The sequence below is a fragment of the Chroicocephalus ridibundus genome, chromosome 3, assembly GCF_963924245.1.
Source record: "Chroicocephalus ridibundus chromosome 3, bChrRid1.1, whole genome shotgun sequence".
Taxonomy (NCBI): Eukaryota; Metazoa; Chordata; class Aves; order Charadriiformes; family Laridae; genus Chroicocephalus; species Chroicocephalus ridibundus.
Genome location: NC_086286.1, coordinates 96,572,265 through 97,113,908, shown reverse-complemented (window position 1 = coordinate 97,113,908; position 541,644 = coordinate 96,572,265). Strand labels below are relative to the sequence as shown.

The following is a 541,644-nucleotide window of genomic DNA, read 5'->3' as shown; positions in this document are numbered from 1 at the left end:
CTCCCATCCCATTAGCATCCTAGCTTGGTTACAGTCCTTCTAACAGGACCAAAACCTACCAGCTCCTGCAGCTGTCACACCTTCAAACCATTTCAGTTCTGCATGGATGAAACTGAGTTAATATTTGGAATTTAACAGGCTGCAGCTCACACACTCAATCTACTTGAAGACCTCTTCCATGGAATAGGCAAAAATATTAAGCAAGTGAGATTACTTAAGGAAACCTGTCTGAATGCATGTATTTCAGATGATTAAGTAGCTGTTGCCTGAGCAGCTGCTGTATCAGGAAATACTTGTCAACTTGTATCCACATTTGACTTTATCACAGAGACCAAAGACAACAGAACATATTTATCTTTCTTTAATGACTGTATTTTGACTACTTGTGACCTATGCTGTGGCTTAGGTATTGATTTTAGTCTCTAATAGGGTAAATATTGATACAGTTACAACTTTTACCAAACTTCCAGTTTGCCTTTCTACACAAGTTTTGTGAGCTGTAGCTAGATGACTGGTTTTAGCATTCATTAAATTGTTGACTAAGAAAAATATCTTTTTTACAATGAAAGTGAATAATTGAAGTATTCTCCATTCTTCTCCATTCTTTAACCCCAGCCAGCAACTAGGATTACACAGCTGCTCACTCACTCCCCCTTTCCCCCCCAAGAAGGGTAGGAAGAAGAGGGAAAAATGAGGGGAAAGGGGAAAAAAACCCTCACAGGTTCAGATAAAGGTAGTTTAACAGAACAATTACAGAAAAGAAAAATAACAACAATAAAAATAATAATAATAATGGTAAAAGAATATACAAGGCACGAATCACTCTCACCACCCAGTAATTGGTTGCCCAGCCTGATCCAAGCAGAGATCACAGGTTCCTGCCCACCAGCCCACCCCTCATTCACATAACGAGCATGATGTCTACGGTACAGAATATTCCTTTGGCCATTCCATTGTTCTGTGTAGGCTCCTTCTCAGTTTCTATGGGAAGCTGAAAAAAGTCCTTGAATGGTATAAACATCGCTTGGCAACAACTAAAACAGTATGCATTATTGACGTTCCTTTCATACCAAATCTGAAAACACAGTAACCACTAGAAAGAAAATTATCTCAGCTGAAACCAGGACAATCTCTTTTAAAAAATGCTAAGCATTTATTAAAAGTTAATGATAAAAACCTGTATGAATTACATTTCAGGATGGTGGGATATTTACTTTCAAATATAGATGATGAACATTTTGGAATATTATTTTGACACAATAACTGTTATATCATATTTTTATTAGCCATAACTGACTATTGGATTACCTAAAATGGAGGTAATGGCACATTAATTCATTTTACTTGTTTTATTGTTTCTGAGGGGGCGGGCGAGCCCATCTCCTACTGTCCCCCAACTTGGGGTGTCAATGGCTTCACAGCAAGACTCCTGCCCTGGCTCCGCTGCATCCTCTCTCTGCCCACTACATGAAGCCGAAGGCGAGCAGTTGGACTGCAGTGGGAAACGCGAAGGCTGGGGGCAGAGAAAGGTTTTTCTTGAGGTCCACAGAGCCTGTTCTGGGACAGAGCAAATGTACATTTCAGGTGGTATTCTACCCACCACTCACATCAAACACGTGCAGGTCCTAGGCATACAAACACGCCAAGTGCTTGGCCTTTCCCTTGCCTGACAGCAGAAGACAGCACCAAGTGTTTTTCTCATTTCTTAGCAGGATGCCAGGCCAGAGCAAGTGAGGGAAAGCCAGGGCAGAAGCAGCATCATACAGAAGATATGTCCCAGCAGCAACATAACTGTCCATTGCTAGAAGGCTGCTTTTTCAGTTTCCTAGAAACCGATTCTCTCTCGCAGCTCCCGAGGAGCTGTACTCTGCTGCCCTCCCATACTCAATCTCCACCAGGCATACAGCCTAAGCCAGAGGTGAGTTCAGGAGGAATCTGTCAACATGTCCTCTCTGCCTGTGCTGAAGTCCTTTCCCCAGCAGCTCTAAATTCCTGTCTTTAGCGTAGGGACAGGCCTAACTCCATCCCCTTGTTCCTCTGCAGGCCCACGTAGAAATGAGGCAATCAGCCGTACTGTAATTCCTTTTGATCAGAGAAGGGAAAAAAATCCCGGCACCAGCATATCCTACTATCGTGCACCCTCATTCTTCTGAGCCTGAAGGAGAGATGACCGGACACCATTGCTGCACTCCAGCACGAAGACCCTGTTCGTGATAGTTGTTATTCTAAAGCATGAGAGAAGTGAAGTCTCTGCTCCTCCATCATTCTCTCACTCCAAGGACTGATGGAGGGCGCATGTTAGCCTTTGCCTGGCACCATTGCTCCTCCGTGATGTGTAGAAGAAAATTGGTGGGTTTACATCTGCCATTGACCTTCCTGCCATGCCTTCTTGACAGTGGTACTGATTGTCTAGATGCAAGAAGGATGAGAAAACAAAGTGAATTGTCTCAGCCACTTAGCAGAAAAAAAGGAGTTAAATATCCCATCTTCCTTTCTGAAGTATTAAGAATGATGAAATCGCTAAGGGCTTTGTTGTAGATTCTTATTTTCTTGCCTGCTGCAAGGTAAGGTACTGAGAAGATTGAGAGGACTGTAAGAGAAAACAGAGTCTAAAATAGATTGGAAAGAGACAGAAGGACTTAAGTAAGACTGCTAAAATTGCCTTTTTGTCTCAAGAGCCTCTCCCAAAAATGTTTAGCCATTCAAGTCATCAGAGGAATTTCACAGTCATCAGAAACCAAATGATTACAATTCATTGATTTCCTAGCTCCAGGAGCAACTATTGTAAAGTTTGCTACCATTTCAAAGGGATGCCTCACCTCAGCAGTTGCTTTTCGTGTCCCAGATGTCTATCTGCCCTCCCTGCGAACTGAGAGACAGTGGTATGCTAGTTAGTCCCACTTCCACATCAAAGCTAGTAAAATCAACCCACAGTTCTCTGCAGGATGTGAATGTTTTATGAAACACCAGTCACCAACCTTGTCTGACAGCTCCTCCTGCAACCTGCAGCATCTCTTTGTGAAGCCGGCGGGCTTTTTACCTTCATGCTACACAACCACAGCGTTACAGTCAAGCGTCATGAAAACTGAACTAACCTGGATGAGAAAAAGACAAGCCAGTGAGTTCTTGCCAGGGAATGCTTCAGCTTTATCACAGCCACGTTGTGATCTGTGTCACCACAGATGGACGTGAACCAGAAAAACGTATCCCCTATCACCTAAGGAATTCTGGACAGGCAGAAAGGCCGGCGGAGATTTTGTTTTGGTGACAGCTGGAGAGGCCTGGAAAGCTGTCAGCTCTAATTTAGTCAGGTTGAGGATTAATTCCCACGTGCAAGATGCAGGTATAGGCATGCAGAATTTGGAACCCACTCAATCAGGGGAGAAGCAGCGTCTGCTCTGGTCAGCAGGGGATGTGACATTTGCTACTGTACTCTCTGAAATACACTGGTTCAGGGACTGCACTTCAGCAGACTATTCTTGGAGACACACATAACCTGACAGTTACAAGTTCCTGGGTACTGGAAAATCCTTCTTTTTCGCATGTGAACAATATAGATTTATTCCCAAATAAAAAAGAAAGATTACAAATGAAATTACTTTAAGTGCAGGTAAATCACCTTACTTGAAGACATAAGCAACTTAGGCCAGGTTTTGTTCTTTGTTATAGCACCATAAATCTGGAATAAATCCATGGATCTCATCAGACCTATCTGTTATTCATACTAGTGTAAGCAAAGCAAAAAATGTCTAGCTAGATTTTTCCACATGCAAGTGTAAATATCGATTTACATATCTGATGTGTATGTAAAGTGATTAAATTTCTTCTATCATTCTATATATGTATATAGTTCTCTCACATAACTCAGGAAAACACATCTATACATTTTCTTTCTTTCCCTCTTTTACAGGAAGACTCCAGTAAGGACAGGTTGTTGGCAAGAGAGAGAAGCTGAACTCTAGCTACCGTTATCAACGTCCCAAATACTTTATTAAACTTTCCAGAAACATTGAGAATTTCAGCCTTGTTTGGAACTTCTCTACAAGCTGCCCTTTCAGGCAACATCAAAAAAAAAGAATTTACGTTACCTGTACTTAGGGCTTTAGCAATTCCTCACACTTATTAAGAATAATATATTGGGTTTTAACAACTAGTCATAAGATTTTCATAGTTGCAGTGTTTCCTAGATACATTTTGTCACAGATGATACACATCTTACCTTTTATTCTATGAATTCAGTCTGCCTTTAAAAGCCAGAAGATGGAAAAATAAAACTTCCCGCACAGCAAAGTTGTTACACTGAGTGTCAAGCATTAGACTTCTCACAACGCGTGAAACTGTAATAGGTATGAGCAAGATTATGTGGAGAGTCTGATACTGAATACAATCACTCAACCCTCAACTGGTTATGTTTTCAGGAGCTTGAGCAAAGACAGACAAAACCAGTTTTTCACCCAAATCTCTGCACATTTGAGACATCTTTAGTTGAATCAAATCTTGCTATATGCCAGGCTGAGATGATTTTAGCTCAATTTGAGGTTCTCCTTGAGAGGCCGGATCAGGGCAGGTATCATCTGAAAAGTCTGAAGGGAATACATAATGAGCTCCTCCAGTTCTGCAGAAGGACCACAGAGCAGAAGTTGACCCAACATTCCTCCAGCACACCGATACTACAGATATGAGATGCTCTGAGGAGGGGAAAGTTTCACAAGTATCCTGTTCTTTGCTTAATGCTAGTCTTGGCAGATTCTTTAATTCCCTAGGGCAAGTCTGACCAACTTGAAACTATGCCATCCTAACAGATTTGTACGAGCATAAGAACACCAGACAATATACAATATGTGTATGAAATGTAGCAATCCCCTGATAAGCTATGAAATGATTCTCTGCCTGCAACTTCCATAACTCTTACAGACAGGATAAGTGCTCAGGAATTGCAGTAAATTAAAAAGAAAAAAAAAAGACAATGAAGCAAAGAAAATTAACTTCCATAGTTGCTGGAGGCTTAACTCTGACCTTTATATGTGTGTCTGTTTGTGAGTGTATGTCTTTGCAGAAAGACATTAGGGAAGAAACTAAAATGTGCTTTCTTAGCCTTTCCATATCTGACAGCAATATCATTATTTTTCTGTGAAAAACTGTTCCATACCCTTTGTAAGCTCGTGAATGAAGTACAGATGCATTTATTATAAGTGGGATTTTCAATGACTAAGAAATAAATCACTTTTCTTCCATAAAATCAAACGTCAAGTGTGTCCATACCAAGTGAGTTAGTCTTTTGAAAGAAATTCATTAGTGCATGATCAATGGAAGAAAAGGAGAAATGCATCTTTTTAAGGGAATAATTTTGATCCACAAGTAGCTGCAGAAAGGCAGATTCTGTTACACTCCCACTGGGGCTCTTTAGCACACTCAAGTTACAAAAAAGAGCACCAGGCGTCCGCAACCACCTACTCCTAGACCACTGCAAGCAAAACTGTGAACACCAGTCTAGACTGCCGCTGTGCAAGACACCACTGCTGAAATTCTCCTGCATTTTTATTTTCCCAAACAGTAAATCAGCAGGATGCCTTCAGCAATAAATACATCTAGACTCAGCCTCTAAAAATCACAGTTTTGCACTCCCGCAGTAAATTGCACTTAAAGATAAGCAAACTAAAATATTTACTTCCAACATCATCCTTTGTTTTGTCTTTATTTGGCTTTGGTCGTCTTTGTGTTTTTTTCAATGGAAGTGGACCTAAGTTAAACTGAAGACTTCAGGAAATCTGAATCATATAATGAAAAGCAATTTACCATTCTGCCTGGAGAGAGAGGTTTTCAATCAGTGAGTCCTTCCTGCAGTGAATACTTACAGATTAAAAACACAGAGGCTCTTAAAAAGAAAAGAAAAAAAAAAAGAAGAAAAGAAAAAAAAAAGGAAGAAAAAAAAATGCAACTAAGTGAAGAGGAATATAATAAGGTGTAGGCTGAGAATAGCACATACGACAAGAATACAAACTCAATGGAAAATAAAAAGAGAATATTCCTGGCCCAGACACCCAGACACTTTGCAAGACAACATGATAAAAGTTATAGTAGAAAAGGTACATGACAGAGCAAGATGTAGATGCAAAAATAATGGAGAGATGAGGTAGGAAAAGCATAAGGGTAGGTCTGCAAAGGACTAGGATATTTCATAACTGACAGTGTATGATAGATTCCACTGGTTGCTGTTCCAACTCATACCTAAAATCATAGAATCATAGAATTGCCTAGGTGGGAAGGACCTTTCAGATCATCGAGTCAAGTATCAACCTAACTCTGACAAAACCATCACTAAACCATATCTCTAAGCACTACGTCTACCCGTCGTTTAAATACCTCCAGGGATGGTGCCTCAGCCACTTCCCTGGGCAGCCTGTTCCAAAACTTAATAACCCTTTCAGTGAAGAAATGTTTCCTAACATCTAATATAAACCTCCTCTGGTGCAACTTGAGGCCATTTCCTCTCATCCTGTCACTTGTTACTTGAGAGAAGAGACCGACCCCCACCTCTCTATGACCTCCTTTCAGGCAGCTGTAGAGAGCGATAAGGTCTCCCCTCAGCCTCCTTTTCTCCAGGCTGAACAACCCCAGCTCCCTCAGCCGCTCCTCATAAGACTTGTTCTCCAGACCCCTCACCAGCTTCACTGCCCTTCTCTGGACCTGCTCCAGCACCTCAATGTCCCTCCTGTAGTGAGGGGCCCAAAACTGGACGCAGTACTTGAGGTGGGGCCTCACCAGTGCTGAGTAGAGGGGGACAATCACCCCCCTAGTCCTGCTCACCACACTGTTGCTGATACAGGCCAGGATGTTGTTGGCCTTCTTGGCCACCCGGGCACACTGCTGGCTCATAATCAGCCGGCAGTTGACCAACACCTAAAATGTCCATGATGTGTATTTCTTGACATCTTAAAATTATTTAAAAAGTGATCCTCCAGGAAAGCCATGAATTTTTATAAAATATTTCATTAAAAATATATAAGTAATACAATTAAAAATATTTCTATTATATTTTTTATTTATGAAATAAATTTATTTATTTATTTATGAAATAAATACAAAATAAATATGAAATAAATCACAAAATTTGCTATAAAAGTACATGATTGCTAATTTGAAAAGAGATGACCTAATGTTTGAGGTACCTTGCACTGAGGGATCCGGAGCCTGTAACCCAAAATCTCAGGGTACAGAGGAACTCTCCGTTAATTTGGCATTCAACTAATATAAATGTATACACTACCCACAGCTTGAGCACATACAGAAATGTCTTCCTACTTTTAATGTTACACTTGAGGCTTACTTAAGTTAACGTAAAAAGGATGCCCACACTGACAGTAAAAACTGCATCCTATGGGCCTGCTGTTATACTGTGAGTTCATACTATGTTCAGTTGTGTTAGGCATAAACTTACGAACATTCAAATGGGCAAGAGAAAACTTTGGCTCATAAAATCCCTGCAGTTTTATCTGCTCACTCCTGGTAACCCTGAGTACGCTCTTTAGAAGCTCAATTAGTGTCAACCAGTCTTCTTCTTTTCAGCATCCAACCTTCATCTCAGGTGATGCTCAGGCACAACTCACCTGCAATAATAGTGACCTGGCCCCACCAGCTGAATAAAGCAGCTCACATTCTGCTGGGGTGTTCCAGAAATTGCTCGCTGCTGGAAGTAAGGCTGCTGGAAGCCAAAGACTAAACAAATTGATCTTAAAGTAAGATCTCGTAAACACATGTGAAGATAGTTTCTGCTGCCTCTCATACCAAAAGCAGTCCTGTTTGCTGATGACTGTTCTTGACCTACCTCCCAAACACACAGCAATAGGAATATATTCTCATGAGGCCATAGGAATACTGGTCCAGCTCAAAACTTTTCAGAGGAAAGTCTGGAGTAGTCACGGGGCAGAAAGAAATTCATAACATGAAGATAAGAAAAATGAATACCAACCTTGAAGAATATTTCTATTGCCCTCTGGACCCCAGACCTGTGAATAATCAGTGTGAAGTGCACACATTAACCATGGGTACAGTGGGAATGACTATTGCCAGACAGTCATTGTTATGCAGCACCCATCTTGAACCAGAGAGGACCAAAACTAGGCACTTGAAACTTAGCACAACACAATACAATACAACACAATACAACACAATCTAATAACTAATATTTTTCCGCAAAACAGCTTCCTGAGCTCCCTTAGAGCTACTCCTCATGACAGATGAATTCTTATTGGATTGAGGTTTTTTGGATGACCCCAACTACCCTTTATTACCAAGAAGTTTAGAAGGCTTAGCATGATGATCACCAATCTGAAAGACATTATTCAGCCCCATTCTCTCCAGGTGCAGGCCTGCAGAAAAAGGCACTTTTAGTGCACTTAAAGCAAGCCAATACTGCTTACCAAAGCTGCTGGGTCTGCTGTGTTTGATGGCTCTCACTTTAGAAGGATATGCTGATCTACAGATGATTTGTGAGGGACATGATTTCTGACAGCTTTGATTATTTGAGTCTCCGAATGCTTCGGGAACACAAGTCAGGGTAACAGCCTGATATTCTTGAATACAGTGTTTTAAAAATGTGACTGCAGTTGCTGCTGAGCTTGCATACGAAGAAAATACTCTACATGAAATTAAGGAAAAGAAACTTCAACATTTGGTGTAGTAGCTCTTTATGTACACACTGCAGAAAAAAAGGCATCACTTCAAATTAACTTTATTTTCAACAATTTTTCCTAGTCCTACCACAGAACATAGGCTAACTGCTTCAGGACAGATCCATCCAGCAATAGTTACCAAATCTATTTCCCATGTGCTTGCATTATTTTTGTTCCTCCCCACCGTTTTCCCCTCCTGTATCAGAAGAGAGTCAGCCTAAATTTGCCTGATATATGAGCAGCGGATATCCACATATTACTCCATGAAGACTTTGGCACCTCTCTCGGAGCTTATACCTTTTCACAGGTACCTTTATTTCCTGTGAGGTATTTCCTGGAAATACCTTTATTTCCATCTGAGAAAGCAACAGACATAAAAAGCAGCAAAAAAGCAGCATATTCTTCCTATTTTCCTGCAAGACTATTCTGTCTTATTTTTCTCCAGCTCCCACAGAGTTAATAAACCACATGTAAACCAAAACATACGTTGGATGATAATCTCTAATGTCAAACTCTTCTACCCAGGTTTTAAAGGCCAGAGGCACTGTTATCAGTTCACCTAACTGCTTTCATAAATTTGGACACAGAACTTCTAGGAGCACTTCCCCTGGGTATCATCCTGCTGGAAAGCTCAGTGGGGCTACTGGGGGCACCAAGGTGAAAAGAATGCTCTCCTTGCAAATAGAAAAATTCATATAGCAGGTTACATTAGGAGGAGCGTGGCTAGCAGACCAAGGGAAACTATAGTCCACCTACTCAGCACTGATGAAATGCATCTGCAAAAGTTTCTAGTGCCTTGCTTTGGTACCCCCAACTCAAGAGGGATGTGGAGAAAGTGAAGATGGTCCAACAGAGGGTCTCCAAGGGCACGTGACCTGTGGGGGAAGGTGCCCTCCAGAGGTCCTTTCCTATCAACCTTCCTGTCAACCTCATGCAAGTATAATCCATGATGCTTCTGAATCATGAGAGGGTGAGAAAATTATGGAGGTGTAGGGCAGAGAGGGTTGTTTCATTGTTTTGACAGATAAATCAGGGTTTATAAGAATGAGAGTGTGATAAATGTTGGACATTTATCTCAAAAGATGTAAACAAAAGATGCTTTGAAAGGCACTTGGGATTAAAGCTTTAACCCGTAGATGTTTCTAAAAAGGGTCAAAATGAATTCCATGAAGTAGAAAGTCAAACATATTCAATGAATAAAAATAACGCAAAAGTGTAGCAAAAAGCTGGAAATGACTCCATGAAGAATCACAGCACGCTCCAAGAAAGCTAGAGTGAGAGAAGTTCATTACAAAGAGGTACAAAAAAATAACTTAGCTCTGTTCTGTAAATATGAAAGTGCATGAAGAATTGGAGTTCGAAATGGAAAGAGGTAATAGTGGAAAGTGATTTCTTCACAATATTTCTCTTGATATTTCTTCATAATGGAACTCTTGACCAGAATTCAAATCAGTAACGAAATTGCTCTCTTTGTTTCACACAGCCTTGAAGCTTCTGCTGCTTTAGCCAAAATATTAAATCAAACCCTTCTGGATGAAAGCAGAAGTGACTCTGTCCATTTATGTTGTTGATAATTTTTCTAAAGACTAGTTTAAAAATTAAGGTTGCCATTATACTATGTTTTTAGGCACCTATCTACCTCCAGTCTAAACAAAGGGACAAAGGATGATGAGACCACCTGAACAAAATGCTATCCTTTCCTCTACGTTCCCCTGAGTTTTCAAATCTTTTTAGGAATTATAGAAGATAACTGTAACTCATAAAGGGAGATAAATCATACTACAGAATGATTTACTGCAGTGAGCATGATAAAAGACTTCTCGGTACATGTATAAAATGCATGATCCCTTGACAAGGCATAGACATCTAATACCTCAACTATTGCGGTCCACAAATATATATAGGAAATACATTTTACAATGATTAAGGAGGTAAGAGAATCCATAGATATGCATTTCCTATTTCTCCCTGAAGTCATTAACATTCAGAAAAAACTTCGCTTTTTCCCAAATCAGAGAATTTTCATAGAATAGAAGACTTGGGTTCTCGATAAGAAAGAACTAACACAATTTGGAAAATATTTTACATTTTTTACTTCCTGCTGAATCCCAGTATAAGGGAATAGCAAGGAACAGAAGTATACCTGTATGAAGAGAAATCAGGACTGTGATTACAAATTTGTAGTAGTACATCTCCAACAGATTATACTAGGACTGTTGCCATTTACTTATGACTTTTGGAAAAATATTCAAAGTCTAGTAAGTTCAATGGACATGAAATAAGATTCACACTAATCCATCTGTCAATACAATGCTGGTCAGTTTTCTTTGGGCAAAAAGGATAACTTCCATTGTCCTGGTTTGAGGTAAAACAGAACCAATTTTCTGATTTGTAATTTTACTTTTTAGCTGGGCCTCTTCTAACTGACTAAAGTCTGAAATTAACAGCATATTTTTCAGACACTGTTCACTCTCAGAGTGATAAGACCTGATTATACCAAGGAATGGTATGCACAAAGGCTCTTGCTTAGACTTACTGCTATAACAACCAAGGTCAGCTAACTTCGCTGTTTGCCCCATTAGAGGATTGGAAGCGGAGAAGCGTAGAGGGGTCCCACCCGTAGGGAGGAGCAGAGGGGACAGGTGACCCAAAACTGACCAACAGGGTATTTCATCCCATATCATCCCAACTCAATATAAAAGCTGAGGGATCAAAGGGGCTAGGGGGCTCTGGCTCGTTTTTTCTTCAATGGCCGACGTCTGAGGAGGACCCTGTCTGTTCGTCTACCTTTGATACCGATCTGAGCACTCCTGACTCTAGTTCCGGAATTCAGCTCCTGTCCGTCGCTGACTCCAGTCTGGGACTTTCCCTGTGTCTGCTGGTGACGCGATCGTCATCCTGGGAGCTGGATACGGTTTTGTATATATTGTATACTTTTTTTTCCTTAATTTTTATTATTCTATTATTATTTACTATTTTCTTATTTATTATTATTTTCATTAAAGTAGTTTAGTTCTTTTTCTAAACTCGTAAATCTCTTCAGCTCTTCCTCTCCTCTCTGAGGAGGCGGGGGGGTGGAAGGGCCATCTGTCGTTCTGCTTGGCCAATCCGGCCAAAACCACGACATCCATATAAACCCTTTACAAGCCATAAATGGTATACAGTTTCACTGTCAGCCTCACCTGTAATACAATCCTCACTACATAAAAGAAATCTACTTTTTTTCTTAATGCAACCACTTGATTTTTCCTCAATACTTTTTGCTCATGTCAGTATCCAAAACCTTCTCAGAAGACCCCCAAAACCTCTACAGTCCATTTCTATTCTTTTTTAATCAAGTCTTACATGTGCTAAGATTGCCAATGAGCAATTCAATGGCATTTTTTTAATTGAAGCAAAATTGTAACTGGTTCTCCTATGTGGAACAGAATTGAAACATCTAGTTAGTGTGACTGGTATTGATTCTTGCTTCCATGCCCCTCCCCCATCAAGGTGTGAAGCCACTAGGTATTGACCTTACCAAAATAAGAAAAAAGATGATCAAATTTGTCTTCTAACTACATTATTCAATTTTATGCTAGCCACATTTCCAGTTGTTTATTGAGTTGTTCTGTCAAAATGAGAAGATTGTCTTGATCTCTTTAAAAAGAGCACTTTGACAGAAGAGATTTATTGTTTACTTTAGCTGGGAACACAGAGGTGCATATCCCAATTAGTAGACCTTGAACTAGCAAAGTAATAAGAGAAATACCACCTTCAGTTGCAAACTATTCCATGTCAGATACTGTGAATGACCTTTGAAAATGTTCTCTTGCCATCCAATCTTGAGTCTATTGAAATAACTTCAATTTGTTTGGTGCAGAATGAGAAAGCAACTCTTTTATGCATCCTAGACTTTTACAGGATTTCTAGAAAGACTTGCAGAGATAATGTAATAGAACGAATACTATGCTAAACTGTTCTTTAAATCCACACAGTAGAAGAGACTGGTACCTGAATCTACTTTTTAAAACAGCAATTAAATGAGCTCAGGCAGTACTGGTGTTCGGACAGTATGACAATAATATCTGTTGCTGTGGACTCAGGAAAATATGAATAGATACATATTTTTATAATGCAGTTTAGTTTGCAGCTATTTTCTCTACTATAGTGTCACAGCAAGCCTATTTAAACACAAAATGGTTTAGTTCCAGCATGTATTTTCTCATCAAATTAAGTACTGGGAAATGGGTGAATATCTCATCCACTTTGCTACAGCCAAAGTTGATTGCAAACTATTGGCCTGATAATCACTTTTTCAGGAAATTTTATGTAAACTAGCATGCTTTTAAACTGTTCCTGGTTGAAGAGGGTGTAGCACTCCCTTCCATTGAATGTTTGGGAAACCAGCTATGAGTACCTGTTAATGTTGAGTAAGAATGACTGGCAGTTAAGTCACACTTAAATGACTGTCTGGAGGAGTTAATGGTCTGAGGCGGTGTTTACTGCTCAGACAGTCATTAAGTATAAGAATCTACCTGACCTGGAGGTCATTACTGCTTACGTTAATTACTGCAATGACGAATACTCCATGCGACACTCTACCACATCTCTCTAAAGACATTTCTCCATCTAAACCTCCCTCAGGTCTCAGATCTATGGTGACACCTGGTAGTCAAGAACAGCACATATAAATGCATTTATTTTATCGAAGATAAAACGCTGAATGTTTGAACTGACCAGAACCACCAACAAGTTGGCAAGCTCAGCCTGTAATTTTGTCATGACCCTAAACATCCTTTCCCACATAGTCACTTATTATTAGCTATAGATCTCCCATACCTACATTGTTCAGGAAGAACTGCATGTGCCTAAGCCTTTGTTCTTGCCCAGCCTAAACAGTTTTTCAACCAGATATGGATCTACTAGGACCTACATTAAGTAGGTTAAGGTGAAATGGCTCAGTGTTTACTTGAAATGAAGTACAACTGGGATGACTTGAGTTACTATTGTTTATCTGCCAGTAGAAGCTGTGAATATTCACTGTGCCTGCAACTCATACATCTGCAATAACTGGACCTCATAAGAGGTCTCTGCTCTGAAAATATTTGACTTCTCATAGGTAATGCAAGCAAAGGATGGCAATAAAACAAGGTCAGCATTTAAATGCCTTTAAAAAATTTGACCTGAAGAGACATGCTTAATATTAAGTCTAAGGTGAGACAGACATGAAACCCATGCAACCTCCAGGGCCTTACTCGATTGCTCACACTGATGTTGCAGTCAGAGTGGAGTTACACCATTCTAAAAACTTTTTATGAAACACCACAGTCATGGTCAGGAGACTTTGTCACAGCTAGAACTCTTTCTAACTGGCCTTTATTTAATAATTTATTTGAATTGTTTACGACATTACTCCTCTGACAAACTGAAAGTTTATGACTCCATGTCCTTAGTCACTCGTGGGGACCAGCTATTTGCTTATTACCACCAGCCGAGCTGCTCCCCAGTATACAGAAGGGTTGAAATCCTGGTAATAGGTAGTAGACGTCTGAGCCCTTTGCAACAACCCACTTCTGTTTTACAATGCAGTGCACCGCAGTACTACTACATAAAACAAAAATAAGGTCTGCTTTCCTTCAGATTAGTTAAAACCATTTGTATCTTTGGATTATGGCACACCAGAACTAAAAGAAGAGTGTAAAGATAACCATTACCGATACATTAATTTTGATAGCTTCCATTTATCTATTTCCAAGACTGTAGAAGTCAATGCAAACAAGGTCTCTTTATTGGATATAATCGATCAAGTGGACAGTTTCTGCAAGAAAATATATGGAAGAATGTAAAAACCTCTCTAAAGGATCTTTAATAAAAGAGTGAATATTCTTTCAATATATCCATGTTTTTATAGTAGCCTTATGCACTGCTTGTTACATATACCCTAATGCAAAATTTGTAGTGCGAGGTCTCTCTATTCTTGATGTGTTGTATTATAAATGATTATACACATCTCCAGGGCTGTTGGTAATAGTGGGAGCTGCTTTCTTGAGGTATTTACATTCAAAAAATGCTACGTGACTTAAGGGCTTGACTTTTTTTATGGCCATAGTGGCTTTTACAGGAGTATGACAAGGTGTTTTATTAGTGTATTTTTGAATGTTTAGTAATTCAACAACAAGGCTTTGCACTGATGGGCTGTACAGCCCCAGCAAATCACTGAGGTTTTAAAAGGCATGAAGGGAAATGGTATTTGAAACAAAATCCCAAAAGGAACTGTCTCTCTGCATTTGTAGTAACAGCATCTAATATTTTTTGCAGGTAAGAGGGCATAACTAGATCATTAATTGTATCTTTTCTCTCAGTTCATGCAAACAAAAGAGCAATGTCTTATAGTCAGTACACTTTTTCATGCTTTGCCCAGAAACAAATAATAGCTTTAATGAGGAGCATCCACCTGTTTGAAAACCTCCAGACCTGTCATTCTTAGACAAGGTAGAAAGAAAAATATAAGCAAGACTTTTATCTTGACCTTTCTGCTTCGAGCTATGACTGTAAATGACAAAGTGCATTTTCCATACACATGGACTTACTTCTAGCAGGTAAGTCCAAGTGTAAAAATAGAGACTTTCAGGCACAGAGAGAAGTAATTAGATAAAGTAAGGTGAAAATGAAATGACAGAGCAAGATATCTAAAACTGCACGTTGGCTTCAGGGACTTGAAAGAATGTCGTGTCTGATAGTATCAGAAGTCATACAAAATGCCTGGAGGATGACAATAGAAGAGTCAGGGTCAGACAAGGAAAGATTATCCCTATCAAATTATGTAGGAGCAGTAGGAGAACCTGAGCCTGGCTAGAAACCAAAGGGTGAGATGGAGCAGGGATTACATGCGTTTACCTTACACTTCCTAAAGCTTTGTGCTAGATGCCGGGGTGAGAGGCATTATATTGAAGGGAAAAACAAAATACTGCCTAGAAATGAATTCCTGAAAGACAGACTGTATCAAAAAATCGTAAGATCTTCTTGGATGAGGCTGAAGAACAAGCAAGAAGTGTGTTTCAGAGCTTTGTTGCACAGCTCTGTCTCAAACTCAGCAACACAATTGAGACAAATCCACAAAGGTATTTGAAATGTCACACACATTGGAGACCTACTTTGCTTGTAATAGGAAAAACTTCATCTGCTATAACCTGTCAGATACTAACATTATTCAACTAGAAAAACACTCCAGGTGAGTTGTCCTCTATATTTATGCTTGTCTTATTTTGGAGTTATACAAGTAGAATGAGACCTGTAAGAATTGCATATTAAGATGTATATTATGTTAAGTTCTTTCGCATCTTCTTCAATTTCAAAGAGCTTTAGACTTTATGACCATAAATATTTCATGTAACTTTTAAATGAAAAATAATTTTAAATAATTTAAGCTAAGTATAGGGGTTTATTCTTTAATTTTGCCATCTGCATTTAATTACAAAATGTAGGGGTCGGGCAAAGAGAATTGTGTTACCTTAGAAGGATTTCACAGACAAATGTTATCTCACAGTTATGGCTAGTAGTATCTTTTTCTTCATTGCTTGTTATATGTTTCCATGTTATGCTTTTATTTAGAAAAGAGTATTATGTACGTCTGGGCAGGATGGTCCTGGCTGCTGGACCATGGGTCAGACAAAATGAGGAGACAGGGGGATTGAGCATTACTTGTAAGCATCTGAAGAACAACAGCATGAACATCTTTGGTAACTCAGGGAAATCATGAAACCTCAGCAGACAAGAGTTTTGCAAAATGAGTCAAAGCCATCAGACTGGTGAGAAAAACAAAGAGCAAACAGAGGGGACTGTCATTCAGGAAGCCATTGAAAGGCTGTTAGCCTCAGAGAATGCTCAAAGAAAAAAGACCTGTCCCTGTCTTCTTATGGGCAGGGGTCTTCCTACTGAACCCCTTTATTTCTGTTCTTTCTCACTCCACATTTTCTCTAGGGCATGCATTCTGATAAAACTTAGTTTCAGGGATTCAAAACCTACTGGTGTTTTCAGAGGAAACACATTAAGAAATAAATCTCCCTCAATACAGTAGCTAGCTCAGGGTCCACACTCACAGGTGTGGCTTAAATCCTTTAGTTAAACTTGAAACTCCACAGGAATTATTTTCAAATATAGGGTACCTGAGTAAGAAAGACATATTCAATTTTCTAGGCACGTTTCACATCCTTTCAGGAGAAAGTTTAGAATTTGAACTAAAACCCTTTTTATCTCATCTATACATTCCTAAATTTATCATGTGAGATGAATACACATGCTTCCAGTGTCTCGCAGTGGTTCAGTCAACAAAGACACTTTATACGAGCAAAACCAGGGCCAACCCCTCACCCCACTCCATGCTATTTAACATTAAAACAAATAACGACTTTTTCATAAGCATGTCTGAGAGAGGAATAAATCATTATGGATAACTCTCATTCTCTCATATAGCCTTCACTCTTCCACCAGACCTTTTTTCTGGTTGCCCACTTCCTTCCCTTTACTAGGATGCTACCTAATTCTTACCATAACTTCCCATGCCATTCATTATATATTAAGTGCCTCCTTGTTTTTCCTACATTTCAAGCCTAACATACCCCATCTCTCAGCTCTTAATAAGGTTCTTGGTAAGGTCAGTGAGAGCAGTGAGAGAAGAGCTCTTCTCTGGTGAGTCAGGAAGGTATGGCAGATGGTGCCTTGATGTGTTAATTAACTCTCTGCTTTGCCTGTGATCTTCCTATTGCTCACCTCCTGCTGTTAAGAGCTGAGAAATAATGCAAGGGGTTAATGAGACAGAAAGTTGCCCAGGTGGTCAAAACTTCTTTGCAGCTCCTGAACACTAAGGGCCATCTCAACAGCCAACAACAAAAGAGATGAAAGTGAACACCATCGTTACCTGTCACCTACACTACAGAACCCTTCAGACTGCTGCAGGACTCAGGTTTCCTTGCAAATTTTATAAATATTTTATATATGTTTTTTTTAATTTACATTTTTATTTTAGAGGTAGAAATATCGTCAAGCTGATATTGACAAAAACTGAAGGGGAGAAATAGTAGTAGTGCAACAGCTGAAAGCAGAGGGGCAAAACCAGAGTCTTCAACCAAGTAGTCAGCCCCACTGCTTCCCATCTTTTCCTGGGGTACAGAAAAGAACTGTCCCAGATTAATCGCTCACACACGTAGCTCTTTCCAATCTATTACAGTCTCAATACATTTACTTTTACAGAGATAGCAGTTATTCACAGGTAGCCTCAGCTTCCTTCCTTCCGAACAAAAGTCCTTTCAACTCCAGTTAGCAGCTCTTTACACCAGCCAACAGGGAAACTTAGAGACAATTTATACCTACTTTACTGTGTCCCCACTAAAACCTTGCACTGTCACATGGGAGTCCAGTAGTGGGTGTCCTGTCATCAGCTTGTGCTCAACATAGGTGATGCAAAGCTGTTATTCTTTCTTCTCAGACCTTACTTCAATCATATTTTTCTACCACAAAAGAGAATCCCATTTCTTTTCTAATACTGTGATATCTACCTCTGGTACCGTGACAGTCCTGCCTATCCTTCTGATCAGTGTTGTAGAATCATAGAATGGTTAGAGTTGGAAGAAACCTTAAAGGTCATCTAGTTCCAACCCCCCTGCCATGGGCAGGGACACCTCCCATTAGACCAGGTTATCCAAAGCCCATTCCAACCTGGTCTTGAACACCTCCGGGGATGGGACATCCTTCTCTGGACAACCTGTTCCAGTGCCTCACCACCCTCACAGTAAACAATTTCTTCCTAATATCTAATCTCAATTTACTCTCTTTCAGCTTAAAACCATTACCTCTCATCCTGTCACCACACTCCCTGATAAAGAGTCCCACCTCTTCTTTCCTGTAGGCCCTCTTTAAGTACTGGAAGGCTATTATAAGGTCTCCCTGGAGCCTTCTCCTCACCAGGCTGAACAGATCCAACTCTCTTAGCCTGTCTTCATAGGAGAGGTGCTCCAGCCCTCTGATCAGCTTTGTGCCCCTCCTCTGGAGTCAGTCCAATAGACCATGTTCTTCTTATCCTGGGGGCTCCAGAGCTGGACACAGCTCTCCAGATGTGGTCTAACTGTAGTGGAGTAGAGGGGCAGAATCACCTCCCTTGACCTACTGGCCACTGGTCGTTTTACTACTTCTTGTATTTCCCCTTGGTTTTATACCCATCTGCTTTTTGTTTCCTTATTCTTATGCTGAATACTGACTGGACCAGAGATTATTGTTTTGTTCTGCATTTGCATGGAGTTGAAGTAGGTTGTCTGGTTAATGATTACGGCTCTCACATGCAAAGGCAATATAAATAAATTAAACAATGTTAATCATAACCTTAATCACTTCATTCTGGAAGTTGAACAATATCCAAAGGCCGTACAACACCTCTGCATTATTTCTGAATTTCTGGGGATATTTATAGGGATAAAGATTTGAAATGTTAACAACCTATGTGCAAACCAACAAATATCCAGGCTGAAATAAGCCTTTCAAGCACAGTAAAGCAAATCTCTGGTGGATTCATTAATGAATTCATTAATACTTGGCAGGACATCAATCATTGTACATCCTTCTAAACAAACCTTTATACGCATCCTTGTTTCACACACAACCCCCTGAGCTTGAATACATTTTAATCCACATCCATCTACTTTTTGTTTCATAAGCAGTTACATTGGAGCTAAAGCTATATGCTTCACTCTATGATCTTGTAAGTGAAAGCCTGCCTGGGAGTCAGTAGGAAGCAGGTCAAGATTATACTAGATAGTTAAAGAAGCTGCCAGGTGCCTGGATAATTTTAAAAATCTCTCTAATCTCCAGTCTCTCTCTTTTGGCTCTTGAATTCCTTGGAAAATATGACTAAGAACTATCTTGGTTGGCTTTGGGCAAATTACTCAGTCTTTGTATTTGGATCAGATTGTTAAAAATACTAAGGTACAGAAGGGCAGCAGATAGTGGATAAATCCAATGTTAAGAAACTGGAGCTACTGCGATAGGGCTACTGAGATAGTCAAAGGCTGAGAGCACATGGCCTACAAGAAGTGGAAGGAGCTGAGCTGGTTTATTTTGACAGAAAAGAGGGTAAAAGAGGTGAGTTAATTACCTGCCTATCACCACTTGAAACAATTACAGAAATTACAGAGCTAAGCCTTAATAGAAAGTGGCAAGTGATATAAAAATTGGAAACCACCACAAGTTGTGGTTTAGGAAGTTCAAATTGAATACTAGAGGGGAAAAATATCACAGGAAGGTCAATGCACTACTGACTCTAGTTGCCTGGAGAGGTTATGGTGTCTCAGTGCTTGCAGGTTTTCAGGGCTTGATTGGACAAAGCCCTGGCTGACCTGTTCTGGTACCAGCAATAGTCCTGCTTCAGGGAGGGGGTTGGACTCAAGACCTTCAGAGGTCTCTTCCAGACAATGTGTCTATGGTTCGGGAATTCTATGATGCAATTTTTTGAAAAAACCAAGACACTGGACATTTTAGAAATGTCAGTGTCTTTAAAAAGCATCCCTTTGTACCTTGGTTGATAATCTGTAAAATGAATACCATACCTCCCTACTTCCCAAGGGGACTATCTGCATGAATCTGTCAATTAATTATGTGAAGCTGCCATCTACTACAGTTACGAATGCCAGAGTGAAAAAAAAACCAAAAACAAAACAAAAAAAACCCCAAAACAAACCAAAGAAAACAACACAAAACCTAAATAAAAATATGTGACAAAACCCTCCACTGGTCTAAACTGCTATAGCTCTAGTGACTGAAACAATATTACTCTAATTTACTCCAGCTGAGCTACCAGCCCATGTTGTTTATTCGTCCAAATGCGCAATTGTTAAGTTGAGTGTTGCTCAGTATGAATTATTAAAGTGAGGAATTTTTGCACTCTAAATATCGGCTCTCCGAAAAGTGATGTTTCCCTCAATTTAGTATCAACATTGGGGAAACTTTAGACAGCTGTGAAGGACTCCAGAAAGAACTATGTTTAAAGGACTATACTTACTGAAGACTAGTTATGGCAATAGACTGCTAACGACTAAATAATTACGCATACTTTTCAGGAAGAGATACTGTTTATCACATTCTGTTAAAAGTGTAGCAAAAATTAATACCTGAAAATTCTGAGCTGTTATATTCCTTCAAAACCATTTCTATTTTGAAAGTGCAATCTCTTATGCAAAACTGAAGGACAAATAGAGGACCCTTACCATACTTAATTGGCCTCTGTGTTTGCCTGAGAAAACATTGCACAGTCAAGCAAAGCACCATAAATTTAAACAGTTTTCAAACACACCTCCCAGGAGACAGAAGAAAAGTTCATGAAAAGGTCAAGACTGCAGTCATCAAAGTAGTGGAACCAGTGCCTGAGGAGAGGACTATCATTCACAGGGAATGGAAAGGTGCCAGATAAAGATGCTTCAGCCTAGATTTCTTCAACCCTTCCTTAAGAAGAGGGCTAATTTCTTAAGGAGCTGTTAGAGAATTATGCTGTCTCCTTGAAAAAGGGGCATCACTCAAGAAATCACTTCCAACAAAAAAGGAAGTCTTTTCTCAGAAGCCAGGTCAACTTCACAGGTAGCCTAGTAGAGAGACTGAATGCGATAAGCATTGTAAAAGGGTTTAGATTAAGTTAAGCAACTCTTTATTGCTATAGAAAGCCAGCTGAGCTTTGAAGAAAGACTAGGTAATTAATTTAATAGGGTAAAAGATACTGCTAGGACTGGTCAGTAATTAATTAAATTGGAGACTGGTGCTCAGGTAAAAGACTGAGCAAAATCCAATAGACTTAAGAGCATGTGCCAGTGAATTAGCCACTGGCAGTTTGAGCAAACTTCCGTACTGTCATGTATAAACCTTATTTGCTAGATGATCTTTGAGTGCTGGTGCAGTTCAAGAAGCAGGAGGTGATAGGGCTGCTATCCATAAGTTCCTGCCATTTGGAACCCCCTGAGGGAAGACAGTATAAATACAGGCTCTTCTTTAGTAGTAATAAACTATATTCATACCATAAGAAATATAGGATAATGTACCATTAATAAAGGGAAAAGAACGTACTAAATACAAACCTCTATGTCAGCTATAACTCTTCTCCATAGGCGGCTATTTAAGGCAAGACAGCCTCACTCTTTGTAGACCACACAACTCTGTTCTCTTTGTACTCCAGCAATAAGAAGGGAAAAGCATAAGGGAGCACTAGCAGAGCACGGTTGCACCGCTGAACTGACAAGCCCACACCGCCAACTTCCTTCAGAGCTGTGGATGTTTCCGCAGGGACAGCTACAGACAGCCTCACGTTCACGTAGCCCTCGTGAGCCAGTGCTAAGTCCAAACCACAGCTGCCCTGAGGCCTTGCTGTCCAGTGACCACTCCTGCATCCAGGTGGGCTTGCAGCTTCAGCCCCTGCATCTAGCCCCGCTGGACATCAGCAAACTGAATACACTGGTGTCTACCACATGGGTATAAATATACTCAGTATAACTCTGATTGTTCTTTGGTTCCCTTAATGTATAACCTCTTCTGCTCTTTGAGTTTTCATAATTTTCCCTACACAAGTCTAACAAAATAACACCTTCAGCTAATTTCCAGTACGGTCAGCAAAAAACACTGATGTGCTTGGACTGTGATAGAAGCTATTTACTAGCAGATACTGTGATGGCTGTCCACATATTGAGACAGCAAGGCTGTCTTCTGTATGCACCAAGTGAGGCAAATATCCTGGGAAAAACAGCATGCAACTATGTGGTTGAAGGCTATCTTAATGTATATGCATCAGAGGTACTCTGGTATTTACAAATTTTTTGAAAGCTTGATTTTGCAGCCTTGGTAATGCTCTTTTAACACAATTTCTTATCTTTCCTCATGAACTCCTTTCTGTGGTATAATTTCAACTATCACACAAGTCAAGAGGAAAACTATTATGAGGTGAAAAAAACCACATGCAGCCTGAACTGGATAAGTGATAGCAGTAGCAAGTTAGCATGATTCAAGATTGCATCCACAGTAGTAAACTGAAGTGTTCCACGACATGGCCACTGACCCTGTACGTCTATACATTATACTTGTAATTGTTAGAATAACCCCCACCATGTTTTGTTCTGTGCCAGCTAGCCTTCTCCCAGATCAGCCACTCAAAAGCTCCATCAGTGGCCAGAGATAGGCAAAAATCAAATTTAGTGCAGTCACTGTATTCTGAAGCATGAATGCATGAAACAGTTTCGATGTGGCCAGATAGTACTAGGTGGCTTCACAGCCAGAGCTTGGGCACTAGCTCTGTCTGGTTCAATAGTATAGGGGTAGCCTATTAGGTCATCCTTCACCAGCTGGTTCCCCTTCAAGTGACATTTTTCCTCCCGTTTCTCCTCTTTACTCCAGTTCTATCAGGTTTCCCAATTCAGTCTCAGCTCATTCCGAATTTCCCTTCTTACCCATTCACCACCAAGCTCACCACCCCATTTTCTCAACCAGTGTCAATGTCCCAGCTGATAACAGCTGGCGTGATGCAAGGCTAAAACGGAGTGCTGAACATGTGAGCCCTTCAAGTGCGGGGTCAAAACTCTTGGAACGCAGTCAGGAGTGCTGCCCATGGTGGATGACTCAGTCTAAATCATACAGCATAGAATTATAGAATCATAGAATAGTTTGGGTTGGAAGGGACCTTAAAGATCATCTAGTTCCAACCCCCCTGCCCTGGGCAGGGACACCTCCCACTAGACCAGGCTGCTCAAAGCCCCATCCAGCCTGGCCTTGAACACTTCCAGGGATGGGGCATCCACAACATCCCTGGGCAACCTGTTCCAGTGTCTCACCACCCTCACAGTAAAGAATTTCTTCCTAATATCTAATCTAAATCTCCCCTCTTTCAGTTTAAAACCATTATCCCTCATCCTATCGATACACTCCCTAATAAAGAGTCCCTTTCCATCTTTCCTGTAGGCCCCCTTCAGGGACTGGAAGGCTGCTGTAAGGTCTCCCTGGAGCCTTCTCGTCTCCAGGCTGAACAACCCCAACTCTCTCAGTGTGTCCTCATAGCATAGGGGCTCTATGATTCTATGATTCTGTGATCCAACCAGTTCCTTATCCACCGAGCAGTCCATCTACCAAATCCGTGTCTCTCCAATCTAGAGACCAGGATGTCATGCAGGACAGTGTCAAACTTCGCATAAGTCCAGTTAAATTGCATCTGGAACACACCACCCACAGTATTTTCACATACCAGTTACCAGCATCGTAAGCACCTCCTTTGGCAACTACAGTAGTTGCTGTAGCTGTGGCAATCTCCTGATCGCAAACCAAAATGAACCTGCTTTCTAACGAACCTGAGAGTTTTAAGGTCTTGTCAGTGCTAGTTTTCAAATCAAAATGGGGAAAAGTGTTTGCTCTGTTATGGAAGGCCAGACCTCAGTTCTCATATGAGACAGTGAGTCCGTGTTCACATGTGCTCCTGTGAATGACAGTTCTGGTACTAGTAAGTATTATGATAGTTGGATGCATTTACACACTAGCTGATGAAAATGTTATGTATTATAATTTTAAAATAATGTAAAAATATAAGATCACTTAATTGCCTCTGTCTACCCTTGTTATTTAATCTAGAGTTGAAAAGAGCGGTGTCCCTATCTCCCTGTTTTATAATGTGTTAAACATTTCTTGCCAGGTTTTTCAATAATTCTCATTTAATTTATGAAAGTTAGGAAAGCTTAGAAAATGGATGAACAGTAAAATAAGTGTTATTTTTCATGGCAAATTCAAAAATATTTCTGTGCAACCATTTCAAGCTGTTGGGATACCACTGCCATTTCTTTGGATGAAAGAATTCCTTTCAGTTCTGTTTTCAGTTATCAGAGACTCTGGTAATAGATATAACATTTCTCTGAGTACTGAAGGCAGCAGAGAAACATCTCTATCTACTCCTAGAGGAGTGTGAGGTGGCAAGGAGTAGTTGATGTGTCACAGCGGGGCCAAGAAGGAATTACTATATAAAACTGTGTATCTATAAATGTAATTTCCAATAAAGCCTAGATGGGTTATGTGGAGTACTGTCCTCATCTCAGAGGGATTCATAGGAATAAGTCTGATACTGGCATTGTAAATGCCTCTTTTGGCAACTGCAGTAGCTACTGTAGCTCTGTCAGTAACTTAGGTGAAGTTTCAGGCTTTAAAGTCACTTTTATTGGCAGATGGAGCACAGACCAGGAAAGCTGTATTTTCCTCTTCTCTCTTCAGAAAGCACTGAGGCTTCTTTTAATTTCCACTTGAATAATCACCAGAAACAGGCACAAGTCTCGTTTTGGCTTTTTTCTCATGCTTTTTTTTAAGTAGGTCATTTTCTCGGATGGCTTTTGAAAACTGTTATCTATTTGAAGCATGTCCTGATAACATAGTTGATGCCAATTATGCACTCTTTGCCCTCTTCTCAGCAATTCTATTCGTTTATTAATTTGTTCTAAAGTGGCTAATACATTGTGCCCTTAATGCCTGAGAGCTGCAGCAGTGGTCTGTAAACTGCCGAGTATTATATTCCACTGTATTCAAGATCCCCTTTTCAGCAAAGGGACCATCTGGGCCACCCACCATATCTGGTTTTGAGAGCTCCCTCAAGACCAAGAACAGAGCATTTCTAACAAGCAGGTGACAGCTGATTTAAAAAAAAAAACAAACAAACAACACAAAACAAAAAAAACCACCACCAAAACCACCTACACAAATCCCTCTATTTATCTTAAAGGCCTGTGAGAAATAAACACCATGTATGCAACCAGCAAAGATGACAGATTTTGGCACTGACACATCCCAAAGAGCTGGGAAGTGTCAGACCAGCTCATACAGCAGCCCTGGGCTGCAGCAGGTTTAGACTGTAGGAATCAAAAAGAAAGGCACTGTGTTTGGCACTTAAATTAGCATTGCAAGGGGGAAAGAAGACAGAGGACCAGGAATGGAAAGATGTTCCATTCCCTCCTCTCTTCAAAACTGACCAGAAATGCAATAAACTCTGAAATCAAACATTTTAGCTAGTGTGATGTGACAGCTGCCACCCTTTAAAAACTAATAACTGCTAGGTAGAATGACCATACACGTTATCTCACACAAGTCATTTTTAAGTTAGAGAACAGAAGTTATCCCATGGTACATCATCAATCTCAATGATGCAAGGAGGGAAACCAGCCCCAGCAGTAGCGTGCGCGTGCTAGCAGGAACCAGCCATGCTTGACCCAGCTGAGCTGCCTGTGAGCAGTGGCAGTCGGTTCCACGAAAGAGCCTGTCCTCTTCATGCCATCCCAGTGCCTAGTACCAGCCACCAGTGCATGAAGTGACACGAGAAACGTTGGTCAAGTTTGAAGGTTTTACTCCCTTGACTTCTCTCAAGAGTGAGAATACAGGCAGAATAAATTTCCGGATTGCCAAATTTTGGAAGTTTATTCTGTTAAGAAATACACATGCCATGTACTTATTCTGGAAAACCGAGGGCAATAAAGCTGCAGCTATAAAGGTGATACCTTGTTTCTAACACATCTCTGAAAGAACCTCTGAGAAACCTTTGTCTACTGAACAGATGGGTTACTGAGTTTTCTTGTACTTGAAGAAGGGTACTAATAAGTTGGTCTTCACAGACTGGCAGGAGACCCTACTTGGAGCAAAGCAGTGAGGTCTCTCTCTGCAGGAGCTGATATGCATCCATGTCAGGGTATGCACCCATGCTGGTGTCCTGAAATCTGTCATCTTGGACATATTGTCATATTAACACATCTATTTTCCACCCCTCTGCTAGCTTCTTTGGTGCAAGCTGTGGAACCACTGCACTGAGATCTGCTATGCAATGCTAACACACCCTTAGATCTTCTGTGTTTAGATCAACAAGGTCTTTGTAGGTAGGGATCAGGATATTGAACTGGTCTTGGCCTGTAGGACCAACACTGATAACACGTGCTGCTAAATACATGCACCACAATGCTCCGTATCAATAAGAATTTCCTAAATGCTGATGGCAAACATATTGTATTACCATAGGTCACATTCAATAAATAACAAAGGATGGTTTTAGAAGGCCTGCTCACCTCCACCCAGATGGGACAGATGGTTTGAGCCACCCAGGCACAGCAGAAAGCATTAATCATGGACAGAAACTTCATGACCAAAGTCTATCAGGAGAGAATAGTCAGAGGAGGAAAAAAATGGGCTGTGGCATTCACATATTATATCCAACATGTGCCAGAAAGGAAAGCAAAATCAGTTGGGTATCCACTGTTTAACAGATTTAAATTTGATTAACCAGCATAGCAATTGATAAGACTATCTTCTCCTCCTGTTTCTCAAGACCGATACTGCATGCATTTTCACTTTGTTCTGTGTGGACTTCTCAGTATTCAATAATATCTGTTCATATTTTAGAAATTTCTTAAGAAAGCACAGCTAAACCCGATGTGCACTAAGATAACTAATGGAACATGGCATTGACCTAGAGGTATTGAGTGCTCCTGAAAGGAAAACACTTGTTTTTTCACTTTTCACATATTTATGCCGTAGCTAATAACACGTGAATGTAAGGGAACTTGGTATTCTCTCTCAAATAGAGAGTAAAGACTAACACCACAGAAACATGTAAATTTATGTCAGTACCTAAATAATGAATCGTGTCAAAATACTAAATCAATTTCAGTTCTTATAAATGATAACAGATGTGATTTAAAATGTCTCTCCCTTGAAGTACTGAAGGGATTGCTATAATTAATCATCCGAAATCAAATACATCATTTGTAAAGTTCTTGAAGTCAGACAACCCAACATGCAGTTTTTCTGATCATTTCCCGAAAGATTATAGCCTATTCTAAACAGCTACATTGTTTTTATTAAAGAGTTGCCACACTTGGCTCCAGAGATGATAATCTTTCAGGGGAGAGGGTGAAGCCATTACTGTATGTGTTGTGTTTGTTGCAGGTACCGTAGTTTACATTCTGCATCCAGATGTAGCGGTGTTTAGTCTGGCACCACCATTAAAATCCATGCAGTCATTATGAATTGACACCAGCGTAAGGAGAATTTAGTCACAGAGCGTATTTCTTTTCATTAAAACTCTAAAGCATTTTGAAAGCCCTCAGGTAAGAAGGACCGAAAGAAATGTAAAGTATATTAACGATTATTGATGTGTACATGTTCATGCATAGCAAGTCTGAGTGTAAACTACAATGGACTATGGAAAGAGAAGCCTAGAGCCTCTGAGTGACATAGCACAGCTTGGTTCAGACGCTGGGGAATGAAAACACGCTCTGTACTCCCACACCTGCTCTAACTTACGTTGTGTGCCTGGCCCCGCTCTGACTCCCTCAGTGGCTGTGTACGTCTAGGCTCAGACTGAAAATCTGGTAGTCCTGTATGAATTTAAAGCATGTGATGGGTGACTTGTGATCTCAAAGGTGTGCACACTGACAGCTACCGATATGGCCTCTGTTTTCATGTTTATTCAAATGGGCATGAATATTCAAAGCATTGAATCTGCAGAGCATAGAGAAACACTCTTTGAATTGCTTTACCCCTTCTATGCTCTTCCCATCCTGGAGCAGCGGAGCTGGGATACAGGTGGCTAAAGCAAGTCCAGCTAACGGCTGGATGTCTGCTCTGCAGAGGCAGCTCCCAGCTCCCTCCCGAGTCCACACAAGTGCGTGAGCGAACAAGCGCAGGGATAACCGCACTTTGGGTTGTGCAAATGCACGTACCCAAATCTTTCCTATTCGTGTCACTTCACATCTAACATGCAAAATTGTTTCCTGTAATTGCTTAGGGATGAACACTAATCATATTTTCTGGCCAGAGTACCTATTTGAATGGAGTCCTAATCTTTTTTTTTTCCTCTATCTTGCTTTTCCCCTCTACTTATGTTTCTTACCTTTTGCTATTTCTTCTCTTTTGTGGGACCCACCATCCCTCTCATCATGAAGGTCATCCCACTCACTCTATCAGTAATTTGGGGGTTTTGTCATCCCTTTTTTCTGGCTGCTTGCCAGAGCTGCCAGCTAGGGTGGTTCCGTCAGTCATCTGCAGATCCCTTGTCAATTCGAATGGTCTCCAGCAGTCGCTCCCGCTCTCTGTATCACGTTGCTAAGCAACATGCTTATTGGAAGGGCTTTTTCTTCATATTATTATTATTATTTGGAGAGGTAAACTTTTTGTTACTTTGCAACCATTTCAAGCATACTTTCATGACATAATTCCCTTCGGTTTAAAATACAGGAAAACATTGCTCAGGGGAGTGAAGGAGCAAAGCAAATGCATCCTGCTGTGGTGTGGAGATAATGTGACATTTGTCTGCATGGGTACTGCTACACACAAAAAAAATTGACAGATATAACAACACAGCCTCATGTTTTGTGACTCAGAAAGCTTTGCATACAGAACCTCATCCTGATACTGTCTTCACATTCTTTGCCAAGTGACTGGAGGGGGAAGAATTAAAATTAGTCTTAGTTAGAAGCTAAGGAAACACTGGGAATATTAATGTTCTAATTAAAAGAGAGGAATCTTGTATGCCCAACGAAGCCTCTCTGTAGACCAAGTCCTTGAAAGGAGAATAAAAGGAAGTTACAATAGATGGGTACTAAAGAGATCTTTTTTTTAATGTTTTTTTTCCTAATGTTATTAGATCAAAGCAGTAACTCTATTTTGGTATGTTGGGGAAGGCTAGCAAGAAAAAGGGGTGTGAGTTAGGAGCCTGGGTTTTAATCCTGGTCCTCCAGAGACTTTCTGTGCAACCTTAGATAAGTCATTTATCCTCTGTTCTTGATTCTCCTGATATAAATTTTAGGTGTTTCCTTCCTACCTCATCGGGTTCACGCAGCAGAGTCCATTAGCGTTTCTACAAAACCTGGAGATCTTTTGGTGGAAGGTGCTACATAAGTATAAAGCAACATTTTAAAGGGATTAGAACTTCCCACAGAAATATTCTCTGGCTCGTACAAGGCGCTTTTGCTCTCCACTTGAGAGATTATTTTTGTAACCTTTTCTGCCCTCCCCCGCCTCCCCCCCAGTGTATGGCTGAAATATTCAAAGTGCATACAGAAACGTTGCATTTATGAGAGATGCCAGTTTGAAAGGTACAAAGATGGAAGCAATCTAACCACAAGAGAGGTCCAAAGCTAGTGTTAAAAAGGCACAAAGTCAGTTATTATGCCTAGCAGACAATGCTGCCCCTAATCTCGACACAGTAGTTTTTCTCCCAATGCTTGTGTACTTATCTCTATTAATCCAGACATTTAGACACTTGCCTCATTTGAAGGTAAATAGTCTTATGCATCTCCAAGGGACTGTTTCTCTGCCTAGGTTTAGGCATGTAAGGAGGAGGAAGGATGAAGAAGATTACAGTCTGTCAAATAGGATTTATTCCATCTGTGAATAAAAATATATTTCTACAAATACTAGAGGAAGTCCCTTGCCCTAAAAAGTTAGAGGACCAGGAAAAAAGAGCAATAACAAGTGATGCAGAAAATTTGTTTATATTCTGGGCTTCACTCCTCCCAAAATTAGTTTGCTGAGGCTTAACAAAATTAAATTTAACAATCAGCAGGAAAGTAAGCCAAAAAAAAGAGGTTCAATATTTAGTAAATTAATGTATTCAATTCAGCAGGGTCTTATGACTTTCACCAAATGCACTAGGGAAAAGGAATTAGGACAAACCATTTTTATCCCTTTGGGCTCAAGAACATTCTCAGAAATCTACCGAGTTTCAACCAGAGAAATCCCAAAGGACCGGAAAAGGGAACCTTTAAAAAGGAGGTGGGGGGCGGGGAGGGATCCAGAGAATTACAGAGCAGTTGACTTCAATTCCCAGAAAGATTCTGGAACAAACTCTTAAACAATCAATTCAAAAGCAGCAGAAGACAGTAAGATAAAAGACAGCCCACTTGAGTGTGTTAAGAACTGATGATGTCAAACTATCTAATGTCCTTGTCTGCCAATATAATTGGCATAATGGATTAAAGGGAAGCAGTAGATATAATGTATCTTGCCTTTGCAAGGACTCAGAAACTGTCTTGAGACACATTCTTCTAAAAAGGCTGAAGAAATATTACCTAGATCAATTGTTCTTACACCGTAAATACAAATACCAGCAGTGCCACATGAACCACTTCAAAGTGATGTGCAGCAGCAGCTGCTTCTTCTGTGCCAAAAGCTGTAGGCGCGGGACCGTAGGCTTAGCTGCAAGAGCAGGGTGAGACAGAAGATGTGGCTGCAGAGGTCAGACGGGTTAAAGTGAGTGAAAGAAAGGGAAATTGGAAGTGAAGTGTGATAAAAGGAAACAGGGGAAGTGAAAATTACGGGTAGGATCCTGATTCAAGTACTTAAAGCACGCCTAGAGGAGTAGGGCAGGTGGGGAGCGGCAGGTTGAAGAGGCCTGAAGGTGGTCAGTGGATTATAGGTTAGAAATCTGGACTGGTAAATCAGAGTGCTCATGAACATATTTTTGTTTGGGCAGTAAACTTACCGTAGTGGGCTGTGCATCCATTGTAACGTTGACCTGTGCCTTCATTTTCAAGAGGTTTAGAATTTGGCAACTGACCTGTGTTGGAGCTAATGCACTATTTCTCTGTCGGAGCTGCCCACAGTCCAGAAAACCTGGGCAAGTGTATAAAAATCCTAAACTTCAAAGGCGAAAAATAGCCTGACTATTATGACGAACTCTTTAATCGACACAGAAAGTGAAATTCCACCTAGGAAAGCTGTAGAAATGCTTTCTTTCTGATGACTCTGATACTCATCTGTGAATGAATTTTTATGCTGCTTCAGAAGAGAGGATTCAGTATAATCCTCTGAGGTCCTCTTCATTTCCACGGGGACGTTCTTTTCTTGGCAGTTTAAAGTCTGAAGTGGCACTACACTCTCTGGACAAGGTCCAGTGAAACAAAGGACAATCCTGCCACCAAAGGCCAGACTTGCAGGAGACAGGCAAGCTGAAAAACCTGACCTCTGTCCCTCAGAGCCTCACCTCACCAGTGCGATAGCGGGAAGTCTGCCTATTCTATGCCCTCCGTCATTATTAGCAAAAAATTTGTCAAGAGAAAAAGGAAACACCCTATATATGAGGAGCTAAAAATTCACTGCCAAGCCAGTAAGTGCTTTAACAGTCAAATAAAAATATAAGAGTTACTGTTAGTCTGGTTGCAGGAATAGCGACACTCCTCGTCCAAATTGATTTTAAGAAAAGCCTGCTTCATACCCCTAGAATTATTATACAGGAAAGCCTGCAAATATGGGTAACCCTTTTCTTGGGTGTCATTCTTGTCCTTCCAACGCAGCTTGGACAACGCAGGCTGACAGCTCCCTGCTCCTCCAGCAGCAGAGGCAGGAGGCGTTATGACAAACCGTCAGCATCCTGCTCTCCCCAGCGGGAGAGGTGTGATGCTCATGGTGGGACTTTGTACTCCTCAGGCCTGGGACTGCTTGTTTGCCTTCTCCTGGGCTGCCAGCTGCAGCCTGGCAGTGGCCCAGAGCCCCAGGCACACAAAAGGCGATGGTTTGTCAGGTGGCGACTGGGGGAGTGAGGAGGGAAGGGTGTCACCCTCCCCAGCGGGGCCACCCCAGAGCTGAAGCTGGAGCAGGGGTTAAACCGGTGACACCCAGCTCAGGCCATGGAGAGCCCGAGCCCCGCCAGCACACAGCTGGGGGCATTCTGCAAGCAGGCAAAACAGTCTAAATTTGTGGAGTTTAACTTAATTTAATGCCAATTTATATAAACTTTTAACTAGTGAGTCAGGCATTTAGGAATAAAGAAAAGAAGACAATATAACAGGGTAAACAATTTTCTTCTTTTCCCAGGCTCAGCTTTGGACCAACACCTCTCCTCCTTCCAGCACCTCTCCTCCACCCTTCCTCGTCCCAGCTCCCTTGTTTTCAGCCTGCATCACGCTCAGGCCCTCCTAATCCCTTGGGTGAGGTGACGGGTGGCGCGGGAGGTTGGAGTCTGGCTGTAATGGTTTCTTTCTGCTTCTCCTTGCTTCTTACTCATTTTCCTCCATGGCTCCTTGCTTCTTACTGCCCCTCTGCTCACCCAGAGGCCTCAGTCCCTTTGGGGATGGCCCTGTCATACTGTGGATTACCCATAGCTGGAGTCCCTCAGGGGTGTCCCTGTTCTGGCGTTGGTCACCCAGGGACCAGAGTCCCCTCAGAGGTGTTCTGTGACAGAACACCTCTGAGTGGTTTTTTTTTTCCAAAAAGAGCACTTTTTCCAAGAGTGTGTCTCCAGCTGTGACCCCAGCAAGTGTCCCCTTCCACACTTTCCTCCTGTGTCTCCTCAGGTGTGTACTCACATAACTGCTCAGGTGAGTCCACACATATCTCTTGCCTCTGGCAGCTTCCATCCTTTCTTAAACACGTCTGAGGACCATGCGCTCCTCTGACTGGCTGCAGTTTTGGGGCACAGTGTGATGCTCCCAGCTGCTGCCGAGCCATCTGGAACTGGCCATGACCTCCCCAGGCAGTTCCCGCCTCCTTCTACACAGGTCACCCTGCAGCCCCGGCTGCACACACCCCACCAGGTGTGCCCAGTGCAACCTTTAATAGGAAAATTAATATTCAAGGCAAGCCTACATGTCCTAAGAAGAAGAAATGGGCTTCAGGAAACATCGTGGGCTAGGAATTGTCTTTGAGATAGGGAAAGGCTCCTCAGTGTGGGTCCCCTGAGCCTGCTGTGAACATAGAAATCAAACGGTTCCCAGAAAAAATTGCACAGGATTTCAGCTCTGAAGATGAAGGATTGAGGGCTGAAAGTGAGGTTAAGGCTGGTTAAGAGTGACAGAGCAAAGTTCCTTTAGCAACATGGGATTTACATTTTTTACTGTACTTTAAAGCTTTGGGAGACATCCTGTGGTTAGAGTGAATGCTCTGTGAATTCCTTCTTCAAATATCACAAATATTTGGCATGACATCTTTAATTAGTCAGTCTTTATAGACTGAGCAGTACATCCATTTGAAACTGGCAACAGCATAGCTTATTACTGAAAAAAATACATCTGCTACTAATGCCCATGTACATTCTTTAAAAGAAAATTAATCCTTTAGAATAGTAAGAGTCTATATAATTAGGAGTAATGGAATCCAATTAGGAGGAAAAAATCAAGGAATCAGCAAATATCCCTGACACTGACATCTATTTGGCTGGGGAATGGCGTCTCAAGGAAAACGGTGTGCACTCCATCTTTTGTTCAGTTCTCATTTAAATGCACAGAACTTCAATAAATGTTCGATATAAAGTAACCCTGCACTGACAGAGTGTGAGTTAGAGCCTTGCTTCATCTACCTTCTGTTTTTATATCATATTTCTTGAATTCAAAAAAGAGAGGTTTTCACATAAACCATACAAGCCATTATTTATAGTCTCAATACGGATTAGACTACAGTCAGAAAGAAATAGTTATAGATATCTACAGCAATTTAGGGCCTTTTTGCATTGATTTATTGATGGCTAATCCAGAATTCAGCTTCACTAAAAGATGCAAATTTCCACCTAAGGTTGCAATCATTGCTTTCAAATCACCAGCTATGGTCCATCAATATTTACCGATATTGCCTCCAGAAGAATAAAAAAGTACACTGTAAGCATCGAATAGTCCAAATCCAAAGCTGCACTAGAAAGTACCTTCCTTTTGGCATTCACTGAAATAATAATTTGTTCTCGCTATAAATTAAAGCTGTGTCAGTCAGTCAGTTTCGTCAATCACTGCCTCCGACCTGCTGGCGCTTTTGAAGAAATGGGGCAATCTGTGCTCAGTATCTGACCAGTTTCTTCTCACCCATAGCCAATGAGGCAAGTGATTTTCCTGCTGGGTTAATGACCTCAGATAGTGCTGTTCTTTCAGTTACACTAGTCTGGCCTCACACCGTACATCGGGACGATGCAGATGCTGTCAAGATAAGGAATCCAGGTTATAGTCAGCATTTGTTTTGGTGAAAACAACCTAGGATATTTTAAAGGCGAATAATAGGAAGAAACACACCACTTATAAAGTGCTGTTGAAGAAGAGAGAGTAATTTTTAAATTATTTTAATAGAAACGATGGTCTTCAAGGGTGAAGTCCTCCCATGCTAACATAAGTAGGTTGCAGTGCAACAGCACAGAATACTGCCTACTGTCTCTGCACGTTGGCAGCGGGTTCCTTCTCCTTGATCCTGCTTTGCTTCTGTGCAGACCTATAGTTTTGCAGGGACAAGTATTTCACCGTAAAGAGAAGAAATGAAAAAAAAAGAAAAAAAAGAAGAAGAAAAAGAATCTGTACTATGAATCAATTAGTCTGGTAAAATTAAATACTGAACTTCAGATTTTATAGCCATTTTAAATTTCCCATAGCCTCATTTGAGCAGAGGAAAGCCATTTTTGTTGAAAGCTCATGGAGAAGAACAAAGTTATTTGAAAGTCATCGATCAGCAGTAAAATCCTTTCTAAGTCTGAAAATGAGGATTTATTTCCAATAAGAATACCCTTAATTTTATCAGAGATCGTTGTGCAGAATCTGTGGCAAACGCAACATAATTGTGTAAGAAAGACCTTGAAACCTAAAGGCACAAATATAAGTCAAAAGGCTTCAGTTAGAAATCTGTTATAATTGGAGCTGATTGAGGGACACAATTCCTATTTATAGGCTAAGACTTATTAAGCTTAGTATTTTTTCACCTTGGTTCAATAACCAGTTCCATGAGCCAACTTGAAACACCTTGGAAAATGCGCCATACGCATAGAAATAATGGTGTGTTTGCTTACAAAAACTGCAGTGGTTCTCAGGGACTTACCGGGCACTTCAGAAAAACAGAAGAGAATGTTTCTATACAACCACAGTAAATTATCACCTTTATTGTTTCACCAGCATTTTTTCCCCTTTACCTGATCTTAATCCAGTCTGTGTATTAATTAATCACCATTATATAAATCCTAAATCACACTGCAGGGCACTTAGGATTCAGCCCATTGGTTAGTAATTAACCTACCTTGCCTTTAGTCATAAACCTTTAGATAGCAGCCCTGCTTTTGATATATGAATCAACAAGTCTAAAAGACTGAAACTCATTCAGATTAATGGCTGACCACATATAAGACAAATTTTTTCCATGTAAAGTCACCCCTTACTCTTTGAAACTTACTGCTTTCTCAAAGGTAGGTTAACTTGACGCAAAACTGTGACTTAATGCGCCATGAAATTTAAGGTTTCGCACACAAACGACGGTGACAAGATTCCTATTGATTTGCCAGCTCTTGCAAGTCGGTATGTTCAGTATATTCCTGCCAGGAAAGCTCTGCGGGTTACTGCTGATCTGTTGGGGTAACTCAAGGCAACCATCTGCATCTCCTGTTTGCTTCTGTGGGTACAACCTGTCAAACAAGAAAGGAAGAAGCATTGAGCGTGTGCATTACATCCTTTCAGGTAAACAGGGGACTTATGTTCCCACTCGTGACATTGTCTCGACCATGCCTCTGCACTCTGACCACCTCTGGGACCACCTTTGGGCCCGCAGGGTAGAGGTATTAGTGAGACCTATGCCAAATAAGGCTCAGATGGGACAATTTCCATTCTATCTTGCCACATATCTACTAACTGCTTTTGCACCATTCCCTCCATGCAGGAAAGAGCTGGCTAGATGTTCTTACCAGGCTATGGCTTCTTACATTCTTTCCAGAAACCTCTCAATTCTGGTAGCACCAAAAGACGTTCTTCCTTGCTCCCTTCCTTTTCGACATGAGGCTGACCTTCCCCAAGACAGGCTGAGCCATTTCGCTCTTCATTAACACTCACTTTGTGGACCGGGCAGTGGGCAAGCAGCATCTGGCAGGTTTTAGTAAGGCAGCGGTGGGAGCAGACAGAGCTGCAAGGGAACTGCTAACAACTGATGGAAGGAATAATCGTACTTGTTTATGCAGAAAGGGCCAGAACTGAAACAGAAACAATTATTTCCCCTGGGCCACCTCTTTTTGTCCTCTATTCTGTCCCTTGCCACAGAATAGGGTTCCGGGAAGCACTGTTTAAACAAAAGAGGAGGAAAAAGTAATGATACATGGAAAAGAGAAGGAGGCAGAGATGGGGTTTAGGAAAAGAAACGGAGCTTCCGCTCCGTTTGGTAGATGACACAGTAGCAAGCCCTAAACAAAGCAAAATCATAATCACCACTATTTTGTAATGATATTTCTGAAACTAGAAATTCTGGGGACCTAACTGGACCTGGATGAAACACCCATCTCTTTCTTAATTAATCAAACCTCAGAAAGAGATCTGTGGCCCATTTAAATTACTAATATCTGAATTACATTTAATTCCCGGTTGACTACAAGCAATTGATTTGGTTTCATGATAATGAAATTAAAAAGATTACTTTCAAAAAAAAAAAAAAAAAAAGAGTATGGGAAGATTTCTTGGTTCCTGCACAGACTTTAGGGGGAAAATAAGGTCATAACAGCCTCTAAGCAGTTACTACCATAGCAAATTTCTCCTAAAGTGAAATCTTTTAATAACAAAATAAATGCTCATACAACTAGGGACATTTCCACAAGATTAGAATGACCTTAAAAAAAGATCATGTCTAAGTGTATTTATTTGGCTCTGTCCCTTTAAAAGAAAAAAGTCTAATGCTATGAAATAGGAGCTCATTAGATCATTGCTTAGATCAGCTTTTTTTGACTCTTTATTGATATTTTCCACCTCCCACAGCCTCATTATCAGACTGGCAATGTTCTTGCTTATTTTTTTCTCATTCCTTGTGGAATATATAGATTTCAGATCATTTTTATCCTGTACTTAACTTTCTTCCCATGCTGGAATTAATCATTTTTTTTTTTTACACACTTGAAAAAGTAGAAAAATGCACCACCTCAGGTTTACCCATTTAAAGTAATTACCTTCAGTATGATTAATAAATGAGTACATTACTGACATGTGGAGGTGGTTTTGTTTATTCTTTGCCTGACCAGCAGTAGCATAATCGCAGGAATATTAAAAAGCAACAGGGAACTAACATCACCCTGCTTTTACAGGACAAGCAAGTATTCTTATGGAAAAAGAGGAAACTGTCCCTGGAGGAAAAGCATGTTGTTGGCAAGGCATGGAGCTGTGACTCAGGGTATCAAAAGTCGTTTTCCTGTTCTGCCACAGATTTCCTCCGTTATCTTGCGCAAGACTGCTTAGGCTGTGTGCCTGAGCAAAAGATAAAAATATCTTCCTTCCTTTGACTGCTGTCATGACTATTTATCATATATTTTTCAAGAAAAAAAAAATAAAATGCCTGTCTGTCTTTGCGCATGTCTTTGAAGGGAGAGACCGAGCTGTCAGGCAGGCAGACACAGCCTATAGTTATCCCTCTGCTCATCACAAGGGGAACATGAGATCCAAAATCCACTGCTCTACTAAGTCACACTCAGTGAGCACTAGCCAGACCCCCAGGCTTTTTGACCAGGCATGTTAGATGCCCACAGAGTACTCACTACGGAGTGTTATGGTAGATTTTGGAGCAGAGCTCATGCAGATTTCTGCCGTTTGGAATACTTAACCAATAGACTGATGATTCTTGTGAAGTTCTTTTTCTTGGTATTGCCACAATTAAGCCTAATATCATATTTTTCCAAAGTACCATGGGGAAAAATAACTGATTAATTATTAGGAAGCCATGTATTTTACTATGTATTTTTCCTCTAATTATATATAGATACAGCTTTAGCTACAGATATGCTTCTCAAATGCAGGCTTGTTGTTGCTGTTAATTTCAAAAGTTGAAATGAAGGCTTGCTTGCTCTAATAGTTAAGCTTAAATTCAGAATTTTCCAATTTAAATTATATTTAAGCTAAAGAATGCATACAGACACTTTAACGATTATTCAGAAATACTATTTTTGGTGTGTTTTTTTATGGTCCCCACTATATGAGGTGTCCTTACAGAATGTATGGAATTTCACATGACACCTGCTATTCTAAATCTGGAACTGAAAAATAAGCTTAGGAAAAATAGTTCCAGCTTAAAAGCCTTTTTTTTTTTTTTTTTTTTTTTTTTGGCTACGAGTCAATCTCTGGTGATTCTAACAATGCCAGAATATGATCCAGAAAGGCAAAGTGAGATTCAACTCCAGACTGAGACACCTACCTTTAGATGTCTACATGAGAGTGTCTACAGGTATATTAAGTGTCTAAGTTCCTACTGTAATCAATGAAGATCTACCCCATACAGTCAGTGGTGAGTAAGGTTTAGTTCAAAACATTTAAAGTAGATATCTGAATTTGGTTAGCTAAACTGCATTTTAAAATTTGTTAGCTGTATTGATTCAATTTCCGATAATCCAGGCTGAATCCTGTCTTTTTTATCTCCAGTTGACTATTCACATACCATTTGTGTTCTGTTAGTGAAAATGGATGTCTTGCAATCATCTGGAAACCACCAAACAGTTTGTGTAGCCTTGTGACAAACAGCCCTGCAAGGTCCCGCTTCATGTGTGGGCTGCACCTGTCATAGTTGTTTGTATTTTGAACAACTTATATTTGTGGTTACACCTCCAGGGCTAATGAAGCCTTGAAATGGTAGATTCACAGCTCACGGGGCAAGGTCTACACACAGAAACACTTACTACACTGCCCATAAAATCATGCCTAGAATGCTGCAAAGTGATTATCTAAAAGAAAACAAGGATTCCGTGTCACAGCCAGATGCAACATCAAATCACAAGTCTTGATCAAAAAGTGTCAGAAGTCTCATTTCAGCCTTTCTTCACTGACTGATGTTTTCTCCAGCTCGTTAGCATCAGCACAGTATGGTCCCTAGCTGGCTAGCTGTCAAATGCATCTTGGTCACCCTGGACCAAGTACTTATTCTTGTAGGTTGACATGGTGATAGAAAGCTGAGTGTCAGTGGAATGGTAAAACCACTGCAATCCTTTCCACGCTGTTACCCTCTCTTGTGGCCCAATACAGAGATGGGATGTTCAGCACACAGCTTGACATGAAGTAAAGTGGGCAAAATACAAGTGAAATTGCTGGTGACATTCATAAATTGTGCTGTGAATAAAGTAGCACCAATCATGGAAACTGCTGTTAACACTGTCCATACAGTTCAAGGCTTTCATATGAAATGTCTTCAGCCAATCTCCAAACAAGATGATATTTTCAAGTTGAAGTTGACATTTTTAAAAGAGATCTAGGAAATTGAGAGGCTCTACTAGGTGAGGCTCCAGGGTGAGTTTTGTCACTGCTTTCAATGGAAAAGATTGAAAAGGCCCAATAATCAGATGAACATGAAGGAAGGTATCGATTAGCAAGTTTGCGGACTGAAGAGTCTAGGAGACTGCGAGGCTAATAATTATTTCTTCCAACTTGGTGTTTTCTTTGGCAGACTTACAGGATTACTGTGGTCTCCTACTGAACGTTCAAAGCTGGAGAACTCCCCATCTGTTGCTGTTAGCTGTGGTCCCAACTGTTCACATTTTCAGGAGTATGCCAAAGCATTGAGTCACTCATTTATTATCTCCAGTATACTGTTTTCAAAAGCATTTAGGGAGCTCAGTCTCACAAAGTCATTGCTGAGGCAAATCCTTGATACTAGCGAAGACTTTAAAAGGGAAGTATGAAATTTGTTGTTCTTACTTATCTTTGTAGGAGGTGATTGAGCTATGTGTAAGTCGGGTTCACAAAAATTATGTTTTCATTCTTTATAATGAATTTATTTTATCTTGGCAAGCAACTCATCTGGAACTTGTCTTCTCATTTTAGTCACTTGTCCTCAGCAAATGGTCTTTTAGGACTAGCATTGACTACCATGAATTGTAATTTATATTTACTATATGTTTATGATATTGCCAACAGATGCAAAGTATGAGGCACTGTGCAAACAAATATAAGATGGAACACCAAAGGGCTGCAAACTAAATAGACCATTGATTTGCTGTTTGTTTTTCAAGTACATTAGTCAATATCTTACAGCATTGTTTTGGCCTGTTTATGAGAGGTCTTCTTAAACTCTAGCTTCTTTAAACCTGCCATTTACTAACAGGTCACTGATCTAAAGTGTGTACTGTGTCTCACAAGTGTGCCTGCAAGATCCAATACCCTGACAAAATACAGAGGCATATAATCCAGGGAGCCATGTAAATGTGTGGGTTTAATATTCAAATTCACTCTTATAGCCAGCTATCAATACCTCAAAAATAATTTGAATGAAAATAACATGTATGTGATAGGATAAAAGCAGCAGCATCTTTCAGGAATCTTTCTTTGTTTCAGCAGAGATCAGAATCTATTCCCTTCAAATCCAGTCCAGGCTGGACTTGATAGATATAACGATATTTCACTTGCTTTCACCTGGGAAGAGTGGTGCAAAAATCCCTGCAAAAAAACCAAGACCAAGGCTGCAAGTCTATATGGTACCATTCAAACATAATATGGACATCCAGCCAAGATCTGAAGGTAGAATATGCCATCTGACACTTTACCCAAGTCAAAAGGCCATCTCAGGTTGGATGTGCTTTGTGCAAAAAAAGTGATACAGGGCTTCTAGCTCCCACCTGGCTCATGCAGAGCCAATTTGGATTTGTCTTTACTGCACTTTTGAAGGTTACTGTGTACACACATCCTTGGACCGTGGGGTGGGAATACCTTATCTTAAGAATATTTATGTCTCATTACCACAGTATCTGCAGACTTCAATCTTTAATTAATCAAATTACAACTTTCCTCTGCTTTTCTGTAACTGAAGAACTAAGGCACTGAGTGGTTCTGTGATTTTCACAGTCCAGTAGGCTTTAAGTTAGTGCATCAACTACTGGCCTATCACATGGTAATTCTCCTCCCACTATACCCTTACAATACAAAATCAAATTTACATGACAATAAAAAGCATTCCAGGTAATTTGGCAAAGGCTGTCAAGTATGATTTCTTTTGCCTATGAAATTTTTCCGATCATTATAGTCAAAGGAACTATTTCATCCATGTAACAAGGTCCAAAGACCGGCAAGTACCCACAAACGACAGACTGAGAGAGTTGGGGTTGTTCAGCCTGGAGAAGAGAAGGCTCCAGGGAGATCTTATAGCAGCCTTCTAGTACCTGAAGGGGGCATACAAGAAAGCTGGGGAGGGGCTGTTTGCAAGGGCATGTAGAGATAGGATGAGGGGCAATGGTTTTAAACTACAGCAGGGCAGGTTTACATTAGACATTAGGAAGAAGTTCTTTACAATGAGGGTGGTGAGACACTGGAACAGGGTGGAGGCCCCATCCCTGGAGACATTCAAGGCCAGGCTTGATGAGGCTCTGAGCAACCTGATCTAGTTAAAGATGTTTTTTGCTTAATATTTTACATGAGAGTAACAGCATTAAAGCTGATAAAGTGATCAGAAATATGCCATTATGCACGTCTGCAGGATTTTTCACAAACTCTACAAGCAATAAATCTGACTTTTCTCCAAAATTGACAATCACAATTAGTGCCAATAGATTCATGTCACAGCCCTGCCTCAGTCCCTTGCCACAGAGACCACGCCACGTGTCCTTGTCTGACATGGTACCTGCCTAAAATGACTTAGTCGTGGCCTTCCTCTCCCCCATTTACATCAGGGAGTCAAAAGATTGAGGTCTATAACAGTAAAGCCCAGACAATGTGGTGAGCTTGGAAACAATGGGCATCTATTCTAAATCAGTCACTGTCATAGCATGAAATGAACAGCATATGGAACTGCAAGGTTTGGATAAAATTAATGCCTATCCCTCCCCGCAATGGTAGGACTTGGAGATCAAAGGCTGCTTCCACAAGTTGCAGTCAAAAGAGTAATTTGATTTAACTTGTTACCATTACCATATTTCTTTCGCATCACTACCCTATTAGCTAAAGCTGCACGAAATCAACTGATGAAGTCGCACAAATAAAGCATTAGCCTGAATCATACACCATAATTCTGGTAGTTTGCTATTGCCCAAAGCAATAAAAATAAAATTAAAAAAAAGTTTTATCTATATTACCTTTGCTACTTCTACTACTTTAGTTTCCTAAATAAAGTAGCGAAGAATATCCCTCTGTGCGTTGTTTTTTTATTTCTAGGTAGAGCATACTTTTCCGTGCATGATTCAAAACGACATGGCAGGGATTTTGCTAGGACCTTGCACAAAAATGCTATTGTCTTGACTCTTTGGTCAAATAGACATACAATCAAAATCTTCAGGATGAGATGCTATCCTGAGCAAAGTGTGGGAACTGTGGGATGAGGGAACAGGGAAACCTGCCATCCGGCAGCGAGAGGGGAGAGCTCCCAACCAACAGGGCTCTCCACTCCACGCCACAGAGGGGTCGTTGCCTTTCATACTAGGTAATCATCTACTTTCAATTGCTCATAATCCATTGAGATCTTCAGCTGGTGCATCAACATTGCTCTGTTGGATTCAGAGACAAGGCAATTTTTCCAGCTAAGGATCTGGCTTAAATTCAACCAAAGAAAAACCGGGGGCTCTAAACAAGTTCTCTGATGATATAACTGGGTAGCACATAAATAGAAGAGACAAGTTCTTCACTCTAAACTCAAACTGTGCTTCTGCACAGTGGAAGGAGAATAATGTCTTGGTTCCAGGACAGACACAGGCCTGGATGCAGAAGCTCCCATAGCAGGGCTTGTGTTTTCTAGCGTTGGAACTCTAACTTGTATCTTACAAGTTTCTGATTTTGGAGGTCACATATAATTGCCAGCCTCATGTGTGTGTAAGGGAGAGATACTTCAGTTATAATTAGCGTAAATAATTACAGGTACATAAAAAGGCGAAAACCAGAAATGCCTCGTAAGAAAGCATTCTTTGTGGCATGTGTTCCAAATTGATTTTCAGTTCACACAACCTCTCTCATTTCTCCAATTAGCAAACTCAGCTTAATTTGGAGCAGGTGAAGATGAGAAAAGGGCACTTGCTTTTGACAAACATTGTGAATCTTCCTTTTTTTTTAATACTGAACCATAATCTGCACAGATGATCAGGTAATTAAAGCATAATGGAATGTAGGGTAAATTACAATGACTGCTATGGCTCAGGAAAAAGATGCTTCGGAGCAAAGTATTAATGCCTGAGAACAGCAAATAGTTATTATGCCTTACCAGGCCACTGACAGATGGCTACAAATTATAAACCATTAAAAAATTTTAAAACTGAATTGGGCATAGTAATCTTCATAAAAGGGCCACCAAGAAAATTCTTTACCCTAATTGAAACAAAGGCAGACTTGTGCCTCAAACTGCAAGAAGTAATTGTCTAGTCATGGGGGAAAATGTATTATTCACCCTCTCCTAAGGCACCAAATCCATTCCTAAATATGATCCTCTGTATACTGAAGAATATACCAGTTGCTTTAGGTTAATCCCTGTCATGGTGGCCATTAAATTTCAAATTAGCCTTAAACAGCCATCCTTTTTCTCAACTGTACAATGATCCAGAGCAAACAGCCTGTGACAAACCAAAACCGCACGAGACAAAGCAGGAGCAGCCGATGTGTGTATATTGGCATTGCTGTCGCTGTCTCAAGCCCTTGTGCAGACTGGTCGGTGACCACATCAAACTCTGAATCCATCCTCTGAGAGGACGTTTTTAGAATAAGCACAGAAGATTTCGGTTTAGCAAACCTAATGGTGGAATAAAGGTTTGGGAAGCAGACAAGGGAGTTAATGCGTCTGTCTGTTCTTACTCATTTAAAAGCTATGGCGAAAAGAAGAGCTCCACAAAATGGTTTCAGATATGCATAATTAAATCTAATAAATGTTTTAGTGTTTTATTAGTAATTCTTAGAGTAGGACTTCACTGCAATATAATATCACTGAGAATCTTCATTGTATAATCTCCCCTAGTAAAATTTGGCTGACAATCCTATTTCATTTCTTCCTTTGGCACCTTGTTTAGATTTCCATCTTACATCGGACCTTAAGATACGCTTTGGCAGAAGCTTCCCTGCATGGAATGTCCCATTTTAAAATTAATCCTTGCTGCCTCTGCTAATCAAAGCTGGAAGAGTTTACATTAGTGTTTTAAGAGCAGAGTGCATGGTTCATTAAAACCCAGCTTCCCTGGACTCAAATCAGAGGTGAATGCAAATGGGTGCAAGGGAGACAGAGCTGCTATTACTTTTATTTCTTTCCTACTCCCACAGAATCTGACTCATATACATTGCAACCTCTACGTATGACCTTTGTAATTTGGCCCACTACATGTAACAAGAAAGTTATCTCTGCTGTGTCATGGTTTAACCCCAGCCAGCAACTAGGACCACGTGGCCATTCGCTCGCTGTCCCCCAGTGAGATGAGGGAGAGAATCAGAAGAGTAAAAATGAGGAAACTCATGGGAAAACTCAAGCAAAAGCCACACGCGCAAGCAAAGCAAAACAAGGAATTCATTCACTACTTCCCATCAGCAGGCAGGTGTTCAGCCGTCTCCAGGAAAGCAGGGCTCCGTCCCATGTAACCATTACTTGGGAAGAAAAAACACCATAACTTTGAACGTTGCCCCCCTTTCTTCTTCACCCTCCAGATTTATATGCTGAACATGACATCATATGGTATGAAATATCTCTTTGGCCATTTTGGGTCAGCTGTCCCGGCTGTTTCCCCTCACAGTTTTTTGGGTGCCCCCTGCCTTCTTGGTGGTAGGCCAGTATGAGAAGCCGAAAAGTCCTTGACTGCTTAGCAACAACTAAAATATTAGTATGTTATCAACATTATTCTCATCCTAAATCCAAAACAGCACTGTACCAGCTGCAGATAAGAAAAATTAACTCTACCCCATCCGAAACCAGGACATGCTGTTATATATTTAATATGATCCCACACTAAAGGAGAATACAAGAAACTCAAGGACCATTCTCCTAAATTAATGTCACTCTGCTCTGACTATCTCACACCATTCTGATAGACTCTGAACAAGTAAATTCTAAAACCCTGGGGTAAGCACAGTGATCCAGTTTCAAAAACACTATAAAACAAGGTTGTAATATATATAGCCTAAGAGATGCGGATTATATACTAGAGAATGTTATGAAAATGTAAATTCCCCTACTTAAACTTCAACAGATCATCTCTGAATTTGGCTTATGAGTCCAGAAAAATCACTCTCATAATGTATAGGTCTATCATACTACTTTCACTGCTGTAGATTATCATGATGCTTCTTCCCCATATATCTAACTCACTGCTTGAAACTCCAGTCTACATACACTAAAGCTGAAATTCTTTGCAAGTATGTTGTTAGCATCAAGAAAGGGCTCAATTGAACTGCCTAGAGATTTCCTCTGAAAACAAAATTAGCTTAAACCATGACTGTTTAGGACTCTACTTTACCTCTGTAAGTAGTGTTATTTACTACACAGTCCTTGCCCATCCTGCAAGCATTCCATCCTCCTAAGGCAGAATTCAATTTCCTAAACAAGGGTCTTGGATCAAGTCACCTGTACATTGCTCAGCACCTCAGAACTGCCTCCACGTCCAATCTGACACCACCCTGTAGCTGCCTTAGCTCTGCAGATTTACTTTGAAGACTTACGAAACTCCTTCAGAATGGGAGGAGGCTCCCTCAAGAGAGAGGAACCTCTTTCTCTGCTGTGCTCCAACTAGAATGAGATTAGACAGTGCTCACGCAACAGCTGCTACACCAGATGGATTTGTCACTGACCAGGCAGAATAAAGTTATTGCAAACACCGCAGGAATCAAGTAGCGCATTTAAAGCTCAGAGGCTAGATCTGGCTTCCTAGCTTACCTTGACACGCCCTAGCAGAAAGAACTCTTTTACATCAGGTGTGTTTCTTAGGTCGACCTATTTCCTGATTGCATTTCTGTAAAGTTAAGAGTTGATTTTCTCTTTTAAACTCCCTGATTCAATTGGACAGATTTTGATATATATTAGAATAGACCCTTTGCCACGTGAACATTTGATGCTTTTGGTAGTCAGCACAAATGAAAACATTTTATTACTCCAAAAGCAAGACAAATTCTTACCTAAAATGTTCCAAACCTTACATAACTGAATTGCAAATGGGGTCTGCTCCATCTGTGGCTGGTGGAGAGTTCTTCCTCCAGTGGAACCTGCCCGCTTTGAAAACTCCAACAGCTTTGATCCTCTTCCTTTTCATAAAAAAATGATGAGGGTTGTGCTGCCATCCAGAGGGACCTCAACAGACTGGAGAAATGGGCTGACAGGGACTCTGTAAAGATCAACAAAGGGAAGTATAAAGTTTTGCACCCGGGGAGGAACAACCCGAGACACCACTACAAGCTGCAGGCCACACAGCTGGAAGGCAGCTTTGCAGAAAAAAACCCTGGGGGACATGGGGGACACCATGTTGAACACAACCCAGCAATGGGACCTTGTGGCAAAGAAGGCTAATGACATTCAGGTCTGCTTTAAGAGTGCTACCAGCAGGTTGTTGGAGGTGGTCCTTCCCCTCAACACAGCACTGGTGAGGCCACACCTGAAACAGTGTGTGCAGCTCTGGGCTCTTCAGTACAAGAGAGACATAGACATACAGGAGACGGTCCAGACCGGGATATCTCTCCTATGAGAAAAGGCTGAGAGAGCAGGAGTTGTTCAACGTGGAGAAGAGAAGCTTGATCAGGGTATTGTACCAGATGACCTCCAGAGGACCCCTTCTAACCTCAACCATCCTATGAGTCTATGTAAAAAGTGTCCATAACAGCTTCCCTAGCCACTCAGACTTCAAACTGGATTTCCAAATTGTAGAATTAGCAACCCTTTTTCTTTTCCCAGGAAAACAAGTTCCGTCTCCGGCTACTAAAGGCAAGAAAATGTTAATAAAGGAAGTGATGAAATTAGTCTGTGTGGTGGGTTAACCTCAGCTAACAGCCAAACTTACCACCCAGCTGCTCATTCTGCCCATTTCCCTCAGTCAGCAGGACAGAGGTAGAAAAGAGGACAAAGAGGAATGAGAAATCTCATGGGTTGAGATAAAGGAAGGGAGACTGCTTACCAATTACCATGACAGGAAAAATAGACTCAATACAGGAAACACTAATTTATCGCCAAGTAAAATAGCTATTTAGTTATTCATTCAGGTAATGAGAAACAAAGATAAACATTAAAACACCACCATTCCACTGGCACCCAATGCAGCCTGGCATAATCGATCCCGTTTTGGAAAACTGTGTTGCATTTTACCCCTTTTCACCTCCAACTCTTCAATTACTGTTTTCATCAGAATTGCTCCTAAAGTGTGGCACACTGCTGAAACCAGACATCAGGGTTTGTAGCTGCCTACTTCGTTGTTTTCCCTTTCTTCAATGCTAAAAGTGCAAAAGCACGAGAGAAATAGTTATGGGACAGCTGTAAGTAACAAGGGACACATATAACAGTTACAAGGGGACAGTCTTATAAAGCTCGGTACCAGTCACGGTGCCGTCTTTTGAAGCTAGGATAGACAACCACTGTGTAAGAACAGAAGTTCAGCACTGCTTAGCATTAGACATAGTCCTCTAGGTGTATGAGCAAGCCTTAAATAATCCCATGCAGACAAAACCGCCCATTAGAAATGGGTGTTGATTTACTGTACAATAGAGGAGGACAGTTCTCTGTTGCAGGAAGAGATTAATTATTTGGAAACAAACAGTTATTATTATTATTGAATACCTTGGTTTCACTTTACAGTACTCTTGCAAAAGTCAATAGAGCTATTTGCACAGGAAAAGGAGTAGATTTTGTTATTAAATCTCATTCGCTGGTTCGTGCCTCACCCGCTTTTTTTTTAATCTGTCAGTACAGTTTTTGATTTTTTTCCCCAAATCCAGAACTGCAGGGCTCTGAACCTTCTAGTAGTTACCAAAATCATCAATCTGCTTTAGTGAGATTAGCAGTGAAGAGAAATTAGTAAATGAAATCATCTCTTTTCCTCTTAATCACTTTTTCTTTGGTCACATGAAACTGTTGTGATTGAGGAGTGCACTAGAACACATGTACTTTATGAGAACAATATCATGTAGATCAAGAAAAATTTATGGAGGTTGTTTTACACGCCATATATATATGACTTATTTCCACTGATTCAGATTTGTGATTTCTGATGGTTATTACATATTTCAAATAAGCATACTAAAAATAAAGATCTCTTTAGGTCTCCAGAGGTCCCTTTATTTATTTCAACCAATGAATGTTTCATAAATGTATTACCCATCCAGGAGCAGAAGTCAAAGTTAAGGTCTCTCTCACGTAAGGAGCTGTGAAAGCCAGGTGGGATCTACGGTCATGCCACACTTACAGGCACAAGGAGTCTTGAATTACTTCATGACAGTGACAGAGCTTCAAGGGCAGAGAATTGAGCTCTTTTTTTTTCCCCCTACCGTTCACCCTTGAACAGTTTGGTGCTGAGACTTTCTCCATGCAGATGGGAGATGGGACTGGGAAGGGATGGGACTGAAACCCTTTTAGTTGAGAAAGAGAAATGAAACTGAGTCTCCTACATCCTGGATATGCGCCTTACGTGCAAAGTTGAACTATACAAGGGAGGAAACCTAGCCAGGTCCTTCTGTGCCATGAAACCAACAAAAAAAAAGTGATTCTACTTTCATTATTTGGAAAAAAACAATTAATCACCTCCTATCTTCAGGACACAATTTCCAAGTCAGCAGAGTTTCCAGGAGAGTGTAATTCAAGATGCGTGTTGTTACATTCAAAATCTTCTTGAGAGAGATAAGAACACACCATATATGTGGAGCTAAGAATTTTTTCTTAGGCCAGGAGGAGCAAACAAGGAGATAATTTTGAATGTTATCATTGTATAAAGGGCTGTGTCTTCCCTATTGTGGAAAACAGGTAGAAGGGTGAGCTCAGGTGACAGTACTTACCATCTCACAGCTCCTCGGACATCCGATGGTGTCGCTGCATGGGCTTGGACCCTCAGGAGCAGCACTGGCCAATGCTTCTCATCAGGCCCATGGTCTTAGCAGCCTCTTAGTCTCTCATCTTTCTTTCCCTTGTGTGTGACCTGCTGCAAGAGCAGGTATGATTTTTAGGCCCTACAGCTGCCTATTTCAGCGGCTTGCTACCCAGCCTGACTCCCCAGAATGCACCCAGCTGTCAAATGAAAACTTCCTACATCATTTTGGATTCCACTGATTTTTTTCCCTAGAGGAGGGACGTGACCGCTACCTGTAAGCAACTTTTACTTTGGGGGTGATAGGAACTAAACAGTTCATGTTAGGGACATGACCTTTATGTTTTGTGTTATGGACATCACTTGTCATGTATTGTCAACTATCTCAGCAGTGCTTGTGTTTCTTGACAAAGTCTTGACAATATTTAAAGCAGATAATGAAATAAACATTACTACTGACAAACGAGAGACTGACCAGAAACATAAGCCTAGATCAGCAAAACCTGAATTAATCAGGAATCTGTGGCTCAGGACCAAATCTGTTAGTGAAAAGCTAACTTCAGAATAACATAAAATACAGAGAAAGGAAGAAGGAGAAGAACCTGAGCTGGGTGTCACCGGTTTAACCCCTGCGCTGGGGCCAGCGACTGCTGCCTCCCCTGCTCCAGCTCTGGGGTGGCCCCGCTGGGGAGGGGTGACACCCTTCCCTCCTCACTCCCCCCGTCACCGCCTGACAAACCATTGCCTTTTGTGTGCCTGGGGCTGTGGGCCACTGCCAGGCTGCAGCTGGCAGCCCAGGAGAAGGCAAACACGGAGGAGAAGGTGGCACCACCATGAGTGTCGCTCTCCCGCCACTGAGAACAGGAGGATGCTGATGGTTTGTCATATCACCTTCTGCCTCTCAGCTCCAGGATGCAGGGAACTGTCGGCCTGCGTTGTCCAAGCTGCGTTGGAGGGACGAGCATGACACCCAAGAAAAGCGGTCCATAGTTGTAGGCTTGTTTGTGCAAACGTATTAAAGGGGCATTTCTTTTTCTTTTTTTAATCAGTGTGGACAATGAGTCTTGGTATTCCTGCAAATGGACTAACAAAAATGTTTGTTATACTTTGATTAGACTGTTAAAGTATTCACTGGCCTAACACTAAATGCTTAGTTCCATATATATATGTATGTATGCATATACAATGTGTTCCCTTTGGGCCATAAAAAGATTTTGAGTGCATCATCTGCTGCGTCTTGCCTGGCAGAGTTTTCTGCCAGCTTTTTGGCCATAAGGGAGCTTATTTCAGGTTCCTGACTGCTTCTGTGAAGCACACCTTCATGAGGGCAGTGGTCTGCTACAGGGACCAGACACAAAAACCTCAGCCTAAATAAATTACCTGTAACTACTTGGGAAGGGTCCAAAAGAAGCAGGAATTGAACTGAGATCATGTCTGCACTCAACATAAATCCACCCAAACTGTCAGAGTAGTACTTCTGCGTGGGACTTTTCATCCCTGGGGCTTCCAAGGCCCTTTATCTATGAAATTTGTGTGTTAATTATTCATTAAATTCTGGGTCCGTCTTCCTGATCTTTGAAACACGGTAGTTATTCTACAGGACACAGCAACAGCCAACAGAGAGCGTGGGTAGAGAAGTAAATTGTTAACTACAAGAAAAGCGAATCATAAGGCAGAACATAGTTACACAGATGAATGTATTTCCCAGCTCAAAAACAGCTCCTTCAGCAACTTAACACCTGTGAAATTGTCCCATGTACCAATTTGTTAATAAAAAAGTGTGTCCTATTGAATCACTGACACTTTTTACAGTACATTGTACTTGATGGCCATAAAGCTCTTAAGGGGCATGACCTACCAGTAAAACCCTTGCGATGAACATAATCTTTCCCTTAGATTAACTCATAATGAAACTCTTCTATTTTGATATTTTGAAGTCATTTTGGTAGCTGGAGTTGGGAACTAACTGAAACTTTCTCGGAGGCCACAAATTTCCATTAGAGAGACAAATTTTCAAGAACAGTAATGAGTCCTTGGCATTTAGTACAACAGCATTTTAGTATGATTGGACATGCCCTAGGAGAAGAAAAATATCATTTCCCCCTCCTCAATGGGAAGAAAAATGACGAAGGAGAAAGCAGCAAAAGAAGCCACAATGCCAGCTTTGTCAGGGAAAATTTACGTCTCTACAGTTTTAATGCAAAAGGCTTTATGCATTCTTCCATTTGCAGATTTTCATGTCTGAGCTGGCAATTTGCCTGAAGGACCGATCCTCTGACAGAACTATTGTCGGGGAGGTCAGCTGTAAATTTCAGTCAGTCAATGCAGGGCACAAGGAAAACATTGTCAGGAATATTTCCCTGCAGCTTGGCATCAGATATAAACACTGAATGTATGGCTCTAAGAGTAAATCTTCAAATAGGAATTCGCCCTGGAAATTGATAATTTTAAATTCTCACTACAGCCTGGTACTTAGGTACAAATTCTCCACTGATAGCTGCTTTTCTCTGCTACGGAGAAAAACTTTGCCACGCTTAACTGGACCCAATGAACTTCTTAGAAAAGAGAAAGCAAACATTATTTTATTACCGATATTAAACCCCAGGAACTACTGTGATAATCACTTGCTGAGCAGTCAATTAAGAGGAACTATGATTATAGACATAAGAATTACATTGCACGTCCATATAAATTATACCTAAAATAAGACTAAACTACAATATTTGCATCCAATTTTTGGTGTTGCCAGCTGATAGATTTTAATCAGGGGCCTTTAACTTAAAAATTTTAGATTTGACATCGTCTGAACACACCAGAACATTACTACCAACTTAAGATAAGTTTAAAACGCAAAGCTAGAGAAGAGTTAGGAAAAAAAACCCAAAACAAAACCACTTCATATTCCTAACCCTTCTGGTTACAGAGAAAAACTTGAAAATGGGCCACAAAGCCAGAAGGGTCAAAAGGGTGCTGTCAGAAGGCATATATCTGAATGTGTTATGACACATCCAAATGTATCATCATAGTAACTCCTATTACCAAACTCATGTCATGATTTTCTGAGTCCTGACTCAGCGCTTTTAAAGCCTTGAAGGAGCAGTTTGGGAATTTCAGTCCCCACAAGGCTTGGCAGTATTCAGCCCCAAAATATTCTTTCAGGCCCATCCTTTTGTATCAGCTTCCCAATTAACAACCCCAGTCAAACTGAGACATGCAGGCACGTTGAGAAACGACGGCACCTCCTCTAAAACCCTGCCTTGTTGAAAACATCCTCCCAGAGGTCCCGCTTTGCTTTGGAGGTGAGAAGCAGCTTTCAAAATTCAAAAGTGAGATAGTGGGGTGGGAAGTGTAAAATGGAAGAGTGAAGGCCATTGCAAGGGTAGTGGTAGCTGCTGGCACCTCACTCAGCAATCGAGCCTGTCACCTCAAGACACGGTTCAATAGCAGTTCAAGGCAATGCAAGCGCCGCTGAACTCGCTCCAGGTTATTGACGTCTGTCTTGCACTGGGGTGCTCACAAGTGCCCTCAGTATTTCAGAAGTGGCATAACAAGTGCTGAGTAGAGGAGGACAATCCACCGCCCTACCTGCTGGCTGTGCTCCTACTGATCCAGCCCTAGATGCTGTTGGCCCGTGCTGCTGCCAGGGTCACCGCTGGCTCACGCTCAGCTCACCGCCCACCAGCGCCCGTGGGGCCTTTCCCACACGGCTGCTCCCCAGCCAGCCTGTGTCATAGCAAGAGGCACCTCCTTCCCAGGTAGAGGACTTGGCTGAATTTCATTAAGTGACTATTTATCCTATTCCTCCAGCCTGCCTACAGCCCTCTGGCTGGCGGCCATGCCCTTGAGCATATCAACTGGTGCCACCCAAGTTTGGCGTCACCTACAAACTTTATGAGCACGCACTCAGTCACTTCCTACAGGGTGACGGGTAAAGGTATTAAACAGGTGAATCCCATCCCGCTTTCTGCAGGTTCCAGACACCCTCAGTGCAAACCACCATGTGTGCTGGCTGCCCTGGGACTTTGGTTCAACCCTGAAGGGTCATCTGTATGTCCCTTTGGGAAGACACAACCTCAAACAGGGGAAGTGGAATTAGCAATTCTGGGTTGAGCTGGGAAAGAATTTGTGACAAAACTGTGAGGTTTGTGAGGTTGTTCTCCCATGACAGTTACACGAGTCCTTAATTATGGTGTGAGTGCAGAACAAGGCCTTGACCCATAGCAATATATCACTCCGATCTCTGTAACTCTGAGGGTACAGCCACCAGCTTTTAGCCACCTTTGAACATTCTCGCTGAAAAAGGAGAGACTGAAAGGGCGAGCATCTCAGGCAGAAAGCTAAAGGCAGCATACGTAAATCCTCACAGATAGGTTCAAACACAGCTCTCCCAGCACAAGGGAGCTCAGAAACAGGTTCACATAAGGTCTGGATGTGAATAATTGGAAGAAGTTCTCGTAGTTCTCACATGGGTTCTCTGCTCTGCTGACACAAACCCAAGGCTTATGTTAACAGGAGAAGCCAAACTCTTTTCACTTCTACTTATCACTTAAGACAAAAATAACTTCTGTGGTTCATCCTGTCCTCTGGGTACAAAAGTCTTGTCTTTCTTGGTGGTTTGAGGATGCAGGAAACACAAATGGAAAGAGAAAGATGGTTGCTATTGTATTAAAAAGTCTTTTACATCCTTCTCTGCTGCTCTCTAAAAATAATTGGCTATTATTGCATGTTTACAAGAGCTGGGACAAAAGCTCAGCACCAAAGTTTCCTTATACCAATAAAGGCTGGGCTATCCACATAGAGTGGAAAAAAAAGGAGGTATCTTCTTTAAGGATCGTCTTCATCCTTCAGGCCTGGGATCATGGAGGGGATTTTGCAGTGTTTGGCCAGGATCTTCAACTGGCAAAAGCCTTGAAGTTAAATTACATCCATTTTTCCACTGTGCACCTGCTGTGAGACACAAAAGACCTTATCAGGACACAATTGACATAAATCATATAGCTCTGTTAATAGCAAAAACTCATCTACAGAGGGAAATAAGATTTTCTTAAGACTGTTAACAAGCACATTCCCTGTGCTTACATTGAGAGTACGAACTGCAGGGCGCGCGCATGGTCTCTCTCAGCCCATCCTGCCCTGCTCTCCAGCGTGTTCCCGGGGCGCACGTGGCCCAAGCTGTTCTTGAGAAAGGCACATGCTGCCTCTTTTCCCCTTTTTAGGGTTCTTATTTGAAGCAGGCTACAGCAGAAAAATGTCTTTTTCTCCCTCAGGTACATCAGTGTTGGTTTTTTTTTTCTTGAAACAAAGCATATAGGAGTTCTTGCCATCACAAGAAAACACACAGCAAAGGGAAGAGCTGGCACCTCTCACACCAGGAGGAGCTGGGGGGGAGAGAGAGAGAGAGAGAGGTTCCAAATAATTACAGCGTCATGCCAGGCCCCAGCCTCAGGACATATTTAAAGTGAAGCAAGAGTCCATTTTTTACAGCAGGGTGCTCTGGATTGCTAGTGAGAATATTGCTATATGCAGTATTGAATTAGGAACTAGAAATAAATTAAACAGCTTCACCCTTTCTATGATAGAGTTCATGAAAAATCACTGAAAAAAGCTATCAGAAAGCCGAAGAATGCTTTTGAAGAATGCTCTCCCTGTGCTTGAAAGGTGGAAGCAAGCTTGGTAACGAAATATTGTTTATATGTTTTCTTTCTGCTGAAGGGCTCAATTATTAAAGCTGTGCTAATAAAGACCACTTCAACCATCTGAATAGTCTCCTAATAAATCAATTAAGGGAACAATTTACCACAGTGCTATTTTGCCACTTTGGTAATCGTCAAGAGGAGGCAAAAAATGTTAGTGAATAACAGGAAAAAATCTAGAGCATCAACTCCTTTTTGTTTCGTTTGCACCACTATAAATAAGACTTCATGTATTTTGAATAAGATTAATTTTAAACAATTTTCAATCTTCTCCTTACATAAAGTGTTAAGTGGCTGTGATGAGGTTCTTCTATTAAACTTGTGCACTTAAGTGCCTATGTTATATCTCATATCTTAAGTCTTATGCACTTAAGACTGAAAATTTAATTTGAATTTGTCTTAATCTTGTCATCTTATAACAAACACAGAGTAAAGACATAGCCAAATTTTCTGTAGCTTGACCTAATAGAGAAGACTCTCACACCTGTGTCTGTCAGTGAGGCGCCTTCTTCCTTTCTCTTCTCCCCACTGCTGTCCCCAAAATGGTGGTGTCCCTTTCTGAGAACCCCTTTTCATGCACAGTTGCTACAGATGTTGGGTTATATAGGAACGGGATTTGGCACAAGTGTATAATCAGTTTAGCTTACACAACATGTGTGGATATATAAAGAAAATAATTTTGAGGTTACAACATTCACACTTCAATCATTTGCACGTACTTCCTCCATTTCTTTTTGATCCATAAGAAACTGTAGAGTTTCGACCACTGAAGGGCATCAGGAATGAAAAAAGTGAACATCCCTAAGAAATAATTTAACTGACTCTTGAAGCAGAGGGTAGGTAAGATCACCTCTCAAGTTTCTTTCAAACACAATTTCTATGGTCATTACAGATGTCCACTGAATACTCAGTTCTGGAAAAGTTGCCATTATTGTCATCTTTTTAATACATGTCCAAGAGGACTTCAATTATTACTCAATAGTGAACAACTTGTATCCTAAACCATTGGAGAGGAAGAGCCACAAATTTCTTCTGTTCATTAGAAGGTATTTGAAAGAGGGAGCCAAAACATTTTTTTAAATTAATGTATTTTATTGTATCACATTTTTTAGCCTTTTTAGAGATATGTTGCCTAGATTGATAGCTTAAAAGGAAGCAATTTACGAATACAGATACATCTGCAAATATTTCTTCTCAAGCTCGCTGATAGAGTATGTCATTTGGAATTTGTGAACATTTTATACATCAAACTCTTCCTCATATGAAGGCTTAAGAAAAATCTTGAAGCATACATTTGTTCATTAAAAGAATAAAAGGGTAAAAGAACAAAGCTATATTAAAAAAAAAAACCTTATCACCATGGTTACTAAACACAGGCTAATTTTGTAACCAAATTTTACTGGGAGGGCAGAATAGATCATTACCTCTATATCACCTATCAAACATTCAAATAATTCTCAAACAATAAATGATAATTTTTCAACAGCTATTAACGACCTGAATACAGAATTCTAAAAAAAAAAAAGTCATGAAAAGCCATAATTTCAAACATATTTATATGATATCGTCAAACATTTTCAGACAAGCACCTTTGTTTTTTACACCTCTTGCAGACTATTTGTGAAGAAGAAAAAATGTGAGGTTAATGATTACATAATTTTCAAATAATAGTGTCATGTCTAAAGGCTAATACCTGTGCTATATAAAACATTACCCGCGATTTGTTTATGAAGGATCAAAATTGTACTCGGTGTTTTGCACTAAGAGAAAAAGTAGCAGATGTATTTGATTGGCAGAACTGCATAATGAGTTATTAGTTGCTCACCTTACCGACGCACCACCTACCAGTGCTCCAAACGTATGAGAAGTCACAGCGGATGTGAATTTTTTAAAATGCCACAGAGTGCAAATGCCTCAGATCACTAAAGGGGGGAAAAGATCCATCAGATTAATTGCTACCTACAGTAAAGAAAGAGATGCTAGATTAATTTCTTTGACCATTTAGGATTTGACCTTTTAGGTGAAGCTACCAACAAAAGCTTCCATCTAATGGCAATTTCGGTGGCAGTCTCTGTGACATGCCCATCCATCTGTGGCCTTCTACCACTTGCATATTCCCAGAAACTGAATACCCACTTTATTATTAGGACCTGGACTGAGCAGCACGTTATCATGAGTTACCACCTATTCAGCACTCACAGAAAACCTGGACTTCTCTGCATCACTGTAATATATGGTCTGCTGTCCTGTACTTTAGGCATCAAAATATTAATGTGTAGTGTAACATTTTCCCCCCCAAAAATAAATGAGTTTGGTGCTCATCACTTCATGGCACACTGAAACATCATTATTTCTTTTAGAAAAGATAGCAACAGGTGTTATTTAATATGCAGAGTATCTCTTTCTATTTCTGGTACTGACCAAATTGTTACTAATGAAAACTTTTTTGGGGTTTGTTGGTTTTTTGTTGGTCTTTTTTTTGTATAGTCCCACCAGGCCTAACAGAATGAAAATAAGTTATACATCTTACATTATAAGAAATATAAATTATTTAAAATTCCAAATAAAAATCCAGAAAGATATTTCTCAATCACAGTGGTGGCAAGTTTTCTTTCAGCACTTCCTAACAACCAGCTAATTATACATCATGTCAGATGTTGGACCTTTTTTCCTCAGGCTCCTTGTAGGATTGCCTTCATTTTAACTTCACACAACCTAAGATGTTACTTCTTATGTGGTCAGATACCATTTCCACTTACCAATGAATATTTCAGTATTTCATATTAAGTATTCATTGGAGCAGGAAACAAAATGATGGTGTTTTGCTTCCCTAACGTGTGCCCTAACTGCTGGCCTGTACAGCCCCAGTCTGTTCTGCTTTCTGTCTTTCAGTCAATGAATATTTCAGTAGTGTGTACAAAGTGGATTTATTACAAGAGAATAGAACTTAAGGACTAGTAGAAAAACACCATAGACCCTGATTCTTAAATCAATGGTCTCTAAAAGAGGAAGGGGAGGGAAGACATATGCTTAATCATGTTAGATGACATCTAAATTTGTATCAGAACATCTCCCTTCCAAAAGCAAATGTCTGTTTTGTCAATTCTGCAAGTACTTTTATGTAAGATAGGAACCGAGTGATGAAGCTACCAGAATGTAGGCAGTGATGAGTAAAATGCAGTTGCAGAGTCAGCTTCAGTGACTGCTATTCTAATGGACATTCTATGAAGATTATCAGGAGCTAAATGTTATACTGAGGCATTTAGAGGAGCATATGAATACATCTTCTTTTTGACGTATCCACAACAGGGTATCTAGACTCAACAGGATTTATCTGATTGCTACAGAGGCAGCAAACAGTTTTCTGTTTCTTAACAATCCTCAGTATAAAAGTCACCCTCAGGAGCTCTACAGAACTAATTTTTACATTTCACTCATTCTTTTATGGGTGATTTCCAACTCCAGATGAAGTACAAGCAGGTGAGGGTTAAGGAAACATTTTGAAGGAAATGTTCTGAGCTCTTGAATGGAAAAGAATTTTCTCTGGTTTTAATTATTTATAATTTTGATGACAAAAATAATGTCAAGTGAAACATGTTAAGAATTCAAAATCATTTAGTCAGAATGTGCTATCAGAATTCAGATCCACGCTATCCATGAAACAATGCCAGCATAATCTCAGACTACAACATCAAGTTATTTTAGCGCAGCATTTCCGAGGTTCCATTGTGACCTCCAAGAAGCAGTACACATCTTGAAGCAAATTTCATTAAGATCTGTTTTTCAAAAGTGCAAAAGGAAATAAAGCTTTGAGAAGACAGGTTCATTGAGGTATCTATAACAGCAAGAAAATGAAGACCCGAATTTGTTTGGCCACTGCAGCCTCACCTCATCGGATGAGGGTAAAGCAACACAAGGTAGGGAACACTCCACTTTCTTCAGTGCACGGCTAAAACATAGGGCTGGGGAAGAGACCATCCAGAGTCAAAACCACTCTGTGTACGATAAGGAGCTGTATGATAAGGACTCAGTGAGGCAGGTGAAGCAACTTGGTTTTACAAGATCAGACTCCTGAGAAAGAGGAAGCATCTATGGAATTACCACACAAATCTACTGAAGCCTGACATGGGACTGAGTAACTAGTTACGCCAAAAGCCTACTTGGTTGCTCAGCTGCCATAAGGAGAGTATACAATGATGGACAGGTAAAACTTGATGGACAGAAGATCATGGAAAAGCCTTCACATGTTTGAAAAGACAGTTCTGCAAGAAGTCAGTCCTGCTCAGCACCAATTTTACAGCAAGAAATTACTCTGTGAAATATCACTATCAATAGGCAAGAGGCAAGCCTCTTGAGAAGTGGAAGATAACAAGCACCTTATTCTCTACCTCTATACAAAACCATTCACGTGGGAAGTGTCTACCCATTAACAGAAAAGATGGCACTAATAATAAAAGGGATAAAAGACAGCCTCAGATAGAGCTTACTCACTGAGTAAACAACTTCCATTAAAAATTGACCTTTTCCTGATTGAAGAATAGAGAAAACAAGAATATGCATTCCAAATGCAGATCTGGCATTCTAATGACATTGTTTTTTATGACAAAAAGGAAGAAGAGACAACCTGAAGTAGCTTTTCTTCCTAGAAATCAAAAGAACTGGGTCTGAAAAGGCAGCTGCAGGTCTAAGCAAGCGTCAGGTAAGAGAAAAAGAGACGGCCATCAGGCAGATTCAGTTCTCAGCTGCTGTGAAAGGAAAAGATTAAATGGTGTCTCATCAACTCAGAGCATCCATGCCTGGAATGTCTGATTAACCTGGCTGGAACAAACAGCATCCAGAAAGAGAAGTGATGGGGAAGGAATCTTGCAGAAAAGAACTAGACACTGTACACTCTGTTCTGTCTTTTCATGGACACAGAGGCAAATTTTCCCTGTGAGGAACACGTCAAAATATAAAGTGCAATCTCTCCACTCCCAGGTAAAAGAAAAAAAGGTTAGTAGTGCAGTTAATACAGGACTTCATGCTGATGAGATTAGGGGGCAAACAAAAAAAAATTTGAAGGCTGAAAGTGCTTATAGTTGTGGTGGTATCTTTCTTCCTCAGGATAGCTTGTGTTGCATGCCAGGGCTTGAATCCTCCCTCTAATTACTTGCTGATCCAGTGAACAAAACACATTGGTCACACATCCAAGTCTTACGCGTTGTGATTTACTCTGCTTTGGAGCACTATGCTGGGCCATTAGACAAATCATCCATAGCACTTTCTAATACCGTGAGTGAATGAGTTGGATTAGTGCCAACTCAGAAAAGTCCTGCTAGAACTAGCTGTTAAAAGTTACTCAGTGGAGCTCCTGAATTTTCTAAAATTATCAGGACCAGAATTTAAAGTTTCCACTTCATTTACAATGGCCTTCGGTCCCCTTTTTGAAAAGCAAAAAACCACACTTTTTAAATAACTGATTGCAAAAACCCTTGTAAGAAACGTTTGCCACGTATGAGGCATCTCCCTTCTCATGACAGAAGTTACCCTTTTTACTTGCAAACAAGACCATCTGCAACTCTAGACATTAAGACCAGCCAATAAATCATAGTTTAGTTCTTTGGAGAGGTTATCTTATCAAAGTTTTCTTAAATTTGATTTATTTTAATGAGTTTAACTTTCTGTATATACCCACATTAAAAACCTAATTTCTCAAAGTAAAAAATACCTTATTATTCCAGCAAGAGTTAGAGGAGTTGATTGGTTCTGCATATACTGATAGAGATCCCTCAGTGTCAGCCAGTCAATTAAAAAAACCCAACATCATCATCAGGAAACGGTAAAATAAACACACAGAACTGTACTGATTTGTGGTTTAGATGCCACCATCACAGTTACAGCCGTCACCTAATGCACTGTAACATGAACTTTCTAGGCTGTGTCAGCCTCGTGTGTTGCTGGGGTGAGTATGTGCAGGTGTTCCATTCAGGACATGAAAGACTTGCAAATTTTGCAGCTCCTTAAACCGGTAGCTTTGAACAATGTAGAGATTTCTCCAGTATTAAAAACAGAATCAAAGATGATGTACGTTGTATAAGAGAATATTACAAAGATTCTTCTGTTCCTCAGATAAAAATAATAAAAAAAAAACAAACCCCACAACCTTTCTCAGGGCTCCTAAGAAAAAAGTGTAGGAGTCAGATTAGATTTTGAGAAGTGAACTTCAAAATGGAAGCCTTCTTTTTTCTCTGAACAAGAAAACTTTTCACCTTTCACACTGAACAGTAATTTTTACCATAAAATCTAAGCCAGGCAGCTGAGTACCAAATTAAAATTTAGAAGCATCTTGTGCCCAGAATTGGAACAGCTGAAGAATAAGCAATTGTATTCCTAAATACGTAGCTAATTGAATATACAATTGTCATGCCACTATTATTTCAATTCTTGCTGGCCTCACATTTCTAATTTTATTTCTCAATCAGGACTTCACAGAAGGATTATGGAAATCCACAGACAGAGCCATAATCTCAAACATCTTGCTGACTGATTCAATATCCACAGATTCTCTAAACCAGACACTACTGAAAAGTGTAAGGTTTTTTATTTTACATAGGTGGTTTACTCCGATGCAGTAAAGTGATGTCAGTCACTTCAGACAGAGAATATTGTGTTCTCCCTTGGAATTTTTTTTGGGAAGTTCATGAGTCAGAAGATAGCCAAGGAATTCCTAGAATTTTTAGAAAAAAACATAACAAACATTTATTCCTGGCTAATCTTCACTTTTTTGGCCTGTTTGATTGCTATCAGAGCATAGAAGGAGACAGCTAGTTTAGATGTACCTGGACAAACTATTAATGCTATAAAAGGTAATCTTGGATTATTTAACATGGCTTGATCATTGCAAATGTTGAAATAGTCTTTTGAAAAGAAAAATTATTAATTTATTGTATATCTATCACTTAGTTCAATTAAAAAAAAAAAGAACTTCTAAAGTCTCAAGTGGTATTCAGTAAAAAGAAGGATTAGTTCCTCAGAGAGTCCATACTCTTCCTAATGTTCAGAAGTTCTGGTACAACACTGGAGATACGAAAATATGGCTAAAGGCACAAAGAGCCAGACCTGTGACAGAAAAACAAAGCTGGGCTATTCTTTTTTTTTTTTTTTTTTTTAACATGGGCAGTAGGTTAGACTGAAACTATACTCTCATTAGGAAAGGAAGCACTGGAGAGAATTATTTTAATCAGTATCCAGGCAGAGTTCTTCAGCATGACAACAGTCCTCTCACACACCTGCTTCTACAGAGCTGTTACACACAGATTTTTGCAAAGTACCACATTTTTGTATCGCTTCCACTGAATACCTTAGAAACCCAATTGTATCATTAAAACCTTCATCTAAAGCCTATGATAAGCTATAACAATGAAGAATGTGAACAAGGTCGGCAAAAAAACGTTTAAATAACAAGTGTGTCATTTACTTAATAGTGAGCAAATATAAGCGGGCTTTGGCTTAATTTCTACTTGAAAATAATAAAAGTCCCTGCACTGTGGGACTGAGCAATATGGGAGAGAAACCATTTGTCTATGCTACAGGAATCCTGAGAGATGTAGATCATGATTGGATTCCATTATTGCTGACATTTCACAAAGCCATTAAAGGAGAGAGCTCTCATTCCTAGCACTTAACAGTCGACTATCAAGTAAATCTAGTTACAGGTGAAGAGTACAAATTTGGAATGAGATGAGGACAGGAAGGCTGTAAGGGCATTTGGTCCAGGAGGTAAGCGTTTATAACAGCTAACATACACAGGAATACACATATACCTGCATGTACCACGTGGGCCAGTCCGGCCCAAACCATAACACACGTATAAATGCACATATGCACACACATACAAGTATAAAGGCACTTGTCAGAAGCACTTGACAGCTAGCCATGGGTTCCTCACTTATTTCACCAAGGTCGCTAAGGAAGGATTGACACTGAGCATGAAGACATTAGTACCCAAGGAGACCATTTATCGCAAGTAGAGGATAAAACATGAGACTGACCAGACGGCAAACCAAGCCCAAAGCGAGAACTGACAGAGAACGTGTGTGGCTTTTACTTTACTTATTAAATTGCCTTTATCTCAACCCAGGAGTTTTCCTTGTTTTTTTCCAATTCTTCTCCCCATCCCACTGCGGGGAGAGGGAGAGAAGTGAGCAAGCAACTGGCGTTAAACCACGACACCACCGTCTCTGGTCACCACTGAAAAAAGCCTGGCTCTGTCTTCTTTGTACCCTCCCTTCAGGTATTTATGCACATTGCTGAGACCACCCTGAGCCTTTTCTTCTCCATGCTGAACAGTGCCAGCTCTCTCAGCCCTTCTTCATATGAGAGGTGCTTCAGTCCCTTCAACATCTTTGTGGTCCTTCAGCCATGTGGTCACTTCAGTCATTAGTGTTTATTTTTAAATGTTCTTGTACTCTTTTTCAAGTACTGGGATTTTTGTCTTTCTCCTTTTGAAGACTGAAGCTTTTTGTCCAGTGAAATTGCTATGCTATTTCCCATTTATATGTTCCAATGATTTGTTGCCTTGTGATACACAACATCCCTTCACAAGCTGATTTGAAACAGACTATGAAATACAATTATTCCACAGTCTTCCTACTTCAAAGCCCCGTCCAAAACCCAGTGTACATACACATGAGCTCAAGCACATTTTATTTCCAAGTCCTATGAGGAGGAGCTGGGGCTCACTTTTCCATCTAGAAACTAGAGCAGAAACAGCTGATGGGAGCTGCATTTCACTTGCAGCAGATTCCCACATCAGCTCTGCGTAGAATAATGCTGCGTGACATTTTAAGATCACTATGAATCTTTGAAGCAGACCAGAGCCTTCAGAAAAAGAACTGAGACTCAGGAGACACAAAAGCCAGGCTTATTTTCTCTTCCCATAGTGATAATTTTGCATTGTCATTACCACTTTTTAAGAGAAGTGAGGCCGGCCTGTTGTCCTGATGCTTCACTCAATATTTTCTGGAATCAAAACATTGTCTTGCTACCTATTTCAATAAAATTGGATTCCAAGAAGAAATGAATGGTTTTTAAAATTATAAAATGGTCTTCTGTTGCTCATGAATTCCTATGGTAACAGGAATTGAGCATGTTTGACAGTTTTTCAGTATAATGTATTTCACCTAATAGTGCAAAAATTTTAGCTCTAACACCCATTCAAACAAAGAAAATAATACTAGCCTTCAGAGTGAATCTTCACAGAATGAAAAAGAAGATTTAATGAGAATGTTATTAGTCATCCCGTACAAATATTTCAAAAGGCTCAAGGAACAGAAAGTGCTGTGTATAAACCCTGGCTTTGAAATGAACAGTAGAATCTACATTTGCAGTAGTGAAATTCAGTACAAATAGGAAAAATGTATGGCAACTACTGTTTTTCATCCCTCAACTTCAGCAACTCAGAATAAAGAGTTAAATCCTTCTGCAGCACTTGAGACAAGGGATGGTCAGTCTGCCATACCAAAACAGGCTGCATTTTTTTTTTGGTATTTAGTTTCTGCATTGTTCGTTCTGACCCTCAGTAAATGACGTTCTGAAATTAGAGTGCTGGGAACTGCAACAAAAGGATGTGGCCGCTCGTCTGCTTCTTCACAAACTAGTAAAATCCTAAATGGTGCAGTCCAGAGATTTCAGTCATGATATTCATATATTCCAGCACCAAGCGTAAGGTGTGGATTTACATGCAGTTGAATTATGTATTTCAGCTCCTTGCAAAGCGAACAGGGATAGCAACATAAGAATGGGACACACAGCTGCCTGCTTTCTGACTAGGGTCAAGGAAGGTATCCATAAGAAGTCTGAAAGTCAAAGTCATACGCAACGTATCATTTCTTCCTGAAAACTCAGGGTGCCCACGGGAAAGTTTCACAACATGGCACGCTTTTTGATTAAAGACATATAAAAAGATTTTAGCCACATACAACCTGGGGCAAAAGACAAAGTATACACATCACCGTCATAAGGCAAGGCAATAAATGAATTCAGGCAGAATATAGCAGACAAGGGGTCAGTTCTTTGCCCAGCATATCACTTCCCGGGCAGTTCTCTGAACTCAGCACTACAGCATCACTGATCAGGGCTGAAGGGAGAAGCACTTTTTGTCCCTCATGTTGTCAGTAGGACACCATGCAGCAAAACATTAGATACAGAAAGCTAACAAAAGAGCTAAAGGGTGCTTTTAAGCCCTACAGATTATTGGAACCTGATCCCAGAGAGGTTCAGAGCAGGTCAAACACCAACTGTTTCACCCCACAGGTGAAATGGCCAAGGGATGTTTTATTAATGGCACAAGTTTTATCCCACAGTGATTGCACAGTATGTTCTATTGCCAGACAGTCAATATATTTGCACCAACACCAGCCCTTTTAGGTCTTTCACTTGTATAAGACCTCTCAGAAATGAACAACTTATTTTTATCATTGGAGAGCACTCTAAATGTGTACAAACTGGGATTTCTTTTGAATAAAACAAAACCAAAAGATGCACATCCACAGCAAACCTCATGAACTCCAACCACAAACAGTCTGCAAGATCAGAACTACTTCAAATACACCCTTCCAAAATGCACTTAGCATTGACACAACGGTCTTCACACCAGGTCACTTGTTCCATAGATCTGCTCTTAACTGAATCACAGTACCCACTAACGCAGTTCAGAAGACGAGGACTCAAGTGTTTTGATTCATAAATAAAGATTGAAAAACAGTTAGTTTTGCTGTAGAAACATCTGATCTGAACTCTTTCTTTCAGGAGAGTTCAGTAAAAATTTGATCAGAATAGAAGCTTCAAGGATGCACTTCTGAATCTTGGAGGGAATTTGATGCTGCCAGAATTTAGAAAGAAAATACAGTCAAAGCCTGAACTGAAGCAATAGAAAATAGTACTCATTTTTTTCCTCTTTTATCACTTTTATCACTTCACTTCTGTTTAAGGACAGTAATATATAATTTTTTAGGTAATTAAGCACTTAGAGGAATCTTCAACCCCTTACAAAATGCCCATAGGCTCCACACAGAACACGGACAGAAACAGGCACAACCGCGTGATACTCACAGGCAACAAAGAGCTACACAGAAGTAACACAGATTGCAACTAAGGAGGAAGAAAAAATCCACTTGACTACTCATTAATGTATTGAGCCTGGCTGGGATGGATTTAACTTAATAGCAGCCAGTGCGATGCTGTGTTTTGGATTTGTGACTAAAACAGCATTAATAACACCCCGATGTTTTGGCTATTGCAGAGCAGTGCTTGCACAGCATCAAGGCCATCTCTGTTTCTCATGCTGCTCCCCAGTGAGCAGGATGAGGGTGGGCAAGAATTTGGGAGGTCACAGCCAGGCCAGCTGACCTCGACTGACCAAAGGGACATCCCTACCATGTGACGTTGTGCTCAACAATAAAAAATCAGGGAGAGGAGGCGGCCGGGAGGACATTCACGCTTATGGCATTTGTCTTCCCAAGTAACCGTTACACATGATGAAGCTCTGCTTTCCAGGAAGCAGCTGAACATCTGCCTGCTGATGGGAAGTAATGAATAAATTCCTTATTTTGCTTTGCTTGGGTGCACAGATCTGTTTCACCTATTAAACTGTCTTTATCTCAAGCCACAAGTATTCTTGGTTTTGTTCTTCTGATTCTCTCCACCATCCCATCACAGTGTGTGGGAGTGAGGGGAATAAACCAGCAACTGGGTAGGTGCTGTAGTTGCTGGCCACAGTCAACCCCCTACAGCTAGGCTAGAAAGGATGATATTCACTATAAGCAAGTGGACAGGGGCACTACCAAAAGAGGCAGGTGTAAACTCCTCCTTTAGTAACTATTTCTTTTAAGAGTAGAACAACTTCAGACGACAGAGGCTGCCACCTGCCACCTTTTAGGCTGCCACCAGCCTGAAAGACAGAACACGCAACTGGGATATCTGAGGACAAGAGTATATTTTTAAATAGGACCAAAAGGAAATCCAAAAACGAATCTTCCAGGTGAGGATTTCACCCACTGTCATACCCAATCCACATTGCCACACGTCTCTTTCTCCAGTTACTATTACTTATACCTAAACAGTAGATGAGGTTATAATAACACTTCTCTGTCTAGGCTGTAAACCAACCAAATACCATATGGTGACATTGGACTAGCATTGAGTCCAAGCCAATAAAACCAGAGGAGGTGCAGTGAAGGAAAAGAAAAAAAGCAAGCACTCCATCATGGTGTACGGACTACTTCAGAGCACCAAACCAGGCAGATGATAGGAATAAGGATTTTTTTTTTTTTTAACACCTATTGAAATATTCTGAAGTGCTCAACCTAGTGATAAGTTAGTACCTAGGCCTCTGCTGTGGAAACAAGTACAATAGAATACAGATTCTTCATCAATGTCTTACAGTAAAAACCTCTTACAAGTTAAAGACCACCTCTTACAAGTTAAAGAAAACAAATAGAGGAAGATTTTCCTATAGTTGATTCACATAAATTGGAAAATATAGTTGAAAGGGTGGGTAAGAGGCAAACTTGTACAGAAGTGATTATGGAATGATACTCCTAATGCATCCTTAGTTAGGCAGAGAAGGAGGAGCGCAGATTTTAGGAACGTAGTCTTGAAAACAAATTTGCTAGCTGGGATAGCTGGGAGACAAGGATAAGCTTATAGTGGGGAAAAGAGAGATTTTTCCAGTTCTTAAAGAATGATAGTAAGAGCACAGAGAAAAAGAATCTCTGAGCAGCTAAAGGACAAGACCTGTTCAGCAGCTTAAAAATTGAAAAAAGCGGCAGATGAAATGAAAAAGGGTTCTAAATTACTAAGTGTAGCACAGTGAAATGAGAAAGTCCAAGGCAAAATGAGATAGATGCTCTTCCTTCTTAATAATCACAAAGAATTTTCCATACATATGACAGTCACAAAGGGAAGAACAAGGAAAGTGAAAAGACAAACGAGGCAAGAATTCTGTCTGGAAACAGAGAGAAAAGGCAAGACCCCAATGAACCATGGGATATTGAGAAGATGTTTTGGAAAGCATCGCTACACATTTGCCCTATTTTTAATCTGTTTTCCTGAGCTTTCAGGATCCTGGAGTAGACAGATGTTTGGTCTGACCCACACCACAGCTATCCTTGTGTTCTTTATCTACTCTTATAAATTAGAACTGATGAAGACCAGGACTGTGAAGAGAAACTCCAACAAAAGATGGAAAAGATCACTATCTGCCTTTCGTGGGAGTACAACAAGGAGTCAAAAAATCATAAAATAGGTTAAATTCAATTCCCAGGAAAGGTCTGGAATGTATAAGCAAGCTTATTTGTAAGCAATATGTAGACAGTTAAGAGAAATGTTTAATCTGTCAAGAGTAAGTCATCAAATAAGTTGCATTTTCTTTTACAACATTTTTCCTACACTTTAGTGGTTTGGGGGTTGTTTATTGTGGGTTTGGGATTTTTTTGGTTGGTTGGTTTTTTGGGTCTTCTTTGGGTTTTTGTTGGTTTGTTTTTTTTTTTTTTTTTTTTTTTTTTAAACACTGTCTTCTATGGATAAGATTTTCTTGCAATCCTTAGCTGAATACCTCATTATCAGTATCCCAATGTGAAAACGGGAGCACAAGTGCTCTTTGACATGGGGATGCGGAGGGAGAGGGGAGGTGTATCACTTAGGTGCAGCATATTATCACATTTTGATTTTCTCTAAACTATTTGCTTAACTTTCAGAAATTGTCCCCCATCAGCCCATTTCCAGTAGCGATTTTACGTCACTAAAACTGATTTTCAGCTTTTCAGAGATCTAATTTTTGTCACAATTTATCTTCACCAGCAGTATATATTCAGCTGGTATATGTTCTTCTCTCTTAAAGAGATATCAGCTGAAGTCAGAGTTGCATTTTTTTCATCTGCTCCTTGACAATATTTGTTAAAACGTGAATTACTTCTTGTAGAAACCACGATAACAGGAAATTAACTTCAGATGGGCCACTTCTTTCTATAGGGTGAATTTGGCCTCTGGAACACCCATAACCTGGAACACCTGTAACTGCTTTAAACCAACATGGAAACACCACTATGCTATACATAGTCCAACACTCCTGCCTCCAGTCTCCTTCTCAGTGACTCTCACCTGTGGGAAGTAACAGAGTACCAGAAAACCTTGAACTGTAGGTTAGAAGCATTGTCCACCAACAAGAGGCTTTCACAAGACAGATGTTAATTAGATATGAACTCTAATGTGTGCTCCTTAGCATGACTGCAAACTTTTCTTAACAGCTTAAGCATCTGGAAGCATAATGCAGGACCTTGTAGCTCCTTGACACGGGGTAAGAACAGGCACTTTCCTTCCAAGAGATGCTTAAGGACAGGCTAGACAGAGATCTTGCATGATGGACTCCATAACTTTCAGGAACAAGTTCCAGTAATTCACTGTTCTTGCCCTGAGAAAGGTTTTCCCAGAATTTCATCCAGCCTGTCCCTGTAAGTCATATTTTGACACATAATCATTCCGTTACCCTCCTGAGAATTCTGTCCCATTTGCTTACGTGCTTCTGAAACATAGTACCAAGCACAGCAGGAAGTATTCCAAGTCAAACCGTAAGACTGTTAAGCAGAGCAATGATTTCACAGTTCTTGCAAGTCAGCTACTCATTTATGCATTCCCATCAATTTGTTAAGAAATGAAAAAGATAGTAGCCACAAAAAGCTCTACTTGTTTAGCTTGTAAGGCACTGTAATTTCCAGAGCCTTTTCTAAACTAGAACTGGTAGTCACTTGTTCTTCGTTTCGATTTTCTGCCTGATCACATCTCCCATTCCTTTCATTTGTCAGAACATTTTAAGTTTTATTCTTTTACTCTACAGTGCTTACACTCCTCCCCAGGCTTAAACTATTTGCAAGTTTATTAAATCGACCCTTCATTCCATCATCCAGGTCCATCCATAATGTTACTATTGTATAACACTGGACCCAGGACAAACAGCAATAGCCAATTTGACACTTTTTTCCTAGTTTATTAATGATCAGATAATATCTTCTGAGTGCAGTTCTCCAATCACTTTTGCATTTACCCACTAGTAGGTTTCCTGAGATCAGTTATCAGAATGCCATCAGGACTGTCAAAACGCTTTCTAAAGCCACAACTTTCTTCTCTGCCCACAATGGCCATACCTTTCTCCCAGTAGAAAACTGATTTCAGTAAATCTGTCAATTATTACTTATATACTGGTATGCTTCCACGCACTTACCAATTATTCAAGTATTTTTCTTGGAAGCTGACTGGGCTAGACTTTTCTGACAACTACTTTCAGCTCTCCAAGTGAAAGAAATACTAGACTTGCTCTTTTTTTCAGTATTCTGACACATCAGTGAATTCCCCAAAATAACTGAAAGGGTCTGACATCTCGTCGGCCTTTTTCTGTTTGGTGGGGGGTGGGAGGTGTGGGGTGTGTGGTGATCAGAAGCAGGGAGGGATGTTTTATCTTAGCTTAAACTTCAACAGGCCTTATTGTGGCCTTTCAGTATTTAAAAGGGGCTTATAAGAAAGATGGGGACAAATTTTTTATGAGGGCCTGTTGTGATAGGACAAGGGATAATGCTTTTAAACTAAAAAGAGGGAAGATTCAGACTACATAGAGGGAAGAAACGTTTTACAATGAGGGTGGTGAAACACTGGCACAGGTTGCCCAGAGAGGTGGTAGATGCCCCATCACCAGAAACATTCAAGGTCAGGTTGGACAGGGCTCTGAGCAACCTGATCGAGTTGAAGATGTCCCTGCTTATTGTAGGGAGGTTGGACTAGATGACCTTTAAAGGTCCCTTCCAACCCAAACTATTCTATGAACATATAAGATACAAACAATATGATTCTTTACTAGCTCTTGAGAGAGACTAACACAACAGCAAACAAACAAATGTAAGTGCTTTAAGGATAGTTAAAAACTGGATATGGCTTGCTGGGGCTGCACAACTCCTGAGATACTCTGCCAAACCACCCACTGGAGCACGTCAGATATTTTTTTTTCTTCTTCATATTGATGACAGCCACTGCAGGTGACTACAGAGCAGGATCCTCTTCAGAACAGTGGGAGCAAGAGCAGCTAGCTGAATCCATTACAGTATGGAGAGCAGCTCTCATCCAGCATGAAATTTAATAGTCAAGTCCAATATGTAAAGTTTTACAACTGCAATTGCTCACACAGGAGCATTACAGGTCTGGGAGTACAGGCGTACTTAAAAAAAAATAAATGATGCTGTATGAGCTGTGATAAAATGTAAGGGAAATAAAGTACATCTGCCAACCAGCAGCATAATCTTTGCAGTTAAAGAGCCAAGGATTTGAAAAAGAATCACTGAGAACAGATTTGGAAAGAGTCCAAACAATACACCTGTGTCACAGAGCAAAACCAGGGCACTAGGTGCAGCGAGAGAATGTAGTTTCTTTTATCCATGAGAGGATCGTGACTTAGAACTCAGCTAAGCAACCAGTTTACTTAAATGCAACTCCCACACTACTTGAGGATAATTCTTGCAACCCTATTTTAACAAAATGAGTGGATTCCTCAAAGCATTTGGAGATCATTTGCCCCCAGGACTGGATGACAACCCTGAAAAAGCATTTTAAAAAAATAAGTTGAAAAACAAAGGCAAAGTCACAAAGCCTAAAAAAAATGTCATTGGAGAACAGTGAGTTAAGTCCTGCGTTTAATTTAAGAATAGGTAAATCTACATAAGGCCCTTCAGAAACAGATGGAGTAAGATTAAAAGTAACACTATCAGGAGTGATATGCTAGCATTTTTGTGATGAGCTCTTCAGTTCAAAACATCCCCATCGTATCAGACAACTCAGAATTGCTGCTACAAAGATTTGTTCAGGCACTAGCCTAAAACAGAACACTAATATGGAAACATTTCTATTTAGAGTACATTCCTTAAGACAGAAATTCACATACGTGAAGAGCAGCCCTTCTCCACATTACTCATCCAGCCCAATCGCAGATTTGCCAGGTCTGAATGACGTACTTATCACTGTGTCTTTGGCAGGGGAGCTGGGAGTCTTACTGGGAACTGTGAAGACACATCCAGCAAGCCTGTCAAAACAGGGACTGTTCACACGTAGCTAAGAGGATGAGACAGAACCATCCTCACATGACTTCTGCAGTTGCACCGGAAATCTGTGGAAACAGTTGAAAGCCATTAAAACAGCTCCTTCTTCCACTGTAGGAGGATGCCAGCTTGTCAGGATGCTGATCTTAAGATTCTTCTAAAGCAAAAAGTAGATGTGCTTCATCAGTGAAAGGCAGCAGCATTCCTGTTGTGGGATACAGATTTCTACTGCTACCATGTAGGGCTGGCACCATTTATCTGCTCAGCAAGTCTTGCACATCAATGCCGGTTCCACACACACCACATGGGTAGCACAGGTTCCACAGCATGATAAATCCTTTCTTCAGCAGGGCAAGATGGTAGGATGTGGGATGAATGAGTGCTCTTTTGCTTGATTACGATGCAGCTTTTTTCAAGCCTGTAAAACCAGTCTAACTACTCTTGGAATACCTCCAAGGTCCCCAAAATTATAATTTGCTGCCAGGCACACCACCATCACTCTTGGCTTGTGGACACAATGCAGAGCAATTATCTATAGCAGCTGGTTCTTCCGCTTTTCTCTCTTTGATGTCAAAAGATGTTTAGAGGTCTGCAATACATCAAGTTCAACAGCAGCGATATTCAGAGAACAGCAATAAGGATTCTTTTCCAGGTGTGAAAACAAAAGTTTGTTCTACCCAAATTGAGGGTACTGCCATGACCTACCAGTACTGGGCAAGTATTGCAGCCAGCTGCTTGTCTGTATGTAGCAGGGAGTCCAACTTTTCATTAATCTTTGATATGAATACAAAAGAATTGAAGTACCAGGTCTAAACCCCTAGGTTCAACCCCCATCCAGCTTCCACCAAATGTTTATCTCTTGCCTATGAAAGATACAAAGACACATTCCCAAATAGGCAGTACAGCTATTGAGCTCTAACTCATCAAGAGAACGATTCTATGGAGAACCACAGAATGGTTTGGGTTGGAAGAGACATTTAAAGGTCATCTAGTCCAAGCCCCTGCAATGAGCAGGGACATCTTCAACTTGGTCAGGTTGCTCAGAGCCCTGTCCAACCTGACCTTGAATGTTTCCAGGGATAGGGCATCTACCACCTCCCTGGGCAACCTGTGCCAGTGTTTCACCACCCTCATTGCTAAAAACATCTTATATTGCCAGTTCACGTCCAGCTCTTCAATAACCAGTACCCCCAAGTCCTTCTCAGCAGGGCTGCTCTCAATCCCTTCATCCACCAGCCTGTATTCGTACAGGTACTCATCCCAACCCAGGTGCAGGACCCTGCACTTGGCCTTGTTGAATCCCATAAGGTTCACATGGCCCTACTTCTCAAGCTTGTCCAGGTCCCTCTGGATGGCATCTTGTCCCTGAGGCATGTCAACTGCACCACCCATCTTGGTGTTTTCTGCAAATTTGATGAAGATACACTCAATCCAACTATGTCATTGATGAAGATATTAAGCAGTACTGGTCCCAATACAGACCCCTGGGGGACATCACTTGTTATTGATCTACATGTGGACATTGAGCCATTGACCACTACCTTCTGGCTAATTCCTCATCCAACAAACAATCCACCCACCAAATCCATACCTCTCCAATTTAGAGAGAAGGATGTTGGAATCACTGTGTCAAAGGCCTTACAGAAGTCCGGATAGATGACATCTGTAGCTCTTCCCTTGTTGACTGATGTAGTAAAGAAATCCAATTCTGTCAGCAGTGAAAGCCTCTTTTAGATCAAAACTTAGGAACCCATATACCAGGTTTAGGTCCTGCACATCTACAACCAGGAAGCTCCTTCCTTAGCACTATAGTTTTGCATACACCATCCTGCAGCATTAACTCTCCCCACAAAATTGAGAATTAGCCTAGAGCGAAGTGGCAATCTAACTTTCAGATACCATATTGTCTAAAATTTAAGTAGTGTTGAGCACTACAGTGCAAGCTGTAAGTTCTTCTGTGGATCTAGCACATGGAAGTCTTTTCTCTCAACCTTTGTCTTGTCTATGAAATATTCCTTCTTCAAACACACTCTTTTCCTAGAGATATCAGAATCTTCCAGCCTATTGTCAGGTAGTGTTTGGACAGGCTTTAAATAGCACAGGGCTGGGAGTCACACACTAAAAATAGTATCTACAAAAAAAAAAAATGTTCTCTCTATCATTAAGTATCCTAACGCTACTCTCAAAGCTAGTTCAGGAAAGATGCAATTCATCTTCTTACAGCACCCCCTTCTGATCCCTATCAGAACTAGGGACATGACTAGTTAAGCCTGAAAACTGTTGTACAATGATTGCCTTAGTCAAGTATTAGTTTTTCAGGAATGTATTTTAAAATACAGAAAAACTGCTAGCATGTTCAACTCCATTCACTAAAAGGATTTTTTTTAATTTTAATTCCTCCATGAACTGGTAAGGAAAACAGTTTGGTTTATGTTTTCCCTAAGTACTTCAAGAAGTCTATTCCAAATCACCTGGGATCTCAATTCCCAGAGGTTTTCAGTAGGAGCTGCACCCCTCACATTTGAAATCCTACACCAAAATAATCCTGTTATCAGTGTCTGCACAACTTAAAAGGTATATTTTTCTAGTTAAGAACATTAATAAAACTGTCATTATTTCTTCAAAATCAATTTCTGAAAAAGATAAAGTACCTGCTTCAGAGTTGGGAAAATGAGGATTCCTCTGGAGTTTACGTTTTATAATTGTGATTTATTTTTTTTTTCCCCTCCATGCACTAGAAAGTTATGTCCATTGTTAAGAACTTAACTTTCAGGTTCTACATTCAGGACTACGCACCTCAAAACAGAAAAAGCCACTTTTCCTTACAATAAATTGAAGTTTCTTCACTGACACATTCCAAAACAATATCCCACGCAAGTCAGATACGCCTGCCATCAGCATCTTGATCATTTCTATTTGGAGAGGATATAAAGTCATCAAGCAATTAAGAATTCCGTTCTAACTTAAAAGTTTAGAGAACAAGTATACAACTCAGAAGTTTAGGACATAGGTGATGCCTTCAAATTATACATTAAGAGTCAGAATCAAACATTTCAGTCCCAGGATATTCCTTCAAGTGTTTAATGCAATAATAAGTTCATCAGCTGCACGGCTAGGGGAGGTGGGGGGAATATCATAGACATTCACATTAATAAAAGTCTTGCTGCCCTGACTCCAAAGTCCCCTCAGTTAAAGTGACACACTTAATACATGTGGGAGAATTTTCAAACTCTATGCAGCTCACAGTAACATCATGATTTATGTTTAAGCAGCTTAGCAGAAGCTGAGGTGCTATTAAATCAATCTGTATTTTACTTCCTCACAGGAAGTTTGATACATTCTGGTGAGAAGCCCCATATCCCGACTCGAATTCCAGTAGGAACTACGCACATGTTCATCCTTCACATTTGCTTTGAATGTTCTCACAGTCTCTACCTTTATGCAAGATATTTGGATTCTCATGATAAGGATTTTGACATCATTCTCCAAAATAACTCAAAAAAAATTAAGTTGTATGTTTTACAGGCAACTTGCATACCTTCCCTGGGGAAAAAAAGCAGGTATGTTTATAACAAGCAAAATTAAAACTCAACCTTAATCAGCGCCGCGTGTCTTTCTGGGCAATGAACACAGGAGGATCATGAAACTTACCAGTTCAGTGTAGTTTACCTCTAAGATCAGTCCTCCAGAAACCAAAATTCTTCTGTCTGACCCGCTAAATATATCACTCTTTTCCTAGAGGTGAACCTGGACGAAAGCTATGGTTTTGTTAAGCGTGCTCAAATTGCCTGTTTATTTCAAAGAAATAATCCTCTTTATAGCTATAAAATTGATTAAAGTGCTATCACTCATGCAGTCTCTCTGAATAGGAGGATGTTAAAATTAGTTCAACTCCCAGATCATTTCTGTAACAACCACATCTCACTAAAGTTGGTCAAGAACACTAGAATTGGATTCATTTAATTATCCAGAATTGACAAGTGTCTTAATTTAGAAGCAGAATTTGTTTTAAAATTTAGACTATTAACAGAAATTGGCCTCTTACCAGAATCAAAACAAGGCTTTTATTTCTTTTGAGAGTGTAGTCAAAATACACATTTGCAAAAAAAAAAAAATTCTCAGTTTAATTTCTTCGCTTTATCTGCAAGAAAGCTGACTTTGCAGAAGGTTGCAAGAGAACAGATCTACACTAATGTAAGAAAATGTATTATCAATATGAACTATGATTTTCAACCTAAGAGCCCGAAAAATGTTACAGCTTGAGTATTTCAAATTATTTTAGACTATTTTAGAAAGAGATGAATCTTTTTCCTTTGCTTAATCTCACAAGCAGTGCTTTATTTCCCTACCCATATCCAAAACTCTTTCAGCACTGCCATAATGGGTTGAACATCTACTTACTTACAGGGAGACAAGTTATATTCTACACTAATTAGTTTCCTTAAACACTTCAACTGTAGCTCTGCTATACACACCAGTAGTTCAGTTAGTATTTTAGGATAAACCACATAATAGTTTCTACAAGGGGGTAACGTTTTTCGAAATGCTGTTGTAGGCCACCGTCCAATTGAGGAACTTGTGTTGAGAAAGTCAAAGAACAAAGCAGCTGTGAGCCCCAAAAATACTGTTTCTAAGCAGTAGAAGACATCTCAAAGAATCTGAAGAATTAAGTCTACACTGATTATTCCGAAGCAAAACATGAGCATTGAAAGGGTTAATTAGTTTTTAACTTAAGTTGTCATATTACCTGAGCATGAAATTACTGTTCTATGTGGCACAACTCTGGTAATGGCACACTACCTAGAAGTAAATTACGGTTTTCAGTGCAAAAAACTCAAGTCCACGCTGAAATCTTTTCCAGAAGTCAAAGCAGAAAATACAAAAAAATGCAGCAGATGTTTCTTTCCTTCTTTACCAGGAAAGGCTTTTCACTCCTTTCTGACAAAGAGCAGGAAATCTGCAGCACACTGTCACCTCTCAGCTAGGAACCAAAGCAGACTGTTACAGGCTCTATTGTATTTATGATTTGTAACTCCAGGCAAACTACCGATCACCACGGAACAAGCAGCAAGATGAGGACCCATTTGGCACATATTCCTGCTGAATTCTATTAAACACGTTCCTGGTGACCATGGTTTATGCTTGATGTGTCAGCAAGATTTAAGGTTCACTAGTTTCTAAATGTCCATGAGCCTCCAACATGGTAGGAGCTGAACAGAAAAGTACAATAAAAAAAAACCAAACACACACCCCAAACCCCTAACTTAAGCCAGGTCTGAAAATAGCACTGCACCAACCCAGAAGTTTTGAAAGCTCTCACTACAGCAATGGATTTGGAATATCATTCTTATAAATCAAAGCAGTGAAACAATCCTGATGCCTTTACATTACTTTAGTCCAGAAAATTGAGAACTCTGAAGATTCAGTTGAAGATGTTAGATGTTTGCTTACAAGGTACAGTGCTGTATTATAACATAACTGGAAAGTTCAAATTTGCTCTAAAACCTGCAGAAAACTATGGACTATCATTTCATCATTTCACCTATCATTGGTGAGTTCAGCACACAGTAAACTTCAAACCCACTTCTAGTTTATTTTAAAGGCACAGTACAGTTAATGTCAAGTTTGTCACATGAAATGTTGATTAGAGATGAATTCTTGAGTGTATGTATTTATTACATTAGTGCATACAAAAATCTTTTAAAACCTTGTCAAACAGTTCATTGAACTCCTGAGAAACTTTAGTGAGGATGTGGCAGGTGAAGAATAATTTTGATTATAAATGCTGACAGTTATTTACTTCTTGTATGACAGAGGGTGACAGCAAGTGTCTGAAACAACTTTTGAACTCCCATGAAGAACCCTGCTTCCTTATAGCTGCGACTAGCAATGGGCTGGTTGTAAATCTGCTTCACATCTGGATTAAAAAAGCAGTACTTACAGAATCCTCCAATTAAAGAGACAATCCACCAATTCAAAGGTAACTCATTGTATTTCTGCGTATAGATTATTTAGACAGGAAATGGGACTGGATTAGGAAAAACCTGGAAATGAAGAAAAGCCTGGAAGCAGGGGAGACCTACAGTAACTTATATCCAGAGACTAGCCAGGCATCTTGGCCAGCGACCCCTAATCCTGCAGGTAACATGCAAGCAGCTACGTGGCATGAAACCAACACCTTCCTGCCAATGTTCCCCAGACAAGCACCAATCTCCCCAGCGAGAAGTTAAGATAGAATGGATACAACTCCGCAAAATGGGGTAGCGCAGCTCAATCTTACACCCAGAAAGATTAACAAATCTGTATGACACAGCCACAGGAGGAAGTGATAACTATCATTGGTTAAAGCTGAAGGTGAAATATGAACAAAGCCCACAAAAAAGGAACAGTTAACTTTATTTAAATTAGCTCATGGAAGTTTTCCACCAGGGCATCCACAAAGAACACTGACTTCCTGATATCCTCTGGACGCAGCTTCCAGACATTCAACATCAGGTTCTACCTTCCATTTGAGTTACTTGAACTTGTTATAAATTATTCCTTGAAAGTTTCCTCAATGGTCATGTTTAGTGTTCAGCTAATTCTAGTCAAAGGGAGCTCAGACTGCCTAGTCAAGTCTCAGTACCCATCATCAGTGAATGAATACATTCTTGTCCTTTCAAATGTCTCATCAGTAACAAAAGATTGATTGCTATTAGTTGAGCAGACTTGACTGCATATTTGCAGCTCACAATTAAGCTACAACATCAGACGTTCTTCCAGGATGCCACAAACTTGTGTACTATTGGAGCAGCCGGCACAGGAGGCTTGTTAAAAGACTTCAGTTTTGCTTGTTCCTGTAAGAGTTCAAACATCAGTTCCCTGGGTTCATGCATTAACTAAGCAACTCACCTAAGACTTCTTGAAATACTGAGACTGAATTAAAATTAAGAAGTTCCTGAGAGCCTCCTCTTCTGAAATAATGCAGGAAGAGGCAGACTGTTTTTCAAATAACTGAACAGAAACCTGTCAGTTTAAAGAGTTTGCAAACATGTAAGCAGGACATTATTAATAATTCCCCTACATTTCAATAATTATTTAACAATTAGTCTTATAAAAAGATTACCTAAATTACATTTCCATGTGCTTGCATGGACTATAATTTCCCTCAGGTAGCATTAGAAGGTTGAAAACCTGTACTTGTAAACATTTTCTCTTTCAGAGTCTGTCAAAGGATATCTGAGGATATTTTTCAGCCCTAGAAATATAGCTCAGTAACTGTACAGCTAAAATAACATTACTTTACAAAGACAACATGAATGACAAAAATATTTATGAACCATGTTTATATAAACATATTGGCTTGTAAACAAGTTGACAACATTTACATTAAATATTTTAAGAAAACTTCAAACTAGACAATTTGCATTAAAGAGAAAAATAAGTTAAAAATTAATCACATCTTAATTACTCCACTGGTTATTACTGAGGCACCTGGCAACTTCAGAATTGAACTGTACTAAAACACTGCAACAACGCCGCATATTGCCATATACACTAACGATTTCCTTTGATAGAGCAAAACCCACCTCATAGTTACCTGAGGATTCCCACGGTAACTCAGTGTGTATAATAGTATGAAAATAACTTAATCTTCACAAACTGGAATTTTGCCACTGAAGTGGAAGGTTTTGGCATACTTTAAGGACAGTCTTTTGTTAGCTATAGTTTTATATGGGAATCCCAGAAGTGCCAGCAAAACCAAAGTCACATACTTCTGAAAGTGTAAACCTCATCCAAATCTTTCTAGCAATGTTTACACCAGCTGTTAGGCAGGATTTTAGCTAGCTTTATTTATGAGCTTGAATAAGAATAGTCCCAAAAGGTAGGCATGAAAGTATTTAAGAAAACTTAAGTTAACAGAAAAGCATCATGAATTATGAAATAGTTACAATAGTTCATTAAATTATACATCAGAAAGTTACATATACATTTAATCATAAAAGTATTTTCCATATATTATTCAAACCCAGCTTCAATATTTGTTCCAATATAACAGTGACACTCAAAAAAATGATACTCATTTTTTTTTACTCCTTTAAGTGAGTACACTTTTCTCTATTCTTACAGGTGCAAGGATGCTTATTTGGATACCAATTCCATATGGGTATGACTTTCAAAATAACTTCAATTACATTTTCCCATCTTGAAGGCAGAAAGCTATCAACGGTAATAAACAGACAGTTCATCATCACTCATGTCTGAATCATCTTCATCCACTTCACCTTCAATGACTGATTTCTTGCCTTTGCAGCATGAAACAATTAATCCAATTAAGAATACCTGCAAATTTAAAATAGGTAGTAAAAATTAGTGTTATTCAACAAGGGCAATACACGTAAAACAAAATGGTAGTGTAGTGATGCAAATGATTCAATGACAAGTACCATAAATTATCCATCTTGATTCAGTGATCATTATAACCAAAGTACTTACTGCAATGAAGGCCCAGTTCCCAAAGTAATAGGCAGCACTGAAGAACCAAAATTTATGAAGAAAGAGGTACGTCCGAGTAACAATGCACTGATCTAAAAGGAAAGCAAATAGTACTGATTAACACAGAACAAAAAGTCCGCTAACTTAAATTTATAGGATAATAATTCAACAGTTCTGGAAACTATTCAGGTCTGAAGAACAATTATGCTCGATTAAATCAAGTTTACTTTCCTCTACACCAAGAGGGTATAAAGGAGGAATATGTTTTTATGGGAGACTGAATGTGAAAGCAGGTAACACCAAGCTAAGAGTTACACAGGTAACCCCGTCACTATTGTGTACAATTTCTCCTACAGATGTGTCAATTATTGCCAGTTCTGACAGGTTCTAGTTACTCAATTCCCCATTTTAGATAAACTGTGGGCATAAGGAGAAGATACAAAGCAGATTCTGTATTAAAAACCACATTTCAGTACTTTGAAAAAAACATCTCTCTACCAGGATTGCACAAGTTTTGTAAAAATCAAAGTCAATTACAGTGTTGAGTCGTGTAGGCAAAAAACACCCGATCACATACTGGGCCTTTTGTGACCCAGATAGCAGAGGGCTTGTTTGTACTGAAGACCTGACAGTACTTGTTAAATCTTACTCCTTCTCTAACACCATAAAACCAGCCACATCTACAAATACTACTTAAGTATTCTCCACTGTGAAGTGGCAGATTTTAACAGAATTAAGAATCAAATTGTCAAGGCATTTTTAAGACTGCAGACAGGCAGCATAAAGGCTTGTATGGGACACTGGTATGGTATGTCATGTCAGAGGGCAGCCAGCAGGACATGCGAGCCAGCCGATGAATCTCTCCAGTGCAAGGAGGGGTGCACTCAGTTCATGCTAAGGTGTAACGCGATTTCCTGGTTTTCCTCATTTATTATGCTTCAAAGCCCAGATAAAGCCCGTTTCAGAGCAGAAACTGGTGTCTAAATAATTTTAACACTAGAGAAAGTAAGCAACCCAGAACTTGCCTGTTCTTCTCTCAGTTCTGACACCCTGGTTTGGAAACAGTCCCTAGCTGCAGCTGAAGTACAGACTTCCCACCTCCTAGAGCTGTGTGTGATATGCTGATGCCTATATAGTTTAACTTTTAGCAGCCTTTTAACAAGCTAGCAAGCTGACAATCATCAGTTTCTGAGGGTAAATATTTAGAGGTTCAACTTCCACATTAGATAACAAGCTGCTTTAACAATACCAAATGCTACAGCTCACTAGTTCCTGGGGAGAGAAGAGTCAGGAGTTACAGATAGGTCTTTTTCAGGAAGGTCTGCTGCTTGACCTTGCCAAGACAATCCCTACAGTGTCTAGAATGATTATATCTAAATAGAGAAAATCCTCCATTCCTTCAACAGATCTCCAATGAACTTATACTTTATAAAACTATCAGAATAATTTAAAATACTAAGTTAAATACTACTTTATGCACCAAATTGATTTCTGGAATCTATTACACAGTATCAGCAGACAACAAAGAAGTTAAACTGGGATTTCACAACTGCTAGCCACTAGGGATACAACACACAAATATGCACACTCTGCAGATAATTAAAGTGCAAAACAGCTTAATTTGAGAAAGTATGCTTCTCCACTAACACATACAGAGTGAAAGCACAAGGAAGGAATTTGGCTGAACTAAACTTTCCTGGTTTTCCGGACTAGACCTCAGTTTAAAAAAACCAAAAAAACGACTATTTCCACTTCTCTCCCCCTTCCCCCCATTAACACCAGTCAATAGTACTTACTCTACAAAAGAGGAAAAAAAAATTGTAAAGTAACACATCACTCATAACATCCCATTATTTCCTAACATGACATGTCCCTAGAAAAGGTGAAGTGTCTGACAAAGTAAAAAATGCCAGTAAAGTGAAGATGCTTCATAATGGCAGATAGTATTGTCAACACCATCTGCAGGTCTCCAGCTGGTTACTTGAATTTAAAAAGAGCTAAAAGACTTTCAGATGACTCTCTACAGTAATTGGATTAGATATATGATGGTAAATATTTTAGAGCAGTTCGACCTTGAGAAAACAGTTCTATGGAATGTGTCACAATTTCAGCTAACTAAAATTTAGTAATATCTTCATTCAGAAGGAATAACTAAGTAGGCTGGCATAACATGACATTTTTAATCAACTTATTTCTCCATGTGGCATAATTTAGAATGAGTTATATTGAATAACCTGAATTAAGATAACTACTTGTTATCCAGAATGATCATCGTGACTATTACTGACATATCTTGATCCTTTGGAACAAAAAGCATACATGGAAAGCTACCAAACTTCCAAGAGATAACTGCCACCACTTTAAGAATACAGCATATTACGTAGTGCTGACCAAGCAACAAAGCCAAACAGCCAGGATTCAAAACAAAAGATTTTTATAAACAAAGGATGACAAGTGCTGAGAGCCACAACTACCTGAAGAGTCAACTGTATTTTATTTCAAGTCCACTAATGAAGTTTTTCATTCTGGTAAATTAGAAAACCCTTAGGCTCAATGTACCACTATTTTCAAACAAAGGCTTCGTTTGAGAAGCAAATTAGCTAGTTTAAGATAAATTACAAGGATAACAAATCTGTTGATATACAAATCTTAGAGCCTAAAAAGTCATTTCATGCACTGAAAACTCAAATTATGAGAACTTATTTACAGATGAAATCTGTCATTTACGCATCTCAAAATACAGCAAGCTTTCACAAAAGCATACAGAAGGAAATAGTTCCTCAGGGAAGAGCTATGTGAACAACATAATTTAAAACACTGGCATTCTTTGGGAGTCAATACCAAGGTGCACACTTGTTTTACCTCTTCCTTAATCAACTGGACAATGAAACAGATTATATCCTCTGTAAATCCATGCATCAAACTGGGGAGAAGTGGGGAGCAGAGGCCCAACACACTAGATGGTAAGATTCAGAGGGATCCATTTTTTCCAGACCCTTGAAATAGTCCTCAAAGTTTAACAGAGTCAGAAGTCCTGTACCTGCAACAAAGTGACACCATGCAACAGTGCAGGCTGAGGGTTGACCAGATACAATGGAAATTTGCAGAAAATGGCATCATGTCCCAGTAGCCAACCAGAACATGCAGTTAGCGGTGTTCATCTGCAACTCAAAAATGTAACTGAATACCAGGCTTCATTAACAGGACTGCAGCCAACAGGTCCACGGGAGAGATTATTTCCTTCTACTCTGACTGGAACTGCATCTGCAACAGTGCCATTTTGGGCTTCCCAGTAAGAAAGAAGCATTGACACACTGGAGCAAGCTCAGCACAGATCCACTGCAACAGCTAGAGCAAACAGCATACAATGAAGAAGTGTTTGTTCAGCTTGAAGTCACAACTGGATGGACCTGAGCAACCTGCTCTCCTTGACCCTGCTGGGGAGGTTGGACCAGACCTACCTTTTGAGGTCCTGTGTGCACTCAAAATCATTACAATTCACTTCACAGAGACAATGCAAATAGATCTAACACCAAACACGGTATTTTGGATGGAAAACCCAGACTGAGTGTAAGAATGTCATCCACAGACAGATGAAGATTACTTGCCCAATTTCAAGCAAAACCTAGTTTTGCTTAAGATATAATCAAACCCACTTCCAAAAGAAAACTGAAACTTAGAATGTATAAGCACGGCACATTCCAAATCCTAAAAGCACTGAATGCATGGCTTCAGGTATCCAAGAACACTTGGTCTTTCATACACCCCTGCTGCCAATCATTCAAAAGCTGTGCTGCAAGCAGCTGCTGCTGCTTGCAGTCCAACTGGTGTTTCTAAGCTTGAAATATACATCAAGTTCCAAAAAAGTTTGAGATTTCACCTGAGAAAGTGTAATTAAGGGGACACCTGCATTTCTTCCTTATAAGCATTGCTTCTGGGCCTGCATCTGGCCCCACAGTTTAAGTCATGGACTTAAAACTTGGAGAGGAATGTTTATAAGCAATGATGGTTAAGGCACATGTCATATCTCAGATGCAACAGCACATCAACAGCTGTGACATCTTCATTCTTTCTAGGGTTTTGTTGATTTCCAGATACTATTTCTCATTGTGCTACTGAGATACGATGACACACCTATTTTACTATTTACTGTCATTGCTGTATGCTTCACTTAGGTTACATGACTTAAGATGAGCAACATCTTATATCACAGAACAAACATTTCTACAGGCCAAGTCAGTTCTACATCACAATAAAATAACTCAACTGCCTCTAAATTGTTTTTAAAGATGATCATATTTTCTTACTATGGCTTTTCTTTTAGCAGTAAAGCTACGATGCATTTTGACAAATAGAGTAAACAACTAGACCAAGAACAGCTGGCTTTGGATACCATAGCTTCTGGTTTTCTCTGCCACAGTATATCAGTATTTTAAATAAGTGGAAAAAAACCACTAGAATTCCTATGAACTAAGCAGGTACAGGGCAGAGATTCCAGGCTTGAGAACAGCCTCAGAGAAACATGCCTTTACTTACCAGAAACAAAGCAACAGCAGAAGATGAAGCAGCCTTTGTGTTATTTCACTTAAAAGATCTATGACAGCAAGTGTTTTTACTGGATGGTAGAATGATTCCCAGGTAGGTATGGCCCTTAACTCACTACAGTAAACAGGGCTCTGATAAAGCTTTGCTATTTTTATAATGGAAATGTTTTCTTTGCAGCAATACATGCAATGCCTTCTCAAACTTCAAAATAAAACAAATTTCTTAATTAGATATCTCAACTTAGACAAGATAAGCATGTTGTAACTCAGACCACATATGAAAGACTATGGAAGTGTGTAAGACCCATGGATTTGCTGTATGTGGCTATAAAATACATAGAATAAGAGTCCTATTTAATTTTGTCTTGTGATTCAATATTTCACTAGGGAAATCATGCAAAGAGTTATAGTCAATGTATAGCAATCAAACTGATCAAAAAAGTTAAGTAGTTTCACCCATACAAAGACACTGCACAAGGAAGTTAATGGCCACAAAAAACATGACACTTCAAATAGGTAAATAACCAAGTGACATCTAATAGTGTAAGACCCATAACAGCCATATTCATCACTGCATAATGTCCAATTAATTTTTCTCTCAAGAAACAGCAACACTTCCACTTCTAGTATAAATAGCTGCTGAGTGATCAGAATCACTTTTGACCATTGCAGTGAAGGAATGCTACAGTACTGTATGCAATCCTGAGACACATGTACTGGTTTTCCTAGTTAATAAAAAAGTGTCAAAGATGCAAAACAGTGGAAATAAGCAGCAAGTAATAAAATTTAGAAAGAAATACTCTGCTAAAGATTGAAACATCAAGAGACAGAACATGGACTTGTTCCTGGTTCTTGCTTTGGTTACAGACCAAAGTGTTTAGATGAACAAGACAAAATAAGCTTCAGGAGTCTTCAGATACTAGCAGGTATACTAGAAGTTTTGTAATTACAGGTTTCCCCTTTGCTCCTGTACATATCCGTCTCACAACTTAACATCTTCATCCATATTTTTCTAAGGTCACTCCAGGACTTACAATCTTAAAAAATTTTCCGTGGAAATTGGATTTCATGTATCACTTTCACAGGTTTTTCTGGAAACGGTTTCATGGAGTGGCAGTAAAAGCTGCCCCCAGCCACAAATGCAGTGTTTTTTTCATGTTGGCTAAACAGGGGGAAAAAAATGACTATGTTCTTAGTTGCCCATTACTCAGCAGTTTCTACAAAAGTGGTTTTTCACAATATTCTATTGAATCACATGCCCACTTATTCCTTATTCTTCTCTGCTGTGATATATATCCACACACAAAATTAATACTAGCCTCCTTCAGCTGTTAAGCCTGCCTTTGTGCTTCACAATCCAGCCCCTCTGCTGCTGCTTCTCTGGTTTCACTAGCTAAAATTAACCTCCTACACAAAGCTTTTCCAATTTTATTGTGTGACATCCCATACTTGTTATCTCATCAGCTACAGTTCTCCAAAAATTGCTTAAACCTTCAAGTTGTCCCTCTTTCAGCTTTCACAACAACGCACATATTACAGAGCTTCAGCACCACTTGCCTCAAGGTTAACTTTGCAACAAATTTACACCTTTGATTCCTTATCAGACTGAAAAGCATGTTGGAAAACATACTACTGGAATTAGTTCCGAGCAAGGATCTGAAAACATTTCCCAATTGGTTGTATGTATCTATAATAGCTCCCCATTTGAAGGGATGTGAATCACTAAGCTTCCAACATTTCAAGCTGACAGCACTCTGAAGGGCTACAGTGCCCTACAGAAGCATGATTTTCAAATCAGACGTTAAAACAATGGTTTGCATCCATCTAACTTCCAAGTACAAGCAGCTGCCTGCTGGTTTGTCCCATGTGTTTGTTTTGGGTTTTTTTTACATATATTTTATTTAGATGTAAGTGGTAGTGAGATGGCACTTAAGAGACCTGTAGAAACCAAAAGTCTAGCTGGATAGCGTCTAGCCAAAAGCCTACCTTGTTCAATAACAGCTGCTCAGTAGGTTTGGAATCTAACCCTGCCAAAGAAAATGATTTAGCAGGCTAAGGAGGAGGAAGGAACCTGTAAATCAGGGACTAGTGAGGAACCTGGAAAAGCTATTTGGGACAAGCTATCATTCAGAAGGCAAACTCTGCTTTTTTCAGCAACTCAATCTACAAATAAGTTGCATCCTATACCTCGTATTGCATATCTGCAAATCAAACCCAACCTGATATAAACCTAGAGAGCGCCAGAAAATTACGTAGTCGACATGAGTCAGTCTGGTTTTATAACAAATAGTCAGATCTGACTTTGTAACAGAAGTTACAAGTCTAGATAACCAATAGCTATTTGCAGTTACTTAGCTGTACGTTAACTATTGGAGCAGTCATACAACTTCTTGACGATAATTACACACTATGAATGTTTACATTAAACATCTCAAGAATCTGCAAGTCCCATCACTGCAGACTTCATAGCACAAGGAGGCTTCCAGTAAGATCCTCCAAGATTTTGTGCTGAAAGGAGAAGAGTCACTAGTCAAAGTTTCTGAATGGTAAACAATGAGAGCAAAGTCCTATTGAGTGGTACGGGTCATATAACCATTTTTCCAAGAGTCAAATTTAAATAAAGTGCCATTTGTGAACAGGAAATGCAGGATTTAAACAAGGAAAGCCAAGGCCGCCTTGGAATTAGACCTGGCTAGGGACATCAAGCACAACAAAAAGAGCTTCTACAAGTATATTGGAAGCAAAAGGAAGACCAGAGAAGTTGTAGGCCCACTGCTGAATGAGGCAGGAGTCATGGTGACGGAGGATGTGGAGAAGGCAGAGTTACTGAATGCCTTCTTTGCTTCGGTCTTTTCTGCTCGGCCCAACCCTCAGGAGTCCCAGGCATTGAATAAAGTAACAGGGAAAGAAGACGACTTCCCTTGGGTTGAGGAGGAGCGAGTGAGGGACCAATTAGATCATCTAGATATTCACAAGTCCATGGGCCCTGATGGGATGCACCCGAGAGTGCTGAGGGAGCTGGCAGAAGTCATTGCTGGGCCGCTCTCCATCATCTTTGAAAGGTCCTGGAGAACAGGCGAGGTGCCTGCGGACTGGAGGAAAGCCAATGTCACTCCAGTCTTCAAGAAAGGCAAGAAGGAGGAGCCGGGGAACTACAGGCCGGTCAGCCTCACCTCCATCCCTGGAAAGATGATGGAACAGCTCGTTCTGGGTGTCATCTCAAGGCACGTGGAGGAAAGGAAAGCTATCAGAAGTACTCAGCATGGATTCACCAAGGGGAAATCATGTCTGACTAACCTGATAGCCTTCTACGATGGCATGACTAGATGGATAGATGAGGGGAAGGCGGTAGATGTGGTCTACCTTGACTTAAGCAAGGCGTTTGACACGGTCTCCCACAGCATCCTCATAGGGAAGCTTAGGAAGTGTGGGTTAGATGAATGGACAGTGGGGTGGATAGAAAACTGGTTGAAAGATAGAGCTCAGAGGGTTGTGATTAGGGGCACAGAGTCTAGTTGGAGACCAGTGACGAGTGGTGTTCCCCAGGGGTCAGTACTGGGTCCAGTCCTGTTCAACATATTCATCAATGACCTGGATGAGGGGATAGAGTGCACCCTCAGCAAGTTTGCGGATGACACCAAGCTGGGTGGGGTGGCTGACACACCGGAAGGCTGTGCCGCCATACAGAGAGACCTGGACAGGTTAGAGATCTGGGCAGAGAGAAACCTTATGAAGTTCAACAAGGGCAAGTGTAGGGTGCTGCACCTGGGGAGGAACAACCCCATGCACCAGTACAGGTTGGGTGCTGACCTGCTGGAGAGCAGCTCTGTGGAAAGAGACCTGGGAGTCCTGGTGGACAACAGGATGACCATGAGCCAGCAATGTGCCCTTGTGGCCAAGAAGGCCAATGGCATCCTGGGGTGCATCAAGAGGAGCGTGGCCAGCAGGTCAAGGGAGGTCATCCTCCCCCTCTACTCTGCCTTGGTGAGGCCGCACCTGGAGTACTGTGTCCAGTTCTGGGCTCCCCGGTTCAAGAGGGACAGGGAACTGCTGGAAAGGGTGCAGCGGAGGGCTACGAGGATGATTAGGGGACTGGAACACCTCTCTTATGAGGAAAGGCTGAGGGATTTGGGTCTCTTCAGTCTGGAAAAAAGACGTCTGAGGGGTGACCTTATCAACGCTTATAAATACTTAAAGGGTGGGTGTCAGGACGATGGGGCGAGGCTCTTTTCAGTGGTGCCCGGGGACAGGACAAGAGGCAATGGGCACAAACTGGAACATAGGAAGTTCCACCTAAACATGAGGAGGAACTTCTTTACCCTGAGGGTGGCAGAGCACTGGAACAGGCTGCCCAGAGAGGTGGTGGAGTCTCCATCTCTGGAGACATTCAAAACCCACCTGGACGTGTTCCTGTGTAACCTGCTCTAGGTGACCCTGCTCTGGCAGGGGGGTTGGACTAGATGATCTCCAGAGGTCCCTTCCAACCCTATGATTCTATGATTCTATGATTCTATGATTCTATGATTCTATGATTCTATGATTCTATGATTCTATGATTCTATGATTCTATGATTCTATGATTCTATGATTCTATGATTCTATGATTCTATGATTCTATGATTCTATGATTCTATGATTCTATGATTCTATGATTCTATGATTCAGTTGCAGAAAGAGGGTACTAGATCTTACAAACGAGCAATCACAAACAAGCTTTGGCTAAACATCGGCAAGAGTTCTCATCACTTCCCTTTATACATTCAAAAAGCCTATCAGTCCTCTTTTTGCCATTTTAGATTTGGAGTTCATCCTAGCACAGCTATGGAAGTGGAAACACAATGGAAAATTGCACACAGCTATAAGGCTTCTATTTTAGTTTAGCTACAGAGAATCTGTGAGGGTGCCAAGATTTGCATGTATTAACAGACTAGAGGAAAAACATTTAATGAGATTCAAAGAGCTAAACATGTTAATCTTATTTTTCATAAGTTTAAAGGATGACTTGATTTTAAGGTTTATTAAATACCTTCAAGTGAAGGAAATACTAATGCTACAGGGCCATGTGTATAGTGGAAAGGTACAGCATTAACTGACAACTAAAATGTGAGGCCATGTTAATTCCAAACAGAGACAATGTCTTCTTTTCTACAGGGGAAGCAATAAAACATTGGATCAACCTGCAGAGCAAAACATGTTCTCTGTGTTTCCATTGAAACTAGATACCTTTTGAAATGCTATGTACAATTTAGGTTAATTACAAACACTGGTCAGATACACTTGGACACAAGCCATATTATTGCTATTTTTTGCCTTTAAATCCCTGACTTAAATTCAAACTTCTGCAAAGGTGTTTTCTGAGTCTCCCTTGAACATCTTGTTTTTAAGTAACTAAAAGGCAAACAAGTCTTATTTTAAAGACATAGCTATTGACAAACTTCGAAGGCAATACCCTAGGAATGAACATGGATGCAAGATTCCAGAAAGGACGCAGTCAATGGACAGCATAACCTATCATTTTCATTCTAATCAGAACACTTTCCATTAACTACCTACCACATTTTCCAGTATCAGCTTGGTACAAGCTTAAACTTACACTAACTCAGACTTCTCCTTGAAACTACATTACACCACTTTACCTTCTACATTAACCTCACTTTCATCATGTCCTTTCTACTTGCCTCATACTGTCTTTTGCTGACCACTTAAGAAGGATGTCTGTCCTGTGTGAGAACCATAGGATTGCCTAGGTTAGAAGGGACGTTTCAGATCAATGTAACACTGAAAAATCATCATTAAACCATGTCCTTAAGCACCACATCTACCCATCTTTTAAATACCTCCAGGGATGGTGATTCTACCAGGATTCATTGTTTTCCCTGTCCTGAGATCATGTTACATGGAAAAGAATTCGGATGATGGGGAGAAAAAAATATTTTAGCAGATTGAGCTTGACCTCTTAATATCCTTACACAGATATCTCATATTCTGGCTGTAGATTGAAGTATTTATAGCCAGCTAACACTCAAAGAAGCTTTCGACAAAGTAGGGCGACTTTTAGTGCTGGAATGCCTTGTTTATTCTCTGAAGAACAAAACCAGTTATAACCATCATTAGAGTCAAACTTAAAAGACCCAATGCCAAATTCTTTTAAATAAGCTGGATGTGAATTAGTGATTTTTCTCATTAATAACGCTCTGAAAACAATGGCTTCCTTCCCATCCATTCCCATCTTCAGCCTCCTTCAGACACAATTTATGATACATTTAACTGTAATCCAGTCAGGTTTCTCTCACAGTTCAGATAGGATTTGCCCAGCCCAGTGTCATTCATCCAACCCAGCTACAGGACACATCCGTGAAAAAGACCATCTTCATGAATTGACCTTTTCTAATTCTACCAGGCAAGCCATATTAGAAGATAGGCAGCAAATATCTGTATGTAGCTTCACCAGCTGTAGTTACAGGTTGCTGTTTCAGTTTTCTGCATGGCTGTTCTTGATCATGTTATGTAGTGAACTCATCAGCTGTCTGTACCAAGGTAAAAAGATTTGATTACACCAGCAGAAGCAGCTCCCAACATTTCATTGAAATTATTTCCAGTACATGTCATAATGTTTCTCAGCAATGAAAAGATTTGGTGGCATTGCTACTCACAGAAAGGCCAAAGATGATTCCTTCTTTTGGTAAGAAAACTGCCTTTATTAAAAGGATCATTTTGTAGACAAAATGTTGGCAGGTTTCTTACACTGGGTTCATTGCTTCCTTTTAAGAATAGGTGTATACCCCTCAATCCTTTGTAAGCAGCTTCAACTCTTATTATGAAGTACCGATAATATTAGAGCATCTCACTTTACTGTTGGGCTTAAATCCAACAGGCAATAGAAATAGGATGTTGATCCAAGAAGAGAACAAACAATTGCTGTACTGCTAAACTCTATTTAACATTTCAGAGTACTTAGTAAATGCAACCTCTTCCCTCTCCAGTTACAATCTCTGGGAGGGAGAAGAGGCGTAGTTTAGAGCAGTTTGTACCTGTCCACAGTGGTGGGGTGTAGAAGAAAAAGAGTGTAGGAATTGATGTTTCTACAACTATGCACCCACAAACAATGTACTGTAGAAAAAGATTTACAGCACTCTTAGCTATTCATGCTATTTACAGCTGCCAAATAGGGCTTTCTGAAGTCAAACATGCACCAATGTGCTTACTTATGTTGAGTTCTCATGATGATAGAGGACTTCCACAGTGTTAGGTGTAAGCAGAGATTCAGGGTAAAGTACTAGTAAGGTCATTCAGTAAAGTAACAGGAAAATGGATAAACTCCTTACCAAAATCCTCATTTAGGCTTTTTGTGAAGCATTTTAACACTTTGCAAATTAATTAATTTAAAAAGACCATTTGGAAGAGGTAATCTAGGGTCATAAAATACTTAATATAAAATTACTAATATCAAAGGTTAGGCAGCTTGCTTCCGCTTTCGCTTTGCGTGCCTCTTGGATTTTTCTGGAGGAGAAACAAAGAATATGCTCCTGTTTTGGCATTCGTATTTGGGGTTCGTTTCCAGCTTGAGTAGTGTCTCCATCTACTCTTTATTCAGACTAAAATAAAGCCTGAGATGTTGCACTTGTTGACATCCAGCTGACAAGAGAGTCCTATAAGGTGGCACAGATCTAATTAGCACAGTAATTCCTGCTCAGTTCAAAGCCTTAGAAATGGAAATAACTTTTTTCTTCCCCACTTTACAAACCCTTAGGGTCAGTGCAGGTCTATGCAGAAGGGCCAGCACACAGACTGTACCCAGCATTTAGCAGGCATCAGGTAAGGCTCATTTCCCCAATTAAGGAAATGTGAGAATCCAAGGGAGATTCATAGCATGTTATGGATTTAAAAATGAATCATGCTTAAAAAGCAACTGTCATGGTTTTCTGATCTTGGAAGAGGCAGATAGTGTTTATCAGATCTCAGTTAAGGTTGGGAAAAGCCTTGTGTACAGGCTTGCAGCTGAGTCATTGCTCACTTACATTAAGTCTCATCAACCTCTTTAGTTAAACCTATATCAAGTTTTCAATGCATTAATACAGCTGCAAGTCTTAATCACATAATTGAACTCTTTTGCTTGACCTGATGCTCAACTGAACTGCAGACCCAACAGTTCACCTGGCATTAGTCCTTGAATTCAATGATCAAACAAGGTCTTTACCCAGCTGTATCAAACACTGAAAACTAATGCTTATTTTGCCTATAACAAATATATTAAGTTTGCTGCTCCAAAAGACTATTTAAAAAGCTTTAAAAAAAACTATGTTAACCAGAATGCAAGCCTGTTGTGCAAGATGTGTAAGTATAACTAAGGCAAGGTACTTTGAGTTATAAGATGTAGCCTGCCCTATTACTTTTGGGTTTCTGTTCTGTTTCACATAATTATGCCATTACAGCCTTTATGGTATAAGGCAGATTCAACTCCTGCATACCAGGAGTCACAAACCAGGTTTGCTGCATGAAAGCAGACAATACAATGCTAAAAATCTCACATATTATATATTTAACTGTAAATACTCAAGAGTGTGATTTTTATGAGATTGTATTTTAACTGCCTTATCTTTCCCCAGAAATTATAACTGTCCTTTTCATCAAGCTAAACACTGGTTTGAAACACATATATAGAAGACACTGCCCATTAAACCTGAAGTTTTAACAATATTGATGGTTTTGAGAGCATTAGTTGCTACAACAAGATCAGGTCTCTTCTACCATCTCAGAAAGAAAAAAAGTACTTTGCTACAGTAAGTAGAGATCATATCTACAACATCTGAGTATTGATTAAGACAGCAGACTGCTATAAGCTTATCCATCAGCACAGCCATTAAAAGATTATAGTTTGTTTTACATTTAAGGAAAGACACCTGTTAGAATTAATGCAGTTTAAATAAAACAAAATGAAGTGCTGAGAAGACAAGTCAATATTTGTATTTAGTTCCAGTTCAGTGGTTTATATAAGATAAAACCCTAGTACCACAGAAGTCAATAAAAACTACAAGTGCTTGGCCAACCTTTATCTTCACTTGAAGTTAGTTGCATCAATTTTTGCTGTGTGTCTAATATCCTTAAAAACAAGAGAAATTGTATTTAAAAATATAGTTTCTACCCTTGAAATAAGTTTCACTTGTCAACATATTCTACCTAATCACAGAGCATAAGAGTAGCATCTACAACAGTTATTTTCATTAGTTTTCATTATCAGGTATTAAAAATGGCAGGTATTCCAAGGCAAACATTACATTTCCACTTTCTAAAACTGACTAGATGAAAGAGTGAATACAGTGTTTTCACTAAAGCAACTTTGTTTTTTTTAAAATTGAACATTACAAAGGAAACTTTTCTTTCATTTATAAAAACACTTTAATGGCCTGACCACATCTGTAAGTTAACAGAACCCCACTCTAGCCTTTTGATCACATTAAGGTTCACATTTAAGAGATATCCATCCATCTTCTACCCAGACTAGGCTAGCACAAGACAGCATATCAATACCTTCTCCACCTCCTTCCAACTAAGAAAGAAGAACATGACTCAAAATATACCCAGTGCAACAACACATGTTAATGACGGCAAACCACAGCCATCATTTACACAGGCCAACTCTTGTGTTCAGCACATCAGAACACCAGTTTTAAGTATCAGCTATTTTGTTTCCACTGATTAAAGCACATTAGGAAAAAAATCAGGCAAAGTGTTCAAAGTACTTAAAATATATCATCAAGAATAGGTGGAATTTAGGAAGTTTTTTCAGTCCGACCCCAGTTCCCATGATTAAGCAACAAAGTCTGAGGAAATCAGACTATCTGAATCTCTCCCAGAAAAGTCAAGGCTAATGAGCTTATCGATGCCAGTGAGAGTTCTTCTCCCAGCAAATACTAGCCAAGAAGCTGTTTACAAGAAACAAAGATCCATACAACCTGCTCAAAGTGACCTCATTTTGAAAGATGACAGATTTTGCTCTTCTAAACTCTGCCACAGAAGAGCTTCTATTTTTAATCACAAAAATACAGCAGCTTAAATATGAATTGAATAATTATATTTGTCAAAATATCAAAACACTTAAAACTGCATAAGTCTAAAAATAGCCATCAAAAATAAAGGTGGATGAACAATTTATTTGAAGTATGGGGGAGACAGGAGAAAAATCCACCCCACTGCCCTTGGGAGACGATATGAACTACCAGGCAAAAGAGACCGCAGCTTGATAGAGTGGGAACAAAGAATAAGTGGTCCAGTTACCCCCGGTAGTACAAAAATTGTTTAAAATTAAAAATTGTAGTTCCTAATAACACAAATAGGAAGAAAATCTGAGGAGATGCCAAAATCTTCTAGAAGCATTGTCAGAATTCAGTAGTTACAGAATACTGATAATTAGATGAGAACACAGGACAACTATTATCTTTTCTATCAATTAACACACACTCTCAAGCCTTTTTGTAAGTATATAGATGCATACATAATTCAACTCCTCTTTATACAGGGGAGCTGAAAGTTTGCCAGAGAGAACAATTGAGAGCTTTGGCCTGAAAAATCTGGACCATTCCAAAGGCCATAAATCCTTTGCTGAGATCAATTTTTTAAACAAGAGACCAAAGCAATCAATAAAGTTGATGGTGACCTTAAACAGCAGTATCACTACTGCAACAGCTAGTGCAATTCAAACTGTACAAAAATTGTTTATATGCAGAGGGAAAGGAAGGGGAAAGACAACACTGCAAAAAACAAATCCAGCAAGATTTCGATTAGCTCAGTTTTTTTTAAGGAAACTGGGCTAAAACTCATTCCCAGCTTTAGCCACATTTCACAGAAGAATAAAGAGTAAATAAAATGTTACCATTCTCTCAGAAAAAAAATGTCAACACTAATGCCTGCATAGATGGAAAGTCAAGGAAAGCTCCACAATTATCCATCTGCTTGCCAGTCACTACTCACAGCTCCAGAATATCCACCATACATCGTCTGCCCAAACAACTGGTCAAAAAGGTATGGTTAATAACACAGATGAGCAAGAGTTATACTGGATGTTACAGGGAATGACAAACTAAGGTAAGAGGATTACAGAAAAATAGCTAAGATGTCAAGTTCAGTGGCATTATTGAAGAATTGCAGAACTGTAAAGTTCCACTGGAGTTCAGGTCTTAGTTTTCCTGAGTACATTGCAAAATTAAATTGAATACTTTACATGTTTGTATGATAAACATACACACCGAAGTGACACTTCAGACACTAAACTATTCACCAGATAGGGTTTATATTTAAAGTCTTCTACATACACGTTAAAGCAAATGGGAGATTTTAAAGTTAACAGCATTCCAGTTCCACATTGTTTCTACTAAAAATAGTTATTTCTTCAAATGAATGAGATATGCTGTAAGCAAGCTGTTTTCTGGACATCTGTGTCAAAGCTTCATATTAGACCAAAGCAAGACAAAGCCATGAAGAGATTGAGCTGCTTATTACAGCTGAGCATGTGCATATAACATAGGAAATTAAAGAAGTTATCTTACCTTCAGGCGCATCTGCATCACAGTCTTTAGATACAAATGTCACATTCCTCAGCTGGCCATCAATTGTCTTATTACTCTGCATAATAGATACGGAAAATTAGTACACTAGTCTACCAGCAGTGTTCTTCTGTACGCGGTGATAGTCCCCAAAACAAGCACATCTCCCAATACATTATTAATTTTATAAAAAAGGCTTTGAAAAATGTCTTACAATATTCAAAAGGCTTAAGATTGTTTTTGAACAGTAAATGGAGTAAGCTATAAGTGGTACAACATGAACATTTCTAAATATGCTTTCATTTAAAAAAAATTAATAGCTGGTGTTCTTTTTGAAGACTCATGAAAAATAAAAGCTTCAGTTCTGAAACTAAGACTTTTAACTGTGCATAAAATGAATCTGGAATTCAGCTCTGGGGATGAAGACACCATAGAATTGTTAGGCTTGCATAATGATATTTTTGGTCTAAAAGCCAGATGATAGTATCTAACATACTTAGATAGCTAGAGTGGAGGAAGACAAATTATGCCAAAGTGAACTATTGAAAACCCAAATATTCCTGTTTAAACGTCTCAAATCTTTGGAAAACTGACCTGTTTGGAGACTACATGAACTCTTTATGTACCACACTTACTTTTAAATGATCAGTGAAAAATTTTAGCAGAGTCCAATACAAATAATTGGTACTACATCGATTTCTTCACACACTAACTCACTTCAAAGGTTTTCATCTCTACTGTACATACTTTCATCCTCGTGATTTCCTAAACAGGAAGTCCTCTGAAGAATCAGTAAGGGTCAACACCTTTTCTCCTTCAGGCTGAAGAAAACATGTCCCTTAAAACCTTCCAAGAATCAGTACAAGCTAGTACAAAAACCTAAGTGTTTCTCTGACAGCTTAATTGAGAAAGTTTATCAATATTAAGTAAATTCAGCTTGCACTCTGAACATTCAAGAAAAACAACTAAGTGTCTGCCCTAAAAAGCAGAAGGTTGTACAAACAGTTCACTTTGTTTCATGCAAACACATGGAAGCGTGGAGACCACTACTGTCTTATAAGAAACTGATCCAGAAGGAGTATGTTAAGGCACAGAAATCAAGCTAAAGTGAAACCAAAAGTAAGAGGACAATGTGTGGATGGAAACAATAGGATAAGAACAGAAGACATGAAGTTTCAATTATTCAGTGTATGTTTAGCAACAGACCAGCTCCAGGAGGTATTTCAGCTGGCTGTCACCATTGCAGCTTACACTCCTCAGAGAGTGCTTCTTTCAGAAGAGCAGCATTATACATTGTACAATTACACAAAAAGCCCAGAACAATCAGAATCTTTCCATTTCAACATTTTTTGTCTTCCTTACCTTTATGCATTTTTATTTAAAAATAGTAGGAATTTAAAATGCAACATGCAACAATAGTTAGACCTGCGTGTTTCCTTTGATATATCTATGCTTTTTTCCAGGTCTGATATCACTTTTTCTCCATGAACACTCCTGTAATTTAAGACTTCTCACATATCTGAACTCAACTCTAAATGCTTTCCACAAGCTCAAGGCACTGAGAAGTACCTCAAAGTCATAAACCTAGCCCCTCTCTCTGTAGCAATCCTTTCTTCTCTCCTACACAAGGTAAAACCTTGTAAAAGTCCACTGAAAGTTTTCTATCTTTCCACAAAACAGACATGAAGAAATGAAACCTATATTCCAAAACAGAGACTTAAAGTAAAGCATTTCATGGTATTAACCCTTCCTAATAAAAATTGGAACCATATCTGCCATACTAAGAGGAACGGTAATCTCATTAACTCTATCAGTTGAACACCATTTTCACTTTTATGTAGCTAGAGTTTCCAGCATCCAAATTTAAGATTCTTTACTATAAAAGTAGCACTACACAAAGCAAACTACATTAAGTATTAAATAAAAGTAGAATTATACAAAGCTAACTCACACAGAAAATAAATAAACTGGAAGCTATTACTTAGATTAAAGGATTAAGCTACAACTAACAATATTTACGGTAAGACTCATCAAGAGTTCAGTATCATTTCATCCAGTGAACTAAATTAAAGAAAAAAAAAGTCACACCTTAATCAGCACAGAATTTGTTTCTACATGCTAGAACTCTTCCAAGAAGGTCCCTGAACAGGCCAAAATCTGCTTTCCTGAGTCCAGGGTTGTGAACATCCTATTTGCCCTGTGCTCTCCTCTTAGGATCCTCAGCTTTCACCATCTCATCCTCACTGCAGACAAGACTGTCCTTGATCACTTCACAGCATCTCCCTATTTCAGCTCCTCGATTGCCTGTGGCAGGATGTTGTCATCAATGCACTCCAGAAGCCTCCTGGATTCCTTGCGCTCAACTGTGTTGCTTTTCCAGCAGATACCTGGGTGGCTCGAGCCTCCTATGAGGACCAGAAACTGAACATGAAGTTACTTACAGGTGTCTTAAGGGATCATCTACTACTTCCTCCTGATCAGGCAGCCTGTAGCAGACAATATCATCCATGCTGATCTGCCCTCTAATCCTAACCCAGAAGCACTTAGCTGGTTTATCCACCCCAAGGCAAAACTCCAAAGATTCCCACTGCTCCCTCACGTAAAGGTCAACTCTCCCTATTAGTCATCCCAGCCTGGCCCTCTTACAGAGCCCACATCCAGCCACAGCAGCACTCCAGCTGTGTGAGCAATTTCACCACATCTCTGATCCCAGTGAAACTGCAACTGCATGCAGACTTCTAACTCCTCTGTTTCCCCTGCTGCACAACCCTTCAGGCATTTCAGAGGCATCCAAGTTGTGCTGAATTCCCAGAAAAGGTATGAGAGCTTTGCCGTTAACAGTTATCTCAACACTTCTGTATTAGCATACATACACTTGAGATAGAACCCCTTTTGCACCACAGGGCATGGAGAAAGTGATTGGACATGGAAGAGATGCATAAGTAGCAGCAGAGATGTGTCTATGGAACAATTCCTCAAAAAAGATTGCTTAACATTACCCAGTAGAGTACTCAAGTCTCAGACTGTCTATTTTTAGCATGAGTAGGTCAGAGTAAAATTCTAGTGTTTCAGTTATCACATCCAGTCCAAAGTTGAAAGCTGGATGCCTCCAGGACAAGCAGGAGACAAACCCAAGTATAGTAACTCAGTGTGTGTGCTTCAAGAGCTGACCCATTTTGGACACTTAAGGAAATAACAAGCTATCCTATAAAGGGTTACGTAACAGTGTTACACTTATGATTTATTTCTGCTTATGTTTAGGATCAAGAACTTTAAAAGATCTGTTTGTGCACTTGGCCATCTAAGAGATACCAGGAGAGAATAGTGTCATCTATGGCAAATGCTGGCCTTAATTCCTGACTGGTACGGCTAAGTCTTACAGGTCCACTAGGCAGAAACTGGTGGTGGTCTGTCTTTCAGACAAATGGAAAAAAAACTTGGCTTCACTGAACCGAAATAGCAGTTGCACTTCAAGTATGGGCAAAGTTATGGTTTTGCTCCACAGCTGAGAAGGCCTGGATGTAGAGAGAACTCTATCTTTGTGAAAGGCTATAAAGAGACTCATGGCTGTTTAGCAAGTGTTAAAGGCTGTCTTAAGAGATGAAACCAAGCATCCCTCAGAGCTATGCAAGTTGACCAAAGCCCTATGTAAGGCCTCAGCTGGTAAGGGCAATGAAACTTTCAAAAGTTTCCTACAGACATCATAGCTGAAGACACTTTCGATTAATTGGGGACACATGCTTTGAACATCCAAACAGTCAAAGAGTTAAACAAATCAAGCAGCCCAGGTCTAGCTAACATTAATTGCCTCACAAGAGCTCCATTTTTCTACACATATTCAGTTATCAGGAAAAGTCAACAGCACTTCAAAGTTAAAAAGTCTTGTCAAGAGTAACAGTCTCCAAAGAAAACAGTTCAAGATTCAAACAGAATTCTAACCTGTCTAATGCATCACTGTAGATTTTCGTTACAAATTTGTTTGACAGGTTACTAGATTGGGAATTACTGTAGAGCAAAGAAAAGGGGTAAGTGCTCCCTTCACACACTGTCTTTTTATGAGCCACCAGATTCTGACACATGTTTATCAGCCCACTCATCCACCAAGGTGACTTGAAATATTGCTTATTTATTTCTTGCTTCTGTAGCATTGGTCACCAGTGGTGTTACTTTAAATGAGGACATTGACTGTGGTGTGTGACTGAGGAAATACTGTCCAAGCAAACTGGTGTGAACAGCTTCCATCATCAGAAAGCTTGCCATATGCACAAAATGTATTTCACTTGCGCAGTTCCTGTGCATGTTCCTGGCTACTCCTCAGTTCCATAATAGCCAATTCATAACTCTTAAGAATGTCTCCACTGCTAACATCCTCTGAAAAATCTGTCACTCTTCATTCACAGCCACCATCTCTCCTCATTTCAAAATACAAATATTTACCATCCAGTTAGACACTGAAAGTGTGTCTGGTACATTCTGAAAGATTCTTTGAGAGGACATTGTCTGAAAACATTTCATTTACTTGGTATGCCAGAGAAGTCTAGATGTGGTTTACCGGCATACTCTTTATGCTTCATGTTATTTTAACAATAAAACCAGTTTTAACTCAAGTTACTTTATGCACTTTAAGCACAGCTCTTTGAAATGGGTCATGAGAAACTAAAGACCAGAATGGCTATCTTGACCATAACATTTTTTTAGTCCTTTAAATGAAAAGTTGTAGCTCTACTCAACCATTCCAGCTAATTCTTCTTGCAGTGCTGACTGTACTTCAGTAGCTGTTTGAATGACATAAGGGTCTCCTTACTGCTGTGCTCCATTCTCTTGACCCTTTTCATTACAAACTATGTATCTATGTTCAGATACTATTTGTCATAAAAACCACTTGCTTGTTTGCTGTTTACGTCCCAATTCTTCTGTTCCCCTCAATATACACAACTTTTATTTTACTGAAACATTGCCATTTTCTTCAAAGCAAAACAAAACGCTAGGTACAGTCTTATTTGCTTTTCTCTTCAATCTTCCATGTTATCTGCAAGCTTTATCATGAAGGATTCTTTGCTCAGGGCACCAAAAGGCTTTAAAGACTAGCTTGATAAGATCCTTAATGAAATTATCCTTCCCACTCTTCCACCCACAATAGTTCTGCACTGTAATTAAAGATATACAATCAGCCAACGATATTAAAAAGACAACAGACTGCCTTTTGCAGGGACTGGAGCTCATACATAATTCAGATATAGCTATATGATGTTCTAGGCTACGCACACAGTAACCATGCCATGAGTTCTATGTAAACTTACCATTAAGCAAACTTCTTTCCTAAACTGATTTTCAGCTTAGTTACTTGCTGCTACTACCCTAATTCTGACAAGTTGAGCATAAGCATGTTTACTTTGCATTAGTTATATCTAGCATAAAATCTAATAAAAATGCATAAGACTTCCAAAATCCCAAATATTCAACTCCCCTACAGTGATTCTACTATTGTGCTTGGATTGATATTGGCATGACAAACCTCCTATTACCAGACACAACTTAAATGTGCAGTCAGCAGAAAGGCAGCATTTATTGAATGCTTTGCTTCCTGCAGTGACAGCAACTGAGATCGGACCTTATCAATGCTTATAAATATCTAAAAGGGCAGATGTCAAAAGGATGGGGCCAGACTCTTTTCAGTGGTGCCCAGCAATAGGACAAGGGGCAATGGGCACAAACTATAACACAGGAAATGCTGTCTCAACATGAGGAAATACTTTATTTTGAGGGTGGCAGAGCCCTGGAACAGGCTGCCCAGAGAGGTGGAGTCTTCTTCTCTGGAGACATTCAAAACCCACCTGGATGTGTTCCTGTGCAACCTGCTCTAGGTGACCCTGCTCTGGCAGAGGGGTTGGACTAGATGATCTCCAGAGATCCCTTCCAACCCTACCATTCTGTGATTCTGTAATTCTACCACATCCATTCAACACATTTAAGATGATCAGGTTCCTCTTCTCTAGCCTGTTCAACACTACTTCAATTTCTCCTTGTAATTAAACTTGAAAGAATTGATAGTGGTAAGTTACACATTTTACTAAATATTTTCAGCTGAAGAAGGCTGGTGGGTGATTATAAAGCAGCATGTTCTCCTCCCAGAGATGCAGCCTTCTGGAAAACTAAATGAAGTATTCCAAATGCTCAAAGCAGCACCCGGTTACTCCAGCCTCATTTAAGCCCCTTCTCTCAACCACTCTGGCTCAACTGTTTTGTCTTTGTGAAACTTCTACTTAAAGCCCAAACAGCACACCAAGGGATTTGGACTTCCCTGGGCCTGAATATGAGTAACCAGTTCATGACCTAGTCAGTTGTCTGCATTAACAAGATCAGATCTAACAAAATCTACCTCTGTAGGATACCAAATCTTGGTAAACAGCTGCCCATAAACCCCCTCAAGATGCTTATATGTGACTTTGAACTTCCTGATAAATATGCAGGCTTCCACTCAAACTAAGAGGAAATACAAGAATTAAAGCCACTGGGTACAGAAGATGAAAGACTTTAAAAAGCCCAAAATACCTTGAAGTACAGAAAGGTGCAATAACAAAAGCAGAGACTAATGTTAACTACTTAATTCTGTAGAAAATTTTACAGAACCAGAACTACAATGAGTTTCATGAAGTTGGAGAGTCCAAAACATCTGAAATGTGATTAATTAGCACCTACTCAGCTTCGTTCTGATTATTATTCTCTACTGTACCACGCTATCTTTGTTGTTCCTCACAAAAAAAACACATAAGAACTATCAACTGTGGAACAACAACATTGCTTTCAGTCTACAGACAGCCTTACACACTAAAACTAACCCTCACTGCAGTCACTCATCAACCTAAGCGTACCAGTACAAAGCCTAGTGGAAGCTAGCAGCTGTCTTATCAAAAGCAGTAAAGCAATACTCAAAGTTTTACATTGATGATGATCTAGTAATTAAGGAATTTTATATATAGTACAACCAGTTTCTGGCTTGTGTATCAAGAGACCTACTAGTAGTTAAAAAAAACTAGCTACAAAAGAGTCTTCAAAACTGACAAGAGGCCTGGCTTTAAAAGTCACTGTAAACAGTACATTTTTCATACAGCAGGTAAGAATATTTTTGTTTAAAAAAGGTATTAAATCTCACCTGTACCAGGTATTTTTGGCTTCCATACATTACATACTGGGGGGCAAGACTGTAGATCATGTAACTTGTATGAAGAACTATCAACAGAAGTATCATACAGAGAAACAGGAGCGCTTGAGGTCGAGTTTTTCCTCGCCTGATTTTATAAAGCTAAAAACCAGAAAACATACAAATATTAGCATGATGAAGTTTTTTTTTCTGAATACATTTAAAATCCTCTAATTCTGACAAAAGGGTGAGGCTGCTAAAAATTATCCTCTGGCAACTTGATTCCAATGAGTCAAAGCAGGTTTTCAGGTGTATTTACCTGAATTTCAAAGCACAGCTATTGAACCAAATTACTTGTTGTTTCTATTAGTGACCCCGAACATTTATAAAGCAGCAGTTAGTAGCAAGATTTAAATTCTGTCGGCTATCACTGATAACAAACTGTGCCTTGGTTTGTCAAAGAATATTGTCTGCTTTGGTCAAGGTGAGGTGCCATCTATCACCTCTATGAGATCTAGAAACAGAGGAGGGAATTACAGGAGCATATGTTGGCATCTTTTCCACTTCACTCTGCAAGAAATTATATAATGCCTCGCTGTCACCCTATAGATACTACTGTATTCTGAAATCCCCAAAGGCTCAGCTAGATTACCATATTAGGGTAAAGAAGCTCACAGCTGAGGGGTAAATGATGGAAGATCAAAACCAACAGCTAATCTCACAACTCACTGCAAGGACTCAGGGTCACTATTGAGAATTTTGGTCTGTCACCAGATGAAAAGGTGACAGTATTAAAGGGGAAGTAGGAACAGAAGCAGGGATATATTTAACCAAGCGTCATAGGCATGAACAGCATCTTGTTGGATACAAAGCTGCTTTCTCAAATACAGTAATATATTTGCATCATTTACATATGGCATATCACTGCACTTTATCTCTTATCAAGCTAAAACTTGCTTGCCACCTAAAAAGTAAGTCAAGCACCACTGACTGCATGCACATTTCAGATTTTGACCATAAAATTCACTAATACTTCCAGTATATCAGAATCATATGGCTTTAACTTAGAAAAGTCAGAAGCCGAAGTGACACTGATGAAACCCTTGAAAGAGTCAACTGACTATTACTTAAAGTAAAACATCAGTTTTGCTCTGGTAACTGAAGCAAAATGGACACCTTTCAAACACAGTGAAAATTGTACAATGGGCTTCTAACACTCAGATACAGACAATGCTATTTGCAAGATCCAGTAGTTATGAAACAGTACATAAATAATGACTATTTATTAGTATATTTAATATCACATATTTGTTAAACTTCTTACTGAGCATTATAAACTGAACTATTAAGTCATATTTACCCTTATCCAGAAGAACCATATACCCATATTTCGAATTCCTGCCATTGAAGTGAAGATAAAATACATAACAATAGTTGTAATAAGGATATAATCAAGTGGAAAAACCTAAAACAAGAACACAACCAGTTAAAAAGACAAGATAACATTCAAATTAGAAAACAAGCTCTTCCCCACTTAAAGCTCAATAAGCAGTTTCTACTTAGAACATCTGAGGTACTAAGAGTCCTTCCATTTAAGGTTTTACATAGCTGTATTTGGAGCCAGCTAATATAGCTTGCTGCTAATAAAACTTATACAATTAGTTTGGGAAAGCAACTGAGCATTTTTCTAAATATAAAGCTTGCCTGAATTTTGAAGCATTATACATTTTTAGGCCAAGAAATACTTAATTCTGTTCTGAGAGCACACTTAAAAGAAAGTCCTCAGTGGCAACAATCATTTTAGGACTGTATAGGCATTCTATTTGCAAGTATTTCTGAACATATTTGCATATAAAACTTTATTTTTATATTTACATTAATAACAGCTTGAGATAATACTGCTGCTGAACACTATTTTTCTCAGTAAACTGCAAGCTTAGGTGTTCAATTGTTTTAGAAACCATGGGGAAGCAATGCATTGTGCCAACCCGCTATACCAAAAATATGGAAAGAACTCAGGCAGGGGAGAGTAAAGCACTATCTTACATCAAGGCTTTTCTTTTTCTTAGCTTAGCCATGACTGCTTCCCAAATTCAGATGTGGCCTTGTTGCCTTCCAACCTACTGAAGTTAGCAGATGTTTGTTCTTATGTAGTGTTTGTTCCAAAGACTAATACATTACTATAACATACAGAACTGCATAGAGTGTAACATCTTTCAAGGTGCAATAAGCACATTAAAAAGTGAAAAAGAGCATTTACTGCACTTACGGGGGATAAACTACCAAGTACACAAACTAGAATGTAGGTAGGGCATGGGAGAAAGTTGCTTTTATTCTGTGCATAACTACAAGTGGTGTCATTCTTCATTGCCACTATGTTCTCAGAGGAAAGTTAGTTTCACACACCACCTTCCTCCAGCAACTGGCTTCCATCCACCCAAGATTTTCATATCAGTATCTAATAACTAAAAAAAATTGTTAGATGGAAGCTGCCTTGCTTTTACAGAACACACATCTAGACAATTTTGTTTTAACAAATTACTTGGGGAGAAGTGTAGTTTGCCTTTTAGCAGCTTACCAGAAGAGAGAAACATCCTTACTTAGGTATATCACCGATTTCTTTTTTTTTTTTACTTACTGTTTGAAGAACAGGTAACAGCATATTCAATGGATTGGTCAGATTAGTTCCTAAAATTATAAATCCCGAGTCGAAGCCAGCTGAATGCAGAGCTTTGTCTAAGCTACAGTAATTAAGAAAAATTGGGTAAGTACTTTGGTTCTCCCAGAGCTTTGTCTTCAGTTTAATTTAAAAACACAGCTCAAGAAAAGCTGAAATAAGCACAGAGACCGACAACTTTTTCATATCTATATAGACACACACTCTGTTTTACCACACTCATTGCACTTGTCCTATGAAAAGCTATATTGATTTCTGCATTTCAGCTTTTCCCTAGTTTGGGTCATAGACCTTATTTGCACAGTCTGAAAAATTAAAAATGCAACATTTGAGACCTCTGGTTAGTGTCAATCTTCATTGAAATCCACCAGACTTGCAGCTGGCTATATTGCTTTCAACACCATGAAACAATTACAATGTAATGCACATCATAATGGATTATACATGTCATTTACTGCAAGAATTTAAGCACCTGTTACCCAGCCCAAGAAGTACCTACATGCATTAAGATTCATTCAAGCAATCAGAATAATTCTGTAGTCTGAACTAAACTTCCTTAACGTGTATGCTTAATTTCTCTACTGAATGAGAACTGTTTTCAGCAGCAGTCAATCAAGCTGAACTGTGTCTGTTTTTGAATCTGCTTTAGCACATTTTGTTCAGTTTCAATATGTACTATTACAATGAGAAATGCATCTCTAGTTACAGAAACGTACCATAGAAAAGAAGCGGTCTGACTCTTGGAGCAAGCCACCCCTGAGTTTGATGTTAGTGCAGAAACTATGCAGTTTAAGTGGTTAAGAAAAGTGCTGAAATATACTTACTTTGACAAGAACAGAGAGACAGTGAAGAGCAGTGCCACGATGATGAAGAATACTCCCCACACAATCTACAAGTAAAGATTTATTACAATTTAACTGCAAGTCCTTGCAGTTGGTACAAGAAGTGAAGACTTGTCTAAGTTTCAACAAAGGACTAATGATCTTAGACCACCTCAGAACTCAAACACACCTGAAACACTAACTTTTTGGCAAATACTTGAGAGAAGTGCTAACAAAATGTTTATTCTGTTAAACAGGGTTTATGTCAAGCGTTTAAGAAGTTGATCATCTAAATGATAACCACCTCTTTGCCTGGTGGATACGCTAAGCTCAGAATCAAGCATTAAAGAATATCACATGCTATAGTGCAATACAGAAGCCTACCTGCAAGTCAAGTGTCATGAAAAACACAGATGAAATGTTACATTAAATGAAAACAGCATTTATCAGAAGGCACAATCTGTACTCACTGTATTAACTGGAAAACCCTAACTGTATACATGCATTTGACTAAGGAAAACTAGAGTACTATACCTGTGTGTTCACCTTCCAACAGGAGGTAACCTGGGCACAGCTTACAAGGAACATCTCACCTTTCCTGAGTGACGGCTTCCTTCTGTAGCACTACTCAAACACTCAGTGACCAAATCATTTGGAGGGAGCAATGTAAAACTCAGTAACCAAGCCCAAACACCAGGTCTACTTTTTTTTTGCTTCTGCCTGCAAGTCCTCTCAGTTACTCATCAGTATTGAGTATTTCAAAGCATTTTTCAAGGTTCAAGTTATAGAAGTCATCAACTTTACAAAGTATTTTGACTCAAAGGTTTAAGTCACCTAGAAATTTAACTTTGAAGTGATGTGAAGACTTGAGAATGGACTAGGAAAAAAAGGATGCTTATGAACACTAAAGTAGTAGGAAAAATATCTAGATTTTCTTGAAACTCAAGTGTTACTTAAATAATACTATTCAAAAACACTATATATCCACAAGTGATTAAAATAAGATGAGATTACTACAACCATAACAACCACCAGGTAAAGGTCTCTTCTGGTGCGGGTTCTAGAAGAACTTCCATACCACTTTAGCTGCTCTAGGAGAGTCATTTGCCCCACAACCTCCTTTTGCAGTGCACACCTTACTCAAGAATTTTAAACCTAAACAAGTATAACAGCTGTGTTTTTTTAGCCAGCAAGTCATAAGCATAGATTAAGTACAGGTAAAACATTTTTAAGGATCACTATATTTAAATCAGATACTGCTTCTGTTTTTTAAAATCAGCAACAGCAGGCTTTTTTTTGGTAAGCTTTCGCACACTAATATGGAACTGCCTGATGTACAAAATAAGAATAGAATTTCTTGGCTAAACCAAGGCAGCCAGGAGTAAATGAAGATACCAGCAGTTAAGATGGGTTTCTGCAGTCAGATTTTTCAGTTTAAGGGCTAGATTAAAATAAGCAAAGAGCTTAAACTAGAAGATTTAGTCCCTGAATACAGTCAAAGTATGAAAAGCTTATTTTAAACAGGAATAATTCAGGCAACTTAGCAACAGAACTGAAAGTAGCATTCTGATACTTGTACATTTTTTTCCCTGATTTCCTTCTCACTTTTTAATCTTTAGAAATTTCTTTCTATTCTTCTATGAACAGGCTGAATCAAGTAGATTCAGAGAAATAAGGTTGTTCCTTAAGATCTTAATTAAAACACAGGAAAGTTTTTATATGCCTACTCGATGATCCCAAGGGTCTTTTCCAACCTAAATGATTCTATGATTCTACCAAATACAGCACTTGAGCCAGCGACTTCATTCTCTAAACTGTCCTCAACAAGAATACCTCCTATTATTTCTTCCTAAGCTGCAAGCTAGTTCAGTAAGTCATTCTCCACTTCTTTGGTAGGTTTTCTCCCTTACCAACCTTTCTTTGGAGTGTGGGGCAGGTTAGGGGATGGTGCACAGAAGTGAGCCTCTATAGCGAACCCATTCGGTTACAGCTCCAACAGGATCACTTTATTTTTCTGTGACCCTAGTCACAGAACATGCTCAGATAAGCATGCTGAACTTACCAAAACAATAATGTTTTCAGACTGTTAAACCTGAGACAACTTAGAATTTCCAAATTCTATATGCAGGAACACAATGCATGGTCTTCCACATGAATGAGGGAGTCTCATTGCTACTCTTAAATTATTTTATTAACCTTAAAACTTGGCACACAGACATCTTGAAAAGGTTAAGAACTTTATTACAGCTGCTCATTAAAGATGTTCAGAGTTATAATGCTATTATTGCTCATTAACTACTGAAGATAAGCTTCTGTCTGCAAACTCAAATATTAGAACATTGCTTATAAAACAACTCAAATTATGTAGGCCTCATTAGGTACAGATTTACAGATTAATATCGAAGTAAGTATTAACTTGTGCATTTCCACATATTTAAGTGTATTAAATTTTACCTCACCACAGCTAACTCCCACTAGATATTAGCCATACAGGAAACAGACATTTAAATACAATTAAGACCCAGAGTCTGAAGCTTGCATTACTTCATTGCCATGGCCAGTAGAAAGGTATCTATGTCTCCTCTGGAATATGTCTGTCTTCTGAAGTGGTACATAATATTCTTAGACGTAGATAAGTGGTTGAAAAAGCACTCCTTTTCCTGATTCAACCTCAACTCCAGTCCCATTAAAAATGAGATTGAAAATGTTAACACTAGAGACCTTCATTCTATCTTAGTTCATCCTGTATTTCCACAGTGCTATTAAGACTACTGAACCATAAGTGATTTGCAATTAACATCAACCTACATTTACACAATTTCAGAGCATCAGTTGACTCAGGCCTTTCACAGAAAGGACCCTTGTTTTCCTACCTAGATTTTCCTTGTACCTCAACTGATTACAGACCAATGGACACTTGGTTTCTAGTCCATTAACCATTACTTGGCCAACAATTAGGAGAATACCAACACTCAGACCAGCAGTTGAGCCTGCAATTTACATAGTCCAGCTGAGCCTTATCAAGTAGTATCAACCTGACCTACATTAAAAACATACCTCCAATTGGGTAACATTTGGTATCTGGGTAAGGGAATGAACGAGTACTACCTATCATTCCTCCTCCCACATCAAGCCTAAGATAGGCTAGAAAAACATTGCAGCCGGAGCTATATGCTCACTGCTGCCTTTTACTTGTCACCTATACCAGAGGACAAATCTGTCATCCACAATCTTATTGTGACACTACTGTACTGCTGTTTACTAGCTTTAAACCAATTATATCTTCAAAGACTCTCAATACACTTAGCCATGAACATTTACAAAATAATTTTGCTTTGTGTCACAGCGTAAGTGAGAAGGAATCCAAGCCCCTTAGAACATGAATACATGTTCAACCTCAGAGCAAAGGACAGCACTTAATCAAAAGCTCTTGTTCTCTTAGCAGGACTATTTATCAACTGATGGTGAAAAGCTTTCAGTACTAGAACAGGCAAAAACCAAAAAGCCTGGGTTTCAGCCAAACAACCCACAGAGGAATTTAGTAAGGTCATTACCAAAAAAAAAAAGCAACCCTTGATTTATATTAAGGGAAGTCTGACTTTCAATGCAAGACAGTCTTATTTCCTCCCTAGTCCTTTTGAAAGCAGGACCTCAATACAACCATACCTCAAGCTATGTTACCTCCTCCACTACAATCAGTTTGAACCGCTCCATTGCCAGGCCACTTCCTCATATCCCTCAGCTACAAAACACAGACTCCATATCCACCTGTACTCAATCATTTGCTACAGAATAGGTTTCAGAGCTGCTGCCTTACATTTACATCACTTTGATCACCTCTAAGTGTCTGCTTGGGTCCTCTAATCTACAGTCTGTTGTACAAGCTATTATGCATACAAGTAACTTTCAAAAAACAGCAAACCATGTTTTTATGCAAGACTGCTGATATTACAAAAACAGTAATATTACAAAACCTACCAATACAACTTACACCCCTGCCTGAAATGAGTTCCTTTAGCATCTAAATAGAAAGCTTCTACACAGGCAAGCAAGGAAACAGCTAAAGCAGAAGACAGCAAGCACTAGTTTACTTAAAGCTTTGTTTCACATTTGAACATATGGGATTAAAAGACATGGCTAAGCAAAAGCCAGGACAAAAATGTCAATATAGGCATTTCTCAGTAGTAAAAAAATGGAAGCATGCTACTTCTAGGTCATAGTGGAAAGTTGAACTGTATTTCAGTTTAAGTCAGGCCAAATGATTTAGAAATATTCAATTGATTATTTTTCCATTGCTACTACCAATAATCAAGTCACAAATTGATAAGTCTTTCTGACATTATTCATGTCTCCGGTACCCTCCCTTCAACTTCCTAAATGATGGTGCTGGGGTCAGGGGAAGGTTTAAGTTCTTTAGAGAGCTCTTTGCCCTCTATCCCTGCTCCCAGATATCAGTCAAGTTAACTTGTTTTATCTATGGATAATTCCAAAGTTTTATGAGATAATCATAGAATTTAGGACTTAATTTATTCTGATCAGGAATGACCGCATGATCCACACACGTAGCTGGTACTTTAAAAACACTTCAAAATTAATTTCCAAAATATCAATAATATTTGCCCCTCCAAAAAGCTAAAAGAATATTCACCTGCCCAATTGTTTCCTACAGTGGGACTCACGTACCAACAAAAGAGAAACTGTGAATCTGCTTAGGACAGCTATTCCATGACTTTGAACTAACACTGAAGCAACACAAAAATTTATAGAGGCAGTCATCCTCTCAGGGCTAGTATCCATTAATGGGTTAAAGAAAACTGGTGGCACATTACTGAGCAGTTATGCTGACCAAGAAGCAAAAGCTGGATTCCTCATGGGAAAGACTTACTATTTATATTGGGTTTACATGGCAAGGTTTCAGTAGCAGGAGGGGCTATAGGGGTGTCCTCTCTGAGGAGAGGCCAGAGGCTGCCCTGTGCTGGACACAGCTGTTTCCAGCTGGTTCCAACTGACCCACTGCTGGCCAAACCTGAGCCCAGCAGCCAAGCTGGTGGCCCCTCTGGGAAAATGTATCTAAGGAAGGGCAAAATACCAGACAGTAGAGAGGAGCGAGAGCAAAAAAGTGAGAGAGCACCCTGCGGACTTCAAGCTCAGAGAAGGAGGTGCTGCTCCAGGCAATGGAGCACACATCCCCCCCCCCAGCCCATTAAGAGGACCATGCTGGAGCAGACAACTACACTCAGTCCATGGAGGGCCCCACATCAAAACAAGTGGATATCTTCTAAAGGAAGCTGCAACCTATAGAGATTCCACATGCTGAAGCAGGTTCTTCTGACAGAAACTACAGTCCATGGAGTAGACTCATACTGGAAGAGCAAAGTGTGAGCAGAAAGCAGCAGCAGAGTAGTATTATGGACTGATGGCAACCCCCTATTCCCCATCCCCACTGTGCCACTCCAGAGTCACAACTAAAGGAGTGAAGCTGAGCCTGGGAGAGAGTGGGGGGAGGGGCAGGAAGGCATTTTAAGTGGCCTTTATTTTTTACCATTCAAATAAATTTTAATTCAAGTCTGTTTTGCCCATGATGGTAACTGGTAAGTGATTACCCTGTCTATCTCAACTTACCCATTTTTTCTGATCTTATTTCCTCCCCCATCCTGTTGATGGGGAGTGAGAGAGCAGCTAAGTGGGCATTTAGCAGCCACGTTAACCCACCAGATTATTACATGACATGACTTACTTTCCAGAAAGTGTCAGGTAACCTCGCAAACATGGGTTAAAAAATGATTGTTAGATATAGCAGAACACTTAACAGTAAGTTATCACTATGTAAACTTAGGATATGAAATATTCACACTTCTTGCCTGTCATGCTGCCAACCTCCCTGATGCAGAAGGGGCAGTGTGAGTGCAGGAAGGAAGCCACACCACCTTTGAGGCAGCTAAACTGACTCCTGACAGCACCTACAGTCTGCATTAACACTCTGCCAGCATGGCTGTTATCCAAGCAATTGTCTACAGTTTCCCCTCTTTCAGCTCTCTCCAGAGGAAGGACAGAGGGGGAATATAAAGCCCATTAAAAAAAAAATGAATAACCTAGCCCTCCACCCTCGAGACCATATTAACTGTACCTATGCTTCTCTAAAGGCCTTCAGCAGCAGGTGGAAAGACTGACACATCTATACAAAGTCCTCATTAAGATTAGATAGGAGAACAGTTTCTCTCTCCCTTCCTAGAGTTGAAGTGTACCACTATCATTTATCAAGAGAACACTGTTCTCTTTGTAGTACCTTCCATGTACTTGGACTGATGTCAGTGCCTTTAAGTCCCCGCTTAGGCTAAGCAACATGAACGTGGTCTGTTCACAGAGGTCTCAATCTTCAAACCAGGACACATAATTTTCTTATATTACTCACCTTAGGTATCTCTTCAGTTGGTTCACAATTGTTTTGAAGTACCACATGAAAAACTGATGCAATACTCCAAACTTACCATTGTGGAGCAGACTTCCATGTTTCACAACCTATAGTCTTGTTCATATATTGAGCAAACATAACTATCTGCTCTGGAGTTTTTTTCCCCAACAGTTTTTACACCAATATAGTATCAGATGAAAGCACAAGAAACCATAATAATAAAAAGGAGAAGCAGTAAATTTGTTATTGAAAGGAAACACTACATTTTGTAGAAAGAAGTTTGACATTGACAACCCCATGCTGACCATTACTCATTTAGTTGAGATCTTTGAGGTGCTGCTTTAGACTAAATTAAAATCAAAGCTAACTCAAAGATAAAGCTTAAAACAAGTGTTCTCAAAATTTACTTTATTCCATGTCAAAGAAAGCTTACTCTAAAGAGAAAGAAGTTTTGACTTTAACAACAAATCACAAGCTAATAGATATTTAACAGCATTCCTGAACACATTACTCTGTTCTGCTAGTCCCAGTAAGAGTTTGCAACTCTCAAACCTGACCATCCCAAACACAAAGCAGAAATAGTGTTTTCCATATCTAGTACTTGCCTCACAACAAATGGAATTTCTCTTGAAGTCTGAGAAACAGACACATTCTTGAGGAATAATATACACATTGTACTAAAGATATAAGTTAATTGTTGCAAAAGCAGTAAGCAAAGCTCCAAAATATTTTCTGCATTTCTACATTGATCAGAAGTATTATAAATAGATATTAAAATATTTCCTTTTCATGAAAGCCACTAGGTTGAAGGATTAACAAGTTACATATGTACAAAGATAACTCAAATGCTATTAAAGTAAAACAGTCCTGTAAGAGTTAAGGTGTTATTAATTGACAGATATTATCACCTTCACAGGACAGCTCAAGGAAGAAATCAAAGTAAACAAGTTCTGTAACATGCTTCATAGCACAACCCTATTCTAAGTGAAAATCTGTCAGGAAAAAATTATCCACCTGCAACTCCCATTTAGTCTGCAATTTTAAAGTCACAAATTCACAGTAACTGTCACATTGAGAGAATAAAAAGCATTCAAACCACAAGAACAAAGAGACACTGGAATACCATCTTGACCATAAGTGGTAATCTGCAAGTAACTAATGCTATTGTACACTATCCTGTAAGAACACAATGAACTGTTAAAGTCCTACACGCAATAGATACGGCCACTGCATTTATCAAAGTTAATGTGAGAAGTTAAAGAAACTACACAAGCTGTTTTGAATCAAAGGAAGCATCCAAACTGTTAAAGTGAATAGTTAGGGATACTTGCCCTTTAAATGAAAGGCTAAGTCTAGGTTTCTAATGTATCACAGAAAGATAACTCCACTAAATTTCACACCAGAGTTGAACAAAAGCTTTCAATATCAGCCCATTTCCATTGGTACTCGGCATTAACAGTAGCATGATGTTAGAGGAAATTACTTATACTCCTCCTTCAGCTTTTCAAAGTGCAGGCTACAGTTTAAAGTAATGCTAAAATTTCTTCCTACATCTAGTTGGCAAAAAATACTCTATATGGCAGTACTGTTCCATAAAAGTACTGGCTTTTAAAACCAGGTATCTACTAAAATCAAAGTCCTAAGATCAAAAAAGAGACCAAGATCAAAGCTTTGCCCCAGTAACGGTTTCCTTTGCACTGGTTAAGTATGAAGATGTAAGTTCCACACAGCTAGCTTACTATTGATCAAGTAATTACTTGGCAAGATGCTCATTCCAAATGCATATATTCTCAAAGTATCTCTCACCTCTGCTGGCTACATGTAATTTAGATTAACTTAAGCTACCTGACAGCTATAGAATTCTTTCTTCTCTTCTTCCCATTTTCACATGCCTGAGAAGGTAAGATATTCAGATTTTCCCTGGCAATGACACTACAGTAGATCAGCTAGGACTTGCTCCTTTTCAGTCTTCATCATATTTTAGGCAAAATAAAAGGTTTCCCTAGAGCTCAGAGCTTGCTATAGGGCTGTCACTGTGTAGTACAATAATAATTAGAAAAATAAGTAGTTGATATTCAGGATGTTAATTGATAAACTTTACCTACCATTTATATTGGAAGAAGAAAAGTGGAAGTCACTCCAATACGAAAAACTTTTACCTTTAGAGGCCGGATAGCTTCACAGAACTTTGTCCACCAGCTTTTCTCAATAGACTCCAGATGCCTCTCTCTTCTTCGAAGTGTCCTTAGTCTCTCTTCCAGTTGTTGTACAGTCCGTCTATCCCTTGATGACAGAGGCCGACCATCTCTGCACTGGGTACCAAAAAACAGTGCAAGAGATCAAGGGACATCAAATCAAGAAAATAGATTTGATATCTAGTTTAATGAGTTACAACAACTCCAAAGACTTTGTAGTATATAACTCACACTGTTTCTATGCATAGCAAGAGGATGAAGTGCAGAAGTCAGAAGCTGCAATAAGAGGAATTCCTATGAGGTGGTAGAAAACACTCTTCACAGTGAGGATGGCCAAAAATTTTAACAGGGTGGGTAGTCTCCATGTCTAGAAACACTTAAGTGCCCAGATGTGATCTGAATTACCTAACCTAACCTGAAAGAGGTCCTTGCTTTGTGTAGAGGGTTGAACCTGATGACTTTGAGAGCTACTTTCCAATTAAATTCCACAACTAAGCCAATATATTAAGCTTGGCATCTGTAGTTTCTTTCCAGCATTACACTACAGATACTCAGCTATGTTTCTTGTACTTGCAAGAGCAAGATGACCTGCTGCACCAAAAAATAACTTTACATAAATCTAAACAGGTGGCACCATTACCCCAAGAATTAGTTGAGTGTACCAGATAATTGTTAATTTGATGATTATGTTTAATAATGTACTTTAATTCTGAGCCTCTAAATACTGAGAAAGTACCATTGCACTCTGCTGTATACCAAGTGGCACATCCTTAAGTCTCAGTTATACGCTAGTAAGCAAAAGCAACAAAATAGGCATTAGGTAACTGAACCAGAATTGTTTTTAACATTGATGCTAATGTATCCTTAGATAAAACTGATCCTTAGATAAAAAAGGATTCTTGTAGTTTTAGTATCTCTTCCACTATGTATTTATAATTTTGAAATTCCCTATTCAGTTTTTTTCCCCTTGTACTTTAAATAAGCCTTCCTGCAAATAGTGAAACACTTCACACGCAGTGAAGTTAAAGCAAATCTATTTTGGATAAATTTCTCAAAAAGATTACAAGACTAAGATCACATTCTAGGCATATGTGAAAAATTGGAGATCACAATGTACTTCTAACAGGAACACATATTCTCCATATCTTAGTGAGTTAAAAAAGACTTTTTGAAAACAGTCCAAGCTCCCAAGCTGCAAGTCCAAGCTTTGATTATTTAAGATTAATGAAATAAAGCTATAAGGTGTACTAATAGCAGAAGACCATAATCTAATGAAAAGATTCAGTATGTAGTAAGTAGCAGACTTTCATACTTCTAGTTTTCACTGTATATTACCCTCAGTAACACTCACTTTCTTCATCACTTCATGCAAACGTAACTCAAGAACTGAGATTTCAATTACACAGAGGTAGAATCTTGACCATAAACCATAAATTAAAGAAAATTAGTTTATACTAATGGTCACTTTAATATATAGATACAATGGAAAGACTTTGTACTTTTTGATCCCATTTGTTACCTAGATCAAACAACAAGTGCAGTTGCTTGCAAACTCTCATAATCCAACATAGTCTTCTGTAATATATAATGGTCCACTTTTCAGGGAATTTTTTTTTTCATACTGATTTCAGTAATACAGATACCTTTGTCATAGTAGTACTCTAAAAAAGCCTAAACTTTGCAATTTAAACTGGGGGAGACTACTTTTTTAGGTTTCATTATGCAACAAGATTCTAGAACACTGAAGGTGCCCACACTGTGTGGAGCTAGCCAAGGATCAAGGGAGGACTGTTGGAACCATTTCAACGCTGCTGAGGTCTACTATCACAGAGCACACAACGGCACAGATGGACTGCCACAACAGAAGTGATGCATCTTAACGCCCCTTCCCCCCACCCAGTGCTGAGAAAACACTAGTCAAATCATTATCTGAAATAGGTTGGGAAAAGGCGTCCCTAGCATCTTGTATGTAAAGGAGAAATCTTCTCCTCCAGTTCGCACTCTTCGGTTGTTAAATATCCTGCTTACATTAGGCACAGCATTTCAGTGAGCTGCAAAGCCATCATGGGCTTATAAATGGTGCTAACATCCTAGGGATGTTTAGGATTCAGAACAGAGATTTCCATATATGCTTTTCATAAAGAAATTATTTATAACAGCAAGGTACATTAACTGGGAAGTGTGAATATCTAGGGCTGTTATTTATTCATAAAGATGATTAATAGTTTGATGAATCTAACTCATGACAGCTCCATGTGGCAAGTATCCAGTGTTGATAACTACATTGAGCAAGTATCAACAAATTGGATGCCATATCTGGTAGCAGACTCAGTGAGGTTAATATTCTTAACTTCTACAAAGTATCCCTTGCATATATCCAAGAAGGACTGGAGAAGTTTGAGGTTAGCTCATCAGCACTATTATTAGCTAGAGAGAAATAACTACTGCTTCAGGTCTGATAAAGAAAACCTGATCTTTACTACACAAGTGACCACGTTTGTTTCCAAATAATTAAAATAACTGCAAGCTAGTCACTTCTGACTTGCTATTCTTTCTGCAACAAAAACTCTCTGCAGCATGACCATAAGCCTGTAAGCAAGAAAAAAAGTCATTAAGCAAGTGAGAACAGTGAAGACCATACCTTTGATTTAATCCTTAATAAATGTTGCTCCACTTCTTCAATATCTTCAGTGTTCTCTAAACGTTCATAAGCTGCACTGGTAGTTCCCTTAATCAAGTTTAGGGGCAAAGCTGACATACCATAAGCCTAAAGTAAAAAGGAAACATACATACTCAAATTTTCTGCCACATGTTTTCATCTGATACAGGTAAAAAATACAGCAGCCTTAAAGTATCACTGCTATTTTTCGCCCTCCCCCCAAACTCCTTCCACATACTAAGGCAAAAAATTCTTTTCATGGTTTGAGCAAAACCTAACAAGCATGCTATGGAGATTCCAGTGTCCTGCATTGTTCCAACAGTACTTAAACGTAGCCCACTGAAGATTTATCAAGCTAGCCCTTGTGGTTTTTTTGTCAAATGACTTCACATCCCAAAACCTTAACTTTCCACTTTAGATCATAATCAAAATATTGTGTAATACAGTAACCTCTAGATATTGAAGTTACTGTAGGAACTTTTAGAAGCACAGTAGACACAATTTCTTTGTAGCCAGTAGTCTTCAGCTTCCTACATAATTTCATTTTAAAAGCAAGCATATGATTTACTAAAAAAATTCTGCAGTAAGTTAGGTAAACATGTAAACTCAGTTACATTCAAAGACTGCTTAGATACACATTCACAATCATAAGTTTTGTTGGCATTTACTCCTAGTTATTAAATCCTATACCATTCAAAGCGTTTGCCAGCTTCTATATCAACACTATACCCAGATTTTTTCCAATGCAAAGTCTGTAAGTTTTCTGCGAACATGAAGAGAAACAGATACTTAAGGTGAGATAAACAAGAAAATGCCACTATTTCCTCCCTGCTAACCTATGAGTCTTACAGATAAAGACCACAGTCAGAAGTTTTTCCAAGTAGTTTAGAGACATTAGCCATCGGCTTTTTATTTGTTTTACTGTGGGTGGGAGGCTGTTGGTGGCAGGTTGTTCTTGGTGCAGAGCTCAGCAGAAAGGATTTTCTTTTCTTTCTTTTGATCACAATTAATACATGCAGTTTAGTACTAGAGTGCTCATTATCTGAACATTCACTAGCTTCAGAAATAAGCATTAGAGATTTCCACAGGAATGCCTCTCCCTCCTCTGAGCACAGCTTTATATTTCATACTGAGAACAGATTTAACACAAATGCTAGTGTGTTATATCACCATACATGCTGTCAGATCACATGAGCTGTCTGTACAGAAGACTTGATTTGACCTGCTTAAGAACCTACTTAGGCATACTAATGACTCATGCGGTGCACTCAAAGCAAGACACTGTCCATTTTTTTGGGTGTATTTTTCAACATGCCATATACCCTGCCACCAACACCCATTTCTAAGCTCCTTTAACAAAGGAGTCTTAGTTACTAGTATTGTAGCTCAAAACCACATTAACTATTTAAATTAGTAAGCATTTCAATAAAAATATCTGACACTGACCCTACAAACTTCAGTTTCACTTTGCAAGCAATAGTACTCCATGGTATCAAGAAACATTCTCCCCAGTAGTAGGCTATGAAAGCATGAAACAGAAGTTTAGCAGTCTGGCAGCCTTGTTCACTACTGTGGAATTAGGTTTCTTATGTTTAGAGTGACAATTACCAGTAAATTGTCGGAACAGTGTCAGTTAAGTTCAACAAGCAGACAGCATGTGCATCTCTCAACAGGCTTCAAACCCAAGGAAACAGTGGAACCTGTTTTTAAAGCATTACACTTTAAAGCATTTAAGTAAGGGTAGGAGAAGAGCTACAAAAGGTAACTGTCAATTTCAGTCCCTAAGTTACAGTTTTTTTACTGTAAAAAGCTATAAAAGGGACAGACATCTCTTATCACAGGCTAGTAATGGCAACAAAACTTGACACTCTAGAAGTTCTGGTTTGAAAACAGCTATACAACCACAGGAAGGCCTACTACAAAATTAAATATTTTAGGTAAGGAAAAGAATTTAACTTAGGCTGGACTTTACAACTCTGTCCGTAAGTGTGGTTCAGCTCTCCCTTTAGAGTATCTCTTTTAAAAAGATAAGGCTGCTTTGCTATCTACAGGAGCTAAAAAGCAGTCTCCCCCCAGTCCTCATCTTCTCTAGGCCAAAGAAAGAATTCCTTCAACCTTTCTTTATGGGTTGTGCTCTCCAGCTCTCTGATCACTTTCACAAGCCTCCACTGGAACCTCTGCAGTTTTCCAGTTTCTTAAACTGGGGGACCAAAGTGAGACACAGTATTCCCAGGTGTGGCTTTGGAAGTGCAAAGTACAGAGGAATAATCATCTCCCTTGATCTACTAGCTATGCTCTTGCTGATGCAGCCCAGGACACTGTTTGCCCTTCTGCTGCGGGGCACGTTGCTGCCTCATGTTCAGCTTGCTGTCCACTAGGACTTCCAGGCCCTTTTCAGCAGAGCCATCCACCAGCTGGGTCAGACCCCAGCATGAACTGTTGCTTAGAATTAACCCATTCCAAGAGAAGGCCTTAACATCTTCTAAACCTGATGTCATTCTTGTTGGCCCAATCTTCCCACCTGAAAAATGTCTCTACAGTGGCTCTTACATTCTGTTGTATCTACCTCTCCCAGTTTGATATCAAACTCGATGACTATACACTCACCCCAGCATCCAGATCATTTTTGTAGACTGAATAGTATTTGGCCCATATTGACCCTGAAGAGCTCACTCAGGTCCGGCTGCTAACAGCATAGCTCCAGAATTTAGGTGGAAGTATAAACACTATCCAGGCTCATAACTAAAATACAGGGTGCAATTCTAACCGAGGTCCCTCTGTGGAACCCAAAACATTTCCAGCCAGAGCCAAAGGCATTCAGTATGTAGAAGCAAATACAGTAAAGAGATTGCTGTGACAATAGGCCTACACAATTTTAAAATCCTAAACTTAGAAGCAATTAAGATTTTACCATTAAGCAGAGACTTCCACCTGTTTGCTTCAAACAGCTACCATCAACTAACAGATAGCAATTTTTTTTGCCCAACAGAAATAGTTAAGGAATTAAATTTAAAGTTCTAAATCCAAGTTTCTATAAAGCAAACTGCAACTCTAAGCAATGCATTGTTTTACTGTTTTGCAGATGTGAATTATACTTGAGTATCAAGCTTGCTCTAGTGATAAAGGCAGCCTAAGTTCCTTCCTTGGATACAAAAGCTGGTAATAGTGAGATGATTATGCAAGTAAACCTCTCATCATCAGTGAGGGAAAAAGCCACACTGGTCCTTCAGGACATCAATATATAGAATAAAGGACAGAAAGATGAGCCATCTCATGTGATGTGTCACAGGTCTGAACGGAAGCTGTATTAGCTCAGTTTCAGGGCTGCATTTGCCTTAAGGCTGATGTAGAAATTCTAGGCTCCTCCGAACAAAGTTTTAATCCTCTGTGTTAGTGCAAGTGTAAGTTATTAATGGGCTATTGTTTTGGGCATCTGCAATTCAACAAGCAAGCAACATATCAAAGATAACACAGGAAAACCAAAGCCATAACAGAGGGCTAGTTAGTTTTTATACATGAATTTTGATAAAACAAGTAATTAAGCCTTAACTTATTTACACCAGTGAAATAACGGTTTCCAGGACTTATATTTAGACAACCTTTGCCTAGAAACGTTAAGTCAGATAAGAGGAAATGCACTAAAGAATAAAAAGTCATCCACACGTAACAGGCAATTACAGCCTACATAGTTTTTTCCACATAGGTTCTTCAAGATGAACTGAATCTAGTACTAACAGTAACTGTTCAGGTTGGTATCTAATAACTCATGCTGCTAAGTTAGGTCTTTAAAGTCTCAGGTTGCTATCACTACTGTTACTGAATGTCTGATCAGCTTCACCAAAACCCCGTTTTACAGCAGGAAAAAATAAATTTAAGTTTATAGTTAGAATAACTTATTTTATGGAAGAATCCCCTTTCTTGAACTCCCACAAGTGATCCATACAATACATAACCCCCTATCAGTTAGCTTAACGGCTGGAAAGCAAACCCAAAGAGCTCACTACCTAATGAGTACAAGTTAGAGGGCATTATCCTTGAGCAGCTGTCTCATTCCAATTTGAGAGTTTGCCCACAGGCAATAAAGATAATATCTCTGGATGGATGAAGTTCATATTTATACTTCATAGATTTCTTGAAGTAGGTGGCCTTCTATTCTAAAGGAGGAAAGGAAAAAATAACAGAGTAACATAAGCAAAGCAACAGAAAACCCAGCTTACCTAGCCTATAAAAAACACACCAGTCTAAACAAAGCTCTTAACACTTCTTATTTGTTATTTACAAAATTGGTAGCTAGGCCTGAGAAGAATTTGTAAAGAAATCTGTCATCAGTAAAGCAGGAGCCTGTAACTCACATGAAAGCAACAGTTAGTTCACTACTGTTTGTGCAGTATCAGTAGGCATTGAAGAACAGTGAGAAGCATACTGTAGCTGTTCTCTCAGCATGCCATTGAGCCCTAATATACTCTGTGCTCCAGAAAGACCACTAAAATACCTCAGTAGAGATTACATTAGCATTGCTTCCAGTTTGCTTATTCTTCACATCTCCTGTGACCCTTTCCTTCCCATACTGTCCACAGCAGATCCAGCTATTCCCCTGTCATTGCACAGTTAATATTTAGAAGGAAGAGCTGCTGTTCTGATCCTTTGGTCTCTTGCAGACTCAGCATCTTACAATATTTTAGACTTGCCAAACTCACATAACCCATGGCTAGATAAGGGAATAGGCTTTCTTATTAATTGCCCGGTATGTTAGTAGTCACTCATAAACAAAAGTTATAGAACAGGTGGAGTTGAGAAAAGTTGTACAATTATGTTTTACAAGAGCTACAGCAAGCAACTACTTCAGGGACAAACCTTTGAGTATTAAAAAGATCGAAAAAGGCTTTCCACTGGGAACTGTAGCTGCTAATTTAACATTTTTAAATTGCACAAGCTACCCAAGATTTCGACTGAAAAGGGTGCATTACTAATGTGGGAACACCTAATAAGCAACCAGATCAGTCATAAGCATACAGATCAGTCAAGAGCACAGAAAAAAAACACATTGAAATGAATATAGCAAATGCCTTTAGGAAAGGCTTAAACAAGTTAAAGCTAACTTTGAACATCTATTGCAAAAAGCCTGAAACCATCAGGCATCATTGTTTAGTTAGAAAATTATTATGTTTTACTTTTCTACATCTGCTATGCTCAACTAGTAAGATACAGCCTAATGATTAACTTGCAGCCCAAACAGGATAATTTCTCCTTGTTAGAGATCAAACAGAAGAGGTAAGTTGTGATCAGTTCAGTAGACAACCACCAATGTAACTGAAGGTAGTTTACCAACTTTTTCTAGTTAAAGATTTTTTTAAGAATTAAGCTTGTGATTTCAAGAAATTATCAGGAAGTACTTGTATAGCACATCAGAAAGACTCCCTATTCCATTTATTTTTACAGGGCCATATATCAAGTGGATATGGCTTTTAAATGCTGTCATTGAGGTATTTTAAAAGGTCTGTATATATAATCTTGGGCAAAAAGTGTAGAAATGAATCCTGATAAACATTTCTTGCCTAGCACTGCCCTCTAGTGAAGTCATATCAAACAGCTGAATAAAAAAGTAACAGTACTTCACTTGTTATTATATCACTATATAGGAGGCATAAGAATAAATGCTCATAACTTTATACAAATATTCAAATCCCTGTTCTCTTATAACAGCTTGTTTCAAGTCTTAATCTGAAAGTGTGACCATGAAAGACAAAATGTTCAATTTTAGCAATTAGACCCTGATCAAAAATGCATCTATTCAAGTTTTAAAACAACTCTAGTTTAGGGTACGCAATGAAGATGTACAAGCCAAATGCAAGCTAGTTTGTTTCAGTATGAATGTCCCACAAAAAAAATCCTCTATTTCAATACAATTTTGGTATAGAAGCGAATTTTTCTGTATTCATAGCCTAATTAGCTTTTTAAATTACAATAAGCACAAGGGAAGTCATATTACAATACGTTTTATCCCTCACAGCAATTGATATAGCTCAGTTGCCTACACTGAGCACTGTTTCATAAGGATACCGTGCACCCTTGTCAGCATTGCTTCTGTTGTAAGCTAAGCTACTACAATTAAGTAGCCTCAGATGTGGTACACTCATGTGTCACACCAATACACAAACTCAGAAGCATTGCCTGTAAGAGGAAATAGCACTCTACCTTTTTTCTTGAAACTGCACCTTTCTTCTCTTGTGCACCTAGACTGCATAGTTTTATTGAAAAGTAATCCAACTCTACAAGTAATAGTCATCTACTTTCTCATATTAAAGAAATCTGCTTCCATCTCCAGCTCTCTACACATGCTACCATTCCAAAGATAAAAACTGGAATTCAAGAATCTTATTTCCAGAACACCATTAAGGATGGCAAAGAGTGACAGTGGTTCACACATCCTCCCTAAATTGTGAAGAGTAAAGGATAAAGCCTTCTAAACACATCTGAAGATGGTACACCATCTCATTGACAGTTGTGGGATGTTTTGCTTTGTTTTTTGGTTTTGGTCTTTTTTTGTTTTGTTTTTTGTTTGGTTGGGGTTTTTTTTTGGAAAAGCACATCCTACACAGCTTGGAAAATCATTCAACATGCTAACTAGTAAAATTTCAATTCTTTCATGGGAAGTTTTAGTTTCCAATCTTCAGCTGCTAAAAGAGGATGTAAGTTTTTGAAAAAAATTCTAAAAAATTCTCAAAGCATGGAACAAATAGACTAAACTGAACTGGTATGCTCAGTATGGCATTTCTTGCATGATCTGTTGTGCACAACAAACAGTCCCCAGAGTACCTGTTTATCCATTTCTTTAACACTCATTACTACAGTATCTTTCTAATACTTCCACCTTCATTTTTCATATTAACGCTCCCTCTCCACCATACAAAGACTGTCTCATTTATCAATGTTTAAGTGGACAAAAAAATGCAATCAAGGTTTGTAAGACACAGAAACTGAGTATGACAGCCTCTATACTACAGTATGCTGTTCTACTACTCACACTAAGCTTGTGCTTGCTGGACGTATCATCTGTAAAAAAGTTAACTCTGACTCAGCTGTAATACTGAGCATAATTATTATGCCCAGTTGCCATCTTCTGCATTGCTCCATCAGGCTTAGAAGAGCATTAACCACCAAACAAAAGATTAATCTCCTTTCAAGCTACAACTCTAAACAAAATACAAAACTATCATTGATCCAGCAGTTTAATATCTACAATTCTCCAAGACTGCAGTAGCAATCAGATTGTTAAAACAAAGAACACTTAAATTGGTTCGCTATTTCTGTTATTTACTGCTTCGCAGAGAAGTGAACATAATCAAATAACTACATTTCTTTTATATTTAAGAATTGACATTGAAGTGATCAAGTAGTAATGACGATGCATGCTACTAACTTGTAGATTTCTCAGTAACTGTTTGATGTCTACTTAAAAGAAAATTGGTAGCAAATGACTGCTTTTAAGGTTAGACAGATTATAAAAGGCTTTAAGCTTTTTGGCTGTTAAAAAAAAATAAGTCAACTGCAAGAAAAGTAAATCATACCCTGGACAAAAACAGGTGTGAAAAGATCATTAAATCTGTCACAAGACAAACAGCTTTAACACCTCTTTCAGGATGGAAGAAAAAGGATCATTTTACAGTTTCATAAGAAATCAAACCATGCTTATTAAATGTTTTGGAAAATTACAGAGCCAATTACAATCATCCTTCAAGGACATGCTAAATGAGATGCACAAGATCACTCAAAAGTTAATCTGCCTATCATTGTGTGAGTAATATGTTATTCTGCCTTGAATTCAAATAGCAATCTGGAGCTGACAACAACTATTGTATTAATACCTAAGGCAATGTAAAACCATTTCAATGCAAAATACATTAATGAAAGAATAGATGCAAACTACATCATCTGTGAAACTGTTTCAAACCAAGCACTGCAGCCCTAATTTATCATTTTCTTGTTATATTCCACAGTTATAGACATGGAAAGCTGTCAGTATAATCATCAAGGTCATGGATTTGCAGGGCCCTCCTGAGGATCACTTGTTCACATTTCTTACAAAACAATTTTAAATACTCCAGTATTATGCATTACAAAACATAAAGTCTACTTCTTTTGGCGTTAAAGCTGTGAAACAGAAAAGCAACTACCAATTCAAGATTACACTGAAAGTTGTGCCATACCAAGAAATAAATTTAAACAGTGTTACTCATTTAAACATTGCATATCCTTGAGAAAAGTTACATCAATGCTTATGCTCTTGTCAGTTATATGGACTTATCTTTCAGGTGAGCATTTGTAACAGAGTTCATCTACACTTTTGATAAACCACCATTTTATGATTTCCCCTTAAAAAATTAAAAATTTATAATACACACCCTCCCTAGTTGCATCTTCCTTCCCTTCCCAGTTTCCCAGAGTGTCAATTCATGTCAAGAGAAGACTATTCTTCAGTGTATTCAGCAAGGAAATGCAACATGAATTGTGAGTTTTAGTATTATGTTCTAGAAGACCACACTAGTGAGGATCAGCTCAAAGTTAATCAAAAGAAACATAACTGCAGCTTCCATAGCTAAAAATACTTTTCTATTTTTTACATCCATTTGCAGATGCATGCAAGCTTCCTTCTTGTATAACCAAGTTGTTAAAGTTAAAAAGATAGAAGAAATAATCTGTATAGTTTAGATTAAAAGCAAATATTAAGTGTTTGGGTTTGGTTTTGTTGGTTCCCCCCCCGCCCCAGAACAGGCATATTCTCCCCTCTAGTTACACAAAGAGCTTCTGAAAATTGCCACCTATCAAACTATTTAAAAGTTATTACTACCCTCTGACACAGAACAGTCTTGCAATACTTAGTAGTCTCCAAAACATGGAACTACCTACTTTTCTGAACATACTGTGTGCTTTTTTCAATGAAGTTGCCACTGCACTTTTTTGAGCATTAGCTGTACTGAGGTGAATAAATAATAGTAAGAATCTCTGATAAATCGTTTTCTCAAAAACAGCTGTGGTAGAACAAAGAGTTGTCCAACATGAGTTAAACGGGGTTACAACAGTAAAACCAGTATTGTGGAATTAAATTAACCCAATAAAGAACCAGCCTCATTGTCAACCACTGTCCCCTCAAGACTTGCATAGGCTAGAGCCAAGTTTAAACAGAGAAGACATCTCAGACCATAAGGTACAACACAGTAAATGCCACCATCAGTATCACCACTAAATCCTGCAGGTCCACGTAGTAGACAGACTGCAGAACCCCTGAGGTTGGAAGGGGACCTCAAGAGGTCATCTGGTCCAACACTGCTCAAGCAGAGTCACCTAGAGCTGTTTGCCCCAGACAGTGTCCATACAGCTCTTGAATATCTCCAAGGAGAGAGACTCCACAATCTCTGAGCAACCTCTGCCAGGGGTCTGTCACCCTCACGGTGAAAAAGTTTCCTGATGTCCAGAGGGAACCTCTTTTTGTGCCCTTTGCCTCTAGTCCTGTTACTGGGCATCACTAAAAATGACTGACTTTATATTCTTTGCACTCTCCCTTCAGATTTTTTTTTTTAAACACACATTGATAGACTTCCCATGAGCCTTCCTCTTCTCTAGGCTAAACAGCGCCAGCTCTCAGCATTTCCTCATAGGAGGAAAATCCCTTAATCATCTTCGTGGCCTTTCACTGCACCTGCTCCTGTAGCTCCATATGTCTCTTGTACTGAGGAGCCCAGAACTGGACACAGCACTCCAGGTACAGCCTCACCAGCATTGAGCAGAAGAGACGGATCACCTCCAACAACCTGCTGGCGATAATACTCCTCATGCAGACCAGGATACCATTAGACTTCTTTGCAGCATGAGCACATTGCTGGCTCATGGTTAACTTTGTCTCCATGAGAACCCCCCAGGTCCTTCTCTTCAAAGCTGCTTTCCTGCTGAGTGGTGCCCTGCATATATTAGTGCCTGGGTTTGTTTCTCCACAGCTGCAGGACTTTGCACTTCCCCTTGCTGAACTCCATGAGGCTCCTGTCAGCCCATTTCTCCAGCCTGTCAATGTCCCTTTGGATGGCAGCACAACCCTCTGGAGTATCAGCAACTACTCCCATTTTGTCTCACCTGCAAGCTTGTTGAGACTACACACTGCCTCGTCACCCAGCATTACAATATTGTGCAGTCTGATAAGAAGTCTGTTCTTTGTTGCATGAATAGCCTACCATGTACTTGAAGTAATACATTAAATCAACCTGGGCCTTAAGAGATGCCTAGAACACCAGACTGATGCTGATAATACTCCTTTAAAAAAAATAGATTCTAACTATATTAGTCATTGGGGTAAATTTCTTAGTTCCATAATTTAAACTGCAGCCATTTACAATCCAAACACCACCACCCCCTGCATCCCAACTCCTGTGGAGGCAGGAGAATACGTTTTAGAAAATAGAGAAAGCCTCGGAGCTCACACATGCAGAAGAAAGCTTTTGCTCTCAGTATCTACTCAAATTCAAGGCTGCCTGCTGCCAGTGCCAGAGCCTCTTTTCCCCAACATCTTACACTACTGTATATTGCCACAAGGCAGAAGTGCAATTTTAGAACAGCCTTAATCTAATTCTTCACACTGAAGGCCACAAAAGGCAGTACTGTTAACATACATTTGACTAGTTGTAGAATGAATAAATTGTACCCCAAGCAACTTAAATAGAATCACTAAATTCATCTGTTTCATTGTACTCATCCACAAATAACATTTTAAGATTAAATCAGTCAACTGCAGTCAGTGCAGGCACAGCATTCATGTTTGCTTTTAGTATTTTGTGTTAAAGTGGTAGGCGTTCAATGTAAAACAATTCTCAATTAGGTATGAAAGTATTTGCTAACCTATCACTTATAACAATACAACCTTCATTAGATGTTCATTCAGAATAGATTTTTTTTTTCCTTTTTATAGTAAGAAGGTGAATATGAGTATACAGAAGACCAGATGCACCTGTTCTTAACTTCCCTTTAACAATACAATTGAAACACTGGCAATGGAACAGACTGAGGATTTTCAAAAGTCAACAGAAAAATCAAACATTCAGTTATGTCTGTACTAAAAATCCTCAACTCTTAACTGGCATAAACCAGAGATCTGAGCTCACCTCTGTTCAGAGACAAGGGAACTCAAATACCACATGTTGTGTCCCTATCTATTCTTTCTACCTTTTTTCCCCCCTCGTCATCTGCTAAGTATATGTGGAAAATTTGGAAGTAGGTGTCTTTGTTCTTGCGTTTGCCCTTGTATAAAGGTATTTTCTTTTTGTGATTAAAAACACCCTACCACCGATTACCAAACAGTGGTTTGACGACTAAGCACAAAGGCCTCCCACCTTTAGAAACTGGGACAAACGGTTTGATAGGCATGCAGAAGGCTGAAAAATGTAGGAGCCTAACTACTTACTTGACAGATGTCTAAAGTCAGAGGCAAGCTTACAGACAATGCCTCAGACTTGCCTGTGCTCCAAGCTTCTGTTTTATCTAGAGGGGATTTTTTAACACAGGACTAACATAGCAAAAAAAAAACCACAATGCAAAGTGGGAAGCTACCATGAGAAAAAACAGTTATCCCTTCTAGTATCATGCTTCTCCTCCCAAGTGGAGTAATCCAAACTGGTAGAGACTGAGAGGCTATCCTCTGGATCAACTTCCCCCTGAGGCTTAGGAAGTGTAACAGCAGAGGAACTTTTCACTACTGAAGTAACTTTTGCATTAAGTTGTACCACTGGGAAAAGCCCAGCTCACAATATAAACTGGAATGCAGGTATATGTCATCCACATACTGCCAAGGTCACACTCGCAATTCACTCTTCAGACCATGAGAACAGCACTGCTCACGCCATCATGCTGTTACAGGTAGAAATTGCTTACATATGGAAGCCTGACCGTCACTGTCAGTAGGCAAAGTGTTACGAAAGCATTAGAGCATAAAGAAAAAATAATCTATTCCCACTCCAACTTTAAGAACACAGACCTTCTAATAGGAGTTTTTCCACTTCCCATGATACATTCGTACCTCAGCCCATCCATGTATCAGAGCCTGCTCATTGTTTCACCCTAAGAGTCTATGATCACCTGCCAAACAGTGACAAATACACTCCTATCAGAGGGTGACAACAACCTCCCGTGAGCTCACCCCTAAAACTTCTTCAAAATAGCTCCTCCATTTCTCCCACCCTGTCTTAACACCTATTGTTAAACAAAAGAGTTTCAGAATTATCAAATACAGCAGTTAAAAACAAAAGAAGTAGTAATTCCATGCTCCAGGCATTTGTGTAGGCAGGTTGAAGTTTTCCAAGCAATGAGTTAGTCTAAAATCTTAGTAATTAAAGCAGAAAAGACTATTTTAGTTCTCATGCTTGATGTTTCACCCCATTTACCACCCACTGTTCGTACAAGTCCCAAACACAGTAAGACTAAAGCAACAACATTGAGGACAGAGCTATTGTCTTCATCTGACAATCCACACAGACGCAGTACATTAAATGAACATTTCAAATGTTCAAATGAATGTCTGAACATTAAATGGAAGTCACATATTTCCAGGCTCAGCTAGTTTTGAGGGCAGAAGCATATTGTGATACTCAGGCTGAATGGTATCTACTAAGAGCCTGTGCTCAAAAATAAACAGGGAAATAACGTTAGAAGTAGGGAATATTAACAATAAATAAAAAACTTCCAAATGCTTTTTTTAAACATTGTTTACATTTTAGTCAGCAATGAATTTGTGCAAAATCGAAGTCTTGCATTTTACACGCTTATAGATGTTCACTAACAGTTATAAAACCATACTTGGGTAGCTGTTTGGAAGAAACACTGAGGACATTCTCCCAGCTAATGAGTTTGTTCTTAATGTTAGTCTCATGGAGGTTAAAACACACTACGTGTGCTCTGCTGTAGTGTAACTGAACAAGAGATTACTCTTTCCTTCCATAATTAAGGGAAACAAATTTAAGAGCTGACGTGTTATTACCAGCTAAGCAAAGGTCTCGATCTTTTTTGACTAGCACATGATCCGGATGTCAGCAATATAGCCTGAATGATTTAGTGACACACATCAGTCAGAAAAGGCTTGAAGTAATAGAATTTATGATTCGGGTTCACTTAAAACACTTAAGTGAGCGGAATTGCTCTCAGCCCCATTGACTGAGATACCTGCTAGCTGATCAGCCAAACTGCTCTCCTACCTACCACACAGAGCCTGATGACCAATGAGCTGTCTGTGTGCTGACACTTACATGCAAGAACCTGCACTAGATTGACTCCCATAATCCTGCTGTAACTTACACCAGATGAAGTCACTAGTATAAAGAGACAGAAAATCATTACCTAGGCATGTTACTCAGTTTAGTTTTGTTTAAGACTCTAAAGGTAGTATTTAGCAGGTAGTTTACCCCCTTATGCAGTTATGGCTAAAACATTCTTCCCTCTTTCACATACCCTTGTTCTACAATACTTTTATCCATTTATCACTTGCCTGACAAGCTACAACAGAACATCTCCTTGGCTAGCAATGCTTCAAAATAACTTATTGCAGAAGCTAATGTTACAGACCCACTTAGAATTCACTATCAAAGCTACGTGGGAATAACTTTACTATGTTAGAGCCAGGCTGCAGGCTTCCCTGCTTGGAAGAGAAAGCTATTTTAGCAAGGACATGACTTTAAAGATTAAAACCCATGAGGAAAACACTGACTTCTCAGAAGTTTTAAAGCTGAAGTTAACTGCAGACAAAGCTTTAAAGCTTCATCTCTGTTGCAAAATTTTACCTTGATGACAAGTTAGTACATTACAAACAGGCTGATTATTCAGTGACTGAAGAAATAGAACAGATGGGAAAAGCAAGTGATCACATGAACATCAGATGTGGACCAAACTATCCAATTACCGTTTTCCATATAAGAAATGCATAGTATAAACCATCATATGAAGATGAGTTGCAAGCAATAAAAAAGCTAATAGATTAAAATGGTTCCTTTTCCTTTGCATATAAAAATAAGAGTCAAGCAGTTGAACTAACATAGCCTTGATCATATGATTTACAATCAGTTACAGCAAGAACACTTCTGAATCCTTCTAAACTACAGGAAGAACTGCAGTAGTTTAGTTGCATGTCTAGGACTAACAAGAATATTCCCTAGTCTTTAGAAAACAAGCCTCTAAACAGTTACAAACTCTATTTGCTTTTAACTTTTTAGCTATTCTTGATTTAAGGCACACACCACAGAAGATGCTACAGATTCTTCATACCTAAAACTGAATCCTTACAGGCACCAATATTTACCCTTAAATTCTAGAAATAGAGAACTGTGAAGCAATACATTGTTAAAGACATTGCTTTTTCATTTATTGAATGAAGAACCGCTTTTACAAAAAGAGGCGGTCATGATTAAGAATATTTTACATACTTCTTTACAAATCAAGTTATTCTGATAGACTTTTCATTGTAAAGCTCTCTAAAGACAAAAACATCAATGTAGAAAAGTTGTAGTAAAGGTTATATTCAGTATTACAGACTGACCAGACCAAGTCTAAGTCATGCTATAGTTCAATAAATTAAAAAAAGAAATATTAAGTTCTCCACTGCTGTATGGAGAAAGAACAGGAGAAAAAACAGGAGAAGCCAGTGAATATGTGTTACAAGCCATAAGCAATAATGTGACTTCTCCTTGCAGGAACACATTGAAATTAAGTCTGATCTGTACTCAAGTACTGAAACAACGGTTCTTAAACTTCCAGTAAAAATCTATTCCTCTCATTCCAAGAACTTAGTACTTCTCAGTGTTGAGACCATAAAAACCCAAAGCTACAAGACACAGTTGAAGCTACTTAGCACAATGACAGTTTTCTGTACAGGTTTAGTCTGTGATAACTACAAGTATCATGAATGTAAAGAGCTGAAACATTTGCATAAGAACTTACTGTGTAAGTGATAGCTGCCAACATTCCAATCACGGTCAAGGAACTAATGGAAAACGAAAGAGCAGTCAAGCCATCTGCAAAAAAAAGAAAAGCCTATTGAAAATTCCTACAGTAGAGGTGTAAAAACATTCCCTCCTGAATTGATTTCCTGAAGATTTAAGTTCATTAGATTGAAGAAAGAAAGTTGAGCCACAGTTACCAGCCATAACAACTCAAATGAAAAATTCACCTAGCATTAAGTTTTTGTCAGCAGTAGATCCTCCTCCAATACTGCAAGATGCAGGACAGTCATCTCTCCATTGCTCCAAGTTCATAGATACTGCATGCAGTCAAATGGTTGACTAGCCACTAATGAACCTGCTCCCATAGCTGCCGAAGGCCTCTTCAAGACTATTTCTGGCCTCCACAGGGTGCTGTGGTAATTTTCACAATTTACACATGCATTCTGGATGGTTCATCTTTGGCTTGTTTGGTATCTCCTGATTTCTCATAATAAAGCACTATCCAGAGAACCAGGCAAGCATGGATCCTTCAAACAACCAAACAAGCCAGACTGTGGGCCTCAGCTTCACTCAGACCACGTACATCCAGATGTACAAACTGGAAAAAGGTCAGGGGATTAAGGAGTCACTGTAATCTTACTACAACTCTAGAAGTGAAGACGGATAGTAGAAGAAAAGTATTACCAAACTCATCCCTCATAGGCAAACTCCCTGAATCCTCATGCATAGTTTTTCACAACACCCCTGTCCGTAACCTCACTGTACAGGACATAATACAGCAAGCTTTTTTTTATTTAGTAATAGCTACTATATGTTTCCATGCTACTATAGAAATTAACTTTAAAGAATCAATTTCATGTTTGTACTCAGTCCTAATAACTAAGCTACTATTTAATGTCCTCCCCTCCCACTAGTTGATTCAAGAAGTTGGAGCACAATACATTGTATTCCTACTCAAACAGAATCATTAGCCAGTTTCCATTCATTAGCTAGTCTCCATTCTTTTCCTGAACATAACACCAAGCATTCACAAACTGAGAAATCATGTTATAGTTATCCTCTATGAGAAACTATCTTTCTTCTGACCAACCCTACAGGTCTCCTTCCAAATATACCAAAAAACAATCCAACAACCAAATCCAACTTCACAGCTCAAATCTGTCCTTTGCTATATTTGCTAGATAATACCAAACAGCTTTCTCAAAGCTAACAGCAATATATTTATAAGTTTCAAATACTACAGCTATGTAGAAAACTCCAGCACTATTCCCCCTTTAGTACTTGCAATAATTTTACCCATATTCTGAAGTTTAGGGGAAAACCTCACACATAAGTGACCTCTGTTTCTAATGTATCACACAATGTACTGAAACACTGTATTTGATGATTCTCCTGTACATACATTTGAAACCAACATTTAATATCAATTTTAAAATTTTGAACTATGTTAAATGGAACATTAAGAAACTAACTGGCTGAAAAATTGCTAGTTGTACACCAGAAGTATATTATCAGGGTCTGCCTCAGTGGATGAGTTTGCATTCCATTTATAATCCCACTACAAATTAAATGGGCATAGAACAAACATCCAAAATTAGGATTTTGGCTTTCTTGGGTTAACTGGAGAAAGACAAAAGGAAAAGGGTAAGTTAATATCAAAACAGAAAAACAGGCACAAGTAGAGACAACAAGCAAGAATTTTGTCCTCATTTCTCCAGCATCTGAAACACAAAAGAACCTTTTGCAACAACACTGACTGGCACTTGCAGGCTATGGAATAGTTCTACAAAACCCTGGGGAGTCTTGGCAGACAGCAAGCTGAAGATAATCCAGAAGTGTGACCTGGCAGCACAGAAGTCCAACAGCACCATGGGCTGTATCAACCTAAGCATGCCCATCTATTAAGGGAAGGGACCACATAAGGAATACTGCTACCAGTTTTGAGGCCCCACTACAGGCAAGAGATAAATCTTACCAAGTTAATAGCAGATTTAAGTTGGTCAGAGGCTGGAACATACTGTGCAGAGAAGCTGAGGGAGCTTGGTCAGCCTGGAAGAGAGATTGCTTTGGAGAGACCTGCCTGCTTGCCAAAGAGGTGGAGACCAGGTTCTTTAGTGGTGCATAATAGTTGAGTGTGAGATAGTGGATGACACTGTGTATACCCACACTTGGTAAAAAAAAAATTTGTTTCTTATCATCAGATGAAAGTCTCCATGCTTAGGGGTTTTTCAAGAGCTAGTTGATAAAGCCCTGAGTGACCTGGTCTGACCTTACAGCTTCCTTCTTTGTGCAGGAGATTGGGCTAGATGACCTAAAGTCTCTTCAGTCTGAGCTATCTTATGAAATTAAAAGTCACAAGAGAATGCTGGCAGAGTCAAAAATCAAAACAAAGATTCCACATGCCAACCCAGCACCTTAATGATTAAACCCTCCTAGAAATAAGCATTAGCTACAATATACCTTCATAGCAAGGACAGGTACAGAGCTGAATATTTAATTGATAGCCATATCAAGGTGGCTTAGAAAAATTAGCTTATACCTCAGCTCAACCACTGTCACTACCTGTATAAACAGTCTAAGAAGTATTTTTTTCTATGCTGTCAGTTAGAATCTTTGAAGTACGAGAAACAAACAAGTAGACAGCTGAAGTTATGAAAAAAAACCTATGGACTCATCCTCCTTATCTCCTATGCTTGCAAGCACAGCTTACAGCACAGAGTGTATTATGATCAAAGACTCTGCACGAATGTCAAAGGCAACAAGGAGGGCTTCTTCAAGTACCTATGTGGCAAAAGTAAGACAAGGCAAAATATGGGCCTGCTGTTGAGTGGCCCTGGTGACACAGGACACGGACAAGGCTGAGGTACTGAATGTCTTTGCCTTCATCTTTACTAGCAAGACCAGACTTCATGAAATCCAGGCCCAAAACACCAAGGTGAAAGGCTGAAAAGAAGACATACCCTTGGTTGAAGGGAATCAGGTTAGAGATACTTAAGCAAACTGGACAAAGTTGATGGGCCCTGAAGTCAGGGCAAATGTCATCACAGGGAGCTTTTAGTCAGCACAAAATGCCTAGAATAATGCAGAATACGACCTGACCAAGGCTCATAGCATTATATTCTTGGTTAATGCTCATAGCACTATATTCTAAAACATTCAGACAGAAGTAATATTCTGATACATAGCAAGAATTAGGCACAAATATTAGAGTACTTATGCTTTTGGATTAATGTTTGTTATATAACTTTTAGTTACCATTTTTCTGATACATCTGGAAATTGATATCAAAGTCTGCTCTAGCTCACCTATAAAACGCTTTTTTCACACCTTTGCTCTGAAAACACACCCTGGCTAAGTATGTGAACTGTATAAGCTAAAGGTTAAATAAAACTTCATGGAGTTTGGCCTTCACAATAGTTCTTTATAGCCCTAGCATGAAGAAGTATAACAAAGGCAAACAAAAGAATTTTAGAAAAGGTGAATAACAGGAGAACAAAAAAATTGTAACACCCATAGGATTTTCCAAAGCTATTTATGAAATAAATAGTCTCATTCTGACAGTGAAAGCAGTATCACATTTAATAACAAAAATTGTTATACAAGATACACACTCACCATACTGAGGTTCACTGATTTTAGGGTATTCCAAGTAACAGAAGACTCCATGGAAAACATACCTTTCCCTCCACACCATTAATATTATAGGACGCAACATTGGAATCCTTGCTGCCAAACGGGGACTGTACTGAAAGCAGACACTGCCAGTGTCTCCCCTCTGTACTTTGAAGACTTTCTGATTTTTTTTGTCTGAACAGAAAAAGATCAATCTTATTGGAAAGATTTAGTGTAGGTAAGCAGTTAGAGTCAAGTTAGAAAACTGTCACCAAGAAAGTCAGTTGTCTTGTTCAATCAATAAGTATGCCAAAGTAAGTTAGTAACAAGTTATGCAAAGCTCAGAACAAATCTCAAACTTACGACTACTTCCAAATTCTTCAAACAAGAGCTTCACTTTTTCCCATTCTGTGGAATTCTTCTTGTTGGGAATATCCAAAGGAACAAAAGCACTGTAACAAAGCAAAAAAGTTCTCACTTCCCCTAATTAGACAAATATAAGAAAAGTTCTACTTACTAATTAAGAAAATAGAAATCAATTTAGATCAGCAGAGTACATGTGCATGTGTGTGCAGTCAGGTCTGAGGTCAATGAACGAGTGATTTTCTATTTACCAGTCCTAACAGAGGTAAGGACCCTACACTCAAGAATCATTAAAAGATGTATTAATCTTATTTTGGTTTGACTTATGTGCAGAGGAACAAAAAGACTTTAAGCATCAATTGAGACAAATTCTCTTGTAAATCCACACTTCTGGAAGCTAGAACAAAACAATTAACGATTCACACACCAAGCATTAATTAAAGATTAAGGAGACATGTTTATTTTCCATTATTACGAGTATAACAACAGATCTTCTGCATTCCATTCCTTGTTCTGTAGTTGGCCCAGAGAACCACAGAGAAGTTCTTAAATATTTTTGATCTTCCAATAAGCAGAGGCTAGCAAAGAGTGCTCAAAAGAATGTCAGGTAGAACAGTCACCTAGCTGAAAGCCGCCTGCTGTCAGTTATCCCATCTAAAGTCCAATAATAAGAGTAACTCTTCAGCAGCTCCATAGACAAACAGCTAGTTTTGTGACATCTGGAAAACCAGTACCTCCACACCAATCTGAAACCACAGCTTCCAGACATAAAACAGAATGCCTACAAGTCACATGGAAGTCAGATTTGGAGGGAAACTTTTTAGGCAAAGAGTGTGAGAACACAATCCAACCTCCATAAAGAATGCTCACAGGTACCTTTTGGACTTTTGTAATAAAGTCCATAATTAGATCCCTGCTTCAAGTCCCAGTAAACAAATGAATAACAAATATGCATCTTCCAGGAGCATGCCTCAAACTTGTACAGAACATAAGCATGTGTTTCAAAGGTTAGTGCTAAACTAACTGCATGCACTTATAATCATCACATCAAAATCAAAACAGTACTCTGCAAACAAAGTTGAAATTTTAACAATTAAAATCTTAACTTTTTTAAAAGTTTGATTTTTAGCTTCTTGACTGTGTAAGAGGTAGATTAAGGCTGGCATTTAAGTTGATGCGTGCTTGATGACTTTAGATTTTGTTCTTGTATTTGCCTTTAGTAGCAATTTTCTGTGAAATAGCATCCAGGCAAAAATCAAGGCATAAGTATTAAAACAATGCTAGGCAAAATTTCTACTTACAAGAGATGCACCACAAAAAACTGCAGGTTTATTTGCTAAAAAGGGTTACAATAGGAGACTCGGGGAAACTAAGTGAGCTCAGGCTCTTTTATTTTAGCATCAGTGTGAATTTGCTATCTGTGGACCACATGCAGGGAGCAAATGAGATGGAATAACAGCTTAGGATATTTATAACTTGCTTGCCTTTTTTCCCACCCCCTCCAAGAGCAATAATGTTAAAATATATTTTGTTTTCTTGAGACTGCTTACAACCAGCCTGTCAAAGGACACTAACCAGAGCAGAAGCCACAGTAACCATTATACACTATCTTCAATTAGTACTCAGCTAAATCCTGACTGAAGGAGATGGACATCTGATTCTGCTCCTGCTGAAGTTCCATGCACCACAGGCCTCAGAATGCAATGCAGCAGCCACAAGCTCACACACTTTAGTCCCAGACAAGCAGGAATCTTATTTCCCCTCCTGAACAGGGTCCCTCAACTAGTAGCAAACTAGCCAGAAGGCTGGCTAGCTAGCCCACTTCAATATACTGTTGGTCTCTAGCTTAACAGACAAGACAGAGTGAGCAAGCCTAGCCATCTACAGACCTGCATCCACTCCCCAAAGATCTCTAAAACAGAGTCCATGTATTGCACCAGCACAGCACAGAGCAGTTCAGGCCTATTCTTCATGCACATTAAGCAAGAAGAAATGTGACAAGTCTCAGCTATCTGGCTATGGTGACTGGTCAATACAGCCTGAGGGCCATAGTTGCCACCAACAGAATGAGAAGTTTCCACACTAAATAACTCAATTCACCTGTCATCACTGTGATGCAATGCAAGTCAGTCCACTGAGAGCAAGTGAACGCAGTACAAGTGCCAGTGCATGGTTTTACAGCTGTGGCTGAGAATTCAGTTAATGCAAGCAAAAAGAGCAGCTCAGTTGTGACGTCTTACACTTGGAGTTCTGGACTTATTAACTGCAGTAATTTTAAGAATAGAAGCAAACTGCTGCACTGTTTAAAACACATCCTTGGAATACCATGATTAAGATCTAGATCAATATCTAGGCTGCAGAACAAGGAAAGTAAATGCAAGACAAGCAGTTCAAAACTATTAGCTTTTGGCAGGGCAATAACACACGGGTGTAGATGGGTCAAGTTTGAGCCTTAAATCAGAGTGTCATTAACTGCCATCCTTAGGAAAACAATTTCAACACGCTAAGATTGAAACTCATTTCCTTAAAGTGAGTTCTGCCACAATATAACTTGCATAATTATTTATAGGCTAATTAGACATATATTCATAGTTTTTTAAGAGCTGATGGTTCTAGAAAATTTAAGGTAACCACTTTAATTCCGGAGACTGACAGCAAAACATTCCTTTTAGAACCAAATATTCATTATCCTCAAAAGTAAATATTTTAGTTCAAACCAGACTGCTGTATAAGGGTGCCTTAATATAGATCATAGCATCTCAAGCCCCTTGGCTCCAGCACATGACATTTACAGTAAATAAACTATATTCAAGGAAAGTAAGTAGTTTCTGAGAAGGGAAAGGCATTACAAGTAAATATTAGTTCTGAGTATCCTAGTATAAGTTTGTCCTATACTTTGTTTTTAATGATACTCTGCATCAAGTTATTTGTGTGCAGGGTATTTAAATGCTATTACAGACACATACATTTTTGCCAGAGCAAGAGACTTTGTAACAGACAGCTAGAGTAAGAAGTATAAACAATTTAGATTAATAAGAGGTATAAACAATCTCCTGCTAACAATTTAGACAACAGAATCCTGCTCATTGAGATGCGTTATCAACTTAGAAAAAAGCTCCAAAATCATTGTCACTAAACAGATATTGTTTCCCAAAATAGTCAAATAGATATCTAATGGAGCAAGGCAAACATCCAGGTAAGAATAAAATATTTATAAGCTTCAAGCTTAACCTAGCTTTTATGGTTTCTTTGAGAACTGCTACCAGGAAAGAGGTAGGGACTTCTTGTGTAGACCTGTCTTTAAAGGAGCCAAGCTATTTATTGACCTGTTTAAATTATACAGATTACTTGCTAACTCAATCAGAACAGAGGTTGTCTTGATATGAGACACTAGCCATGTGAGCACACAAAGATGACAGACTATTTGCTAGGAATCTAACAGCTATTCCAGCCCCTCTTGCTCTTGTAACCTGTGTGCATGACTATTCTATTTCATTAAGCCTAGTCTCCTAACATTAAATTCAGTACATAAAATTCCAGTCTGTTTTAATGTTGCTCTGAACCTGACCACTAGTTGCTACTGCCAGGTATAGGCAGTACTGCAAGACTGGTCTGTACGACCACATTCAGTTGAGCCCCTCCTGTAGAGTCTTCAGCTCCAACACTGTTTTATCTCATTCCTATCACAGGGGGACTTGAGGCTGCTGTTTGCCCTTCTTATGCAGACAGTTGACTAAGACAAATAACTTCTCCATAACAAGTATGTACATAAGCATTTAGACCATGCTTTTTTTTTAAATATATATAAATATAACTACACTAGAACTAAAGTTCACATTTTTCTTCAGCAGTTACCTCATTTGCTTTCTGAACCGCACTGCTCAGTCTTGTTGCTTCCCTTAGAGGGACAAACAAGAATTATATACTTCTGCAGCAACATCTTAAGTAGCAAGGGTGCTTTTCCATTCCACAGGTGCTTTTCCATTACAAAGGCATTAGGGTGCTGTTGCTATTTAATTATTACCATCTTAAAAGAAAGCAAGCAGCCTCATACATATAATAGCAAAAGAATTGTTCCGATTAGAATCCAGAAATACTAAAATCCCTATCAGTATCTAAAGGAGTCCTGCATCCCTGCAGCAGATACTCCTGCTATTTAGATCAGTGAGTTTCAAATCCTATGGAAAAGCCACTGTTCAGCAATGAACTTAGCCTCAGCTCAAGCACTACAGCTGTCTGGTTTGCAAGTCAGTCTCACTGTCACATGGCAAAGTAACAAAAGGGATCATGGAAGCTGCTGTCATTTACAGGTTGTGAAGACTTTAAAGAGAAAACCTAATAGCACAGAGGACAATTAGGAAATTAAGAACCAAGTTCCATCTTACTGGAAGAGAGGAATAAGCGTGCTTACAGCTACTGGAAATTCAGCTGACATCTACTGAAGATACTGCAAAAATTTCTAAACTGGATATATTATAGAGTATATACATGTATGCCTATCACGCGAGCCAACAGAGAAACAGCTTTTGTCAGAAGCTTTAGTAATATTTCTAGACCATGACTAAGCTAACTCAAACTCCTTTAGTGTCTCATAATAGCAAATGTGTCACTTTTAATTGAAAGGACAATAGACTTAAAAATGGACCTTAAGCATTTATCAAAACTAGAAACAATATTTCAATAAAGTAGTATACAATTAGAAGCATTAATTTCACTCTAGTTTCTACTTTACACTCTAGTACTTTGATATGGACAATTTTAGCACACATTTTGTAAGTTTTATCTACTTTACTGCTGCAGTCAAAATGCTAAAAAGCTTATGACACAGCACACATTAGAACCATTTGATATTGGTGTGCATGTCATGCTTAATGGTAATCTTCAAGCAGCATTACAAATTCAATTTGAGTCAGAGTAATAGCACTTGCTGCAAACAAGGTACCCACTTCAGTAATGTCTGCCTTTCACACAGATGCCAGCAAAACCTTTATCATACAGGGGCCAAGTAAGCATAACCCCACACTATACTTACATCCTTCACACAACACTTCCATTTAGGAAAGTACTAAGCACATACTCAGATTCCTAAAAGTTGTTCTGGGATGTCCATGAAAGCATTTGACAGAGGCAGAAAGCAGGAAGAGCACAAATATTTTAGTCCCTGTTGTACGCAGCGATATCAACACAGTTATAAGTAAATGTCATGGCCATCATGTCCTCAACGGACAAACAGGCAGAACTGGGAAGCACAGGTACCTCCACAATTAAGAAAAGACAGTCTAGCTTCTAGTAAAACTCCTACTTTTCAAGTACCTTATTCTCAGGATATTTAAGCCCTGTTAGGGATTAACTAGATATTCATTATATAGATTGAGTACATCATGATCCACCTTTTTAATCTTGCACAGCAAGAAGTTCTCTTTTGGGGTTCTATTTAGTATATCCCCTGTTAATGTTCAATACATAAATACTTACCCAATTAAGAGAAGAATGGCACAAATTGTGATGAATCCCAGAGTATACTTGAGTGCAGTTTTAACCTGCTGTATGTTAAAGAGAATGTTAATATATTAACATAAAATAAATCCAAAGGGATTTGCACAAGTTACAGCAGAGTATACTTAGCATAACAGGTGTTCTACAAAAAACCTCCACAGAAAACATGAGTAATTTTAGATACAAGTCAGAAATACAATTCTTGAAGAGTCTCATGGCTTGAGAGCTATAAACAATGACACTGAATTACACTTCCATCAAACTATGCACTTCAGCAGCTGTGTCCAGAAGCCAGGGTACACTCATTCCGTGCAACTGCACTCAAAGAAAATTCTTATTACCAATGCTTTATATTGTGGCTATGATTAGAATTCTTTTTTGTCATGTTGAGGTCACAACTGACTAGAGAGGAAAATGATCATGATCAATGACTAGAAGATTCTTTAAGAAAAATATTTTCATTTGAGAAGGTAGAACCTTACTGGCATGCATTTATTGTAGTCCCTGGAGTGTTGTGCATGTTAAAAATCTTCAGTGCATTACAAAAATAATCAAGTGCTAGCTTCAGGTAAATTACTACTGCCTACTTCAAGAAAAGATGCAAAAGCTACAAGAAGGAAGGTACTCAAATTTAGTTTCTATCTCAGAATCAGTATAATCTTCCCATCTTTAAAACCTGTTCATACATGTTTTTAACTCTAAGGAAAATCTCATGTAAGTAGTTTTAACTTCCTGTATATGGAATCAGGCTCAGAGGAATTTGTAGGAAGCTTAAAGAATTCATAGCAATACAGATTTTAATTACTTATCCCAGTAAAGTTTCATTTCATGTGAGACCACAGTGCTTAGACTATGTCAAACTGTTATTAAGAGCTGCCTCAGTATTTTAAAGGAACTGTAGTAATAGACTTAGAAATGCTATTTACATTGTAGTATTCAATTTAAGCAATCATTCTTGCCTGTATTCATTTGTCTATTCACTACTCAGTGCATTTGCTAGAGTGAACTTACTGAGCATGTGTTGCCATCATCTTCTTCCTTTTCCTCATAATAGAAATAGACAAAGGGAATCCACAGGAAGACGCAGAACAGGATGATGGAATACAAAGCTACAAGAAAGAATTTAATTAAGTGAAGAGACAGTTACATTGGTGCTTCATTTACTGCATAGTAATTCAAATGAAAGAAGCAAACATTAGTTTCCTCTCATTCTAGCTCTTAATGATTTCAAGCATTGAAAAGTTTAGTAAAATTTACTAGGCAGCATGTGAACTATTACTGTTTTGTGAACTCTAAAGGACTTCTAGAGTTAACCCTTTCAGACAAAGGATTTCAGCTACACCTTCAATTCAGCAATGATAAGAAGACTAAATGTAACCATCTGCATGCAGGTGACACACAGCACTAGCACACTGGGGATGAAGCAGCCTACAGAATAGCAAATAAAAGCAAGCTATGCCACTTAATAAGAGAAGTGCTTCACAGAAAAGGTATATACAGAAAATATAACAAATTTGAAGAGTACATTATAGATAGAAGGCATAGTTCTATTATTGATGACCTCAAATCACAAAAGAGAAGATTATAGTATCATCGCTTACCATCCCTTTTTTAAAAAGAGGGACTAATTGGAGATTGCAACAGCCAGTTACCTGAACAGTCACTAAATTGAACCAGTCACACTATCATATTACTTTGATGCACAGGTGGTCTTAAGAGACTTTAAACCAGCTAGTTTAACAAAAGCAAAGGGTTAAACTAACACACAAGTCTTCACAAGTATCAAGAATTTCAAATATAATCTTCAGCTCTCTATTGTAAGAGGTTACATGCTTTTTAGGACATTTAGTAAAATCCTTCAGTACTTCAAAATACCTTATACCATGAACCTTTCAGAAGTCTATTAGGAAACTAAAAGCTGTCAAGCAGTACATTGCAGTGTTTGCAGCCCACAAGAAAAGTATCCTAGAAGAGTTAACCAAGCCCTCAAAACAAAATGTTAGAAGTACCACACAACCAAGACTGCTTGTGTAAGCACAAAATCACTCCTTTGAGTGGGTGAGTAAAGATATCCAGGACCACACAAATCCTGTGTTCTTTGGCTATTTTTAATATTTACCTTATTTTGCATAACTAATTTGCACCACTAACCAATATAATCAATCCCTAACTTAAGTTTACAGCCTCTTATGTTGGCTAGCACACTCCTTACAGTATCCATGTGCTTCACGGAAGTCTACCTCCACATTTTTACTGAAGGGGGTATAGGAGCCAAAAAAGTATCAACACCTAGAACCTAAATATGAATGAGAAATTATTTCTAAACAGAATGCATCCTTTGGAAAAATATTTCAAGGTGTTAGAGGTATTTACTGTTTAAAGTGCTGAGCTAATAGGTAGTGTAACAAAGAAAACAAGTTCTCCATTAGTTCATAAGCTTTCTCACATTTTCCAAGAGCATAAAATTCAGGCTCATACCTTAAAACTTCAAACTCTGAAATGCACCATTCTTAGACCTTCTAGAGCAGTACTCAAAACTGCTTCAGTATTGTCAATGTTTTCAGAAATCAAGCCTCTCTAATCTAACTTTTAGTGTAGCCCTAAATGCACATGGCACTGTGCCAGTATATAAGGCAAGTTACATGCATCATTAATTGAAGATCAGAATAATCAGCCCATAGAGGTCACTGCAAGCATAGAAAACATTCTCGCTTCCAAGGTTTACTTTATTAACTTCAGCATACCTTACTTATGAGGTACACGCATAGCTCATTAGATAACGACACTGATCCATATTTCTTCCAAGGGTATAAAGGAAGAGTCAAAACCAAGAGAATATCTATGAACTGTATGAAATAAAGCTACCATTTACTACTGTACCAATCAAACATTGGTACTGTCTAAATGTTGTTGCTGCAGTAATTTAATTCAATTTTAAGAGGCCAGCTCAGGCTGCTGGCACTAGATTTAGGTTTTTTTAGTTTAAACTGCTGGTGTTCAGTTACTGACTACACAGCTAATCTGCATCTTGAATTTGTTTTACGTAACATGTTTTATCATTGTATTGTAAAACTATAAATCCTTTCCTTTCTGAAAACTGTTTCCTGAGACTTACCTGTAATCCTTCATACTAATGTCCAGCTGCCCAAGCTTTTCTTATCTGCTACAGTATATTAGCAGAAGACTATTCTCAATGGCTACCGACAATCAGCTACACTTAACTGAACTGTTTTTGTTGAATTGCTCTGATGACACTTAGTCCTCAAGTTCACCCTAAATGTGCTCTCTAGAAGTTATGGGCTTTCAATGCATTTCAAGACAAGATTTAATATCACAACTTGAGGGTAACTTTATTTACATGTGGTAGCATAAACTCCATTACACTTACCATTGCAACAGCTCTGCTATTTACTCTGTTGGAAAACCTTGTTACCACAGTAATTTTATAGGACTGTAACACAAAAAAAACTAACTTAAGAGTAGCTTTGCATTTGCTTTTCCCAAGTAAAATCATTCCAAGACTGACCTTTTTGCTCATCCGTCAGGTGAAGACTTAAGATTGCCAGTAAAAATTTTTTAGTTAGAACTGAATTAAATTTATAGCTCATAGATAAAGTAGTAAAACATTGTTCTTCCTATTATACTACAAGGGAAACTAAAAGATTTGAAGTTCTACCAACAAGACAATAGATTGATCATTTGGTTTTTGAGTTTTATTTTTCAGAACTTATGAAAAAGGAAGAGCAGCACCTTTCATCAGCTCATACAAGTTAGTTACCCAAGGGCAAGCATCTAGTTGCCTGCTGTTCTGCCCACTAAAAGGGCTGTTTATTCCCTGGAAAGCTAATCTTCAAGCTCAAAGGTCTTGCAGCAGCAAACAGCTAGTCAACCAAATGACAAAGATACTCCCCCCTAACTCCCCTGTGGCATGACAGGCTGTCTCAACTTTCATTATTGCACTTCTATGGACTTTACTTTTACATCAGGGACTGCTCTTTACTCTGGTTCAGAGGTCCAACTTTTGTTTCAAAACATATTTCTGGGTCGTATCAGAAGCTTGAAACGCTACCGTGGAGAAGTGCTTCACTGTACAGCCAGTACAACAGTGGTTCTTGCCACAGAGTCTAAGCAATCTTCTTTAAAACAAACAAACCCTACCAAGGAGTCCTTGCAGATGTTTCTCAGAGAGCAGTTCTTAACTCAAGTCAAAATGACTCATTTTCTGCTGTTTTGCACCATATCAATAGAAAGACACCTGAACTATGAGAGAGTTAAGCCTGATAGTAGTCTTCAAGAAAATTATAGCAATGGTCCCTTCATTGCATTTTGACTTGTTTTTTCCTCGTAGTAGTATGCAAGGGCAACTAGGAACAACAAAGAACTGCAGTCAGTAGAAGGAATCAAAATATCTTCAAGAACTGGGAAGATTTCAAGCAAAGTATCAAGATCAATATAGCCCCTCAAATCCCATTGAGAGACTAAAGGAGGGCCAGGATTATTACATGATCAGAAGTCTCTCCCATTACATAAAACTTCTGCTCTTACAGATGGTACCATATACTAGTGCAGTCCATAACATCAATACTACTAAGCTGCTTAAAACAATGTTTTGTTACTTATTCCCTCACTTCTGCTGAGAAGCCACAAGCTATTTCAGAAAACTTAAGATGAGTGTTTCTTCCCAAATATATTATTCTCACATCTAATAAAAGATTTCTTAAAACAATTTTTCATCAAGACAGCAAGAACAGACATCTTGTTTTCCCCAGTGAAAATTAAGAAATATAAAACAGTAGTGGATTTTAGTCATCACCACACTTGTTTGAAGCAAGACAGTTAAAGCAGTTCACCACAGTAAGTGTCAATACAATAGCAGACTTAATTTATGTTCTGACAGATTTCTTAAAAAAAATCGCACTTATTAGGAGAGTGTTTCTATAGACATAACTCCACAATATTTGTCAAGTTCAGCTATGCAAGTCTTCCACAGTATTTAGCATGTCTTCTCCTAAGAACAGACCATGAAAACATGTGGCTGCATTTGACTTGTGCCTACAAACTTGTAGAAGCCAAAATCCTTGTGTCAATGACTTGGTATCAAGCACTTGCAGTAAGCAGACAAAACTCCATGCAAAAGTCATCCAAGTTATACCAAGTATTATTTTGGATAAATTCTTCCTCAAGAACTTTTTTAACTTAGGAACCACCATACAATAACTATTGTTGACTTAAGAAAATAGGTATGGAAAAATCACAAGTTTAGCACAGACTTTAAAGCACATCCAAAGAAATGCCTGTAGAGTTTAGCAGACACTCCTTGCCAAACTATAGTTGAGAGACACTTAACACATGGAGATCAAGTTCTCAGTCTACCTCACAGGTGGACCAGGATCTGCCGATGGCATCCTTTCACCATTCACAAACTTTACCAAAGAAGACTGAACATCAAGCTGACTCCAACAGGTAGGATTTGCCTACTAGAGGAAGAAGAGCTACAGAGCACAGCCCCAGGTTACTGTCAATTGTTTCAGCCTCATTCTTTGTGGTACAGAGGAAACTGCCATTGCACTGTTTCCAATTATAACCCTCTCTGAAAAGGGGTTTTCCTTCCGAACACAAGCTGACATGCTATTTTAGAACATCTGCTAACCACTGATCATTCTTCAATCACTCAAGCACTGGCAGATACATTCTGCTACAGTTGGTTTTATGAAAGTTAACACATTAAGCCACTATGGCTTCAAAGCAATCCATAGACTGGTTTCCTAAATAAAGCTTTTAGGCAACTGAAGTTCCACTTCAAAATACAGATATTTCAAGCTTCATTATGAAAGTTACCTCCTTTATCATTCTACCAGTACCAAGTCATTGTACTTTTATATCAGTCTAGCCAAGAAACCAGCTGGGTATGAGAAAGAACATTGTTTGCGGGGACTAATAACTTTCTCAGTAAATTGCAATACAGGTAGCAAAGCAATCCTTAATCTTCTGAAATATCAGTTAAACCACAGCCTCCAAATTCTTGCTACAATTAGAAGTGACTTGGATTGAAGGGCCATGATCCAAGTGTATCAATTATTCATACTATAAGTTGCCAATATAGCTACAGGAGACAAGTAAGATATATGGTTATCACTGCATTTCCATCAGATATATGAAGGTACTAGTATTCATGTCCTTAAGGACAAAAGGAGATTTCAGTTCTGCTCATCCTGTTTATTTAAAAAAGAAACCAGACCAAAACCAAATACTTTTGTAAGAGGATAGTAGAAAAAATGAAATAGCATTACAAGACTACAAGAGTTGTTTAACTTATTCCTTCTCAGCTTTCATGTCACTATGCTGTGAAACAGCAGCAGGAGACTAGACCTAATGATGCAGGAAAGGCATTAAGTTGTGTTTTTATATAGGAATGATGGAGACTTCTGAAAAATAAGTTACCTATTACTGCTCACTTCAGTGTAGCTCTAGTTACAGAAATATGCATCAATTCCTCAAATTCAGATCACAAAAGAAAAAATACTTTTACAACCATCTTTAAGTCTCTACCACCATCTGGAGGATAAGCTATGAAATAAAGCATTAGTCCTACAGTATTTCAAGTAGACCTGTCCACATAGGCCAAAACCAAAAGCAGTTTTTCAGGTTTAAGCTCAAATCTACTCCAAAAATAATTTCAGGATTTACCAAGAGACATCTTGCTTTAAAAAAAAAAAAAAGACTCGGCCCAAAACATCTTACAGAAATTCATCCATCAGTCTCACACATCTATAGGAAATGGTCCACAGAAGAGTGTGAAGACTGTTCCACATTAGGAGTTGGGAAATGCTTGGGCTGTTAGCAGTCTAAGCAATCTAACAAGAGTAGAAAGCAAATACAAAGGCAACTCCACTCTTCTATAGTGAAGAATTTTTGTAGAAGATAAAGTAGTATTTAAAAAGTTCCCTTTTGAAAATAGTTTATTACTACTTTTGGCTTTCGGCTTCACTCAGCATAAAACTGCACATTACAGTTTGTCGCTATCACAGGCAGGCAATAAGTATTCTGTAACTTAACAAGAAAAAATTTTAAAATCAATTATTTCCCAATCTAAAAAATATATTCATAAGAGCCAATCCATAGCCTTCCAAGAAAAAAAAAAAAACTTCAAGTCCTAGGAAACACAATCAAAAGCAAGGCAAGTATCTCTGAGTTTGCATCATTGACCAAGGCAGGCATTTCATTCAAACAATAATAAGCATCACTCTTCTACAGCTACCTTTTACATATATATATTCATAAGTATTAGAGCTTTTCATAAGGACAACTAAAATAAACTGATCTAAAACTACAGAGGTTTGGTGAACAGTTATTTTATTAGATTTTGTTCCAGTTATTTTTTTGCTTCAGTTTTGTTTAGGATTACCACTTGTGAACCAGCTCCTTTATGCTCATTTCCAGTAGCTCTTCCTTTGCATATGGTAACTGCTGAATCTAAACACTTAAAACACAAGTGTTACACTCACATTTGCACAAACCTTATACACAGTAGGCAAGTTTCACACTGCTGCATACATTAAGTACCCTAAAAGTTACAGCAAAGCCATGTGTTTCCCTTAGTGGACTCCTAAATACACACACAGGAAACGTGTTAACAGTAGATTATATGACATCACCCTTCTCATGGATTCACCTTCAGTATATTAGCATTTTTCAAGGGCTCTTGAACATAAAAAAAATCACTGAAGGGCACTAAGTGTAAGATTAATGTTTAACCAAAAAGGGATAATCCAGAATGACCCCTAAAAAACTTCAAGCATTCACTTAAAGGTCCTATTAATTGAAAAAATTAGACATTAAAAATACTTACTGTAGTATCCATAAAGCACAGTATCTTCAATTTGTCTTGAAACATTAGCATCAGCCCATTCCTAGTAATAAGGGATAGAAACATTTAACATCAAAATGAAACAAAAAAACACTTAATTCAATAGAATTCTTGTAGAAATGAAAAAATTGCTCATATCAAATGCCTAAGGAAAAGAATTAAGCACCCAGACTGCCTATTTTAAGGGCTGGAATTTAAGTTGGAGCTAATACTATAATAATAATAGAGTTAATTCTATAATAAGGAAGCCTACAAGAAAGCTGGGGAAGGGCTGTTTGCAAGGGCATGTAGCAATAGGACAAGGAGCAATGGTTTTAAACTACAGCAGGGTAGGTTTAGATTAGACATTAGGAAGAAGTTCTTTACAGTGAGGGTGGTGAGACACTGGAACAGGTTGCCCAGAGAGGTGGAGGCCCCATCCCTGGAGACATTCAAGGCCAGGCTTGATGAGGTTCTGAGCAACCTGATCTAGTTAAAGATGTCCCTGCTTACTGCAGGGGGGTTGGACTAGATGACCTTTAAAGGTCCCTTCCAACCCAACACATTCTATGATTCTAATTCATCCAAAGATAACTAAGGAATGTGCTGCATTTCAGGGGACAGACACTTCAGTAGTATCCCACTATTTATGCTCACTTTGGCTGTTAGCCTCATGCTCAAAGTTCTCTTTTTTCCCCCAGATTAAGAATCCTTAGTTACCATACACTATGTGGTCAATGCACAACTGAAATAAGTTTATTAGTGAATATCATTTTTAGCAGCTAACAATTTAGTACATTTACTTTTGTTCTCTACTTAAGTGACACTATTTTATGAAATGGATTTGTTTTCTACATGTCAGACAGTGCAGCTACTGAGTCTGAAGCTGAATCTGAACAGTTTTTCAAAATGTTTTGTAAAAGACAACTGGAGATATGGTTATTTGCAGTTCTAGCCCTTTTTTTCTGAGCAATGCAGTGGACACCAAGCTTTAAGTTACAGCATTGAAGGGACCAAGCTGTCCTCAGAATGAGTTTTCTACAAAACCCAACATATGATAGGCTTGGAAACAGTGTGGTACATTAGAAAAGACTATAGACAACTAAGATCTATGAGTTGCCTGGCCCAGTAGTTGGATGTATTCAATTTAATGTCATAATTAACACATTTACATGTACAAAGCATTAATGGAGGGACCCAATCAATTCAAGGATGCACTCATTTTGAAGTCAATACCTCTCAATCAAAAAAAGCACTAGTTTTATATCAGTAAGGCTGACACTGGGGAAAAGAGAGCAGCCCCCAAAATCCCACTTGAGGCTGATACCCACATTACTGAATTTCAGTCACAGAAACAGCACCACAAACTAGAGTTTGGGGACACCTTCTAGAAAGAAAAGTTAAATAATCAAGCTAAAAATGTTTTCTAGATGCAACTCAATAGAAAGGGCAGAGTCAAATTTGATAAGCAGAATCTGCTTTGTTAGGACTTTGAACTAGGCAGAAAAACAAATTCTGTACAGATGCCCTTTTCTAAGATATCAGACATCTGTTTTTCAAGCATGTAAGTCTAGGTATGACTAGTATATAAAGACCCATATTCTTCTGAGAATCTCTACAGCACTTCACTTCCTGTTACCACTGTACTTGGCAACACTACAAGAGAATCCCTCATTAAAGAGCACAAATACATAGAGATAGATGTAAAAAATGCTACTGCTAAAAAGCTACTGGCTACAGAGTGCTAGCAAAGGTGCCAGTAACTGGGCATACTGGAATAAGCATAGGACAATCCTATGAAGGGAAGATTTTACAAACCAGAAACAACATTGAGTAGTTTTGGAAGCTCCCAAGTGTGTTGTGCTAATTCCCACTGTATATTTATAACAGGGTCTCTTAAGATCATCATAGAATGGTTTGGGTTGAGAGGGACCTTTGAAGGTTATCTAGTCCAACCCCCCCAGCCACAAGCAGGGGCACCTTCCACTAGACCTGGCTGCTCAAAGCCCCATCCAGCCTGGCCTTGAATGTTTCCAGGGATAGGGCATCCACAACTCCTCTGTGAAACCTGTTTCACTATCTCACCACCCTTGCCATAAAAATTTTTTTCCTGATATCCAATCTAAATCTACCCTCTTTCAGGTTAAAACTGTTGCCTCTTGTCCTGTCACTATAGGCCCTGTTCAAAAGCATTTCTCCATCTTTCTTATAAGCCCCCTTTAAGCACTGAAAGGATGCAATAAGGTCTCCCCAGAGACTTCTGTTTTCCAGACTGAAAAACCCCAAACTCTCTCAGACTACTTCATAGTAGAGGTGCTCCAGCCCTCTGACCACTTTTGTGGCTGTGCTCTAACAGCTCCATGTCTTTCTTGTACTGTGGGCCACAGAGCTGGACACAGTACACGCCAATGCCCACAGCAACTCTATCACAGAATAGCTATGAGTAAAATTTATATATGCAGATGCAACAGTACTTAGACATAAGAATGGCAAACAGCTTTTTTTGTTATGCTCAGTTGTAGCTTACAAACATTTATTTTTATTACTTATCCACCCAGTTTAAGTCATCATCTCCATTTTCAGAAGAATGAGCCTTTACTTTTTAGTTTGACCAAGATCTGAATTACATGAATAGTCAAGTTGGCAGAAAGTAGTACCCTAAACCAGGTATTAGAAAGAAGTTATTGGATTACTTAATACTAGGCACGCTAACAGAGCTTAGATACTAAACTGTATGCCAGGCTTGAGTTTCTGGCCTAAGCACTGAAGCACTTTACATAATACCAAAGGACAGATTGTTTTCCTGAAGTTACTATCCAAAAAGGCACATGCTGATCAAGAAGCCATAATTCTTAACAGAAATTAGTAGAGTAATATATTTCAAATCTTACAACAGAGCTGCAGAAGACCCATCCATGAGTGCTAGGATTTACATCCTACTACATTCCAAATGTAACAGCATTGATAACACTTATTTGAACAAGAGCAAAAGTTGATCTTTTTTCAGAACACATTACTACGTCCTGGGACACTGTTCAGAGAATGGAAGTGAAAATAAAACTCTAGCTACATGAGTAATTGCACCAAACCAGAAGGCTTAAGTCAAGTTCTTGCCCTCATCCCTTTTTTCTTCTCCTTGAGAGGGACTAATGTTTTAAGGAAGCTAAATGTTTTGTAACATGATCACTGGCAGCCAAACTCAGGGATTGAATCCAGAGGTCCAAGCCTGCCTGTATAGCTTAAATATATTCTAGAATTGTTCTAGTCTTGTGGGATCCACTGTATGCATAGTGAAAATTCAAGAAAGTAGTTACCCAGAAGCAAAATTCTTCAGAAGCTAATGATTTGAGACACATGAACATAAATGAATTGGTGAGAAAAGGAAAGATCCAGTACTGTCAAAGCTCCTTCCAATTTCTATGTGTAGGCTTTTTTCAAACCGGTAAACTCAAGCCTTTTCAGTTGTTGTTCAGACGCATGCACTAATGTGGAGCATATGAGCTATGTAAGTGGGCATACTCCTTAAAGGCCGAACATGATAAAACTTAAAGTTTAATATTTGCTTTATCAGTTCTCTTGGAGCTGCCTAAACTCTCATGGAATATGGGCTTGATGACATACCATAAACACTTCATTTCTCTATCTCAGAGCATCAGCACCACATTCCTTCATGTCACTGTATTAAGGCTTCCAGTAGGCCACTTTACATCAAGCTTTTAAAGTTCACTGTCCAAAATTAGATTATCATTCAACTGGAATTTGAGTAGAAAAGCATACTTGCATTTTGTCACCTAATCAGCAAAAAGAAAGGGTGAAAAATATTTTAGCAGAAGGGAGAGAAACAACACCTTAAATTGTCTGTCAGGTACATAGTAAACCCAATCTTAGAAGCCTGTCAGGCTCAAGCCCAACAACATTTCAGCTGAAAAATTTCTAGACATTTGCATGAGAATACACCACAAAAAAATTGATCGTAAGAATTTACTAGTAATAAGTTCATACGCACGTGGAATATTAAAGTGTTTAAATTGCCTGGTGTTAAAAATTAAGGAAATTCATTACTTAAATTATGCCAAAGGGGAAAAAAAAAAAGACTGAACTGAACAGGTAGCACTATTTACTTACAAGTAAGCATTTGAAAAAGTTCTCCTATGGAGACAATCAAAACCCACACCAACCAGGAATAAGCAAGAAAAGCAACAGTAAGACCCAAAGTTTAAGTGGGACAGCCACTTTGCAGAATAAGGTAGCTAGTAATTGAAATACAACAGGTCCTAACTGCCAGAAAACTGCCTCTCCTCCAACTCCAGAAAAGCATTTACAACAGGATACAGATGTAGAACTTTAAAACATTGTAATTGCTTTTCATTTTGTTGCTCAAGTTGTATACAGGACTAGAATAATGTATTAGGAAACATACATTACCGCTTATTAAAATATTGAGATGTTATCTTACATTAAAAGATACAAAGAGGCAAAGACATGAGCATTTCACCATTGTGTACATGTGCCTGAACTTACAAACTTTGCACCACTCTGCACAAGAAGCTGTAATGCAAACCAATTTAATACTATATCATATCTATTACATCAGCTTTCAGTCAGCTGCTGAAGCCCCATACTCTTACTAGCAAGTTATCCATATGCACACACCATCAACAACTCAAAGCAGTAACCAGTTCATCTGAGCCATTTCAAAAGCTAGTGACAGCAGCTCTGTCCTGTCAAAAGCAAGAAGCACTGCTACCTAGTGAGTGTCAGAGCTCTGACATTCTCAGCAGCAGTGTTAATATATCAAGTTGATAGGCATATGAATTCACCAGACCAGCACATTGAGGACTCAGTTGAGAGCTCATCTGGACAGCCCCTAGATCTAGTCTGGTTTCTTCTCCATCCATTGTGCCTCAAGTTCACAATATATACAGCAAATACCTTAGCAGCACAATAGATTAGGAAGGTGAGAATTCATTACTGCTTTCAACAGCACTTTAAGATGTGAAAACATAACCACAAATTCTCTTAACATCTGCAGAATTCAGGTACTGTTCTGCTATCCTTCATTCCTCGCAGTTTAGCAAGCATACATCGTATTACCTTTAAAATACCCATAACACCAATATTGCTTTGATAGATAAGGGAATCAACAAATTGCAAGGATACCTGCAATGAGTATGATGGACTATTTTAAGCTATTACACTTAAGTATTCCTTAATACAGTTACAAGTTAGAAAGTAAATAGATTAGTTAAGATGTTGCTACATAAATAAGGATACCAAAAAAAGCAGTGTAAGACACTTCCAGTTTACCTAAATGCTAAAAGCAAAGCAAAGTTCCCTCAAGAGATTCATTTAATTGTTACATTCATAGAAAATTAGTTATGAAAATTAGTTACTTGCTTCCCCAGTAATCATTGAGTGGAGTCTTCCTTCTCCCAGAAATTGTGTCCAGTTAGTAACTTGCATTAATATATTTCGACTGAACAGTTAATGTATTTCAGCTATTCAAACTGTACGGATAACTTCCCCAAATGAAAACAGTATAAGCTAACCTGACATTTTTGACCTTCCCCAGTTTTTGGTAATGGAATGAACATGAATTTTCTACTTTTGTCCCTGTTAAAGGGGACATTTCTACTGTCACTGCTGGACCCTGCAAGAATTTCACAAGTACCTAGTGAAGATAGCTCCCATTCTCTACAAATGTACCTTAACAGAGCTTAAAGTGGTGTAACATTACAGGTTTCAGTACCTGTGATGTTTCAAACGTAGATGAAGCTGTCATTCTGATGATTAGCCTCTCCCAAAGCTTGGCCAACCAAGAGTAGGTCATAGCATGCTTAGATATAAAGAAATGTCATATCCAGGTCCCAGATCCACCAGCCCGTTACCTCCAAAATGCAATAGAGCCAGGATTTTGACTGCTAGATGGATAGTAACATCCAGAAACATGCATATCTCAGCCACATCTGGCTACCACGAAAAATTTCTTGGCCAAGTATTGTTACTTCACAACTATAATTCATACTCAGAACAGGAAGCATGGTCTCAGTTAATAATGATTTCTCAGTTAACACCTTTCTAGAATAAAAAATCTGACATTTCTAGTGGTTCTATGCTCTGAGCTGCTACACAATGAGTTTCCCCCAAGATGTAAAAAAAAAAAAATAATCTTAATAGAATGGCCTGCAAAGAGACCCTCATTAAACAGATGTCACTTCTTGAATCATTAAGGAGACAACTGGCTTTTAACAGCTCAGGCAGACACTCAAGGTTTCTGAGGTGTTCAGTCTAACCAGAATGAAAGAAACACCACTGGCTTTTAACTTCACATAGTAGCAAGAATCCATACATTTCAAAAAAAGAAAATTTCTCATCACCTCCCCTGCCTTCTGCTGCATCAACAATAGAATAAAAGAGGCAGCATGGAGATGATAATGTCCTTGTTTCAAGCAGTCTTCCTGCTGCAAGACAGCATCAGATAGGTTTTAAATATTTATGAGACCTGTAGGTCAGACCCAGAGGTCTTGGGTTCCAGCAGCAATCTTAAGTCTATATGCTAGGGTGAAGTTTTCTGTTTCTAAGTGCTTGTTATACATCAAACAAGGTTTCATATCAAACAGATCAGATCCAACTGGATGTATTTGAAGTCCATGGCACAAACTAAAGCACTGTCAATGCAAACAGCAAAAACCTTCAAGACAAAAGTGGTGCTGGAGAATATTATGAGGACTTCTCTTACAAGGTAATATTCAAGTTCTTTTGATTAATACTAGAGCCAAAAGCCTGCTTTCCTACTTAACAGCACTATGAATCAAAGTAATCCCAGCCTCCAGAAAAGGTGTTGCTGCAATGAATTCTATTGTACATAGGAATAATGATCACCCAAGTCCATGCACCACCGCTCCTTTCCTAAAGGACTGAACAACTACTACTAATACCAGAACTGCTCAATTTACCTGCTATAAAAGCTTCAAGATAATATTTGATAAGTCTCACAAAACAGTGAGACACACCAACAGGTACCAAATGCCACAAGCCACTTGTTTATAGTGAACAACAGCTATCTTAGTTAAAAGATGTATAAACAGTACATTAACAGCCCTGGACAATGGACAAAACCTCAAAGTTAACAAAGGCTGACCAAGGTATAGTATCTGGCCCTTTTCAAGGAAAACACCTTGGAACACATTATGGAAAAAGGCTACACAACACTGTTTTAAGTGAATTCATCCAGAAATCAGCATCATTCAGATAAGGGTAATCTGCCTGGGTACTACACTTTAGACAAGCAAGCCAATCCTTGTAGCCAGGAGACATACCTTCACTTGCCACTGAACACACAGTTCACAATGAGAACTCTGAACCATCAAGACTATGTCTTCAATTTAAGCTCTGCTATTAGTATCACATGCTGCTCCCTCAGTTTGCTGCAAGTTTGTTCACAGAAAAGCCTCAAGAATATCTACAAGTTGATAGTAGGCTCAGATATATTAAAAATGAACTGGAATTCCACATTTAGTATCTCTTCCTCGTATGCTGAGCATCCCTGACTTTTTCCTATGAGGACAGGCTGAGTGAGTTGGGGTTGTTCAGCCTGAAGAACAGAAAGCTCTGGGGAGACCTTATTGCAGCCTTCCAGTACTTAAAGGGGGCCTACAGGAAACATGGGGACAAACTTTTCAGCAGAGCCTGTAGCAACAAGACAAGGGGTAATTGCTTTAAACTAAAAGAGGGTTGATTTAGACTAGATAGAAGGAAGAAGTTTTTTAAAATGAGGGTGGTAGAACACTGGAACAGGATGCCCAGAGAGGCAACAGATGCCCCATCCCTGGAAACATTCAAGGTCAGGTTGGATGGGGCTTTGAGCAACCCAATCTAGTTTGAGATGTCCCTACTCATTGCAGGGGAGTTGGACTAGATGACCTTTAAGGTCCCTTCCAACCCAAACCATTCTGTGATTCATCTCTAACACTGATACTGGGAATTACAGTTGGGAGGTAGAAGAAAAGAGCATGTACAGCAAAAGAAACTGTTCACCTAGGATCTGGATAACTGCCACTACTCTTTTGGCGTAAGTTCCAAAATCATCCAGTTGGAAGGGTTTTTTGATGAACTAATGATTCATCTACAGAGAATATCATCGACATCTGCTACCTGGATGCACCTCAAAAATGCACTGAGAAGAATCTAGTGAATTCTTCTCACTTTGGCCATCCAAAGCAAAGGATTGTTGCCAGAGTTATAGCCCTTCAGACCCCAGCATCAGCTATAGGACCTTGGAGGTGCTGGGTTTGAGAGAATGGTCCAGAGGAAGGACAGTAGTCTCTTGGAAATATTCTGAGCCCAATACAGTTTGTCCTACATGTGAAGCAGTAGCAAATAGGAGGCAAATGTTACCTGGGACAGTGTTAAGTTTTAACCATTCATGAAGATCTCATATTAAGATACTGTCAACCTCCTAACTTGACATTACTCTGAAACTGAAATTAACAAATCAATAAAGCTGAGTGTTTATGCATAGACTTGTGTGTTCTGACTGACTTTAGGTCCACTCAGCTTTATCAGGGAAGCCACATTAATATTTATCACAACTTCAACACTTATGTTGGATCAAATGTATTAATATCAGAAGTTCTCATGTCACTGCTACAAACCTAGAAACTTATTCAGATAAGCTCTAAAAGAGAAGGAAGAATTCTTTTGCATGGCAGTACGGAGCAATTTTATCTCAACAGGCCATCAGCAGGATCTACAAACATTAGGAACTAGGCAGGACCTAGAAGACTCAGAAGAACAGGCAAAGATACTTTAAAGAAATAAAAGCTTTACCACAAGCTTGCTTTCAGGTATAATTTTTAAACAGAATCTACCTAGCCCATCATATCACAGCATGTGGCCATTACTAAAGAAATCTAATTCAAGAAAAACAGTATTTTAAGTACAGTAATTACCCTTCTATTAATTATACTTCCTTAAATAGGACTTAGTGACTGCACAACTACATCTGGCCTCCTATTCTCCTCACAGGTTTGTTTCTCAAATCAGGGAATGCATACATAAACAAAATAGGTCTCCTTTGCAACAGGAAATTCTACTTAGTCCCCAGCAGATATGCATTTTTTCAGCTGGGCCTAGTTATATCATTGTTATTTCTCTAGCTAGTCAGCTCAATATATTTCTAATACTCAGCATTATTCTCATTGAGCTGCTGGTATCATTACATAGAAAAGTCTCTTCTATATCCATTTTAATTCTGAACAAACAAGGTCTGAAGACACAAGCTTTTAACAATAACATTGAAGAATAGCTTAATTTTTTCTGTATTACCGCTGAGCAATAAACACAACAAAAAAAAAATCACATCACAGCTCAATTCTTAAGGCCTCTTATCACTTGCATTTACATGAGCACCACACAAAAGGCACTGTATTAGCTGCAAGCTAGTTCTGAAGCACTATCAAGGATCTGGCAGGACCTTTGTTTTCCTTTGGAAGTAGGTCTGGAAGGGAATATAGTCTTCAAGTCTAGGCATTTACCATCTGTTCACTCTCTCATTTGTTTCAGGATTATCTTTTGTACTATAGATCCAGATAGGCTTCAGACCAAGTTATTCAAATTATTAATATGCTCCAGTTTGACCTGGTTTTAATGGTAGTGTCCTCACAGAGACACTGAGTCAGTACCTTCAAGGATCCTTTTTACCCAAGTATAAAGAGGCCAATGCTTTAAGTATTGGGAAGAACTCTTACTTAAAGTAATGCTTAGAGCAGACTACAGTGAGTGCTCATCTCATCAAGAACTCATTTTGCACAGCAGTCCCCTACAGTTGTACACAAAAAGAGTATTAAAACAGTAGTTCAGTTAGGGTGGTATCAGCCAAGAAGAGATACTACCATATTCCCTTCCCCCAAGGGTTTTACCAGTTTTCTCTCTTTAAAGAGGTGCTTATTAACTCAGGCTCCACATTATACATAGATTAACACAGTAAATCTTTATAAGTCTTAATGTCTCAGTAACAGAATATAAGAATGCTGGCAGAAAAGATAACCAAAGTAATCTTAAACAGCAAACAGGCTGTTTTTGAACTAAGGGGCAACAAATTCCCCATTATGATGTACGAAAAAGCAACATGTAAGAGATTTATTTATATCTTCAGAATAGTATATGCACTTCTTTTTGCACAATAGAAGGAATGAGTGTTTGGAAATTAGCAGAATACTGAAAATAAGAAATAGAATTAGTAACTTGAAAAAAGTAATAGAAAACCAGTTAAAATAACAAGGAGAGCTCAGTGTTGTATTCACAGTACTAGTTCCCAGCTTTCCAAAAAACTAAGGCACTACAACAGACATTTACATTGGTTTTAAACACTTTGACAAACCAAGAACAAACACCCTGTTTCAACACAAGTGCTTTTTTTGATAAGGCAGTTAACACTGAAAATATACATACCTTAAATGTACCATTTTGATTTTTCATATATGAAACCAAGAAAATGTCCACTGGTAGTAGTGCTGATGAGATAAGAGCAACTGCCAACGCGAAGATGGCTGTTATGGTAGAAATCACTTCACTTTCCCGTCGACTCTGATACTTGCGCACGTAAACCCAGCAGAAAACCAGAATAGCCTAAAATACACAGGGAAAGATAGTTATGAGTTGCATAATAAGGATGTTAGACAGCAGGTACTGAAGTTAAGACCCTGTATTGGGGGCTGGGATAGCATCAACACACTCTACCTGAGCCCCAAGCACTAGTTGCACACTCACCGCACACACTTTGCACCTTCGCTAACAACAGCTTGAGCAACAACAGCAGCAGCCCTCACACACGATAAACAGGGTAAAAGGCTGACGAGCAGGGCTGAACGCCCAGGCAGGAGGGCAGGGCAGCCCCACAGCCTCAGCTCCGGGCCCCAATGTGCCCTGCGGCGGCACCGGCACCACCACCACCATCGCCGAGACACCAGCAGGAGCTGCCGGGGCAGGCTGAAGGGGGCATGGGCCCAGCGAGGAGGCCGAGCAAGCTGCGAGGGGCCAAGGAAGGAGGAGAAGCGGCCAGGGCAAGGGGAGGGAAAGGCGAGAGTGCTACCGGCCCCACTGAGGGGAAGATGCGTGTGCCTGGGGCAGCCGCCGCTCACCAGCAGCGCCAGGCCGAAGAGGCACCATCCCGTCAACAGCTCGGAAACGGCCGCCGCCATCTTCGCTTCCGTCAGCAACAGCATGCCCGCCCCTGCTGAGGCGGGGACTTTTAAGGGGGCGGGCATCGCGTCACCATGGCGACCGTGCCTTGTGACTGCCGGGCGTGACGTCATGCTTTCGATCGCCGCTGGCAGGTCCCGCTGTCGGCGCAGCAGCGAGGGGCTGGTAGCCCGGGGCTCCCGCGCGGGGGCCAGAGAGGCGGCAGCCGCGCGCTGCTGGGACCCCCTCCCGCTCCCGGGACAAAATCGACAACCAAATTTTTGGCTGTCGCGCTTCTCTGTGAAACTGCCTAAAATAGCGCCCTGCATCGCTGCTGGCGCGGGGTGTGGTGTCGCGCGTGAGCTCAGCGCTACGGTTTGAGGAAGCCACAGCAATTCCTTGTCCTTTAGACAGCGTGCAGCAGCCGCCGCGTTCTCATACTGCAGCAGCAGGTGCCTTTGCCATGTTTCCAGAGCAAATCATGGAGCGTAGAATCATTTAGCTTAGAAAGGACCTTTAAGATCATCGAGTCCAACCATAAACATAACACTGCCAAGTCCACCGCTAAACCATGTCCCTAAGTGCTACGTCTACCCATCTTTTAAATACCTCCAGGGATGGGTATCCAACCACTTCCTGTTGCGTGAAACGGGGCCAAGCGGTTTTGGCAGAAAATAAACCCCCTTGCGTTCTAACACTCCTCACCGAGGTGGGAGGCTAGGTGCGGCTAGGTTTAAATTCTGAGTGATGCCCAATTCAGCACTATCAGTCCAATCGCGTTTAATATGTATTAAACTATTGCGATTTGGATACACTAATAGCGGGCTGCGCCTTCAGTCTAGTCGTGCTCCTGAACTAGCACGGCCTCTCTCAAGTTTTGGTCGCGTTCAGTGAGAAAGCGAAACGACTAGCTACTTAAACAGTGCAGTTTATTTAAACAACAGATATACAGGTTCTTTAGGATTGCCGGTGATAAATACACTGTCTGCAAAGCACGTGCAAATAAGGATATTGTTAAGTATACAAATGCGCGACAAAATTATAAACGATACAGCCTGGCTATAAATGTAGGGTAGAGAGTCTCTACAGAAATTTCGAAGTCCCCAAGAAAGCGCTCGGTGTAATTGAAGTCTTACCCAAAGGCGTCCCTATGAGGGGGGAAGAAAGGCTCAGCCCGTCGACTGATCCCGGAAATCAGCGGTGGAATTCTTCGCGATGGTGTCTTCCCTGACATCCCCTCTCTCTTGGGCTATTTTTATATTATTTTTTTTATCTTCAAAGTGGAGTTTGAGCGACTTTAGTCATATGTACTTTTATTATGATTAATGTATTCAAGGAGGAGTGTTCACACCTCGGGGGCGGATAGCCTCCGGGATGGAGGTGTGTTTTGGTGCATTGTGGTGAGCAAAGTTCGCACAAAGGACAGCATTTCATCAACATTTGACGAAATGTTGGCTTGGGTAGCGTGTAGGCCACTTATCAGTTCCGTAGTACCATCTCGTCCCCATATCTGCTATTCGTCACAAGGGAAGGCCACGGAACAAGCGCGTTCCGTTCCATCCCTCGTGTAGTTTCGCAAACAACCTTGTACAGGGAATCACAGATGTGGCATTCTTCGTGTGCCAGCTGCGGCTGTATTCTACCTCAGAAGCCTCTTGATTTTATGACTTTCCTTAACGTGTGAACAATGCTGTATTTTTGTATTCTTGGCCAATTTAGTAATTATTCCACACTTCCCTGGCAGCCTGTTCCAATGCTTGACAACCCTTTCGGTGAAGGAATTTTTTCCTAATATCCAGTCTAAAACTACCCTGCTACAACTTGAGGCTGTTTTCTTTCATCCTATCGCTTGTTACTTGGGAGAAGAGACTGGCCCCCACCTGGCTACACCCTCCTTTCAGGCAGCTGTAGAGAGCGATAAGGTCTCCCCTCAGCCTCCTTTTCTCCAGGCTGGACAACCCCAGTTCCCTCAGCCGCTCCTCATAAGACTTGTTCTCCAGACCCCTCACCAGCTTCACTGCCCTTCTCTGGACCTGCTCCAGCACCTCAATGTCTTTTTTGTAGTGAGGGGCCTAAAGCTGGACACAGCACTTGAGGTGAGGCCTCACCAGTGCCGAGTACAGGGGCACAATCGTTTCCCTAGTCCTGCTGGCCACAATATTTCTGATACAGCCCAGGGTGCTGTTGGCCTTCTTGGCCACCTGGGCACACTGCTGGCTCATATTCAGCCAGCTGTCGACCAACACCCCAAGGTACTTTTCCGTCAGGCAGCTCTCCAGCTGCTCTTCCCTAAGCCTGTGCATTGCTATGACCCAAGTGCAGGCCTCCCCTGGTTTGGGGCAGAGGACAGCCAACCTTCTGTTCAGCGGAGGCTCGTACACATGTTGCTGTGGCAACCAGGGTCAGCTGACTCGGGTGTTTACCCTGTGGGGAGGTGGGGACAGGTCAGGTGACCCAAACTGACCAATCGGGTGTTCCAGCCCAGCTGCCATGCTCAGTATAAAAGCTGAGGGAGGGAAGGGGTTACGTTGGTTCCTCTTCAGATCTTTGCCTGTGGTTTACTTTCTGTGATGCCTGATATCTGAGGAGGGCCCCATCAGCTCATCTGCCTTTTGATCTGGGTCAGTGTGTTTCAGTTCCCATTTGTCACTGAGTCTAGTCTGGAACTTCCCCAGTGCCTGCCAGTGACATCTCCTTGGGAGCTTAATATGTTTTGTGGGTGTTTATATATATACTGTATCTATTTTATTATTTCCTTTTTATTTTATTACTAATATGTCATTAAAGTTGTTTATTTTTTTCTAAACTCATACATCTCTTTATCTCCCTTTTTCCTTTCCTTAGAGCAAGAGGTAGGGGAGAGGATCTGTTGTCTTATCATTGTCCAACCAGCCCAAACCACCACAAAGACCTGGTACTTGGCCTTTTTGAGTCTCAGCGAAAGCACCCATGAGCCAAGAGAGAGGTTGTTGAGATTCAGGCTGTTCTGTAGCCTTGTGAGAAGAGACCATTTGGGGCAGGGGGAGCTTGGCCCTGGAGTGGTGAGCTTCCAGTTGCTGTGAGGCTAGCGTGGATGCCAGGAGCTTGTAGTGGCAGTAGTGCTCATGAAATCGCTGTTCATGAGCATGTTCACTTCCGGTGAGAGGTGGGACTTCTCATTGGCTCATAGCCTTGAGAGGAGGGATCTGATGGTGAAGCAGCTGTGAGAGCCTTACCCCAGACTAGTTTTTGCCTTTACTAAGCCTTAACTTATTATAAGGGCTATATATGAGACGGCAGTGTGTAGTGGTGCTTGTGAGCAGTATCCAGGGCATCTGAGGTGAGCACTCAGATGGACTTGTTCTCTTGGGAGAAGGTACCTGGTGGTGTGTGTGGTGGAACAGCCTTGCCATGAAGTGGCTGACATCTTTGCTGGGATTCAGTTTACTTTGGGACTGTTGTGATGGCATTCTCAAGCTATATTTGTGATAATTGGTTGTGGCAAGGGTTCAGATGGGCTTGCAGCTTTGCAAGAAGGGACCTGAGTTTGGGGGGATAGAATAGTTGGAAGCTTTCCCACAGACCAGTGGACACATGCTGTATTTCTGTTTGTTGTCAGGCCAATGTGGAGGGCACTAGTGTGTGGTAGCTTTTGTGAACCAAATGATAACGGTGTTGAGGAAGTTCTGGAGAGCTTGTAAACCTCACAGGAGGTGTGTTGGCTAGTAGAGGAAACTGTTGCCTGCAGGGGCACCTGTGCCATGTGTTAACTTACTATGATGGCAATGCAGGCAGAAGCAAAATGCAGGAGCATTCACAAGCTGCTTGGATGGTTCATCATGGATGCAGTTTTCAGGTGAGCTTGTAGCCTAGGAAGAAAGAGCCTCCTAGTGGAGAAGTGGTGGTGTTTGGGAGGCTCATTCTGGAGAGGCAGGTGCTTGTGCTGGGTTTTCATTTGATGTGAGCAGGCAGGTGTGTGTGGTGGCTGTGGTGAGCTGAGTGAAAGGCAGTTTATGGCAATCCAGGTGGGCTTATAGTCTAATGAGAAGAGCAGCAGAGGGCTTGAGGGTTGCCAAGGAGAGGCTGTCAGCTGTGTCTGGTTTTCTCTTGCTTTGAGAATAGCACAGGCAGCAGCAGCATGTGACAGTGCTTATGAGCTAAGTTATAGACAGGTGTGGGATTTTGGCCGGGCTTTTCACAAAGGGGAAAACAGATACAGTAGGGAAGGGAGCCTTGGAGCCGGAGATGCTGGTGCTTGGTTCTGTTTGCTGCAAGGCGCATGTGAGTGTTGGCACTCGGGAGCCAAGTAATGAGGCAACCAAGCAATGTTTTGAGGTGACCGAACAGCAGTCTGCCAGTGCCTGCAGGGAGGCCATTGGAAGGATGGAGCCTGGCACTTCCCCATGGTGGGAGGAGGAGGGACAACAGACATAAACTGAAACAAGTGCATGTCAGACTTGGTGTAAGGGAACTTTTTCACTGTGCAGACAGTTCAGCTGTGGAACAGGTTGTCTGGAGAGGTTGCACATTCTTGACTGTTTTCAAACCCATTGGGGTAATAACGCCCTGAGCAACCTGGTTTCAAGTGATAGCTGACTGTGCTCTGAAGTAGATGATTTCCTGGGGCCCCTTCCAGCCTGAATTATTCTGTGGTCCAGTGATATGTTCTTTGAAAATTAATTTCAGAACCTAAGAGCTCTCTGTAGTGGAAACTAAGAGACTTCAGAAAGAGTTCTACTGAGTGAATGCACAAGTCCTCAGTGGTTTTGCTATGTTAATATTTTTTTAACAGACACTCTTCAGGATGAAGGGAATTAAAGGCAGAAGGGCATTTCCCATCTCTTTATGCATATAGTCTGAGTGTTGTCGAAGCAGAACATGAAACAGCCCTGCAGGTACTAAAAGGGTAAGTATCTCCTGTTGAGCCCTTAGGCTTGTGAATGCAGACAGTTCTTCTCAAACAATATCTAGTTATTACAAAATAACCTTTCTTTTTCAGTGAATGACACTGAAAAACTTGACTTGTGAATAATTGAAATATTTACGATTTAAAGAAATGAAGTTTACTTGAAGTGGCAGATCAATCCTTTATCCTTTTAAACTGTGAAAACACCACACTGAATAATGTCTTACTGCCTGTTTAGGGTTAAATGATAACTATATTGTGTATGTCCTCTTAGATTTTTTTGTGTATATTACTATTAATGTGTATGTATTGTCGCCACCACAGACAATGTCATTACTATTAAATATGTATGTTATAATTCAAAATTGCTCTAGAACCCATGAAGAATTAAAAACATAAAGAACAGCATTAAAAATAAACTATCCCTAAGTGGGAAGGGAAGTAATTTGCCCTTGGAGTATATAAAGATTTTATGTTTTGTACAGCACTGCATACCTTTATCAATAAAATATTGAAATACCAAACATCAGAGACCCATAACTAGTTAAGAATTAAGGCTGCTGTAAAAAAAAAAGAAGAAATGCTATAGCTATATCCTACCACAAATCTTTTTGTGTTGGCTGAAATGTTTACATAAATATTTATCTTGCTTTAGTAAATAAGCCATGAGGGTAACTTCAGCATGATGAAAAAAATCTTTTCCATTCTAATCAGCTAAGAGTTTGTTGTCTAACAAACAGTAAAAAAAAAAACCCCACCAAAATTATATGCTTCCCACTAACAGAAAAATAAAATTTATCTTGAGTCTTTCGTTTAAATCTGAAGAAATTAGTATCACTGTCAGATCTGTTCCTATTTGTTAAATATGGCTGCTAACCTTATTTTAATTGGGCAACAAGGAACGTTTTCAAGGTTTTAGTGAAAACTTTTTCATGTCCCTGTGTGTAAAATGATTATGTAATTCACAGTTTAAAGGAAGAACTTCAGTTTTTGTTGAAATGGAAGTAATAGTTTTATGTACAGTGATGGTAAAATGGAAATTCAATGCCACGTTACCACTAGCTATCTGAATGTTTTTTCCTTATTCCCTAAAATTCGGACTTTATAAATTCAAAGCGTTTTCCCCCCTTATTCTAATGAAATCAGCAGATCTTTATCTGAAGCGTGATCTACAAACAGAATTCATAGCATGAACCTCAGGTTTTTTTTAATGTTGGGTGGGACATTGCAGGTTTCCAGTCCATGCAAAACCAAAAAACCCCACAGTTCAATAGCAAAGTTAGTATTTTTTAATTATTCAAATAGTGACCTTTCCCCTGTGCCTTGTGCCAACATAAGTCCTATAAATTTCAGTTTTAAAAATGGTGTTCAGTTGAAGTGTTGACTTTTTTGATATCTTTTTGGAGACAGGAATTTTATCACTTGGTTAGTATTTGTGGGAAGCCTGCGATTAATGTTCTTTGTGGCTGTATTCACACAGCTCTGTAAGAGGGTGGTCACAGATAAATTTGAGGTCGGACTTTTGAGTATTCACAATGTCTATTGACAGGACCACCCTTGAGAATAAGCTGATTGGGCATTTCTTGGCATACCAAGGCTACGTTTGTCTTTCATAGTCACTGTAGACAACTTCTAGGACAGCTACTGTTTGTTGTGCTCCAAGTCTACCTGCACTTTACTCCAGAAGTCTGTGCAGCAGTCTTTACCACTATACCCTTCTGCTGTGCTGCTTCATTGACAGAGTCCGTGCTTGTGTATGCATAGCACTTTCATTTTATAGGGTTTTGTCTCATAGACTGTCACAAACCTAATTAGAGTTGTAACCTGTCAGGTAGCCCACAGGATTCAAAACCTGAATCTAAGCAGCGAGGACAGGCAACTTTAGTTTTTGTTTGTTATGGTTCTGTTGACACACCTGTTCTTATGAGACCAAAACAGAATATGGCTTGAATACTTTTTTGTGCTTCTTTATTTTGCTGTATACAAATTTTGAAGATCCCATCTAGGAGAGGGGGACACATAGATTTGTTCTCATGGAACTCCAACTTTAAAAAGATTAGATTGTCCAAGAACATTAGCTTTCTCTTTTACTGATTTCTGTCCCCAGATTGCCAATTCATTTGTGCAGACAAAGCTGTTCTTAGGACTGTGCTCAGGATTGTGCCAGCAAAGACTGGAAAACTCTACTGGGTTGTTGTGTCATGGGGTGAAAATGAGCAACAAAACTCTGTAAGGCACATTGGTCATTAAGACTAATTAACGAGAGACCATGAGTTAAGAAATAAGTGATAAGGCAATTTGTCAGAAGTGCAGAAATAACATCTCCAAATAAGAGGAGGCCAGAAGAACAGGTGTATTTTTTTGTAGAGGGTTATTGCTTGAGAGTAGGTAGGGGATTGAGGCCAGTGAAGTGGCCTCATTCATACCAAAGTTACAGATTACCTCCTGGCTGAAAAATAGTGTGCTGCCACATGAGTGCTTGGGATCCTTGTGACCAGTAGATATAGTCTTGGCTGCAGTGATGTACATCAGTGCTGTTTCCAACAGCCAGCTTAAGCTAGCATGGCTTATAAAATAAGCCTAGTAGTTGTCCCTGTGGTGCTGTTCTCCCCTCCACTCCAGTAGTGGATGTGCCTCTTTTCCTGCCTAGACTCAGAGATTTGTCTTTTCCTCTTTCATGCTCCCTTGCTCTTGCAAGTAGAAGCTTGCCATCAAGATGCCACGATGTGCAGCAAGATCAGTGAGTGTGCTGAAGAGCAGCATTGGATCAAAGTACTTGTGTGGGGCATAGTATATGGAGTCACGGGGTGAGAACCGTACAAAAAGTGGGCCTGTACAAAAAGTGAAATGCTTTCTGAAAAGGTTTTGTTTGTACCTTTTTTGCTAAGTAGCTTGTAGTTTGGGTTGCTAAGTCTGTGTGGGTTTTCCACCCTAACTGCAAGGTAATAATTAACTGACTTCTTAAAAATTCTCATTGCATATACTAAAAAAAATTAAATGATTAGGGATTTTTACAGAACAGTGAGAGAATGTGTGAAGAAAATAGAATGAATGAGTCTGAGGAGAATGCTGTTACCATATTCCTCAAAAAACCTGACATGCATTGTAGCACTAGCAGTTGTAGTATGGAAAAATGAAGAATTATTTACATGGCCTTCCCTAAATACCATCCTCACTTTCCCAGGCAAGACAGTTGCACAGTACCAAAAAGAGATAAAGCAAAAAAAATTTGCTTTATAAAGAAAAGAAATTCTAAAATAAATTTTATATCTATATTCTTTATAAAATAAAATCTTTAAAAAGAAACATTGTAGTAACAATTCTTATATATGGTGAGAAACAAGTCCAAACTACGAGAAATGTCTTAGATGCTACTTAAAAGGAAATTCCGCAAGTTTGTTATTAATAAAGTATTTGTGTGGTAAAAAGACACAGAAAGAAGAGGAGCGATATTGTAGAAATTAAATATATGAAACAAGATACAGTCTTCATTTTGACCAGGACAAGGGATTAGTATCATACTTGAACTAGATAGTGTACATACCAGCAGGGAGCAGGTGCATCTTCTCGCCTGACTGACTGCTCTTCTCACCACTTGATAATACCACAAGTCTCAAGGGGGCTGAAAGCGTGTGGGCTAGTGGCAATACGGTATTTTAAAATTCTCTGATTAACTGTATTTTTTCTATATATATTTTTTTTCTCATGTTAGAAGTAGTGAAACTGGTGTTATCACTATTTGGCATAACATTTCATGGTATAGTACTTGAAGGTATAATTATTCTTTGTGTTATGTGCCTTAGAATACGGTAAAAACTCTAAGCCATATGACACAAAATGTATTGGATGTGGTGCTGCGCAAGTACATGAAATTAACGCTTGGCAGTAATAACTAATTATTTTTTCTAAATTCCTCAAACGTGTGTGAAGAAAATTGACTGTAACTTCTTTAAATTTCTTCTGTTTGACTTAATGCTGTAGTTCATTTACCATTACTGCAGACCAAACTAGGTTTGTGAGTTTGGTTTGTCATACTGTATTATGTCAACACAGGCATTTTTCCTTCCATCAGTGTATTTCAGAGCTTACTTAGCCTTATTTAACCAGTAGCAGATCTTTGGTTTTGTTCTTAAATACTATTCAGAGTTAATTTTAATTCTATGAGTAAGACTTTTGATTTTATCATGCATGGCCACAAAAAAAGGGAAAAAATTGGAATGTCAGTCTGTATCATAATTAACAAGTATTTTAGAAGGCATTCACAAAATTAACTTGGATGTTATTTATCACTAGGTTAATAGAGAACATCACGATGCATCCTTTCTGTCTTTGCTCCTTGTATTTTTTTCTTTATCCTAAAAAGTTTCAAGCTTCTCAATGATGCTAATGTCTTCAGAGTACTTGGCTTTACTGCAGTCTGTCTGAGAGAAAACCTCATTTTCCTTTAAGCTGTCTTCACTATCAGTACTTCTTACTGTTGTATCAATGTCTGAACATTTACATGAAAAATAAGGACAAGGCATTGTTTTATGAACCTCATGGAAATTCCAGATTGACCTTAACTCGGTTTAAGTCAGCTCAGTTCTTATTTTGGGTAGGCCTAGGGAAGAGAACAGTTTTTAAAAGTAATGAAGTCACACTGAGGAAAAACAAATCATCCCATTGGGGTGGGAAAAAGGTTTTCTCAGTGTTTAGTGGCATTTAGGGAAATCGTATATGAAGCAGGTAAGCATGGAGTGGTGCTCCTCCCAGCACCCATCCGCACTGGCAGGCTGTTCTTCAGGGAACCTAAGTCAAAGGTTGAGTCATCATTTTTGGTGGCTAAATATAGGCTTTCTCTGCCGTCAATTTGCTTTTTGTGCCTATCATGTCATTCTTAACAATATTTTTTGATAATAAATGCCACAAAATAATTTATATACATCATATTGATATACATAAAAATTGATATCATAGAAGGGATCATTGTCCCAGGCAAAGCCAAGTCCACAGACTGCAAGTGTTTCTAACATAAAAAGAAAAACCTGATATAGTTTGGGATGAGTAAACTCTTTATCAAAGCATAGAACTGTCACAAGGTGGAAAGGAATAGCTAATCTGTGCATTAAGATGTGTGTGTCTTTTATTGCCATGTTAGTATCGAAGTAGGGGGAAAGTGTTTTTGTTTTGATATTATTCTGGTTTTATTTTGGAGCAGAGATCATCTTTTAAGAGGCTGTGAAACGCTAAATGAAAATAAATAGTTGAGTTAGAAATTTAGAACTAACCTATAGAAGAATTTAGAGTGGTTGTTCCTTTAATATATTACCAACAACTGCATAATAACGTTTATGGATGTTCTTTTCTGTTCCTTGTTTCGTTTAATTTAACAAAAACAGAATTTAAAAAAAAAAAAAAGTGAGGGCAGAAGTGATTCATTTCTCCAGGAGATAGAGGGTGTAGGTCAGTAACACTTTCTTTAATGAGGGCTATAAAAACAATTAGGAGCATTCGAGGTCAACTTTTCCAAAAACTCAATAATTAAAAGCTGTTTTGTATGCAAATTACAGTTCTGTATGAGCTGATAAGAATGAAAACAATGTGAACTTCCACAATAAAAAAATGTGTGAACATTCCCACAACAAAAATGAGTGTGAACTCCTGTATTCCCCTGAAACTTTCTGCCTGGTGTTTTCAGTCAGAGTAAAAAGATTTCCTCAGTATTTTTCTCGTGGTACTAGTCAAATAATGAACTGCCTGCCTGCTCATATTAAAACATCCAAACTAATGTTTTCTGCATATTTGTTCTAAATTATTTGAGATACTTCTGGTCTTTTGTACATGGGAAAACTGCGACCAAGGCATAAACTTGGAAGGAACATGTTTGGAGATTTGCCCAGGATGGACTGAGGAAACTTGATGGAGAGTAAGAAAAACAATAGATTAAATTCTGACCCCATTAATTTAATGTCAGAGCTGCCAGTAAGTTTGGCTTTTGAAAAAATTAATGTTCAGAGGCAGTCAAAAAGGCAAATAGCAATGGTAATAGGAAAGTAATAGACAACCACATTGTCATTATACTTCATGAAAAGTGAGCTGTTTTGATGTTCATGTCAAAAAAACTAAAGACTTTGAGATGGTTTAGAGGAGGATGAGCATGAACACAGTAAGGAATAGTTTCTGTGCACAGAAAAAAGTAAATAATTTGGAACCTCCATCTTGGGAAAGATGCTAATCAAGGAGAAATGATAGAAATGTCAAAAATTCTGACTGGCATGAAAAACAGTGAATAGAGAATAGTCGTGCTCGTATCAAGAAAATCGGGCACAAATTAGATTAACAAGGAGCAGATTTAGAAAAGGACTGCTTCATGCAATTAAAAAATAGATATCCTTACCTTAGGATGATTTGAATGCCAAGAGTATGCATATGTTAAAAATTAATAGAGAAATTCATGGCTGAGAGGTCTGTCAGGCAGTATTAAACACTCTGATAGAGAAGCAACCTCCAGCTCAGAAGGTCCCTAAGCAGCAGAGTGCCAGAAATGGGCAGGATTTGAAAGAGAAGCTTCTTCAGCTTTCCCTGTCTTCAAAGGGTTTGCTGTTGGCACCGAAAGGTCAGTACAGGAAGCTGCACAGTCTTTCAATTGTTCCAGTTATTATCTTTCAGTTAGTCCAGCTCAGAGTACCTGTTCTTAGGACTTCAACAAAGGCTAGGTTTTTGATCATTTGATACAGTTAGAGGGTAATCTTCATGATAAAGGTGAATTTCTTCTGGCTCAGAAGACTAATTCAAAGCCATTTGCATTATTTAAACCTAGCATATGGGCTGCATAAAGAATCCTGAGCACTAAGGGCTGTCTAGCAGCACAGGAGAGGTGATTTTGTATTACAGTGAATGGTTGAGCCTCACCTCTAACCAACAAAATAGGCCTTAAACCCATACACAGGGGCACAGAAGTTCCCTTTTTCCAAAAGAGAAAAAAAGGTAAGCCTAATGCTTCCATGTGGAAAGAAAGAGTTGATGAATCTAATTTTCCCCAGTTCAGGAAGTGCATTGATAAACTGGAGCGAGTTCAGTGGAGGGTCACCAGGATGGCTGGGTCCAGAGCACTTGCTTTGTGAGTAAAGGTGAGCGAGCTGGGCTTGCCCAGCCTGGGGAAAAAATGGCTTTGTGGGCACTAAGAGCAGGCTGTCAGTGCTGGCAGGGAGGTTGTCTAGATAACAGAGTAGTGAGGTATGGTTGGATGAGGAGAAGCAGCAGACATAAATTGAAATAGGAGGATCTGACTGGATATATGGAAGAAAAAAAAAAGTGTAAGGATAATTAGTCAGTGGAGCAAATAGCCCAGATAGGTTTTGTAACCTTAATTCTTGGAGATTTACAAGACTTGACTGATAAAACCTTGAGCAATCTGGTCTGGATTCATTGTGGTCCCTTCCAACCCTACCATTCTGTGACCCTGCTTTGAGCAGGAGGTTGGGTAAGAAAGGTCCCAAGAGTCCCTTCCTACCTCCATGAGCCAGTGATTAATGCCACACATGGGGCAACTGTATTTAGATAAAAGATAACATTTTGGAGAATGCAAAGGAAATTGTTATTCTCAGCAATTGCACCAGGAATCGAAGAGTAGGGCAATAACACAGAGAGGAGGAATGGCATGAGATTATGGCTGCTGACTTTGAAGTTTTATCCTTTAGGCCTTTTTGATCAGTAGCAGCATAGCAGCAGTTACATCTGTAGTTTTGACTTCACAGAAGAGCAAATCATTTTACTTTCTGCTATTTCTGTCCTTTCTGGAATGTGTGATCTTTAACTATGCAGATCGTGGATCACTTGTTTGTCAGTGCATATGGTTACAACCAAATACTGATCTCTTTGCTGTATCCTAAACCAAAAAATTTTTAAACACATGGAGTCAGAAGGTACTGAGTATACGCAAACCATGCAGAGCCAGGTTTGTATATGGCTGTATAGTGAGGAGCAATCTCAGGGTCTTTATTCAGTATTGAAAGTTTTGGTGTGTACAATGTTTATTTTACAAGGCCCAAAGGAGTGCTAGGGCTTCGAGCTGCTACTAAGACTTAATGTTCCCTGTCCCTGGTAATAGAAACAGCAGAGATGGATACATGATAAAATAACACTTTTTCTTCTGTGTTGTTGACAAGGATTTATTTAAATATATTCCTTACTTGTTTTCTGTGAGTGAACTGCTTTTCTTTTTGGGTTGCAGCTGAATAATCATTGGTGGGGGGGGTCAGGGGGAAACACAGAGGGTAATTATAGAGGAGGAGTGATGCCAGAACTCACCATTTTGTAATAGGTGATTCAAATAAATAAATTTTGATTAATTAATAGTTACAAAACACTGCAGTCTTAGATGTAAAAGTCCAGTTAAGTGGCAGGAGTCTTTTTTTCTTGGCGATTGGCATTTCGGGGCATTTTCCCCTTTCACCCACCAGAGGGCTCCCATTGTGTAGTTCTCCAGAATCGTTTCCATGCCTGATGCGATGCAGCCAGTAGGAGGTTTGCCAGAGATCTCAGTAGAAGCCAAGTCTACAAGTCCTTACTTTATGAAATTTCTCATTTCTCAGAAATTTTAGCATAGCAAGAACTTTAGGAGTTGGCTTGTAATATATGAATTATTATTGTTGTTAATTATGTATCAATTTTGAAGTAAATCCAGTTTTTCAAAACTAAAACAGGTTATTCCAGTCTTAATCTTTGTCGACCTCTGTCATTATTGATGGCACCATTGCTTTCCAAAGCATTCAAGCCTGTAATTCAGTGCCATCATAAAAATTTCCATTTCTGTGGATACACACAGCTAGAGCATACCTAAATTTTGCTATTTCTTCACTTATTATATTTTCAACAATTAATCCTTTTCTATTATTGTATGACTAACTTATCTAAAACATTCTTTCCCGTATTTGCAACCATAGCATTTCCATTCTGAACTCTGATGAACTTTGTAATTCAAAAAGATGTGGAAAATCATATTAAATCTGGTCATGTTGATCTTTTCACCTTCATCTTCCAGTCTTTGTTGGTATCTTATTTGTTGCATGACAGACAAGCTAGTAAGCGTTTGTACAATCCTGTCTCTCTCATGTACTGACAGATGTCAGTGTCTGTTCTCATACTTTTATTCCAGCAGCCATGGTTTTTTGTCATTGAAGTGCTCAGTTCATTTGCCAAAATCTGTCCCCCTTTTTGACAATGCCTGTTAAAATATGGAATATCCTTTGTAAGCCAATCCAGGAGCTTTCATTAATTTCTTAAAATACTCCTTACTACTAATTTTTGGTTTAATACCTAAATTGCCATGTGAACAGCTAATGGCCATGAAAGTCATAATTTCTGAAATCTTTTTCTATGTCTTATTTATATCTCCCTGTTATAGAAAGAGTTACTGCATATAGGTATTAGTGTGGCTCTCATTTATTTTATTTTATTTCATATATTTTACATTGTGTTTTAATTAGATTTTAAAAAATCTTTGGTAGTGAAATTGAGTTTTGCTTCTTACCACCCAAGGTCTTCAACACAGAATTACAGTGCATGCTAGCAATTTAACGTGTTATCTTGTAAACAAATGCAAAACAAGTTCTACTGTTTTGCACGATTAAATATTGAGATCCTTTCTAACATTTACTAGAAAGTGATACAGGTAGTATTTACTGCTGCAAAATACTCAGAACGTGCAGATTTTGTGTAAAATGATGCAAGGCAGGTATTCACTTAAATAATTATTTACTTGTTTTTATTTTATGTGTATGTATGCTTTTATATTAAAAATAATTTTTCACTCCTTTTTCTTCACAGTGTTATTGTTTACTTGCTTATAGCTGCCAAAGAAAAAAGGACAATGGGAAATTCTGCTCTATTTAAATTATCTGTTTGCTATAATGCACTTCAGTCTCTGAAGTTTTAAAGAGAGGATAGCGCAGTGCACAAAAGAATCAGGTGCGTAGGCCATACATGTTGGTAGAGGCGAAGGACATAAAGATATTTCACAAAGCATGTTTTCAGTCAGGGAAGAAAAGCTCCGGTGGGAATCTGGTATGGAGAAGAGTTGACAATATGTACCCAGATGAGTTGATAGCCAAATTATTGTTTATTCCATCTTGGCTACATAAAAGATGTACAGCAGATACAATTTGAAAAGAATTTGCTTTCTGTGTCAGTATACTTTTTATTACAGAAGGATGTTTTAGGGCATGGAACTGGTCTTTGATCAGCATGGAGAAGAAGAGTCTTCAGGACACCTAATAGCACTTCCAACACATAGGAGGAAGTCAGCAAGAAGATGAAGCTGAGCTGTTCAGAAATGTGATGCGATGATGACGGTGGGTGCAAGTGGAAATGAGGGAGGTTCTGATTGCATGTGAGGAGAAACCTCTTCACCATGAGGACATTCAAGCAGTGGAGCAGATTATGCGGAGAGGTTGTAGTCTCCTTCCTTGGAGGCTTTCAAGACCTGACTTCCTGCTATTTTGGTAGCATACTGTACCAGTACTTTTTCACAGGTAAAGTAATCCTATTGTAGATGTTACTTAAATTACTCCCTCTCTCACTGTGTTTCATCAGTTGTTTGTTTTCAGGGTTTTTGCTATACTATGTATCAGTTCAACTTTCTCATGTTTGCGCATAGTCTCTGCTGTGTGGACACTGTATAATATTACTGGTCATCCAGCAAGTATGTATGTTTCACCTTGTTTTCTACAGCATCAACTCACCCATGCCAGTCTTTCAGAAATTAGTTCAGTTTTCTTTCTATGCATTTTTAAATAGCGTACTCAGTCTGCAATATATAATTTTGTTAAAAACATTTTCCAATGTATGAGCATTTACATTATGATTGTTATTACATTCACCATCATCTTTGCTCAGATGCAGTTTTACACTGCTCAACTTTGAAGCCTTCGCTGTTGCAGATGATATCAATGGGCTTTATTCCATTTGGGTTTTGCTTTTGGCATCATTCAAATAAATAACACACTACACCAATGTGTTTAAAATATGAGCGCTTTCTTTAAACACACCTGACATCCATAGGATGGACTTTTAAATAAATCTAAAGCGTTAATATTTTTATTGTTACTATTTTCTCCTTCACAAAAAGGGCTCTATAGCTGTGTTTGTATTGTTTTTTGAGGCCCTCCATGTGGCTATTCTTAGAATCCGAATGTTTCTGTACATAAAGGTCTGTAAGCACAGCCTTGGTACACCTTGTATGAGAGAGAGCAGGTCTGAATGACACTGACTGATCAAACAGTTTTTTATATATAAGCACTTACAAGTTAGGCGAGGCATTGCTAAGCAACTTCAAAACTTGTTTCGGGCCTACTTTTCCCATTCCAGTTTTCAAAAAAAATGTTCTTGTACTTAGAACATTCCCTTAAAATTTGGAGATTGCTCAGCTGGCTTGCTGCAAAACTGTCACATTACCTCTAGATAAACATCATTAAACTGAGCACAGGATTTTTCTTTACCTGTCTAGAAAACATAGTGGATATCTTGCTGTTGACATGGAAATGATTGAGTAGGGAACAACTATATATCCATTTTTGTAGGGTGATTTAGATTGCCCAGGAAAAAGGTGATACAGTGAAATGATATGTAAGGTTACACTTGCAGGAACAAATACTGCAAAGCTAAGCTTCCTGTGTGGTGTACAGCATTTTGGAAAGTTGTAGCTCTTCGAGAGGTAATGATAGCTTCAGGCACACTCTGATGGGCTTAAAAAAAAAAAGTGACCTAACAGAAAGGAATACCAAGTAGGAATAATGTAGCTGTGTTACTACTTTATATGGTATTCATGGTATAACTATGCCATTATGCATAGCATCCAAGCGTTCTGCTTTCTAATTGATGTCCGTGAGCAGGAATGGTTCCAGAAGAAAAAACAACCTCAAAACAAACAAACAAAAAACCCTCCACCACCAAACCCTGCTGCTTTGTAGTGAAAAACAGATAAAACAAAACAGAAGCCCTTTGATCCATCTTTGTTATTCAGAGGAGTTGAGAATAACCTAAGTTTGTACATGGAAATAAGACTTCTGATACCATCAGGATATTTAACAGATGAAGGCACATAATCCAAAGGCTGAAGCCTGAAGCTAGATAAATTGAGAAAAACAAGGCACATGGCGGGGGCGGGGGGATTAAAAAAAATCATGTAAGTGTAGTTACATATGCAACTATTAGCCTAGATATGTGGTAGAATCTTTATAATGTCATGTATCTAAAACTGGGGGTGTATTTTTCAAAAAGAGCACAAATTATGAATTTGTCAGAAATGACTGGCTTATCATTTTATGGTCTAGATTATGAAAGAGATCAGGCAAAATATTTATGATAGATATTATAACATCAGGAAGGAAAGAAGCTGCCAAGGCAGGACCCTCTGCTCTCTCTTGAGGGAGAACAGAATTTTCTCTGGAAGTAGTTTAGTGTGCCCAGATGGAAAATGTCTCCTCTGGACAACCAGCTCTAGGTGGCCCTGCTTGAGCAGAGGGGTCAGACCAGATGATCTCCAGAGGTCCCTTCTAACCTCAGCCATTCTATGAGAAGCTTCAACAGTATCAACCTGGAACAGAAAGAGAAAAACAAGCAAGCAGCATGAAGCTATAGTCAAGGAAAGCTTCTTGCATCAAAGATAATACCCTAGCCCAAGTCTCAGTGATGGCAGTTACAAAAAGACTTTTTGAGATACCTGGAGGACCATTAAGCTTTAACAACTGAAAGCTGCAAGGTTTTGAGGAGAGTGGGATGGAAAGACCTATCCTGCAAAAGTACAGTGGACTATGAGTAGATTTGTTTTCAAACCTTTTTATTTAATCTCTTTCACCTAATAGAGGTGAGCTGCTTCTACTTAAGGAGTTTCTTTGTTAAAGGTTCTATAAAGTCTACTTTTAGATATGAGGCATCTTTTGACTTGATAAATTCCAGAATAATGTGCATGTAGCTCCACTTCAAGAACTTGGCCAATGCACAGTTAGGTAAAAAGATCACAGCCTTGAAAACACATTAAAATATCGTACCACATTCATAACCTGCTGAAAAAAATGGCACAGGTTTCCTCTCGTTAATTTTCTTTTTCATGCCATTTAGCTGTCTTTCTGTTACTGTAGATTTAAACTGTAGATAGCTGACTAGATCACCAGTAGTCAGACTGGAAATCCCAGATCAGGAACTCCAGCAACCCCTGCAGGAGAGGAAAATAAGGAATCTACATACAATGAGGGCTGGAAAGGGATGAGAAAGCAAAACGGAAGGAAGTACCTCAACCATACTAAAAAAAAAAATATTGTGTTAACTTCAGCCTACCTTTACTGACTCTATAATCCAGACAAGACGTTCGCAAAATTTCAGCTTCTAAATAATATTTTTCCAGTCTCTGAGTCACAAAGGTTTGTTGTCATTTTTATTGTTCAACTTACACTGTTACCACTAAATACAGCACAGCCTAGGATCCACAAAAGGCTTTCTGGCAAGCACTGTCATTCTGGTATATTTATTTCTTAATTGTCTTCTCCCTGAAGAAGACAGGAAGTGTTTAGAATTCTGTTTAGAGTGAAATCCTGGCTTGATTGAATCAGTCTCCAATACTCCTAGCTCACAGTAACTAAAGGGAGGTCATAGAAACCAGGTGTGAAATTCTGGCACAGATGAAGTTTATAGCAAAGTATACACTGAATTCAGTGAGGCCAAAATTTCACTCTAAATAAAATAACTTACCAATGCTTCCTGTGATCTGCAGAAAGACCAAAGCATTTTACTTGCACTATCTAGTTCTCTTTCGCTCTTTCTTCCCAGTGGGAGTCTAGAGTGAAGTTCCATAGTAGTGGTCTCCCACAGGTAACAGAGGAGAGAATGAATGCATGCTAAGAAAGCAAATCTGAAAGCAGAAATTAAGTTGAAGCTGTTTTCAGAGATTGTATTTTTTTCACTATGTTGTTTTAATAGTGAAGTGTATTTCTTTTATTTTAAATTTTTCCTGTGTTGTGGTGTTCTTGTTCTTAATATTGATAGGTTTTCAGTAAATCATCCTCAAAGGCACTTCTCAACTGTCTCAAAGTTATGAAGAATTTTTAATAAATATGTTAACTTCAGAGAAAAGAAGGTAAATACTACTGAAATATTGGGAGGGGGGTATGAAATTATGGCTTGATTATGTGTTTCTCAGGCATCAAAAGCATATCCTTTGGCTACATCAGAAAAGTAAGATCAAATCCTTAATTCACTCCGAGTCTTTGTTTAATCTCCATGCCCACTTACACATGTGTAATTAACCGTATAATGATATTTCACTGTTATCTCAATTTAGTGTTAAATAGAAAAATATACAGGACTCTAAAATTTTTGACATCTAAAAAAGAACTGCCTTGCATGATAATCTATGCTGAAAGAGATCAAGTGCATCTGATTTCATCAAGGTTATCTTGTAATTCTTTAACAAAGAGATGAAAAGGAATCCATCCCAATCCATTTGGCTACTCTACGTCAAAGGATACCCTAGTATCTCAGTTTTTGCTTATATTTCTTTCATTTTATCTTATTGCCTCAGCTCCTGACTGTCACACCAATAAATAGTTCAAAGGCAGAGTGGAAATTATTCACTAAATTAATTTGATGTTTTATTTTTTAGATATTTTTAGCTCTATATTAGGTATTACGTGTTATTTGAATAATGTAGATAATTAAAAAACCTCCAAAACTGTGGAAAATGAGGAACAAAGGGCACGTAAGTGAGGGGTGAGGGGCTCCCGTGGGCTAAGTATCAAAGAACCGTTCCTGTCTCCTGCCCCTTTTCCTTGTCTGGGTTTTCTTGCCTTGATAGCTTGTTGGTTTGCTCCAGTCTAGAGACAAACTGTTGCCGCACAGGCAATGCAAAAGAGTGGGGAGGTTGGTGGGACCGTGTGTTTGAACTCAACATAATGGCAATGGAATAGACTGAGAGGGATTTAAAACTTCTGAACCAATTTATGACGTGAAGGAAAATATAGGGAGGCGGGAATCTGAGCGGTTATGACTACCTGTCTGTACTCCCTGAGACCATCTAGCATATAAATGAACTCTTTTCTACAAATTTGAAAACTTACCTTTAATATTCTGATAAAATCACAGGAGTGGAAGTCATCCACTAAAAATACTGCCTGAAATTTTATCATCTAGGACTGCTAGTTGAGGATTAGATTTTAAAAGGATAAGGACCTTTACTGTAGCCCGAGGTAAGTTTGTGTTAATAGAACTGTTGAAGACAGCTGCTCTGTAAATGGAAAAGTTTTACATGGATGTAACTGAAAATTCTTATTTAATCATGTCTGCTACAGGCAGTGCTAGTGGAATATTCATTTAAGTTCTCTGTACATAGAATTTTACTCATTTAATTAAAAATGCAAACTCACGTTGATTTAAGTCAGTCCAATTTACTTTGTGAACAATTTTCATTTTTGTAAAAATGTGTTATAATAGGTAATTTATAGTTATAGTAGGTAATTTATTAGTAACTTTTTAGCCATAAAAAGTATAAATATTTCTAAGTATATAAGACTACCTTATATATATCTAAAAGCTGCGCTGGTCTTACTAAACTAGTTTAAATAAACTTGTGTTGGATGTCCACAGATTCTATAAAACCTTTAACCAAGCAAAGAGTCAGATTGCCAAAGTTCAGAAATTTAGCTGTCAAGTTGAAGTTAGGAATGCTATCACTCTACGATCAAGGGAGAGGCACTTGCAGAAAGCAGCTAATCTGAAATCTGGAATTCCCAACGGAAATTACACCCTTAATTTAAAATTCTCAGGTATGTCATGTAGCATGACTTGCATTCAGGTTTCACCACACTTGCCGTTTGGTTACATCTGCAGACAAAGCCATAACTCAGTTCCCTTGGCCTAAACTAACTGATACTGTTTAAAGCTGCATTTAATCTCATGTTTAAATTGCTTTTGGTTTATTAACTCTGTTATTCACACTGCAGAAACACACCAAATCAAGTCAGTATGTGTAGTCCTCAGTATGCAGCCCATAACTGCACAAGTGGGCTTGGATGTAGACAGTTTCTTCCTCAGTGCACCGGGAACATCCCTCCAGTAGTTTGCCATGCTGTACCACCGGCAGCCGTGGGATACGCTCACACATCCCACTGATTTATCTAGTAAACCTTAGTACTAGGGAGGACTCTGAAGATAGCTTGTGATCTTCATCGTTAGTAACTAAGCTAGTCTAATTTGGCATTCAAACCCTGGGTCCTGATTGCAAGAAATACTTCTGTAGGGAAGATAGGCCCTGAATGTGTGCCTGATGCAAGCTCTTGTTTTCTGCTCTGTATTCTTCTACTTACAGGCATTCTATGGTTAGAGTAGTTTTTTTGCAGGTTTTGGTTGGCTTGTTGTTTGTTTGGTTTGGTTTTGTTTTTTTTTACTGCTGTCAACAGGCTTAGTTTATTCAGCTTCTGCCTTTTTTTTTCCTAATATTATTCTCCAGGAATCAAATCCTCTGTTGAAGTAAACTTTTAAATTTCCTAAAGATCAGTGAAGTATTTGTAACATATGAACAGCTCCTTAAAGAAATAACCTCTATTCTAAGTTCTGGGAAATGGAGCAATATTGCAATAGGAGAGATGACCTCAATGTTGCTGATGAATGTCTGAGCCAGTTGGTGCTAAAACAGTTTGTGAGTTCTTTGACTTTTATTTTTAAGGATCTGTCCTTGTAGTTTTAATATGTGAACCAAAGTTACTTCTTCCTATATAGGTTTTCAGGCATGTCAAGATATAATTATTCATACTGAAAAGATTTGGATGAACACAATTTACACAAAATTTTGTATCTTCATGGGAAGTGTCTTCCTTCTCATGCATAAGCAGGATCTAAGGTTGTATTCTTCTCTTAATACAGCCCCATAACATCTCAACAGCAATGTCGTTACCTTCAGTAAAATTTGTATTTTGGGCTTAAGGGCATCTTCCTACCATAACTTTTATGATTAAGTACATTCTTTACTATGTGTCTATCTATGTCAGATACTACTGCTCTAATAATTAAAAATTATATCTGCTGATTTAGACATGTACTCTAAATGCATTTGAATAATTTTGCATGTGAAAATGTAGCCTCACTGAATAGTTGTGGGATGCCACTTTAGGTCGTTAGAACATAGTTCGTTCCAGCACTAATAATTGGTTCCAGCACAATTAGTCAATGACTAAATGGCAAGATTAGGTTAAGTACTCAGTAAAAATAACCCACAGGATATATCTGGATTCCACTTATCAGGAAAGGGAAGAAACCAGAGCAGTTCCTAGCTACTCCAAGCTTCATCAAAATGGCATGTTCATGCTAAATTGCTTGGCCTTGCTCCAAAATTAAATTCAGCCATCTCGTCCAAACCGCATTTGATGTGCCAAAAATAAACAATTTAGAGATGGATGCAAATGTTACGCTTGATACACTACACGGTTACACTTGTTTTCAGAACCTTTCATTTATTTAAATGCTGGCCTTTCTGGGAGTTGGTGTTTCAATTTTGCATTCCTAGTAAACAGCAAAATTTATTTGAATTGCAGTGCATAAAGATACAAATAGTCATGCAAACACAGTCTAATAGATTCTTCCTTTCAACTGTAATTTTCTATTAGTGCACAAATTCCTCAGCTCACAAAAATACATATACACACAGGGTGACGTAGGATGTTGACTTACAACATGTATAGGTCAGTAGGCTGTTTTAGAGGTCGTGTAACAGCTAGATTTTTTTTTGCATATACTTCTCTCACTTCTAGCTGCAGCCTTTAGATGCTGTTGAATTCAGAGTTCTTTTACATCTCAGGTCATGACTAGATAGCTCTAGGCTGATGTAAGTCTGTAAAATTAAAAATATAGCATTGGTTAAATCCTAAGAATACTTACTCCTAGATGAAAGGTGAATAAAGTACGTGGAAGCAGAGATACAAATTAAATACGCACTTAATTTAGCTTCCCAGATTATTGTGCCTATTTATTCAGCAATAAATACAAATGAAGTACTTGTAATTTTATCATTTCATTTTTATGTTGCTTAACAGTATTGAAATTAAGCATTAAAATAACATAATGGTAAATAGCTACTCTCTGAAACTTTGAAACTATTTGTAACCGGACCTAAAATTGGTTCATTGATCATTGTAGTATTCTGTTTTTAAATAAAATTTGGGCAACATACCTGGATAGAAAGGACACAACAGTAGGAGACACTGACTGATACTGAGAATTGTAAAGTCTTAGACATATTTGTTACAATTTAAAATGGAATTATAACTGACATTTCTTGGACTATCTAGGCTTTGTCTTCCTGAAGTTTAAAAAAACAAGCGTAGAATATTCAGCATTTTGATCAAAAAATAAAGCTGACCTTTAAACCTGAAGGGCTTGTACAGCCTAGTCTATTTGTAGGATCTTAAACTTTGCTGTTACCTTTCCTTTGCTCTTCAGCTTCCTTTATCTAATGTTTGCATTATATAAATTTTAAATTAACATATTGCACTGCTTTATAGATGTTTTCAGATTGCATGTAGGATTTTAGAGTATTTATACAGAAGTATTGGGCAAACACCTGTAATTCCCAGCGCAGCTGCCTAAAACCTGTCTTTCATTCTTTCATTACGTGTAATGATTTTTAAAGATGTATGGGTCTTTAAAGTCATTAAATAGGTCTTTAAATACAACTTCAGTCTAAAACAAGCCAGATGATGTGGTTTGAATTGGTTTGGAAAATCACCTTTCAGGTTTTGCTGTCCTTAATCAGCTGTTTGACCATGTATTTTTTTTTTTCTTGTACAATATGAAAGCCACCAAAAGCCACATATTTCCTGTGTTACAGATAGGATGGATTCCATATGAAAGAAAGAAGAGAAAGAAAACCAATCGTAAATGTTCAGAATTTCTTATTCATTGTGTATTTTGTTGTGTGGTTCATGAAATAATAGAATGTATGGCAAACTGTTTGTAGTATGGCAGTACAGCTTATATGCATGCATTTATCTTTCCATAGGAAGACAAAGTATGCCTTTTAATTGATTAAGGACATACACATTTTGACACTATTAAACTCAGCATTGTTTCTCTAAGCCTGGACTGGACTGAGATTTTACTGAATCCTACAAATCCAGCACTAATTCAGGTTTGAATAACTTAACTGAAAATTTGTACCAACACTTTAAAGAGTAGTATATGTATAGAAATGTATTTTTCTGGAATGGTAATGAATACTTAAAAAATCATATGCTATAGCTATTTATATGTTTGCAACTGGTAAATATAAGCGATACATCAAGACATTGAGTTATTTACTTGGAAATGTATGTATTTTGGATTAAAATGTCATTATTAAGAATATGAAACATATTAGGACCTGATAGCACTAAACATTACAAATGATACAACTCCATATCATTTCTTTGAGATTAGGATTATCAGTAGCATTGGAATTGGAGATAAAGTACGGACTTTTTTTTTGTTGCTGTACCATTATATTTATTAGTGTTTCGTTATTTTAAAACATGTTATAAAGTGCCAGAGTGGAGAAAACGTCTGAGCCAAGATAACTAATACCACAGAAGTACAGTGGTAAGTATTCTCCCTGCATCTTTTTGACAGTTATTTTGGCCCCTTTACTGAAAATCCGAGTGCTTCTTAAGTATTCAGAAAAAGAAGTCACAGTTAGGGGTTTTTTTTTTCCTCTTTTCCTCTCCTATAGAAGAAATGAAGTGACATCCAGATTTTCTGTTGGCTTTCTCCTTAGGAGTGCTTAGTGTGTGTGCACATGCCTATAAATAATTCCTTTTTGATGTAATTTTTGCCAAAGTTCCCTCATTCGAGTGACACTTTTGCCCCATTTTACATCGGTGTGAATGGGATTCCACCTGTTTTATCTAAGTTCACTATAGTTCACTCTAATGTATTTTAAAAGCATTCATATTTTAATTGCTTCAGTGGAATGCAGTTCTCATGACTGTCAAATCTTGCAGAGGGCAGAAAGGATCACTTGAAAGGAACAATCCCACATAGGGCTTATACAACAGAATAGAAATACTAAGCTGTACATTCAGTGAGAAATAGCATGGTAAGGGGCGTTTCAAATTAATCTTTTAAAAAAAATATGTTTCATGTTGCTTTTAAGGAGTTTTGTCAAAGTTTACAGCTTCATTCCTGCATATGCATTGTCATAAGAAATGCAAGTTAAAAAAAGTGGGTCTAACGAGATGGAGACAAATCTGTTAGCACCACACAGACGAGTGAATTATGCTGCTTGGCTGGGTTGGATATCTAATCATGCTAGAAAAAGAAACAGAGGTTGAAAGTGAGTGTCAGCAATAAAGAAAAAAGTCTACAAAATAGAGGTCTGTCCCTTTGTCCCTCAATTCTCTCACCTTTTCCCCTGTGTCTTGCCTGCAACTGCAGTCGTAGTAAACGCTGTTCAGTGGAGCAGTCCACCCTTGGCACAGGAAATGGAACGTGCTCTGCGTGTCTGTGCTAAGTATGGTTTCAAACTTGAATTTCTCCCTTTTCTGCTTCTTGGTGTATTTGCCTTGGCTCTTGCCTGGATCTGGGTCTTATCCTGTCTTCTGTGTGTCAGTTAGCTACAAAGATAACACGGGATATCATCTATTTGCTGCGGGTGCTTCAGCTCATAGCATCAGTTTTTCCAGTACTTCCCAGATACAGAGGAGATGGGACGATCTATAGGCGGTGTTTTCTCTGGAGTGCACCAGTAACTGTTTGCAGGTGAACAGGAATGCAGGTGGTTGGGATTTCTGAGCTGTTTATGACAAGAGAGATGTTTTGTCAGTTGTGGCTTTGCTTCTTATATTGCGGGAAGCAGAGAGAGAAACCCTTCTTTTGGCTTGTGACAGAAGTTTGTAAGCAGTAAGGTTTTCCTTGTTCCCACTTTTCATGACACTAGACATTCAAGATTGTACTCATTAATGTGAACAGTGTTGTCCATGAATACATATGGTGGCAGTCCCTAATGTTGAGGTCCACAACTAGTATAAATGGGTGTGATTCCTTTGATTTATGTGAACTGGCATAATCCTCTTTAGTTGAAGATCTGGGCCAGAGTACAGGAAGCGTGTGCGTTAGCCAGGGAAGGCTGTAGTAGTTTCTATTCTTCTTACTGCTTTCATACAGATGTGGAGTCTTTTGAAGTTGACACGGTCCAAATAAGGTATTTTTAATTTTCTATTTGGAGTGTTGATATCTTGGTAAGTGGAACAACATCCTTGGTTTTAGGGGTTACATTTCATTATTGCTTCATAGGAAGAGAAGACCCAGTTTGGATCTGGACTTTTGAACAATACTGAAACTTTGAGGGACAGAAATACTTCTTTAAGGGCTTAACTGTTTGTATGTGCAATGTGTTATACAATTAAAATGTTTAGCTAATTCAGAATTTATATTCATTGAAATTAGTTGTATATTCATGTGACACAGCTGAATCCAGATATTTAGGGCATGTAAAATGAAGTACACCAAAAAGATTTTAAGAATTTTGTAGCTTGAAAGAGCAATGAGAAATGCAGCTCTTTTCGAACCAAAAATGACAATGTCTTTCACTAGGAGCAGAGCTTTTACAAAGGGTCTTTCAACCGAGGATCTCTCAACTCTGCTTGAAACACTGAATTAGGGCTCAACACTGAAGCCTTTATCAAATGAAGAGTCTGAAGGCAAAGGGAGTGCTCCGATGATTTGCCAGCTGTAGGATTGGGCTCTTGCGCCTCACCCTGCGAGGTAAGGCAGCTTTACTTTCTATAATTTACAGAACGAGCGAGTGAGAAGTGTGACTTGCCTAAAGTTACACCACAAGTCTGCGGCAAAGTTGTGGAATAAAACACCCTAGCAGACACGTACGTAAGCTGCAATTGTATCTTTCTCTCGTGATTCTAAGTTGGGAAGAACAACTGTTTTGAAATTTAAACCAGAAAGATAATCATGTCTTTCCATGTGATTTGTTAGTTATCCTGGCTAGTTATCTTGGCTGAAATGAGGAAATACTCTTTAAAATCTGTTGCGGGTGGGGGTGGGTGGAGAGAAGCAGAGAAGCAAAAAGCTAACTCTGAATTTTCTGACCTGAAAACCAGTTGAGATCAATTGATGTTAAGCTAATAAATTTTCATATGACAGTCACTACCATCCTTTGTTCCCTGTCAGAATGATTACCCTAGAAAAAGATGAAATATGTCTCATATAAATGTGATATGTTTAATTAAAGCCTTACTCTCTGTCTTCTGTGTATCTATTTCTAGTAGTTTTACTTTTCTCCATCCTGTCTGGTTTACGTCTTTAAAAAGCAATAAGGAAAACTGCCACAAGCACACTTGGAGAACCTGAGAAAAGTGCAGTTTTGCATATTCAGATGAGAGCCAGTGGCAGTGCTCAATCTCACCATTTCATCACAGACAGATGATATTACAGTGCAAGAACATCCAGGTTTGTAAATGATAGATTTTAAAAGGCAAAACAAATGTCAGTAATCTGCTGTGCTTTGCAGCATCAGTGCCATAAATAGGTGCACTCTCTTGGTTACTTGGGTGGCTAATTTTTAAATTTATGATAAAGTATATAAAATTAATGATGTGTGCTTACACTTCAGTGATAAAAGCCAGTTTCTGCCAGTGTGCTAATGTACATAATTGGTTCTTTACAACTAGAAACCAGATACTCTTTCATTCATGCGTTCATACTCTGGCAGTTTAATTTATGGAACTGGGGGTTTTTTGGGAGAGGGGGAGGGAGAGGAGAAAAACCCATTTCTTACATTGTTACTGGACTTGGGATATACAAGTATGATTATGTAAAATCTGTGCCTGGGTGGCTGTTTGTCCTTTCTTGCAGAGTATTTTGTGCTCACTGAGTGGGAGGGTCACACCGTGTGAGACTAATAAGGACAGAGCTGCATCCCCCTCTACCACTCTTCAGAGACTCACTCCAGCAACTCCTCGGCACTACTGCAGCTCTGTACAGGCATTTTCAGTGCTTCTGGGGGACACACTAAAATAAAAATTAAAGGTAAGCAACTTGTTATTTGTAGTCAATTGTTTAGACATCTCACGTGCATGCACCATACAATATTCCTGTTTATTTTGGTGGGACTTTTTTGCCATTTATCACTGTTGTTTGACAATATTAACTATGTCCTATATAAACATAATGTACACAGTAAGCTTTTAATGTACTGTAATCAGTCTATACTATAGGATTCTGCTCATGATTGTGTAATAAATATATTGTATATGCTTGTGGGTGACTATAGGTATATGCTAAGGTATTGTGATGAAAACAGTCCTACTAAATTTGCAGTAATTTACAAAAACGATTAAACTGTTGCAAATTGCCACAATGCTGAGCATGCTTATTAAGGGTATGCACATATTCACATTTAAAACAAAAGTCTGTCTATCAGTATGTATCATTCCAATTAGCATGCCTACCGAGTGGCCTACCTCCAGTTAGTTGAAAGGGACTTGCGGGCCGGCGGCAGGGCTGGGAAGCGCAGTCAGTAAACGCTCTCCAGGAAGGGGGAACCCGCAGACCCTCGGGCAAATCCCAGGGGAGGCCGAGCCGGAGGCGCCTGTCGCCGGCAGGCTGGCGCCAGTGCTGCCCAGCCCGTCCCGTCGCCCACCCACGCCCGCTGCGGGCGAGCAGCCCCTTCTCCCTGCGGCCCCCCCATCACCTGCTCGCCCCGTACAGGTGCCGTCCGGGGCCGGGAGGGAGCCCTCCGGGCGGCCCGGCGGCAGAGGGCTCCCTCGCCCGCGGTGGGTGCTCGGCCCCAGCGGGCTGCCGGCCCCGCTCCGCCCCGGGGGCTGCGGAGGAAGCTCGACTCGCCGGGGACCAGCCGCTCCTGGCGCCGCGGGCAGGTTCCGGAGAGACGGGGCGGCCGAGCCCGGGGCGGCGGGTAGGAGCCCGGGGTCCGGGGGCGAGCCGGCGGGAGAGCGGGGCGAGCCGGGGAGCTGCCCGGGCCGGCGGCTGGCTGCTCCTCGCCGACCGGGCTACCCGCTCGCCTTACCGACTGGTGTTACGGACCCTGGGTCCGGGAGAAATTAAACTGCCGGTACTGCCGCCTTACTGCCCGAGCTGCCGGGGGCTCGGGTCGCTCCCGCCCCACGGTCTCCCGTGTCCCGGGTTGTGCGAGGGAGCGGAGACAGCCGGCGGGAGAGGAGCCGAGCCCGGAGGTGGGGTGGGAGCGAGGGGGTGGCGGTGTTAGTGGTTTAATTAGCAAGAGCCCTTCAGAAAAATGAGACCTCTGGCGAATTACTGATGGCTGCTTGTAAAGCAGGTGCAGGAAATTAAATGATAATGTTATTTGAATGTGTATTCACTTTGCTGCTGTTGGGGAGGCTGAAAAAGTTAATGATGGTGTAGTTGCTGTCAGGGCATGTGACTTGACAGAAGAGCTCTGATGATGAATAAGGTGCCTTGCGAAAATTGCATCTTAGGTATGCAATTTGTTTTTCTCACAGAAAATGTAATTAAAAAGACCATTTGTCGTTTTCTGTGTTTTGTTAAATTCATGTGTATCTATACATTGCAGTCGGCTTAGAAGAAAAGCTGATACTGTCTTAAGAGGACAAAAGCCAGACTATATTTTTGTGATATTTGAACTGTAAACTCAGTGCAGGTTGCTCTAGGCACTTGTATATTTTGCGAGGCAGAGAAATACTGTATTTTGGGTTCTTTTGGACTTAAACTGAAACAATTGTACGTTGTCCTTCGATTTGAAGACTACTTCAGCAGTCACCGTCAAAAAGTTTAGCTAATATATCTAAAATTGAAAACCTAGGAGAAAAATAAAAGGAAATTAGTTATTAATGAAGTAAGTTTCATGCCTTTACAACTAGTATCTCAGAGTTAATATTTCTAAGGTGCTAGTTCTGAGTTTAGTGAAGAACTAAAGGAGTATATTTGTCATTTATTTCTAAATTTACATAAGTCTTTTTTTGTAGCTCCTTAAAACAGATAAACGATACACTTTGTGTGTGACTAGCGACTTCCTACTTTTCTTTACAGTCAAGAAATTCTTTTTTGTAGTTTTCTGATGGGGTGAGGGGAAAAGAAGAAGAAGATATTGTTCTGAATAAGATTATTTTCTGTTTCAGATTTGTAGCTGATTGTTCACATGTGTCCAGGGGGAGATGAAGTACATTGGATCCTGCATAGTTTGGCTTTGTATGGCAGTCTTCCTCCTCCTTCCTCTTTCGACTTCTGTGGCTGTCAGTGACCAGACAGGTACTTCCATTTTTCTTGCCCATCACAGACTAAAGGCATAAATCCCACTACTGAACAGATGTCAACAAATAATGACAGCATGTGGAAAACAACCAGTACGAGCAGATAAAATTATACAAGACTCTTTTTAACCTCTTTTTTAAAAAGTCTAAGTTTGAAGCAGCTCTAAAGCAGCCTTTCTGTTTCCTGTGCTTGGAAGATTCATGTTTGGAAGCAGTTGTAGTTCCTAGGAGTTTTGTTTTGTACTTTTTCAACTTACTGTACAAAACAAGATTCTAAATCGGAGCTTGCAAAACTTCTGTAAACAGAATCATATGGCTGTATTAGAGCAGATCAGTGATCACATTGACCTGAACAACCTAATGCTCATGTTAACCTCAGCTAAACTTAATACCCAGACCAGGTCATACACTTCACAGATGTAGAGTTAGACAAAACCTTGTGCCTAAGAAGACAGGGGAAAGGAATATAGCAATATTGTTTAATGTAAAAGCTGATGGGTATCTTCGGCAAATTTTCTCATACTTCTCTATTTTCTTATCTCTCTTACTGTCCTCATGTTATCTAGCTCTCTCACTTAAACTCTACATTGACTCTCCGGAGTGTGGTAAATTCTATCTTAAAAGCACATCGTGTGTGCTTGTGGAATAAGGAACTGTCAGTTTTCTACAACTGCTCAGCCTCAGCACATACCTCAACTTTCTAGAATTTTCCTACAATTATTAGCAAGAAGACGTGCTTGTTGCTGTTTAACTAGAAATAAAAAGAGTTCTTTTTCATTAGTTCTTATAGAAAATGAAACTTAGTAGTACTGTTTTTTCCAGAAACATGATGAAAGATAACAAGCTACACATACACAACAACTTTGAATCTCTGTAACACATTTGAAACTCAGGCCCAAGAAGTTTAAAATGTCAATGACTACGATAATCCTTTTACTACTTCTGGAAACAATAAACAGTAAAATTTAATAAATAATAAGTGTAATGTGTGAGCTCTCAGGTGAGAATAATGTGTTGTGAAGAGTCTGAATTTCAGTCAAAGACGACTTTGCCTTATATTTTCAGGGCAGCAAGGCTAAGTGCTCTACTGATGAATTATTCTTAACCCCTGTGAGAGAGTGAGCCTACATCATAGCTGTGCAATCATTTTCTTCAGCTGTCTGAAGGAAGCAAAATAGGTTGTCTTCTGTGTTGTTGCTAGCTGGTAAACTGTAGATGAGCAGTTTTAAAAGTGCTGAAGGTTCCCATATAATATAAATTAATAAATGTAAACTTCAGAAATTTTAAAACAAAATGCCAGAAAGCTTCTTTTCTATTCTTTTTTTTTTTTTGCCCTAATGAAATGATGTCTCGGTCAAAGGTGGACCGGTCATAAAAGAATGTGACAGATACACTGAACTGCTCATAAAAAGTGTATCTGAACTGTACATTACGATCTGATAGACGTTTGCGGCTAGGCGACCAGCAGGAAAGTTGCAGTTCTCCTTAACCTGATTGCCACAAATGGATCAAATATGGGTCAGATTGAACCTCTGGGAAGAAGAGGAGAGACTGAACCTCTCCCTGACAATAACTGACGGTGCACAATTGAGAGAGGCTTCTGCAGTTTGAGGTGATACAGGCAGATGGTGAGGAATGACAAGTAGATAGCTGCCAGCTTGAGCAGCTCTGACAGCAGGGAATAGGCTCGGAGTGAAGCCTCAAGTGGGTAACAGGAAAGAAACTTGTCTAGAGACTGAAGGGATGGTTACAATCCAAAAAAGAAATGCAAGTTATAGACCAGAAAGCAGGAGCTGAGAAAGAACAGACCTTGTGGCGGTGCAGCAGTGGGGGTACAGGTGTGTTGGCAAGCCTTCTGTTCCTCTGCCCCATTCAGCTGAACCAAGTACTGTGTCGCAAAGTTTTCTCATTCTACTTTGATAATTTGTATGCAAATGAATCTGTTACAAATTGGAAATCTGCTCACTTCAAGAAGAGAGAAACCTCTAACCTCTCCTTATTTTTTTTCCTTTTTCTTTCTTTCGTTAACTGGCTCTTTCTTGGGCCTTTTTTCTCTCACATCTAACAGTTCTGTTTGGATCAGCCTCTGTCCTTCAGGATCTGCCTAGGCAATCCTTTTGGTTTTCTTCTTTCAACGACCTATGCTAGCATTTATTTCTCACTGACTATGAAAGTATCTCGCTGAAAATATGCAGGCTTTTCCAGCAAAGCTCATTTAGATAGGATCTTGCATTATCGCATTTACATCCTGAAATTTCTCACCTGATCTACTTAAGTCTAAAGGAATGGCCTTCAAATGCAGGCAAAAGTGTAAATTAAAGTTAATTTGAAGTGGGGGGAGGGGGTGGAGGGAAGAAGTGTGTTATGGGAAGGAAATCTCTTGTGTGCATATGTAGGGGAGAGCTTTCTGAGCTGGCATTCTGAGTGTACTTTGGGAGATATTCATTGGGTCAATATTGTAAAAGAAAAAAATAAATACCAGTATTGGTAAAAAATGTCAGAGGCTGACAGAGTATGCTGGATCTTCTTGGAGCGGATCTTCTTGGAGCTGTCCTCCTTAGGCTCTGAACATGTGCCAGTAACCATTAGATTCACATCAAGTATTTCTTTCAGTTCTCACTTTTCCAGAAGTTTTGATGTGCTAATCGTTCATCAGAAGGAAGGACTCACTTCTAATGTCAAAATACAGCAAATCTGAGGGAGAGGGTTCAGGAATTCTCCACAATCATGTTTTTGATCTGACTTCAAGAATATTTTCTTCATGTTGTCAACTTACATATTTTTTTTTTTTACTGTTGGGAACATTTGGTTTTGGAGCATGGACATGAGCTCTTTCTGTAGTGACACATGAAGTTCTAATTTGATCATTCCTGAATGCTTCACATTAAGAATATTAATACTTTGTCTCATTCCCAGATCATTGCTGCTTTTTCAACTTTCTTTTACAATTACTGTTTTTCAAAGTCACTTGCTAACCCATGAAAAATGTAGCATAACAACGTCCTGGGACTGTCAGGCATGGTGAATTTCCATTGCCTTTTGACGTGGAATGTGTTGTGAAAAGTATTGGCTCTAGATCGTGGTTTTAGATAGGCACTTTAACCCAAATACAGTGAGTGGTTTCAAATATGCAAATTGGTTCAGCTTTTTGGTTTTCATGTTTTAGTACATCTAGTTACTTCCCAAAGTCAAGATAATGGCTCTACAGTAACTCTCATATTTAAGTCTGGATCCACAAGCTATTGTTAGCACTGCCACCCTTGGGTTCCTTGATTTGTAGTTAAATACTAAGTCTTCTTGGGCAGTTAATCTGGAGCTTTAGGTATCTATAAGAATGTGGTTCATGAAAGCCTGCAAGCTGTAGAAAGATACTTCAGCTTTCCTGAGTGAAATTAAGTAGTACGTAAGAGAGAGCCCAGACCACAAAGGGGAGCATTTTCAGTTACACACATTCTCGCAGTGTGAAGCCTGTAAACTAGATCAGCCCATGTTTTATTTTTTTTTTAATGGAAAGGTAGAGAAAGAGAAAAGCTTCAACACCTGAGGTCAAGATATTCACCTGGGATATGAAGTCCTTTTTTTCACTACCTGCTGCTCTTCCTCATGGGAGAATCTAGTTCTCCAGGGTCTAGCATAAGCATCCTAATACTTGAAATCTGTTGGTATGGATTTCTTATTCCTGCCTGCCAAAGCTTTATGTTATTTACATAACTGTCTAAATAGTCACCAGACTTGGAGTTGACTTCTTTCCTGTATCAACAAAATTGTAGATTCAGTCTCCTTCATTCCTCTTCCCACCCTTGTCTTAATTAACATGTACATTGTAATGTAATATGATGTGACTTACAGAGTAGAAAAGGAAAACAAAAAAAATCACATCTGATTTTCTGGTACTTCTGGTGCATGAGGCTACAGGTATGTAAGAAATCTGAATCCTTGACCCTGTTTGAAAGCAGGGCATCTGGGTCTGCTTATCTTTGGTATGAATACCTTTGAGGTAGACTTGTTGGATGTCATTGCTGACACTTGCAGGTACGTCGCACACTCTGAAGAGGTTCCCTATGCCTATATATACATGAAGCCTGATCCAGTAAGAGCGTGAGACAAATCCTATGTGGGTTTCTGCCTGAAGCTTGAGTCCGACAGAGGATGTGGGTATATGTTAGGTGGGTCTCTGCTGTTTGGCCATGTTCATTCAGCCAGCGATGCTTACTGATGGAAACTTCAGTGCCCTTGCAATGTGCACATCAATGGTGTTAGCTCACAGCTGAAAACTTCACCTGAACATAAAGTTCAATTATAAAGCAGCAGATAGGTACTTGTAATGTGAATCTAGCCATTACAGGTTACACTTGATCTGGAGGAGCCAAGAGTGCTTGTTGGAAGCTACGGTTCACAGTCAGGAAGTGCACACAAGAAATGTCTGTAAGAGTGAGACTGAAGCATGCACCAGAGTCTCCTCTGTCCTCGTTTGCACGGGAAGGAAAACTGGGCATGGGGCCTAGGTGGAAGCTGCAGTGTGCTTCAACAGGTGCCCTGATCATTCCAGGAATTCAGAACATGACACTGCATGTTGCAGGAGATAAGTCTAGATGCAACACCATTACTTTAATTTTGTTGCATAATGCTATTAGAAAACAAAAACATTTATTACTAGCATCTTATTGGAGAGACAGATCAGTGATCTGTGATATACCCACTTGGTTTGCAAAAATACATGTTTTCAAAATTATTAGGTTGATTTTATGATAGTAAGCTCCTACGTAGAGCTCATCGATTTCTAAAGATTGAGGTCTGTAATTTGTCCTATGGATGGGTGATCTCATTAATTTATAGGCATGTTAACTTCAGCTTTGACATCACCATTTTAATATGAATTGTGGATGTCAATCCATACAGACCCAGTTTTATCACGTGCAGAGCAAAGCCGTGTATAAATGTAAGCTTGTTCTTTTTACTGCTTCATTAGTTTTATAGTAATGTATTCTAACAGGGCAAGTGGGTGCATGGTTTCCATGCCTGGATTAGCAGTAAGGGTTTGTCTTGTTCCTTTTCTTTTCTAAATGTCTTCATGTAGATCTTCAAATTCAGCTACCCACAGGATGAATATGTACACTGTCTGTTTTGTCTCAGGCCAAAGGAAATTTAAAGATCCGCCAGCAGTACTAAAAATCTTGGACAAGGCTAACCTTTTGACTGTACAAACCATAACTGTAAAAGAGTTTTCATGGGTCTATAGCAATGAAAGATGTCAGTCTTGGTATGGAGCGGTTTCAGTTTTGATATTTTAGAGTTTTGCCTTAGCTCTCTGGTAAAAAGAGTAACAATGGGCTAAAGGAGTGCGTCAGCAGCACGAGATAGAAGAATACCCATAGTAACCCTTTCAATTCTTCTGGGGATATGGAATACAACCAAATAAGTAACACTTGCATGGCCTGTCTACGCTGTGACGGTTATGCCACTGATAAAAATAGGTCCACAGTCCAGTCTGCAGCATGTGAGGAATCGTTGCTATCATCTGGAAAACACAGAAATTAAGGCTTGAGTCTTTATTTGGACTTGGAAGAAAATGGCTGAGGGGAATAAGCTAAAGCTCTCTAGTCTTTTGCCACTCAGCCCTCATGTAAGTTAATGCTGAAAAAACCCCAGCGGTTGTGTCCCAGGTTCTCTAGAGCTTACCACAGCAGTTCAAGGTAAAATCAGCAATAAGTCATATCTGGCTGCTCTTATTGTAAGGGCTGTAAAATAATTTAGTAATTTAACCAAAAAAGCATCTGCCCTGTAGTCTTTTATATATATATAAAAATGTATATGTTAAAAAGCCTTGGTTAGATTTACATGTAGATTTAAGAAAAACCTTTGTCAGTGTATATGTGATGTGCTATTACGGCGTCAGCCATAACAGGCTTCCTTTACGCCAATGTATTTCTTGTAGCTATACCTGTGTAAATCTAACAACGACATTCATTGTTCTAGAGTGGCTATAAATAAAAGTCCACACTTTAATAATCTGTACAAGTGATTGAGGGCTCAGGTTTGTAGATTAAAGGGGCATCTAAGGTGAGCTTTTTTTTCTGTCCCATAGTGTGTACGTGTGTATCAAATGGTGTATTGAAATTGCTATGTTAGTATGTAATTCCAGTGAATGCTTTTCACACTATGTAAAAATCCCTACAAAACAAAATCATGAAAGATTTAATTTCATTTTCAGGTGTTTTGGCATCAGTATTCTTTACAGTTCTGCATCTTTTCTGGGAAAGGGAATTTACAGTGGGAATTGCTGTTGTTTTTAATCCATGTGTTTCATTTATCATGAAACTTTATAGCTATCTATCAGTATAGGTAAATGTATGTACATACATGTATTTATGTATATATATGAAGGAAAGAAAGAATACATTGTCTTAGTGCCTTAGAAATAAATAAATTAATTAACAATTGAAGTTACTTGTAATTGTACATTGCAATTTAGACATAAGGAACATGGAACTTTATGAATCTTATGAAAAAATATCTTCCACCTGGTCTGTTCTTTGACGCTGTTTTCATTAACTATGTTGTCAGGAGGCATCTTTATATCTATATAATATCTGTATCTATATAATTTAGTTTCACTTTTAGTGTTTTCTTTCCAATTAGCTATTCTTAATCCAGATCAAATACTGTTACATAGAATTTAAGACTTTTGAAGGCTAATATGCTCTGTACGTTACTGCAGAATGAATGGCAAATTTCATATGCTTTAAGATTACAAATATAGCTATTTTTGAATGTCAACTTTCTGTCTGGATGCTCTTGGAAATCTTTAAATATAGATGATTTCCAGGTTAGTGGTAGGACATTCCTCCTTACTTTTTTCATTGAACTGACACTTTGGACCTTCACTGTTCAGCAGCTTCTAAATTGTTCAACCATCTTTTTAGTTGCGTCAGTGCAACATGGAACTCTGGGCTTGATAAGTGCATGGGCTAAATCTTGCTTGTCATCTTCTGTTTGATAGTTTTATTAGGGTTTAGTGGGGCTATTTGCAAAGTTTGTTGAAGAAAGAGCCCTATTTCTGACCCATGCACAAGTGACATTTCTCTGTATTTCCTTCTTAAGTGTGTATTCTTGTGTATAAATAAAAAAAAGAGATGAAAGGACTTCATGTAAGAAAGATACTGCATATTAATAATACGGTGTTTGATCTAAGGATTCAGTTAGATTTAACCTTAGAAATTACCATGTTACAGATTTTAGAACACTCTGCTTGTTTACCTAAATACTTTGCTTCAGACTTAATCGACTGTAAAGCTGCTTAATTTTCAACCTTTTTTTTTCAAAATATAAGTATTGCTTACATTGTTTTTTGTATGATATGATTATATCCTTGTTAATCCACATTTTGAAATTTCTGTTCACTGAAGTGACAATGGATTATTGTGATGGTAATCAAGCATTTTTGCTTTATTGTTTCACATTCATTAACAGGGAAAACAGATTTTTCTAATAATATAACCAGAAATAAAAAAACCAAAACAAACACAATAGACTTGAGAAGAGATGTTATTGCTTTATAGAGTACTGTAGATGGAAAGAGCTTGGTAAGAATTTTCTTCTGGTTGTGTTGTTCATGTGAGTTTTAATCATAAGCAGCTGAATTAATATGTGATAAGATTTGTATCTGCTTATATTATTAGAAGTGTAGTATGAAATCTGAAATATCATTGCTCTTATTTAGATTTTGTAATTCGGTTTATTGCTGGTTTTGATATGCTAAAGAAGCAAAAAGGAACATTCCTGTTAATGTTACTATCACTGTCATGATAGTTTGTTCTGATTCATTTTTCTTTGAAAGAATTTTATGATAGATTCTGAACTGTATTCTCTTGAAGGTGCTGCATGTCCTTTAATGAAAACAGTTGTCCATCATCTCAAACAAATCAACAGAGACAGTCTTGGTGTTTCAGGTAAGTGATCGCGTTAATATGGATATCTAAATTAATTGGCTAGTAGCGGATGTAATCATAGTCTGAAGCTGGCTTTAAAACTGAAAGGACAGTACAGAATGCCACCCCCACGCTCCAAAAGCTGCTGCTGTTTTTGGGAAGGTGGGGTTAAAATCAGAACATGTTGTTCTTGGAAAGTATTGGTTCAAGTTCTGCAGCCACACTCATTTCCGTTGTTTTTCCCAAACATCCTTCACTGTTATCAGTTCAGATGATAAAAGGAAGTAACAAATGCATTTCTCAGGTTGCGAAGTCATCTGCTGAGTAAATTTTGCACTGATAGTTTCTCTGTTGATAAAATGAATATTGGAAGTTTCTCTGACTTAAAGTACTGGTTTTCAGAATAGCTTGTCAGTCCGTACTCTAGAACGTCACCAAGCATGCTAAATGTCAGTATTTACCTCTGTTTTTAAAATTCCATTAAATAAACTAAATCACTGTATCATATTTCACAGGGTTTGATCTGGCAGAGAGCTTTTCTTTGAGACAAACATCTTGTGGAGGGGAAAAAATCTGTTTTAAACTGGGAAGCGCACCTCTCGTCAGAGACACAAAGTAAGATACTACTTTCATCCTAAGCCTTTAAAAGACGGAGCTCAGACTAAATGCTGCTAACGAACTGAAACACTGAGCAGTGTATCCAAAGGATGCCACAGAAAGACAAGTATGTCTGTTTTCAGGCATTTTCATCTGTATCAGTTTTTTCTTTGGGAAACATTTTGATTCAGGTGTGTTTTTCTTCTGGAATCTGTAAGTGTCTAGGTAGAAAGCTAATTGCGTATATCATTTTCTCAAAATCTGATTCAGATACTGAAAACTCTACTGTTTATGTGTCAATATTTATAAAACAAAAGAAACAAAGAACTTTCATGGTATGACAAGAAGTGTTATACTAATCTTCCCTCAGTGAAATTGGCGGTCCTCTTTCTCACTGCTGCTGGCAGGATTAAAAAGAGAGACAGAGTCGCCATTTCCTTAAACGCTGTATTTTCATGACTATTTTTTTCCAGTGTAATTGGCATCTTGCTTTGTAATAGCAACAGAATGGTGGGTACTCAGTGTAGAGGTGCAACTAGGTAGCATCCTATTCTGACACATAGTGGGATGAAAGGCAGGGACTGCATGAAAATCAAAAGGAAGGTGAAAGAGAGTAAAGCACAAATGGGATTGGATGGGTTTAAGTTTGCACGTGGGCAAGGAAATGCCAAGAAGCAGTTAAGAATGTAGTTTCAAGTTGCCCGTGCTCAGTGGAGAGAGAAGACGATCATCTGAGAGCTTCATGGTTGAAATGTGCTCTGAGCCATGGGACTGTGGTTTCTGTACAGCGTGTTCTTGTGATGATGAGGGAAGCAACAGTATTCCTGTGTCTTCAGGTTGGGTATTCTCTGTTGCAAGAGGTCTGGCTCCAACTTGTCTAGAGAAAAAATACACCCGGCCCTTGGACTTCCCCTTTGGTTGTATCCTCGGCAGAGCCAGGAGGGGCTGTGGGTAGCGTGAGGCCAGGGGAGAGGGAGAAGAGAGGAATTGGAGGCACCCAGACGCAAACTGAAGTGATCTGTAGGAGAGGAGCGTGATTAAAAAATAGGACCTAAATATTCTATGTTACTAGATAGATTCTAAGTTTTTTCTGAAGTATTAGATACTGCAAATGCTAAATTTTTATGCTTGTGTAATTCTGTACTTTGTTAAAGTAATCGCTGTCTTTTTTTTAAATAACTTGAACATTCGCTATTGAAGGAAAAATTACTAGCTAAAATTACTTGACACAGAGTGCACTCTATTTTTATTAGAACCTTCCCAGTATTATGAAAATTGTCTTTAGAAGAGGAACAGGGAAAATTAGGTGCCACCCGTACATGTCTTTACTAAAAATATTTTGAAAGTTTGTCAGTAAAAAAACTTTTAAAAAATCCATTATTCCTTTTTACAGATTTCTACAGATTTTTTTTTCAATGGATTGGAATTTGAGGGAAAAGTGAAACTACAGAAGAGTAGAAAATCAAGGCAATAACTGCCTTGATTGCAGGACAATTTTTCTTTAGAAATAAGAAGCTAAGTAGTACTTTGCAGTGAAATGCATATTGCAAGCTGACTTACTTTATTCTGAAACTGTAAAAAAAATCAATGGCAAAAATGGAGTGAGAGGAGCCAGAGATTGGAAAAGGGTGAATTATTTGAAATTCATATTACTTTGAGGGAAAATTCATGATTCAAAAGGATTGATTTCTAAGAATTCAGTATTTTTGGAAAGGGTCTGAGGATGATTTTTGAGGTTGAAAAATGTCTAGTTTTTTCCTAGCTGTTATTAGTGAGTCTGAATACTAATGTCTGTGCTTTATATTTATTTTCTTCTTTTACAAATGGTTTATTGGTGAAAGCGGGGAATTTGTGTCGTGGCTGATAGCTGTGGCTTAGCAAAGCCTTAACTCTTAGCCAGTTGCGTGAAAAGTATTTAGAAAGAGAGAATATTACTTTTTTTTTTAACACTCTTTATGGTGTGGGAGAGAAATCTAACATTTTGCTATATTTTATCTGTTCAGCTTTTTTCAGGGAGGATGACTCTTTGAGACAAAAATGGCTAGTTTGTCTTCATTTTCAGTGTGACCTGGGCAGGGGATAAAGAATTGCAGTAAAGGGTAAACCTGGAAGGCAGGTGGTTTGGCTTTAATGGTCTCTTGCTTCTCATGTTACTCTCCCTCCCCGTTGTTTTCTTCTGTGTATCCTCATTAAACAAAAACTGAAGAGAAAATCTTTCCAGTTTTCCCTAAAAATATGCGTGTCTAATGGATGAAATTGTAGCTTGGTGAAGCAACTGAGATGATTATTAATAAAATGCGTGACAGTGCTAATGTATGAATAAAGTTAGGCTGAAAATTAATATCTCGCTATTGATGTTAATAAGGTACAGGAGAAGCGTTTGTCAGCTTGCTGTGTATGTAAATAATACCTCTTACCTATAGGTCCCTGAACAAAAAAAGGGTTAAATATTTTCAATAATGTGCAAGCACTGCAGAATTTCCATTAAATCCTAGTTGTTCATGGAGTTAGCCTTGCTTATGCTTTTTTAACCTTCCTTCACGGAGAAATGCATGTTAAAATTAAGAACAGAATTTACTTTTTTATTCAATATGTTGAATATATAATAGCTTTCTGTTGTTGAGGTAACACTTCAGACAAGATTTTTTAAATTATTTGTTTAAAGTGTTTTTGATAGTCTTCTGAACTTCTGAATTGGCTTTTAAAAATAAGGGCAGAGGGCAGTCAGGAGCACAAAGTCAAGTTTTGACATGGTAGGGTTACAATGAAGGATAGTCAGGAACTCAGATGTCTGTCATCATAACCTTATAGTTTATCTCAGTTACTCCTCTACGATATCTTGTAATATATATTTATTTAAATTTCCTTTTCTTACATTATGTCAGACTACATGGTTCCAGACCCTGTGCGTTATTAGATGCACAGAGGTTTTTAGGATCATTCTGCCTCAGAAAATATCTTAGTAGACGTGGTGTGCAGTAAGCAGCAGAACAGTGTTTGTTATCTATCCCGCAGGAAACTGAGAGTATCTGATTAAGCTGACTAGCAAGTATCAAGTAACTGGCACATCTCTTCTTGCATTTCATTCATTCAGTCGTAGTGTGGGTAATAGAAAGCTATGCTGTGCCATTTTTTTTGTGTGATGCCATTTTGGTTTTTTTCAATGGACCTGGAGTAGTGTTGCACCTATTTATATGTTGTAAATAATTTACAATGCAGTGTCAGCTTGGGAAATCGATTATGTCTATTTATGTTGGATTTCAGTTATATCTCTTATCTTTATCTCTTGTTGTAAGGCAGTTCTGTACATATTTTCTCCTGTGATAGGAGGTGCTTAGCTTTTCTTATGCTCCACATAAATGGCTATTAAATATTAATTTAAGTCTAATCTATTAATATTTCCAGGATTAAAGAGTGATTTTAAAATTAAAATACTGAGTTATGTATTGCAGCTCTTAAAGTTATTCCTGAGCAAAGTAGTATGATTGAGATTTTGAATCCTAAAGAAATCACAGTAAAAGACAGTTATGCAGACAATCTAATTTTATAGTCATAATAATAGTAATTGTGTATTGTTTCAATTTTATTTCATTAAATACATTATGGAGTCACATTTTGTTATCTAGTTCAATATATACTGCCTGTGCAGTGTATTCCAGTTTGGCGTGGAGCTTGCTGACAAGAGCAGCGCAGGGCTCTGTGCTGATGGCAACTCCTTTAGGTCTGCCAGCAGCATTCAGTACTTCTGGACGTGAGGCCTTTCAGGCTAAACTTTGTTCTTTAGTTGCCTTAGAGTAAATAGCAGTGTGCTGGAATAATTTCACTGTCCTTCCCTAAAGATGCATCAGATGTCAGTTGTTCCTCATTCTCGCTTTTCTGGGTGGCTGGTGGGCCATTTTTCTTCTCCTCTGAAAGCGCCAGTAAAGGAAATAGTAAGTTGATTTCAGCTGAGTTTCAGAATGTTTTTGAACTGGATGTTTATGATTAACAAATCTTAATGGCAGTCATGGCTTTCTTATTTTGTAGTTTGTTTGGCTTGACAAAACATATTAATTTACTGAAGAAATTATTGTCGCTGGCTGTTAAATGATCTCAGAGTTACAGCAGTTGGGATTACTCTCACAACTTTTTTAGGAATTCTTCCCCTTTCGGTGTAAGATCCTGTAAAAGAGTTTGGATTTTGACTGTATTTGGGCTACTGCGCTCCATCAGCAATGTTGTCACTCACTCCTGCCAGAAGAGCGGTGGCTGTGGCTTGGGCTGTATTTCAGAGAAAGTGTTTCACTCCCTCATGATGTCTAGTTACTGGTTGCAGAAATACTGTTCCCACCTCTGTTGGTATATTCCAGGCTTCAGAATTCTTTCTGTGAAGAACAGAAATCGATGAAATAATATTTATGTGGTGGTTTTGGTTGTTTTTAATGCTAACTGTTTTAATTGCAAAAAATACATAGGGAATTGCATTTCCTAGAGCACATGAAATGAGGCACTTTCTGTGCTCAGCCTTTTCATAGCTAGCACTTTGCTCCCCGAACGCACCGATCTCTCTGTGGCTTTGCAGCCATTTACTTTACCGTATGATCTCTGGTTGTATCTCCTAAGACTTCTTTCTTCACCAAAGTAATAAATACCAAGATCCTTGCATATGACTTCAGCTGTCAGTCAATGTCCACATGGGCATGAGTTCTGATTAGCTTTGCACATCGTGTGTTTTGGGCAACAGAGACAGGTTCGGCTTTCTTCTTGAAAAATATTATTAAGATATATATTTGGAAGTCATATACCTATTTCTTAAATGCAGTATAGAATGGATAGATTTGAACTTCACTAGTTTCCAAAGATTTCATCAAAAAACTTTTAAAACACCTACTGAAAATGGCAATGAGTTGGCACCCCTGTTTGGTGACAGTAGTTATGGTTATGCTAACCAGCTTTTATATGTGCTTACACAAAGTCCTGCTAGCCTTTGGTCTATTAAAATATTAGATAGTTATGTAAGAAACCACCTCTCCTTTCCTATATCGTGTATTTATTTGAGGTCATTTGAGCTGTTGGAGCCAACAATGCTAAGACTGAAATGTCTGGTATTTTGGTTGCAGGGTATTTTCAAGAAAAGGGCCTTGTCTCTGGAATTTGCTTCCTGAGTGTGGGAGCCTGAATTTAGTGCAAATTCTGATGCTTTCTTCAGGTCGGTAAAAGTAGTGGAGCAGAAGCGGCAGAGATACAATCTTTTTCTGATTCTCGTTGAAAGGTACTGAAACTGTGTACTTTGTGTTTATTTCCGGAAACTAGAAAACTAACTGCATTTTGTAAATTTAAAATAAGGATAATACAGGCATTACTGTTGAAAGAACAAATTGGAGCTGTACCTACTGATTATTTAATTTCATAACTAAGGAGAAAACTGGGGCCTCCTACCATGAAAGATGATAGGACAATGCTGCTTTTAAAGAACGAAAACATGTGAATGTCTTTTTCTGCATATTTGGGCTTGTTTCTACCAGACAATTTACAAGAAACATGCCAAGATCTTTTTATAAAATTTAAAATTCAGACATTAACTGATTTTAATTGCTATATTTGGCTTAACTATAATTTAACATGCCATTTACTATGCAGAAAGAATTGGGAAAGCAAAAGTAACAAAAGATAGGTGGTAGAGGGGAAGAATATATATAAAAATGTATAGTACTTACAGTGAAAGCAGACTGTGAGGGAACAAAGAGCAGAAAAAACATTTTAATTATTCCACTCACTGTAGCAAATCTGAATTCTTCGATCTCTGGTGTGTTCCCCAGTCAGCAGAGCACTTTAATATGGCAATGTCCTACCAGATGAATTGGTAAAACAATGTCGGATGAAGCAAACTGTTTCTTTTCCTTTTTTTTTTTTTTTTTTTTTACCCCAGCAATGTTGTTCTTGCCATAAAGCACTTGCAGATAAAGGGAAGGAGCTTTGGGGAAATGTATTCTTTAAGGGCACTGGTCCACAACGGGAGTGTGCAGGAGAGCAGCAGTGTTTATGTGGGTCCCCCGAGTGCCTCACGGTTCAGAATGAAACTTAAGGCAGGCAATAAGCAAATCACAGAAGCATTGGATGAACAAACAGTGAAGGCAGTTTACTTTCCTTACTTAAAAAGCTTTCCTTAATTTGAAAAACATGTATTTCTGTTCAGATCAGTGTTATTTTTTCCTGCTGCCTTTGTTTTAAAGGAGAAATCTGTCCAGCCAAGATTATTATTTGGAAGAAAATAGAATTAGGAGTTCAGCTTCACAGCACTCCTCTCCGGCTCTCAGCCTCATCTCACTTCCTCCACATCAGCATCAGCTTCTCTGGCCAGTGGGGCCGGTGGCCGATCCCTGTTAGCTGTGTGATCTCCAGCAATCACAGCCAGGAAGGAGAAAGAACGTGCTGCTGGGGCTGGGGGAAGCCTGCTGTTAGCTTAAGCAAACCCTGAGATTGCACCTTCCATTTAATGGTTTAACCTGCCCTGTGGAGAACAATTCTGTTGTTCTGATTAAAACAACAGCATCTGCAGTATCTAAGCAATTTAACTTTTGCTATATACTCCTATATAGAATTCCTTCCTATTTTCATCCAGTGTGGATGCCAAAACTATTTTTCAGTTTCCACATTGGATAAGATAGCAAAACTTAAAACATCTACTGTCATAGATACCGCAATTGCTAGACGAAGTTCTTGGGTTATTAGATTTCTAGACTCAGCACAAGTGACTTACCTGGAAGCTTCCCTATGGGCCTCGTTCAAAGCATTGGACACAGATTCTGCTATAGGTTGTTCAATTTACTGATAGCTTAGGTGAAGAGAGGCTTAAGTCATGCCAGTCTGCGGGGAACTTTCACAACAGTTTACATGTCTCGTACTCTCTGCCAAACATGCTGACTTTTAAAAGCTTTGTGATGTTGTCTTGTTTTTTCTTGGCCATCGTTTTTGAAGAAAGAAGTCCCCCAAAAGTGAGTACAGAATAGTACTATAAATTAGTAGGGAGGATGCAGTTCTAAATCTGTAACAAGACCTGTGTTTGATGTGAACACTAGTCAGAATAGTCTTAGAACAAAAATACAGTTGCAAAATTAATACAGTTGAATTTTCTTAGAAATCCAGAGTAAATATGGGTATATACAGCAATGCAATGTGCAACCACACGGAATTCAATGAAATGTACTGGAGATAACGCGTACAGCTGAAGATAGCGTGTAGCCCCCATATGTTATAGTATAAAATTAGAGATTGAAAGATCATTTATCAGTTTTGCTGATTGGGCTGAGAGGATTCAAGTGTCTTTGTACAATGCATATAATTTCTCCAGCTGAAGCGGTGGTGCCATGTGCTTCAGAAGACATTTATCAGCAGACTGGAAAAAAACCCTGTAATAAATCAGATAATTTTTTTCTGGCTTTTTTGATTTATCTCTTCGTGAAACGTAGCTGTTAGGCATTCCCCCTCTTTAGAGTTGTACCTACAAAAAGATGTTTGTGCTGGTACATCTGTGTCTATGCTGGGGATTTGTTGTTTAAAGATGTCATAGAAATATCATTCCCTTCCCCCACCTTGCCTCTAAGTTTTTAGTTTTTCTATCTAAAAATAGTTCTTGGTCTCTCTCACAGTGAAACTGCCTGGTGCTTTTTTCATTACACTGATTTTCATTTATTTTCAGTTGGTTGTGAAAGATTTTTGGCCTCTAGCACTTCTCCATAGTTAGCTCTTCACACTTTTATCATCATGCCATGAAAACGTTTTTTATTTATGGAGGTAAATTGCCAAATTTTTAAAAATACTTCTGTAATTTTGCATGAACATTACAGTCCATGCCCTGGATTTTCACTTGGAGGTCTGGTTATCAATTTGATTTCAGACATAAGCTTACAGAGTTTGTTGATTGCAGTCTTGTCTGAAGTGAATATTTGTCATGTCACAAACTCATTTCAAAACTTGGAATGATTTAATAAACTTCAAAATGAAGAACAGTCTGTAATCTATAGAAACTAAGATACAGATATCAGTGTATTAACAGAACCATGTGCAAGAGATCATGTTATTTTTGGATTTAGTTGATGTGACTAGTTGCAGAATCTGAGAATTGTATTAAAAAAAATAAATCCTAAAAATACTCTGGGATTGAGCATGACAACATAGGCTTTGAATAACTTGTTGATAGTTCCTAATATGGCATTAGGCTTTTAATTGTCATATGAAAATGCATGTATCTTTTATTTTGGAGATTAGGCTGCTGGTTTTTGCTACACCCATAATAGCAGTGTTAATGTTGAAGTCCTTGATAAACTTCAGTTCATCTCTTTTACTCTGTGAACTCTGCTGAGAGTTTAGTAAGATGCTCATAATCTATGGTGAGCTGTGTTGATTACTCAAATGCCGTTGAATACATATCCCATGAAATAGTAATGGCTATTTTATGGCTAAGGAATGTGAATTTTGCTTTGGACCTCTCCTGAGAAGTAACCACACAGAGAGCATTGTAAAGGTGCTGTGACTCCATGCACCTTATTTTTTTTTTTTTTTTATAGAATCATAGAATGTGTTGGGTTGGAAGGGACCTTTAAAGGTCATCTAGTCCAACCTCCCCTGCAGTTAGCAGGGACATCTTCAACTAGATCAGGTTGTTCACAGTCCGCTCCAACCTGACATTGAATGATTCCAGGGATGGGGCATCTACCAGTCTTCTGGGCAACCTGTTCCAGTATTTCACCACTTCATCATAAAGAATTTCTTCCTTATAGGTAGTCTAAATCATCCTCTCTTTTAGTTTAAAACCATTACCTCCCATTATCTTACTGGATCTGTCTCTAAGTGAGCAGTTTAGAATGCTGGATGACTTCCAGTTTAAATTAATCTATGAAACTCAACACAGAGGATGACAGTATTCACCAGGTACGCATACAATGACAGGAATGCCAAGACTTGGGGGAAAGAAGGTCCAGTTGTTGCACTTGGGACCCCCCATGCTGGATGTGCTTACTTTGAAGTACAGCACATGCAATTGCAGGGTGACTTCTACAGGGTTAGTAGATAATGCTCACTCATTTTCTAGGTAAAGGTGTTATTTGGTAACAAGATGTTTTGGGAGGAGAGTATTCTAGTGCAGTAGGTTGTGGATTTTTTTTATAAATATCTCATCTGAAATTAAGTCACTGAGAATTGAGAATGTTTAACACTGTATGAACTGTGGACAATATGTGGTAAAGACAGTAACTCATAAGAATAATCATATGGACAGAGACATTGGAAGAAAATGTACCACAACAGGAGCAAGTATAGAAGATAAGTTGTAGTGGTAGTTCAGTAATGAAACAGTATGTGATGACTTGAATGTCTGAAACTGTTACATGCAAGAAATGAGATCAGACTTCTGTGTTTCCTCAAAAAGAAGCGTAGACTTTGAAATGGTTTCTTAATTTTTATAGGTTATTTTCCTTTCCACAGGGCTTGCTTTTAATTTAGGAAGTGATAAATGATTGTATTGCTGTTAGTATGTGGAGAGAGATATGTTATGCTACCAGGAAATTACATAAGTTTAAGATTGGTTTGTTGTGAAAGTGTTAGGAGCACTAAAAAAAACACTTTGTGATTCAAGATAGCTGATACGATTTCATGGAAAGGAAAAATCACGACTCATTAACCGGTTGGAGTTCTTGAAAGACTGAAGAGTTATAACACATCCTCGCTTCATTGCTCTCCTTAAGGACCAATTAGCACTACTAATATGAATCCATATTATGCTTAAGATTACATTTTTTTTACAGCATCCTAACTTCCGTTATTACAACTACATGTCATCTCTTTAAATGGCTTATGTTGGATTGGTTTTGTTCTCATACATGAGAAAAGTGTATATTCCTGTCCAACTGGATCAAGGTGTCCCTGCCTGGGAGGGGGATTTGAACCAGATGACCTCCAGAGGTCCCTTCCAACTTCAACCATTCTGGGGTTCTGTGATTCTATTATAGACCATGATGTTAACAGATTTGCTTCCTAAGAATATAGAGTCTTATAATATTGGGTGCTTAATTCCATTGTCAACCAAGTAATTTATAGAGTAAGGCTGAATTCATCAAAATGCTGGTTTTGTCATGGGACAGTGAGGGAACAAAGTATTTCCTCTTTAAAACTTCCAAAATATTTCTTGCATCTTATTGTATGCTTAAATGTTACAATTCTATACAATGCAAAATATTGGTGTTAATATTGATATTTTCTTAACAGTCACACAACTCTTCCACACTTCATCTACTAGCCTGAGGAGTGTAGTGGGTAATATGACATTCCTAGAATTTTCAGCAGCAGCAAAGATTTCAATCTCAGACGTAATATTGAAAAATAAAGTCATTGTTCATTCTAGTTCTGTTACTTTCACATAGAGGTTATGTAGATGATTCAACCTCAAATTACGTTATAGTTAATAGATAAGCATGCATTTTTTTTTTTATGCAAAGGTTTTGTACTGTGAAGCCTTTGCTGTTTTGAGAAAAGTTTGTAAATTCCCAGCATATCAAGCTTCCTTGTTTGGATATAAGGCATCTGGCCTATTTCCCCAGCCTGAGAAGGCCTCCCAGTAATATCCGCTGATCTTTCAAGTTGGGTTTGGTGGGTTTTTTTGATGTGAAGCTTAGAAAAAAAATCCAAATAAAATGTTCATTGACTTATCCAAGCTACCGCTGCTTGAAGCCTGCCTTCAACACCTCTGTCTTGGACCTAATGCAAGACTCTTTTTACAGTGTTTTTTTTTGTTTCTTTGTTTGTCTCCTAACTCTTTAAAGAGAATACCTGGCCATTTCCCAGCTGGGTCTGATAGTAACATGGTTAGCAAGTCACAGGTCCTTGACCCATCCTGTTAAACATGGTTATGACTCAGCAGATAGCAAGACAATGTTGATATTTTTTAGCTTGATATATTTTAACCCTGTCTAATCTGTAATTTACCAAAAATCTCATTATTACAGAAAATGTGACAGATGCAGGCTAAACTGTATGTACTCTTTGTTTTTTTTTTTTTTACTTGACTTTAATTAGAACTTCACTTCTAAGTCCAAAGACTTCAGAAAAGTGGTAATTTCCAGTTTCTGAAGATGCTATTAAGTCTTTTTATGTGAAGCAAATTAATTTTTTTAATCTTTTATTTTCCACATTCATTTACTTAGAATCCATGAATGTTAACAGTTCTTACAAACTGTAAAAGGGCACATCTAATTATCCTTCAGATTGTAAGCAGAACACTAGACTTAAATATTTGTAGACTAGTCATGCTGTGTGTAGGGGGTGTTAAAGCAAAAGCATGTTCTCTCTCCGTAGCTTCACTCTTGCAGCTGACAGAGCTACTTATTTCAGGTCAGACCCTGGTATCTGGTATCATTAACCTTCTTTCCTACTCAGGTCTCTTCTGTTGGTAACTTAATCTTCATCTCTTATACCTTCTTTTTTTGGGGTGATCAGCTGGAACCAAGATGGGTAGATATATCAATCTATAACAGTGTTGCAGGCTGTAGTACCTTCAGTGTTGTCTGTGTCTCTCAAGCAATCCTTAGCATGGCCTGCTTGTGACTTTAGCCTGGAATGAGTTTATTTGTAGGCAGTCCTGCATGATGATGATGATGAGACTAGTTATCCAAGAAATTATTTGAGGGGGTTATGAAAAAAAGCATTCCACAGTTTCGTTCAGCTGCGTTCCATACAGCAGTCCTTTTAGCTCTTCTTTTTTTCCACTGCCCCCTGTGCTGTTGTGTTCACTGTGAGCACTCAGCATTTTTGTAAGAGGGATGGTTGGCCTGGTGAGGTGCGTTGCCTTTTACCGTCAGCAGGGTTGTCTAGGACCTAGCAGAACAAACCAGGGAAGGAAGGGGTGAGCCTGTTCCAAGTGTAACCAGCAGTTCATTTTGTTAGTGCTTGTTCCATTGATTCATTGTAGAAAGCTACCAAAAAGTTTGGGATGCGGGTAGGAGAAGACTAAACAGGAAGCAATTGAGAGTTCTAAGGAAACACGTTTAGGCTGGGTAGCACAATGTCATGCAGAAACACCCAAGGCAGCTCACCCAAGACCAGTGTGAGAAGTAGGAGTGTGCAAGTCTCTCAGCCTGCAGCTCTGGTGGAGCTGACTAGCCCTCCTGGCTACCAACCTAAAAAGACAGTTCTGTTTCTGGAATCGGGTAACGTCTCTAGATACCTGTACAAATGTCTGTACAGTGCTGGTAAAATAGTTGTGAAAACCTCCAAGGAGAGATGGATACTTAGATTTCTTCCTCCTCTAGTGAAAATTATGTGGATATATAGGCCAAGAAAAAGGAAACATCATTCCTGATTTCCTCCCTCTTTTCCAAAATATGAAGTGCATCGTCTGTCTTCAGACTGAAATGATTGTGGCCTCCAATAGACAAATCCTTCTTTGTAGTCTGCATTTTTTTTTTGCTTTTCCAGACAACAGCAACCACCGAGATCTACAAATAATTAACACTGTACCATAGATCTTGCTTCAGGGCAGGAAGCATGTAAAAATGCATGCAGAACAATTTTCACTGCCAGTTGACTTTCAGAGGTTACAGTAATTATTTTTTTTCTCTAACATCTTCAGAGGGTTTCTTGCTCAGCTGAATAACTACACTCCACTGTAGATAATCATATTTAGCATAAGAATTTAACATCTCATTGACTTCAGAGACTGCCAAATAACAGACTAATAACTAGGTATGTTGTCTCTTTTCTATTTCTGGGAGCAAACTAGAAGGACCACATGAGTTACAGAGCTGCTCATAAAATGTCTAAATAAAGACAGAGAGGTAGATGTTAAAAGAAGTACGTAGAGTCCCTTTAAAAGTATTTAAGTTCACATAATCTTCTCTTGATGGTTGCCACAATTGAGGAGGGGAGACAAAAAAAAAGAGTACCACAACTGTATTTAAGAACATTAAGCACAGCAAAATGGCCTTGAGAGACTATGTAAAAATGTCAAAAAGCTTGACACAGTTCTGGAATTACTTGAGGAAAACTTAAATCTCTGCCATTCTTTTAAGCAAGTCTTAGCTTTAAATTTTTAACAAAGACTGTATGTTAGGAGACAATCACAAAATCACTGAAGAAATGCACAGATGGTCACATTTTTCCAGATTCTGACATGAATCTCCAAAAAGAAAGTTCTGTTTGATTTTTGTGGATTGCTTATCACAAATATGTCAGATGTTGAGTAGTTTCCTTATAGAGGCAATAAATTTGGTTATTTATTATAAATTATTATTATTACAATATATATTATTAAAATATTTATATTTTAATATAAATACATTTTATGTAAATATATAAATATAAATACATAATATATATTATTATTATAAAATATATTATTAAAATAATAAAATATTATTATTATAAACCCACTCTGGTTCTGAGTAAGGAAAGCATTGAAGGCTTCTGGGCCATTCATGCTGGACAATAAGACTATGTTTGCATGCATTTCATTCCCTACCATGAATCACAGGAGTAGAAATCTTTTAGAAAAATCATTTGGTGGTTTTTTTTGTTTGGTTGGGTTTTTTTAGCTAAGTAAAGGAAAATGAGGTATATGTCTAGGGAGACCACGGTTCCTGACAGGAGATGATGAGAGCTCAAAAGAGAGGGTTTTCTTTTGAATTACTTTTATAATTTCAGCGTAGCTACACAACAATAGGGACATGTGTGCTGGTACTGGAGGGGAGCTCTTCCTGACTGACACTTCTTTTATTTTGGTATATGAGCAGACTTACCATCCATGGAATGTGGAGAATTGCTCAATGAAAAGGGTGCTTGGTGTGAGAAACCTTACTGTATTCACACTCTAAAACCAGTAGAATGAATATGTCGTCTTATTGTAACATCCATGTGAGAAGGAATACATGGTACTGAAGGTATCAGTTACTGATCATTATCTGCTACAGAGGTGTTACCTGACTGTCACAGCTACTGAAAATATGTATGAGAAGAATCAAGTTGGAAGAAACAGAGTGGGGCAACAGAGACTGGATTGGGTCTCTTTCTGTCACCAACACTAGAAAGTCTCTGTATGTTTCTCAGTCAGCAGGTGATGCTGACACATGGAAAACCAGTCTGGTTTGAGCAGCATCAAGTCAGAGGTGCACCAGAAAGCGTCGTGCAATTGCATGATTAGGAGAAAGCAGATGCAGAGGAAATGTTTCTCTTTTTTGCGAAAGAACAAGAGTTCCACAGTTTTCTCACTGTGTTCCTCATCCCTCAGGCACCAAAAGCAGTACGTTTGCTTGTTTTCTTGTAATCTGCTCAGGAAAAGAAACAGTCTGAATGCGAGACCTGTATTTAGTGTACGACCTGAGTGAATCTCATAGATTGACTTCAGTATTTCTGAATCATGGGTAACTATGCATTAGACGTTGAGCTCAAAAATGTCTGGAGGAACATCTCAATGCCTGTATACTGCAGAAGCCACCCAAATCTTTCTAGTACCCTGTACATTTCCTTTACTTGCTTTGAACATATATAGGCAGCTTAGTGTAGTATATCCATTGTCTGAATCTACTCTGTTGCATTGTGTTTTCTTGAGTCTATACCAGCGCACATGTGGGAGGATCTTTTGGAGCATGAGATTATTTTGAGTAAAATTTTAGCTTGCTGAAGTGATCAGGCTCTGTCTTCCTCCCCTTTCCTGACCCATTTTCCTTCACAGTGTTCACTGGTGGTGTGTATGTCTGTCATTCTTTGCCACCATGTGCGCTTCTATGTGGAAAGATGCTTACTACGGATTAGAGCAGCTTAATTTACTGTGCAACATTCAGGGTAAGGTGTGATATTGTGGGAAGGGAAGCACGCTGTTTGAATATAGTATTTCATGATGTGATACTCTTGCTGCTTTCTGAACCTGTTTTGTCATCATCTTATATTTAAAAAAAATATTCATTATTAAAAAGGGGAGAGAAAGAGTGGATGAGTGTGTTCCTAGATTACACATTCTTGCTTTTGGTAGCCTTTGATCTTTGCTAGGGTTATTTTTATTTTCCAGGTACAAGGAAAGTTCACTGATTGCTCTGAGACCGATTTGGTTCATAAAAAAAAATAATAAAATAATCCAGTTGAACAAGGCAAATATATATCACTATATCAGAAGCGCTGGAAGTTGCCTTCCACAAGACAAGACTCTCAAAGCCTAAGCGTTACCTGAATTTTCTCAAAACTTTATTAGGCTGCTGAATTCTGCTTAGGAAAATGAGAAGAAAAATTATTGCATTGCCAATGTCCATTATTATACGTTACTACTTCTAAGCCTATTGTTGTTATTTCTGCTGACTGATTATGTTTTTCAGAAAAGTTAAAATGCACAGAAAGTGGCCAAACTGGGAAAGGAGATGTAGTTTTATTAGCCTGACCTCTTGAAAATCAATGGAAGACTGGCCTTTGACTCATTAGGGCCAAGAGTTCACTGATAATTCCTGTAAATAAGGATACAGAATACTGCTGGAAACCCTAGGGGAAAAGCACTCTGCGCTGGCGTAACAGTTTTTGGTATTTCTATTTCTCTTTCAAACCAGTTTCTTCTTTTTTTAATGACTTTTAAAATTTTGGTAGCAATAACATTGACTTTCACCAAAAACAATTTCTAAACCACCTGTGTATTAAGTGACAGCTAATCTATACCTGTTCCGTAAATGAAAGCAGAAGCATGCTGAAGTATATGAAATATTAGGTAAATCCCATTTCTCAATGTTAAAATAATTTGCAGCTTTGCTTTCAGCGCTACATTTTCTGAGTGGGTTGAGCTCTCCCTAAGTAATTAATAACTCTTAAGCTGTCTGAATAGTTTCCCTTGAGTTGCATCATATAATGTGTCATATGAAAACAACTTGAGGCCTAATGTAACATGAAACTGTATGGTGCATCTTAATGTGATTTGAGGAAGATGGATGGGAAGGAAATTATTTCTTATTCTAGGTAACAAACAGCTGTTCTTAACTTTTATTTAAAAAGAATTTAAAATACTCTTTCCTAAGCAGAGATTGGTAAATTGTTCTAGTTAGCTATTTCCCCTTCTCCCATTGTACTGGTCAAGTTAGGCAAAAACCAGGAGTCTAAAATATAGTAATTTGATGTAGAAATATTGAGAATAATGTGGAGATTTTTTTGTATTTGGTCACCTGAGCTTTACTTTTTTATTCGTAATGGATCTTAGTTCAAATTCCTTAGCAAACATGAAAAGGTTAAGATTTCGGTGTCTCTGACAACGTAGTACTAAATAAATCAATACCCACTCTAGGAAAGTTGTTTAAACTAACTCCTTGAGCTCTGGTCACCAAATTATTGTAACATTGTCATATTACAAGTGACATATACCAGGTAATGGTATATGTCAGCTGGAAAAGATATGTCTTGCCATAAACTCTAAACATCTCTCACTTCACTCTCAGGAAATGTAAGTTGGCTCATCTTTCTCTTCTTGGAAGATATTCAGCAAGCTGGAGGCTTCATTGATACTTGTAAATACGGAAGTTTATCATATACTGTAGTGTATTCTCATTCGATATGGAACAATTAGAGTTCATAAGATTTAAAAATAGATGCTGCTTTTCCATTAGTGCTTTTTTTAAAAATAAAAACAAAAGGTAAATAAAGGATTGCCTTACTAAATTTGATAGGGGTAACTCAATGCTACTTTACAAAGATAGAACTAAAACTGTTTATAGCACAGTGAATACACAGTTAATTTATTTGTAATTGCTTCTTCTAGCATGGTAGCACTAGGAGAACCAGCTGGTGTCTGCATTTCAGAAATTTTCAGAACTTTTAAGGAAATAAATGAATAAGCAAATATTTTGCAAAAAAAACAGTCTGTACTTGATCATTATGAACAGTGGAAGGTTTGTACAAATACAGTTGTAAAGTTCATGCACAATTCCTCTAACTGGTCTTCTGGTAACCTCATAATGTACAGTCTGTGCTGTGCTTGGGCCACAGCACCTGTTTTTTAGGAAAAATTATGGCTACATTTACTCCATTAAAAAAGAGGAGAAGGGAACAAGTGCCTTTGCAACTCTGAGTATCCATATGCTTTGAGGGAGTGACACATAGTTGTAGCAATGTCAGTGTATATTTATTAACATTCTGGATGTATCTTCCTGATGCTTCAACCTGGGATTGAGATACCTGAATGTCTGGATTTGTAACATATTATATGTATGATCTAAAACCTTGTATTGTTAGGGATTTTCCTGCTTGTTATCTTTTGTCTCCTCAATCTGCCAGCTGAGGCCTCTGTAATTTACAGTCCACCTCAGTCCAGCAGGCTAGGGTGCTGTAAATTCAAGCCTGTGTATTCAGTTCATGTGCTTCAATTCCTGTGATTGTTTTCAGCAGTTTCCACCAAGGGTGTGCTTCGCTTTGAGAACATAGTGCTCTGTTCATCAACTTTCATTTTTTATTATATCCTACTGGCAATACGGACACAGGGAGAAAACCAAACTGTCTCAATTCCACCTAAAATATAATTCAGTCAGACTCTGGGTGCCTGAGTCTCAGAGAATGATTCAAATTGCCTACTCTCAAGCACCACCTAACCCCTGGTGGCACCTAAAATGAATGATTTTGGACAACAGATTTCCCCTGGCATCTGGGCACAAGTTCCAGGGAAGCTCAGAATCACGATGGTTTAAACAGCCAGGCATGTAACTCCCACCCAAACTTCCTTGTGACTCAAAGATGTGTGTAGAGATGCCTGAACTCTGCCCATGTCCCCAGAGGTGCCTAAGCCATTGACTGTATTCAAATTGCAAGTAATAAGCTTGGACAGCATTGCGTTCAACACAAAACACAGCAGTCTGAGCACTTGCAGTGTAGAAGTGGGGGAGAGGACCTTTTAAATAGGCTTAAGGGTTATAGCAGTCATCCAGGAAGGATATTTGGTTTGAATTGTCCTAAGCTAAGGAAACTCAACAGGAATGGGAAAACTTGACTGTTGTCCCTCTGTTGAGGATATTTGCTGGGAGAGGAAAATCTCGGGCTCATCTTTTTGCTCTCAAGGCTGATTATGTATTTTGGTTCAGACACTTTTGTCCAAGGAAGCGTAAGCATGCCCTCGTTCAGAGATCAGATGCCAACAATACCCTCATTTGCCTGTTTTAACTTGTAAGTTCTTTCTTGTTGTCTTTATAGATGAATTTGCACACTTATTAATTGCTACCCATATTTCTGTAATGTTAAGGCTTTCCTAAGACCTGTCATCTCTCTTGCTGCTTTTGGCTTAGACACCATGGTGTACTACCCTAAGTTAATATTCTCTATTCTTGTGCTTTACATCTGTAGTCTTTGCAGTGAGCTTGGTACAGGTTTCCTTCATCCTTACTCATTCTCCTTTTCCTATTGTTCTTTCCCTGTGCCACATGGAAGAGGTAAATACTCTGTGAGGAAGCACTTGTTGAACTGTGAACACGTGGAACAACTTACTCTTCCATTTTTCATTAACATTTAATGCGGCTGCTTTACTGTTTTCACCCTGCATATGATATCTCATTAGTTTTCTCATTAGTTTTTAAATGTTGGTAGGTACAATCAGGTGAAACAGTATATTAAACATTCAAGGAACTTATGAATTTCAAAATCTGTATTCTGCAAAATTTTGTTTTGGCTTTTCTCGTGTTCTGGTATGAGGTTTCTGTTCTGGCCTTTTTATTACCCCATCAAATGTCATAATATATTTACTGTTTTAAACACATACTTACTTTGCCTATTTCTGAGGAGTTTTTAACTGAGCTTTACAGAGTAGAAGATACTGTGGTAGCAATACTTAAATTTTGCTATAGTATCTTACTGATCATCTGTACCTAAGTCACTTCAATGCTAGATGCATGCTTTTTATTCTGTTATGTTCACTTGAAGCCATTCAGGGGGCAAGAACGTAGGGGAAATTGCGTATAGTAGATTGTGTGCTGGTTTTCTGAGTATTTTATACCTTCATTTCGTTCCTATTAGCATTCACCCTCTGGCTGGAAGAGGTTGAGTGTTAAGTGTGTACTTTAAAGCATCTGTTAAGGACTTTTTAGTCACCAAGGAACATTCATACAGTTACACAATGAGAACTCTTCTCAGAATAAAGACATTGCTTCTATTAGATTATGTCTTTGGTATACAGTAGTTGTATACTAAATTTGTGCTGTTTGTTGGCCAAACACTGGAACAAGTTTCCCTGAGGGTTGTGGAATAATCTTCATTCTTGGGGGCTTTCAAAACTCAGCTGGACAGGATTTATAACCTGATACAATTTTCCAGGTTGGCCCCGGTTTGAGCAGGGGGTTAGATCCATTGGCCTCCAGAGGTACCTTCCTACCCAAATTATTTTGTGAATCTAACTGAGTTTATCCTTGGTCCAATTCTGCTTAAATCTTACCTTCTTAGTTGACTTCACTGAAATCAGTGTAATGCCCCTAGGAATTATTTGACCTTGTCTGATTTTCTCATTTCTCCCAATACAGTTTTCTCTGTCAGCTCAAAGGTAAGAGAAGCTGGGTGAACTCCTGCCCTTTTTCATAATGCTGGCCCATACCTTAACTCTTGTCCTGTTTCCCAGATGGTTTGATAATCAGTTAAGGAAGATAATTTCACATCCCATGCACTCACACACAACCAAATTTTTCTGAGAAAATTCTGAAAGGAAAATTTAGAAGACTAATACTGTTGTCATTCATTTAGATAGCTCGTAAAGTGTCAGGGAGGCTTACAGTAAGAAGCAATGGCAGGGGGGGAAGGAAAAAATGCTCAATGTTTACTAGTGTACCTACCACGTCCAGAAACTACTTCTGTTTGTTTTGCAGACTTATCATACCAATTATGTTTTCCCCTCCTTTCATTCGATGAAGAATTCTGATATTTCCCTTCCACAGTTGTCTGCCCTTTGCCTGTTAATGTAAACTCCCCTGTGTCTCCCAATATGGAGGTTAGCTGGGAAAGTGAATTGATTTTGGAGAGCTAATCGGATGCTCCCACAGCCAGATGTCCTGTCTGTTACAGCTGTAAACCTGAGATGCCATGTCCTTAGCTTGCTTGGGGTCCTGAAACCATAGGGCTGATCACGTCCCAGATGGTTTACTGTTCTGCAGAGGCACGCTCGCGTATTACTGACGCCCAATGAAATTTTCTTTATAAATCATAAAGATTTTCTTTGTGCTATAGTTAAAATACAGAGTGGTATGAAATCTAGATCCAAGTCCTGCAAAGCCTATTCGCTTTTGCCTTGCCTTTTGACATTGAAACATCTATAGCTGTACAACAGAGCATATGGGTCCACTAACAATGTGGGAGAGCAGCCAATTTGGTCCTGGGATAAAACAGGAATCATCTGTGGGGAATAAGCCAAAGAAGACTGATTCCCACATAAGGGACTTAAATAGGTGTTGGTCCATAAATAAGCTGTTTGGTAGGATTTAGAGCAGGCTTCTCTACAGAGAAGGCATTTTTCCTGAGATCCTAAGTTAACTGAAGCGCACTGGTTTCCAGGAGGGTTGTGGGGTTATTGTCTTGTCAGCTGGTGCTTTCCCCTTTTATTTTTTTCCCTTTGGTTTGGTTTGGTTTTTGTTGTGGTTTTTTTTTTTTTTAATAAAGCCTTTATAGCACATTGCTGTGTAATTATAATCCTATTTGTAGATTTTTAGACCTAAACCATTTACTTAACATGTTTGTGGGAAGAAAAACAGAGGAAATTTTTTTGCTGTGTGGGGCCCTCAGGTTTCTTCCATTCTGATCCAGGGAATGCCTTTTGCAATGTGGCTAGTTGGGAAATCCTGACAGTTTTTAGCAAACAGCCGTGTTAACACTTTAGCTACTCATGTGTTGTGTAATGTTTGCATCTGTGATTTTCATTTGTCTCACCTCTGTCTTAGAAAAGAAATAATTTGAAATGCAGAGGCTTCAAAAGAAAATCTGTTGATTGCACCGTCCTAATTTGTTTAGTACAGAACTAGTATATATTTAATGATTATGAAAGTCTGTAGAGTTGAGTTAGAGACTAATTTCATTTTTTCTGAAATACAAGCTTTTCAAATAGTTTGTAGAAGTGGTGTTGTACTGCATTCTCTGAGATAGGTAGCAAATCAGACCTTTTTTTTGGGGTATCGGCATATCTTACATGAAAAAGGAATAACAAAATCAAGTAACAGCATGTCATTCATTCAGAAATGCATTCCTTATTTTGGTTCAAGCCTGTTAAAGTCCAGCTGTTCTGTTACTCAAGATGTCCAAGTCGTTGCCCATGGAGGTCACTGTATCAAAACCTCTGCTCAAAGCAAGACCAACTTGAAAGTTACATCAGGTTGTTATGAGTCCTGTCCAGCTGTGTTTTGAAAGTCTCCAGGGATGGGGATTATTCCAGAAATCCTCTGGGAAACTTGTTCCGGTATCCCAAGCCATAAATTGGGAAAAGCAGTATTTTTAAAATATGTTTATTTGTGGCATTCACTTTGCAGCAGTTCTTTTTAAGATTCCTTTTTATATAGTAATCACAGATTTTAAAGAAGTTAAAACAAAAAATTTATTAGCAAAATCTTCAGACATTTATTTTTATAAATAGACTGAATTGGACTTTTGAGAAGAGGCATTTCTGAATGCTGAAGTCTTTAAATATGTATGAGTGAGCATTTGGCTCCTTGTTTTCACCAGGTATTATTTCTGTTCGTTCCTTTTAAGCAGTGTTTGTGTGTGTAAGAATAACAAGAAATCTCATTTTCCTCTCTCCTGCTGTAGGCAAGTATTTCCAAATGGGCTTCCTGAAGAATACTCTCTAGTTGCTATGTTCCGTGTACGGCGAAATACCAAGAAAGAGCGTTGGTATATATGGCAAGTTTTAAATCAGTATGACACACCTGAGGTTAGAGTTGTCTTTGATTTATTTTTTTCATTAAGTTTCTTTCCCCCCCCCCGCCCCCGCCATTTGATATGGCAAATATAACTTGGTGGATGTTTCACCACTGGATTTAGCTACAGTTTATATGGAATAGACAGACTGATGATTTATCATAGGAATGACAGAAATTTAACAAAATGTATTGAGTTAAGACTGCAATATAGGATAAGAAGGCATGTTATGATTTATAGCTGATATGTATTTACAAAGTTATGTAGAAGAATGCTTCATAACACAATTCTTGCCCAATCCATGTAGTCGAAGTATTTTTATTATATATAGTTTATATATGTGTTTAAGTCTCATACTCTAACTTTTAGGTGACCACTTCTTTTCTTTTGATTTCAGATCTCTGTCCTTCTGGATGGTACAAAAAAGGTTGTGGAGTATATGACCAAATCTTCTCAGGGAAATATACTGCACTACACTTTTAAGAGTCGAGAAATTTATCCATTGTTTGATCGTCAGTGGCATAAGCTTGGTATTAGTGTGCAGTCGGGGATCATTTCCCTCTATTTGGATTGTAATTTAATTGAGAGAAAGCAGACTGATGAAAAATTCACCATTGACTTGCAGGGAAGGACTCTGATTGCTTCTCGTGCTGCAGATGATAAGCCTGTAGATGTGAGTAATATGAAAGGAAAACCAGATAACTTGAAATCATGTTTTAGCCACGCGTTTACTAACACCATCATAAAGAATTGTGTAGATAAAAGGTTCAAAACTGGTTATTAATTTTGAGTGTGTATTCTTAATTTGAAATACTTAAGCTTTTTTTTTTCTCTAAACAATATTCAGTGCTGTAGCATCTGCTAAGGCAAACCTTCTGTTACGAAAGTAACTACAAAAACTCAGTCTTTGTTTCAGGAGTTTATTTTTCTGTATTCACTTTGGATTAGGAGCCATGTAGTTACTGTAGACATATTACTATATTTAGAGATAACTTCCTGTGGTAGTTTTTTCTTTCAGTTTTTGAGATTTATTTGTAAGTTTGTATCAGTCATCTGTTACAATTTGTCTGTCTGTGATAAAGGGGAGACACAGAAAAATTAAGCATTACCTCTGTATCAAGACTGTATGATGTTCAGGGTAATTCAGCTCTGCAGAAATAGGGGAGCGCATTGTTCATGGCTGTCGGTCCCTCCTCCAAATGGTAAGGATTAGGAAGTGGCTGGAGGTGTGTTTCCTGTAGCCTTTGGTGCAGGAATTACCCAAGGCAATCCCATAATATTCTGGGCTGTGTTCTGTCCCAGAGATGCTCTCCTCTGTTTCCTCATGCAGAGAGCTCACAGCAAGTAATCCGAAAGCTCCAGAAAATGTCAGTTTGTTTTAAGTGTGCTGACATCCAGTTACCAGGTTTAAGGCATCTGACTCGGAGTTTATAGTGACCATCTGAAAGTTTCAGCTATATTATGTACACTGTGCAGTTCCAGATGAAAATAGCACATTGTTACTGCAAGCTAGTGTTGTGGGAGGAATCAGTCCCATGAGGTGCTGAACAGTTTGGCCTGGGCTCAGAGCTCTTATTTCACGGGGCCAAGCTCCTGCTTCATTTTATTTTCTAAGACTGAGTTCAACTTTATTTGACATGTATGTACCATCTGCTCATTTCCAAGTAGCATGCAGGAGAAGGAGTAGGTTCTTTTTATCTTGTGTTGGTTGCGTGGCACGGGCCGGATAATTCTGACTGGAAGTTGTCAACTGGGATTTCCATGTTCACAGGAAAACATAAAGCTGATGAAGTCACTTTTCTCAATACCACGTGCAAGGGAGAGAATAAGAGGGTAAAAAAAGAGATGCAGAAGGAGGCATACAAGGGCAAGATTAGCTAGTTAAAATTAGATGCTGTTCATCTCACCAATCCACCCAAAATCTCTGAAACAGAAGCTTTATGTACAGAATTTGTGATTTTTGCTTTTCAGGTGATTTAGTGGCAAGGTCCAGGCAAAGATCCATCCAAAGTTATAGAAGATGTATGTGAGATACAGCTTATCAAACTTTTACTCTAGTTCATTGCAGGAGAAAATTATGTTCCTGAAAGGAAGGCTTGCAGAGGATGTCTAGAGGGCTAAAATGCCTATGTAGCATAGCAAGAGCAGTACAGAGGGATGCAACTCAGATGAAGATAAAATAAATCTAAAATATGATTTACATCAAAGTAATAGACTGTATAATTTGTTCCTTAAGTGAGGAGCTGTGCAATTGTTCTGGCTTTGTCTGTTTCCAGCTTTTCAGAAATATGCAGTGTTTCAGAGAAAGTGTATTATGCCAAGATAAGAAAATGCATGACGTAACACATTATCTTTTACATTTCGTATTAATCTCTCTTGTATTTCTTAATAGATTGAACTTCACCGCATAACAGTTTATTGTAATCCAAAACTTGCAGCAGAAGATACGTGTTGTGAAATATCTGCAGACCTGGTTAGTGTTTTGTTAAAATGCAAATGTTAGTACAAAACAAATTGCTTCATTGGTTCTTACTAAAGAGTTGTAAAGAAATTTCAATAGATGTGTTAGATTAATTACTTCCTAAAAATGTATCCCGTATCTGGAGTCATGATACGTTGTTTCTTGTTGCTTAACTAAATAACACAGTAGAGCTTCAGTAAAAGGCACTAGGTGCTGCTAGTGCTTTTAAAATGCATCTCTTAACAATGATTAATATCTAATTAGTAATTGAGGAAATCTCAGAGAGTAGGAAACAAACCACTGCAATGACCTGAGGATGGCTTCAAATAAGAGGCCATTTTAATAACAGTTGCGCCTAGTGAAGCATTACAGATGATAAACAAAGCCCATGAAAGAGTCGGCATGATAGTGGGAGGGAAGAAAATTAGGAAGGTGTTGAAGGTGTTTCCCTTATTTCAATATTCTGACATGGATGAAAGGTTGTTTCATAATTGGCAAATACTTTCTTCTTTATAACGCACATGCTGAGATGTATATAATGTTTAACATAAGGGAAACGTTGATTTCGTTTAGAGGGTTCCCTTTTCCCTTTCGTTTTGATAGACAGAGTCAGTATAAACCGGAAGACACTAGAACTATAGAAATGCTTGAAGTTGCAGATGTGATTGCTTTGCTGAATCAAGCCCATCTGGAGGAAAAAAAAAGAAAAAAAAACCTCAGAAAATATATTAAAATGTTGGTCTACTAGTTATGAATAGCCTGTAAGAGCAGGCTTCTCTGAGATAGTGGGCAGTACCATTACCACCCATCCTGCGCTCAGCAAAAAAAACCCAGAGCGTGCAGAAGGACTAATTGAATCCATCTACAAATAGGTGTGAGAAAAGGGTACCTGGAATGGAGGGATAAAGCTGCCCAAGAACAGAGACGCAAAGGCTTTGTGGGAACTGACAACTGATAGGTGCTCCAGGAGCATGGAAGAGGCTGGATCTAATTTATCAAGGGAAATTTCAATTTTAAATAATAATTTATTATTCAAATATATTTCAAAATATATTCTTGATAATAGTGAAGGCTTTAGCTTGAGTGTATAAGCTCATGGATAAGTGAAATGAATGGATTCTTTTTCTGTAGGTTACACTTTGTGCATGGAAATACAACTTATTTAGCAGTTATGACACAGTAGCAAAAAAGTAGAACCAAAACAAGACCTAATTACTTATGGACACAAAAAGATCAAGGATAGGCTTTATTAATAGCATCCTAAACAGTCACTCAGCTATATGGCTAAGCGCATGATCAGTTTCATTTTTATGTCTTATGTTGAAGATGTAAAAAATGATGGAGAAGTTGTTAATGACTTTCATATTGAAACCAGCGTTACATTTTCTGATTTATTTTTTCATTACTTCCTTACCAACTACAAGGGCTACACTTTCCGTAATTTAAGGGAAGGAATTTATCTTTGGATACAAATTTCTACACTAAGCTGTAAATCTGCATGGTAATTCCTTTGACAGAAGGCTCACAGGAGACCTCATTTCATCTTAATGAGAAATGAGAGTTTCTGAAATTTATCAGGCTCTATTGACTTGTCCTGTAGTATATCTTCAGGTTAGCTCAGCTCTCATGAGTTAGGCAAAGAATGGCTTCAGGGCTTTTTGTTTGTTTCCAAACTGTGCATGCCCAAAGCATTTAATGACAAAAAAAATGACAAGAGTGTTCCTTCAGACTCACTCTGACGTTGCATTTTGGGGCAGGGGGTGGAGGACAGGAGGAGACTGAGAAATACCCTCTTTCTTTTTTTTCCTATGGGTGTTTTCTGCTTTACTGTGTCTGATTTTGGGAGACTTCATTCCTCTGTCTGGGCTCTTTTGGAAGAAAGAAGTGGGACAGTCAGATCAGTTCTGACTGGCATTGATTTTAGTACAGAAGGATCAAAAACCTAGGCTTCGTTTTACCGCAGCTTTTTCCTCTGATTGGCAATTGTTGTGGCTTCTCTGTAATATGGTGTGTGCAGGAGTATTAAAACAGAAAGTAACCTCAAAATAGTGTTTGGATGGTGTTTATCTGTTAAGCAAAGTGGACCAAAAATCAGAAAATCTTCTTTTTATTTTAGTGCCCACGTGAGGAAAGGTTACTTACTACAACTTCATCACCGGTGACTGTTCATGCCAGCAAAATATACATGCTTCCAGGAATGCAGCAAGAATCTAGAGAGAGATGCCACTGCTTTCCAAATAAAGTATGAGGCTTTCCTATTGCTTTTTAGTGCATCGTGCTGCTAGGTATTAAAAGAAAAGCTGATTTTTTTTTTTTTTTGTGGTTATGAAAAATGTCTTACTGGTTTATAGTGCTGTAATATACTTACATTATATTTCCCAGTTAAAACAAGTATATTTTAGATTTAATTAATTTAAAATTAGAGTTGCAGAGGTCTGTAAGGTTTAGTTGTTTGAACACACCAAAAAAAAAGGCCCATGGTAAAAATGAAATTATATTTAGTGTAAATACTTTTACTTGAGGCTACAGTGATTAGGGGATTGGAACACCTCTCTTATGAAGAAAGCCTGAGGGATTTGGGTCTCTTCAGTCTGGAAAAAGAACGACTGAGGGGGGACCTTATCAACGCTTATAAATACTCAAAGGGTGGGTGTCAGGAGGATGGGGCCAGGCTCTTGTCAGTGGTGCCCGGGGACAGGACAAGAGGTAATGGGCACAAACTTGAACGTAGGAAGTTCCACCTAAACATGAGGAGGAACTTCTTTCCTTTGAGGGTGGCAGAGCCCTGGCACAGGCTGCCCAGAGAGGTGGTGGGGTCTCCGTCTCTGGAGACATTCCAAACCCTCCTGGACGCGTTCCTGTGCAGCCTGCTCTGGGTGACCCTGCTCTGGCAGGGGTGTTGGACTAGATGTTCTCCAGAGGTCCCTTCCAACCCCTCCCATTCTGTGATTCTGTGAAATTACTTTCTACATAATGCTTTTCTTGAAATCCTTCTCCTGGTCATTGCACTGTATTTATTCAGTCATTTGCTTTGTTAGGCTTTTGTCACAAGGAGAGACAAGGAAACCGAAACAAAGACATATTTTGGATCTGCTTCTTTGTTGATTTTTGATTTCTTTTAAAAACAGGGAGAAGCAGGATTGCCAGGAGTGGCTGGTTTGCCAGGCCAGAAAGGAGATAAAGGTGAAAAGGTAAAATAGCAATGGAATTCTCTCTTTCAAATCTTTCTTTGGCTTATATTTCTTAAATAGAATCTTTGTGGATTCTGTTATTTCTTAAAGGAATCTCCTGCAACCTGTACACAGGTTAACTCCTTTATCAGTCAGTCACTGCTTTTGCGTGTGGGCTTCCTGCCAGGCCGCCTATAGCTGTCTCACTTTGGGGTCCCACCATCAACTCTATGGAACACAGTTTACCTGCCTGTGAACCATGTGCCCACCCAGCCTGTCAGCATGTCCTATTGCCTGTTCCCCTTATCCAAAAAAAAAAAAGGAGTCATGTATGTCATCTGTGACAAGGACTTTTTCTATGTTGTATGTGTACGTCACTGCTGATGGACAGAATCCCATGTGGTGGGTTCATCCTTACAGTCATCGGTAGGGGAGTATGAATTCACTTGCATGACCTCAGCACTGTATATTCCTTGACATCACTCTTACCTGAAACTTTCGTAACTCCGAAGAGAGAGGGACCTGACATTGGCAAGCCCCTAAGACAGGCCTGTCGGTGCTCCTTTCCTTGGGCCTGTTCTGTATTTTTGTTCTGTAATGCTTCCTGTGACATTCCTGTGTTATTTAGCGTGAGGGTTTCCTAATAATAAAGGTCAGCATATCAGATATTTTCCCTTCACGCTCCATTCCCTCAGTCTGCTTGGAGGATGCTGGATTAGGACAGGTCTGAGAATGTGTTTTTCTCGTGCAAATAGAGGAAACAACTTGAATAAACTATTGCAAATCAGCCATAAAGACAGTAGATAGGAATTCTGAGTTCAGGGAATGTGGTATGAGAGGAAGATACTTAGAATGTCCTAATCCAGAGGCTAGGATGGAGGGGTCCTAACCCAGCATCCTCCCTCACAGCACACTCCTCAATACGTGATCTGAAATAGCTTGTGAAAACAGCCAGCGCTGTTCCTAGGTCTGTAGTACGTGGCTGAAATGGGCTGATGGGGCTTGTCCACACTGTTGGTTGAAATTAAGTAAATTCCTTTACAGTGTCTTCCCCCCTCAACTCCAACCCTCCAGTATATATTTTACTTTCAATACTAGCTGCATCTTTTCCCTAGGTGGAAAAAAAAGTTCAAGTATGTTAGTTTCTATAGCCCAGCTGAACCTGGGGGGTTTGCTGGCAGTTTCCAAATTTAGGCATGAAGTTTTGCTGATCCTAGGTCTGAGTATGTAGAACAATTGTCCATGTTAGGGTTAGCCTATGTTACCAACATAGGGAGTTTCCTAGCATTTGTTTGGGAAACTGCTCTGACATGACTCATTTAGACTATTACTGCTACTAAGATGAGAAAGGAGACTTTGGAAGTCTTATGTTTTTTTACCATTCTGTCTCGCAGCCAATTAGCAATATTTACCATGCTAAGCACAGTACCTCTAAATAAAGCATGGGGGTGGCTGTCGTCACCTCCAGTCCTGTTCTCCTGTTCGTTTTACAAAGAAACCCTCGTTGTGCTGATTCAAAAGCCACCCAACAATCAATGATCTCTTTCAACTTCTGTGCATCGGTGATAGCAAATTGCATGAGGCCATGTCTGACTGGGTTGGTAATTACAAAGTACCAATTTTTTGGTTTAGATGTAAAACTGAAAATTGTTAAGCTTGAGATTCATGAAAAAATAATCTTCCAAAATTCATACAAATAGATAATTTTTTTTGGTAGTGGCCTACTACCTATAAGTCCAAACTCGACCTGTTTATCACCAGCCACTCCAATACTTCACTGAATATTTAGAGCCTGAGCAGGATTATGTGCATCCGGCAGCTTAGCCTAATGATAGTAAATTGACATTTGTGAATGTCAGTTCACAAAATTCAGTGAATCAGCAGGCTAAAGTCAGAGTTAGCACAGCAAACAGCTAGAAAGCTGTTTAATTTGAGCCTTCCTTATAACTGACCAGTACTTGCTACTTCCTGGCTTTGGGGTGGGTTTTTTTTGGTTTTGTTTGGGGGGGTGGGTGGAGGGTACGTTACTGCTCTGATTAAAAGGGTGGTCTCACTGTTGACCTTTGGGAGCAAATGAATACTGCCTTGAATAGTGCCTATCGTGATGGAGTTGAATGCTACGTTCTCTGAGGCTTTAGTACCATTTTTTCTTTGCCTCTGCATTTATGCAAGTATTCAGTAACACTTGCTCTCAATGATGGCCTTGTTACATCAATAATTAGAGGTGGAGAGGCAGCAAGACCCCAGACAATTCCAGACATGCAGGATACATGATTTATTCCCAGATTATGTAAAGGAGAGTAGCAGACTGTGGTTGAATGTTTTGTAATATGTTATACATTAAATAGGCAGCTTTGTAATGACCTTAGCTGGCCATTCACAAAAAACGGGATTTCTGGAAGTTGTCTGATGGTTCTTCAGCCTGTTTCCCACTTTGTGATCAGCTTCTCATTTTATTGTTTTCTTTTGCTTCTAAACCATATTATTATCTAAGTAATTATATTTAAATATCCCTGCCATAGCCACGTCCAAGTGAAAACAAGTTAATGTTAATTTTTTAGCTTCTTTCCTAGGAAATTTCTGTATCTGTTGATACTATTCCTTGTTCAGCACAACATTCCTTATCCTTTTATTTTATGTTGTCCCATTCCAATTTCCTGTCTATTGTAATTAATTGTATGACTGAATTTACATGTCTTTTTGTTGCGATGGGATTGGCAAGAAAGCTTCTACGTATGCAAATTGGTGTTAGGCTATATTCAAGCCACCCAAAATTACCCTTCTCTTCAGTCTAACATAGTTGTCCCCTAAGATTAGACTGTTTTGCCTGTTCAGGAATATCTAAGCTATCACCAGAACAAAGCATGATACCTGATAAACCATTTTTAGGCATTATGAATTTAATTACTAGCCTGTTTCTGCTGCATTCTTGTGCACTTGGCAGTACTCTTGGCCGTCCTGTACTCTTGGCTCATATTAGTACCTCTGAAAGGGCCTGAGCCAAAGTGTCTTGTGAGTCCAAATGACTCAAGTGCCATATTTTCACTGGAACAGGCATCCATGCAAATATTGATGCGTCTCTGGCAATCTGTCCATCTGAATGTACAGGAGCATCACTAATGAAAATTATTCCATTTGTGTGAATGACCTTCCTATTTGTATGCCTGGCCTTCTATAATGGTTTCGTGAGGATGTTTCTTCATTCAACAATAGAAGTATTATCTCTGGTGCTTCAGGGGTGAAGAAGCTGCTCAGTTTCAAGACTGTCTCCCTTACTGAATGACCAGACTGTCCAGTTTGGTACCATACACCCCTTACTGCGTAGCAAAAAATGCCGCAGGGCAGTAGTCCCTGTCCCTTTTGTTCCCTGTGCAAGCTTGGATCCAGGGGTATTTGCTCTGCAGGACTTTATTTGCTGGGAGATCAGCTCCTGCAGCTATCTGCAGCAAGGGACAACCTCCTGTTCTTTTATGTCTATTCAGACATAAAGACTCAAAAAGTCACCAGGACCAACTTTGCTGCTTGCTGATCTCTGCCCTTGAAACACTTTTTGGACTGCCTGATAGCTTTTTCCTGTTGGATGAAAACTGAGAGGCAGCAGCAGTCAGGTGTACAATACAGGTTATCCCTGAATAATATACTGTGTTACTCACATTGTGCTAAGAACCAAGCTACTGTGAATTTCACAAGTTTCAAGTGGTCATAAGTCAGGTGGAAGTCTCCTGTGATTTAACACATTTTGATATCTGTTCTGTAGAGCTATGTTTCCTCTTCTGCTGAGCTGAGTGAGAAATTGTGATTTGTTTTCTGTTTTGGAAGCAATTTCTACTACTTCGGTGTGGTACGTAGTTACTCAGACTCTTACAAATATATTGTAAGATGTTGTTGGCAAACGTCTTTTGATCATGGTGTGAAGGTCCTGTTTTGTCTGCAATATGTAGAAATTATTCAGAAGACATATGGGTCGCAGTAATTGAAATGATTATGTATATACTAAATATATAAACAAATTTTCTCTATTAAAGAGGCTAAAAAAGTAATTGTATATTATCTTTTTTATTTTTATTTCTTTTAAGCAAACTTAGTGCCCACAAAGGATTTTAAATTGAAATCAAAAGAGAATTAAATATTTCGATATAATATTAAACCATTACAAGCTGTGTTAATAGGTCATTGGCTAATGCTCTAAGTACAGCAAGGAGCAAAAAGGCAGCAGCAGAGTGCTTTCAAACATTAAAGCACCTATTGATTGACACCATGGAGGAATTTATGGCTATTTTAGGATTGGTAGAGATAGGTTTATGCAATATGCTGTTGCACTAGGAAAATATTTGTAATGGAACAATAAGAAAAAAGAACTCATGAGAACAAATGAGGTGTTTGGCTGCTCTTTCTGCCTATTTTCCTTGCTAGTCTTCTCTTCCTCCTTCTCTGTCATTCCTCTTGTAAGCCACATCCGTCTGATTCCACCTATCATGTTATGCAGCCTTGAGAATGATTCCTTTCTGGTCTGATTTTTTGTTGCAGAGATTATTGACAAGGGACCTAGAAGCTGGAACGAGTGAAAAAGGAAAAAAAAAAAAAATTGGGCAAAATACAGCTGGCTGTCAGTGATGACAAAGTCAGGAATTGCCAGTGTGCTTGGTAGACCACAATCCTATAGTGGGCAAAAGGGAATGCTCCACACCTGTGGAGCTAAGAGTTTATCGGTAGTCTGGCTTAATGTTTTAACCATTTAATATTCTCAATTATCAAATTAATAAGGAAAAGCATCATTAATAATGTAGTTTAACTTGTTTTCTTTGAAAAAAGTCTTAAACGTATACCTCTCTTCTATGTCACCGTCCCAGTATTCATCTTGGTCCTAAGGATGGCAGTTTAAGTACTCTTCGAGAGGGAATGGAGAGGGGTGGCACTGAGTCCTCAGCATTCTGAGGTGCTCAGAGGGTTGGGGGGTGCCCCCTCCCCACTGGGGCCATCCCCAGAGCTGAAGCTGGAGCAGGGCAGGCAGCAATCACTGGCCCCAGCGCAGGGGTTAAACCAGTGACACCCAGCTCAGGCCACGGAGAGCCCAAGCCCCTGCGCTGACGGGTCAGCACACATCTTGGGGGCTTCTAGTAGGAGTAACAGGGATGATACTTCCCGGGCTATATCCTCCCTGCTACTCCCCTAGCACCAGGGAAAACCTGGAATGATGCCACCTTTGGTATGAGTTTTCTTTCTTACCCTTAGCAAATTCTCTGAATTTGAATTTGTTGTATTCATCAACTAAAAGTTACTAATGAATGGGGTTTTTTTACCCCAGGTCTAAATACTTCTATCACCATTTTGTAATTGTGCAAACTGTTTACCTGTCTGTACATCTAAGTTTTAAATTTTAGCTTGCATAATTTCTTACAGGGACTGCCTCTGACATTAATTATACAAATAAAGGATCTAGTATAGAGGATGAGCTCTCTACATTACCTCTTTCACCTTCCACTTTATTGCTCTTGGAAAGCCTGCTGGTTCCCTGTCTGCTGGGAGCAACTCAGTTCAGAGTGTGCTGGTATTTCTTTCTTGATGATAATACACTTTTTTTTTTTTTTTACTTGGACATTTCTGATGCTATTGGCACACATAATCATTCAGAGATGAAAGCTGAGAAAGCTAATCTACTTAATCAAATCTTACAAAACCAAAACTGATTTTGGTTAAGCAGTATTTTGAAAACTGATGTGGGTTACTCATTTTATCTGAACTAATACGTCCTCATTGTAGACAAGAGCAAGGTTGTAATGTAATACTTTAGCAGTGTGTGCTGTAGGCCACGTTAATATAATTCTTTCTGTTTAAGTGCGCTTGCTTTTATCTTAGTATTAAAATCATAACCTGTACCCTGGGAGAACATTTTTCTCTTCTCAAAATTCATTGCAGACTTTTTTCTAGATTAAATATTAATGTGTTAAGTTAATCCCACTCCATATCACAATGTCAGTATGTTTTAAATAAATTTGCAATTTAAGACACAAAAATAATGGTTTTAAAATACTTTCTTAAAAGAAAGGGTTTTTTGGCTTATATGAGAAAGGACTGTAATTCGTTAACTTAAATAATTACTGCTTTGTCATTCTCTCTATCATCACGTTTGGTTTTAGGCTGTCTTTGCTGTATGTGATTCTTCAGTAGTAATGTGTGGTAGAGCAATGAAGGGTACTGTGTTTTGTGTTTGCTACTAGCATATCATTTGTACTTCTATAACAAGCGCATTGAATAAAGGCTGAATGGAGCAAAGAGGTAAAGAGCAAGTGCTTTCGAAATTCTCTGAATCACTAATGTAAAACAATGATCACAAGTTTCATACTGCAGGTAGTCTCAAATGTGACAAATTGTTTCCGTTTCGGATAGAAGGCTCATTGGTATCATTCAAAAGAAGCACGTTTGCTGTCTGCAATCTCTTTTTAAGAATTTAGTTTGCCTTGGCTTTATGGAAAGTTGACAGAAGCTTTTGGTTTGTTTTCATTTCAGCCTGCTGAATTTCCACCCTGTCTTATGACTTCACCAAAATAAACATTGTCAAAAATATAGTAGCCATCCTATTGTTTGCAAGAGATCACCTTTTGAAAAATGTGTTACAGCTTACGTATTTTATTCAATAAGTATCTTGTGCTCACTTGAAAAGGATTTTCACTGGTACCTTTAATAGCAAATCCTAACAGTAGACTTAAAGCTCACGGTACTAGCTTTGAATGCTGTTGCACTGAGTGTACCTCCTAACCTATAAATGCCAGCACTGTGCCGCGGGTGTTCACCAGCTTATGAAATTGTTCTTCTGGCAGCAGATATTTCTGTTGGCTTTGGTGGTTCTAAGCAAATGTGATTCTTTAGACTCGTTCTTACTAATGTAGTTACATAAGCTTAAAAAGCTCAATTGCCATGTGTGTTAGGAGTTAGAATACTCTTGTTAAGGCATAAAAGAGATGAGGTGGATGTAGGCCTAATAGTCAGGAACCCTTTCTTTTTTTTTTCCATCTCATTTTATATTTCTGGCATCTACTATGTAAGAAAGAGAAGACAAAGCTTGTTCACTTTCGTAAAGGACTTTGAGTTCTGCAGAAGCAAAGGAAAATGCTGTTATGCAAAAAAAAAAAAAAAAAGGGGGGGGCAAAACCCCTTTTAAAAAAGCATTTTCCCATTGTTTTTTCCTTTTTATTCTGTCATGCTGCCTGTCTGAATACTATTATAAGTTATACAACATACAGTATCTGATCTTTAAACTTATTGGAAAAAAAAAAGCATGAAAACCCAGAATCTTTCAGACTGTGTTTATTAAAATCATAAATAGAAGACAGAAGAATAACTTCATAATCTAATTTGCAGTAGACTTGTCTTCAAGGTGGGGAGTGAGTCTGTGGTTAGTGGGACTAGAAGTGTAAACATACCTTGGTTAACTGGCTAGTATGTCATATATGCCAAAGGCTTCCTGGCACGTAGCAGGCTGTGTAATTTTAGACTATACAGTCTATAAAGATACACTGCTGGATGTAACAAAGTGGTTCTGGTCTATTAAAATACTGGCAAGTGGCAGAAGGGAACAGAGCGTGCAGAGAATAAGGAGTCACTCTGTGGGTGATTAGATAAGGTAACCGGGGACCGGTCCTGCTTCTTTATCTCTCATAGCGCCAGTGGGTTCAGGCTGTTTGCACACACAGGATTTCGGTCTACTTTTGAGATAGAGCTAACAGAACCATTCCAGGATTTGAATAAAAAGGACGTAGGAGGTGGCACACATGCTCCTCTAGAGCATTGCTGCTTCTGAGCAGTGGTTTGAACTTATGGCTGGAATGGTGCTCTGCACCTGGGAGTCGCTCATGTTGGTTGATATGCTTAGCTCACGTGTTATAAACAAAGGGGTTTTGAGTCAGGCACATGCAGATATTTTATGATGATTTCTGTGAATAGTTGTTAAGAAATTAAAATGGGGGAGTGAGAAGCAGCAACAATAGTATTAGGGTATGACAGCTTACTTCAAAATTATGGTGACAGTCATTAGGACACATCATTCTGCTTTTAGAAAAAGGTAATGAAACCTGACCTGCAGCACTTCAGTTTTAGGGATTTTTCTGGTGTTTGGTTTTTTTTTTTTCTTTTTATCTTGAGGCTAGAGACAAAAATATTGAATTCTCAGGCCTTAACTGAGACTGTCATCTGGGGCCTTGGATGTGATCCGTAGGCTCCCTGGGTAGAGCATATGGAGAGTTAAGCACCTCAGAGTACAGTGCACTGAGTCAGTAGCTGCTGCGCACCAGCCCAGAGGGAATGCTGAGGAAAAACATAGATTATAAATCCTTCCTTTAGCAGGGATTAAATGTTTGATAATGACTGTTCTGGGATACAGCAGATACTGTTGTTATATACTACTTCTTGCCAACCTTACTGCTCCTTTCTTAACTTCAGAAAGGTTAACGACTTCATTTCAGAACAGAAATATTATGTTTATGCTAAAAAAGTAAAGGTGCTACAGTATTATGTCTATGAAGCTCTTTCAGATTCTTGGTTTTGGTGGGAGTTTTTGGTTTGGTGCTTTTTTAAAGAAAAACAAACTTTACAGTAATGTTTGTATTCTGAAACTGATGTTACTGTACCATAACTACATTAATTAAAATAACTTTAAACCTGATGGAGGGACTTCGGTTGTAATTTAAGAAATGGTTATGCATTTTACATGGGGATGGTCTCACATAAAATGCAGGAACAGTCAGCCGGATAGGAACCTGGTCTCCTTGCTCTCGGGAAAGAGACCAGGCTGCTGGGATGCAGTTCACTTGCGCAGTTCCTAATGTTCCTCTTGTGAAATTTGGAACAACTTTAGATCTTATGACCCACCGGTGTGCTGACAGGCATCAGCGGTCCAGGCAAGCTGGGGTGCAGGCTGGGAGCACTCGCAGGCTGCGGAGGGCACAGAACACGTGCGTTCTGTGGCCCAGACAAAGCCTTTCTGCTGCTCTGTTAAGCATCTCCTGTCCTATATGTAACAGAAGAAAATGAAGTCACTGCAGCACTGTGTCTGTATCCCATTTGGGAAGATCACAGGAAACTGATATTTTTTACTGCAGAATGAGTTATTTGACTAAATTGATGAACTTTGCCTAATACTGAGAAGTTTCTGCATACGCTGTATGTCAGAATTATGAGTTTCCAGGATCCTGCTATTTAAAAAGTTATTCACTTTGTAAGTTTAGAGGTCTTGGGCACTAATTCCTCAGCAGCGGCTTTTGGGTTTGCAGTTTTAGATTTGGGCCCCAAATCTAGGTTTACAACCCATTTTAGGAACCAATTATTTGTGTAGATGTGGCTCTTCTGTTTCTTCATGCTACCCTTTCCCTGGAAAAACAATTTAATAGTTAATTCTTTTCAAACCGGTGACATTTTCTTCATAGGGAATTGGATTACTGCACAGAAGGCTATGGCATTTTCTGTTTGCTGGAGAATGTTCTCTTCTTGCTACAAGTAGACAAATCTAATGTTTTGGGGTTATTTTTAATAAAGTCTGTAATATGGTTTCAGTGCTTTCATTATATTCCTCCAGCATCCACCTGATTTTTATTTTAAACTTTGTAACCCTTATACTTGACACTATTAAGCAGAATTTCTGTGTTTGATGTTTTCTTCAATTATTTTTAAGACTAACGCTGCTGGGATCTTCCATACCTCTCCTGATCAGTCAGTCATTTGTATCTTAAAACTAAAATTTTCTTATAGATTGTTTATGGTTTAGGGTTTGGTTTCTCTGAGGGGGTAACAGGGAAAGAGAGAGGAACTGATTTTAAATAGTGTCTTTCAGAATTATTGTGGGCAGATGACTCTTAGACCAAAGAAACCCATATTACGTGTTGAGTTTTCTCAGCATGGAACGTGCTCAACCCAGTGAAAATGGACACACTTGGCTTCACACTGCTGTCACAGTTAATTCCCTTGAAATCAGAAGACCTGCTTTTTATGGAAATGTGCGTTTGCAAATGTTTGTCAGATGAAGGCCTTAACTGATGTTATAGGTGTTTTAAAATGTATTTGTTTTGTCTGATTTTAGTGTTGCATGTAAGGCATCCTCCATCCACAGTGGTTACATTACTAAGCATGACAAAAACAGGGTAGAGGTGCTTTTCTGTTGAATCAGATATGACCTGTGTAGTTGTTAACCTCAGAAGTCTTTAGAACTCCTAACTGAATGCTTTATTTTGTAGGGTGAAATGGGTGCAAAAGGACAGGATGGTGTTCCTGGTCTTCCTGGAGAAAAGGTACGTTTGTGTATATTGATATGTAATTTGACTTACAGGAAGTGTTGATCATGTCAGTGGTTTATCTGTAGTTATGTACAGAAACGGGAGGCCAGAGCACTTCTGTTAAAATATGAGATTATTTTACCTGCACTGCCATGTTTTTGTAGCACATTGAAAAAGCTACTCAGACCAATAGTGTTCTCTGCAGGTGAACTTGTTTGGTTGTTTTTTGTTTTTTTTTTTTTTCTAGAAGGGGAGGGCTATACAGAAGCAAAGGAAGCCACTCGTTCCACTGTGCAGTTTGTGGTCTGCAAGCCTTGAAAAGAGTTTTTATGGTCTCAACAGGGCATGTAGTAGAGGTTTGAGATAAACACCATTGACCTATAAGTGAAGACTTAGGAACAAGCCATGGCTGAGAAGGCGTGTCAGTCTCCTGTGTATTCAAGAGGATAAATTTCGCTTGATTTCACAATGTTAGTGTGTGAATTAAGGCAGTTGTATGGGTTTGAGTTCAGAGCTGGTTAGCTGTATTAGAGGAAGTCCACCAGTCTATAATCCAACATCTTCAGTATGGAAGACAGCCCTTGTAACATTGAGAAAACAGCATGTTGGCGGAGTTTCTAATCATTTGTCCTCTTGTGGTTTTTATTTTACTGTTCCATAGTAACAGTTGAAAGAAATAGTGGATTTTCTGTGTATACATGGAAGTTGGTTAATATATGACTGAATGAAACTCTCCAGATACATGCGTTAGTGCACTTCATTGGTTTTTTTTTATTTTTTTTTTTAATTTCAGGGCATCTTTAGCATCACTATTTCAGTCCTCAACCCTCAATTCTGTCAATTTAGTCAGTATATCAATTTCGTAGGGTACTTCAAGTTCCTATTCTTTCAGTCCCATAAACAAGCATGCCTTTTAAAAGCAGCTGTTGCAGCCAGAGGCTCAGAATTCCAATATTGCACTTTCTTGGTTGACATGCTGCTTTCACATGTATGCAAAATTTTAGTAATGGCAGAGGGTTTAGTTTATTTTTTAATTATCCAGATTTCTAAGTACTGAAAGTAGAGTTTCACTTTAACTGTCAGGTTTAAAATCTGTAGTTAACAGGTTATAGAATTATGAAATTATCTTTTATTTTTGCTTAATGTTTCTGTCTCAAATTGTGTTATGTTAAAAATGGAAGGTAGATATGTAATATTACCAAGGACATGAGTTAAAATAAGAATATTAGCTGCTGATGCTGAGTTATATGTGGTAGAAAAATGGAGAGCAGGCTGCAAAGACGTTCAAAGGACTTTGCAACGTTGAGGGACCGAATCATAGTGACATGTAAAACTAAGAGAACAAAGTGATGCAGATGAAGTGGAAAAACAAAGCAAACATTATGTATTTCATGGGCTCCGGACTAGCTGTTACTGTTCAGGTAAGCAGTCTTGGAATTACAGATCAGTGAAAACATATGTCACTGTTAAGTACAAGTCAAATTAACAAACATAACTTAGAAATGATTAGGAAGAGAACAGGGAACAAAGCAAAAACATTTTAATGTCACTGTTATTAATGAAACCATTTTGTGCTGCATCTTGAATGATGTATATGGATCTGGTTCCCACATCTCAAAGTGGATCTAATATTACTGGAAAAAGTTCGGAGGAAGTGTGAAGAGTGATCAAGAACGTTGGGCATCTTTCAATTACGGTGTGACAATGTGGACTTCATTTTGAAAAAGGGACAACTGAGATGAAATGTGTCCTATTCTGTGCTCTATACAATCATGAGTGGAACAGAAAAGATTAATGGGGATTTATTTATTTATTTTACTCTCCTTTTCAGTGTGCAAACTAGAGCATCAAACCTATCTGATAGCAATTCCAAAAAGGCTAGAAAGGGCTCATTCTTCCAATTACTTGATTACAGTTTGAACACTCTGCCACAGGATTTAAACAGTCTGAAAATTTTTTAGAAAGTTGATGGAATAAAAATCCATGGAGTGTGTCAGACGCATACTGCTGCTTGTCTGAAAGTTCTTCAGCTCCAAGATGCTGAAATCTGTGAAACCCACTGGAGAAGCCTTTATTGTTGTCCTGTTGTTATCTTTTCCATAGACATCTGTTGTTGCCACAATTGTAGGTATATACTTGACTAGAGAAACCTTTGATTTGATCCAACTAGACAGTTTTTACTTTACTGTGCTCCCAGATGTGAATTAATGGAAAGAGTTACTGTAAAACATTGTAGATTGAATGCGATTGATCTAGAATGAAGCTGTGTTTTCCCTTGGCTCTTTCTGCGGTTCCTTCTCTGATGTTATCTATCTCTAAAATTACCAGGCTACATTGCTTTTCCAGTACAAGTTATTACTACAGTTTCCATGGTTAATACTGTTTGGGTTTTTTTCGCTTAGCGCCTTGCAGATTCGCTGTCAGGCCAAATCCCAAAGCTCCTGTTAGTTTACGTAAGGCTCAACAGTCAAATCACATTTAATATAAAGACACTGTACTTTTCCTAAACATTAGAACTCTTTTAATTCAGGCTACATAAAAGCCATACCATTGTTACAAATTAAAAATAAACTACCATGGAATCTGAAACGGGCAAAACCAAAAACTGTTGGGGTGGGGGGGAAGGCAAACAAAACATTTTGTGTGTGCATAGCTGAGGGAACTGAGATCCAGCCACCCAGCTTCTGCTAGCTGGAGTTGTCACATCTGTGCAGAGTAGTACGGTGCTGTGTGGAATTATCAGCTCCTTTCTGGAGGTAGAATCACTTTCTTTTCCTGGTGTTGTGAGGGTGTTAACATGTTCTGTCTCTCAGCTGATGCATTAAGAGCTATGTGAATTTATGTGTGTCTGTTATTTTTGTGCTCCTTTTTCTGTGATATTTGGGATACTAAAAATGTACATAGATTCAAAGACAACTGAATGAAGTAAAGGAATAAAAATACTCTAAGCACTGTTATATATAAAGGCATCTCCTACGTTACAGGAAGTTGAGGTGTCAACTGGGCAATGCTGGGGTGGCTTTCTCAGGAGTTACTGCTGTTTGTTTATCCTCTTAAACCCTTCAATATGCATTATCTTTTGTTGGAAATGTTACATTTATTCGACTGGTGTGGCTATTTTTGTTTTCCCACACTGTATTTTTCTAGGCTTTGTGCAGATGAGCCTCCTGAGTCACTGATTAGAAATAGGAAAAAGAAATGAATCAATTATTTTTATGTAAATGCAGTTTGAGGCTTCAGAGAGCAGAAGGGGCTCTTTCTGATACACCCCAAAACTATCCGCTGCAATACTCCAGTGTTTATACTTGCTTCCCTGGGCAAAGGTTCAGAGAAAAACTACATGGCAGATCTTGCTGATGTTGCTATGAGTAAGCAACAATATCAATTCATTTGACCTATTTTAGAAGTTTAGCTTAGAATGAGATAATTTTGTCTCTTGAAAGGCCTGTAGAATTGATTAGCTCAAATATATCTGACATAGTAGTGAGAAACTAAAGTTAGAATAATCCTGTCCAATACGCTTTATTACTTGAGAAAATCTGACCAGGAGAATCTCCCTGGAATGTGCTCCATGGTCATATACTTAATTTTCAAGATCTGTGTAAATGAGATGTTTGTAAGGCTTCATATATGGCCTTCATTTTCAGGGATCTAAAGTGTGAAAATAGATTGTGTACCTCACATATCTTCAGTCTGTCTTCAAATATGACATTTGGCCTTATGTCATTTTTAAGACATATTATAGCTGACAACATAATTTCCCAATCACTAAATGCTGCAGTGGTTTTGCAAGAGTCACGCTGGCTAATTGGTGCAGATATAAGGGGCGTAGACTTCTAGGAGACTCTTGCTATTTGAGAGGTTGGATCTGCTAATACGGAGAACAAAGTTTAAGTCTTGATGACTCTAGGATGACATAAGAATAGCCTTGACACCCAAAGGAAAACACATGAGTGTTCAGGCCGTGGTTCTGCAGCTTTACTGATTTTTCTACTGCAGTTCTTGCAAGCTGCCAAAGTAAAAAATGAGGTTCCCTCTGACTAGCAACAGACCATAATGTGCGTGTTGTCTCATCTGCCTTCAGGACAAAAGCAGTCAGTGTGACAGCGCTGATGACCAACCTAGAGAGTCAAGAATCAAATGCAGTTCCTGTGGAGCCCTACCTCAGCCCCCCAAAGTCACACCACAGTAGATCGTGGACACCATCGCATATATACCACTCTATTTGATGTCTAACTACCTAGTTCCTTCATCCTTATCCTTTTTCAGGGAACTGTCTTAAGAGATATTTTTTTAAACAGTAGATCCTACTTAGGGCAACAGAGGAAATTCTCGGGAGTATCAGAAGAGAGAGTTCTGTGGTCTTAGTTTATAGTTCTAAAAAATAAGAGGGTAGTAGTCCTCCCTTGGAAGGAAACTTGCTTCATTTGCAGACTGCCAGAAGATCTGGAATACGTTGCCATGGTTCCCTTCCTGCAATCAGGACTGATTTGTAGCTTAGCTTTCCGGGTACACTTCTTCAAGGTATCTGTCAAATCATGATACAAGAAGAACTGGAATGTTATGGTAAATAAGAATCAGTATGCGTGCGAGACCTTATGCCTTGGCCTTCTGGAGATGTTCAACAAAGTTTGTGAGGATAGAAGAAACACATGTCAAGGGAAGCACTGTGTTAGCCTACTTTTTTGTGATTAGCAAGTGAAATTTTCTCTGGATACACTTCTGCAGTCATTTAGTATAATTGGATTGCAGCCAGAGTGCTGGCTATATGGCCTGAGAAATTAAATCTGTCCCTGAAGCAGAGGTTTGAGGTGACTGGAGTGCTCTAAGGTGTAGGATGACAGTCACCGGTCTGCTGCAAATCAGGCCTCACAAGCTAAGCAACACTGATCTAGCAGTTAAACTAACCTCATTATGATGACAAGAACTGATTGCCAGTAAGAATGATCTTCATCACACCACTGGTGTCGTCCGAGCAAGGTTGATACACTGTTGGAAAGTATTCCTATTAAAAAAGTTTATTTTCCTAGTGTTCCTGTCATACGGAAATGGTGAGAAGACTGTCCTGTTGGTGAGAACCACAGGCTTCTCCTTTACTGAAGTCATAGTGTTTTACTCTGTACAGGTTGCATGTGTGCAGGTCCTTTCCATAGCGCCTACTGGGGGACTGACACAGATAAGGATGGTCAAGTTCCCTGCTATCCGTTTTGTATTGGGAGAGAACAGGGTTAGTCTCTCCACTCTTCCAGACGATGAAACAATTAGACTTTGCATGAAGCGTATAGTGTGTTGGGTCCTCCTTTTGTAGTATTACTTCTAGGCCTTCCAAATAAGGTATTCCAGCCTTAAAAATGTGTTCTTATACCTTCTATGAGGAGAAGGAAAAAAAATAAAAAATAAAAAGGCCACCAGATCTTTTTGTTCTCATTTATGGGGAGTTCATTCTGTCCCTTTCCTGAGCTTTTTGTAAACTCAAGCAAGCTGGGTTTGATTTGCCTCCGTATAGTTGAGATTTTTCTGTTTCCTGCACTACTTGTGTCATTCAGCTGAATACCTCAAGTCCTTTCCTTCTCTTTGCTTCTGGGTCTATAATGCCATGATAATGAACCTCCAAATTAAAAGTTTATTTATGTCCCAGATGCTAGGGGATGTAGTCCTGTATGGTTTTGGTTGGTTTTTTTTTTGGTTGGTCTGTGATTTTGTGGCAGTCAAGATGAACTTCTTAACTGTTTGGCATACCACGTTTTAGGGGATGGACGATCTCCGTGTACTTGAAAAGTTTAGTGGGAGAGTTCCTGGTTCTGAGAGATAGGTTGCCGTCATGGCATGTACTTTGATATAAGGTACTCAGCCTCTTGGGGAGTTACGGCTTATGTGTTTTATGGGTCCTGCTAGCCAAAAAGCTCTTAAGCTTCTGAGAATGTGCTGATGGCAGCAAGGCTCAAAGGACTCAAGCTGCTGAAGGTGAGTAATTGGCTCTGTTATTGGCCATCCCATCCATATTTGTCTATCTTTTTCTATTATGAAAATACTTTTTCTTCTTTCTCTGTTACTACATTCTGAAAAATAAAATTGATGTAGCCAGAAATGTAATTCAGAAAAGTCAGAAGACTTACCAAACTGTTTGTTTCAGTTCCCCTTTATCCAAACCTTCATGGCAGTTGCTTGGTTATGGTTGATGGTATATGATTCATAGTGATGGAGATGATGCATTTATGTTTCTTAAATTACATTTTGTGTAATACTTGTGACACCATTCACTTCTAATACTTGACTTTCAAATGGCTTAGCTTTACTGTTGTAGTTTTTTGCACTAATTTTTTGCAATCTAGATTATAAACAGCCATCCTAAAATATTAAATACATTGAGTAAGCTTTTAAAAATAGCTGATTTTGCACAGTAAGCCTGAAGCAGCAGTGAAACGTTCAATATGCTGTGCATTTGCTACTGTACTGTATGGGTGCTCCCGCAGTGTATTAATAAAATAAACAGTTTAGACAGACTGAAAGGAGAAAGAAATGCTTATGTGAATAAAAACAATGTTTATCACTACACAACTTTGATTTATATTCAAAGTCAGATGCGAGAAAAAAAATGAGTGTACATTTCAAGAGCTCTACCAAGCGTATGAGTGCTATTTGTACTTCAAGAGTTATGAAAATGAGATTGGGTTTACTTGAAACTGCGCAGTAGGATTGTTCCTTCTTTTGTTCACTTGGACATATTTGTGACAATGGCCTAAAAAAGTGTCATGAAGTCATGTATTTTTTGAACTAGAAGATAATAAGATTAGAATATGTAATGCTGTTTGTGGTGGTTGTCTTCTCATTTAACTGTATGAGATGATTATCTGTAACCAGTTTTCTCAAGTCTGTTATCAGGGTGTTTTCTTCAGTTTTAGCTGACTCTGAAACCTAACACTGATGATTTTATTCTTGTTAAATTCGTTTACCCTTTTGTAATAGGATTCTCTTTATATTTGGTACAGGTAAGGAAATAATTAGTAAAAGGGTCCCCAAAATGTGATCTAGATACCATTTGTGGTATGCGCGCTGCATCAAAACGGCATGTTAACACTTCCCGAAGAGCCTGCTTTGCACTGCCTGGTGGGAAGAGCTCTCCTTTCCCTTAGTGATACCTGAGAAAATGAGTTTGAGAACTGCTGCATTATAAGATTATTCTTTTAAGAAGTTGAATTCAGAAGCTCAATATAAAAAATGGCTTAGAAATGTCCAGTGCTTTGTTTTCCAACATGACTTAAATATATATACATAATTTAAAATTTTGGAAAAAAAATTATAAATGATGTGCTAGTATAGCATGCAACTTCAAATTACTTTCAGAGATGCTTTTAATACTGATCTCCATACTGAGTTACTCCAGGGGCAAGTCTTCAGGGCCAGCTATGTCATAAAATCCACAACCGGAAACTTGTTAAATGTACATCCAAATCAGATCGTGTCATTATAAAGATCCTTGTGACCATTGACCTGCTTTCCCCGTTGCTTCAGCTGGACCATGGAAATGCTGCTTAGAATGTTCCAAGGCATATTTGACTTTGTTGAAGAGCCATGGATATATGGCCTATTATGCCAGTTGAGCATATGCTCCTGGAGCATCAATCACTAGTGCAAATATACAAATCTGAGGAGACATTGGTGTTGAGCTTACAGTAATGCAGTCTTTTCCTTGCAGCTGTCTCGAAAGATCTCTGGACACAGTGCCTTCCACATTTCATGTGCTGTACAGATCCTTGAAAGGGGTCAAGATATTTCCGAAGTAGCTCATCAGCATCTCTGAGAAAGCTTCCAAAAATGCATGTGGAGCACTGGATAGGTACTGCTTAAAGCCATCTTACTCAGTTTGTCTGTCTTTTGTTCAGTGCCATCCAATTTCTAAGCTCCTGTCGTTGCTAATCAGTTATATTTCAATATTTTTAGATCAGGTATGGACATAAGTTGTGCCAGTTATGCAGCTTTGGAAAAATCTTTGTACTGCTTTAGTCTAGAGTCTCCAAAAGAGATAAAAAGAGTATAATCACTAACATAGGAAAAAGTATATGACATCAGAAAGCTTTTCAAAATAGGAGAATTGTGACATATTTAATAGGAAATCAGGTGTAAATTTTAAAAAAAATGGTTTTATGGGTAAACAAGTAAATAGATTAGCCTCAAAAAAGACAAACAATGGTTTTCCAATTGGAAATTTTATTACCACTGTGTTTAAAGCTTTGAGTTTGAGAATTGCTGGCCATTAGAAATCAGGCAGTTTGATATCATTTATTACAGCAACAAATATGACATGGGTTTTGTGTTCTGTTTGTGTTTTCAGTGATACTTTTGTGAGTAATTAACATGTATCTGACTTTAAGAGATGGATGAATATGAAAACAGTAACTCTCAATAGCTTTATGGTCCATAAATATGCTTTCTAAAAATTTTACTGGGCAAATATACTTTAGACCATTCCGTTTTACAAAACTTGCTTCAGTGCTTCAGCATGTATAGTTCTTGCTTGCTCTCACTCCCTCCTTAGCGTTACAACGAAGTGTTTTGAAAGCCTTTGATCATAAATTTGTTTCCAGAGAGCTGTCTGCTGGGCTGACTTATTTTTGCCTTATTAGGTAATTTTTGCAGTTCACAGCTCCAGGAACTGTTGAGCTCCCTGGTTTTTCAATTCCTAAAGCTAAATGACAGCAGTTCAGTTTGGTTCTCCATAGAAAGCTCCGTGGAATCAAATTACCTTGCGTGCGGTGACACTGCCTGGATGTTATTTCCATTCTGGGGGGAATGGTGTTAGTGTCCGCTGTAGATTGTGTACTCTTGGTGAGCAGAGCCTTCATTTTTAATTAAAGAATCATTGCTTTTTGAGGGGAAAAAAAAATTATGCTTCAGTCTGTCAGCTAACCCATTTGAGGAAAGTTGTGGCATTGTCTTCTGTCCTCTTGTGGTTTCCCTCAAAATCAGATTAGTACTTCTCAGTAGAACAAAAGTGCAAATGTGTTTTGGGAGCCAGACACTAATGCTTGTATTGCTCAGCATCAAAGCCATGGGCTCCTTCAGGCGGGTGACACTGGTGAGATAAGAGCGGGGGTGGACGCCGGGTCTACCCTGTGGTATTTGCAATGAAAACTGTAATAACCAGCAGAACGCGGCCGGTGATGGGGGCCCGGCGTGCAGTGGCCGCTATTGTGCTGTGAGGTGTGGCCAGAGAAACCAGAGGTCACCGGCCATCTCACAGGGGTCTGGGCTGCTGGGAGCAAAACTGAGGGTGGCACGCTGCCATGCAGGACAGGCTTTTGTTAGCGTCTTATGTAACGTGGAAGTAAAAAATAATGCGGCTGTTAAATAATGCAGTCATTAAATGCAGCTCTTTGTTCCCTAATCAGAGATTCATGAATACTCCAGCTGTGAGCCTGCCTGGCTCCGGGATTCTTAACTATGTTTGAAAAGCCTCAGTCAGGACCTTACGGACTTTGAAAGGGCGGGGGGATTGAGGATTTTTCTTCAATTGTTCTTGAATTATATTTATTGGGTTCTTTCTGTGAGGTTTCTGTGGCATATAGATTTTTATTTTTTTTCTCTTTCAGTTGCGAGGGCTAGAGACTGTAGGTTTTGAAACTAATATTCTAGTCTTTACACATCTCATCAGAAAGTATAGCTTTAAGGAAAATTACCCGTTATGGCAAGACTTGGTGTTGTAAAGGTTGGCAGCAGTGTGTTGCAGGAGATGGACTAATCGGAGAGGAAGGAACTTTCTCACTGTACTGCAGCATTGCACAGCTTGTCTGACACGTTTTGCTTAGGTTGGTTTGTTTTCTTTTGAGGAATTAGAGATTGAACTTCACCAAATACTAGATTTCTGACCTGATGAATCATTGATCTATATTAGGATAATTTAAAAATCAATAACTTAACGTTACTGCAATTTAATTTGTATATAGCAGTGTTTTCTTCTACAGTATTTTCTCCATGGCTAACAACTTCTATTACAAGTAGTGCATGAAATTTAGGAAAAAAAATTGTTAGACCAATGTGTAGTACAAATCGTACAGAGGTTAAAGATAATACTGTTGGCTGCCATGACTTGTGACCTATTAACTATTAATACTTCTCTGCCCTTTTTTTGATGGGTGAATTGTATTAGTCACATAATTGTTTAAATAAATCCAGCTAAGATGTGAATTTTTAATGTCAATGAATATAATTTTTCCCCCAAAAACTTAGAAATTGTAATGTAAGTTTTGTATTCTAAATTCTGTGTAAATTGCTTTTTTTTTCATGTGTAGATACCAAGTTGTTGGACAAAAAACCCCTGCTTTTTATTCGCATAGTTAAATCATTCATAGGTATTGAAAAACAGGATGTTGTGGTGGTGTTTTTTTAATTCTCACTGCTAGCCAGTATTTATCAACACCTAATATTCATACTGCATGTTTCAAGTCTGAATCGATTAAATCAACGTGACACGCTGAGGCCGGGCCAAGTCTTGTCTAATCAGCAGTCAGCACTGTTGCTCTGGCATGAGGCTCCCAAAAATAGAAACACAAGAAGTCAAACAAGTAAGTGGAAGGGCACTAAAAGAAAAAGTGCTGCTAATTCCACTGTTGACTTTCTGTCTAATGGATTCTTGTTCCCAGGCCACACTAAGTAAAGCAACTGGCGCGGGGTGTGTTTCTGCAGATGGCTCAGCAGTGACACACGCGGCCCAGCTGGTTGACAGGTGTTTGATTTGTATTTAACAAGTACCTCACACAAGCCAGACTTTTTTTTTTTTTAAACAGATACTGAGAAGCTAGTCAGCTGATACTTTTTCTTCAGAATTAACACCCCTTTCACTGTGCTGCCTTTTTGTTGTGAATGGCAGTTCTGCTGATTTTCCCTTACAAATGAAAATAGCATCATTTTAGTTCATAATAAGACAGATACTAAATAGGAGAAATTAATTTATAGTTAACTTTAATAGTTGTAACCTGTTACCTTTACATGTGGATGATGCACAGCAGTTTGTTTATAGCTATTGACAATAAGATCTCAATAAATGCTCATTTATCTCTCCACTTCTTAGAATGAAAATTCCCTTAAAGAGTATGCATGGAAGGAGAATGACAGACTTCTGGGGTATAGCTGTCACACTCTGTGTTCATGTGTCTTCCCATAATATGAGAAGGTCTTGGGACTTTCTTGTGTGGCACAAGCCTGGAGTAGAAGAAATTCCCTGCTAGGAGGAGCCTACAATATTGATAGAGATGCACCCACGGCTGGGAGGGAAGAGCGAAGATGGGAAACTACTTAAACTACTTAACAGATGAGAACAGCGTACAATGCTATTCCTTATTGATTTTGTTGTAAGCCACATAACAGCTTGCTGAATAATTGGAGAGAGGTTGTCTCAATAGTGGCCTGCTTATTTAATTACACTTTGGGGGCTTTGTTTTGTTTTAAGAACTGTGAGTGGAAGAAATTATGATCTTTGTGGCATTTGTTAGTCAGTGCTGTGATAGCAACTCTGCTGGCAAAACCAGCAGTGGAAATAGTAGAGTATCAGGATGCTCTTACAAATCATCTTTGATTAATGTAAACTCTCAGAGCCAGAACTAGCCAGTAGGATGTGTAATATAACAGTGACTACAGCCAGTTTTGTCTTCCCACTCTCCCCTGCCCCATTTCTTCATACTTTCATCGGAGCATTTTTCTTTTCTGCTATCAAATCCGTGAGGTGGACGAAGGTGAGACTTCAGGAACTGTTAACAAAAATGCATGGCTCTTTGCAGTGACAGGGTTATAATGCCAGTTGTGAAACAGCCAGAAATACCACCCTGTAGAATATAGTGTACTGGCAGTACTTCTGCTGAACCTCGGAAGCATGAGAAAGGAATGCAGCTGGAGAAATGGCTGTCACAGTAGTGTTGATTCTCTAAATAAATATTGGGGTTTAGTGAGAGGATGATTAAAAACTCATGCAGAGAGCCTGTGCCCCTCGGATAGTGGACTACTTTCTGTCAGGCATCCCAGATGTGGGGTATGGAGTAGGCTAACAAGCCTCAAAGAGGCTAAGAAAAGGGCCTGAAAGGAAAAGTCACAGTCCTACTAGGCTGAGATGTCACTGCTCCCTACAAAGCTGCTGAGAATTGGTAGTAATGGGGGACACCTGGAGACTTACCCTCAGGGAGCAGTTCCTATGGCTCCTGTGCTGACAGTAGATCCACTGATCCCAGATTCACAGATGGGGAACTGTCTGTTGGAGTCCTAGATGCATGGTTGGTATGTCCTCTTCATCCAAATACTAGCCCGTCCCCACACTACATCAAATGCCACAAGCATTTTTTTTTTTTTTTAAGTGAGGAGATATATTTCTTGGGAAAGTCTTAAACTTCTGAGTGTAAATGGAGACATAGAAACTGTATCTTAAACTGCTCTATTTATCAATAGTTGATAGGAGGTTTGCAGCAACACAAGCACACCAGTAATATGGTATTTCAGAAAAAGTACTCATCTGAGTTAGTTCCTAGATTGGAAATTCCAGTCTATATACAGTCAATTTATTTTTGATTCACCTTAAATCTTTAGTTTTGCTACTGTTTTTTTGCATTTTGTATCTATGTGGTAAGACATTAGACTTAATAGTGTTTAATAGTCTGTGGGAGAGATCTTTGTTAGTGTAAACTGACATTGGTACTAGCTGAGAATCTGCCTCCTGAATCTTCAGGTTATGGAAGTGGATAGCGATGGTGACGATAATGATAATTCCTGCAGTAAAGTAAACTTCGGGCTCTCCAATTATTATGGTGAATATAATACTCATATTTTAATATTTTGAAAAGACCTCAGCAATTCATTAATACTGGATAATGTGTTTTACTTTATATTTAGCATTATTGCATTTCAAATATTATTTTAGCAAGGTCGTCTTGCTAAAAGGTCAAGATGAATTTCCCGTTCTGTTGAAACTTTAATAGGATTTAGATTTGCTTTAATGCCATGTTATGGCTGGGTTAACAATAAATCAATAGACGGTGTGTAAATCAGGCAATTTTTCTTTTGACAGATCTACTGTAAGGGAAAAAACAGTTATAAAAATCTGTCCGTTATCCATGACTATAAGATCCTTTCAGATTTTTTTCTACTGTGTTGCTTCAGATGATAGAAATATCCAACTGTCTAGACTTAATTTTCTAAACTGTTAATCCATAAGACATTATGAATCTTTGAGAACCTTTTGCAGCCAGAAGCCTATTTGTCTGTTCTCAGTACTCTACAGGAAACATTCTCATGGTTTTTGTTTGTATTTTCTTTATGCTCTGTGTATGGTGTTATAGGTCAACTGAACTGGATTGTTTTCAAGCCCATGTTCAATTCATGTCTCCACCGCTCCCAACATTATCCACCAATCTCCCAACATTATCCACTTCTATGCAGTAAAGTATGCATCTTACCTTTCTTACTGAAGGAATGTAACCGGATGGTGGGCCATTAAAAAGCTGTTGACTCATTTGACTCAAGTCTGAACAGTAGAGGAAAAAATTGTAAAGGCCCTTCAGGCTCTAGGACAGTGTGAGACAAAAGAAGAAGCTATCCTGTTCCACTGCTCTTCTGCATTGCCTAGAACTTTCTCCTTGCTTGTAAAGCTCCGTCATTACAGCCCCTAAGGGCTCCACAGGGGCTAATTAGTTTCCTCTCACAACTGAGGAACTAAACCCAAACTACCCAAGGTCCTCGTTCTGTGCCGATAATATGTTCTGCCTTCATTTTTCTCCTCTATTTGCTGTTTAGTTCCTTGCAGTCCAATTCTGTTCTATTTGAAATCGGTGGCATTTAAGAGTTGTGACTGGAAATGTGCCTTCTGGACTGAGTCATCGCTTCTTGATGAAGAAGGTCAAGAAGGCGGCAGTTGTCACTTCTTCAAGGACATACAATAGCGGTGAATACCACTTGTATTTGCCAAATGCAGAAAGAACACCTACTGACAGCAGAGGCTCTGCTCCTGCTGATATTTGTTTTGACTATATAAAACCTGCTCCTTGACATCTATAAAAAGGCTTCAGTCAGTTCGTTATCAGTTTTCGAAAGAAAAAAAAAAAAGGCAATACGCCGGCCTGTAGTTATGCATAAAACTAAATGGAGTGATCCTTTCTTCTAAGGTTTTCAGAGCCTCATGTTGCGTGAAAATAATTCATGGGAGCAAAATATAGAAACAAACTTTTGACTTATGTAGTTTATTTGTGAAATATGTGTGCTTTTACATATTTGAATGTAGAAATTGTGCAAGTTGCATGTTTTTTAAGGCATGCTAATAGCAAAAAAGGAAACTCTGCCAACTGAAGAGTGTAGTCGGGAGTAAGGAGCCCTTTGGCCTTGTTCTCTGAAGCTCTGAGCTGCCTCTGGCTGCTGATTCAGTAGTTTGCATGCAAAGCACCGAAACATAAATTTTCAAGTGTAGTTTAATTTGGAGTGTATTATCATCTAGTTGCCTGAATGGGATAGACAAGTCAGACTTGTCCCAAAGATGGTTATTAGGAAGGGTTGGGAATGAGAAAAAATTGATGCCTCCTGAACTCAAATTATGTTATTAGGTGCAAACAAGAGCAGTAGGGCTATTCTCGTTTGTCATTCTCTTGAGCAGCTACATAAAAAAGCCACAGGAGCCCTGATCACAAGGACACAAGAGTCCTCTGACCAGCCCTTGCATCCTTGCCCAAGCTATGATGTACCTGCTCTGCTGGGGCTGCTGTGGAAGCAGGACAGAGCAAAGAAAACAAAATATTTAGCCATCACAAGCTCTTCTTTGTCAGATTATTTTAATGGAGGATCTTATGCTTGCTCCCATGGGTCAAGTTTGCATCAAGGATAGCACTGAGTAAATAGTGCTGAGAACTGGTAGTTCATCAGTAACCAAAAGGGAAGAAAAGGATCAGTAGAGGCAGTGAAACCAAAAGGTCATAATATTTAGCAGAAACTTCCTGACATGACTTATGCAGGAGATTCATGGGGCAAGTCTGCATAAATATCAGCTGAATATATTTTTATGTAATTAATATTCTATTGGGTGATCCTAACCATTAACAGGAGCCCGTTTAAAGAAAGAAGGAAATATTCCAGTAGGCCAAGGAAGGTGTCGTATAATGGTGTATAATTGGTGTGGGATTTTTATTTGTTAAAGGCAAAGCTCTGCCCCGACTGGTGGCTCTGGACTGGCTCAGTACGTGCTTCATGGGGAGGATGCTGCTCGAGCCCTCTGACAGTACGTTGTTGAACATTCCGCTCCATTTCTGCAATGCTAAAAATAGTTGTCCTCATTTTAAAACACCAGGCTATTAGATTATTCCAGGGGTCTGGCATACTTAGGGTAATGGAAGGCACATATCCATAAATTATCAAAACAGTAAGTAGTGTTTGACCGCGCTGATTATACTTCTATTAAGATGAGTTTTCCTTGCTAGGAACGCTGGAGTACCAAGTCTATTCTGTAAATCAAGCTCCTGGCAGTGCCCCAGTAAACTGAAAAATAAAAGGAAAAATGTTTGTGTTTCATATTGAGGATGGAGAAGCATCTGACTGCTTCTTGGTGGTTTTGTTTTGTTTTGAATTTCGCAGGATCGTATCTGCAAAATGCTTAAAGTATTTAATAGTAATTGTTTCTCTTTCCCAGCATTGAAGAGAATCTTACGACGTTCCAGCATGTTTGCCATTATAAATCATGTTAATGCCCAAAATGTTCCAAATAGCAAAATGCATTCCAGGTGATTAATACAAGTTTCTCTCAACTTTTTTTTTTTTTTCAGTGATTAGATAATGTGGTGCCTAATTAATTTTTGGCACCATATTGTTTGGTAGTACAAGTAACCAATGCACTTTATTAAGTTCACATACTTGTATGTTAAGACAGCCTCTCCTTTTATTTTCTTTTAATCTTTTTTAATGGGAAAGTCTCTTATTTCAGGGGAAAAAATAGCTAAATGTGGAAGTCAAGGTATAAAAATTAATGTAAATGCATTCTAAGGAAGTTGCTAAGTGTACAGATACAAAGCATCTTACTCTATCTTGAAAACCTTTAGATATAAACTGAATCTCTAATTTTATAGGGTGTTGCAGTACAGTTACAAGCTGCAAAATCAATAAATGATAAATACATTAAGAACCATGATTATAAATACACTGCATGTTTCCAAAATAGTTAAAGCAAGCACAACATTAATCATTTTAGATTTAATAAGAATCAGTATTGATGTAGGAGGTTATTTTTGCATTGTTGTGTTGAAGGGATAATAATTTGTAGAGCACTGATTAAAAAGTGCAAGGCAAAACACCTCTGGCTAGTCTCCACAAAAAAAAAGTGAATGTGGGTTTCTTCTAGTATACAATGATGCAGTATTGCAGGGAAGGTGAAATATTATTATCTATTAACCATTAGACTCTGAAGAATTTTTCTGAATTCATGTTAAAAATCTGGAGAAAATGAAGGGCTAAGGATTGCTTGTAATGATTAATCAGAATTTTTCCCCAGCACGCTAGCATCTATTTTTACAGAGGGGTGCTGGAAGGAAGATGCTGGAAAGTGTTCCATGAGTGGAGTTAGAAAAATGCCATTTTAACAAGATATTTTAAGCTGTATTTTAATTGTTGTATACCATGAGTGCTTTGTATTTATTTGCTTAATTACTCGTATCATTTTGATGAGTAATTGTTCTTTTATTGGCTCTTTCTGTTTTTAAGAGAGACTGGAGTCTTTCCTTTGTCTCTGTTCTTTTTGTGTGTCTGAGGCATTTGTCTTCTGCTTGGCTTGGAATCAAATGAGTGAACTTCCAAAACTTTCTTTTGTTGCTGAATTCTGGCTTGGCTAGAAAACTGAATTGGATGGTGTGCAAGTTACTAGGGCAAACTTCTGTCAAGGAATTAAGACCCATGAATGGAATGGAGAAAGCATTTTGATTTTAGATTCCTTTAATAAGTCTTCTAAGCTCTCACTCAAGTTCTTATGAGCATGGATGAATTCTTCTAACAGAACTTAGGTCAGTAACTTTAGACTTATTGAGACCAAAATTCCTGTACTTCATGGTGACATATTTCACGAATCTGTAAATGGAGGGTCGTTCTCAGCACTGAGTGGCAGAGTCTGGTTCTCACTAGGTCTATAACTAACACACTTTGCTAAGAAGGAATGGAAAAGGAAACTGCTGCAATATTTTATATTTTAATTCTAAATGAGATATTACTAAGTTTTTAGCTGTACCTTTTCCTTGGAAAGCCCTATATTAAAGGCAGAATTGAATTGTCTGTAGCTTTCACCTCAGAGCTTTTTTTTTTTTTCCCTTTTGCTCAATTAGTCCTTTTTCAGGTATTGAAGGTGAAGTTTACCCCGTTATTCAGCTTGGATAGCTACCTTTTAAAAAAATTTTTATTATAAGGTGCTTGTTTGTACTTACGCTCAGTTGCTGAGCATAACTCTTAAGCATCTGGTTTCTTGAGTGGAATTTACAAACCCAAATCAGATTCTTAATTTTTCATGGGCATTGCAAGGAGAAAGTAGTTTGAGGGGCAGAGGGTGACTAGTAGTCAACTGTACAGCTGACTTATTTTGCTCTTTTAAAACATGGGGTAGAGGAGGCAGTAATTCAACAACATACACAGAACATTCACTTAGGAAGTAGGAGAAAGAGAATTTTGTCTGCCTGATTGCACAGGATCAAGATTTGCATTTCCTCCTGATGAGTAGGTTGTGCACTCCCATAGAGACAGGGGAAAGATCTAAAACTCCCCGTTGAGTGGAGCCTAGAAACCAGCAGTCAGCTTCCTATGTACAACTGTGGTTTGCATGTACTCCCTGTGGCGCCTAATGGTTTAAGTGTAGACCCCAGTGGGCTCAAGCACCTAAATAGGTATTAGGGAGAGAGTAGAAGCTGTGTTGCCCTTGTTGGGATTTTAGGTATGTGGGTAGTATGCAACTGTCTTCTGAAGTATTTTTTTCTGAATCAGACCATAAAATAAAACTTAAAGGTTTCCATGTGATCTAAACCCTCTAATCTTTTTTGTTATCCAGTTGTCTGAAGCAATCTACAGCTATATCTGCTGCATAATTAGATAACCTGTAATTGCCAATTGCCTAATATTTGGAAAGTATTTTAACCAAATACAAGTCAACAGACATAAAGAACCTTAGAAATCAATTCAGCTGCTCTGTAGAAGAGGAATGAGAAGCAACACATGTCCAGATGTCTTTTTTTCTCTTAATTTAGCTCAGTCATGAGTTAGGTCTGTAAAATGATGACTATGTACGTTTTGTTTCAGGGGGAAGCTGGCTTAGTAGGTGCTCCTGGCATACCTGGTCTTACTGGTTCCAAGGTAAAAAAACCCAACCAAGCAACCAAACAAAAAACCTGCAACAAAACAAACAAACAAAAAACCCCTCATTTTATGCATCTTTACTCTCAACATACTTTTTGCCAGCTGTCCAGTATGTACATAAATTGTTTTTGAATTACATATCCAGATTGAGTTACATAATGTGACAGGAACTTTACTGTCAGCTTCTCTTTCAAAAGAGAGAGGGCGTGTGGTGTGGTGTCAGAAACTTGCCTATTGGTATAGAATCATAGAATGGTTCAGGTTGGAAGGGTCCCTAAAGATCATCTAGTTCCAACCTCCCTGCCATGGGCAGGGACACCTTCCACTAGACCAGGCTGCTCAAAGCCCCATCCAGCCTGGCCTTGAACACTCCCAGGAATGGGACATCCACAGCTTCTCTTGTCAACCTCTTGCAGTGTCTCACCACCCTCACAGTGAACAATTTCTTCCTAATATCTAGTCTAAATCTGCTCTCTTTCCATTTAAAACCGTTACCTCTCATTCTATTGCTAACACTCCCTGATAAGGAGTCTTTCCCTATCTTTCCTGTAGGCCCCCTTTAAGTACTAGAAGGGGCTATAAGGTCTCCCCAGAGCTTTCTCTTCTCCAGGCTGAGAAACTCCAACTCTCTCAGCCTGTATTCACAGGATAGGTGTTCCAGCCCTCTCGTCATTTTCATGGCCTTCTCTGGACCCGCTTGAACAGGTTCATGTCCTTCTTATGTTGGGGGCCCCAGAGCTGGATGTGGTACTCCAGGTGGGATCTCACGAGAGTGCAGTAGAGGGTCAGAATTGCCTCCCTTGACCTGCTGGCCATGCTTCTTTTGATGCAGCCCAGGATGCAGTTGGCTTTCTGGGCTGCAAACACAGTGACAGGTCATGTTAAGCTTCTCATCCACCAACACTCACAAGTCCTTCCCCTCAGGGCTGCTCACAATCTGTTCTCCACCCAGCCTGTATTTGTGCTTGGGATTGCCCCAACCCATGTGCAGGACCTTACACTTGGCCCTGTTGAACCTCATGAGGTTCACACGGGCCCACCTCTCAAGCCTGTCCAGGTCCTTCTGGATTTGGGCAAACTGGAACAGGTTGCCCAGAGAGGTGGTGGAAGCCCCATCCCTGGAAGTTTTTAAGGCCAGGCTGGATGGGACTCTGAGCAATCTGATCTAGTGGGATATGTCCCTGCCCATGGCAGTGAGGGCTGGAACTAGATGATCTTTAAGGTCCCTTCCAACCCTAACAATTCTGTGATTTTATGACTTGTGCACCTTCAGGTTTCTTAGGTGGTCTCGAACCTGATTGTTAAGAGCAGTCACCTAAGTCTCAGAACTATGCAGGTCTATCCAGCCCCAAGAAAGCAGATTAAAAAATTTGAAATTTGAGTCTCATGGTATCAGCAAAATGAGATGAAGGACAGCACTGCTGCTTCCGCTCTTCCATTTTAATCTTTCAGTTCTCTCCAGAGGTGGAATAGTGTAGGAAGGCCAGAACTTGCAAAAAGAGACATCTGTATTGTAGACCTTGCTGGTAATATTTGTTAATGTTGCCTGACTCTCTTCATGGTCAGATTTTGTTTTCTGTTGATTGCAGCTGTGTTTAACCGTAAGTATTTGGAATGAAATCTTAATGTCACATGCATCTGTCCAGATAATTCCTTTTAGAAAATTGCAGGGGAAATAGTTCTGCTGCTTCCAAAAATTAAGGGACTACATAAAACCCCCATTATTTTGTTCATATTAAAATTTCAAGAAAGTGTTCTGCAGTGTGACCTTGGTGCAAAGGGCTGATTTGTGTATCTTTAGGCAGATACTTCCTGTAATGTAGCACGAAGGGAAGGAAGGAACTTATTTTCTGCAGATGAGGTAGCCAGCATTGAGTTCCACAACATGCTTACCGCAATCTATCAATTTATAAGTTCAAAGTCAGGATCTCATTGACTCGTACTGCAGGCATATTTAAAACACTGAAAATCAAATCAGCAATCCTGCAGTATCAAGACAAATAATCAGTGATTATCCATGAAAATGTGTGCGTGAAATGTTTTGCCTAACTTAAATTCTCCCTTGCATGGCAATATTCTCATATTAAGTCAGTCATAAATGTGTTATTTTACAACTTTCACATTTTTATTTCTGCAATATTTGAATTCTTTGATGTAAGCTACCAGTGGCTAATATTGTTGGTTGTTTTTTTTTTTAATGCTGGCAAGTGGAAATTACCTAAACTTCTTTCTCTATGCTTTCTGAGTGCATTTCATATTTTCTCTAGTTCAAATATGTGCAAAAAATCTGGGCAATTAGACTGTATGTTTTAAAAAGAAGGAATTAGTTAATCACCCCACACATTGGTACAGGCAGAGAACTGACTGGTTGAGCAGCAGCATTGCTGAAAAGGACCTGGAGGTACACAAAAGGCTGAATTATGAGCTAATAGTGTTCCCCTATTGGGAATAAAGCAAAGCACGTATTGGACTATGAGTAAAATTGCAGCTGACAGATCGGGGAAAGATATTTTCCGCTCTTTGCTTGGTGGTGCTGCATCTGGTATGCTGTGTCATGTTTGGGGGTTCTTCCATGCTCACTTCTTCAAGAGATGTGGAGAAACCAGTGAGGGTCCAGTGGGGAGCTAGTGTATGTTCAAGGGCCTAGAAAACAAGACCTTTGAGGAGAGTTTCAAGGAACTAAGTTTGTTGAGTCTGGCAAAGAGGAGGCCAAGGAGTGATCAAGACTGTCCTTCAGACCTCAGGAGCCCAGCTGGTTGATCTTCAAGGACAGCTTCCCGAAACCCCAAGAACAGTCCATGCTGATGTGCAGGGAGTTGAGCAAGTATGGCAGAAGGCCAGCATTGATGAACAAGGGCACAAAAAGAAAGTAAACAGTGGAAGCAGGGATGAGATACCCAGTAGGAATATAGGAACATTGCCAGAGCGTGTGGTGATGGAGTTAGGAAACCAAAAACTCATCTGGAATTAAAACTAATGAGGGATTTGAAGGGCAGCATGAAGGGCTTCTGTTAAGTACATTTGTAGCAAAAACAAGGCTGAAGAAAATGTTGACCCACTGCTTAATGGGGTGGGACATGTGGAAGAGGCCAAGAGTACCCTCATGTCGTTTTGACTAATAAAGTTTGCCCTCAGGCCTTCTAGGTTACTTACAACTCCTAGCATAGTGTGTGAGAATAAACCATTGCCCACTGAAGGGGAAGAGAGCGTTAAGGAGCACTTGAACTACTTGGACGTTTGCAAGATACCAAATAGTATGCATCCAGGTCTGCTGAGGGAGCCGGCTGATGTCACGGCAAGCCTGTCCTCTGTCGTTATCAAAAGATCATGATGACTAGGGGAGGTTTATGATGACTGGAGGTTTCTGATTCTCGATACCAGGAAAGATCATGGAGAGGATCATCTTGAGTGAGCTCTCGCGGCAAGTGCATGGCAGCCAAGGGATCAGGGCCAGCCAGCAAGGGTTTAGGAAAGGGAGGTCCTGCTTAACCAACCTGATCTCTTTCTATGACCATGTGACCTGCCTTCTGGACGCGGGGAAGGCTGTGGACGTTGTCTGTCTGGACTTTGGTAAGGCTTTTGACAGCGTCCCCCACAGCATTCTCCTGGAGAAGGTGACGAATGATGGCATAGACAAGTGTGCTCTTCGCTGGGTTAAAAACTGGCTGGATGGCCGTGCCCAGAGAGTTGTGATTAATGGGGTGAAATCCTCTTGGTGGCCCGTCACCAGTGGTGTCCCTCAGGGCTCAGTTTCGGGGCCAGTTTTGTTTAATATCTTCATCAATGATCTGGATGAGGGGATTGAGTGCACCCTCAGTAAGTTTGCAGACGACACCAAACCAGGTGGGAGTGTTGATCTGCTTGAGGGTAGGAAGGCTCTACAGAGGGACCTGGACAGGCTGGATCGATGGGCCAAGGCCAACTGTGTGAGGTTTAATAAGGCCAAGTGCCGGGTCCTGCATTTCGGTCACAACAACCCCAAGCAACGCTACAGGCTTGGGGCAGAGTGGCTGGAAAGCTGCCCGGCAGAAAAGGACCTGGGGGTGCTGGTGGATGGCCAGCTTAACATGAGCCAGCAGTGTGGCCAGGTGGCCAAGAAGGCCAACAGCATTCTAGCTTGTATCAGGAATAGCGTGGCCAGCAGGAGTTGGGAAGTGACCGTGCCTCTGTACTCGGCACTGGTGAGGCCTCACCTCGAGTCCTGTGTTCAGTTCTGGGCCCCTCTGTACAAGAGGGACATTGAAGTGCTGGAGCGTGTCCAGAGGAGAGCTACCAGGCTGGTGGGGGGTCTGGAGACCAAGTCATATGAGGAGAGGCTGAGGGAGCTGGACATGTTTATCTTGGAGAAGAGGAGGCTGAAGGGAGACCTCATTGCCCTCTCCAACTACCTGAAAGGAGGTTGGAGAGAGGTGGGTGTTGGCCTCTTCTCCCAGGTGAATAAGGACAGGACCAGAGGAAATGGCCTGAAGTTGCGGCAGGGGAGGTTTAGATTAGATATTAGGAAGAATTACTTTACTGAAAGAGTGGTCAGGCACTGGAACAGCCTGCCCAGGGAGGTGGTTGAGTCACCATCCCTAGAGGTGTTTAAGAAACATCTAGATGTGGTACTTCAGGGCATGCTCTAGTGGCAGAGGTTGTAGGGTTAGGTATTTTTGTGTGTGTGTATATGGTTGGACTCGATCTCAAAGGTCCATTCCAACCATGAAGATTCTATGACTGGAAACAGGCAAACATCACATTCATCTTCAAGAAGGATCCAGGGTACTGCAGGCCAGTCAGCCTCACCTCTGTCCCTGGAAAAATTATATAGGAAACCCTGGAAGCCATTTCTAAGCACACGAAGGACTAGAATCACAGAATGGGTAGGGGTTGGAAGGGACCTCTGGAGATCATCTAGTCCAACCCCCCTGCCAGAGCAAGGTCACCTAAAGCAGGTTGCACAGGAACGCGTCCAGGGGGGTTTTGAATGTCTCCAGAGATGGAGACTCCACCACCTCTCTGGGCAGCCTGTTCCAGGGCTCTGCCACCCTCAAAGTAAAGAGGTTCCTCCTCATGTTGAGATGGAACTTCCTATGTTCAAGTTTGTGCCCATTACCTCTTGTCCTGTCCCTGGGCACCACTGAAAAGAGTCTGGCCCCATCCTCCTGACACCCACCCTTTAAGTATTTATAAGTGTTGATAAGGTCACCCCTCAGTTGTCTTTTTTCCAGACTGAAGAGACCCAAATCCCTCAGCTTTTCTTCATAAGAGAGGTGTTTGAGTCCCCTAATCATCTTGGTAGCCCTCTGCTGCACCCTCTCCAGCAGTTCCCTGTCCTTCTTGAACCGGGGAGCCCAGAACTGGACACAGTACTCCAGGTGCGGCCTCACCAAGGCAGAGTAGAGGGGGAGGATCATCTCCCATGACCTGCTTGCCACACTCAAGAAGGTGGCAACTGGGAACAGCCAGTATGGATTCATCGAGGACAAACCGTGGCTGACCAACCTGATTGCCAATTCTAAGATGACTGACTGTGTGGATTAGGGGAGAGCAGTGGATGTTTTATACCTTGACTTCAGCCAGGTTTTTGGCATAGTCTCATCATATCGTTGTAGTCAAATCTGTGAGATATGGGCTGGATAAATGGACAATAACGTGAGTGGAAGGTTGGTTGGATTGCTGGGCTCAAAGGTGGAATAACCACTATGCATTCCAACTGCTACCTAATAACTAGTGTCATCCCCCATGGGGTGATACTGAGGACAGTATTATTTAGTGTCTTTATTAATAACCTGGATGATGGGATTCTCAGCAAGTTCATGGATGTTATCAAATATGGGGAAGTGTGCTGGAAGGTAGGGCAAGAATGATATTCAGTGGGACCTCAACACACTGGAGAAATGAGCTAATGCAGAACTCGGGAAGTTAAGCAATGGCAAACATGAGGTCCTGCCTCTGAGAAGGAATAGCCTTATGCAACAACGCAGGCTAGGTGCCAAATTGCTAGAAAGCAGCTCTACAGAATAGGAGGTGGAAGTCCTGCTGGGTGGCCTAGTGGTGGAGAAGGCCAACTGCATCTTGGGCTGCCTTAGCAAGAGCATGGACAGCAGATCAGAAGTGATTATCACCTGTGAGACTGCATCTGGAGTTCTATGTCCAGTTTAGAGCTCCCCAGGAGAGAATAAAGAGCAGCTCATTGGCGTGAGCCAAGTGGAGGCCCACCAAGATAGCCAGGGGCTTGGAGCCCATGATGTACAAGGCGAGACTGAGGCAGCTGGGTTTGTTCAGCCTTAAGATAAGATAATTTGGAAAGGACGAGGGTGGGGGATGGTGTTCAGACTCATTGCTGTCTGTAAGAACTGGGAGGGTGCAGAGAAGCCAGAGCCAGACTCTTGTCAGAGATGTACAGTGAAGGGACAAAAGGCAGTGGACACAAGTTACAACCAGAGGAATTTTTACTCTAAGAATAATTTTTATATAATGAATGGGGAAATGAGTAAAGACAGGATATGCAGTCTCACAAGTGGGAAAGCAAAATCAATAAAATATTTTACCTCTAGGAATCTGTCAAATTTGTATGTGTTAGCTGTGTTGTACATCCAACAGTTCGAGAAGAGTGGGAACCGTAGAATCATAGAACAACCCAGGTTGGAGGGGACCTCAAAGATCATCTGGTCCAACCTTTCATGAGAAAGGGAAACTAGATGAGCAGAACAGAAGTTGCATAAGTTCAGAAATTATTTCAGTAATTAACCACTCATTTTTAGGTGAGAGCATAGGGAAGGTTATTTCACTAGATCCCATTTTGCGTGCTTGGTCTTGGGCATGCATCTAAAATTGACCCCTGAGCTGTTGATTGTATGAGTCACCCCAGCCAAAAGAAACTAACAAAAAGCAGCCAGTGTAGGTAGTTGATGAAGAGTCCAGAACTATTTGATAACCTGTACATCTGCACACCTCCAAAGCTTTAAATTTAGTTCCTAGATGTGTAGTACCTGATGCTATATCACTTGAAAGATTTGACAAAATGCTGCTAGAAATTTTGCAAGTTGTAGCCTGCTGTTCTAGTTAACCTCACTTAAACCTTAGAGTTCTATATAAGGAAATTACACTCTCTGAAGGGTGAAAGAATATTTAGATATTGCTCATCTTAATTTTTTGAAAGTAATTTAGAAAACACCATATGCTTTCCCTTGGAAATTTTCCAGTCTTTTCATCCTCAGACCTGTAAAAATCATGTGCGTTGTACTGAGGTGGTGAGACTGGATTCTAGAGACTGGCAAAGACATGCAATCTGCCTCCTGCTAGATGATTTGAGGGAGAAAGAGAATGTTCAGGGGTTTTTTTATTAGGTAGTTATTGTGCTTCAAGTATATAATTTTGTCTGTATGTCTGCTGTATATCTCACAAAACATACAAGTATACGTTAATAAAGACCTAAAGCAGGGTTATTCTTGTTTGAATGTAGCCAGCCAAATTTGGCAAAGAGTTTAGCAAAGACATTAATAGGGTAAGATTGTACATTAAGATCTTTTTCTGAGTTAAAACTTATCAAATTGCAGCAGGAAGAGCATTATTAACAGATCTTTTTATTGAAAGATCATAAAATAAAGAATTCAGTCATCTGCTGAAATAAGCTGGGCTTGAATTAATATTTCAAAACTCACCCCTTCTGGGTTTTGGGTTTTTTTTTTTTAATGCTTAGGTAATTTGGTGTGGTTTTTGAAATGAAAGGAATGAGTTTTCTTTCAGTAAACTGTATCTCTATATTTTTCTCAATTGTTCTGGGTTTTGGAGGCCTTCATAGCTGACTATTAACATTTAAAAATTAAAATAAAGGTATTAATAGGAATAAATGTATTAAAACTGGTTCTGCAGAAGAATAGCAGAACTGTAATGAGTGGATTTAATATCAATGAATAGTTCAGAATTTTTAAAGCCAAGAAGATCCCTAAGGCTGAATGGAAAGATGACTACTATTAATTGACAAAACTGTGGAAAGCTGTGTCATTTTTTTGTAGAGGTTTCACACTTTTTTGAATAAGAGAGAATTGATATCCGAATTATTTATTCTGTTTTAATACCACAAGAAAAATCCAGTGCAATAAAACTATTGTAAAGAATGCCATTATTTGAAGAATGTTTACGTTTGAGATTTTTATTTTATTGTTTTGTGTTCCAGGGTGAACGTGGCTTTGCAGGTAGTAAAGGTGAAGAAGGTGAAAAGGTAAATTATTCTGTCCACGTTACTTATTTTTTTGGTGTAACAACTTGATATATGGCCAGCCAAGTACAGTTTTGTTCTGAAGGTCTTCCTTAAGTCTTTCATGATAAAATTCTTATTTTTTTGCCGTGTAAATTATTCCTGAAATGCATAAGAATAAGAAGATTTTTATGTGTTAATTAGTGTCAACAGTTGTTCTTTTAGAAACACCTTGTCTTTTTTTTTTTTAAGAAAAGATTTAATAATAAAATCTAACAGAACCATAACCACTGGACTCCACTACTGTTTACTGCTATCTTATTTCTATGCTAACTAGTAAAAGCTTATTTCTACAGTATGGAATGTATGATGAGATGATGTGTAGGTATTTGTAGTAGTGAATTATTGCTTTTATACCTTAAAAATTTTAGAGGAACTTACTGTGTTGATCGTAACTACTAAATGTTTTACACACTTTTTTCCTAAGAACATACATTTACTGCAATAGCAAAATTCAACATTTGCTACAGCATAACTGACTGTTAATTTAAAAAGGTTAATTTTCGTTTATATACTTTGGTGTGCCTACACAGTAGTTAACATGAGTTTTGTTTTCTGCATACATCTGATTCGGAGTGTGTTGACTTGACTGCCAGTGGCCAAGCTGAATGCAGGTGCATTTACCTCTTCCCCAGACTGGAAGTTCAGTCCCTTTGCCTGATGGACTGGCAAGTTGTCCTAAGGACAATCTTAGTCTCCTGACAACCATAAAACGTTCCGAGTGTAAATTCCAGGAGAAGCCTTTCCTTGTTCTTCACCAGTGGGTGTCGGAAATGGAGCTTGAAGCAGTTTGTCCTAATTGTAGATGCTTTGTAGCGGCTGGAAATAGTTCAAAAGCTTGTGCATTAAAATGGGAATTAAACTGGCCCTGTGGAAGCCTGTCTTGGGTGACAGAATGCCAGCCTGGCTCGCTCTAGATGATGCAACCTAATCTTCTCATGTGGCTTCAGACAAGTAAGTCTTCACAGGTCATCAAAGGCAAGCCTGTGTTGAGGGACAAGTGGGAGGAAGAGCCTGTTCTTAGCTTGCCTAATAGAAATTTAAGTAACGATGGTGATAGTTTATGGTTGAAACTTCAGCTCCTAACCCTATTGCTGCCTGGTTACTGCTTTTTCACTAGTTTTGGCTGATTTGGATTAGACAATCTGAATTAAAAGGCTTTTCTTGGGTCATAGGTAGTTTCTCTGTGTTTCAGCTCACTGTCTGAAAAAGGTGCAGAAAAGCAGTTCTGCTGAATTTACATATCATAAAGATGAGGAATGACAGATACTGCTATTCTGGCAATATTCAGACTGCGGAAAATGGGGAGTAGGTGGCAGCTTCTGAATTTAAAAAAGTGCAATATAATTGTGAGTTAGGCTGCTTTGGACATGGATATATTCACTCACCCACCATACCAGAAGTGTCAGCCAGCTTTCCAGTGTTCATATTTTGAAGAAGGCATGTTATGGATTAACAAAATTTAAGCAGATTTAAAATTGTGGAGGTATTTTAGGAGGAAGTATTCCAGTAACCAGGAAGGAAGAAGTGTCAGAAGTAAAATACAGCATCCATAGCAACTAACATTTATAATGTGAAGATTGTCTCCAAAAAAACCCACTTGTTAAGCTTGAGTGTTTCTTGGTGGTATTGTTACTCATCAGCTCTGAAGGGCTTATGGATTTTTTATTTTTTTTTCCTTTCATAATTGCTTTGCAGCTGTGCTGTGCCTTCCTCGAGTTTTATGAATAAATTGTGTTTGGACACAGGCACGTGGTTCCAGCTGTTGCTGCCACTCTCTTTGCTTGATTTCCCTTATTTTAAGGCAGTGATAAAATGACCCAACCACTGGTAGTCACATTTTTCTGAAGTAGAAGCTGAGTCAGCACATTTAGATTATTTTTTTTTCTTTTGTAACTTTTCTTTCTTGTAAGTTCAGAAGTTAATTAAAAGATCCCATTTAAAAGTATTTCCACTGTAACTATTAACAATGTATTCAGCTGTCCTTCAAATAACAGGAAATATGTGAGTGGAAGGATCTTTATTTACCAGTGGTCACTCAAAAATTATTTGCAACAGTCTCATCAGAAGCTACACATCGTGATTTGTGAGGAAAGAGTGTGTTTTAAGAGTATGGGAAGGAAGTCTCAGCCTGGACTTCTAACAGTTACTCAATTTAGCCTTAATTCAAATAATTATTGAAGAACAAGAATGCTGAATTTCCGGTTACTGAACTCCAGTACTAAAAACATATCAACACCTTTGCATTTTAACATAGCATCACATAATAAAATACTTGTACTAATTTGTGCGTAACAAACATGGTTAAAAGCCTGGAACTTAAAATCTGATTTTTTTTTTCTAGTAGAAAAAAACCTCTGCTTCATCTTGCATATTAAGGAGCAAGATAGTGTTTGCACACTCTGTTTTGCATATGACCTAGGGTGGGACACAGCTGCCTAAACATGGGTTGTTTGCCATTCCAAACTCTCCAGAAGTACATTAAAATGAACAATCCTATATTTTTTTTTTTTGGTGAGCATATAATTTCATAGGATTGAATATCTGAAACCAACTCAGATTTATACCTCACCAAATCAAACTGGTTGACTTCGACTTTTATTTCACTACGTTTTTCTTTTGCAGAATAAGCTCTGGGGATATCAGGGAGACGCAGGCAACTGAGGGGAAAGTGATTGTATGTAAATTAAAGATACAGGGGGCATCTGTAATTTAAACTATAGAGGGAGATTCTTTTAGGCTGTTTAAAACACTTGGTTTTCCTTGAGGAATCCAGAAGTCTTGTTCTGCCTTTCTCCTTTTTTTCAGTCTTGGTTGGACGTGGTTCTGTCTTACAGAAGCCAGTAGTGGTAAGGGAAGCTACAGACTGCGTGTGCAGGTGTTACGCTGCAAGTTTTCCTTCCATGGGAAATATAATCTCACTGTAAATTTGTATTAATTCCCCTTTGTATTCTGTTTTCTTTGTGTTACTTAGATAATGACATTGTCTTATATGATAGTCTTGCAGCTGCAACAAAAATATTGGCCTACCCTTACAGAGTACGTTTGAAAAAGTATATGCTGAGAGCAGCTTGGATTGGTTTGCTGCCAGGAAGGCAGATTAGAGCATGTGGATCCATCCTTGTTCTAAGGCTGTTCAGAATTGTAATTTTACAGTATGGGATAGAAAGTATGAGTATTACACTGTACGGTGAGAGGAAGTCAGGAGAGACTGATAATAGCTAGAAGAAAGCTTTAGAATCCAGAATGTTCTTGGCAAATCAGAGATGTAGCCTGAAAGAAAAAAAAAAAGGATCCAACACAAAAGGAACCAAGTGCAAGGAACGACCTGTAGGGGAGAATAAGTCTGAGCTTTGAAAAACCAAATCAAATCATATCTGCCCAGAAATTAAAATCTGAGGATTATTTGGATCAGAAGCTGAACACAAGTAAATGAAGTCAGTCAGTTGCAAACGAAAGACTCTTAGTAAGATGTTTTAAAGTGGAATATTGTCTGCAACACTAATTAGATAGCCCTGTGCTATTTGGTATTTGTAAGGCTTCAACTTAAAGGGTTTTGAAAGGAGAGCACTGAGAATGACTGGTGCTCAGGAGCACATGACCTTCGAGGAAGGATTGCATGAATGAAGATTACTTAGTGTAGAGTCAGCTGAAAAGAAATATGTAAACAGTCTTCAGATACATAACACGGCTGGAAAGAGGAAGGGAATGGTGTATTTGCTGTGTCCGTAGTGCAATGGGCTGAACTTGCAGCAAGGGAGGTGCTGTGTAGCCATTAGTAAAGGGTTTTTAATTTTAATGCTGTTGTTTCTTATGGAAGTAGTTTCTCCTTCCAGTGGTCTGCACTTATTATTCTGGTTACAGAAAAGGAAATAAACTAAAGAAAGGCTTGCTTCATGAAAATGCAGGTGGTTGGATTATCTTAAATGATTTTACCATTTTCTGTTAATAGCATGAAAATTATGCAAGGTGTCACACTGATTTCTAATTGGATAAGCACAGAGAACCGCAAGATAGTTTCTTTTAAAATGTATATACTTATTTTTTTTTAATCCCCAGTTAATACTTTTCTGTCTTAGGATAGTAAAGCTCTGGAAGAGGTTACCCAAAGTGGTTATGCAGCCTCTTTTCCTTGAAGTTTTCAAGACCAGCCCTGAGCAACCTGGCCCGACCCCATAGCTGAACCTTGCTTTGAGCAGGAGATCGGGCTAGAGACCTCTTGAGATCATGTCCAGCCTCAATTATCCTTTGATTTTATGAATAGCGAACATGAACGTGGTATTTTTCTGATTTGGCACATGTGTTCACATTATAAATCCACATAAAAAAGGAGAACAATAAAACATGATAATGGTTTGGGATTTGTTTGGGGTTTTTTTTTAATATTAGCAGGGGTGTGATGTGAATGTACACTTAATTTACAGTATGGACTAATAGTGTTCACCAGAATATGTTATAGGCAGATTTTTTAAGATGTGTATATACAATCACACACTCTTCTTTTGGAGCATCACAACTCGGGGTGACCAGTGCCCGCCCTTAAATATCCGCTCACCTCTCAGCTGGTGCTGTCTTCCTCATAGAAGCTGTCATGGAACGTTTGTTTGGATAGCATTGTACATGGTTGCTTGGATGACGGGTGCGTATGCACTCTCTGGGATGTTTTTAGCTTAGGTTTGCTGAAACCCTATGATACAGTTTATTTTCCAATACAAATGATTACAAAACAAATTGTTCAACATAAATGAAATCTAAAGGTGTCTTCAAAATTTGCTAAGTAACAAAAAAAGGAAAATCTTAAAATTTATTAAAATGAAAATTGTCATGCAACTGTTGGGCTGTCTGATCACAGCTCCATTCACCTGAGCTGTGTCTATTCCCATAGTTGAAGTTCTGTCCCTGCGTTGTCTAAATACAATTTTATTTACCAAGTGAATTTTCTTCTTTCATTTTTACAGCCTTCTATGTATTGCTGCTCTCTTCTTTCTTTTTTTTTTTTTTTGACTGGATTGCTTTCTTCCAGTGTCCTATCGTAAAGCAATTACTTTCTGAAAAATAAAATCTCTGTCAGTTTCTGACAATTCAGAGTAAGAAGGAGAACCAGGCACTGAAATCAGTGACACATAAAATAAAACCTGCCTTTCCTATCAGTTTGTAGACAAAGTTTGAGACAGAGTTCTAACAATCGGTGATCTCTGATCCCGGTTTTGATACCTCTGGGAAATATTATAAATACAACATGGTAAAAAGGAATAAAATAAGGAATAAGTTGATACAGAGCATTATGCAATGTACTAAGAACTTGAGCCATATAGAAATTGCAGTGCAATGAAGTTACATGTATTCCTGCTTTGAGCATGTCACAACCCTTCAAGTTGGAACAAAAAAGCACAGAACCCCCAAAATAACAGATCTTAAAGACCCAGAGGAAACCCTGATAACTAAAGGGTCCACAAAATGGGCGTTCACTCTAACAACAGAGTTAGAAGCACCAGGTTTTCTTAAAACATATGCTTAAAGCTATGTCACAAAATTTGGTGCATCGTTTAATGACTGTCAGTTTACTCTAAATGGAGAAACCCAAAGTCCACCAAACCAAAACAAAGGGCAGCGCCTTATCTCAAACACCAGTTGGCTTGAGTTGCTTAAATGCAGCCATGGGGGAGAAGATAAGTTATCAAGATATACATTGTCACTAGCAATTTAAAAAAAAATTAATTTCAGAAATCTCAATACCTAGTTATAATGTTTTATCTGTCTCTCAGGTAACCCTTGCCTCTCCAGCAGTTGTCTTCTATTCTTTAATTTGTAGCTTCTTAATTTGCTGAGGCAAGATGTTCAAGTGCTTCAGTTCAGATGAGTGGACACGTTCAAAGTTTTGAGCTTGGCAGCTGTTTTGAGCTTAACAAAAAAATAAACTCGAAGTTAGATCTGAGATCTTGAAACCTACAGAGGTTGAAGTCTCATTCATTATTTATTTTGATACTTGAAGCATGTATGTTGCTTGGGAGTTGGAACTGGCCCAAAGCCTGCTAGGTAATCAGGCAAATAACCTCTTAAGTTATCTTTTTTCCTTTGTTAAATCTGTGATTTATTCTCTTTTTTCTCTTGGCTCTTGCTTCCTTTGGTCATTGCAAGGTCTCTCTTTACCCAGGTCCTACATTTTCCTGTCATCTTGTCTACCTTCTTGGTTAGAATATGCATTTGCTGTAGTGTACTTCACAGATACGATTCTTTCTGTAACTGAGCTGGAACACTGAGAATTCAGTTTTGTGGGACATATGCAACCTGAACACCATATAAATTTCATTATAATTTGGCAGCATGTGTGGAACAAATCTATATTTTATTTGGAATAGTGGTGATAAAAAAGCCAACACATTTACATGGTAATTATAGCTGAGCAAACATGACAGCGTCGTCACTAATAGATAACAGTGATTTCACAGAGCTGGGAAAACTAAATTCCTTGCTTAGCTGCTTCAAAATACTAGTATAAAATCCTTGTTTCTGTTTCAACTCAGAGAGGCAAGTAAGATATGCTGTTATATAGACTAAATCGCAGTACTAGTTGATATCGCAGAAGGCTCAGAAGTTGTGAGTGGTAGAGTAGGAGGATGGCTGCGCTCTGGAGAGGGACTCTTCAATTGCAGTTTTCCTTGACTGGTTGCTTTCCTTGATAAAACACATTCCCCTCCCATCTCACACTTGAAATAGAGGATTTTAAAAATGAATATCATTGGAGCTGAGCTACGTAGCAGTATATGTGCTGTGATATGTACTTGTAAACACTTGATCTTTGGTAAAGTTATTATTTTACTCTCATTCTTTGATATTTCTCAGTAAAATGATTATAAATAAAAATTACATGTATTTGACTAAAAGAAACTTTGAAAGTAAAACCACAATGAGAATAATTCATTACTTCCAAAATTTCATCCTTTTATCTTTACTTCTTGTCTGTTTTGATTGTGCTTTTGCCTGTGTATACATGTGAGAAGAGAGCGAGTCTGGGGCTTGTCCAGCCTAAATGTAGAAAAAATTGTCATCTGCTTCATTTTCTTCTAAACGCAGGATGTTCTTTGTATATATTTACTATTTTGTGGAGTACAATTTGAATTATCCCAGGAAATAAGGCTTCCTCTATTTCCTTTAGAAGAAAATTCCTAATAGATCTTAGTGTCAAGAAGATTTCCTGGAGGTTCAACATTTTCTACTTCATCCTATCGCACCTAATAAAATACTCCTCTGTCTCTCTTCCATCCATTCAGAACATGCAAGGCTATTAAACTTCCAGTGTGTTTCCAGGTGTAGTCTTTTATTTCCCAGTCTTCAATATGCTTCTCTTAAACAAGCATAAATAAATGAAGAAGGAATCACCTTTCCTTTCTAAGATGCTAGTTGAAGTTAGTCATTTTTTAGCCCTTCTAATATTTTGATGTCTGTATTATAAATCTCAGTGATGAAACCGGTCCACATAAGACAGCTCAAGTACTGGGGAAGCTTCCAATCTACTTGAAAAATAGAAGCTATTACTCATGGATAGAAGACAGTCATGAACCTCAAAGGACTATAATTAAAAATACTAAAAAACTACAATTAAGAGAAGCAGTTAGTAACCCTCCTGTGTATTAGTACAGCACGTATATTTGTCAGCTGAAAATTCTGCTAAAAATGCTTCAGTCTAAACAAAAGACTAGAAGAGTAAATTCAGTAAGATGCAAATCTTGATGTAACTATGGCCACTGCATATACAGACCTATTAGTCTGCACGTTTTTTGGAGTATGGAAGAAAGTGCGTTTTGCTTTATAGACTAAGGGTCCGATTCCCTAATTTGTTTGGATGGTGGCAGTCAGAGCCACTGCGCTGAAAATGTGCCTCCTTACCTCTGCTAACCATCAATACAGATACCTTATTAGGGCAGGGGGAAGATTTTCTGAAGTCTTTTAAATCCTATTTCATATAGTAAAGACTGGGGGCTTTACCAGCTGGATGTAAATATGAACTGAGGTTTTTTTCATACTTGTCTTCCAGTGCTATGTAGGGAAGTATTAGAGTTTTCTCTTTCTCATCCTGTAACTACTTAGTCACTTGTTTGCACCTTTTAAGCTTTGGGGTTGAGGGGAATATTTTTCTTTGCTTTGCTTGTGTGATTGTTCTGCTCTGACATTGTGGGTAGCATTTTAGAATTTTTTTCATGAAGTCATATGAGGTTATATGTTGTTTATAAGACAGCCGTCTCAATGAGGAGCCATGCAAGTGTTTTTACTTGACAGAGGTTTTTTTTATTACCAAGCAGATGATGTACGATCACAATGAGAGACACCTGTACATAGATATTCTAGGGGAAAAGGAAAAGCATATTGTTAATTCTACAGGAAGTCTCTACCTGTAATAAAAGCAGTCACATTGGCATTTATCCTAGTAAGGTAAACCAGGGCTTATCCTGTAATTCTGTGGTATTTGGCTTGATCTGGCCATCTTCTTACTGTTTAACTCTCTTGCCCTTTGAAAGAGGCTTAATCGAAACTGCCTGTTGGGAACAGTCCCTAGCCTATGCTAACTTTTGAACTGTGCCTGGGAATTATACAGGGAAATGCTAATTAGACTCATTGAAATGTCTGCAAGAGACCTTCACAGCTGGGGTCTATCAACTTAATGATATAGATGACCAAGTTCCAGGTCCCAAGCTGTATCATTGTTTAATTTACTTACACATACCCATTTGGTCAGATTAAAGGTTCATCAGGCTCAGCATCCTGCTTTTAATGATAGCCAGAAGTGGTGCCCAGGGAAAAGCGTAAGGACAAAGTAAGCAAGTATAGTGCTTCTCACCATGTACTCTTCCAGCCTCCAGTTATTTGAGACTGCGATCTCAGCCAGATGTGTTTTCGGTGGATTTAGTATCCTTCAATGGACTTCTCTCCCATTAATGAATGCAGTTTTCCCTTCATGTAAACATAATTCATGTAAACTATGAGCATCTGCAATATCCTGTGGTGAGGAATTATGCCGTTTATCTTTGTGTTTGAAGAACCACTTCCTTTTGTTTGTTTGGAACCTGCTTCCTCTTAATTTAATTTGGTGTCCCTTACTTCTACTGGAAGTGTAAGGTCCTGCGCGTGGATTGGGGTAGACCCAAGCACAAATACAGGCTGGGTGGAGAATGTATTGAGAGCAGCCCTGAGGGGAAGGACTTGGGTGTTGGTTGATGAGAAGCTCAACATGAGCTGACGTGTGCACAGGATGCGGTTGGCTTTCCGGGTTACATCAAAAGAAGCGTTGCCAGCAGGTTGAGAGAGGTGATACTGCCCTCTACTCTGCTCTCAGGAGATCCCCCCTGCAGTACTGTGTGCAGCTCTGGGGTCCCCAACATAAGGACATGGAGCTGTTGGAGCCAGTCCTTAGGAAGGTCACAAAGGTGATCAGAGGGCTGGAGCACGTCTCCTCTGAATACAGGCTGAGAGAGTTGGGGTTGTTCAGCCTGGAGAAGAGAAAGCTCTGGGGAGACCTTATAGCGTCCTTCCAGTACTTAAAGGGGGGGGCCTACAGGAAAGATGGGGAAGGACTCCTTATCAGGGAGTGTTAGCAATAGAATGAGAGGTAATGGTTTTAAATGGAAAGAGAGCAGATTTCAATTAGATATTAGGAAGAAATTGTTCACTGTGAGGGTGGTGAGACACTGGAAGAGGTTGCCCAGAGAAGTTGTGGATGTCCCATCCCCGGAAGTGTTCAAGGCCAGGTTGGATTGGGCTTTGAGCAGCCTGGTTTAGTGGGAGGTGTCCCTGCCTATCGTGGAGGGGGTTGGAGCTAGATGATCTTTAAGGTCCCTTCCAACTCTAACCGTTCTATGATTCTAAGATTCTTCTCCTTTTCAGTATCAATCAAGAATCAATAAGCATCATGCATTCCTGAGCTGTCCTTCCAAACTGAAGAATACCAGCTTACTTAGTATCTCCTACTGTGAAAACTGTTTTGTATTTGATCATAGAATCATAGAATTGTTGAGGTTGGAAGGGACCTTTAAGATCATCGAGTCCAACCTTTAACCTACCCTGACAAGAGCCACTTCTAAACCATGTCCCTAAGTACCACATCTACCCTTTTTTTAAACACCTCCAGGGATGGTGAATCCACCACCTCCCTGGGCAGCCTATTCCAATGTTTAATAACCCTTTCAGTGAAAAAATGTCTCCTAATATCTAATCTAAACCTCCCCTGACGTAAGTTGAACCCGTTTCCTCTCGTCCTATCACTTGTCACCAGGGAGAAGAGGTCAGCCCCCATCTCTCTACAACCTCCTTTCAGGTAGTTGTAGAGGGTGATAAGGTCTCCCCTCAGCCTCCTCTTCTCCAGGCTAAACAACCCCAGCTCCCTCAGTCGTTCTTCATAAGGTTTGTCCTCCAGACCCCTCACCAGCTTTGTAGCCCTTCTCTGGACACGCTCCAACACCTCAATGTCCCTCCTGTAGCGAGGGGCCCAAAACTGAACGCAGTACTCGAGGTGGGGCCTCACCAGTGCCGAGTACAGGGGGATGATCACTTCCCTAGTCCGGCTCACCACACTATTCCTGATACAGGCTAGGATGCTGTTGGCCTTCTTGGCCACCTGGGCACACTGCTGGCTCATATTCAGCCGGCTGTCAACCAACACCCCCAGGTCCTTTTCTGTCGAGCTGCTTTCGAGCCACTCTGCCCCAATCCTGTAGCGCTGCATGGGGTTGTTGTGACCCAAGTGCAGGACCCGGCACTTGGCCTTGTTGAACCTCATACCATTGGTCTCAGCCCATCGGTCCAGCCTGTCCAGATCCCTCTGCAGAGCCAACCTCCCCTCAAGCAGATCAACACGCCCGCCCAGTTTAGTGTCGTCTGCGAACTTACTGAGGGTGCATTCGATCCCTTCATCCAGATCATTGATAAAGATATTAAAGAGAACCGGCCCCAGCACCTAGCCCTGGCGGACACCACTTGTGACTGGACAACAACGGGATTTAACTCCATTTACCACCACTCTCTGGGCACGGCCATCCAGCCAGTTTTTAACCCAGCGAAGAGTATACCTGTCCAGGCCATGAGCATCCAGTTTCTCCAGGAGAATGCGGTGGGAAACAGTGTCAAAAGCTTTGCAAAAATCCAAGTAGATAACATCCACAGCTTTTCCCTCATCCACTAAGTGGGTCACCTTATCATAGAAGGATATTAGGTTTGATAGGCATGACCTGCCCTTCACAAACCCATGCTGACTGGGCCTGATCACCCTGTTCTCCTGCATGTGCCGTGTAATGGCACTGAGGAGGATCTGTTCCATGACCTTCCCAGGCACCGAGGTCAGACTGACTGGCCTGTAGTTCCCCGGATCCTCCTTCCGGCCCTTCTTGTGGATGGGTGTCACATTTGCTAACCTCCAGTCAGCTGGGACCTCCCCGGTTGTCCAGGACTGCTCATAAATGATACCAAGTGGCCTGGCGAGCACCTCCGCCAGCTCTTTCAATACCCTTGGGTGGATCCCATCCGGCCCCATAGATTTGTGCACCTCCAGGTGCTGAAGCAGGTCCCTCACCATTTCCCTTTGGATTACGGGGGCTTCATTCTGCTCCCCATCCCTGTCTTCTAGTTCAGGGGTCTGGGTGCTCAGGGAACAACTGGTCCTACTGCTGAAGACTGAGGCAAAGACTGCATTAAGTACCTCAGCCTTTTCCTCATCCTTGGTCACTATGTTGCCGGCCCCATCTGCTAGAGGACAGAGATAATCCTTAGTCCTCTTCTTATTGCTAATATATTGCTCATCCTTACTAGCTGCCTCTGGATGCTTTTGAGTTCTGTTGCAGTGTTTAAAGATGGTAGAGGCAAGAACTTCAGTGTATATAATATCACAGTGAAAGTCTTTGATTTTTTTATTTGTGCCTTTCTAATATCTCCTCACATGGAACTTCCTTTTTTACCCTCTCTTTAGCTTTGAGTGTGGCCTCAAGATTTCCCTCTTGGTCCTTTTGAACTGACCATTACCAGTTGTTGCATTTAGGAAGCTGTGATTGTGTTCACAGATGTTGTTGCTGCATATGGGACATAAGGATTTTACCGTCTTCGTAATTTTAAATATACCTACATCGAACTTCATTTGTCCTTCTTTTGCTATGTCACTTCATCTCATCATGCCCTTATTGAGTTTGTCACAGCTCATCCTCATCTGTTTTATCCTGTATAATTTGGTATCATCACCAGGTTTAGTCATATGCCTCAAAATAGTTTTCTTTATGAGGTTTGAGTGTAAACAAATCGTGTCTTGCTGAGAACAAGATTAGTGGAGAAGTGACTTTGCCAATACCTCAATGCTGGTGTGAACTCTCAAGCTCGTTCTGCCTTGGATTAGAAATATAATATTTGACAGGTGCATTTTTTTGGCATTAGAAAGCTAGAATACAGGATTTCTTTTCATCGGCTTGGCTAGTGAATTGTTTGTATTCTATGATGAGTGGAAGATGTCCCATGTTCAGCCTATGCTCTGGTTCACCAGAAGAGAGGGGTCATCCTGTGCTGCAGCTACCTAGTCTTTTAGCTCAAGTGATAAAGCTTATGGCTGTAAATTAAAATATTCTCTCTTCTGACTCCACAGATGATCTCTGGTGAAAGGCCTTATAATTCATTATGACAGATGATTTTTCTTGTTCGCCATTTATTAATCTGAACAGACTGAATTTTAAAAAGATGATTGCTGAGTCAAAAGATAAGAAATGCCAGAATATAATTAATTTGCAAACTAAATGTGACCTCAATTGGATTAGAGAGAGGCCTGGAAATAGCCCATCATATGAGTGTTCCCACAAGATAGTCTTAGAGAAATAGGTCTGACTGAAGTTCAGCATCCAGTCATTTTTGTTAAAACTTATTTTCTTATCACTGTTTCTGGATTTATTTTTTTGGTCTGCTTGCTATTTTTGTTGCTTGTCCTTGATTATCTGTGCCTTCTCTTTTCCCTTTTTTTCTGGCTCATAACTTACCTTTGCTGTTGTGCAGACACCCACCCATACACACATTTTTCCATTCTCTTTGCCTATTTTACTTTTCTAAAAGCTGTTTACATTTCACTAATACCTTTGCATAATATATTTGAAGAAAGAGTTATCTTTAACTGGAAGTGCTGTGAGAAGCATTGTAGGTAGAGCGTACCATAACATGAGTACTTCAGCTCCTTACAGATATGGGTTCTGGATAACTTCAGGTAGTATCATTGATGTGGTCTTACATAGAATCCTAGAACCATAGGGTTGGAAGGGACCTCTGGAGATCATCTAGTCCAACCCCCCTGCCAGAGCAAGGTCACCTAGAGCAGGTTGCACAGGAATGCGTCCAGGTGGGTTTTGAATGTCTCCAGAGACGGAGACTCCACCACCTCTCTGGGCAGCCTGTTCCAGGGCTCTGCCACCCTCAGGGTAAAGAAGTTCCTCCTCATGTTTAGGTGGAACTTCCTATGTTCAAGTTTGTGCCCATTACCTCTTGTCCTGTCCCTGGGCACCACTGACAAGAGCCTGGCCCCATCCTCCTGACACCCACCCTTTAAGTATTTATAAGTGTTGATAAGGTCCCCCCTTAGTCATTCTTTTTCCAGACTGAAGAGACCCAAATCCCTCAGCCTTTCTTCATAAGAGAGGTGTTCGAGTCCCCTAATCATCTTGGTAGCCCTTTGCTGTACTACCCTCTCCAGCAGTTCCCTGTCCTTCTTGAACCGGGGAGCCCAGAACTGGACACAGTACTCCAGGTGCGGCCTCACCAAGGCAGAGTAGAGGGGGAGGATGACCTCCCTTGACCTGCTGGCCACACTCTTCTTGACGCACCCCAGGATGCCATTGGCCTTTTTGGCCATGAGGGCACATTGCTGGCTCATGGTCATCCTGTTGTCCACCAGGACTCCCAGGTCTCTTTCCACCAAGCTGCTCTCCAGCAGGTCAGCCCCCAACCTGTACTGGTGCATGGGGTTATTCCTCCCCAGGTGCAGCACCCTACACTTGCCCTTGTTGAATTTCATAAGGTTCCTCTTTGCCCAACTCTCCAGCCTATCCAGGTCTCTCTGGATGGCGGCACAGCCTTCCGGTGTGTCAGCCACCTCCCCCCCCCCAGCTTTGTGTCATCAGTGAACTCGCTGAGGGTGCACTCTATCCCCTTGTCCAGGTCATCGATGAATATACTGAAGAGGACTGGACCCAGTACTGACCCCTGGGGAACACCACTCGTCACTGACCTCCAACTAGACTCTGTGTCCCTAATCACTACCCTCTGAGCTCTGTCTTTCAACCAGTTATCTATCCACCCCACTGTCCATTCATCAAGCGCACTCTTCCTAAGCTTCCCTATGAGGATGCTGCGGGAGACCGTGTCGAACGCCTTGCTTAAGTCAAGGTAGACCACATCTACCGGCCTCCCCTCATCTATCCATCCAGTCATGCCATCATAGAAGGCTATCAGTTTAGTCAGACATGATTTCCCCTTGCTGAATCCATGTTGAGTACTTCTGATAGCTTTCTTTCCCTCCACATGCCTTGAGATGATGCCCAGAACGAGCTGTTCCGTCATCTTTCCAGGGATGGAGGTGAGGCTGACTGGCCTGTAGTTCCCCGGCTCCTCCTTCTTGCCTTTTTTGAAGACTGGAGTGACGTTGTCTTTCCTCCAGTCCTCAGGCACCTCGCCTGATCTCCAGGACCTTTCAAAGATGATGGAGAGTGGCCCAGCAATGACTTCTGCCAGCTCCCTCAGCACTCTCGCATGCATCCCATTGGGGCCCATGGAGTTGTGAATATCTAATTGATCCCTCACTCGATCCTCCTCAACCCAGGGGAAGTTGTCTTCTTTCCCCGTTACTTTCCCCAAAGCCTAGGACTCCTGAGGGCTGGGCCGAGCAGTAAAGACCAAAGCAAAGAAGGCATTCGGTAACTCCGCCTTCTCCGCATCCTCCGTCACCATGGCTCCTGTCTCGTTCAACAGTGGGCCCACAACTTCTCTGGTCTTCCTTTTGCATCCAATATACTTGTAGAAGCCCTTCCTGTTGAGCTTGACATCCCTAGCCAGGTTTAATTCCAAGGTGGCCTTGGCTTTCCTTGTTTCATCCCTGCATGCTCTGGCGGCATTCTTGTAATCCTCCGAAGGGGTCAGTCCCTTCTTCCACTTACTGTAAACTTCCTTCTTCCACTTGAGCTTTTTCAGAAGCTCCCCGCTCAACCATGCAGGTCTCCTGCGTCCCTTGGCTGATTTCTTGCTCTTAGGGATGCACAGATCCTGAGCTTGGGGGAAGTGGTCTTTGAATACCAACCAGCTTTCTTGAGCCCCTTTGCCTTCCAGAGCCCTAGCCCACGGGATCTCTCCAAGCAGTTTCTTGAAGAGGTCGAAGTTAGTCCTTCTGAAGTCCAAGATTGTAATTTTACTTCTTGTTGTTTTGTGCATGGTACCCATGATCCTGAACTCTATCATTTCATGATCACTACAACCTAGGGTGCCCCCAACCTTAACGTCCTCCACCAGTCCCTCTGTGTTTGTCAGTACCAGGTCCAGGAGTGCTCCTCTCCTTGTTGGCTCCTGTACCACCTGTGTCAAAAAGTTATCATCAATGCACTGGAGGAGCCTCCTGGACTGTGCGTGCCTGGCTGTGTGGTCTTCCCAGCAGATATCAAGGTGGTTGAAGTCCCCCATGAGAACCAAGGCCTGCAATTGCGAGACTACCTTCAGCTGTCTGTAGAAAGCCTCATCAGCTTCCCCATCCTGATTAGGTGGCCTGTAATAAACACCCACAACAGTGTCCCTCATATTTGCCTGCCCCTTAATCTTTACCCGTAAGCTCTTGACCCTCTCTTCATCCGCCCCTAGTGAGGGCTCAATGCATTCCAGTTGCTCTCTCACATAGAGTGCAATTCCACCACCACATCTCCCTGATCTGTCTTTCCTGAAAAGGACGTAGCCATCCATGACATCATTCCAGTCACGTGAGCTGTCCCACCACGTATCAGTAATTGCAATGAGCTCGTGGCCCTGCAACCACACACAGATCTCCAGCTCTTCCTGCTTATTCCCCATGCTGCATGCATTGGTATATAAGCATTTCAGAGAGGGAGTCATGTGTGTAGTCTTGACCCTTGAGATGTGGTGTGCCTTCTGGCTCTCAGAAATACTGGCACACTCGCCCACAGGTGCTGAGCAACTACGCCCTGGCACCTCACCAGCAAGCCCAGTACCATCCCCACCCACCTTCAAATCTAGTTTAAAGCCCTATCAATGAGCCCTGATAACTCTTGTCCTAGAACCCTTTTGCCCCTGGAAGACAGTGTATTCCCACCTGTTACCAGCAGGCCTGGTGTTTTGTAGATCAGGCCATGATCAAAGTACCCAAAGTCCTGCCAGTAGCACCAGGCTCCAAGTCAGGCATTGATCTGCTGGCTCCTCCTATTTACCCCTTCATCATTCCCCACAACTGGGGGGATAGAGGAAAACACAACTTGTGCTCCCGATCCCTTAATCAGCTATCCCAGGGTCTTGAAATCTTTCTTCATTGCCTTTGGACTTCTTTTTGTTACCTCATCACTGCCTACCTGAAAGATCAAAACCAGGTAATAGTCTGAAGGGCCGTACCAGGGAAGGAAGCATCCTCTTCACGTCCTTGACCTGGACCCAGGGAGGCAGCAGTCCTCCCTATGCACCGGGTCCAGTCTGCATATTGGGCCTTCCACTCCCTTCAGTAGCGAGTCACCTATGACAATGACCCATCTTTTCTTCTTTACAGCATAATCTAGGTGGAATATTTTTTCTTGATCCCAAATCTGATGATAGGTTTAACTTGAAGTGATTGTATTTCCTCGATTTCCAGTTGAAAGTGCACATTTACACTAATACGCTTGTGTGTTTACATACATATTTATGTGTGTGCTAGAATAAGTCATCCCCTTCTAGAAAATACAAAACAATCACAAAAATATTTAGTAACATATCAAGTGATAGATTTCCAAATTAAATCACTTTTGACTTAATTCTTTTGATGACTGCGGTGCAGTTATTAAAGGAAAGCTTTCTTTACCAAGAACTTCAAGCCAGGAAGGAGGCTCTGGAGGAAGGCGGCATTACAGCAATAGAGAGTAAGCATAACTGAATCCTTGCTGGCAGGTGCAGTGTATAACTTTATCATGGCAAACTGAATAGAGCTCCTGACGTGTGAATCTCCGTTCTCTCAAAGGGGAGGCAGTTCTTGGGAGCTGCTGAGCAAAGATGCACTGCAAGACTGAGCTGGCGGGGCTCCACAGCAAGGAGGCCATCAGTACATTGCAGCTGCTACTATCAGTGAGATTATGTTGTATGCGCTGTTGCAGGGGATTATTCTTTAGGGAAAAGAGTGTACGGACAGGTATCTAATGAGAAGAGGCAATAGGATAGTGTAATAAAATGGTATTGATGCTGCAATATTAGAAAACATCGTTCAGCATACATCACATGTATCCTTGTGCAGCCTTGTAGTTCTTATAGTTTAGCCTCATATTGTGCCACCTTTTAAAAAATTCTTTTATGTGATATTTCTAAAATAGGCATGAATGTGAAGAAATAAATCTGCAGATGATATACGTGTGTTTAAGTCAACGGGCTCCCTAAGTGGGCTCTTACAAGTTTGAGTGAGAGTTGTTTGCAATTAGGATAAGGATCAGAATTCATGAACAGAGTGTGATGAAAGAAGAAACAACAGAACAGCTACTCACATTGGTCACTGGAGAACAGGAGATGGCAGGACCTTTTTTTCTGAATGTACTGAAAATAAACCTCTGTGTGCGCATGTGAGTGGGGGAAGCTTTCCACAACCTGCAAAGCCAGATGTGGATGCTACTACTGAAAAGTCAGCAAAATACACGTTTAAGTGTATTTAAGTCTCCAAAGCACTTTTTTTTTCCCTCCACTTAGCAGTAGTTGGTGTTTGTTAAGGTAATACTGTCAATGATAAAAACAGTCTTCCTACCCCATCTCCTCCTTTCCAGCTGCTTCTTCCTATCCCCAGTGTCCCTGTGCATTGCTATTGCAACTGTTTGTGCGGTGCCTAGTAAAGTGAATAAATCCAGTAACTGTTTTCACCAAAAAAGCGCCTCTGTTTACTGGGTTATATTCCAGTAGATTCTGTTTCTCCAGACTTCGGCAACCAAGGTATTTCAGAAAAATAGGTGTATGTTAATGACCGGCTGGAGAAGAACAGTATGGTTCCTTTTGGATGAAGCTATACTGAAAGATGTACTCCAGGAACAAGCCTAAGGTGTTGCAATTGCTAAAGGCTCTTGAGTTTTTGAAAACAGACTAAAGCTGCTCCAAGGTAGGTTTGGAATAGCTCCAATAAAATACATATATTGTGAACATCTAGTACTCTGCATCATTTGCTCTATAGATCTTCTTCTGTGCCACACTGTTTGCTAACGTGGACATACCTAGAAAATACTTACTTTGAAGAAGACCTGACATAGCAGGCGCACAAGTCAAGGGTATTAAGGCTGTTATCAAAGATCTGCACAAAAGTTAAAGAATGGTAAATTGTACAGAAGTATGTGTCTAATGTAGCTAATCCAATCAGCGGCTTTATGCTGCTACTCTGTACAGTACGCTCATGGGCCGTCTTTGTGTATTCTTAAATTTTAGTTTAAGAAAGAAAAGAAGCTAACTTAGAAGAGCAGCTAATTTACAATAGTTTTGAGTTTCTGTGACAGTAAGTGGAGACTGAATTGCCTTAAAAGTGTACAGGGAGCGTATTGTTGATCTTCCTCATATGGTGAGGCCAAAATATGTTGTGCATAGCTAAAGAAGTTTTCCCTGTATGCTTTTATGAGTTTTTTTTTGTACTTATTGAAAGCCAGTGTTAACTTAAACTTGCTTCTGTTGTCAATAGCCAGCCAGTAAATACAGCTCAAATTGCCCAGGATGCCCTTTCTAAAGATGCTTCCTTCCCTTCAGTAGGCTGCAGAACATTCTCTCACCTATATATTCTAGACCCATTTATTTTTTACACTTCACTGCACAGTGGCCGCGCTATACCAGAAATACGACAATTGTTTTCACGCACGGTACCCTATGGGCTGGTTGTATGGACAGTTGCCAGGGAAGTGGGAGCTGTGGATTTTGATCCTCTCAAAAAGAGAGAAAACTTCCTGCATTAGATCTAGAATTACTAAATTTGATGCTAAAGGCAGCCATTTCCTCCTTTTCTAGCTGTGTTTTGAACTGGCCTTAGTGAAGTCTGACTGAGCAAGGGGTGCTTAATTTGAACACAGATCAAGCCTGCTCCTCAGATAAATATTCAGTAGAAGACTGAGAACATCACACCTTTAGATTGTACCAGGGTCCACAAGAGCTTTATTGAAACCCCAATTTCCTGGTCCAAAGTATGCATTTTTATGACCTTAATAAACTACTTACTGTAGTCTAAGAGAGCAGAGGTAACCAACACTGTTGTCTGTGTGAGCCTGATGAACACGGTTAGTAGTCTCAGCTACAGAAAATGCCATTATTTTGGTTGTGGCGTCACAGAAATAAACGTGAAGGTGCAGCCTTTGCAGAAAAGACGTAGCAGTCCATTCAGCTTGCGCAAACACTTGACATTGCTTTAACCATCTGCAGAACATCTTTTAGAGTCTAAATAACAATAGCAATAGCCTGCCAAAACCATGAAAGCATGTGTGTCTAAAAAATACTACGTTCTGTGAAAGCAATACTACTTGTCAACTGCTGACAAGAACGGATAGGCTTTAGGTTGCCTTAGGAGACCAGCCTTGAAAAGAAACTAGTTTATTCCTCCTACGGAAAAATCTTCATTCCACACTAACACTAAGCCAGTATAAACAGAAACCTCCCCATTAAAAGACAGATAGAATTTTAAACAATTGTAGCTGAAAGTCAAATCCATTTGTAGTATTTACTTAAGAAGGGGAAAAATAATGTGCTCATTAAACGAGACAGCTTTTTTCTTTTTAGGTTTTAATCTACTGATAGATACGCAGGATACTTAAATTCAAAATTATCGTGGAGTTTGGCGCTGGAAACTTAGAGCCAAATTCAACTATTAGTTTTGTTTGTAAGTGATGAAAAAGCAAAATTCTGTAAAAGCTTAAGTATTTGTGCAAGTCAAAACGTGTTACAATTCCCTTGTGTTAGGCACAGTACAAAGACAGAGCAGACCATTTATCTCATCCCAAAGATATTATAATTAAAATATAAGATTTAAGACGGAAGGTGGATACCTACAGAACAACCGGATTGGATGGTTAATTAAGAAATGAATAGTATAAAAGATGATGCTTCAGCTATAGTTGTATAGATCTTGTGCTCATCGCACCGGAGAAGTGTTGGGCTGAAGGGAGAGGTTATTGAATGGGGATAAATGTATTGACTCCGTGTAAGCCTTGCAATGCCGAGTTGTGCACTGAGGTTAGTACTTAGGTTTCCCAGTATTTAAGTATGTGTGCATGAGAACCAGCAAAGAAGAAGATAAATGATGAACAGAGTTTTAGTGATGACGTTCCTAATGGGTGGGTGAGAGCAGGGTGAGGGAGGATTTGTGAAAATAGCATGATCAAATCTGGCTGAAAGTGGTAGCTCTGGAGATAGCTGAAGAAGGTTGTCTGTGGTCTGGATGTGGTTTGTATCTGAGCGACTCGCGTCAAGATTATTCCAGTTGTTGGTGACCAATAGAATCAGTGTTTTTTCAGTGACAAAAGAGGAAGCTTTCTCAAGGAAAGACTGTTGAAAGAAACATTTAAAACTAATTATAATTGTTAGATATCAACAAGAAGGTACTGGAAAGTTCAGATGTTCTCTTGGACAGAAGGCAAGTCTGGAGGAGAAGTGTAAACGATGACTCATAAAAATGATTGTTGATTTTTATATTTGCAGATGAGATTAGCCAGAGACACTGTATTAGGAGAAGAAAACTGGACTATGAATGTACCCCGTGTGGCCTCGTCATTGAAAGTTGCATGTATGAGTTGCCTGACTGAATTCATGCGTCTTTGTAGTTTGGAGAGCCTTTTGCTTTTGGATTATGAGGAAAGGTATAGCAAAATAAATGATGAGGAATAGACAAATTTTTAAATTGAAGTGATGTTCCATGTATAGAATGTATTGTAGAACTCAGACAGATGGAGTGAGTAAAGAATAGAATATCCGTTACTATTCACAGTGGGTTTTTTCAGAGTCTTTAAAATACATTCTGTGATTTCTTTCTGTAGATGCAAATTCTTGAAATAAACATCGTATTGATTTTTGTGAAGCTTTGACTTATTTTAGAAAGTTATTTACATCCACTAAAGCCTCTACACGTAAATACTAAGTAGCACTTGCAAATGAAGATCACCACAAAAAAGCTTAGTGACTTTTCCTTATAAACACATTTTACTTGATTGATTGTGCTTTCTCTGACGAGAGTATTAATGTATTCAAGTGGATGTTAAGAATACATATTTTCTAGGAGACTGAAACTCTACTTTCAGGTAGCTCATGATTTAGTTTGTATTATTTTTCTTATTTTAATGAATAAAACTTTAATTTTGGATTAAGAAGTTAAATTAAGTCTGGGAATATATGATCAAATAATTACCGAAAAGAGTGGAGTTTTGGATGTTGATTTTGTTTTTTCTCCTTGACGCTGAAGGGTTTGAAGATGGTGGCAGGATGAGCCGTGGCAGGAGAGCATACAGAGCAAAGTTTGCAAACCACAACATCTAAATTATATGTGGCAAAAAAAAAAAAAAGCCAGTGTGAGCGTCTTAAGCCTGAGAACATTCATTTGGGACATTTATTATTGAATAACAAACCTAAATGTTAGATTGTAGCAAGCAGGAGTTATCCAAAATTTCAGTGTTTTTTCTTCTGGTGCTGGCTATTCCAAAGGATGTCCCCCAAAAGGATGAGGTTGTGTCTTTATGTTTCTTTTACCCAAACAAGTCTCTTAGATGAAAAATTATGTTATGTGCTATTCTACATAAATTATCTTTTCTGCTTATCACGGTATTATTTAATGACTTTTAGTATTTCATTAATGAACTTAACTACTAGTTCCAGTTGGCGTCAGGGAATGTTAGGCAGTCTTTTAGATTTCCACAAGATAGGGTTACATTGAAGAAAAGACCAAGGTGAGATTCAGAGATCTGTAAGGTCTGTTCACTTGTGTTTTCGATAAGGTGTTGCTGGTAGCCTTGCTGTGGCATTTTCTAGGTGTGAAAGAATAGAATTTGAGATTTCTGAAGGCTTAGTTCTCAAGTATATCGTAGTTCTGTAGGCTATGTAAGAAAATATTTCAATAAGGCAATAACTGGGGACAGTTTATTACCTGCCAGGGTGCCATGAAATTGCTAGACTATTCTAGAAATAGGTGTTTGTGGATGTTGCAATGTTTAGCTTTTGTGAAGAATGTAAAAGTACGCCTAAACTACGTGACTTGATGGAATGTTGATGCAGTCCTTCAATCTAAAGAGGTTGCTAACTCTTCAGAATAGGTTTATCTTTCCACTCCTCGTTCGTCTGTGTTATTTGGTTTGGTTTTTATTTTGCTGTTCTTTATCTCTGAGCTGATACTATTCAATCACTGTGCTCGGTGGTAATGGCATGCTGACAGTGCAAACAGCTCGGTCGTATTGTGATCCTGTATATTGCTGGCATTTGAATTAATGTTTGTCTGTCTTTCAATACCTTCATGAAAAAAGAGAATTTATTTATTAAAAGAGATAATTCTGACTCCTTAAGACATGTGCCTCCTGCAAACACTGTAGTCATTACTCAGCAAGGACATTATCCTAAGAAAAGCTAAAACTATTTTAACATATGACTTTGTCACATTTTCCAAGAGAGAGCAACCATAGCAGAACCAAGGAGCAGTCTAGAGGAAATGTTACCCTGGAAGAGTGCACGGGGTTATATCTGCCTCACCTCCATAAAGACACACGTACAATGACGTATCATCAGTTCTGTCCAGAGCATTCTCAAGCAAAATCTAAAGTTAAGGCAATTTTACTGTATTTTTAGAGAGTTGCAGTACTTCTCTGCCTTTTTAACCACAATTCCCCCCCCTCCCCTGCCTCCAGTTCCTTTTGGCTGCAAATTAAATCCATTATTTCTGTTATTACTATGGAAAACTTATTGTCCCGTTTATAGCATTCTTTTCCATATATGAGATTAATCAGTGTGTCCCATGTTCACTTTTTACTCCTAACTTTTTTCTCAAACTTTCTAACATTCTGATTTGGAGAAGAGCAGATACCTAAAAGTTGACAAAGTTTCATGAAAAATATGATGCCCTGAACTAGCCACTGTTTTTCACTGTTCTCATAAGTGGCAAGTAAACCAGAATAATTGGCTTTTTTCAATTTGCATTTGGCAAATGAAGAATGGAGTTTAACCTTCTAAAAATAGCTTTGTGTTACAGTCTGCTCGCTGTGTGATCCGTGAAAATCCCTAGATCCAGTAGTGTTATAGGGATTATTCTTTACTTGTTATTTGTGCATTTGATTTCTCCATGTGGAGAGCACTACACTGTGACATATATTGGACTTGGAGTTTTTTGATGGCTGTTCTGATTGATTGAAGTCATTTGGCGTTTTAAGATTTTTTCTACAACAAATGAAAATGGATGGCTGGAAGAGGCAATTCTTCAGTGTAGTTTAGGAGCCACAGGTTGGCCTGGCTTCAGATCATTCTGTGCCTGAGATTTTGGATTCAATTGAGGTGGTAGTTTGCCTTTATGTAGCCTCTCTGGCTTAGAAATGCTTAGAGCTTGCTTAGAAATGTGATGCGTGACACTGACCAGTAGTTAGCCGGTATGAACTTCTTCAGTATTGCTCAGTCTGTCTAAGTGAAGCAGGAAGGAAAGATCTTTCTCCTGACGTGTTATCCGGCTTGGTCAGGCACAACAGCTGTTGTTTGGGGCTCTTTCACGAGATGGTGATGGCACATTTTGGAATCAGAAGTTTTTTGGTCCTGGTTTCTTGATAAGTGTATTTATTGAGCTTTCTGAATTGCTAATGCCTATGAAGCTTTGTGATCACCCACTTTCTTGCTGTGAGTATCTTAAATAGGTGGGTTTGGAAGACATGGGCTTCATGGTGACATCCTCCCAGGTCATCACTGTTGATTTTATTTTACTAGAAACGGAAGTGTATTTCTGCAATGTTTTATGCTGTCTCGTTCTCGCTCTGCTTAAGTAGTGGTCTTCTGTGATATAGGGTTACAGCCTGTTTGGAAGTAAGCTTCTTGTGTCGCTCATTCATTTCCTTGCATACTATCTTAAAGATATGTAGGGTAAAATCACGGAGTTTCAGAGGTTAAAAATTATAAGGTATCCGTACTAAGTTAGTGATAGCAAGTTAGGTAAGCAAGTTACTTTGGAGCGTATTTCAGCTATTGTTAACAATGGTACTTGAAAATGTTTGGAACAAAGGATATCAGGAATTCCCGATTAGTATCATTAACAGGGCAGCACTGCAAAACAAACTTTACCTTTTTAGGTAAATCTTTAGGTATGAATGTATGTTATTTCCAAATGCATTGCTTTCCTGTTATAATAAGGAGGAAACAATATGCAAGGAAAAGGAGGCAGTTTGTCAAAAAGATGACAAGTGAGTTGAAGGCTGGTACTCCAGTCTTGCAGAGGCCACGCGTGAACCCCTGGTTCTGATTAAAGAATGTTACCACCGAGTTCAGTGTCTCTGCTGTTAATACACAGCACGCTGAATCCCTCCCAGCACTTATACTGGAGCAGTCCCATCAGCTTGTTCCATTGGGGTAATCGAGAGCAGAATGCACCCAAAGAAATAGAAATAATTCAGTGTTATATTGGATTAGTTTTAGCTAGCTAATAAACAAGCATGGCACTTCCAGAGTTTTATCATCCTGTTTTTGCAATAAATAGACTTTAATTGTCTCATCTGAATATAGTATAAGCAGGCAGGAACATTAGATGTGAAACGGCATTAACACATTTTTCTCTCTTTATTGTTAATCTATGAGGTAAGCCACAATGTTGATTATTAACAGCCTCCTCTACACTGCAGAGTGACTTCAGTGATTCTGCGAATTGGCTAGATTTGAAGCTGTTAATTATGCAGTATAGTGTGCTCCATAAAGGCAGAAATGAGCGTGACTTGGCTCAGTTCTCATGAGAATAAATTGTAAAAATTGGACCTCTATTTGATTTGAATTCTGGCTTCACAGCAGACACAGACATTCCATATGAAAGGCTTGGCGAGGACAAATGATTTACTCTATTAAAAAATCAGAATAGGTTCATAGTAAAAGCGCGTACCTGGCAGAAAGCCCACGGCTCTTGGGACTCTGCAGAGGTCCGGGCTCATTAGTAGGAGGTGCTGTTCATTTTGTCCAAGAAACTGATAAGCATCTTAAATCCAAATATCTTGTAAATCATAAGGAAAGGAGCTTTTCTTTCTTCCCTGCCTTCACCAACCACACTTGTATGTGTCTAGAGCTGCCCGTCAGCATTTTAAAGTTACCGTCTGCCTACTGTAGAAGAAAAAGACATGGTCTCCAACATGTGCTGCTCATCTAACATCAAGGCAAACAATCAGTGAGGGTGAGGAGAGGATCATCTTTTGGTTTAGGCTCTCTGTTTAGGTTTTTACGTAAACGTAGATGTTGCACAACAAATTTTGACAGGATACTTTTACCTTAGGATTCCACCTATACATCAAGGAATTTACAGGATACTACTACTTCTGAAGCAAATCTGAACATATTTAAATCATTTTCTCTTAAAGTATGAAAACAGATGAACAAATCATAGAAGAAAAAAACCAGCTCAGTAAATTGGAATGATTTTTAAATCTAGAAATATATCCGGTTAAGAAGATACTATGTCAAATATATGACTGTACCTTTGTAGCTATTGCAAGGTTGTAGCAGTATACGTGATGTTAGTTGAAAAATCCTGAAAGCAGTACTAAATGTCCAGTGTGTTGCAGTGGTGAAAAGTCAGTTTTTTCTAAAAGTTCTTAGTGAGCTGTTTAAAGAAGAATAGTAAGTTTGGGACTTCAACTGTTATTTTTTTAAACTGACAGCGAAAGGAAGTTACTGTCTAAACCCATAGGACAAAGAGAACGTTACAGATTTAACATACTAAAATAACCAGTGTTAAATTCCTATAACTGTCATTTAAACTTTTGGAATAAATGCATAGATTTACTGGCTTAATTTTTACTTTTTTTTACAAGCAAGAAAGGCAATACTTGAGGAAAAACATTAACAGTATGATTCAGGCTAATGCATAGCATTGGGTTTGTTATCCACAAGATGTATTAAAATGGAAACAGTGAACTAGCAAAGCCATCTTGTGCATGGGGTTATTAAATTCACAGTTTGCGGTTGCTGATTTGTTAGTAGGCTTCAGTTGTTTGAGAAAGCTCATACAAACTCATCTTGCGAAACCGATTATTAGATGAAATGCCCTCTGTCATTGCCGCTGGAGGAATGGCTCTGAATCAGAGCTGTGTCGCAAATGGAGTTAGCTGAATGATCTCAGTTCAATACCATTTACCTAACAGAATTATGAAGATGATGCTGACATAATGAATAGGTCCTGCTCAGACAAATGTAGTCCCCTGGAGATAATTGAAATTCAGTGCAGGGCTGTTCCCTTTCTTTGGTTGAAGAGCTTGGACTCCAGTATCAGTCCTCACGCTTTTATCGGAATTACATTACTTCTATGATTTGACAAAGTTCAGTCTAGTGACAGAGATGCAATTATAGAGCTGTTTACACTTGTTGGCTCTGGAAGACATTCTCCCTTCAATTATGCTTCTTAAGCAGGTGTATTTTGTTCACTTTGATGAAATATGTTTTAACTAGAACAGCATGGTAGTTAGAGATAATACAGAACTGAATCCTTTCATGTATCCTACAAAGAATATTGTGTTTCATAGTCAGTGTTTCATGAGCAAACACAGGAACCAGCCTGTATAGTCAATCCTGAAGGATCCTTCCCACCATTTTTTTTCTTTTGGTTCATAGTGTTTTTCATATTCCTACTTGTGAGAACGTTTTCAGAACAAAAATGGTTTCCATTTTTCAAATGCAATCAGTGAACCATATACCAGTATGAGTTAAAGACAAATAATAATATTGAGGACAGGTCTGTTATCAGATATTTAAACCAAGAATTGTTTATTTAAAAACAGTCTGGGAATGAAAGCAATTAATTGTAATGTCAATGTTAAGATTTTCAAAAGGAAAACTGTTCCCCAGTGTAAATTTCTGTTTTACCACCATGTTCTCGGAGCACTGTGAGAACCGAGAATATTTTTCTCTGGTGCGTATTTATTGATGTTCAGTGGCACTGTGAAGCAGGGAGAGCTGTAGCTCTCGGGGCGCGAGACGTTTTTCAGAGGCATTTCTTTGGAAAGAATTTCTGTTGGAATGTAAGAAATAATTTTGCTTTTGCAGCCAGCAATGTATATGTAGCACTTCATGTAGAACAGACCAGGATCTTAAAATATTTTTCCTGTTAAAAAGTGTCATGGGTTAGTATTAGTCTTGCGTATATGCAATAAAACAAATTTTCATTCTTTTAGGGTGAAAAAGGAGATAAAGGAGAACCAGGACCAGAAGGCATTCGTGGAAGAGAGGTAAGCTGAATGATAATGAAACAGCCAAGTTATGAACTTTTTGGGGGATAGTGAAGCAATGAAATTCAGAATTTACGTAAGGCAAGTGATGGATTTACAAAATGTGTGCGCCTGGAGAGTTAACATCCACAGGATGATGGGGCAAGAAAAAGAGATGCATTCAGGTGAGATGTGAGTTCTTTGGGCTTCAGGTTGGACAGGGGAGCTATGGATAAGGATATGGTAGATAAACTGAAACAAGTGTGGGGATTAAACCAACACAGTATAGACGAGAAACACTCCTGGGTGGATAATCTGCTGGAAAAGAGGGTGCTTCTGGAGGCAGGGTAAAGCTAGGCTTGGAGCCTTGGTTTCTGAAAAGGAAAATACACAGGCTGTTAGCCTTTCTTGGGTGAGAGCCGTGGGTCACTCACTGTGCCATGTGGCTCATGTGATAGAGAATTTGAGTTAAAATTTCACTTTTTTTCCTCTGCCAGACTTCATTGCATGCTTAGTTAATTGGTCTGGTCTATATTTGAGGTAGAGCATGAATCTGCGTCTAAAAATACTGGATAATCCTGGTTATTGAGTTCACGTTCAAGCTTGAACCTGAGCTAGCGCTATAGACATGCCCAGTAATAAACCTTACTTTTGCCTAATTTATTTTTAAATTTAAATTTATTTTTGTATATACCAAACCAAGATAAGAGGGCAGAAAATCAGATTATTTTTTTTCAATACGATACTAAAATGGCCAACCAGCATGATTTGAACAGCAAGATTTAAAAAAAAAAAAAAGAAAAAAGAAAAAAAAAAAGAAAAAGCAGCAATTTTCTTTATCCCCCTCTTCCCCTTCTTTTTCCTCCTTGACCTAGCTGAGGGTCAACCTGCGTTTAGGTTTCAATGCAGGATACTGTTGGCTCTCCAGTTGCAAAGCATTGCAGTTGAAGGCAGAGAGCATCTCACAGACGGATCTGAACCTGACTGTCCAAATTCTTTGGGGAATGACTGGCATTAGGACTGGAATCCAGATACAGGATTTGAAAAAAACTTTCAGCAAAACTCTTTTAAACAACTTCACCAAAAGAGTAAAAGGGTCAGCATTTGACACAAAAATGCTATGACAGTCTAGCTGGGTCTACTGAAAATGCAGTAAAACAGACCACATAATTATGACACTTTTTATGTCGTCTGGCCTTCTACACATACTGTAACCATAAAAATATTTTTCCTAATTTTAGGTTATTATAATTTAGTGCTAGATAAATCGGGCTATTTTTGACTAATAGTGGATGTGCTCCATATGAAAACATCTACTATGTACTGAACTGAAACTACATTTAGGTATTCAAAGAGGTATTCTCTTGTAGCCTGCCTGTCTGTAAAGGTGAACCATATACTTCTGTCACGCATACATACATGCTGACAGGATGGAAAAAACACATCTGTGTTTCTTTCCATAGCTCTGGGGACATTTCTGTGTTGGTCTTACACGATCTCCTTTACTACATGGGATCTTGTTCCATAAACCTTTTAGGAAGAGTAAGGTATACCAAGTATCTGGTGAACTCTAGAACATATTTGACATAGTGGCACTGTGAAAGTGTAAAATATCAAACCTTTATGTTTTGAAATATTTACTGAACTGTTGTAATGTGTCAAGAATGGTAGGTTATCATCATGGGAACTGTCATTAAAACATTTTGGAAGTAAAATAGCACAAGGCAATATAACATTATATTGGTTGAATCCACACGTAATTCCTTTTTAACAACACTTACATGAAATACTTCGGATTCAGCTATCACCATGCATGGAGATGCCAGTCATTAAGTTTAAATTTAAAGGACTGTGTATCATTGACTCTTGGTTGCTATCAGTGTCTCTCAAACTCATTCCACATACAGAAATGTAACATCTGATATTTCTGAAATAATCAAGTTAATCTGTTTACATGGGTGTAATCTGCAGTGCTGTACAAAGAAAGCCTGAAAACACTTAAAGCTAGCGGTATCAGCTGCTGGCAGCTGTTTTCTCTGCCTGGGGGAGTGAGGGTTTCCGTGCTCGCAAGTGAAGAACTTGAAAATGATGACTGAACATTTTGTCTTGCACAAATGGTAGAAACATATTTGAATTTATTTTAATCAAAATCAGGAAAGTAGGTGTCACAGAACAGTTTTGCTTGCTGTTACTTCTCGTGTTTTCTTAGCTGTACAAAAAGTTCTTGCTAGAACGAAGCAGCATGGCAGAAGGGAAGCCAGACCTGATTTGGAGACTAAGCTTTCTGTAATGATGAAGAGATACCTAAAAAGTTTAATGTCCTCATCCCTCACTGGTTGCGCTAACTGGGTCAGTTAATCTCATTGAGAAAGCAGGTTTGGATGCAGGAAATGTGAGTATATTTAACTGCTGTGCACATCTCCCAGTTTATCACTCCAGGAATCTGAGCCAAGATCTACAACACCATGTCTCAGCCTGGGACATTATTCAAAATCCACCTGACAACATGAATACTTACTGTAACTACTAGTAATGTGGTTGCCATTGTTTTTAGCTTCTTAAGGAGTAGTTATAAATAACTAAATATATTACTAATGTAGTCCTCCCGTGGCATGTGTTCACGTTACATCTGTAAGCAGGTATTTGCCTGGATAATATGAACATCCAGTTTGCTCGAGTAGTATCTCTGTTTTATCCCTTGAGACTCTTTTAGCCACTCAACATTAATAATGCTATCATTTGTATCACTGTAACAAGTGGAGCTTCATAGGCACGCTGTCTGAAAGAAAGCATGATAAACACAGTTTCTTCTCCATCACACTCATATCTCATATGGAATAAGGACAAATTTGCAATACAAATATCCATGAAACTATCTGTGGAATAAAATCTATGTTATATTTATATGCTTGTCAGTTGAACTGAAATGCAAAGAAAATTTTTATCATTCAAACTTTTAGATTCTTTTTAGAGCCATGTTATTTTCTTGATCAGTAGTGCAGGTAGGAAGTGAATAGCATGGGATACTACCAATTAATGTTTTGCTAACAATAAATTAAACCCTTCAGCAGAAGTAAGTGAAAACATAAAGTTTTATCATACCTATCAGTCATTCATAGCTAGGGGAAGAACAGAGCCTTTCTTGTAAATTGTAAAAAAAAAAAAAAAAAGTCTAAAAAAATCTGAAATTAAAGTCTGGTGTATAATCTCTACAGCATTAAACTAAGTAATTCACTAATTGTTTTTTTCTTCTGATGGGAAAGGAGATACCCTAAGTGACTTTTTAAAAACTTTCTTATATAAAATTCTGTTATTCTTTGCATACCTGATGTCAAAGGATGGACCTCTGAAGTTCAGTGAGCAATGAAAAAAATCCCAGTTTTTCAATGGAAAGACAGAAAAAATATTGGACATTTTTGTTTTTATGCTTGTGGGAAAAGGTGAACAGAAGTATAAACATTTTTAAAGGGATCCAGTGTCTTGATATGATAGTAAGTCATTTACCTTCACAGCCTCACGGCCTGTCTCGGTAATTTTCAGCTCTCTTAGTATTAGCGTTGTAAGGAAATATTTGCATAGGAAGGCAAGAATTCTATTGCTTGAAAGTGTGAAGTTGGTAATGATATTTAATTATATCTAGAGTTTGAGGATTCTGTTAGGAACAAAAGTATAAGGAGGTAGTTGGCCAGAAAATTCTAGTAATGCAGCAATTTGAAGTTTTTGAAGGACGTTAACGAGAAAAGAACAATGGCAATATTTAAAAGTACAAGACATAAACTGTAAAATAGTATATTGTTTGGAGCTTTGAAAATACTTTGCTAATTAGAAAAGTTATCCCAACATAGGCAGCTTGCTGTTGTACAGCTGACTCCGAAAAGTTAATTTAGATTTTTAAGGCTGCTCTCTGGAGAAAGTGTAGTTCTGTTGTCTTACTCAGAGTATTTCCAACTTTTATTACTCAGCAGAGATTATTGATTTGATCTATAATAATTTGGCTGCACATTGTTGGTTAGTGTGTTGGATTTTGTACTGTATTTCCAGTACTTTAGATAATATGTGGTGTTCTAGGAGATTTTAACCTGATGTGAGGTTGAACCAGATCACTCTAATGCAGGCCAGGGAATTGTAAATAATGAATGGTGTCTTTCCAAACAGATATCTTTTAGAGTGAAAAAATTGTTCTCGTCAAAAGATTATGCCAGTTTTACAGCATTTGCCATTGCCACATGCATGCAGCATCGTGTATGTTGCTCAAATTGGTGCATTTCCACTGGGTGGCACTGATGGAGTCCTCTGGTTGGGGTCCAGCTCATCTTTGCATTTTTTCATTGGGAAGAGCACCTGTCATCAGCTGCCAGTACATTTTGCCTGTTTCATCTCTTTTCTGTGATGATGCATAGGCATTGGCTGCTGCTCTCTCTCTCTCTCTGAGAAAATTTTCAATGTATGATACAGTTTTCTCAGGCCTCAGTGAACCTGCTAGAGCATGTTAAGTCAAAATTCATCAAGTAAAGCATTAGGGCACAACAAGTATGTTTTACTTGGAGGGAATACTTAACATAACAATTTTCCTAACGTTCCTGAACTCTAGAAAGAGTTTTCTTATTGATAATTTCATGCAAAGCTAGCAATTCAGTTATTTTGGTACTCTGTTTCATACTGCTCTGATCAAATTCATGTCCGTTATTATGGTAAACAATTTGTCTCAGGGTGAGAGGTTAATGCACTTCACGGATATTTCCCAGCTGTGGATAAGTAATTGATGGCAGCTGAGAAAAGGCTGCGGGCCCTGTCCTCTAACACTGCTGGTGAGGTTTGCATTGTGGCTGATAGCTGTCTCTTCATCTCAGTAGTTTTTCTTCAACGAGCTGTTAAACAGAACCCTGGCTCTCAATGCCCTTGGTTCCTTTGGTCTCCAGTCCATGTGGAAACCCATCTGTCCAGTTGCCTGCTAGAAGGCAGTGTAAGCCTTAGAAACTCTGGCAGCTCTGTAAGAGTTCCCCAGTGAGCTTCCTCTCCGTACCCTGGCTTTCTTGAGGCTTCCATGTTTGCTCCCAGATCAGCTCATTGTGAGTCTACTGATGAAAGTTTTCCTCAAACTTCCCTGGCCTGTCATTCAAATCCCCCTGCTTGGGCTGCAGAGTTTTTATCCGAGGGATTGACAGCTAGTCAGTCTCAGCCGGAGAAGGGTCAGCTCATTAAACCCTTACAAATCCCTTGTGTGGCTTTTAAACCCAACTGAACATCACAGTGTCAAGGTTAAAAGCAACACACGAGTCTGCAAGAAAGTCTAATTTACAGAAGCAGACTCCTTTAAATTACAGGATGCTTCCCCCTTCCTGTGCAAGCACCAACACACATTCCCCTTTTTAATATAACCCCTGTAGGTTATCTGGGAGCACTCCCAGAAGGTGTGTACTTGGTTCAAGTTGTTGCTGTGGTTTGGTGGCAGGTTAGATGACACTCCTAGGGGCCTTTTGCAGGGTACTTCCTGAGACACTACAGGCATATGGGATGTGATTTCCCAGCACAAGCAACAAGCTGTGAATCCTCTGTTCTCTTCATCTTCTGTTCTTTTTGCTAGCGATGGTAGTAGTACCGGTCTGCAGATCATCATGTTGAACCAAAAGAATTGGCTTAGGGGAAAATGTTTTTTGGTTCCCTTTTCTCACAAAATCTTGGACTGTTCTGATCTTATCCAAATGACCAAAAACATAGGAAGTGAAAAGCTGTTTCATTTTCTGGTTTTGGTTATACCTGGCACTTTTTTTGAATGAATAAAATGTTCTCGGTCTCAGTAAGGAACATACTTATCAATCACTAAGTAAAGTTATTTTTCCTTCACTGCAGAACAGTGCACAGAACAGAGCACAGCAAACTTTGTATGAGATTGTCACTGGTTTGAAAGGAAAATTCAAATACAAAAGCTGTCACCTTTTATGCTAGTAGTTTTGGGACATCATTAATAAAATCCCATCCACTGAAGAATTTGGGAAACCACGGTCCTTTTTAGAGCTTTAAAGCACAGTTACTGTTTATTAGTTGTTGTGGAGATTTTTCTCCTAATCCAGTTGGTTTTGTAGGCTGGCTTAGACTTCAGTAAACTAAGTCTCAGAAAAGTCTGGTTAAATATTTGTCAAAAATAGTGTGAACTAATATGGTAACTTCTCCTTTAAATTCCTTCCACTAGAAGAATAGCATCGTCATCCCCTTCCAAATGAAAAGCCTGCCTCCAGTTTAATCTTTCCTCTGCTGGCTCCAATTTTGCTGACTTTACACCCCTATCGGTATTTGTGGTATAGTTGTTTCAGTAATTTCACTGTTGGTCAGCAATTGTGTTACAGCAATACCTGTCTTGTTATATAAATAACATTTCTCATTTCTGCCATTTCTCATGTTGTTATCTTGTTAGCCTTGAGTTGGCCTCAGACGTGCGTATCCTAACGCTTACTTTACATTTTGGCATCCATGAAGACTGTTCATCAACTCACAAATGTGTATTATATTGCTCCCAAAATTGCTAGAATTAGATCAGGGTAGTATTCAATAACTCATTTACTCCCTGTTACAAGAGCTGCTGGAATTTTTATTCAGTTCTTGCGTTTCTGGCAAATCTGGTAACAGACTCCTTAGATCAATAGAAATTAGTTTGTTGTTTTCGAAACTGACCTTTCTCCTAAAATATTGCATAAAATGAGCTTTTCTAATTTAAAGCTTTGTCTAAAATCATCCAAGTTATATCTGTTTAGATAACCACATCCATTTTACTGAAGCATCCTGTTCTGGTCTCTGCCAGAGACAGGATACTGTACTGTACTTTACTGCGATAAAAGGGGCTAAAGATTTGATTTAGCACAGGAATTCTTACTTCTTATGTCATTTCAGAGACAATCAGCAGCAGCCAAGCCTCTCAGCACCTTTAAAAGGGTGACTGTAGAGAAGAATAGGCCTGGTGCAGTACCAGATGTGTTTTTGCAAGCATTCACTATTTCTGGAACTTAAAAGGATAATAATATTTTAAAAATATATATATAATGTGTAGAAGAACAAGAAATACTTCTAATGGGATAACCTTTTAAGCAATTTTTTTTTTTCCTGATGCTACTTTTCTTTCTTGGGGTTATAAACTGCAAAGGAAAGCTAATTCAAGTATTTTAAAGTAAATACATTATATAAAAACTTTCCTGGATACTCAGAAATCTTGCTTCAAACACTGCAAGGCTTGTTGTCAAATGTATAGTTTCCCCTTTTCCTTTCTCTGTGAGGTTGACCTCTGTGGTCATCACCTCTGCAGTAGCTGTCAAACTGCATACCTCACCGAGGTGCGCTGCAGGAGCTCTATTAAAAGCTTTAAACACACCAATTAGTTAAAAATGAGGTTCATAGTTTGAACAGTGCATGGTTTGGATTCAGTATCTTTCCTCTGTAGCTGTCTTTTCTATTCAGTAGAGACACACACAGATATATCGCCTTCTGTGAGTTGCAGATTTTTTTTATCTTTTCTCTTCTGTAAATATACAGCCTCAGGGCTAATTCTTAAACCTATTGTTCCACTGCTGATTTGCTAATATTGATTTTGAACCAGATCCATACAGCTTGCATACCTGAAAAATCCCTAAAATGGCTTTTTAGAGTATGGAGTGGTTGTGTTTTATGCAGTCTTTCAGAAGGAGGTGAAAAGTAAAATGTAGTTGGTGACAATATTAAAACTATGTCATAAATATGCAGATTGTAAAAAGAAAGCAATTTTTTGGCTTGGTTTTTGAATCCATCTGCATATTACATTTTTTAAGTTCAAACAGCAAAACTACTTCTGATTTAACTATTACATATTTGGCAAGCTTAATAAAGGACAAATCAAAGCTAAATCAGGGGTATTTACAACAACCACAAATTTAATCCAAAGTGGGTACTTAAATGCTCATATAGTTCTAAATGATGTTCCTTCCAGATGGTGAATTAATGTAATTTTAGCAGGAAGTGAAGTTGCACAAATATGCAGTATTTAGAACACTCACTGATTTAATGTTTCTGTACCCACCAAGGCACAGATGTTGCTTATCATTTTCGTGCCAGTTGTCTCCATCTTTCCAATTATTGCAAACTGAGGAAGAGAGTTTGCAAGGGCAAAAAGGGGGCTGGGAAGAACTTAAGTTAATAAACCCTAACTCAGATGTAGATAAATCTTTTCTGTCCTCGACCTATTTAACCTCCACAATAGTAACAATGGTGGCCTACTTGTGGAATATCTCATGCTTGGGTCCCGTATTGCCTGTATCACCACCATATGGTTTCTAAGTAAAATCTCTAAACCTGTAGAGCCGTCTCTGACTTACAATGTACACGCTCTCCTGTTGAATGCCTCTAAAGCAGTGATCAGAGGGAAGGCACAAGACAAATCTCTTGGCTTAAACAAAAAGGAGTCCCTGGTAGGTTGGTCCGGTATCAGAATTAAGTTCATTCCTTACTGCAGAATGGCTTGAATTTGCTGGGCATATTTCAAAACCTCTCACTTTTCCATGTGTTTTGCAGCAAGAAGACAACAAAGAATATGAGCTGGGTGCTAAAGATTTTTTTTTTTTGGGTGCTTCTGGTGAGACGTGTTAGTGAAAGAGCTGTATTGTAGATATTGTAGTGGGTAGGTTCAGACTAGATGTAAGGAGGAAATTTTTTACAATGAGGGTGGTGAAACACTGGAACAGGTTGCCCAGAGATGTTGTGGATATTCCATCCTTGGAAACATTCAAGGTCAGGTTGGACGGGGCTCTGAGCAACCTGATCTAGTTGAAGATGTCCCTGCTCATTGCAGGAGGATTGGACCAAATGACCTTTAAATCTTCCAAACCAAACCATTCTATGATTCTACGGTTGTGAAATTGCTGCGTGTGTAATGTTTAAAACTAGGCAGTATTATCTGCTTCTCCAGATGAAGGCAAAACAGAGGAGGGAGGTATGACCTTTTCAAACACTGGTGAAGATCCGAGTGTTGGAGGATGTGCAGCAACTCTGAGCTGTACCCTACTGCAGCCCACCAGCGCAGTAGTGCTTCTTAACACAGAATCCACAGCTCTCTGTCCACCTCTGCCTCCTTTGCAATTTTGGCAGAGGTTAAGTGAATGCACTGGTACTTTCTCTAATATTCTGCTTTACCTTTGTTGGCTACACAAGGTACAGACCTGCTGGGGCTGCAAAGGAACTTTGCATTTCTGCACGCCACTTGTCGTATTAGAGCAGGACCAATAGATGGTTTAGCTTTGTATGTTTAATTATGTGTTGAACGTAGATGCGGTCTTCAACTGATGTTTCTCTGTTCACAAAATAATGAAAATAAATAATTATGAGATAGTAGTACAAATACCGTGATAATATTTCAAAGCTTAGTCGGTTAGTATATGCTAATTCACAGCACTACAGGATTTTGTCCAACACTTTCCACAGATGACAACTAATATGCATTTTTCTTCTTTGCCCAGGGACTCAAAGGTGACCCTGGTAGTCCTGGTGCGGCTGGTCCTAAAGGAGAAAAGGTGCCTTTTTATCTGTAAAGTTGTGTGTATGTGTGAGTGTGCGTGGTATTTCTTCAATATTGAGCATACTGCCTTAACTACATGCAATGAACACCACTGCTGCCGTTTGTGTAGCTTAAAGGTTGAAGAACACAAATGCAGAATAACTGTGAATATGGAAGACAAATACACTTTATTACAGCAGATTTTGAAAAGAATTCGGAGCAGGAGGTTAAATGCGATGTTCTGGGTGCTCTGATTTGCTCCCATGGACTGAGCCTGAAGGTCCCACAGCAAAATTCATACCTCAGTGACCTACTTCTGTGAACATTTTACACAGTCAGATGTCTTTACATATGTGAGCTGTCACACTGACTTCAGTGGCCACGTTGTGCATGTAAGCTGCAGCTTGTAATTTAACATATGCAAATGTGTTTTGAAGGATTGCTTTTTTTAAGCTGTGATTCGTTTTTGCAAAGGCCTGACATTGTTTTCCATTTAACCTGTCGTGAACTGTGTACATCTATGTCATTACGGAAAAAGAATATTGCTTTACTCATATACCCTCATAATCAGAGCATGTTTGATAGTTATACTGAATTTACTTCTGCAGTGGTGCATATCCTCTAGAATGCCTAGAGGTTAAAAATGTATAACTAAAGAGACTGGTGATTTATTTACTCTCCTATTTTAACTAGGGAGATGCAGGACCTCCGGGACCAACTGCCTTGAGGGTAAGTACACGTAAAACAAAAACAGACAAAAGAAAATCACTAAGAAATGTTGCAGTTTTTACCTTATTTGCAACGTAAATACTTTCATTATTAAATTTAAGAGCCAAGTACCTCTCTTTAGAATCCTCTGCATTTTCTATATGAACTGTGAAGCAAGGAAAAGGGAATTTTATAAATAGAAAGAAAATAAGTGTGTTTAAAACATCTTGTTTCCCACCAAATACTAACAAGAATATTTTTTTCTTATTCTGTGTACAGATAGTATAGGCTGATTAAAGTGAAAGAATTCCCTTGTTATTTTTAGTGGAAAACATTTTTCAGTAAAAGCATGCAAAACAAATTAATGCTTTTCAAAATATTGTAAATAATCTATTGTCATGATATTATATATATATAGCATGCATATGTTGAAATTTGACCCACAGGACCCAGTTCTCAGAAAGCTATGGATGTGGGGACTCGTGCAGCAGCCAGGTAGATGAGGCTGCCACAGCTCCTTGCTATCAGGTCCAACTGGTAACCTGGCTGAGCGTGCGATCCCAATAGACACACAAACAGAATCACAGAATGGTAGGGGCTGGAAGGGACCTCTGGAGAACATCTAGTCCAACCCCCCTGCCAGAGCAAGGTCACCTAGAGCAGGTTGCACAGGAACGCGTCCAGGCAGGTTTGGAATGTCTCCAGAGATGGAGACTCCACCACCTCTCTGGGCAGCCTGTGCCAGTGCTCTGCCACCCTCAAAGTAAAGAGGTTCCTCCTCATGTTGAGATGGAACTTCCTATGTTCAAGTTTGTGCCCATTACCTCTTGTCCTGTCACTACGCATCACTGAAAAGAGTCTGGCCCCATCCTCCTGACACCCACCCTTTAAGTATTTATAAGTGTTGATAAGATCCCCTCTCAGTTGTCTTTTTTCCAGACTGAAGAGACCCAAATCCCTCAGCCTTTCTTCACAAGAGAGGTGTTCCAGTCCCCTAATCATCTTGGTAGCCCTTTGCTGTACCCTCTCCAGCAGTTCCCTGTCCTTGAACCCAACACAGTACTCCAGATGCAGCCACACCAAGGCAGAGTAGAGAGGGAGGAGAATACATATAGCACGTATAGAAGGGTCCGGCCACACAGGTCAGCACAGAGGGACACACTCAGCACTCCTACAAACAGCACCAACAGCCTCATCCTGTTACCCTCTCTGGCTGATCATTATGGTGGTCTGGGAAATATATACACATATACCATGTGAATCCCCCTAGTAGCTGAGATGACACACAGCCTAACCCATAGATGCCCCTGCTCCTGGTCTTTCCAGTTACTGGCACCTGGCTATTCAACCCCCTGAGGCTCACAGACCCATACCACTTGCTGGTGCAGACCTGCTCACTCATAGACACCTACACAAAAACGCGCATGTACACACACACACGTATATTTATATTTCTCTGGCTTCCGGGTCATTTCACCTACTTGCCAGCCAGTCCAGCTTGATATTCACTGCTGATAACACACACGCTCGCGTGCCTGCGCTGGCTCCATTTGTTGGTACCACAAAGCACAGACCGTTGTCTTGCATGAAACACGTCATATGCTTCTGGTTTGATGCATTACGTGATAAAGCTGCTACTGATAATAAAAATAATTAAAATAATTTCAGTATTGATTTAATTATAATACATTTAAATTCCAGTGATTGGACATGTCTAATAATATTTGAGAATAAGATATGCTTCTCTATCCAGAGAAGGAGGCTGAGAAATTCCTTTCACACAGAATAGAAATTTGTTTAGAGTCTTTCCTTTCAAACACTTGCAGAGTTATGTGTTGTGGTCTTGACATCTATATAATCTTTTTATCTTACATAATGACCAGATGTGCATAACAAAGACAGACTGGAAAGGAAAAAGAAATATTACATTAAAATGATGGAAAATAACTTCCTAGATTCTTACAAAGAACAGTATTTCAATAATCATGGTGTTTTTACAGTTTCTACAGTTCTCAGAGGGAAAAAATCAGACAGGTATCTTCCTTTCTTTCTTTACAGAAAAAGCCTGTGTATCAGACTCGGGAAGTTACAAATTTGGCCACTAATTCATTTATTCCCTTTCCTGTAATTTACCTGCAAAAAAGAATATGTGAGGTCAGACACGATGACCAGTTTCTGTTTGCTACAGTTCATGTCTTGCTAGAGGTAAACAGGGCAAATTATGTCCGTCAGCTCTTGAATATACAGTCAAAGTGTGTGTTGAGGGAGTTAACAGTGAAATATTTTTATTAAACAACCTTGATTCTAGGGTTGTTACTGCAATAGATGGATTGGAGTAGATCTTGCTTCAGATAGATTCTTACAGGCCTTGAAGGGATCACTGAAACAGAAATAGGATATTTATGAAGGTAAAGCACAGCAAAAAGAATTGAGGATGCCTATTTTCTGTGGGCTATAGGACCACAGAATGACGCTTTTGAGCATTTCTGGTGTAAATGATGGAAAAATGACTACATCTATTCTGCTAGCAGTGCCTGGATATGCTAGGCCTGATGTCTTGGGCCTGTTTTGAATGCATTCGTTGTCTTCAGTTGCAGTTGCAGACACTTAGGTTTCCTAAGAGTTATACTCAGAGGTTAGCAGTATGATGTCAAAATTCAGAAGCTACTATCAAATTGACTGAACTTACTCCTTCTGTACCCTAAGTGATTCACCTTCATAAAATTGACTGTCAAAGAATTACATTTCTTTGATTCTAAAATGCTGTGCAAATGTTTCAGTTCAGCTGATTCAGGCATAGCAAGATGTCTGTGCTGATATATCCACTGATGTACCACTGTCTTCACACTTTTTAAAAGGAAACATTTAAATTTTGGGAAAGCAGGCACTAATCTTCAGAGGCATGTTAGTAACGGATGTACTGAAATGGGTTTTTTTGTGTAGCTGCTAACAGAAGAGACAAGAGTGAGTGTGAATTGGTTTAGCAGCTTGAAGACAGATTACAACACTGTGGGAATATATGGCCCAGCAGGAAGTCTTTCTCTCTCCGCCACTGTAAATAGTCATGCGTTTCTGTTGGCAAGGACTAAAAGAGGATGAATGATATGATGGTCATGGCTTGGGGAAAATCCAGTCTTCAGAGTTGTTTTATTTGTGTGACTTCTGTGTGGCCGTGACTCTTACGATATATAATCATGAAAGGAAGATGTTGTATCTTGCTGTGAATAAGTAGCAGGTCAGATAATATCAAGGTTCACATGTCACTGACTGAGAACTTATTATATCAGGACCATTCATGCTGTTACAGCCAAAATGTGACATCAGTGTTCCAGTTATGAACCCTGTTAAAAGAGAGTTTTAAAATGTTCCATTCATTTGGGACTCATGAATAATGTCATAAATTTATCCTCTACTTACAATCATTTTTAGTTTTTCCTAATGTGAAAATGATTCTTTTCTTTTTGTCGAAATGCAAAATGGATTATTATGCTGGGTGCGGGGTGGGAGGGAAGAGGAGTGAAAATGACACACTGTTAGAGCTAACTCCCAAATGCATTGGGGCGGCAAAGGAGGGAATATTCAAGGTGACTTCTTTTTGCTTAAACTGGACAACTGGGCCTGGGTCATCAGCCTTCTGCCCCAGTGCAATTGCATATTGAGACAGATGGGAAGTGATGGCATTACAGAGCTCTGCTGCCTTGTGCAGCTCTTCCATTCCCATGCATTTCCGTAGAAATCATACACCAGTGGAATAAGGTGGAGAAGGTCTACTGTATATGCTGATCTCGTTATAAACTAGAGCGTCAGCAGCGTTGTGAAGGACTAGAGTGTGCTTCCCACACGCAGACCTGCACCATGGTCTTGTCCTCAGCATGGGGACCATGAAGGTGGCAAAAGGCTGAGACTGCTCCACTGCAGTCATTCCAAACAGCTGGTTGGTGGTCCTTTGATCTGTGGAGAGTCCCTAAGTAATCTACAGAAGCGTGTAACAGCAAGCAGTAGGAACACTCATTTTTTTTCATTTATCTGTGCTATTGGTACCTGTGAAAGTCCAAAGGGTGTCGGTGACCCTGTATCTAAAAGGTTTTGGGCATCCCTGAGGCATAGGAAATCCTGTGCTGCTCAGAAGCAGAGTAAGCATGCTCTGCCCTCCAACATGAAAAAAAGAAAAGAATGAAGTTATTAGTACTTGGAGGGAAAAGTTGTATTTTTTTAAAGTGTTCAACTGACAGGTATAGCCATTATAGTCTCTCTAAGGAAAGAGGGATACTCGAAGGCAGTATGTATGGCAGAATTCATAAATACCCAGCAGCTGTAACAACCTGTTAGGTGAATAAGCATATCCCAAACTGCAAAACAGGGGAAACAGTACCACTGCTTTTTCAGACGCAAAAATTATTTTATCAGTTCGAAATGTAGATTTCATAGATCAGAAAGTTCATTGCTCTGGAAAAAAGCCATGGAGCTCTCGCTACTCCTGTTTGATATCTGTTAACAGAAAATCTCTACTGAAACCCTAAAGCATGCACACTTAACAAAACTACTTGCAGCAATAGCAGAGAATTCAGAAAGAAATTAACTGTATGTGTGACTATACATTTTGCAGTTAATAGAGTTAGGATTAGAATTGCAGCCCATGTGTTTCTGTACATTTCTTTAAGGCAGGTACAGAAATTCTTTTTAATACAATTTCATCATTCTTGCGCAATGAATTTTGGGAAAAAAAGAAACAGTATTGTAGTGAAAAATATGCTAAGCTAAAAAAAAAGAGAAAAAATTTATAGGGTCTACATAGAATCCTGTTGAAATTAGTAATGTCAGTAGTTCTAAGTATATTTGTTTGATTCTTGCATTATTCATACAAACATATTTTAGTGGCTCGAATCACTAACTTTGACATATATGAGCATATCTAAGCACTTTTAGTAAGGATTTACACTTTTTGTATGTTTCCATGGAGTCAGTTAACACTACACAAGTCAAGATATGTGTATTTATTTTGTTTCCTCAGTTATGGTGGTAGTTTTATGGGAGTAGTCCAAAGTCATGATTGATTCTCATCCTTTGCTTATGCTATCTTTAATTTCTCTGGTATGTTAACTCTCTGAATCGCTCTGTAAGTATTAGATGTCTCTTTTCTTCCATACTTTTCAAGTGTCTTATAATGCATGCTAGGAATATATTTTGAACTTTTCTCCTTAATTATGCCCGCTTTATGCAGGGATATGTTTAGTCTTTAAAATTTTAAGTTCCCTCATAAATTGTACTGGAGCCAAGGACCCTTCAGAGAATAAACATGAGGGATTGTAACACTTTGTCATTTGGTTTTGTCAAAATGTGGAATTTAGCGGCAGAAGCTGGGGACTGTGTTCTGGAGGGGCACAGCTGGCTCCCCAGCTCACCCGCTCTGGTGTCCCCAGCTTAAGCCTGTGCGTGCTGTGTCAGAAGAGTGACAGGTGAGGGAAGGTAGCGCAGCCATCTCTTGTAAAATATATGATAACTATTCCTCTCGACACTTGATACGCTGCTTTTAGTTCCTGAGGAAAACGAGCGTCCGTCTGTACGTTCCTGCGAACCGATCCCTTTCGGGAGTTATAAAATAGTCATCCAGATGGCACCAAGTGTTTACGCAGAAAGCCGAGGCTTAAGTTGGTCACAGACAGAAGTCCCCAAGACTTGCTTACTAAACAGATAGTTGGAATGTTGGCTCCTGGGTCCGGTTAAATCGAGCCGAAGGAAGCTGGCGCACAAGTGCGGCCGCGGGAAGCTGCAGATTCAGGCCCAGGCAAGCTCCACCGTCACTTTTGGCTCTCCCCTCCCTAAACAAACATCAGCAACAGATTACGCAGCTTTCCCCTTGGAGCTTCGGCAGTTACTGGTGGAAAGCTAAAATTGCAGCTCACTTCCGGCAATGCTGCCTAAGAATGTCACTTATTCATTTGGTGCATTCAGACATAGTGTAATTATTCCTTTCCTGTCTCACACTGAAAAAATAAATCATCTGAATAACTTGTATTACTTAAGAAGAGGACACGCACCCCCATTAGTAACCATCTCAACTAATTTATCCTCCCTTTCTTTTCATGGAGTGATATAAACTAAAGGAGAGCCATTCTAATTCACTAAAGAAAGTATAGACAGAAAATTATATTTTCATTCTAAACCTTGTTTCCATATACATCCCTCTAAGAAAAACCTCAATTATATCTACTTGAGCTTTTTAGTGGAGGTGTATTAATTTAACAAACATACTGAACCGTTCAGTTGTTTTGCATCAGATATAGTGATATTTAACTCTCACAGTATGACTTGCAAATATTCTCTTCTTTAAAAAATGTTTTTTAAGTATGGAAGCAGATCCTACTGGATTATCCTTTTAGTGAAATAGAAGATGTTTCAGCAGTTTCAGTCTGGTTTTTGTCTTCTTTATGCAGTAATATTGATACTGAAGGCACAAGTGAAGATTGATGTCTTAGCCTTACAGAAAATTTGTTTTAAAAAAATTTGCAATCTGCTAAATTGGCATGAATGTGATTTATATGTCCTTCATTAGAAGAATGATTTGAGAATAGTCCCATATGCAGTAGGCACCAAGGTAAAGAATAATTTCAAGTTACTCCTCAGGATTTAAAATGATTTATTTTTTTTTTTGCTTAGAAAATAAACCCATCTATTAAAAGTACTACATTCATAAAGTGTGAACTTCTGTGAAATTACTCTTCCCATTTCCCTTTGAAATGATTGCCTCTGAAGCAAAGTCGTTTTCAAGTTAAGTTACCAGAGAGAGCTACAGAAATGACCAAACTCAAAGCATAATGAGATCAGTGAGGAACATATTTTCTGTTTGCTTCAGTAATAAATTATCATGAAAATGTAGCTGATCATGTTTTCTGGCAGACTGAAATACTTCTGCTAAATGCTGTCTCCTTTCCCACAGAAGTAAGTGGGTTGGCAGCAGTTTTAAAAGCAAAATCATGGCATATTCCACTTTGCACTCCCAAGCAAAACAGTACGATTACTGCAGTAGCAATATCAGGCCAAACGTGGGCTCCAAATCTTTCAAGTTGAAATAAGTGGTAATCTAATTTCCCTCACTAAAACAGTAATACAATAAGAAATTAATCATCCATCTGTGGTTTTCCTGTGCCATTTTTACCATTTTAGCAAAATTTTGTAACAGTAAGATGTGTCTACGGGCTGTGTGGGTTTCTGTGTGGGTGGTGATGGACAATCTTGTGGAAAAGAAGAGGAAACCATCATAGCTGTATTTTAAGGTCTCTTCCTTACCCTCCTGTTTGAGCTTTTGAGGTAGGGCAGCAGGACAGTTGCAGCAAGTAAACTGGCTTGAAGATATCTTTACCAACACTGTAGTCATCTTGATTGTGGGGAAGGTATTTATAGTTCAGCTCCTTTGCTTGCCCCTCCTTACATGAGAGGAAGCCACTGATTTCCCAATGATATGGGACAAACAGGCCAAAGAGGAAAATACCCTCAAAATAGGTTAGAAGGATCATGGTGACAGTCATGACCCATGCAGTAGAACTTGTCTGGTAACACCTTCAGATAAGTAGATTATTTTAAGCCTTAATTGAACTGCATCTTGATGCATCCTGCCTAGCTGAGGCATTCTTGCCTGAGTGCAGCCATAGCAGTACCATCCATCCCATGAGCAGTATTTGGGTGGCTGGGGAATGCTCTTCAAGTCTGTCAGGCTGCAGCAGTTTACCGTGATCACACGCTGTGTTACATCAGGAATCTGGAAATCCATGGTCACGTTTTGCCTGACTATTCATTTGTGTGATTCTACGCTCCCCTACTTGTGGGCTTTAGAGAGAGATCATTATATATGTAATTCATCAACGTGTGACTGCTTTTCTTCTTCCTGGTGAGAACTTTGTGTCGAAGAACTAGATCAAGCCCCTGCAGTGGGATTTGACCCCAGTTTGCTTGTAAAAAAAAGTCTCTGTTGATTTTGTTTCAGTAGAGCTATACTTTTCTATTTATAAACATATTATTTACAAATTGCTTGGCGAAATAATGTCTGTTATAGCTGAGTCTTTTTAAAGTAGCAAGTTTTATCATTATAAAAGCTGGCCTATTCAAATGATAAAAAAATAACCTATGCTTATACTACTAAGAGGTGTTTCTGTGTACCTAATTTAGGCTTTGTCTCTTTCCTTGCTTCACTCATCTAACTAAACTACATGCACTTTCTCCGTGTCTAGTAGTATTTACTTAGTAAAAATTGAAGTCATACGTTTGCTGGAATTCATAGTAAGGAAAAAAATGGGTGAGAGTTTATGTTCGGAACACAGAAAACAGACTGTAAAGGTCTATAATAAAATAATTTTTGTGCCTTAGTTAGACCTGCCTTCTTATTGTTAGCATTTGAATTTTATTTCTTATTTGTGTTGAGAAGGAAAGGCTGCATTGCTCAGAATCCACTTCAGCAACACTACTTGTGAGTGCATAAGGCAGCTGCCTAGCCTTCTGCTTCAAAAACTATCAGCTACGTTTTGAAACAACTTTCAGAATACCAAAAATATACTTAGTTGTCTAATATTTGTTAAACACTTCTGGTATCAGCCATTAGCTTCCGGAGGAAGTAACACAAATAACAACTTTAAGTAACTTCACTCTTACACTTCAGCTGGGATTTTTTTGGTTGGAGTTTTTTTTATTTTAATTCATGAAGAGGTCACAGTAAATGCTTTGCTTTTGTTCAGAGTATGCTATTAGGCAGTTATTCCGAGCTATTAAATTTATGACACAAGCCTCCACTGTGTCTCTGCGGATGCTTGTCATGATGTATCAGGCATCTTAACGTGTTTCTGTACCCACATGGTCACATGACAGGATTTTAGCCCTTCTGTATTAAGGGCTTCTGATAGCTACCTGCCAACTAATACATTTTGAAGTGATAGCTTATGAAACTTAAACCAGCTTAACTGGCTGAACTATTAGTTGATTTTTCTATCACTTCCAAACACATTTTTCTTCTACCATCTCAAGTTTAATAATGCTTTGTAGCGTTTCTCTCCTTATACTTGCAAAATTATTAACTGGTAAGTATTAAAATATTAATTCCTACAGATATTTTCAATGAGATGCAAGTTCTTTTAAAAGCTCACTTTTTTTACTACAGCATTTTTTAAACCTGTCATTTTTTCCTGTATTCCCTTGACTAAAGCTGAGTCTAAGTGTTGACAATACTTTGTTTAAATGTCTATGAGTTTGTGCTTCACACAATGCTTGCTTTTTCTCTATCTAGCTTCACAACCAGCATCTTTTCCCTTGCCAATGCTTCCCTTTGTGGTTTACCTTTTATAAAGGAAATCACAAGTTTCTGTTCTTAATGTTCAAGATTATGTACAGCCTACTTGTGCCTGCCTGTGCGTCACAATTTATCCCTTTTCATCGCCATCCTCACTCATTGTAATAGATTTTCTAAGTTTCAGATGCACCTGAGCCCATCTCCAGTTTACTGACTTTTTTCCCCCAAGCTTCATGGTAATGTTCAAGGCATTTACACTTCATATTCCTCAGCTCCTTCAGGCACATAACTCCAAGGGGCTTGCCTTGCCCATGACAGGTACAAGCCCAAAAAACTGCGTACGTTATTTTAGTTCGCTTCTCCATGAAGTAGGTAGCACCGTCCAACCTCAGAGGTGGCCTGGCAGAGTCACGAAAATCCCGTGCATATTAGGCCACCTGTAAGGATGCATTATATTTTCCTGCCAGTCTGATGATGCAGGAATAGGCTGTTCTTCTATCTCACTTGTGCTGTTCCTACACCTCCTTTCCTCCTTTTGCTCATTGCCATACCCATCCTTTTGCCAGTGCAAGACTATGAGGGTGACACATTTTAATTGCTTTGGATGTTGTTTAACTGGGGAGATGGTACAGGTAAAATAGATTGCCTTCTGACGTAAATGTTTTCAACAGAATCGACGGCATATCCTGTGAGGCCACGGTCAGTCCATTCCTATCCCTTTCTGTCTCTGGTGGTGGGCTCCTGTCATGGGATTTGTCTACCTGCTGTGCCTTCTGTGATTTGAGGGAGTGGAGAATCTGATCTTTGATCTCCAAAGGGAGATCTCCAGGAATCACATAGGGATACGACCTAAGTAGATACTTTGGTCTGCCTTCCTACAAATACATACTTCTTTTCTGTGCTAAACTGTTACATTCATTGCCAAGTTTTGTAGGAGTTCAACAGGGGATGTTTTATTCGTCCCTTTAGAGAGATTTCACTGTTTTCATTTTCATTCCTCCTGCAGGTTTCTTCTTCAGTTGTTTTTCCAGGATCTCATCCAGTCAGTGCTGAAGAGGGATAGCATTGCTAAGTCGTTACCATTTCCAACAGCAGTTTTACAGCCGTGTTAGTTAATATGGCCCATGTTGTCCTATCACTTTTTAAACCGAAGATCCCACTGAAGTTAGTGTGAACTTTTACCTCAGTTTCAATGTCAGGATGTGGCTCCTTGTACAGGGTAGTCCTCCCTGCCTAGTTACCAATTGTAAGCTGCTCTCCTCCCTTTCCTCGAAGATAAACCTCCTTATCTGGTTCCTTTTTCTTGACAATAATATTGTAAAGAGAAGAAAAAGAATAAAAGTAGTTCTTGGACAAAAATGTTGGCTATTAATTATCATTATTGTGCAGTTACATTCCTGTGTAATTTTTGTCCCTTTGGAGCCTTATTGTACAGATACGTGAGGCTAAGTATTTCCTCCTCCGTAAAACAGACGTTACAGGTTCTCATCTCATTCTCCTGCATAAAGTCGTCACTAGAAATGAAATATTAACAAAACAAAACTCCACCTCTTCCTGAATTCCCAGAATTTCTCTACAAAGGTAGAATATTGCTAACAGCTGGACAGACAGAATTCTCTGCAAGTTCCAAACTACCTTGAGGAAAAAGTAGAGAAGGTTTGCAGAGGTCACATTCACATACTGCGCTATGGGTCTGTGCATGTAAAAGCTGCATAACTGCACTGTAATTAACTTACCATAAGTTATTTGTTGGACACAACACTGTCATGCGTATTCTATTTCCCTAAACGTGTGGGGAAAGATGGAAATGGTGCCCATCATTTTGTAAAAGATCCTAAACCTTATCTTGTTTACATCATAAACTGAGGTGAAAGGAGAAATATGCTCTAGTGAAACACTGTCTGAAGTACTCTTCTAGCGTCAGTGTTTCAAAGCAGAGAAATGATAGGAACAGGAGAATTCTTGAACTGTCTACTTTTATTAAAAATTGAAGTCAGACTTCATTCTAATCAACTTAAAACATCCCTTGAAGATATATGAGCTAGCAGCTTTGACATGCCCACTTACTTTCTCAAGTTTATCTTGGGAATTAGAGATCAAAGCAGAACTTTTTAAATTAATTTCTGGAAATCTGGACACTTTTTAAAACCATGATTCTCGGGGGGCTTCAGTTTACTCTTATTGGGGCAATAAATGTGTGTAATTGATTCTAAATAAGGAGCTCAGAATTTGACTAAAGACATAACTCAAGCTGAAGCAATACCTGAGTCTGAATAATTTAAATGCTTAAGAATTTAAATGTTAGTATATCAAACTCTTCAATAACCAAACATAAGTTCTATAATTTTGTGATACCCTGTAAGAATATGCAGTATTACATTCAAGCCCTTTTTTTTTTAATTATACAAAGTAGAACTGTTCAGTGCTCTTTGCTGATTACATTGAAGGTGATTTCATATTTCTTGTTGCTATAATGGAAATTGGATAGCTTCCTCGAAGTGATTTTTTTCTAAAAATTATTTTCCAAGGTGACTCATAAAGTAAAGGGGAGAGGCACTGTTCTAAGTACAGAGCTGTTATTTGAAGGCTTTATGATTATATTGTCCGTTAATCAGATATAAAATTAAAGCCCCAAAGCGTCGGAAACAGTCTGTGATTCCGTCTGTGACTGTGAAGGGGTCTGAAGGGGTTTGAAAAGCTGAGCCAGGCTCAGAGGAAGCTGCACAGGGCTGGTTCTTACAATGCAGCGAGCATAAGGCCGTCTGCTATATTTAGTCCCCTTTTCCCTCCCTTCCCTTCCCCTCCCCCTTCAGTGCCTATATTTGAATTTGAGTTCTAGAATAAGTTGTCATTCATTTATTATAACCTTTTTTTTCTTTTTTTCTTATGGCATCCCAACTTAACAAGATAAATCACTTTTCAAATAACACCGTAGTTAAATATAACAATGCTTAAGTAGTGCTGACTTACCTCTTCTTTTCCAAATGATGCAGCCTTGATATGGAAAAATGTGATTAATAATTATTGTTTGCATTTTTTCTCTCTGAATATAAAATTATCCTGAAAGAATTTATTATGAATAATCTATTTTTATTATTAGAAATAAGTGCTTGGTCTCGACATCTGGCTCTTTGGCTTAGTCTTACTTCTATAGCATAATAAAGGTTGAAAATAACACTGAATGTTATATTTGTTTAATGTTTAATGTTTGTATTTTCAGGGTTTGCCAGGATTGGAGGGTCCCCAAGGTCCACCTGGCAAAGAAGGTCAAAGGGTGAGTAAACTTGGAGAACAACTGGTGAGCGTGCTAACTGACCTTGATGTGTGACTTCTTTCTAAGCACTAATAAAAAATGGGAAGGTAGCAGCTGAGTATGAAGCACGCTGACAACAAACTGAGCTTTGGCATTTGAGGTTTCTCTTCAGTTGAAGATTTAACAATTTCAACTATCTAAAGTGTTTTAATGACTGTCAGCACAGGTGTAGATATTGTCATTTGTGCAACATGTTTCTGCTGTAATTTCAAGTGAAAGAATATTAAAAATGCTTAGAAGTTTTCATTCTGTTGTGGGGATAGGCCATACCTTACAACATCTAAGATACATAAAAATATTACTTTAGAGTCATTATCTAAAATACTAACAGAAACCAGTACTAGTGACCCAAGTTTTGTTGTAAATGCGTTTATGCAAATGTCAGAGCCCAACATATATATATACAAAGAAGAGAGATACAGTAAGGGGAGGGTGAGGTTGGGGGCGAAGAGATTGTGCCCAAGACATGCAATAAACCTTTGATTATTCAGAATTTTAATATAATAAGTGACTGACTGCCTGGTTTTTCTGTGTTATGCTTTTGTTTTCCCTGACTTACAGAATTTGGTAGTTCAGTAGAACAGGTAATGAATATTTGTGATTGTGGTATCGCAAGAAATAATTCCGTTTTGAGAGTTTATAATCTAGTCTGTTCTATGTTCAGACTCAAACATTTCAGTATTTTTATGAACTAAATTGTGCCCAGTTTGTGCTTTTGAAGTTGGGTCTCTCAATAATTCTTGGCCGTTTAGGCATCTTGATATTTAGCATCTCAGTTAAATTATCTGAAGTGGAAGGATTTAGTATTACTCATCATTGATCTTAGCCAACTACAGTGAGTTATTAGAGGCCAGTTTAATAATTCTAGTAATAGTAATAATAATAACAGAAGACCAGTTCTTGACTAAAATGAGTAAAGACATGTAGGCCCCAAAGCTATGTTTTATGTTTTTCTTAAATTGTTAAAATAATACTAAATTTCACTTAAGTTGAACATGCAAATTTGAAAGCTGAGGTTATTTAAGTTTCATAGAAAAGACTGAGAGCCTGTTCAGAAAATGTCAATGTAGTAAGGGAGAATCAAAATTTCTGTGGTGAATATATTATTAAAGCATATTTACTAGCATATTAACATGCTATCAAGGATTTTATAATTACTATGGCTCTTCCTGTTAAGCAATTAAATATCCAGGATACTGCAAAGCTATGGATATCCAAATTTAGCATATTTTAAAGTGTTTTTCTGTGGAGTATTGAATCTGCAGAAACACACAATTTATTAGTTCTCCTTTTGGAACAGTTATAAATCACTCTGCACTTCTTAATTTTTGAGGCAAAGATTCAGAGTTAACACACTGTGTAATATATAACAGTGGATAAATGAATTTGGAAATACTTTTTTTTTTCCATTTTGCAGCGGGAATTAGGGTCTTGATACATTCATCATGGACATTTCCTATTCGCACATAAAATTGAACTGCCGTCTCACTCCGATATCTATAAAAACAGGAGAGCTGATTGTTTTATAATCTCAGCCATGCACACAGTTGCCTTGAGCCAAACAATGGGAACAGCAGACTGTACAGCCTCGGCATCTGTCTTTATCTTGCTACCAGTGAGATGCTCACAACAATACACTTTCTGCTGGCCACCTCCGCCCAAGCATTAATAACATAGTTTGCAATCTTAATTCAACTCTCATGTGCATTTGCATTTCCAATACATTTAATTACACAGTAATATACTGTTTGTAACAAGATCTCTGCTCTTTTTAATGACAAACTGGACAGTGCACATCTAATGGCTTTTAAATATTCCTTGTTATTAAATTATAGATGTCATGTTCCTCTGCTCTGCTTCCAGCAGATCCTCCAAATCTTTCACATTATATGAAGTTATTGCTTTTGTCATGGACTGTCTTTTGAAGATTAAAGCATAATATTGATTGTGTAACTAACTGATGGATTTTCTGCAACATATTGTTCAGCCGTAAAAGTGGTATTATGCCCATTTTGCAGACTGGAACTGTAACACATTAGGAAAAAAACCCCAAAACACTCCAAAACATTTGAAAGTATTCAATTTGGATGCCACGCTTTGAGAACCTGAATTATTATTAAACTTTCTACTCACATTGTACTTGTTATATTCAAAGTTTTAATTCCCGCTTACCTCAGCACATTTTTAGGTGTTCAGCTCCTTTGAAAACTAGGCTTAGATTAATAAGGAGTTGAGAGGAGAATCATTAAGTGTGTAAGTTAGAGGCCACTCAACACACATTAAAGCAAGATATAAGGAACTGAGGGAAATGAACAGTGTTAATTGTGATATTGTCAAAAACTCAAAGAAACAGGCTCATGTTAGAGCCAGTGACTCGGGTAAGTTCTGAGCATGTAAGTGAGATAGAAAGGGAAGGAAAAAAGCCATTCCTTCTTGGAACTGGCCTGAGCCATGCATTTTGGTTGTCAGAGTGTTTTAAGTGGGATTTTATTATATCATCCAAGTTTAGTATTAGAACTACTAAGAAATACCAAAGATGGGGCCCTGTCCCAGAGTGGGCACCCATCTCCATGCGTTCACGATAGAGGGAACCAGGCCAAATGTACCCCCGTTAAGAAGAATAAGTCTGGGTAATAGTATTTCTTTCAACGCACAGGAATAATCGGCATCAAAAATTACATAGTAAAAATACATATAATTATGGAAATAGAATAAGTAGAATTATATATCATTGTATAATTATAATAAACATGAAGAGTAACTGAACTGTAGATTTTTAGTTCAAAGTTATGCCAACTTTAAAATACTTATTAACATATATGTGAAATTGGCTTACAAGTGCAAATTTACATCACAGAATTAGATGATGACTGCAAGTTATCCATTTCAAAAGCAAAGGGGGATCAATACGTTATTTCAAATAAAGTGGTAACAGCTTTTGTTCAATGGATACGCTGTAGATAGAGTTACATGGTATCATTTGGGCCAACATGTGGTTATTAAAATAATAAATATGTCACTTTCTCTGGCTTGGTGATCTGATGTATTACTACTATATGATCATGCTGGGATATGATCTTGCTCCCACGTCAAAGAGCAATTTAGGTTCTTACACATTTAAACGATGGTACGCAAATAAGTCAGCCATGGAACATGATGACAGAAGTGTGTGAAATGTATGCTGTCTGAGTTGGTCTCCCTGGATGCTTTCCAGATATCCCAAAGGAAAAAAGAGTTTGCAGAAAATAGTGTACAGTAATGTGATGTGTTTACAGAAATGTGTTGTAGGGAGGTCATTCAGAATGAGAGATATGAAGCCTTGAAAGCTCTTTGACTAGATCTGTGCAGCATTAAAGTATCCTGTATGAGGATGCATGCGCTATTTTTTGGCTTTGCTTAAGAGAAAATTCCAAACTCACTAAAAAATTGAAGTGGTGCAGTCATGGAGAAGAACTAGTGCAATGATAAATAGAAATTGGATTCTTATGCATATTACTTCTTTCATACTGATGTAGTAGCAAAATGTATAAGTATTTCTTTTCTGAATGAACAAACACATTAATAGTCCAGTATTTAGCAAGTGTATTTGTTATGTTTATACAAGTAAACTCGTTAGTTCCCATTCTTTCTCCACCTGTTGTAGCACCTTTTCCTCTCATCTCCTTTGTTATGTCTTCTCATTCTGCATGTAGCTGGTTTATGCAGGAGAACAGAGCAAGCTTATGAGCAATAAGGTAGTACAAATAATGATCTTCAGACTTAAATAGCTTGTTTTCTTTGCAGAGCAATAAAAAAGGAGGAACAGAGTTGTGAGCTAAGGTGAAGCAATTGGCTTTCTGTTTACTACCAGGCTTCTGTATCTACACAAAAGAAGCATTTAGCTACTTAGAATTTGTTGTAGCTCTACCAAAATAGAAGATATTCAGTGATTCATCATACATGGTGCGTCCTTATTTAGGGTGTTACTTCGAAAAGGAACATAACGGTTATGGCAGAAGTAGTAACGGCTACATGATAATCTGTCCATATCCAGAGTCCATCCAGTGAATTTATTTCTGATTCTTCAACCAAACTGAGAAATATCTCACTTAAAGGTCTTTTTTGTCATGACAATCTCTTCAGTGAACTTAGTTAAATTTTGTATGAGCATGTACTGCCCTTATGTTTCTGTTTTTGTCATGGTACCCGCTTCCACCCACAGTCTTAGCCAGCATTGTGCTTTCCTCTGGGTAAAAGGAGTCCTCCAATCTTTGCTGTTCTTCCAAAAAGACCGGTGTTTCTCCTTGTTCTGCCACTGGTGACTAGTATAATTTTTTAGCTCTCTTATCTTTAGTGAAGTGGTTTTGTTACACATGAGGCGTTGCTAAGTGAGAGCCTTTGTTTTTAATTCTGGTCACGGGGAGAAGTGGGCCAGTAGAGACAGCTCCTGATTCCCTTTGCCTCATTCCTGCAATGACAGACGATAGACCATTCTGTGGGTATTACCTTCATACATAATTTTTCAGTGTCCGTCTTGTTGGCTTCAGGCATTCAGAGCGGCATGTTACTGCTGCAGCAACTTGATACTATTACACCAGTGCTCGGAATGACATCAGGAGCTTCAGAAGGTAATTACACGTTGCTCAGAAAAGTCCCTGGTCCCATATTACTGATCAAGAAAAAATAGAAAGATTGGGTGTTAACCTGGTATTGTGTAGATTTTAAACCACAGTGGACAACTACGCCATCTTTCTGGCTTCCTGTGTTATGCAGAGCTTCATCATTTTTTTCTCAATATTCCTGCACTTTAGTTAAGTATATCTTTCACAGAAGTACAGTTTCCACCTGAAAGACAAGAGACTTCACGAGTCTCCTTGGTTTCTTTGTTCCAGTGTTTCTTGTCAACGCCACATTTCAAAATGTGCTTTTTGTTTTACACTTGGCTTAAGTGGAGCTTAAGTCTCCAACAACCCTTTTTTTAATGTCTGCTTTACATTAAAGAGATATTTAAAGTTTTTTCTCTGTAATCAAATCACCACTCCATTTCCTTTTGAGAAAATTCAACTAAGGTCCTTCAGCTCCACACGTAAAGAATTTTCTAAAGTCTTGAAATAATTTTGTCATGTTGCTGTACTGTCTTAAAATTTCTACTATTTGTAATTAAACACTGCATGGAGTTTTCTAGACTCTGTCTTTACTATGTTAAATGCAGTGAAGTGAAATTTATATTTTCAGGATATAATTCCAAAGGTTTTGGAAATTAATGCTTAATTTCAGTTGGATATCTTTGTAGCAGGGATTTCCCTGAACTTGATGCATTTTTGATATATACTGATTTTTTCTGAAAATTATTTAATTTTTTAATATAATATTTTAGTGAATTCCAAAAAATCTCTTAATGCAAAGTATCAAAGCAACTGGTCTAGGCAGCTGTACTGTGAAAAGTAGAAATGGTCATTTTTCATTCTCAGTTGGCCTGTAGAAGAGCCAGGCCCAGCACGCAGGTAACATACACAGCGGTTTCTGCTTCTTTGAGACCTTCTTGGTATCTTCTTGAGCTTCTGAGCACTTTTTCTGGGATTTGGGCACTTCTGGGAAACCTTGGAGGAAACTGAGGGTACCTGCTGCTGCCACATAAGGCTAAGGTAAGGGTAGCTCTAGCAGCTTGTAACGAGTTCCATCAGCTGTCCTTGATCAAAGGGTGTCTGCAGGAAGAGGGCTATATAAGAGCCAGGTGAGGCAGCGGTTTGTGCAATGATAACAGAAGCAGCCAATAGATGTGTAGCACTTCGCACAGCAGTTCATGCACAAGTGCACAAAGAAGACACCAGCAAACTTTGTCCAGCATATGCATCCTTAATGATGATGGTCACAAGGGACAGGACCCAAGTGCTACTGAAGTAACTGTTTGCTGTTGGACTCTTGTACCCAGGCAGCTTCAGATGGAGGACCAGGGGGCCTGATGGGTTGCATCCGCAAGTGCAGAGGGAGATGGCTGATGTCATTGCAAGGCTACTCTTGATTATCTTTGAATGGTCATGACTGGTAGAGGGTCCTGAAGACTGGAAGGGAGTAAATATCACTTCAAGCTTCAAGAAGGAGCATACGAGGAACTACAGGCCAGTAAGCCTCACTTTAGTCCCTGGGAATGTGATAGAGGAAATCCTTCTGGAAACCATTTCCAAACACATGAAGGAGAAGAAGGTGATTGGGATAGTCTGCATGGATTTGTGAAGGGGAAATCATGCTTGATCAACTACATTGCCTTCCACAATGAGGTGACTAGCTTGGTGGATAGGTGAGTGTGGATGTTGTTGACCTCAACTTTAGCAAAGCCTTTGACACTCACTATCTCCCATAACTTCAGTTTCATACACAAGCTGACAAAATACAGGTTAGGTAAGTGCACAGTGAGGTGGATTGAAAACCAACTGAACAACTGGGCCCAGAGGGTTATGATCAGTGCCACAAAGTCCATTTGGAGACAAATCATTAGTGGTGTACCCCAGGGCTCAATACTGCAGCCAGTACTGTCCAGCATCTTGATTAACAACCTGGGCAATGGGGCAGAATGTAGCAGAGACTGGGGGAAGTGAAAGTATATGAAGTTCAACAAGGGGAAATGCAAAATCCTGCATCTAGGGAGCCATAACCCCAGGTAGCAATATACACTGGAAGCAAACTGTCTGGGAAGAAGCTTTGTGAAGAAGAACCTGGACAACAAGAAGACTGAGTCAGCAATGCACCCTCGTGGCAAAAAAAGGCAAACAATAACCTGGGCTGCATTTGGAAGAGGATTGCCAACAGATTAGGGGAAATATCCTTCCTCTTTGCTTAGCACTGGTGAGACCATGTCGAGGAGGACATGGGCTTACTGAAGTAAGTCTAGCGTAGGGCCACGAAGCAGGTTAAAGGTACTGCATCATCTTTCATAAAAGGAGAGGCTGAGGGAGCTGGGACTCTTCAACCTGGAGAAGAGAAGGCTCAGTATGGATCTTATCAGTGTATAAAAATACCTAATCTGAGGGAATGAAGAAGAGGAACCCAGATTCTCCTTGGCAGAAGACAGTGACAGGACAAGAGGCAATGGGCACAAATTAAAAAATGGGAAATTCCAGCTGAACACAAGAAGACACTTTTTTATTGTGAGAGTGGTCAAATACTGGTACAGGTTGCCCAGAGAGGTTGTGGAGTCTTCTCCTGTGGAAATACTCAAAAAGTCAAGTAGATACAGTCCTGGACAATTGATCCATCTTGAGGAGGAGGAGGATTGTACTAGATCATCTCAGAAGGTCCCTTCCAACCCAGACAATTCTGGCTTATTCTCAGCATAGCTGCCAACAACTTCATTTTTATGGATTATTAGGGTATTTTGGAATGTTTCACAGGTATTAGGCTGATTTTCCACCATGGTGGTTTCCCTGGTTCCAGTGACGAATTCAGTTCAAACATTTACAAATCTTGCTATGATACCGCAGCCGTATTCTTGACTCTGTATTTCTTGGGAAGTTGCAGGTGCAGGTGTCTCGAAGTAAATATTTTTGAAACAACTTCCTTATTTCCAATTGTTGTGTTTATAATATTAAATACTTCACTTAAGAGGAGGTTATTTTAGCATTATCTTAGTAATAAATTAAACACCTCATAAAACTGAGAGTCCTTTGGGTTGTCATAGCCAGTGTTTTGTTATTGATTTCTCTAAAATTATGCATTTGGAGGGACTTTGTGAAATTGCAGCACTTGCCTTACTTAATAATCAATTTACTCTCTGAGATTACGAGTTCTTCTAATCAATCACAAATAAAATTATTATGACACAGTGGAAAATCTTCCTAAATAAATAAACGGGCAGGGAGCTATTAGATTTTCTTAACGTAATTATTTAGGGTGACATCAAAATTAATTTAAATTCAGGTTGCATTTATCTGGTTTATAGAACTTAAATATTTCTTTGACATAATTTGTTTTCAAGTTCAGTGAGTAAATGTTGTACTCAACCAATTGTAAAACAAGCTTTGCAGAGCAATGATAATTACTGCATAGTAGGTCAGGCTCCTGGCACAGAGCAAACAGTATTTTTCACAGCTACAGCTCTGGAGTTTTGGAATCTCTTTTAATCTTCTCAGTTCTTCCTGACTTTGATGTAAGTTGTTTTTAAGTATGTAAAGCTCCAGTCGGATTTTATCTTTAAATTGGAGTGCTGCAAGTTCCTTCACTCAGGTATTTAGTAGTCTAAAAGTGGTTAATGTAAAAGAGAGAAATAATTTTCTGTTTTTCTAACAGATTGTCTCTACCTTAAAAGCAAAGTAAATAACTAGTAAGATAGTTTACAGCTAGATACAGCTTAAAAAAAATAATCTATTTTTCTCACTTTGGCATTTAAAAATGTGATGAAAGAGGTTGTAATTTAGAATGTTGAAGACAGATTTGTCAATTAGAAAACAGTTCCATCCTTTTAAAAATTCTTTGTTATTTTCCAATGAAGAAATTTAAATCTAAATTTTAGTGGAATAGCAGAAATTATTCCACATTTAAGATCTCATTTAGAACTTTCAGGCTCCCTTCCAGTGCTCTATTATCGTTATTTCTTTTAATGTCTCTTAGCAAAAGGTATAGCAACATGAGTGAATAGGAAATTATTTCTCATAATTAAAAATTAAGGTGTTCATTGTAAAAATGTGTGAATGTAGTTGAAAAATATTTCTACAAGTGATTCTGAATTTAAAATACACTTTTGTGAATACACTTGAAAAATTGTGATGGATTTTGCGTAGGGATTTGTTGGCAAAATAGGTTGTAGCATTCAGTTCTTGGCACTGCTATGCCTCTTTAAGGACTGGTTTTGATGTTTGTTAAATGTATGTGAATAATATTATATAGTGTGGCTAGGCACTCTCTTTTAGCATTTTATTAATACAAAAATGAAGAGACTGGAGTTTACTGGAAATCATTCCTCAAACTAGAAAGCCAAGGTTGAGCGCAGGAATGCTTCTGCATTAGTCAGGAGCTCCCTAGTGACTTGTCTTCCAAAACAGCAGATTAGGGTCTGTGTGCTCTATTCTTCTCTGAGCTGTGTTTTCTATGAAAGGCTTTAGTGGGATACGAGGGGCAGACTTTCACTTGTTTTATGCAAACGGCTTAGTTTCTTGCCTTTCAGCCTTATTTCCTGTGAGTTGATTCAGGTTTAACATTTAATACGGAGGTTAATGCGTAATACACTGGTTACCATAATGCATCCTCAAGGCCAAGGTTAATAGGACTGAAGAAGGAATTATACATTCAAGTCCTGATGCTGTTTTACTAAAGTTAAAAAGGTTTCATTGACTGCAGCATAGATTTCCAATTTAGGAAAGAGAATATCCAAACTATAATATTTCTAAGGATTGAGAAAAAAAGACTTGCGCAGTTGTGACACTACCAAAGTTAATGACAAAACTCCTATGAACAGCACTTGTGCAGTCAGGTGGCTAAATGTCAAAGCCCTCTTTAAATAGTACCAAATTTTTGGCTAAATGTACAGCAGAAAATAATGACTGTGTATTTGGACTGTGCGTTTGTTCTAGATTTGTAATTTTCACTTTGTGACCTGTCGAATAGTTGACTTGGATCCTGGAGAACCTTCTCCTGTCCCACAGCCAATCGGTAGATATGCACTGCTGAATAACTGGGGTGGATGGGTGATTGTTTTGGTGTTTGTGATTAGTTCTAATCTTCTGTTTCCAATGAGCTCTTGAACTGGCTTTCTTACTGATGCTGCCATGTGACGTCCTCATTCATTCCCCTAAAATGGCAGCCTGGCAAGCTTTTTCTGGTAAACCACGGAGCACAGGATTGTCACCAGCTTTAGGCTGGGCTGGATTTCCCTGGGTTAGAGTTGGTCAGAGCTCTGCTTGTGACTACAGACAGAGAGGGAAAACTGGGAAGTTTATATGGATTAGTTGTACCAGCTTAGAGGACTGAGACAAAGAAAAGCCTCTTTTCTGTACTCTGAATTAGCGTAGGCTCTGGGGCTTGTCTGGCTGCTTGGTGGCAACTTTGGGCATGTGGCAAAAGAGTCTTTTAATTGCCCAGAGCTCCACTTGCAGGGCTGTGTTTAGCTGCCCAAGGGGCTGGCAGGGTGTCCGTGGGTTGGGATCTTTACTTTCCACCTGCCTCCTGCTTCGGGTGTATCTGTCCCTTTGTCAATCTGATTTTGAGGATTATTCAAGATAATCTTAGTTTAGCTTGGCAAACAAGTTACATAAGCCTCATTAATCTTGCATAATAACTACGGTAGTTAAGACTTTAAAGCCTAGCTTCCTACTTTCTCTAGAACTAGTTCCTGTTTTGAAATGTGATGATGTGTTTCAGGAACTGCTAATTAGAGGTTTCCCTTGAAAATTCACACGGGCTTATTCTAAGAACTTTTCCCTTCACACTCAAATATGGGTTCTTTAAATTATTAATTCCATAAATCATGTCAGCATTCCTACATAACTCTGCTCGATTTTATCCGAAAAATAATTTGCAGTTTATTTTTAGTCGCTAGGATTAGCAATCTTACTATTCTATAGTTAGAGATATGCGAACTGATGGATGCAACATGAAGGAGCAGGGGGTTACAATACAGATTCTTGAATTCTAGCATTGTGTGTTGGACCTGCAGCAGCGCCCAGGGGCAGCAGTCAGAATCAGAGCACAAGCTTATGGAAGGGTGCACAGAGCCTCTCTTTTGAACAGCTTTCCATCTAATGTAAGGCAAAGCTCGTCAAGTCATTTTGATTAACAGGAAGGGCGAAGGAAGAGAGGAATAAAGAATGCAGTTGACCGCATACTTCAGCTAGGCACTCAGCTGGGGTTTGCTGAAGCATATAATTTCTTATTTATTTTATTTTTAATATTTTATCTTTTTTGCCCCTGACCAAGCAGTTATTTGAATGATTTGTGTGTGTGTTGTAGCTGAAGTTTGGCTTATGGAAAAGAGGATAGTAGCCGACTGTCCAAATTAGTTGAGGGCAGGTATTTCATGAGCCAAGGGGACAGGGTACAGTATTGGTAACATTTAGACAACTTCTTATCGCATAGACTGCCAACAAAAATACATGCAGCACAAAGGAAATAACCAGAAACTGGTTTGGTTCTCTTTTCTTCAGACAACTTGTTGACAGCGCTTATCTCTTTTTTTAAGTTAGTGTAGGCGGTATTGCATTTTTTGTTTAGTTAAAGGAAGTGTGCGATGCTTAGAATATTTATTTATATTTTGAGTGGTTTTATAACCTCAATATTTGCTCAGTGAACTCAACTAAATAAAGGTAATGGGCCTCCTGTGTCGGCTGCCTACCCTATGCACAGCCCCCACGGGGCAGTGAATACAGCTCTCGCGGGGCTTCTGAGACCCGATTCTGAGCAGGAGATGGAAACTCTGCCTCTCCACTAAGCCCTCTCGACAAACCAGAGAGGGCACCGAGATGTTTTTCACTTCTTCTTTCTTGCCAGAAGGAAGACTCAGAGTCAAACAGTAAATATTTAGTCACAATCTGGCTCATGATCTGCTCAAGGCAAGGACATAATGGGCTTATCAAAAACATTCTTCTAATTGTTTTAATTATCCTAAACAAAAACATAAACTCCTTTTCTCTACTTGTACTTTTACTATACTATGTATTTTAATTTTTTTCATAGTGAAGCTGGGAAGTTGTAAAGAAGCAGGAGTGCTTCTTTAGGTGGAGCAGTGTACATCCCTAACATTTAAATCTCTGTATCTGAACGGCATTGCTGAAAGTTAGTAGCCTTTTACGTATTTCCGTGTTAAAATATGAGACAGTTTAGAAGGGTGCTTATAGGGAAAAAAAGGGACTTTTATTCCTCTAGAAAAAGCCGATGCTTCATACCAGTCTGTGTGATTGTTCTACAGGTTTTTTGCATACATGGTACATAGTGTAATGACTAATAATACAACGATTGGATAAAAGGTAGGGCAAGTGTTTCTTCTGTGTTTCACTGAGCAAGTGTGCTGGTAATCAATAAGTTACAGTGAAAAATAACTACCCTCAATTTTTATTTTTTTTTATAACTGATTTTTCAGCAAGTTTGTCGAGTTTTGACTTTGCAATATGTCATAAATCACATTTTAGCTCATCTTGTAAATAGAGATAAAATTGCCTTCCCAACATATTCCATGTTTTCCTGTGTAATTAACACCTCGTTCACAGTTGTGTCTGCCAGTCAAAGCCCTGCCTTCTTCCCCCTGACACTTCCTTGATACTTTGTTTAGACTGCTGTGATTTTAAGTGTCATCCTCAGGATACTTTAAATAAGTCCAAACAGGAAAAGGAAGGTGCTTCAAGAAGTCAACAGTATAGATCATTATAACTCAGAGGGACTATTTTAAAGTATGAAACAATTTATATTTGTTTATTACTTACATCATTACCTCTCAATCTGTTTTTTCATACTTTCTAAGGAAAGTTTACTGTTTTTCGAAAAAGTCGGGATGTTAGTTTCCATCTGTATTTCTGTACAGGAAAGTCACACATATCAACTTTTGGAGATAAAATCTAGATAGGAACTGGGCATGAGGGGTCAAGGCCCAAAGAAGCACGAGCGTTTATTGCTCACTAGTGGCACAGCTAGCTAACAACCCCCTGTTCTCTTGTGCATGTCTGCCTTTCCCAGTACTGTGCCCTCTCTAAGGCCAAGCAAGATGGCCATTTTGTGGGCCATCTTTGGCCCAGATGGGTTCCCAGCTCTGGCTCATCACAGCACTGCATGGACAATGTCACCAACCCAGCAGAGGACATGCTGGGTGAGGGTGGTGAGGGACCGTGTAGCCTTGAACCCAACATAGGCACCTAGTACTGTATTTTGGTTCTGAAAATTCACCCTGAGCTGCCCCAGTTACAGCCCTGCATGTGCGAGTACTGGTGGGATTAAGCAGCTCAGCACATAACATATGTCTCAGCTAGTTAAGACCCAGGAATTTGGCACTCCAAATATGCTGAGGGGTTGTGTGGTGGTTTTTTTTACGCAGCCCTTAAAACACACTGACTGATTGAGGACCTTCCGAAGACCATGGTAGCAGCGTGCATGTCATGTGGCACAGCCCAGTGGATGAAAACATATCCCCACAACCCTCGTTCGGTTCTTTCTTCGACTTGAAGGGCTTCAAATCCCTACCTTCTGCTTCTGGTGTATAGACAAGGGGTTACCCTGGTGAGCTGCAGGCGTGAGGAAGAGGGATTTTCTACCCTTACTGTCATCGTCTTGTTTCCCCTCAGTATAGATCAAGAGTAATGAGAGGCACAGAGTGAGAGTGGTTTCCTACAGATCAGAGCTCTCACCTGTAAAAAGCAATGCTGAGATTTCACTTCATGTTCCTTAGATTACTTCTGCACTTTAGGTGAGATCATCATTTAACAAAACACAGAAGCAGGCTTAGAAGTAGGGACCACAGCCTACAGAAATGCCCCTATGCGTTAACTGTGAGCTGTCAGCAAATGTTTTCATTTTTTAACTTCTTAAGCCAAGTTTTCACTATGACATCCCTCTAATGCTTTTTGTTAACTTACATTTGCCATATGCAAGGGAAAAGTTTAGTCTTTAGGGTCATAATATTATTTTTTTTTACCATCAGACCTAGGTATTTGTTGTTCTCAGCTGTTGTTTCTAAAAAATGTGCATCAGATTTCAGCTTGGCAAAAAAGATGTAAATTACTGTAAATTACTTCCATTTTTATGTTGATCTTCCTTTAAAAAAACCACGTGTGAAAATAGTTGTTCAGTCGGGTTCTGTACTACAAAATTGTAATAATTACATGTGCATGTCCTTTAGACTACAAGTGGAAAATCTCATGTTAACTTAAGTAGACTTTTATGGACCTTAAGTTTTAATGCGAATGATGTTGCATGTGCACTGTATACACAAATGGTAGTAATTGCATGAGGAAGGTGAATTGGTTTTGCAGATATACCTCTGACTTTTTTGATTGTTCTCACATCCTGGAGAAGAAGAGTATGGGTGTTTGTTAATTGGGTTATACTGCGCTTATGTACTTACTGTGCAAGTCAGGGTGATTACTGCAGCGCAGTTTAACATCCCAAACTCTGGTGTATTCAGATAAAATATAATTTCTTTACACCTCATCAAGATGCTCTGTTTATAGCCCTATCAATGTGCACTCACGTTTGAGACATAGCTTTAAAATGTGACAGTAAACGTTACAGTGATACAAATACACCATTTGTCATAGTTATTAAAAACAATCCTAAAATTACTAGAATTGGATGGCATTGCCGTGGCTGGTATAGAGTATTCATTTTGAATAGTTTTTGAACTTTTTGATAATAAGCAAGGCAATAAATCTTTCTTTTAAACAAAATTCTTATTCCAAATCAGTCATTAGCTGTAATGTTTATAGATGTCTGTTGTTCATTTTTTTTTGTTTCCAGGGAAGACGAGGCAAACCAGGCCACCCAGGAAAACCGGGGCCACCAGGACCTCCTGTGAGTAACTAACAACGGAAATGGGAAAATTTCACTCTATCCTGAAACAGTGAACTTTGTTAGTGTTTTTATAGCAGTTTACCTGATCATAATTACAGATCATAGAATCATAGGGTTGGAAGGGACCTCTGGAGATCATCTAGTCCAACCCCCCTGCCAGAGCAGGTTGCACGGGAACGCGTCCAGGCAGGTTTGGAATGTCTCCAGAGAAGGAGACTCCACCACCTCTCTGGGCAGCCTGTTCCAGTGCTCTGCCACCCTCAGAGTAAAGAAGTTCCTCCTCATGTTTAGGAGGAACTTCCTATGCTCAACTTTGTGCCCATTACCTCTTGTTCTGTCCCTGGGCACCACTGACAAGAGCCTGGCCCCATCCTCCTGACACCCACCCTTTAAGTATTTATAAGTGTTGATAAGATCTCCCCTAGCTGTCTTTTTTCCAGACTGAAGAGACCCAAATCTGTCAACCTTTCTTCATAAGAGAGGTGTTCCAGTCCCCTAATCATCTTGGTAGCCCTTTGCTGTACCCTCTCCAGCAGTTCCCTGTCCTTCTTGAACCGGGGAGCCCAGAACTGGACACAGTACTCCAGGTGCGGCCTCACCAAGGCAGAATAGAGGGGGAGGATGACCTCCCTCGACCTGCTGGCCACACTCTTCTTGGTGCATCCCAGGATGCCATTGGCCTTCTTGGCCGCAAGGGCACATTGCTGGCTCATGGTCATCCTGTTGAAATGTTGAAAACAATTGATTTGTGTTTACTCTGCTGCATCAAACAGCTACTATTCCTAGCCTTTTGATACAGCAAAGATAAAAGGACTGGGTCCACAAATATGAGAGACTACAGAGGAGGGAGGGAACAAGATGCAAACTTCAGCAGAGGAAGCAGAAATTGTCTGGCATTTCAAAGAAAGACTGGCCATGGATCCTAAATGTGAATACTGTGCATTCATTCACTTTGCAAAATGCGTGATGCTCTGTAGAAGATGGGATAATTTCTGTCTCAGAGGGGTAATTTGAAAGATGAAGGCCTGTGTGAAGCATGTGCCAACTGTCTGAATGGTGAGGAGGATTATACCCAGCACTGGAATGAGCACTCAGCTGTAGTTCAAATGAGTTTACTGAAGAATTAAAAAGATTAAGAAATACATGACTCTATGGAAGGATTTGTAATATGAAGCACTAAAGGGTTTAGCTCAGATCTAAGAGGTTTGGGATTTTTTTTTTAATTTTTTTTTTTTTGAGAGATACATAATTTAAAATTTGAAGTTAGGGATGGATCTATTTTAGGCTAGAATGAACACAGCCTTATTTCAGTAGAGGAAGACTTGATCATATTTGTAGCATTCCCTATGTATTGTATTTTGAAAATGCTGTCATGCACAAATACAAACCAGCTATTTATTCATGGATTAAGTAAACTGCTGCTGCTTTACATTCTTAGTGTCAAATAAGGATTTCATGATTGCTTTTTCTGCTCACCTGAAAAAGGTAAAGGCTGGTAGTTTATGCGTCAGAACACTTGATTCACGTGCTTCAACCTCACTGCAAGGGAAAACTAGTCTTATGCATTATTCTCTTAGAGAAGACAATAAGGGACTTCTGCATGAAATACAATGAATAAAAGGAAACAGATGTCATTTAAACTCATCTAAAACCAAAACTGCGTAAATGTTATGATTTTCCCCTTTCCCTTGCAAAATGTGTTCAGAAACAGGAGTTGATGATGGAGTGCCTTTATCCTGTATAAAACTAAATAGTTAAAAATCCCTCCCTCTCCTTCTTCTCCCTTGCATATAGTCATACTGAAGCCTTGCTTATTTGTCTTTTGCAGAGTTTGGGCTTCCTAATGCTCAAACAGTATTGCAGACTGCAGGAGTCCGAACAGAGGAAAGGAGTTTCTTAATACAAATGCCAAAAATGACTTTTAAAAGAAAAAAACCCAACAACAATAAAAAAAAAAACTAAACAAAACCAAACCACAAAGAACACCACCAAAAATAGAAAAAAACTAACAACAACGAAACCATAGCAGGAGGTCAATGTTAGACCTAATCTACTTAGCTTTTTTTGAGACAGTGAAAAGCTGTTTCTTCATTACAGATTTCTGCCATCGTAGATTTGCTGGCAGGTCAGGCTAGTGAAGATGTATGATCCTTGACAGATGTACCAGAAATCTTGAGTGGAAGCTAAATTGCACTTTTATTACTGAGACCTATTTCAGACTTTCTTACAGCAAATGGGAAACTCAGCGTTGTCAGCATGGCAGCATCCGTACGAGGAGCTCTGTATGGGCACTCTAGCCTAGCACTACATATCAGAAAAGCAATCCTCAAGCAATCATGGCCTAAATATTGGTTAAAGATATTTGTTTCTGCTGTAAGTATCTTAATGCAATCCTTACTTTGGATGCAGCTACACCAGCATCTTGTGTTTTTCTTCCTTCTTCCAAGACTGAGAATATAAGACATAGAAAAAAGCATACTCTAGAAGCAGTAATGCCTGTTAATATGCATTGGCAGTATCCCCATATTTAAAGTGCTACAGCTTGTACCTACCAAAAAGACTTTAATATGATCCGTTATTCCGTCTCTCTTTTTCAAGCTCAAACTGTATTAAATTTTGCTAGATTGTGCTTCCAACTACCCGTTTTCTTCTAATAGTAAGTAGTGGTGCGTGGATATATTGTTGGCCCTTGCTTTGGCCTCTCCAAAGTGCAACAGAACTGTCACACCTGCAGGGTGGTTGCATATACAGGGTACAAAATGAGTAACAGATTGACAAAACATGTGAAAATTAGACTCTCCAGAAAAAGTAAGTTTGGTGTTTGGTTGATGTTTCAGAAGAATAAGAAATTTGTATTAGAGAAAAAGGAGATTCAATCATTAATTGTTGTGGTAGCTACAGCACACACTCTGTGTTTGAAATTAATAAATTTACCTAATTTATTTATCAGCTTATGCCATCGGGTTGAGTACTTAGTTTAGATATTAGATGTTCAGCCAGGTGTTCAGCAATGATGAAAAAAAAAACCTGTAAGAAGGAAAGTTCTGCCTCCTTGAGGAAGAAGTTGGTGAACAGTTGATAGGATGCATTACTCAGGGGATTTGATATAAATGACAGTCCTAAAAAAAGTGTGGGCAGGGGAGGATTATGAGACCACATTCTGAACAGTCAAAATGGTTATAAGTTGGGCACTACTAAGAGGTGTGAGTTTTGATTAATTAAAATAATACATTTTTACCTACTTGTGGCATGGCAGCAATTAAGTTTTCTTTATATTCTTATCTGCCATCAATCTGACTTTTCTAGCCCTCTCTCAATACCCTTTTTTTTTTTTCCCTAACCTAATTTCTGGGGATTTTTTTCAGTAAATTTCATGTTAGTTGTGAATTTGTAGTCTATTAACATCATCTGCATATCTTCGGTTAAAAACATGTATCAGTGTCAGAAATGTAGATTTATTGGCAAGTGATGATGAAACTACCCAATTAAGGTGGGACTCTCTGTGCAGCTTCTTCCAGGTATCCTTTCTTTTGTGTCATTGTTCCCTTATCCATTCTTTTATGTCATTTTTCCCTCTGGAGCAAATCCTGTGCCCGCAGAAGGCAAGGAGTCAATGAGGATTTTTATTGATGGGTTACAAAAAAATATTTCTGTGAGCCTACCTAGATGCTGATCACCAGCTCCTTTTAGTATTTTTAAAGGTTTATTAAATATTATAGACTTTTAAAGTGTTCTGTTATTCCCATCTGGTTCAGAATTCATGGTTTGCGTCTTTGCTGTCTGATGTTGGTTTTGAGTACTGTTCTGTTATTTCAATACCGGAGAGCTGAGATGTGTGCTCACACTTGTCTCACTCCGGCAGGTAACAATTTATGCTGAAAATAAGGAATCCAAACGGGTTCAGTAGAACAGCAGCTCCCTCTAGTGCATTTTGATCCCTTCCCCCATTTTAAAGAGTCTAGAGATCAGTTTAAAGCTTGTTAAATACACTATTCATTTCACTCTCAGAAGCATTCTGAAAATTACGATTGTGAAATCAAAGTCTCTGCACCCTTCAAATGTATTTTGTACATTTTCTTGCTTGCATTTTCTTCTCAAGTCTTCAGAAAAGAGACAATGTCCCTTTCACATGCTGTTATCCTACTCTGCGGGGCTCTTCACTGAAATTGAAGTGCTGATTTTATGAAACAAAAAGAAATACTATCATACTAGGATGCTGTGAGGTTGTAAGTACGGAATTTTGATCTGACTGCAGAATTGAACTGATAGCTGTATATCTAAAAGATTTAGCAACACAGAAGGGGTTGCCAGCAGACCGTAGATTATTTTGCATAGGTATAATGCATTGGCGTTCTAGTTCCCACAAAATTTTTTTTCAGTACTTAAATCAAATGTACGGAAGGTGTCTGAACTTCGTATTTATATACTGTTGGCCTAGGGAAGCCTAAGGCCCAGTTCTTCAGCAAAATGCTTTTTTGGTCTAGGGTTGTGGAATTGCTACCTGCCTATTTTTGTTTAGATTTCCAAGAGAAGATTATTTATTTTTCCATTTGTCCCACTTAGAAAATAGCTGCGTGAAGGTTGGCACTGTTTTACACATTATAGTCATTTGTGGGAGGTGTTGGGAGTTTGTTTGTCATTGGTATGGTTTTGTTTGGGTTTTTTTTAATTATTTTTACTTTTACATGAATCATCAGCTGGATGTTTGTATTTACATAGATAAGCTAGAGGACAGAAATAGGAGTTTTACTGGTTTCTCCATTAAGGTTTTCTATCCCAATTTTCTCTGTCTCTGCTGGATCTCTTCTAACTGGAGGTATTCCATTTCTCAATAGTTCCCATTTTAGTGGGGGATCAGATGGTTTTTAAAATAAAAAGAGTGCCAAGCTAGAGTTGTGCTACAGACTTCCACTAGTATGACAGCGTTCTTTGAGGTGAGTCCGAGTATGACTTCTGCCTAGTGTTGCTGTTTGGCAGAAGGGAAGTGCTATCAGCACTGGTTTTTAGAGGTAGGAAACATGAGGACCACATGATTTGGCCAAGTGCCATCTTGTCCAAGAAGGTGTCTGTGCCAGAGGCTGGAAAGAAGTTTTGGGTCTGCTAAATAACAGGTTAGTGAACTGCAATCACGATTATTCATCCTCTTAAATTTCCCGTTTTCTACCAAAACGTCCAAAGTTATTGTTTGCAACCAGAATAGATTTATTGCACAATTTCTATAGCCCTTGGAGCTCATCATTCAGTTCGTCATTTACCTTTGCAGGGGGCTGAACTTCATATCTTTTATCTTCACAGCTATTCTTGCTTGGAAGATTAGCCTTGTGTTACTCCTTAAAGTCTTCATTTTTGTTTGTGTTGTATGCGAGGCAGTGGAGAAGTTCATAGGCTACTTTAATTTCGTCATTTAATTCCATACACTTTTAATCTCTTGTTATTCAGTGCGTATGTCAGTGCCACCAAAGTAGTTATCTTAAGTAGCCAGCAGTTTGCCTTGGAAATTTCATTTCCTCTGCCTAAGGAAATACTGTCATTCCTCTACCAATATTTTGAAAGTGAGTGAATGTTATCAGTTAATTAGAATAAACAGAAAATTAAAGCAATGATAAGTGAAAATTGTCAGTAGCATTTCTGTTATTCCTGGACTTTCAGCTGCTTTCTAGAAGAATATTGGAAATGCTTACGTGGTGGGACAGGAATGGCTGGCAAGGGTTGGTCATATTGTTTGTTTCTATGCATTTAAGTTTTTAAAATCCATATAAAAATGTAATTTATTTGATGTATTCTGTTGTGGCAGACGTCATGCCTTCATCATTTTTTCCATTTGCTCTTGGAATAGTTATACAGTATCACATATCTGCACTGATGAGTTTCATGGGTTTTTACATTATTGTAATCAGGAAAACAGTATTTTACTTGAATGGGCAAGCACAGATCTGAAATAGATGGAGAAAGTGATTACACTGAGTCACTTGCAATGCTGCGTTCTCTGAAATGGCCTGTTCTTGAGATCCAACCAGTTTAATTTTCTTGTTACACATTTTACTGCGTGGACTATGAGATTGGGTAGACTTTTTCAGCAGTTTCATCTTTACAGAAATGCAGATGAACTAAAAAGTTAAGGGAGAAAAATATATTATAAACCCCAGTAATTTCAGAGTTTGGAGCTATTTCATTTTAAGCACCTGTGTTTCTATTCTTGCCTTGTCTATAGAAATAACATCTGAAACCTATTTGTAATTTTGGAAAACAATCACGACACATTTTTGGTTCTTTTCTTATTCATGCAACTGTACCCTCTGTGTGCTTCACTTCTCTCAATTACACAACTTGATATTAAAAAAGAAAAAGGAAACCCTGCTCAAGTGAGCTTTTCATTGGTATTTGCAAAGCAGCAGTCTGAAAAACATCCAAAGTGGCAGATGTGCAAAATTCTCATTCAAAAGTGAGAAATTGCTTGTACAATAATTCTTCAACTCCTGTTAATTTCATTGCTTCTCTACTTGCAAACCAGTAGTACTGGTGCTTTTTTTGTCTGTAGGGCCTTCAGAGTGTATTATGCAGCTATATCGGTGGAGAGAAACACCAAGGAAGGGAAGAAAGAGGCTACAGGAAGAAAGAGGGTAGAGTTTAGCAAAACACCCCTGAATAAAAGTATTTTTTGTTGTGTATACTCGCTTTATTAATTTTATTTTAGAAAGAAAGACGGAAAGATAAAATTATTAAATCTATGTCAACGTTTCCAAATGGAAAGACTAAAACTAGAGGGGTGGTTTACCTCTGGTAGCACAAAGGCATAGTCAAGAGTGCAACCCAAATGCCTTAAGTTCTTGACTGCCTTTATTCATAAGACAGTTCTGGGGTTTTATGAGGTTATGGCTGTTTCTCAAAACTGCGACATGTACAAAGGCTTTCCGTTTTGTGAAAAATTATTTATTTGATGTACAAATAATATCTGAGGGGATGGGGTTGGTGGCAAGTACAGCATTCAGTCCTTCCTGGGTTGTGTGGCTGCAGCAGTTTCATTTGTGGAAAAACAGTAAAAGAAACAACATGGTGGCAAATGAGAAGGGAGAATAAATTCTTATCTTTGACTGCTTGCAGGATTACAGAATCCTGCCAGGATTCTGGATTCAAGGGTTCAACACTAAGGGATTACAGTGTTGAAGCTGAGACATCTAATAAGTAGGCATTGTCACCACTGTTCAGTTCCAGTTCTGGATTGCAGTCTTTAATATGGATATCGAAGTAAAAATTCTGCCAATAACTTCAGAAATCAGACTTCAGTGAGCATCTCAGTCAAAGCATCATGACTATATTTATCTTATTTTTCAATGTAAATTTGGGGTGACAATTCATTTCTAAAATAAAGTGAATGGAAAAATATATGGCTTTGTATCTCTTCCGATGTTGGAGAGCAGAGGGAGTGAGGCACCTGAGATGTTTCATGTGGCTTCCAAATCTTCCAAATGTCCCCTCGTGTTTAAGTACCGCTATATTTCTGTAGCAATGTAATCACTGTAGAATACATAGGATCATATTTCATAATTTAGTGATGATGTCTCAGAACACACCTGTCTTGTTCTGGTGTGCTGAAATACTGTTCTGCCAGGTCTTACTGATTTATCCATCAGTTTTAATAACTTTTGCCTATTTGACTTTAATTTGTCTTTATCATCTTCCTGGTTTTTTATACCTTCAGACTCCATGGGAACTTTGTGATTGCCTCTCTTTTATTAGTCAGTTTCCATCAGATTGAAATTTTTTTACCCGAGGAAGTAGCCGTCTGGTTAATCAAAATCATGTTTCTGTTTCTCATCTTTTTGAAGTTCAGTACCTCAAGGGAAGTACCTTTACTGGTAAGAAAGACCATCAAGGTTTAGAAGAATGATCTTGTACATGTGGGAAAACTTTGTGTGTTTGCCATTCTGTGCACTCCTACAGAGCAGATGCATCTTGCCAGAGAAGGCTTTGCTGTCAGAATGAAAATCATGACCTACCTCATTTAAATGCTTTGTCAGAACACTTCAAAATATGATTACATAGGAGGCAAAAGATACTACCCTCAGGATGTGCATCCTCAAAGTAGCTATCTCATTTTATTACATAATCAATAATCACCAAACTGGTGTCTTACTTTTTATACAAGTACTTTACATCATGGTAATTCTCAAGTTTTTAAGAATAGTTCATCAGCATAGCCCGCTACTGGGACTTAGGAATCAGCCTTGTGACTTGTTAACTCCTGGTTAGAGATGCAGGAGTTCTACATGTTGAAAAAAGTGAACTTCCTGAAGAGAGAGCCTCCTGGAGGAGAACAAGTTACAAGTCTCTTGTTTTGAAATTGTCTGCGCTCTCTCTTGCCCCCCTCCAAAGGTGCTAAGAGAAATTATGCAGAATAGTTGCATTAGTGAAAGAAAGCCTTCTTCAGTCTTCATGAGTCTTTGCTGTAAGGCTCCGTTTTCTTACCATATTCTGGTGATGGAACAAGAGCATGCCTTCTACTCGGTGATTTTCTTTCTTATTAGTAATTGCCTACCCAAAAATGTATTTAAAGTACTGTGACAATTATCTGTGAAGACCAAATATTCTTTGAGTAAAGCTGATTATTTGTAAACCAACCCTAATCTATACTACCAAGGGAATGATGCTTTTCTGGAAACAGAAATGCTTTTCAGTTCCAGCTTTGTGACAGTATGTTTTTTCCTTCCAGCTATAGTCAGATTTCCTTTACATATGAGAGCTATTATTTTTTTAAAAAATGAACTACACTGGTTCCACAAATCCATTTACTACATCCCAGTGACGTTGTATGCAAAGTACTATGCAAAAGTATCAAATACCAAGGATTGTCTGTCATACTCATTTCACAAGCAGCATCTTCTATGCACATGTGGAATTATCAGATATGAGGAATGCCATCTGTGACAAAATCACTGCTGTTCCTGTCATCACCTTTTTTCCTGAATTGCCTGATGGTTTATACAGCAGCAACTCTGAAGTAGTAAACAGTTGAGCTCCTCCTTAGAAAAGTATAGCGAATGGTTATTTAGCTTATATTAACCCAGCATAGCATTTCAGTATTTTTCTTGGATGTCTAATTGAAATGAGTGGATAGAAGGTTTTTCATTTTTTTCTAGGAATACTTTGGAGTATTAACAATGCCCTGCTGTGAATTTGACAGCAGTTCTTGTTACAAAAGTCTTACTAGTTGAAAACAACAGTATTTTCATCTTGAACAATTTCTGTCTTGGATGAGAAATGATTTTTGACCCCTGACTTCCTATAATAGTTTTACAGGTCCTTTAGCATGGAAATGGGAGAAATTTTCAATAGATTCTTACTCTGAAAGTGTAGAAGGCTGCTTTCCTATTATGATGCATAACACCAGAATATTTCTGTCATGTGATGTATGTATAATAACAGTGCACATAAAACAGTTAACAAAGACCTCATACAAAATTAAAATGTGCGATAAAATCTGTGACTCATCTCTCACATACAATCTCTGACTGATAAACAAACTCAGTTTTCTTGAGGAACAACCCGTTTCAAAACTGAAGAGAATTCAATTTCCTGAAGCAATCTTTAGGGTGCATATATGCCAGCTACATTCTCCCCACTAACACAAAAGCTGTGGACAGTAAATTTTCTGTGATTATAAAAAGCCCCAGAGGAGAGTTGCCTTTGTGCCCTGTCTCTATTAAATGCAGCTCTTTCAGACCAGGTGACTTAAACTGAGTATATTGTAATCTTATTAATGTAGTCAAATGTGTTTTACAGCCATCATGAGTGGCTGAGTTCATGTTGCATGATGAAAATTTCAGCTTAAAGAGCGACAGTTTGCTCATTTGTAAATTTACTCACGTTTTAGTTTGTAAGGTCTTTACTCGCCTTTTTCTGTTGTGCCGTAATTTCCCACACTTAAAAATCTCATTGAGGGCCTAGTTTGTGGCAGAATATGTCTTAAAATGTTTTCTTTTTCCCAAGCACGGTTTTTTAATCTCTCCATCCTAAACCTGCATTTGAGCAGGAAGTTCCTTCCCTGTTGTTGAAATTCTTTGTGTGTGTATAGGTATAAACCTGCAATACTAATAAAACTAGGAGGTTAGTCTTTTGGAGAATTCTGGCATCCCTCAATCTCCTGTTCTGCATCTGAATTAAAAATCTAGCTCTTTACTCACACTAGGAGCTGCTTCTACATCAAAACTTGTGCTTTGAGTTAGTGGCAAGAGTTGTAAAATGATGCAGAACAAAGATGATGCTGCTCATACCGGAAGGGATCCGCATTACAGTTGATATGGATGTCACCTCTGCCTTCTCTGACAGACCAATTCACTCGGAAATAAGTTGTCAGTTTTCAAAACTCAGGGATCTAGAAAATGACTCTGCTTCTCCTCTGAAAAAAAGATATAATGAGCTTACAGAAAATAATTCACCGTGTAATCTAATAAAAATCAAAACCCTTTTACATGACCACTGCTCTTTTATTACAGGTGTATAGGCATAACGTTAGGTAAATTAAAATGACCTTCTGATGGATGTTTTTCTACATAGGGTCCTTCTGGACTAAAAGGAATTCTGGATTCACTGAACAAGCATTATAATGAGGTATGGAGATTTGATATAATGTCTGTGTGTATGTGTGTTTATGGCTAAGCAGCATCTAAGATTGAAATGAGCACAGTTTTGATCCCTGCAAACCACGTTCCACATTCATCCAAAGGGTAGATCCTTCCCTGTCCCCTTTATGCATCCTTGTATAGGCTCCATCCACACTCCGGTCACATCCCTACTGTGTCATCTATCCTGCTATCATGTGTCTTACCTCCCATCCATCTTCTACTCGTGTACTTTTGCCTGGTATAACTCAAAAAGGAGGTGGGTGGACCACCTAGCTGTTAGCGTAAAGCACCATCTCCCCATTCCTAAACCTAATTGCTCTAAACCGTACATAACATTTCTTTTTTCTTGACCTACTCTGTCGTGATCCTAAGAGTAGACTAGAAAGACAAGGAAGCAAATTTTAAAAGATTTGCTAGCAATTCACAAGAAATGTCCTTATGTTTGTATTATAGACTAATAAAAATATTGTCTTAATTATAGAACCACCTGCAGCTACAAGGCACTTCATAGAAAAAAGTTAAAATTCCATAGGACAGTGTTCCATGTGAAAGAGCTTTTAAATTCTTACCACAGATTTTTCAAATCATTTAAGCTTAACACAAAGGTTACTGTGTGTATCACACCTTAAGTCATGCAGGTCAAACCTGGAAGACATCCATTTCTTTTAATATTAAAACGCATAACTATAAAGTGCAGGTGAATTCAGGATATTTTTCTTTTATAACGTATCCAGAGGAGTAATAAAATCTTTCTTTGAATAGGGATTCTGGAGCAAAATTCATGTCAAACATATCTTTACAGTTGCTTATCACTGGAGTGATTTCTCTTCTGTATTTCTCGTATTTAATCCATTCTAAATCAGTATATCACCTTAGAACATGCATTAGGAATTAAGCATAGTTTTATATGCTGTCCTGGACTAACGAGACTTAGTTTCTGGTTTTGGTCTGCCGTTTCATATGCATGTGTTGAAGTTTTGTATATTTTGGGCTTATACCTTTCATTTTCTTACCAGTTTCTTTTTCCTGCCAAAGACAGCTTTCACTGATACCAGCCCTGTTTCCTCTATCAATACCATATTTATTGTAACTCGTTCCCCACCTCTGGACTATTAATCTCTTTTACCCTGATAGTCCCTTTAAGGTTAATTCTGCAGGAGGAAATACAAACAGTGGTGATCTTCGGGATCTGGCAAGCATGTCTCCAAAAACCATGTTTCTTATCATTGTAAGGCTCTAAGAATTCCTAAGGTGTCTTATGTTTCCTAGTTAACAATATTTTGGAAAAATGTAGACCGTCTACTCTGAGTCTATAAATTAATCATCTTTTAAACCCCATACAGCTTACCAACTTTCTTCTTCCTTCAGCTGTCTAGTTTGAAGATTTTAATGACTCTGTCACAAGCAATGAACCATTCAACAAGGAAATGCTGTTTGGTTTCAGATGAGAGAGAAGATGGCTGTCTGATTCAAGTAGCAGATTTTAAATGTGCAAACTTTCTGTAACTACATGTTCAGATCTTCCGAGAGTCAACTTAAGTCTGCAACTGCTACAGCAAACATATTAATTTCTATACATTTTATGATGGGAATGGGATATTCCCATCGAGGACAAGACAAAGACATCAAAGAGTTTGTCTGCGTTGCCATTGCTTATTCATTCAGGCAGATGTATGCACTAGTAACTTTCCTTTTTTCCCCACACTATTACGTAGTATGATGAGTGCTGATTTTGTTCACTGCACCTTGGAGGTACCGAGCGATCTTTCACATTCCAGTATGTAATTTGCAAAGTGCCTCAATTATTTGCATTTGTACAATGCTATTTTGGTGATGTTCTGAGGTTTCTGAGATTCCTTACACCACAGGAAATGGTCTCTTCGTTTTCCAGCATTTTATACATGTTCTCAAGGGTCTCACAGGGTCTTGTTTCAGTTTGTTTTTTTAAAGTGTTTAAATTGTGACCATGGTTTTGTTGCTATAGAGATTTTAATATCTTTGTTTTTCTGAGGATATTAGCATGGTGTCTTTTTATTTGGTGTTTCTAGGAATCATGAGAAACTGCTACCAGGAAATGTGGGAGATCAGTGAGAGGGATCTTAAGACCCATCATAATTAATAATGCTTTTTTTTTTTCCCCATAATTTCCCTGTTTCTTAGCAGATTATTTTCAATTCTTCTGGTTTCTGTATGGCATCAATGAATAGTTGTAATTGCATAATGTATTTCAATAATTTGTTGCAACCAGGCTTTTTCTGGCTCAGTATCAATCGCCTTATCGTGTAAGGAGGCTGGAGTGCAAGTCTTTAAAAGCATAATTTACTTGATCCATGCATACAGTGAAAGAGAGCACTATAAATACAATTGCTGATTGCAGCAGAAAATTGTGCTGAATGGCAAACCAATATCAGCAGCCTTTCTTTAATAAAGGTGAGGGGAACGCGCTGAGGATAAGTAGTACCATTGATCCTTAATGGGGTGGGAGACAGTGCTGGAGCATTTCTTCCCTCCTTGTTCTTCCTTTGTGCCTGTTCTTGCAAGGCGTGTGACTACTTTTATGTTCTTCCTTGTTATGTCTTTTGCGCTTTCAACATAAATGAGATGCTTTGCATGTGTTCCATACCTGCATTTTGTTCTCTTCGCTGTGCTAAGAAACTGTTTCTGCCCTGCTCTGCGGGTGACATTCCTTCAGTGACTGGTAAAGGATGCCTCATGATTTGTGTTTATTCACTCTCAGGCCTCTGTTATCATCCTTTGCCTGGGCTTTCAAGGCCTCTGCTTGTCATCTTTTTTACTTACCAGTTTTCTGTACATAGATATAAGGTCACTTCAGTCAAACTTGCTTCTAAACATCTTTGGGAAGGGCATACAGGTCAGTTTAATCTAAAATGTTCTCCAACACGCAAAAATAGAAATGAAACCACAACACAAAGCAATTGAAACTACATCACAATCTGCTCAGGAAATGTTTCAAAATCATTATAATTCATAATAATTATAGATTATCTTGAATAATTCATTATTTTCTAAGTTCTTTTATTCGGCATATTTCACTTACATTTTGTTGTAAAGAGCAAATGACCTGTAAGTATGCTAAGAGCGTAAAAGTAGTTATTTGGTCTAATACCCCTTTTTTCCCTCCATGTATGCAAAAGAAATGCCCAACTCAGAATAAGTCATAACTTATAGTATACTCATAATAACAGACACGTAGATCGTTCTCAGTCAAGTGGTAGTCACATACTTCTTAGCAATACTCACGTTCCCTTCTTTGGGTATCTGCCTCTTTCTCTGGAGACAATTTTGATAATTAGAGTAGTAACAGCGTTATGAACCCTAACTGCTGAAGATCCTTCAGGACATTATATTTGTAAAAGTATTATGAATTTTATTCAGGTTATATTCAGTTTTCAACTTCTGAAAATATTAACAGAGTGTAAATGGCACTTTTACTCATTATGATGTTTTCCCATAATTAGAGATGTGGGAACTGGAGCATGGCAAGGGGACAGCTGACTTGCCCAGTGTTCCCGCTCAGTCCAGTGGCAGATGTTCTAGGACTGGACTCCTTGGGTCCAGACCTGAGCTCATTTTTCAGGATCTTGTTGCTTTTTCCATTGTCATTGAAAGAAAACATGGTCCCCTTAGGTAGTCTGAGCATGGCTTTGTGAAGAGCAAACCATTTGTTTTGTATTTTATTGTGTCTTTACCTTGTACAGAAGAGTAAATAGATGCAGTGCAATAATGCCTGAGCAAGTATACAACCTGAACCTCTGGTCCTTAAATCTGTCTGTTTTCTTTGAGGAGCAGTGTGAGGAGCCTGTTGATCATATTCTTTCCCTCTCCTTCTGTCTCATTATTGTAGTAGACTTAAATTAGTTCTATTTTACATTTTGTGCTGCTTAAAAATAAAAAGCTTGTGTTTTTGTCAAAGGAAAGAAGTGATTTTTATTGTTCTTTTCTAAAATACTTGATAAATGTACTGTAATAATTAGCATAAAAATATGTTCTTTGCATTAAGTTAAGAAAAAAAAATCATGGATTTGCATAGCTATATTCAACATAGACATTTCCCTTTTATGCTTTTGTTCGTCTTCTGCTCGTCTGACTGGAGTATGAATGCGTGACAAAGGATGTTACTGCAATACATTACTTAGATGTACTGCATAGGAATTTAGTATCCCTTTCTAGTAGTAAATTAGGACTTCTGAATTTACATACTGGTAAATTAAATTAAATTATTATGGTAAATAAATTGTTATTGTAAAGAAATGGTGACATGTTCTGTTCTCTGATCTTTGTGGTGATATTTCTTTCCAGAGTGATACAAGACTACTGGGATTACTTGGGACCCCTGGACCCAAAGGCCAGAAGGGAGACGTTGTAAGCATTTTGGATGAAATTTGGAGAAATTTCAAAGCTTCTATCTAACCTGTCTCTGCCACCCTTAACACAGTATCTTTGATTTGATTTATCACAACAGTGTTTGAAGGAATAGTTTTTGGATATGACTGGCTCTTTGATCTCTGTAGCCCAATATCCAACTCATTGTGTCATCCTGCAGGTGCAGCATGTGAGCCTTTCTCCTCTACTCTATGATAGCCAGAAAGGGAAAATGCAGGAAGAATTATGTGTAATTTCTATAATACTGTCTGAGGAGAAGTCAAATGAGCTGGCCTGACAGTTAGGGGGAAAAAAAAGTCTCTTAAAAAAAAGACTCTAAGAAAAGTCAACATTCAAAAAATATTTTTAATAGTAAATTTTGAATATTTAAAGCAGGTTCTCTGTAACAAAGGGACTTTCTGTACCAAAACGACTTATAGTCTGCCTATAAAAGTTATGTGGAGGTCAGATTCTGAATCCACAATATATGACAGTATATTGTTTATAGGCATCTGTCCGGTTTAAACAGCGGAATGAATTTTTGACAATTGGATGCCGATTAAACTTGGAAGAAAAGAGGCAAATGCTTTGGATATGTCACAGGACTGACAACGTTTTTTAAATTGAGAAGCCTGCAGATCTGCTAAAGAAAAAAGTGATTAAAATTAATTTGGAGATGATTAATTCTCAAATTTTGGTTCCATAAAAGCTAAGATTTTTGTGTCTTACACAGAACAAAGTGCAGTTATAGGAGAGGAGGTGCAATCTTAGAATATAAGAGGTTTTAAATATAATTTATTTTGTTAAAAGGGTCAAAAGGGAGAATTGGGAATGACCGGCGCAAAAGGAGAAAAGGTAAATAAATGAATTCCTTAATACTTCTGTGTGGTACTAGAAGGTGCTCGGTGCTGGGTCCGGTTCTATTTAATATCTTTATCAATGATCTGGATGAAGGGATCGAATGCACCCTCAGTAAGTTCGCAGGTGACACTAAACTGGGCGGGCGTGTTGATCTGCTTGAGGGGAGGTTGGCTCTGCAGAGGGATCTGGACAGGCTGGACCGATGGGCTGAGACCAATGGTATGAGGTTCAACAAGGCCAAGTGCCGGATCCTGCACTTGGGTCACAACAACCCCATGCAGCGCTACAGGATTGGGGCAGAGTGGCTCGAAAGCAGCCCAACAGAAAAGGACTTGGGGATGTTGGTTGACAGGCGGCTGAATATGAGCCAGCAGTGTGCCCAGGTGGCCAAGGCCAACAGCATCCTAGCCTGTATCAGGAATAGTGTGGTGAGCCGGACTAGGGAAGTGATCATCCCCCTGTACTCGGCACTGGTGAGGCCCCACCTCGAGTACTGCGTTCAGTTTTGGGCCCCTCGCTACAAGAGGGACATTGAGGTGTTGGAGCGTGTCCAGAGAAGGGCTACAAAGCTGGTGAGGGGTCTGGAGGACAAACCTTATGAAGAACGACTGAGAGAGCTGGGGTTGTTTAGCCTGGAGAAGAGGAGGCTGAGGGGAGACCTTATCACCCTCTACAACTACCTGAAAGGAGGTTGTAGAGAGATGGGGGCTGACCTCTTCTCCCTGGTGACAAGTGATAGGACGAGAGGAAACGGGTTCAAGTTACGTCAGGGGAGGTTTAGATTGGATATTAGGAAACATTTTTTCACTGAAAGGGTTATTAAACATTGGAATAGGCTGCCCAGGGAGGTGGTGGATTCACCATCCCTGGAGGTGTTTAAAAAAAGGGTAGATGGGGCACTTAGGGACATGGTTTAGAAGTGGCTTTTGTCAGGGTAGGTTAAAGGTTGGACTCGATGATCTTAAAAGGTCCCTTCCAACCTCAGCAATTCTATGATTCTAAGGTGGCTGAACATACTGATTATGAGTCAAACTCTGGAAAATATACTCAGATCAAGAAAATTGGGCGTAGGAAAAGCTGTCAATCTCTGAATGTCCTTAGTAATTTAGTCTACTCAAACCCCTCCTTGAGAGAGTATTTACATATGCAAGTAAATTTCTCTGTTCCAACAACTCACGAAGTCCTTAACTTTAAAGACATTCAGACTTTCACTGAATGCCAGTTTAAAATTATGTTTATATAAGTTTATGACCAGTGATTGCCTCACGAATTAGACACCATTCATACTTTTTCAAGTTATGAATGTGATCTTTAATATCTATATGAAAAATCAGTATTCTTTAAATTATTAAAATTTATAAATCAACTTCATAATTTAAGATCTTTTAGTTTAAGCCTAAGTTTTCCAGAAAGAATTGCAGGGGAGGGATATTGCTGGGTAATAGGTATATATTGTGATTTTCTAGCAATTCTTCATTCACTGAGTAGCAGGCATTTGGCTATTCAGTTGTTAGGTTTCCAGTTGAGTTCTTTGGTCATATCCTTGCGTGTAAACAATTTTCATGCAGCCAGAAACTTTTTTTTTTATTCTGTCAATATGACAGATTCATGATTTTGTGTGTTATAAAGTACTCGTGTTTGAGAATTTGTCAGATTTGTATCCATTGTCACTCTTTTTAGTTCGTGTTCCTGACCCTCCCTTGTGCTTCTGCTTGAAAGGATCACACATGTCATGGTCTTGGCATTAAATCAACATCATCCCTTGTTGTGGTTTAGGCTGTATTGGCCAATGACGGACAACATCCTTCAAGTAATCTTTTGTAGTTCATATATTTTATATAGGTTTAAAAAAACCATAGTATTTATCAAGGACCCTTCACCAAAACCAGACATAAGTACTATTTATCATATGAAATAAATCTGTGTTAACCTCTTCCTTGTGTTTCCACAGGGAGAGCCTTCTGAAAAAGGGGACAAGGGAGATCCAGTAAGTACAGCTATGTTTTGAACTGACGTGAATAATTTACATTTTATATTATTTTCATACTGTATTCTTGCTGTAATTCTTTTCTTTGTATACTTTCATTAGATTTGGTGATTATGTAGGATAGCATACGTATTATCTCCTCCTTACGCATACATCAAGTTCCACAGGTTATGAATAAAAGCCGAAGATACCCTGTTCTTCAGCATTTCTGTAGTTTGTACAGTCCATGAACTGACTTTAAAGTACATGATTTTTTTTTTTCCCTGAGGGTTCTTTCTTTTTTTCAGTTATTTCACAAAATCATATGTGGGCTGAACTGTACTATTTTAATTATTTGACCAGTTTCCAGTGTGGCATTTAACATCAGGAAGTTTTCCTATAGCCTTTTTTTTTTGTTGTTGTTTTGGGGGATATTTTCAGAACACTCATTCTGTAAAAATCTGTTTACACATTGCTTATTTTTAATTAACTATTGTCCTCTCTTATGACATTTGACAAAAGCTGGTTATGCTGTTTAATACACAACTGAAGGTTGCTCAGATACTCGTGGTTAGTATATTGTAATAAACAAAATAAGGCATACAGTGATAATGTGTGGGTTTGGAGATGAATACTGTGTCACCAATAGACATTTAGTGGTGAAAAGCAGGCTTTAGACTGGACAAAGCTCTTAATCAAATGTGGTGTTTTCAAAGAATTTTTCTTTGAAATTGAGTCTTGAAAAAGACCTGCAAATGAATTAGTTTTGAAGAGGAATGCCTTTCAGAGTTTGTACAAGGGATCAGAAATTCTTTAATGCTTTCTTAGTATTCATTAAGTTTGCAAACTATATTATAATATTTTAAGGTACCAAATTAAACTCTCAGGTGATCTTAGTTAAAGTTTTAACTTCCTGTGCTTGTACCTGCTATTTTCAGGGAGAAACTGGAATGGAGGGATCAAAAGGAAATAAGGTATTTTTTGACTTGCACACACTATATGAATCACTGGTGTACATAGCTGATACTGGGAGACATAACAACAGTAAATTTGCATTTTTTTTATTTTCTCAAACAATGTCATTAGGGTGAAACAGGAGAGCCTGGGCCACCTGGTCTTATTGGAAATCCAGGATCAAAGGTAGGTGAAAGGTATTTTTGTGGTATTAAAAGCCATTACATTTCATGTTGTTACATAAGAGGACTCTGAATGCTATCAACTCTAGCTGTTATTGAAGGGCAGAGAATGCAAATAGTTTATATCAAAAGTTTGTGCATGGATCGTGGCTATTTTACTTTCAGCTCATAAATTCTTGTTGATCTCAGCATCACTGAGCAAGGAATATTTATGCAAAGCTGAAATACTATTTGGCCATTCAGGAACATTGAGTGCCATTTTGCATTTACAAATTGCATTTGCAATCACCCATTTTGCAATTACAAATCCACCAGTAGCTGGGTGTGTTCCCTTTATCCATCAGTGAGGCAACGAGTAACCTCCGCCAGTACATTAGTCGTTCCTATATTTAATCCTGTGAGACTGCAGGTAATGTCAAAGTAGTCATCGCCTTGCTTTGAAGAAAGCAACTGAAGCACAAATGTTCTTGAGAATCTCTCATGATGCCTTGAATTGTTTCAAGTAAAGGTAGAGTTGGAAACTGTGAAGATGTAACCTGCACTCAACACTATTCATGTTGGAAGTGATAGTACCCAAGTTCCTTAGATCCTTAAAAGAAGTCCCGCAGGGAATAGATGCAGCTATAGGGTCCACGAAACTGTGGTCTTAAAAATTATTCCCCACTCTAACTCTTTAGACTGCTGTTTGGAGGCTTGGTAGGAAGCTACTGATGCTTCCTTGGTAGGAAGCTACTGAAATAACTGTTGTTACTGCAGTGGAAATCTAGGTCACCTTCACCCTGTATACCTTCCAGAAGAGGCTTGTAGAGATCCAAAGGATCGTTAGGGTTTGCACCAAGTCATCCTTTTATCTCTACCTCTCAATCCTTTTTTCTTTCAGTGCTCTGGAGTCCTTCTGATGAGATCTGTTCCAAAAAAGAGAAGGAACACCTACCATGTAGTTAAAAGATCACTTCTAGATCTGTCCCTTGAGGGAGGAAATCTTGATTAATTCCTTTTGTTTTGTCTTTCCCTTTAGGTAGTGCCTTTGTATTTGCTTTGTATATATACTTTGGATTTTGTATGTATCAGGCACAAAGATTTATTGGCCCAAATGTTAGATTAAGGGAGAATGAGGAAACTCTGTACTTCTTACTCCATGTGGAAGATAATTCTTAATGCCAGATATCATTGTATCATTTGACAGGGACTGCAAGGACCTCCAGGACCCGTTGGACCCAGGGGACTGCCAGGAGAAGTTGTACGTATTGTGAAGTTTCACCAAGATGTAGAAGTGCGGTGTGTGAACAGTTAGCCAGTGAAGCAGTACCACAGAAGTTATCGTAGGTGCTCCTATTGTGGGTGGTACTATAGCAAACAGAAGCATAGCAGTATGGGGTGCCTTAGGGTAAAATTCTGCCATTTGCTTACGTTCTTTTTGTCCTTGTTTTACCATCTGAACAAGTAAGGATGACAATACTAATTAGTCTGATTCACAGACAATTAGCTCTACAAAAATCACTCTTAGCTCACGGGAATAGGTGAAAATTAAAAAAAAAATCTCTAGCAAAGTTTTAATAATGTTACATCCTGAACTGGAAAGAACAGTGTGTGAAGCAAAATGAGAAGAAACAGGGAAAGTAAGGGTACCCCAAGGATTTAAACACATAGCCTTCCTCATTTCTGTCTATGGTTTTGCATCATTCTGAAATGTTTTACTTCCTGTAAAAGGGGTAAAGAATAATAAGGTGAACAGAACAAACAATTCTGTTTATTATCGTAGAATTTAGGTCAGATTTATGAGTAAAATTCATATTCAGAGCAAGACGTAATTCCATTAAAACTAGGAACAATATTAAAATCTTTAGCCAGACTGCAAGTATTGGTTGGAAAGAATTTAATAGAATACCCTTTTTTAATTACTGTTCAATAGATTAAATTACTAAAATACTTCTGCAGAAAGCGGAATGAGAGGTTATTTTTATGAATGTCGGCTGATGTTCCAATTTAATTGTGCAGTGCCTTACTAACAGTCATAAATTGCCTAAGGCCATTATGTGGCTGCCATAGGTGAAAAATAACTTAATCTGTGAACACTGAAAGATGGCAGAAGATGCATGTGCGTGTGTTTGTGTGTCTATGCGAGAATGTCAGAATCTGAACTGAAGATCTTGCATGGAGGAAGGGTCCTGGAAGTGGGAGAAGGTCGTGGAGATCAGGGAAATGCATGGAAACAACTGCTAGGGACCTTAGCCAATAACACCTAAGACTGCTAACTGTGAGCAGCTGCACAACACAAACCGAAACAACTTGCTGTCCAACCATCCTGGGCAAGCAACAATCTCCCTGCTGGAAAGGAAAGTCAGGACCCAAAGAACATAATGATAACAGGGAGTGAGAGTGAGACTGTGAGATGATCAATAAGGGGAAAAGCTCTCATCTCGGTGGTTGTTAAATAAACCCCAATATCCAGATTCACTACAGGCAGACAGATGGTGTCAGAAGCATGATGCAGATGGTTTATTGAAGCTTGACATCACTGCCTGTTGAGGGAGGCCATCCAGGAGGAGTTAGGGGATGAGACACCTCACCAGAGATGCAGCGTGTCCGTAACCTTTACGCCTGTGGGTGCAAAACTGATGGGTTGGGATTGCAGAGGCAGTGGGGGGTCTCAGCAGGGTTTAAATGTGCCTGTAGTTATTATGGTTTTGGGCCCCCGACATTCAGCTCTGCCAACTGGTTGGGATTTGACAAGGTGATGGGGGCTTCCTCCATGGGGATTTTAGTGTGCCTGTAACTGTTATGCCGTTGGGCAACAGGCTGCTGGATCTGCTGGCTGGTCGGGATCCCTCAAGCTGGCAGGGGCCTCCACTAGGATCCAGCAAGCCTTATGACTCTTGTGCCTCTGGGAGGGAAGAGCATGGGTGAAACTTCCGTCTGAATGCTCTAGGAAATATCTTAAACTATTAGGCTCTGTTACATTAAGCCGCAAAGTTCCCTAGGCATTTGACTTGACACGCTAATATAGCGGAAGGCCTATTCTGAGGAGGTGGCTGCCTGTCTCCCTTCCAAATTATGGCACAACCCCTTTTTAGGTGTGCAGGCAACTGTGTCCTGCCTAATCCCCCAAGTAAACTGAAATTAGATTTTGGTCCACAGCAATGGTGTTGTCACACAACCTAAAAAGTGGCACCTGACCCCTCTCCCTGGTTCTCCTCCTTCCCTTCCTTTGTAAACCATAGAATGTTTTACAAACCATTTTGGAGGTTTGAGTTGTTAGATACAAGAAGTGGACCAAGAAAAGCAGACAATGGAGAGTTTGGCTTTAGCCTAGCAGTTAAGCCATTCACCTGAAAAGAACTGGGATTTTGATCTTTGCTCCATGGGTTAGTTTTGGTTTTTATCTTATTTCTACAAACAGAAGCATCTAGGAGCTGGTGGGGCTGCATTCTGTCTTAGGCCTTTCCACACGCACTCTGAGATGGCTTAGTGGAAGAGAACGCTTAATTTGAACAGACTTTTAAGTCATATTATTTATTAATATTAAAATACAGTTCTGAGTGGTGCACAGATGGCAGACTTTTTACTGTTGACCTGTTAAAAGTCTTAGGGATATAAGCAAAGTGACAGCTGGACGACAAGCTTCTTCAGCTCCCGTCAGGGAAAAAAAATCCCTAGTATTCAAATTGGCATGTAGTCATTTTGTACTGTGTTGCTTATTGACCATTTCTTTATACCTTTATTTTCCTACTCAGTTGGGGCACGCGTTTTTTAAATCGTGTCTAATTTACCCGTCTTCCGTAACAATAGTTTGTAAACCTTTTCTGCTGTGCTTTTATTTATGTATAGATCCCCAGTCTTACTGTGAAAGATAAACAAAATGCTGCATTTGTTTTGCTTGTGTTGCCATCATCCCACTTGAGTTCATAATTGCTGCTTTTGAAACTGCTGTTCTGCTGGATCTTTGATCAAGTGACATTCTGAACAGATAAACGCAGTATATAATATATATAGATCCTAGATACAGATGATCTTGAAGGCTCAGATTTGTACGCACAATTCTAGCATATAAAAACGTATATTTAAAAATATTATAGAAACATATATATATTATAGAAACATGTATATAGTTCCAGGCTCGTTGTTTTATCATCTAAAGATGAAATGTTATGGATTAACAAATATAATAATTCATCTTATGTAGCGTGATGAAAATTATGAAAGGTTGAAAATTGTTTTACTTTACTTAAGTCACTGAAGAGTTATCCAGCAGATAAGATTTGCTTCTTTCCTTTCCCAAGATATTTCTTAAGCTTGGTCCAACTTAAAAAAAAAATTTAAAAATTGGAGAAATCCTTAGGAAAGAAGGTAGACTGTATATATGTTATGTCAGTATCAGGAGGAGATAGAGTAGGACACAATTTCTGATCCATAATCAGTACATTTAAACTTCCATGTATTCTTATAAAGATTTTGTGCTGGTACAGGCAGAATATTCTTTATTAAGGTTTTGGGTTTTTTTCTTACGCTTTTAATTTGGATGGCTGGGTGAAACAAGTAGCTGGCTGTCTGTAATAAGGACAGAATACAGGAGAGAAAGCAAACGCACAGCTGTTGAACCCTCACTACTGGCATGAAATGTTCTCATCCTTCATATCTCAGTGTTCACAAAACTATGATTTACACTGGAAAGAAAAATAAAAACAACATGCGTTTCTTTGTCTTCTTCTTTGAAAGTTCATTATCCATTCCGGATTAAGTGTCATACTTAGATTTTACTGTTCAGTTTTGACAATTTTATCATTTACTGTGGAAATTACTGGTATTCTTAATAAAATGCTTGATACAATAGTTGGGTGAATAGCATTGAAGGGTTATGGAAAAAGTTTTCTGTATTTGTTACAGCGTAGTAAGAGAAAACAATTTAACCTTCCCTATTATTTAAATAGTTTCTATTAAGATTTTAATCTATTTAATTTCTCTGCATTCATAACAAATCCTTCATGAAAAGGGCAAGGGAAAATACTGAAGTTAAAATGTGAAGGATGAGAAGATTTAGACAAAAGAAAGGATGGAGTATATTTATTTTGCTGAAAAAAAATTGACTGTCCATTAAATATCTAAAATGTTTTAAAGGAATTTGGTGGATAAAGCAATGTGCAGGAGTAGGAATTCATTGAGGCTTTTAAGATACAAATTTGAATAATTTACTGGTGTAGGAAATCATGCAACCCTTCATAGGCATAAAAGATGAGACACTTATTTAAAACTCAAGTTTGTACATGCTACCACCTTCCTTGAAAAAATGATTGATTTTCAAGAGTTTGAATTATTTCAAAATTGAAGAAATAGACCTTTCAATCTCTGCCATTCTGCCCTGATAGGGTCCAGAAAATAATCTTGATTATTACATTTCAGCTTAAAGAAAAATGATTCATATACTTGATTAAAGAAGCATTCATTAACTCGTACACTTTGACATTTTGAGTCAATACCAATGCACAGTAAATAATCCAGTGTAAACTCATTTGCATCTGTAATTTTAGATAATCTTTAAGGGAATAGCTATAAAAACGTACAGTTATATTTTTATTAATTACAGGGCTTACCAGGAGAGCACGGGGTACCAGGAAATCCAGGAGTTAAAGGAGACAAGGTATGTTTTAAGTATTTTTAATTAAGCTTGATATGTTAGAGCATATTAGACTGTCATCTCTGAAGTAACCTTCCACCCTTCTATAGTGCATCTCTGTGGCTGCTTTATGAACTGATTTTAAAATGTAAAAGCAGCAACCCCGTCTGCTCCTCAGAGGTGCTGCAGGCCAGTTTGGCAACCCAGTTGCTCTTTCGATTCATAATTTAAGTAACTTTTCAAGGAGGTTGCACTGGGCTCTTACATTAAATCTGTGCAGTGCAGAAATGTCAGTTCAGACCCTGACCTCAGAACAGCCTTTTCAGTGCAGTGTCCTAGCCAGACTAATGTGTAAAATCTCGCTCCACAGTCACACCTCTTCATCCCGGCAGAGCCCCGGGGCAGCTGTACTGTCTCAGATGCGAGCCAAGGCTGGGATCTCTTTATCGCACTGTATTGTGCTGTGTAGACATCTCTTAGTTAGAATTCGGCTACATCAGCAAGTTAAAAATGATGTGTTGAAAAAATGATGTGTTAAAAAAAATATGTTGTGTGTAGAGAAGGGGAGGAAAGAGGATATTCAGGCATACTGTGAGCCATGTGTTGGTATTTGTACATCATGGGGTACAAGAGAAACTCATAAGATCCATTTATAGTTTGAAGAATTGAGCTGATGAAAAGGCAGAAGAATAAAATAACTATAGAATAATGAGAAAAATGTACTCATCTTGCAAAAGGGGATGTAGGGGATTCAGAAAGAATCGCAGAGAATGATGCAGAGCATGTAAAAGACAAGAACGTAATAAAAGGCACAGATTCACCTGTGTAAGCAGGAGGAGTTGCAGAGAGGTGGAGCGAGAGATGCTGTATGCATTAAAATAAGAAACAGAGGAGATGTAAACAGGAATAAAATTAAGACCAGGGGTTTGTAGGTAGCTGGGGAGAGACAGAGTTTGAAGCTGTTACTGCAAAGCAATTGGCGGGGTTTAGTGACAACCTGTGTGTTAGGGGCTTGGGAACAAAGAAATACAAATTGGGTGCATTACAAGCATGGAAAATTGAGAGCATACTCGTTACTATTAGTGGCTGCATGGTCCGTGCCTCTTCTTCTTCTGTAACTTTTTGAAGGAAAAAATATTTTTGATAGAAAATCGAAGCCTTCAAATAGATTTTCCATACATACATAACACTTTGGAGAGTATGTCAGTACCTATGAATAATACATTAGGAGAACAATATATAGGATTTTCCTACCTCCTGGGAGCTGAGTACTTACAGGTGTGGGGAGCTGAATCTCTGTGGAATGAAATGTGATAAATTTGATAAAACTATGGTAAGGATTTTGATACCTGAATAGGCTCACTTGCTTGCAATTGTACGTTGTGAAATACAGAGGTGTATAGTGCTTTGATTGGTTTCTTTTTCCCTCTGTTTCTTCTCAAAGCACTGGCACTTTCTAGGACAACCTGGATAATATTTAGGGGTTTTTTTTGCTAAGAGAAAATACTCACATTTCAATTGGTGATTCAAATTTATCTTGTAGGGAGACCCTGGTGGGATTATGGGACCTCCTGGACATCCAGGTCCAAAAGGTGATGTGGGGCCTCCTGGACCAAGTGTGCCTGGAATACCGGTAACTCCGTAATCTGAAAAGGCTTTTATGACTTTATTGCTTGTAGGGAAAACTGTTAAAGAATTCTTATTGTGCAATGAAAGAAATTGTAATGTAATTTCAAAATGTAAGTATATGTTATAGTGATATTATACATGCACTAAGATATGGCCTAGAAATCTGTACTGTTATTGCGAGGTTCACACATGTTCCTGGTGACAGTGGTATTAATAAGGGAGACATATGTAAATCTCTTAACATTTTGTTTATAAAGGATGATTAATTTGGGGAATAAAATTCACCTAGTCTCTTTGATTTCAAAACATAATTTGCTTTTTTCCTGTTTTTTTCGTTGTTTTGGTTTTTTTTTTAGGGTCCCACTGGTATTCCTGGAAACCCAGGTCCACGGGGACCAAAGGTATATAAAAAAATAAATATTTATTTATTTTTCTAAAATACCAGGATAATAGGCTAGTTTGCATTTTCAGACCTGTTGTAACTGAAAGCCTTGTACCCTTCTCAGGGGGAAAGAGGACTACCTGGTGTACAAGGAGCACCTGGGGAGATGGGGCCCCCTGGAATAGGCATTCAGGGATCACCGGTAAGTATGCCAAAGCCCAGAATTCGGGCTTCTCACTGTGAATCACTGAGAAACTGCAAAAAATAAACAAAGAATAATATAAAACCACTCCATAAACTCCCTTCTGACTTGACTCCCTTTATCCAAACCCACAAAGACTTGGTGCTAAGTGGGAGATGGAAGCCTGGAGAACTGAAATAGTCAATGGCTTCTTTACAGATGTGCTTCCTAGTAATGGTGTTGAGACATCTTCAGACTATGTCTGTTTCTAAGCAACGGTTGTTTGCAGTTGTCGGCAAAATCCAGCCTGAGTACTGGTACAAAAGAAGAGGCGTACTTGACATTGTAGATGATGGCATTTTGAAACTCATGCTGGTACTGGAAATGGCGAAGACACATGGATGAGACATGGAAGGCTTTGCTTCAGCTCCTAGCTTTTGCACTTGTGGTGACTGCTAATTACAAGCTTAGGTGTATTTCTTATAAATGAGAACCTTACAGTTCCAGGTACTAAGCCAGAAAATAGTAAAGTTCTGATTTTGGACAGCTTTCCTCATGCATCTCTGTTCAGTTTACATTCAAACATGAAGCAAGTTGGTGCAGCGTATCTAGAGCATTCATACTAAATAGCTGTTGTATCACAATAACTGTTTCAGATATTCAGCTTGTTTCTCAGGTTTCTTTCTTGCTATTGCCTTTAAAGAAATCCATCTGCAGTGTCTTCAGAGTCTCCAGTAAAAGATTGATGGTATTGATGGTAAAGGTGGTACGTGTTATTACATGAGCCTCTACAGTGGTGAATAGAGCAATCTGCCTTCCGTACAGACCAAAATAGTTGGCTGATACATTTCAGTTTATCGACAGCACTCAGATATAGAGAGAAAATGTTTGAGAAAGGTGACTAGAGATTCATATCTTAGATTACTACAATAATCTTTTAAAATAATTTATTCAGTTAAAATATTTTCAAATGTGAATTTTAAAAGTAGCCCAATCATCTGTTTTGTTTTTATGCAACTGAGTATCACCTTTTCTTATTCATTTGCGAGCTAAACAGCAAGTTTCACCACAGATGATTATCCTTTTGCATTACTTGCCCTTAAAAATGGGCCTCAGCAAATTCTTGAATTTTCTAATTTTGGCAACATTAGATTTGTATTTAAAGCCAAACCATAGAGCAAGTATTTCTTGCAATGGAACTGCACCAATATCCCACATTCACTATTTTTTCAAGTTCATCTTCCTTATCCCAAAAAGTATAACTACTGATTATTCAGAGTTTTCTTGCAGGGTCCTGTAGGTCCAACTGGATCAGCAGGTGTGCAGGTAGGATACAAGTTTTGTCTTTAATATAAAAAGCACTAATTTAATTTTTTGAAGTTTACGGTAAAAGAAAGTATTCTTAAGTCCTCAATGACCTTTGCTGCTCTTAGGGCCCTAGGGGACCCCCAGGATTACCAGGAACTCCGGGTACCCCTGGTATTAATGTAAGTGACAGTTCTCTGTATATACAACAATAAGTACTGTGTCCCTTATCAATGATTTAAGGACACCAAATTTTACATTTGTTTCTAGGGCACTCCAGGAAGAGATGGAAAGCCAGGACTACCGGGCCCTCCAGGTGATCCTGTACGTATATGTACAAAGCTTCTACATTTGCTTTGGTGCAAATATTTTAGATTTAAAGGAGACCAGATAACCTACCAAGCCTAGAAGTCCAATTGATTAAATTAATTTGATGTTTCAGTTATTATATCCTCTGCTTTTTTTTTAAACTTTATGATATCGCACTATAAATTAAACTTATGGTAATGCGTACAGGATAAATACCCTGTTTTCAGGTGTTAAAGTTTTTATACTAGAGTTTTTGCCAGGCTATGCCTTGGCATAGTGTTCCTCAGTCTCAGAAGCTGTTCTGTATAACAGAAATTTTCAGGAGCATACTTTGATTATTCCTGTTAAAAGATTGAAGAAAAAAGTTTGGTGATTCTGAAGCTAATTTTGCTATGCCACAGAAAGAAGACATTATTTTTAAATGAAATTTCAGAGAATATTTAGCCTCTAATGTGTTAAATTCCCTTATAGCGTTAATGAAAAGTTAAGTGGCTGGGTTTGAAAACAAAACCCCTAAATAAATTCTGATCCTTCACCACACTTTAGGAGTTATCATCTCCTTGTGGGTATTACAGCGATGATTTGTATTTAACAATGACATAGCTTTACAGATTTTGTGAAGTCCAGCACTGCAAGATTGAAAAAGCCTGCACATGCTTCAGACCAAACTGGATCCCTGAAGATAATGGAGAATTTTACATGGGAGTCAGGAGAACCCAATGAGCATATTTGCAAAATTTGCAGAATGGCAAAAATTCAATTGTTATTCCTGCTTCTGTCTGGAGTCCCAACAACTACCTCAGAACTTTCAAAAAGCAAATTTCTCTTTAGAAACAAATGTTTGCAGAGGCTTTTATGACAGCAAATGAAGCTTTCTGAATTCCCTGAGCCATTGTTAGAAAGTATTCCACCAACAAAAATTCTGTCAATAAAAATCTGTGGTTGGAAGAAACAAAAGAAAACAAGACCTTAAAAAAAAAGTAGCTAATCTCACCCGTGATCCTATTGGTGTAGTAGGATTTGATATTTCCCAAGAGATTTTAGTCAAAGGCAGAGTTTTAAAAACAACAGTGAGATACAGCAGTAGTAGTGTTTATTTATGACATATAGAAACAGGAAATAAAAATTACAAAACATAACATTTGAACTGTGTTATGTCCTTTAGCAAAACCTCTGCTCCTTGCCAAGGCTTGAATTCAGCCTTTCCTCTGAGTGAGTAGAGTTATCTCAGCGGTCCCAGTCTGTTCATCTCTTGAACTAGCAATTCTTCATTGTGCAGACTCCTCAGATGCAGAGACTGTCTTATGACTGAGGTCCATCTCCAAGTGTCCAGCAACGCAGTCTAAGGCAGGGTTTCCCAAACTAGTCTGGAGACTGCTGGTAGCCTGTGAAGGGTGAAGTAGGGTTTTGAGGCTATTGAGTCTTAACTTCGGCATTGCACTGCATCAAGGGATTAGAAATGCTCCAGAGCTGCGGCAGGAATGCATTGGGCAGTGAAATATATCATGCTTTCAATTAAACATTTGATGGTAGAGGTGCATGGCAGTACACAAGTAAGCCTGAGGGTTGACAGCAAGGAGTTTATTGAGGGATAAACCAACCCCGCAATCCCACAAAGATTTCATCTCAGGTAGAACAGTCGGCTTTCTCTAGAGAAGAGCCTGGAAACTAGCTAGCATGTATGTGCTGTTGATTATCAGGGATCAGGATGGTGATTCCGATCACTTGGTTCCTTGGTTCCTGCAGTAGCAAACTGGTCCAGTGCTTTAAGAGACACAAGTATTAGTAGCTCCTCAAAGGCCTGAAATACATATGTAAAAGCAGGTCTGTCTGAGTACAAAGGTAGAACTCAAGTCAGAGTGTCAGAAAGATTGAGATATAAAATGAGCTTCAGTTAGGAATGGACATAAAAACAAGAAAAAGGCACTGTGAATGCAATTATTTGAAAGACTAGTAAAGTCTATTATTTAATAATCAGTAAGATCAAATTATAGGCTGAGCAAAGGAAGCTGAATAATTCATTGGATTTTCACTGTCCACTGAAAAATAATTGCATTTCAAAGGATACATAAAATGAATTTTAATTAATGTAATAGAAAAAAGAATGAGTTAAAGAGGTTTTAGATACAGCGTGAAGGTCTGGTGTGATTCCCCCAAAGAATGAACCAAAACAGTCTCTGAATGATTAGCAGTTACCTTTGAGTAGTTTGAGAAAGGCGAGGCTTTTGATCAAGGGAGAGATGCTAACAGAAAGCATATCTTCGTAAAAGGCGGACAGAAGAGGAATCAGAGTAGAAAAAAGTTTGATTGCAAGGAAGATAAGAAATATTTTTTTTTAAATAATTCTAAGTACCAGTGATATGAATGATAAAGTGGAAACACAAGACGGCATAATTTTGTGAAGAATCAGTCATGGAATAAAGCAGATTTCGAGCTTTGGAAGGTTAACTTTCTTGGGACAGGCACGGAAACAGTAATGTTACATATTTTTACCTCAATAAAACTTTGAGACTGTCCTCATGATGGTTTTACAAGCACACAAAAAATGCTCTTAAAGCAATTGCCATATAGTTAATGCTTATCAAAAATTATGGATATGAGTGTCTATCAGCAGATTACTGTCAAATTTGGAAAGAGAAGTCTCTTCCATGCCTGGTTCTTGTCTTTACTGTATTAGTGATTTCATTTTATTAGGATAAGTAGATATAAAATCTGCAATTGGACTGCGAAAGATTGGTAACTTTTTGAAGATATAATCAAAAATTAAAATTCAGAGGCAGTCTGAAGTTAACAAGATTAAACTCAAGACAGATGGGCATGAAGTGCTTAATGAGAAAAAACAAAATCTGTAAGTAGAATAGGTCTGGAAGGCACAGTGCCCTGTAAACTAAATGTAAATAAAAAAATCCGATGCCACTGTTAGGCACCAGTCTAAATGGTAAAGTGGAAAAGCTTACTAATAGGAGAATTAATGCCTTTTGCTCTCATTAAATACTGTTCTCTTTGGAGAGAACATTTTTAAAGGAAGATGTAGCAAGCAGGAGTGGGTCCGGAGAATTAAGGCCATTTTAACATTTCACAAGCCCAGCATATATCATACACTTATTCGGAGTTGAGCATACGCAGCTATGATTCCACAGTACGTGTGCAGTTCGGCTGGCCTTGCTGTAGGTGCAGGGCAGAAGAACAGTGTGGCACCAAGGCAGTAGGCTTGCTCTCATACCTGGTGTGCCCTTGCAGCTGAATCTTCGGACCCTTTCACACTGAGGGTTTGGGGGCCTGTACTATAAAATGGTATTGCAGCTAAAAGAACATTAGAAAAGAGGAGAGATTGGGGAAGTTACACTTTTGTAGTCCAGCAGAAAAACCAAGAGGTGACATGGTAATACTCTGCCTCTAAGTAAAATGTTGTCACAAGGACAAGGATGAGAAGTCAGGCCATGTAGGGATGTGGTGGTTGTTTTTAAAGCTTGTTACAGGTCCTTAAGATCAGATGACGCCATCTACATACAGTTTACCTTTGTGCAGAGGACGGTCTTCATACCATTCATAGTTACATCCTTAAGTGGTGTTAGGTGGCTATGTCTCACCCTAGAAAACTTCTCAGTGTGCTTTAAAAGGTGGTGAGGCTATGCTGTAAATGGTGTACTCCTGCTTACACTTACAGTTAAGTATGTTCAGCAGTGCTGCTCTTGAGCTGGTATTTGACACCCATTGCAACCAACTGACGGTTTTTCTAATATGTTACGAAAGTGCTTGCATTTCCTTTTTCTTCTTAAAGATGGAAATTATTGAAACAGACTGGAAAAAAAACGGTAACAGTTTTCTAATGTGCCTAATTTTATAGCATGCCCAGGGCTATTTTGGCTTTAGCAATTGCAAGAAGAAGAAATGAGCATTGGTAATTGAAGAGTCTGTTTATGAGTGAAGCTGATGATAACCCATTCAAGGAGTTTTTACAGGGAGTCTTTAAATATAAGTTTAATGGCAGCACTTAGAAATCTGAGACATACTGCAGTATAGTGTAAACCTATTGATTGAGCTTTAAATGGGTTAGCTTTAGTATTGGTAGCAATTTAGTGGTGGCACGACAGAGTTTTGCACTAATTCTTAACATTTAAAGGCAGGACAAAATACTATATATGTTGCCTATGTTGCTGCAGCTGGATCATTTCCCATATCTGAGCTAGTTTATTGAAGTTTGCTTTGGCATCTCCACAATTCATGCTACAGTTCACAATAGAGTCAAAGCCTAGAAGAAGGCAGAAGCAAACAGAGTTTGGATAATCAAGTGAGAATAGTCTGTGAGAATTTCCAATAGTGATAAGTTGCTGCTGGTATGCTACAAAAACAAAAATTAATGATATGATGATGACTATTATTAAATTGAAATTTACTATGTTCTGGAGTTATTCTGTTGTCATAGTTTAAGCAACTTCATTGAAATGATAATGAAGAATTACATTATTAAGTTGGATAGACAGCGATATTTAGCACTTAAGAACTATATTTGAAATCCTGATTTTTATTTTGAGTTTTTATTAAAAAATAGCTTCAACCAGCATATATGTAATCAGCTATGTGTGTAACCATACAAACTTTAGAAGCAATAAGAACTCATCAGAATCAGTAGTGTTGTGTGAAACATTAACTGCAGCTGCCCTTTTTAATTTCAGATTGCACTGCCACTTGTGGGAGACATGGGTGCTATACTGAAGGTAAACATTTTCAGAGATTGAATATCTTTGTTCATTATAAACATGCTTTTCAAACCAAAATATGCACTTGGAAGTTTCTATAGGTTCAATTCTGATCTACTTGGCTAGCCTAAAATAATTTTGAGATTTTTGTTGATTTGCGTTTGTTTTGTTTTGTTTTGTTTTGTTAAATACTCAAGAAATGTATTTTATAGGAATTTTGCAAAATAGTGTTTGAACAGTATGTGAGGTAGTAGCCAGCAAGTGCCCGTTCAGTACCTCCAGTCCACAGTGTGAATTGTTACAAGTATACCCCATTCTCCACTTTACTTTCTGGTATTGATATTGGTAATATACGAAATGGGGAAAATATTCTAGAATTTCTAAGGTATTATTTTGAAAAATAATAAACTTTGAAGTGATCTGCCATATTCCAAAATGAAAAGTGTACTCGGGAGGATTTCTATATGAAAAGTGCACATCGTTTCTGAGGAGAGAGATTATCCTATTCTACTGTCCTTTAATAATACCTGTACTTAGGGTTTATTGACTATCTCATTCCCAAATTTTATTTCTTTTAGGTCTGTTTTTGGGCTTTTCCCTGATTTTTTCTGTTTGTAGTTGTATTTTCTTTCTCCTGTATGTGCAGTTCTACCCCTTTGTCAATTCTCTCTTACTCATTCTTTATGCTTCATTCTTCATCTCTCTCTTCTGTAAGTTTTTAATTTAGCTGGAAATTATCTCTCTCTACAAAGCAGGAATCATTTCCTTTAAAATAGCTGTAGATTTGAAGCTGGTGAGAGTAACAAGTAGCCTTCATCTCTACTTAATTCTTGAAAGGAAGATGGTCTGCTCAAACCTAAAGACATGTGTGTCTGGGACTATCCAAAATGAGTCTTCTCAAAATAAAGGTAAAAATTTGTTAGCACGGTTTGAGTGGAGTCTGTGAGAGATGAGGAAGGAAACAAAGAAGGATTTCTGAGCAAATATTTTGTGTAGAAGAGAGAAGGGACTGAAGAGTAGACTTTGGCGTAAAATGAAGGGATGGTCACAAAGGCAGGAAAGAAGTGATCTGCATAGATCAGACCTTCTGCCCATGCCACAAAATGGTTATTTATCACTTTGCTTTGTGTCTGTTCCTCAGGGTGATCCTGGCACAAGAGGTCCTCCAGGCATCCCTGGTAGAGAAGGGCCAAAGGTAAGTTTTGAAGAGAGTACTTTACATTGCTTCATTGCTTGTTATAAGCCCAGATGCTTACATCTGTCAGTCTTGACTTTTTTTTGTCTGATCCCTATCCTTGTAGCATCTAAGCAGCCTGAAGCTTCAAAAAATGCTTATGGTTCAGCCCTCTTCCTCTGTCAGTTTGCCTTTCCTCTCAGGAAAATGAGCAAAATAGCCTGAGCTGAGTCCTAAGGTGGGATAGCTCTTCTGTCTTGCGTCCATGAAAGCCAGCTCAGATTTGACTGTCCAATAGTACGTGGCCATCTATAGGCTTATTTTAGGTGAGTCAGTTACGCAAGAGTCCCACGGTAAAGAAGGAAACTTGCCATATCTCCCTCAAGTGTGCAGCAGCTGGGCCACCCTGTGCCTTTGCACCTTGGTCCCATGGGAGTAACGCAGCCATTTCCCTGGGACTTGAAGTTTCATTGATGTCCATCAGAATTCTCCTGCATTGTAATTGGATTGAATGCCACGTGGTTTGGCATACAGATAATCCCCTATAGTTGAGCATAATCCCATGAATGTATTCTTTCTCCATTTGGACAAGCATTTAAGCTCTTTGGTATTGATCAAATGTCTCCGTCAAGCCTTTTGGAGAGTTTGCCTATTGGGTAAAAAACATTTCCTTTCACCTCGATGGGAGGTATATTTTAAAGCTTTCAGGTTTTTTTTCTGTTTTAGGCACTGTTGCTGTAAGGGCTTCATGTTATTCACGCTATTAAATGTTGGGTCACAAAATGCCCTGCAGGACATGAAACTCATTGTTCTCTAATAGAAAGTATTTGTTTGAATGTTACGTTTTCATAGGGAAGCAAAGGTGAACGTGGATTTCCTGGGCTTGCTGGAGAGAAGGGTGATGAGGTAAATTACTTCATTTCTATAGTGGTTGCATTCTTATCTGAGCCTGAATAAAGATCTAGACCAAGAATGAAATGCACAGAATATTATTCAGTTCTTTAAAACTGCTGAGATAGTAATGTATTGCTATAAATAGCCCTGAATTCTGATTTTTCAACAAGATTAAATGCTATTACTCCATTAAATAACATCTATTTAATTTTTGTCTGAGAATTTTTGCTCAGTTGTGTATTTTAAAGCAGCACATACATTTAAATGCTAATTTTTAAGAGTATAGGATACAGTAAAAAGTAGGCAAATGCCCAATATTTTCAGAAAATACTTCATGTTTTATAACATATTTGCTTTCATTGCATTACTTCCACTTCAGAATTCACTTTCAAAAACATTGCATTAGGCAAATACTCTGATGGGAATGGTCATAGCAGCAATTACTATTAAGTGGAAACTGGAAAATGTTTGAAGAGACTGAATTTAAAATATTTACTGTATTTTGCATCATATACTGCATTCTTAGTTATTTTTATGTCATTAGGAAGGAGGAAAAAAAGCCATGTGACTGGTTTTGCCAAATCCAAAATAGCTGCTGTAGCTTTCATTTTAAATTGAAGTATTTGCAGTTAACACTTCAAGAGCAATCTCTGTCCAAAAAAAAAAAAAATCACCAAAGCAGAAGCTATTAAGCAAATGAATCTGAGTAAAGAAATTAATTTCCTAGTGACCTTAGCCAAGTGAAGGAATTAAAATAAGTAGTCTGTTACATAATATTTGGGGAACACTTTGAAATTTCAAAATACTTTACTGGCACTGTTACATACTTATTATTCTCTTGTAATTTGGGAGTGCTGGCTACAAGAGAAAGCACCTGGAAAATACAAAAGGAATTTAGAGCTTATTGCTTGAGGGTTTTGTAATTCTTTATGGCTGTTTTACATTTCTTTGGAGCTAAGGCCATAATATAGTAAGAATTTTCCAACAGTAGTAGAATGAGAATAATTTTCAAGAAAATCTGTGTTCATCAGGATCCTTGGCTTCCAAAAGCAAAGTTATATAAGGGGGAAGAAAAAAAAAAAAAAAAGATGAAGCAGAAGCAGAAGCATTAGATGTGTATTCCTGCTACTGCTTTGCCCCAGAATTTAACAGATCGTCAGACTGAAGTATCATGCTTTTTTTCCCTTCTTGTTTTCACGTGATCTGTAGAGCTCGTTGTGTCTTTGCTTCTTAAAAGCAAGTGCCTCCTGAGCTTGGATTTAAAATATATACCTGAAAATGATGGGGCAGCCATAAGCGAAGACCAAGCAGAATTTTACGTAAAAAATAAACGGGAAACTAACACATTCTTTGTGTGCCCTATAAGGGTATGTCTATAGTTCAACCCTGAAGCATTAATAAAACAGTTTCAACAATTCAGATACTATTTAACTACTGAGAATCCAGTGAGATATTAGAAGTAATTAAGAAGGCAATAAGGGAAAGGCAAAGCCTGTAACTGGCAGTCAGGTTTTTTTCAAAGGACTCCAGAGTAAGTTGATTCTAATTTTTTAATTGATTCAGGAGGGTGCTGTGCTGTATTAGTAAGTTAGCGATTCACATGCTTGATCGCTGTTTGATAGCTGGTTAGCTGTCTTAGCTCTGATATTCTCAGTCTTTGGCAGCAGCTTTTGACTGTGACAGTATGAGGGTGCAAGTGAATTATTTTCAGAAACATGTATGAAAGAGTTCACAAAGTTTAAAAGTAACTTTTTTTACAAATTTACAAATTTGAAAAGAATGCATTTATTTTCATTTTTGTGATTTGGTTAGCATGGGAACGGAAAGAGAGATTGAGAAGACCATCTAAAGCTCTTTGAAATATGCTTCTTGACTTTCATGTACTTTTGAATAGCCCTTTAATCTTTGTTGAAGCTTAGTTCTCTTTCTTTTTAAAACCTTACTTTTTTCAGGGGAGGGTTTTTCCTAACATCAGTAGTAAGAATTACAGAAAATGACTTCACATTCATTTTCTGGGTGACTGTACCATCAGAGTAAAGTAATTCAAAATAGCAGAGAACACATTAGCAGTTGGATTGCCACTCCGAAAAGCTGCAGAGGTGGATCAATGCCCTCTGTGTGTAGGTGCAAGAAAGGGAAATCAATGTCTCTCTCCATCTCCACATCTTTCCTCATTTATTTCTGTCTGAAGGTTTTTCCCTTAGTCTCTCCCTGAGAGCCCCTATTTTAGGCCTCCTTCCTGACCTCTGTGGTTTTTCTAGACTAGCCCCTTAGCCGTGCCTCCTTAAACACTGCATTTAACATGAGAAATAAGCCTTTTCTGAGGTGATTCCTCTTGTCAAAGGATAGGCACCCTGTGCAGATGAAATCAGTCAATGCTGGGAGGCACCTGTTTCCCTTGGTGGAATATAGGGGGAACTGAGAGCGATTAACTCTCTTTGGTACAGGACTTTTACTTGTCTAATATTGCACCTAAGCCTGGTGCAGCAGGGCAAAGGCTTCAGGGACATGCAGGCTTGTCTCAAACTCTACCTGTATGCACTGTAGTAAGTTGCACACCTTTATGTTCAGTAAGTGGATACCAGAATCCATTGATCTCCAAGCAATGAAATAGAGTAAGAGCAGGAAGCTGGGTCATGAAAGACTATGAAAAATGTCATTTTCCATTATCAAAAAAGCAAAATCTATAAATCAGGCAGAAAGCATCGTTGCATTTAGATAGCATCGGGTAACATTGAGAAGTCTGATTCAATGTCTTCTCACCAGCAAAAAAACCTTTTAGTGATAGAAAATAGAAAATTAATCTCTAAGGAAAAGCCAGATGTCCTGCTCTTATCTGCAGAACTAAAGACAAAAAGATATATGGGACATAAGCTAACAATGTGAAACGTTGAAGGACAAGTGTTGTTTATCAGTCAAGCAAGAAGTTGCCTCTAACCTTGTTCAATGATAATCTCTTCCCTGCATGGTGGGTTTTTTTTTTATTCTTAAAAATAATGCCAACCTTTTAGATGAAAATGTGCTTTAATATAGTTATAATACTGCTGGACATGCAGAACGCAAGTAGTTTTTGAAGTATAAGTGGGAGAGGAAATAGATATATGCTCTTTTAATTTCCAGGGCCTTCAAGGTGCTCCTGGGCTGCCCGGCATACCAGGACCCAGTGGACCATCTGTAAGTGTGTGGTATCACCTGCGATCTCTGCAGAGGCTGCTATAACTAACTAGTCAAACTTCATGTTCTTAGTTTCTTGTCCTTTCTTTTGGCTTTTAGGAGAGTAATACTAAAATCTTACCCGTACTGGCTCTAATAAAAGAAACTATGTTGTGAGTTGATGTTACTGAAAATACTGTCATAGTCTGGGCTCAAAGTTTATGTAACTTAAACGGGTTTGAAGTTTTGGCATCACTAGAGACTCTGTAAGGTCACATGACTTATGATGTGCAAACTTGCAGTTAATTATGTATTTGTACCCAAGTTACAGTAATGATGTTAGTAATAAAAAACTAAAAATAATTCCAGTTAGGCATTCTGAAAACATTTAATGCTGAAACCAAGTAATCACTTGGTTTCACAATAAAAAAAAAAAAGTAAAGAGAATAAGCTGAGAATATTTAAAGTCACTGAAAAATATCATTAAAAATGTTGGTATTTCTGGGAAGGCTCCTCTTGGAAATTTTTTTAAATGTTATTTCTACACATTAGTTTGTATAATCATTATTCATTCATAGGTTGCTGACAGTACTAATGCTTCCCTTCTTTCAAAAATTGTAACACATTTAGGAAGTTTAATGTGGAATATGTAAATTGGCTTTTTAGCAGTAAAGCATCATTCTTAGCAGTATCAAGAGGTGCCAGTTCAGGTCGGTGCATTTAGTCTGCCAAGGTGCAAATGCAAGTGCAAACACAAGTTTTACCCTTCAAAGGGCTTATCAGAAGGACACAGCTGTGGTATCAAACAGGAGAGAAATATTTAAACCTGGAGGAGAAGCCTAATTAGGTTTAAATGACCTTCAAAAAGTACAAGTTTTAAAAACTATGTTGCAATGCAAAAATACTGGGTTTCTTTGTTTCTTAACTAATATAAACCAATACTGTGTTGTGCAGGGTGTCACAGGAAGACCTGGACATCCCGGTCCAGCAGGGTCAAAAGGCGAAAAGGTATTGCTTCTTTTCAGTCGTGGTAAAGATCTGTGAAGGTTTTGCAGGCTCATTATGCTCCCATGTTTTTGTTTTGGTTTGTTTTTAACATAGAGTGCAAACAACAACTTGATGTACATTTTCAAAGTACTTTTCCCAAACAATGCCATACATATGGGCTTATATTTTGAAGCATAGTCTTTGTGGTGTATGTAAGTTGCCGAGAATGTTCTCTAAGTATGACATATTATATAAAATTAAGGAAAGTGAAAATACATTTCTGAAATAGCATATAACTAGTTACTACTTACTCTGTTTCTCATTCTTTCACCACTATTTTAGTCGAAAGTAATTGAATACTTTAAAAGTGCTTCGTAACTACTGAAAGTTATTGAGTATAAGTTATTCTGCGAAAATATATAGGCTTCCTTGATACTTAATTTACACTGTTATAGCACCGCTTTTTATCAATGTTTTGTGTGCTCTTTTATCTGGCACTCGGTATTATCCATTATAACTTAAGAGGTCAAATTCATTTCTTGGGCACCTCAGATCAGTGAAATACAGCAGACACAAACTTAATTTGCTGCAAAATACTTTCTGGGACAAGTTCTCCATTTTGTTTATGAGTACACTTTTCTGAAGTGTTTTTTGGTTTCGCTTTTTTTTAGCCGTAGCCTGGAGTTTTCCAGGCATAGCGCTGCCACATCAATGTATGTGATCCTACTAGTACTCTACAAAACCTTGACTCTCGCATGATTAAGAAAGGAAACTATTTTGTAAAGCTCGGAAATTATTTCAGTATGAAATTTGATTGAGAGCTGTCTCCTTGCAGACCATAATAGCAAAAATTTACCACACTTATTTCCTTTTTATCTAACCGAATGCAAAACACAGGTCTTTGTTAGTTCCTTGTTTACAATTCACACACAGGTAGGAATGAGAAGCCATTGCTCTATAGCTACAGATACAGGTAACCACAGGTGAATATTTTGCAGTAAAAGCCAAAAAGGTCTTCATTGTATCTCTTCTTAAAGAAGATCTTCATTTTTTTTCATTGTGTTTCTAAATAAACTGAACTTCTGAAACTACAGCTTTTCTTTATTTACCTGTGAATGATCAAGTGCGGATTGGCTTTTGCAAAATAATATACAAAGCGTAAAATGAATGTTAACTTTTTATCTGCCAGTTGCTTAGAAATTGGTATTAACAGCTCTTCTTTTCTGAAGTGTTTCACAGCCCAGGTTACCAATACTATATTGCCACAAGGATGTTACTACACATAAAGCATCAAGTAACTAACAAAATAAAAAACTAGTATAAAGTAATGGTTAATAACTTGCCTAAAGCTTAAGCAGGAGCTGGGCATGAGAATTTATTCCGGATATTACCTGCTTATATTGCCTGTATCTCGTTTTTATTGTCATTACGGTCATCATAGCTTAGGTATGGAATAGTTCTGTATGTTAGAGTAAATGAGTTATATTAATTTCTTGCTGTACTAGGGTAGTGAAGGTTCTCCTGGGAAGCCTGGACCACCTGGGCCTCCGGTGAGACATTTTGTTTTATCTTTTGAATGTTATCTTAAGAACAATATACCTGTGAATAAAATGTAATGTAATATAAAAAACTGACTATCAATCTAATACGTATTAATAGTGCAGGAAAATAACAATGTATTTTTTGCAAAAGGTTTCTGTATTCCTTTTTTTCCTTCTGATTCATTGCTGAGTATATTCAGGTCACTAAAGCCATCTTTATAAACTTGCCAAATGAGTTAACCTTGGTGTCCAGTGTTATTAGAGTAATTTAGACAGGTTGGGTACCTGAGATCAGCGAACTCAGGGAACCTAGGGAAAGTCTATGGAGCTCACTGGATTCCAAATTAACCGGAATAGTACCTAAGACAAAATTAATTCTGGAGGATTATAATAATAATAAACATCAAAATGTAATGCACACAGAGATTTACATGTTTCTGGTTTCTTAATTTAAAAAAAAGTGCCAAGCTACATTGGTATGTATCTTACATTCTTACTGAGATGTCTGGAATCTTTGAAAAATTAATCAAGAACAAAAATAATACCATAGCTTTGCTGAGGTATGGAGCTTGACTAGGGCAAGAGTTCTGCCTTTATGATTCGTAGTTATGACACTTACTTGGTTTTTACGTTTTAAAGGGTGTGCCTTACAATGAAAGAAATGGAATGAGCAGCTTATATAAACTCCAGGTATTTCTCTTTAATGCTTTGTTGGGTGTTTTTCAATCAACACCTAATTTTGGCCCAACTCATCTTTTAAACTTGCTGTTACAGGGAGGTGTGAGTGTCGCTAGTTATCCAGGTCCACCAGGACCTCCAGTAAGTATTAACAGAAACATAATTTCTAATAGTTAATTAACATTGTAACAGAAGGGTTGCTTAGTTGCATGCAGTTTTGGTAAGTGGCATGGAATTTGATTTTATATGTGAAAGATAGTAAAAAATAGGGATATGACTGGTATGTAGTAAATTATAAAGTATGATTTTATGTGTTTATCAAGCATTTTAGCCCATTTTGGAGAGTGGTTTATTTTGATTTAAGTATTTCACCCTACCAAGTAAGGCTGCAAAAAGGGTACATAAACAGGTATTGGAATATTAAAATGTGTAATATAGTATTTATAGTTAGTGATGGCATAGTTTTGTAATGGATTAAATTGGGTGCCGGAAATGAGAAGCTCATGAATTCTGATTTCAGTTCTGTCTCTGATTCACTGCCTGTAGCTACAGTGCAGGAAAAAAAGTGTAAAACGAAGCATTATATAGTGTGTCTTCCACACTGCAGAATGGAGATCCAACACCTTTCAACCGGACACTATTGGTCTGTGGGTCTTCCTTCTTGTTAGCATCATAGGCAAGTTTTAAGATGTTTGTCATTTTGGTAACCACATAAAAATGTTATCACCATCAGTGAGGACTTTGTCCTTACATTCTGTGCTGTTTGTAGTCACGGTCTCGCACCAGACTGCGGAGCTGTCTTTCTCTGTATTCTGGAACAGCAAAGCAAGAAGCAAATATTACTGAGATTTAATATTAAATTGATCATCTGAGGGGGCTGGCCTTAAGACTGATTCTAAATGCACTGCGTAATCAAAGTATACTCAAAATGCAGTAAAACGAAAAAAAAAAATATCATCTTATTGTGTTACTCCACTATTTTTTTAAATGCTTTTCCACTCTTCATTTCTTTGCAGGGTCCAAAAGGAGATCCTGGCACAGCGGTATGTATGTATTTTTTGGTCATGATAGAGAATTCCCCAAGTAGCTCAACACATGATCCTAGTCACAAGGGTGGAAGAGTCCATTAACGCTCTTTCGCAGGTAGCTTACCTCCTGCAGAATCAGTGCATCTGAAAAAGCCTTTTTAAATGCCAGGCTTGTGAATTTTGCAATTTCTGGTAAACAGTTCTAAGTGATAATACGATGAATGACTAAACATAGTATTAACTGTTTGTGGATTCATCTCTGCCGAGCTATCCCTGAATATATCTAATAGAGAATGTGAAATAAAGGTAGAAAATACCTCGAGAGCTTTTAGATTGTTCTCAACATTACATTTGAAAGTGATGAGGGAGAAAGGACAATGTGCTACATCGTGCTAGCTAGTGAAAACCAGAATTTGATGGATTTTTTGGAAATGGCATGACAGTTAGTTACAGTATGATCACATTGCTTCTGGTGAGCAAGATGATGATGATCATGGGAGCCACTATATCTACGCAGTTTGACGTTCAAAAGCAGATCTGTTTAACTTTTTGATTTTTTTTTTTTCATTTAGGCATGGTGTTATGTCCTTTACATGTGATCTGTCTTTAAAATTTATGAGGAGGGGAAGAATAACTAGTGGAAGAACATTGAGCAATTGCACAGGGCTAGCCACCATCAGAATGTAGATCCAAATCCTGTCTGAGTGTACATTTTTCGCAAAGTCCTTGACATGTGATATAACTTGCCTTTATAACAGAGAAACTATATTTTTCATTAGCTTGTGATTTTTCACTGGAGTTCCTAACCTTGAAGGTAGCAAATATGAAACTTAACAGGTATTGTATTTTGATGACTGGACGTCAGTGAAAATATTTAAAAAATAATAGTAAAATTTGAGTATTGAGGGTTTTGCCCAAAAAGTATGATGGTATCAAATGTCATTTTAAATAGATATAGTTTTAAAAAATGGATAGGTGTTTTCACAGCAGTTAAAATTTTAATGCATTCATGTACTTCTTTTTGAAGTGTAAGGAATGTCACATAACTGCATAATGATAGTTAACAGAGCTATATCACTGCCAGGCAGGGAAACAGGTACTGCACCTTCACGGTCAGCCTGGTAGAGCTGTGTCCAGCAGACCCCTTGGGAACTTCAGGCAGTATGACTGAATCGGGATGACTGCCATGGGTCAGCTAATGGAAACTGATGAGAAGAGTTTGCTGATAAAAACAGTAGAAGCTGAGCTAGTTAGGAAAGAAAATTGTGCCCAGTTGGACTGCGTTCCCCATGATCTCTTGATGAATTTTCTACTTGATAAATATCAGGAAACCCTGAAAAATATTGGAGAGATCATTTTTGAAACAAAATCATGTCCCTTCCAGCAAAGTAAAGAACAGCTATGTCTGCTACTTGATGAAACAAATTTACTACTTCAGAGAAATGCTTACAGAGTTCCTTAACACATTCAGGTGTTCATTCAACACCAAGAAAATGACGCTTGACCTCTCCAGCTGCTGTCCTCTCTTCAAGTTGTTCGTTTGGGGCAAAATAAATAAGGAGATGGCTCAACAAACATCTTGGATGCCTGGTAGTAAAAAATTAGGTCAGACCACAACACGTAGACTGTTTAAATGTCACTAAAGACTGGCCTTGTTTGAACACATCACGCCACCGTATTTGGAAGAAGAGTATCTTCTCCTGTTGAAGGGTTCTTGTCTTCTGACTTCGGTCCATGTCATGGAGTCTTTCTCTTCAGTATCAGTGTGAAACCACTGAGAAATGTCTCTACTCATGAAAGCAGCATGCCAGTACCATTTAATTGTATCTTTTTTCGTACCAGTGCAGGCACAGTATCTACACAAAAATAGCAGCAGAATTTAGTGCAGCAAGCCCAGGTTAACCCAGCCAAGACAAAAATGGTATGGGAAGGCAGCATTTTTAAGAGCTGGCTAGGACTTCATCTATCATGAAGGTACATAATCTCCACTTAACCAGCCTTTGCAGGGCCTCGGGTCATGTTTGATTCTTACCAAGTGTTAGCAGAGAGCCAGGTACGTGAAAAACTGAACTTTGATCTATGAACAAATGTCATAACTGTGCTCCTCAAGGACAATAAGAAACCCAAAACAGAACCCCTCAGCACTCACAGCAAAACATGGAGTTGTGAGAGAGTTTCCTAAAACAGTTGATTAATCTATTTTCAAAAAAAGTCACAAAGCTGCTTTCTTTTGTTTCACCATAACGCCCAGAAGCTGAATATGTCTTTCTGTACCAGCATCCACTTCCTACTCAGGAAGCACCATCTCCCAAACAGAGTTTAGGTGTGGAAAGTGAGAACTGACAGAGACTTCATGAAATTCAGACAGGAATTTTCTGTGGCTTTGGATTTAACTGAGAATTGCTGAAATACTGGGATTTTTTGCCATAGTTTAAATCTCTGTGGTAAATTATTGATTTTCTTTGAAAGAAAAAGAAAAAAAATTAAAAGGGCCTCCCTAGTCTACACATTAAACTGATTTCTTCAGTGGAATGTGTTTCTGGTTTTCTTTCAAAACTTGAAGACCTACACAGGGACCTAGTCTGTGCGTGTCTTGCTGCACAGTAACCTTTCTTTAGAGAACTGAGCACAGAATTGCTTGGAGGTTGGTTCTCTGGTTGACAGTGTGTGCTTACACCTTGGGGCTTTACCACCTGGAGGTGCTTCAGAGCTGACCTTGGCTTGCAAGAGCAATGGAGGGGAATCTTCCGGACTGCATTCTTCATCAAAATTATAAACGTTGATCCAAATATCGACACAGTGCCTCTGGGAAAAGCTTGGGCGTAACAAAATCTCTCTCTTTATGCCTCTGCAAAAACAGGGCATAACAAAATCTGTTGACCTAATAACTGGTTAGCTGTTTCACCAATCCCAAGTTAAATAATCTGCTGTTGCTTACTGTTCAACATTTCTCATGTAGAGTACAGAAATTCTAATGTATGCAATGCTTTTTAATTAAAAAAAAAATCAGGGAGACCCAGGACCGATGGGATTACCAGGACTGGAAGGACTACCAGGGGAAAAGGTAGGACTCTTAAAAAGAACTCGTGGCTTCTTAGTGGTAACTATCTGCAGCTAAATGTTTTCTGAAACCTTGTTTGGTTGTTTTTTTTGGTAAGATAATGATTCTGTGTGAAAAACATTTGCATATTTATCTGTATTTCCTCTTTTTGCTTTACTGTGGATCTAAATCCTTATACTCACCCAACATAAAATTTCGTTTTCCGCAGCTGGAAAATTGTGTGTAGGAGGTCTTGTAATATTTTGTTTTCCTAACTTGATAAAATACTACTATATACTATATTGTATTTAGTATATACTATATATAACTATATTACTTGATAGTAATATAGTTAACATGTTCCTAAGTATGGTCACTAGTTCTTGTTCTCTATTGGACATCATCTTATGCTTACAGTCTGTCCGTCTTGTTCTAAGACTTATGGCATAGCTACAGGGCTAAAGAGAAATTTGTACCAATTAGTCTGGACCTTGTGCATGCAAGAATTCCATACTAAAAAAAAAAAAGACTATTTCAGATGAGTGTAAAAATATAGAAAAGAGCAGAAGAAGAGGAAGAGACTGATGCCCTACAGTGCCTGTTGTATTGCATCCTGCTCCAAAGTGTGCAAAAAATCTATTTTCTTGGACTGTTGCTCATTATTCTAAAAAAGGCCCCTTGTTTCTGTTTTGCTTTTCTTGCACTTCATACTGCATGTATTATGGCACCATAGCACATCCCGAACAGTATCATATTCTCCAGCTCCTTCCTGTAGTTGAAGTCTGCATTCCAGTGCTAGGAAATGATCCTTTCCTTCAGCTTCCTTTCACTTACTAGTTGTGGAGGCTGATATGAATTTAGAGAAAAACTTGTCATGAAATGCTAAAAATGTCAATATTTTGGTATTCATTTCTAAATACGGCAAAGTACAAAAAAAATAAGCAGAGAAATGAAAAAATCTTTAACCGTGTTTTCTGTCAGTGAAGAAAGATTGATTTTGTCCATATCGGCTAAATTTAGGAAGAAAAAAGAGGTGGGTTTTTTTAAATGGAATATTTATTCAGCTTTCTGAATTACGTGTTATTCAATGACTTCATACAAGAATAGTTTGCTGAAACTATTTTTTCGTCAAAAAGCAAAGTAAATGAAAAGTTTCTCTCTCAGTATCACTGTGCATTACTCCTACTTGTGCAGAGAGTGGGGAGTGACAAGACCTAAGGTAGGTGTCTATACTAGGTGTTTAAATTATGTGAGATGATTCTTGCTCTAGAAGACTACAATTTACAAGCAATTAAAGACTAGCCTGATTTCAGAATGAACAAACACACGGAGATATTACAGGTCTGACTGAGACAAAGTGGGGACAAGAATTAAATAAAGGGAGTAAGCAATGGAGCAGATCGTATAAACAAGCTAAGTGAGTGTTTGGCCCTTTCCCAAAGTAAAAATATCCTTTCCTTAACTAAATTTGGTCAAAATTCCACATTTCTAGTGCAAATAAATGAACAGAATCCCAGAGTCTGCCTGCCAGTCCCAACAGTATAGTGCATGCTGGTTTTTAATTTAGAGCTATTAGGTACATCTGTGTAGCAGAATGCCATCTTCCACAGACAATGTTGGCTGTAATTTCTTGGTAATTTCATGAAGTTTGCTTAAGAACTTTGTGTCCTCAGGGTAAAATGTCCCTTCCCTCAGCTGTGTTGACACAGTGGTTTGTGGACCCGTGCTGAAAGGACCAGAATAACCCTTAAAAGAAAAAAAGTTGCAAGGGAGGTGTTAGGAATTTCTGACTTCGCTGTCATAGCCAGGATGTAGGGAAAACACCACAACCCAAGTTCTGGGTCCAGAATAACCACAGGAGCAGAGTGCAGTGCTCCAGCCAATATGCCCTGCTAGAGATCCGCAGTGCTCAAGTGTTCCTGAGGTGCACATTGTGTTCCTCACTGAGGGGTGAACTTGCATTAAGTGACTTCTCTTAGCCTCCAGCATTATCATTGCGCTACCTCAACAAAGTGATGAGAACAAGACAAATCAGCGTTAGGCGTAAGAACAGAAACCAGAAACCCCAACATCTCCTGGGGCTCTTCTGCACAACAGAACGTGGCTGTAGCTGTGTTGGCGGAGCTTTTGCAAAACAGCTCCAGGTAACATAAACTCATCTCACAAAAATATCCTCCTGTTGGTATGGCTCTAACTGTGCCGGGGCTTTTCTTACATGATTATAGAAACTAGGAGCTTGATTTTTTTTCTTACCTTTTTGACCAACATTATGCTAGCAGAGTGCGGTGTTACAGACAATACATGTCAGTGGTGGGTCAGGGCAAATCTCCCTGTGTAGAGTTTTACCGCTGGTGAGCTCCACCTGTCTGCTTTGGGTTATGGTCCTCTCAAGAGAGAAAGACGAATTTGTGCCCGTAACTCAACGGCCTCAGCCCAAAAGCCATTGTCTTAGCCTATAGCATAGATGCTAAAAGGAGAAACTTTGCCCTGAAAGGACCATGGCACAAGCAAATCGAGGATGCAGACTTGCAGCAGATGGATGACTGGATGGCAGGAAGGCGAAAACTTCTTTGAAAGATGTATCTTAAATATGATGATATGACAGTGAATTACCCTACGTGAATTTTGGTCATTGTCATGACTGCAAATGATAACTATTTGAAAAGCTACAGATAAGTCAGGGACTTTCCATCCCTTTTCAAGGAAGGTCTCAAGCAAAGTAAAAGGGATGGCATGGAAATTATGACATTATACAAGAGAACCTAAACAAAGGATTTAAGTTACTTGCTCAAGTCTGTAAAATGAGTCAGTGGCAGAGCTAAATATTAGCATTTAGCAGAGCCTGGCTCTTGTCCTTATTTTCAGTTCGTTGAATAATCCTTCCTCAGGTTTTAATGGGAATTCACAAACAAATTTCTGGTTTGAGTGTTACCATTTAAGTATAGATTTATTATTTTTCAGGGTGACCGTGGACCAGCTGGCATACCAGGAGTAGCAGGGACACCGGTACGTAGATTCATTAAAGAAAACTCAGTTTGGTAGAAGCTGCAAAAACAGGTCAAGCAAGGTGCTGAGCTGTAATCTCATCACTGTTTGTGGAATGCCAGCATTTGGCTAATGTTTTATAGGCAGGTATGAAAATGATGTGTTTTTCCTAAAGAGATTAGAGTTTTAATACCACTGAGGGTTCACATTGTTATTAAAATGACAGGAGGGACTGGTGTGAATACACGACAAAGCTGGAATTTGAAGCTGCATATGCTTAGTTAAGAAAGCATATGAGATTCTTCTCATTGCCTCAGTTTAATATAGATAAAGACATTTTCTGTGTTCCTGGGCGTGCACAAGTTTCTGAGTGTCTTGCTATCACAAAGAAAAATTATCAACGTTAGTTATTGCAATCCACAAGGGTCTGCATATCAAGTCAATCAAACATTTGCTTTAGGGGAATGCTATGTCAGCTATTTACATATGGTATTCAGAGAAGTCTCTGAAAGTCATCCCAAAACTTTGTTGTAGGTGAAAGTAAATGTAACTAATGATAAATTGAAATGACAATTATTCATTTGTGTTCTTAAAGGAAATGAAGACAACTTTTCTTTAGCTTGCATTCACAGTTTAATAAAAAAGTTTATCCATATTTCAGGACGCAATATGGCGTTATTTATATGCAAATACATTTATTATTAAATTTGGGCAGCTACCAATCCATTCAGGAGCTGTTTTTAAATTATAAATATGTGCTTCATGAAATAAAGAGAAGTTTGTGTCTATGCAGTCCCATTTCCATTAGCCACTGATTTAGTTTATTTACTGTGAGTTCCAAGAGAGAACATCGGCTTAAATAGCTTAATTTAGTTAAGTTCTCCTAAAACAAGGTAAAATTGCACTTTTAAGGGGAAAAGAGAAGTAGTTCTCTGAGTTTTGAAACCCATGTAGGAGTTTCAAAGTTTGTTGCTCTGAAATATATTTCACGCTGTGAATCAATAATGCAGTAGCCGGTTAGAATGATCACAGTTGTCCATTCCATGTGTATTTCCCATAGGATATGTTCCAAGTCTTATTCTTTCTGCTGTCAGTTCTAGCTGGATATGAAATATTTAATGGGTTCCCTTCATCGCTGATGGAGTTGCTTTCTGTCGATTACATTTCATTCTAATAAAATTCACTGAAATAAATTATTTGCTTTAACATTATATGCTGAGCAGTTTTAATTAACAAATTAATAGAGGTATGAGAGACAATATTTTCAGTAGTCTAGAAGAGTTCTTGAAATATATCCACATATCGTGCTGGAAGAGAATTTGTCCTCTGTGGCTGGCATTATTCCCTAGTGATTCTGTGATTCAGTAGATTGAGTAGTCGACCCATTTTCCCATTTGGGAATATAAACCTCGCATTTTAGCTTTGGCTTTTTGCTGAGTGGAATTATCAGGGAAGTTGGGACTGAGATTCTGCGAGAATTGCAACCGGTGCCTATTTCCTCAGCACAAATCTTCAGTCCTGTTGGTCCTGAAGTGGTCACTGGTGTTGATGTGTTTGATCCTTCACTTGTACAAGTGAGCTGAGGATCTCGTCTAGGGAGATTTCAGGGAAACATAGAGTCAGGGTAATAGATTCTCGCCTGGGGCTGAACCAGATAGGTTGTTAAAAGCAAGGCATCATTTTAAAAAATGAAGGCATTTAAAATCACCATCTAAATGATGAGATGAGAAAGGATTGTGAATTCTGGGAGGCTGAACATAAAATGAGAATAAAAGTGGCCGAAAAAGAGCATGGAGAAAATTTGCAAAATACGTTAAGTCAGTAATAAACCCACTTTTAAAATAATCAGAACAAAGAAGTACCTGAGGGGAAAAAAAATCTTAATTTCACATATACAGTGATAAATTTTGATCTGACGGACTTCTCAAGAAGGAAATCATGATGTTGTAAAAGAAAATTTCATGAAAACATTATCCCAGTATTCAGGAAGGGTAAAGAAGATCAAGTGATTGAGTTATGTTGTACACAAGAGCCAGGTTAACGTGGCACAAATATTAAAAAAATCTGGTAAAATATTTTATTTTCCTCTCTTAAAGCATTAATTGAGCTGTAACATGAATATTTCACTCAAATAAATATCCTCTCTTATTTTTGACCTAAGAGAAATTATGTTTTTCTTCCTAGCAATTTGAATTTGTAATGTTCTCTTTTTGCAGGGAAAACCGGGATCTCCTGGGTCCCCAGGGATGCCAGGGGAGCCTGTAAGTATAGATTTGAATTCTGGACTCCTAAGATAATACACAAATATTTCAAACACCGAATGCAAGATTTTACATGCGGATTTACACGTGTGTTTTCTTCTTTCTTAGGGTGAAAGAGGACCTATAGGAGATATAGGCTTCCCCGGGCCAGAAGGGCCACAAGGAAAACCAGTAAGCAATTTTGTACTGAATGTATATGTTCATTACAAAAGGATGCATCTTAGTTTATCAGGAGTTACAAAAGAAATGAGAATACATCCTTCTTTGTGTAAGGCTGGCAACATCTGAAAAACCTAGCGCTACAGTGCTGAGTATTGACCATCCAGTCAAGAATCCCTGGTGTTGTGTTGTTTTAATAGTTAATGTTACTGAGATGTTACCTTTAAAGGCCTTATGAGGGTCCTTTGGATCCTGTTGACATAAAGGATCCTCTTGTATTTTTTCAGAAGGAGAATATTAACCCAGAGACTCAACATAGTCTATAAAGGATGGGGTGACAAAATGCATTTGTGGTTTCAGTTTAGATAGAGAAGCGTGTGCTTCATGACTCTGAATAAACTTCGTAACTCTTCTGTATACAGGTGATGCAATGCTGCTGCTGAAGCATTTATTGTTCACTTAGGATATTTCTAATCTGACCTCTTTATTTAATAAAATTGTGACAGGAGTGTAGTCAGCACTGTTTCAGCTGGTTTAAAATAACCTAGTTTATATTCCACAAGTCGTTAAGCTAGGGTAGCGCAGAACTCATTATCTCCCCCTGAACTCGGTGTTTTGGGGACAAGCGTGAGAAGCAAACCATTTCGGCTTGTTTAGCACGTCTCCACATTGCGCTTTTGTCTTGAAAGAAGACACAATTTCTGTCACTTCAGCAGCAAATTGGCCCAAGGTGCCTAATCTGTGCAAAAGCCCACTTTGCAGTGTGAAAGGGAAGGAAATATTCCTGGTGTCTTTGCTTATGCAGATCCTTCTTTCTCACTCAGCGAAACAGCAGTGAGTTTGCTGCATGTGCAGATTCACGTATATCCTAGTAAATTAATCAGTGCCAGAGCATTAATCTTGCAGTTATCTGGTGTTGTGCAATTGTTAATGCACTCTCTGACGTTATTTTGGCCCATGCCAACTAGCGCTCTCTGAGGCAATGCCACATTCCAGTTCTGGGGGATAATGTGGGCCTGGAACGGTTTCTAGGAGATGGTATGAATGTGACCACCCTCTTTTGGGAAGGAAAAGGCCCAGGAGGCTGAAGCTGTGCCACGCCACAGGTCCTAAGGACCAAGGAACGAATCTGGCTACTCACTAGTAAGGCGTAGTCTCTGTAACAGCAGAGGGCTAATAGGGCATCAGTGCTAATATCTAGAATAAGAGCAGTCTCTTTTATGGTTGTATAATGACTAGCTGGCACTGGAAAAGTGCACGTACAAGTCCATATTCCACATGCTTGCGGAATTCCCATATACCTTGTCATTTAAAGTTACATGCTCATTAAAGCTGATGCACATCTTGATGCCGAAGATTTTTTTAAATTTTTTTTCTTTTTGCACTGCTCTCAGCTCAAATGTAATGTGCTTGCAGTTCAGTATGGCCCTGAGCTTTCCCATGCTTCAAGACTATTTGTCTACCTAGAATTTAATAAAGCTTTTGACACTGTTTCACACAGCATTCTCCTGGAGAAACTGGCTGCTCATGGTTTGGATGGGCATACACTTCACTGGGTTAAAAACCGGCTGGATGTCCAGTCCCAAAGAGTTGTGGTAAATGGAGTTAAATACAGTTGGCGGCCAGTCACAAGTGGTGTTCCGCAGGGCTCAGTATTGGCGCCTGTTCTTTTTAATATCTTTATCAATGGCCTGGGCGAGGGGATCAAGTGCACCCTCAGTAAGTTTGCAGATGACACCAAGTTGGGCGGGAGTGTTGATCTGCTTGAGGGTAGGAAGGTTCTACAGAGGGATCTGGCCAGGCTGGATCAATGGGCCAAGGCCAATGGTATGAGGTTCAACAAGGCCAAGTGCACTTGGGTCACAACAACCCCATGCAGCGCTACAGGCTCGGGGAAGAGTGGCTGGAAAGCTGCCTGTCAGAAAAGGACCTGGGGGTGTTCATTGACAGCTGGCTGAAAATGAGGTGGTCAAGCAGGCAACAGTATCCTGGCTTGTATCAGAAATAGCATGGCCAGCAGGACTAGGGAAGCGATTGCTCCCCTGTACTTGGCACTGGTGAGGCCACATCCTGAAAACTGTGTTCAGTTTTGGGCCCCTCACTACAAGAAAGACATTGAGGTGCTGGAGCATGTCCAGAGAAGGGCAATGAAGCTGGTGAGGGGTCTGGAGAACAAGTCTTATGAGGAGTGGCTGAGGGAGCTGGGATTGTTCAGCCTGGAGAAAAGGAGGCTGAGGGGAGACCTTATCGCGCTCTACAACTACCTGAAAGGAGGTTGTAGCCAGGTGGGAGTTGGTCTCTTCTCCCAAGTAACAGGAGACAGGACAAGAGGAAATGGCCTCAAGTTGTGCCAGGGGAGGTTTAGGATGGATATTAGGAAAAATTCCTTCACTGAAAGGGTTGTCAAGCATTGGAACAGGCTGCCCAGGGAAGTGGTTGAATCACCATCCCTGGAGGTATCTAAAAGATGGCTAGATGTAGTGCTGAGGGACATGGTTTAGTGGTAACTTGGCAGTGTTATGTTTATGGTTGGACTTGATGATATTAAAGGTCTTTTCCAACCAAAACAATTCCATGATTCTGTTTGTGAGTATTTCAATATTTTAACCACACAAACTACTGCCTCCGCAGCTTCAGAGTAGGTACTGATACCAGCACTAAACTTTGAGCTTTACCCTTTATATTTTTAAAATGCTTATACATAACCATAATTATTTAAAAGATGTTTTTTTTTCTTGTAGGGAATCAATGGAAAAGATGGATTGCCAGGTCCTCCGGTAGGAAAACATGCTTTTGCATACTCCTAGTGTATTTTATTCTTCACAGATTCTATAGCTGTTAATCCTAGGCAGCTGCTTTCAGCTCTGATAACAGATGAATATACAACAAAGCCTTTAAGTTTATCTCTTTTCCAAAAAAATTTTTCAGGGTGCTGTGGGGAGACCAGGAGATCGAGGGCCCAAAGGAGAACGTGTAAGTCCCTTGTTTTAATAACTTTTTTCCTTTCACTGAGCATCTAAGCACCTCATTAGCGCGTAATTTACCAGCAAAACCAAGAAATTAATTTTCTGTGAACTTCAAGCACTCTCTTAGACAACTAAGAGGTTTAGTCTTAGACACCACTTGATGGAATTAGAATTGAATTGGCTTCTGCATTTAGAGGAAAAATGCATTTTATAGACTTTCTAACACAGTTGGCCCCGACAGTGTAAATTGGTCAATCAGATGAAAATTAGAAAGTAGCTAATCCTGTTGTGATTCTATCAGACTTTGCAGGAGCTATAAAGCTTTCCTGGGAGCTTTGTATGTCACAAACACAAATCATGTTTTGTATAAAACAAGCTTGTTACACTTAGGCAGCAGGAATGCCAGTGCAATACCTTACTGCTTGCCAAAACATTTAGACAGTTCTGTTCCTGGTAATGAGATCATGGTGGGCAGGAATCATTACAGGAGGTGAGAGGTGATCATTATTTTGCTAGAGCGAAGAAAATCCTAGTGCATCCCCTGCTTCTCTTATAACTTTATTAAAGCCCTGATGTCCTAATACGATTGATACCATATTTATTTGATGAATCAGAAAAGCACCTCCCTGTGCAATCTGGAAAAGGAAATGCCGCTTTATGACACTGAGGAGACGTGAGGTTTTCACCGTTGTTATAATAATCGTCCCTTACAGGAATTAACAGTTTGCAATGTTCTGTTCCTGCCTTTAAGGGCACAAACAAAATGTAAGAACTTTCTTATTGTACCGCCTACGGTGTACTGCATTACATCAGCCTTGACCTTCTTAGTGACAACCTGTTGGAATTCCCTGTGCGCATACAACCAGAGGAAGAGGCTGGACCTGAAAGTGCATGACCTTGAAACATACTGGTGCCACCTAAAGCTACATCCTTGAAAGAGTTTACCAGGTTTTGGCAACGCTGTTTGCAACTGGCCAGACTACGCAGCACCAGAGAAATTAAGTAGAGCTGAACTACGTGTTTTGCTGAGGAGCTGGGATTCATTTACCCCAGTCTGTACCTTTTAGCAGGGAGGAAAATGTTGAAAAAGTCTGTGAGAGACAGAAAGCCTTAGGTCTCTTCAGCAGAGTGCAATTTGGGAGGTTTTAGGCTAAAAGAAGAGAGTGTATTCATTGCAATCTCATTGGTGACATACATACACACATGTACGTGTAGCTATAGATGTAAATATGGATATATACTTGCTCTCTGAGAGGTCACAGATGCCTGAATCTGCTCCCACTTCTGGAATCACTGGCAAACATGTCATGATCTGGCTCTCTCTGTACAGGGTTAAAAAAAAAAAAAGTATAAGTACATGCATATGAAGAAATATGTAGATACATGTTAAAAAATAAATCAACTTCCAAAAGTATTTTTGTCTCAAGTGATAATCAAAATCTCTCACAAACTTTTAAAATAGGAAAGTTATAAATACACCCAATGCAGTATCTGAATACAGTTTTCAGAAAGCTGTCAGTTGTTCCTTACAGTTCTGCAGGAAAAGAAAAGGTTTGTTGATAACGAGGGAAGATCTGCCTAAGAAATAACAATGAAATACACAGCAGAAGTCTGCATCTCGGATAAGAGATCAGTGGGGGAGCTGAAGTTGGATTTGTGGTTTTTTTTTTTTCCTCTGGATCAGGTATTACAGCCCTGCATCTGTGAGAGGGATTGCAATGATTACTGAAAATAACACAAAGTCAGGCTTTTCTCACAGACATTATTATTATTGCTACACAGCGTACTCCTTCAGTTCAAGAGCAGCTGTTGCAGTTAAGAGAATTCAAAATTGGAAGGGGTAGAACAAAACTCTTGAGGTTTTCATGTCTAATATAAGTATATCCTTGTAGAATCCATTTTTAAGAAGGAAGAGGTCACCTGGGCTGAAATAATCTTATACATCCTTTGAGTAAAAAAACAGTACTGTTACTGCTGTATAAACTGAGTGACAAACCAATTGAAGACGTGTGGTTTATACCAATCAGAAATACTCTTTTCAAGTCATTTCAGCAACAGGTTAAAGTACTGGCGGCTCCTCATTTATTGCTATTATTTGCGTACCTTGGTCACAGACTGGGAGCCCACTGGACAAGAGCATGTAGAAACACAGGCAAAACAATTGCTCCTTCTGCACATAATTTAGTACGAGATTAAATGCAAGACAGAGGAGAACACTAGAAAGGCGGAGGACTGAATAAGTCAGCACAGCAGGCAGAGATCGCAAAACATAAATGTCCTACTCTGGTTTTTATACAATCCGTAGTGAAGGAGAGTTGAAAGAGGAATCTGGAGGGAGGTACGACCTATTTTTATGAATTTTTACAAGGTGCTTCTTCCAAACACAAAGAAAACACTGAAGGCAGTTAAAAAATGCTTGTTTGAAAAGTGGCTGTAGTATTTGATCTGCCTCCTGCACGTTGACAGCCTGTAAAATGGGAATCATTTAGAAGAAAAGCAGTTCCAGGATCAGCTTCACACTGCCATAGCGCCACGGTGCTTGGAAGTGTTTCATAGAGAAACCTGCCCTTTTCTTTATTTCTAGTAGAATAGCTATCCATACCTACTCTGCAGGGTTACAAACCTGAGAAATCATATATGCGTATTTATGCCTTAAATGTGTTTTTAATGAAGGCTTCTTGTAAGTACAGTGATTTTCAGACAGCTTTTTTATATATGTGGGTGCATGCATGTATGTGTGGTCTCATTTGAAAGCAATATCAGACAAAATAGCGTATTCAGTGGCTCCCTACACTTCAATCTCCAAAAAAGTGAGTAAATGAAAAATGATATTAAAGGCTATATCTCTTTCAGGTTTTGCAGTAACACATGGTAGAACAGGAGTTGTTCTTCAATTTTATAGTGTTTCAGGTTGCGATGAGTGATGGAGGTTCAATGCGAAAACTTTGTTAAGGCCAGGAAAGAGCCTCTTCCATGCAGACTACAGAAGTTCTGCTTTTTTCCTTTTTCCTTTTTTGTTTTTCCTTTTTCGTTTTTCCTTTTCCAGAATCTTTCCTCTGCCCTTAATTTCTCAAGGTGTTGCAATAGACATCCTGATACGATAGCTATGTGCAGGACAGAACGATTTTTCCTTTAAATCTTAAAATTTATAGAAATCTGAAAAGGTACACCTCTTCCATCAGAACATTACTCTTTCCATTCCCCCAGTGCACACACAGTGCCTTTCCTGCCCCCATCGACTGTTGAAAATTTGAGTCTTTGACAAGGGTTACAGGTGTCTTTCGAGTATCTCATCATATCTTGGGGTTTTTTTACTGAATAGCTAAACTAGCTGTGTATTTGTTGGAAATCATTCATATGCTGCTTATTTAGAGTTTTGCGCAAAGTATTAATGCCCAGAAACTAAAACAGGAAATCAAGAGTCTACAGTACTGGCAGGACAGATCTTTTAAGAGAAACACAATGAACGTAATCACACTGAGGTTATTTCCATGTCACGCTGACTTCCTTGACTATGTGATCATGTCAGCAGTTTGGCAGGTTGTATTGGGTTTACATGGCAAGGTGTTGGTAACAGGGGGGCTGGAGGGGTGGCCTCTGTGAGAAGATACCAGGAGCTGCCCTCATGTCAGACAGAAGCAATTTCAGCCGGCTCCAAGGTGGACCTGCTGCTGGCCAAAGCTGAGCCCATGAGTGATGTTGGTACTGCCTGTGTGATAGTAAGGGTAAAAAATGCTGCACAGCAGCTGGGAAGAGGAGTGAGAAAACAACTATGCAGACAGCAAGGTTGGTGAAGAAGGACTGGAGGAGGTGCTCCAGGCGCAGAGCAGGGATACCCCTGCAGTATGTGGAGAAGATCATGGCAAAGCAGGCCATACCCCTGCAGTCCATGGAGGGTTAACAGTGGAGCAGATATCCATCCTGCAGCTCTTAGAGGACCCCATGCTAAAGCAGGTGGATGTGCCCTGAAGGAAGCTGCAGCCCATTGAGAGCCCGCACTGGAACAGGCTCCTAGCAGGACCTGCAGCCCGTGGAGAGGAGCCCTCACAGGAGCAGGTTTTAAGGCAGGGATTGTGTCCCATGGGGGACCCACACTAGAGCAGTCCATTCCTGAAGAACTGAAGCCCGTGGGAAGGACCCACAGTGGAGCAGTTCATGAAGGACTGTATCACATGGGAAGGACCCCATGCTGACGCAGGAGAAGAATGTGAGAAGGAAGGAGCAGCAAAGATGAAGTGTTAAGGACTGGCAGCAACCTCCATTCCCTATCCCCCTGCACTGCTCAGGGGGAGGAGGTACAAGAGTGAGGAGTAAAGTTGAGCCTGGGAAGAAAGGGGGTGGGTTGAGGGGGAGGGTCTCACTATCCTGCTCTGTTATTAATTTGCAATAAATTAAATTAATCTTTCACAAGTTCAGTCTGTTTTCCCCTGACGGTAGTTGGTGAGTGATCTCCCTGTCCTTATCTTGACTCACAAGCTTTTAATCTCATTTTCTGCCCTTGTCTTCTTGAGGAGGGGGAGTGAGTGAGCGGCTGGGTGGGTACCTGGCGGGCAGCCAAGGTCAACCCACCACAGAGGTTAAAATTACAGGTGTGAGATGATGAGGTCTCAGATTTTGACATTTGGGGTTTTTTCTTGTGGGAGACTTTCAGAGTTCAGAAGCTCTGCGCGATACAGAAGGCAATTTAAGCTCCAATTGGGAATGCATTATGATTTCAGCTAATGCAATGAAACATCACAAGTTACAATGGTCTTTGTGGTAAAGCTAAATTATAGTCAGTAATAACCTCTAACTCACTGGAAATCACACAGATTGGAGGACAGTTAGGTGATAAAAATGTTATACAACCTCCTACTTGCATCCTTACCTTCCTTTCTTTTTCAATCTTTACACGTCATGTAAATATGACTTAAGAACGTAACTACACTTTTATTGGTTTATCAGTCAGTGATGTTCCAGATCTGGATGCAGTTTACCAGCACTTGCTGTAGATTAAGAATGTAATTAATTCCATTAATTCACCCCTCATAAATGTAGATTCTGGATTTATCTAGTAATGATGTTGTCAATTCTTGGTGCTGTTTGCTGCTTATGGTGGAGCCTAATACTAGCTTAAGTGATGCAGCAAGGGCAGTCAGTGACCCTTAAGAACTGCCAGCTGTTCATTAACAATCTGAACGTGTGACTTACGGCACTCTGCTCCGCAGCTATAGTTCAGTGAACTAATAGCTAGTGCATTAATACATTAAGTCCTTCTGAAAGATTTAAATGCTCACAAATAAATTTAAATGCCATCTCGGCCCATGATGGCAGCTGTTGCTGGCCAGAACACTGCTGGCCTTTAAATTATGTTGTTTGCAAGGAATTCACTCATTATAAATGTATTTGTGTACTTGTCGTTTCTTTGATTAACCGAAATTTTGTGTACATGCAGAAATAAAATATTAGGCTTCTAGGGAAATTTACAGAAAAAAGCCTGATGCCTTGTGCCTAGGGGAATTTGAGCACCTAAATTCTACCTATGCCGTATTGGACACTTCTAGATCCTTGTATAAGGGCTATAAACTTTCTGCGCCCAAGTTCTGTACTTGTAAAGTGGGCTACAGGGTCAAGCTATTTTTTTGTCATTGACTTCAACAGTAAAAGTGTTAGAGAAAAAAACCTTACTTGCTGGGTTTTCAGAGACAAGGGTTAGCCTGTAAAATCAGCTTCTCTGCATGACTCATAAAATCTATTTCTGGACAGGGAAGAAGTTTCTCCTTAGCTTTCTTGGGTGCCTTTTCCTAGTTTATTCCACTGTATGCAATGGTTTTCTTTCTGCTTTTATTTTATGCAGGGAGATCCGGGTATTCCAGGGGACAAAGGTCCACAGGGCGAACGAGGGAAACCTGGCCCATCAGGAGAAAAGGGGGATATGGGTCCTGTTGGGCCACCAGGAGACAGAGGCTATCCAGGATCACCAGGTCATCAGGGTCCCCCAGGTTCACCAGGACCCCCAGGGTTTACGGTAAGAAAATTCAAGTTTTCCTTGGTTGCTTGTGAAGTCAGAAAACATGAAGGTAGCATGCGCTGAGCGGTGGAAATTCAACCGAGCAATACCGCAGTATCAAAAAACCTAAGATAAGAGATCATTTCAGTGTTCAGTTAACAGACGTGGAAAAAATATGCCCAGGTGATCAAGCAGTTACTTTTTTTTTATTTTTTAAACATCTGCTGTGGATGAACTGATTATTTATTTATTTTTCTTCTGCAAATCTATATGGCTACTCAATAATGTCAATTTTCAAGTTTTTTATAAACTTAGGAGCTAAAGTGTAAACGTTTGCAAATGAGAAAGAGAAATCAATGCGAGAGAAATCAGTATTTTAAAAGACAAATTGAATGCTTCCTGTCAGTTTTGCGTACCTTGTTTTGTCTCCACATCATTTTTGGCATCATAAAGTGTCCTCTGCATGTTTCTTCTGATACGTATCACCTTTTTGTTTGCTCATCAGGCTGATCCAGTCTCACTTGAAGAAATAAAAAAATATATCAAACAAGAGGTTCTTAAGGTTTTTGAAGGTAAGAAAATGAAGTATTATACAATTAAATGTAAATCTGTTCTAAATGTTTTAGATCCCTATAGCCTTTATATACTTTTCCGTATGTGTCATCTAACTTACGTTGGACCGCTTATTCCAACATAGCTGGACTTAGTAGCTATGCTTAACTGTTGTTTGAGTCTACTCTAACGTAGTTATGTTCAAACAATTATACAGTAAAATATCTGTTGAACAGAGTACTTCCTTATGTAAAAGATTAGCATTAAAAGGTAGTTTGCTCCAAATCATAATAGCAAACATTTTTGTATATCCTTGTAGATACATATGCATCTGCAATAATATATGATACAAGTATGTATCTACAATGTATGGTAAGGCATTGAAGATTTATTTAAGGGGAAACAATAGAAATATCTAATTATTTTGGCCACTTAGTGGATGACTATCTAAATGAGACAAAGGGTTGACAGCTTTTAGTTGTGCAGGTCTGAACTGCGCTGCATTTTCAGCAGACCACCCAGCTGAGCTCCAAAGTTCCCTTGCAGACCACCAACTTCTGGCACAGTTTTAGACAAGTACCAGATTCAGCCAAGGCCTTTGTACTATGTAAGTTTTCTTAGGTGTGTCATTACTCTGAAAAGGAAATATTTTTCTTCCTCAGCGTTTTCTTAGTCAGGGTTGAAAAGCTGTGACTCAGGTAGGTGTCTGAAACAAGCTTCTGCTAGAACACCTCTTAACAACGGCTTCTTTTATGTCTGCAATATGCTTAGCTATTTTGTCATTACTATTTGTATATACAAAACCTTTTAACTTTTAGGGATAAAAGAAACCATATAAAGTTTGAGCCTTTAAACTCTTCAGGCATTATTTCACTTTGTAACAAGGCTGTCATTTTGTGTATTTTTACCCTTCCCCAGACTGCTGGAGTGCTTAGGACTCCAACCTACTATGTGTTTCAGGAGCAGTTTGTTGGCTGCAGTTACCTCCTGTTCCCATTCAAATGGAATGGTAACAAGTGTTTAGTATATTCATAAGAAGAAAGAATTAAAAGGTGTCCTGCTTACGGGGAATATTGGTTTTCATTATTACAGCTATTCCATTTTCTATGCCTCACTAGTGTTCCCACGAATCTTCTATTTCTGGCTTTGTTTCACTTTGCCTATTTTTCTATCACCTTGCTTATTTTTTGTTTGATGCCCACTCTTCCCTTTACTCTATTTTTTTTCCTTAAATCTTAAGAACTCCATCACAGTAAATACCAGCTAAATTGTGGAATGCTTAGTTAGGTTTTTTAATCCAGTATAAGTGAGACAGATTCAAGGTTAGAACCTATTTTTTCTGTCTCTAAGGAACATTGAAATGTTACAAGTGCACTTTGTTCTACCAGCATGAACAGTTCATGCTGAAATCTCTGCAATTAATAATGTTTGCTGAGCACTTACAGGCTTTTTCACAACTGTTTTCAGCATTTCAGCACATTCCAAGAACCATTTGCAGTATTTAAGCTCTACTTTGCAATTTAAGATGAGTTACAAACATAGAAAGTAGCCCTTCATAGAGGTGCTAAGTACTAATTGTTCTGTGTTCACGTATTTTAAGTATTTCCATGAACAGGAATCAGAAGTCATTTGAAATACTGAAATACGTTGGTAAAAAGAGAGTTGTAATAGAAACTTTAGTACAAATTTATTCAGATTATTTCAAAGGGTAAAGACTTAGACATGAGTCTAAGTTGGAACTGAAGTTGGAGTTGGAACTGAAGACCTCAGTACTTGTTGGGAACATTTAATACCTTGACATTTAGAAGGATCAAACACCTTACTTCCAGAAACTTACTTTAGCTGGAGCTTTGGGATTTATTTATTTTCCTGTATTTTGCTAGCAGATTTCTAACCCACTTTTTCTTGTGCCCTTTGTTAATGAAGAAAGGATGGCTCAGTTTGTATCCCAGCTGAAGCTGCCGGCTGCGATGCTTGCCTCCCAAGCTCATGGGAAACCAGGGCCCCCAGGAAAAGATGGGTTACCTGGGCCACCGGGAAACGATGGTTTGCCAGGGCCACCGGGAGAACGTGGAATTCAAGGTAGGAATTCCAAAAAATGTTCACATTAATTGTATCTTGAAATATTTATACATTTGCTAATGATTGTTAAATAAGCCAGGATTACCTATCTAGCTTCCTAATGATTAACTTTTAAAACTGTACTTATGTTTCTCCAGACTAGATCTAAATATTAACCCGTAGTAAATGTGTGGATTTTACTGATTAAAAACTCCTAATCGGTGCATTTTATTCTAATAAATGATAAAGTTAATTACTGACAGAAATCTAAACCTGACAGATATCTAAGCTACTGTAGCAGTTATTTTTTTTCTCTAAAATAGTTTAACAAGGTAGAAAACCAGTGCCAGCACTCTGATGTAACTACTTAGGTCCTGTACCATATTGAGAGACCATGTAATTTAAGTAACAAAATTTGATCTCCGAGTCTGAGTGCTCTCAGCTCTGATCCTGAGACAACACAAGGGAGAAAAAACCGAAGGCAAATATTGTTCTTTAAGAAGCAGTGAAAACTGAAATATTACCACATGAATCCTTCTTACAGTGAAGTAATCTATTTTTACAAATCAGTTTCAGAGTAATCAGCTTTTCACTATAACCCAAATGGTAATTTGTACATTGCAATGCATTCGGACAGTAGAGGGCTCTCGTTCCACTGAACTGTCTTTTACTGCAAAATTAGCTTCAAGGGATCCAGGTTCATTGTAGCTGGGCTCTACTGTAGAGTCGGCCGGTCAGAGAATAAAAGGAAGAGGAGAACAGAATAAAAGAAAGAAAGAATTTATCAGTGAATAATATTTTGTGGGTAATATGTAATTTGCAGTTTATCTGTAGGTAGTTCTTTATTATCTTTTGTTAGTTTGGTCTGCTCTGGAGTCAGAGCAAGTCAGAATGGAATGAAGAACATGAGAGCAAAGCTGAAGATGTGTGGATCCTAAAGCTATCAGAAGAATAAAGACTTACTAACACTGATAAGCGCAAAGCCCTGACAGAAGCTTGAAAAATGTGATGAGCTCAGAATGAGAAGAACAAGGATAAAGGATCAAGGAAAGCAATAAAAGGCTTAGAATCTTACAACACTGACTTCATCATTACCTAAATATTCAGATCACTGTAAACAGTCAACTTCAATGATGATGTATGCGGTGGTTAGTCTCAGATGCTTCTGGGATGCGGAACGTTGTACTAGGCTTCATTTCCAGCTAGAGAGCATCTAGAGTGAAGATGATAGCTATGCTTGAGAAAAAAAAAAAAATAAAGCTGCTTTTTCATGCCTTATGCTTAAGTAAAAGTAGTGCCCCATGTACACAAGATTTCCATTTATTTTACTGATATGCTCAATACTCTTTTTTGATTAGTAAAAGTTAAGCAAAGTGAGAAGCATTTACTTCTCTCATACACCAAAACATATATAAAATTATACTTCCAAGGAAAGAAAACCAAAAATTTGTCTTGCCTTCTTTTTACACTCTGAGTAAGAGAAGCACACTTACAGATGCCTTTCCCAGTTGTGCCTGTGCGTGTTGTTGTTTTTTTCCGACAGTAAAAAGAAATTCAAATCCCTGAGCAGATTGAAAAGTATCCTTCCATATTCCAGCTGATTTTCAGCCATAAAAGCCATAGCGGGACAAGACCTCTTGGAGAAGCATGTTACGTGCATGTGTGGCTGAGACCATCAAGGTAGCATGCTGTGTGCACATCTCCCCAAGTCATAATACGCATTTGGTATGGACTGACAGATATTCCTTATTATATTTACTTGGTAGTAGCCCAGATTGCCGGCTCCAGGGTTTCGATCAGGTTTTGCTGTGTGCAGTAATACATACCTGGGCTGGCAGTGTGAGTTAGTCCCTTGTCCTATACAGCCAGTGAAAAAAAGCAGATACTTTTGGAAAGCAATTAACAGGACCTCTACGAGCATCTCGAGAACAGTTTGCGATGCTGCACACTGAGCAGAGAGCCTGCTAGAGCCAGCCAGCAGGAAGGGCAGGTGCCACTGTGTGTCCCAGGAGGTATTTAACTGGCAGCTTTGCAGGGGTCCCTCCGTACACCCCAAGTGTGGAGTCAGTTCCCTCAGGAACTGGCCTGGCCTGGCCGGATTCCACCAGAGCATCCTACTGCACAGCAAACCAATAGGTAGGGGTTAGTCCCAGAGGCAGAAAACATAGATACTTAGTCTTGGAAGTCTAAGCGTGGTCTTCAAAAAGTGTATTTAAGGAATTATTAGACTCTTGGGAACAGAGTCGCTCAATGAAGTCCAGAATGTTATCTGCTGGCCTTCAGCAAGGTTCGCACTCAGGTACTTCCCATATACAAGTAATTTTTATTTTATATGGTAGTCTTAGTAAAAATATAGCATGCACACAGAAAACAAGAGTTGCAACAGAAATGGTGAAATATGCAATTGGCATTTAAACAGACTTCTTATAATGGTGATCGGAAGATATTTTTTAATACATACATATTTCTTAATTTAAAAAATAACCTATGGCATATGCATCAGCAAACTGAAACTCTCAGGCAGTGTTACCAGTGAGGTGTACAGCATCTGCTTAAGGAGGAGCAGAAGATCTTGTTTACTCTCTATGTGTTTTAAAGGACACTAATGTCTTGTAGAGAAACAGGAAATTTATTTCAAGACTTTGTAGACAAGCTATAGCAATGTCATCCATTTGCAAACAGCCAGCTTGTCATGTAGCAGAGGATCTAGCTCAATTAGCTCCACTGACTTAATTGGATTTTTAAAGATATAATAGAAAGTGAATTTTGGACATTAGGAAAAATTCGCCTTGGGATATTATCCTTTACATTAATATGACCATTGATTTTTTTTCTCAACAGACAAAAGAAGGTTTCATCTTAGTTAAATTTCACTGTTTCTATCAAATTAAGGAAGTTTTAGATACTCATAACTCATGGTAGCCTGGAGGAATCAAACATCACAGCTCAGGAAAGAAAAATACCATGTGATAAATAGTCAAAATTCCTTATCTTTATTGCTGATCTCTGTTGTAAAATGTATATCTCTTATTATACTATTAATTTGCATGGTGGGAGCATCTAGAAACTTTGGCTGACATCGGGAACCCATTGTAATGGATGTTGTCCAGACACAGTGACTCTACTGAAATAACCGCACTGGTTTCAAGTGTTACCTCCTGCAAGCTGTACTTTTCTCTTCGCACCCTTCCTGTTGCTTTGCAGTTGTTTGTTTTTAAGAATGGAGAGTATTTGCACAGTAAAACACAGTGGTGTTCGGTCTCATTGTTCCCTGTCGTGGTAATGTGTTTGCTTCATATTTGTGTTAAAGAACCTCAGATTTCTGTAGATACTTGACATGCTAGTTTCAGGTACTGCATTATCCATGTGGATGTAAGAGGGTCTCCATGATATAGGTGGAATACCTTTTGGAGCTGTTTAAATGAGAGAACTTTTTACCTCCGAGTTCCTAGGCATGAACTTGTGCCATTTCCAAGTAGAGCTGAGGGTGTTGCGGTAGCGATGCTTCTGACCGGGATGTTTGTGGAGAGCACCAAACCGAGAGCTGTGTTTTAGCTGTCACCACTCATCTATGAGCAGAAGAAAGTTTATCCATTTGAACACGTACTTGCTACATACTGCTACCAAGTGTTTACCGTACTACCCACGTTGGGTACATGTTTACATACCACAACTTTTGGGTTGCAGAGTCACAACAAAACTTCTGGAACCCTAGTGAAAGGCTTTGCTAAAGCAGTCGCCTTTTGAATAAAGCAGGTACCTCTTACTGGAATGGTAATTCTACCAGTAAAAACGGACAGCATCTTATATGTGCCTTATGTTAAAAACAGTAAATCAAAACCTGATTAAAGTGTATGGTAACATTTTCCTTTGTGTGGAAGTTCGTCACTTTACGCTCAGAGAGAAGGTGATGTTATCCTCTAGAAGTGTAATCATGGTCCTACTTCTGAGCAAAATATACCTCATTAAAAACCAAATATTTTCCTGCTAGAATTACATGTTACATTGTTCCGATTGTTTACACATAGGCCTGTTGACTAGTATGCTTACACCCTATTAAATAAAGCCTTATTTTTAGAAAAGATACCTGGGTATCTTTTCTGATCAGCAGGGTCAACAGAATGTACCTGCAGATGTGTACAAATTACACCTTTGCATGTGTATTCAGGTACAGCCAGTAATGCTTTACACTACCCTGGATCATACATTTGCATCGGCGGGCTGCTCTTTGTGCTATTGTGGGGTTTTTTTCCTTATTGTCTTGGATTCCAGTGATGTTTACAGAATCTCTCGGTTGATCTCGGTCCCTTTTCAACTATAATGTCTTGGTTACCTGCAGTAATGGTCGTCATGGAGCTTGTAAATGTGATATATCGTAAATGTGATTTCTCTCTTTTCCCCGTAACTAAAGAAATGCAATACAAATGATTAGTGGCAGCACTACTTTGTAAAATTAGAATTAACTGGGTTTGTAGTGAGAAATGTACTGTAACTATCTATTGTAAATTAAGAAACGTAGAGATATATACATAATAAATAGGAAATGTAATAGATCCTGTGGTTGTGTGATTGAGCTTCTCAAACAGTAGTTACACAAGATTTACAGAGCCAACCAACTTGATTTAGTTATAGATACTACCATGGTCATTAAAGAGCAAAATCAAGATTCATAATGGAATACAAACACCTGCATATTCCCTTTTCTGGGTCTTTATAGCTTGTGTGTGTGTATATGCCTTGTACAGTCTGCTTAACACAACTCAGTGATCAGAATGCATGGTTAATATTGTTTGTTTCTCTGTGAGCGTTTAAACAGTTGATTTCCTTTTGTTACGTTATGCATGTCACTCGCTTGCTTTTTTTAATGGTTTTGCCTCACTGTGATTTCCTTGTTGGGGTGCTGAGAGAAGAGTAAGATAATTGATGCTCTGTTTGAAACCTAGAACGATTGCAACGGACTTCCCACCAAAGCGTATAACGAGCCTGCGTTTAAGGCAAAGCTTGGAATACTGTGTGTACCATTCCTGCTGCATTGTTTCTGCTGTAACAACCCTGAATTGGTACCCACAGCACTCACAGTTGTCCTGTAAAGTACCAGTGTTACCACAGACCACAGTACACTGACAAGACAAGCTTTGCCATCCGTCTGCCAGTGCCCACTAATCTTCCTGAGGCATCAGGTGGATTGGTACCACCACGCTGACTTCTCTTTTAATTCAGACCAAGCTACAGCTCTTCACAAGAGGAAGTTTATTGTATGGCGTACGTGACACTGGAAATATGCTGGTCCCTGAAGCAGAACAAATTTAATTCCAAATGTGATCAGAAGTTGGCAAATTAATCTTCAACATATGTCACCTTACGTGCCAACATCTGAGGTTTGGGGAGGGAAAAGGATTTCCTTGTAATCCCTTTTAAAGCAAGGGGTTGTGGCAGGTGTCACGTTTGTTCCTTTAAAAATGCCTTAATCCCCTGTTCTACACAGATTACGTGGTCTAAACAGAAAAAGCTACATTTTTAGATGGATTTTTAACTTGAAATATCAAACAAAACGTTATACTGATGCCCACGAATCCTCTGCTCTAAAACAGCCAGACTGTTTCCAACTAATAATTTTTTTTGCAAAGAGTTTAAGGAAAAAGAAACAGGTTGGGCATGAGTTGCAGCACTTGAGAAGACAGAAGCTATTTAGATACATACAAAGCTATTGTGAAGAAAACAGATACAAATATTCAAAGTATAATTAGTAATCACACCTTGTTAACAGTATGCAGGCACTTGGGTCAAAGTAGGTTTTGCACACTAGAAGCCATACGAGCTCTAAAGTACAAGCTTTAAAGATGCCTCAAGCCACATGAGGGCAGCTCTGTAACTCCGGAGCAGGAGTGGGTCTTCTCTCACATGTAGGGGAGTACCTGAGCACACAACTTCCAGTTTACAGTCTAAAAAAGTGCAGACATGAAGATTTATGTAGAGCGGAGAGGCTGAAGTCTCACTCAGTTGGTGGGCTATCAGAGAAGGGCTGGTCAGACTCCAGGTGGCCTTTGGGTTGGTGCTTTGCATCACTTCATCGAACAGGTAACACTGGAACAGAATATGCATTTGGTTCTTTATTAGAGGAACTTCAGGAAGATAACTTAAAATCTCAGGGAAAAGTCCGGCTAGCAAACAGAGTGAGAGTCCTCTGGGAGAGGATGCAGTGATTACTGCTAGAAATCCTCGTGTCTTCCAGAAGGAACATATAAATAGAAGAACTGTCTCAAAAAAAGAAGTGAGCATGTGCTTTCCCAATTACATTTGTCTTGATACTTTCGTGTCGCTAAGATATACAGAAGATGGCTGTTTATAATAAGAGGACGCTCTTATTTTCATATCTTTATTCTGTATAGGTTATAGAGGACAGAAAGGAGAAAGAGGCGAGCCTGGAATTGGACTGCCCGGTAACCCTGGACCACCCGGCCCTGCAGGTACAAGTCTCCAGATTTCTTTCTGCTGTTGTTATTTATGAACTAACAGGCCTTTCTCCTGCTTCTCACGAGCTTGGCTGTAGCGTGAGGTCAGACCCACCTGCCTTCTCGCGGAGGAGCTGGCGCGCAGCCGACTCTCGGTGATGAAACGCGGGGCACTGCACGCGCTCTGGCGAGGACTCTGCTAATTCGAGCTTTGTTTTACCAGCTGCTGGCCTGCCGGGCCCACCGGGGACGCCAGGCTCACCCGGACCGCAGGGACCACCTGGACCTAACGGAAGATGCAATCCGGCAGATTGCTATTACCATATATCACAGACTCGGTCACACACCAGCGGGAAATAAAAACCCTCTCCCGTAGACACTTGGGTTCACAGTCACTTTTCACTCCTCTCAATAAGTTAATTTAATCTTTGAAATACTTGGTGCATTTTTTCCCCCTCGACACTGCCTGGCATATAGATAATTTATAAGGCACAGAATTGAGCCTTTTTCTATGTTATTTGCAGTGTCGTAATTATGAAATGATGATATGTATTTCCCAGAGTGCATTCCATGTGTTATGTTTCTCATATTTATTTTGCTTAGAGGAGAAAATAGGCCCAAATAATTTTCATAAGCTTCTTTCTTCGAACAAAAAATATTTTATTATAACTTGAGACTGTATGTACACCTCGGTATGTAAGCTGGCTTTATTTTTCTTGCTGGTGTTGAAGTTTAAGCGGAGAAAATGCATTTCTGAAGTTTCAAAGCAGGACCTGAGCCTGGAGCACTGGGAACTCTGTCTAGTCTAAACGTTCGTGTCCCTTGAGGAGGATCCAACACGTGCTTCTGAACCGGGTCTGTGTCGTGCCCCACGAATGCTACCCACCGTTTCAGTCACTTCCTAGATGTCGAAGAAGGAAACGAAGATGTGTTTATGATCTCTCTAACCCCATGCAACGTTTAGCTTGACTGAAAATGCGCCATGTGTAGCCCCGAGAAGCGTCTCTCCTGACTGGATGTTGTCCCAACTGAGGGCTTGTATGTTCATTTAGTCATGGTTACGTAGACTCTGGATATTAAACTTTTAGGGGCTGGCGGTGGTGTTCATAGCTGAGAACTGGCACGTCTTCTAACTGTTACGTGGACTTAGTAATTACTGCCTATAACCAAGCTACTCTGCCATCATGTCTGCTTACAGCAAAGGCGACCTCTTCCTTTGGAGCAGAGGTGGTGGGTACACAGTGAGACAGTCAAAGAAGGAACTTTGCAAGCCACTAGCCTTATAGATGGCACAGTTTTCCTTTTCCTCCTGCAACAACTGTGTGCCAAAATAAACTTGAGAAGAACATGGAAACATTAGAGCACAAAACTCACAGGTCCTAATAGCTGGTTGCAAAAAAATGAGCTCAAGAGAAATTTGGAAAAATTACTAAACCCTCCTTGGAAAGGTCTACTACAGACAGCACAACTGCATGCAGTTTGCAGGCACTGAGTAAATCCTACGGGACCTGACGTTGTCAATAAAGGAAAAACAGCTATAGACCTCAAAGGGTTGAGCAAAAGAAAAGATGGAGAAAATCAATTGTACAGAGGCTGAGTCTGAAAAACAGGGAGGAGGATTGGCTGACGTTTCACTCCTGATTATTAGGAAACAGATGATCCTAGGTTAGTCCTAAGGAATTTGCTATGGTGCAATAGAAAGTGAAGGTGCTATTGAGAAAACATGGACAGCTATAATAACCCACGACCTCAAAATAAACCCATAGTTCACAAGCAGCAGTGAGGGCTCTTGCCCCACCATTAGGAAGCCAGCGGTTGTCTCCACTTCAGGCTGGTAAGTGGTTTTGGTGATCTCCGTGCTTGGGCAGTACAGAGCCACCAGGGACGCATTCCCAAATTGGAAGTGCTGGGTTCCAGGGAACCTGTTGTAAGGCATTAATCTGGCTGACTTCTGGGTGTTGCTTAAAAGCAGTAAGGAATGAATGGTGGGAGTCTTTTAAAAAAACAAAATACATTGTAATTTGTTCTGAATAGAGTTCCTAGCGCTTGTACCCAGACAAGAGGCAACAGAGTTAACCCGGGTAGCTGAGGAGCACAGGCAAGGCTTAGCCACGCTTTCTGAGAGAGAAAGCATCCTCCAAGAGCAACCTGGAGTTGCCACTTAATGTGCCAATCAGTGAGGCGTTTTGAGGGAAGAAGGCGCTGGGCACAAGAGCGATGATTAAGTAAACTCGGAGATCAAAGGCTGAGAGTAAACACCTGGGACAGGAGAGGGCGGAACGGAGGAGGATGGCAGAAAGCTATGGCCTACCACGATACCAGCCCCTGAAGGGAATCTGCAAGCTCTAATGTGCCCTGCAGCTGGGGACCCCTTGGGGGGATCAGGGTGCTTTGCCCATCCCTCGTGAGGATGGAGATGGACGGGTCACAGCTCACAGGCGAACCACAGTCCTCATGCCTCCTTTGCTGCTGTCACTGTCCCTTGAAGGTGGCGACCGCCCCTTCTCTAGGCCAGCACGTCCTCCACTCTGGGAACGGTGGGCACCTGTCCTGCCGAGGTGAAGGTGCATTTGGAACACGTGGTCGGGGCTATGCTTAGCTCAAAAAACACGCTGCTCCCATTCCAGACCTCCGGTGCCCATGGAGCACGTCTTGGTTTGCTCTGCGGCGTCGGCCGCCTTACCAGATCTGGTCCCCAGAAGCTGTGTGAGCGCTGGGGACTGGTGAGGTGGCTTGAAACTGAGCGCTTGGCTGTCCCCAGGCACCCGCTGCTGCTCTCCGGGCCACAGGTCTGCCAGCCCAGCGAGTAAAGCCAGGGGCCTGCCACCAATGTATATATGGGTGTATATACACCAGCGGAGGAACGGGCCCCGCATACTGTTTTCCATTCAGCCAAATGAACTGCTGGTCAGGTATCTTGCATGAACATTGTTTTTTTGGGGTTTTTTTTGGTTTTTTTTTTCATTGATTTCTTTTTACTTCTTTAGTAATTCCAATATCTGTAAAAATCTAAATATTTTTTTACTTCCTAAGTTAATTTTAAACTTCATTTTCGGTGATAATATCGAAAAGGGTGCTGTCTTGTAAAGGGTGTCCGCGTGACTGAGAGGTTTCCAAGCAGCCCCTGTCCTGGAAGGCTGTACATAGGCTATTGCGCCGCGTTAGCGGTATGTGTATATTTTGGGGCTTTTAGCTAGCTGAAACCGAGCATCTGTTATTTGCCGGATGAAATTGCTGTATGTTAATTTACTTGAATTTATCGGAAAGCAGAACACTTTTTATATTTGGAGAAGTTTATTTTTTCATCTATGTTTCCTACAGATGCCTTTTTTTCTTTTTATAGGCTCAAACCTAAAGGTCTTTTAAAATGTATTTGAACACTTTGAATTGATTTGCAGCTAACTTTGGTAATTATCTTGTTGCGTTATTTTATATTTTGCTAAAGGCCCACTTTAATTTTCTCACGTGAGAAAACGGGTATTTTGTTATATGGGCTATCTCGATACCTTTTTTAAGATGCCGTGTTCTTCGCTGGGGTGGAGCAGAGTTAATCCCAGCGTAACTTCAGTTCACACTGGGTTGCTCCCGCTCGACATTTTTAGAATTGAAAGCAGAAGGTTGCTGGAAAAGGTGCTTCTGCATGGTTTTCTGGTTTGGCCCCTGAAATTTCTTTGCCGTTTCAGACTGATGTTGTTTTGGGTTTTGGGAAGGGGGCCAGGGAGGGCTGAGGGGGTGCTAATCTATTTTGCAACTTGCTTTATCAATTTCGTATCTGTTTTGAGCAGTCTGTGCTGCAGTAAGTGTTGCAAGGAACTAAACAGGGAGGATTATTTTTTCCAGTAACATAAGGTCTTTTTCTGATTTGGGAATGTTTACGTACAACAGGACCTTGAACTGAAATACCTTTGACAAAATGTTTTAAACCTTTCTTAAAAGCACTCTAAACTTTGTTCTAGTTCAGGGCCAGGCTATTATATTTTATGGCAAATCGCTTTATCACCTACCAAGAACGTGTTGGGATTTTCTTCAGATAGCTATGTACAGAACTCCTCAGGAAGTGATAAACTTGGTAAGAGGGGAACTTTTCTGAGGCTGCAACACCCCTCCTTTTGTCTTTTGTCCACACGGTGGAGTTCAACACGTCCTTTCAGTGCACAGAACGAAGCCCAGGCTGAGCTCACTCAGCAGCCCAAGGAGTGACCCAGCGCCGCGGAGACTCACGGCACCGGAGTCAGTGTTTCTGATTTTGTTCTTGAGCCTGACTTTTTTTTTTTTTTTTTTTTTTTTTATAAAATCCATTTGGTTTTGCATGGTGGTATTTGCAGAAATACTGCCTTTCCTGGGTAATTATGTTCAGATAATATTCTCTGGATTTTATTTGTGTTTTGTATATATACACTTTATAGAAGAACACGCAGTGGTGGGACATCCCGCTTTCAGGCATCGTTTATGTCCAGTGTAATGATGTTTATCTGCGGGGGAGCAGGGATTCTGCTACAGTTAATACGAATTACAACAGCATCCTTCGTACGATTGAGTAACAGTGCAGCCTACTTAGTAATGTTTTAAGAACCAATATTTTTGTCTTAAACTGGATTTGGTTTCAATGCTGAAAGAGCTCTGTGATATGGCAAAAGGGTTGATTGTATCATCCATCCTCCCTTTATGTTTTATGATTGTGGTTTATGACAGATGTTAGATATGCACAGCTTTGTTAAGCGTATTTTTTAAATTAATGGATAATCACACAAGGTATTTTGGCGCTTCTTTTTTTTTTTCACGAGGGTGAAATACTATTTTTCATGTCAGTGTACACTCAATTTTTTTTCTTCTTTTTCTGTAATGTTTACATAAAAGTCTTGTAAAAACCCCAGGGGGTAAACTAGGATTTTATAAACTTGTTTCTCCAAATATACTACAAAAAGCCACCCCCTAACCCTGCATTTTACCAATGGAGTAGAAATGCTGCTTTAACGTGACACGTTAGAACATGAGAAGTATCTCAGGAATCAAAACACTGTTGGTTTGGGGGGGGGGGCGGGGGGGTTAACGTGGTTTTTTTTGATTCTGGATGTAGTGAGTCATATCAATTTTCCTTGAAATCTGTTACATCCACTACAACTAGCGTGTACTGGGTGGACGTTGAAATCCATCTGCACACATGTCGGTGGGTGTAGGCCATGGAGAACAAGTTCAGTGGTGACCTTGCCTTGCTTGGTGTTTAAGGGGAAAACTCAAGCTTCACGACACCTTAAGGAAGTGTGGTTTTCAAATATTAATTGCCAACAAACGTTACAGACTCTAGACCAAAATAAGTTTGTAGCTAAAAAGAATGTAGTCTACATGTCTGTTAGCAGTTTTATCTCTGAGTCTGCTCTCCTACAAACACAAATGCATTTAATTATTTACTGAAGTTTCCATGTAAATATGTTCTGTCTCCAGTCAGTATATTTGAAGAACTTTCAATCGCATACCTTATTTTATTATTTTCTTTCATTTCTGAATGATATGCAGCTGTCACTGAATGAATCACAGTACATGCCGACTGGTTTCTTCTTTCCTTCATTATATTTTAACTTTGCAACATTTAAGGTTCGGTTCAATGGAAGTGTATTAAGTGGATAGAAAATTGCTTTTTACATTATTATGTGGCCATTTACATGCGAAATAGGATTCCGGATGGAATGGGTATGTTTCACATGCTTTCTGTTTGTGGCTCTGTCAGAAATGACAACCTTTCCTTCCGGGTCAAATCACGGGAGGGAGGATGCAACTGTGAACGAGAGAAGGGAGAGAGGCACAAAGCCACCGCAGCGAGCCCCGGGGAGCGTTTGGCACCGGGGCCGCAAGCCTGGGCCGGCGGAATTCAGGGAGGGGGTTGCTTTTGACCACACCGAGGTCAGGCTCGTGCTTCCTATGGGTTGGTGAAACTTAGGGCTCCACAGTCTGGAGGAAAAAAAAAAGGGAAAAACCTTGCCCTTATACGTATATAAAATTTATGGAAGTTAATCTAACCTCTGAGTCAGATGCAGGTAACTTTCCTGTATGAATATGAGACAATCACTTTTATTCAAGAAACTGATTTACTGAACCATTTAACTTTAGGTAACCTTAGGTTTTTTCATTATTCTCTTGCTGCCTGACTCTCCCAGGGGAAAAAAAGAGAACTCCTACATGAGTGGCTAGGTAATAGTTTGACCACTAACTTCATTCTCTTTCTTCAAATTTAATAATGGCTTCAGCAAGCCACTAACACAGTCTAAAGCCGCCACAGTTTACTAGTCCTTTTGAATGCATACACAGCAAGCAAAACAGAACAGTAAGGCAAAAGACCGAAGGGAGGGGAATAAAACTGAAGCTGTAAGAAATCAGGTGGGCATAACTTGCCCCAAAGAATAAAGACATTTCTTCTTTACCTGTGATCCCCGAGGAGATGCAGTGACTGCATTTTAAGTGTAAAGGAACCAGGAACTACGTGGCCAAATAATAATACAGTGATGAGCAGGTCAAGCAAACGCATTTAACCCAATCACCTCAGCAATTTAAAAACATTTGCAAAAATGCAGCATGTGTTTGTACACGAAACACAACTGCTAGGCTCTGCTAGGAGGAACCAATGCTGTTGTCTCTGAAACTAAGGGACTTGATTTTGTTCCCTCTGTCCTTCAAGTAACCTTTCAAGGTACCATCTGTTGACGCTTTCCCATTTTGAAGGAAGAGGAAATTTGGTTGTAGATCTGTGTTTGGCTCTGGGTAAACTCAGATCATGAGCAGGGTCTTCAGGGAAGCAACATCTAGTGTAATCCTCCCCAGCCTTGCTTTCTTGCCTCATTTAGGAGCTCCAAATCGTGCTCTAGAGCTCCTTTGGCCAGAGAAAGACTCTGAAATACTCTTAAGAGTTTTCTGGTAGCACTTCATACTGGGTTGCTTGAACCCGGTGATGGCTGTGAGAGAAAACTTTATATATAAGCTCTCTCTATATATATAAACTATAGATGCATAACATATCTATAGATATTTTAGTGCAGTATTCGGCAGCAATGTTACTAATACTTGTTAGTAGCCTAGTAGGAAGGCATTGCAGTCACCATTATAAAATACCGGATTGGATTGTGAAGAACTGGTTACCATTTTGAGGACGGTTGTTAAACATCGTTCTCTTGGTTCCTGCCTGCGCTTAAGTAACGGAGGCACTAAAATATGTATTTATCACAGTGCAATTAAACCTCCAGAATTAAGAGTGGCGACAGAGATCCTGATGGGTAAAGGGGATTTTTCACTAGTCTTTTGTTCAGAAAAATCTCATAGCCTTTTATGATGTTGAACCAGAAAGAGATGAGAACAAGTTTTACGTGGGGCTTCCCCGAGATGCCGGGAGCATCTGGTTAGCACGGGCAGCACGCTGCCAGTGGCTTCTGAAACCTCTCAAGCTCTTTGCTTTGTGCCTTCTAAATATATTTATTTAAACTAGCACTATTTTCTTCTGTATCACCGGAGTTGATACGCCTTTCTTTTACATTCACAATCCTGTCTTTATTTTCCAAATCTTTATTTACTTGAATGTGCTGTTACTGAAAATTCAGTTCCTGGTATTTTTTGGTACCTGGTCTACCGTTCTTCAGATAACGTTTTTCCCTCTCTTGCACAACATTTGGACTTGGTAAATACTTAGATTAACCAACGTGTCCCATAATGACTTATAATGGGCCTGAGGATTTATTCTTCAGTTCTGTATTTTAAGCTAAAACTCATGAGTCAGCTCGAAGGCAGAAAATCTTTCACAATCTTAAGCTATCCACTGATACAGAGTCTGCATTGAACTGACCTTCAGTGTTGAATTTGTTTGTTTGTAACAATTCTTATTTTGTTTTTACATACGAATGTTTTCTCTCCTACATGAGTTTCTTTCCATTGTGGAATTTTATGCATTTTTCAGGCTATATTTTTTAAAGCAGTTCACATTTGTATTTAAATGTTGGGGGGTTTTGCTTCTTTTGATTCACTATGTTTATGCATTACCTATGGAAAATAATATTTTCATTCTGTTACCAGTTGGGTTGGTTTTTTTCTTCTTTTTAACAGTTTTACACACTTTATAGTCAAAATAAAAGTTTGCTGGTGAAACTACAGTTTGTCACTACCACTAACGTTTTATTTGTTGCCCTACGTAACGAGTACTTTTGAAGATTATGCCATAAAACAGTAAAAACCGACCTGATTCTAAAACTGTAGAGATCACCCGTATGTGTTAACAAGCTAATCACCGTGTATGCAATTGTCTGGATTTGTTTCTTAAGAATGAAATTCTTTGCAGTCATCTATTCTGATGACTTCTTGTAGCATTAATGCCGGAGATGTTGGTCGTGAGAGAGTTTGGCCAAACCAGAGGTGCAAGAGAACTGTTCTGTCTCAAGCTTTGCCCAGAGCCTCTGGGAAGAATGACACATTTATATCTATTTTCTTTTCCCATCTTTTCCCTGAAATCTCACCCAGTGCTTTTTCTGTGGAACTAAACGGAGAGCGGTAGACACTTGTAGGCAAGACTCGCTTGTAAAGATTGGACCTCTGTTATATTTTATCATTTAAAATACTGGGCTGTGCAAGGGACATAAAGAGATTACCAAAATTAATACCATTTAACTCGTTCTCAAAAGTCTCTAATAAACGTGCAAATATACTTTGTTTTAGTAGGCAGCCTTATCAGACATTTTTCTCCCAAGTGATCTCTATTTACATATTTTCTCTCAACACATGAGGTGCCCAAGAAGCTGCTTTTAAATGCAACTAGAGCATCAGGTTTGGTGGGGAAGGCTTATCTATTGGTTTTTTCAAGAATTCCTTTTAGAGTACACATTATTCCACTACCTTTCCCTTTAGTCTTGTCTTGTACATCGCATGCAAAACGCATAGCTCAAATGATCGTGTTATTTCTTTATATTCTCACTGGCATACAAGTCAACAACTTTGAACATAAACAGACACTTAAGGGCTAGGAAAAAAAAATAAAAAAATCAATGCTTAAATCAAGTGTGCCAAAGTTTGTATTTAAAAATTTGGATGACTAATAGCGAAATGAAAGGAAACATTATAGGATGGTTTCATTGTTGTCTTTGAGACACTTCAGAGAAGATAAAGTCAAACGTGCAAATAGTTTAATTTATACAGAGAGAAAGAAAATATCCACATTGCACATTTTTTGCTAAAAATTGTGTTTATCTAAAAAAGACAACTTGGGATGTCTAACGGCTGTCTTCTGGCTGTTCTGGTTTTTGGTATTGAATGTAACCATACATACAAAAACATAGGGGGGTTAAAACATTATTTATTTGGGTTTTGTACAACCACAGATGTTACTTCAAAATCTGTAATCTCTACTATAAAACTTTTATGTTTCTGGGACTTAGAATTCCCTTGACAGTGGCTACTAGCCTTTTATTTTAATTTCACATAGAAGGAGGCAAGCTGGAATAGGCTTCATACAAAATTATGAATGCAACACAAATTGGAGTGGAAAATTAAGAGGTTATTCCACGTGGCTTATTCATGAGAACACAGTGATCATACTTTTACAGAGATTTACAGCATAAAAGTTGTCAGGGGTGGCAGGTTTTCATAAGAACAGCCTCCCCCCTGTGTTTCTACAATCGAAATGAAGAGCTGAGGGAGGCTTAGCGTATCCTGTACAGCACATACGTAGTACAATGCAATGACTGCGCGTGAAGCGATGGCATCTGCTCGGGCGTGCTCTGAAGTTTATTTTACAAGTACAAAAGAATAGCTACAACTGAAGTAAATAAACTATTCCTTTTTTATTTGATGACTGAAGACACATTATTTCTCTGTACATCATACATAGGAATTAAGTCGGGGAGGAGGAGAAATCACAGAAACTCTTTATTAAAAAAAAATAAAAATAAAAAATAGGCAAGTGCCTTTTTCCCCCCCCCCGCAAAGGGAGAAAGAGCCAGAAGGCATCACCTGTGTATTTCTGTAAGCACCATTGTTCCAGCTTGTGTTGCTAAGTACACCTTTAAAAAGAATGTACAACCACGGTGTTAAAAATGCCTTACTGAAACCTTGGTTGAAAGGTTTCTCCCTGTTTGTATTTCTCCTTCATTCCTTATTTTTTCTCAGCTGTCTGTGCAGGAAGTAAATTGATGCCGACACTTCGTGGCACTTGCGTTGCCCCTTCACGGCCCTTTCATGTTCTTACCAACTCTCTGTCCAGCTTGCATTCTGCAAGACGACGGCTCGCAGTACCCAGGAGGGCCGGGAGGGCCAGGAGGACCAGGAACTCCAGGCTGACCTGCCACCCCAGGGAGACCTCGGTCACCATCACGGCCTTCCCTGCCGTAGCTGGGTTTGCCTGGTTCACCTGGAAAAGTGGATGCAGGTCTAAAAATTGGCATATACATATAACTTTACTGAACATCCTCTTCTTAAAAAGCTGTATGAAGATGGCTTTTTAGTGCTCTTGGTGAATTCCCCAGAGAGGTGCCTACTTGGAGGGACAGTTTTCCTCTAATAGCCAGCCAGGCTGTGTTTACACATCTACAGCAATGCAATGTCAGTCCCAACCCTCTCCCGTTATACTGGAGCAGATCTGCTGCTGTAAAAAGCTCTGCCGTGTAACTGATTGCAGCACTGTGGACAACCCTGTTGGTGAAGGCTATGAAGGAGCAGATGCTACTCACTACTTCAGAGTTACATTAGCACTCCAGAAAGAGAGACATCAAAAACTTATTTTTATTCTCCACTCAGATGTGTTGGGGAAATAGATAGATAGAGTGGAACTGCTGAGCACTAAGGTGTCTTTTTACTGCTCTATCTTCAGTGAAGGGATGAAATGTAGTGATTTTCTGTAAGCCTCTTCCTATGATAAATTTCTAAAGACGACAACTCCGAGTTTCACAGATGTCCTAGGTATCAGTATATACTCAACTGATATTTTTTTCTCCGTTTCACAAAGAGAACAAATTTTGGTAGTTTCGGTCCCCATATACACACAGAAAAGTGCTACAGAGAGATACTGATGGAAATGCCTTTTACTTTCCTTCACTGGCCACTGGAGGCCAGTCGTGCTGCACTCGTCAGCCAGAATCTGTCCTGGACCCCTGTTACGTAACAGTGCAATTAATTACCACAAAAATAAAGGAGAATGGTACTTTGAATGTCCTAAATTACGAATGGAGATTTTTGAAGACTGCTGTGGCTGCCAGTGAGATAATCTAGGGTTTGTGACCTTTTTAGTTTGTTTTTTGTTATATATATGGATAGTTGTATAAAAAAAGAGAGGCGATTTTACACATTTCTCTGTGTGTGTGAGAGAGAGATTGCCTCTTCTTTCTATTTTTTTATGGTTTGTATACATTTTTTCTAATCTTTCTACACTGAGTTAAATGGGGTGGTAGCTCTTTAGTAAAAGAGCTTTTAATTCTGATTTGTGACTGTATCATTACCTATGTAGTAAAAATTATGGAGTACTGTTATTTGGAAGTTTATTGCTTAATGGACATGTTTTGTCTTTCTAAGGCAGCTTGAGTATCAGTTCTGAATGAATTTTTACTCTCCTCTTTATCTTCACCCTTTTAATATTTACCTGGAAGACCTCTTGGTCCAGGGTAGCCTTTCAGTCCTCTGCCTGGAAATCCTCTTTCTCCTCTTTCTCCTGGTTCACCTAAAGCAAATTCATGAAACATTAGTTACAGCCTGCTTGGAGCATTACTTCCAGTAAGTTCCCTCTCTGAGGTGAATGGCAAATAAGCAGAGAATTCAGGTGGATGTATATACAGTCTTAGCACCGTTGAATGATGTCCTGACACATGTCCTTGTAAGAGGTTTGGGATTTGTTTGGGAATTTTTCCCCCATTTGAGTTATACTCAGATGTGTTGGAGGGGAAAGAAAAATACTTGGGGCTGGACAGTAAGCACCATCAAAATATTCCATTGCCTGTATAACAGAAATAAACCAAACTCACGAAGCTACACAGGCTATTTTAGAATACAGGCTGAGGGTACTGGAAATGGCTTTCACAAGACCACATGAACTCTGCTAATAAGTAAAAATTCTCAGGTGCTGGTCCTTGAGACAGCTAGTGTAGAGAAGAAAAGAGGAGCTGGCTTCCACACATTACAGTATTCTGTTGACAACCACATAAGGTATTCATAAAAGTAAAACAAAGGACTTTGTTCTCCTGTACTGGTATTATGGAGACTTTTCTTTGGTGGGTGGCCAGCTTTTCTTCAAACTCATATGTTGTTCCAAACAAGCATCTTATTAAGAGGAAGCTTTTTTTGTTGTTTTAATTGTAAAGTTCAAATTCTGTTCACTGTATATATTCCATAGCAGTACCTGTATCTACCACTCGTGAATACCCTATGTAAACTCTTTTTTTTTTTTTTCCTGCAAGTCAAGAGTCTCAAGTATATGCCTAATAATGTTTGAGCGAGCTTTATTTTGTACTTCCGTACTTTCTTGTACTGCAGTGAGGAGAGCTGGAATAGACTGTTAAGTATGGGGCTTGCCTAGAAATGGCACAGCAGAAACCAAAGGAGCTATGTAACGGGACACAGGAGTCAGTACAAAAGTCCACGTTTTAATAAAAGAATAGAAGATGCACATGGGGTGCTAGAGGAGGAATCTTATCGCTACATTTCAGACTGCCTAGTCAACATGGAGATCAAGCCTGTCTTTGTAAATGCAGCTACTGGAAGCACCGATGTCAGGATACCCATGTATACTTCTGCTATTTCCAGCTACTGAACGCTTTGGAGTGGTGTTTACTGGTGGTTGTTCCAAATTTCTCCAACTTCTTATGTCTGATTCTGCTATCCTTCACTATCCCAGATTGCTCATTAAAGTCACGATAACCTCCTTCCTTGAGGCAACTCTTTTTGACTCTGCTGTTGTCAATGTTGTTAAAAACACTGTACCTTAGTATCTTCTATCTCATGGTTACACATTCTTGTGTTTCTGTCTCCTCTTTATCATGCTCTTCTAAACCATTCTTGACATCCTCTTCCTTTTCCCCTTTTATCAAATGTCCTAGGTACCCTTTTCCTCTCACTCCCATCTCAGACAACCCCCCAAATGGATGGGGAAAGTCAGTTCATCTCTGTGGAACTCTGATAACTACCAGGAAGTCAGAGTGACGCAGTGGGATTTTCTTCAGTGTACCTGCCATGTACCATTGATAGCACTTCCACATGAGCATTCACCACTTCTCTTGTATCTGTAATTGCATGTCAAGGTCTACTGTAAGGTAACTTGGCATTTGATGACAATTGTGATAGGAAACAAAGCATTTTGCTTGTTTGGGGCTTTTTCAATGCTCTGTAGATGTTTTGTTGTGGTTTTTTTTTTTTTTTTTTTTTAATATTAACACAGTGCAGCCTGCTGTGTGCTGAATCGAATTCAGCATATTAGATCACCTGCGTATCTCAATTTTTTTGTTGCTTCTGCAAATACAGATGACATTACCTTAAATGAAAACAGTAGCAGAGCTCCAGCAACAATGCTGTTAAGGTTTGCTTTGTTTGTATTCTATTTCTTCTCTCAAAGGTTTTCCCAATTTTACTTTCAAATAAAACATTACACAAAAGTAAATGCTCTAATCCAGCAACGGACCGGCTTTGTGCAGAAATACAATTTTTAAATAAAACCTTCCTTCAAGAAAACAAATTGAAACCACTGATGAATAGAAACTAATACATACATAGTGGACTTTGCAGAAAATTCTACTGTATAATCCTTTGGAGGAATATAGACCCACTCAGTCAGGAACAAAAGAGATTAACTTAGATCGAAGTTTTTTTGTGAAGTGTAAGGTAAGTCAATTTTATTATGGATTTGTTCTTGCCAGAGAATCAATAGGTTATGGTACAGGGTGCAATGATGTTAAATGGCTTAAGTATTATACCCAAGTAAGAGGCAGACTGTTATCAGTCACTTGTAATGTGACAAACTGGATAGACTTAGAAAAGGAGGCTAGAGATTAGTGAACGACTCTGACTGTTTACGTATGCTTTTGGGACCACAAGTCTCACAGAAGCGATGATCACAACCGGACTGAGTGGAGGAAAGACAGAATCGCTGCTGGAACTTTTCAGCATAGGAAAAACACAAACCTCAAAAGTCCATGAGAGGGAAAATTAATATTAGGAAACTGACTCCTCTGCTTACTATTAGTTCAAGGCAGATAGATACCTATCCTTTCTCATACGATGTAAGTGATTTGATGACAAAAAACAGATTTATAAATACGTCTTGCTGAGGCCAGGCCAATGTGCCCTTTAATCACTGGGGCAACCGAGGCAACAATTAGAAAAACAGCTTAGGTTCCTAATGCAGGATCTTTTCCACATGTGTACAATGCACAGCTACAGCCAAAGGAGAGGAAAGAAAAAAACAAAGAAGCAAAACCAGAAAAAAATAGAGCAGTCAACAACTGAAGGCCAGCTACAGAATTTCTTACCTTTAGGACCTTTACGACCGATCTCACCAGGGGGACCTTTAAGGCCAGGCAAGCCACGGGGTCCAAGCTGTCCTGGGAAGCCATTTTCACCAGCAGGCCCTGGAGCACCTGGTGGCCCTGGTCGGCCGGGCAAACCTGGAGCACCAAATTCTGGCCTCTTAAGACTGGCTGCCAGCTGAGCTAGTTGTTCTGCAATGAACAGGAATTAAGCAGTAAGTGGATCTGAATGGAGAGATTCCCGTGTTCACTGAAGAGCATGTATTCTCTGCTACAGAAACTAACAGGTTACAGTACAGCACCTTCCTTACGTACAACGCTGTTTACAAAGTTTGTTACGTATAAGATACTATCTTGGTAGTACTAGAGGGAAACCACAGGCACCCTGTGGAGCTGGTCATTCTAAAGCCTACATCGTAAACATTTAATTTTTGCAAGCTGAAAGGACTTAAATGTATATGGTTTATTTAGAAATGCCCTTAGAATTTTCTATGTCATTTAAATTTCAACCATATAGTAAGAAAACTTACTCATGCAGTTGCTGCCTCTTAAAAGAGGTCTCTGTTACTACTTGTTAATCTTTATTTAAATCCGTCTTTGCAAGAACAACAACTAAAAAAGCATGAGGGCAGTCATCTACCTTCTTTTTCAGAGGAAAGAAACCCTCAAATTGGTGCTTCTGGGCTCAAGTTTGATAAATAATTGAACGTTTTACGTTGATCTTTTCTTAAGGTAAATCAGCAGAAGCTTTGTTCTTCATTAGGCATAGGATCAGCTGGCCATTCCTTGGAATCGTTTAAGCTAGCTATTCCCCTTTCCTCATCCCTCTTTCAGGCCACTGCTGCAACAGCATGTGAGCAGTCCTCTCTTCCCTTATCATTTCTGTTCTATAGTTCAAAGCCATCTTCCAAGCATGCCTTAGAAATAACTTTCTCTGGATACAGCCACACAAAACTCCATATGACATTTGCTATCAAGTCTGCATGACTTGGCAAGACTAGTTATTTGCTGTCCGCAACCAAGAAAATTTAAGAAGACGGGGATGGGGGGCAGATGTAAAGGATCTGAAATAAAACAGGAACTATGGCTAGCAGATACCTGAGGAAGACTGGGGATAGCAATCTCCAGGCAAAGCCTACTCAGGACATGACCTTCAATTACGGTTGTCTTTAAGCTGACAAGGTTCCAGGGACACATGTGGATTGGTTTCTTCTTTTTGGTTTTGGTTGATTGGTTTTAAGCATGACACTATTGACAATTACAGGGGTTCTCAAGAGGGATGCAATTAAGTTAGTCTAGATTTTTCCCATAGCCTTCTCTTCACTGCTAATTCTGATGGTTATGAATAAATTCAACCATCATACCTGATTTCACTACAATCTTCCTCAGTATTACTGTGTCTTTCAAGAGACCACTTTAAAAGGCCTTATTATCCTATCTATAAAAAACTTTAAAAAAAAAAAAACGAAACCTGTTGGGCAGTGTCAAGAACAATGATGGCTACTGAGATTAGATTAAATCATGAGCAGCAATTTCATTCTGGTAAACTCCTGACATTACACAGGCATAACACCCCAAAGGGCATCTTCAGTAGCAAGTATGGAAAAGTCTCTTTGGTGCTTACAAGGCAGCATAAATTTTTAAACTCAGTAAAACCCATGCACCCAAGTGTATTAGAAAAGCTCCAGATTTCTGTGTGTGTCAAGAAGAACTAAGCAAATATAATCAGGGTTTTGAACATATGCCTATTGCTTTCATTTTATGGCGTGTTTCCTACACAAAGCCTCTCTCCGGACTTCTCTTTTTTTTTTTTTTTTTTTTTTTTTTTTTTTTTTTTACTTATTTTGCACATAGTTTGTTTGCTGTAATCTAATAGCACACAAATGGTAAAACAACCTTTCTGTGAAGTTGTGTATTTTTATATTAGTAAACATAGCAAGCGATTTCTACAGAAAATACATGTATTTCGTAAAAACACTCTGGTATATCACATGGTTACTCTAGTAATAGTGTGGAATCAACAGCTGTTTCAATGAGGCTGCAAAGTATATATAAAATAAGGGACTTCTTTCTCATATTTTCTCATACTGTGTCCACCTTCACATGTGGGAAGATTTTCTGCCAGGTCCCCTGCTGAGGCTGTGGTATTTGTGCTGGATAAGACTGGGAAGATCGCGTTTGCCTCCACAGCAGTAGATTATCCACATTTAAATGCACAAGAAACAAGTACTTTTTAGCGTATTTACCTTGCATGACTCTCATGCAAACCTGCTTAATGTGCTGATCGGTTGGTTCTTTTCCCTAGGATTAAAAAAAAAAAAAAAGTTTATAAAAACAGTTGATATAACAGTACATCTTGTAAGTGTGCCTGATGTGAAAAATGCTGGCCGGTCGATAAAAAGATGTTCCAATCCCTGCAAGTGCAACTATTCCAGCTGAAGTCAATTTGACTAGCAAGGTAGACACTACGTGTGATACACCCATGTATCAAACATGTGCACCACAGGAGTGGGTGGGTGTAAGAAAATGGAACTGATCAGAAAGCTGAGGACCCAAGGACCTCACTGCATACAACCCTAAGATTTCTCTGGTGCACAAATGTGGCTGTTGTGTGGGACGGTGTATTTCAAACTCTACTGTGGCGCTTGGGTTTTGTATGCACACGCATCTCCCGATGCAAGAAACGGAGTGGAGTGAGTGACAGATGAGTGTCCGAAAGATGCCAATTACATGAAACCAGTACTTACAGCTGGACCTTGGCTGCCAGGGAGCCCTGGGGCACCCTGTTCGCCCTGCAAGCCTCGCGGTCCGGGTGAGCCTCGCGGCCCTTCCATGCCAGGCAGTCCCCGACTTCCCTCAGGGCCACGGGAACCAGAGTCTCCAGGATTACCAACCTGACAGTGAAAGAGAGGAATTGCAATGGACTGCTATACCGGTATTGGACTCGTTCTGACATATCAAAATGGTGACAGGAGCTATTTGCAAATGCAAAACAATGAACGCTGGGATGTAGAGAACAGCTTATTTCTAAATAAGGGACAGGAGTCAGTGGTTATGTGATTTATAAACTTTCAAAGAGGTCTGTGTTCCTCATTTAAAAGGGAGAAGTGGAAAAATAATATTCTGTCAAATGACGCAAATTGGCACCCATAGTGATATGCACAAGACATTGGGGTTTTTTTGTCAAGGAACAGATCTCCTATACTTGGTTTCTACTTCTGCCCTTGTGCATGTCAAGTGCGACTTTTCTAGACATCAAGTGCTCCTTAAGTTACAAAAATTCCAGCTCTGTGCTTGCTCCAAATGCCTTTCATGCCTTTTGTAGAGAGTACCACAGTATGAGCCTGTATCATCTAGCCCCCAGCTGCTTGGGAATACACATTTTTGCTTTGTTTACATCTGTCAGAGACACAGCTCACTGCACACAGGTTCTACTGCCTGCACCTGAGCTTGCACATAGTGGAGGGAACACCCTCACACAAACTGATGCTGACAAACTGCCTGAAGAGACGCAATGCCAGCTTATTTCACTCAGGGAAGGGGTAGAAAGAGCTATTTACTGGTAAAGCTTCTTGACCCCTGGCGAATGAAAGGATTGATATGGTTACGTCAATATGTCCGCTTACATACATTTAGTAAATAAAGCTATAGCTCCAGTAAGTTTTCTAAAAGTGATTAAATATCATGCAGAGTGAGACCTATGCCAACAGGCACCTCTGAGTTACTTTCAATACAAGTTATTTTACTACAATTAATCAATAGTAATACTAATGAACAAAAAGAATAACAAAAAACAAACAAACCCAAATAAAATTAACACCCCGCCCCCCAAAAAAAAACCAAAACAAACAAACAACATAACAAAACCAAAAACCAAAACAAACAGAAAAAAAAATCCTACATACTTATGGCTTCCCAAAGCCAGTGGGAGAAGAACAAAGAAAAAAAAAAAAAAAAGACAGACAAACAACCCCCACTGAAAGAGATGCTCAAAAACATGGAAATGACTCAACTGCGGTATCAGTTAAAACCACAAGATGGAGCCATTTCAGTTCCACCTATGCTGCATCTCGGACAGCTAATTGCTGTCCCCGTCAGAAGAAAACCCAAAGAACATGCTTCAATAGTATATTAAGAAGAAATTCTCTTCGTGAACTATACAACCAGGAAGCCATCATTCCTTTCTTGCCCATCCTGGTGAGTTATCAGGTTCTCTGATGGATTACTCATCCCTGTGTATGTCTTCATGAGGATGACAAGCGCTCTAGGGTCTCATCAAGAGAAAAGGATTTAAAAAATCTAGGGGGAATGCAACTACAGCTTTCTCCTCTACTGCACCTCTTCCTCATAAGATCTTGATCACCAGCACAGAGTCTAGCTTTCGTTTGCTTAGCTTCAAAAATCACACCAACTCCTGAGAACACAAGCATAGCTCTTTTTGTTATGTTCAGCCTCAGTTCCCTGTAGGCAGAACTGTTGATATGTTACTATCATAGCCCAAACTGTCAGCTGCTGTAACGATCCCACTCGTCAGTGATCTTGAAATAAAAGAATGTGTTCAGCTCTCAAATTCTTTTTGTTATGTGACATACAAGCTTCTGCTCACCTTCCACATCAAAGCTATCACTTTGTTATTTCTAAAAAAAAAAAAAGGAATCGGGGCCAGAAATACTTCTGCTTTTCACAGACATCGCAGTCCTGCTGCCAGCTTTTTCACAGTGTAAAGATTATAGGCTGCACGCAGCCACTGCACTGAGCCTCCTTTATATACAACACCTACTGTACAAAGGATGCATTCATTACCTTTAAAAAAAAAAAAATTAGTTGGCCAGAAAATTGCCGTTGAATAATGTTTCTCTTTTATGGAGCTTAGAATTCTGGATGTGAATTCCTTTCCAAAGCAAATTCATTTTAATATTAACTGTATTCAAAATCCAAACAGAAGAAATGTTGGGACTCATTCATTTTAACTGCGATGAAGAGCTCAGCTCATTATTTCTGTTTTGTTTCTCAAATCAGAAACCCATCTATCTGATCTACTAGATCTCTGTATTTCTGTAACAGTGCTTGCTATTCATCATACTTACAGCTCCCTTTGCTCCTGGCAATCCCATATCACCCTAAGCGAAAATAAGACAAACTATATTAGAAGAGAGCATCCGTTATCATAGACATTACAAATGCAGTAAACTTGACACAATTTTTTTCACTGTAAAAAAAAAATGCTCACATTTTTAGTTGATTTATGCAAAATTGCACCTGAAATGAATAAAAATTCATTTGGAAATAAACCTTAAATTTAAGATGGTTTTTTTTGGTAAAATTCCTTTCTCAAAAACATTTCTGTAAGGTACAAATAAGAAAGCATGTTTATTATAATTGGTTTGGTATTGCTTATCTTAGAATTAGATACACGGCTCTAACCTCTCAAGCCACAGTTACAGCACAGGGAAATCATGGCAGATTGCTTGGAAACCTTTAGAGGAAGCATTATTTAATCAGGAATTTCTAGTTTGACAGAATTATGGATCTTTTACATTGTTGTGTTAGCCCTGACAAAACTGCAGCAGAAACCAGGCAGGTGTCTACCCAATGTGCTATGAGGAAGCCAAACCCCTAGAAGCTCCTGTTCTCAGCAACCTGGATCCTGGCTTGAACAACCCTGAGATCCCTCTATCACTCAACACAGAATAATAGTCCAACTCCTCAGAAGTTTTTAATTTTCCCTTTGAATTGGGGGAAAAAAAAAAGTTTCAAAATCTTGTAATCACCTATGAAATAGATTAACTCATCTTCTTCAGTGTTTTTTTATATTACTCTTAGAGAGCTTTCTGAAAATTGTATTTTCCCAGTTCCCACATGTCATTGGTGAAATAATTGGTTTTTAAAGGTCAGGAAGGCTACTTTGTCTGTTAATGACTGTGCCATAAGTGAAGTAGAAATAACAACTGTTATCAATTTAAAAACAAGACTGTCAGCACATTTAAGCAACCCATAGTATTGTATGCTTCCTGGGAATCTCTATAGTGATGGTAAAGCCGCATTACTGGGCATCTAGCTCACTAGGGCTGTTAATTAACTTTAGAAGCCTTTCAGAATGGCAGACTGTAGGAAAAAAAGTGCTCATTTCGAGCACAAAACCTGGGTACTGTTTTTTAAATAGGGAGCAGTTTACTTCCTTTTGAAAGCGCAAGTTCTGGGTTTGCTGGATGGGGCCCCATAGGAGCCACTGGATTAGTGCATTTTTCTTTCTGTAGGAAAACAAATCCTCTTTACCCAAGGGGCACATGAGCCAGGCATTACCCACGTGAATTCACAACATGCCGGATTCCTGTGGTATATACACCTTCCTCCAGCAGTATCACAGTGCCACAGCCTCTTCCCAGACCATCGTCCCTCTCCCTAACAGCTACATGCGACAATTTATTTTCAAAGATAAAGGCAACAGAAAATGTTTCCACCAAGTCTGAGTTGTTAAGGATGTTTATTATCTGTGCTCCTGTTCCACCTGAATTAAACTACCTCCACATTCTCACTGCCTCAAACACAAAGAAAATATACGTGTGTGTGTGTACGCATATATATATTCATATATAAATGCTTGGTGTATCTCTACATATGTGTGTGTCTCTCTATATATACACACACACACACAGAGACACCCCCTTCAAGGCAGTTTGTACTGTATTAAACACCTAATAGAATACACGTGTTTCAAACTGCTTTCAAAACAGCAGGAATGGCGTGACTGGGCTAATAATGCTGTGGTTCTGCAATGCCCAGGTGATATAAAACCATGTAACCACGACAAACTGAAATCTGACTTTCCATGATCAAACCATATACTTGAAGCACTCCAACAACGCTTTAAAGTTTTAACTCATGACAACAAGATATCAGATCAGGTGAAGAGAAAATAACGCCTTACTAAGTCACCCTTTTCTCCTCCATCTCCTTCTGCTCCAGGTGCACCCTATATAAAAAAAATAAAGACATACTATCAGCCTTCAGATTTAGTCAATGCAATGTACTGCACCATTTGGTAGTGCGACTTGAAAGTACCGTGACCTGTAACATGACTTACTTGTTCACCCTTTGGTCCTGGTTCACCCACTGAGCCCTAAAAGGTTAAAGATAAAATAAAAAAATAATAATAAAAAAATAATCAGAATTTGAAACTGCAGGTTCAAAAGCTTACTAAATTATCTTCAGTCCTCCCTACCATCAATTATTAATGCAAGAGACCTTTAAAAGCTGCAGATTTTTAAGAATGACAATGAAAGCACTTAAACCTTACTACATAATTAAGGTGACAGACTGAAGGCAAGTAATAACATGGAACATATACTCCACTGCCACTCTGGGTAGTACAGATTCTGACTGTCAAACAGTAGTTCTCCCCTTTACATGTCAGACGCTCTTGCAGCTGCTACAACTCTGCTCTGCAAATTGGTTAGAAGTTATAAGTAAAAAAATCCAGTAAATGTATCACTTTTTCTAGCCCTATTAAGCATTCTGTATTGCTGTAGGCTATATCAGCCCTGCTAACGTGGGATAAGCACACTGAGATATCCACAAGTTCAGTCACAATCTGTCTTGCTTGCTGTTTAATTCTCAACGTTTTTTAGCAGAACTGTCTCTAGAATTTTGATCATTACGGTCAAAGTCGAATGGCTTCTATCTTAAAGTGGATATTCCTTTAAAAAAATAATAAAAAACATTATGTTGCATCTTAGAATCCTGCAACAAAATGTACCTGTATGGACAGGCAGGAACCAACGAGGAATACATTAATGACCTGATTCATTTCAAATATATGTAATTTGTTTCTATAGTAAAAGTATTTCATTTGTAGAACAGTGCTATTTAAGAAAAATCTAAGTATTTGTGTCTGTTAGAAAACCAGTCACACCATCCTTAATTCTTCGCAGTCTGTGCACACTCAAATATATACATTCCAAAAGAACTATAGCTGTGCATAAAAAATTTTTCTAAAACAGATGGAGATACAGGATTTTCTCTCACATTTCAGAGATCCATTTAATTCACATAAGATATAGGCACACAAACCAGTGTAACATCTACAATTTAATTAATTCAGATTTGTTCTCATGTTCCTGAGGACAAGGAGTCAATACTAAATTATCCACAAAGCTAAGCAGTGGAAATCGCAGACCTATTTAACATTCCGGATTTGTCAAACAACACTGAAACTAGTTTGTCTGAAGTGTTCTCAAAATCATGCCTTATTAAGGTTTTCCAATTACTCACACAAAAAGACATTGAGTTCCAACGCAACATCATTTTGGGCGTTCTTATTCTCCACTTACTATTCTTTAGAGCAACAAAACTGCCAATAATTAAGGTTGAGATGGGAGAAGCTTTTGCTTTTGTGAAACTTGGCCTGTAATATTTGTATTAGCAAACACAAAAATCACAGCTGAAACTATCTGAATGTATTCTGCCTTAACGCCCAAAATTTCAATGGAGACAATGGGATAAGAAGTCAAAATATGAAAACATCCACTTTTGACATACTGTTTATCTATTTGTAAAAATCACTCTCAAACCATGCCCGGGAATTGTTTGGGAAACTGCTCGTCAGCCAAAACTGTACCAGGGACTACACTGACTATTTAACAGTCTAAAGGATCATGTTCCAGTGCCAAGGTCTAGGTCTTGCCCTGGTGCTTTTAATTTACTAACATAGACAGAACCAGAGTGTCTGAAACCAATTCAAAATGCATGAATCAGTAACAGTGTAAGTGATGAATGCTGGGGTTTGGCCATTCTCCACAGCATAACTACTCTGTAAGATTCACTGAAGCACAATCCATCATTGTAACTTCTTTTGTATTGCTGTCTCTGCCAAAATATGTCAGGTGTGAGACGGATGCACTTGACTCCTTGACCAAACTAGTGGCAGTTTGGTTCAGGCTCCAAAAGTAGTAAAGGCCTAGGCCATAACCAGGCCAAGAAATTCTCTACTTCCAAACTCTTCTCTAAAAACCCACAAAGAACACGATGTCATGGTGAGCATTGGTGCACATGCACTTGGAAACTGGAACACCAACCATTCGATTAGCACGTGAATAGCAGGTGCTTCTTCCAAGACTCATTGTTCAAGGAACAAAGTAAGTTGTGGCTACTTGGAGTCTCATGTAAGTCACATGTAACTTGACTATGAGCCAACCACTTTACTCCATAAATATGACGGTCTGAGTGAGCCTTTTTTGAGCTCTCCTTGCTAAAGCAGTTGGCTGCATGGCATTGATCTCCCCTTGAGCTGGGACGCCTCTCAAGGTTCCTCCTTGAGGCTGAGAGACCCCCATGACCAAACACAGATCTTTGGGAAGTGACTGACATCATGCCTAACCTTGTATTATAGTGCACTAAGATTTTGTGTTGGTAACTTTGATTATGTGTTGTTAATTTTGAATCATTATTATATCCTCTGCAGTAAGTAACACAGTGAACTTTGACACTGAACTTTGTTCAGTCTCACTTTTAGAACATCTGACTTCAACAAAACAACTTTTGCTGATGCCTTTGGCAATGGTTCTTTAAGCAGTCTACATCTCCCCCACGACAAATTGGCATAGTCGACAGCATGACAAGTAGTATCACCAGTTACTTACAGAGGCATGGAATAAGTCTGAGTCCCAAATTCTCAGAAGAACAGGCTCACAAACATTGGCATAACTGGGGTGCCATTGAAGGACAATTAAAATCAGCAAGAATTTACTGCAGAAGCAGTTACAGGAAGAAAAGGAGAAAAAACAAAAGTTGAAAGAAAATGTCAACATGATGATGCTCATGCGGGCTCCACATTCCCCTGACACCACGCAGATTAGGAAATTAATTGTGTCCCCAGAGGACTGGGATGGTGACATTTGGGGTGATCCTGATGAATGTGATGAGGGAAATGATGACCCACTCTTCCCTCTTCAGACACCTCTGAATATGAGGCTAGACCCATCATTAGAGCACTCTGAAGGACCTCAGGGTGGTGCTTCACAGTATACTACACAAACCATTCCTTGGGATCTGTTGCAATTGGCAAACTTACAAGAGAAATACAACAGAAAGACAGGTGGACCTGTTGGATTGAGTTCAGAGGAAGGCCACGAAGATGATCAGAGAGGTGGAGCACCCCTCCTATGAATACAGGTGGAGAGAGCTGGGGTTGTTGAGCCTGGAGAAGAGAAAGCTCCGCAAAGACCTTATAGAGCCACCCAGTACTTAAAGGGAGCCTACAGGAAAGATGGGGAGAGACTCTTTATCAGGGAGTGTAATGATAAGGTGAGGGGTAACAGTTTTAAACTGAATGAGTGTAGATTTAGATTAGATATTAGGAAGAGATTCTTTACTGTGAGGGTGATGAGATACTAGAACAGGTTGCCCCGAGAAGTTGTGGATGCCCCTGGACATGTTCAAGGACAGGTTGGACGGGGCTTTGGGTAACCTGGTCGAGTGGGAGGTGTCCCTGCCCATGGCAGGGGCATTGGAACTACATGATCTTCCAACCCAAAACATTCTATGATTCTATGAACCTGAAACTGAATATTCATGGCACATACGCCTGAGTGGCAGTGACCAAATAATGTTAAGTGGAGATGAAACAAACTGTTACTGGAGTCCAGGAGTTTTCTTACACCTAGGACCTGCCTGGCGAATGAATCCCATTCTGTCACCCTTAGGGTAGCTTATGGGGCTGGGGGAACAGACGCCTTGAAACGAAGTGAACTTTCTATGATTCTATGATTTTCATCTATTCCCTAAGCGAGCTCTCCACTGCTGTCACGAAAGCTGCCTGCATACAAGCTATGCACACATGAGGAGAAGCTGGTGATACCCCAATATCCACCATGGTAGGGGGCTTGGAACTAGGTGATCTTTAAGGTCCTTTCCAACCCAAACCATTCTATGATCCTATGATTCTGTGATTATGTAATATTTAAGCCACTAAATGAAGGAGGCACTTACATTTTGATTGGCGGTGGTGTTGTTCTAATAGATATGGGAGCACAAATTTCAGAACTAACCCAACAGGATGCTGAGAAGCTGGGTGTGTGACCCCGGACAGCAAAGAGTTAAAGTCACCGGTGTGAATGGAGCAAGTGTTGTATGCCAGACTTTGAAAATTAATTTATGGCTCCTGGGTGCTTAAAAAGCACAATGAAAATATTTTCACTGTTTTCCAGTGTTTTGACTGGAGGAAACTGGTGCTTGCCAGATGGCAGTATATGGTCCTGCAGTTCAAGTACCAACCCCAACCCTGGTAGAAGTTGGGAGGCTACTGTATGTTTACTCTGCGCACCCCCTGCACTCCCCAATTTGAAAACTACCAATGTACCACAGTATCCAGTTTCTGCTATGGCACAAAATGGAATTTCGGACATAACAGCAGACTTGGAAAAATGGCACACTATTTCCAGAACCCTGTCCCCATACAATTCGTCTATCTGGCCCATCCAAAAGCGGAAATGGGAGGTGGCACCTGACAACAGATTATTGGCACCTGAATGTCAACAACACAGCTCCTCTAACGTCTGCAGTACTCAATATTGCGACTTTAACAGGCAGCTGCACACCCACAGATGGCAGTAGAAGATGTTAGAGAGATGTAATTTATGGTCCTTTTGCAGGAGAAGGATAAAGAGGAATTTGCATTTACTTGGGAAGTTATACAATATACCTTTTACAGACTCCCACAGGGTTATAAACATTCACGTATGACTGCTCCTGCTGCGCTTGCTGAACTTTTACAGACAGTCTCACTTCCTCAGGATGTGAAACTGTACCAATATGTAGACGATATTCTGATCAGAGAGACCTCCCCTCAAAGAGTAGGGGAAGTGGCAGCAGCAGTGTGGCAAGCACTATATAAAGCAGAAGTTGAGGTTCAACCTGAAAAGTGTCAGGGACAAAGTAGAGAAGTAAAATTTTTAGGTACTTGGTGGATTGCAGATAGTGGGGCAATTCCACCGGACACCCTAAGTGAAATGGAACAATTGCAGATATCCCAATCTAGGAAAGAAACACAACAGCTAATGGGTACTTTAGGGTACTGGAGGAAACGTGTACCTGGATTTTCTGTCATTACTCACCCACTGTACTCACTTTTACGAAAAGGAAACCCATGGAAATGGAAGTAAGAACATGCAGAGGCAGTCAAAACCCCAATACAGGAATTAAAGACATCAGCCACTGGGGCCAGTATACCCCCGCAACTCTATTATAGCAGAATGGGCTTTTGCGGAACATGACACTTACTGCAATCTATTCCAAACTGGCCAAAAATCCCTTTATTGTTTTACTCAACTACTTTCAAAGGGACAGAACAGAGATATTGCAAGTGAGAAAAGGGACTTTTGTCTTTAGTTCAAGCAGTTAAACAAATTGAGAAAATACACCAGCAATAACCTGTTCAGGCTAGAGGGGCCATTTAATTTGCTAGAAACAGTTCTGAAGGGAACTGCTGCCCCAGAAGGAATTGCACGGAAACCCACTGTCAGGAAATGATACACCTGCCTGGTGGCAGTAGCAGCCAAAATGCAATTGACTGAAAACCGTACAAAAATTGCCACGTTACAAATGCCTGTGAACACTGACCCATTAGCACTAAACCAGCCATCTAAACCTTCGCCAATTCTACATGCACCTCCCCTCACTGAGAGAACACCAAATGAAGGTATTTGGTTTACTGATGCCTCAGCAAAGAGGGTAAACAATAGATGGTGGTCTGAGGCTGCTGCATTAGACATAACCACTGGCAAACAAATAATGGAAGAAGGTGAAGGTAGTACCCAAGTAGGAAAATTAAAGGCAGTTGTTTTAGCAGCACGAAATGGAGCGAGAGTCATCTATGTTGACTTCAATGCCGTGTGGGCAGGTGCCATGCAATGATTTTGTCAATGGAAGCCCTAAATTGGGAAGTAAATACATCTCCAGTTTGGAGAACTGAAGTTTGACTATTATTATTAGATATAGCTAGACAAGAACAATTTAAACTAGGATGAATAAAAAACCATGTAAAGAATGACCAGCCAGCCACAAAATGGAACCAACAAGTAGGTGAATTAGCCAGAACTAGAGGACTAAAAACAGGAGACATGCCAGGCCAGATCTCAAATGGTACTGACTGGGAGAATCGTTGCACCAGAAATTAGGTCTCACAGGCTAAGAAGCACCTTATTTTGCAGCTCAAAGGTGAGGTTGGCCTCTAGACAGGAAAACGCATTAAATCATCCTTACAGAATGTCCTCAATATAAATTGAAATTGCAAATGGATCACCTGCTAAAGCACCACCCCTACATCTCAATAAAATAAAAACCCTGTGGTCAACGAGGCAAATTGATTACATCGGACCTTTTGATATCAGTACATCCTCGTGGGACTAGAAGTTGTCTCAGGCCCAATTACAGCAACTAAATGTCAGAAGACCATCAGGGGAATATCCTCTTGGTTTTCAGGTTTACCAGCTAAAGTGACAATGACACTCCAGCAAGAAAGTGCAGGAATGAGCAAAGCAGGGAGACATTCAATGAGTATTCTATACCCTCTACTATTCCCAATCAAACATGACAGTAGAAAGAGCAAATGGTCTATTAAAAAGGAGTTGTAAACCACACAAGCCCCACTGAGATCCTCGATTGCCTAAAATGATTCACCAATTGAATAACCAATATAAACTAACAGGGAACCCAGTCACTCATGCATTCTTTCTGTCAGCACCTTATGGAGCACCTCCATCAGATGTAAAAATGTATCCCATTGGCCTTTAACCAGAGAAACCCGTTATGGTAGATTTACCATAAATTGACACTGTCACAACGACACTAACAAAACCCTGCAGTCCTTTGGCCTGGGAAGCAGAAGACAGCAGTGGAGCTAAGCATCGTATTAGCTGCCAGGTGGATACACCCTAGCCACTAACTAGAAGGGGTAACCAGTCCAGAATAATCCCACTGAGACTTGTATTGTTTTTTGTTTTCAGGAATGATACCAGGAATGACATTGGCAAACCTCCCCTGGAGATCAGCTTAACCATTGGCTTATCCTTCTCACAGGAGGAATCATCACCAGCAGGGATGAAATTCGGTTCAGACATCAACAAGCCTCATGCATGGGATGGAAGCCTCCAGTTCTTTTGTTTATGCTGATCAATACAGTAAGCATAGTACATTCTGCACCATACGTACTTAAAATTGATAGGAATACCGGAATATTGGGGACACCAAGGCAAAACCTAATGATGACAATCACAGGTAATCATACAATGATAAAAGCAAATAAAGTCACCTTATTTCTTCTACACCAGGTGACAAAATCTCTATTGGATGTAATGTAACAAATCATTCAAAGGGAAATACCTACATGGTCATCAAAAGGACAAATCAAACTCAATCAGAAGGCAGAGCAAACTGTTTCTCACAGCCCAGTTGTATAATTACTTTTGTCTTTAATGACACAACTATAGAAGCCTGTGGACAGATACAGGGAAAGATAATGCAAATGGGCTACCCTTAAAGGTCACACTAACACCTATTTCTAGCCCTCACACTACATCAACAGCCACCCCTACTGCCTATTAACCTTCTCCCTGTTTTATTACTCCCACAACCGACCAAACTACATATCCGCTAATTTCTGAATTCTGACCTTATGCTGTTAAATGCAACCAGCATTAAATGCGACCAGCAACAAATGCTATCTAATCCATCATAGTCCCTCAAACAAGTGGAACTATCAATGCAGATTAATATCTCTGCAGTTAAACCTACCTGCTCACCGTTCCTAAATACATCCTATACAGGGTGGTTTGCGTGGTTGCACAGGCAAACCTTCACCTCCAAAACGAACAAGGAGAGATGTGACTGGTGTCCTAGGAACAGGATTAGGAGTATTAAACAGCAGAGATGCTGAAGTTTTAGCAAACAAATTAAGCTCAGCAATGAGTGATTTGCATAAATTAGAACATCCACTTCAATCTTCTTTGCTGGCACTGGGAACTAGTCAATGGCTCTTGTCTAATATATTGCCTAAATGGGAAAGAACTAATGAGAAGGACCACCAACTTATTGTAGATGCACTCGGTGTTGCCCAGAATAATATCTCTCTAGCTCTTAGCTGTACCCAAGCTCAGTTATGGGTGCAATCTACTGTAGTGGCAATTACACGGGAAGGCAATTGAGGTCACCTTGACCACTGAGATTCGAAAGGTAATCTGGGAAAATTAGACTCAATTTGAAAAGGGTTCCCAGTCTTGATGTATTTAGTCAATCTCACTTATGAGCCCATCGACAGTAAAGCATTGCTTTAACAATAGGCAATGCTTCGGTATACACCATATACCCAATCATTGCACTGGGATTAAATCATGGATTAAATCACAATGGAACTGTACTCTACCTGTTACAACATGGAGTATGGGCCCAGCAAAATGGGAACAAATGGCAAACTGTTGATGTGGCACACGTGTTGTGTGGGAACGACAAGGGTTTATTAGTGAAGAAATACCATTAAGGCCCAAGACATTTGTCTTGACACTGAACAAAATGTTTGTGGTTGGTATTCAGCTCCTGTCACATCCCACCAATTTTTACAATCTAACTATACATTGTATCAAGATTTATTACCAACCCCCATTAGAATGAAGCTCACATTGTTAAGAAAAATATTGCAACACGATGACCTGCGTCAATTGCTAAAACGAATTCGAAACAATGAGCAAAGAACCCTGATTACTATCTATCATGATGTAGAGAAGATAGAGCACGTCCTAGAAAGAGCGAAAAAAGATGGAGAATATCACTGGCAGAAAACTCTCCTCAGACACTCACCAACATCAACCAGAGCTTTGAATTTGATTTTGTATCCAGCTGTAGTTTTGTTAGTTCTGACTTCATTCTGTTTATTACTCATAATCAGTCATTTGACTTTCAGCTATTTGCAGAGGGCATTAAACTGACCCTAGGATTTAAAAAAGCTCCAGGCGTAAGACACTGTCATCTGTCAGTTATATAAACAGAAACCTCATGGGTGTAGCCTGAATCTCACTGGGTCTGCTTACGGCATCTACATTCTGCTCTTACCCTAAAGGTCCAGACCTTTTATACAGTAAATGAGGAAATTCAGGCATCTTTGGAGGGAGACTGTCAGCACTGCAACAAATACTAGTTATTTTCCTTCCAGATACGATTCCTCCGGTACATTCAATCTCCCTCTGGAAAATTCTGAAGTATTAACAATGTAATAAAAGAGATGATTGCTTTATGTCAATACTTACTTTTGACCACAAACATATGTTCCTGATCTCAGCATTAAAAAAATAAATAAAATAACCAAAAAAAAAACCCATATGAGAATTACCTCAACAACAGCAAAGACTGTATTAGAAACTTGTTTTAAGTACCTGAGCAGCTTTTAAAAACTGTGAAAAACAACTGCAAGCCCTATCTAGCCCCCCCATGATGTAAACTGGGAACACACCAGGGACAGGATTCCTCTGTTCAACTAAAAGACATGTACAGCAGTGATACTTATGTCTCACTAACAATTCCACACTTCTTGATTATCAGTGGAAAGTAAGAGGCACTTCAAAAGTGCGATTCATTTAATACTGAAGTAGATGTCTCAAGTAAGAAGGATGAAACACAGTGTAGACTATTTCCATAACAAAGATGTCTGAAGTTTAGTAAGTGAATTCCATCCCCTGTAGCCTCCTATAAGCAAGAGGACATATTTTTATATATATAGCCTTCACTGACATTTATTCAGGAAAGCAAGATATCTTCTGCAGGATGTGAGATCCCCAGGGCCCAGTTCTTCCTTCCTAACAAAATACTAGAAGAGGTACTTATATGCCGTAAGTGTGCATGTACGCATAGCTGTCATTAGCTGCATTAGCCTGTGCATTTCCATAGCCAGTCCTAAGACACGTGTAAAAGGCACTGTATCTACTGTAGACTGGGGCTGAAGTTCCAAAGCTGTTTAATGACCAGAGACCCTGACTTACAATTTCAGATCTGGCTGAGTCAATGATTTGCAATATGATTTAGGCCTTTAAATGTTTCAAATTCCCAAAAAAGGAAATATTTATACTAGTAATCTTATTTCGGTCCCTTAAGAAATGCTGTCAAGACTTTTCTTGTATATTTTGTGAGCTACAAGTAGTTAATGGGCACCTAGAGCACCGCTTTCAAGTGGTTAACAGATCTACATATAAAAAAAGAAACCAGACATTAATTCATGTAAAAACCACAAAGAATGCTCCAATTACTGTATTTACTCCTGACACCAAACTGTAGTCTGTATGTATGAGTGCATTTCTTACCCGGTCACCCTTACCACCAGGTAGGCCTGGAGGACCTGGCAGTCCAGGAAGTCCAATATCACCCTGGGGACCCTGTAAAAATAAGTCAAGGGTGTAAATAAACTTACCCAATTTGTTTTAGAATTAACAACTAAAGGGTCATACCCTGACAAGCAGATGGGACAGAATCTTATTCCCAGAAAACTCCTAACTTGATGAAAGAGGATTATCTGATGAAAATAGAGTTCATCCAAAATACAGACCTTTAAACAGCATCTTATTATGATTTTATTGCTGACAAACACGAGAAATGGCTTACAGAGCTTTCGACCCTCCAGTCCTTCAACGACAGTCTGGCTCTCTTAAAAATACTTCCTAAGATCTTGAGCTCTATGATTTGCACATTCCTCTAACAGCAGGCTCTTTCAGCCAAAACCTCCCCAGCTATGCTTCTGACTGTTACTGTGTAAATACTGCTGGAGCACCGGTAAAAGGTGGCATTCATAATCTTCTCCGTTCATTAGTTTCACGCAGCTGTTAGCAGAAAGCTGGTCTTTCACTGCTCCTGTTCCCCGGGTACACGCAGCCCACACAGAAGCGTGCGACCCAACTTCGCACATCACAGGATTTATGTTTTTTTTAAACAGAAGAAAAAGTCCCACACATCTCCATATACTTTAAAACAGCATTTGCTAATGTTAGCACAGTCACAGAGGACTGAAAAAGAAATTCAACAATCACTCGTTTCAACGTTATTTTCAGTTCACTGCATGGATAAGGGGGTAAGTGTAGTTCCAAATGATACCGTAGCTTCTTGAAAGTAAATATGAGCACTGAATATGGAAATAAACTGCTTACCAATTTCCCTGGTAAACCTGGAGGACCTGCAGGACCTGGCTCCCCTCTGCTACCCTTATAGGAAATAGAAGAACATCATTACTTCCTGAAATATTTCCTGTGAACAGGGAATAAAATATGATAATTTTTTTCTTAATGTTTAGTGAATTACACTACTTAGCAGTCGGCGTCCTTTTTTTTTTTTTTGGACTTCTGTTTATTAGCGTAAAAATACCACATGCATTAAAAATAGTGAAACTTCCTGAGAAATGTAAAGAGTTTATTTAAAAATGGCATGAAATATTTAGTTGGCATTAGATGATTCAACTAATTCATTCTGCTGAGTGATTATGCACAATCAGTTCCCCTTCATGGGACCACACCTGAGAGTTACCTGTCACAAACGCCTTTACTTCACTAAGACAACTCGGACATGCATGCACAGCTTTAGGCTTCTGCTTAGTTTCACCATCTGAACTCTCACATGACCACATACTTTAAAGCATGATACCACATGAACAATGAACAAAGGTGAAAAGTGTGTGCAGAAGTCATGCTTAAGACTCATTTAGATTAAAAGAAAAAAGTCTAGACTGTTATAGGGAAGGGTAACGTTTGAATATCGTCCATAATAGTGATAAGTATGAATATGCTTTTTTACTGGATTTTTACTCTATATCTTTACTTCAGATCTGTTTATCCATTCAGATCATCATATTCACATTAGCATTATAAGTCTATCCTTAATGCAGCTATTTGATTATATACTCTGGGTAAACCTGTCACTGAGTCAAATCTTCAACGATTTTAAACAATTTTCAAACTAAAGTACCTCTCTCTAAAGGGTTTTGTCTCTTATGATTAAATTATTCAGAACAGCTCAGTAAGTTTTATACGTTTACTGTCAGCTGTACAGATATATACCTGCACAGATAAATTCAAATACTGTCCCAACACAAGCCTAAGTCTCACTTGAGACACTTTCCTTACTTCCACTGTATGAATACATACGAGCTACGTGCTATAAAAGCATGATATAGCATTTAAGATCATAAAATATCGAGAACTGAAGTTATTCGATATGTAAGTAGATAACGTGTAATATAACTTAGAAAATACGGAAAAAGAAAGATCTAAGCATTCTAGTGCTGTATACAACAAATAATTTTAAATTCATTTATTTTCTTCATAATAAGAAAAATATTGTGAAATACTAAAAGGAGATGGCAGACATGGCCTTTTACACAAGGTCATAAATGCAATGACAACTTCTCACACAAGCTTAGGAAAAATAACTCCACAATTCAAAAAAATAATTAGGTATCCTGGAGAGATCAGAGAACCAAACATAAACAGACTTTTTCATACATTTCCTTCAAAATATGCTGTGGTGTTAAAATCACCATTCTTTTAAAGTACTTTGCATGATTTCTGAAGCTTTTTAATGTTAAAAAAATAAAAGAAGAAAAAAGCCCCCCACATCACCTTCATCTTACAATCCAGAACATGCATTAACCTTTTTGAAAAATTCTTATTTAATCACATAATTTTGTACTACATCTGTGACCTGGAATGCTACTACATTTCTGATGCAGGGAAGAAAATGATTAGAATTATGATCACTATTAGGAACCCGTCTCCTCGTATATGTCATAACATTCATGCCCGATTGTTATACAGTTGTAAAACAAAAGCAATGTCACCTTCCGTAGAGTTAAAAATAATGTAATAAACCTCTTAAGCATATCAAAGGTTCTGCTGGTCATACAGAATGCAAGAAAAATCTTCCATTTGATTTCAAATGCAAAAAAAAATCTTTTATCAAATATACACTACAGGCACTTTTTCAAACACCAATGCTTTTCTAAGGTGGTAAAGAAGCCTAGTATACAGAAGACTGGAATACAAAAGGATAGTATTTCCTGTAAACATTGACATTATGTCTGTAAGGACCGGTTACTTCAAACTAAGGGCCACTACTTCGAGATCTGCAGGAGTTGTGTTTTAGCAAGCAAGAGGGGAACTGTAACCTAAAGAGCAATCAGGAATCCTGCTGGCGTAACTTAAAAAACTGTAAAGCTTCCTCCAAGTTGTACCTGGCTGAAATGGCCCTGGGAGAGGATTTACATTCAGATAGTTGCTCCTGGTTCCCTTCATAGGGGATGAAGAAAAAAAGGCATCTTGAAATGTCCTCATGTAAACATTTAAAATACATCATGAGTCACATCCCAGAAGCATCTGCTTTTCCCCCACAGCCTATAAGAGTGTTTCTGTAATAACTGGTTCAGGTGTTGACATCTGTACTTCATTAGATGAAACCTTCCTCTGTGCAGTTTGGCCATGTCCTCAGCCTACCTTTCTTACACAGCGGCCCTATATATAACACAGCCCATAGTTGCAAGGCACTCACAAATCACTGGGCATGCCGCAGTGGTTTTAACCAAGAAAAAAAAAAAGAAGACCAGAATCTGTATGTTTTATGCACTTTTGACAGACTTCAAAAATTCCTACTTTCCTAGAAGTGGAATGCTTTAGGAGGGAAAATAGCTACTCTAGTTTAGCATGAGCTAGGACAGACTGGCTTGCACCCATGCTGGTAGACTTTCCTGGCCTACAATGAAGGGAGGCAGCATTGCCCCTGAAGTACTAGAGATTGTTTCAGTCAATGGCGCTAGACAGTGTGGACCAAAAGTATGTCCAGGACCACTCCAGTACTTTAACAGTACAAAAAATTGATTTCTGTTGAGTATATTATCACTTAGCATGGGAGCACTGCTCAGGATAAGGTCATTCTCTCAAAGGACAGCAAGGCACCTGTGAAATGGTAGGGTGGGAACCTATGGTACAGCTCCGCCATACCGAACATCACCAGGATGCAGCCCTTCCACAGCTGATGAGCTAGACTGTGGTTACAACACAGTCTACCTTCCCTTTGTTCCAAGGCAGGATTGCTGCGCCACTCAATACATTTAAATGAAGATGTAGCGTCTCTCTCACAGTTCTGTTAGATCTATATTTAGCCTTTGAATTTAATATACGTAAGGGGGTGTTACAGGGTTTACAGTAGACCTTCCTTTAGGTTGTCTGGGATGGTTTTCATCCTCACTGAAATTTTGAAGACTTGGGTCTTTTGTAGAATTCCCACAAGCAGTTACAGAATGCATTCTTATGCTAAAACAGTTTTGTTCACTGGTTTATTGATTTCCTGTTGACCAATTGATCCTGTTAAGGATGCCTCTGTTAGTGGAACAATAACAAGAATAAGAATATTCCCCAGGTAACTTGCATCTCACTTAGCTGCCCAGATAATCAAAACATTCATGAGAATCTGTTGACAGGTAATTCATGGTGTATACTGTAATAAACTCTCATCTACTTAAGAATTTTTGTTTCATGATATATATCATACCGATTTTTAGCATATTCAACAACAGTGCCATAAAGAATTAAATCTGTGCAGAATAAAAAAGAATAAGCGAAGTACATTTTGGAATGAACTTTTTAAACTTAGTATTCCAAAGTCTTTTGCAAAATGTAACCCATTTATCAATTATATGCTTGTGAGACTTTAAATGATCATCTTTTTTTCCATCCGAAGTCTCAGAGGAATTATTAATTTAAATTCAATGATTTATCCATGGGAGCATCAACAGGACTCTTCCTTTGACCAAAAAGCCGCCAAAAATATAAACTATTATTTGCTAGAAGAGTAAATACACAGCAAACTTTCTCTGATATTGTAAATGCACCTTTGCACCTTTCTCAGGGTAATAATTAAATTTTACTCCTCAGGATAGTGGTAACAGATAGGTATAGCATGCAATGTACCTTCCTCTTAACTGTATCTTGCTTTGGGCACAAGCAGCAGCCCAACAGTTGCTCTTCTCTTCAAGGGTGATGCTGTGGACAAGTATAAAGGACAGAGACATTTCCTATTGGCTGTATCTATAGTTTTAACTGTAGTCTAGGACAGCTTTAGTACACTAACTCCGTAACAATTGCGTTTTTTACCCAGGTTATTGTCTACACTGCTTAGGAGAAGCCAACATTGTGATATCTGCTGACATCCAGAGGTCTAGCACACCTGGAAGTCAAAGGGAGCTGTTGTTGGAGGTGAAAGGATAGAGAGAGGTATCACACAGGAATCTGACCATGCGGTTTGAAGAGACAGGAGTGGATAATATGAGAACTGGAGAGGTTCGGAGATATTGCTCAGGTTTGTCTGGGATAGAGGGAGCGAAAGAGGAGGAAGTGCTACCCTGTACAAATCACGCTGCAGAATTGTGCAAGGTCAGAAAGCTTAGTCACATCCATCTAGAGGCTTAGGTTTACTGGATATCAAGCATACCTGGCAGGATGGAAATCCACTTTGTTCTTTTGACTCTGCTATAGTCTGTGCAATGCTAACCCCTTTAGCTGTATCTTAAATATAAACTATGACTGACCACTTGTGGAACACCTCTGAAATTATATATACAAAACATCTCCACTAATACCTAAACATATCATACAAACTGAGGCAAGGACATTTCATTCTATCGCACTACCAATACCACTACACCAATACCAACTATGGAAAATGACCCATTATTTCAGTTGAAGTAATGTAAAAAGAACATGATAGAAAAAACTAGATTTCAGTTATAATTGTTAGGGTAACCAAAGACACATTTCAGGGTAGATAAGAAAAAAAATATATTTAAAGACTTGGAAAATGGTTCAGCTGAAAGTAATTTAAGATGCTGAAAACTGTTTTCTCAACTTAAATTTAGGTTATCTGAGATTTTAGTACCAATTCCAATGTACTCTCTTTATAATAGCAAAGGCATCTCCATAGAGCAAGTCAGCCCAACCAACCAGGGCCCCTCAGAAGTCTTTCAGAGGGGGTTGTGGTATCAAGTCTTAGGCAGCTACATACTTAACGTCAGTTGCTAATGTTCGAAAACATGTATTGCATCCTAAACCCTTAACATTGTATACACGCTGGCCTGCATACAAATTGAGTTTGCTCATTTTGCTAGGCAAGCATTGAACTTTAAGTTAAATGGTTACTTAAATGTTCCAAACTCTCTTTTTACTGTAAAACCGCAGGATGGGATACGTGTTCTCCAAATATTAGCAATTTAAAGGTTAAACAGCTGAAGAAAAACAAGGAATGAAAAAAGCAGGGGCAGGGGTCAGTATTTCCTGCAGACACAATATGAAAAAATAAATCTTACTAAATCTCAGCAAATATGAAAGAACATGGTTAAGCAGCTTAGGGAGCATGGCTACATTCCACTGATTAGGAATGACACTCTGATGTTTGAGAATTGCTTCCTTTGGGCCACCTGCTATGATGACTGGCTTAGAAAGGTTTAAATCACAAATGAGTTTGGTAATTACTTGGATTGGCTAGCATAATGTGAAGCAAACATAAGGTTAACCGACAATTAGAGTGGAATGCAGAATGTGCTTGATTTATAAACAAAAGAGAAATTTTCCATGTTGCTCCAGTTGTTTTTCTGTTTTACTGAAGGGATGTATAGTAAACTAAATCAACCAAAGTAAAATTCTTTTTCTTCCACTCAGGTGCCAACTTAAGTTTTCTAAGGAAAAGCAATGATAGACTAAAATGGTACCTTTGAAAGTAATTTTCTCCAGCAGTGAGGTAAGAGTCTCCCAACATGAGTTTGCCTATTTTTAATTAAAGCTAGTTATCTCGTTGTGAACTATTTAATATCTTCCCTGTGAAACTGTAAATGTTTACAGACTCACAAAAGGCCAAAATTTGAATCTGCTGCTTAGTAAAAAATGCTGTTCCAAATACATTCCAACAGCTGTTTAATAATGAAAAATACCATTGAAATAACGTGGTTTATGCCAGAGGACGCTACAGGCTATTTGGTAAACAGTATAGTAGCATTCATTTGTCCCACAGAGTCACTGATGATTGCTTAATAGCGCTCCATCGTTTAAATCCTCAAAAAACTACACGCTAGTTGAAGTGAAAATTTTCCTTCAAAAAGATGTCTTGTGCAAGTAGCTAAATCTGAAAAGTTAGGCAATTCTTTTAATATAACACAAATGTTGGCATGTTACTTTTCCCTCGTGCAGATATCAGCCTGCTGTCCATATTAGCAGGGTCAGCCTTGTTATCCCCCCACAAACTTTCACTGAGACCCCTTCCTCTACAGTTATGGCCCTCCTGGAGCTACCAGCGATGCTGTCTTTCCCCAGCAGTGATGTGAAGAACAAGGGTAAGTGAAATGGGAAAGTGAAGAGGATCTCTCATGTGGCTGCTGCCATGCAGCAATACATTAAGGGACTGAAGTTCTCCATATCTTGCAAAACATCAAGGTTTTTTCCACCTGCGAGGAAGACAACCAGCCTCTCTTGACTTCTACCCAAGTCTTCTATTACAAACAGTGAAATGGAACAAAGGGTAAAGGAGAAAGAAAAGAACTGAGGTCAGTGCTAAAGAGGATAATTCAAAGTTATCCTCTCTAGGGAAAGAGGAAAAGAGGAAGGAAAAGCAGAAGAAAAGTGCCCGAATAGTAACCACAAAATCCTCAGGCTTTGAAAGTGTTTGGTTACTTTGGTCAAAAACTATCAAAAGTTAAGGTTGTAAGAAAATTTCAAAATCAAAAAAATACAAAAATATTTACAAGAAAAATTCTAAAAAAATTCTCTTTAGAGCAATTGAAAAGCTTTTCTCGACTTATTTTCAAAATTTCTGGTTTTAGAAGTTTGAAAATCATGACGTGAAGAATTGTTTTACTAGCAGATTTATTTTTTTTCCTGGAAATGTAAGGGCAGAGTCCTAAAAGCTGAGGCTCAAATCTATCTACCACATAAACATGCTGCAGAAGAACGAGAAAACACTCTTTATTCTGCCCTGAAAATAAATACAAACTCAACTTGGACCAAAGCTCACTAAGGTTCAATAATCCAACCCTGTGTCCTTCCTGATCAAAAAATCCTGATCATTCCAGGTTTTTGTGTAGAAGCGAGATTTTTCCCAGTGTTCCCCCCCCTCAAAAAAAAAAACCCACACCAAAAAGCCATTCCAGTCATATGCTGCCTGTAGTCTTGAGCAGAAGAAAGCTAAACCTAGTTATTTTTCAAGTCTCTTTATAGCTTTAAAGGAGCTATAGATGAGAAGTAGATTACTCTTTAATGCTCTACATGAAAAGTTACTTTATTATGAATAATTTACTTCCTTTCTCCATTTTGTATTGACCAAAAGCTTTTTCTTTCTGTGCTTTTGTTCTAATGTTCACATGTTTTCCAAAATAAGTGCACTTTGTAAAGACTGAGAAAATAAAGGCAAGATATCCAGATGTCTTGCTGGTCTCTAGAGCGATAAACAGAAAAATCATTGTATTTAGTCTGCATTAAGTATTTCTGTTTGACTACAGGGTTACTAATAATTAACCTTGTGTGTCAACTCCTGTTCTATGGACTGCTGATTTTGTAAATTCATGTTCACATTGTAAGGATTAAAAGCATAGTTTAGCAGATTACAGTGCATTATCAGAGTGGGCAATTACTTTGGTCTGATTCAATTATAATTCTTATTCCTATTACAAGTATAGAAAATATCAGCTCAAGAAGAACAGGGCTGAAAACTTTTTCTAGTGCACCCAAAACTTTTAAATACAAACAACGAAAATAAATGTTTGCCAGCTGGCTATATGGGAGCCTGAAGATACCTGTATTCCATCCTAGTAAGTATATGCTCATATAATCCGCTTTTTATATCTTTCATAGGCAGCTGTGGACACAACACTCAGACAAAGATTCAGTCTAAAATAAATGTGATCTCATGAATTAATGCATCTAGCACATGAAAACACAAAGCATAGAAGAAAACAGAAGAAAATAAAAGAAAACAAAATCCGTTACTTGGCTGACTCCTGTTGTATGTTTAAGAGTGAATTCAGAGAAGATATTCCTGACCCATGAAACACAAATATATCCCTATCAGTAACTCTCTGAGCCCTGTATGAAGATAATCCTACAACTGCATGTGTAAAATTGTTATGTCACTGCATGATAGCAGAAGCTAGGAAAAATCCAAGAAAGTATCCCTAGGGTATCAGTGGCAAGAGAGAAGTTTGCAAAAGCAATTGGTTACAGAGCCTGGAGCCTTGTCAATGTCGTCAAACTGAATTTTGCTATATGAAAATTTTTTTCAAATCACTGACGCTCTCATCTCTCACAAAAGGATTAACAGCAAAGGGAAATTACATCAACCTTGTATAACTTCAATCCATGCCAGGTCCACTCTAGAGGGAATCAGAAGTCTGTACCAAGCGGACTATCGAGTATGCCAAGCGTGCCATCGGTTCACTTTCCTTAGCACATTTATTTCCTGCAGCAAGCTACCTGCCCAGCAACGATTCCTCTAGTCTTCCGAATCTTTCTAGTGTTAAGGAAAATCTCCAGTGAAAGAAACTACAGCATCAATGCTTCCAAGCAGAGATAAATGTTACACTTCACATCACTGTACCTACACCCATAATGCCCACCAGAAAAGGCCGAGGCACAGGCCTGAGCAGCATCCCACCACGATCCATGATAAATGGTTAGCATGCTTTTGTCTCAGGCGAACTGGACTTTCCTAGAGAATGCCCTGGAACAGTTTTGGGAACACAGGCAAGAGACTGTTCCCCATATGCAACTTGTTTGCACCCAGCCTGCTCTTAGACATGAGAGGTTGTTAAGGGAGTTTAGCAGTATGAAGACAAATCACACCATGCAGTTGACCAAGGGGGCTGAGGACAGTCTCTAGCCATTTTCTTTACTAGGTAGGACATACAGCTATCTTTCCTTCATACCTTGCTTCACTGTTCACATTAGATGTGTAAGAAATAGGTCCTAGCCAAAAAAAAAAAAAAAAAAAATCATGTTCTGAATACTTAACTCCAAAGTCCAAAACCTTGTAATACACAGTTAAGCTTTGTAATATACAGCTCAAGCTTCTTTAAGAGGCTGAAACAGTTAAAGACAAGAGCAAGTGATCTGCTGACAGCCAGTGAATTTAAACTTTTCAATACCAGCTGTGGGAGTTGACCGTTGCACTGGAAGAAGAGGAGTTTGGTTCCAGCTTTTTGTCACAAACCATCCTCATTCCCTCTGTTTGGGCTTTTACTCGGCACATTTAAAAACAAAGACCAGAATGATATAAACAAAGACCAGAAGAATATAAACAAAGGTTTAAAATTTAATTTATCACCAAAGCCAGAAACAATCATAGGACATGTGCTTCTGGATTTCTCTATGTGATGATGCACATCCACCTCGTACAAAAGGGGGGTAAGAACACCTAGTATTTACCTTAAAAATTAGCACTTGCACTGAATAATATTTTTATTTCATGGTTAGTTTCAGCAACCATGACTTGAGACGCTGCAGTATTACATATGCTCAGTTAGAAATTTACTCAATACTTACTGGTGGTCCCCGGGGTCCTGTTGGACCTGCTTCTCCCTCTGGCCCTCGTTCACCCTGGTTTTGGGATAGGAAGAATACAACAAATTTGAAAAGTGATTTCTTGCACAAAGCAAAACTTTTTGTTTTTCTAGATCTTCTGAATAAGATTAATGATCTCACCGGTTTACCAGAATTTCCCATCAAACCTGGCACCCCAGGGGGACCTCTATTACCCTGTTGGACAAAAGATGAAAGATATTAGCCAAGTCAATTGTTTACTGTTGCATTTTAAAATAAAAAAATAAGGAAATCAACAGTGTCCAAAAAAGTCAGCCTGTATTCATGTTTTAACTTCCATCTTTATTTTGGTTTTCATTTAACTTTCACCTAATTCCTTCTAATGTTTCAAAAGTCAGATTTCAGTTCTTTTGTTGTTTACATCCTGACAAATCCCAAATAGACTTGACTGCTGCTCTCAAATCACTGAAGGATAATATAATTCTATGTAATTTCAGAAGAAATTCACATCTCAATCTAGTTTTCTTTTTCAATTACTTATCATTAAACCTAAACATTTTTGTCTGAAGCATTCCATAGTCTCAATCATACAGTACTTTCTTAAACTTAATTGGAATTGATGTTGCAATTTGGTGGTACATAGATATCACAATCTCTGATTTAATCAACTTATGGCAGCTATAAATACTATTCTTATTATGAGACCCCACATTTCAAACTGTAGTGAGATAGCCATGTCACATGCCTCCTCTAGCAATGACTTCCACAAATTTAAAAGGAAATGGCCTTTTTTAGGTATTATTTAATGCCTGGAGTCATTAAAACCACATCATGTAGCAAAATAATAATGAAAAACCACAGTACTAAAGTCGATAAAACAATGTCTTTAATTCTTTCAGCCAAAGGCTTGTCTCTTACCCCCACAGAAAGTTAATATAATTTCACTGAATACTTTGGAACTTGATAAGCACAAGTACAATATTATAATAAAGTCAATACCCAAGATGATTTACCTTTGTCCCAGGAATGCCTTTCACACCCGGAGAGCCTGGCAAACCCTGAAAGAAGTAATATTTACAGTATTTATTTGTTGTTAAGGGGATTGGAAATGGTGTTAAAAAACATCTTTATCATGTTAAAGTATTTTTAGTCCTTTAACTTGATATCCAATAGCTTTTATGCAATAATGATTTTTTTTTTAATCCAATCGCACTTTTATCCAATAATGGACCAAGCTTGAATTCTTTCTATTCTCAAATTAACAGAAAAGGAGTATTATTCCTACTTCATAAATTGGCAAAAGGAGCATGGAAAAGTGAGGAGTTGTGGCTTTTCCTGGCTTATACTACAAATAGATTCTTTGTCGCAGTATTCTGAGGCTGTAGGTGGAGAGTTTAGTAAATGCTTTTTGTATGCATTTCATCCCCCTCCTCACTTCTACTTGACAGCTCAGAGCAAGTATGCTTTTACCAAATTTTCTTCCAAGCTCAAGAGCTTACTTCATATGACAAATTTACTTCCAGTTCTGTTTTAATACAGCTCCTTCACTATATCCTCAGAGCAATTACTCCTGTAGCATAGTGTTTCAAAGAAATTTCTGTTTAGCTTTTGACAATTGGCACGGTTTTCAAACTTACTGAGTTAATGTGCACGGATTACCTTCTAAAAGGGTCCATGAAGCACTACTGATTCCCCATAACCTCACCACAGGGGATACGCTAGAAAACTTGGTCCCCCCCATGGAAAGAAGTATGAGCGTGATGCATTCCAGATGTTCTGAGACAGCAGAATATCAAAAGGAGGTGATTGCTCATCTAAGGTATGTTAGACTAGCAGGACAGCTCTTCCAGTTCACCCTGGGAATCGGTTTGGCCCTGGTCAATACAATGAGACCAGCTCTAATCGTGGGGTCACACCATAATATCCACAGGGTCTCAGACATAAGAAACGCTAAAAGAATTGCATACTGTCCGCAAACATTTCGTAAGACCGAGTTCCTTACTACAGTGTCATGAGGAGATTTAGGCTTTTGTGCAAAAGTTTTGGATACACATAGCGGAATTTCCCCTTGCATTACACGTACTCTTCCTGAGCCTTTTGCTTAGGTTTTCACTTAATTTACTCCAACATTGGCATCAAACTAACCTATATGTGGCCTTTGTGTGATTTGAACTCAGCTAACATTCAAAGGTAAAGTACGAGATACTTACTGGCAGTCCCTGAAGCCCTGCATCACCTGGAGCTCCAGGTTTTCCTGGTTCGCCCTGAAAAATATTTTAAGTTGTAATTTATGCAAATCAAACAAAAGGGAAAATTTTATTTCTGGAACACAGAGCTGGAGTACTTTTGGATCTGCAGGATGGGAAAGTTCATTCAGTGACCCTAATAATGTGCATAAAGCCTTGGGCAGCAGCACAATAAAAAGCCACAAATGAGTGAATAAATCTGGGACACTACCAAAGCCTTACTTTTGCTCCAGGCATTCCAGGGATCCCTTCCCGGCCATCAACTCCTGGTAAGCCCTTGAAAGAAAAAAAAAAAAAAAAAAAAAAAAGGGAAAAAAAAAAAGAATGTATTGTTGGAGACTCTTTGCCTAAGTACTCTGATATACAAATTAGCATGACATGAAGCAAATGAAGGAATTAAATATACGTACAGACTCGCCTTTAGGCCCAGGGAGACCATTTATTCCTCTTGTACCTTGAGGGCCCTAAGAATAATAATAATTTTTAAAAATGAAAATACACACACTGAAATGACAGATGCAAAGGATGTCAACACATACTCATTCAGATATGCATTACTTTGAGAGTACCAATTATGCTGTATGTTTATATGCTATAAGTAACCAATGTTTGCAAGTCAACATGAGTTGAAATTTGTCTGTGCTCACCCTTTCTCCCTTCGGACCTTCCTCTCCCAGTGGACCTCTCTGTCCTTGATCCCCCTATAAGAAAAAAAGAAAAAAAAAAAAAAAAAGATTATTTTAGCAATAAAACCAGAATAAACTTAGTTGTATTATTAGCTAAAACCACCAGTAAATCAACAACAGTACAATTCACACTTGGTTAAAGCAGACATCTTAAACTCATACTATATTTAAAAATGCAGTTTCTTAACACTGCAGCTGACAGCTACATTTAAAAAAACACAGCTCAAGCCATCCCCTAGGAATTCAGGAGTGTCTAAGCAAAGGATGTTGCACTCACTTCTTCAATCCATACAGTTGCTGGCTATTCCAAGCATAAATTCCAGCTGGGGGGCAGGAAGTGGGGAAGAATTATAAAAAAAAAACAAAAAAAAAAAAAAAATGGCACAAATTGCCCTGTACTGGTTTTGTTCTAATGAATGAATATTTTCCAGTTTAAAACCTGAAAATTCCAAGCCATCCTAGTGCACAGTAGGACTCAGAATGAAGAGGTAACAATAACATAGTGAGGCTAAAATGTGTTCGTCTACTCCATAATTCCTTGGAGACAGTAAGGGATTCTGGACTTGACATCACTGTCATATCATTTATTCATCTATGGGAAATCAATGGAACTGGATTAATCAGAGGCTTTTCTGATCGACAGCCACTAATTTTCAGGACTTAGTATCTAACTGGGTAGTCCCTGGGAAGTGTTTGGCTAACACACACTCTACTTACAGGCGCACCAGGAAGACCTTGAGGACCAGGGTCACCATCAAGCCCACGAGCTCCCTACAAAACAAGCAGGTAATGCAAGACATTAAAATGAAGTACTGAAACACTAACAATTTATGCTCCCTAGTGGTTTGCTGGGAGCTGCAAATTCTCTACAGCTGAGGGATTTTTTTATAGCTTTAATTTAATTTTTAAAAAAGAAACACCAACCCAAACAAACAAAAAAAACAAACAAAGGAATTCTGGCAAACTTTATATTTTTTTTAATCTGTCCTGTTTTTTTGTGGAGGTATGAAAGGTGTTGTTTTTTAACTATGGAAAAATGTCATTCAAAAAATGACATTCAGTTCATTCTCTAAAAAAGAAAAAAATCACATCAGACAGCGAGGAGGTAGACCTTTTCACGCTGCTTCAGAAAATGTTCGTATCTTCCTTAATAATACTATATACTTCACCACATAATAGAATAGCATTAAAATGTGAACTGAAATCAAGTGCAGTGCAGCTATTTTTCTCACATATGTTTCAAGAAAACAAAGCAACTGCTACCCTGTAACTAATTTAAAATGGAGAGAAAAAATAAATGTTCTCAAAAAGATTTACTGAGAATAAGGAATTCCTTTGTGAAACAGATGTAGTAAATATTTCAAATAGGCAAAAGAGCACAAAAATGAAGGTAAATAACTATGAAGAATTAGAAGATACAAAGAAGGCCAGAAAAGCAAAGAAAGATAGTAATAGCTTAGCAAAGGTGTCTGAGAGGTTAGGAAGGATCACTCGTGAGAAGGCTCATGATCAGGACAAAATTGATGTTTCTGAACACAGACGATCACGGAATAAGATTTCCAAGGTTTCATTTCTGGAGAAGGAGACAATGGCATGATTGCTACATTTTACTTCTTCCAGAAGTTTTTGGCATATAGATTGAGCAAGAACATAAGAATACAAATGTAACAGTCAGTTTTGAAATAACAGTTAGAAACACATTGATGAACAGCAGGAAAATTACTCAGCAAAGACCATATAAACATGAATCCTAATGGCAGCAATTTAAGACACAAAAGATATAAGAGACAGAAAGAATGGAAAAAGAACAAACTCTCAATAAAAAAATCCTGACAAAAACTGGGACAGTGGAAGCAAAAGCCTTCAAGAAGATGCAAATCACAGGAGGGACTGCTTAATGAATTTTAGCTTTAAATAAAATATGCTGTAGCTTATAACAGCTGTAACTTGCTACCTTGCTAACTACATACTTGCAGACATGCCAAACTGCTATAAATCCAAGGATCAGAGGAAAAGGTGTAAAGAGTACATATACTTCATTAATGAGAAGGACCAAGCTTCTTTTTTTCCTAGCCAGAAGTACAGTAGCTGTGGAAATACAGCTATCGGGAAAGAGAAAGTGTAGGGGAAAAAAGGAGAAATTTAAATAAGCTTTAAAAACATGCAGGGGTGTACATTTTTTTATCCAGGCCATTTTATGGAAAGCAAGGTTAATACTCACTTTGGTACCTTTAGGTCCCATTATACCAGTTATACCTCTGATACCCAGGATGCCCTAAAAATGAAAAGTATACACAAATTATGCTTAAATCTTTTCATCCTGGTTTTCAGGCAGAAGACTCAGAGTTTTACATGCTTTTTTAATGCTTATTGTACTATTTTCTTAGTATAAAAGGAGAAATCCAGCTACTTCTGTATTAGGATTCTTAATTGATATAGTAATGTAGTATTTTATTAATTTAAGACTTTAAAATAATAACAAAACTATCGGGTTGAATGCTACAACCACAAATAGGCCTTAAGGACTGAAAAAACCCACTGATTTCTCTTCTTGACTACCACAGAGTTGAAGCATTTTCCCTGTGCAGCCTGTGTGACAGGAACACACGAAGGCCTTCTTTGCAAAAGTGCTGTGTTGTCTTAAGTGGGGTATAGAATGGATGCAGGAGAAACGTACCATCAGACTTTATAGAACTCTAGAGGTGGACAAAAAATCGGGCAATGTTTTTGAGAGTACAGGTGCTAAGTTTATATGCCCACCACACCTGAGAGGCTGGACTGATTAGACATCCAAGTGCAGCAGGATATTTCATAACTATCATCACTTCCCTTGAAAATACAGTCTCGTGGGAAATTTGGCTTCAATTATTTCCTCTTCCTGAGAGACTGAAATTACGTGACATGTCTGCTCTCTGAGAGACCAAACCCACAGGGCGTTTGTCCTGCAACAAGTATTGTTTCATTAACAACTGTGTTAATGAAACAGCTACAGGCGCTTCAACGCAGCATAGGCAAACCTTCTTCTTGACCAGACTCTACGTGAGCAGCCCTTTTACTTGACGCCAATGAAGTCAGATGGAACCTTGCACACAACATTTAAAGCTGTGTCAGCCCAAAATGTGAGAAAAAAATCACGATAATGCAGCAATGACTCCAGCAGACCAACAAGGGAGAGACCCACGGTCTAATCCTTGTTCCAAGATCAGAGATGGAAGTAGGCACACTGTGGTACTTGCTACTTTCAAACAAAAGCAACACCTCTCCCAGAGGTGGCTATCTTATGCAAGTCTTCTTGGCAATGCATTACAAAAAAGTGTCTGATTGCTGGTGTTGCTGTGGAGACCGGATTCCTAATCCCTTCTGTGGATCTGAGCCTTACATTCGTTTAGGTAAGAAACATACAAGAAAACACAACAGAGCCTACAGCCTCTCTGTCTGTGCCTCTGAAACCTTGTCTATCCTCTTTTCCACATGAATCTTTTCCACAGATTGTCTATCTGACATCACTTTCTGCATATTATGAATCCTACATTTCAATAAGAAACAATTATTTTAAAGCTTATTTGTAAGGTCATCAACTGGTGAAACAGTGAAGTGAAATGAGTAATGCGTTTTTAAAAAAAAAAGGGGGGGGGGGGGGGCAGAAGGAAAGCCAGTCTCTAATTGTTTTTTAATTCTACTGTGTTATTTCACAGTGATTGGAACTTTACCAAACCACATTAAATGAATCAATCCCCACAGGCCCTTCAGACAGCGGAGGCTGCATCTTACACAAAGACTTTCTCTGCATCAGGGCACCAGGGATATTTTTTTTCAGCATCAAACACAAGAAGGATTACACCCTTTCCTTTATTTAGTCTCTGTTCTTTCTTTATCTTTCTCTAGTCCTAATCCAGAGGTTTATGTTGTCTTATGTTCATAAAGAATTCTGTAATTTAGGATTTGGATGTCATGTGCATCAATGTAAGCTCCTCTACAATATCACATCCAGACACCAATGGCGTTAAAGAAATAGTTTCACACCTAGGAAAAAAGCACAAGACACATCAGAAAATAAATTATAGAAATTAAATATGTCATGCCTGTGCCTATTTCTCTTACTTAGAATGAGCCCTTTGTTCTGTTCAGCTGTGGTAACCATAAGAAGAGCTCCTCATTGGGAAACTAGCTGAGGAGGTATGTGCTAGAACAAAGTCAAGTGAAGCAGGACAAGAAAATAATTCCAAAATCATAGATGTGATTGAAAGATCCTTCCTTGACATGCTAAAAGCCAAAAAAAAATAAGAAAAATAAATAAATAAAAAAAAATCTGTTCTTCAGTGGTTGCTACTTCACCCTCGAGTTTTAGCTAAGCCTGAATTTCACAGTTGACCATGTTTTAAACAAACAGTAGCTTTGGAAGGATGAAGTCAGAGTCATCAAAATTGTGGAAAGGAAGGGCAATGAAAAAAACAAAACCAAACCAGCAAAAGAACCACAAATAAAAAAAAAACAAGTACTTGCACAATCTAAGCACAACATAAGATTTAGGACATGAAATACTTTTTAAAATAAGCCTTTCCACAGAACTATCTAGAGCTTTGTGCCAAGAAATAATGTAGCTTTTTGGAGGGACTTAAATAATTCTACTTTCACTCACAGACAATGTGGCAGAATAAAGAGGAAGGTGCGTGGAGATTTTATAATATCTGTTTTCTTACAGTAATAAGAAAAAAAAGATATGACATAATAAAGCAAATGGGTAACACTATTTAAGAGGAAATACTTTACTGGAGGGCCTTGAGCTCCCACTTCACCAATGGGTCCTTGGTCTCCTTCTTCACCCTGGGAAAGCAAAAGGAATACATCTGTAGCTAATCCATAGCATGCATATTGCTCCCTCATCATAGAAGGGACATTTACTGCGTGCTGTTTTCTATCACCATGTCCTTCTTGAAGGAAACTCAAATGAAGTCATACTACTTCCTCAGAACATAGACAGATACCCATTTAGGTTCACTTTCCATTCAACTATTAGTCAAAAGGGTAATTTCAAAGCAACCCCAGTATAAAAAAGAATAATGGTATTTTACTCTTAATCTGTCCTTCCTTTGATGTTGTTTTTTTCCCTGATGTTAATCTCTTTAGCTTTTGTTCTTCTTTTACACTAAAAGTGTAATGAAAGTATATTCATATATGTGAACAGACTGGATATGTTAGTAGCTTTGCATCACAATATCTCATTGCGCTTCAGAATTTTTGAAAACTAAAATGGTAAAATGCCTTATCCTAAGAAACCCCTATATGATTTGATGATAACCTCTCTCATACAGTCACAGTGCACTGTAATGGAACAACAGTACTTACTGCCAGTTTAATTTGCAAAAAGAGAATTTGGAGCAGAAGACAACTGTTTAATAACCAGGAAGAAATAGGTGAACTGTTTCTGATAAATTAAATTTGTTTTCCATATGCTTGGGAACAGAAAGCCTTTTTTTTAAAAAAAAAAAAAAAAACAAAAACAAAAAGAAAAAGAAACAAAAAAACCCAAACACTTCTCTGCTTTTTCTCCTCCAGCATTGAAGCATGGATCAAGGCAGTGCATTTCTTCCCAACTTTTCTTATTTCATTATTAAACAAGATTAATTCAAATGAAACACCTTAAAAGAGTTCACATTTCAGTCTTCAAGCTGAATCAGACTTTGCCTCTTTATTGCAGTTATAATCTTTATTTGCCTATGAACATCTACAGGGTCCTTTCCCTCACAAACACATTTTTCCCCCTCTCATTCTTCCTGTTACTAGTCATCTGTGCCACAGAACAATTTACTTGGCAAATACACAGATTTCTTCTGCGTTTAACTGTTTGGAAGTTTTCCAATTAATAAATTTTACTTCAGTTTTGGTCATAGGTTCCATATTAATTAAATTGAATGATATCACAATAAAAAGAAAGAGAAGTATGACTTCTTCATCGTAATAAATACAGAATACAGTTGAATGAAGAATAGAGCTATGCCTTTGGTTAATCTGGAGCATTATGATATGTAGTATATCTTTATGCATTCTGGTAAAACAATTAATAGTTCTCACGAAATATAACACTGCTTTTGAAGAAGAGGCTAAACTACTATTAGCTTGCTAAAAACAAGAGCAGGTTTTCCTCTTAATTTTTTTTCTTTTTTTACCTTATAACCTTGTTTTCCTGGTTCACCAGACTCTCCTTTTGAACCTTTCTGTCCCTAAAATAAATGTAAAAACCAAAATAAATAAATAAATAAATACAGATCATTAAAGTGCCTCTGTAAGGAATGCTCAAACAAACAGATTCTCTTACCTTCATTCCCATTAAGCCAGCATGTCCTGGGCGGCCAGGTGGACAAGCATTGGGACACTGGAGAAGCATCCACATAATTAGGACCACATAGGTTGAATAAAGTTATCTGAGATTATTTAAAAAAAAACAAAACATGGACAACTATCTTACCAATGGGTCACCATCTTGCAGGCCAATTGTTCCCTAAATTAAATGAAATTAATCAAAGTCAGTAAAAGAGAAACAACCAGACCTGACTCATTAGACACTATAGTCATTAAACAAAACAGAAAATACTACTATCTAAAGAGGGAATCAGAAGTATAATCAACCAAAGAATCTCTGACGTGAAAAGCACCTAAACTGTAGGATCTTATTGTAGGATTGCGGGTGCCTACAAAATCCTGTCCTCTAACTTAGATCAACTTTTCTGAAAAACAAAGTATTTCTTTTGGTTTTTATGCTACCTAAAACATGTTTTCTATTAAATACAGAGCAAATATATCCAAACCTCATGAATTTCCAACAAAACCCAAGACAATTTCTGTAATAAGGATAATTTTTTACTTTTCCAATTTACTACCATTCAGCAAAAGGTAGTAGATCTCGGTTTAGATCTTTACTGAGAAAATAATCTTCCCACCACACAAGTATTGGTAGAGGAGCAAGATGTCTGGCAGTTAATGGAATTGCAATAAACTAGAGATCAGTGTACAATGACATGGACTCAGTGGGGGGAAGACCATTCCTCATATTAAATCAAATACTTGATGGAAGTTAATGGGAGGCTTATGAGGCACAACAGGGAAAAATACGATTTCACAGCAGCAGCTGGATTCTTTAAAGCCCAGCGGGAGGGAGTACGCTGTTTCAGAGAGCAACAAAGGGGAGTTTAAGGAATGAGCTGGTCTCCTTTTATACAGAAGGATTTAAAAAACGCTGAGAGTATGTTTGGGTCCATAATGTCATCAACTGGAGTGGGATTGTGGCACTTCAGAAATCTAAAAAGGACAAAACTGGCAAGGAACAGAAGCAGCATACGACATTATTGAGAATTCGTTTTTACTTGTTTCCTAAATACTCTTCTCTACTTTACCGTTCCCATCTTTTACAATGCCTCTGCCAATTTTCTGGCAACTTTCATGAAAACAAGAAACATGGCATAAATAAAGCATATGGATTTAGGGTCTGTCCAGCAAAGGAACAGTACAGCTTTTAAAAAGAGGTTAGTATGACACACGTTTCCCAGCAGTTTGCATTTCACAGCACCCAGCCTCTGATGTGTCTGCCAAGCCCACCGTTTTCTCTCTCTGTGTAGGTAAAATAGCCACAAGACAAAAGCATAACGCGCATCCCTCCTCCCAAGAGCCTCAAATAAGATAACCGTTCCCCAGGAGAGGCAAAGCACTGGTGTAAAGCTCTCTTCTACCCCTTGCAAGTAGCAGGCCTGGTTGCAAGAAAGACATTAGAACTTAACCCAGCTGGGAACACGCATTTCTGTCTCATGAGCCAAATATTAAATTTTTGTCCTCCTAGAGAAAGGCATACCTCTGATGAAGTACTACTGGTGAGGCCCAAGAGAGACTATAGTTACAGTAATACTAAAATGCACAGGGAAGTTTTAAACACCTGTAAAAGTTACAGTTTCAGACCATTTGCAGAAATGGGAAGATGTCATGACAGAAGTTACACAGTTTGCATTTCAAACTAGCTTTTATAACCATAAAGACTAGAAACTTGCTTTCTAAATGAAAGATCAAATGTCGATATGATTAAATGAGTTGTATCTCAGGCTTTGAATGCAAACCTTTAGACATTATGAATTAATATAGCCTGCTGACATCCAGCAGTCGGTATTCAGTTGAAGGACTCAGCTGTAAGACTTGAGAGTTTTGTTCAAGCAGCAACAATACATAATTCAGACATTAGCCCATATTAAAGGCAATCACTTACCCGAGGACCCGGTGGTCCTGGTGGCCCTGGTGGCCCTCTTTTTCCTGGATCTCCCTAAAAAAAGGTAAAGTAATTTCGTTGATTCATAGTAATAACGAAAAACAGCAGTTACATATGATATCACCCCACAACAGTGAGAAATGAAGTAGCTACAGAAGGACAGGCTAGGTAGCTAATTAAAACCTAAGCCCACAACATGGCTCCCATAGTAGAATGGGAAAACCGATTTTTTAGTAGAATGGGAACGATGTTGTTGAATAGGAGTCACAAAAAACAAAATAATTTTCAGATGCTTTAGAAAGCTGAAACATCTGACTACAGGATCCTCTATGCACTCCTCTGTCTTATAACTGTTAAAGTTCTCAATTAGAAGAATCATAATAACTGGCAAAAATGCCCAAAGCACAGAGAGGAAAAAATCCCCTTTTTCAGAGCCCAAGATGAATTTACAGAGTCAGAATCTTCTCCTGTTTGTGAAGTTTTGATGCCCAGTGCTTTCAGAAGTAAAGACAACACAGGACCTCTGCAAATTATTTTTTGAATGCTTTTAAGTAAAATAAATCTAATATTCTGACAGGGACAGCCTTTAACTTAATATTGTCATTTCAATATTATGTTTGATATGTTATTAAATCAAAAATGAAATTAACAAGATGAATACAGAAAAATTATTCACTAATTCTCACAATGCATGAGCTATAGAGCCATAGGTTTAAAAACACTAAAAAGGAATATTTGTCTTCCGTACAGGGTATAACTACATTGTAGGACTCATGATCACAGTGTGTTGTGGAGGCCCATGATATGTATGTATCCAAAAAGGGACTGATTGCATTAATGGAGGATAAGCTTATATGTAGCTTTTGAAAAAGGCAGCATAGATGCAGTTTCTGATTCAGGCAGTCTCTGAACTGCCAACTGCCAGAACGTGGCACAGTGTGACAGAAAAATGCCATTTTACAAATAGCCTGTACACTTCCCTAGGTATCCATTATTGCCATTGCTACAGACAAGACAGTGAGCTAGATGGAACTTCCTCTGAAATAAATTGGCAGTTTTTAATATTCTTTTTTATATTCATTAATATGACTGAGTGCAACACACGGGGAGAGGTGCACATTAAAAAGGAGGCTTCATTAAAGAAAATTTTAATGCTATTTCAGATTTCAAGTAAAAAATTAACAATTGGTTTCAATTTGCATGCCAGTGGTAAAGCATGAAGTCAAAATATGATGGTGTGCTGAAACTGAGTGCACAGTTTAGCATTAAGGTCAGTAGATGGAGTCACACCTAAAATGAGACTAAGAAGAAATACTGAATTGCCTTGTTCACTGATATGCAAACGGCAAACATAAATAGTATGTGGTCATGTACCATAATGTACATGTGAGAAGACAGGAGTAAAGCTAAAGCTCTGCATGTAATGTTAAGTTTTACATTTCCTGTATTTCTGGCAGGTTTGATTTTAGCGTTCCTTGAATAAGAGGAGAAGAAGAGTTTGGGACACTATATGAAACATTTAGTTCTAACCTAATGGGTGGCCCTGACTTTGTGATATTGTTCCTTATTTCTGACGAGCTTCAAACACAATCTTTCCTCTACCAGTGATTACTGGAAAAAGTGTATTTTCAAGTGCTGTTGTAATCCAAATAGTGTTTAGATGGCACAGTGATTATTCATTTTTTTCCTATAAGTACCTTCTAGCAATTGAATAAATCTACATTTTCAGCAAACATGGTAGTACTTACAGGTGGACCAGCACGACCTACTTCCCCAGGAAGTCCTGCTGCACCAGCTGGACCCTGTAACAAACAAGTTAAATAGTATTTAGACCATACAATACCTCTATAACAAGCATTCAAGGAGTGAGAACATGTAATTCTCTCTAACAAAAAACTATGCCTTCAGAAACCAGTATTTTTGCCCTACATAGCATAGACCTAAGCAACCCCAGTAGCAGCTGAAGAAAGCATACATAATAGACGTAAAATGTCAGGATTAAAACAGTCTCTTTTTTCACTGAATTACTTTTTATTACAGTATAACAGCTTTATTGAATATTTAAACGGATACATTAAACTGTATATTTATGAATTGTAAAAATTATACTTACAGGTGGTCCAAGAAGTCCCTTGCCCTGTGAAATACGAAAAAGGTCAGAAATGTGGGGAGGGTTCCACACCTAGTCAAGCTGTTTGCCAAGAACAGAGTATTTAGGATTAAAAGGTACCAAAAAAAAAGATGTTTGATTCTGCAAAATCATTTTGAAAACTTGTTTCACTAACGTCAAATATCAGTTGTATTACTAGATAATCAATATCAGGAGAAAAATTAAACTATTGATTAAGTTGCCTTGCAGTAGCATTTATTTACACATATTTATAAATACATATACTTTCACAAAAGAATGAAGACATTGAAGTCTTTGGGTTTAGCTAATTATCAAGTACCATGACAAACACATCTATGCTATAATAATTTCCTTCTAACAGCGCATTTAAATTGATAATAAAAGAGGGTTTTTTTAAAAGTTGGGGGTTTTTTTGCTAGCGCTTCCCCGAGGTCTATGTCCGTTAAACTAGCACTTTTTGGTAATCAGAAAGAGCACGAAACTGCTTCTGTTTACGTTTTCCATCGGTATTGCTCTGAATCATTTTAATGAGAAGTGTCCAAGATACAAATTTGTTTCTGCCTATTTAGACAATACACTCCCTCTAAGAAAACAGATCCCCCTCAGTCTTGCATTACTAAAGCAAATGGATAATTTTATGGAGAACAGCGTCAATGATGTGTATAACGCTGGCATATAAAATCACAAACATACTCAAATCTTCAGGAGATTTGATGTAATAAAGTGCCTGGGCTGAGTGGAGCTTAAAAGCCACAGAATACCATACCAGGACCGTATCTGCAAGGTTGTCTTTAAAAAACTGGGTATAACACAGGGAAAATGTCAAGCATTTATCAGAGTCATTCCATTTTAACCATTTAATATGCAGTAGAAAGTAAACTTTCATCTTGCATAACCTACATAATTTCTCTGCTATTACTTAACACTTCTTTGCTACAATTCATTGTATTATAAATGTCTATATTTGACTATACAAATCAAACTTTCACTGCATCGCATATATGATATTAAAATATCATCTGCCTCTGAAAGAAAGAAACTTGCATGTTCCCACTGGAGTATCCCCTTCCTAGTCCACCTCTAAGTGGCCAGGAAAGTCAGTGGTATGATACCAAAAGAAGCAGCTACAGTTACTGTGTCCAGCCCACACACAGGCCTAGGAGAAGCCAGTCCCCAACTTTGCCCATTCCATTGCCCATTCCTCACCCTCCTAAGTAGGACTCCCAGAAGCAGGGGCTGTCCCCCAGCAACCCATGCCTCCCCCTTACCCAGCTACTCCATCCTCCTGGCCACAAACTCCCTGCAAGTAGACCAAGTTGTGGAGTTGAGAGCTCCAGGGCAATCAGCCAGGAAGAACCTACGCAGAGCAGTTAATGATCCCAACCAGCTGCCCGTGTTCCTGCCTCTGCTTGTGTCCTAAAGAGGAAGCTTCTACCAGGCAGCCTGGGACTGTGGCCTTACATGCCCAGATGCCTGCTGCCTGCTTTGGAGGTGCTTATCTGCTCCACGGAGCACAAGGAGTGCATGGGCAATGTAACCAACTGGTTCAGGGACACTCACCCTGTAGATCTGGTAAGTACCTTCACATGATCAACACAGACCCGCCTCCATCCACCACGAAGAGTCACATACCAGTATTTGCATATGCACCCTGTGCCGGCAGCTGTGCTTTAGCAGACCTTAAAATATTAATTTCTCTATCACTAAATAGACACAATCCTACCCATGTGCCAGATCTGTAAAACACTAGCAATATCAACTAATAGAAAACTTAGAGGGAACGAAACTGAGAGAGAACAGAGTGAAGGGTGCAAAGCACGTACTGAATGTAGCAGCCACAGGTCCATTTACCAGGGCCAGATCAGAGATATCACCAATATTTGGTGGTAAATTACCCAAATTAATTTTGTAAATCTGTCATTTGAGAGACTATCCACAAAAGAGACGAGACAAAGAGAACAAATTAAAACTAAATGATGAAGCAGGAAAAAAATAGAGGAAAGGGGGAGTAGAGAAGATAACTGAAGACTGCCAGGATACACTCTGGGGAACAAAGGGTGACAGAAGCAGAGAAGCAAATGCTGTATATAAAACTTCAGATACTTAATATTCTTTCTTTCAGTTACCCTGAATTCCTAACTCAGCCAATAAATTCCACTGGATGAGCTTGAAAAACAGTGATAATAATTTACAACTAAATAATGTTGTAGCCAAGACTTCTGACTTTCTGTTTTCACTGAGCATTTTAACAACTTAAGCAAGTGGTTTTGTGAGAATTAAGTCTTTGGATAACCATCCAGAGACTACTCCACTTGCAAAAGGCCACTGCGTGAATTCAAAGCGGTGCATAATTACACCTAAATACTCAAATAATCATGTACCTATTATGCAGACTCATAAGTGTGCTCACTATGTTTCTAGTAAACAAGGTCTCATGGATCAAACCAAAGACCCGCAAAGGTTAAACTTATGTCACACTTGTAGTAAGAGCTTCTCAAAAAGTCTCTGAACCTGAGAATTAAAACCATCACACTCCAGCTCTACCACTTCTACTCTTTTTTCCTTTTTTTTTTTTTTTAATTAGGTTTAAACTCTAAATTTAATCTCACTAAAGGTGAGATGACCGGTGTTGGCCATTTTGAGAAACTTTCATTAACTGCTCTATTTCTTCAGCAGCTTAAAGCCATTCATCAAAAGGAAAGCCTGTATAAATGGAATTTTGCCAATAAATTTATTTTGAGCATTAATCTTTCCACATGGATTCAGCATGTATGGGTTAACAACCATGGAGCTACAAAATCAAACACTAGGCTTCTTCCTAAAATGTGAGGTCTAAGGATTAACCTGAACCTTAATAATTACAAAGGTAATGACAGGAGGTGACTAAGTATATCCATCTTTTCTTTACCTTTAAATAACTAAGAATTCTCATTTCCTCATTATAAATATTCCTGCAGATTCACCTTGAAATACAAAGGCAGAACAACTCCAAAGGCAATTCTTACTGAGGTTCATTGAAGCATTATCACCTTAAGACTGAAAATCTCAGAGCAAACAAACAAACAAACAAACAAAAAAATCACTAAACTTTGAACAATGGTCCAAAATCTCATCAGATTTATTGCTTTTACAGTATCAAAATATGGTCACAAAAGACCTGAACCAGTTAAGTGCTGCTCTGAGTGGAATCAGCATTCTACTTTGACAAATTGGTCCAGTTTGCAGCTTTCCCATAGTAACATCTCCACTTCTAAATTGAGATTAACCCTCTTTATGTATATTTTATATACCCACTTTTTCTGAAGGCTCTTAAATTATTCATTCTCACATTAGTCTGTTAATGGTGAGGTAAAATCATGCATATTTTCCCTGAGTCAGCTTTTATTTCAGTTGACAGGCTAAAATACTACAGTATTTTAACCTAGTATTTCAGTAATTCAGCTTTAATTCCCCATTTTATTCCTCTGCCATAGTAGTTCATTTCATATACACATTTTTCCATATCATCCAGGTAACATATCTGACAGGAGTTAAGCTGTCTCTTGATTTCAGCTACACATTTTAAAATGCATATGTCCCAGAAATTATATTCCCATCTACTTGACAGCAAAAATTTAAAATAAACAAACAAACAAACTCACTCAGCCCCCTGGCAGAAAAACACAGGGCTGTCCATCTGCCTAGAAGCTCTCTCAGTTCTGCTATTTTCTGTGACTAAATTTAGCTCATATACTGAGTCTACAGATTGACCAGCCATTAGAAAAGTATTACCTATTTTCCAGATTGTTAGGTAAGAAACAGCACCCATGAAAATTAAGTGCAAATACCTACATAGAATGATTCATCTTAAGTTTGAACATGCCTATAATGTAACATCTTCAAGAGTAATGTTATAATTTCCTCTCTGGACAAACATCAAAATTATAGTTTAATATAAATTTAATGAAAGTTAATGGGACAGGGTCAAAAATACAAAGATACAGTCAAAGATACAGAATTTCACCTCAGGGAGTGTTATATCAGAATACAATGCCTCTTTTATTTGATTCCATTAATTTCTCCAAAAATAATCTAATTTGCAATTAAATTTTCATTATGTGCAGCCCTATCATGCCAGCCATCTTGCTGAATTACTTATTTTCCTTGAGGCTTTTCCTGGATTCCTATATAATCTAAGTTTCTACATTCCAACCATCATTCACTTCTTCAACCCTGAAAAATTCCTAAAATTCACAATTGTTTTCAGCCCCCAAAGATGGATGTTAAATCCAGCTGCATGCCAACCGGAACAGTAATCTTTGCATATCCTTTCCTCATATTTTTTTGTTTTCATATGGAACAGCACAGGAAGTCCCATCCAGCATTTACACTTCAGTTATCCTATCTAGACACACGGCAAGGAGCTGAAACAGGAATAACTGTCACAGGAATAACAGGAATAATTTATGCAAATAAAACATGGACTTTCCTGTCTCTACAGCATTTTCACAAAGAGATGGAAAATAATGATATGCGTCCAAAACTTGTGACCACATCACACATGCTCCTTTCCTTTCTACAGCCTACAAGCCAAACATATCCTTTCAGTAATATCTGCACACCTTGATATAAAGACAAAAAGGTTCCTTAATGTACTACTTTAATATCTTATGAGTTCTTTGAAACCTCAGAAATAGTTTCTGGCTTTTCTTCACGACATTTAATGGTAAGGATCCTTCACAGTGGTATAGAAGGTCTAAAAAGCCGCTTCATATACTAAATGTATTACTTACTGGAAGTCCATGAGCACCTGGCAGTCCTGGCTCACCCTTTAAAAGATAAAAAGTGAGTGTTTCAAGAGGCATTAGGGTAAAGTTTTGTAAACAACATACAGGATGATGCTCTCACCTTTTGGAAGGTATCATTTAGTGGACATATTCTGCAAGTATTATTCACTTCATTAATGCTATGCTAGTTTCAGTGAGACTTGATAGAAAGGAAAGTCTTTCTCAATATTAAAAAGATACAGCCTCAAGCCTTCTTTCCCCCCCAAAAAAATAATTGAAACTTGCTGGTTATTCTCACTTCTGAAGTATATTTCATTTGTCTGATTGCTGATGAAGTCAGGTTTCACTGTTCTGGTTCCCACTGCGTATTACTATGAGATAATTATGGTACAACAAGATGACTGAAGATGCTCAACCTTAATGTCACCAATGTAACGCCACCGTTCCTTACTGCTGGCTGGGGGAGTGGAATTGGCTTTGTACCATGTGAAAAAGGCCCAATGGGTCTGTATGCTATAGATGTTTTAATACTGTAAGAAAGGCTGCAGCATATCATTAATCCTGCTTTAAAAAAAAAATAATAATTTCATGCATAATTTTGTTCTTACCTTCTGCCCTTTTGGTCCTGTGGCTCCACGTGAGCCATCAGGTCCTGTGAATCCCTTTGGAAGCAATGTATACAATGTTAATGCAAAGGTTATGTTGTCTTCTTAACCACAAAATAAAACATTCTGAAACATAGAATAACGAAGTTATTAAATGACATAAGCTACTGCAGAAGAATTACAACTCAAACACCTATTTACATGTACAGATAGAACTACACAAGTCCAAAGTACTAGCTTCTGATGACAAACACCAGTGCTTGTGATATGCCTTTCAAAAATTATTTAGTAAAATCACAATTAAACTAAACACGTGATCTCACATGACCTTATTTCCTCTCAATGGGAGACTGATGAATTTAGTTCATGACTCAGGTTAAAAACAAGAACTGTCAGTATTTTCCATGTCAAATAAATTATTCATTGACAAAAACAAACAAAAAAAATTCAACAAAGCTGCCAGGCTGGATTTGAGGTTAGTCTTTGAACCACACTTGCTTATCTGGCTAAAATTAAAAAGCAATCATTATATTATAACTATGAATTCATTTGGAGATTTTTTGTTTTCCTTTGCTTCCAAAATTTTAACCAGTTTATTTGGCTTGGAAATTTCCAGATATCCATAAGAAACACCTTGCTTTTACATTTGTCACTTTTCTTTTTCAGTCCACTTCCAGCAATTCAGTGTTCACCAAAGGGATCTTGTCTCTGATAATTTGCTTTCAAAAGCTTACACGATCATTACAGGCAATTACTGTACAGTATCTTTACTCAGTCTATTAAACATGACATTGAAATTGCCTGTGAAAGAAAAACGAGATTTAAAAAGTCAGAACTGTCTCACCAATTAAACATGGAAGAAGGTGTTATAAATCTAAAATCCCAATTAAAAGCTGAGCGCACAGTGGGAGGACAATAAGGTCCCATGTTTTGTCTTCAAGTGAAAATAAAAAAGGTTCACCATTTCAGAATGCAGTATTCTAGTATTACGGTGTCACTCATCCACTGAGGGAATATGCAAATGTGAAGAAATATCAAAAGCTGAGCTGAGTTTAAAATGTTCTGTTTCACCTGTTTGTGTTACCATGAATTCTGGTACGGAAAACATGCCTTAAGCGAAAATTATAAGAGGCAATGGTTTTTAAAGATCTGCTTATGGGGTTTTCACATGTACAAATGGGTTGTGGTCCTGCATTGTTTTCAGGAAAAAACGAAGTGGTACGAGATGCCACTCATGGCAACACCGTTTCCTTTTACAGATTTGAAATTTGAACAGTTTAACTAAAGACTGTTTCAGCTTCGTGTCCACTAAATCCCTTTTCAAAAGCAAATTAAAAATTAACCTCTAACAGCACTGCAATCTTCAATAAATATTAGGCTTTTTCATTTATATAATTTGCAATATTCTCTAATATATGGGTTTGTTGAATATAATCTTTATTTTTGATGCTTTAAACTACAAAAGGATTCTAACACTTATGTAAATTAAACATAAGCTTGCTTACCTCCTGGCATGAGATCTAAGTACTAATGTAACGATCTTGCTGCGTAGCAAGAAATACCTTCAAACACTGCTCTCAAGAGAAATATGAAGTTTTCCAAAAATGTATGAAGGTGTTTTTATTGACAGTAATTTATTCAAGAGATACAACCTAACAGGCCATCAACACCAGGTGATGTTGAAACTTTATTCTTCTGTATTAATTTCCACAGAGGAAGGAAGATACATCAGCAGGTACAGGCTCTGCAGTGGCTGAAGTCTGGGAGGTTGTTGGGGTGTTTTTAAAATCATAGAATAGTTGGGGTTGGAAGAAACCTTTAGAGGTCAAGGACTAGAGTCCAACCTTCCCTGCAATGAACAGTTGACATCTTCAACTAGATCAGGTTACTCACAGCCCCATCCAACCTGACCTTGGCTGTTTCCGGGGATGGGGCATCTACCACCTCTCTGGGCCAGTGTTTCACCACCCTCATTGTAAAAAATTTCTTCTTTTTATCTAGTCTAAATCTTCCCTCTTTTAGTTTAAAGCCATTACCCCTTGTCCTATCGCAACAGACCCTGCTAAGTTTGTCCCCATCTCTCCTGTAGGTCCCCATTAGGTACTGGAAGGCTGCTATAAGGTCTCCCCAAAGCCTTCTCTTCTCCAAGCTGAAGAACCCCAACTCTCAGCCTGTCCTCATAGGAGAGGCATTCCACCCCTCTGAACACCTTTGTGGCCCTCCTCTGGACCCACTAAAACAGGTCCATGTCTTTTCTATGCTGAGGACTCCAGAGCCGGGCACAGTAATAACTGTGTTTTTAATAACACTTTGGTGTAACATCAGTGTAACACAGGGCTGATCTGACTTTTTGTTCCTTCCTATTTTCTCTGTTTTAGGGAATGAGACCTAAAATTACTAAACACAACCCCTCCACAGACCCCCTTCAGTCAGGAAACATGCCCTGCCAGCCACCCCCCTCCCCATTGCCCTCAGCCACTGTGGGCCCTCCTGCCCAGGCCTGGGCTTGGGTCCCCCCTCTTGCCCTTCCTGCACTGCAGGGTGCTGAGCTGGGGCTGCTTCCACCCTCTGAAGCCAGGGTGGCACCACCCAACAGCCGTTGCTCTGTTCCTCAGCTGTCACCCCGGCCATCCGCAGCCTGGCTGCACTCCTCCAAGAGAGCATCTTCCAGCCTGGAGAAAAGCGCCACTCCCCCATGTGTGCCACTGGCACTCACTGGCTGCTGCAAGGAAGCCAGAGACCTCAAAAGGAGGTCGTGCTTCTCCAGAAATAGACTAAACCCAAGTATTTTTCATTAAAAAAAAAAAAAAAAAAAAAGAGGAAATTCCAGAAAAATCGAGTGTACTCACATCAGCTCCTGGCTCTCCAGGCAGGCCGGGGGATCCTGGTTTGCCTGCATCCCCATCCGGACCCTTCAGGATTTAAATGGACGGTTAAGCATGTTTCAGAGAGGGAAGCAGAAACAAAACTCAAAACCTCTTCTCTTGCAGGGGCGAATGCAAAGTAGCTGAAATCACTTACCGGTGGACCAGGGGGGCCATTCGGACCTCTCTCCCCCTAACAGGATATGTAAAAGAAGGTATTAGTCAGAGCTACAGTGACCTTTTATGGTCCCTCGTGAAAAACAATGATTTGCAGATTACCAGGAATAATCGCAAACTGTTTCTTATTGTAGCAAATTAATATTAACATATTAATTAGACATATTAATATGTATATAATAACACATGTACAAATACGTTATATTAATTATTAACATAACAGACTAACAGAAATGACCACAGAAACTTCAGATAGGAATTGAGGGAAAATACACAGTAGCTCCTCTCAGGAATAATGCCACAAATCCTTACCAAGCTTTAGTATGAGTGATACTACATAATCTCTTTTGAGATTAGAATTATAAATCCCCTACACCCCATTTCAGGCAAACAATCATAGCATATGAGGCTGATTAGATAAAATAAGTAATCCTATATTTTCCATATCAGAGATAATCTGAAAGGCTACCTTCTCCCCCCACCCCAGCCTGCTACAGAGTACAAAACCCATCAATTCCCATGTGGATCTGCAGCCAAATTTAAACTCCTCAGGGTCAAATGCTGACAGTGAGGACGATGCGGGAACATCTCGAGGTATTTTCAATTTCCTAGGGAGGGCATGGGAAACACTTACATCGATACCATCAATACCAGGAACTCCTGGTGGCCCTGGTGGACCCGGGGGGCCTGGCGGACCAGGGAGACCTCTCTGACAAAGAAGAAAAAAAAAAAGGAGCAATTAGATCCCAGCAAACCTGTGCGAGCCAGTCGGGGGGGACCAGCACAATGAGAAGCAGCTTTTATGGGTTAGTCAGGGGGTCGCAGCTGTGGTGAGGAGTTGTGTCCTCACTCCACGCATGTCAGGACCCGCGGGACCTGTATCCCATCTTAGCTGTCGCTGCCACAACCAGCAATGCTCCCCCCGTGGGCAGAAGGCGGGTGAGGTGTTAAACCCCCCGTCCCCAGGCCCACCTGCCCTCCTGTGCCCCTCGATGCTGGCAGGGCCAGGGCAAGGCGGGGGGGGCTCGACTCCCTGACCCAGCAGGATCTGAACAACGAATGGCAATGACAGGGTGGCAGAAATTTTGAGTGATCTTTGCGAATCAAACACTGAAATTCACTAAGCTACTCTAATTACTCATTCAGCCAACACAAAGGAGACAGTCTTCCTAAGAAGAAAATCTGAAACAACCTTTTCCCTGCTTCACTGCCGAGCTCGGCGGTTTCCCCTGTTTCCTCAGGATTACATTAGCATCTACAGAGGCGCTTTCTCAAAGCCCCGGGCTCCCGAGGGGGAGGCGGGAGGCGCCACACGCCTGTGGAAACTGAGGGAAAGGCTTTTACAAGTCTCCATCCCTATAATGGGGGGCTCTGTTCTCCTCGGAGCGAGCTCTGGCTGTGGCCCCACAACGGTGCTCTGTGAGCAGGAGGCCGGCCCGGGGCCGGCTGGGGCCCTGAGCTTGGCCCCTTGCTCCCCACTGCGCTGCTGCTCTGGACACCTTTCCTCCCCACACCAGTCTTCCCAGCAATAATCCACCCAGCATTAGTTGTGGATGGAACTCAAGCCCCGCCATGTCACCAAGTGCCTGCCCGATGCCCACCAGGTAGCACCGTAGAATCATAGAATTGTCTCGGTTGGAAGGGACCTTTAAGATCATTAAGTCCAACCGTTAACCTAACACTGCCAAAACCACCACTAAACCGTGTCCCCAAGCACCATGTCTACCCATTTTTTAAATACCTCCAGAGATGATGATGCCACCACTTCCCTAGAGAGCCTGTTCCAATGTTTGATAACCCTTTCTGTGAAGAAATTTTTTCCTAATACCCAATCTAAACCTCCCCTGGCACAACTTGAGGCCATTTCTGCTTGTCCTATCCATGTAGGCGCACACACACATGGCGCCCACCGCCCTGCGGTCAGCTCACCTTTGCCAGCAGCACGTCAGGGTCAGCTACAGCTACTGAGGGGGAGAAAAGGGTCAAAAACCCTGCAGCGGGTCGGTGGCAGGGCATGGCAGAGAGTGGCCTTCAGTCCCTCTTCACCCACACCCTTTCCCTGAGCACGGAGCATCGTCCCTTCCCTCACACTTACCTCGATTACCGTCTGGCTTATCTGCAGGGGGAGAAAAACAGAGTCAAAGTCAGAATAAACTTACTTGTGCCAGGCAGAGGCAAACAACCTGCAGGAAAAGCCCTGGCGGCAGGAGGCCCCGGAGAGCCCGGGCCATGGCGATGGAGGGACCGGCCTGCGGCTACTGGAGCGGGCAGGCGGGCGACCGAAAGGTGATGTCGGCTCCTACAGCCCCTCACGGCGGCGGGCGAACGCCTCGGGGGAGGGTCGCGGGGATTGGAGGAAGGCTGAAGGCTGGGAAGGGGAGGACTGAATGCCAGCAGGCAGCGCCTTAACCCTTTGCCCTGCTGCTGTTGCTTTGGCCACCGACCCTCACCTTCCCCCCCACCCCAGCCCCCGCCACGGGTTTCCCGCCCTCAGGCTCCCCGGTGAGGGGACGGCGGCTGCCAAAATCCCTCCCGCCTGCAAAGCGGAGCTTTCCGACGTCTCCCACCCAAGCAGCGAGAAGGATGGGAAGGGAAGGGAAGGTGTGGAGGTGGGGAGAAAGTAAGTCACGGAAGGGTTAAAATGAGACTGCTGCTGTGCTGGGGGGTTGGATTTCTAAAGGCGCCGAATGCCAGGCAGGTGTGAGGAAAACGGGCGTCTCGGGGCAGAAAGGGGGAGTAAAAATGAGGGTCCTGGGGGCTCCTGGGACCCGGTGGCGGCAGGGCAGGGCAGGGCAGGGCAGTGTCGGGCAGGGCGCTCACCCGGGCCGGCAGCTCGCCGCAGCCTTCGCGCTGGGGTCGCAGGGGGTCGCAGTGAATCACCATCCACTGGATCTCGAACTGACGAAGGAGATAAAAATCACGTTAATTCGGGTCAAGGGAGGGGGGGTGGGGGTGTGTGTCACACTGGCCGAGGGTGCAATAGGAGGAACACCGGTCGGGCTAGCGGCGTGTTTTGAACGGGAGGTGTTTAGCGATAATAGTTATGGGTGTATCAGAGAGCACAGTTCAGAGCAGGGCTTCACCCTGCGCTTCCCCACGCCCCAGCCGGGTAATACACATCTGTGAAATTTCACATCTTCTTTGAACATTTGTATTCGGCACAGGAAAACGACACAGGATTAAGGCAAACCTCTTCTCAGAAGCTGCAACTGAAACTCACTTGATGTGCTATACAGATTAAAAAACATATTCTCTGCTGAAAGTTACTGAATAGCGCAAACATACAGCTTCAGAGGTATATCCGTTGATATATAGCGCATCACGTGGAATTTTAAGTACCAGAAGCATATTAAATTGTGCATACTTATTGTACCTAGGTTTTAAAGTCTTGGGTTGTTTTTCCCTTCCCATCACAAATAGTATCAGTTTGGCTTATGAACCACTAATGAGTGGTTTCTCCAGAGATTTCTCAGTTTGATGATAACACTCAGAGGCTCCTACTCCTTTCTTTTCATTATAGATGGCTGAGGAGTTAGGGGGAAAAGAAAGTTTTGGGGTTTTTTTCCTGTTACAACAGAGTCCTGGTATTGAAAAGACTGAGTTCATTTTTCTGAGAAGCTGAAAATAGAAGCAAGTGTCCGGGGGCTTTCACTTCTTATTTCTTTGCTTCTCGGAGTCTTTCTTTTTATTCTGTTGAGCTAAAGTAGTTCACCACCATCCCTTCCACAACATAATATCTCAGTGTTGCCTGGCTGCCTTCTGTGCTCCCTCTGGGATATCTCATTGCTCTGTTTGGTCCCAACCCATAACTGATGCAGAAGGTGGAATGTCACTCTGACATGCTTTCCTCTCCCGCCACCATCTTTAAATTGACTTAGTTGCATACTGCTAGACCTAATAAACGCTTTGAGACTGAAGTCCTTTAAGATCTCTGCAAGACTTTTTTTTTTTGCTTTCACCTTCACGGCTTCAGCGCTGCCACTCCTGAAATCCTCGCTATCACATCTCTACTGCTCTGTTTACTTTGCTGTCATCACAGTTTCCAGAGTGCTGAGACTGGAGCACAAAAGAGCCTGTACCCTCCTTTCTTTTACCTGTTACCTGACACCACTATCTGTGAGTCAAGCCTCTACCTCCTTTATCCAGTTCTCATTTTAAAACCTTTCCCAGTCCTCAATAATAGACAATTGAGTGTATCCTACAATGTAATACTACAAGGCAGCAATACAATAATAAAAATAAGAGGGTATCTGGAATCTGAAGGTGAGGATTCATAAAAAGCCCTAAAAATGGGATCAAATTATATGATAGCTTGCTTCATACCGCACAACTAGATTCTAAGTCCTGAGTCTCTACCTTATTCACCTCCAAAGCTCACTTGCAGAGGGGAAAGAGATCCATAACTGTCTCTAAAGCAGTTTATAATCTTTTTCTGATTTAAATTAAAATAGAAATTGTTTTAAGTGACAGAATTTCTACTTTTTCAGTTTAATTTTAAATTAAAATTATATTAAATAATATTAAAATTGAAAAGTCATCAATTCAGTAGCTGGAAATCCCATAATTAAGATTGCCTGTACAAATGTAATCTGTATATAATCTGAAATTGTGTGATTCCACACTTTTTTCCTTAGAACACTTCTCTCATTCACAAGACTGATGAGGAAGGCCATGCAAATAGTTCCCATACTGCAGAAACTGTAAGTTTGGAAGTAAATGAGGCAAAAGGTAGTAAAAAAAGAAAGGATGGCTTTGTGGAAAAGGCAGAGAGATGCCAATGAATGAGCCTGCTTTTGCATCACAATTCTTACATAGTGCCAACAATTTAAAACAAAATAGCTACATTAGGGAGCATTCTGCATGGGGCGGGAGTAGGAAATTGGATGCCTGAAATGAAGTACCTGGGTACAAGTTACGCAAAACGGCTGATCAGTAACAACTGTAACTGAAATCAATAGTCTTGAGCTGTGCTTTCAACTTTTAACATGGTACAAAATCCGTAAACACTGAAATAAGGACTTTTAGGACATACCACCATCAGTCAATATCTGCATCAGCACAATCCGGGATTTTTATGTAGGTAATCATTGCCTCTTTATTTTCTTTTGTGTGTGTATGTGTGTCTGGCTGTCTGTCTGGTTTTTGGTTTCCGTACTAAGGTGAGAAAGATTTGAGACAATAAAATGCTAATTACTGGGTTGCGTTAGACTTTGATGCATCACTGTCCAAGTGCCAATATCTGTGTCTTAAGACAATACTACTACACATTTTTTAAGTTTGGACCCAGTTTTTCAACTTTGAAAATAAGCAATATTAAAATGGAGATAAATTTCTTAATGAGATTAGAAGACATGATTGCTCGCTGCAGTGGGAACTTGATTCACTGAGTCAGGAAATCCCTTTAGTGTCTCATGTTTTCTTCCAGGGCTCTTAAATGGCCAAACAGTCACTTTGTTTTGTTCCAGACGGGATTTGAGCGGTGAGCATTAGGTAAGGCCTGGTACTCTCAGGAGTTTAAGACATACAAAAAACATCTGAATAAATGATGCAGGCATCCTATGCAGAAAAAATACCTAGCATTATTTACAAAACACTGTACCATAATGTGAATGTAAAAGGAGTTAAAATATTTTGAACATGCAGCTTTAATTTGACATTTCTTAGTTCACGGTTCCTTAGTTAGGCAGCATTATTTTTTGAAAAATAAACTGTGGTTGCTCTGTAAACTTTTTCTTAGAGCTTTTGTTATTGTTTTGTGGCTATATAAAGCAAAGATTGAGATGAATCCCATCTGACTTTTTTTAAAATGAAAAATAAAACTCTTTAGCTGGCAAGGTAGTAAAAGGTGTGACTGGCCTCCCATTGATTTAGGAGAGGTGAGAGAAGGGCAAATATGTCCTAGCCTTGCTGTCAAGATGCCTTTTCCCTGGCCAGTATTTCACAATGGTCATGTTGATTATGTTAAGCTGATTTAAAGGATGACACTATTTGGAAGACGTCTCATGTAGATGCTCTATTGATATCAGTACAAAATGTTCCTAAGGATGAAGTACAGGCACAAAATTCTCAGAAATTAACCTCAGATAAATCAGGGGTAATCATAAATAAAAGTTATTAAAATGTAAACTTTTCAGACCCATAGGTGTTTAAGATCAAGATCAAGATTTCTATCATCTGTTTTCCGTTTCATCTTAATTTCTTATTCAGCACAGATATAATTGGATTAGCTGTGTCTGCCTGTTCACTGTTTTGTCCTCTTAAATTCTATGGAAATGCCTGCAAATGCACCTAGCTTTGCGCATCTCAGTATCAGCTATGCAATTCAGTTGTCTTATTAGTGCTTTACATGAGAGAGGTGAAGCTTAAGTAAGATGTAAATGAAACCTAAATATCTAGGGTAGTATTTTTCAGCGTAGCATCAGTCACAGGGAAGCATTTAGCAGTACCGTAGGCTTTTAGGAAAACCGTGACCCTCAGATCATGTTTGTAGGTGCCTCCTGGGAGTACTGGCTCCCTGTGACCCCCTGGGCTATTGCTGCCTTGGGGGTGATTCAAGGGAGGACATCCCTTCAGGGGAAGCACAACTCAGCTAAGCAATTTGCAGGAGAAGGTTTTCTGCAACTTTTCATCAATGATATCTGTTTTTTCTAAGGGAAGACTGCTATCGACTGTTTGTACAATTGCCAAGTGACCAAGAATAAGCTACACATATTTAAACACATCTCATTCTAGAGCTATTTTAAACAGGTTTTATCCATTTTCCCACATCTCTGTAATGGGTTTTTAGAGCTCTAACTTTCCTTGCATCTTTTTTAAGAACCTTAGAACAGTACAGCAAATTCTGGTCTTATTTGACTTTCCATAGCAAGGGTTCAGCCTGCTGAACATGAGATTTCACAGGGTGAAAAAAACCTGAGACGTGACTTTTTGCAATACATGGACACAATCTGTTCTACTGTGTAAATTAAGTTCTGTTCAGCAAATATTGATAAGCAGCTTCCTCTTAGTCATGTAGCTGCCCTGAACTAGTTAGCAGCATTAAATATCAATTAAGTAGTGACCAAGGACCACTTCTAGCAAAGCGTTTAATATCTATTAAGAAAGAATCAGGGTAACGCCTCTGAAATCACAGAAACTAAGGCAATTTATATCATCTCACAGCAGTTAATCTTTGAACAGTAAGAAATGAATGCCCTTACCTTTCTATAACAAAAATGTGACTTAGGAAATAAGTTCCTTTTCAGTTTTGAAATGATGATATATCTTTTATTGCTTAGGGTTTACAGTAGATTATTTGAATTACTTTTAGATAAAAAAGTGCTATTTTGGTTTTTATCTAAAAAAAGATAAAATGCAGCTGTAAACCTGTATAAAAATTTGCCCCCCATAAAACATTCCAGAAATCCTGGAATAAATCTTTGTAAAGGCTCAAAGGCAAGCCATAGTTTCTAATGGAACTCTATTACTCTCCTAGGCAATCATAGCAACAACAAGCAATAAAGAATCTCTCTTAAAATGACGTGTATTACAGTGCACCTATAAGAAGTTGACCTATTCTGCAAGATAAATAGAGCACTCACAGAATACTGCAAAAAAAAAAGAAGAATAGGAAACACATAATTTACGTCCTTTAAAAATTATACCACTGGAAGTAATATACTTTAACAATGCCTGGAAATAAATTAGAAATCGTGCCTTGGACATACTAAATAACTAAGAGAGTTGTTTAAACTGATTATACTCAAGCAAGTTATCCCTGAACATAGATTTATTTACTTGATTTGAAGATAAACTAATGCACAGGCTAAAACAGAAACTTGTGCAATATAAACAGACATTTTAAAATTACTAGTTCATGAGATTATGTGATTTATCATAATTTCAGAGAATATGGTCTTCCTAAATCTACATTTTTATAATATCAGGTTGGACTCCTACTGTTGTCATTTTTGGCTTCATAGCATAGCACAGGCCATGCAATTCAGTCTAGTGAGTCCTTGTCAAACCCACAGTTCCATCTGAATTAAAGTGTATTTTTCGACATCCAAACTTGGTTTAAAAATGTAATGTGATGCTTACCTTCTTCCTTCCCTTATAATTTGTTCCAGTGCTTCATTATTCTTTTTGTCAAAAAATGTGCATCGTATTCCCATTTTAAGGCCTACCTTACGCAAAGATTTCATATTTTTTTTCATAAAATACACTAAATGTGACTGAATCTTCCCAGAAACATGCTAAAGGAGTAAACAAATATTTTGCACGCTAAGTGGTGAATTGTAAAAATCACAACTCTGTTTTTTCCTTTCATCCTTGATGGTTTCCTGTACTTAACGCAGCTTCACACTAGTGCCTAATGATGTACGTGCTTAAACACAGATGAAGCAGAAGTCAGTGCTAGACACTCTCCCCTACCAGATGCCTGAAGACCTTTCGGTAATCAGCATTCCTCATTTGTATACCTTGCTGAAAACTATACTTGCAAGTCTCTGCAAAATATGGGCTGGAGAGAAAGGGGGATAAAATTCCAGATTTCTTCTGCTGCTTTTCCTGACTTCTTTAATTCCAGCCAAAGGCCAGCCAGAGCATCAACAGAGAAGGGGGAAAAGTCCAACTTCTTGCCAAGGTGACCTTAATAGGTAACATCCATAGAATATGTAATGTTTTCATCATCTCATCCATCCATTCATCCACCAGTATCCCTCAGACCACTTAGAAAAGCTAAGATACGTATGCAGCTAATCGCTACCTTATCAGCTCCAGCTGATTACTTTGGAATGACATTTTCAAAGACTAACTTTTGTGTTCAACAGAACTAATATAACTTTTCAACTGTTGATATTTCCTAATCCACAACTGTAGCAACATACTAGATAGACACTTTCAGACACCTGGGGCAGATTTCTGACATCTTTTCTCAGGTAAAACTGATTTCTACACAGTGCAATATAGTAACCTATACATACAGAGGTGATGAAGCATGAGATGCTTTTCTTCTTGCAAGATTTCCCCTTACAAGTTTATACTTTGCTGGTTCTCCTGTGGCCACATCTTTTGCAAACAATATGAAATATCTTTAAAAGATTATATCTCACTTCACTGTTTTTATTTGATGCAGAACTTTAATGGAGGGATATGGAAAATGGTTACAATATATTAAGCGGCCAATTCTCTTTTGCCATTCAACTAATTTTGAAATGAGTACCCTATATATTTGTGTGAGTGTGTGTGTATCTTACCATTTATATGCCTTTAACACTTGTTAGGAGGATCCTTGGAAAAGGAACAGGATAACATATGGAACTTTGCAATGTTTTCTGTAATTTTTCAATTGTGTTTTGAAACTATTTCCTTTTAATCTACAAAGTGAATTCAGAAATAGCCTTCCTATCATTTAGTGCCACCGTGAGACAAAATTGTTACCTTATTCAACATAAAGTGCAGTATAACTCCTTAGCTGAAAAAAACACTAGCTGAGAAAACACTTTCATGGATGTCTGACAGGCAAAATGCAAACGTGACAGCTACAAACTTTTTTCTCTGTCAGAAATTACAGGTATGTCACTTTGTATGTGTTTTAAATTAATTGCTCATCTCAGAAACTAAATCAGATAATCAAATCACAACCCCCCTGAGGTTTTTCATATTCAGTTTTCGTTGTTGAAGGGCACAAAAGCATTCAATATTTACCTTATGTCACCCCCAGTGTTATTTTCTCCATCAAAACAACTCTCATTGAAGTGTAGTAGCATGAAGAGGATATTTTCAGCATTAAATCCCCTAATAGGATATAGAATAAGCATTTCACTGCCTACTCTGGCTACACAGAAGCAGCACTCTGCAGTGAGTTTAGGTATCTACCGCAATGCACAGGGGAAGTTAAATGTCTACCAAAGGGATTCACGGCAGCCATGACATGGGGGTGTGATGTCCTGAGCTAGCCAGGAGAAGGTATTGTGGAGATGAGTGATGTCTCAGCTCTGCTGGGCCCTTCGCTTGGATTGGATTTAGTCTCTGATGCTATACTTATCACTCGTTGGATTCATAAACAAGAACCTGCTTTAAGAGTTCACTGTCTACTCCAGGACAGTCTTTTTCAAAAAACTCAAGCTAATTAAAGAGGAAAAGTGACTGTTAACATGATCATACCAGGTCGGACGATGAGATTAGAGCAGTCTCCTGAGGTATAAGGTAGTCACGTTAATCTCTGATTTAGCGCTGAGATTTAAACGTAGGTCTCTTTTTTCCTGCGTGAACGTCAGAGTAGATCAAAAAGGACCTCCGTCGATCTCCCTTACAGGAGGTATTCCCTTTTTATTAAGGATTTAAAATATTTATTCCATCAGAGACACATTTAATTATCTCTGGCTGATGAGTGGTGCACACATATGAGAGAGGGGTCCCAGTTCTTGCTCAATGAATGTTTTGCTCTCTCTGGTGTGAGATGCAGCCCACAAATCCATGTCCTGAGACTTTCTTCTAGATCAAGCTCCGCATATGAGATAAGCAGAGGAACACACAACTGGTACATCCAGACAGAGCAGATTCCAGTGACAGAAGTGTGGATGTCTGAGAAATTTCACTTAGACATAATCTTAGTCATCTCTTACCTTACACAGTATTTATATGGGCAAACTTTAAAAAGTAATGCTAGTACTTACCTGCCAAGGAGTTGTTATTTTCTGCCAGTTCTGCTTCCAGAAAACATTTGAAGATGCATTCCACAAAAAAATACTAAGTGTAAAGATCCTATAAAATACTTTTTGCAGTAATAAAATATTTTGGAACTTACCGGAACTGAAATTTCAGGATTATTTTTAAGTTTTCCAAGCACAGCAAAGCCATCAACGCTGATTTTGCCTTTTGGTTTTATGTTTAAGGATTCTATTTTAATACAGTCTATAAAAAGTGTGACACTGTTTGCTTCCACACTTATCATAAGCTTGTGCCATTGGGAGTCAAACAAGAATGGCAAATGCAAAAATGATGCAGTTTGGGGACTTCCATCCGCTCCCTTATAAGAAAATTCAACACTTTTCATTGGACCATTGAGATTCACTCCAACTTGTTCTTTTCCTGAAGAATCCTGAATCTGCCAAATAGTCCAGTATTTCTGAAGTGTGGCCCCAGTCATCCGAAAAGTAGTTAGAAAGGAATATTCATCAGGCAATCCGTTGGAATATATGGCACTGTGTAGGATCAAAATAAAGTTAATTTGTTGTGAGTTCTGAAAAGCTCCACGTATCACCACAGAGCAATGAGAAACAGTTACTCAGTGGAACCATATTTCAACCATGCATTTACCAGTGCTCTTCCACATATAGAATCCCCAAACGGGATGTCCTTTTGAGTCATTAGTGTTGCTAATGGTAAAAGGAACTAGTTCAGAAATGTGGGTTCTTCCAACATTGTATAATATTTATGAGAACCTTTTCTCAGTGTTATGCATGGAGCAATGACAGATTTCACACTTGGAAAGTATATCCTACAATTATGCTATTTCCTAGTATTACACTTACAAAATCAGTCAACATAGTGTGACTTTATAATTGACCAAGTAGATAGCCAGTGCAGATCTAATTTGGTTTTGAAGATATAAGAATGTCTTTTGCAAATGCATTTTCTTGCTCAGCCTGACGATAACTAGTTTGTTAACGTATTAACTATCACTTCAGCAGAAATCAGTCAACAAATCATTCATAGACAAATATACGCATAGTAAGAACCCACACTAAAAATATATTATGTCTTGCAATACTCAACCACAAGACTACAAGTAGCGGGGAACATATTTTCTACATATAAAACATTTCATTCTTTTGCATTTCCTATAGCATGACATTTGAAAACCCAAACAAGTACAGGCTGTGTCACTGTGCAAAACAGTAATATCATTTTTTATCTCAAATATGTCAGTGAATCCAGTAGCATGTTTTTAAAATATGCCTTTTCCTATTCTATGAATTGTAAAATTGTAGTGTCATGGTCCAGTGGACATCAACACATCAATACATTATTTGCCATCTATTCACATTTAAGAATAAGTTGCATTTGAATAAATTTATTAATTACAGAGACACGCAGAGCTATTTTGTCACTAGCTTTCATTAGAATAACTTCTCAGGCAAGTAAGCATTTTGAACAAAGATTATTTTTGAGTGGCAGATCGATCCTACATCAGCACTAATTTAGACATTATTAGTGAGTCTTAGGCCTTAGGCTAAGGGAAAAAAAAAAGGCAAAAATTGAATAAATTAGTTCTCATTCTGTATGCCTGATAACTAACGATTTAGTAAGAGAGTACTTCCAGATAAAGCCTCCACAATTTGTAGTTTGATGTTTAAGTGTCCAAAGCTGTAGTGCAATCCTATTCCAGCAGGCGACGGCACAGCCTCAGCAAGATTTCAGTGAGGACCAAGGAAAGGCTGGAAGCAGCAGCAGCAGCTTTGTCTTATTAATAAGCTACCCAAACTGCTGGTGTTTCTCCCTTTTCCCCACAAGCCTTTACATACACCTGAAAGCTGGTTTATGAGGAAGAGGAATGTTTAACTGGGAGATTATTTCATTACACAAGGTGTGGAAATACACAAAGGTGGGAGAGGGGGTTCCTTGACATTATCTTTATTGCTATGACTGGTGACTCTGGTGGCTGCAGATGCAGTAGTCTGTCCCAGCTGGCTTTGTCTGATAGCATTTTATCTAACTTGTGTTATTTTATTGTTCAGTTTCAGTTTGTGCCTTACCATCTTAAATGCAACTGTCAATGCATGGACACTGTACCTTTCCTCCTATGAGCCATTTCCAGTGTGTGCTGCTGTCCCCTATCATTTTGTTAGGCTTCTAGCTTACACAATATATTATATATTCTTTCCCGCTCCAGGAACATACTCCCTCTCCCCATCCAGACACACATTAGACCCTTGCTAAGCTCCTGATCCATTTCAGCACATCTTTTATGTCCCTTTGTGTCCTTCTTCCTCCATAGTATATCTTAAATAAGTATTCAATGTCCTCTGCTGCTAAAACCTTAGCTCATCTGAGTCGTTTATCTCTTCATTTGCTGAATCACACTGTTTGTTCTTGCACATGAGCTGGTTTTCCTACCACCTTATTGAAAGTGGCATTGTTAGGCAATCTTTTAACTAGCCTCTGTGTGACATTCCACTTTCTCTCTATCGAGTTCAGTGACTCTAGGGAACCTGATACACCAAGCTCTGCAGTTAAAGGAGGCATTGCTAATCCCAGCTCCTCTGAGGAGAGATTTTCATTCTTTCTCTGCACTGACAAATTTTGCTGTCATGGCAATAGTGGTTAAAATGTCACACACATTCTCACCCCACCTCAGCTGACATAACTACATTGGGGAAAAAAACCCAAACAAACAAACAAAAATACTAGTAAGTATTTCTATTAGAAGATTGTTTATACCAGATTGGCAACAGGATTCTTTGCACCATATTTAGCTATAGCGCTAGTCCTTTACAAGCCATCATATGTGTCCTCCTTCTTTTTCAGAAATTAAAATAGAAAAGAAATATGTTAGCTTTTTCAAGTGAGATATAAAGAAGAGAAGTTGTATAAGCACTTCTGACATTAGTAAGAGAAAACTAAATTATAAGAAACGTATACAGAATAGTAAAGAAAGCGCACAAACATGGAGAAATATTTACATTTTAAAAAACTTTTAATACCCTATCAGAAGAACTGCTGCCTTTAAACTAAAGACTCAGTATCAGTAACACGACTCAACACAACGAAGCACACCATGACCCATCGCCAGAAAGGTACTCTGCAGGGGACTGTTACTGTGTAAGATTTATACCTATAATTCTACAAGTAAAGCAGAGACAGATTCTCATCTCAGTTACTCCAACAGTAACACAAAGCAATTCCATTGGCTTTAGCAGTATCAATGTATTTCAGTACACAGTTTTTCCCAAAGCCTGTGATCTTTATGTAGGCAAAAACCCTACTGAGGTCAGCAGCTTAAAATGCTAAGTATTTGGAAAATAAGGCAAATTTAAAATGATATTTCAAGCACACAGGCCAAATTCAGTCCTGATCCATTTCCTACCCACTTAAAATTGCCAGGGATATAAGCCATCAGATAACTTTTTTCATTCATTTTTGTATCTTAAGTTTGTAAGATGGCAGTCTAGTCCTGCTTTCCTTGTGTACTCAGACTATTCTGAACTCCTTTATGTGTGAAATGAGTGCAAGATCAGTATGTTTGATTTTTTAAATATAGTTGGGGGGTGATAGATATAGTTGGGGGTGTGAAACATTTGTAATTCATCTAAGGGAACTTCTGAAACACTATTGCTTTCTTTTAATCTCTTTCATAAATACCCAAGAGTCTTATTAATCCCATAGCTTGAGTGCTTACCAGGAAGATTTCTTTAAGATTTCAAGACTAAATCCTGTCAAGACATCAATATAACCAAGATAATTCATCTGGCTGAGCAGCAGAAACCCTGAATAATCCCACTGACTTCAGAATTCATCAGGAACAGCAAGTATTTTAAAAAGTTAACTATGTATTGATTTGAATACCACAAAATAACTGCTTATTTTATCAAATGCGTTTCTTTAAAAGTTAATTTCTTAGGTGAGCTCCATTGCCTACTGAGATAACTTACTCCTTGCTAAATGAAGATTTTAGAAATATTAGTACAATCCACTAGAGATGGCTCCTCTGGCCAACCTCATGATAATGCAGTACCATGTACCCAGGGGTGGGCGTTCCTTTGCTCAAGCTGGAGACACCTGTGTCTGCACCTCCTGAAGCTTCCTAGAATCACAGTTGACCTGGCAGACACTACCTGGCAGCCATCAAATAAGCAATAACAATAAAATCTAGATAAGCATTTTTAAAAGCAACCGTCCTAAGTCATTAACGAGAAGTCATTTGCTAGGACTCATTACCCTCAGCTGGTCTCTGTTCTTCAGAAACATACAGTTCTGAGCTAATTATTTCTCTTATGAGCTAATTAACTTCTTAGCTCCATTTTGTCCTTTCCATTACAGTGTCATCATCAATATGAAAGGAGAGATACTATGTAAGATATCTTTCTGGTAATGCAAAAGGAAAAGCATGTGAAGAACTTTGGTGGCTGAATGTGGAAATGCCAGACCTTCAGGAATAAGCATTTCAGCATTACTTCACAGAGAAGCATTATTCCCAAAGGAAAAATCAGGAAATCCTCCTATGAAATTCTCTGGATGTTCCAAGCTTACCGATAAAGCTTTATAAACTTCCAATTTTCATTTTATAATTTCTAATTATACTGTGGGTTGTTGTATCATCTGCTAAAGTGGTCCACAGAACACCACTACCCCAAATATAAACACTGCTTGAAAAGCAGCTTACATTTTTATATTGCTCTGCTGTCTACTGAGATGAGGATGCAGGCAAAGAGGTAACATTTCTAGAAGGCTACCTTCATGCTACTAAATTCAATATGCCCAAGACTGTTCTCTGATACTAAGTTCAGCTGGCATGAAAAAGTTTAAACCTGCTTACTTCCAAAATATGATGACTATATGCAAGCTGCTTGTTGGGAATAGTCCATGGCCTATGCTAGCTGCCAAGCTGTGCCCAGGAATTGTTTCAAGAGCGCTAATTAGTCTGGACCCAAAACATGCCAAAGTCCTGTATAATATTTTAACAATATAGACGATCAGGTGTGAATGCCTTGGAATGGTCCCTGATATTACTTTATCCATGTGGACACAGGGGCCTTGTGATGTGACAGCTGCATTTGTGAAGTCAAAGGATTAAGATTTCACATAGTGCATAAAGATAGCTAGCCCTTTTCCCCCACATGAAAACATATCATGAACATATTCTTTTGTGCTAATATTTTTTTCAAAGCTTGCAATTAAAAATCAACACTATTATTACCCAAATTGCCTGTATTAATTTTGTACTTACTAACAAATGAACACCTACAACAGGTACATAGATTAAATTGAAAACTGACAGGTTCACCGTGTCAGAGACAATGGGTATGAGTCATGGCAGTTTCACAGGTTCTTACTACACAAAGAACGCTATGTTGATTCTTCAGCAGATTTTACGCTAGAAGAAGCAGTGGCCAATAGGAATTTATGTAGATGATGGGAGAAGCTTAAGACTTGTGTGCAATCATTTCTGTTCATTCTGGGATGTACTTCTGGATCTTGGCAAGTACACTAAGTAGCAAAAAGATCAAGCTACAATTTAGCAGTGGTTTAAGGAAGCTATGTAAGCTTTTCAAGGCATAAGCTATTGCTATAGCAAAAACTGAATAAATATGCTGAGCCATGCCCATTTAATTGAGCCATTCCCATGCCATAGCCACTGTAACATGGGCTTGTTTGAATTAGTATAATGATCATATGCTAGTCTAAAAAACTATTTTACTAATCCTGATAAATAGACTGAACAGTGACAGTCAGGCAAGTGCTCTGAGCTGATACCGTAATTGGCTTGCACGCCATTTCTACATGTGTGCCCACCTCCCCATCCCTTCCTCAAAAGGCTTGAATGCCTTATGCCAAGGAATGGACTTAATTAGGGTGACCCTTCCCTATTCCATAAAGCAAGAGAAGACACTGTCCATGGCCATCAGGTTCCTTGCTAGTAATATGGCTGTGAGAGGACATCTCTGCAGCATGGGGGCTGCTGTTGCCTGCTGTGTTCATTGAGGGTCCCTCCCCGGTGCTCCTGTAGCCCTTATGCCTTGATACCTATGTCAGCGGCCCCCCTGAGGAAAACATCTCTTTGTGTTTTTTCCCATCTGACTCTAGTTTTGCCTCCCCCATCTCCTGGCGAAGCAGGAGCTCACAGCCATGGGGTCACGAACCGTTGGGTGACACCCTCTCCGTGCCTGCCCGGCGACAGCCACGGCGGCCCCCGCCGCTCCCCCGCTCCCCTGTGGCCGGCGCAGGGCGGTGTTTCAGCACCGCGGGCGCGGACAGCTCCGCGGAGCGGGGGCGGCTCGGGCGGCCCCTTCCTTCCCCTCCCCTGCCCTGCGCTTCCCGCCGCCGCCCGAACCCCGGGAAAAGTTCCCATTATCCAGGTGTGAATAAAGGACAGCAGGGGGGCGGCCGGAGGGAAATGCAGCAGGAAGTCAGGGTTGCTGCAATGCCGGGGTCTGAGAAAGCCAGAGCTACGCCCCTGCCGTCAAAGACGCTCAGCCTTGCTTGAGGTGCTCTGCATGACTTGCTAACTCGTGTAATGCTTCTCAGGCGCTTCATCATCGCAAGTTCATCCCAGTAAAACCAAGCTACCATGCCACATTATAAAGATTATGTGAAGAGTTCTATTTTTTAAAAAATATCTTGGAAATAGCCTAAGGTGTGCCTCTCCTGAGCTGTTAGCCTCAGCTACTTTCTGCCAACTTCACTCCTTCTGAGTCAGCTTATGGAGAGGGGCACACTCTAAAATAACTCTGGAGCAGAGCAGAAAGATCAGGCTCAGTGACAGAGGAGCTGCACACTGATGCACTAGAGAACCGTTGGGAGTCAAGCCTTAACCCACTCCCTTGGACAAGACACTCAGCTCAAGTGCAGGTGACTTTTTAGTTTGAGTCAGAGCCAAATTTCAGCTATACCGTGAGCTAGCAATGTAGTGTGACTGCACCATGAGGACTGAAAGTGACAGTCAGTGTCTTGAATGTGGTAAATTCATGGTACTACAGCACCATACACAGCCAACAAGTCCAGTGGCGGTAGTCAGCTGAGATGCCATGGTGTATTAATGCAGCTGGTATCGGCTTGATCAGGGGTAACCTGTGTATATCAAGCATATATCTCACTAAAGCCATCTACAGCAATAACTCTAAGGTTTCTTAAAAACGAAAATATTACAGCTTTGAATGCTGCTGAGCTAAGAAGCATGAGTTGAGAATCCGAGAATCTCCAACTTCTAGTGAAATAAAGATCCCATTTGCTGTCTGTGGTTGAATTCATGTTTATGCACTAGCGGCCTTGACTTGCCACTGGGATGGAAAGTAGTCACGAGTCCCATGTAACCAGCTAGTTAAGCTGTAAACTATCTTAGCTTAACAGTTACAAAGGTAGAAGCCAGGGAGGACTGCAGCAAGCAAAAGCTGTGATAGCTGGAGTGTGAGAGAAACATTTTGCACTCCAAATATTCCTAGCTGAAATGGTAGTTCAATTAAAGGTTTTGCCAGTTAATTGCTAAGTAAAAGCATTCTTAATTACATAAGGTGCTGGACCAGAATCCAGACTTGCCTAAGTTTGGCAAAGACATCTCTACCCTGCTGTACTGTCTTTATTCCCTCACTGGCAGCATGTCTGGCCTGTAAAGTCCAAACACAATTATATTCCTAAATCCTGGCTCCTATTGCAACTTGCCTGTGACATGCTGGCAATAGTTTATAGATTAAGTGACCATAAATCAGCGAGGAACATAAATGTACCAGTTACTCAAAAATCAAAAAAAAAGGACCCTTACCATACAATCAATCAGCTTTTAACCTACCTTGTCTCTGCAGTCCTTACATGATCAGAAAGATCTCTTTGTGTCACTGTTTTGAGAAAACATTCCTCACTCTCCTCCTGTTATCTTTTCTTTGCCTCCCTTCCTCTTTTGAAGTCATCAACAACTTTTGTCTTCACTTCCTAGAGGTAGATCTCTTTCTATCGGCAAATCTTGAGGCATCCTGATCAATATCATTGGTAGAGGAAAGTGGAAGTCCCTGAAATTGCTGTTACAGAATCAGTCTGGTCTGTTGGTAGCAATGAAAATAAAGTTGAACTCCTCTTTCCCCTTCCAAAAGCTTTGCAAATGAGGTGATCTAGTTGGCCAGAGGATCTATCCCTTAAACAATAATATTGCAAGATATGTATATTTTAAAAGTAAAAAAAAAAAATGCATTACCTGGTTGGGATCCTGAAGTCTACATTGGGTCCCAATTTATAAGCCACTTGTAGAGAAGTGGAGCCCACTACTCTCTGGATAATTCCTTGGGATGCAGCTTTTTCTATTTGGAACTGAGAAATCAGGTCAAAGCCTACAAGAAAAAAAAAGTATGTCCAGATTGTAACTTTCATTTTAATTCCGTTAGAGAACTGTGCAGTCGCAGAGCTGAATATAACCCAACAAAGTTTCTGAACAGCAGCTTTTTCCTGAAAAAGTTGGGATGCTACTTGCCTGGTAAGTCATCTTGGCCAATCCTTATTGTTGGGCAGAGATCAGTTCTACGACTGGCACCCAGAATGACTGGTAGTCCTGCAAAAAAGGGTGAATTTATTAACTATGCGCCTGCACATTGCCTCAGATCACCTTAAAAAAATTAAGTGAAGCAACAGTAAGAATATTATGAATTAAGTAGAACTACAAATAATAATAAAAGTAGATGTATATAATAATCCATTTAAACTGTATTTAGAGAAATCAGAGGTCTAAGTAAATAAGCATCTGTTTCTAGAAAGCTCCAAATTTAAAATTATAAATTGATTGATTACTTGATTATTTTCTTAAACCTTTAAATGAGAGGGTTATAATAATTCTTCTCTTTCAGGGTTATGGAGAAATAGTTGTGGCATAAGAAGGTCCGCTGTGTGAGGAGTTTTTGGTTTGGAACTTTTGGTGGTTTAAGCAAACTTTGAAAAAAAAGCCAGTTACCTAAATCAACAGTGTCCCTAGTCCCAAGGAAACTTAAACAAACCTCATGCCAACTAAAGAGGCTGTTGAAAAAATGTTGGTATCTTTTCCATCCTCTCTGGTATTCCATGTGTTCCCACCTTCCTCTGTGCCACATTTCATCAGAGAATGGTTATTCATGAAATATAGAGAGGGGGCAAGAAGAACTTACAGACCTTTTTTGTTGACCCAAACAAGAATGTAGAAAAGAATGTAGAATAAATTTGTTTGAGGAAAACAAATTTTAAAATCTAATTTTTCAGAATCTTATCTGTCAAAAATCCCTGTAGTGAGCATGAAAACCTGGCCGATCCCCCTAATTTAAGGAAGAAAGAAGGAAAAATAAACATCTTTTAGAAGTTTAAGGGTCCTGTACAAGTCCAGCATCAGGTCAATGTGGAAAATGTTAGTAGAGTCTGGACGGGGAAGACTGAAGCATGCGAGTTGGAAGGAGATGCATTTCTAACCTACAGAGAGCCTCTTGTGTGCTGCAAAGGCTCAACCATAAATGTGGGTTTCCTTCTGACAACATAGGCTTAAAGGGAACATTCAGGTTGACATGTTACACCTTAGAAACAGGCTCATTCTATATTATTTGATGAGACATATGGCTGACGTCCAGCCATTTACATTTTATGCCCAGCAAATAAAGTGAAACCAGTTTGTCACCACACGTAGCAGAATATCTAACTAGAAGCGCGGAAAGACTGGGGAGGTTTGTGTATTGTATCTACCACCTATATCCAGATTTTAATCCTTACCTTAAAAATTTATCTAATAGTGAGTTTACAATAACACACACAGCTCTTGGTTTTTCCCCTCTTTGCCTTATCCATCCATCCGTACAATCATACATACACATACACAGTTAGTTCTCCCTTTCTATGATGGCTAGCTAGAGAGGATTTTAATTTTGAATAAACTCAGAATAATTCTCCTGACAGTGAAAATTACAGAAAGATGAAATGCAGATAAAGTCTGTCTTCTTACTTGATTGTTGCTGGATGGTGGCTGAGATGAAAGACCACAGAAAACTACACACGTAAAAGAAGCCTGAAATTTTCCTGTGAACAGAAAGAAAACTCCGGTATGAATCTATAGTTTCTGACAGATTCTGTTATTGACTTTCTCCTCAGAGCCATGCATATTAAATGTATAAAAACACACGTTCAGGATTTACTAACAGATTTGACAAGACAATTTCTTTACATGAAAACTTTTTATCTTTGCCTTATAATAAAACATGTCAATGAAGCTCTTCCTATTTAGATTTCCTCCATATAATGCTGTCATAAAAGCAAACCACAAAGGCAGCAGCTGGCAAGGACAGCTTTAACTGTTCTAATCTCTTATTTACAGATTTCTCTAAATCCCACTTGTTCTCTTACCAGTTGCTTTTCATCTTCACTGCTGGCTTTCTTCACTTCTCTCATGTGAATATGTGGTGTATATAGTCACACTGTCGGTTCCCCTCTCGTTAGCCCTGTAGAAGAGAGCGGCAATGGGTGCAGACGGCTCCTCCTGCCCCACGCAGGACCCAGCAGGGAGGGAGGTGCGGGCTGCTGGCTCTGTTTTAATCTTGCGAAGGGAAGGAGGTGGAGGCTGGACAGGCATGTGTGTCCTGGCGGGCTCTGAGGGCGGATCTCTGGAGCCAGTGGAATATAAAGAAGCCAAGAGAGTGAAGAAAAGGCTGCTGCTTGTGCCAGCATCAGGGCAGGGAGATTAAGAAAATGTGAGTTCGGCGATGCTAGTCGTTGACTGGTGGGGTCTGCTGTTCAGCCAGGCAGATGAAAGAATAATATGTACCGGCGGGGTTGAAGGAGCTGGTGGCCCTGACGCAGTGTTAAGACTAAAAGCTTTGAAAACAAGAGAACCCCAGTCCTATAAAGAAGGCATTTTCATTTCTTGCTGGTTTACTTGCTGTGGGAGAAGCCTAGCTGGTGATGTCCCGTTTGGTTCTTCTGAATAAAACCAATTATTTAAAAGGATTTTCATTTCTTAAACTTGAACCTTTTCAAGGAATACGCATAGGCGTTACTAAGCAGACTCCTGTTCTGCAGCTGTCATTAATAAAGCACTCACTTTCTATAGGCTGGACATATTTGGACACACAAAGACATTTATTCATATTTGGTCACATGGATGTAAAGAGAGAGAGAGACACTAAAATTTGTAAGCATGAAAAGACCAACGAAAAGAGGTGAACAGCCAAAAGATCACAATCATTACCATCATCAAAATTCATGTATATATGGAAAAGTATGCTAGTTTGTGCTAATGCATCACATTTATAAAGTTTCGTCTTCTCTAGATTCTTAATATTCTAAGGTAGTTTAAATCTCCAGATTTTTTTTTTTTTTAGGTGTGGGATATATCAAATGCAATGATCTCTGCTGTCTGCTGTGAGTCTGAAGCAATAACTGAGTGATGAACTACCACATTCATCCCAATTTGCTGTAACTCACATTCCCAGTATTGGGAATTCCAGTGTCAATGTTCTTCACACCTTTATGTATATTCTTAGAAAGGGAGAGGCTGGATAATAGACATGAACAGTTTGCCATGAATAATGTCTCATTTTCATGCCTAAGCAAGCAGATCTTGGGTGATACCACTTTCTCCCCCTTCAAGAGAAATGTGGCACAGATACCATATGTTCATCATTGTGATGCTGGACTGCAAGGCTCCCTGAGCGTACATTTCTCACAAACTCTATTTCTGAACAATCTGTAATCAATTTTCATTTGTATTTAATTGCAGCAGTTCTCATGGGTGAAACTTCTCTCATGCCTGGAATATTTTCCTAATCCAGGATCTTCAGAAGTCATGCTTACTGAAATAAAACATGGGAGACACTATGCAACTAAAGCTTGTAAACCCCATTTAGTATTCTATTTGTGGGCAAAGGGAAAACTCTTTAGAAGATGATAATAAGCTCTGGTTGTCCTGTGTGCATTTTGATGTCTTCATCTTGAAACAAAATTCACAATCTATGATGAAATTCCTGATTAAGTGTCCTAATAATAATTATCACATTATCTTCAAAGAGACAGAAAAGTATTAGCAGACAAACTAATCATAGCTGATTTATTAGCCCCATGATCTCATCAATACTATTGCCATTTCACGCAAATGTAAATCAAAACAGATGGAGTAGATATCTTTATTACTTGCTGAGGGCCACAGAGACAGTCCCCATCCTGCTAGTGCTCGTGTCTAGATGATCTGACTATTTTGATGTGCCTCTAGGTCACTTTGTATATATCTCTTTTTATGAGTTGGGCTAATACAGATTTTCTTCAGAAAATCCCAGTGCACAGTGATTGCTGTTTAGTCAGTTGCTCAGGGATCCATCATCTAAGCACTAACTGATCAACTGTTGAAAGCAGATTGATTAAACAACGGAGAACATGATTGTCCAAAAGATCTCTGTTCTTTAGCTAAGGTATGGTGACTTTGTTCAAATACTATCACCTGAAAACAAGCTATGTAGGAATGTCATCAACTCACTAGCATTTTAAAGTGTGCTTACACATATGACTTCACATTCCTCTCCTCAAATATCTGATTCCATATTCCTGTTCTTCTGTGTAGCTTGTGTTGGAGAACATGTATTCATACAGCTGTCTGGTGAGACTGCAGCTGGATTGGATGGAAATAGCAAACAAATCAGGTGGACCCAGCTTCTCTTTCGCTTATAAAGGTTGCTCTCTGTGACAAAAAAGGTTGCAGTGAGATGGCTCTAGTTAGACTTTCATAAGGCTCAATCCAACAAAAACCACAGAAACCAATATTTGGCTAAGTAGCAGCTGTTAACTGTGGCAGAGAAGAAGGTTCCTCAGTTCAGGCTTAGGCTGATGGCAATTTAGGATAGCTAAATTAAGCCATCTCCTGATGTTTATTGTTTGACTGAGCTTGAAGGAGCTTAATGTCACTGGCTTGTACTTTCAAGAAGGATTTTTAGGAGGGATTAGGCAACTAGGCAAGTTTGTTCTTCCTCTGAAAAGTATTTGTGGCATATATATGCATGTACTGAGGACTCAACATCAGGCTTGGGAACTGGAGGAACCAACGTCCAATTCGCTTTGCTGAAGTGGGGCCCCTGCCCACATGAGTGGTCTCACAAAGGAGCAATGGTTGGTGCCCCCAGCCCTGCCCCACTCTTCCCCGCATGGCTGGAGGGGAGAGGAGCAGTGGGGAAGATTGGAGGGAGGTCACTTCTTATCTATCTCGTATCTCCTGGAAAGTTGCTTCTCTCTCAGGTGGTCTTCTCTCAGTTATGCCTTCAGTCTTTTCATTTAACTTCAGCTTCTTAAGGCCGCGTTCGCTGTTCAGTTTACAATAACAACAATCTGCTTTATACATTTCAACCTTCTTTCTCCTTACCTATAGCACAAGGGTCACTGCTCTCTTTGTAGTTTAGCAGACTGTAGTTTAGGAGACTTTAGGTTAAGTGCATACCACTCACTTAAAACTTGTGTGAGGTTGTTGTTATGTTGTGTTTGGCTCTGATAGCTCAGGATGAACTGTGTGTGACTGTGAGCGATGGCCTTACTGAAAGACCTGCTCTTTATTAATGACTCTAAGAGTTAAGACAACTTGGACCTGCAACTGATCTCACTGACATCAGGGGCAAAACTTGCACTGACTTAAGCGCCTTTTAATTAAACCAGCAACAAATAATTAAACCAGCATCCAAAAGTGTAGGGTAATTGAATTGACAGCAAAACTATAACCCTTGTCAGGCTCCAACGCATTATTGGAATTTAACAAATAGTTTACTATCCAATAAATTCTTACCTTCATCATAAAAATGTACTTTTCTGTCCAAAATTTTATTAATTTTGGCATGGGAAGGAAACCAGCTTTTCTTTCCAAGCTGTCAGATGCCACTTTTTGTAAAGACCAAACAGCTTCTTTCTAGGAGAGGTCGCTCAAAGAAACCTGGGAAAACGTGGGGCCAGATTCTCATCTCCTCAGCGCACTCATCTTTCCAGGTGAGCCTCGCTGTAATGGCATTGCAGCTAGTTTGTGAACTCCCAGGCTGTCCCAATGTAGTCTCCAAAATTGAACAAATCCCCCTGGAGTATTCTTGGAGCACAAACAGGGATGGTCTATACATGGGGCCAGACAAACTTCCACCATAGTTCCATGTCCTTGCCATAATAATTCTTTGTATGGTTGAGCTTTGCAGTTCCCATTACCTTTGGATGAGAGTCTAGATTGTGGTATCTTTCTTATTTTAATTTCTTTCTAGGTCAGAAGATTTGTACTTTGTCTCCAGGGGTGCCAGACAGTGATTATCCCTGAGTGTTACAGTCAGTGATTCCAATTACCTTAAATACAGGAGAATTTATTTGCTAGGGGAAAGGCAGAGAAAATCAAAAGAAAAGTTAAGTAGACTCCAAGCAGAACTATGCTAATATTGCAATGAACACAGTTGGTTTTTGGCAGAAATTAGGATTCTGATCTCACTTAACCTACATCTGTGTCCATCTACTGATCACACTGATTTTACTGATTCTCAACAACCGAAATAAGATCAGAAAGAGACTTTGCCTGTTTGTGTTAGTTATTTGGTGAGCATGAAATGTAATGACGAATTTCTCATTTATACTAACAAATAGTATTTCTAAGAGCTGTGTCCAAAATTCACAATTAGATCTAACTAAAGGCAAAAATACTCCAAATTTGGAAGTATTTTCAGTCACAGTGTAGTAAGTCTTAACAATATTGTTTCATGGTATTCTCTATCACTGCACATCACCTAAATATTATCCCAGCTCACTAGCACATCATTTAGATGATGAAAAACTGTTTTTTCATGTTTCAACAGAACTGGGAAAATATAATATACCTCTAAATACATTCAGATTCTTTTTGAGCCAAAATTACGTTACCTGAACATAAATGTCAATTCTTAAAACCAGAACTTTTCATAATTGTTGACCTGATGGAACTTAGTTCCATTGATATTCATCTCTAAATTCTGCGGCAAGCATAATTTATTCTACTGTTATGAAGTACTCTTTGAGAGAAATCATGTTCTTGCTAACACCAGTAACAAAATGTCAGTTGATTTAAATGGGATCAGGATTTCCTTCTCTTGCACAAGCATATATACACCACAGCACTGGTTCAAAGGTAAAAATACTCATCAAAATAAAATTAGTGCATGGTTATTTTGGACAGTGACAACTTTAAAGGGCGTGCTTTCTCCAGCACTCCCTGCCTTCCCTGGCCAGGCTCGGCACCCTGCCTCCCGTCCTCAGCCCAGCCGGGATCCAGCTGCACTGCCACAAGGATCGCGCAGGTTTCCCTCAGCCCAGCTTGATGCCCCTTGTGAGAAAAAGTCAAATGAGACATGGCAGAGGCTGGGAGGTCCTGACAGGGCACTGAAGGAAAGATACTTATTTCCACAAAAGAGCAAATTCTATGGCACAAATTCTGATTTCAGTGGCAGCTGGAAAAAAAAGCCAGATTTCACACTGTTGAAGACCATGAGGTTTCTGTAGCAGCTTTTTTTTCTAAAATTGGGATCTCCCATGTCCTCAGCAATCCCCTAAGTCATTTCAGGCTTTTTGCAGACTTAGGGCATCACTGTGTCAGTTCACACTTGTCTGAAGAGCTCTGGGATGGGAAGAGTTAGATGGACTGTTTGTTCTATAATGAAAGCTAGGTTTCAACGAAGTATGGTATTAGGGCAGATTCTAGGACCACAGAAAGCTGGCACATACAGGTCTCTATACAGAATTAATGACATTTAGAATATATATTTTAATCTGCAATATATATTCTGTAGCAAAAGAACTGTGCCAAAATGTAAAATTTGCTATTTTCTCTCATCTGAGAAACATAAAGGACATAAACATGTAAGAATAACACAATAATAAAGTAATATGAAGTATAATTATAAGAGTTTGTAAGTATTTAATTATTTATAACAAGTCCTGCATTTCCATTGCACTGATTTTGCACTTCCACATACCTGGTTATTGATCTCAATGGAGTTTTCTGGGTTTCTGGTCAGAAGCTCATTTGGAGAATGCTAAGACAACAAAAATTTGTTAACATTATTCCCCCTGTTTCCTCTCAGTGAATCCACCGTTACGCTACAACTGGCAGTGTGCTTCTGAGCAATGTGCCGCCAAAATGATAACTATGGAGGAGAAAACAAAGGGTAGATTTAACGAACATTTTCAGAACAGAAGGCAGCTTATTAACGAAGTCCCACAGAGATTTGTACAAAGGCCTGCGCCATTCAAAATATTCATACGTGTGATCTGGAAGGAGTGTGAATAATGGGGAGGTAACATCTGCAGACAGGAGGAAGTTACTTGAACAATAAAAATGAAAACTGAGGGTGTGAACTGCGGGAAGGTCTCAAAATACCTGGTAAGCTTTTGATAAAATAGCAGGTGAAATTCCACATAAATAAAGAGGAAATAATTGGTAATGAAAAAGCAGTTCTAAATTTATGGTTGCTTCTACCATTCCAGAAAGGTATCTGTCAGCTGCAATAGGAAGAGCTATGAAAACATACCTCAGCGCTCAGTAGTGGGCAAAAAGCTAACTGCTTGTTAGGAACAATTAGGAAAGCAATAGTGAACAAAGCAGAAACCATCAAACTGCTGCTGTATAAACCATGGTGAGCAGGGATGATCAAAGGTTTGGACTGGTTTCAGTATGAAAAACAATTAAATAGATGAGGATTCTTCAACCCTGAAAAAAAAAAAAAAAGAGATCTAATGAAGTCTAAGCAGCATGGGAAAAGAGAATAAAGAACAACTGTTGCTCTCTTGCAGAACAAGGACCAAGTTTATCAACTGACGCTGGAAACCAGAAGATTCAAAACAAGCAACGACATTTCCCCATACAACATGTGGGCGAGTGGCGGGATACTTTTCCATCACTTTTAGCGTTCACAATGGTGAATGCTAACACAAAGTTGTATGGGATCAAAAAGAGTCGTGGCAGATTAATGGAGGAAAAATCCACCAGGAACCACCTCCAACTCTCAAAGTCCCTGGACCACAAATCACTGCAGACTGGGAAAATACATGGGAGAAGTGTTCCTATGTACATGTTCCATTCCTATATGCTTCTCTAGGCATCCACTATTAATACCTTGACCAGAGAAAGTATGCTGTACCAGATGGACCTTTGGTCTGACCTGATACAGCTGTTCTTATCTTTTAATACTTAAAAGACTTGCAACACTGAAAATCCAAAAAGGAAAGACCGCCCTTGTAATTCCAGAACACGTTTCAGAGGACTTAGACCCGAAACAAAGCCAGCCATGGTCTGAGAAGGAAAGGAGTTTCTTTCTGCTATTTCCTAACTTTTCAAAATGTGAGATACCGGGATGGAAGTTTTGTTCTTGTATACAGAGAGGACTCTCAAAGATCATCTCAAAGACTGCATGTTAGAGAAGAACCCAAAAAGCATAGAAACATAGCAAAATTTAGACCAGGGAGGACCTGTGGAGGTCACCTGGTCCAATCTCCTCACAAGACAGACTCATATTTCAGAGTCAGAGCAGGTTGCTTAGGGCCTTTCCAGGCCGGGACCTGAGTATCTCCAAGGACAGAGACTCCAGAAGCACCAAAAGCAACTGCATCAGGGTGTAGCCACTACTGTGGTGACAACTTTTTCTGTTTGTTCAAGCAGAATTTTCATTGCTGCAACTTATGAACACCTCGGTACCTGTGTTTGTTAGCACTCAGAGCTTTTGGGCCTTGTTCCCCACTGTCCTGCCCTTGAGAAGGAGTGAGAGAAAGACTTTCACTACCAGGAACATGTGATTTGATAGTTACTTTCTATCTAGTTCGTATAGCTATACGTAGCTATACGTGCTGCAAGAACATGAAGAATTAAGTGCTCAGACACTTTAAGAACAACTGCATGAATTCAGTAAAGAAAAATATCTTACAGTGATATCTGGGGGATATTTCTTCTGGAAGACGACATGAAGAACTTTTCTTAAGAAACAAAACCACAAAAAAGAGGCTGACCAGGAAAGTGTTTATAATCTTGATTTATTTTTTAATGGTTGGCTTTATAAAAGATTGGTAAATGTTTTACTGCAGGCTCACTTAAGAAGGAATGTAACATGCCTATAAATAAATCCATGTTGATTATCTAGCAGCATAAGCTTCTCTGTCTCTCATGTTACTGAAGCAATGCTCTGAAGTGTATCTCATCAGATATGATTAGATATTTTCTGTTGTCATGTGTAAATTAGTCACTCACTCCTGAAAATGTCAAAGAACTTGTTTTGCTACTTTCTCATTTATTTTTGTATGTCCTACAGTTGGACTGCCCAAGACACCCGCTGTTACCATTTTTTTTTTTTCCTTGGGGGTCTTTTGCCACCAGTGGGCTTCTTGTACAACAAGCCTGAAAAGTCTTACTATCCAAAGAAGCTACATTTTCTGGATCTCTTTTGGTTAAATTTTTGTATGTAGGTTTGAAGAATGTATTTTTCACAGTAAAACTTATTGTAATACACCTCAAGATTTCTCACCTTTGCTTACAGCTGACATGGTACCTGTGTTCATATGCTTTCCTAAAACTAAGTACTTTACAGTCAATGGCCAGAACTTGTGTCCTTACAAATTACGGATTGAGAAATCTGTAACATTTATAACTACAATTTTTTTGAGGGAAGATATTTTTTGTAAAGCCAATATCAATTAAAAAAAAAAATCCCCTGCAAAAGCATTGGGAACATAATAATGGAAATCTGTCTTATATTGTGGCTGACAAATCAAGAGTCAAGTGACTCACCATGAAAACCAAGTAGGAATGTTTCCTATGTATGGGATTCTCATCTCCATCCATGGGAGCCGTGCACAAAAAATGGGAATAAAAATAACCTAGGTACAATGCTCTGAAATACCAAACACATTTCTTCCCAGAAATTGTGATCTTGCCTGGGTTATGCGGACTGCGTTGCATGCTGCAGCCACTCTGGAAAGCAGCCAGTTACTGCAAAGATTTACAGCATACTTTAAATAGTTGAGAGGGAAAGACACGTGTTCAAGGGGGAGGCAGCGACGCGGAGGATTAACAGTGGGAGAGGACTTCTGCCACTTCTAGGTCAGCGCTCTGAGTCAAGCCTTGCTCGGAGCCAAACAAAAGTTATTACTATCTCATGTCTGCTAGTCCGTGCGAAATGAGTTAATGATCACAGGCCAGCCCTTGGCAGACAAGCATCCCACTGCAAAATCACTCTCCCTTCTCGAAACATTGTGAGAAAACCAAGGACTAATTGGGCATGGAAAATGAACTACCTTGCCTCCCCTAACCGAGGTCTTCCAGGCCAAGGATGAAACCAGGTGGTGGGGAAGGGTGAGCAAGCAGCTGCTTCTGTGGTACTAGCAATTTTGAGGATAACCAGAGGACTTTACAGCAGCGCTAAAATGATCTTTCCAGCCCTTGTAAACCCATTTGAAAAACAGGTATGTATGAACAGCACTCTGTTTGGTACTATATTCTGAACAATATTTGAAGCAGAGAGTTATGGTTGAATTCTTAAGAATATTTAGATTTGTTGTAAGAATTTGAAAGACCAATTCAGGTGTGAGTTCTCTTGAGCCAAATCTTCAAAAAATGAAGGTAGTGGACTGAAGAGGACAAACATCCTGTTTGTGTTGGGGCAGACTGAATTTATCGAAAGTGTATCAGAGGCTCATATACTAATTTAGCTTTACAGGGATTTCTGGAGGTCCTCCAGTCCAACCCCCTGCCCAGAGCAGTGCTATCTTGGAGTTCCTGAGGACCTGTAAGTTTTGGTTATCTCCAAGGATGGAGATCCTTCAGCCTTTCTGGACAACTTGTTCCAGCATTCAATTACTGTCTCACATAGATACTTTGCAAATATACTTATTTAGACCATTCGAGCTGAACTAGTTAGCAGTCCTGGAGTAAAGAAGTGCCAGCAAAACTTCTTGCCACAATCAGCATGTAAAAACAAGTGAGAACCTTTTCTACATGTGCTGTCACTCAGGCTGTCTCCTGTACCTCTAGAACATTTCTCAGAGTATTGCAGATGCTTTGATGTAATTGGGAAGAATACTCCAGGGCACTGAACACAATTTTCAAGGTAATGCAGCTCAAATTTGACACGCAGTGTTCTCCGGGTCTGTGAAATTTCAATACTTTTCTTCAGGAACTTTCCTGTTTTCAAGCTATCTGTGTCTTTAAGCCTCCTCCGTAATCCTGTTTAATGCCGCTTATGGGAAACGTGGGGTTTTTTTAGGCTGAGTTCAGGTCTATATTGGAGGAGCCTTTCCTGGCATAATAATGACAGAGCGTGGGATTTCTTGCGACATTTTTATACTGGAAAAGTCCTAGTATATATATACAGTTAAATCAGATAAATGGGCTTTCATCAGCATAGTGTATCTCACTTGCTGAACTGGCATAAGCCATTCCAGGAAAAGCAGAGCTTCATTTGAAGGAAATTATCTAAATTGAGGGCACAAATAAACTGTCTGTGGCAATGTGATTAGTGAACTTATTTTTCCGTCCGACAGGTGGAGTTTTACAATCACTGATGCTCAGATTCTCATGCTATGCTTTTCATTCATTATAAATTAAATTAGTCCTAACCACATATTAGTACTGTTTAATATTGATAATGACAGATGAATGTATGCATAGATGAATGAATTATCGTCCCTTTTCATCTTTAGGTAGTATGCAGGTTGTTAAGACACCCAAAGTCAGCAGTGATGATTCTATCTTTATTTATATTGCTGAGATATTCAAGAAATGGCATCTTTCAATTTTTGTTTTCAAGCTCTCTAACATTACCTTCAAGACATACACCTTGTTGAAAAAGAACTTTCTGCAAAAATATCAGAACACTTTGTTCTGTCAAATATTTATAAGCTTAACATTCTGGTATTATGTTGCCTGTTATTCATCTGATGTAAATGATCTTTCAGTCTTTTCTGCACTCTCTGCATCTTTGGCAGAATTAGTAATACATGTTAATGATTGTCCACCTTTTAATTACATAAAGACATTTCAATAACTTCCCCATCATGATCCCATATTTTCGATAAGCTGATTTCTTACTTGTATATTTGCTTAACACTGTGCATTCTGCAGAGTTTTCATTCACTTTCCGACACAATAATCCTCTTACTGCAACTGTAAAAACACCTAAAAACAAATGCAACTGCAACAGCGAGGAGAGTGATCATTGACCAAGCTGGGATGGATGGATGGATGGATGGATGGATGGATGGATGGATGGATGGATGGATGGATGAAGAGCTGTGGACTGACAGCTGCTCTTCAGCCTTATCAGAAGCTAGATCTATTCCTTTGGGGTTTAGCTCCAAATTCTCATGTTTAAGTCATGCTCCTGTATTGTATCCTGTCCTTCTGACCCGTGCATCACTCTCTGCACACGGTGTAGGCAGCAGCACACCTGGAATGGCAGGACTTCAGTCAATCCCAACAAATGGAAGAAGAAATTGAAGCTTGAGCTCACATATGCTGGACGTGTGTGCAACCCGGTTTGTTATTACATACAAAACAGGTGTGGCAGTACCATTATCTGTAAGCATCCTGATTATTGCTGATTTGAAAAGGTTGTGCCCTGATTATTCTTTCAAAGATGGGTTGCAAAGACCCGACCTCCGGGGTGGAATCCATGTTCTGGATCCCAGAGGCAGGGAGGAAACTTGCTGAAACCTTGAGTCAGGTACTTAGGCTCTAGGTGAGGATTTGAAGCATGTTCCTCTACCTACCATTTCCTGTTGGTTCCCCATTTTGGAGGAGTAAGCCTTAAGGTATGCCTGCCTCTCCCTGTGCTCCGTGTAGGTAGCGTAGGTGACTAATTCTGTGACCTGCATTCTGTTTGAGGAAGAGAGGCTAAAATTAAACAGTTGGGTATGTATGCATTTAAATCTTGTTCAGTCTAGTACATTTTTCTGTTTAAAAAACTTTCTGGGCATTTCAGTTGTTATATAATCTTGGCATTTACCCTGGGAAGTGCCTGGGAGAGTTATCTTCTGCTACATTTTGTACAAATACTTGGGTGAAAAAAAAGAAGGCACACTGAGATGGGCTTGATGGAACGCATCAGTCAGGTGAGAGAGAGCCTCTAGAGATGCTGTCTGTTGAATTAATCCTAAAAATTTATTCAACCAACTATTACAAAGTGGTAAAGAAGCTAAAGAAAAGAATTAATTGACTGGCGTCATCCATTACTGATCATATCTTTCCCTTTTGCAACTGAGGCTGAGAAATCGCAACTTTAGCAGGTTTTTTTCTTTGTGGGTGTCCTCTTAAACCAGGTATATTGAATTGGATAGAAGCCAAAGGTAGAAATGTCTGTAACTTATCACACGTTCCAGAACAGTAATAGTTTAGGAGTCTCTCTTACATTCAGAAGAAGAAAATATTACTTGGCTAGAAATTTCTATCTGATAGCAAAGAAAGAGGCCCAGAAAATACTGTAAATGCTGCAGGCAAGAAAATTATTAAGTACATACCATGCTGTATGCAGATTCATACGCTATAGTCTGGCATGCGGTTACAAGTAGTAAAAAGGAGCTAGAATTAGGTTTTCTTCACTAAATTATAGCTATATTTATTAATATTTATTTAATCTCTCAGCACTAAATGTAAGGATTATTTGGATGCTGGGTTCATCACTGCTTACCCAGTGGAATAACATGTTGATAACCGAAGGATGTCCAGCATTCTGAAATGCTGATCCATAATATTTTCCTTGCTGGATAAATATGGATTTAGCTGAACTGGTGAAATCAGATCACCCATAGGGCAGCTGGCTGTAGAACAAGAATTACTACCTTCAAATATACTTCAAGGTCATCATATTTTTACGTTGGATCTCAGTGAAACCAAGACAGAAGAGAGGGGAAGCACACATCCTACAATAGCCCAAACCTGCTCCAAAGGCATTGATCAGCCCTTTTCTTGGCCTAGGCTTGCTTATGGGAACAGGGGGCTGCTGCCTGTGTCTCTAAGGCTACAACGCGCTTAAAAGACCTGTGCCAGTGCCAGCTTTGGGCTCAGGCTGACTACAAAACCCACCTGCTCTTGTGGGAAAGACCTAAGTCGTCCTTTCAGCCCCACAGTGGGTGTCACAAGAGCAGGAAGGATATAATGGGCAACCTAGCAAACAAGTGGAGTCTTGGCACATCTAGACTGTGGGGAAATGTACACTCAGGACTAGTGTGGGTACAAGTTTTCTCCAGTATTTCCTCAAAGTCACTTTTCTACCATTGAGAAAGATGGTGGAGTGGACAGCTGTCACTTAGGACAGGATATGAGTTGGTTTTCATACTGCACAGTGTAGGTCTATCGTGTGGATTCCCTGAGCACTGGTACCCTCTGTCTTTCACCCTTGTAGTCGTACAAAAACATTGGACAGCCATACAAATTCAATGGAGATTCTTCCTTACAGCATTATCAACCACCTTACAAAAAGATGCTCCAAAGAACGCACTATACAAGATTCAGCTGAGATTTCCATTTCTCTGGACATACTTCTGGACGTGAAGTGAAACTGATATGTATTAAATGCCGGACTGTGACCCTGGGCCGAGTGCCAGATGCAGATGGGAGGACTATGGTCTCCAGAGAGAGCAGTGCCCTTCCTTTAGGGAATCCCTCCATCTCAGAACCAGCAAGAATGAGGAAAGTCACATCATCTCTTATTCGTTAAACACTCAGGGCTAGAACAAATTTTACACTTATCATTTAAGCTAAGTGCTTTGTACAAACCACATAAAACACAACTCCTTTTCCCAAAGGCTAAGATTAAAAAAGAAGAAAAAGACTGATGGTGCTGACTGTTTAATGGGTTGCAACTTAAGAGATCTGATTTGGAGAGGACAGCCAGCTCACACTGTTTAGGGAGCACGGCCTTCAAAGGAGTCTGCCTGGAGTAGCGAGGGCTGGCAGCATCCTGGGGGTTCTCCAGGGCAGGGTCTGGCTCTGCTGTGGCATTGCTGGGGCGGGACCAACGGCCCCAGGGGTCTGGTATGGGGTCTTGGGCCAGGGCAGGGTAGGGGGAGACCAATCAGGGACAATATGGCCCCGTTAGTGCCTTCAGATTTTCAGACGATATATCCAGAGTCAGCAGATCTTCCTGAATACCTTGGTGCCAAAATCTAAATGATAATTGTAACATGTGAAGGAAGCTACTCTACCCACAGGGAATGGCTTGTCCAGGAGGGACTTCAGCTGTGGCTACACCAACTCATTTTAGTACGTGATACCTCATGACAGTTTGCAGTCTTCTTGTTGTTTAAAGCCTGGAGAAGAAGGAGGAGATTTAACTTGACATGCAGTTCAATAAGCAACCATGGGAAGTAACTCAAAAAGGGGCTGGTGTTCTCATCCAGTTTCAGCATTTGAGACGATGGTGATGAGAGGAGTAAATTTTAGTATCAAAAAGACTAGGGGATTGAACCATTGGAATCAGGAATATGGTCAGCTCAGGAGATGGTAGATTTAAGAGAAACCCTTTTTTTCTAGAGAAAAAACAAAACAAAACAAAACAAACAACTCCCCCCCAAAAAAAACCCAAAAAACAAAAGAACACCTAGATCTTTGTCAGAGAATGAACATGAGAGAACTAAGAGAGACAGAAATTAACATGATCCCTAGGTTGTGATTCACGCTAGGGAATGAAGCCCTGGAGAAAGGGTATTTACTGTGTGTGGGACACCTTGATTTTAAGATGTTTGTGTGATATCCAGATTGTAATGGAGACCATTCCCCTCAGTAGAGAGGGGAAGTATATTTTAGAGTCGCTGTCTTAGAAGAGCATCTTGGGCAGTACATTAACGTCCATGAGTTGCCTACAAAACACTGGGGACAAAACCAAAGCTCTGAGGGCTGCCGAGAAAGATTGAAAGAACGGCTAGGGCGTAGAAGGAGACCCAGGTGAACAGCCTGGAAACCATGGAAGATAGAACATCAAGGAGCAGAAAATGATCCAGAGTCTAAAAGTCAACAAATATGACAGGAAGACAGCATAAAGCACTTGAAGCTCAGCCAGGAAAATATGTATTCAGACTGTGTGCACAGTTTCTGCTGCAGTTGTTCTGTGATAAAGTATCTGTTTCTGGCAAAACCAATCCAGATTACAACATTTATAAAGATCTATACTTTTCAAAGAATATAGATAGACATTTCACTACCGCTCTCTTTTATTGTCTTCCCGAGTTACTCCCCACAATGTCTACAGAAATCAGTGGAATTAGTCCTGATTTTCAAAGACATAGACAAGGCTGGAATCTGGCCCAGGAACATATATTTCAAAATAGCTGGTGGACACTGGATATGAAAGCCCTCTAAATAAGTAATGGACCCTTTCAGTGTGGCTGCTTGGTCTGTGTGCGTCCTACCAGCTGCTTGCACAGCTGACACTGTAAGAGCTGCCGGAGGAAAGACAGAGACAGTAGACAACTAGGTTGAACATAAGCGGTGATAGTAACAGGGCTTGGGCAGCAGCTCTTCAGTGAGGCCAAAGACACTCCACTGGGAGACAAGTTTATGTCTGCCCAATTTTTTTTCTCACTGAACACAGAGATTTTTTAGAATTTGTTATGGTGTTCCCATGGAAACTTTCCCTATGTCACGCACATTTGCCTTGCTATGGGTCACATCCTGTTTCATTTTCAGTCATTATTATCATTAATGTAGACGGTGGTTGCTTTATGACCACCTTGCATCTCTGTAGCTTACATACGCCTAAGACGACTCCTTAAGATTAAGATTTAATTGTCCTAATTGTTAGGATTTAGTCTCTCATTTGCTTCCTGTATACGATATGGCAAGGAAAAGATCCTCATGGGCTTTGTTTTCCAAAGCAAGCAAACTGTTTCAAGGAAATTGTTCTAAAATAGCATCTGATGCAGTTTGCATAGGATATTCTCATTCCGATGTCTATAATGTTCTGAACCCCTAATACAACTAGTGAAGGGTCATTAATTGTAGCTCTAATAGTCGGACCTGTTATCGGGCATTATCCACAAGACAATTTGCTGTTTAGTGTTTTAAAAACCTGTATTTGGGAAAAAACGGCCAGTTGTGCTTTTCTTCATTTTAACTACTAATATTCAAGCTGTGAACATTTTCAGACAGATGCTGTAGTGCTCCCATTATGATCGTCTTTTTTCCATATATTCCTTCCAGAAATTTTTACCTGTTGGAGCCAGGTCACTGTAGTCCAAGATAAAGCAATTTTGGATCTTGACAGAGTAAAGAAACATATATATATATTAAAAAATATATGTATATATATGTACATATGTACACATGTATATATATAAAAATATATATGTACATACGTATGCCTTTAAATAGATGGAGTTCTGCATTTGCTTGGCTGGAAAATTGGTTTTTAGCAAAATAGCCCTCAAAGAGGAAAAGCATATGAATATGTTGATGAAAATCAGTTTAGATCTGGCCAAGTTACAGCTTGCTGAAAATAACACCTTGCGCAAAAGCAATCTTTTTTTAGAATGAGCACTTAAAATTAAAAAAATACTGCATGAGTGCACAGCTAATACGATCACATATTTTCTCCAATAACAGCTGTTTCTCAAACAACTCACGGTAACACCCAGCTTTTTGCTGCAGCTCCTTCCAGCACTTTCTAATAAATAGCATTCTGTGTTTCCATATGCCATATGCACAATATGTAATAAGATAGAAGAAAACACTATACGTTTATATTTAAGATATAGAATCAGCATGTCAGTGTGTAGCTGTGTGATCCAAAAGAGCTAATGGAGCAGATGGAGAGTTGGTGAGGCCTGATGCCCCGTTTCCTCCTGTTTCTACAGGAGAATTTATCCTGGCTCCTTTGTCACTTTAAGAGGATGGAAAGCACATCGCCCTATTGGCAATGGGCTGTTGTCACGTGTCTGCCTGGTTACAATTCCTTATCACCCACAACAGAGCACAAGAAACCTACAGGCGGGGAGTAAGAAGTTCATCAGCCACTCCAGCAATGGTGCTTTCCCTTCGGCGGGCTGGAAAGGGGGAAATTAAATTGTCTTCTTGTTCTTTCACTATATTGCAACAAAAGAAGTCCTGACATACCTGCCTTTTACAAGTGCTTTTAAAATATTTTTTATCATGTACCTTTGTCTTCTTGGTAAAATATGCAGTGCCAGTATTTTCAGTCTCTTTTCAGTGCAGAGACATTTGCTGCACCTTTATCATTTTCCTCATTCTTTTCTGAGCTTATATAAGGTACAGTGTCTCTGAGGTAGATCGATCGGTGTAGTACAGCGTATGCAGGTGAAGCTGCACCACTGATTTGACTAATGGCTGCCTTCTCTTCTTATTTGCATCTTTTTCCTCCTGCGTCCTAACACGGTTTTGTTTTTCAGTGCCCAGCTGCTTGTAAGCGTGATACCGCTTTTGCTACAACTTGTTCTCTTCCCAACAAGATGTTTGTCTCTTTTGTTGGGTTGATAGGAAACAGAAGGCAAGCCTGTGATCACAGGAAACTTTTTAATATCCAGCCACAGAAGAGGGCATCCATATTGACAATGCACCCTTAATTCTAGGTGGCTCTATTGTCAGTTCTATAATTCTAGTGTTGAATGTATTTTTGAAGCACTACAGAAGTCATCACAGTGGAAGAAAGAAAAATCTTGAGAGAACTCTACTTTGTTGGAATTCATGCTTTATCGAAATTATCAGAATAATAAGATCAGGATGAGAAATATCTCTCCTCCCAGCATTTCGTGGATCTCCTCCTCTGCAATAATGTCAGCGTCTTCAATCAACTAGCTGATCTACTGAGAGCATTTTCATTAGCAGAAAGGAAGTATGACATATCCCATGCTCTTTTTGAAATTGTAATAAAAATTAAAATGATTTTTTTAAATCTAGTTCAGATAAAAAGCAGGCTATCGCCCATAACTGATTCTGTAAGTCTTAATCTAAAGCAGTGACTGGATAAAACACAACACCTGTGCTTAGATCTCAGTCTTTTTCTGACTGCAGTAGAAGATTATTCCGTTTAAACTATTTTCGTATCTCCTAAACTGTTGCAGAAAAACACCCAAACATACTACCTCTAATTTCCTCAGGATGTAATGTCTACAGAACATGAAAGTGTGTCCTGTGTTAGAATGCACAATCCATCATGCAAGATAAGACAAAAGCATATAATTACAAATTATTCTGTTCCATAAACGTAGCTTCACAGTTGTGCTACCTTTAAATACTCACCTTTATTGGGAAATAAGACAAGCTCAGACACAGATCGAACAAGTTAGCTACAGCGTTACTCCAATTCCCACAGATCCCCCAGTATTATAAGAGGGATTTGTTAGAACAGGAATGTTATCTCAAGCCTCCTGTGTTACGGATGTATTTGTACTCTAAATGGAGATGCGGGGGACAGAAATCTATGCCCTGTTCAAGGTCTCTCTTAAACTCACAGTTTGGCAGCTACAACAGACCATGGGTGAGAATAGTGTCCAGGCAAGGAAAAGATATTCAGAAATAAACTGGAGTGATTGTAAGAACAAATTTAACTTAATGAAAACAAAAGGGCCCCTGAGCCGTTTTACTTCCATAACTCTAATTAATCAGAATTAATTTTTCCTCATTCTCAAATGTGCTTAAAAGTCAGATTTTCTTTTAAAACGTATTTTAAATGCCACCCCATTTATCTTAGATGCCCAAAGTCTGCCAGCTCTCTGTACGCACCCCAGAGCCGCTGTGGCTGTACCCATTGATAGATACAATACGTTGGGTTTGGATTGTAACATCCTCCACTAAATTTCACAAAAATAGTTTGCACAAACTTGCATAGCCCCAGGTCCTTATCATCTATGCATGACCATCTAAGCTAATTTTAACTTGCAGAGTTTCTTGAATACTCTGCAAGCCTCTAGTTGCCATGGAAACCCCTGCACCTCAGCATGCACGTATAAAACTTCCACAAGGAAAACCACGGAGGGAAATAGTGCCTCTTCTCAGGTTAAAGGCCGGTTAGACTTTACAAATACTACACATCTCTAAATCAGTATTTATGCATTTCAGCAACTGACATGGTTTCACCCACAACAGATTGCATGCAATGGTACTGCGTAAATGTCCCACATAACAGAAAGAAAATCATGCTTTGCTATTGTCAGCCTGGACAACACAATAAGAACTTTGCAAAATTCTTATTAAAAAATTACCAGCCCTTGTATAAAAGTCATCTTGTCTACCCTTATCATGCCGAGGATGAGAACTGAAAAGAATAATGATGTTTTTACTTGTCCTTATAAAAAGTTGCTTCTCCCAGGCAAACAGGCAGCTGGAATTTTGAAATGAAGTCTCAATAATAAGCGCTTCAATAAACTTTACAATACTAATCTGAACAAAAACAATCAGCTGAAATAAACAATGCACATAGAACCACATTAAAACATTAGTCAGTGGCCATAAATGCATGCTATTTTTGGTGGCTTTTGTAGCAAGAGCAAGCTAGTGATAAGCAAGAGAGACGTACCACAGGAAAGGGGAAGAGAGGAGTATGAGCCATCTGAAACGCTCTTCCAGATGTAGCTTACCATGGGGCATCATTAGTACCCACTTCTAGTGCATGTTGGTTCTTTCTGTATTGGTTGTATTAGATGGTTAGATCTGGGTTTTTTTACCTTCCCTTTATATTGGAAAATATAAACAATATATTCTAAAACATCATAAGCAGAAAAAATGAGTCAACGAATCTAAAGGTCACAAAGGATATCCTATACGCTTCCACTCCACTGGTTATAGCTAATGTTGTTTACATTGTTGTGCCTTTTACCACCCCTCTGGACTTTGCTGTTGTTGTAGCGGGTTAAATCTAGATTAGAATTGAGGCACGCCTGATTTCGGTTCCTGGTACTGACACTTTCTGACCGTTTCAGATGGTTCATTTAACCCCTCTCTCTTCAGTCTCCACATGTGTGTAACGGGAGGGCACATTATTTATTTCCAGTGGGTACTTTTGGTTTGAATTTATTATACAGCATTGCAAATAGATAAACCAATGTCTATACTAAACATTGTTGTTATGCATATAAATATTATTGCTAGATTGAAAAATGAAGAAAAAGAACAATATCAAATCAAGAAGCCACAGTCAATTTATGGTTTGTATGGTTCTGATCCCAGCTTACATTACTTCGAAAGCTAATGTATGAATTTTAATCAGAGTGGTTATAAATTTTTTATATAAAATAAAAGAAATATCTGCAGTGCAGGGCTCACTAAGATCCATTAAGAAATAGCACAAGAGATAATTCTCTGTCACTTTCAGTAGATTACCTCTTCCCTATAAAATACTTTTTTATTGATTTCTTGCCTATTAAAGTCCACGGGGTCTTTCCAGAAGGGATGCTTACCAGCTTTTAACTAATAGCATTACAACATCACTTCCACCTTCTCTATCAGTAATAAAACGTAACAAAACAAATCATCTGCAGTGCAACATCTGCTGTGGAAAATGAAACTGCTCTGTTCACCTTTATGTTAATGGACAAAGATCATGACAAATGGAAAACTAATCCAAAGTTTTTAGCAATTTTCATATGCATCCTACATGATTTGAAAATGGGCTCACTGTTCTGAAGGCATTTGGTATCCATCATACAGGGTTGGGTTTATACAGCTGGTTTTCAGTCCGTCAGCTGATGATGGCATCAAATGCAACAGAAACAGAACACACCATCAATAGCATCATCAGCATCTTTCTTATGATTAAAACTATTGTAATTCCAGTATGTACCCCGAATAGAAATGTAAGGAGAGAGTGATAAGATGCTGAGCATGATACAGAATCACAGAATCATAGGGTTGGAAGGGACCTTCGAAGATCATCTAGTCCCATCCCCCTGCCAGAGCAGGGTCACCTAGAGCAGGTTGCACAGGAATGCGTCCAGGGGAGTTTCGAATGTCTTCAGAGACGGAGACTCCACCACCTCTCTGGGCAGCCTGTTTCAGTGCTCTGTCATCCTCAAAGTAAAGAAGTTCCTCCTCATGTTGAGGTAGAACTTCCTATGCTCAAGTTTGTGCCTGTTACCTCTTGTCCTGTCACTGGGCACCACTGACAAGAGCCTGGCCCCATCCTCCTGACACCCACCCTTTAAGTATTTATAAGTGTTGATAAGATCCCCCCTCAGTTGTCTTTTTTCCAGACTGAAGAGACTCAAATCCTTCAGCCTTTCTTCATAAGAAGGGTGTTCCAGTCCCCTAATCATCTTCGTAGCCCTACGTCTTCATTTAGAAGTTAGACTGGATTAAAAGTCCTTGTTCAGGTCAGGTGCCCTCTTTATTGTAATGCTAGAAATCCAATAATCTAGATGAAAATACACAAAATATAACAAATGTATGAACTTTATAAAGTTCTTGTTTTTTAAAAAAAGGATGACTAACATGTGCAGGCCTGAATCCTGACTTGATAAGGGTTACATTTGATTTCTTTGCTATTAACCATCCAATGGAAGAGAGTGACTCAGTAAGTCTTTTGACAATCCAAGAGCCTAGAAAAGCAACGATGTCTAGCATGATCCCAACAGATCCCATTTAAGACCAAGGAGGGATTTTACACGCCATAACAAACAACAACAGTAAAATAATGTTTCAGGAAGGTGTATTTTATTTTGGTTTTACAGATGGAAAAACTTGGGAAAATTACAGTACCAAAGATCAGACAATGCATCAACAAGAAAACCAATACAGAAGCCCAGAGTCCCGACAACTTCAGTTAAGAGAACAGTAACCCACAAATTCATAGCATGGCAATGTAGGTTGTGAAGAAGTTGATGTGTTGAATAATGCCGTGAAGATGCAAATTACTATTTTCTTAAAACAAGGTGTTAGGACTCCTGGCCTCTGTGCTGAAGATGCTAACTTCCCGAATAGTTTGAAAGATGTTGAAGTCAGAAAAATACACCAAAGAAAATGTCAGAAGGTATTGTAGTAACTTGTGGACATAAAATTATTTTTAAGGGGTGGGAACATTGTTCTTTCTCTTTTCTTATGTGCCTGTGCATCAGACAAGATCTGGAACCATGTTGCAAAAGGAAGGCAACAGGTGAGGCAGAGGAAAGTTCTTCTCCCATAAACGTTTGTTTGACCCAGTAGGATGAGGTTGAAAGAGGAAGTGCATACAGTATTCCCTCTATGAAGGCTACTTTATTAACTTTCCTAGTCCTTTTCTTAATGGTTTCACAGGTTTTTTGTCTGTTAGTCTTGGGATATTTTTTCAGTGAAATCACTTTGGCAGAGGTGGGGATGGAGAGAAGAAAGATGTCAATGGAAATCATGTTATCATGCTGTATTGACTGTAGATGCTGTATTGGACACTTCTTTGCTGAACTGTGGCCAAAGTGAATCCATTTGGAAGATATGATCTTTATCTTTTGACAAGCAGTTACACTGCTGCCAATGCCAATTTGAATGTTAGCATATGGTTTTGTGCTGCATGTCTTTAGCTATATGCTCAGCTACTTAAATTCAGGTGTTTTTTTCACTGTATGTGAACATGCATGTAGAATCTTTTGAACCCTCAGTGCCAGTTAGTATTTAATAACTGCAAACACAGGATACCTGTCATGGGGCATCTAAATGACCTCAGCATTTCAGCCTGCAGGGCTTGCGAAGCTCATCCTAAGCAAAGGTGGAGAAGTCAGGGTGACGGTGCCAGGGCAAGCCAGGTTGGAAGGAGGGCCAGGCTGCACAGTCGGACCATGCCAGAGGAGGGGAGCAGCCTCTCACACCCACACCAAAGGCAGCGGCTTCCACACAACCCTTCACTTTGGCACTAGTAGAGAAAACTCCCTCTTCCTACTTTTTTCACAGGAGCTCTTTTATGTGCTTTGCACCCTGGTGATGAGGGGCCATCTCACCAGACTTTACATCCAGTTTACACTGGAGATGTTTTTTCTGCCTTCCTCTCTTCTAAGTGATTGATTGCTTTAACATACTCTCTCATTCATTCCTCCTTTGTCCCTTCCTTCACGGTTCTTTTTTTTTTAATCCCCCTTCTCCATACCAAAATAAAACTGTTTCTTATTTTCACATTATTAATTCCTCTACCCCCAGCTCAAACATCCATAATATGTTAAAATGTCTATGACCCAAAGAAGACCAAAAAACCCCAAGCACCAGAATGACATTTTTATTCACAGCCAGATCCCTTCATTTGTATGATGTATAAATTGCATATATATTATAATCTTTAAGTTGAAAAAGAAAGGAATAAAGAGATTCATTAAAATCTTGGACAATTTTTACCAAAAAAAAAAAAAAGAAGGCATAAATCTCAGCAGAGGGATACTTATTAAAACACGTTATGATATTTCTCATTAAAAAGTTTGGTAATCTTGTAATAAAGCCTATCTCAAGCAAAATTCAGTTTAGGAAAAGCCTAGGAAGAGTCTCTGAGGAGGAAAACCACTCCTGATGAAGCTTAATTGTGACTTCCCACAGTGAATAAACTCTGTGAACTGAGACGTGGTAAGCTTGGGAGGCAGCGGATTAGATGGATGAAGCAAACATTCTGATTGTTATCATGTGTATGCTGCTTGACAAAAGACCAGGGCAGCTCCTTTTTAGCAGCTCATAATTCCTATAGCCTGTGTACCTGCTAAGTAGAGAGGAGAAACTGTGGGATGCTAAGCGCAGTTTACTGCTGCTGCAGAAATGATGTTAGACATTCACTGGTGTTCCTCATACATCAAAAGCAAGTAAATGACATACAGAAGATCAGTGAATTATGTCCTCAGAAGCTATGTGGGTTTAGATTAGCTTTAATCACAAGCATTTGTTTACACAGCATCGCATTATATTTCAAACCACATTCTCAGCAGCTCTGATGTGTCACACAGCCTCACTTGATCATAAATATTTAAAGAGGAGCACGTCCTAATCCAGATTTTAACCTCACATGTTTTTCTCTACCCTTTCTACATAGTGTCACTGCACGGCCTCGCTCCCTTGCCCTCATGATTCTCCCCTTCCTTCTATCATGGATTTTGTCCTTCCTCCAGCCTCAGCATTGGACCTGACCTGACAGTGCCATGGGAAGAACAGGGTCTAGGCAGGAGCGGGCAGTCCCACCCAGCCGGCACTTCCAGCTCTGGGCTTCTACTGGAAGAAAGAGTCCACGGGCTAGAGAAATTCAACCGTGAGTGAGCAAAAACAAAGAGCAGCCTCCCCTGTGACAGACACTGTCAACGACACTCGATATTTTTGGTTTTCATTGTTTCCATTTTAATTTATGCTTAGTGTTCACTATAAAGCTTTCCAGCCATTTCCTTCACACTTTTTTCAACTCCACCTCAGTTCAGCTGTTCTCAGCACGTATTCCTTCCTTCTTGCCTTCCTCTCCCCTGGCCTATTCCCCCGTCTTTTTTTTTCCTCTGTACTTATCTTTCTGTCCACCAATTCTCTTTAAACAAAATTCAGCTCCAGGAATGAAAGCATCCTTCCATTTACTTCATGGAGAGGGAACTAAAAATCATGGAAGCAGCAGAATATTTTCACATAGACCCTCTGCTTGTAGGATTTATCCTTTCCTTAAATCCTTTCTCTCTCATGACTGTTTTGTTTGTAACAATTTCAGAAAATGTGATATGAGTTTCATTATGACCTCTTTTTGCTAGGGTGGTTTACATGATGATGGTATTTTGTGATGAAAGGCCATCCAGGGTGGTCTATAATTTACTACAATATGGTCTTCCAGTTGCAGCTTTTCAACAACGCAATCCTTAGAATATAAGGATTTTATTAGCTATAACTAAATGCAACCTCCTATCATAGAGACCATTCCAGCCAGGAGGTAATGAAGGTGTGAATAAAATCCAGCTTATTACCCACCGGCGTGGGATAGAAACTTTTTGCCACCTGATGATCGTAGAAAGTACCACTTATGAATACATTGCATGTGATAAGGTGGTAGTTTAATACAGGTGGTTGTTCTTTGTAGTATCTGATCAAGTCATTTAGCGGATGCAAGCAGATGTTGAAAAGGACCAAGAAAACGTGGATGTTGACACAGAACATTATGTGTTAATATGTTCATAATCCCGTACGTTATGTGTTAATTGGTGAACGTAGAGCTTCCAACAGCTTTCATTAGAAGCATTCCTCCAAACTGTTTTGTGGTTTTCCTTCTTATTTCAGCTTCTCTGAAACTCACAGAGAAAGGATTATCCATCAATGCCAATACATGAAATAAAACAATACGAATGGGCAAGAGCTTTCCTTATGCGAACAGATGATCATCAGAGACTTTAGTGAACAGAGCTCTAGTACAAAAACTCTGAATCTGTTCACTTACTCCAGGGCTGAGCTCAGTTTTGCAACACAGCCCTTTCTTCTCTTCCGCGTCCTGCACACTGCCTCATATGCTACACAACAGACATGTTCCTGCTGGGTTTCAAATTGCTCAACGGGTAGAGATTTGCATAAAAGCAAGGAAAGAAAAAAAAAGCACTGTGACCATGCGGTGTGGAATGTACAGGATAGCTAGAGACGGGTATTTTAAGGGAAATCATAGTGCAAAAGCCAGCTGCTGCGTGGTGCGGATGGCAAAGTCAGAGTTCAGGTTGCCTTTGTGGCAGCCGTCACACAATACTCTGCAGCTTTGCTTTCTACTCCAGCTTCTCAGATTGTCACGGATGTCTTTGAAGATGTGATTGTGTAGCCCAGCTGATAAATGTCTTTAGTGTTACGGAAAAAACCAATTGTTTACAAGATAAGACATGTTTTGAAAGTCTGCATTCAGTAAACTATGAAGTACCGTAGTCTGTTTTGTAATACTCTGGTTTTGTGGTTAGAAAGTAAGTTTTGGTAGCTAAAGAAGTGTTACAAAACAGGCCCATTAAGCAATCACGTATTCAGATGACTGTACAGAGAGAGACTAATTCCTGTTTAGGTTTAGCTAAGTACACATGGTGAAAGAATACCATTAGCTTAAGTTTTCTTGTTTTTCTTACTCTAGTAATGTTGTAACTTCAGCCCACGGGAAAAATGGGGTGCTACTTCTATCATGTCAAGAAAACATGGCAAATAAGTGTTTCATGCAGTGCTCGCTGGCCGTTTTACTAAATAATTTCATGCTCCGATCTGGTATAGAGACAGAGATCCTAGCCTATCCTAATTGCTTGGCTGACACAGCACACAGCCCTAACCCTCTGTCTTGGGATTCTCCAACATGCTGATGTTCTTCGTAGAGACAGGACCAGCACAGTTATCTTCTACACCCTCCTTTGCACACACAGCCTTTGGTGTAAAGGTCATTTTAGGGATAAAAGAGGTAAGTGGTGTGCTTTGAGGTGCTAGTTCCCAGGTTGTCTGCATCAAGGACTTCATCTGGGAATGCCATTACTCCCTTCTAGCTCTTACAGATGAGTTTCCTCATGAAAACGAAGTTTTCTGTGGGAAAATAAGGATTGGGTGAGATGAGGGAAGGTGTGGTGAATGATGAGATCTTATTCTGATGTGAAGGTGACCCATGAGAAATAAGGAGAGGAGGCTGGAATTACAAGCCTGGAAATGTTCCTAAATCCTTCAGGACAGACATAACCCTGACCTGGTTTTAGGATTTCAGTTTATCCCAGGGCTGGGGCCAGACTGGACTGATCCTGTTCTCAGTTACAGTGCTGTAACAGTCCTTTGGATGAAATCCTGACTTTACTGAAACCTGCTGAACTCCTCCAAGTCCTTAGCAGGACTAGAATTTTAGCCTTTATTTTATGATTTTTTTTTCTCTAAATACATATATATGTGTATAAAAAAAAAGGAATCAGAGATATTGCTGTCATCTGTCCATTGATTCACTGAACATGGTTTGTAGATTTGCTGTCCCTCTACTCAAACCACGAACTGAGGCCAAATATTCCTTTTTATTTAAACTGGATACTGTGATTTTAAAGAAGAATCACAAGGTGTTTTTTTCATAATAAATTTGAATTCATTGTTTTTAAATATAGTTGACAATCAGAACTTTTCATTTAGAGTTGTTTACAGTTAGTAGTTTCTCAGTGGCAACATTTATGTGTCGGTTGGAAATGAGAGCCATCACACCAGCGAACCAAGAATAAAATATGAAAACTACGCTTGTTATGACAATTGTACTAGCAATCTTTTGCTATGAGTGCATGTAAAACTGTGTTTGGAGAAGGACCTCACCATCTCTACGTTATATACCTTCACTAATTAGAAATGTCTACTACCAGACTGCTAAGTATCCATTTAAGTTCTCAACCCCCTTTTTCTTCCTACCTCTCTCAGTATCCTTTTTACTTTACCTGAATATGAAGGTGAATATATTACTGTTTTCACAGATGTCGACAGTAGAAAATCCTTGTTAATTCTCATTCTTTATGTTTACATTAAAGATACTGTCATCTGTCATAGCAACAAAATCTAAGCTCAGCATGTAACCTAAGGGAATAACTATAACTTTGAAAGACAAACAAACTTTTCTTGTGAGGAATTTGCAAATTAATATCCCTTGTTCATATTGTTAATTAACAACTATGTATGTGTTGTGTTTTGGGCTGAACTGGCCGCTGAGACAAACAACAGACGCCCTCCCCCATCTCTCTCTCCAAGGAGAGGAGGAAGAGAGATAAAGAGATTTATGAGTCTAGAAAAAACCTTAACTACTTTAACGAAAATATTAATAAATTAATAAAATAATAAAAAATAAAATAATGAAATATATAATATATATATAAAACCATACCAAGCTCCCAGGATGATGATCACATCACCAGCAGGCGCTGGGAAAGTCCCGGTCTGGACCCAGTGACAGACAGGAACTGGATTCCAGATCTGGATTCAGGAACACAGGGATCGGGACAAAAGGCAGACAAACAGACAGGGTCTTCCTCGGACATTGGCCTCTGAAGAAAGAGAGCTGACCCTTTGATCCCTCAGCTTTTATACTGAGTGTGGGGCAAATGGGATGGAATACCCCGTTGGTCAGTTTTGGGTCACCTGTCCTGTCCGCTCCTCCCCCAGGTGGGACCCCTCTACGCTTTTCTGCTTCTGACCCTCCAGCGGGGCAAGTAACAAAGTTAGCTGGCCTTGGTTGTTGTAGCAATAAGTATAAGCAGGAGCCTCTCTGCATACCATTCCTTGGCATAATCAGGTTTTATCACTCTGAGAACGAAAAGTTTCTCAACAATATGCTGTTAATTTCAGAGAGATTAGTTAGTTAGAAGAGGCTTAGCTAAAAGGTAAAATTGGTTCTGTTTTACCCCGAACCAGGACAGTATGACTCACCAGATGTAGAATTCCAAAGAATAGATTACACCATTTGTCTAAGATCATATGGCATAAGTGCATCATAATTTAAAATAATACTTATTTCCAGCCAGTACTCCTCTGTTTAACCATAATTTGATGATATTGAAGGCAGCTGTTTATACCTGATAGTTTTACCTTTTGCTGGGTGAATACAATGGTGGTAGTCTAACTCCTGCGTAAAATTCTTTTTCCCAGTGATTGCCCTTTTAATTAACCAGATGAAGTCACACTTAATATCAGTTCAGAAATTCTAAAAAGTTCTGGTTGTTAACTTTATTTTTTGAAATACAAACATGAGGCTATTAAGAAAAATATATTATGGACCTTTGAAAGTCATTTATTTCTGTGTTTAAATAAATATTGAATTATTTTAAAATCCTTAAGTTGTAAACTATAAAAAATACATTAAGAAATACATCGCTTTTTAATAGTCCTGATTCTAACTTTTGATTTCCTCCCACTCATTTTAAATCTTATGAAATATTGAAAAAATTTAAAAGTGAAACCTTTAATTTACGGAAAAGGAAATGTGGTATAGACATTGTAGATTCCAAGCGCTGTATTCCTCTGAAGCCAATGTGCATTTGCAGTGCTGCTTTTGCTATGCACACATGCGTATAGCACTGTAATGCCAGGGAACATTAACATGATAATGCCTGCAAGTAGGTAATAAAATTTAGAATGTAGAATATGTCTGCGTATTACTAAAAAAATAAACAAAAAATTAACAGGCTTTCCCCCATCAGTTTTAAGATATTAAACAGTATGTTGGTGGCTACACTTATTCTGCAGGCTATTGGAAGATGGCATTTAATGCCTTTGATAGCTCAAGTAGAGCCTGATATCCGTTCAACCGAGTTTGCCTTTCAGGCATTTCTAGAGATACTTACAGTCTCTGCACACATATAATGCTTTCTGTCTGAAAATGAAACCATTATCCCAGTGAGCTTTCAAAACTGCTGAACTCTTAGGCGACCGTGCAGCCTGCAGTATTTGGAGGAAAAGTCACATTACACTTGTTCTGCATTTTTATTTTTATAAGAATTGTCAACAGTTCAACAGTGTTTTTGTGAACACAGAGCTACACAAAAGGTACACATCTGTAATACTCAAAACCTTGATGTATACAGAAGACAGACTAAGGACCATATGGTGTTCTCCCTTTATAGGGTATAGAATTGTATTTAGGATTTTTGCTAGTAGCACTACATTTAACTTACAAAGTGTTTAAATCAATGTGATGAAATAGCACAGATGTACTCTGTGTTGTAAATACACCCACTGGGCCTCCTATTCGGTTAGTTTATTGGGGGCATAAAGGAGCTGAACTTTTAAATTCACAGTGTAAAAAGGTCTCCTGACTTTTATAGTTTTCTGAAAACTACCCGTCAAACCTTAGGATGACCTATCGGTATTGCTGTTATGTCGCATTCTTTCTACGTTACCATAACCATAGTTATTAGTTACTTTGCATTAAGTACAATATTTTTTTTAAAGGGGAGGTGGACATAAGGGAGTCATTTTTAGATCCAAGTCTCTTTTTTGCACGATGTAATATTCATACGTACAGGATCTGTCCCAAAGATTGCCAACCATTCTACTGTTGTTTAATCCTTTTTCTTAATTGATCTTAACTTTCTTAATTAATCTTGCAATTCAGTTACGCTCTAAAATTTCCTTTACCACACAGACATTTTATGTACATAACTCATGGCACTGATGTTTTTCTTCTTTCCTTTAGGGTGGGCTATCCCATTGCGCTGTTGATACACTGTAGTAGTCATGCATCAGAGCTGTGTTCCCCTTATCTTTGGAAGAATATCGCTCCCCATTTTTAGAATTGAGATTCGGTTGACACTCCAGATTCTATATAATTTCTTTCAGAAATGTTAAGGAAATTTAATGACGAGTCAGGGACTACTCATGCCAAACACTGCCATCAGTCCCTCTTATTTTACAGACTTATCCTTTTATCTGTCAGCACATTGTACATCCTGAAAATTCACTACAAAGGAGTTGACTGGGGACTTGAACTCTGGCATTTATGCAAAGCATGAAGGGACATATTTGCTTTCATACTGAGAGGGTTCCTTATGCAAATCACATGGTAAACAGAGAAAAAACTGAAAAATGGCTGATTTATTGGAAGAGACTTGGATTACCAGTCTCTCTCTCTGAGAAGATGGCATTTATAATCTTGATGTTGGCATTTATGTCATAGCGTTAGGTGTTTTGAAAGTTCTGTTGTCGTGTTTGCTCATATTCCATAACATGCTTTGGACAGATGATTCCCACATGCTTTATCCATTCTTCTCACTCAAAAGGAAGGACGGGATTACCTGCTTGAGCCAAAAAGGATACGCAGCACAAAGATGTTGGAAAATGGGTGATTACAGAGCTGATGATCCTGTTAGCACTGTGATGAACTTGGCATTATGATTGTTTTTACCTAAGCCAAGAGGTTGAGATTATTTTCCATAAACTGAGATGAGAAAATTCACAGCCTACACTTATGTTCCAAACATAGAGACTTTTTTCCAAGTTTCCTTTTTAAGTATGTAATTGCTAAGTTCATCCATAATAACCAGAGATTGTTTAATTTTACTATAAATGCTGAGACAGTGGGTCTTGGAGATAGATTTATTGGAATTGCAGCCCCAGTTACTACAGAATTCATAGCTGACATGTTTAGCATGTCTTTTGCAGTGGTAAATTACCATTTTGCTCGGCAGTGTATTGAAATTAATCTACTACATAGAGAACCCTGTCTTCTCATTTAAATAATTATTGACCTACTTCTTTTTTTTCCTTTTTTTTTAGTGAACCCGACGGCAAAAACTGCACACGGCCAGTAAGACAGGGTTAGCTTTCTGCATAAAGTGACTGACTGCATTTTAATCAAGCAGAAATAAGAGTTCAGAGGTAAGTGACAAAAATAATTAGACTCAAGGAAAGTCTTCCATACGAATAAGAACTGAAAAGTTTAGGTTCAAAAGGAAATGAATAAGAAGAGACATGAAGAAGTATACTGTTAATGATATGGTGCATTAAAAAGAGCGTGGCCAGCAGACTGAGGGAGGTCATACTCCCCCTCTGCTCTGCCCTGGTGAGGCCCCATCTGGAATACTGTGTCCAGTTCTGGGCTCCCCAGTTCAAAAAGGACAAGGAACTGCTGGAGACAGTCCAGTGGAGGGCTGTAAAGGTGATCAAGGGACTTCCTCTCATGTGGAAAGGCTGAGAGAACTGGGTCTGTTTAGCCTGGAGAAGAGAAGACTGAAAGGGGACTTCATCAATGTTTATAAATATCTAGAGGGCAGTTGTCAAGAGGATGGGGCCAGACTCTTTTCAGTGGTGCCCAGCGACGGGCATAAACTGGAACACAGGAAATTCCATCTCAACATGAGGAGGAACTTCTTTACTTTGAGGGTGGCAGAGCACTGGAACAGGCTGCCCAGAGTGGTGGTGGAGTCTCCATCTCTGGAGACATTCAAAACCTGCCTGGATGCGTTCCTGTGCAACCTGCTCTAGGTGAACCTGGTTTGGCAGGGGGATCGGACTAGATGATCTCCGAAGGTCGCTTACAACCCTACCATTCTGTGATTCTGTGTGATTCTGTAATATTTGCCAACTGCAAGCTGTGGGGATTCTCCCACCTTCCTTCCTCTTAAGCATTTTCTGGAAGCCCAGAAACTGAAAAATAATGTTCAATCACTTGCCTAACTCTGCTGTGTCAGTCCAAAATTTGCCTAAGTCACCCTTAAATTAAAATGCTTAAACATGCTGCACCTTTTACCCCACAAATCTGGAAACACTTTCTTACCTTCTTCCTAAACATTTCCCATGTTTTAAACATTCATCATTAAAGGGAGAATGAACAAGCCCCCTCAGAAGTCTTGGGCAGAGCCCACAGGCCACATCAATCCTGCCTGACAAGTGCTGACCAAAGCTTTCCTAAAGGCTGCCCTCACCTCCTTCTCCTTCAGCCGGACATAGAGATGATGCCATCAAGAAAACAGGAGCAGAGAAAGGGAGAAGTGGGACCCAGCTTGTCCGGTTTGGAATGAGCCCAAGGACCCTTCTTCCTGACGTATGGGCATGGCCACTGCTCCCTCTGACAGGAAAAATTCTCCACTGCCTGTCCCCGACTGCTGCGGAGTAGTATCGCGTGGCTAGTAGATAAGTGGGTAGATTTATTGACCCTTCTTCTTACGAGGGTTTCGTAGTGTATACAGCAAGGGATGAGTGAAGATGTATGCAGCTGAGCTAAGGCTTTCTACATCACATGTGTCAAGTATACTGCTGTCCTTAAGAGATAATATGGACATAACCATTATCTTTTTTTTTATTGCTGTTGTGATACTTCTGTGCAGGTAGTTTTTATTTTCTGAAAACTGTTGCACAACTCTTCTTTCACTTGGATTATACAAATGACATTTAAGGACATACTCCGTATGAAAACCTGAGGTAGTAACTGTTTCAATGTACCATAAAAGTCAGGAAATGAGCTTTGTTTCACCAAGAGAAAAGCCCTTTCTGGCCTGAGCTCTTCCTTTTAGACCTACCTCAATGTGGATGTTCCTGTTCAGTCATTTCATCGGTGCAAAGAAAGTACAGGAATCTTTTTATACCAGCGTTTCACTTATCTCTTTAAAACACTTATGTGCTGTGCAAGAGACTGTTTAAGGAAATGGATCATGGAAAAGCAGGTGTGCCAAGATATGTGTGTGAAGGAAGTGAGCATAGCTGCCCATCCCTGTACTGTGAGCATTCACAGTTTTTCCATGGTGTCCATACCTCCTCTGTCTCTATCAGTGTACTGTGCTGCACCACCCACTGTATATATGTATGTGCATGAATAGGTGTGCCTGTGTGGATGTGCAGGAAGCAACAAATAGAATCATAGAATCATAGAATCATAGAATCATTTAGGTTGGAAAAGACCCTTGGGATCATCAAGTCCAACCATCAACTCCCTTACGCCATATCCCTTAACACCACATCTAAACAAGTCTGAAACACATCCAGGAATGGTGGCTCCACCACCTCCCTGGGCAGCCTATTCCAGTGTCTGACCAGACACTGGAATAGGAGTAGGAGTAGGACAGTTGTGTTGACAGTAATGGCAGGTTTGTGTGGGTGAAGGTAGATGCACTCTGTCTTATAAACCTAGGACAACAGGAAACAACGTCTCATTAAAGCCGTATGTAAGAAACAGGCGACTCATCTAATAAGTCATGATTGATTCATGTGCCAAAGCCCCCATATTGAGATTCAGAGCAATTACAGTTGAGTCACGCAGATAAGGAGACAAACTCCAAGCTGGCGCAGGTATTGCCAAGACATGATACAGCATCAGTCACCTGGGGTGGGGCGAAGGGAGGTGCCGCTTCAAAATCCTGCTCAGGGCTCAAGGCCACATGATGAGATCAAAGGAGCAGTGTTCATTTTAAAAGAAAACATTCCTCCTTCTGTCTGGATATGAAGAAAAGCTTAAAAATGTAACAGACTACCTGTTGCTTAGTGTACAGTCTGAAATATTAGCCTAATTAGGAGTAAACTGTCCTGCTGTGCCTCTCTGAAATGTGTTGCCAGCTAAAGGAGGAGCGTGTACAGTAGGGGCGAGGAGGAGCAGAAGCAAGGAGATGGTCAACCACTGCAGTTGAATGCAAAACCGGGCCTTCCTTTGACCCTGGAGGGGCCCTGGGCATGATCTTCTTCATGAAAAACCTATCCGCTCACATTTTCTTTCTCCCCTTCATGTGGTGATTTCGTGAAGCTATGAAAAGATGATTTATGCATGAAATACAAGAGGGCTATGAGTCACAGTCAAGCTGCACGAGTTCATTCAGTGAAGCGTTCCACACTAGACCAGCTATTATTCGCATTCACTGCCTTGGTTGAAGATTCCTCCACTGCTTTGCACTGCAAACAAATAAAGCACATAGTTAACTACGCTACCTACTGGGAACACAGCCACGCATCTTTGGGAGACTTGCCCTGACACGGCAAGGGATCAAACAAAGTGCGCTTAGGGGAGATGGTAGCCCTCAGGAGAGTTCAAAGTGTCAAAGCGTTCTGTCAGCATCGTCTAATGAACCAAGTATTTCCAGGCGCCTAGTCTCCGTGCAGCGGAGGTGCAATGCGGATGTGTTGCAAGAAGTCTCACTCTGAAGCTGCAGAGTGCTGCACTTCTTCCTTGGCCTGTTGCCTCTCTCGCAATGTCCCTGTGTCGCAGGACGGAGGTTGTCACTTCAGACTAGGTTTTTATGGATCTTCAGCCCCCGTTCTTTTCTCTAGCAGAAGTCTGCCAATCCTGATGTCTATTTAAACCTGCCAGGTTTCTCCTACATGAGTTTATTGTAGCAGCTCCCCACTTACTTATTTAAAATGTGCAGAAATTTATAGAAATACATCCACTCTGATACAATCATTTAAATTACAAAATCTTAGTACTCCCCAAATGTATAATACATTGGAAATACAACAGGTTTAGTAAGATTTTTGTCTAAATGAGTAAATGTATCTCTGGGTAATAAATTTCCATTATTACTTTGAGAGAAAAATTAATTCTGTCAGTCACTACCTAAAATAAAAGTGGCATTGTTATTTCCTAAGTAACTCTCACTCTGCATTCTTTGCTTAGGGAGTATTGATTTGAGACTTTGAGAATCTGGAAATGGAAAAATTACAAAATAAAACAATGCACTGAGAAATGCTTGTGATTAGCTTTTCTTTAGTTAACACAAAAATAAATATAAATACAAAAATAACATTTCCAACTTAATACATGCACTGCGTATCATTCTGTGCATGTTCTCTTCGTGGATGCATAGGAATATAGATACAATGACAATTAATGAAAAAAAATGCAGAGGTGTCTTTCAGTACTTGGACTAGAACTAAGTTCGCATCCTGGGATGCATGTGAGGTAAAAAAGGCTGTTTCATCAGACAGAAAATTACCTAAAAAGAGCTAAAAATGTACAGTATAGAGTAACAAAAGCCACAGGACAAACTGGAATAGCTGCTGCCTTTGGAGTCTGTTATCTCAAGCCTCTGTTTGGTCATGTCAGTCTGCTTGTTGGACAGTAGGAACTACCATGATTGAAATCAATCAAAATAATTGCCATTAATAATGACTATTTTGTTATTAACAAAAGGAAAGGATAATTCAGGAGGAACAGCAGTGCAAAGAACAGTAATTTCCTTTTTTTCTGTACCTCTTTGTAGAAAGTTTAAGCTGATGATGACACCTTTGAGAGCGAGCCTGTTCTTGGAGATACCTAACAAATCTTGGTCTCACAGGGAGACGGGGGATAAAAGCTCTAAAGCTGAGGGTGGAACAGAAATCCAACTATTGGTTACTCTAGAGGACATTTCTAATCTCTTTGTTCCCTTAATAAAAAGAAGAGTCTTATTGGAATCTACCACAAATACTGAAAAAAATGTATAGAAAGACTGATAAATTCTTCTGCAGAAAGATAGAATCTGTGTGCCGTATCACAGATAATCTACGCAGTTTATTACCTGTATACTGTTTATTAACTGTATAAGTTATTTATTATATTGATAACTGAGAGAAATCATGAGGATCAGCTTTTCAGTAAACTTCTTTCTTTTGAACAGCATTTAAAGAGGCCAGTTTTTATACTTTCAAAGTTGAAAATCTGTTTCAAATAAATCCAAATAACATTGCTCATGCAAATCTTTCATCTCACTAAATTAATGAAGGGTTTCTGACTTTTAAGTAGTTATTCAAGAATGCATTACCTTGTTTTCATAATATGTCTTCTCTTAAAAGAGTGGGTGTAATGTGAGTCATTTCTTTTTGAGTTGCATAAGCCATCAGTTGTGTATGACAGCTGGCCAAATTAACTTCTCAATTAATGTAAATATTCTAACATAAATAGCTACTTTTCTTAGTGACCAAAATACCACCTTGCTATACTGTACATAGTATGCATTCAGACAATAAGGGTACCGAAAAATAACTATCTGGCATGTGCTAAGGTATAGAACATTTGCACCTGTAATCTTAAAAGAGAGCCACTGTCTCAAACACTTAAATAAACAAGGTTTTCATCCAAGAAAGAGAAGACAAATTATACAGAGGCAACAAACAGTCTTAGTAGAACATTTTGAATGGTCAAGGCTTGTTTTGAGATGAAAGCATTCAAAACGTTCCCAGAAGAAAATGTCTCCAGTAAGAAAAACTGCAGCATCTTTTGAATATATTTAAATGGAAAATTGGTGCCATGAAAGAAGGTGTCACGGCCCTGAAGGCACTAATGGGCCTGACTGTCCCTCCCCCCATTGCCCTGGAGTTCCTCCACGATGCCCACGGCCCAGGACCCCAAGTCAACGCCCAGGGCTCCTGCCCCAGCCCCAGCATCGCTGCAGCAGGGACGGTCTCCAGCTCCCCACAGCCCTGACCTGCCCCACCATAGGCCAAGCTGAGCCGGGCCCACATCCCGTCCCGGCCTTGGCTCGTCCCCATCCCCAGGGAGGGGACCCTCGGCCGCTCCCAGCCCCAGCCCCAGGGAGCTGCCGTGGGTGCCCTGACAGGGTGGACACTTTACAGGGCTGCTTTCAGCTCTGCAAAAACATACCTACATTCCTTAGCCAAATTTCTTTGCAGTGTTTTTTCAATCCACAAATTTCTGTTTAAAACATGAAAACGTTAGAAAGCCTGCTTTCTTGAGATGAAGAACATACGCATGCTAAAGCTTGAAAGGCAGAGATTTCCCATTCTTCCCCTCAATCATAGGAACACTGGTTGTCAGATTTTATAGACTGCTTCTTGACCAAGTAGCTTTTTTAATATATTTTAACTTCCAACTGAACACTTGCAGTAAGTATGTCATATGAATCGCAACGTCCCAGGCTCACCTAGATTTTCTAACACCGATTAGAGAGAACGATATGGAAAGCTGAAGCAAGTAAAATCTGTAAAATACAACTTTTAAAATATCACAGAATCATGAGGCAATTTACACTGGAAGGGACCTCTGGAGGCTGTTGAGGCAAATGTCCTGCCCAAAGTGGGGTGGGCTCATAAGTTTGATCGAGTTGGTTTTGTCCAGTCAAGTTCTGAATTTCTCAAAGGATGGGGATGCCACAGCCGCTTTGGATGCCTGTTACAGTGCCCACACATGTCCAACAGAGACAATTGTTCCCTCAGACCCAGCTGAAATTTTCATTGTGGCAACTTGTGTAGGCTGTCTCTCGCCCTTTCGGTGTGCACCTCTGAGGAGAGTCTGGCTCTGTTTTCTCTGTAACTTCCCCCCTTCCCCCATTAGATATTTGAAGACAGTAACAGGAATCCCCCTGAGCCCTCCCCTCCTCCAGGCTGAACAAGCCCAGCTCCTTCAGTCTCTCCTTGTACATCGTGGCCTCCAGACGCCTGACTATTTTAGTGTCCCTCCAGTGGACTCACTCAGGTTTAGCAACGGCTGCCTTGTAACAAGGAGCCCGTACCAGGACACATTACCCCAGATGCAGCCTCAGAAGCACTGAGTGGAAGGATCCCCCCGCCGGCCTGCTCTTTGTGCTCCATCCAATGCAGCACAGTGTGTGGTTGGTCTTCGCCACATGGGTGAACTTCTGACTCCTGGCCAACTTCTTGTTTGTGAGTTCCTCTTCTGCAAATCTGCTTTCTACCCAGTCAGCAGCCAGGCTGCATGGTTGCATGATATTTTCACATCCCAGATGCAAGACTTTGCATTTATCTTTCATGAACTTAATGAGGTTTCTTTTCATGAGGATTTCTCCAGCCTACCAGAGTCCCTCTCAAAGACAACCCTGCCCTCCAGCATTTTGGTGTTATCTGCAAATAAGCTGAGGGTGTGTTCCACCCTGTCATCCACATCATCAATGAACATGTTAAACAGTTTTGACCCCAGTATCAGTCCCTGGGGAACATGGTTATAACTGGACAGCAATTGGACTACAAACCCCTTGAGTCCAGTTGTTGTTGGTAAATACATGCTGGCCATTCCCAATCCCTTTCTTGTCCTTCATGCCCTTGGAAATGGCTTCAAAGATCATAGAATCATAGAATTTTTTAGGTTGGAAGAGGCCCTTTAAGATCATCGAGTCCAACCGTAGACTTAACACTGCCAAGTCCAACACTAAATCATGTCCCTAAGCGTCACTTTTACACATCTTTTAAATATCTCCAGGGATGGTGACTTATCCACTTCCTTGGGCAGCCCGTTCCAATGCTTGATAACCCTTTCAGTGAAGAAATTTTTCCTAATATCCAGCCTAAACCTCCCCTGGTGCAAGATAATTTCTCCATAACTTTGCCAGGAATTGAGTTGGGGCCAACTGTCCTGTAGTTGTCCTGTAGATAGACCTTCCTTCAAGCAATTCTTCAAGATGCCTTTTTCCAGTCACTGGGAATGCCCCCCTGACCATCACGGCCTTTCAAAGGTGATAGAGCCTGGTCTTATAATCCTGTGGCCAGTTTCCTCAGCGTGCTGTCTGGACCTAGAGATTTCTTTATGTCCAATGTGCTTAAGCAGTCCATAACCCAATTCTCTTTTATTATGGTCAGTACTTCTTTCCCCCAAACCAAATCAGTCAGTACAGAGATCTGGAGATGTCTGAGGAAATACCTACTCAGTAAAGACTGAGGCAAAGAACATACTTCTTTGTGTTTTCCATGTTCTTTTTCAACCACCCCATTCAGCAGCTGGCTGCATTTTTGCTGATCTTCATTTTGCTGACGAGGTACCTATAGAAGACCTTTTTACCTTTTACATTTCTCACCAGCTTCAAATCCAGCTGAGCTTTGGCTTTTCCCTGCATGCCTGGGCAACGCCTCTGCACTCCTCCCAGGTAGGCTGGCCCCAATTCCACCTTCTTTACATTTCCTCTTTGTATTTAGGCTCAGTGATGTGCTCTCCTTTCAACCAAGTTGGCTCCCAGTCATACCTGCTCGATTGCCTGCTTAAACATATTTAGGATTTTCAGGAAAAAAACCCAAAACTATAAACTTGTTATATACTTCAAGCATCTTGGTTATAAAATGTGTAGGTGTCATCAATAGCTCTTTTGAATAGCTTTGATGTGCCTGAGTCAAGAATATATCTCCTTTGACATCTAGATTCATCAATAAAAAATAAATTCTAAAAAAATGAAAATATCTATCTAAAATTTGTCTTCTTCCTAGATTTCTTATACTTATTTCTTACAAGTCTCTAAAATTCTTTCCTGCTTCCCTTCTGTATAGATGTACAGATGCATGGATAAAGTAACGTGCTATCAGCCTGTATATTTACTGTGTGAGTAAAAGAACATGGTAACTCATCCAATAAGTAGCGCTCCTTTGCAGTAGTCATTTTAGCTATTTTATTGACTATTAGAAATTCAAATTGCTTCATTGTTTTATCTTTATTAGTCATCTATTTAATTTTATTCTAACAAGTCTATTATTCTGCTACCTCTTGTATTCTACTATGCCTAATGCATCTTAATATATCTAATACGTTCTAACACATCTTGGTACAGAATGAAAACTGTTGAATCACAGATTGGTAGAATCATGCACACTTTTATGCTTCATTACAACCATTATAAGTCATACACAAATTGCCTTCTCTCGTTTACTGTTTTAACTGCTGTGTAAAATGAAAAAAATAAAAAAATCTGAAGAAAGTTGTAGGAAGAAATGGAAATTGCATAGAATTTACTTACAAGTGTTGGAAAAGTCCTTTGAAAGCAAACCATATAGATCATGAGATGATAACAAAATATTATCTTTCAGCTGTGTTATTGTTTGCACTTATGACATGAAGGTTATTTACCCTAAGAACTGAAAACTCTTTAACCATCTGGCTTCCATTATCTCCTCACATCTCACAGATTGAGCAGGAGGAGGATGTGTCACTACCCAGGTAGTATTTAGGTAAGGACAGCAACTGGGAGGATTAATTGTTCATACGTGAAGTGTGGTGACTCAGTGCCTCTGGTTGGAAGTGCTCCACCTTTGAGCTGAGAGAATGACAGAGAAATCCTCTCTCCCATCTGAGGACCATGGCACATAGCTTCATAATTATGACTTGCATTCTACTTCTGGTTCTGCTGTGCCACATTGGCCCCAAATCCCGACAGTCCCGGGGGAGTAAAGGAAGCTATTTAGTCTAACCACCTCGTTCCCAAGACTGACACTGACTTATTAATGTGTCATATGTAATTGCTTTAAAAGGTACTTATGATATGTGGGTTGCAAAATGTTACAAAACCCAGATACTTTCACAAGGTAAGCTTGTAGCTGCAAGTCAACTCAATTGGTGAGCTAAAAGACATACGGATGAAAGAGTCAACCTTCTGAATCCCCTCTACTTACATCGAGGGAGCGTCATTGCCAGTCAGCCAAAAGATGCCTCGTTTGGATTCCCATTGCAGGTCTTGAGGCAAAAAGATCCAGTCTTTTACCCCTGGATGTGCTTTGGTAAAAATCAAAGATGTGTAAAATGCAGAGATAGAAATCGATTATCATCAGGTGTATTAACAGCTGACTTACTTGTTGAAATGAAAATTTAAAAAATTAATAAAGAAAATGCATGTGCTTGTGAGTTACAGTGCGTATCTGAGACCCACCAATAAGGACAAGATTTTTCATATGAAGAAATTATTTCTGGAGTGACATATGTGTTTGTATTTATGACTATAGCTGAATCACTCTGAAATGTATTCACATATTTTTCCAGATCATCCAACAGAAAATCATATATATTAGGATATTCAAATACTGCTAAGAAAACAGGCAACATTATTGAGGCCACCAAAAGTGTAGGCCATGTTTACCCACCTTTTTGCTCTACTTGCTCATAGTAACCCATCCCAGATCTCATCACCCACTTTGCACACAGCTGGGATGCGTCAGCCCGAGCTGTGGATTCTTCTAGAGGAGTCAAGGACCTAAACGTTCAATGTTGCAATTATTTCCCAAAAATCAAGTGCCAAAGTGCATGTATTGCTTTTGGGAGGAGAGAGTAGGTCTGTATTCATGTTATGAAATCTCAGAGAGGATATGCATATATATATACACTCCTGCAGGAAGCTGGATTTCTTGAGCTAGAAGTAAGGCAGATTTCTCGCCAGTCCCCCCCTTGCAGGATTAATACTCTATTTCTTCTTCTAAGTATTGAAGCAGGATAAATTGTTGACAGCAGAGAAAACTACTAAACTTTTGAGCCCTTTATCGGTAACTTCACAGGGTTTGATCTGCAGAGTTTACGCTGGTGTAGTTCATTGCCGGTTGAAGATGGGACATTGACACCTTGTCTGTGTCACCTGGGGATGGAGCTGGTGCAGGTAGAGAGCAGCTTCCAGGGTGGCACATGGAAACCAAATGCCTGGAGCATCAACATGCACCAGCACATGCTGAGCGCTTGATCCTGCTGATACTTTGCAGTGGGACAATCCTCGATTCCTCAAATTGGCATCTGATTTCCATCCTGGACTCAGTGGTGCTCCACATTGCTCAGAATGCCTGACACTTCCAGGGAAGGCTGATCCTGCTGCTTCTGTACAGGACCAAGAACATGCATGAACAGTAGAGCTGCTGATCCCCAAAAGTGCCAGAATGACGACATGTGCACAATGAGCTCATCTGCTTGAAAGAGTGACAATGGTGTGAAGCATCTTGGCTGGGATGGTGCTGTGCCCTGTGGCAGTAGGGCCAAAGGCCAAGTTTACCTTGCAGACTGACTTGCACAGTGGCTGAATGCCCCCAGGGACATGATCTTGATACTCATCAGGTACTCATCAGGAAATACATTTATAAAGAATTCCATAAAATTATACTCTTCAGGACACAAGTCAATTATTAAACAAAAGAAAATAAGAATAATCCCTGGCAATTGGGTGTTACGGTGCTGCATAAGGCTTTTAAAATTCTGTTGCAGTTTTGGTACGTGCCATTTGCTGACATTTTCTGAAGTATAGAGGAGGTAGGAAACAGAATCTGAACCCAACGCTTGGTGCGAACAGCAGTAGTTTCTAGAATTCAGGCTGTTTAAGCGAGTTATGCACTCAAAATCTGCTCAAAGTCTATTGAAAGATTTTCTTTGTTAGGATGCCTTAAATTCCCAGTAGTCCCAGTTTCTCTATGTAATCTGGCTGTATGCAGTATTCTTAAGAGTCCATTCTCCCTACGCTGATTCCCTTTTGCAGGAGAGTTCCACCCACTTGAAGCTTCCAAACCAGTTTGTCATGTCTCTCCATGCTGATACTAATTTAGTTTTGGAGTTAAGTCCTGTGCAAATGAAAATATTTCATTGTAGAAACAGAGAAGATAGAAAGTTGCTCCTTGTTTTTGGTCTGTCCTACTGGACAAGACCCTCTTTAAAGGGTTCATATGCTTATACTCATCTCCGACGCTCCTTGTGCTTACCTCATGCTTGTGGTGGTTGTTTCCACCTACGCCACACTTTCAGAGATTACCGGGTTTTGACTTGACTGTTCAGATGTGGTTATTAATGATAAATAGCATGTGGTAACCTCAGAAAAATACCTAAATACTCCTTGGTGCCTGAGGAGAATGCCTTAGAGCGCTCCAGGTTTCCTCAGAAATTCTGTCTTTCTTCCACCGGGCCATGACAAATGTCTTCATGACAAATGCAAATATTCTTTTGATGGGTGTTACCTGCAGTCTTTTAAAAGAAACTGAATACATGATTTCCAAGAAGAAAAAGAAACTGAACATATAATCTTTGGTAATCTGAATGCATCTTCCAAGCTAATAAGTAAAAAATAAAAAAAAAAGGCACAAGTGAAAATTGCAGCTGGTTGTTATAAATACTATGCAAGATTTCTGAGAGTGAACAAGATGAGAGAAAGAAGTCTTTTTTTTTTTTTTTTGCATTTGCTTCATGCAGTTGATAGTATTTATCTGACTGCTTTTCCCTAGTGAGGCCAGATCAAGCAGATACTTGCTTAATTTTACAGACATGAGTAACTAACTCCACACGCTTGAACACCACCAGGCATTACAAAACCAGGGTTCTCACCAGCTTGCGGATGATAACACGGATCACCTTTGCAGCAGGTCATGAATGACAGTGTAAAATCAGAGAACTGCTTAGGCAGACACATATATTTTTCACGCCAGTGTAAGTGACTGTCAGGCACAGCCACTCCGGGCTTTCCTCCGAGCCCACGTGGCCTCCACTGCAGCAGCAAAACACTCACTGGATATGGGCAGTTTGTATAAAGAACCAGTAGAAAACGATTTACTTTATATTTTTAGTAGGAGGCATTCTCTGATCATTTATTTCCTGGGATGAGCTGCCCATGGAAGCAGGAGGAGCCAGCACTGGAGATGAGGTAGGGTGAGGAGTATTTATGGCTTTGGGAGAGAAGAGCAGGAATGTAACAGGCCCACTTGAGGTCAGTTTAAGTCGCTGCAGTACCACACCCAATAGGCAAACATATTACCTGAAATTACTTTCAACTATTATTAAACTTGATTAACTTTCATACTGGCTGTTTCTCTGAAATACCAGCTGGCTCTTTTTTTCCCCTGTCCAGAGAAATGATTCTGAGATGTTAGTACAATGAAACCAAACATGCTGAGGGGAACATTAATAGGGTCATGAATACAAAAACACCCTCCTCTCTTAAAAGCTCCAAGCTGTTCTAGTGGTAGGGCAGAAGTGGTTTGAGTTTTGGTTTGTTGTTTTTACAAGGCAGACTACAATATTAAAATAAGCAGATCCATCAGGGGACATGTGTCATAATGTATCTCTGGGGTTTAAAACATGCAAACAAGTAAAGCAGTTTCTTGACCTAACAGTGTTCTTTCAATTTTATACTAACTTTGATTTATAAGAACCAGCTGTTTTGGCTCTAAGGCACTGCTAGAAATTATTAAGTCATTTAGCAAAACTTGAAATGACTACATGAAGCACAAAGCAGTAAAGCATCAGGGCTTTGGGTCTGAAACCCGAAGGGGTTTTAGATGCCTTACATCAAAACTCAGTCAACAGTACTCTCTGAACCCCCACTTTGCTTCAGTGTGTTTACTGCCCAGACGATTATTTCTTCTACTAAAATAAATTTCTGTCCTAAAGACTCTTGTACAACCCCTTGTGCTTCTCCACCCTTAGACCTCAGTAAGAGTCACAAAATAGGCTGTCCTCTATCTGCCTTAATGCATGACCCACATGAAAGTCATTCTCAAAGCAGTGTCAGTGGTTTTTTAATAAGACTTAATACTTGCGGTGCCTAGCCTAGATGGCCTCTTTCCTAGCTTGCTGGGTTCTTTCAATCCTTTTTTTAGGTTCTACATGAGCACCTACAGGCTGAAAGTTGGGCTAATGAGGAATTTGGAGACGTAAAGTCAAGGAGTAGGGAATCCCCACAAATCTTTTTATTTGTTGAAGTCTTTGGGCATGTCTGTTTTCACCAGAACAGTTCCTGAGGCACATTTAGTTGTTTTTGTGGACTAAACTGGGTTTCTCATTACCTAAAACTGTTTGGATCCACCTGCTAGTAGTCTTTCCATCTAAGTCTCAGTCCAGTAGGCAGAAGATGTTTGCTAGAATTACTTCTCTATCTTATATCAAACTTTATTAAAAGTACCTCTGACTCTGACCTCTGATCTCTCAGACATCAGTATTTTTCATGGCCAAATTTTTTTTAATAATTCATTTTTTAAAAATGTTATGAAAGTGTGGTTTTGTCATGTTCTTAGTCTTGGTTTTCTTGTATCATTTGAAGTTCCAGAGGAAAATTGGGAACTACAAGACAGTGCTTCCAGTATAAATATTTCTCATTAAATGATGTCCTTTCTTCACTGTTTCATTTCCCCATGACACCCGTCAGGTGCATTATTTCCTCCTTTCTTGATTTTTCTTTAAATCCATCTTCCTTAAAACATGGCTACACTGCTAAAACTCAAGGTTCTTTTGCTTTGCTTCACACTGTGTTGTGCCTACAATTTTAGGTATTCTCATAAAACAGATAGAGCATTTGTGCTGAAGAGTAGAGACAACAGAAATAGTAATATCAGAACTGAGAGCACAAAAATCACCAGGAATCAGATCTTCCTCCAAATGCTTTCGGAATGAGGTACAATGCATTGAGTGAGAGGGACAATACCTGTTGTCTACCCATGCTGTAGACTTTCCTGAAGGCTTTAATAAGCCTTTTCTTGCCCCCAAATCCAAGCTATTTCAGTTCAGCTTTCAAAACTGAATATGCTTTCTCATATATTTATATGACATTGCAGTGCTTGGTTTAGGCCTCAGCTACAGGCAGATGGGCAATTCTAATGCTACAAGGACAAAACACATGTACGCAGGCAGAAAAGGTTAAAATTAGATGGGTTGTTTGTTATTTGTCACACGCTGTTGTAGGTTGCATCAGGTCCATGTGTGTTATACCATAAAAATTTAATCCAAGCCAATGAAAGGAAAATAATGAAATTTTAATACACTGGGAAGGAAAAACAAAAATAACTGTATACCGTTAAGAGTCCAAGTCTTACCCTCAATCATAATTTTTTTTGGTATTTTTTTATTGGCATTTTGCCCACTTCATTTATAAAGTTATAGTATATCTTTAGGGAAAGCAACCAGTTTACAAGATTACAGCATTTTATTATACGCCAAAATAGAAAAAAGTAAGTGAATATAGCAGAGCAAAATGCTTCCATAGAAAAGATAAATGGTTAAAATGAGCGCACGTGATTATCAATGACAACCTATGTTTGAATCACAGGTTCTGTTAATAAGAGAGGTGTACAATAAGACAAAACCATCATGACGTGATTGCATCAAGCAGATACAGTACATCTTTCACAGCAGTTTATAACACTCGGGAGAAATAAGTGGCCTTTTTAGTAAAGACTTTTCAGATGATGACTCCATCTTTCTCTGTTGACCTTTATATAACTGATGGGTGAAACGGCGGTGAAAGAATCCTGAATAAATCCATAATTAAGTACCAGACCCAGGTTTGCTCAGAGCATTGGAAAGGACTGGGGTAGAATCTCGATTTGGCAGAATTCTGGCAGCTTGATAAGGTTGATTTATTTGGAAAATAATTCTCAAACATTAGGGAAGATTGTTCACATTCTCATCCTTTATGTAAAAAAAGTAAACAAAAAAGTGTTTTGTGATGACGGTATCCTTTAATTCTCTATCTTTCCTGAGTTAAAAATAGTGGCATTATATTGTAACTCTTGCAATCCATGGATTTTATTAGCGTTTGATTAACACACACAAAAAATGAAAAATAATTTATGTGATTATTGGATGATATTTCAGCAATCAGGTGTAAAGTATCTTTAATAGTTATCTATGAGATTATTTTTTCATGTTAATTTCAATTTTCTCTTCAGCAGAAAAAGCGTTGGGCCAAGTGTTTTACCAAAAAAAAAAAAAGTTTTGGCCCAAATGAGGGCATAAAAAATGAATAGTTAATTTCAGAAATACAGAAATACTTTGCATAAACATTTAAAAATTGTTTTATATCTTGTTACTCTTCATTTTCAAAAACATTCTTCCTTTAAGAACATATCAAAATTTACCAACGAACAAATTAATAGTGGGAAACGATCCACAACTAAAAGGACCATTTCATATTCAGTCAAAAGAATAACTTTGAAGTGAATTTTAAAAAATTAAGGGTTTTTTAATTAAAAAACGGTTAAGTATTTCTGTTTCACTTGACTTAAAACAAAAATTTCCAGTTTCTCTATTTAGTTTAACAAAAGAAATGCTCAGGAATTTTTATTATATACTTTCCATTCAATTATTACAAAAGAAGGGAAACAAGTTTCATATGTCCTACATTGGTGATTCACTGGTAAGGTTTTAAGAAAAAAGTTAGACAACATACGATAGCCAAAAAACAAATACAGTTTACCAACATAAGGATTAAGGATGTAAGAATAATGTAAAGTTACTAATGTAATTTTTCTTAGAGTTCTTGGATAGACACTCATTCATTAGCAAAACAGATGTTGCAGTGCAGTTGGTATGTGATAAACATAATGAAAATAATTGAAGTTATTTGTGACACTTTGCAGTGGTTTATCAGAATAAAGGCAATAATGTTGCTAAACTGTATGTTTATTCATATTATAGTAAATTAATATAAAAATGCAAAAAGAAAACCATAATATCCCAAGGACCTGCAAACACATTTTCTAAAATCCACGTCTTATGTTTGTGGTGATACACATAGGAGTAAAAGAGAGATAGAACTTTATTTACCCACTGAATATAGACATTTTCATTAAGTGAATATTTACCCTTCCAATGCTTAGCAAAAGCATTAGAAAACTCTGTATTTTTCTTTTCACAAGGATGCATAATTTATTTGAAAAAATATTTTTCATTACATTTATAAATGGGCTAGAAGTAAACTTTCTTTATGCATTTACATCTGGCTTTTTCTAATAGGTGGAAACAGCCAGATATTTCTGTCCAAAGTCCACATTTAATCAGAACGTAGAGTCAGAAGAAGGGCTCACTGCGTTCAGCGTAGTGAAAATTAAATCTCATCACTGAAGTTCAGTTTCCAGTAAGTGAACAGATGAACAAACTAGTTTCATGTAAAAACAAAATTAAATGAATAAAGCAGACTGGGCATCCAGAGAAACCCGTTTGTCCCATTATAGACTGCACCCAATCCCTTTATAAAGAATATTTCCTGAATAAGAAGTTATAGGTGTTGCCTGAACAGCTAGAGATTTTAAGTAAAAGACTGAAAAGGATTCACAGTGAGAGGAAGAAATTGGAAAGGGTCAGATTTGTCTTGTTTTGAAGAAAAAGAGGTTTATTGAGTTTGCGCCACCTGACAGAAGAGACCTGCTTTCTTCTACAACGTTCAGACAGTGCATGGAAATGGTAGAGGATATTAGAGATTGTTCCCACTGCCCGTTTTGCATTGTATGAAGCTAGATTCTTACTCACATGGACTCTTCCAAGGCTTGGGGTGAAGGTGGGATCTAAAAGTGAATAATGATATCCAACAGACTTCAAACTGAACTCCTTACACGCTGACCGGTTACCTTCCAAAACCACCACTTACATGGGTAATGAAAATAGCGTGAGAATATACTTTTACCTGTAAATACACATAGTGGGTTTTAAACTGAAAATGGGAAACTGCTACAAGGATTGGATTAATAAAATGAGGAAAACTTGCTGTCCTTTACCAGAATACAGTAAACGCTTTCTAAAATACCCTGTCACGAATAGTAAACAGTTTCAGACATTTCAAAAATGTCTAAATGAGAAATGGGAAACCTCAGTGATTTAGAAAGGGAAAATAATGGTAAAAAATTACTTAAGTATTTATTGATCAATAAACTGATAACAAAGTCTTTAACTGTATATATCATGCTCCCTGCTTCCAATTCCACTATATAATCAACTCAACAAATCTTAAAATATGTGCATGGTCAAGATTAGCAGATGGCCATCTTTCTCTGCTCAGAAAATGCCTTAAAAATCTGGTCTCTCAATAGCAGTTGGCAGGAAAAATATGCAGATGGCAGAAGTAACTTTAATATACATCCATTACTGATATTAAATGGAATGGGATAGATAATTACACAGCATAATCACTGATGATTAATTGCAAACAACAGACATAAAATGTATGTATTTCATATGCTAGTTCTTAAAGTGGTCTGCTGAGGCAGCTAGGCATTGAATAAAAAGATTAAGTCACAAATTAAATATGCTGTTGGCAAAAACCGGCAAAAACCAAGGAAAAAAATCGATAATTAGTCAATCAGCTGCTCGATAAAACAAGTGCCTCTTGCACTGTGCCCTGAAGGTCAGTAGCCTGTGACTCTGATGGCACATCAAGAAGAGTGATTTGCTTCAGCTGAAGTCTGCGCAAGTCACACTGCATTCCGGCTTAGGAATTAGTCAGAAGAGCATCTAAACAAACCCAAATTGCCTTTTCCAGGGCAAATGCTGTCATCATTGAAATATAGCCAGTCTGCTTTAAATTTAGATCCCTTTTCCCCTCAGATAAACAGGAGATAAGCTGTGTTGTGTGCCTTACGAGCATAATACAGAACTTGATGATCAAGCAGGCAGCAGTGAGCTGAAGTAGCTTTAGGGTTCCTTTGCATCCTTCTCAGCTTGGGCTACGAAGGTATGGCTGCGATTCCCAACACCATTCAAAATGTCCACGGAGGCCATTAAGTTACAAGTTGCACTCTGGGCTGTCGTATCATCTCTAGCACTGTCTGCACTGTAGGGCAGCCTTCCACCCTTCACCTTGAACTACTGTCCTCCACACCAACGCTACCTCATGCCAAAATCACACACTCCTTTAGGGTCCTCAGCGTCCTCCTTCTGCCTGTTATTAGTGGTCTCCGGGCTTGTGTGTCCCTTTGGAGATGGAGTTCTTTCCCCAAGCTTGCCAGGTCTATAAAGTACACATAGAGCAAGCACAGCATCAGCACCTAGGCAATGCTCCAGCCAAAGTAATTTCCTTTTCTGATAAGAGGCTCAAAAACATGGAGGGATGATAGTTAGAACCCAGAGGTCACATATGCATAAGATAATAGAAGGGGAAAAGATAGCCAGTAAAACTACATGTTAAAAAAAAAATAAAAATAGGCCAGTAAAGAAGAGCCATAACCTTTCCGGGCATTACTGATAGTGAATTTCCTATATTTTGGGTTAACAGTATCAAGAACAGAGTCAATAATAGATTCTGTATGCTGCATTTTAATCTCTTGATTTGTCATCAGTCCTAAATACTGTTGCAATTCCAATCTCATGCCATATTCTCTACACCCTTATTGAAATACATGTTAATAGAGAACAAGGGAAAACACGTGGGAAAAAACATTCTCTTTCACTAATATTTTATTAAGGAAAGGTTCAAGACAATAGGCTGAACACTGCCACGTTTTCTTTTTCTGTAAGGATGTTCAGCTTTTCCTTTAACAAGGAAACATTGCCTATACTCATCAGAAAGGGACCTAATGCATCCGCACTGCTTTACTTGTTCTATCAAGACAGGACTTGTCTGTGACACAGTAATTACTGTAGTATCAGAGCACAGCATAAACAACGGCAGCTTTACCCTAGTGCGGTGAACGGTGCATTGATCAGTGATACGTTCCTCAGACCAAGTCCATTTCAAATGTTTAGTCACAGCTTCCTGATCACCAGCCTCAATTATTCATCCTCTTGTTGCAGCTACAGCAGTTACATATTGTGTCCCTGAATATTTATCAACAAATATTCCTGTCCATGGTCCCATAGGAGTCATGAGTCTGAGTTTAGGATTCCTCTTTCAAATAAAATTCTAAAAAGGCAGCGGGATGGACGAAGACAGTGCACACAGGAGCTGCCAGCAGAAAAAGATAGTTCAGTTATAAAGAGCCACAGCATTTACCTGTCTACTGACAATGTATTCTTCCTATGGGAAAATCAGGTTACAGCCATCGTAACATTAAGAATCAAACCTCTCTAAATAGTAATGAAGGCAAAGACATGACCCTGCTTTAGGTTTAATCATCTTTTGGTTTTGTTTAATTGTAGTTCCTAGGCCTACCTATTTTGAAACGAAGGCTTTCCAAAACATTTTAAGTATTTGGAAAACAAACGTCTTTATTTTCTCAAATTATCATGTCTCATAGCCATTTTGTCTATTATTGTTTTAGATTCTCCATCAGTCTACTGAGATTTACAATAAAAAGTTTCCTTGAGAAACATCGGGAAGATTGAATGTACCCAGATTAATCAGGATGGTAAAATTAAAACATTTCCACAAGGTTGGCAGGACTCTAGTTTTGAAGGAAGATACCAGCTCAGAATTTCAAAACCAGCTGGCTTATTGAGCAATTTTAACTTTAAAATGCCAGATTGATGAGTTTTGTATGTGATTTCAGTGGATTTCAGCTGTCCAACAGGACCTGTGGCCTATAGCAGTACTGCATAAGGGTAATTGTACATAAATGACATTTTTCTGGTGTACTGCCGCAGTGTGCCAATTTCTTCAACTGCCAGATGATAGGAAAATAAAACTGGGTATATGGAGAGGCAAAACAGAAATGGGTTTTTTAATCCCTTGGACTGTATTATCTTTCTGACATTTTAAGACAACACATATCTGTGAAATCTGAATTTCATGAAATTTATAGCAGCTTTGCAATTTAATTTAATCTTTATGATTGGTGAGGACAAAGCATGTTACCAAACATATTTATTTCTCAAACAGTGATTTATTTTTTGTGACTTCTCAGCATAAAGGAGAGAGACAATTTGTGCCTATGGACCTGAAACAAAAATGCGCATGTTTATCTTGAGAATATCCAACATCTAGACTAATTTAAACTGACTCTAAAAATTATCTCTATGATACCTTTATATAATTTTGCCTCTGGAATTTGTAATACATACAAGTTTCCATTAAAAGTTTTATTAATAAGATACGACAATCTTTGTGATAGATAGCCAGTTTCACTGAAGAGCATTAATGATTTTCTGCAGAAACAGACAGCACTGATCAAGTGTAATTTAAAAAATTATGAATTAAATCATTATGAGTTAACCTTAGCCATCCAAAATTTTGATGTAAGAACTCTATTAGGAAAGTGCATTGATTTAATTGCACTTTTTATACTTCTAGTCAAAATGTCAAAGGTATGCCCTGAATTGTATATTATCTGAGGACTTGATTACTTGCTTGTCAATAATTGTATCACTCATCTGGAAATAAACTCTTCTGACATTTAGCTTTACTCTGTTTGCTTTATTAAGTGAGACACGATTTAGCTAAGGCACAGAAAAGAATATGAAGTAGGAAGCATATGGAATTAATTATTTTCTGTGTAAAACTACACTTACATTCAACTCTCTCAGACCAGATCGGCTGGGTTTTTGAAATGCTTACTGGCTACGGCTGGGGGTGATGCCCTTTTTTGGATTCATCTGCCCTGGTATATGAGACCGCTGTGCTCTGCCCTCTGCTCTGCCTACCTCTGCTGAGCTGCCAAGAGTGCTCCTCACATTTCATCCAGAAGTTCCAGTTCAGCAATGACTGTCTGAATAGTTTAAGGTAACAGTTTGAGCCACTGCATTGTTTGGGCTAATAAAAAGATGCAATGCTAATAATATATTACTTAAGCTAATACATGTCACTGCAAATGAAACGGATTGAGAATTCCTCATGTCAGCTATTGTTGCTCAGCGTAGCAACTTCTTGGGCAGAGAAGTTTTGGAAAGGATACATACCCACAGCTAAGCTTTAGGGTTCAGCGTGGATAGGTCACACTCTGGCTAGATCACGCCTTTCAGTGATGATATTCCCATCTAGACATAAAACGCTTTGATCATACAAACTCTGACAACACGCAAGAGTGAGGTCTGAGCTGGCTCCCAACTTGAAGAGCAGAGCACAAATCCCAACATGCTCTGGGTTCCTCCGTACTGGATGTCTAACCGTGCTGAATCCAAGCTAACTTCTGCTGCTTTCACCTGTCTGAGCTTGTTCAGCAAATGGAGACTGAATCCAGGAGAAACTGGGCTGAAGGCCTGCTGACAGCACAGATAAAATTTCATCACTGGATTTGGTTGCAACACGTACGTTGTTTGGGGTAATATCTTCACCGTGATAATACAATTCCATTTGGTACTAGAGAGTAGACTTTTAGCAGTTATCATTGGGCCTGAATACACAATTTTCTGAAATAACTCCCTATCAGGTTACAAACAGACCGTATTCTATAAATTTCACTGTTTATTGGTTAATACTAGCAAATAGTTTCTATTTCCTGGGCAATTTAGGGAAAAAATGACTGCAACATGCCATTTTTCCTGTCACCTTAAATTGTTCCTGCATGAATGGACATGACAGAGGAGAAAACATTGCACTTGTGTCTTAAAAATATTACTTCTAATATTTTATGTAGCAAGTTATAAACATTAATAAATTGTCTCAACAAGGTAAACCGAGTGTCTTCTGACCCTTTTAGTCATGCCCCATGTCCCACAAGACCTCACTCGCTCAAGGATCGTCAAGTTTCATTGTGACACATGTCCTCCAAGTCCGAGATGGAGAACGCCTCATGCCGGACTGCCAGTGCAGAGCTTCTCACTGCAGTGCTCTGCCTCACAGTCTGAGAGGTGCAGAGCCAATGAGTTGTTTTCCAGTAATGTTTAATCATAGAATCATAGAATGGTTTGGGTTAGAAGGGATCCTAAAGATCATCTAGTTCCAACCCCCCTGCCATGGGCAGGGACACCTCCAGGTGTCTCAAAGCCCCACCGAAGACCAGGCAGCTCAAAGCCCCACGCAGCCTGGCCTTGAACACTTCTCGGGATGGGGCATCCACAACTTCTCTGGACAACCTCTTCCAGTGTCTCACCACCCTCACAGTAAAGAATGTCTTCCTAATATCCAATCTAAATCTCCCCTCTTTAAGTTTAAAACCGTTACCCCTTGTTCTATCGCTCCACTCCCTGATAAAGAGTCCTTCTGCGTCTTTCCTGTAGGCCCACTTTGGGTACTGGGTGGCTGCTATAAGGTCTCCCCAGAGCCTTCTCTTCTCCAGGCTGAATAGAGGCTTAGATACATCATAGCAAATCATTGCAATTTAAATATTTCCTATTGTTATGCAGAGTGTCAAACAGACCACGGATGTGCTGATTCTCCTGTTCCAAAGTGCTGATCCTACACTCATCCCTCGCAGCAAGAGGCTGGTGCTGCACTACCACAGCCTGTCAATAATTTAAATGCAGCCAGAGCCCAGATAAGATAAGAAAATGGGCAGAGTCATGTTTCCAGTTGCTGCTTTGCAAATCACAAAGCAGAATCTGTTGTTCAAAAGGAAGGGGGAAAAAACACAACCAAGCAATTAAAATGAAAAGCAAAAACTAGAACAGGTACAGCCAGATCCCAGAATTACCGCGTCTGTCTGAGCTCAAGTGCCAAACTTATTACTTGGACGTGGTCTCAAAGGCGTTGTATGTCACCCAGCAATTTCTGGACTGCTTCCTCAGACTACCTTTCACCTTCTCCCAAGAGCGTGTGGGTCAGAGAATCAGGCCCAAAGTTTTACTTTGAGAAATATGGGAGGACGTATGTAAGAACCGACCAACGATACACATCGTTGAATATCTTGCTCTGGTTTTTCACCTGTACTCAATTCCTCAAAGCTACCTTTAAAGAACTCGGACTATGCTTATCCAAGTTAGCAATATTATGGCATGGGTAAAATTTGTTCCCGATACAGTGACATTTGGGGATTTTAAAATATATTCTAGTTGCTGAAAATCTGTGCACTTTTTGTATTCATAAAGGAAACTCTTTTCCTGTTACTGGAGACCAACCCCCATAGCAGAAGTAATTCAAAATATACTGTGATTGCAATCCATAAGAAAACAAATACAATAATTAAAATAACCCATAAAAAGTGAGAAGAGACACTTAGCAGATATAGTAATTTCTGTATGTTTTATATAACCGTTTAACATACCCTTCCATAAGACATAATACAAAACATTCAGAAGAGCTTAATCATGTATTAAAAACAAAGTATAAAGCTGGAAAATGCCATCCAATGAAATATGACATGCAAAGAAAAATGTAATTTATAATGGAAAAGCCTATTATTCCCAAGGCTTTGGGTTTATCGCTAGGAGCTGCCAAACAGGGTAGTCCAGCAGAGGCGAGGCTGCCTCAGCCCCACGTCCCCTGGGGCTGGCAGTGGTGGGGCTGAGCACATACACCCAACGGGCTCCTGCTGGGGCACCAATGCCCACCCACCACCCTTCCTTTGTGCCTCCCTCCGCTTGTGACGATGAGCCTCTAACCTGCTGCTCGCAGCCCAGGAATCCACTGGAGAACCGCAGCGAGACGCGACCTGCCGCAGGCACCTCCACCAGCCTCAGCTTGGGTCAGGCGGTGCTGCAGCCCCGTAAGTACAATGATAAAGCTATTATGGCTTTTGAGCCTAAAGGTTCGAAACCTGTGGAAAAAAGGTTAATGCAGCACACAATAGTTTATTTTGTTAAAACCTCAACATGTTTAAAAGCTTGGTATTGGTAATTTAAGGAACACTTATTTCAGGAGGCAAACAAGGATTTTCTGCTTCCCTTCCTACCCATTTCCATATATAACAGCCAATAAAGAGGCTGAGAGGCATAGGATTCATCAGTCAAATTTTTCATAGGCATAGAAGAAGCCACATTACTCAGTCCATTTACAAGGAGCAGATACTAAAAGATTAATTGATCAGGATACAAAGTCAATTTCAACATTCTGTGAAAAGAAACACCTTACAGAAGAATGAAATCTCCACTCCCTGAATGATTGCTGGCCGTATATATTTGGGTCTGTGTTCTCCTTTCTTTTATAAACCTTGTGTTCTTGACCACCTCACTCCAAAGTGAAGAGGACCTTACACAGTAGGACTAAAGGGAGCATCAGCTCTGACAAAAAAAGTAACTGAAAACCTTCTCCCACTCCCTCCCTCCTTTCCTCCCTTTTTTTCCTTCCTCCCCTCGCTCCCTCCCTCCCTTTCCTTCCTTCCTTCTTTCCTGCCTGCCTGCCTTCCTGCCTTCCTCAGAAGACATTCTTGTGCCGTATCTGAGGTTCTGACAACTGGCCTCTCCCTTGGAGTTTAAGGGAAAATGCACACCAAGTGTCATCTAAAACTAATTGCAGATTATTTAAGGCATGGTGGCCACTGCAGAAGGATCACATCGTTAATGTATGCGCAGTGATCGATATCAGCACTCTGTATCTGCATTTGGCTGTAACAAGCAATTCAGCTAAGAGAGTGCATGTTCTCTAACCCGTGGCATCATCGTTTGTTGCCTTGCTCCAGGTTAACACTTGCAGAGTGCTCTCAGACAACGCGTCCTGAGCATTAAGACATGAAACGGTCCAAGACTTGGAAACATTTTGCAGAACAACTCCAGCTGATGTGGCAGGGAAGGCGCACTGAAGGTCTGTACTTTTCTCCCTTTCACTCCTTTCTTTTGGAAGTATCACGGTGAAAATGGGATAGGAGCAGCACTGGGGTCCTGAAATTTCTGCAATGCTGAAACTATCAAGGGGTTTAACCGTTGTGTCAACCACTGCTCAGAAACGTATCCCTTTGACTCTGTGGAGCCTCGAAAAACAGAAGAAATGAATTGGCCAGGCACTGAGTGTTGGCAATTCAATGGTTGGCCCAGCAGTCACAGATGTTTTCAAGGCAGCTCGTGCTGTGCTGTCCACAAGCATAGTCAAACCCTAAAATATTCCCAAACAGTTGCCTTTAATTGGGTTTAAATGGATGGGTTATGGACTGAATGCATATGTATCACCAGATATGAAACATGCAAGCACATTAATAGAAAAAACATTGTTCAGAAACTTGGGGTTCTGTGTAATGGATTAATGGGATACAGGATGCCTTCATTATCCAGAGATCTGTTATTACGTGCATGCCAATATTTTGTTCTCTCTTAGCAGCATCATAAACGATGTGTCCATGCCAACCCTGGTTTTAGGCGACCCAAAGAACCATCTGCTGCCTTGATTGCAGACGCCTTGTCCTGACATGTGCCAGCAGGACAAGTGGCAGCGTAATGGTGCTCGGAGCACCCTGGTGGAATGTCATCCTGGCCGACTGACAAAAAAAAGGGCTGTTTGCTTTCTTGTTTGGATACTGGGCATGTTTTCCTCTTCACAATATCTTAGCGAACAAACGAACAGCTTTACAGCCACCAAATACTCAAGGCTGTCAAAGGTGCATTGTCTGGCACAGCAAAAATGATAAGGAACACCTGTATGTATTTAAATTCTCAGGCTTATCAGTAACGTGTTGAAACTCGGTCAATGAGATTATAGTTCACTGGTGCACGTGGCTTGTATTTAAATTCAGCATTTTTGCAAGCATTCAATGTGAGTGAAATAGGTGTCTGCGATGAAAAATTATGAAAACATTGCATATAACTTTGTCACATCCTGGTTTTCCATTATTTTGACCTCATTCTTTGAAGCCTGTCACTAATATTGAAGGAACTGATCCTGTTGCTTGTGAACCTGATAGAGGAAAACAGAGTTTAGAAAGGTATAACATAATTCCCTATTAGCAGTACACAGCCATAACTGAGAAGTAATGACTTTTGCCTAAAAAAAAAATCCATTGTGCTAGCTGAATCTCCAAGACAGTACTTTCTGCATATTGTGAAACTTTGTAATAGAACTGTTTTCCTCAGGAAAGCAACTGGAAAATTCCTTATTAATTATCTGTAAATTATCTTTCAAAAATACAAATTAAGTAATGATAGGGTCTAGATCTCTGCAGGAAGAACAGTAACTGTTTTAAATCCTTTTCAATGTGCTGCAACTTCATAAATACTGTGCGGCTCAGATGTCAGCATGGAGGAAAGATCCTACTTAAGAAAGGCAGCCAACCCCCTGTGCAGGCAAAACCTCCCCATGTCTTGTCATATAACTAGATACCGAGTTGCAGTGATAGTGAGACACTTTCTGTATCAAAGAAACTTAGAAATGCATTGGAATTTTTGATGATCCAAGGGCTATATTTTATTCATCTCCAGGAACAGGATGAGTAAGAGCAGCAGTTAGGGGATAATGTCTTAATACCTCAAGTATGGAAACGTCCCCAAGGACCGTTACAGTAAGTCAGGCTTTGCTGGGGTACCTTCCATGAAGCTTTTTATTTTTGCATTAATGTTTTCCATTAAAAGATACTATTGCATTCAACCACTGCCTGCTGCCAGTTTGCAGA

At 39.2% G+C, this 541,644-nt stretch overlaps 3 protein-coding genes across 9 annotated transcripts; 1 reads left to right on the top strand and 2 right to left on the bottom strand.

The window, feature by feature from the left end:
• Positions 1-78,719: 78,719 nt before the first annotated feature.
• On the bottom strand, positions 78,720-162,402 carry LMBRD1 (LMBR1 domain containing 1). The gene is made up of 16 exons (XM_063330248.1): positions 162,229-162,402; positions 161,540-161,716; positions 151,091-151,151; positions 144,253-144,350; positions 143,221-143,288; positions 137,746-137,834; positions 133,769-133,842; positions 118,787-118,912; positions 116,110-116,262; positions 107,542-107,606; positions 106,679-106,781; positions 105,401-105,505; positions 104,053-104,202; positions 96,903-96,978; positions 80,816-80,907; positions 78,720-80,662 (listed from the first exon to the last, which is right to left on the bottom strand). Exons 1-16 carry the CDS (start codon positions 162,400-162,402, stop codon positions 80,543-80,545), a joined length of 1,731 nt encoding a protein of 576 aa, XP_063186318.1. The 3' UTR covers positions 78,720-80,542.
• Positions 162,403-188,780: 26,378 nt separating this feature from the next.
• On the top strand, positions 188,781-408,916 carry COL19A1 (collagen type XIX alpha 1 chain). 6 transcript variants are annotated; one of them, XM_063330242.1, is made up of 53 exons: positions 188,781-188,912; positions 189,428-189,611; positions 190,017-190,190; positions 192,278-192,407; positions 200,284-200,358; positions 200,853-200,952; positions 222,685-222,808; positions 223,193-223,468; positions 225,188-225,268; positions 227,373-227,498; positions 228,385-228,447; positions 238,650-238,703; positions 256,974-257,027; positions 265,192-265,236; positions 292,842-292,895; positions 302,348-302,401; positions 303,079-303,114; positions 315,588-315,641; positions 330,087-330,140; positions 340,695-340,748; positions 345,083-345,145; positions 345,956-346,000; positions 347,958-347,993; positions 348,911-348,946; positions 349,059-349,112; positions 350,295-350,348; positions 354,690-354,743; positions 356,263-356,352; positions 356,705-356,749; positions 356,855-356,932; positions 358,202-358,237; positions 358,345-358,398; positions 358,487-358,540; positions 363,202-363,243; positions 364,367-364,420; positions 365,252-365,305; positions 368,414-368,467; positions 369,401-369,454; positions 370,939-370,983; positions 371,614-371,664; positions 371,749-371,793; positions 372,669-372,695; positions 375,691-375,744; positions 378,682-378,726; positions 380,922-380,966; positions 381,075-381,137; positions 383,867-383,902; positions 384,054-384,098; positions 389,928-390,098; positions 390,586-390,652; positions 392,559-392,714; positions 399,083-399,160; positions 399,369-408,916. In XM_063330242.1, the coding sequence occupies exons 4-53, from the start codon at positions 192,314-192,316 to the stop codon at positions 399,503-399,505; spliced, it is 3,420 nt and encodes a 1,139-aa protein (XP_063186312.1). In that variant the 5' UTR covers positions 188,781-188,912; positions 189,428-189,611; positions 190,017-190,190; positions 192,278-192,313; the 3' UTR covers positions 399,506-408,916. The 6 variants fall into 6 exon arrangements, with proteins under 6 accessions (XP_063186312.1, XP_063186315.1, XP_063186316.1 ...); XM_063330245.1 differs by lacking the exon at positions 256,974-257,027; XM_063330246.1 differs by lacking the exons at positions 399,083-399,160; positions 399,369-408,916 and adding an exon at positions 393,553-397,211.
• A 280-nt stretch (positions 408,917-409,196) lies between these two features.
• COL9A1 (collagen type IX alpha 1 chain) lies at positions 409,197-483,982 on the bottom strand. Of its 2 annotated transcripts, none has more exons than XM_063331123.1 (38): positions 483,969-483,982; positions 483,571-483,644; positions 482,089-482,166; positions 481,816-481,948; positions 473,719-474,115; positions 465,744-465,827; positions 465,025-465,045; positions 463,564-463,638; positions 462,910-462,945; positions 462,738-462,800; positions 459,892-459,945; positions 459,290-459,325; positions 454,500-454,523; positions 454,135-454,188; positions 452,387-452,440; positions 450,605-450,637; positions 450,455-450,511; positions 450,306-450,359; positions 448,909-448,962; positions 446,360-446,413; positions 444,856-444,909; positions 444,100-444,153; positions 443,863-443,916; positions 443,675-443,728; positions 443,417-443,470; positions 442,220-442,264; positions 441,369-441,422; positions 441,210-441,263; positions 431,793-431,846; positions 430,956-431,027; positions 420,701-420,736; positions 420,545-420,589; positions 418,704-418,736; positions 416,364-416,510; positions 415,863-415,917; positions 413,620-413,808; positions 410,745-410,822; positions 409,197-409,520 (listed from the first exon to the last, which is right to left on the bottom strand). In XM_063331123.1, the coding sequence occupies exons 1-38, from the start codon at positions 483,980-483,982 to the stop codon at positions 409,336-409,338; spliced, it is 2,766 nt and encodes a 921-aa protein (XP_063187193.1). In that variant the 3' UTR covers positions 409,197-409,335. The 2 variants fall into 2 exon arrangements, with proteins under 2 accessions (XP_063187193.1, XP_063187194.1); XM_063331124.1 differs by having other exon boundaries at positions 465,750-465,827.
• Positions 483,983-541,644: the final 57,662 nt, after the last annotated feature.

What these genes read in the sequence shown, in the direction of transcription:
- LMBRD1 (XM_063330248.1), bottom strand. Translation starts at nt 162,402, where the DNA reads ATGACGTCACGCCCGGCAGTCACAAGGCACGGTCGCCATGGTGACGCG. An exon ending in TGTGCTTTATGGATACTACA is followed by an intron (nt 144,351 to 151,090) that starts GTAAGTATTTTT and finishes TCTTTCTTGTAG; the next exon opens with CTTTGTATTCCATCATCCTG. An exon ending in TGGCAGCTATCACTTACACA is followed by an intron (nt 118,913 to 133,768) that starts GTAAGTTCTTAT and finishes TTTTTACTTTAG; the next exon opens with GCTTATGGTATGTCAGCTTT.
- COL19A1 (XM_063330242.1), top strand. Translation starts at nt 192,314, where the DNA reads ATGAAGTACATTGGATCCTGCATAGTTTGGCTTTGTATGGCAGTCTTC. An exon ending in AGGGATCAAAAGGAAATAAG is followed by an intron (nt 348,947 to 349,058) that starts GTATTTTTTGAC and finishes CAATGTCATTAG; the next exon opens with GGTGAAACAGGAGAGCCTGG. An exon ending in CAGGGTCAAAAGGCGAAAAG is followed by an intron (nt 369,455 to 370,938) that starts GTATTGCTTCTT and finishes TTGCTGTACTAG; the next exon opens with GGTAGTGAAGGTTCTCCTGG.
- COL9A1 (XM_063331123.1), bottom strand. An exon ending in TGCAAGATGGTGACCCATTG is followed by an intron (nt 450,512 to 450,604) that starts GTAAGATAGTTG and finishes ATGCTTCTCCAG; the next exon opens with TGTCCCAATGCTTGTCCACC. An exon ending in CGGTCGTAAAGGTCCTAAAG is followed by an intron (nt 410,823 to 413,619) that starts GTAAGAAATTCT and finishes AATTTGCTTTAG; the next exon opens with GTGAACCAGGAGAAAGAGGA.